Here is a 487,054-nt window from a genome sequence, read left to right on the forward strand (position 1 = left end):
AGAAATGGAAGCATCACACTCCCAGATCTCAAACTATACTATGCGGCCATCATCATCAAAATAGCCTGGTACTGGAAAAAAACTTGCACACAGACCAGTGGAACAGAATTGAAAGCCCAGAACTAAACCCCCACACCTATGGACATCTAATATTTGATAAGGGGGCCCAAAGTATTAAATGGAAGGAGGCTCTCTTCAATAAATGGTGCTGGGAAAACTGGGTTCAAACATGCAGAAGAATGAAATTGAACCACCTTATCTCACCAGAAATAAAAAACTACAAGTGGATCAAGGACCTGGATGTTAGACCAGAAACTATCAAATACTTTGAGGAAAACATTGGTGGAACAGTTTTGGTGGTGGGAATGGTGTTCATGTACACTCCTATTAAAGTGTAGTCATATAAACCACTATTGTACATGAGAGGGGGAAAATTGATTATATGTCTCGAACTTCTTAATGCACAGTCTTTTTAATACCTAGGCTGAGTCTTTGATATGTGGACTTTCTCAAAAGCCTAGACCAGGTAGAACATAAGCAACTGGTGGTACAGCCATTTAAAAGATTCTGGGTATTATACAACAAACCCTAACAAGGGGACTTTTCAAAGTTAACCAATTACCAAATAATGTGATGATAATAACTATCCATTGTCTTCTTGAACCCTAAGACAGCAGGAACCTCACATTTCCAATGTAGAACCTATATTTCTCTCAGTCCTGGAACCTTAGGGTGGGGCACACTTTCCTGCATGCTTCTCTCAATGCATATCAAAAAATATTGCACCCACTGATCCCAACCTAAGCAACGCAATGAGTGCCACCCCAGCATGCTTCACTTCAGACTGTGTCCAGAGACTTCAGGTGTGGAATGACAACCCTTCAGCTTCATCACTCAGGTGAGACCTTTCCTTCCATAGGATTCTCTAATCCCATTCCAGGTGGTTCACTTCCTAACAAAGTCCCAAAACCTAGATATAGACCAGGTACCCTGTGATAGAGCATATGTTCACAAGTATCCATAAACTAGGGTAAAATATATACCTGAAAGCAGAAGTACACAAGAGTCTGCAGTGAGTACCCCCCAACACTTCATCTGCACTATTCCAGCCTTTAGGTCCATAATTGTTCAGCGATTTGTTTGAGTTTGTATGTTAACTCTCTTTTCAGCCACCAGGTTCCAGATGCCATCAGGATGCCGACCAGACTTCCCTGGACAGATGACCCCACCAATGTGTCCTGGAGCTCCGCTTCCCCAGACACCCACCTTATTAGGGAAAGAGAGGCATACTGGGAGTATGGATCGACCAGTCAATGCCCATGTTCAGCGAGGAAGCAATTACAGACACCAGACCTTCCAACTTCTGCATCCCACAACAACCCTGGGTCCATACTCCCAGAGAGATAGAGAATGGCAAAGCTATCAGGGGAGGGGATGTGATATGGAGATTGGGTGATGGGAATTGTGTGGAGCTGTACCCCTCCTATCCTACAGTTTTGTTAATGACTCCTTTCTTAAATAAATAAATAAAATAAAATAACTTGGTCCTGACCCTGCCTCTAACCACTAATTCTGACCCTCACCCTGAATCTTAGGCCTAATCCTATGCCTGTCCCTTAAAAGTGACCCTGAACCTAGTCCTGACAATGATTCTAACACAGAGCCTGTACATGAGCCTAGAGATGACCCTGAACCTGACCGATATTTGCACTGACCACGACTCTGACACTGGCCCTGAGCCTCAGCCTCAGCCTGAACCTGACATGAACCTAATCCTGATTCACTGACCATGAACTCTGAGTCTGATCCTGAGGCTGACCCTGAACCTGACAATGATCTTTGCACTGACCATGACTGTAACACTGCTCCTGAGCCTCAGCCTGAACCTGACAAAGACCCTGAAGATGATTCTAACTCAGACTCTAAGGCTGACCCTGAACTCGACTATAGTCCTAACATTACACTGCACCTATCCCTAACCTGTGACACTGATGCTGACTCTGACCGTAACCTTGAAATTGAATATAATTCTAACATACCGGGTCCGGAACCTGGCTGTAATCCCTCATTCTGACCCATAGCCTGAACCTTAGGCCTAAATCCTAACCCTGACCTCTCAACCTGACCCTGAACCTGTCCCTGATCTTTGCACTGACCATCTTCTAACACTGCCACTGAACCTGAGCCTGAATGTGGCATTGACTCTGATCTTGACTCTACTCTGTCCCTAAGGTTTACCCTGAACTCGACTATAATCCTAACATTACACTAGACCTATCCCTAACCTGTGACACTGATGCTGACCCTGACCGTGACCCTGAATCTGAATATAATTCTAACATAAAGCTGGTCCTGACCCTGGCTCCAACACCTAATTCTGACCCTCAGCCTGAATCTTAGGCCTAATCCTATGCCTGTCCCTTAAACGTGGCCCTGAACCTAGTCCTGACCATGGTGCTAACACTGAGCCTGTTCTTGACCCTAGGGATGACCCTGCACCTGACCTTGGTCTTTGCACTATGGCTCCATAACTGGCCATTAGCCTGAGCCTGAGCCTGAACCTGAACCTCAAACTGACAATGACCCTCCCTAATCCTGACTAACTCTGACCATGAACTCTGAGCCTGATCCTGTGACTAAGGCAGACCCTGAACCTGACAATGGTCTTTGCACTGACCATGACTCTAACGCTTACCCTGAGCCTGAGTCTGAGTCTGAGCCTGAACCTGACATTGACTCTAATCCTGACTAACTGACTCTAAGGCTGACCCTGGTCTTGACTATAATCCTAACATTACACTGAAGCTATCCCTAGCCTGTGACACTGATACTGACCCTGAATCTGAATATAATTCTACCATAAGCCTGGTCCTGACCCTGGCTCAAATCCCTAATTCTGACCCTCACCCTGAACCTTAGGCCTAATCCTAAGCCTGACCTCGAAACCTGATCTTGAACCTGGCCCTGACCATGACTCTAACATTGATCCTATTCCTGAGCAAAAGGCTGACCATGAACCTTTCCTGAACTTTGTACTGACCATGACTCTAAAACTGCCCATGAACCTCAGCCTGAACCTGACAATGACCGTGAAGCTGACTCAAGCTCAGACCCTAAGGCTGACCCTGAACTTGACTATAATCCTAACATTACACTGCACCTAACCCTAACCTGTGATACTGATGCTGACCATGACCGTAACCTTGAAATTGAATATAATTCTAACATACCTGGTCCGGAACCCGGCTCTAACCCCTAATTCTGAACCTCACCCTGAATTTTAGGCCTAATCCTATGCCTGTCCCTTAAAAGTGTCCCTGAACCTAGTCCTGACCATGATTCTAACAGAGCCTGTTCATGAGCCGCCTTAGGCTGACCCTGAACCTGACCCTGATCCTTGCAGTGACTATGACTCTAATACCGCCCATGAGCCTGACCTGAACCTGACAATGACCCTATTCCTGACTCTAACTCTGACCTTAAGTATGACCCAGAACTCAACTATAATCCCAACATTAAACTGAACCTATCCCTACCCTGTGACATTGACCATTACTCTGAATCTGAACGTAACTAACATAACCCCTAGTTCTGACCCTCATTCTGAATCTTAGCCCTAATTCCAAGCCTGACCTCAAAACCTGACCCTGAACCTCGCCATGACCATGATCTAACACCAAGCCTGTTCCTGAGGGTAAGGCTGACCCGGAAACTGACCCTGAACCTTGCACTGCCCACAACTCTAATGCTGCCCCTGAGCCTCAGCCTAACCTGACAATGACCCTGAAGCTGACTCTAACTCAGGCTAAGGCTGACCCTGAACTTGACTATAATCCTAACATTACACTGCACCAACCCTAACCTGTGACACTGATACTGACCCTGACTGTGACCCTGAATCTTAATACAATCCTAACATAAACCTGGTCCTCAGCCTGTCTCTAACCCTAATTCTGACCCTCACCATAAATCTTAGGCCTCATACTAAGGCTGACCTCTAACCTTGAACCTGAACCTTGGCTTGACCATGATTCTAACACTGAGCCTGATCCTGAGCCTAAGGCTGACCCTGAACCTGTCCATGATCTTTCCAGTGACCATGACACTTAACACTTCCCATGAGCCTGAGCCTGAGCCTGAACCTGACAATGACTCTGAAACTGACTCTAACTCAGATTCTAAGGCTGACTCCGAACTCGACTACAATCCTAACATTACACTGAATCAACCCTAACCTGTGGCACTGATGCTGACCCTGACCATGACCCTTAAACTAAATTTTAGCATAAACCTGGTCCTGACCCTGGCACTAACCCCTAATTCTGACCCTCATCTTAGGCCTAACCCTAAGGCTGACCTCCAAACTTGACCCTGAACCTTGCCCTGACCAGGATTGTTACACTGAGCCTAGTCCTGAGCCTAAGGCTGACCCTGAACCTTGAACTGACCATGACTCTAACACTGCCCCTGAGCCTGAACTTGACAATGACCCTGATCCTGATTAACTGACTCTAAGGCAGACCCTGAACTCGACTATAATCCTAACATTACACTGATTCAACCCTAACCTGTGACACTCATACTGACCTCTGACCCTGAATCTGAATATAATTCTAGCATAAAGCTGGTCCTGACCCTAGATCCAACACCTAATTCTAACCCTCAGCCTGAATCCTAGGCCTGATCCTATGCCTGTCCCTTAAAAGTGACCCTGAACCTAGTCCTGACCATGATTCTAACACTGAGCCTGTTCATGAGCCTATGACTGACCCTGAACCTGAACCTGACCCCGATCTTTGCACTGACCATGACTGTAACACTGCCCCTGAGCCTGAAGCTGACAATGACTCTGATCCTGACTCTCACTCTGACCCTAAACTTGCTGAACCTGACTTCTGTCATTGCTTCCCTGCTGAACATGGGCACTGATAGTTCAATCCATACTCCAAGCCTGTCTCTCTCTTTCCCTAGTGGGGCAGGGCTCTGGGGAAGCGGGGCTCCAGGACACATTTTGGGGGTTGTCTGCCCAGGGAAGTCCTGTTGGCATCATGGTAGCCTCTAGAACCTGGTGGCTGAAAGAAGAGTTAACATATAAAGCCAAACAAATTGTTGACTAATCATAAACCAGTTGAAGATTTGGGGGTCTCTGTTTTGTAGATAGATAGTAGGCCTACTTTAGTTATATTCCAAAAGGCCCATGAATATACTAGTTTTTTCTTTCTTTTACCCCTAACTTCTACCCCAGCCACTAAATTCTAAACCCTAACCCTCTAAAACAACCTAAACTCTTGATTGTTTCTAAATTTCTGTTCTCAGGTGCATTCTGATGAATGCCCAGAAGGGGGCAGAAAAACACTATTCTGGATGGTAGTTGTTTTCAAGCATTTTGTGGACTATGGAGAGTTCACATTTTATGCACAGTACATTTAAACATGTGAATTTCACAGATTTAGTAGACAGTTGTTATGCCTATGATGTGTAGGGGGAGTAAGGCAAAGGAGGGGAGGACCTAGCTCTGAGGCTCTAAGAACAGCGCGAGAGTGATGGGGGAATGAGAGTGACAGACACCAAAGACCTGCTCCAGTACTTTTCAAGCTTCTCTACACACAGGCTACTGGGGGGGGGGGGGGCAGGGGTGTGGAATGGCTCTGCGCTGAACCCACAGAACTCACAGATTGCATGTGAGCTTTAACGGGTGAACCATCTTCTGACAAGAAGCCAGAGCCCAAGACTCTGTGCACAATAATATCTGTTTAATGATCTTAGCCATTTTTTTAAAATTATTTACTTATTAACATCAGGAGTTTGGAGGGAGAGAGATTGACGCAGCTATTTGTATGAGTAAGTCAAACACATACAACCACTATGGGGCTACACATTCTATTTGAATAGTGATTTGAACCCTGACCTGACCTTATTCTCTAATACTTTCCTCTTTATACTTATCAAACTCAATTTTTAAAACTCAGCCAATATTCCGTAGTCTACACACTTATGGTTTCTAAAACAACCAGTTTCTAACTCAAAGTTGTGTGTCTATGTACCTCTAAAGTTCAGATGACCTGGAATATAAAACTGGGCAGCTCAAGGACCACTTACAGAAGCCATTAACTCCCACCGTCTGTATGCCCAATGAATTTTGGTGCAGACACCGAAAGGGGGAAATGTTAGGGGGAGATGGCTAGAGGGCTGGGAACCCCAACTCAATCAGGACCTTGAGAGAGAAGAGGAAAGAAAACGGGCACTCAGAAGGAATAAGACATGTAGATGTGACTCAGCAATTAAGAGAAGCCAGGCAGTAGAGCACCTGGTTAAGTGCACAAATTACACTGCACAAGGGCCCAGGTTCAAGTCCCTGGTCCCTACCCACAGGGGGAAATCCTCACAAGTGGTGAAACAGGGCTGCAGGTGTCTCTCTGCCTCTCTCCTCTATCTATCTCGGCCTTCCTACTCAATTTCTAGCTGTCTATTTAATAAAGATAATAAAAAAAATTAAGGGAAGGCAGGGCCATAGAAAAAAGTCAATAAATAAGTGTATTGGTATTTATATAAGCATAGACAGACATAGAAGTAACTGATATCAGTGATCTTAGGAGAACTACCACATTTTCCTATGGATGGAATGGGGATGTGGAACTCTGGTGGTGGGAAAGATGGGGAATTATACCTCTGTTATCTTGTAATTTTGGAAATCAACATTAAATCACTAATAAAGATAACTAATTGGGAAGTCCTTATCTGGCCCTAATCTGTACCCTAGTCTCCACATCACCTCATTTGTTCCTCTCCTTCATCTTATCTGGCCTATACCTTACCCTAACCATAATCTTAAGAAATTTGAAAAAAAAAATTGAAAACAATTCTAAAATTAAGTCATAACCCTATCCCTAATGCTAATTTATCTGTGGGCCTAATCTCTAACCTAAACAATAAACCTAACCCAAGCCCCAAACTTAAAACTAACATACACACTTACCTGTTGGAATCTCTCAACTATCCTCACAACACCTTACCTTTTTTTTTCTGAAGTCCCAAGATGTCCTGCACCTGAAAGGGGAAGCACCTACCTTTACAGTGATTTGTAGGACTTCAGCTCCTGTTATAAAAGATACAATATCCCCCCCCCCCCACCAGGTGAAGGCGTATGTACAGCTCTCTGTGTCCGTGTCTGTGGGAGTGTGTGTTAAGGAAACCATATCCTCAAGGGATATGGTTCAGCACTCAATAAATAAAAAGGTAATAGGGCTGGGTGCTAGTTCACTTGGTAAAGCACACATAACATAAGCAAGTAACAAGGTTTAAGGCACAGTCCCCACTTAAAGGGGGAATGCTTTGTGAGTGGTTGAGCAGTGCTACAGTTGTTTCCCCTCTGTCTCTCACAACCTCTATCAAAAAACTGAAGAAAAATAAACATTGGCTATTATGAGCAGTGGGGTTTGTTCAGAACATGAGCTCCAACAACAACCCTAGTAGCCAAAAATAATACCCAATGAAGGTGCACTTGCTGGGGAGAAATGAGGTAAATCATCAGACTCAGGTATAAATTTCCCAGTTTGATTCTCAGCAACTCAAATTACTAGAGGGCTATGCTGGTTTCTGTCAATCTCTGCTGCTTCATGAAAAGCTAACATAGAAGAAACTAAGTAAAAATGTTAAAAATAAGGGTAGCATTACCTCTAAAGGTACTTCTATCTATGCTGTTATTTATGTAAGGAGAGATTGGCATTCAGTCATTAGAGGGGTAAAAGAAAAAACGGGGCCAAAAAATTCAAGCCATGTGCTCATCTCACTAATACAAATGCCTGTATCGTAATGTACAAATACATGACATTTTTGGAATTCAGATATAAAAACACATTGTTATAACAAAAAAAAGTTAAACTGCAGCAACAGTAAATTATCTGCAATACTATACACACAAAAACTTTAGAACTCACATTGCAAACCACAGCATCGCCTCACCAGAGGGAAACAACAGAAGATACATGGAGTTATCAAAACTGTGAAAGGATATAATGAAAATGACACATTTTTATGCTCATACCACTGGCAACATTCAACCCAAAAAAACAATAGACTGCATGAACAGACCAATCACAATTGCAGAAACTGAAAGAGTCATCAAGACTCCCAAAATGTAAAAGATGAAGACAGCTACACAAATGGAATCTGTAAGACTTTCAAATGTGGATTATCATGCAAATCCCATTTTCTTTAAAGTGTGGAAAACATTACCAAACATGCCATACCCTAACAAGAACTAGAATAAGACCACTATAAACATATATCATCCAAACGTAAATACAAAGATTCTCAAGAAAGCAAGGCCTATAAACCCATGATAAAAATTCATATAAAGACAATATTAAAAAATGGGATTCACCCCAAAAAGCACCCACAAATCAGTCCATGCACTGCAATGCACCAAGAAGAAGAGAGAAAAAAACCGCACTGTTATATCAATTCAAACTGAAAAGACATTTGGCAAGACTCAGCACTCAATGGGAAAAAGAACTAAAACCTTTAGCCTTAAAGTCCATAACTCACCATTACTATTCCTCATAGTCCTGGGAAGACTTCACCAGTACAATCAGGCAAGAGGAGCTATCAAAGGAATCAATACTCATGCAAGCTTACACACTAACTTACAGGGAAAAGACTAAATATTAGAAGTCACAGAAACTTAACTTCGGTGTTATGTTTTATCACATAAAGCAAAAAGCAACCCTCAAAAGGCAAAAATAAAAAGTGGGTATTTTATAACAAATTGTAGCACATATACTCTTATTCTGAGAAAGCAAGTATGAAATTGGCAAACATTTAACATGTCTTATGAAGGATTATTTACTCAAAGTACATAAGCAATATTAAAGCAAATAACGTCATCAGAATGCTGTACAGACCAGAACAAAAAGATCTACATTTAGTTAATATGTAAGGAAAATATGATTTAGCAAACCTAATACTGGCTTGGATACAACAAATGACCTCCACGGCTTAACAACTGGGAGATAGTCTAAGCTTCTCAGACAAAGAAGGGACCACAAAAGCTGGAAAGGGGAAAAGACTGGCTCCCTTTATGATGGCCTTTGGGCCAGTACCAGTCCCTCTCATCACCTGAGGTCTTAGTCAGGAAAATCTTGGATTCTCCTATACATACCATGGGCTTAGACCTCTAACAGACTGCTGTCACTGGTCATTTTCATTAGGAATATCCTCCTATTCATTAGGAATATCCTCCTAAGCCCTTTTGTGGGTCTCTCCTGGACTTTACTCTCACTATAAACAGTGGCAAAGATAAATTCACTAACCAGAGGCTGGGTCTTTGTATTCTGCCACTCAAGGTACATTTGTCCTGTAAGTGCAGCCTAGCATGTTACCAGCTATGACCGTGGACAGTGACCTCAGAGAGCTGTGACTGCAAAGACTCAGAGGTTACACAGACTCCTGTGCTAAATGTGAATGGCTATGGGACCTGGGTTACATTGATGTGCTACAGTTAATTGTATTTATAATGCTCTTTATTTTCCCTTTTGTTGCCTTTGTTGTTTAACATTGTTGTGGTTATTGATGATGTTGTTGGCTAGGACAGAGAGAAATGGCGAGAGGAGGGGAAGACAGAGAGGGGGAGAGAAAGACAGACACCTGCAGACCTGCTTCACCGCCTGTGAAGCGACTCCCCTGCAGGTGGGGAGCCGGGGCCTCAAACCGGGATCCTTAAGCCGGCCCTTGTGTTTTGTGCGTTTAACCCGCTGTGCTACCGCCCGACTCCCATTTATAATGCTTTTTAAGTTTAAGAGCTGTTTGCTGCCCTACTTTGGCTTTCTAGTTTTCTTATTAAATGTGACACCATATTCCCAATTTACCCAGTCTTATCTCCATGTTAGCCATCAGGGTCAGCCAAGATGACTAAATTCATGGGCTCCTAGGAACATACCTCAAAGAGGCTTCCTAGCTTCTTTCTATTCTAAGATTCCTAACGTCAGCTGCTCTATTCCTACTTTGGGGCCTCTGTCCATTAAACGTTCTGTTCTTTAAGTCTTATTTCAAGCAACAGATTGCAGGTGCTACAAGGATTCCATCCTGACTTCGCTGGGCAGATGACTTCACCAATATGTCCCAGAACCCCACATTTCTAAAAGCCTACTACTGAAAAATAAAAACAGGGTGCATCAATCTTCCAATACCCATATAAAACAGAATAGCAATCACAGTAGCCAGAACTCCCACATATAATAATAATTCCCCCCAAAATAATTCTGGTCTGTAGTCCCAGAGGTGAATTGATAGAGGAAGAACTAGAGGACTCCGAGCCCCAATTCCACCAGAGCCTGAATTGCTTGTCATCAGGAATCTTTATTTTATTTTATTTTGAAATATTTTATTTATTTATTTGTGTTTTTTTTATTTGTGTTTGGTGCCTGCACCATGAATCCACCGCTCCTGGAGGGCATTTTTCCCCCTTTTTGTTGCTCTTATTGTTGTAGCCTCGTTGTGGTTATTATTATTATTATTATTATTATTGCCATTGTTGACGTTGCTCACTGTTGGCTAGGACAGAGAGAAATGGAGAGAGGAGGGGAAGACAGAGAGGGGGAGAGAAAGATAGACACCTGCAGACCTGCTTCACCTCCTGTGAAGTGACTCCCCTGCAGGTGGGGAGCTGGGGGCTCGAACTGGGATCTTTATGCTGGTCCCTGCACTTTGCCACATGCACTTAACCCGCTGCTCCACCGCCCGACCCCTTATTTATTTATTAATGAGAAGGATAGGAGGAGAGTGAGAAAGATCCAGACATCACTCTGGTACATGTGCTGCTGGGGACTGAACTCGGGACCTCATAGCTTGAGAGTTCAACACTTTATCCACTGAGCCACCTCCCGGACCACAGGAATCTTTTTGTATCACTAAAATGGAAGCAAATCTGGAAAACACCAGAGATGAGGGTTGGGCAATTATCACCACGGATTAAGTGCAAATGGCGCAAAGCGTAAAGGTCGGCGCTAGGATCCCAGTTCAACCCCCCACCACTCCATACCCGCAGGAGGGTCGCTTTGCAAGCAGTGAAGCAGGTCTGCAGGTGTCTTTCTTTCTCTCATCTGTCTTCCCATCCACTCTTGATTTCTCTCTGTAGAACTGCATGTGTCTCTGTCTCTCTCCCTATCTCCCCATCCCCTCACAACTTCTGTCTCTATACAACATTAATTATTTCTTAAAAAGAGTAAAGCTTAAAGACCCAAGCTCTAATATACCAAACAAGTATTAAAGCTCCTCATGGGGCGCGAACACTTCCACACTACGATCATCCTCTCTGGCATTATGCTATTCCACTGCAGAATACTGTGCCCCAGGATGGTTCCGTAGCCCCCATGTCCACTCGGTCGATTCCAAATTATATTCCTCCATGAGGATCATTTCTGGAACCATCCGTTCCACCCCGGTTCCATGGCTGTCAGTTCTCAGCAACATCGCCCCGCCAGATATTCGTCGGGATGCGGCATCATCTAAGTTCATTTCCCACGTCTACGCTCGACCGGACCTGCCAATCTACGTGGATATCTTCGCCCACCCTGTCCAACACTTGGCGTCTCGTCACCCAATCTGGTCCCCTACACCTACACTGAATTTCTCTGTTCCAGACTCTTGGAAACAGAGTTGGCAGTCAGCTGAGGTCAAGAACAAACACCTCATCACAGACCCCTGCAAGCGTCAACCCGGCTTTGACCTGGCACGTTATGACTGGGCCCTCCTCAATCGCTGTCGAACAGGCCATGGCCGGTGCGCCGCTATGTTCCATCGCTGGGGAGCCAGAGACGACCCGAACTGCCCCTGCAGCTCCAGACAGACTATGACCCACATAGTCAACAACTGCCACCTCTCCAGATTCAAAGGAGGTCTTGAAACTTTACATCAGGCTCAACCTGACACTGTTGACTGGCTGCGGAAGAAGGGCAAACGCTAGAAGAAGTATTAAAGCAATGAACAACAACAACAAAAAAAACAAGTAGCAAGAAATTAGGCACATCTCCACTGACATAGCCTAAGTATAAGGTCAATATGTCTTTCAATTCATACATACATAGCAAATCATCTCATACATACACTGCAAATCAATTCATACATACACAGCAAATCAATTCATACATACATAGCAAATCAATTCATACATACGAGTGACTGTTGTTAACATTCGGAAGGCTCTTGCTGGCCAGGCGGGTCTAGCTTCACAGCGGGTAACAGAGACGTGGAGACAATGGCTGGGCAGGGAAGCTGTATTTCTTTATTCAGGAACAACGATTCATAAACTAAGACAAACTAATCACCAAACAGAACTCCGCTGTCTCTTTGCGGCGGCGCAAGCACTCTCCCTTACTCTGTAACTCAGGAACCCTCCAACTCTGGAACTCTGAAACGCTCCAACTCTGTCACTCTGGAACTCTGGCGGGTTTCCTAGGGGCGGGGCCAAGCGGGCCTGCGAAATTAACTGGACTGATCTAATTCTCTTGGCGGGGGAGAACTAGAACCCAATGTAAAGCATACAACAATTCCCCCCTTTTTTTTAACTAAATGGCTACAGTATCAAGGGTGTGGGGTGAACAGAAACTGTTGGGTAGTTGCCATCTCCCCCTGGCTTCTTCTTATCCATATGGCTATATAGGGATTTACTGATCCAAAGGTTTGGTCTATTTACATAAATCACTTTTACATAAAGCACTCCAGGGCATTGGTGGTTCAGTTATAGGATTCTCGCCTGTTCCGCCCCCTCCTTGTCACACTCTGATTTTCACCAGTCACTTTTCTCTCCACCCTCTCTATATCACATCCTGTTTCCACCCTACTTGGAGAGTATAAAAACAGCTGCTCTTCTGATTAAAGACACTTGGAAATTGCTTTCCGGCTCCGAGAGTTCCAGAGTGTATCTCCTGCGGAAGTTGGTGCAGCACGCGTTCCTGATCCCTCTCCCACACAGCAGCCTAGATCAGCTCCAGTTGAGTTCTCTCCAACCCAGAGAGCACTAGCTCGGGAAGAAGTACCCTCAGGCTATCCCGGCATCTGGCGCCCGGAACAGGGACCCATAAGCAGCAGATTTACAAGAAGACATCTTAGATAAGTACACACCTTTTGGGTATCTGCAATATTGTGTTAAGGCACTGTGATTTTTTTTTCTTTTTTATTGTTTTCCTGAGATCTCTCCACCATAGAAAATCTTTTCCAAATCCTGCATTCTTTTTCCAGTATACAATTTTTATATATCTGAGACATTTTTCTTGGGGCTTCACCTTATATCCTGTTGATCATCATAGCAGCTTTTAAGGGATATATAGGGCAACCTCTCAAAAGGCTTAAGGACCTAGAGGCTGAGGTCCAAGAGATAAAGGAAGTAATCATAGAACTTAACCAGCACCTTAAAAACAAGAAGAAGCAAAGGCCTGTTGTGATCTTGACCCACCCTAATTCCTCTGCATCTTGCCCTGAGGCCCCTATTTTGGCATCTTGCCCTGAGGCCCCTATTTTGGCAGACACGTGTCCAAATTCTCCTTTGGACTCCACAGCCACTTCTTCGGCCACCCCCATTTTGGCAGAAACGTGTCCGGAACCTCCTGCTGCCTCCATGGCTGCTTCTTCACCCCACCCTGTTTTGATAGACACATGTCCGAATTCTCCTGTAGCCTCCAAAACCACTTCTTCGGCCACTTGTCCAGAAGCTTCCACTTCAGTGACTCCTCCTACCACTACACACTTATCAGAGGAAGTCCACACATTTCCGGTCAATGTTGCCCCCAATAGACAAAAACCTCAGGCCTGGTATCCATATTCCGCCACAGACCTGAAGGAACTACGCCAGGCTATCAAAGATGACGGTGTTCATGCCCCATGGACCAGGTCCATTTTACAAGGCCTGCTTCAGAACCTTAATACCCCTCAAGATTGGAGAGATGTGACTCGTGCTACACTCCCAGGCCCCCTCTTCCTGCAATGGGAGGCATTCTTTCGCGATGAATGTTTACAACAATCGCAGAAAAATATTCAAAATCAGCCAGAGGGTAATTTTGATGCATTGTTTGGAACAGGCCAATTAGAAACAGGGATTCAACAGGCGGAAGCCAAGTTTCCAGCGGGGTATTTTGATCAAGTACGCCTGTGTGCATTAAAAGCATGGGAGCGATTAACACCACCCATGGGAGCAGCCTCAGCCCCCATTCTCTCCCTGCAACAAGAACCTGATGAATCCCTCGCTAAATTCATTGCCAGGGTCCAGTCGAGTTTGGAAAGGAAGATTTATAATCCTGACGCTCGTTTTCTCCTTCTGCGATCCATAGTCTGGGATGGAATGCTTCCGCATTTTCGACAGGCCTGTATCACTCTTAAAAATGAACACCCAGATACTTGGATTCTAGCTACACAGGATCTCAGATCAAGCTCTTTTCAAGGACCTATGTTACAGGCCTATGCAGCTACCTTACATAAGCAAAAAGGAGCTTGCTTTCAGTGCGGTCGCCAAGGGCATTGGCGTAACCAATGTCCAGAAAATAGACCGCGACCCCGCCTCCAGTCAGGGCAACCCCACCTCCAGTCAGGGCAACCCCGCCTCCAATCAGGGCAACCCCGCCTCCAGACAGGGAATCAGAGACCACGAATGCCTTGTCCCAGATGCCAGAAAGGATTTCACTGGAGGAGAGATTGTTGGTCAAGGTTCCATAGGAACGGCACGCCTCTGCCAAATGTAAACAGGGATTTAAACTAGGTATGGGGCTTCCCTTAGCCCCGCCCCCAAGAGGGAAGGAAGCAGGTCGCCCGCTTGGTGCTGTGCCCTTCTTCCACAAACAGAAGCCCAGCTTGGGACCCAATCCGTCGCTATACCCACCACGCCAAGTAACAATAACAGAGGGTGAGCAGAAGGAGGAACCCGTGGTATGTGGGAACTTCCAGCATAGAAATAACCGGCTGGAGCAAGAGAACAGCTCGAATTCAGAGCCTGAGATTTTATGGACCACCCCTGTTTTAGAAAGGGGTCACCCAACTATGACAGTAAAGATTGGTAATATTCCTTTTAAGTGTTTGATTGACACGGGAGCAGATAAGACAATATTAAGACAAGCAGAGGTTCCCCAGAGTTGGGAACTCCTCCCAGGACCACGCTTACATGGTGTTGGAGGATTGACTCAGGCATTCCGCACACGAGATTCCCTTGTGTGGGAAGATCCAGAAGGGACTACCGGACGCTTTCAGCCTTTAATAGCTGATATAAGCACCAATTTATTGGGAAGAGACTTGCTGGAATCTTTAGATGTAGTGATATCCTCAGACACCTCTGCAGGACACCACACTCACTCCCGTGAGACTGCTAGACCCAACCAGCACCCCCAATACTAACTGCCACTGTTCGTAACAGAACTCCCCGCTTAGATTGGCTTTCTAATGAGCCTGTCTGGGTGGAACAGTGGCCTTTGCCTAGGGAGAAGCTAGAAATTTTTAAAAAACTCGTCCAAGAGCAGTTATCGTTGGGACACATTCGTCATTCTCGGAGCCCATGGAATACTCCAGTCTTTGTAATTAAAAAGCGCTCAGGAAAATGGCGCCTCCTCCAAGATCTTCGTGCAGTTAATAAAACCATGCAGGTTTGGGGCTCCCCCCAAAGGGGTTTGCCTCTTGCTTCCGCAATTCCCACAGGAATTCCAATCATAGCTATTGATATACAGGATTGTTTTTTCTCTATTCCCTTACACCCACAAGATTGTAAAAGTTTTGCTTTCTCTGTTCCTTCTATTAATAATGCCAGCCCTGCCGATAGATTTGAATGGGTGGTACTGCCCCAGGGCATGGCTAATAGTCCTACTATTTGTCAAGAGGTTGTTAAATCTGCCCTTTTTCCATATATTCATAAGGGCCTTAAGGTTTTTCATTATATGGATGACGTGTTAATATGGGGAGAATTAGATACAGATCTCTCCGCCCTACGTGATTTTCTAATCCCTGCCTTAAAGAGAAGTGGACTTAATGTAGCTCCTGAGAAGATACAGCTAATCCCTCCAATATCTTTCTTAGGCTCAGAGATTTCCCTAACGCAGATTCGTCCTTTAAAACCTTGTGTTACTTTTCCTTCTAATCTCACTCTTGCTTCTTTACAAAGTTTTCTTGGAAATTTGAATTGGCTTAGGCAGTATCTTTATCTGCCTACGAGCTGCCTGCAACCACTGTTCGATCTGTTAAAAGGAAACAAACAGCCCTCCTCAAAGCGTATGTTAACCCCCGAAGCATCCTTGGCTCTGGAAAAAGTTAACCAGGCTCTCCAGGACATGCACCTCGTTCGATTCTCCCCCTCCTCTCCAGTAAATCTTCTAATCTTTAACTCCACCCCCACGGTAGTGGGGGCATTGTGGCAGAAACATGGCGTTCTCGAATGGCTTCATACGCCAGTAGGCGGAGCTCCAAGACTCCTTACCGAGATTGATGCCTTAGCATTTATGGTTCGCCAAGGAAGAAACAGATCGGTTCAGGTCTTAGGAAGGGAACCAGATTCAATCATTCTTCCCTTTTCTCTCACTGATACAGAATGGCTCATACGCCACCATTCTCGTTTTGCCATAAGTTTAATGGGTTTTCCAGGACAATTAGATAATCATTTTCCCTCTAATAATTTGATAGCTTCTTTACCTCTGTTGCCTCTACTAGTACCTAAACTTTTCTCTCGAGATCCCATCCCCTCTGCTCCTACAGTGTTCACTGATGGTGGAAAAAAGGGAGCTGCTGCCCTTATATATTATCCAGACCAGCAATACCCCAAACCTCTCTTTACTGAACTTCCTGATAATTCCCCTCAGTACAAAGAACTTTATGCTGTTTTCCTTGCATTAAAAGCTGTACCAGAATCCTTCAACCTTTTTTCTGACAGTGTGTATACTGTTAACTTACTTCCATGGCTTGCTCGATCTTATGTAAGAATTGATGACAACCCACTTTCTCCTCTTTTGATTCAAATTGCCTCTATGCTCTGTTCTCGAACCCATCCACTGTATGTTCAGCACCTACGTTCCCACAGCCCTCTTCCTGGTCCCCTGTCCGAAGGGAATGCTGCAGCTGACCGCCTTGCCTCCACAGGAATTCTCCTAGCCTCTGTCTCTAATCCTGCTGACTTTCATTCCCTAACCCATGTTAATCTTAAAGGTCTTCGAGCTCGATTTCCTGATATTCCTCTGCCACTGTTAAAACGTATTCTTGCTACATGTTCCTCCTGTGCAGGTCTAATCAAAACACCTGCTATTCAAACTCTGGGGGTTAATCCTAGAGGTTTAAAAGCCAACGCTCTTTGGAAAATTGATGTTACCCACATACCCAACTTTGGCAAACAAAAATATGTGTTCGTCTCAATTGATACCTTCTCTAAGTTTATGTGGGCTACAGCTCAGACTGGAGAAAACTCAAAAAATCTTATAAGCCATATGCTCTCCTGTTTTGTTGTAATGGGCTTACCTCTTCAACTTAAAACGGATAATGGACCTGCTTTTACCAGCAAACAATTTAAAGATTTTTGTTCCCTCTGGAACATTACTCATACTACAGGCATTCCGTATAATCCACAGGGACAAGGCATTGTTGAGAGGGCCCATCAAACTCTTAAGGCTCAATTAAATAAAGAAAAAGGGGAAATGTACCCCCCTAATATCCAGCTGGCAAAAGCCTTAACTACATTAAATCTCTTTAATATTTACAAAAACTCCGACCAACCTCCTATAATTCTTCATTGGCAAACACCACCCACCCTCCCAGCTATTAAAGTCAAATGGAAAGACCCACTTGATAAAATTTGGAAAGGACCTGACCCCCTGTTGACTATGGGGAGGGGTTTCGCATGTATTTTTCCACAAAATTACTCCAAGCCTGTTTGGGTTCCTGCCCGCCATGTCCGGCAATACCCACATGATGGTGCTGATATCCCTGAAGAACAAGAAACACTGCAAGAAGACTGGCTGCAAGAGGACTGGCTACAGGATGCTCCCCAGGATCCATAATACAGCATGGCAGAATCAAAAAAAAAAAATCTGATTCACAGAACTCTCCCCCCCCCCAAATGAATGTCTTATGCTATGACTGGCCAGTTGTGTTTTGTGAGTGAGTGAGTGAAAAAAAAAAATTGAGTGAGTTGAGTGACCAAAATTTTTGTATGACCCATTGTGCTCAGAGTACTCTGAAAGTTAACTGACTTTATATCAAACGGCTGGACGCAGCCATGGTTTCTGGAGACGTCCAGAAACAGTCCAAAAATTGTTCATTCCCCCTTTTGATTTCTTTTTTAAGTCTTGATATCAATATGAAATGTTTAGTCTTAAACTGTGTGAGTAAAGATGGTTCAACTATGACAGTAGTTCTAAATTCACATTTGAAATGATATATCTTATTTACAAGTTTTTCTCCTCCTGTGTGTTATAAACTATATGTTTAATATGCGTGTTTCAAGTTTGGTAAACATTAACTTGACAGTTAAATCGTAACTTCGAAGTTACATTTTTACGAGAAGAGGTAAAATCAATTCATTTAAGTAACTGAGTGTTTAAGGTAAAACTCTAAATATTCAATGTGACAATTCATCATCTCCTAAGTTAAAATACAAATTCTCTATACAGGACATTTTTGGAGGGCCCCCAAAAATGTCCTGTAAGCTATCTTGTGGAAATTAATCCACAACAAATTTGGCATCAATCTGATATTGTAAATGTACCAAAAAAAAAAAAAATGTCACAAATGTGTTAACTCTAGTAAACTGAGTTTGCTTAAAAACCCAATGTAAAAATAGTCAAGAATCAATATATGTAACTTAAACTCGGTATGAAAACTTTGCTATATAAAGACTGCTACATGAGGTCACGTAAGATGACCTTTACACAAAATTATAAAGATACCTAAACCAGTTATAATCATTGAGTTATCAATTGTAGTAAACTTCTAATTTGTTACAAAGTTTTTTCATAAGTAATTGACTACAGCTATGACAAGCCTTCGCATAAAGAAGCATCTGCTCATATAGAATCCCCAGAAATCCATCTTGGACCCCTGACCTCTGACATCACCCACAATTACAGCCATCCCCAGAAACCCATGATGTGACCTGACACGATCTGGAGAACCTGATTCACAGACTCCGAAGGACAAGACTTTCCTACTGCCTTTCTCTCAACCATCGGTGTCTGCTCTTCCTGCTTCTGTTTCGCCCATCATGTTTTGGCGGTTCCAGGTCACTCTCTACAAAGAAAAGTTCCGGTGGCCGTCCTCCTCCATCAAGATAGACGCGTGGCATTTATTTCCTGGCCGTTGACATTGGACTGATGCTTCTATAGAACTTGCTGGACACTCCTTTTATACTCCTGGACTTCTTGAAGAATGACTGTAGCAGGCTGACTCGGGATTTTGCAATGCCAGATCACCCCTCTAGCCCCTCGGCTTATCAGGCCCCCACTCCTCCACCCATCAGGCTCACTCTGTCTCTTGCTACTCTTACTTATCCCTCCCTGTCTTGTGCTAGTTATTTTTGAAGACACTTACACACTATCATTCTGCTTTCTTCCCAACAGGTTTCCGTTCACCCCTACACTGCTATTCCCCTGACAGAGATGAAGCCTTTTACAGACATTGACCCAGTTATATATGGCCATTAAATAAGAGGAAGATGTTGGGGAATTGTGAGGATATGGTTGAGCTTGGAAGGGCTTGAGCCTGAGGGGTGTGTCAATCCTGTTAGTCTCTCTCTCCACGGAGAGGTTGAGCAAGGAGGGACAGTAGAACCCCAAAAAAGGTGTGCCTCTTATCAGTCTCCCTGCCTCACAAAGTGCCCCACACTCCTGATACTATGGCAAAAAGTTAAAAAGAAAGGGGGAGATGTTGGGTAGTTGCCATCTCCCCCTGGCTTCTTCTTATCCATATGGCTATATAGGGATTTACTGATCCAAAGGTTTGGTCTATTTACATAAATCACTTTTACATAAAGCACTCCAGGGCATTGGTGGTTCAGTTATAGGATTCTCGCCTGTTCCGCCCCCTCCTTGTCACACTCTGATTTTCACCAGTCACTTTTCTCTCCACCCTCTCTATATCACATCCTGTTTCCACCCTACTTGGAGAGTATAAAAACAGCTGCTCTTCTGATTAAAGACACTTGGAAATTGCTTTCCGGCTCCGAGAGTTCCAGAGTGTATCTCCTGCGGAAGTTGGTGCAGCACGCGTTCCTGATCCCTCTCCCACACAGCAGCCTAGATCAGCTCCAGTTGAGTTCTCTCCAACCCAGAGAGCACTAGCTCGGGAAGAAGTACCCTCAGGCTATCCCGGCAAGAAACATATCATACAGGCATTTTTAAAAAAAAGAAACTGGCACAAACATGGAGAAACATGCAAGCAAATAACAAGAACCAGTGTGTTGCCAAGGGAAAGCCTGAGGGGGCCATATCTGCCTCTGTGGGCTAAACTTTATCAGCTTAAAAAAACATTTCTTGCCTCTGGGGGGCGTACTTTTTTCGACGGGCATTTGCATGGGGGCGGGGAACGGCCTAGAGTCCCAAAGGCAGCTGGCTGCAATTTACTTACTATGAAACAAAACTTGTTATTAGCATATTTCTAATAGAGAAGGAATTTGAGACTTTTACATAGCAACAACGTCTTTTAACCTTTTGTTACACCCATTCAAGATGGAGTCACGTTGTACTCAGGAAAGGAAACCTCAGGCATGAGAATAATTAGCATAGCCATTGTGCGATCTACCATTTCTAATAGAGAAGGTAATGGAGAGTTTTACACATCAACAGGTCTATTTAACCTTTTGTTTAGACCAACTTAGTTAAAATATATTGCTTGTTAACTACTTTTTACCTTAGACTTTAAATGTAAGTTAATTTTATCTTTATGAGAATTATGTTGAAAACCTTTTTCATTTAACTTTGACTAGTAAGAATTTAGCCTTAAAGTTACTGTTTACCAAACTTTAAACATACACATAAACATGGTCATTAATACACAAGGAGAGAAACCTTTACGAAGACATGTCATTTTAAACACGAATTTAGATATGTACTGTCTTAGTTGTTGGGGGGGGGTTCACCATCCGGAGGTGGCTTCCTGCGCAGCTTCACTTCTAGGAATTGCAGGTTGCGATCTCTGCACAAATCTCTGCATACTCCAGCTTGTCTGCCTTCAGACCAGACCGGCAGCTGGAGATCTCGTGTGTCCAGTTTCGGCAGGGAGTCCGGGGGTCCGGGAGGTCCAGGACCGTTCCAGAATTCATAGCAAGAGGGCAGGCAGGCCAGTTTTGTAGAAGGCGTGGGCCTAGGTGCCCAGGGGTGGCGGCCATGATAGGCCACGGCGGCCGTCCCATGGCCCTGCCATGTCTGCTGCCCTGCTCGCAGTGGCCGAGCAGCATGGAGGGATCCCGTGTCCAGTGCCCTGCGCCACGCGGTGGAGGGCTGGCCTGCGTGCTGGCATTGGGCTCTTGCATGGTGTCATCGGGCTCCAGCGTGCTGGCGTCGGCCTCCTGCGGGCTGCGGGGCTGCGGGGCTGCGGGCACGGTGCGCGGGGTTGTCTGGGTGCAGCCGGCTGGCTGGCTGTTTAACCAGGTGGAAACAGCAGCTCCACGCCTCACCTCCCACCCACTGGCTCTTCCCGCTGGCTGTTTTGAGTGCGCCCGAGCGAGTGGAAACCACAGAGTGGTCCAGAGATAAATGTTCCAGAAACAGCAAAACAGTCTCGTGAAGAAAGAGCAGAGGCCTTTGGAGATCTCTTCACAAGCAGAAGAGAAGGCCATAGTGCATAGGTAGCCAAATTGTCTTTACTTATCTGAGAGATGCGCAGGTCAGGTCCACGTGGGCGCCATTTGTTGTTAAAATTTCGGAGGCTCCTGCCGGCCGGTCTAGCTTCACGGGCGGGTAAGAGACGCGGAGACAACGGCTGGGCAGGGAAGCTGTATTTCTTTATTCAGGAACAACGATTCATAAACTAAGACAAACTAATCACCAAACAGAACTCTGCTGTCTCTTTGTGGCGGCGCAAGCACTCTCTCTAACTCCAGAACCCAGGAACCCTCTCTCTTTTCCTCTGCAACTCTGGAACTCTGGCGGGTTTCCTGGGGGCGGGGCCAAGCGGGCCCGCAAAATTAACTGGACTGATCTAATTCTCTTGGCGGGGGAGAACTAGAACCCAATGTAAAGCATACAACAAGTGACAAGAAACTATACTAGAGGAGAATTATGCCTCTTTAAGTGAAAGATGATTTACCTATATAGGACAAACGTGTGAATGCTTCCCACACACAGAGTTATGCCTATGAACAGAATGTTTTAACAGACCAGGGATGCAGGACATATGCATCAACATGACTTCCTATGGCCTAGGGGGACAGCATAATGGTTATGCAAGAGACTTGCATGCCTAAGGCTCTAAGGTCCCAGGTTCAATTTCCAGCAGTATCATTAGCCAGAGATGAGCAGTGCTCTGGTGTCTCTGTCTCTCTCTCTCTCTCCAATTGTAGTTCACTCTGAATTTCTCGTACTGAAATAAAATATCAATACTTTTCTTGTAGTGATGGTATTTAAGGAGCAGGGCAGTGGTACACCTGGTTAAGTGCACACAGTATGATGCAAAAGGACAGGTACAAGGATCTGGGTTTGTCCCATAACCAGATACTCAAACCCCAACAAGGCCTCGTTGTGTTGATGAAGATGCTATTTAGGTGATTTCTTGGAAGCTATGAGGGTGAAACTCAGTGTCCAAATATTTTCACATTCTGTTCTACTCCTACCTACTGACATCTCAGACACATCCATGTCCACTTTCAAAGGCAATTTCACAGTAACCAGAACACAATTTATAGTAACTATAGCATATAACTCATATTGCTAATGTTCTATTCTTACAATAACAAAACACTTAATGGTAACATCTATAAGCATTCTACTCTGCACCTTCCTAGATAAAACTATGCCTCTTATCACTAACCAGGAGAAGCTAAGGGTCCAAAAATCTAAGCCTCTAATTCTAAATCCAATACAGTATTATGACACATCGTGAAAATTTTTAAAAATACCAGAACTATATCCTTTCTGTATCAATTCTGACAAGAATTAACATTACAACCATATTAATAGGCCTGTGCATCTAAAGAAAAAATGTTTACTCCGTGAATGAAATAAATGCTCAATCTATAAAAAAACAAACACAATGTACTAAAATGCATTAATAATATAAGGAAACCTATTGATGACATGGGGTGGAAACAACATAAAGCAAAATCCAATGTCATTTGAAGGTATAATAACTAATGGTACAAAGTAAAAAAAAAAAAAAAAAAACCACAAAACATATATAAACTCAACTGCAAATACCATTCTTTCCCTAAGCATGTTCTACCCATAGGAATTAGAAATTAAATACAATGGACTACATTTATAAGAAAAAGCAATTATGTCTATTTGTCAACCTCAGATCATGTCATTAGATATAATGAACTTGTTAGAAATCATAATCAGTTAATAGAAATTATACAGAAAAAACAGGCCTATATAAAATTGGTTTCATCTGAACACCAGCAAAGACAATCTGAATGGCAATTCTACAATGACAGAACACTTATACAAGTATACTCTTATCAATAAACTATAAATCACAAAAAAGAGATGGAGACAACTTTTTAAAATATTTATTGATGGAGAGTGGTCCAAGTGGTGGATCAGTGGAAGGAAGGAAACAGAACATGTATGCATGAGGTTCTAAATTTATGTACAGAACTACAATGTTGGTCTTTTTTTCCTCGATTTGTCCCTCCCCCTCAATCTATCTCGTTAAAATGCATTTTAATGACAGGGAAAGAGAAAGAGAAGCCAGAGAAGGACTAGTGAAGGACTGAGCTTCGAACCTCATACATACAGGAGCTATGCTCAATCTAAAAGACACACATCAGATGACAAATGGATTTTTAATGAGTGACACTTTTTAAATCTTGTCTGGATAAGTTATGTAAATACATCAGAGACAAATGGTGGAGCACCTGGTTAAGCACACACGCACTGCATAAGGACCTGGGTTCAAGCCCCTGGTCACCATCTGCAGGGGAAAAGCTTCACAAGTGGTGAAGCAGGGCTGCAGGTGTTACTGTCTCTCCCTCATTCTACCTCCCCAATCCTTCTCAATTTCTGTCTCTATCCAATGATAAATAAATAATTAAAAGTAGATGAACACAAAAACACAAGAGCATATTTTAAATATCAGTCGTAGAGAAGACATTCATGGGGCGTCTGTAGCAGACCTGCTTATACACACACATTACAATACTCAGGGACCTGGTTCCCAACTACAGGGGGAAAGCTTCGAGTGGTGAAGCCAGGCTGCAGGTATCTCTGTCTCTTTCCTTATTTTTACCCCCCATTTCTGTCTCTATCCCAAAATAAATAAATATTTTAAATAAAAATTAAAAAGGGAGATAAGAAATTAAATCCCAACCCCATAAAATATTACACACATTGGAATCACAATACAAACAAAAATTATGAAGTATAAAAATATGAAGTATATAAATAAGCAAGGTAGATAAAAAGTAACCCTTAACTATTCCTTATGAACATATTACAGTTTTCAATTTATGTGTACACTATTTACACATTTCTTGAGAAAGTTAAAAATATAGTTAGCATATACCCATTTTTTTTCCATAAGAGTATTTCTCCTGTGACCCCTTGCTTAGCAATCAGAGATGTTTCCCTTACCTTTGCCTTGGTCTTTCTAGTGTCCTCCTGATTTGCAACATTTCTTACCTTCTCAAAAAGTTCCACATTGTCTTAGATGAATTCATAAAAACTGAACTCCTATCACCAAGGGTGCAGGAAAAAGCCACAACAGCATAGAAAATGTCAGAGAAGCTGATGGCAGTGCAGGACATGCCAAACTTAGCATTGAAATTTTCTTCACAAGACTCCAGAAATTTTTCCTCAAGGAGAGGGATCACAGCATTTTTTTTTCATAATGAACAAACCTCTTGCCTCGGGGTAGATAGCTTGATGGGTTAACAGACAAACCCCTTCCTGAAAAAAAGACTCCTCCCTCTTCCCTGAAGAATAGACCCCACACGAGGAGGAAAAAAAAAAATCCCCAAAGTGGAAATCAGAGCCTGTCCCTGGAGAAGCTGGTTGATCTAAAGTTAGTTGCATCTAAAAGGACACAGAAGGTGAAAAAAATCTACCTAGATTCTGATCTCAACTCTGGTCAGCAATTCTCACCAGCTGCTGACTGAGAATATCCACAAGATTCGCTAGCCCCACCATCATAAACGAGAACTGAGCAGTGCTCTGGTGAAAATCAAAGAATAGCTAAATAAAACAAAAATTTCCACAAGATGTATCTCTGACCCAGGCTGCAGTCAGAGTCTTGGGTCAAAGATGCCTCTTGTGGAATTATGAATGCAGCCACCCCTGGGTTTTCCTAAAAATCACACAAGATCTATCTTGAAACAGATTAAAGCCTGGACTGGGGTGAGAGTGTTTTTCAAACATCTATCATGGAAATACAGAAAACTGTATACATTGTGCCATCAACTGACTTCTAAAATGCTAGCCTCCTAATAGAAAACATTACAAACTAGTAAAATTCTGGGGGAGGAATTGTTACTTAGAAATATGGAAAACTGGATACATGTGCCATCCATTGACCTGTAAACTATTAGCCTCCTAATAGAAAGCATTACAAACTATAAGATTCAGGGTGGGGGGGATTGTTACTGAGAAGCAGAAAAACTACAACTCTGTATTTAGACCATGGTTTCAAAATAAATTTTCAAACTTGCCTGTGACAGTGTATGCAGTCTCACTAAAACAAAGATGTAAAGAAATCATAAAAAGTCTGACTAAATTCTGAAGTTATTTGGGCTCATCCATGTGACAACACAGGGACATTGTTAACTGTAAAATGCATCTATTTGAAATATAAACTTTTCTCTGATCATATTTCTACTACACTATCTTTACCACAATTATAGCATCTAAGTAACTCACATATCACCTAGTCTTTAATACAGTCTTTACCTTGAAAAACTGTAACATCTCTTAAACCCTAAATCTTAATCTAACACCTACATCTACACCATGAAAACTAAATTCAATTCAACCATATTACAAAAAAATTACATTACATCATATAGAAAACTAAAATCCAATGCTCTTTTTAAAAATTATTTTATTTTTAAAAATACACAGAAAGAAACAAAAAGAAGATAAACAGAAAGAGATACACAGAAAGAAACAGAAACAGCAGAGCAACGCTTAGCTCAGGCTTCTACTTCTTCTAGCGTTTGCCCTTCTTCTGTAGCCAGTCAACAGCGTCAGGTTGAGCCTGATGTCAAGTTTCAAGACCTCTTTCTACTGATACCTGGGATTGAATTTAGGAGCTTGTAATCCTGTACTGTTCAGAGCCATTAATGTTTCTAAATAAATAAATAAAGTGGTCTGGGAGATGAAACAGTGGATGATACTTTAAACTCTACAAGGTCCCAATTTACTCTCAGGGTGATGGTCTGGGACCCTGACCTTCTCTCTTATTAATAATTTTAGGGCTTGGTTTCCAGCAAACTGGTGATGCAAAAAGATCTCCAGGCATGAGGTTCTGAGGGCACAGCTTCAATCCCCAGCACCACCATTAGCCAGAGATGAGCAGAGCTCTCACCATTTCTGTTTCTCTATTTCTTGTTAACTCTCCCAGTAACATAAATGAATGAAATGTGAGAAATATTTAATAAATTTTTAAAGCAATATAAAACATCACCATATTCAAAGAGATATGTAGCATTTATTCTTAAGTCATTGTCTTTATCCCCAGAATAATAATGGCCAAAAAAAAAAACCCATAAAAAATTGTTCCAAAATTCTTGATCATGAAGGAAAACATTTTATTATTTGATGCAGATTAAGAAACTTTAAACATAGCACAATGCTATTTGATATACTCACTCTTCAAATGAGTATTACAGTAGCATTACAAAAAGACTATAGATTATGTTCAAGGTTTGAATCTAAACATCTGTTCCTGAAATCAACAGCAAGCACAGGATACTGAATCTGCTTTTAAAAATTTTATTCATTCATTCATTTATTGGATAGAGACAGAAAAGCAGAGGGAAGGGAAAACCTGATAGAGACCTGCAACACTGCTTTACCACTTATGAAGCTTTCACTCTGCAGGTGGGGTCTGGGGGCTTGAACTCAGATCCATGAAAATGTTCTCAAACAAATGTGCCACCACCTGCAGCCCAGTGCTTTTTTAAAATTAAAACTATCAAATAATACCATAAACACATATTTCTTTTTTTTATCAGACACTCTTTATTTTTTTATTTTATTTAAGAAAAGAGACATTAACAAAACCATAGAATGAGAGGGGTACAATTCCACACAATTCCCATAACACGATCTCCATATCCCACCCCCTCCCCTGATAGCCTTCCCATTCTCATATTCTCTGGGAGCATGGACCCAGGGTTGTTGTGGGATGCAGAGGGTGGAAGGTCTGGCTTCTGTAATTGCTTCCCCGCTGAACATGGGCATTGACTGGTCTATGTTCATAGCAGCACAATTCATAATAGCTAAAACCTGGAAGGAACCCCGGTTCCCAACAGCAGATGAGTGGCTGAGAAAGCTGTGGTCTATATACACAATGGAATACTACGCAGCTATTAAGAACAATGAGCCCACCTTCTCTGACCCATCTTGGACAGAGCTAGAAGGAATTATGTTAAGTCAGCTAAGTCAGAAAGATGAAGATGAGTATGGGATGTCCTCACTCATAAACACATATTTCTTAATGATACCATATTAGAATTTTACCAAAAATGACATCTTCATTTAGATTTTCTTCATATGTTGAAAAGAGTTTTAGTAGGTATGCTATGTTAAATGTATCTAAACAAATACCTCCCCATAGTTACCCACTACTGCATTATATTTTCCTAGAAATTTTATTCAGAGAAGGAAAGATATGACAGTATTACACACACACAACACACACACAGAAAACATAGCACTATCTGTTCACAGGCAACTGTCATACCACCTCATATAACCTAAGAAATTTAAAATTATTTGGAATGCAGTAGCTAGAAATATTTTTGAAGCAAACATTTAAAATAAAGACTGATAGAAATACATACTACAACATTTACTGAAAATTTAAGAGGCTCATTTTAATATATGTGATGACAAGAATCAAACTTTTTGCTTCACAAATGCAAAATAGTGTACTACTAACACATTTCCCTGGAAAAATATATGTGTGTGTGTGTGTGTGTGACTCACACACTAAAATTTGTGAAACTACCCTGAAGGAATTGAATTATCCCTAAATAAGTGTAAAGCCATTTATGCATGTAAAATGAAGAAATGACCACAGTGCATTATTAACATCTGCAGATTCAAGATGATTCCTAAAAAATATTCAGTTTCCTGATTAAAAAATGTATAAGGAGATCTGAACTTTCACAGTGAATATTAAGAGATTCTAAACAGGTAAAATCTATCTTGAGAAACCAAATCTAAAGCAGGAGATTCGTACTTCCAAATATAAAAAGTCAGCTACTGAAACGTTAAGAACCCAGGTCTGCATAGAAGTCCATGGAAATTAACTACAAAAATAGCCAAGTCCATCCATAGTGAACAGCTTGGGTAAGGAAAGCAGCATCCAGATGTTTACAGAAAATTGCAGTAACAACAAAACTGACTAGCAAATCACACACAGATGAAATCAGAGCCTAAATAAATGGCATATGACTAACTAGAAATAGGTTAGATGTGGACTGGCTGGGTAGCTTATCGGGATAGTGAATTTGCTTTCTCACGGGCACAACCCAGGTTAAAGGCCAATACCCATCACCCTGGGGAAAGCTTCAGCGCTCTCCTGTCTTCTTTTGTCTCTACAAAGTCAACATGAGAACCCTTTATGGCCTTGGACTTCAAAACAGGTTTATTTGGTGTATAAAGTATGAACAATCAATGAAAAGATGTAGTTTTCTTTTTTATTACCAACAAGGTAAACACTGGGGCTTTGTGCCAGCTATATGAATCCACTCTCAGTGGCCATTTTTTTTTTCTCTAACTTTTATTAGACAGGATTGAAAGAAAGTGACAAGGGATGGGGAAAGAGAAGGAAAAACAATAAAACCTATAGACTTCCATCACCACTCTTGAAACAGACCCCTTGCAGGTGGGGAGCAGGTTTAATTAGGGAAAATTTAGTCTCAGTCTGTCCAGCTGAGAATCGTGTCTGAGGTTTCAAAGTTCCAGGCTCAATTTCCCATACTACCATAAGCCAGCACATAGCAGGAGGAGGAGGAGAAGTAAAAGGAGAAAGAGAAGAGGAGGAGGAGGAGAAAGAGAAGGAAGGGTGAATGGCGATGGTGCAACCAGTTGGGCACACATGCTACAATGCACAAGGACCCGGGTTCAAGCCAGTGGTCCCCACCAGCAGGGGGAAATCTTCACAAGCAGTCTACCAGTGCCACAGGTGTTTTACTTTCTCCTTCCTTCCCCAACTCCTCCATCAATTTGTCTCTATCCACATAAATAAGATATTTTATAAAGAATTAAGATTAAATAAAACAGAATTTAAGGAGCAGGGAAGGTGGTGTGAATCCTACGACTGACAGACAACTCAAAGGGGGCAGCACTATGAGGCTCCTCCCTCTGCCTCTCCCTCACCCTCACACCATTACAGACTCTCAGGAGCACTGAGCAGGGCTGGGAGACAGCACCAAGGCCCAGCTGAGCCTCTCTGGCCCGAGTCCCTGGGGTGACACAGGCAGAGCGCAGGCCTAGCATGTGGAGGCTCTGGGTCACATCCTGGCATCTCACATGATGGAGGACACAGGTCTGCTGCCTGTCCCTCCCCTGCTCTCTCACAACCACAGGACAGCAGGAGACCGGAAGGGCAACTGATGGCAGAAAGCAGGCCGGGGCTCCTGCCTGAGGCTTCTAGTCCCTGGAGCCCTGCCCTGCTGTCCCCTCAGTCCTGAGTCACAGACACCAGAACCAGGAGGCCCCAGAGCAGAGCTGCTTCCTCAGACGCTGCCTCTCTCTGCCCCTCACAAGATGGCGGGGTGCCCTGCTGTAGCCTCAGTCCTGAGTCAGACACCAGAGCCAGGAGGCCCCAGAGCAGAGCTGCTTCCTCAGATGCTGCCTCTCTCTGCACCTCACAACATGGCAGGGTGCTCTGCTGTCCCCTCAGACATCACAGTCACAGACACCAGAACCAGGAGGCCCCAGAGCAGAGCTGCTTCCTCAGATGCTGCCTCTCTCTGCCCCTCACAACATGGCGGGGTGCCCTGCGGTCCCCTCAGTCCTGAGTCACAGACACCAGAGCCGGGAGGCCCGAGAGCAGAGCTGCTTCCTCAGACGCTGCCTCTCTCTGACCTCACAAGATGGCAGAGTGCTCTGCTGTTCCCACAGACATCACAGTCACAGACACCAGAGCCAGGAGGCCCCAGAGCAGAGCTGCTTCCTCAGACGCTGCCTCTCTCAGCACCTGACAAGATGGCGGGGTGCCCTGCTGTCCCCTCAGACATCACAATCACAGACTCCAGAGCCAGGAAGCCCCAGAGCAGAGCTGCTTCCTCAGACGATGCCTCTCTCTGCCCCTCACAAGATGGCGGGGTGCCCTGCTGTCTCCTCAGTCAAGTCACAGAAACCAGAGCCAGGAGACCACAGAGCAGAGCTTCTTCCTCAGATGCTGCCTCTCTCTGCCCCTCACAAGATAGCAGGGTGCCCTGCTGTAGCCTCAGTCCTGAGTCAGACACCAGAGCAGGAGGCCACAGCGCAGAGCTGCTTCCTCAGACGCTGCCTTTCTCTGCCCCTCACAAGATGCCGGGGTGCCCTGCTGTCTTCACAGACATCACAGTCACAGACACCAGAGCCAGGAGGCCCCAGAGCAGAGCTGCTTCCTCAGACCGCTGCCTCCCTCAGCACCTCACAAGATGGCGGGTGCTCTACTTTCCCCTCAGACATCACTGTCACAGACACCAGAGCCAGGAGGCGGCAGAGCAGAGCTGCTTCCAAGATGCTGCCTACCTCAGCACCTCACAAGATGGCGGGTGCCCTGCTGTCCTCTCAGTCCTGAGTCACAAACACCAGAGCCGGGAGGCCCCAGAGCAGAGCTGCTTCCTCAGATGCTGCCTCTCTCTGTACCTCACAAAATGGCGGGATGCCCTGCTGTCCCCTCATCAGCACAGTCACAGACACCAGAGCCAGGAGGCCCCAGAGAAGAGCTGCTTCCTCAGATGCTGCCTCTCTCTGCACCTCAAAGATGGCGGGGTGCCCTGCTGTCTCCTCAGACATAACAGTCACAGGCACCAGAGCCGGGAGGCCTCAGAGCAGAGCTGCTTCCTCAGATGCTGCCTCTCTGCACCTCACAAGATGGCGAGTGCCCTGCTGTCCCCTCATCATCACAGTCACATACACCAGAGCCAGGAGGCCCCAGAGCAGAGCTGCTTCCTCAGATGCTGCCTCTCTCTGTACCTCACAAAATGGCGGGATGCCCTGCTGTCCCCTCATCAGCACAGTCACAGACACCAGAGCCAGGAGGCCCCAGAGAAGAGCTGCTTCCTCAGATGCTGCCTCTCTCTGCACCTCAAAGATGGCGGGGTGCCCTGCTGTCTCCTCAGACATAACAGTCACAGGCACCAGAGCCGGGAGGCCTCAGAGCAGAGCTGCTTCCTCAGATGCTGCCTCTCTGCACCTCACAAGATGGCGAGTGCCCTGCTGTCCCCTCATCATCACAGTCACATACACCAGAGCCAGGAGGCCCCAGAGCAGAGCTGCTTCCTCAGACGCTGCCTCTCTCTGCACCTCACAACATGGCAGAAGCTCAGGTGCTGACTAACACGAGGAGCTTCTGCATCCAACACAGCAAAGCACCAAGGATACCATCCACCAGGTCAGAGAAACACACTGAGAGTCCACATGCTGCTCACCTTCCACAGAGCAAGTTTCCTGAAGCCACAGGAGACCTGAGAGACCCGCCGCTCAGGAGAGGCCTGAAGCCTCAGCTGGGAGGCAGGAGAGCGCATGCGTGGGACCTACACAGAGAGGGTCAGAGCCGGGCGCAGGTGCCTCCCCTAGGACCTCACGAGATGGCCGGGACTCAGGTGCTCACACTCTGCTGACTAACACCAGAGCACTCTCCTCTGAGGGTGTCATCCAACAAACAGGGGGCCAGGTTCAGCACCAGCATGAACACTGGTGTTTCCATGTGCAAGGACCTGGGTTCAAGCCCCAGGTTCCCACGTGTGGTTCTGGGGGAGGGCTGAGCTTCAGGACCATGATTCAGTGCTGCAGGAGAAGCAGCTTTATCTCTCCACCTCTCTACGACCTCCTTGTCACTCAGCTTCTTACAGTCTCTATTCAACAAACAAATATTATATATGACATAAATGAGTAATTCATATATTATAGATAGATATGAAATGAGGCCTCAGAGTAGAGCTGCTTCCTCAGACGCTGCCTCCCTCAGCACCTCACAAGATGGTGAAGTGCTCTACTTTCCCCTCAGACATCACAGTCACAGACACCATAGCCAGGAGGCCCCAGAGCAGAGCTGCTTCCTCAGACGCTGTCTCTCTCAGCACCTCACAAGATGGCGGGGTGCCCTGCAGTCCCCTCAGTCCTGAGTCATAGACACCAGAGCAGGAGACCCCAGAGCAGAGCTGCTTCCTCATACAGGGCCTCTCTCAGCACCTCACAAGATGGCGGGGTGCCCTGCTGTCCTCTCAGACATCACAATCACAGAAACTAAGCCAGGAGGACCCAGAGCAGAGCTGCTTCCTCAACACTGCCTCCCTCTGCCCCTCACAAGATGGCGGGGTGCACTGCTGTCCTCTCAGACATCACAGTCACAGAACTAGAGTCAGCAGGCCCCAGAGCAGAGCTCCTTCCTCTAACGCTGCCTCTCTCTGCACCTCAAAGATGGCGGGGTGCCCTGCTTTCCCCTCAGTACTGAGTCACAGACACCAGAGCAGGAGGCCCCAGAGCAGAGCTGCTTCCTCAGAGGCTGCCTCTCTCTGCACCTCACAAGATGGCCGGGTGCCCTGCTGACCCGTCAGACACCAGAGCCAGGAGGCCCCAGAGCAGAGCTCCATCCTCAGACGCTGCCTCTCTCAGCATCTCACAAGATGGAGGGGTGCCCTGCTGTCCCCTCAGACATCACAGTCACAGACACCAGAGCCAAGAGGCTCCAGAGAAGAGCTGCTTCCTCAAACGCTGCCTCTCTCTGCACCTCACAAGATGGCGGGTGCTCTACTTTCCCCTCAGACATCACTGTCACAGACACCAGAGCCAGGAGACCCCAGAGCAGAGCTGCTTCCTCAGACACTGCCTCTCTCTCCACCTCACAAGATGGTTGGGTGCCCTGCTGTCCTCTCAAACATCAGTCACAGACACCAGAGACGAAAGGCAGAATAGCAGAGTTGCTTCCTCCGAGGCTGCCTCTCTCTGTACCTCACAAGATGGCGGGGTGCCGTGCTGTCCTCTCTGACATCACAGTCACAGGCACCAGAGCCGGGAGGCCTCAGAGCAAAGCTACTTCCTCAGACCCTGCCTCTCTCTGCACCTCACAAGATGGCAGAAGCTCAGGTGCTGACTAACACGAGGAGCTTCTGCATCCAACACAGCAAAGCACCAAGGGTACCATCCACCAGGTCAGAGAAACACACTGAGAGTCCACATGCTGCTCACCTTCCACAGAGCAAGTTTCCTGAAGCCACAGCAGACCTGAGAGACCCGCCGTTAAGGAGAGGACTGAAGCCTCAGCTGGGAGGCAGGAGAGCGCATGCGTGGGACCTGCGCAGAGAGGGTCAGAGCAGGGCGCAGGTGCCTCCACTAGGACCTCACGAGATGGCCGGGACTCAGGTGCTCACACTTTGCTGACTGACTAACACCAGAGCACTCTCCTCTAGGGTGTCATCCAACAAACAGGGGGCAGGTTCTGCACCTGCCTGAACACTGATGTTTCCATGTGCAAGGACCTGGGTTCAAGGCCCAGGTTCCCACGTGTGGTTCTGGGGGAGGGCAGAGCTTCAGGACCATGAAGCAGGGCTGCAGGTGAAACAGCTTTTTCTCTCCACAGCTCTACGACCTCCTTGTCACTCAGCTTCTTACAGTCTCTATCCAAAAAACACATAAAATATTATATATGAAATATATGAGTAATTCATATATTATAGATAGATAGATAGATATGAAATGAGGCCTCAGAGCAGAGCTGCTTCCTCAGACTCTGCCTCTCTCAGCACCTCAAAGATGGTGGGTGCTCTACTTTCCCCTCAGACATCACAGTCACAGACACCAGAGCCAGAAGGCCCAGAGCAGAGCTGCTTCCAAGATGCTGCCTCTCTCTGCACCTCAAAGATGGCAGGTGCTCTGCTGTCCCCTAAGTCCTGAGTCACAGACACCAGAGCCAGGAGGCCCCAGAGCAGAGCTGCTTCCTCACACGCTGCCTCTCTCTGTACCTCACAAGATGGCGGGCTACCCTGCTGTCCCCTCAGTCATCACAGTCACAGACACCAGAGCCAGGAGGCCCAAGAGCAGAGCTGCTTCCTCAGACACTGCCTCTCTCTGCCCCTCACAAGATGGTGGATGATCTACTTTCCCCTCAGACATCACAGTCACTAACACCAGAGTCAGGAATACCCATATCAGAGCTGCTTCCTCTGATGCTGCCTCTCTGTGTACCTCACAAGATGGCAAGGTGCCCGGCTGTACCTTCAAACCTGAGTCACAGACACCAGAGCTGGGAGGCCCCAGAACAGAGCTACTTCCTCAGACGCTGCCTCTCTCTGGCCCTCACAAGATCACGGGGTGCCCTGCTGTCCCCTCAGTCATCACAGTCACAGAAAGCAGAACCAGAAGGCCCCAGAGCACATCTGCTTCCTCAGACGATGCCTCTCTCAGTACCTCACAAGATGGCGAGTGCTCTATTTTCCCCTCTGACATCACAGTCTCAGACACCAGAGCCAGGAGGCCCCAGAGCAGAGCTGCTTCCTCAGATGCTGCCTCTCTCTGCACCTCACAACATGGCAGAAGCTCAGGTGCTGACTAACACGAGGAGCTTCTGCATCCAACACAGCAAAGCACCAAGGATACCATCCACCAGGTCAGAGAAACACACTGAGAGTCCACATGCTGCTCACCTTCCACAGAGCAAGTTTCCTGAAGCCACAGGAGACCTGAGAGACCCGCCGCTCAGGAGAGGACTGAAGCCTCAGCTGGGAGGCAGTAAAGCGCGTGCGTGGGACCTGCGCAGAGAGGGTCAGAGCAGGGTGCAGGTGCCTCCACTAGGACCTCACGAGATGGCCGGGACTCAGGTGCTCACACTCTGCTGACTGACTAACACCAGAGCACTCTCCTCTGAGGGAGACAAACAGGGGGGCAGGATCTGCACCTGCCTGAACACTGATGTTTCCACGTGCAAGGACCTGGGTTCAAGCCCCAGGTTCCCACATGTGGTTCTGGGGGAGGGCAGAGCTTCAGGACCATGAAGCAGGGCTGCAGGTGAAGCAACATTTTCTTTCCATCTCTCTATGACCTCCTTGTCACTCAGCTTCTTACAGTCTCTATCCAACAAACACATAAAATATTATATATGAAATAAATGAGTAATTCATATATTATAGATAGATATGAAATGAGGCCTCAGAGTAGAGCTGCTTCCTCAGACGCTGCCTCCCTCAGCACCTCACAAGATGGCGGGTGCTCTACTTTCCCCTCAGACTTCACAGTCAGAGACACCAGAGCCAGGAGGCCCCAGAGCAGAGCTGCTTCCTCAGATGCTGCCTCCCTCAACACCTCACAAGATGGCAGATGCCCAGCTGTCCCCTCAGTCCTGAGTCACAGACACCAGAGCCTGGAGCAGCAGAGCAGAGCAGCTTCCTCAGACACTGCCTCTCTCAGCACCTCACAAGATGGCGGTGTGCCGTGCTGTCCCCTCAGACATCACAGTCACAGACACAGAGCCAGGAGGCCCCAGAGCAGAGCTGCTTCCTCAGACGCTGCCTCTCTCTGGCCCTCACAAGATGGCAGGGTGCCCGACTGTCCCCTCAGTCCTGCGTCACAGAAACCAGAGCCAGGAGACCACAGAGCAAAGCTGCTTCCTCAGATGCTGCCTCCCTCTGCCCCTCACAAGATGGCGAGGTGCCCTGCTGTCCCCTCGACATCACAGTCACAGACAACAGAGCCAGGAGGCCACAGAGCAGAGCTGCTTCCTCAGACGCTGCCTCTCTCTGCCCCTCACAAGATGGCAGGGTGCCCTGCTGTCCCCTCAGTCCTGAGTCACAGAAAGCAGAGCAAGGAGGCCCCTGAACAGAGCTGCTTCCTCAGACGCTGCCTCTCTCTGGCCCTCACAAGATGGCGGGGTGCCCTGCTCTCCCCTCAGTCCTGAGTCACAGACACCAGAGCTAGGAGGCCCCAGAGCAGAGCTGCTTCCTCACACACTGCTCGCTCTCTGCACCTCACAAGATGGCAGGGTGCCCTGCTGTCCCCTCAGTCATCACAGTCACAGAAACCAGAGCCCAGAGGCCCCAGAGCAGAGCTGCTTCCTCAGAAGCTGCCTCCCTCAGCACCTCACAAGATGGCTCTACTTTCCCCTCAGACATCACAGTCATAGACACCAGAGCCAGGAAGCCCCAGAGCAGAGCTACTTCCTCAGATGCTGACACTCTCTGCACCTCACAAGATGGCAGGTGCCCTGCTGTCCCCTCAGTCCTGAGTTACAGACACCAGAGCCAGGAGGCCCCAGAGCAGAGCTGCATCCTCAGACGCTGCCTCTCTCTCCACCTCACAAGATGGCAGAAGCTCAGGTGCTGACTAACATGAGGAGCTTCTGCATCCAACACAGCAAAGCACCAAGGATACCATCCACCAGGTCAGAGAAACACACTGAGAATCCACATGCTGCTCACCTTCCACAGAGCAAGTTTCCTGAAGCCACAAGAGACCTGAGAGACCCGCCGTTAAGGAGAGGACTGAAGCCTCAGCTGGGAGGCAGGAGAGCGCATGCGTGGGACCTGCGCAGAGAGGGTCAGAGCAGGGCGCAGGTGCCTCTACTAGGACCTCACGAGATGGCCGGGACTCAGGTGCTCACACTCTGCTGACTAACACCAGAGCACTCTCCTCTAGGGTGTCATCCAACAAACAGGGGGCCAGGTACTGCACCTGACTGAACACTGGTATTTCCACGTGCAAGACCTGGGTTCAAGCCCCAGGTTCCCTCGTGTGGTTCTGGGGGAGGGTTGAGCATCAGGACCATGAAGCAAGGCTGCAGGTGAAGCAGCTTTTTCTCTCCACCTCTCTACGACCTCATTGTCACTCAGCTTCTTACAGTCTCTATCCAACACACAAATAAAATATTATATATGACATAAATGAGTAATTCATATATTATAGATAGATATGAAATGAGGCCTCAGAGCAGAGCTGCTTCCTCAGACGCTGACTCCCTCAGCACCTCACAAGATGGCGGGTGCTCTACTTTCCCCTCAGACATCACAGTCACAGACACCAGAGCCAGAAGGCCCAGAGCAGAGCTGCTTCCAAGATGCTGCCTCTCTCTGCACCTCACAAGATGGCGGGGTGCCCTGCTGTCCCCTCAGTCATCACAGTCACAGAAACTAGACCCAGGAGGCCCCAGAGCAGAGCTGCTTCCAAGATGCTGCCTCCCTCTGCAACTCACAAGATGGTGGGTGCCCTGCTGTCCCCTCAGTCCTGAGTCAAAGACACCAGAGCCAGGAGAACCCAGAGCAGAGCTGCTTCCTCAGACGCTGCCTCACTCAGCACCTCACAAGATGGCGGGGTGCACTGCTGTCCTCTCAGATATCACAGTCACAGACACCAGAGCCAGGAGGCCCCAGAGCAGAGCTGCTTCCTCAGACGCTGCCTCTCTCTACCCCTCACAAGATGGCAGGGTGCCCTGCTGTCCCCTCAGTCCTGAGTCACAGAAAGCAGAGCCAGGAGGCCCCTGAACAGAGCTGCTTCCTCAGACGCTGCCTCTCTCTGGCCCTCACAAGATGGCGGGGTGCCCTGCTCTCCCCTCAGTCCTGAGTCACAGACACCAGAGCCAGGAGGCCCCAGATCAGAGCTGCTTCCTCACACACTGCTCGCTCTCTGCACCTCACAAGATGGCAGGGTGCCCTGCTGTCCCCTCAGTCATCACAGTCACAGAAACCAGAGCCCAGAGGCCCCAGAGCAGAGCTGCTTCCTCAGAAGCTGCCTCCCTCAGCACCTCACAAGATGGCTCTACTTTCCCCTCAGACATCACAGTCATAGACACCAGAGCCAGGAGGCCCCAGAGCAGAGCTACTTCCAAGATGCTGCCTCCCTCAGCACCTCACAAGATGGCGGGTTCCCAGCTGTCCCCTCAGTCCTGAGTCACAGACACCAGATCCAGGAGGCCCCAGAGCAGAGCTGCATCCTCAGACGCTGCCTCTCTCTCCACCTCACAAGATGGCAGAAGCTCAGGTGCTGACTAACATGAGGAGCTTCTGCATCCAACACAGCAAAGCACCAAGGATACCATCCACCAGGTCAGAGAAACACACTGAGAGTCCACATGCTGCTCACCTTCCACAGAGCAAGTTTCCAGAAGCCACAGCAGACCTGAGAGACCCGCCGTTAAGGAGAGGACTGAAGCCTCAGCTGGGAGGCAGGAGAGCGCATGCGTGGGACCTGCGCAGAGAGGGTCAGAGCAGGGCGCAGGTGCCTCCACTAGGACCTCACGAGATGGCCGGGACTCAGGTGCTCACACTCTGCTGACTAACTAACACCAGAGCACTCTCCTCTAGGGTGTCATCCAACAAACAGGGGGCCAGGTTCTGCACCTGCCTGAACACTGGTATTTCCACGTGCAAGACCTGGGTTCAAGCCCCAGGTTCCCTCGTGTGGTTCTGGGGGAGGGTTGAGCTTCAGGACCATGAAGCAGGGCTGCAGGTGAAGCAGCTTTTTCTCTCCACCTCTCTACGACCTCCTTGTCACTCAGCTTCTTACAGTCTCTATCCAACACACAAATAAAATATTATATATGACATAAATGAGTAATTCATATATTATAGATAGATATGAAATGAGGCCTCAGAGCAGAGCTGCTTCCTCAGACGCTGACTCCCTCAGCACCTCACAAGATGGCGGGTGCTCTACTTTCCCCTCAGACATCACAGTCACAGACACCAGAGCCAGAAGGCCCAGAGCAGAGCTGCTTCCAAGATGCTGCCTCTCTCTGCACCTCACAAGATGGCGGGGTGCCCTGCTGTCCCCTCAGTCATCACAGTCACAGAAACTAGACCCAGGAGGCCCCAGAGCAGAGCTGCTTCCAAGATGCTGCCTCCCTCTGCAACTCACAAGATGGTGGGTGCCCTGCTGTCCCCTCAGTCCTGAGTCAAAGACACCAGAGCAGGAGAACCCAGAGCAGAGCTGCTTCCTCAGACGCTGCCTCTCTCTCCACCTCACAAGATGGCAGGTGCCCTGCTATACTCTCAGACATAACAATCACAGACAACAGAGCCGGGAGGCCACAGAGCAGAGCTGCTTCCTCAGACGCTGCCTCACTCAGCACCTCACAAGATGGCGGGGTGCACTGCTGTCCTCTCAGATATCACAGTCACAGACACCAGAGCCAGGAGGCCCCAGAGCAGAGCTGCTTCCTCAGACGCTGCCTCTCTCTACCCCTCACAAGATGGCAGGGTGCCCTGCTGTCCCCTCAGTCCTGAGTCACAGAAAACATAGCCAGGAAGCCCCAGATCAGAGCTGCTTCCTCAGACGCTGCCTCTCTCTGCCCCTCACAGGATGGCAGGGCGCCCTGCTGTCCCCTCAGACATCACAGTCACAGACACCAGAGCCAGGAGGCCCCAGAGCAGAGCTACTTCCTCAGATGCTGACACTCTCTGCACCTCACAAGATGGCAGGTGCCCTGCTGTCCCCTCAGTCCTGAGTTACAGACACCAGAGCCAGGAGGCCCCAGAGCAGAGCTGCTTCCTCAGACGCTGCCTTTCTCTTACCTCACTAGATGGCGGGGTGCCCTGCTGTCCCCTCAGACATCACAGTCACAGAGACGAGAGCCTGGAGGCCCCAGAACAGAGCTGCTTCCTCAGACGCTGCCTCTCTCTGGCCCTCACAAGATGGCGGGGTGCCCTGCTCTCCCCTCAGTCCTGAGTCACAGACAGCAGAGCTGGCAGACCCCTGAGCAGAGCTGCTTCTTCAGACGCTGCCTCTCTCTGCACCTCTCAAGATGGCAGAAGCTCAGGTGCTGACTAACACAAGGAGCTTCTGCATCCAACACAGCAAAGCACCAAGGATACCATCCACCAGGTCAGAGAAACACACTGAGAGTCCACATGCTGCTCACCTTCCACACAGCAAGTTTCCTGAAGCCACAGCAGACCTGAGAGACCCGCCGCTCAGGAGGACTGAAACCTCAGCTGGGAGGCAGGAGAGCGCGTGCGTGGGACCTGCGCAGAGAGGGTCAGAGCGGGCGCAGGTGCCTCCACTAGGACCTCATGAGATAGCCGGGACTCAGGTGCTCACACTCTGCTGACTAACACCAGAGCGCTCTCCTCTGACGGTGTCATCCAAAAATGGGGGGTCCAGGTTCTGCACCTGCCTGAACACTGATGTCACTATGTGCAAGGACCTGGGTTCAAGCCCCAGGTCCCCACCTGTGGTTCTAGGGGCAGAGTGAGCTTCAGGACCATGAAGCAAGGCTTCAGGTGAAGCAGCTTTTTCTCTCCCCCCTCTAACGCCCCCCCTTTACACTCAGCTTTTCTCAGTCTCTATCCAACAAATAAATATATAAGACATAAATGAGTAAATTTTTTCTAATTTTTTTATTTATTTATTTTCCCTTTTGTTGCCCTATGAGTAAGTCTTTATAAAAAGAGTAAATAGATCTATCCATAACATCCTGTGATTCATCAAACAGCTCATTCATGGAGCTAATCTTCTAACACTGCTTTACAACATTACTCATTCCATCATGTGGAAACCTACATAATGTGGTTAAAAGTATACATATATTCAACAAATGTTGAAACAGGTGTGTTGTCTATGTTGTCTTTCCAAAGTGTTGACAGTCGACACGGGAAGCTTTTGGCCAGGGAGACAGTATAATGCTTTTGTGAAAGACTTTAGTGCCGGGAGTCGAGCCATAGTGCAGAAGGTTAAGTGCACGTGGCGCAAAGTGCAAGGACTGGTGTAAGGATCCTGGTTCGAGCCCCCGGCTCCCCACCTGCAGGGGAGTCAATTCCCAGGCGGTGAAGCAGGTCTGCAGGTGTCTGTCTTTCTCTCCCCCTCTGTCTCCCCTCCTCTCTCCATTTCTCTCTGTCCTGTCCAACAACAGTGACATCAAGGACAACAATAATAACTAGAACAATAAAACAACAAGGACAATAAAAGGGAAAATAAAAATTAATATCAAAAAGATTTTAAAGACTTTAGTGCCTGAGTCTGAGTCACCAAATTCAATTCCTAGCACCACATAAGCCAAACCTGAGCAGTGCTCTGGTCCCTCTCCCTTCATCCCCATTCATATGTCAATACTAAAAGACAGAAGGAGAAAGCCAGGCAGCTGGGCTTTGTAAACCCAGTCGAGCACAAGTGTTACTGTTGTCAAAGGCCTGGGTTAAAGCTTCTGCTCGCCATCTGCAGAGGGGAAATTCCACAGGTGGTAAAGCAGTGCTGCAGGGATCTTTCTCTCACCTTTTCTATCTCTAATTTCTTTTTTTAAAATTTTTTTAATTTATTTTCCCTTTTGTTGCCCTTGTTGTTTTTATTGTTGTTTGAGTTGTTATTGTTGTTGATGTTGTCGTTGTTAGATAGGGCAGAGAGAAATGGAGAGAGGAGGGGAAGACAGAGAGGGAGAGAGAAAGAGAGACACCTGCAGACCTGCTTCACCGCCTGTGAAGCGACTCCCTGCCGGGATAGCCTGAGGGGGCTTCTTCCCGAGCTAGTGCTCTCTGGCTTGGAGAGAACTCAACTGGAGCCCATCTAGGCTGCTGCGTGGGAGAGGGATCAGGAGCTCGTGCCGCACTAACTTCCGCAGGAGATACACTCTGGAACTCTCGGAGCTGGAAAGCAATTTCCAAGTGTCTTTAATCAGAAGAGCAGCTGTTTTTATACTCTCCAAGTAGGGTGGAAACAGGATGTGATATAGAGAGGGTGGAGAGAAAAGTGACTGGTGAAAATCAGAGTGTGACAAGGAGAGGATCAGGGTGTGACAAGGAGAGGGGGTGGAACAGGCGAGAATCCTATCACTGAACCACCAATGCCCTGGAGGGAGTGTGGTGCTTTATGTAAACGTAAAAGTGATTTATGTAAATAGACCAAAGCTTTGAATGGGATCAGTAAATCCCTATATAGGCATATGGTTAAGCAGAAGCCAGGGGGAGCTGGCATACTATCCAACAACTCCCCTGCAGGTGGGGAGCCTGGGGTTTGAACCGGGATCCTTATGCCGGTCTGCGCTTTGCACCACCTGCACTTAACCCGCTGCACTACCACCTGACTCCCTCTATCTCTAATTTCTCTCTGTCCTTTCAAATAGAAAAATAGGGAGGAATGAAAGAGGGAAAAACCGGATACCAGGAGATGCTGGGAAATTGTGCCAATGCAGTCACATCTGCCATGTTGTCCCCTCAGGCTACTGCTAGTTCCCTGGAGAGTTGGGACATTCTCGGAGTGCCTGTTCAGCCATGTTGTGCCCTCAGGACATTGTCTATATCCCTGCGATATCTGGAGTGCTCTGGTTACTCCCCCCCCTCCCATTCTCAGGAGAGTTATCATCCTATCCGGGAGTGCTCTGGTTACTCCTCCCCCTTCCCATTCTCGAGAAAGCTGCTCCTATAAAAACCCTGCGTTTTCGCACCTCGCTCTCTTGCCGGCGCTCCACTCTGGTGTCCAGACGCAGGAAAGGTTACTGCGTGAGGCGGCCATTTTCTCTACCTCCACGCGGCCCAACCTGCTTCTCTAACACCCAACTCTGAGGTGCCCGCGCGAATAAAGATTTGTGTTTCCTCTTCGCTCCGGACCCTCTCTCTCTCTTCTCTGCGGCCCGCGCACTACAACATCTGGCTCTACAAGGAGGACTAGATTCCTAGTGCATGCATGGGTGGGGGTAGACAGCATAATGGTTATATGAAGAGACTCTCATGCCTGAGGCTCCGAAGTTCCAGTTTCAATCCCCTACACCACCATAAGACAGAGCTGAGCAGTGCTCTGGTAAAAAATAATAATAATAAATAAATAAATAAATAGATAAATAAATAAGTAAAATTCATAGTGCATGCACTAAGTCCCAGTGACAACTTGATGACAATAAAAATACCAGACTAAGGGGCCAGGTGGTGGCACACCCAGTTAGGTATACATATCACACCAAGCACAAGGAACTGGGTATGATCCCTGGCTCCCCACATGCAGCGTGGTGCTTCATGAGTAGGGAAGCAGGTCTGCAAATGTCTTTCTCTTAAGTTTTCTATCTCCCCATCCTATCTCAATTTTTCTGTCCTATATAATAAAAATAGAAAAAGAAATAAGGTGGTGTTGGAGGTGGCACAGTGGATAAAGCACTAGACTCTTAGCATGAGGTCCTGAGTTCAATTCCCAATAGCACATGTACCAGAGTGTAGTCTGTTTCTTCTCTTCTCTTCTCCAATCTTTCTCACAAATAAATCTCAAAAAAAAAAAAAAAAAAAAAGGCTTCTGGGAGCAGCAGATTTATAGTGCAGGCATAAGCCACAGATATAACCCTGAGGGAAATTTAAAAAATACAATAGGGGAGTCGGGCGGTAGCGCAGCAGGTTAAGCGCACGTGGCGCAAAGCGCAAGGACTGGTGTAAGGATCCCGGCTCTGTTCTCTCAGTCCTCCCCCTCTCTGATTTAAATAAAATATTGTTTAAAATTAAGTAAAAGGAAACAGAAGGTGAATCTTAATTATTAAACAAGATGTGAGACTCTCAGCATGAGTTAGACTCAGCCTAGCACTCCCAGGAAAAGGTTTTGGTTTTTATTATTATTTCTCTTGCAGAGATAGAGAAGAGAGAGGCGTCACTACCATCCTGGAGTTTCCCTGGCACAATGGTGCTCCCGTGTGGCTCTGGGCCCAAGCTGTGCCCTCCGTCATGAGACTGGCTGGTGGGCTCCTGGCCTTGTTTCCTATGAACAAGGGAAGAAGTTGGGGTTTCCAGGGAGCATGGGGTGCCTCTGCAGTGTCTGGGGACTGCTGTGGACAGCAGGACTCAGGGACATCATTGCCAGTGCAGATTCTGGTGGGCCCATGGTGTCTGGTGCCTTGGGGAGCACTCAGGGCCCCCAACCGCCTATACCTGGAAATGGCCCTGGGTCCATACTCCGGATGGGGAGGGCTCTCTCCCTGCTTCCAGAACCCCCCAGGGGTGTGTGCTCCCCCTCCCTGTGAGGCCTCTGTGTCCCCTCTCAGGGTCTCAGGCGGCCAGGACTGTCTATTTGGGGGGAGAAGAAGCTGTTTCATTCTTTCTTTCAGAGGGAGAGAATGAACTTTATTTAGGAGAGGAGAGTAGGATCTGCGGGGTCTGACTGGGGACACGTGGGGCTGGTGGCACTGGATTCTGACGGCTGCTGGGGGCGGCTGATTGGGGACACATGTGGCTGAGTGTTGCCAGGTTCTGACGGCTGCTGGGGCATCTGATTTGGGATACATGGGGCTGGTGGCACTGGATTCTGACGGCTGCTGGGGGCATCTGACTGGGGACACGTGGGGCTGAGTGTTGCCGGGTCTTGATGGCTGCTGGGGGCGACTGATTGGGAACACATGGGGCTGCTGGGGGCGTCTGATTGGGGACATGTGGGGCTGGTGACACTGGATTCTGACGGCTGCTGGGGACAACTGACTGGGGACACGTGGGGCTGAGTGTTGCCGGGTTCTGACAGCTGACTGGGGACACGTGGAGCTGCTGGGAGCATCTGATTGAGGACACGTGCTGCGCAGCAGAGAAGAAAGGAGATCCGGAGCGAAGAGAAAGCACAAATCTTTATTTGCGCTGGCACCTCAGAGTTGGGTGAGAGAGAAGCAGCTTGGGCCATGTGGAGGTAGCAAAACTGGCCGCCTCACACAGCAACCTTCCCTGCGTCTAATCACCGAAGTCAAGAGCCGGCAAGAGAGCGAGGTGCGGAAGGGCTTTTATGGGAGCAGCTCTCGCGAGAATGGGAGGGGGGAGGAGTAACCAGAGCACTCCAACTATTGCGGGGAATAGACAATGCCCTGAGGGCACAACATGGCACTCCGAGAATGTCCCAGCTCTCACGGGAACTAGCAATAGCCTGAGGGGACAACATGGCAGATGTGACTGCATCTGCACAATTTCCCAGCAACACGTGGGGCTGGTAGCGCCCAGTCTGATTGTGGGAGGGGAGGTAGCAAGAGCGAGACCTGGGCCCCTTCTGCTCTGGCTCATCTGCTCCACTGTTGATGGTTTTCAAGTACTGAGGACCTCACCCCTTCTGAACCATTTCCCCTCAGCCCTCCCAGCCGAAACTTCAGACTCTTAAACCATTTCTTGATTTCTTAACTTTTCTCATTCTGTTTTCTATAATGAGTAAGACACCGATGTCTGATTGTCTGGCTCAAACATTCTAGAAGTCACTTTTCTGCATCTCAGGGTTTTTTAACCACTTTAATCTGCTTCTTGTAGACACAGGACAGTCTGGAGAACCATGAAGCCAGCGGGGCCATGGAGACCTCACAAAATCTGAGTGACCTGGCACACCCTCACCACTAGGTGGGGCTGCAAGGGGTGGGGGTCATCACCGTGGGGAACCTTCACCACAGGGTGGGGATGGGGGTGTGGGAGATGGGCCATCACCACAGGATGGCAGTGTGGGAGTCTCTTACCACAGGATGGGGGTGAGAAGTCTCTACCATGAGGTGGGGTATGGAGGTCTCTCAGCACGGGGTGGGTGTGGGGGTTTCTCACCACGGGGTGGGTGTGGGGGTCTCTCAGCACAGGGTGGGGTATGGAGGTCTCTCAGCACGGGATGGGGTGTGGGGGTTTCTCACCACGGGGTGGGTTGTGGGGGTCTCTCAGCACGGGGTGGGTATGGGGGTCTCTCAGCACAGGGTGGGGTGTGGGGGTCTCTCAGCACGGGGTGGGTGTGGGGGTCTCTCAGCATGGGGTGGGTGTGGGTCTCTCAGCACGGGGTGGGTGTGTGGGTCTCTCAGCAGAGGTGTGTGTGGGGGTCTCTCAGAACAGGGTGTGTGTGGGGGTCTCTCAGCACAGGGTGTGTGTGAGGGTCTCTCAGCACAGGGTGTGTGTGGGGGTCTCTCAGCACAGGGTGTGTGTGGGGGTCTCTCAGCACAGGGTGGGGTGTGGGGGTCTCTCAGAACGGGGTGGGTGTGGGGATCTCTCAGCAGAGGTGTGTGTGGGGGTCTCTCAGAACAGGGTGTGTGTGGGGGTCTCTCAGCACAGGGTGTGTGTGAGGGTCTCTCAGCACAGGGTGTGTGTGGGGGTCTCTCAGCACAGGGTGTGTGTGGGGGTCTCTCAGCACAGGGTGTGTGTGGGGGTCTCTCAGCACAGGGTGTGTGTGGGGGTCTCTCAGCATGGGGTGGGTGTGTGGGTCTCTCAGCAGAGGTGTGTGTGGGGGTCTCTCAGAACGGGGTGGGTGTGGGGGTCTCTCAGAACGGGGTGGGTGTGGGGGTCTCTCAGCACAGGGTGTGTGTCGGGGTCTCTCAGCACAGGGTGTGTGGGGGGGTCTCTCAGCACGGGATGGGTGTGTAGGCCTCTCAGCAGAGGTGTGTGTGGGGGTCTCTCAGAACGGGGTGGGTGTGGGGGTCTCTCAGCACAGGGTGTGTGTGGGGGTCTCTCAGCAGGGGTGTGTGGGGGTCTCTCAGCACAGGGTGTGTGTGGGGGTCTCTCAGCACAGGATGGGTGTGGGGGTCTCTCAGCACAGGATGGGTGTGGGGGTCCCTCAGTAGGGGTGGATGTGGGGGTGTGTGTGGGGGTCTCTCAGCACCGGGTGGGTGTGGGGGTCTCAGCACGGGGTGGGTGTGGGGGTCTCTCAGCACAGGATGGGTGTGGGGGTCTCTCAGCACAGGATGGGTGTGGGGGTCTCTCAGCACAGGATGGGTGTGGGGGTCCCTCAGTAGGGGTGGATGTGGGGGTGTGTGTGGGGGTCTCTCAGCACCGGGTGGGTGTGGGGGTCTCAGCACGGGGTGGGTGTGGGGGTCTCTCAGCACAGGATGGGTGTGGGGGTCTCTCAGCACAGGATGGGTGTGGGGGTCTCTCAGCACAGGATGGGTGTGGGGGTCCCTCAGTAGGGGTGGATGTGGGGGTGTGTGTGGGGGTCTCTCAGCACCGGGTGGGTGTGGGGGTCTCAGCACGGGGTGGGTGTGGGGGTCTCTCAGCACCAGGTGGGGGTGGGTGTGGGGGTCTCTCAGCACCAGGTGGGGGTGGGTGTGGGGGTCTCTCAGCACCGGGTGGGTGTGGGGGTGGGGGTGGAGGTCTCTCAGCACAGGGTGGGGTGTGGGGGTCTCTCACCACATGCTGGGGGTGTGAGGGGTCCCTCACCAGAGTGGGGTTGTAAGGTTGAGCCAGCTGTCCCTTTGGGAAGAGTCAGTGATGCAGCCAATTGTGTGGACTGCTGACCATCAGAGGGCGAGGGCTGGACAGCCTGGTCACCCAGACAGATGCTCAGTGCTCCTCATCCCAGGACAGCCCAGGCTGTCCCCGTCCCTCCTAACTCTCACTGGACCCTCAGGGCTAGGCTCCAGGAGGGGCATTCTTACCTGGGTCATGGCTGTGTCTCCAGCACCAGCAGTTCAGCATTCCCAGAGAGATGGTGCCACTGAGGGTTACTCAAGTGTGGGCACCAGGTGGCGCAGACTCCTGTGAGCTTCTGGATGGCTTTCACGCAATTTCACGCAACTCTAGCTGATGGTGGGGTTGGGAACTGAACCTTGGGTTCCAGTCTTAGGCATGAAAGCCTAATACGTAAACCACTGTGTTATTTCCCTGGCCCTGGATGACTTCTGTGAAAGGCAGGTATGCCGGGATAGCCTGAGGGTGCTTCTTCCCGAGCTAGTGCTCTCTGGGTTGAAGAGAACTCAACTGGAGCCGATCTAGGCTGCTGCGTGGGAGAGGGATCAGGAACTCGTGCCGCACTAACTTCGCAGGAGATACACTCTGGAACTCTCGGAGCCGGAAAGCAATTTCCAAGTGTCTTTAATCAGAAGAGCAGCTGTTTTTATACTCTCCAAATAGGGTGGAAACAGGATGTGACATAGAGAGGGTGGAGCGAAAAGGGACTGGTGGAAGATCAGGGTGTGACAAGGAGAGGATCAGGGTGTGACAAGGAGAGGGGGTGGAGCAGGTGAGAATTCTACCACTAAACCACCAATGCCCTGGAGGCAGTGTGGTGCTTTATGTAAATGTAAAAGTGATTTATGTAAATAGACCAAAGCTTTGAATGGGATTGAATCTATCCCTATATAGGCATATGGTTAAGCAGAAGCCAGGGGGAGCTGGCATACTATCCAACACAGGTAAAGGCTTGGGGATGGCTCAGCAGGTACTGCAGGCACCTGCCCATACAATGGAGTCCTGGGTCCAAGCCCCGCACCACAGGGGAGCACTAAGGACAGCCCAAGGGCACTCCCCACAGTAGGGCCTGGGGAGTCGACTATCAGGCACGCTCTGGGGCCAACTTCTTGCAGACAGAGAAGAGACACCACAGCACCAGAGCTCACCCCACGCCATGGCACTCACAGCCAGACAAGCGCCTTACCTAGTGAGCTAGCTCTCCAGCCTTGGTGCTAACACTTGACCTCCCCACCACCCCAAGCCCACACTTTGCAAGGGGTTTCAACACAGGAGTCTGGGAGGGCACACCACTCATGTACCACAACAGTGTGCCTCCACACACTCTATTCAGAGGCAGGCTTGAGCCTGGGGGGCCCTTGCCTGGGGGTGTCTGACCTGCATGTGGGCTGCATGCACATTTGCTCTGTGGCACCTCGTCTATCTGCGTGCTCACGGCGTCCCCATATACTAAGAATGTCGGTAAAAAGTTAACAGCACAAGAACATGTGGGCACCTACTGGTACACTCGCTTCTCCACAGACGAGAAGGCAATGGCAAACACAACCCCACATTACCAGGTGTGTACAACATGAGGCCGACACCAACATTCCTGCAGTTCGGAAGTATTTATTCAGCACGAACCATGTGCAAACACCGCTGGCCTGGAGGATGTCTGTACAGTGTCTCAGCAGAGTCCCACACATGGAAGGCTGTGCACACACATTCCCATCTGCAGGGGCCCCATTCCACACTTCCAGAGGGTCTACAGGGCAGTAAGAGCATCACTAACACGTGTGCATGGGTCACGGTCACAGGAGCACAAGTGGACGTGGATCTGAGGGGCTCAGAACTAGAGCTAGTTAAACACTGCCATCAGGGCACAGGGCCACCAGAATACCACAGGGAAACACTTCTAGGGCACAGCCGCAGCATGGGTGTGGCCGGGGCAGCACCAGCTGAGCCTAGCCTCGGCTCCTTGGGGCCCTGGTGACGGGCGGCAGGAGCCCAGGGGTCAGGGGTCAGCAGCGCCGGGCAGAGACAGAGTCCTGCTTCCAGGAACGTGCTCCCACCAAGACCGGTGCCTGCTCAGGGTACACACTGTTTCCCAGCCCGACATTAACCGTCATCTCCAGATGGGAAAGACTTTTTCTCCAGTCTGAAAAGAACAAAAGGAGTATCACCCCAGCTCACTCAACACACTACTTCCCAGTGACTCCGTGCTGATGCGAGGGTGGGATGAAGGGGTAGGGACTTTATCACCCCAGCTCACTCAACACACTACTTCCCAATGACTCCGTGCTGATGCGAGGGTGGGATGAAGGGGTAGGGACTTTAAAATGCCTTCAACATAAAGGGCCACAAATCAAAACACCAGCAGGACTAGAGATGGAGGGAAGCCATGCGAGCGTCTCTGCTCCCAGACCCCACACCTGAGCCCGTCAGACCTCAGCAGGCAGAGCACACCGTGTGCCAGGCTCACCCGGCCTCAGCCTCGACTCCACGTCCTGTGCTGGGGACACATTGTGTCAGGAAGACGAAACAGGAAGACAGAGTCACGGCATGGCCGGGGCCTGCCTGGAAGGTGGGGGCACATGTGCCTGTGGGCCCCGGGCCCACTCTCTACCAGACCGCTTACCTTCAGCAGCACGGGGTCCAGACTGGAGGTGATGGCCCAGCTCAGCGTCACGGACATGTGCCGCCTCCACACAGGGTTCCTCTGCAGCACGATGGAGCCTGTGACCACGTCCCCCGCACAGACGGGGACCGGCTCATCCATCATGAACAGCACCTGCTTCCAGTGCGTGGTGCTGCAAGACACCGAGACGCAGCAGCGTGACTTCAGGACACGGCAGCTGGGCCCCCACGCTCCAAGTCACAGCCTGCCAGAGTCACATCAGGACTGCCAACCCCCCACCTTCCCAGCCCCGCCACCTCAGTCGGCATCCAGCCCACCACTCCTCTTGGGCCCTGTTCTGTGCTTGAGTCCTACATCTGACCACGGCCAAGCAGGTGGCGGCAGTCTCGAGTGCCATCAAAGATGGTGCCACCCCACACTAGCAGCCGTCAGGTGTCGATGCCAAGGGCTTGTCTAGCTTCTGCCCTCCACCAAGTCTGCAGGCATGCTCCTAGCTGAAGCAGCATCTAAGTGGCCAAGAAGAAATGGGGCCACTACCAAAGCCTTGCAGCCTCTCTCCAGACCCGGGAATGCTGAGCCCAGTTCCCTGCACATGCAGTGCTGGCCGCTGGCCGCCTGCCCACCTACGCCCAGGGGTCAGCATGGCCTGGAGGGATGGGTCTCTTCAACATGACTGGCTCAGCCCCTCAACACTTCCTGCCATGTCTCAGGCCCAGCCCCCCACATCCAACATGGGCATCAATGGCTGTACACTCACGGGTGGAAGGGGCCCGTGCTCAGCACGAGCTGTGGCTCATCCTCCTCCAGGTTCTGGAAGTGGACACTGAACCAGGCTGTGAATCCATGCAGCGTGCCGGCCTTCTTGATGTCAAAGCACAGCTCACCCCTCAGCGTCTGTGTGCGGGCAGACACAAGAGACACACAAGGTTCTGGGCCTGGGGAGGCAGGAGGCTGTCCATCCTATGGAAAAGCTAGATGAGCTCCTCCCAGGAGAAGCAGGTACTGAAACTCGTAGGGTGAATCCAACACGACAGGCAGTCAGAGAAAGGTTCCATAGATGTGGGTGTCACAAGTCCATGTCCTGCCCAGGTGTGTGCATTTCTGGGATAAGCAGGAAGCTCCAGGTCACGGCAGCCCTGTGTCTCTGCCACCTAAGTGCCAGGAGAGGCTTTCTGCACCACAGCACGACCTTGTGGCCACAAGGACACATACAGAATTTCAAAGCTGGTCACATGGGAAAACAACCCCAATTACAAGGGCCAGGGAGACAGTCCAGTGGTAGCACACAGCACTGGCGAGGGAGGTCCCTGACTGATCTGCAGACCACCTACAGCCCAGCTGGTTCTAGACCAGAAAAAGTCCACTCCGGAAATGAATGCAGTGGCTTTGAGCCTGGAGGTGCTAATCCAAAGATAACTGAAACTGTTAAGAGTTCACTATAAAAAAAAAGTGGGAGTCAGATGGTAGCGCAGCAGGTTAAGCGCAGGTGGCGCAAAGCACAAGGACCAGTGTAAGGATCCCGGTTTGAGCCCCCGGCTCCCCACCTGCAGGGGAGTCACTTCACAGACGGTGAAGCAGGTCTGCAGAGGTGTCTGTCTTTCTCTCCCCCTGACTTCCCCTCCTCTCTCCATTTCTCTCTGTCCTGTCCAACAACGACTTCAATAACAACAACTACAACAACAAAAAGGGCAACAAAAGGGAATATTAAAAAAAAAAAACTTTAAAAAAAGTGCAGAGCTAGCAGAGCTCGGGGTCCATTCCTCACAGTGTACCCCCACGGAGCCTGTCCCACGTGCATCCATCCCCCACACCTCCAGCTCAGCAATCTGCACAGTCCTCATGTCCAGTTGCAGGATGGTGCACGGGTCTGACAGACAGTCTTCTGGCTTCAGTATGTGGTTATACTTGGGCTTTGAAAAAAACTCCTTAATCGCCAGAGATCTGGGGAAAGAGCAAAGGAATGGCTACAGCTACCACAAGCAGCCTGGACAGACAGACAGACAGACAGACAGACGGACACAAACATGAGATAGTGAGGGCCTTTTCTGTGTGAGAAGTGTAAAGCACTATCAGCAGGGCTGGGTGGTGGTGCACCTGGTTGAGCACACACGTCCCCATGCAAAGGACCTGAGTTCAAGCCCACAGTCTGCAAAGGGAAAACTTCCCAAGAGGTGAAGCAGGTCTGCAGCTCTCTCTCTCTCCCTATCTGCCCCTCCCCTCTCAGTTTTCTCTGTCCTGTCAAATAAAAAACAGAAAGGGAAGACAGAAGAAGGGGGGAAAATGGCCATTGGGAGAAGTGAATTGGTAGTGCTGGCACGAAGCCCCAGTGACAGACCTGGTGGCAAAAGCTGACTGAGCAGCTGAAGGAAGCATGGCCGCTGGCCGGCAGTGCTGGGAGCTGACAGGCTGTCTGGGAGCCTGCGGCAGCCTGAGTCTGTTCTGTAGCGCCGGTGTCAACACTCATCACAGGCGCTGAAGATCTGGGGCCAGGCTTTGTTTTACAACCTGAGCTACTTCAAGTCTCCTTCCTGACGCACAGCAGATGAAAAGCTCTCCCTGGGGAGTTACTCAACACAGTCTGAAGAGCTTCCCCTGGTGCTGTCCATGGCGCTCCCATGAGGTACCAGGGTCCTCACATGGAAAGGTGATTGCCCTGCCTCAAGGTGGCATTTCAAAATGACTCTGCTTCTCCCTCCCTGCCCGGGAGTTTGAACTGCACATTTCGAACCCGTCGGCTACGGGTCTAAGGGTGTCCCAGCAACAAGCCGGTGCCGGGCTGAGAGCAAAGTGGCTTCCGGCGTCCCCTCGCCCGCACAGCACTGCCCCTGCCCCACTCACTTGAGGGCGCTGAGGTTGAACTCGTAGGCGTTGTCCCAGAACAGCACTTTGCTGCGGTAGTCCCTGTCTGCACTGCAGGGTACCAGGTGCAGCGCAGCTGTGGTCGGCCAGATGACTCCATCCTCCTTCAGCCATGTGTCCCGAGCATACAGGACAGACTCGATCATGAACTCAAACTGCGTGGGCAGGGAGACGGGAGGCCGGTCACGGACCTCGAGAGCTGACTGACCGGTGGACAGAAGCCACCAGCCTGAGACAGTGCCCACCCAGCCTGCTAAGCGGCAGGTTCTGGCAGAAGGTCAGGAACAACCTTCCTGCTACCCTGCGGTCAGTCAAGAGCCGATTCTGACCACGGGAGTGGAACGGGTCTCAACCACCCCAGAGAAACCCACCCAGCCTAGGGCCCACTTGGAGCCTCACAGCCCTCTCACTCCAGCGGCTATAAAGACTCCTAAACCTTTGACTCACTGCCCCCCACACACAGGCTGGCGTGGTACCTGAGTCATAGCAGTGGCCTGGCTTCACCACCAGCCCCAGGAGATCTTATTCTGGAGGACACACACTCTCAGCCCCTGGCCCCCTCTGCACAGGCCTTCTGGTCCACTCCAAGTCTGAGGCTGGAAGGTGCCACCCACCCCAGCCACACTGGGCCAGCACCCACGTCCCAGTCTCCACTGGCCAACAAATCCAGCTCTGCCCAGTATCACTGACTACAAGCCCTCAGCCTATCTGGGAGTCCTGAGCCCGGCCCGCTCATGACCACAGGACACAGTGACCCAAAGGACCAACACCAACTGGGGTCTGCAGAGCACTACAGGCAGGCCAGGTGAGACACGCCACAGGCACTCACACTGGAGGGTGTCAGAAGCCACCCAGGGGCACATCCACCTGCATGGAGAGCCATTTACTTCTGCAGGCACTTAGCAATGCTGGACACTAGGCCAAAGTCCACGAACATCTGTCCTAGTCCCCTTCAGCGTTAAAACAAAGTGCGCTTGATGGTGAGCCTGGACCACGGGTCCAAGCCCTGTGCACCCACACCTCCTCACCAGACACCCCCACCCCCCAGCACATTAGCCCCACACTCACCAGCAGGCAGGTGCTCTCCTGACCCCTCAGGCAGGTGCCCGGCACACCAGCCCATCCCCCACCCCCACAGGCACACGTCCAGCACACCAGCCCCGGCCTCACCAGCAGGCGGGTGCCTCTCTGCCCTCCTCAGGCAGGTGCCCGGCACACCAGCCCATCCCCCACCCCCACAGGCAGATGCCTGGCACACCAGCCCCACCCTCACCAGAAAGCAGGTGGCCCCCTGCCCTCCTCAGGCAGATGTCCAGCACACCAGCCCCGCCCTCACCAGCAGGCAGGTGCCCATCCACTCAGACACCAGCACGTCCACCTTCTCGGGCAGTACCACGTCCTCCACCTTCTGCTGGAACACGGTGATGACATCAGCAAAGCCGTTCTGCAGGACCAGCTGCCCCGTGTGCTGGGCCATCTCGCTGGCCTCCACGGCATACACCTGGGGGACAGAGGCATCACTGGCATCGCTGCCAGCCCGCTGCTGCCAAGGACCCAGCCAGAGAAAGCCCTCAGAGCACGCAGCCCGAGGTATGCACTGCACAGGGTACCCTGCACACAGGGCTGTGAGGGAGACCTCTGCACCCTGGGCCACAGACCTGTGGCCTGGCATCACTGGGAGTCCCCATGGGTCAGGAGCCCAGCTGGGGAGAAGGAAGCTCACAGTCTCTCCTCTGTCCCACCTACTTAAGATTCGCCTGCACCCATGGACCCCACATCCCACTCTGCAAAAACTCAGCACCTAGCTCACCCCTAGCAGGCCCTGAACATCCAGCTCTGCCCACACCCCACACCCCACAGGAGCCCAGGCCCCCAGCCTCCCACACAGCCCAGCCCAGTCCAGCCCCTGGGAGCCCCCCACCCCCCACACAGCCCAGCCCGGCCAAGCAGCTCCCTGGGAGTCCGCGGTCTCCCACACAGCCCACTCCTGGGAGCTCCCCCTGACCCCACACAGCCCAGCCCAGCCACTAGGAGCCCCTGGCAGACTAGGCACCCACTCACAGCCTTGGGTTCCGCGTGGTGGGCACAAAAGAGGCTGATGATGCCGGTGCCACAGCCCACGTCCAGGATGACTTTGCCCTGCAGGGACTCTCGGTTCTGCATGATGACGTGGTGGTACTTACTGGTCCGAGGCTGATCCGCCAACATCTCTAAGTGCAGCTTCTGCAGGAAACACACAAAGGGCCCTGAAAAGGGTTCTACAAAGGATGAGACAAGCAACTGAAGCAAATATCCAAGGGTCCCACCATTCCCCCCCCCAAAATAAAGAACAGGAAAGAGAGCGGCCAGAGAAAGAATGAAGCAGAAGCTTCCGGAAGCTTTGCGCAGACTGCTGCCTGCAGCCACTCTCTGAGCTCCAGAGCCCATGCTGTGAGGGAGTATGGAACCTCACCTTGCCTTATGGACCCCACCCCAAGTAGGATCCCACACAGACACACCCTGTGCCCTGGAGGGGTGCCAGGTGCACCCCTTAACCCTCAGGTGAGGCCTCTCAGGTGAGTCATGTCCTGAGGGAGCCAACGGCCAGAAGCCCTGGGGCGGGAGGGGTAGAGATGGAGGTGCCTGGAAGACTGAACCCCAGCACAGCCCCACACAGCTGTACAGACACTGCAGGGAGGGGACTTGGCAGGTCCCAGCTGCACCCTGAGCTCCAGAAGGAGGTCACCAGGGCTCCCAGACCCACTCTGCTCCTCAAAGAGCCTCCAGCTGCAGTATAGAGTCAACAGAGGTGAGTGAGAGACAGCCGAGACAGAGGGTGAGTGAGAGACAGCCGAGACAGAGGGTGAGTGAGAGACGGCCGAGACAGAGGGTGAGAAAGACAGCCGAGACAGAGGGGAGTGAGAGACGGCCGAGACAGAGGGGAGTGAGAGACAGCCGAGACAGAGGGTGAGTGAGAGACAGCCGAGACAGAGGGGAGTGAGAGACGGCCGAGACAGAGGGTGAGAGAGACAGCCGAGAAAGAGGGGAGTGAGAGACGGCCGAGACAGAGGGGAGTGAGAGACAGCCGAGACAGAGGGTGAGTGAGAGACAGCCGAGACAGAGTGAGAGACAGCCGACACAGAGGGTGAGTGAGAGACAGCCAAGACAGAGGGGAGTGAGAGACGGCCGAGACAGAGGGAGTGTGAGAGACGGCCGAGACAGTGGGGAGTGAGAGACGGCCGAGACAGAGGGGAGTGAGAGACAGCCGAGACAGAGGGGAGTGAGAGACAGCCGAGACAGAGGGAGTGTGAGAGACGGCCGAGACAGTGGGGAGTGAGAGACGGCCGAGACAGAGGGGAGTGAGAGACAGCCGAGACAGAGGGGAGTGAGAGACAGCCGAGACAGAGGGTGAGTGAGAGACAGCCGAGACAGAGGGGAGTGAGAGACAGCCGAGACAGAGGGGAGTGAGAGACAGCCGAGACAGAGGGGAGTGAGAGACAGCCGAGACAGAGGGGAGTGAGAGACAGCCGAGACAGAGGGGAGTGAGAGACAGCCGAGACAGAGGGAGTGTGAGAGACGGCCGAGACAGTGGGGAGTGAGAGACGGCCGAGACAGAGGGGAGTGAGAGACAGCCGACACAGAGGGTGAGTGAGAGACAGCCAAGACAGAGGGGAGTGAGAGACGGCCGAGACAGAGGGAGTGTGAGAGACAGCCGAGACAGAGGGGAGTGAGAGACAGCCGAGACAGAGGGGAGTGAGAGACGGCCGAGACAGAGGGGAGTGAGAGACGGCCGAGACAGAGGGGAGTGAGAGACAGCCGAGACTGAGGGGAGTGAGAGACAGCCGAGACAGAGGGGAGTGAGAGACGGCCGAGACAGAGGGGAGTGAGAGACAGCCGAGACAGAGGGAGTGTGAGAGACGGCCGAGACAGTGGGGAGTGAGAGACGGCCGAGACAGAGGGGAGTGAGAGACAGCCGAGACAGAGGGGAGTGAGAGACAGCCGAGACAGAGGGGAGTGAGAGACAGCCGAGACAGAGGGGAGTGAGAGACAGCCGAGACAGAGGGAGTGTGAGAGACGGCCGAGACAGTGGGGAGTGAGAGACGGCCGAGACAGAGGGGAGTGAGAGACAGCCGAGACAGAGGGGAGTGAGAGACAGCCGAGACAGAGGGGGGTGAGAGACGGCCGAGACAGACGGGGGTGAGAGACAGCCGAGACAGAGGGGAGTGAGAGACGGCCGAGACAGAGGGGAGTGAGAGACAGCAGAGACAGAGGGGAGTGAGAGACAGCCGAGACTGAGGGGAGTGAGAGACAGCCGAGACAGACGGGGGTGAGAGACGGCCGAGACAGAGGGGAGTGAGAGACAGCCGAGACAGAGGGAGTGTGAGAGACAGCCGAGACAGAGGGTGAGTGAGAGACAGCCGAGACAGAGGGGAGTGAGAGACAGCCGAGACAGAGGGGAGTGAGAGACAGCCGAGACAGAGGGGAGTGAGAGACGGCCGAGACAGAGGGGAGTGAGAGACGGCCGAGACAGAGGGGAGTGAGAGACAGCCGAGACAGAGGGGAGTGAGAGACGGCCGAGACAGAGGGGAGTGAGAGACAGCCGAGACAGAGGGGAGTGAGAGACGGCCGAGACAGAGGGGAGTGAGAGACAGCAGAGACAGAGGGGAGTGAGAGACAGCCGAGACAGAGGGGGGTGAGAGACAGCCGAGACTGAGGGGAGTGAGAGACAGCCGAGACAGAGGGGAGTGAGAGACGGCCGAGACAGAGGGGAGTGAGAGACAGCCGAGACTGAGGGGAGTGAGAGACAGCCGAGACAGAGGGGAGTGAGAGACGGCCGAGACAGAGGGGGGTGAGAGACGGCCGAGACAGAGGGGAGTGAGAGACAGCTGAGACAGAGGGGAGTGAGAGACGGCCGAGACAGAGGGGAGTGAGAGACGGCCGAGACTGAGGGGAGTGAGAGACAGCCGAGACAGAGGGGAGTGAGAGACGGCCGAGACTGAGGGGAGTGAGAGACAGCCGAGACAGAGGGGAGTGAGAGACAGCCGAGACACAAAGTGCGCTCACGACTGCTGGTTTCACTTGGCCCTGATGGCAGGACGGCAGGTGCTCTGGGCTCCGTCTCTAGGCTGCACGCAGATCAGAGACCCAGCCTTTTCTCACGTAACTTCCTCCTCCCACAGAGCGGCGCCCAGCTCTGGCACCTGTGTGCTGGGACTGAACCTGGGCCCCTCACATGCAATTCCGGTGCTCTCACACTGTACTATCTTCCCCATCAAGTCTCTCCTGAAAACGTTAGTACTTAGAGGCCTGAGAGGTGGCAGTGGACAAAGCACTGGACTCTCCAAGTGAGGTCCAGGCCCCAACTCTGGCACCTTGTTGCCAGCGTGATTCTCTGGTCCTCTCCCCTCAGCATATTTTGCTTTCTTTTTCACTTTTGTTGCCCTTGTTGTTTTTTATTGTTGTTGTTATTGATGTCATCGTTGTTAGACAGGACAGAGAGAAATGGAGAGAGGAGAGGAAGACAGAGAGGGGGAGAGAAAGACAGACACCTGCAGACCTGCCTCACCGCCTGTGAAGCGACTCCCCTGCAGGTGGGGAGCCGGGGGCTTGAACTGCACATTTTGCTTTTAAGAGAGCACTGAAAGTCGGAGGAGGGCCCACCCTCATTCACGGTCCCCGGCGGCAGTACCAGGGTGCCATAGCTGCCAAAGTACTCCTCGTCCTGCCACGTGTCCTCGGGGTCACCCTCCTCCAGCTGCTTGCCCAGGTGGTTGGCTGGGATGTAGCCACAGCGGCCTGCTCGCTCGCCCCACCACCAGTCCGCCGTGGTCTGCCTCAGGATGAGGATCTTCTCTCCCCTCAGGAAGCTCAGCTAGAAAACAGGAGTGGCCCTTCAACAGGAGCCTGACCGGCCCGTGCAAGCTGGTCTGCGGGCGACGGCCCCTCCCCAGGGCACAGTCGCAGAAACTTCAAGGACAAGCTCCGGCAAGTACGAGAGCCCGTGATGCTGGAGGCCAGGGAAGCTCTTTTACAGGACTTCTGACAAACTTCTTATATTCAGATTTCTTCTTTCTTCTTTAATTTTGTTCATTTTACTTGCTAGAACAGAGAGAAATGGGAAGGGAGGGGAGATAGGGAGGGAGAGACAGAGAGACACCTGCAGCCCTGCTTCACCACTCATGAAGATTTCCCCCTGCAGGTGGGAGCCAGGGGCTTGAACCCAGGTCCTTGTGCCTGGTAATGCATGCGCTAAGAAGCCAGGTGTGCCACTGCCTGGCCCCTTCGATTCAGCTCAATGAACTCTTTCAGCCTAGACACTCTCCTTATAAAGGAGCGACACTAAGTTAACGAGGTTTATTTGGTGCCCAGTCACAGTCAAACAAGAACAAAGGAGTGGTCCAGGAGGTGGCGCAGTGATAACGCTTTGGACTCTCAAGCATGTGGTCCTGAGTTCGATCCCCGACAGCAGATGTGCCAGAGTGATGTCTGATTCTCCCTTTCCTCCTATCTTTCTCATAAATAAATAAAATATTTTTTAAAAGAACAAAAGGAAACATGATATGAATGCCTAGTAGGTGTCTTAAAAACTCTAAGAATCTAAAAAGTGAATGTCCTGACATGTATTGGTGATTATCTTAGAGTAGTGTAACTACATTTCTTTGTTAATCACCATTCTGAACTCTCTAATCAAATCTTTAAAACTGTGACCACTTTCAAGTCTTTCTGTCTTTTACAGAAATGGCTGTTTTGCTATGATGATTTCAAAGGTGTTTCATCGGGAAAGAGGTCCATGCAAAACACAAGTTTCTACAAACCTTGAGGTTGTGAAGCTGAACTGGGTTCAGGAGACCATCCTTCCAAATGCTGGATGTCTTAGAGCAAGGTGAGAGCAGTTTTCCCATTTCTGCCTCTTACCTGATTTCTACAGAATTTGGAGACTCTTGGAAAGGTCTCCTGTTTTCATGTCAACAAAACTGCTTGCATAAGTCAATCAAAATCTTTTCTCTTCACAAACGCTAGTTCTGCCACCATGATGCCAGGCTCATGGCCAAGAATACGCAGAGACAACTCCAAGGTGGCCACAGTGTCTGTAGTTTGCACATCATCAAGCCATACACCAAGCAGGCAACTCAGGGAGAGCTATCAACTATGAGAGTGATCGATGGAAAGGATGAAGACGCTGAGGAAGGCTACAGCACTGCTCGGCTCTGACGCAACCTGGTGCTGGGGAGTGAGAGCCCCAGGGCCTCCGGTGTCAGCCTGGTGATAACAGGAGGTGCTCCCTTCCCAGTCACAGAAAGTCAGGGTCACTGTGATCATCTCTGGCAAATTGGGAAAGGGAATAAGGGGCAGACGGTGGTGCCCCTTATTGAGCGCACACAGTAGAGTGCACAAGGACCCAGGTTCAAGCCCCCACTCCCCGCCTGCAGGGGAAGCTTCGCGGTCACCGAAGCTGCAGGTGTCTCCTTCCCTACCCTTCCTATTTTTCTCTGTCTCTGTCCAGTATTTTTAGAAGAAAAAGGGAATATATTGTAGAGAGAACATTCACATTTCTACTCTTACAAATATTAGATTTTAACCTTGTCTTTGAGGCTTGTTTTCCACTTGTGATCTAGACTCTGGCAATTCTAACAGTCCGGGGAAAGGTGTAAGGGTGGCAGAGGGGAAGCCAATGTTGAGATGCTGGTCCCGCACACAAGTGGGTACAGCTACCTGCGTGTCGTTGGGGGCGGAATAGTCTGCGATGGCCACAAACTCCTCGGGGAAGATGCCCGGCTGGGCCCACTGCTCCTCTCCATGCTCAGTCAGCTCCACTCCCGCCTGCTCGAACCAGGGAACCGACCAGACTGAGTGCTGAGCTCCTCCTGCCCCACCCCCAGGCCTCTGGGGTCTCCAGGAGGACCCTGTGGCCACACGTTTATCATACAAAGTGCACCATCTTCACGGGCAGAATACGGACCATGCACCCGTATCCCACCTCTGTGTCAGTATCGAGGATAAAACGGCCTGCCTGCACCCTGAAGGATGCATTACAAAAAGAGGCGCCAGCATGTCCTGTGGCTCACTGGTCCTCAGCAAGCCGTCCCGACAGTATGACCAGCCCGGGACTTGCCTGGAGATGCTGGCAGGTCCCAGGAGCACCAGGGCGAGAGCTGGCTCAGGGAGGGCGCAGCAGAGGTACCATGTGGCCTCCCTCACAACCCACTGCCGCCCAGGACCAGGGAGGCCTTGGCCCCTGGGCCTCACTCTGCCCAGCACCTTCGTCAGGGAGGGCTTGCCCGAAGGGTAGCCCTGGCAGCGGGAGGCCCTCCGCCCGGTATTCCCAGCCACTGAAACAGCCCTCCCAGTATTTACACAGGAAACACATCTTCGTAAACAGGAAGGAATTTCATGTTCACTTTAGAAAATACGTGAAAGCTGGGGCTGGGCAGCGGCACACCTGGTAGGGCACATACATTAGCGGGCACAAGCACCCAAGTTCAGGTCCCCAGTGTCCGCCTGCAGCGGGGCGGAAGTTTCATGAGCAGTGAATGAAGAGGGGCTGCAGATCTCTCTCTCTCTCTCTTTCTCCCTCTCACTATCTCCCTTTTCTCTCTCAACTTATGTCTCTATCCAAAATAAATTAAAAACTTTTTTTAAAAAAGTATGTGGTAGGGGGGTCGGGCGGTAGCGCAGCAGGTTAAGCGCACGTGGCATGAAGCGCAAGGACTGGTGTAAAGATCCCGGTTCGAGCCCCCAGCTCCCCACCTGCAGGGGAGTCCCTTCACAGGCAGTGAAGCAGGTCTGCAGGTGTCTGTCTTCCCCTCCTCTCTCCATTTCTCTCTGTCCTATCTAACAACAACAATAATAACTACAACAACAATAAAAAAATAACAAGGGCAACAAAAGGGAAAATAAATAAATAAATATAAAAAATAAATAAGTAAATAATAATAATAAAGTATGTGGTAGAGGGTAGATAGAATAATGGTTATTCTAAGAGACTCTTGTTCCTGAGGCCTCCAAAAAGAATGTGAAAGCACAGAGGACGGAGGAAAACGTCATTGTCCTGTCCTCTCACTGCTAACAGAGGCCAGAAGCACAACAGCCAAGTCACGGCTCCACAGTGCTTGCCTCTGGGCTGAGGGGCAGACCTCGCCTGTATCTAAGTGGGTTAGAAACACACACTGGAGAGTAGGGCAACATGTCCACACGTCTCCTGTTCTGTGCGATGTACATGCGATGTGTGAGATCTTGTCTGTAAACATCCTCACAGCCTAGCCCCCAAATTACCTGTGGTTCACTTCCTGGGTCGGCACCTGGCGTGGCCATGGTTCTCTGAGGACAAGTTGCATCGCCCCTACTGCCTCAGCTTCTCCACTGCTCCCACTGAAAGACAGAGTGGGAAGAGACTGATACACGAGGCCTATGAGAACACCGCCAACCAAAGGGTTGTAAGATGATCAGAGGAAGCAAGGGGAGTAAAACGCTGTTTGGGGAATGGACAGAAATGAAATTTATAAAAACTGCCCTTGTACGAGCACCTGAAAGCATAAAAAAAACATTTCAAGGAGCTGACCAGATCAGACACACTTGTCACCAGGCACGAAGTGCGAGACCCCAGCTCCCACCTGCAGTGGAGGCTGCTCAGGTGGTGAAGCAGTGTAGCAGGAGTCTCCCCTCATGCCTCTCAGTTCCTCTGACCCTACAAAGAAATGGGCAGGGGAAATGAGGGGTGGGAGAGTAGCCCATGGTCATGCAAATAGACTCCTGCCTGAGGCTTCCAGGTCCCAGGTTCAATCCCCCAGCCCCCACCACAATCCAGAGCTGAGCAAAGCAGTCACAGGCCATACCCTGCAGAGACAGCTACCAGGTGGTGACCTCCCGACTCTGACACACTGACCAGGTGGGGACAGTGACCCCCGACTCTGACACACTGACCAGGTGGGGACAGTGACCCCCGACTCTGACACACTGACCAGGTGGGGACAGTGACCCCCGACTCTGACACACTGGCCAGGGGGGGACAGTGACCCCCGACTCTGACACACTGACCAGGTGGGGACAGTGACCCCTGACTCTGACACACTGACCAGGTGGGGACAGTGACCCCCGACTCTGACACACTGGCCAGGGGGGGACAGTGACCCCCGACTCTGACACACTGGCCAGGTGGGGACAGTGACCCCCGACTGTGACACACTGACCAGGTGGGGACAGTGACCCCCGACTCTGACACACTGGCCAGGTGGGGACAGTGACCCCCGACTCTGACACACTGGCCAGGTGGGGACAGGTTGGAGGCAGTGGCTGCATGTGCACACAGACCATCCCCAACAGCCATGCTGTGGACACTGCCCACACTGGTCCCTCCCTTACAAGCCGCACAGGCTGTGTGCGGGGCCTTCAGGGCGAGGCCGTGCGGGGATGGGCACGTGCACAGGGGTGGCCAGGTATCATGGCCAGGCTGGGCAGGTCGCCAGGTATCATGGCCGGCAGAGTGGCACGTGGCCATGCGCTGCCAAACTGGGCTTGTGGGTCCCGCCCGCTCTGCGGCCTGGAGCTCTCCCCCGAGTGGGCGTGGCGCGTGTGCCTCGGGTGGGCGGGCCCCGCGCTGTGGGCGAGGCCACCGATGTGGGCGTGGCCACTGGTGTGGGCGTGGCCTGGCGACGAGCCCCGCGCGGGCGGGCCGTGATGTGGGCGTGCTGGGGGTGGGCGGGCCCCGCGCTGTGGGCGTGGTCACGGTTGTGGGCGTGACCTGGCGCCCAGTGTTGGGGGCGTGGCCGGCGCCGTGGGCGGGTCCCTGCGCGGCTCCCCGAAGTATGGAGGGTCCCTGGGTGCGTGGTCCTGACCGCGAGAGCCCGTCCCGACGTTCGGACGAATGTGTGGCAGGGGCTGGGCGGCTCCGCAGTTCGGGCTTGAGCGCGCAGCAGCTCGAGGAGGGGCGCGCAGGCGGAGCCCCGCCTGCCTCGCGCCGCCCACCGGGATTCCTACCTCCGCCTTCTCCGCTGGAGTCGCATCCACGGCGGGAGCGCAGAGACGAACCCGGACGAGCAGGAGCAGCCGCGCCCTCACTCGCGCAGACGCAGTGCGCGCAGCCCTGGCAGCGCCCTGCCACAGCGCAGGCGCAATGGCGCTGCCTCTTGGAAGCGCCGGCCCAGGTCCCTAGCACAGGCGCAGTAGCGGTCAGTAAGAGCCCCACCCCGACTCGCGCGCAGGCGCATTAGCGGTCAGTAAGAGCCCCACCCCGACTCCCGCGCAGGCGCATTAGCGGTCAGTAAGAGCCCCACCCCGACTCCCGCGCAGCGCAGTGAGTAGCGGTCAGTAAGAGCCCCACCCCGACTCCCGCGCAGGCGCATTAGCGGTCAGTAAGAGCACCACCCCGACTCCCGCGCAGGCGCAGTGAGTAGCGGTCAGTAAGAGCCCCACCCCGACTCCCGCGCAGGCGCATTAGCGGTCAGTAAGAGCACCACCCCGACTCCCGCGCAGGCGCAGTGAGTAGCGGTCAGTAAGAGCCCCACCTCGGACCCCGCAGGCCCGCTGCTCAACTCGGGCGCGGGTGGCGCCTGGGGCCTGGGAGGGTGGGGTCCCGCTGAAGGCGGGACTTGCCCGAGAGGAATTGTAGGTGCAACCTAGAGGGCGGGGCTGGGCGCAGGCGAGGTACAGAAATCACAGAGCTTGTTGGCGAGCAATCACCTGGGGGCCACGTCACCTGGGGGGGCACGTCACCTGGGGCAGCATGTCACTGGAGGGGACACATCACCCGGAGGGAGCACATCACCTGGGGGGGCACGTCACTGGAGGGGACACGTCACCTGGGGGAGCACATCACTTAGGGGGAGCACGTCACCTGGGGGAGCATGTGATTGGAGGGGACACGTCACCTGGGGGAGCACATCACCGGGGGGTGCAGGTCACTGGAAGGGACACGTCAACTGGGGGAGCACGCCACTGACTGGAGGGAGCACATCACCTCAGGCGGTCGCATATTTCAGGTGACTTCAGCAGAGCCCAGACTCAGCGCAGGCGTGCACAGCTAGAGGGCTGCGGCACATGAGCCCTGACAGAGCAAAGAGCACTGTCTCCATGAGTCCAGCAGGAGTGACCTAAGAAGAGGCTCAGACACCGGGAGTTTCCAACACACGTGACAGAGACGGGGCCCAGGCCGCTGGATGGGGGCACCTGGGGTGCTGGCGGCCTGACCCTGCTGGGACAAAAAACACATGCCCAGGTGCTCCTGGGAGCACCAGCCTCAGCTCCCTGCAGGCTCACCTGTCTGTGTGCTCCCGGGAGTAACGGCCTCAGCTCCCTGCAGGCTCACCTGTCTGTGTGCTCCCGGGAGTAACGGCCTCAGCTCCCTGCAGGCTCACCTGTCTGTGTGCTCCCGGGAGTAACGGCCTCAGCTCCCTGCCCTCACCTGTCTGTGTGCTCCCAGGAGCACCGGCCTCTGCTCCCTGCAGGCTCACCTGTCTGTGTGCTCCCGGGAGTAACGGCCTCTGCTCCCTGCCCTCACCTGTCTGTGTGCTCCCAGGAGCACCGGCCTCTGCTCCCTGCAGGCTCACCTGTCTGTGTGCTCCCGGGAGTAACGGCCTCTGCTCCCTGCCCTCACCTGTCTGTGTGCTCCCAGGAGCACCGGCCTCTGCTCCCTGCAGGCTCACCTGTCTGTGTGCTCCCGGGAGTAACGGCCTCTGCTCTCTGCAGGCTCACCTGTCTGTGTGCTCCCGGGAGTAACGGCCTCTGCTCCCTGCCCTCACCTGTCTGTGTGCTCCCGGGAGTAACGGCCTCTGCTCCCTGCAGGCTCACCTGTCTGTGTGCTCCCAGGAGTAACGGCCTCTGCTCCCTGCAGGCTCACCTGTCTGTGTGCTCCCAGGAGTAACGGCCTCTGCTCTCTGCAGGCTCACCTGTCTGTGTGCTCCCGGGAGTAACGGCCTCAGCTCCCTGCAGGCTCACCTGTCTGTGTGCTCCCGGGAGTAACGGCCTCAGCTCCCTGCAGGCTCACCTGTCTGTGTGATCCCGGGAGCACCGGCCTCAGCTCCCTGCAGGCTCACCTGTCTGTGTGCTCCCAGGAGCACCGGCCTCTGCTCCCTGCAGGCTCACCTGTCTGTGTGCTCCCGGGAGTAACGGCCTCTGCTCCCTGCCCTCACCTGTCTGTGTGCTCCCAGGAGCACCGGCCTCTGCTCCCTGCAGGCTCACCTGTCTGTGTGCTCCCGGGAGTAACGGCCTCTGCTCCCTGCCCTCACCTGTCTGTGTGCTCCCGGGAGTAACGGCCTCTGCTCCCTGCCCTCACCTGTCTGTGTGCTCCCGGGAGTAACGGCCTCTGCTCCCTGCAGGCTCACCTGTCTGTGTGCTCCCGGGAGTAACGGCCTCAGCTCCCTGCAGGCTCACCTGTCTGTGTGCTCCCGGGAGTAACGGCCTCAGCTCCCTGCAGGCTCACCTGTCTGTGTGCTCCCGGGAGTAACGGCCTCTGCTCCCTGCAGGCTCACCTGTCTGTGTGATCCCAGGAGTAACGGCCTCTGCTCCCTGCAGGCTCACCTGTCTGTGTGCTCCCGGGAGTAACGGCCTCTGCTCTCTGCAGGCTCACCTGTCTGTGTGATCCCAGGAGTAACGGCCTCTGCTCCCTGCAGGCTCACCTGTCTGTGTGATCCCAGGAGTAACGGCCTCTGCTCCCTGCAGGCTCACCTGTCTGTGTGCTCCCGGGAGTAACGGCCTCTGCTCTCTGCAGGCTCACCTGTCTGTGTGATCCCAGGAGTAACGGCCTCTGCTCCCTGCAGGCTCACCTGTCTGTGTGCTCCCAGGAGTAACGGCCTCAGCTCCCTGCAGGCTCACCTGTCTGTGTGCTCCCGGGAGTAACGGCCTCAGCTCCCTGCAGGCTCACCTGTCTGTGTGATCCCGGGAGCACCGGCCTCAGCTCCCTGCAGGCTCACCTGTCTGTGTGCTCCCGGGAGTAACGGCCTCTGCTCCCTGCAGGCTCACCTGTCTGTATGCTCCCAGGAGTAACGGCCTCTGCTCCCTGCAGGCTCACCTGTCTGTGCGCTCCCGGGAGTAACGGCCTCTGCTCCCTGCCCTCACCCCCACTTTGGCCAGTCCTTAAACCTCTCCCAATGTGCACACACCCTGTCTCCCTCCCTCCCTTCGTTTTTCAGGCCCTGGGACTCCTGCATTTAATTTCACCTACTCAGGAGGAACATGAACCTATGCAGGGCCTCCAGGAGTAGTTACTTTATTCTGCTTTGCTTTAACTTAAAGCTTATTTCTAAAAACCACCTGGGCAGTGGCTCCACAAGTAGGGCACAGGGCTCAAATCTCTCTCGTTTGAAGTCCCTACGCTCACATGTATCAGAAGAGTTTTTTTTTTTTTTTTGCCTCCAGGGTCATCACTGGGGCTCAGTGCCTGCAGTATGAATCCATTGCTCCTGGACCTGCCATTGTCCTGCAGACCTGCCTCACGGCTTGTGAAGCCACTTCCCTGCAGGTGGGGAGCCAGGGGCTCGAACCGGAGCCTGGCTGCAATTATAGTGGAGCAAGTCTTAGTGCCGTGGTCTGCCCAGACATGCCTTCCCCCAAAACATCGGCCCATTGGGGCTGGATCCACCTGCCAACAACCATCTTAAGGATTCTGGTTCGAGCCAGATTCTGGTTCACAGGTGGTGAGGCAGGTCTGCAGGTGTCTGTCTCCCTCTGTCTTCCCCTCCTCTCTCCATTTCCCTCTCTCCTATCTAACAATGACGACATCAAGAACAACTACAAGAATAAAAAGCAAGGACAACAAAAGGGAAAATAAATAATAAATGGCAAAAATATAGACAGATAGATATAGTCAGTCCATACCTGTGTGTCGTATGCTTTACATTGGTTTGTTCTAGCCCTCCCCCGCCAAGAGAATTAGATCAGTCCAGTTAATTTCGCGGGCCGCTTGGCCCCGCCCCTAGGGACCCCGCCAGAGTTCGAGAGTTTCCGAGTTACAGAGTAAGAGAGAGTTCCACAGTGGAAGAGTTTCAGAGGGTTCCCCAGTACTTGAGTTCCAGAGTTCCAGAGTTGGAGAGTTCCCGAGTGACAGAGTAAAAGAGAGTGCTTGTGCCGCCGCAAAGAGACAGCCGCAAAGAGACAGTTCTGTTTGGTGATTAGTTTGTCTTAGTTTATGAATCGTTGTTCCTGAATAAAGAAATACAGCTTCCCTGCCCAGCCGTTGTCTCCGCGTCTCTGTTACCCGCCCGTGAAGCCAACCTGCCCGGCAAGAGCCTCCGAAATTTTAACAACACCTGTGACCTTGGGGGAACCACTGAAGTTTCCAGTGGAGGGGATGGGGACGCAGAACTCTGGTGGGGGAACGGTGTGGAAATAGACCTATTATTCTTCAATCTTGTAAATCAGTATTTAATCACTAATAAAAGTTACTAAAATAAAAAAATCCCAGACTGGTGAAGCCACAGGAGCGACAACAGAACCACAGCAGCACAGTCGTGCACACATCCGCAAGAGCTCCACACCCGAGGCCTTGCCCTGGCTCCTGGCCTGGCCGCCTCCTCCTCTCACATTCAGGAGACGGCTCAGCGGTGCAGACCCTGAGCTCCCAACGCCAGTTCCTTCTCAAAAAAGCAAAAATAAAAACAGCTGAAAAACAGAAGCAGAAGCCCTGCTGTTGCCAGCAGGGTCCCTACAGCTTCCTGGAAGGAGCTTGGCTCTAGGAGGGGTGTCTAGAGCCAAATGGATTCATGGAACCTAAAGTGGAGCGAAAATAACAAAACGTGGCACTCATGAAATGCCGAGGCCACCACAGTTGCAGAGGAGGCCAACTGCTGTCCCGACAGCGTCTCCTGTGGATGAGGGGCACTGGTGTGCACAGAGCTCCATCTGGTCCTCAGGCCAGGCCCCCGAGGGCCTGCCTGGCCCCTGGCCAAGCCTGGACCACCTGAGGAGGGGGAGGGGCTCTGAACACGGACCAGGCCCCGCAGCCTCGCCAGGCCTGCCCTGCCGCACGTAGAGCATTCTTCAGCCTGACACGGAGCCCTTTGTCTCTCGCTGGCCCTGGGGAACACAGGCCTTTTCTCCCGGTGGAGGTGGTCACTGGCAGCTTGGTGGCGGGTGGCAGAGTCTTTTGTGTAAGAACAATGGGTCAGCTCTCCCTCCAGGGGCACCCTAGGCGTCCTCCGCTGGAGTCAGGCCAGACTGGTCCAGGAGGTCGGTGCTGAGGGCTGGTGGTGGGCAGGGTAGGCAGGGGCCGGGCACCCATGGACTCGACCCTCTGTGCCCCTGCTAGGGGAGAGCTGATGGCCTTGTGGTGATCCTATGGGTGGCAGAGGGTCAGAGGCCATGCCGGGTTGGAGGAGGCTACGGTCACACAGGGTCTGCCCTCCCCTGACTGAGCCTTGCCTCTCATACTGGCTACAGAGGTGACATGGACAGCAGGCAGGCCCCAGCTCCAGCACCCCCTCTTCTACCCCACTCACCTGGGCCTCCCTGCCACGCACAGGGCCCCACTTCCCACCAGAACGGCAAGGCTGTGGCCCCTCGGCCCGCGGGAAGGCACTCTGTCCTGGGCCAGGATCCTGAGTCCCTGCTTACCTCAGGTGTGCTTCCGCAGCACCTGGGCCAAAGACTGGCCCCTGGCAGCCCCCAACACCCAGGGCGTGAAGGCAGTCGGGGGAGAGAGAGGAGATGGTGGCCAGAGACTGGCACTGGCAACACGCCCATGCCGGCCACTGCTGCCTTGCCCCTGGTCACTGGCTTGGTGGATGCCAGGTCTGTCACTGGGGCCACAGTGGACCCTCTTCAGGACCCTCTTCACCTCACTGAGATCCACACATGGGGCCCTGGGGAGACCAGCCAGTTCCAGCACCCCACAATGCTACCCCTGCCCATCAAGAGTCAGTGGTCCCACTGACCTTGGTCAGCAGGGCTCCCTGTGGGGTTGGGGCATGCTGTCCACTGCCTGTCTGTGGCTCCAGGGACACAGGACTCAGTGGCTGCTGTCCATGTTACATGGGCAGCACGTGGTCCAGGCTGTCCTCCTGGGGGCCAACCACCCAGGAAATGGGATGGAATCTGGCCAGGTGGGTGGGGAGAACCTGGCACCATGGCAGCATGGCCTTGGTGGCCTGGTGGGAGAGGGAGAACCCAGCGGGTGGGGACTCAGGAAGGTCAGAGCCAAGCTCTGGTGGAGGGTGGGGTGAAGACAGGAGCCCCAGGAACACATGCTTGGGAGAGCTGGGAGCAACTGGGGTGACTGAGACATCCCCTTCTTCCCATGTCTGTAGTCCCCCTTGGGGATGGAGGGCTGTGCTGGACCCCAGGGCCTTCCTACTGGGCCTGAGCAGGTTGGACACTGAGCTCCTGGGTGCCAGGGCCCACTCCGGACACCCCCACACAAGCAGGACACACATGCACACAGACCCAGCACACACAGAGGATACTCCCTCTATTTGACCGTAGGCAGGGAAGATGCCCCCTGATCAGCATCCGGAAAGGACATCTCTGGGCAAGGCCAACCACACCCTCACCCTTGGGACCCATCACCAGCTGACAGCACCTTCCCTTAAAGCCCCCTCCATGACCCTGACCCTTGCCGGCCTTGGGATGGCGGCGCAGCCAGGGGCAGCCACTGAAAGCTTCTTGCTGACTGGATCTGCATATGAATGAGGCCAGCACAAAAATGCTGACTCCCCACTTCCTGCCCAGCCCTGGCACTGGCCCTGGGCCTGGGCCTGGCTGCCCTCTGCTCCTCCTGCTGTGCTGAGGGGAGGCCACGCCTGGCTCTGGTATAAGAGGCAGCCTGTCCACCTCGCCTGACACTGGGGACCAGGACCCACACCGGACACTGCTGTGAGGCCTGGGAGAGCCCGCATTCCTTTGGAGGCAAGGCCTGGGAGCCTGGGGGGTGGGGGTGGGGGGCCTCTGCACTGAGGGGCTCTGTTACCATTTTGGGATTTCAGCAACAAGCCACTGGAGGCTGGGGGTCTGTCTGCCAGCTTTCAGAGGGGCGCTGCCTGGGGCTGGGCTCTGCAGACCTCCCCAGAAGCCTCCATGGCTGCCTGACACTCCCTCTAGGGAGCCAGGGCCTGGAGTGCCAGCCCCCCACAACCCCACTGGGCAACCCAGCCCTCAGAGAAGCACAGTGGTGACAGAAGCAAATGTCTCTTGGGTCTCTTAGTGGTTTTGCTTTGTGTCTCTATTTTTTAAATTTATGATTGATGACTTAAGAGCAAAGGATAAGAAAGTAAGAGATAGTAAAGATTTCAATCCATCAGAATCTTGGTACATAGCTTGTTTCTGGGTACTTAAGAGCAATGCAGGTTACTACAGAGTGACTCAGCAGAGAGGAAAATCTTTGATTGTATTTGGGAGGTCAAAAATCAAGTCTTTTTTCTTCCTTTTTAGACAGGCTAAGAGAGACTGAAGCTCCGGGGCAGGGCTACGGCCTGTGTTCACATACTGCAGGTGAGCTGGTATGCTATCTCCTTCTACTTCGAGACAGGATTCACCCATACAGGATGCATGTGTGACTAGACATAGCTCTATAATGGCGCTGATTCTCCTGAAGTCTGCGGCACAGAGCTGCCGGGTCTCTACTGGCGTCAATATATTCTGTGAGCTGAGCCCCCAGCTCAGTCTGAGCAGCTGAGCAGAGCCCCTGCGAACTGACCCTCTGCGGCCCTGAGGACTCATTTCTATAGATCAAAACACTGCTTTTGCCAAAAAATTCCTACCGTGCGCAGTCCCCAGAGCAAGCCATTACACACGTCCCTGTGTCTGCGACTCAGCAGAGATGATGCAAGTAGGTGCCTGCCCAAAAGCCTGGGGTCCTTGGGAGGAGCTGCCTTTCCCCCACAGTGGGTCTCCTCCTTCTCCACCTGCCTGCTGGTAGATGGGAAAACAACCGACCCTGGTTCCTGGCTGCATCCCAGACACAGCCCCTCCTTCCTCAACAGACCCCAGTTCTGCCAGTGCCGAGACAGGGTCTCAGAGGGGGTGTGTTCCTCTCCAGCTCCAGCAGGTGTTTCTCCCTTTCAGCCCAGGATGTCTGAGATGGAGAAGGCTGTGGTGGCCCTGATTGATGTCTTCCATCAGTATTCCAGCAGGGAGGGTGACAAGCACAAGCTCAAGAAATCTGAGCTCAAGGAGCTTATCAATACAGAGCTCTCCCACTTCCTGGAGGTGAGCATCCACTAAGCCTCCCCACCTAGGACTCATCCCACACAGGACCCTCCCCAACCAGGACTCACTCACCCCGCACAGGAACCTCCCCACCCAGGACTCACTCACCCCGCACAGGAACCTCCCCACCCAGGACTCACCCTGCACAGGACCCTCCCCAACCAGGACTCACTCACCCCGCACAGGACCCTCCCCACCCAGGACTCACTCACCCTGCACAGGGCCCTCCCCACCCAGGACTCACTAATCCTGCACAGGACCCTCCCCACCCAGGACTCACCCTGCACAGGACCCTCCCTACCCAGGACTCACCCTGCACAGGACCCTCCCCACCCAGGACTCACCCTGCACAGGACCCTCCCTACCCAGGACTCACCCTGCACAGGATCCTCCCCACCCAGGACTCACCCTGCACAGGACCCTCCCCACCCAGGACTCACTCATCCTGCACAGGACCCTCCCCACACAGGACTCACCCTGCACAGGACCCTCCCCACCCAGGACTCACTCACCCTGCACAGGACCCTCCCCACCCAGGACTCACCCTGCACAGGGCCCTCCCCACTTAGGACTCACTCACCCTGCACAGGGCCCTCCCCACCCAGGACTCACTCACCCTGCACAGGACCCTCCCCACCCAGGACTCACCCTGCACAGGACCCTCCCCACCCAGGACTCACCCTGTACAGGACCCTCCCCACCCAGGACTCACTCACCCCGCACAGGGCCCTCCCCACCCAGGACTCACTCACCCCGCACAGGGCCCTCCCCACCCAGGACTCACCCTGCACAGTGCCCTCCCCACCCAGGACTCACCCTGCACAGGACCCTCCCCACCCAGGACTCACCCTGCACAGGACCCTCCCCACCCAGGACTCACTCACCCTGCACAGGGCCCTCCCCAACCAGGATTCACCCCGCACAGGGCCCTCCCCACCCAGGACTCACCCTGCACAGGGCCCTCCCCACCCAGGACTCACTCAGCCAGCACAGGGCCCACCCCACCCAGGACTCACTCACCCTGCACAGGGCCCTCCCCACCCAGGACTCACCCTGCACAGGACCCTCCCTACCCAGGACTCACTCACCCTGCACAGAACCCCCCCCCACCCAGGACTCACCCTGCACAGGGCCCTCCCCACCCAGGACTCACTCAACCTGCACAGGACCCTCCCCACCCAGGACTCACCCTGCACAGGACCCTCCCTACCCAGGACTCACTCACCCTGCACAGGACCCTCCCCACCCAGGACTCACCCTGCACAGGACCCTCCCCACCCAGGACTCACTCAGCCAGCACAGGGCCCTCCCCACCCAGGACTCACTCACCCTGCACAGGGCCCTCCCCACCCAGGACTCACCCTGCACAGGACCCTCCCTACCCAGGACTCACTCACCCTGCACAGAACCCCCCCCCACCCAGGACTCACCCTGCACAGGGCCCTCCCCACCCAGGACTCACTCAACCTGCACAGGACCCTCCCCACCCAGGACTCACCCTGCACAGGACCCTCCCCACCCAGGACTCACTCACCCTGCACAGGACCCTCCCCACCCAGGACTCACCCTGCACAGGACCCTCCCCACCCAGGACTCACTCAGCCAGCACAGGGCCCTCCCCACCCAGGACTCACTCACCCTGCACAGGACCCTCCCCACCCAGGACTCACCCTGCACAGGACCCTCCCCACCCAGGACTCACTCAGCCAGCACAGGGCCCACCCCACCCAGGACTCACTCACCCTGCACAGGACCCTCCCCACCCAGGACTCACCCTGCACAGGGCCCTCCCCACTTAGGACTCACTCACCCTGCACAGGGCCCTCCCCACCCAGGACTCACCCTGCACAGGACCCTCCCCACCCAGGACTCACCCTGTACAGGACCCTCCCCACCCAGGACTCACTCACCCCGCACAGGGCCCTCCCCACCCAGGACTCACTCACCCCGCACAGGGCCCTCCCCACCCAGGACTCACCCTGCACAGTGCCCTCCCCACCCAGGACTCACCCTGCACAGGACCCTCCCCACCCAGGACTCACCCTGCACAGGACCCTCCCCACCCAGGACTCACTCACCCTGCACAGGGCCCTCCCCAACCAGGATTCACCCCGCACAGGACCCTCCCCACCCAGGACTCACTCAGCCCGCACAGGGCCCTCCCCACCCAGGACTCACTCACCCTGCACAGGGCCCTCCCCACCCAGGACTCACCCTGCACAGGGCCCTCCCCACCCAGGACTCACTCAGCCAGCACAGGGCCCACCCCACCCAGGACTCACTCACCCTGCACAGGGCCCTCCCCACCCAGGACTCACCCTGCACAGGACCCTCCCTACCCAGGACTCACTCACCCTGCACAGAACCCCCCCCCACCCAGGACTCACCCTGCACAGGGCCCTCCCCACCCAGGACTCACTCAACCTGCACAGGACCCTCCCCACCCAGGACTCACCCTGCACAGGACCCTCCCCACCCAGGACTCACTCAGCCAGCACAGGGCCCTCCCCACCCAGGACTCACTCACCCTGCACAGGACCCTCCCCACCCAGGACTCACCCTGCACAGGACCCTCCCCACCCAGGACTCACTCAGCCAGCACAGGGCCCACCCCACCCAGGACTCACTCACCCTGCACAGGACCCTCCCCACCCAGGACTCACCCTGCACAGGGCCCTCCCCACTTAGGACTCACTCACCCTGCACAGGGCCCTCCCCACCCAGGACTCACTCACCCTGCACAGGACCCTCCCCACCCAGGACTCACCCTGCACAGGACCCTCCCCACCCAGGACTCACCCTGTACAGGACCCTCCCCACCCAGGACTCACTCACCCCGCACAGGGCCCTCCCCACCCAGGACTCACTCACCCCGCACAGGGCCCTCCCCACCCAGGACTCACCCTGCACAGTGCCCTCCCCACCCAGGACTCACCCTGCACAGGACCCTCCCCACCCAGGACTCACCCTGCACAGGACCCTCCCCACCCAGGACTCACTCACCCTGCACAGGGCCCTCCCCAACCAGGATTCACCCCGCACAGGACCCTCCCCACCCAGGACTCACTCAGCCCGCACAGGGCCCTCCCCACCCAGGACTCACTCACCCTGCACAGGGCCCTCCCCACCCAGGACTCACCCTGCACAGGGCCCTCCCCACCCAGGACTCACTCAGCCAGCACAGGGCCCACCCCACCCAGGACTCACTCACCCTGCACAGGGCCCTCCCCACCCAGGACTCACCCTGCACAGGACCCTCCCTACCCAGGACTCACTCACCCTGCACAGAACCCCCCCCCACCCAGGACTCACCCTGCACAGGGCCCTCCCCACCCAGGACTCACTCAACCTGCACAGGACCCTCCCCACCCAGGACTCACCCTGCACAGGACCCTCCCCACCCAGGACTCACTCACCCTGTACAGGACCCTCCCCACCCAGGACTCACCCTGCACAGGACCCTCCCCACCCAGGACTCACTCAGCCAGCACAGGGCCCTCCCCACCCAGGACTCACTCACCCTGCACAGGACCCTCCCCACCCAGGACTCACCCTGCACAGGACCCTCCCCACCCAGGACTCACTCAGCCAGCACAGGGCCCACCCCACCCAGGACTCACTCACCCTGCACAGGACCCTCCCCACCCAGGACTCACCCTGCACAGGACCCTCCCTACCCAGGACTCACTCACCCTGCACAGAACCCCCCCCACCCAGGACTCACCCTGCACAGGACGCTCCCCACCCAGGACTCACTCAGCCAGCACAGGGCCCACCCCACCCAGGACTCACCCTGCACAGGACCCTCCCCACCCAGGACTCACTCAGCCAGCACAGGGCCCACCCCACCCAGGACTCACCCTGCACAGGACCCTCCCTACCCAGGACTCACTCACCCTGCACAGGACCCTCCCCACCCAGGACTCACTCAGCCCTGGCTACAGTGCACCTAACTGGGGGAGTGAGTGAAGGCTCACCCTCCTGCCCGCCCCCCCCCATCTTCCTGGGTGACTGGGCATGGGTATTAAAGCTGACTCATTCTGATGCCCTGGGTTTCCCATGAAGGCCTGAGACCTCTCCTCTCTCCCAGGAGATCAAGGAACAGGAGGCTGTGGACAAGGTCATGGACATTTTGGACCAGGACGGAGATGGGGAGTGTGACTTCCAGGAATTTGTAGCCTTTGTTGCTATGGTCACCACCGCCTGCCATGAGTTCTTTGAGTGAAGCCTCTGGGCCTGGGGCCTGTGCAGGGTGGGCCCCAGGAGGCTGCCCGGTGCACCTGCACTGTAGCCAATAGGAAGCTAGATCTGCTTTGTGAACTATCAGACACCCTTCCCAGGGCGCTCTGATGCCCTCAGCTCTCACCAGTGCTGGCTGTCGTGGGGATGTGGCCTGCACTCACCACTGTCCCCACCTCACTGGAGGCACAGGCTGTGCCAAGCTTTGACTCAGGTCTGTGCTTAGCTGGGGGGAGGGGGGGGGGACGGGGACGGGGACGACACCCAGGACAACAACACTGCTGTCCCCTCCCAAAGCGAGGCCACATGTACCCACCACCCCCATGATCTGTGCTTGCTCAGCAAGACGACACTGTGTTCCAGAAGGAAACGCGGGCTCTGAGTTATGAGGATTTGAGGACGTGTGTGCCGGTGAGGGGGGGCTCAGGGCCAGGATGGGGGTGGGGGCTCAGGGCCAGGATGGGGGTGGGGGGCTCAGGACCAGGAGAGTGTGTGTGTGGGGCTCAGGACCAGGATGGGGGTGGGGGGCTCAGGACCAGGAGAGTGTGTGTGGGGGGCTCAGGACCAGGATGGGGGTGGGGGCTCAGGACCAGGATGGGGGTGGTGGGCTCAGGACCAGGATGGGGGTGGGGGCTCAGGACCAGGATGGGGGCTCAGGACCAGGATGGGGGTGGGGGCTCAGGACCAGGATGGGGGTGGGGGCTCAGGACCAGGATGGGGGTGGGGGCTCAGGACCAGGATGGGGGTGGGGGCTCAGGACCAGGATGGGGGTGGGGGCTCAGGACCAGGATGGGGGTGGGGGCTCAGGACCAGGATGGGGGTGGGGGCTCAGGACCAGGATGGGGGTGGGGGCTCAGGACCAGGATGGGGGTGGGGGCTCAGGACCAGGATGGGGGTGGTGGGCTCAGGGCCAGGATGGGGGTGGGGGGCTCAGGGCCAGGATGGGGGTGGGGGGCTCAGGACCAGGAGAGTGTGTGTGGGGGGCTCAGGACCAGGATGGGGGTGGGGGGCTCAGGACCAGGATGGGGGTGGTGGGCTCAGGACCAGGATGGGGGTGGGGGCTCAGGACCAGGATGGGGGTGGTGGGCTCAGGACCAGGATGGGGGTGGGGGCTCAGGACCAGGATGGGGGTGGGGGCTCAGGACCAGGATGGGGGTGGGGGCTCAGGACCAGGATGGTGTGGGGGGGGTCTCAGGACCAGGATGGTGTGGGGGGGGCTCAGGACCAGGAGGGTGTGGGGGGCCTCTCAGGATCAGGATGGGGGTGGGGGCTCAGGACCCAGCTATGTGCCCAGCAGATGGGCAAGTCCTTGTGTGCCCCCCTCCTCTGCCAGCTGCAGACCAGCAGGCCCACAGACATCTGATCTGGCGGGGGTGTGGGCTGGGGGTGTCCTGAAAAGACCACTTTTGCAGAGTCCAAATGCCAAGTGACACCTGCTGAAGCTACTCCAGGGAGACGGACTCCTGTGCCCAAAGCTCAGGCCAAGTGATGGCTGGTGTTTGCAGCAATAAAGCGCTTGCTGTAGGCGTATCCTTGGTGGCTACTGAGGGAAAAACAGAGCTGTGAGGGAGGAGTGCGGGCCAAGCCTGTGGTGTGGCAGGGCAGAGGTGCTTGTCCCAAGGTGGGACAGAGGTGCTGGGGTGCCCGGGATGGGCAGGTACGGACAGGGTTGAGCAAGCCCACCTCTGGGAGATGGTCTCAGCTGGATGGCCCATCCCATTGCAGGCAGGAGACCCCCATGATGCCATTGTAGACAGGAGCCCCCCCCCCCAAGATCCCATTCCACAGACAGGAGACCCTGGGAGCCTGGGGGCTCCTGTCTTTGGAATGGGACCCTGGGGGAGCTCCTGTCTGTGGAATGGGATCCTGGGGAGCTCCTGTCTGTGGAATGGGATCCTGGGGAGCTCCTGTCTGTGGAATGGGTCACTGGGGTAGCTCCTGTCTGTGGAATGGGACCCTGGGGGAGCTTCTGTCTGTGGAATGGGACCCTGGGTGACTCCTGTCTGTGGAATGGGTCCCTGGGGAGCTCCTGTTTGTGGAATGGGACCCTGGGGGACTCCTGTCTGTGGAATGGGACCCTGGGGGAGCTCCTGTCTGGGGAATGGGACCCTGGGGCAGCTCCTGTCTGTGGAATGGGACCCAGGGGGGGGGCTCCTGTCTGTGGAATGGGACCCTGGTGGCTCCTGTCTGTGTCATGGGACCCTGGGGGCTCCTGTCTGTGAGGGATAGGAGACCCCTGTCCCTATCCCTGAAGGTTCCATTACACAAACAGCACAAAAATAACATACCCACATCATCACCAGGAGCACACACGAATCTGGTCTCAAGGACAGGAGGGGATTTGGTGCTTGATGCCCGTCTACAGGAGCCACCTCCCCACTGTACCCGCCTGATGCCCCTGTCCTCAGATGCCACCCCCCACTGCACCCACCTGATGCCCCTGTCCTCAGGTGCCACCTCACCTCACCCTCCTGATGCCCGTCCTCAGATGCCACCCTCCACTGCACCCACCTGATGCCCCTGTCCTCAGGTGCCACCTCCTCACTACACCCACCTGATGCCCATCCTCAGATGCCACCTCCTCACTGCACCCACCTGATGCCCCTGTCCTCAGATGCCACCTCCTCACTACACCCACCTGATGCCCCTGTCCTCAGGTGCCACCTCCCCACTGCACCCGCCTGATGCCCGTCCTCAGGTGCCACCTCCTCACTACACCCACCTGATGCCCCTGTCCTCAGGTGCCACCTCCCCACTGCACCCACCTGATGCCCCTGTCCTCAGGTGCCACCTCCTCACTGTACCCGCCTGATGCCCCTGTCCTCTGATGCCGCCTCCTCACTACACTCACCTGGTGCCCCCGAGCTCAGATGCCACCTCCTCACTACACCCACCTGATGCCCTTGTCCTCAGGTGCCACCTCCTCACTGCACCCGCCTGATGCCCGTCCTCAGGTGCCACCTCCCCACTGCACCCGCCTGATGCCCCTGTCCTCATGTGCCACCTCCTCACTACATCCACCTGATGCCCCTCTCCTCAGGTGCCACCTCCCCACTGCACCCATCTGATGCCCCTGTCCTCAGGTGCCACCTCCCCACTGCACCCGCCTGATGCCCGTCCTCAGGTGCCACCTCCCCACTGCACCCGCCTGATGCCCGTCCTCAGGTGCCACCTCCTCACTGCACCCGCCTGTTGCCTGTCTTCAGATGCCACCTCCCCACTGCACCCGCCTGATGCCCCTGTCCTCAGGTGCCACCTCCTCACTGCACCCGCCTGATGCCCCTGTCCTCAGGTGCCACCTCCCCACTGCACCCGCCTGATGCCCCTGTCCTCAGGTGCCACCTCCTCACTACATCCACCTGATGCCCCTCTCCTCAGGTGCCACCTCCCCACTGCACCCACCTGATGCCCCTGTCCTCAGGTGCCACCTCCTCACTGCACCCGCCTGATGCCCCTGTCCTCAGGTGCCACCTCCTCACTGCACCCGCCTGATGCCCCTGTCCTCAGGTGCCACCTCCCCACTGCACCCGCCTGATGCCCCTGTCCTCATGTGCCACCTCCTCACTACATCCACCTGATGCCCCTCTCCTCAGGTGCCACCTCCCCACTGCACCCATCTGATGCCCCTGTCCTCAGGTGCCACCTCCCCACTGCACCCGCCTGATGCCCGTCCTCAGGTGTCACCTCCCCACTGCACCCGCCTGATGCCCGTCCTCAGGTGCCACCTCCTCACTGCACCCGCCTGTTGCCTGTCTTCAGATGCCACCTCCCCACTGCACCCGCCTGATGCCCCTGTCCTCAGGTGCCACCTCCTCACTGCACCCGCCTGATGCCCCTGTCCTCAGGTGCCACCTCCTCACTGCACCCGCCTGATGCCCCTGTCCTCAGGTGCCACCTCCCCACTGCACCTGCCTGATGCCCCTGTCCTCAGGTGCCACCTCCTCACTACATCCACCTGATGCCCCTGTCCTCAGGTGCCACCTCCCCACTGCACCCGCCTGATGCCCCTGTCCTCAGGTGCCACCTCCCCACTGCACCCGCCTGATGCCCCTGTCCTCAGGTGCCACCTCCTCACTGCACCCACCTGATGCCCCTGTCCTCAGGTGCCACCTCCTCACTGCACCCGCCTGATGCCCCTGTCCTCAGATGCCACCTCCCCACTACACCCACCTGATGCCCCTGTCCTCAGATGCCACCTCCCACTGCACCCATCTGATGCCCCTGTCCTCAGGTGCCACCTCCTCACTACACCCACATGATGCCCCTGTCCATTGAAACCACCTGGCTCTGGTCTGGGGTGGATGCAGATTCAGGCTGGGCCAGATTTGGGGCCTGGTGACCCTGATGGCAGCAGTGTGTCCACAGACAGACACATTGGGCTAGGCTGAAGATCTTGTCTGTTGACCTGTGGATGATAAGGGGCCCTGGAGACCCAGCAGGCACTGCTGCCTCTCCCCAGGGGCTCAGCCCCATGCCGGCAGCCCCTCCCCTATCTGGTCTGGCAGAGGGACTGCACCACTGCAGGAAGCAGGAGTGGGGATTGGGCTGAAGCCAACAGGCCTGGGGCCCCCTCCTCTAGCCCCGTTAGTTTAGACTTTGCACGTTGTCATGTTTTCAGAATCTCAGTCACACAAAGCAGGTAGACTGCTGTGTCCTCACCTCGTCAAGACCCCACACTCACCTGCAGCCCCTCCCTCAGTGCCCATGCTTCACCAGGGCCTAGCTGCTAGCAGCCTTTCTTCAAGATGCCCCAGGAAGGACCAAGTCCACACTGCCGTGTGTTCCCGAGGCCGTGCGGCCACATGGCCAAGGCTGCATTCATGACCTGAAATAAAGCACAAGTGTACTCTACACAGGACACCCCAAACCAACAGGACCAAGATACAATTGACCCATCAGGTGTGCAAGTACCTCAGCAGATACAGGACACACCCTGTGCACAGGATGCACCCATAAAGGAGATGACCACACACACAAGGAAACCCCTTCACGCTGACAAGCATGCTGTCACTGTCACCAGGCAGCCCTCCAGCTGGCAGGAGACACCCAACCCAAGTCAAGGTCCACTCAGACGGGCTGAGCCACCTGACACGCAAGCCTGCGGATGAGTCCCTGCACCTGTCACCGAGCTGCAGGAGGCCTCTGACCATGCAGAATGGCACTGGTGCAGGCTGGCATACCTTAAGTGCCAGCTCTGGAAGCATTTTATGAAGAACAAAGGCCCTGACGAGACTTGCATCAAATGCTACCACTCAAGAGCTCAAGCTAGATTTTTCTCTTTCTTTTACACTCCAACGTGTTCTCTGAGCTTTATAATATAAGCACAAATACTTTTATATTTAGAAACAATGCAAATAAAAACATCCTACTTGGGGTAATTAAAATTTTTCCATACATTTCAAAATGCAGAGTTACAAAGAATAACTTTTATTAACATGATGATACAAAAAAAAAACTGAGTATGATATACAGTTCCAAGAGAGTAACTTTAAAACATTTTAATGACCTTCTCAGAAATCTAGTGTTACTGGATCTCCGCACAAAAATGTTCCAGCATTCACTATAAAAGCATGTTACATGAGAGCTGGCCAATCCCTTGCCCTGTGTCTGTTAGTCCACGGTCGCTTTATGTCAAGCAATATGTTACAGGAACTATGTACATAACTCCAAGAACTATCAGAATCCCAGACGCTGTGACCCACTGCAGAAGGCAATGGCCACCACCAGCAGAGCCAGTGTGAGGGCTGCTCGGTGTAAAGTAAGAGCCCAGGTGGCAGCCTCATGTGGGAGAGCTGAAGGTGGTGGAGAACTGAACTCTGTCAGGCACTGATCCGGACAACTAGAGGAGCCTGGCTGTTTCTAGGACACATACACAAATCACCGGCTTTTCCACCCACTGTTCTCCCAAATCCAACAACTCTGTGGCGTACTCTTTGTCAACTATATGAAACTCAGCTATGCGTTAGATTCAAACTTGACCACCTCGACTGCTCGTAAGGGTCTAAAGGGTTTTATATTCTCATTTAGATTCACTGTGAGGTCAGACTGACCAGGTCAGTCAAGTCTGAATAAAATAACTGAATATGGTTTGGTTGAATTCTCCAGGGCCACAACTCAAAATGTCAAGGCTCAAAGGGCAAGGCTGACGTCCTTGATGACCCTGGAGGTAGGCCCAGGGGGCTCTGTGTCCCACACAGGGCACAGCACCAGCATCAAGGATGGCAGATTCAAGCCTGTCACCAGAGCTCCCAGTCTGCTGACTTGGAGCAGAGGTAACTGAGCAGTTTCCACTGAGATGCCACAACAACAGGCGGTTCGTCAGGTGGGGGAGACAGCACAGTGGCTCTGCAAACAGATTCTCAAGCCTGAGGCACTGACGGCTCCCAGTTCAAACCCCAGTACCTCCACAAGCCAGAGCTGAGCAGGGCTCTGGTAAAAAAAAAAACAAAAAAAAAACACGAAATGAAAAACAAAACAAGACACTTTTTCTACACAGTATGAAACTGCAAACCCAGGAAAGGGGTTCGCGTGCTTTTTTGGCAGAGTGTGAGCCTGCAGACCTGGGGCAGAGAGGTTGCCACTGTGACCCCAATGCCCCACCTGGGGTCTGGGTATAGGGAGGGGCCGCAGCCCCCACCCCATGGGCTCTGCTCCTCCCAGAAGTGAGGCCTCAGCGCTCTTCCCAATATAACGCCATATGAAGCAGGATCAACAGCTAAATTCTCTACATCAGAATTCTGATTTTCAAGTGCAAACTCGTAATACAGCAGAGAAGGCCAGCCACCCCACAGGCCCCTTGCCTGCTCCAGGCTCGGACGCCCATCTCTTCAAATACTATGTCTGTTTTTGAGAACTTTCTGGAAAGAGGTGGGTCTGCTGAGGCAGAGCTGAGCCCAGGGTTTCTGAGGCTCTCGCTCATGCCCACACCTGGAGCTGACACAGGGGTGGCAGTGTGTCCCCACCTGGCCGGCCGCACCCCCTCCACGCCAGAGCACCACCTGTCACATGTTGTAGGCCACGTAGATGGGGTCCAGCTGGTCTGCCAGGAAGCCGTCGCGCAGGTGCATGCGCTGCTTCTCACCACGAGAGTTGATGGGGATGACGCCCGGGTCCACGACCACCACCACACCCACCACCAGGTGGTGCTCCTCCAGCACCACGTTGGTCACCAGCACCACGAGGTCCAGGGCCTCCTGCTCCAGCCCGTCCAGCTCCACCACCACCACCAGAAGGTTGGTCCACGTGAACACGGCGCTGCAGGAAGGGACGGACCGTCACAGGGGAGGGGACACACGTGGTATCAGAGGGAGGGTGGCTCACGGGGCCATCACCATGAGGGAAGGGAGCAGGAGCTCGGAGGCCAGCCGCAGGGGCCTGGAAGCTGGCCAAGACTATGCAGTCTGAGGTTCGAGCTGGGAGGAGAGGAGCCACAGTTGGTGCCCACCGTGGGGCCCTGGGGCCTGTGCATAGCGCGTGGCGGGGGGGGGGGGGGCTCACCACTCAGCGATGCTTCTGTGGGCGCGGGTGACGGACGTCTCAATGTCGACGGGGTGGTAGCGCATGCCACGGAGCTCCAGCGTCTCATCCAAAGCCCCCACCACGTAGAGGGCGTCATGGCGCTCTGTGAGGACACACACTCAGGGCGGACCCAAGGGCGCCTGCCCGCCTGCCAGGCAGTGTGTAGCAGGACCTGCCCAGCAGCCATATTCTAGGTCACTCAGTCAGGAGACAGCAGCCCTTGGGGTTCGGGGGGCCTGAGGAGTTCTGGCTGCTGTGCCAACCCCCAACGGGGGGTGGGTAGGACCACATGCACAGCAGGCCTTCCAGAAGCAGCTGAGAACACATCCAGCAATGCTGAGGTTCCACTGGCCCTCACCTCCACTAGCATCAGCCACTGGCCCTCACCTCCACTGGCATCGGTGAGCTCTGTCCGGCGGAGGAAGCCAAGGTAGCCAGTCCTCGCCCAGATGGTCTGTGTGTCTCCAAAGCTTAGCCGGGCACTGAAGTGATCAGCATGCAGTGCCTCCTCCCCGTAGACTGTGTAGTATCCGGTGGCGTTATGAGGACTGCTCACCCAGATCTGGGGATCAGAGGACAGCAGTCACCTCACTGCTGAGCAGGTCTGCCAGGGGACAGCTGCAGCAAGAGCTCTCCAGAGACTGATGGGGACCTGTGTGTGCCCTGTCCATCCCAGCAGCACACAGCTGGCACAGGGCAGAATGTAGGAGTTCAGAAGCCCTGTGCCCTCTTGTCACACCCCTGCGGGTGCCCAGGAGACTGGCAGCATGCTTCAAGGGTGGGCACAAGGGTCCGTCTGTGCCCTCACTCCCACGCAGTGGACCCGGCTCTGCTGGAGCTCATGGTGGGCTGAGGAGTGGCTGGTAGAGGATGGGAGGATGGCAGGCTCTTCTCAGGGGCCTTCCCCCCAGGAGCAGACCCTCTGGCCCTGACACCTGTGAGCTGGCAGAGCACCATGGGATGACAGGCACAGGCAGGAACAGAAAGTACACTGTCCAGCACAGCCTTGGCTGGGCACGGAGCCGCTGCCTGGACTCAGCCTCCATGTGCTCTGCTGCCGCCTGGCCCAGCCAAGGAAGGGTCCGATCACACCTAGCAGCCACATGACAGGGCACAGACTCTGCTGCCACCCTGCTGCCTGCCTGGCAGAGGAGCTGCCTTCTCAGAGAATGAGAGGGACCCCAGGGACACTCTGTCAGGGAAGGGGGGGGACCCCAGGGACACTCAGGGAAGGGGAGGGACACCAGGGACACTCTGTCAGGAAAGGGGAGGGACCCCAGGGACACTCTCTCAGGGAAGAGGAGGGACGCCAGGGACACTCTCTCAGGGAAGGGGAGGGACGCCAGGGACACTCTCTCAGGGAAGGGGAGGGACCCCAGGGACACTCTCTCAGGGAAGGGGAGGGACCCCAGGGACACTCTGTCAGGGAAGGGGAGGGACCCCAGGGACACTCTCTCAGGGAAGGGGAGGGACACCGTCTCAGGGAAGGGGAGGGACCCCAGGGACACTCTCTCAGGGAAGGGGAGGGACGCCAGGGACACTCTCTCAGGGAAGGGGAGGGACGCCAGGGACACTCTCTCAGGGAAGGGGAGGGACGCCAGGGACACTCTCTCAGGGAAGGGGAGGGACCCCAGGGACACTCTCTCAGGGAAGGGGAGGGACCCCAGGGACACTCTGTCAGGGAAGGGGAGGGACCCCAGGGACACTCTCTCAGGGAAGGGGAGGGACACCGTCTCAGGGAAGGGGAGGGACCCCAGGGACACTCTCTCAGGGAAGGGGAGGGATGCCAGGGACACTCTCTCAGGGAAGGGGAGGGACGCCGGGGACACTCTCTCAGGGAAGGGGAGGGACGCCAGGGACACTCTCTCAGGGAAGGTTAGGGACCCCAGGGACACCCTCTCAGGGAAGGGGAGGGACCCCAGGGACACTCTCACAGGGAAGGGGAGGGACGCCAGGGACACTCTCTCAGGGAAGGGGAGGAACGCCAGGGATACTCTCTCAGGGAAGCGGAGGCACACTCTCTCAGGGAAGGGGAGGGACACTCTCTCAGGGAAGTGGAGGGACACTCTCTCAGGGAAGGGGAGGGACACTCTCTCAGGGAAGGGGAGGGACACTCTCTCAGGGAAGGGGAGGGTCACTCTCTCAGGGAAGGGGAGGGACCCCAGGGACACCCTCTCAGGGAAGGAGAGGGACCCCAGGGACAGGGTCTCCTCCTGGGGGTGATGCACAGACTAGCCCCTGGGACAGTAGCTGGCCTCCTGTGTTCTGGGAAAGGGCTGCTCAGCCTGTGGAACCCCACCCCAAGTCTCCCAAGCAAGGAGGGGCAGAGTGTGCAGGCTGGCTCAGGGACCAGGCACAACAGAAAGGAGGCTGCAGCCAGCCCTGGGCCTCACCTCGCCCAGGTGTGAGTCTCCAAGTGGCCCCTTGGTTTCTGTGTGCGCAATGATGACCTTCACTCCGGGGAGAATCTGAAAGGGATGTCACAAGCTGCTGATGAGACATGGATGGCATGCTTACACACACGAGGGGCCAGATAGTGCCAACGCGGCCTTCTGCATGAGCTTAGCAGAAACAGACAAACTGGTCAAAACATTCTGAGATTCAACAACATTGTCAGATTACTCTGCTCCTGAAGACAGTGTCCTGGAGACAAGTCACCAAAGCCGATCTGTGCTGTCACTTTGTGACTGGACATGAGAACTCAGGGAGAGGGCACAGGAGGAGACAGAGGTGACGACAGGAGAGAGGACAAGGTGGGGAGAGGGGAGGGGCCAGGGGAGGGGACAAGGGTGAGGACAGGGGAGAGGACAGGGGTGAGGATGGGGAGAGGACAGGGGTGAGGACAGCGGAGGGGACAGGGGAGGGGATGGGGTGGGGACATGGGATGGGACTGGAAGGGGAGAGGGGTAAGCATGGGAGAGGACAGGGGTGGGGACAGGGGAGGGGACAGGTAAGAACAGGGAAGAGGACAGGGGAGGGGACAGATGAAGAGACAGGAGTGGGGCATGGGTGAAGACGGGTGGGAACAGGGAAGTGGACAGGGGTGGGGACAGGGGTGAGGACAGATGAGGGGACAGGGGTGGGGACAGATGATGGGACAGGAGTGGGGACAGGGTTGAGGACAGGTGTGGGGATGGGGAGGGGACAGGGGTGAGGACTGGGGAGGGGATGGATAAGGGGACAGGGAGGGGACAGGGGAGAGGACAAGGGTAGGGACAAGGAATGGGACAGGGGTGTGGACAAGGGAGATGACAGATGTGGGGACAAGGGAGGAGAGAGATGTGAGAACAGGGGAGAGGACATGGTGAAGGCCACAGGAGAGGGTCTGGAAGGGCCTTGTACGTCCTTGGTCCTACCTGTGATGGAGTAAGTCCCCCACTTGATTTGACTAGGAGCCCCCCATAGAGAGCTAGGTGATTTTAGCGATTAAGATCAAACCTTTAGAGGACCAGATCGTGAAGGAATTTCCCCCTTTCCCTACCCAAGGACAGCAGAGAATTTCTGACTGACTAAGAATGTCACCGAAACCCTCTGTCTTGTAACCTTGTGCCATGATGGCTGCCACTGGCCTGCCCGCTTGCTTCTTGGCGCTGCCTGAGTCTCGGAATGTTCATTTGAGGAATGTACTCATGTGACCCCCTTGAAGTCCACTCATCTCCACTTTCAAAGGAGATGAGCTCCCAGCATCTGGGTCTCTCTCCCAAACAACGGGGCCACTGCTGCCACTCCAGCTTGGGGGGGGACCCATAGTTTCCTGAGGTCCCAGTGTTCTGTGTCTGTTCTGTGTCTGTACATGTGTAAGTCTGCAATAGTGGCTATTCTGTGTGTTTGTGTGAATAAATACTTCCACTTCCTCTATTTCTTGTGTCAGCTTCAGTTCGTCTCTGTCTGTAATGGGTCCGGTCAGAAACAATACTTAGCACTACCCATGATGTCCCCAGTGCTGTGGTCCCTCTTGGGTCTCATCCAGCAGTAGGGCGGCACCACGTCCCTGCCTGGGCTTCCCGCCCTATTGGCCAAAGATCCCAGGGGCCTCTGCGGGGGGTCCACATGGCGCCTACAGTCCTCGTGGAGGGAAGGGCAGCCTTCAGTGACTTCCCGCCCTACCCTCAGGCCACCTCCTGACACCAGGCTCCCAGGCCATACCCACTTGATATGGGCACCGATGTGGGTGCTCACCTGCAAGGGGCCAGGAAACTGCACTGCAGGCTGACCGCACCTGCTGGCCTCCACCCTGAGCCTCCCCTGATCCACCCTGGCCTGGCCAAGACCCCCCACACCCCCGCCCCACCCAGAACCCCCCCCCAGTACCCGCCCGGAACCCCACCCCCTGCTCTGGGGCCCAGGAGGAAGCAGGTCTCCCCTCATCCAGGCCCCAACACAGTCCATTCATGGTCACCAGGACCGAAGCTGCCAACACCTTTGGCAGACAGTGGACAGGCAGATGGACACAAGCACTGAGCACAGATGGAGGGCTGGCTGGTCAGCTGCCCTACCTTCCCAGACTCCGTCAGCGGCAGGCTGTGTGGAGAACCACGTTCCACCAGGCGCACTCTGTGGGGAGAGGAGAGGGTGAACACAGAGCAGTCTACACTGCAGGAGAGGGGGAGAGGGTGATCACAGAGAGCAGTCTACACTGCAGGAGAGGGAGAGAGGGTGATCACAGAGCAGTCTACACTGCAGGAGAGGGAGAGAGGGTGATCACAGAGCAGTCTACACTGCAGGAGAGGGGGAGAGGGTGATCACAGAGAGCAGTCTACACTGCAGGAGAGGGAGAGAGGGTGATCACAGAGCAGTCTACACTGCAGGAGAGGGAGAGAGGGTGATCACAGAGAGCAGTCTACACTGCAGGAGAGGGGGAGAGGGTGATCACAGAGCAGTCTACACTGCAGGAGAGGGGGAGAGGGTGATCACAGAGCAGTCGACATGACACACTGGGGACAGACACGGACTGTAACGTGACCATCAGAACCTTTGGCTGTTATTATTTATTATTGGAGAAAGACGGAGATGGAGAGGGAGACGGGGAGGGGGGGATAAGGAGACAGAGATGGAGGGGGCGGCAGAGATAGGGAGACAGAGATGGAGGGGGCGGCAGAGATAGGGAGACAGAGATGGAGGGGCGGCAGAGATAGGGAGACAGAGATGGAGAGGGCGGCAGAGATAGGGAGACAGAGATGGAGAGGGCGGCAGAGATAGGGAGACAGAGATGGAGGGGGCGGCAGAGATAGGGAGACAGAGATGGAGGGGGCGGCAGAGATAGGGAGACAGAGATGGAGGGGCGGCAGAGATAGGGAGACAGAGATGGAGGGGCGGCAGAGATAGGGAGACAGAGATGGAGGGGGCTCAGAGATAGGGAGACAGAGATGGAGGGGGCGGCAGAGATAGGGAGACAGAGATGGAGAGGGCGGCAGAGATAGGGAGACAGAGATGGAGGGGGCTCAGAGATAGGGAGACAGAGATGGAGGGGGCGGCAGAGATAGGGAGACAGAGATGGAGAGGGCGGCAGAGATAGGGAGACAGAGATGGAGGGGGCTCAGAGATAGGGAGACAGAGATGGAGGGGGCTCAGAGATAGGGAGACAGAGATGGAGGGGGCGGCAGAGATAGGGAGACAGAGATGGAGGGGGCTCAGAGATAGGGAGACAGAGATGGAGGGGGCGGCAGAGATAGGGAGACAGAGATGGAGGGGGCGGCAGAGATAGGGAGACAGAGATGGAGGGGGCTCAGAGATAGGGAGACAGAGATGGAGAGGGCGGCAGAGATAGGGAGACAGAGATGGAGGGGGCTCAGAGATAGGGAGACAGATGGAGGGGGCTCAGAGATAGGGAGACAGAGATGGAGAGGGCGGCAGAGATAGGGAGACAGAGATGGAGGGGGCTCAGAGATAGGGAGACAGAGATGGAGGGGCGGCAGAGATAGGGAGACAGAGATGGAGGGGGCTCAGAGATAGGGAGACAGAGATGGAGGGGGCTCTGAGATAGGGAGACAGAGATGGAGGGGGCTCAGAGATAGGGAGACAGAGATGGAGGGGGCGGCAGAGATAGGGAGACAGAGATGGAGAGGGCGGCAGAGATAGGGAGACAGAGATGGAGGGGGCTCAGAGATAGGGAGACAGAGATGGAGGGGGCGGCAGAGATAGGGAGACAGAGATGGAGGGGGCTCAGAGATAGGGAGACAGAGATGGAGGGGGCTCAGAGATAGGGAGACAGAGATGGAGGGGGCTCAGAGATAGGGAGACAGAGATGGAGGGGGCTCAGAGATAGGGAGACAGAGATGGAGGGGGCGGCAGAGATAGGGAGACAGAGATGGAGGGGGCTCAGAGATAGGGAGACAGAGATGGAGGGGGCTCTGAGATAGGGAGACAGAGATGGAGGGGGCTCAGAGATAGGGAGACAGAGATGGAGGGGGCGGCAGAGATAGGGAGACAGAGATGGAGGGGGCTCAGAGATAGGGAGACAGAGATGGAGGGGGCGGCAGAGATAGGGAGACAGAGATGGAGGGGGCGGCAGAGATAGGGAGACAGAGATGGAGGGGGCGGCAGAGATAGGGAGACAGAGATGGAGGGGGCGGCAGAGATAGGGAGACAGAGATGGAGAGGGCGGCAGAGATAGGGAGACAGAGATGGAGGGGGCGGCAGAGATAGGGAGACAGAGATGGAGAGGGCGGCAGAGATAGGGAGACAGAGATGGAGGGGGCTCAGAGATAGGGAGACAGAGATGGAGAGGGCGGCAGAGATAGGGAGACAGAGATGGAGGGGGCTCAGAGATAGGGAGACAGAGATGGAGGGGGCTCAGAGATAGGGAGACAGAGATGGAGGGGGCGGCAGAGATAGGGAGACAGAGATGGAGGGGGCTCAGAGATAGGGAGACAGAGATGGAGGGGGCGGCAGAGATAGGGAGACAGAGATGGAGGGGGCGGCAGAGATAGGGAGACAGAGATGGAGGGGGCTCAGAGATAGGGAGACAGAGATGGAGAGGGCGGCAGAGATAGGGAGACAGAGATGGAGGGGGCTCAGAGATAGGGAGACAGAGATGGAGGGGGCGGCAGAGATAGGGAGACAGAGATGGAGGGGGCGGCAGAGATAGGGAGACAGAGATGGAGGGGGCTCAGAGATAGGGAGACAGAGATGGAGAGGGCGGCAGAGATAGGGAGACAGAGATGGAGGGGGCGGCAGAGATAGGGAGACAGAGATGGAGGGGGCGGCAGAGATAGGGAGACAGAGATGGAGAGGGCGGCAGAGATAGGGAGACAGAGATGGAGGGGGTGGCAGAGATAGGGAGACAGAGATGGAGGGGGCTCAGAGATAGGGAGACAGAGATGGAGGGGGCGGCAGAGATAGGGAGACAGAGATGGAGGGGGCTCAGAGATAGGGAGACAGAGATGGAGGGGGCGGCAGAGATAGGGAGACAGAGATGGAGAGGGCGGCAGAGATAGGGAGACAGAGATGGAGGGGGCTCAGAGATAGGGAGACAGAGATGGAGGGGGCTCAGAGATAGGGAGACAGAGATGGAGGGGGCGGCAGAGATAGGGAGACAGAGATGGAGGGGGCGGCAGAGATAGGGAGACAGAGATGGAGAGGGCGGCAGAGATAGGGAGACAGAGATGGAGGGGGCGGCAGAGATAGGGAGACAGAGATGGAGGGGGCTCAGAGATAGGGAGACAGAGATGGAGGGGGCGGCAGAGATAGGGAGACAGAGATGGAGGGGGCTCAGAGATAGGGAGACAGAGATGGAGGGGGCGGCAGAGATAGGGAGACAGAGATGGAGGGGGCGGCAGAGATAGGGAGACAGAGATGGAGGGGGCTCAGAGATAGGGAGACAGAGATGGAGAGGGCGGCAGAGATAGGGAGACAGAGATGGAGGGGGCTCAGAGATAGGGAGACAGAGATGGAGGGGGCTCAGAGATAGGGAGACAGAGATGGAGAGGGCGGCAGAGATAGGGAGACAGAGATGGAGGGGGCGGCAGAGATAGGGAGACAGAGATGGAGGGGGCTCAGAGATAGGGAGACAGAGATGGAGAGGGCGGCAGAGATAGGGAGACAGAGATGGAGGGGGCGGCAGAGATAGGGAGACAGAGATGGAGGGGGCGGCAGAGATAGGGAGACAGAGATGGAGGGGGCTCAGAGATAGGGAGACAGAGATGGAGAGGGCGGCAGAGATAGGGAGACAGAGATGGAGGGGGCTCAGAGATAGGGAGACAGAGATGGAGAGGGCGGCAGAGATAGGGAGACAGAGATGGAGGGGGCGGCAGAGATAGGGAGACAGAGATGGAGGGGGCTCAGAGATAGGGAGACAGAGATGGAGGGGGCGGCAGAGATAGGGAGACAGAGATGGAGGGGGCTCAGAGATAGGGAGACAGAGATGGAGGGGGCGGCAGAGATAGGGAGACAGAGATGGAGGGGGCTCAGAGATAGGGAGACAGAGATGGAGGGGGCGGCAGAGATAGGGAGACAGAGATGGAGAGGGCGGCAGAGATAGGGAGACAGAGATGGAGGGGGCTCAGAGATAGGGAGACAGAGATGGAGGGGGCGGCAGAGATAGGGAGACAGAGATGGAGAGGGCGGCAGAGATAGGGAGACAGAGATGGAGGGGGCGGCAGAGATAGGGAGACAGAGATGGAGGGGGCGGCAGAGATAGGGAGACAGAGATGGAGAGGGCGGCAGAGATAGGGAGACAGAGATGGAGGGGGCGGCAGAGATAGGGAGACAGAGATGGAGGGGGCTCAGAGATAGGGAGACAGAGATGGAGGGGGCGGCAGAGATAGGGAGACAGAGATGGAGGGGGCTCAGAGATAGGGAGACAGAGATGGAGGGGGCGGCAGAGATAGGGAGACAGAGATGGAGGGGGCGGCAGAGATAGGGAGACAGAGATGGAGGGGGCGGCAGAGATAGGGAGACGGAGATGGAGGGGGCGGCAGAGATAGGGAGACAGAGATGGAGAGGGCGGCAGAGATAGGGAGACAGAGATGGAGGGGGCTCAGAGATAGGGAGACAGAGATGGAGGGGGCGGCAGAGATAGGGAGACAGAGATGGAGAGGGCGGCAGAGATAGGGAGACAGAGATGGAGGGGGCTCAGAGATAGGGAGACAGAGATGGAGGGGGCTCAGAGATAGGGAGACAGAGATGGAGGGGGCGGCAGAGATAGGGAGACAGAGATGGAGGGGGCTCAGAGATAGGGAGACAGAGATGGAGGGGGCGGCAGAGATAGGGAGACAGAGATGGAGGGGGCGGCAGAGATAGGGAGACAGAGATGGAGGGGGCTCAGAGATAGGGAGACAGAGATGGAGAGGGCGGCAGAGATAGGGAGACAGAGATGGAGGGGGCTCAGAGATAGGGAGACAGAGATGGAGGGGGCGGCAGAGATAGGGAGACAGAGATGGAGGGGGCGGCAGAGATAGGGAGACAGAGATGGAGGGGGCTCAGAGATAGGGAGACAGAGATGGAGAGGGCGGCAGAGATAGGGAGACAGAGATGGAGGGGGCGGCAGAGATAGGGAGACAGAGATGGAGGGGGCGGCAGAGATAGGGAGACAGAGATGGAGAGGGCGGCAGAGATAGGGAGACAGAGATGGAGGGGGCGGCAGAGATAGGGAGACAGAGATGGAGGGGGCTCAGAGATAGGGAGACAGAGATGGAGGGGGCGGCAGAGATAGGGAGACAGAGATGGAGGGGGCTCAGAGATAGGGAGACAGAGATGGAGGGGGCGGCAGAGATAGGGAGACAGAGATGGAGAGGGCGGCAGAGATAGGGAGACAGAGATGGAGGGGGCGGCAGAGATAGGGAGACAGAGATGGAGGGGGCGGCAGAGATAGGGAGACAGAGATGGAGAGGGCGGCAGAGATAGGGAGACAGAGATGGAGGGGGCGGCAGAGATAGGGAGACAGAGATGGAGGGGGCGGCAGAGATAGGGAGACAGAGATGGAGGGGGCGGCAGAGATAGGGAGACAGAGATGGAGGGGGCGGCAGAGATAGGGAGACAGAGATGGAGGGGGCGGCAGAGATAGGGAGACGGAGATGGAGGGGGCGGCAGAGATAGGGAGACGGAGATGGAGAGGGCGGCAGAGATAGGGAGACAGAGATGGAGGGGGCGGCAGAGATAGGGAGACAGAGATGGAGGGGGCGGCAGAGATAGGGAGACAGAGATGGAGAGGGCGGCAGAGATAGGGAGACAGAGATGGAGAGGGCGGCAGAGATAGGGAGACAGAGATGGAGGGGGCGGCAGAGATAGGGAGACAGAGATGGAGGGGGCTCAGAGATAGGGAGACAGAGATGGAGAGGGCGGCAGAGATAGGGAGACAGAGATGGAGAGGGCGGCAGAGATAGGGAGACAGAGATGGAGGGGGCGGCAGAGATAGGGAGACGGAGATGGAGGGGGCGGCAGAGATAGGGAGACAGAGATGGAGAGGGCGGCAGAGATAGGGAGACAGAGATGGAGGGGGCTCAGAGATAGGGAGACAGAGATGGAGGGGGCTCAGAGATAGGGAGACAGAGATGTAGGGGGCTCAGAGATAGGGAGACAGAGATGGAGGGGGCGGCAGAGATAGGGAGACAGAGATGGAGAGGGCGGCAGAGATAGGGAGACAGAGATGGAGGGGGCGGCAGAGATAGGGAGACAGAGATGGAGAGGGCGGCAGAGATAGGGAGACAGAGATGGAGGGGGCGGCAGAGATAGGGAGACAGAGATGGAGGGGGCTCAGAGATAGGGAGACAGAGATGGAGGGGGCTCAGAGATAGGGAGACAGAGATGGAGGGGGCGGCAGAGATAGGGAGACAGAGATGGAGAGGGCGGCAGAGATAGGGAGACAGAGATGGAGGGGGCTCAGAGATAGGGAGACAGAGATGGAGGGGGCTCAGAGATAGGGAGACAGAGATGGAGGGGGCTCAGAGATAGGGAGACAGAGATGGAGGGGGCGGCAGAGATAGGGAGACAGAGATGGAGGGGGCGGCAGAGATAGGGAGACAGAGATGGAGGGGGCTCAGAGATAGGGAGACAGAGATGGAGGGGGCGGCAGAGATAGGGAGACAGAGATGGAGGGGGCTCAGAGATAGGGAGACAGAGATGGAGGGGGCGGCAGAGATAGGGAGACAGAGATGGAGGGGGTGGCAGAGATAGGGAGACAGAGATGGAGGGGGTGGCAGAGATAGGGAGACAGAGATGGAGGGGGCTCAGAGATAGGGAGACAGAGATGGAGGGGGCGGCAGAGATAGGGAGACAGAGATGGAGGGGGTGGCAGAGTAGGGAGACAGAGATGGAGGGGGCTCAGAGACAGAGATGGAGGGGGCGGCAGAGATAGGGAGACACAGCCCTGCTTCCCCACTCCTGGATCCCCCTGCAGGTGGCTTGGACCTGGGTTTGTGCTCGGCCTGGCTGTGAGCCTGAGCCTGAGCCTGAGCCTGAGCCTGAGCCTTGTCCAGCACCGCAGGGCCTGGTGCTCGCAGACCCTCTTGCACCCGCGGGCCCCACTCCACAAGCCCCTCTCCCCCTTCTGCCTTCCATGCCCTGCGGTCCTCACTGGATCCCAAACCCACAGCCCTGCTCCTTTTCAGTCTCACTGGGCTGTCTGTTTGCACACTACTCACCCAGCTTCCCATCCGTCTTCCATCCAATACCCACTCAGCTTCCCAACTGTCATCCATCCATCCATCCATCCATCATCCATCTATCCATCATCCATCCATCATCCGTCCTCCATCATCCATCATCTATCCACCATCTATCACCCACCCATCATTCATCCATCCATCAACCATCATCCATCCATCATTCATTCATCCATCCATCCATCCTCCATCTATCCATCATCCATCCATCCATCCATCCATCCATCCATCCATCCATCCATCCTCCATCCTCATCCTTCCCCGTCCCATCTACACACCAGTCAGCCTCCCACCCAGCATTCCTCCAACCTCTACCCACCACCCATCTGCTGTTACCCACCCCACCCCACCCTTCCAAGTGCCAACCAGTGCAGAGAGGCCCAGTGGGGGCAGACCCTCAGGCTCACCTGTCGTGCCGCAGTGCCCTCATGTCCACGTAGACGGTGGTGGGGTCTGGGCCGGCCGTGCCCTGCGGGGAGAGCAATGCAGCGTCTGCGTGGCCACCCAGCCAGGACACGGGGGGCCGCCACACTGCCTGTATCGGCAAGGCAAGGCGCCCCGTAACACACAAGGGACAGCGGGCCATCCCGACCCCACCCCGGGGCGGGCTGAGCACTGGTCTGGCCCGGCCTCCTCCAGCCGACTGACGAGCCGTCTCAGAAGGGACGTTGAGGCAGCTGGGCCGCGCCCCACCATGCCGTGGCAGTGTGGCCTGCCGACTGCCCCGGGATCACTGCCCTTCCTGCTGAGGCAGGCCGCATGTGCGTGCGGAATCCCACTAAAAACCGTTCTGCTCTTGAATCGGGCCACAAAGGGCACTTTGTTATGTGTCTGTGAGCAGTCGGAGCAAAGGGCACACATCTGGGAGCCTCGAGGTCCTACCTGCTCAGCCAGCTTTCCCAGCCTGTTGGGCTGACAGGGCCGAAGGGGCCCGCAAGACAGGAGGAGACAGCACAGGAACAAACAGAAAGCAACGGCCACATGAGAGACACAGAAGAGAGGTGGCATGTCACCAACATCCCAGGGAGAATCTGGAGAATCTGGCAGCCCGAGTGCCGTGCCGTGCAGAGCAACACCTGGTCTTGGGGTGCCGGATGGGCCTTAGGATGCCGGCTGCCTGCGGGGAGCCTCCCCCCGGCAGCTGCTGATGGGGAGAACCCCAGCCCCTCCCATCCCTCAGCTGCATGGAGACGGCTGCTTCCAGAACTCAGGCCGGCGGGCTGTCTACACGGCAGGCTGCAGGCGCTGAGCCCTCCCTCCCTCCATGTCCTGTGGTGGGCAGCGGAGAGGAGCACTGTCAGCAGAGCTGCCCAGGCATTTCTACAACTCCAACCCCTCTTAAGAGGTAGAATGCTGGGGGTCAGGTGGTAGCACAGCGGGTTAAGCGCAGGTGGCGCAAAGCACAAGGACCAGCATAAGGATCCCGGTTCAAGCCCCCGGCTCCCCACCTGCAGGGGAGTCACTTCACAGGCGGTGAAGCAGGTCTGCAGGTGTCTGTCTTTCTCTCCCCCTCTCTGTCTTCCCCTCCTCTCTCCATTTCTCTCTGTCTTCCCCTCCTCTCTCCATTTCTCTCTGTCTTATCCAACAACGAACAACATCAACAATGGCAATAATAATAACCATAACGAGGCTACAACAAGGGCAACAAAAGGGGGAAAAATGACCTCCAGGAGCGGTGGATTCATGGTGCAGGCACCGAGCCCAGCAATAACCCTGGAGGATTCTATAAGCCAAGTTGCTATCTGGGAGTGAGACAACAAAGGCTCAGAGGACAGTAATAGACAGGACACACAGGAGCTGGCCTGGGGGAGGGAGGCCCAGGGCTGAGGGTGCTGGGCCTTAAAGTCAGTACACTCACCTGGAGGCAGATGGCCACGTTGACTCGGCACCCAAAGGTGGTGCTGACGGAACGGGCAGGCAACCCCAGGTCCCTGAAGAGCTTGCAGAAGGACTGTGTCAGGGCGAGGCGGGGCCGCTCCTCGGCCACCACCATGCAGGTGCGCACACAGGACAGACTCACCCCCTTCATCTGCAGGCGGGACAGGAGCCCCACCTCAGGAGGGTTGGGGTGCTGTGTGTCCCCTGGAGCCCCCACATGCAGAGTAGTGAGGCGGGCACAGTGCCCGCAGGACACTCACCCAGAGGACAGCGGTCTGGGTGCCCAGGCCCTTGGTGCCATGTGTCCCCTGGAGCCCCCACATGCAGAGTGGTGAGGCGAGCACAGTGCCCGGCCGGACACTCACCCTGAGGACAGCGGTCTGCGTGCCCAGGCCCTTGGTGCCATGTGTCCCGTGGAGCCCCCACATGCAGGGTGGTGAGGCAGGCACAGTGCCCGGCCGGACACTCACCCTGAGGACAGCGGTCTGTGTGCCCAGGCCCTTGGTGCACATCTCCATCACGGAGTAGGAGCAGAAGGTGACACGGGCCTTGTACTGGCTCACGGCGGACAGCCACAGGGACACGTTGCTCTCCAGCTCCAGCGGAGGCACCAGCACAGACTGGTGTCCCGAGTAGACGCTGTGGAGGCCAGGCAGGGTCAGAGTGGGCAGGGGTTCCTCCCCGAGACTCCTCTGTCATGTGGGAAGTCATGGGGCCACACAGTGGACACATCCAGAGGGCTTGCTGCCGCACCTGGAGCCTGCCCATCCTGACAGACACGAGCCTCTTGGATGATTGCAGACAGGCTCGCTCTCCTCCCTCCATCTCAGAGCAGGCCCAGCCACCCAGCTCCCAACATGCTGACGTGCCATGGCTGAGATCACCTCTTAAGACACCAGGGCTTGGAGGACCAGAAGGACGGGCCAGGGGGCACCCGTGCTCACAGTGCCCACCCCCAGAAGCCACTGCACCCCACACTCACCTGCACAGGCACCACAGGGCGAAACCCAGCCCGCAGTAGGGGTCCAGGCAGATGGCGATCTGCCGGGAGGGGTAGAGCTCACACTGCAGCTTGATGGAGCGACACAAGGCACTGGTGGCTGCGTGTGACATCTGGGGAGGTGGGGGGATTCCACTCAGTGGAGGGTGTGGGGAGTCAGCAACAGCCCCCGACAAGAGCTGATACTGCCCTCGGGAAATGGCACCCTCAGAGTCGTCCAAGCATGTCAGGGTCATCCAGTGGGACTCAGATGGACCGAGCCCGAGGACCCAGGTTCAAGACCTCAGACCACAGGAGTGCTCGAGTGGCATCTCTCCTGTCTCCCCATCTCTCACTCCGAGAAAAGTCTGCCAAGAGTGGTGGTGGAACTGTGCATGAAAACCCTGGTGGTGGGAGTCGGGCGGTAGCGCAGTGGGTTAAGCGCATGTGGCGCAAAGCGCAGGGACCGGCGTAAGGATCCCGGTTCGAGCCCTGGCTTTCCACCTGCAGGGGAGTCGCTTCACAGGCGGTGAAGCAGGTCTGCAGGTGTCTGTCTTTCTCTCTCCTTCTCTGTGTTCCTCTCCTCTCTCCATTTCTCTGTCCTATCCAACAATGACGACATCAGTAACAACAATAAAACAACAAGGGCAACAAAAGGGAAAATAAATAAATAAGTAAATAAATGAATTATATATATAGATAAAAAAAAAAGAAAGAAAACCCTTTTGGTAAAAAAGTTAGAGCCATAAGTCAAAGTCTGATGTCGGGCCGCCAACAGCTGTGGGTGGAGCCTGGCCACCACCACGTGGAAGGACGCTGGTGCTCTGGCCTCTCTCCCTCTCACCCCTACTCCCTGTCTGTCTTTGTGACTCTGGTGCTCTGGTCTCTTTCTCCCCACCTTCCTGCCTCCCTGTGTGTCTCTCTCCCCCGCTTCCCATCTGTCTCTCCCCAACGCCCCCTGCCTCCCCCGTCTGTCTCTGTGCCCACAAACACCAGGACACGGTCACTCTCTGGGAATGCTAGAAGGGAGCAAGCCTGAGGAGGCTGAGGGCCAGGCCAGTACACGGTGTCCCCACGCAACTGGCCAGCAGCTCACAGCTGCCAGTACCTCCCCTCACCTTCACACCAGCCAGGATGCCTGTGGTGGACACGCTGAAGTCCAGGTAGGCCAACACGTCTGGGGTGGAGGGCCTGAAGATGCTTGCCACCTTCCTCCTGGGCATGTCATCTATGAAAGGGGCACCCGCAGGATCCCATCACCACAGTTCCGGGGAAGGAACTCTTGGGGACACTAAGTCAGGCCAGGACAGCAGAACATAAGCAGCTGTGAGTCAGGACAGGGCTGTCATCCCTGGGGAACACCCTCAGAGTGGGCCCACTTGACTGTGGAGCCAGAGGTGCTGGGGACAGCAGGCAGGGGTTGGGGGGGAGAGGCCCGTGCCATGGGAAGTCTCCCCGGGCACAGAGCAGGGGTGGGTAAGCTCTCTAACCACAGCCCCCTGGACACTTCAGGCTTCACCCTTCTCCAATGACCTGTGGGGGGACAGAGATGCTGACCACACAGAGCTAGACATGGGCAGGCACAGGGGCTCTCCAGCCCATGGGTGGGCACAGCAGGGTCTCAGGACCTCCTAAGGTGGAGCAAGAGTGAGGACAGATGCCTGTGGTCCCTGGGACTACACTCGAGAGTCTGGGCCCTGGGGAAGTATGTAAATAGACCGCAGCTTTGAGTGGGATCAAACTAATCTCGTACAGACATACTGGTGTTTAAGCCGGGGGGAGCTGGCATACTATCCAACAGGGAAGGAGGGGGCCTCCCTGGAAGAGGCACAGACTTGCGGCCCCTAAAGCGTTCACCCAAGATGGGGCAAGCAGTCAGCCATGTTTTGGCATGAGGGTGGGAAGGAGCATACCGGGGCCCCAGACAGGACACCCACCTGTGTCGAGGATGGTGGGCCAGGTCCTGATGTCCACAGCGGCGGCCGCCTCCTTGGACCTGAGCAGCCGCATGATGGTCTGTGTAGTGAGGACGCACGAGGACTTGCTGACCTGCAGACAGGATGAATGCCGAGATGGGGTTGGCGGCTGTGTGACCCGGGCAAGGCCCAGCTCCACCACCTACCTCCACGATCATCTTCACAGTGGGGAGTGTGGTGGCGAGGTTCTGGGGGTGCGGGGGGCGCACAGTGACGGGCACGCAGCCACAGTACAAGCAGCCGTAGAAGGCGGCGATGAGGTCCACCCCTGTGGGTAGCCACGGTCAAAGGGTCAGTGTGGGGGCCAAAACCTGGGGGACCAGGGGCCAGGGGGAAGAGAAGGGGAGGGGCACCGCCCACACTGAGCTCAGAGCTGATACAAGTGGGGGCAGGGAGCCGCCTCCCTAGGAGTCTCCCAGGATGGAGGGGGCACATGAGAGCCTGGGCCAGGACAGCCAGCCCTGTGGGGTCCTGGGGCGCGTGGCACAGACCCTGTCCCGTCCCCAGGATGGAGGGGCACATGAGAGCCTGGGCCAGGACAGCCAGCTCTGTGGGGGTCCTGGGGCGCGTGGCACAGACCCTGTCCCGTCCCCAGGATGGACACGCCCAGCTGGCTCTTACAAAGACTCCTGCTTCACTTTTCTTTTTTCTTTTTGCCTCCAGGGGTTATTTCTGGGCTTGGTGCCTGTACTGCAAATCCACTGCTCCTGGAGGCCATCTTTTTCCTATTCTGTTGCCCTTGTTATTGTTGCCATTATTGTTATTGCTGTTGTTGTTGGATAGGACAGAGAGAAATGGAGAGAGGAGGGGAAGACACAGGGCGGAGAGAAAGACAGACACCTGCAGACCTGCTTCACCGCCTGTGAAGCGACTCCCCTGCAGGTGGGGATCCGGGGCTCGAACCAGCATCCTTGTATGGGTCCTTGTGCTTCGTGCCATGTGTGCTTAACCCACTGCGCTACTGCCCGCCCCCTCTTGCTTCACTTTTCCACACAAAACCCTATGAGTGGAAATCAGGCTTATGTCACAACCCCCCATCTCCCACCTGCACCCCCACCCTGGGGGGCTCCAGGTGCCTGACCCCCACAGGCCCAGCTTCCAGACTCAGGTGTGGACCCGGGGTGGGAGATCACAACGGCTCCAGGCCCAGTCCCCCATGGTGACAAGGACAGGTGTGCTCCATGAGTCCCCCACAGGGCCAGGCCACTCCCAGCACTGCTACCACAGAGCCTGCCCTAGGCTCCGGCCCTCTGGGCAGCCAGGAGGCTGAGGCCAGCAGAAGTGGTGACAGTGTCGGGGCAGTTAGGGGAAGGGCTCCGGGCTGCCTGGGCTCCCAAGCTCTTGTTCCTGTGTGTCTGTTCTCATGTCCCCAGGTGAGCCTGTGGGCAGAACTCACCCCATCAGGCCCCGAGTCCTGAGGTGCCAACACAACAGGTTTCGGACAGAGTCAGAGGGGAACTGAGGGAGAGATGAAGAGGAGGCACCTGGAGCAGCCCTGCTACACAGCCTGTGAAGCCCCCTCCCCGCAGACGGGAATGAGGCCTTGAGCCCAGGTCTTGGGCTCTCCTAAGAAGTGACCACACGGCCCCGGCACGGCTGAGCTCAGTCACCCTGCACTTCCTCTTCTATTGAGATTATTCACAGGCGACCTGGATGCTCAGAAGTGCAGCTGCCAGCCCTGCCCCGCACCCGGGGTCCACATGGGCGGTCCTCCCACCTCTCCCTCTTCTGCCCTGTGCTGGCTGGCATGCAGGCTGCCCCACCGTCCACTGCCTACTCACTGACTGAGGTCTCAGGGAGCTGCAGTTCAGCCTGGCCCTGAGAAGCCTAGATCCAGGGGTTGGGCCAGGTCTGGAGTGTCTGTCCAGGGGCCTCGCTGCCCACAGGGACACGTGGGCAGGTAGTCACCCATGCTGCACGAGCCACGGCTGCCCCCGCCATGTGAGGGGTCTCCATGCCCACTCAGACACAGCCAAGAGAAGGCATTCAATGAGGCAGGTGCAGTGGAGGGCTGGGCAAAGACAGTGTTCACTGTCTAGCAGACTGTTCTCGCACTGAGCACCAGAGCTGGTCAGGCATCCAAGTCAGGAGCAGACCAGGCCCAGCATCCTCTCTGCCACTCTGAGACAGTGATGCAGCTGCTGGGTCCCTCCCTACGAGGCAGGGTGTGTGTGTGAAAGGACTGGGGCAGGTGCAGCAGCACAAGGTCTATCTGGGGACACACAAGGCCCACACGGTCCCCGACACTCACCCGGGGACACACAAGGCCCACACGGTCCCCGACACTCACCTGGGGCACACACAAGGCCCACACGGTCCCCGACACTCACCTGGGGGACACACAAGGCCCACACGGTCCCCGACACTCACCTGGGGACACACAAGGCCCACACGGTCCCCGACACTCACCTGGGGACACACAAGGCCCACACGGTCCCCGACACTCACCTGGGGACACACAAGGCCCACACGGTCCCCGACACTCACCTGGGGACACACAAGACCCACACGGTCCCCGACACTCACCTGGGGACACACAAGGCCCACACGGTCCCCGACACTCACCTGGGGGACACACAAGGCTCACACGGTCCCCGACACTCACCTGGGGGACACACAAGGCCCACACGGTCCCCGACACTCACCTGGGGCACACACAAGGCCCACACGGTCCCCGACACTCACCTGGGGACACAAGGCCCACACAGTCCCTGACACTCACCTGGGGGACACACAAGGCTCACATGGTCCCTGACACTCACCTGGGGGGTACACAAGGGCCACGTGGTCCCCGACACTCAGCCTCGCCTTCTCCGTCAGCGCAGCAGCCACCCTCTCAGCCCTCTTGTGCAGCTGGATGCAGGTTGCTGTGCTCGTGACGGTGCCCTAGGGACATGTGGAGACATGTGGGGTCATGTGGGGCTACAGGGGGCAGCCCGGTTTCCACATGCTGGGTGCTGAGTACACCCTCCTGAGGGCTGGCTGTATGCTGGATGGTTGTGTGCTGGCCGAGTGCTCCCCCTGAGGTGCTGGGTGCTGAGTACCTCCTCCTGGGGGCTGGCTGTATGCTGGATGGTTGTGTGCTGGCCGAGTGCTCCCCCTGAGGTGCTGGGTGCTGAGTACCTCCTCCTGGGGGCTGGCTGTATGCTGGATGGTTGTGTGCTGGCCGAGTGCTCCCCCTGAGGTGCTGGGTGCTGAGTACCTCCTCCTGGGGGCTGGCTGTATGCTGGATGGTTGTGTGCTGGCTGAGTGCTCCCTGAGGTGCTGGGTGCTGAGTTCTCCCTTCTGGGTACTATGTGTGATTACATCCTCCTAGGTGCTGAGCATACCCTCCTGGGTGCTGGGTGCTGAGTGCTCCCTCGAAATCACCGCACGCTTGCTTGCTATGTACATGCCCAGCCCACTCTCTCAACACAGTATGCCTGCAGAGGCTCAGTCAGCATGGGCCGCCCTACTCTGAAGTCCTGGGAACAGCACAGAGATGCTCTACCCTTTCTGGCTAGTCTGACCACAGAGGACAAGGCACCTGCCCACTCTGAGCCAGCATCCACACAGACACAGAAAAGAAAGAAACCCCTCTGGCCTCTTTGGTAAAACATTCACAATGAAACAACACAACAGACACTACAGTAAGTACCTAGGATCACGCCCTGCACTACCATAAGCCAGAGCTGAGCACTGCGCTGGCCCCCAAAAAACAGCCAGGTAGTTAATGCCTAATCCTACTTTTCTGCACTGTTTCAATTCTTCACTGTCTTAGTTAATAATCGTCACAATGTCTGTTTTTTTTCTTAGCAACTTCCATAGCAGCAGAGTAGCATTCTGGTTGGCCACAGGTGGCTGGATTAGCATCTAGAACACAGCGCCTGGCCCTCTGGCCTTGTAGTTTTGAAAGAAGCTGGTGTCACCACTCCGTGCCTCCCTGCCCACAGATGGCACAAGGTGACAACTTCCCCTTTACACTAATGCTCCCCCGACTTCAGTTCACACCACAGGTTACCGGAGCCCACCAAGTGCACCTTGGAATCTGCCCAGAGTGATCTGCAAGACACAGTCACAATGAGCACTGGGTACGGTTGTGGACAGAGGCAGAACAAATGCCTAACTTTACAAAGTAAGTGTTCCCATGCATACTGGCTATGGCTGTGCAAATGAGAGGCCACAGCACACTTCCACCGTGACCACGATCAACTTGTCTTGGTGCTTTGTGTCTCCATATTGGGGGAGTGGACGCAGGCTCATACCTATTAAGCGGGTGCTCTGCTGCCAAGCCACCTCCCTGGCTGCACTCTGCTGCCCTAAACTGAAAACCCAGAGCTACTAACAAATCAGAGAAAGGTCCGTGTGAGCTGCCTGCAAGCCCAGGGCCAGAGCGCAGGACGAGCGGGGCCCCGGGAGGCCCTCTGCCCCCAGGCCTCTCTCACCTTGGCGTTCAGCAGCAGGAAGAGCAGGTGGTCCGGGGTGGTGTGTGCCCGCCACTGCAGCACATCTGGCAGGAACAGGAACTGTGCAGAGGCAGCCAGCTCAGTGTGGGGACACCTGGCCGCCCCCCAGCTCATTGGCAGGAAGCCCTCGCCCTCACCTTCCGGGCCTGGTCGCTGTCCTCCAGCTGAGCCAGCTCCCTCCCTGAGGCCTGCGCAATCCGCTTCCCAGAAACCAGGTTTCCCACAATCATGGAGGCTGGTCCCACCTCTAGAAAACCAGGGATCTGTGAGAAGCCAGGACAGCTGGGACGTGTCCAGACATTCTATCTCCATCATGGCTTTTACTGGAGGGAGGCGCTCAACTCCTGCCCACAGTGCAAGCCCTCCGTGCTGGCTATCCTCTGGTGTCATGTCGAGAGGAGCAGAGAAAGGAGGGGGGGCACGGAGGGGAGAAACACTCTCCTCAACAGAAGCCATGTCAAGTAAGCAGATGAGGAAGGATGATGAGCTGGTGACACAGATGTGAGGGACAGTGTTTGGCGCCAGTCACAGTGGCTACCTACTCATCCCATCCCTGCACTCTAGCTCCTGTGCAACACAGGAAATGAAGTCTGTCTGAATAAACATGCCGAATGACACCGTAAGTGTCCAATGATCACAAAATAAGTTCTATTTACTAAACATCTCATAAATAAAGGGACGAAAAGGCCTTAAGACTGAAGTCAGGAATGGGACTCCCGTGCAGGCCACCCAGGCTGTTCTCCAGCTATGGCTATGGCTGCGGCAGCCAGAGCAGCAGCTCACGTGGCCTTGGTGTGGCCAGCTGCCAACACTCTGGCAGACAGCCATCCCTTCCCTTGGCATCACTCCGTCCCAGGGAACCGAGGGCCAGAGGTGACAGCTGGCCCAGGGCACCTCCTGTACCCCAGACACCCTTGGGACCACACTGAGAACCGTGTGCTACGGCCAGATGCAACAGCAGCGAGCGCACTCACCAGGCTGCTTCTGGCGGGGCTTGGGCAGGTTGGTGACACAGGTGTGCGGGCACATCAGCACATTGCAGGGGTGCAGGGCGCCCTCCAGAAAGCGCTGCTTTGTCTCAGAGATGTGGATCCCACCAAGGGGAGCCTTGGGCAAAGTGTTAGCCGGGACCAGGGCCAGACAGTACACGCCCACCTGGTGGATGCTGTCGATGGCCTGAGGGGTGAGAGCAGCAGGTGCCCCCACTCAGACTGGCAGGAGCTGTCAGTGGGGCTGTGAGGCCAAGGGGGACCTCCGCCCTGTGTGGAAAGGAGGCCCCTGCTTTGCTCAGACACACATCCATGTCTGCAAGTGCTCTGCAGAGTCACACTGAGTGATCAGTCCTCTGTGCTCAGAACTGCCTCTGTGGCCACACTTGCATTTTACACACAGCAGAGTGAAAACCGTGAAAAGTTTATCTGTAGCAATGACAAAGACGATAAAAGCAAATGTATTTACCCCAAGAGGAGCTGGGGGGACAGCCCGGCCCCAGGGAAAAGGGATGGCTGCACTCTGCGGCAAACACAGCAGCACTGTGTTTGAGAGAGAGGGTCGCCGTGTGGGGAGTTGGTGAGACCCCAGCTTTCCAGACGGGGAGGGGTGTTAGAGAGTGATGTCCACAGTGGGCCCAGGGCAAGGCCTGGAGGTGAGAGCCAACAGCTCTGCGTGGCCTTGGGCACACTGCAGCCATGCTTCCTTCTGCGCCCGGGGCACCTCCACAGTCCACAGCTGAGTTCACACGTCTACTGAGCGGGCCGTGTCGGGACAGCAGGAACTAAATGCTGAGAGCCGAGGTCCACACGAATGTCCGCAGGGCTCATTCACAGGTGTCCCCAAGCCGGGTGACCAGACCCTCGGTCTGCTCAGAGCGGCTGAGGGGCTGGATAAGGCAGATGGAGGGTGGCACAAGGTGTGGGAGCGCCCGCCTACCTGCAGCACTCGGCTCATCCACTGGAAGCTGTCCTCCTCAGAGGCGTCCGGCCGCTGCTCGGCCACCAACACAATGCGGTCCTCGTGGAGCACGGCCACAGAGAAGACGGCGATCCTGAGGGGAGGGCGGCATCACCACCTGCAGGTTCTCTCTCTCCCCCGGGGGGCAGCACGACCTGCAGGCTCTCCCTCTCTCTTTCTCTCCCAGAGGGACAGTGTGACCCACTAGAAGGACATGGCGCTCTAAGAGGAGGAGGGGGAGGAGGAGGAGGACCTGGGGCTCTAGGAAGATGGAGAGGAGCAGGACCTGGGGCTCTAGGAGGAGAAGGGGGGAGGAGGACCTGGGGCTCTAGGAGGAGGAGGGAGAGGAGGAGGAACTGGGGCTCTAGGAGGAGAAGGGGGAGGAAGAAGAGGACCTGGGGCTCTAGGAGGAGGAGGGAGAGGAGGAGGAGGACCTGGGGCTCTAGGAGGAGGAGGGGAGGAGGAGGAGGACCTGGGGCTCTAGGAGGAGGAGGGGAGGAGGAGGAGGACCTGGGGCTCTAGGAGGAGGAGGAGGGAGAGAGGAGGAGGACCTGGGGCTCTAGGAGGAGGAGGAGGGAGAGGAGGAGGAGGACCTGGGGCTCTAGGAAGAGGAGGGGAGGAGGAGGAGGACCTGGGGCTCTAGGAGGAGGAGGGGAGGAGGAGGAGGACCTGGGGCTCTAGGAGGAGGAGGAGGGGAGGAGGAGGACCTGGGGCTCTAGGAGGAGGAGGAGGGGAGGAGGAGGACCTGGGGCTCTAGGAGGAGGAGGGAGAGGAGGAGGAGGACCTGGGGCTCTAGGAGGAGGAGGGAGAGGAGGAGGACCTGGGGCTCTAGGAGGAGGAGGGAGAGGAGGAGGACCTGGGGCTCTAGGAGGAGGAGGGGAGGAGGAGGAGGACCTGGGGCTCTAGGAGGAGGAGGAGGGGAGGAGGAGGACCTGGGGCTCTAGGAGGAGGAGGAGGGGAGGAGGAGGACCTGGGGCTCTAGGAGGAGGAGGGAGAGGAGGAGGAGGACCTGGGGCTCTAGGAGGAGGAGGGAGAGGAGGAGGAGGACCTGGGGCTCTAGGAGGAGGAGGGAGAGGAGGAGGAGGACCTGGGGCTCTAGGAGGAGGAGGGAGAGGAGGAGGAGGACCTGGGGCTCTAGGAGGAGGAGGGAGAGGAGGAGGAGGACCTGGGGTTCTAGGTGGAGGAGGGAGAGGAGGAGGAGGACCTGGGGCTCTAGGAGGAGGAGGGAGAGGAGGAGCAGGACCTGGGGCTCTAGGAAGAGGGGGAGGAGGACCTGGGGCTCTAGGAGGAGGAGGGGGAGGAGGAGGAGGACCTGGGGCTCTAGGAGGAGGAGGAGGGAGAGAGGAGGACCTGGGGTTCTAGGTGGAGGAGGGAGAGGAGGAGGACCTGGGGCTCTAGGAGGAGGAGGGAGAGAGGAGGAGGACCTGGGGCTCTAGGAGGAGGAGGGAGAGGAGGAGGACCTGGGGCTCTAGGAGGAGGAGGGAGAGAGGAGGAGGACCTGGGGCTCTAGGAGGAGGAGGGAGAGGAGGAGGAGGACCTGGGGCTCTAGGAGGAGGAGGAGGAGGAGGAGGACCTGGGGCTCTAGGAGGAGGAGGGAGAGGAGCAGGACCTGGGGCTCTAGGAGGAGGAGGAGGAGGAGGGGAGGAGGAGGAGGACCTGGGGCTCTAGGAAGAGGAGGGAGAGGAGCAGGACCTGGGGCTCTAGGAGGAGGAGGAGGGGAGGAGGAGGAGGACCTGGGGCTCTAGGAGGAGGAGGGGAGGAGGAGGAGGACCTGGGTTCTAGGAGGAGGAGGGAGAGGAGGAGGAGGTCCTGGGGCTCTAGGAGGAGGAGGGAGAGGAGGAGGAGGACCTGGGGTTCTAGGAGGAGGAGGGAGAGGAGGAGGACCTGGGGCTCTAGGAGGAGGAGGGAGAGAGGAGGAGGACCTGGGGCTCTAGGAGGAGGGGGAGGAGGCGGAGGACCTGGGGCTCTAGGAGGAGGAGGGAGAGGAGGAGGAGGACCTGGGGCTCTAGGAGGAAGAGGGGAGGAGGAGGAGGACCTGGGGCTCTAGGAGGAGGAGGGGAGGAGGAGGAGGACCTGGGGCTCTAGGAGGAGGAGGAGGGAGAGAGGAGGAGGACCTGGGGCTCTAGGAGGAGGAGGGAGAGGAGGAGGAGGACCTGGGGCTCTAGGAGGAGGAGGGGAGGAGGAGGAGGACCTGGGGCTCTAGGAGGAGGAGGGAGAGGAGGAGGACCTGGGGCTCTAGGAGGAGGAGGGAGAGGAGGAGGAGGACCTGGGGTTCTAGGAGGAGGAGGAGGACCTGGGGCTCTAGGAGGAGGAGGGGAGGAGGACGAGGACCTGGGGCTCTAGGAGGAGGAGGGGAGGAGGAGGAGGACCTGGGGTTCTAGGAGGAGGAGGAGGGAGAGGAGGAGGACCTGGGGCTCTAGGAGGAGGAGGGGAGGAGGAGGAGGACCTGGGGCTCTAGGAGGAGGAGGGGAGGAGGAGGACCTGGGGCTCTAAGAGGAGGAGGAGGGGAGGAGGAGGAGGACCTGGGGCTCTAGGAGGAGGAGGGAGAGGAGGAGGAGGACCTGGGGCTCTAGGAGGAGGAGGGAGAGGAGGAGGAGGACCTGGGGCTCTAGGAGGAGGAGGGAGAGGAGGAGGAGGACCTGGGGTTCTAGGTGGAGGAGGGAGAGGAGGAGGAGGACCTGGGGCTCTAGGAGGAGGAGGGGAGGAGGAGCAGGACCTGGGACTCTAGGAGGAGGGGGAGGAGGAGGAGGAGGACCTGGGGCTCTAGGAGGAGGAGGGGGAGGAGGAGGAGGACCTGGGGCTCTAGGAGGAGGAGGGAAGGAGGAGGAGGACCTGGGGCTCTAGGAGGAGGAGGGAGAGGAGGAGGAGGACCTGGGGCTCTAGGAGGAGGAGGGAGAGGAGGAGGACCTGGGGCTCCAGGAGGAGGAGGGGAGGAGGAGGACCTGGGGCTCTAGGAGGAGGAGGGAGAGGAGGAGGACCTGGGGCTCTAGGAGGAGGAGGGAGAGGAGGAGGAGGACCTGGGGCTCTAGGAGGAGGAGGGAGAGGAGGAGGACCTGGGGCTCCAGGAGGAGGAGGGGAGGAGGAGGAGGACCTGGGGCTCTAGGAGGAGGAGGGAGAGGAGGAGGAGGACCTGGGGCTCCAGGAGGAGGAGGGGAGGAGGAGGAGGACCTGGGGCTCTAGGAGGAGGAGGGGAGAGGAGGAGGAGGACCTGGGGCTCTAGGAGGAGGAGGGAGAGGAGGAGGACCTGGGGCTCTAGGAGGAGGAGGAGGGAGAGGAGGAGGAGGACCTGGGGCTCTAGGAGGAGGAGGGGAGGAGGAGGAGGACCTGGGGCTCTAGGAGGAGGAGGGAGAGGAGGAGGAGGACCTACAGCTCTAGGAGGAGGAGGGAGAGGAGGAGGACCTGGGGCTCTAGGAGGAGGAGGAGGGAGAGAGGAGGACCTGGGGTTCTAGGTGGAGGAGGGAGAGGAGGAGGACCTGTGGCTCTAGGAGGAGGAGGGAGAGGAGGAGGACCTGGGGCTCTAGGAGGAGGAGGAGAGGAGGAGGAGGACCTGGGGCTCTAGGAGGAGGAGGGAGAGGAGGAGGACCTGGGGCTCTAGGAGGAGGAGGGAGAGAGGAGGAGGACCTGGGGCTCTAGGAGGAGGAGGGAGAGGAGGAGGAGGACCTGGGGCTCTAGGAGGAGGAGGAGGACCTGCGGCTCTAGGAGGAGGAGGAGGACCTGGGGCTCTAGGTAGGATGAGGACCTGGGTTGAGAAGGAGCGCCAGAAGCCCTAGCAGGGCCGCAGGGCATCACCTGCCTCTGTAGACAAACTTCATGGGCTCCACAGCCAGAGCGGTGGCCACCACGTCATCTGCATTGTGCCTGCGAACTCCAACCACCATTAGCCCGTCCAGCTTGCCCACAACAAAGATCAGACCATCCTGCAGGCAAGAATGGAGGTCAGGAGGAGATGCACCGGAGGCCTGTGGCAGCCCTGCAGCTGGCTGACCGTGTACAAGGTGACCGTCAGTCAGTCAGGGCACCAGGGCAGAGTGGGCCCCTGCTCTCAGGCACAGCAAGGACACAGCTCTGGGCAGAGGGCGGGCTATAGAGGACTCCCGATATCAGAGTCAGCGCAGCCCTTGCCTGCCTGGCCAGCAGAGACCCAGTCACCTGAGCAGCCCGGCCAGCGACACAGCACACCCGCCTGACCTGGACGCCCACCCCAGCCGGGGAAAGTCAAGGCGACACAGACAGCCACAGTGAACGCCGTGACCTGCCTCCTGCTCCCCATCCCACCTGGGCATGGGCCACAGTGCAGCGCCCGACCTGCCACGACCTGTGCAAGGATGGGCGTACGGGGTGCCAGGAGGGTACCAAGTCCACCTAAAGGCCATGCCCAGAGCCATATACTCACAGGCCCAATGAAGCCCAGCAGCCCAGTCCTGGTGAAAGGCCTGTTGGAAATGGGTACTCCTGCCGCAGTGATGGGGACCGTCTGTGGGGAGGGAGTATGGTCAGCCACAGGCAGGAACCCCCAGCAAGGGGCCAGCAGTGCAGAGAGGTGGCTCCCCGGCCAGATCCCTACCTGCAGGGCTGAGGTCCCTGCCAGCCTCCTGCTCCCAGAGCAGAGCCATGGACAGAGCCTCAGGGACAGGCTGGGACAAGACTCACCTCAAAGACGTTCTTGGTGATGCCAGGCAGCCCGTAATATGTGGAACCAGTTGCACTGGAGCTGACACACAGCTCTCCAACCTCGTCGGTCTTACAGAGATAAGGGGCTCCCTCAAGCTTCACCACACACAAGTCAGCTGCAAGACAGGAGTCCTGAATACTAAGAGGAAGGCAGGTCTCAGCGAGGGTGTGAAGTAGGACTTAATCTGCAGGGAGAGGTGGAGCAAAGACAGCTATGTCTGCAGGAGTGCTGTGGGCTATCTCTCAGGTGTGCTGTGGGCTATGTCTCAGGAGTGCTGTGGACTCTGTCTCAGGAGTGCTGTGGGCTCTCTCAGGAGTGCTGTGGGCTCTCTCAGGTGTGCAGTGGGCTCTGTCTCAGGAGTGCTGGGGGCTCTCTCAGGAGTGCTGTGGGCTCTCAGGAGTGCTGGGGGCTCTCTCAGGAGTGCTGTGGGCTCTCTCAGGAGTGCTGGGGGCTCTCTCAGGAGTGCTGTGGGCTCTGTCTCAGGAGTGCTGTGGGCTCTGTCTCAGGAGTGCTGTGGGCTCTGTCTCAGGTGTGCTGGGGGCTCTGTCTCAGGTGTGCTGTGGGCTCTCTCAGGAGTGCTGTGGGCTCTGTCTCAGGAGTGCAGTGGACTCTGTCTCAGGTGTGCAGTGGGCTCTGTCTCAGGAGTGCTGTGGGCTCTCTCAGGAGTGCTGTGGGCTCTGTCTCAGGTGTGCAGTGGGCTCTGTCTCAGGTGTGCAGTGGGCTCTGTCTCAGGTGTGCTGTGGACTCTGTCTCAGGTGTGTTGTGGGCTCTGTCTCAGGAGTGCTGTGGGCTCTGTCTCAGGAGTGCTGTGGGCTCTGTCTCAGGTGTGCTGTGGGCTCTCTCAGGTGTGCAGTGGGCTCTCTCAGGAGTGCTGTGGGCTCTGTCTCAGGTGTGCTGCGGGCTCTCTCAGGAGTGCAGTGGGCTCTCTCAGGAGTGCTGTGGGCTCTCTCAGGTGTGCAGTGGGCTCTCTCAGGAGTGCTGTGGGCTCTGTCTCAGGAGTGCTGTGGGCTCTGTCTCAGGTGTGCAGTGGGCTCTGTCTCAGGTGTGCTGTGGGCTCTGTCTCAGGAGTGCTGTGGGCTCTGTCTCAGGTGTGCTGTGGGCTCTGTCTCAGGTGTGCTATGGGCTCTGTCTCAGGAGTGCTGTGGGCTCTGTCTCAGGAGTGCTGTGGGCTCTGTCTCAGGAGTGCTGTGGGCTCTGTCTCAGGTGTGCTGTGGGCTCTGTCTCAGGTGTGCTATGGGCTCTGTCTCAGGAGTGCTGTGGGCTCTGTCTCAGGTGTGCAGTGGGCTCTGTCTCAGGAGTGCAGTGGACTCTGTCTCAGGTGTGCTGTGGGCTCTGTCTCAGGTGTGCAGTGGGCTCTGTCTCAGGTGTGCAGTGGGCTCTGTCTCAGGAGTGCTGTGGACTCTGTCTCAGGTGTGCTGTGGGCTCTGTCTCAGGTGTGCAGTGGGCTCTGTCTCAGGTGTGCAGTGGGCTCTGTCTCAGGTGTGCTGTGGACTCTGTCTCAGGTGTGCTGTGGGCTCTGTCTCAGGAGTGCTGGGGGCTCTCTCAGGAGTGCTGTGGGCTCTGTCTCAGGTGTGCAGTGGGCTCTGTCTCAGGTGTGCTGTGGACTCTGTCTCAGGTGTGTTGTGGGCTCTGTCTCAGGAGTGCTGTGGGCTCTCTCAGGTGTGCTGTGGGCTCTCTCAGGTGTGCAGTGGACTCTGTCTCAGGTGTGCAGTGGGCTGTGTCTCAGGTATGCAGTGGGCTCTGTCTCAGGTGTGCCGTGGGCTCTGTCTCAGGTGTGCAGTGGGCTCTGTCTCAGGAGTGCTGTGGGCTCTCTCAGGAGTGCTGTGGGCTCTCTCAGGAGTGCTGTGGGCTCTCTCAGGAGTGTTGTGGGCTCTCTCAGGTGTGCAGTGGGCTCTGTCTCAGGAGTGCAGTGGGCTATGTCTCAGGTGTGCTGTGGGCTCTGTCTCAGGTGTGCAGTGGGCTCTGTCTCAGGTATGCAGTGGGCTCTGTCTCAGGTGCTTGGTGGGGCTCTATCTGTAGGGAGAGTGGAGCACTCACTGACCACCATGCCTTATCTGCATTGTGGAAGCAATGAGAGGGCCGGGTGGTGAAGCACCTGGCTGAGCACACGTTACAGAAGCATCGACTCAGGGGGCTGGGTGGTGAAGCACCTGGCTGAGTACACGTTACAGAAGCATCGACTCAGGGGGCCGGGTGGTGAAGCACCTGGCTGAGCACAGGTTACAGAAGCATCGACTCAGGGGCCGGGTGGTGAAGCACCTGGCTGAGCACAGGTTACAGAAGCATCGACTCAGGGGCCGGGTGGTGAAGCACCTGGCTGAGCACACGTTACAGAAGCATCGACTCAGGGGGCCGGGTGGTGAAGCACCTGGCTGAGCACACGTTACAGAAGCATCGACTCAGAGGCCGGGTGGTGAAGCACCTGGCTAAGCACAGGTTACAGAAGCATCGACTTAAATGCTGCTAGGATAGGCTCCTGGATTTACTGATGTGAGCTCCACCTGCAGTCGCTGTGGCAGGGACAGACCTCAATTCTACAAGCAGTATATGGCCCACGGGCCAGATGCCCTCTGCCCCTGCCGTAAGATGCCAGAAGGAGCCCCAGAGACCACAGGCACAGAAAGAGTAATGGCCGCCTGGCAAGGGCTGACCCTCTGGTGCTGTAGCGCTCTCCTCCTGCTGGCCCTATGCCCAGCACTAAGACAGCCCACAGGGGCCCAGGCGGTTCTTTACCTCCAGGCATCACCTGGCCAACGTCCTGCACAGTGAGGACCGACAGCTTCTCCTCCGTGTCCACTCTGATCACGCCATAGCTGAGACCGTTCATCGACAGGACAGCTTTTCTTGGAGGAGGCCCTCCCAGATCAGGTGGCCTGGAAAACACCAGGCTGGTGAGGGGCTCGAGTCCTGAGGTGACCTGGACCCAAGGCTGCAGCAAAACCCTACTTTCTGTGGACACTGAAGATACGGCTAAGGGTGGTAGCCAGCCCCTCTCCACAGACACAGGTCTGTCTGTCCCTGTCCATCCCTGCCCCTGGCACACAGGTACTGACATAGGAAAAAGAGGCCATGATGGGAGCTATCTTCTGCCTGGCTGTCTGGCCCCAGGGGCCTGGACTGGCCTGACTCCATCCCTGTCCATTACAGCTACCTGTGGCCAGAACTGCCTTGTGTGGCCCGTCCTGACTCCAGACTTCAGGGAGCTCACACACCCTGCATCGGATCCTTAACTGGATGTGTGAACCAAAGTCACCGAGCTCAGGAACAGGCTGTTCTACACTGTGACAAAGGCCAGTGGGGTCCTCAGTGACAGGCAAGCTGGCACAGAGCACAGGACCGTGTGGCTGGCCGAGGGCAGAGACACCCTTCTGGTGCTGTGCTGTCACCATGCCAGGGTTCTTCTCGCCTGCACGCAGGGAGCGTGTGAGTGCAGGGACATGGTGAGGCCATCGCCAAGATGTTGAAATGTAGGCACTGCTGGGAATGTGCTGCCCTTGCCAGCTGCCTGAGGGGCCAGACAGGATCCTGAGGGGTGTGGCTCTCGAGGGCATGGCCCCCATGGCTCCTGGCCTGGCCCACATCCTGGGGAAGTCCATCAGCCTCAACATACCACCCAAGTGGCACCACAGCCACCCAGTCACCTGCGCATGGCCACCGTGAGAGCCTCAGCAGAGCTGGCACAGGGACAGATGACCTCTGGCCTCAGTCCCCGGGCCTGGAAGACATTGAGGAAGGCATCACAGGATGAGATGGACCCTGCAGGAGATAGTGCTCGGTATCACAGGAGGGCACCCGGCCCTCGGGAGTGACCCTCTGCTCCTCCCGTCCCCACAGGACTGTCACACCTGGAGCAGGGACCCTGGGGAGGGTGTGACAGTCCCCAGAGAAACACGATTCCCAGACCCACAGCAGCAGAGTGGGAGACTCCTCACAGTCTCTGACATCCTGATCAGCCCTGGCCTGCCGTCCTCACAGGGAGGAGGGGAGGCCTCGAGTTAGTCACCCCCAAGGATGTGTCCCAGGGACGTCCCCCATTAGGAGTGTTCTGGGTGAAAGGCTTGAATTCCCAGGAGGCTGGGTACTCCAGCCTGGCACAATCAGCTGCCTGGCTTTGTGCCCATAGCCACCTACTGACATCAGTCAAAACCCTCACCCAGAGGGTCCCCAACAAGCAGCTGCCTGAGTTCTGCACAGGGCCTGCACAAGTGACACAAAATCAGAAGACAAGGACATAGGTCAAAGGGTGGGAGGGGTTGGCAGGTGGGGTCTTGAGGTCAGAGGGTAGGAGGGGTGAGCACGTGGGGCTACAGTCAGAGAGCAGGAGGCTGGGAAGGAGCCTGGCCGCTGGAGAGACAGAGGTGCACTGACCACAGGGCTCAGTGCTCTTCTCACCAGGTGGGCCAAGGGGAGGACTCCACTGGGGGACGGATGAGGGACTCACATGGGTTGGCGCCGTCAGCCACCATCAGCATGCGCAGGGAGCTGAGGCTGAGGTCCCTCTGGCCCCGCTGAGCCAGGAGAGACCAGTGCATGTCTCGAGACTTGACCAGTGCGGCCTGGGCTGCAGAGAACACACAGGCCCAAGTCAGGGCAAGGTGCGGCCCAGGCCTCACGCGCACACAAGTACAGCCCTGCTCTCTCTCTTCCTCTCTCTCTCTCTCTCTCTCTCTCACACACACACACACACACACACACACACACACACACACACACACATACACACACGCCTCCCTCCCACACATGCAGACCAGGCCTTAGACATGCAGAGTGGGTTTCAGAGACCCAGACTGGGCCTTGCACACGCACACGCACACGCACTAGGGCTCATACACACACAGGAAAGGCCTTGAGTCAGGACCCCACTCTAGTCACACAGGGCTGTTCAGCCTCACGGCCGATTGCAGCTGCCAGAGATGAGCAGAAGGACCTGTTACCTTTGTAGGAACACACTTTCTGGACCCAGGAGAGGGGGTTCACCTTCATCAGCGCGTACGGAATGCTGAGCACACGCATTCTGTTAAGGACGCTCTGCAGAGACACGGACGAGCTCAGAGTTGGATGCAGAAACAGCACAGAGTGCACTACGGCAGACACAATCAAGGGTCCTCACACCAGCAGCTCAGACATGGCCCAGGGCCACTAGAGACTAACGATACCGCCTAAAAGTTGGGGCTGGTGTCACTACTGAAGGGACCAGGGGACCTGCAGACAGCACTCACTGTTAGCACGGCATGCCACAGACCAGCATCCCTTTTGAAATCCAGCACACTTGTTAGCGTCTCGGCTGCAGGTGGACAGAGATGGTTAGAGAATGGCAGGACCCTCCTCACAGCGTGCATGCAGACAGCAGACTCTCGGGGACACGCGGCACCTCCAAGTGCATGCACGGTAACGGACAGCCGTGACTACCTCTGCAAACACTGGAAAAACATGGAAGTAGAAGCCGGTTCCGTGAAGACAGAACTAAGGTGGACTGACAGGACTCACTGGAGAAAGACATACTGACGAGGACCACAGTGCTCATGGACCATTCAGGTGGGGCCAGACCCCTGGACAGGCTCGCTCACCTGCACCGAGGTCACCCCTCTAGCTCAAGTCCTCTCTGGAGACCCCCTTTCCCTGCCCCACACCCAGCCCCTCCATCCACATCACCAGGTACACAACCCCCTTCTCCACACCTTCTATATGACACGCCTCCCCGAGACCAAGACAACCTGCTCACAGTCCTCCCCACAGTCCACCTATAAAGCAGATCCCCTTCTACCCCACAACCCTCCTCTGTATCCTTACTCCATCCCCTTCTACCCCCACCCCTCCTCTGTATCCTTACTGACGCTGAGGAATTATTCTGATGCAGTCTCCACCCCCAGGTTTTACTACGCCCCGTGAAATCCTAGCAGTGCCCCTTCAACCGATCCTGGCCCCACATGTCACCCCTGGTTGTCGGCCAATAAAAGGTCACTCACCCCCCCCTCGCTCTCTCTCAGCACTCTCCTCCTTCTCTCGCCCCGTGGTGAGGTAGTGGGGACGGCCATTGTTGGCTGACTCCACGTGGCCTGAGCCACCCCCACCCCCATCCTATAATAAAGATTTGTGTACCCACTTGCTCCGGACCTCCTCTCTCTTCTCCGTGGTGCAGCCTGACACCTGACCACAACAACAACATCTGGCACCCATCGTGTTCCGCACCCACGCCCCGCTGGCTGGCCCGGCCTGAGGTCCCCAAAAGCCGCCCAGACACAGGTAAGTGGCATCCGCCCGCCTCTGTGGCCCCGCGTTTCCCTCCACCATGGGAATTTTTTCGTTTTATGAGGAGGTGTCCCAGTCATTATCTCCTTCTCTCCTGAGACAGGTTCTCGTGCTCAGAGACACTTTATTTTCACTACCCTGTGGGTTTTTATAATTATAATCGCCACTAACAAGATATGTACAAGGTGGTCTGCCATGAGGATAAGTGACCTTGAGGCTGAGATACGAGAGTTAAAGCACATGTGCTTAAGCCTTAGATGCCCTCAGCCATCAGCAGCTACACCCAAAACTTCAGTTCCCACAGACACGTGTTCGGAAGCTCCTCCTCTGACCCCGCCCCCTGCCGCCCGGTTTCAGCTTCCCCTGATGCTTCCGGTTCTCTAGCCCCTCGTCCTACTGCCCCGGTTTTGGCTTCCCCTGAGGCTTCCGCTTCTCTGACCCAGCCCCCTGCTGATACGTCATCATTAAGAGACCTTGTGGCTGAGATACGAGAGTTAAGGGATATTTTTTCAGCATTTAAGGACCTTAAACTATGTGCAGTCCACCCAGAGAGCTCCGTCCCCATAGATATGCGTTTAGTTTCCCCTGCGGCCACTACAGCAGTTTCCACAGCACCTTCCACTTCTGTAGCTCCCTCTCCTGCGCCATCGAACCAAATCCACACCTTCCCGGTAAACGTGGCCCCCTCTAAACAAAACCCTCAGCCGTGGCAGCCATACACCTCTAAAGAGCTCGGAGAACTCAGACAAGCGGTCAGAGATGACGGAATTCATACGCCATGGACTAAGTCCGTTTTAAGGAGTTTTTACCAGCACCTTAACACCCCCCAGGACTGGAAAGACCTGGCTCGTGCTGCACTCCCAGACCCCCTCTACCTACAGTGGACAGCATGTTTCCGTGATGAATGCTCTAGACAATCGCAGGAAAATAGTAACAAACAGGTAGAATGGAATTTTGATGCTTTGTTTGGAGCAGGAGCGTTTGAATCTGGAGCTCAGCAGGCAGAAGCCAGGTTTCCAACCGGTTATTTTGAACAGGTACGCATCTGCACAACACAAGCATGGGAAAGGGTGACCACACCCGATGTAGATTCGTCAGTTCCCATTAACTCTCTTCACCAAGGCACTGATGAATCCACTCACTACTCCTGCGCTCTATTGTCTGGAATGGCATGATACCACAATTCCATCAGGCATGCCTTAATCTTAAACACCTACATCCAGATAATTGGATTTTAGAGACACAGGAACTTACATCAGGCAATTATGGGGCATCCGCTACGACACAGGTTTATGCAGTTACCCCACGTAATCAAAACAGGGCCTGCTTTCAGTGCAGTTGCCGAGGACATTGGTTTGTCCTGATAAGCTGCAACCACGCCTCCAGTTAGAGCAACCCCACTTTCAGTTAGGGAGCCAGAAGCCACATACGGTGTGTCCCAGATGCCGTAAAGGGTTTCACAGGGATTGTTGGTCCAAATTTCATAAAGATGGCATGCCCCTGAATGGTACAAATTCGGGGCCTGAGATTTTGTGGACCACTCCTGTTTTAGAATGCGGTCACCCTTCTATGACAGTAAAGATTGGCAATATTCCTTTTAAATTTTTGATTGACACGGGGGCAGAAAAGATGATTTTAAGGCAAGAAGAGGTTCCCCAAGATTGGGAACTTATCCCTGAACCCAGTATACATGGAGTAGGAGGGGTGACCCCATCATTTCACACACGAGACTCGCTCGTGTGGGAAGACCCAGAAGGTTCTACCAGACACTTCCGCCCTTTGGTAGCTGATATTAGCACCAACCTACTGGGCAGGGATATTCTGGAATGTCTTGATGTCAGGATATCCACAGATGCCTCTACAGAGCGTAACACCTGCTCCCGCGAGACCAGATCTAATCAGCACCCCCAATGCTAAATGCCACTGTTCGTAGCCAAACACCCTGCTTAAGCTGGCTTTCTAATGAGCCTGTCTGGGTGGAACAGTGGCCTCTGCCTAGGGATAAACTAGAAATTTTAAAAGAGCTCGTCCGAGAGCAGTTGTCCTTGGGACACATTCGTCATTCTCGAAGCCCATGGAATACTCCTGTCTTTGGGATTAAAAAGCGCTCGGGAAAATGGCGCCTCCTCCAAGATCTCCATGCAGTAAATAAAACCATGCAGGTCTGGGGCTCCCCCCAAAGGGGTTTGCCTCTTGCTTCTGCAATTCCCACAGGAATTCCAATCATAGATATTGATATACAAGATTGTTTTTTCTCTATTCCCTTGCATCCACAAGATTGTAAATGTTTTGCCTTGTCTGTTCCTTCTATTAATAATGCCAGCCCTGCTGATAGATTTGAATGGGTGGTGCTACCCCAGGGTATGGCCAATAGTCCTACTATTTGTCAGGAGGCTGTTAAATCTGCCCTTGTCCCATATATTCCTAAGGGCCTTAAAGTTTTTCATTATACAGATGACATATTAATATGGGGAAAATCAGATACAGATCTCTATGCCCTACGTGATTTTCTTATTCCTGCATTAAAGAAAAGCGGCCTTAATGTAGCCCCTGAGAAGATACAGCTAATTCCTCCAATATCTTTCCTAGGTTCAGAGATTTCTCTAACGCAAATTCATCCCTTAAAACCTAATGTTACCTTTCCTTCTAACCTTACTCTTGCTTCTTTACAAAGTTTTTCTAGGAAATTTAAATTGGCTTAGGCAGTATCTCTATCTGCCTACAAACTGCCTCCAACCACTGTTTGACCTGTTAAAAGGAAACAAACAGCCCTCCTCAAAACGTAAGTTAACTCCCGAGGCCACCTCGGCACTGGAAAAGGTTAACCAGGCCCTCCAGGACATGCACCTTGTTCGATTCTCCCCCTCCTCTCCGGTAAACCTTCTAATCTTCAACGCCACCCCCACAGTAGTAGGGGCACTGTGGCAAGACCATGGGGTTCTCGAATGGCTTCACACGCCAGTAGGAGGAGCTCCAAGACTCCTCACTGAGATAGACGCGTTAGCATACATGGTTCGCCAAGGGAGAAATAGGTCTGTGCAGGTCTTAGGGAAAGAACCGGATTTAATTATTCTGCCCTTTTCTCTCACAGATACAGAGTGGCTCATACGCATCATTCCTGCTTTGCCATAAGCTTCGTGGGGTTTCCAGGACAAATAGATAACCATTTTCCTTCTAATAAATTGATAGCTTCTTTACCTCTTCTGCCTCTACTAGCACCTAAACTTTTCTCTCGAGATTCCATCCCCTCTGCTCCTACAATCTTTACTGATGGCGGAAAAAAGTGAGCTGCTGCCCTTATATATTACCCAGACAATCTCCTAAACCTCTCTTTACTGAGCTTCCTGAGAATTAGCCTCAGTACAAAGAACTTTATGCTATTTTACTTGCATTAAAAGCTGTACCGGAATCCTTCAACCTTTTTTCTGACAGTGTGTATACTGTTAACTTACTTTCATGGCTTGCTCGTTCTTATGTGAAAACTGATGACAACCCACTTTCCTCTCTCTTGATTCAAATCGCCTCTATGCGCTCTTCTCGAACCCAACCACTGTATATTCAGCACCTTCGTTCCCACAGCCCTCTTCCTGGTTCCCTGTCCGAAGGGAATGCTGCAGTTGACCGCCTTGCCTCCACAGGAACTTTCCCAGTCTCTGTCTCTGATCCTGCTGACATTCATTCCCTAACCCATGTTAATCTTAAAGGCCTTCGAGCTCGATTTCCTGATGTTCCTGTACCACAGTTAAAACATATCCTCGCTACATGCTCTTCTTGTGCAAGTCTCATAAAGACACCTGCTATCCAGACCCTTGGGGTTAACCCCTGAGGTTTAAAAGCTAATGCTATTTGGCAAATTGATGTCACCCACATACCAAACTTTGGCAAACAAAAATATGTGTTTGTCTCAATTGATACCTTTTCTAAATTTATGTGGGCAAAAGCTCAGACAGGAGAAAGCTCTAAAAAGCTTATAAGCCATATGCTCTCCTGTTTTGCTGTCATGGGCTTACCTCTTCAACTGAAAACTGACCGTGGACCGGCATTTACCAGCAAACAATTTAAACATTTTTTGTTCCCTCTGGAACATTACTCATACCATAGGTATTCCCTATAATCCACAGGGACAAGGCATTGTCGAGAGGGCCCATCAAACCCTTAAGGCTCAATTAAATAAAGATAATGGAGGAATGTATCCCCCCAATATCCAGCTAGCAAAAGCCTTAACTATGTTAAATCTCTTTAATATTTACAATAACTCGGACTTACCCCCTATTATTCTTCACTGGCAAACACCATCTACCCTCCCATCCATTAAGGTCAAATGGAGAAACCCACTTGACAAAATTTGGAAAGGGCCTGACCCACTATTGACCATGGGAAGGGGTTTCGCATGCGTTTTCCCTCAAAATTTCTCTAAACCTGTCTGGGTTCCTGCCTGCCATGTCTGACAATACCCACAGGATGGTGCTGTTATCCCTGAAGAACAAGAAATACTACAAGAGGACCAGATGCAGGATACATCCCAGGACCCGTAATACGACATGGCAGAACCTACAAAATCTGGCTCACAGAGACCTCTCTCCTACCCCTTCCCTGAATGTCTTATGTTATAACTGGCCAGTTGTGTTTTGTGAGTGAGTGTGTTGAATGACAAAAATTTTTTTGCATAACCCATCTGCTCGGAGTACTCTAAAAGGTAATTGGCTTTATATAAAAATGCTGGACGCAGCCAAAGTTTCTGGAGACATCCAGAAACATTCCAAAATTTTTTATTTTCTCCCTCTTTTGATTTTTATATATAGTTTTGGTATACATGTAAGTATTTAGTCTTAAACTGTGTGACTAATGACAGATATAAATTTGTTTTTAAAATGATATGTTTTTATAACAATTGCTTTTTCCTCCAGTGTGTTATATAACTAAATGTTTATGGGTATGTCTCAAGTTTGGTAACACTAACTTAGTGGTCAAAAGTGTAACCCTACGGCTACATTATTACCAGACAAGATAAAATTTAATTTGCTAAGGTAACTATTTAAGGTAAAAGTCTAAATGTTTAACGTGACTATACATTCCCAAAACTAAAATATATAAATTTTATATACAGAAAACCTTTGGAGGGCCCCCAAAAGTGCCCTGTAAACTATCTTGTGGAAATTAATCCACAACAGATCTGGCATCAATCTGGCACTGTAAACGTTAAAATCATTGTCACAAATATGCGTTAACTCTCTAAGCAATCTGAGTCTGTTTAAAATACATATTTTAAATAAATTTGGTCTCAAGATCCTGCTGTAGAGACTGCTACAGGAGGTCACATTAGACGACCTTTAAATAAAATCATAAAGATATTTAAACCAATTATAATCATCGAGGCATCAAGTATAATAAACCTCTAACTTGTTACAAGATCAAATTAACCACGAGAAGCAGATTGTTAGTGTTTCTTTCACAGGAATCCCGGAAAAACCATCTGAACCCCTGCACACCCAGACGTCACCCACTAGATGGCACGACTACAGTGGCACACCCCCCGAAACCCTAGATGTCACTCAACGCGATCTGAAGAACCTGACACACAGACTCCAAGGACACAACTTTCTTAATGCCTGCTCGCCGTTCCTGCTTCTGACCTGCCTGTCACGTGTTGGCGGTTCCAGCTGGCTATCTACAGAAAGCAGAATTCCAGCGGCTGACCTCCCTCAATTCCAGTGGCTGACCTCCCTCATGCAGCGTTGCATCCCCTGCCAATTCTTCCCCTAGCCATCTACTTTGGACTGAGACTTGTATCGGACTTGCTGGCAAACCCTATATACATTTTACACAATTTTAAAGCAGCTTATTTCCCTTCACGCTGCTAGTTTTTTATAGACTGATCCTGAGTGATTCATAGACTTTTACAGACTGTTGCCTTGAGGACTATACAATGCCAAATAGCCCCTCTGTTTGGTGGGTCATGCCTCCCGCCTCCCCCTCATTATGTACCCTTGCCCTTCCCCCACCCCAAGCAGGGAATGTTCCTTTACACACCAATCCTTCCCTTCACACCACACTGGCTTTTACTACTCCCCTACTTGTCCCTTCCTGTTTTGTTATATCATTTAGGCTTATGCCCAAAAGGTTTCTGCTCCATGATAGTCTTTTACAGACTTTGTACATCTTATGCAATTACTAGATAGAAAGATAGAAGAGATGTAGAGATATTGTGAAGAGATGGTTGAGCAGGCTGCACTTAAACCTATGAGATGAGTCTCTCCAGGTAAGTCTCCCTCTCTAAAGAGAGGTTGAGCACAGGGGGACACATAAATCTCACAAGGTTGGCAGCCATTTCAGCCTTCCCTCCTCCACAGAAAGTCCTACATCTTCCCACCTGAGCACAGCATTCCTTAAAAACATTTAAGCCTGCTCCATTCCATTTTTCTTTACTGTGTCCATTTAGATATAAAGGGAAAGGAGGAGATGACGCTGAGGAGTTATTCTGATGCAGTTCCGCCCCCAGGTTTTACTACGCCTCGCGAAATCCTAGCAGTGCCCCCTTCAACCAATCCTGGCCCCACACGTCACCCCTGGTTGTGGCCAATAAAAAGCCCCCTAACCCCCCCTCGCTCTCTCTCAGCATTCTCCTCCTTCTCTCGCCCCATGGTGAGGTAGTGGGGACGGCCATTGTTGGCTGACTCCACGTGGCTGAGCCACCCCCCCATCCTATAATAAAGATTTGTGTACCCACTTGCTCCGGACCTCCTCTCTCTTCTCCGTGGTGCAGCCTGACACCTGACCACAACAACAACACTTACTCCATCCCCCCTTCTACCCCACACCCCTCCTCTGTATCCTTACTCCATCCCCCCTTCCTCACACCACACCCCTCCTCTCTGTATCCTTACCCCATCCCCTTCCTCACACCACACCCCTCCTCTCTGTATCCTTACTCCATCCCCTTCCTCACACCACACCCCTCCTCTCTGTATCCTTACTCCATCCCTTCCTCACACCACACCCCTCCTCTCTGTATCCTTACTCCATCCCCTTCCTCACACCACACCCCTCCTCTGTATCCTTACTCCATCCCCCCTTCCTCACACCACACCCCTCCTCTCTGTATCCTTACTCCATCCCCTTCCTCACACCACACCCCTCCTCTCTGTATCCTTACTCCATCCCTTCCTCACACCACACCCCTCCTCTCTGTATCCTTACTCCATCCCCTTCCTCACACCACACCCCTCCTCTCTGTATCCTTACCCCATCCCCTTCCTCACACCACACCCCTCCTCTCTGTATCCTTACCCCATCCCCTTCCTCACACCACACCCCTCCTCTCTGTATCCTTACTCCATCCCCCCTTCCTCACACCACACCCCTCCTCTCCGTATCCTTACTCCATCCCCCCTTCCTCACACCACACCCCTCCTCTCTGTATCCTTACCCCATCCCCTTCCTCACACCACACCCCTCCTCTCTGTATCCTTACTCCATCCCCCCTTCCTCACACCACACCCCTCCTCTCTGTATCCTTACTCCATCCCCTTCCTCACACCACACCCCTCCTCTCTGTATCCTTACTCCATCCCCCCTTCCTCACACCACACCCCTCCTCTCTGTATCCTTACTCCATCCCCTTCCTCACACCACACACCTCCTCTCTGTATCCTTACTCCATCCCCCCTTCCTCACACCACACCCCTCCTCTCTGTATCCTTACCCCATCCCCTTCCTCACACCACACCCCTCCTCTCTGTATCCTTACTCCATCCCCCCTTCCTCACACCACACCCCTCCTCTCTGTATCCTTACTCCATCCCCTTCCTCACACCACACCCCTCCTCTCTGTATCCTTACTCCATCCCCTTCCTCACACCACACCCCTCCTCTCTGTATCCTTACTCCATCCCCCTTCCTCACACCACACACCTCCTCTCTGTATCCTTACTCCATCCCCCCTTCCTCACACCACACCCCTCCTCTCTGTATCCTTACTCCATCCCCCCTTCCTCACACCACACCCTTCCTCTCTGTATCCTTACCCCATCCCCTTCCTCACACCACACCCCTCCTCTCTGTATCCTTACTCCATCCCTTGCTCACACCACACCCCTCCTCTCTGTATCCTTACTCCATCCCTTCCTCACACCACACCCCTCCTCTCTGTATCCTTACTCCATCCCTTCCTCACACCACACCCCTCCTCTCTGTATCCTTACTCCATCTCCCCTTCCTCACACCACACCCCTCCTCTCTGTATCCTTACTCCATCCCCCCTTCCTCACACCACACCCCTCCTCTCTGTATCCTTACTCCATCCCCCCTTCCTCACAACAAACCCCTCCTCTCTGTATCCTTACTCCATCCCCTTCCTCACACCACACCCCTCCTCTCTGTATCCTTACCCCATCCCCTTCCTCACACCACACCCCTCCTCTCTGTATCCTTACCCCATCCCCCCTTCCTCACACCACACCCCTCCTCTCTGTATCCTTACCCCATCCCCCCTTCCTCACACCACACCCCTCCTCTCTGTATCCTTACTCCATCTCCCCTTCCTCACACCACACCCCTCCTCTCTGTATCCTTACTCCATCCCCCCTTCCTCACACCACACCCCTCCTCTCTGTATCCTTACTCCATCCCTTCCTCACACCACACACCTCCTCTCTGTATCCTTACTCCATCCCCTTCCTCACACCACACCCCTCCTCTCTGTATCCTTACTCCATCCCCTTCCTCACACCACACCCCTCCTCTCTGTATCCTTACCCCATCCCCCCTTCCTCACACCACACCCCTCCTCTCTGTATCCTTACTCCATCCCTTCCTCACACCACACCCCTCCTCTCTGTATCCTTACCCCATCCCCTTCCTCACACCACACCCCTCCTCTCTGTATCCTTACCCCATCCCCTTCCTCACACCACACCCCTCCTCTCTGTATCCTTACCCCATACCCTTCCTCACACCACACCCCTCCTCTCTGTATCCTTACTCCATCCCCCTTCCTCACACCACACCCCTCCTCTCTGTATCCTTACTCCATCCCTTCCTCACACCACACACCTCCTCTCTGTACCCTTACCCCATCCCTTCCTCACTCCACACCCCTCCTCTCTGTATCCTTACTCCATCCCTTCCTCACACCACACCCCTCCTCTCTGTATCCTTACCCCATCCCCTTCCTCACACCACACCCCTCCTGTCTGTATCCTTACTTCATCCCCTTCCTCACACCACACCCCTCCTCTCTGTATCCTTACTCCATCCCCTTCCTCACACCACACCCCTCCTCTCTGTATCCTTACTCCATCCCCCCTCCCTCACACCACACCCCTCCTCTCTGTATCCTTACTCCATCCCCCCTCCCTCACACCACACCCCTCCTCTCTGTATCCTTACTTCATCCCCCCTTCCTCACACCACACCCCTCCTCTCTGTATCCTTACTCCATCCCCCCTCCCTCACACACCCCTCCTCTCTGTATCCTTACTCCATCCCCCCTTCCTCACACCACACCCCTCCTCTCTGTATCTTTACCCCATACCCTTCCTCACACCACACCCCTCCTCTCTGTATCCTTACTCCATCCCGTTCCTCACACCACACCCCTACTCTCTGTATCCTTACTCCATCCACTTCCTCACACCACACCCCTCCTCTCTGTATCCTTACCCCATCCCCTTCCTCACACCACACCCCTCCTCTCTGTATCCTTACTCCATCCCTTCCTCACACCACACCCCTCCTCTCTGTATCCTTACCCCATCCCCTTCCTCACACCACACCCCTCCTCTCTGTATCCTTACCCCATCCCTTCCTCACACCACACACCTCCTCTCTGTATCCTTACTCCATCCCCTTCCTCACACCACACCCCTCCTCTCTGTATCCTTACTCCATCCCCTTCCTCACACCACACCCCTCCTCTCTATCCTTACTCCATCCCCCCTTCCTCACACCACACACCTCCTCTCTGTATCCTTACTCCATCCCCTTCCTCACACCACACCCCTCCTCTCTGTATCCTTACTCCATCCCTTCCTCACACCACACCCCTCCTCTCTGTATCCTTACTCCATCCCTTCCTCACACCACACCCCTCCTCTCTGTATCCTTACTCCATCTCTTCCTCACACCACACCCCTCCTCTCTGTATCCTTACCCCATCCCCTTCCTCACACCACACCCCTCCTCTCTGTATCCTTACTCCATCGCCTTCCTCACACCACACCCCTCCTCTCTGTATCCTTACTCCATCGCCTTCCTCACACCACACCCCTCCTCTCTGTATCCTTACTCCATCCCCCCTTCCTCACACCACACCCCTCCTCTCTGTATCCTTACTCCATCGCCTTCCTCACACCACACCCCTCCTCTCTGTATCCTTACTCCATCCCTTCCTCACACCACACCCCTCCTCTCTGTATCCTTACTCCATCCCCTTCCTCACACCACACACCTCCTCTCTGTATCCTTACTCCATCTCTTCCTCACACCACACCCCTCCTCTCTGTATCCTTACTCCATCCCCCCTTCCTCACACCACACCCCTCCTCTCTGTATCCTTACTCCATCCCCCCTTCCTCACACCACACCCCTCCTCTCTGTATCCTTACTCCATCCCCCCTTCCTCACACCACACCCCTCCTCTCTGTATCCTTACTCCATCCCCTTCCTCACACCACACACCTCCTCTCTGTATCCTTACTCCATCCCTTCCTCACACCACACCCCTCTTCTCTGATCCTTACTCCATCCCCTTCCTCACACCACACCCCTCCTCTCTGTATCCTTACTCCATCCCCTTCCTCACACCACACCCCTCCTCTCTGTATCCTTACTCCATCCCCCCTTCCTCACACCACACCCCTCCTCTCTGTATCCTTACTCCATCTCCCCTTCCTCACACCACACCCCTCCTCTCTGTATCCTTACCCCATCCCCTTCCTCACACCACACCCCTCCTCTCTGTATCCTTACTCCATCCCCTTCCTCACACCACACCCCTCCTCTCTGTATCCTTACTCCATCTCCCCTTCCCCTTCTTCATGATGAGGCTTCTCTCTGCACCTGCAAAGCTCTTGTGTCATCACCCCATGAGGACCCACAGATGGTCAGAAGGGGCCAGACTGGGGACTCATGTGGACACTGGGCACCTAGCCACTGAGGTCTGAGTCACAGGAGACACATGGCAACTGGACCTGGCAGGACTGATTCTTAGAGACGACTTAAACCCTTGAAATACCTGTAATCCTTTCCCAAACGAAGTCCACTGAAACCTTTGGCTGCATCTACAAGCCCCTCTTAGATACTTAGCTTTGCTGATTAACGAGGGAGAGAACCACAGCGTCAGTCCTGCACATGGGATGTCAGGGACCCGACTCAGGGCCTCATGCCTGAAAGTCCAACACGGTATCTGCTGTGCCACTCCCCAGCCCCCAGCCCTCGAGCTCAGCTGATGATCTCTTCCCGCCCAGTCTCAGTAACCCAGTGTGAGGGACAGGTGGGCACTGCTCATGGAGTTTCTGAGCTAACAGTGTGTGCCAGGCCGCTAACAGCTTCACCAGGACAGCACCCAGAAGCAGAATGCACACGGCCCCTGCAGGCACACTGCCTTGATTTTTAAGATTTCCTTTTCATTTATTTTTTATTATTGAATAGCAACAGAAAGAAACTGAGAGGGAGAGAGGAGAGATAAAGAGGACGAGAGACACCTGTAGACCTGCTTCCCAACTTGTGAAGCTTCCCCCCTGCAGGTGGGGACTGTGGGTCTGAACCTAAGTCCTTGTTTTCAGTCAAGACCAGCCACAGGAAAATGTCCCCCAACAATTTCCATTTTCAAAACTCACAGCATGAAGCCCAGCAGTGGCACTGGTTGAAACAGCCTGCTAGCAGACGGGCACGTGAGTGGGTGTGTGTGCGCGTGCGTGCGTGCTTGCGTGTGCGTGTGTATGAACCTCGTGTGTGAGTCTGTGAAAAGGGCCGGGGGAAGTGGCACTGGGCTGCACTAGTCCAGAGGCCTCCATGCCAGGAAGCTGGCAGAGGAGAGGCCAGCGCGGGTCCTTACCTTCCGAGTAGCCACAGGCCTGAGTCAGAGCGCTGCACTGTGCCAGCAGAGACGCGTGGGACACGGTGACCCCCACCGTGCTGCCTTCCTTGCTGGTTTTATACTGAAGGGCGTCAAGAACAGAAGCAGTCCATGATGCTCGGGGCTCCGCAGAGTTCACAACAGGCTCAGGCACCTCCCTCAGGAACCACCCACTGGGCTGCGTCCCTCATCTGACTGAAGGGGACCCCGTCCATAAGCCCCTCAACTGTCCACACCCCAGGGAGTCACTAAGCACAGACTTGGGGAGAGCCACACCACAGGAGCCATGAAGAGGTCTCGGCGGCAGCTCATCATGCTTTCATCTGGGAGGTCAGTACCTCAATGTAGGCCGTCCCCGACCCAATGTCCTTGGTCAAGGGGTGCCAGTCCTTGGGGGGCTTGGCCAGGTGCTTCCCGTCAATCACCAGCCACACGAGGGGGGGCCAGCCTGTGAGGGCAGACAGGACAGGCTGGTGAGTGTCCCCTGCCCCCCTCCAAGACACAGCCACCACCCACCGAGCCCAGAGAGGAGCCCTGGTCCCAGCGTAGGTAAGTGACATGTGTCTGAGGCCACCGCACTGGACAGCAGCCCAGACAGGCGGCAGGACTGGCAAACACCAGCCCCTCGGCCTGTGCGCCCACCTTTGAAAGTCGCCACCTCTCCAGTCTGGGCCTTGGGCAGGCCCTTCTGACAGGCATCCGTGGTCAGTGCCAGGGTGACGCCACAGCTGCCCAGCAGAAACCCCACCTGCTGGCTGCCGGCATCCTGAGGAGGCAGAGAGGCAACAACGATCCTGTCAACTCTCAAGAAGCTTCAAGACAAGCTCAGCCTCACTCCACAAGAATACACTACATTTTCAAGGAAACAACTATTTTCAAATTCTAAGTATTTTCAATGAAATATGAAATTCTGGGTAATGGACTACAAATGACATTTAGTAGAATTTTAATTAAAATAGCTTTGTGATTTCTACTTGAATCATGTCTGAAATTTACAGATGAATGTGGAAAGGCCTGAAATAAATGAACTTCTTTGTTTTTTTTTCATGGAAACAGACATTTTCTACAATTATTTTTATTGCGACCAGGGTTACCACTAGGGATCAGTGACAGCCTCCCCCCCCCCCCCCAGTTTGGACAGAGACAGGGAGAAGTTAAGAGGAAAGAGCTCAAGAGGGACAGAGAGATACCTATAGCACTTTTAAAAATAAATCAACAATTTTAAAAATAGTCAAAAATTTGTTTGCCTTTATATATTAACTCTTCTTTCAGCCACCAGGTTCCAGATGCCATCATGATGCCAACCAGACTTCCCTGGGCAGACGACCCCACCCATGTGTCCTGGAGCCCCGCTTCCCCAGAGCCCTGCCCCACTAGGGAAAGAGAGAGGCAGGCTGGGAGTATGGATCCACCTGTCAACACCCATGTCCATCGGGGAAGCAATGACAGAAGCCAGACCTTCCACCTTCTGCATCCCACAATGCCCCTGGGTCCATACTCCCAGAGGGATAAAGAATAGGAAAGCTGTCAGGGGAGGGGATGGGACACAGAGTTCTGGTGGTGGGAACTGTGTGGAGTTGTACCCCTCTTATCCTATTTGTCAGTGTTGCCTTTCTATAAATAAAAAATAAATAAATAAATAAATAAATAAATCTAAGGGGCGGAGGGTAGATCGCATAATGGTTATGCAAACAGACTCTCGTGCCTGAGGCTCCGAAGTCCCAGGTTCAGTCCCCTGCACCACCATAAGCCAGAGCTGAACAGTGTGCTGCTAATAATAATAACAATAGTAATAAAAAATAAAATAAATCTAAGGAGCAGGGCAGTGATGCAACCACTCAAACACATACACTACCGTGCACAAAGATCTGGGTTTGAGCCCCCACTCCCCACCTGCAGGGGTACGCTTTATGAGTAGTGACGCAGGTGTGTTGCAGGTGTCTTTCTGTCTCCCTTTCCCACTCCCCTGCCATCTCAATTTCTCTTGTCCAATTCAAAAAGGAAGGAAGGAAGGAAGGAAGGAGGGAAGGAAAAGGGAGGGAGGGAGAAAAAAATGGCCACTGGGAACTGTGGATTTATGGTGCTGGCACTGAGCCCCAGCAATATCCCTGATGGAAATAAAAAAATTCTAGTCCACATCTATCACCATACAGTTACAAATGTATTTTCTTATGATGAGAACTTTTTAAAAAAACTCTCACCAGAATTATTGCAGGGGCTGGGTGCCTTCACAATCAATCAATTCCATTGCTCCTGGCAGGGAGAGAGAGTGTGTGTGTGTGTGTGTAACACAGTGCAGGGCCTCATACATGGGTTAGTGTGTACTCTCCTGGGTCAGCTCTCACTCAGCCCTGAAATATACTGGCTTTCTCAGAAAACTTTGCTTTTGGGATTCCTGAGTATTTGTGGCTGACAATATTTTGTCGATTTTATTTACTTACTTTTTAAACCTTCTTTTATTATTTGTTTGTTTGTTTATTATTGGATAGAGACAGAAATTGAGAGGGGAGAGGGAGATAGAGAAGGAAAGAGAAGAGGGCCAGGCAATTGTGCACCTGGTTAAGCGCACACATTATAGTGCACAATGATCCAGGTTCAAGTCCCCAGTCCCCACGTGCAGGGGGAAAGCTTCACGAGTGATGAAGCAGGGCTGCAGGTGTCTCTCTGTCTCTTTCCTCTCTATCTCCTCCTCCCCTCCCTTTTCAATTTTTCTCTGTTGTGTCAAATAATAAAAAATATTTAAAAAAGAGAAAGCCTCAGAGCTAAACACTGATGTTTTGTCAACTTTTTATCAAGACTATGTCATTTTAAATAGTATTCATTTATTTATCTGTTTATTTATTTATTTATTTCCAGAGTACTGCTGAGTTCTGACTTTTAGTGGTGCTGGGGATTGAATCTGAGACTTTGGAGTCTCAGGCATGGAAGTATTTTTTGCAGAACATTAAGTTACTTCCCCTGCCCTAATTTCTTTTGGGGAAGGGAGACAATAAACTTATGTGATACACTAACATTTGTCAGTAACAGTTCTGAATAGATAAGATGCACATTCTCTTGCACTTCTGTTCAGTTGCACACTAGCAATTTATTATTGACAGAAGACTAATGTAGGAGGCTTCAGGATATCTAGGTAGCTGTTACATTTTAGGGATAAATAACAGTAATTTAATAGTTGAAGCAAATGACATTCGAGGAGTAACCAGCATGTATTTCAGACAAGCAGCATTCTCTGTCATTTCCCTGCCTTGGGTGAGTGCCTGTGTGAGTGTTGGGCTGGGAGATGGTACACCCAGTAGGCCGTGCACTTCCCTGTGCCAGGCCTGAGCTAGAGCCCCACCTGCAGTGTATACACGCTCCAGCCAGCCCATGAGGACTTGGGCTCAGGTTCCCAGTCTCCACAAGTGGTGAAGCAGTTCTGCAGGTGTCTGTCTCTCTTCTTCTCAGTCCCCCTCTTCCCTCTCATTTTCTCTCTGGTTCTACCCAAATAGATAAGTAAGTAGAATATATACTTTTTTCAATTTAAAATGATTATTATCTTTACTTATTTATTGGACAAAGACAGCCAGAAATTGAGAAGGGGAGAATGAGAGGGAAAGAGAGATACACCTGCAGCCCTGCTTCAGCACTCGTGAAGCTCCCCTGCAGGTGGGGGTGGAGAATATATACTTTTAAAAGTCCAGTTTTTGTTCACCAGAGGAAGAGATACTGGCTGTCTCCATGTAGGACAGACTGGCAAGGTCACAGCTGTATCTGCAGCTGTCTGAGAGCCCCTGCCCACACCCCAAGAGGCACAGAAAGGGGAACCGCAGATGAACTATATCTGTTCTCTCAAGCCCTGGCCCCTGACACCCCCTGACAGTATGCTTTCCAGAATGAAGGGAAACAGGCCACTGAACCAAAGCATCAACCTCAGATGAAGTCCCATCGGGCCCAGGATGTGGCCATCTCCCGGGGACCCAGTTCGCAGTCTGGACTGTCTGCTACCTTTCTTGTTAACGGCACTTCTATCGGCACTGGAACCAGCTCTGCCAGGAGACATCCGTAAAAGGCAACCATGAACATCACAGGGTCGCTGTTGGGAAACACCAGCGCCACCTAGAACAGCACAGAAAGAACATGAGACCGGAGGGAAGAGGATTCCCACTGGAGGAGTCAGACCTTGAAATCTTAGAACATGTAGCTGGGGGGCTAGTTCTTGGCCCTCAAGCTCTTCAACCACATAGCTCTCACACACTGCATGTGGGGGCTGAGGCTTCACTCCGTAACCAACAAGGTCTAAAGACCGCGTGGTGGGAGGGGGTGGTGGTGTCGGACACTCTAGATGCAGAGCCACCCACTCTGACTGTCAGTGGCAGCCCAGGGAGGAGGGAAGAGACAAGCTGTCTCACTACCCACTAGCCCCAGTGAAGAACGTGAAACAAGTAAGAGGAATCCCTGGACCTAAGTCCACCCCCTCCCGCCACCCCCCCCAAAACACCTTCACTCAATCTAGATTTATTTATGTCAGCAGGGAAAGGTATGGGTACAGGGGAGCTCAAGTGGACCCCTGAGATGCCCAGCTCCCACAGGGATCCACTCCCCACCCCTACCTAGGCACCTAGCTGCCACTACTGAACTCTGCTTTCTGCTTATTCATCTTACACTCTTACTGTGTTACAAACATGGGGATGGAGCTGGAGGTGATGATGCTTTGTGAAATAAGAGATGAGAGACAACTACCAGGTGGTTTTACTCACACATAGAATATACAGATCTGATACACATGAACTTGGGAAAAAAGAAAACAGAAAGAAGAAAACTTTCTAAGACTTCTAAGTTTAAGTTTCTAAAACTTGTGAGAACTCCAGTGATTACTTTTGGGAAGGGTGGGAACACAGGACTTTGGTGGTGGGTGTGGTGCAGAGCTGTATGCTGTCAGTTTACAATCTTGTCGCCTACTATTGATCACAAAAAATTTTAGACTACAATACTAATGAAAATAGCTTCCCCTACTCCCCAAGGTAAGACTTTAAAATACTTTAGATCTTACTTTTACTATTTACTTTTTTTCCCCTCTAAATACTATGTATATACTGATCTATTGTTTTAAAAAATATTTCACTATCAATCTTATTTCCTGTTGCTACAGATGAGTATTCTCCATTATTCTAATTCCCATGACTTATGATATGGCTTAAATTAAAAGCTACTTACAGGATAAGGCTTCTTTTTTTATTATTTTTTTTTTATTTAAGAAAGTATTAATTAACAAAACCACAGTGTAGGAGGGATAAGGCTTCTTAAACCTCAGTGACAAGTGTGTTTGAAACTCTGAATAAAAAGGTCAGGGTAGGGGCAGGGAAGATAGCATAACGGTTATGCAAACAGACTCTCATGCCTGAGGCTCCTAAGTCCCAGGTCCAATCCCCCACACCACATGCCAGAGCTGAGCAGTGCTCTGTGTTTCTCTCTGTGTGTGTCTCTCTCTTTCTGAATCTCTCTCAAAAACAAAGTAAAATAAAAAAGGTCAGGGTAGTATCTGGCCAGACTGTTTACTTAGGACCTCTGAGAACAAAAAACAACAAAGGACTAATATACCTTCTCTTCAGAGACAGAATTTAGTATCTATTGGTACTTTTTCCATGCTTGAGGTCTGGGAATCAGTTTCCTCAAGTTTGCTTTTCACGGCAAAGCTCCCCTCAGAGGAGGTGTGGACGGCTGCCCAAGAGCTGTGCTGCTGGGAAATTGTGCCAATGCAGTCACATCTGCCATGTTGTCCCCTCAGGCTACTGCTAGTTCCCTGGAGAGTTGGGACATTCTCGGAGTGCCTGTTCAGCCATATTGTGCCCTCAGGACATTGTCTATATCCCGCGATATCTGGAGTGCTCTGGTTACTCCCCCCCCTCCCATTCTCAGGAGAGTTATCATCCTATCCGGGAGTGCTCTGGTTACTCCTCCCCCTTCCCATTCTCGAGAAAGCTGCTCCTATAAAAACCCTGCGTTTTCGCACCTCGCTCTCTTGCCGGCGCTCCACTCTGGTGTCCAGACGCAGGAAAGGTTACTGCGTGAGGCGGCCATTTTCTCTACCTCCACGCGGCCCAACCTGCTTCTCTAACACCCAACTCTGAGGTGCCCGCGCGAATAAAGATTTGTGTTTCCTCTTCGCTCCGGACCCTCTCTCTCTCTTCTCTGCGGCCCGCGCACTGCAACATCTGGCTCTACAACACTGTGCACAGAGACAGGCAAGGCGGCCAGCAAGCTTCTGCAGGTGTGCTCTCCATAGTGGGGCTTGTTCCCATCTTCTGGGGGAGGAGGAGTTTCCAGCCCCGACAATCAGCTGCCCACTGTGGCCTGACCACCTGCATTCCCCTGCCAGTCAATAAAGAAGCTGGAAGTTGGTCCTGTTGAGTTTTTTCCCCAAAAAATAAACGAGTGATTGGCTCACTTTTAAAGCACAGCACGTGAGGGTCTCTCACAGAGCTCTTCGGAGCAGAGGCCAGACAGCAGTCTTTGCTGCTCCCGCACTCGGCCAGGTGCACATCTCTTCCTGAGGTAACCGCTCCCTCCCGCACTCGGCCAGGTGCACATCTCTCCCTGAGGTAACTGCTCCCTCCCACACTCAGCCAGGTGCACATCTCTTCCTGAGGTAACCGCTCCCGTGCACATCTCTTCCTGAGGTAACTGCTCCCTCCCGCACTCGGCCAGGTGCACATCTCTCCCTGAGGTAACCGCTCCCTCCCGCACTCGGCCAAGTGCACATCTCTTCCTGAGGTAACCGCTCCCTCCCACACTCGGCCAGGTGCACATCTCTTCCTGAGGTAACCGCCCCCTCCCACACTTGGCCAGGTGCACATCTCTCCCTGAGGTAACTGCCCCCTCCCACACTCGGCCAGGTGCACATCTCTCCCTGAGGTAACCGCCCCCTCCCACACTTGGCCAGGTGCACATCTCTCCCTGAGGTAACCGCTCCCTCCCGCACTCACTCGGCCAGGTGCACATCTCTCCCTGAGGTAACCGCTCCCTCCCGCACTCACTCGGCCAGGTGCACATCTCTCCCTGAGGTAACCGCTCCCTCCCGCACTCGGCCAGGTGCACATCTCTCCCTGAGGTAACCGCCCCCTCCCGCACTCGGCCAGGTGCACATCTCTCCCTGAGGTAACCGCCCCCTCCCACACTCGGCCAGGTGCACATCTCTCCCTGAGGTAACCGCTCCCTCCCACACTCCTGAGGTAACCGCTCCCTCCCGCACTCGGCCAGGTGTACATCTCTCCCTGAGGTAACTGCCCCCTCCCACACTCGGCCAGGTGCACATCTCTCCCTGAGTTAACCGCTCCCTCCCGCACTCGGCCAGGTGCACATCTCTCCCTGAGGTAACCGCCCCCTCCCGCACTCGGCCAGGTGCACATCTCTCCCTGAGGTAACCGCCCCCTCCCGCACTCGGCCAGGTGCACATCTCTCCCTGAGGTAACCGCCCCCTCCCGCACTCGGCCAGGTGCACATCTCTCCCTGAGGTAACCGCTCCCTCCCGCACTCGGCCAGGTGCACATCTCTCCCTGAGGTAACCGCCCCCTCCCACACTCGGCCAGGTGCACATCTCTCCCTGAGGTAACCGCTCCCTCCCACACTCGGCCAGGTGCACATCTCTCCCTGAGGTAACCGCTCCCTCCCGCACTCACTCGGCCAGGTGCACATCTCTCCCTGAGGTAACTGCCCCCTCCCACACTCGGCCAGGTGCACATCTCTCCCTGAGGTAACTGCTCCCACCATTCCACTTGCTCGGCTTTGTGTGCACTGACCACTGTGTTCTAAAGCTCCACTGGACCTGGCCAACACTCAGTACATTTTCCAAGGAGCCATCAAGTGAGCTGACCCCAGGGCTTGGTTTCCTGCTGGCTTGGTCTCCTCCACCTAGGCCTGTGCTCCCACAGCCTCCGGTGCTCTCCTCACAGCTGGAGGTCCTCTGTGCAGACCCTACTCACTCACGTGGCAGAAGGCTACCTTGCAGTGACTACCTGAGAAAGTGAGCAGGGAAGTCCATCTTTGAGTCCTGCGTGTCAGGGAACAGCCGCCCCATGCTCTAACTTGCAGACAGGTTAAAAAACACTTTTCAGGGGCCGGGTGGTGGCACACCTGGTTGAATGCACATGTTGCCATGCTCAAGGACCCAAGTTCGAGCACTCAGTTTCCACCTGCAGGAGGGAAAACTCTGCAAGTGGTGAAGCAGGGTTACAGGTGTCCCTCTGTCTCTCTCCCTCTGTCTCCCCCTTCATCTCAACTTCTGGCTGTCTCTATCCAAAAAATAAAGATAATAAAAAAATTTTTAAAGCACTTTTCTTGCAGACTGGTAGGTGGGGCAGGAGATGGGGCGCCAGACTCTCCAGGAGGTCCAGAGTCAAGGAGTTGCATGTGCCAGTGATACTCTGGTTCTCTCTCACCACCCGCCTCTCGTTAATAAATAGTTTTTTTTTTTCCTTCCTAATTTGTTTTTTTTGGCCTCCAGGATTATTGCTGGGCTCAGTGACTGCACCATGAATCCACTGCTCCTGGAGGCCATTTTTTTTTCTCCTTTTGTTGCCCTTGTTGTTGTAATAAATAGTTCTTTTTTTTAAAATATTTATTTTATTTATTTATTCCCTTTTTGTTGCCCTTGTTGTTTTATTATTGTAGTTATTATTGTTGTTGTTGTTGTTGGATAGGACAGAGAGAAATGGAGAGAGGAGAGGAAGACAGAGAGGAGGAAAGACAGACACCTGCAGACCTGCTTCACCACCTGTGAAGCGACTCCCCTGCAGGTGGGGAGCCGGGGTTCGAACAATAAATAGTTCTTGAAGCACCTTCCCTCTAACCCTCTAACTGCCACTCCGGCTCTTCCAACATTATCCCTGTGGGTTCCAATGCTGCCTTGAGGCCATCCCTCCAGGCGCGTGCCCCTTCTCCAGGGAGCTGAAGCTGGCCTGAGCAGTCCAAGGCTGTACCCCGCCGTCCATCCCCTTGTGCGCCACGTGCAGAGCATCATCTGCCGCGCCTTCTCTGTGCTGGTCACTCGCTTTCTCTCTGAAACTCCAAGTCAACAGTGAGCTTCCCAAGCAGACCCTGAAGCCCTGTGTGTGTCCATCTCCCATCTCCCCACTGAGTGTCTCTCAGAGAAGCCTCTTCGGCCCTGAGCACACACTTTAAGTGCCCAGCTGTGGCCAGCTCCTCTTGGAGCCTGCTGTTCCCTTCTCTCCATCTGTTCCTTTCCCCAGACTCCCCTTTGTTTCTCTCCCACCTCCCAGTGTCTTGGGCTGCAGTTCCCATGGAGAGCGCGACCTGTGAGTGAGCCGACCACAGCACCCTGCCCTCTGGCGAGTGCACTGCTCTTCCCTAGACTTCTGTTCTGCACCTGGGCCTGCCGTGACGCCTGGGGCCAGTGACCCTGCAGCTCTGCCCTCCAGCAGAATTAACTCCCCACAGCAGTGGGAATGTCCACTCCAGTGTATCTCCATGTGTACAACCATGGAACTAAAATTCCCAGTGAATTGTAGGTAATTTAAAAACAGCCCAGCTGGCAGTATGGGATAAGGGCCTGGTCACAGAGGCAGGGGAGGAGTGGAAAGTAAATGCCAGAACTTCAGAATAAGGTCAACCTCTCCTCCAAGAAAGTTAAGCTTGGGGAATATCACAGTTTGACCTTTATACTTTTACTTAGAAATCAAGATGCAAGCCAACTAGGAAAGAAGCTGAAGATCCTGTGATTAAACAATGAGAACAGACTCCACATCAGAGTCTGTCTATATATAGTGTCCGTCCATAGCTGGCTCCACAGCCCTGGACTAGTGGGCCAGTCTGCAGCTGACAATATGGGTTCCAACAAGGGACTTGCAAAGTGTTTTCACTGTATTTACTTACTCTGTCTCCAGGTTTGAGTAGCGGTTCATTCTTACTAGTCAGTTTAGTAAGGAGAGTATAAGCTAGCTTTAAACTCCGATTCCAAAGTTTGCCTAAAATAAAATAAAATAAAATAAAATAAAAATACTGAGCAATGTCAACTTTAGGAACCATCAGTATCTTCATATAGCAGCCACATGCCTGCCTCGCCCGTTACCCCAGTGCCAGGGATTAAAAACAACGTACAGATTGTTTTCTTAATAGGAAAAAACCCACAATATTATCACAGAAAATCTGCATCTAAAACCAGCTGAGTCAGCTTTTCCCTATGGAGGTGTACGCGCACGCACACACACGCGCACGCACACACACGCGCACGCGCACACACACACACACACACCTCCACATATGCACAAATGTGCCATGTCAGCCTGTTTGTCACACGGACGCATTTACAGGCCGTAAATGTCTCTGAGCTACGTCACTGTCCCAGGGTGGATCTCTGCTCAGCCTCTGCAGTAATTCATGAGGCAGGTGACAGCTGAGGCTCCACTTCCACTCGGAGACTACAGTCAGGGAGAAACTGGTGACCTGCCCAGGGCCGTGCCGCAGTCCTGGTCTCAGTTCAGTCCTCCCCCAGGGCCTCTGCTCCATCTCCACATGCAGCCACCAGCCCTGGTGAATGATCAAGCAAGGAGGGCTTCTCTGAAGAGGTGGGTGGTGAAAGCAGGGAGAGTAAAATGGCAGCAGAGAAGTCGGAAGACAGAAAGCCTGTACCCACCCCAGGGTCTGACGAGGCAGAGCCCAGCCCAGCCCAGCACAGAGGCCCACCACCCTGCTGCAGCCCAGACAGACCCACCCACAGTCCTGGCCAGCACTTGGGTGGCATGCAGGAGGGCAGCCTGTGGGCACAGAGGGATCAGCTCCAAGACTCTGCCCCACCTACACGGGCAGATCTCGAATCAGACTCATCCGAGCTCCACGCTGCAATAGGTATTTCCAAGGAAGCCTTAGAATCTTGAGTTAAGGGGAATGTCCAGTACGATCAACACCCAAACTGCTCTGCAGAAACTTGCCATAGGTGAGGGTGTAGGTGGCCTTCCCTGCTGTGTCGAAGGCGGTCAGACAAGGGGCTTTGGGCTGCATTGTGCCCCACTGCTGCAAGGCGGCCAACAGTGAGGGTGGCCAGGAAGCCCCCAGTGTCGCAGGCTCTCCGGTCAACATCCCCGTCTGACTTCCCTCAGGCTGGGGCTGATTCGGATCAGGCTGCTGAACTATAAACAAAAGTAACATCTAACAGTCAACACTTGGTAGCAGCATGGCTACATTCTGTTTCTACAAATTCATATTTCATAGTTTCCTTTTATTAGTTTTTTTTAATATATATTTTTATTTATCTTCCCTTTTGTTGCCCTTGTTTTTATTGTTGTGTTACTATTATTGCTCTTGATGTCATCGTTGTTGGATAGGACAGAGAAATGGAGAGAAGAGGGGAAGACAGAGAGGGAGACAGAAAGACAGACACCAGCAGACCTGCTTCACCGCCTGTGAGGCAACTCCCCTGCAATGGGGAGCTGGGGGCTCAAACCGTGATCCTTATGCTGGTCCTTGCGCTTTACGCTACATGCACTTAACCCACTGCGCTACCGCCCGACCCCCTCAGTTTTCTTTTTTAAAATTGCAATAACGTAGGGCACCAAAATAAAAACCTGAGTTAAGGATGAGGGTGGATGTTTGGCTTCACTAGGGGCAGGGGAGGAGGATGGGATGGGACACAGTCTTTTGGTGGTGGGAATGCTGTTTATGTACATTCCTATTAACTTGTAGTCAGATAAATCACTATTTAATTAATATGAGAGTGGTAAAACTTGATTGAATGTCTCAAACTTTTTAATACACAGACCATAGGCTGAGTTTTTGAAATGTTGACTCTCTTAAAGCTTAGACCAGGGAGAACAGAAGCAACCGGTGGCATTACTCTGTAAGACACAGATGTATACAAATAATGTCAAAGGACATAAATTATGGTGATGTTGTGTATGATACAGCAAATCCTAACAAAGGGATTTTCAAAGTTAACCCAATTGCCAAATAATTTGATTACAGCAATAACTATCTATTGCCTTCTTAAACCCTAAGACAGAAGGAACCTCCCACTTCCTCTATAGAGCCTCTATTTCCCCCAGTCCTGGAACCTCTAAGGTGGGGCTCACTTTCCTACATACTTCTCTCAATTCATACCAAATTATATTGCATCTGCTGATCCCAACCTTATCAACACAAGGAGTACCACCTCAGCAAGTTCACTTCAGACTGTGTCCAGAGACGTCAGGTGTGGAATGTTAACCCTTCAGCCTCATTACTCAGGTGAGACCTTTCTTTCCTTTCATAGGATTCTCTAATTCCATTTCAGGTGGTTCACTTCCTAACAAAGTCCCAAATCCTAGATACAGACCAGGTCCCATGAGATAGGGCATATGTTCACATGTATTCATAAATTAGGGCAAAATATATACCTGAAAACAAAAGTACACAATAGTCTGCAGTGAGTCAGTATATGCAGCAAGCAAGTAGAAAGACCTAAAAAGACACCATAAAGTTTCTAATGAAATAGTTTCTACTTAAGACTTAGATACCCTCCTCATCTACTTCCTATTACACTTCCCAAAATAACTCACTCCAAAGCTAAACTTATCAAAGTAAGGACTGCAAACGCTGAATAAGGGCAGGAGGCTGGCATAGATTAACGATGACTCTTTTAGTCATTATCAGGCCACCTCATCAGCTGGGGCCCTAGTTGGGGATTCCTGAGATTCCCAAACAGACAAGATGGGCCTAGACCTCAAACAGATCCCTCTCTCCATTAGCACTAGTCATCTCCGTCAGGAACAACACAATAGACCCCTTTGTGGGCCAACAAATGGTAGAGAATGTTCCATCCTCCAAAGGGAGGCTGGACAACATACTCTGTTCCACCTGAGGAAGATGGGTCCTGAAATTGGGACAGCTTGGAATGTTCCTACTCATGACCACAGAATGTGAGCTCAGATCTACTGGGATGCAGAGGTCACATAGGCTCCTAAGTTGAATATGGGCCCCAGATCAGATCAAATTGATGGGGTTTACAGTCAACAATATTTATACCCCTTTCCCATATTAGGGAACAACTCTCTTCCCTGATCCAGCTTTCTGGTCCTTTTTCCAACCAAGACATCATCTCCCCAGACAATAACTTGGGTCTACATGCATATCAGATAAAAAAATTTAAAAAAAAACCAAAAAACTAGTATAGACATGGGCCCTTTGGAATATAACTAAAATATGCCTACTAGCTATCTATAAAACGGAGACCCCAACTCTTCACCTGCACTATTCCAGCCTTTAGGTTCATGATTAGTCAACAATTTGTTTGGCTTTATATGTTAACTCTTCTTTCAGCCACCAGGTTCCAGATGCTACCGTGATGCCAACCAGACTTCCCTGGGCAGACAACCCCACCAATGCATCCTGGAGCTCCACTTCCCCAGAGCCCCACCCAAACAGGGAAAGAGAAAGGCAGGCTGGGAGTATGGATCAACCTATCAATGCCCATGTTCAGCAGAGAAGCAATTGCAGAAGGCAAACTTTCCACCTTCTGCACCCTATAAAGGATTCTGGTCCAAGCTCCCAGAGGGATAAAGAATAGGGGAGGGGATGGGATGTGGATTTCTGGTGGTAGGAATTGTGTGGAGTTGTACCCCTCTTATCCCATGGTTTTGTCAGTGTTTCCTTTTTATAAATAAAAATTATAAATAAATAAGTAAAATTGCAATTACAAAGAGGCTATACCAATTTATTCACATGCCCTTGTCCCCCAGTTAGTTAACTGAAGGATGGGGGGGGGGGTCAAAGGGACAGAGACATGCTGGGAAGGGTCAAAGGCACAGATGTGTGTTATAGGGTCAAAGGCACAGATGTGTGTTATAGGGTCAAAGGCACAGATGTGTGTTATAGGGGTCAAAGGCACAGATGTGTGTTATAGGGTCAAAGGCACAGATGTGTGTTATAGGGTCAAAGGCACAGATGTGTGTTATAGGATCAAAGGCACAGATGTGTGTTATAGGGGTCAAAGGCACAGATGTGTGTTATAGGGTCAAAGGCACAGATGTGTGTTATAGGATCAAAGGCACAGATGTGTGTTATAGGGTCAAAGGCACAGATGTGTGTTATAGGGTCAAAGGCACAGATGTGTGTTATAGGATCAAAGGCACAGATGTGTGTTATAGGATCAAAGGCACAGATGTGTGTTATAGGATCAAAGGCACAGATGTGTGTTATAGGGTCAAAGGCTCAGATGTGTGTTATAGGGTCAAAGGCACAGATGTGTGTTATAGGGTCAAAGGCACAGATGTGTGTTATAGGGGGTCAAAGGCACAGATGTGTGTTATAGGGGTCAAAGGCACAGATGTGTGTTATAGGGTCAAAGGCACAGATGTGTGTTATAGGGTCAAAGGCACAGATGTGTGTTATAGGGGATCAAAGGCACAGATGTGTGTTATAGGGGATCAAAGGCACAGATGTGTGTTATAGGGTCAAAGGCACAGATGTGTGTTATAGGGGATCAAAGGCACAGATGTGTGTTATAGGGGTCAAAGGCACAGATGTGTGTTATAGGGTCAAAGGCACAGATGTGTGTTATAGGGTCAAAGGCACAGATGTGTGTTATAGGGTCAAAGGCACAGATGTGTGTTATAGGATCAAAGGCACAGATGTGTGTTATAGGGTCAAAGGCACAGATGTGTGTTATAGGGGGTCAAAGGCACAGATGTGTGTTATAGGGTCAAAGGCACAGATGTGTGTTATAGGGTCAAAGGCACAGATGTGTGTTATAGGGTCAAAGGCACAGATGTATGTTATAGGATCAAAGGCACAGATGTGTGTTATAGGGGTCAAAGGCACAGATGTGTGTTATAGGGTCAAAGGCACAGATGTGTGTTATAGGATCAAAGGCACAGATGTGTGTTATAGGGTCAAAGGCACAGATGTGTGTTATAGGGTCAAAGGCACAGATGTGTGTTATAGGATCAAAGGCACAGATGTGTGTTATAGGGTCAAAGGCACAGATGTGTGTTATAGGATCAAAGGCACAGATGTGTGTTATAGGGTCAAAGGCTCAGATGTGTGTTATAGGGTCAAAGGCACAGATGTGTGTTATAGGGTCAAAGGCACAGATGTGTGTTATAGGATCAAAGGCACAGATGTGTGTTATAGGATCAAAGGCACAGATGTGTGTTATAGGATCAAAGGCACAGATGTGTGTTATAGGATCAAAGGCACAGATGTGTGTTATAGGGTCAAAGGCTCAGATGTGTGTTATAGGGGTCAAAGGCACAGATGTGTGTTATAGGATCAAAGGCACAGATGTGTGTTATAGGGTCAAAGGCACAGATGTGTGTTATAGGGGGTCAAAGGCACAGATGTGTGTTATAGGGTCAAAGGCACAGATGTGTGTTATAGGGGTCAAAGGCACAGATGTGTGTTATAGGGTCAAAGGCACAGATGTGTGTTATAGGATCAAAGGCACAGATGTGTGTTATAGGATCAAAGGCACAGATGTGTGTTATAGGATCAAAGGCACAGATGTGTGTTATAGGATCAAAGGCACAGATGTGTGTTATAGGGTCAAAGGCACAGATGTGTGTTATAGGGGATCAAAGGCACAGATGTGTGTTATAGGGTCAAAGGCACAGATGTGTGTTATAGGGTCAAAGGCACAGATGTGTGTTATAGGGATCAAAGGCACAGATGTGTGTTATAGGGTCAAAGGCTCAGATGTGTGTTATAGGGTCAAAGGCACAGATGTGTGTTATAGGGATCAAAGGCACAAATGTGTGTTATAGGGTCAAAGGCACAGATGTGTGTTATAGGGTCAAAGGCACAGATGTGTGTTATAGGGATCAAAGGCACAGATGTGTGTTATAGGGGTCAAAGGCACAGGTGTGTGTTATAGGGTCAAAGGCACAGATGTGTGTTATAGGGGGTCAAAGGCACAGATGTGTGTTATAGGGGTCAAAGGCACAGATGTGTGTTATAGGGGTCAAAGGCACAGATGTGTGTTATAGGGTCAAAGGCACAGATGTGTGTTATAGGGTCAAAGGCACAGATGTGTGTTATAGGGGTCAAAGGCACAGATGTATGTTATAGGGGTCAAAGGCATAGACACTTGCTGTGAACTAGGTCCCAGCCACTGCATTGGTGCGAGTGGCTGGTCCCCAGCCAGCCCAAGCTGCAGACACATCTGTTTCAGTGCACATACTGTGATGTACAAGGACCTAGGTTCCAGCCCCCTGTCTCCACCTGCAGGGAAAAAGCTTCACAGGTGGTGAAGCAATGCTGCAGGCGCCTCTCTGGCTCTCTGTGTCTCTCCTTCCCTCCTCCATTTGTGTCACTATCCAGTAAATAAGCAAAGTATATTTAAAATAATGAATGTAATATGGGAACAAGCTATGCTGAAAATATAATACTCTAATACCATGGGAAAGTAACCACTTCAGGAGGGCGGGTGGTGGCACACCTGGTTAAGCACACATATTATTTTGTGCAAGGGCCCAAGTTCAAACCAGCAGTGAAGCAGGTCTGCAGGTGTGTCTATCTTTCTCTTGCCCTATCTCCCTCCCCCTCTCAATTTCTCTCTGTCCTATCATATACATATATATATGGGGGGGGATAGGCTCCAGGAGCAGTGGGTTCATAGTGCTGGCATCAATCCCCAGAGATAACCCTAGAGGCAATAAAAGAAATTAAATTAAAATAAGTATTTCAAAAATAATTTCTAAAAGTTAAATAAGTAAAATGGAACCTCAGAAGTACTCTTTTTTAAATAGTTTATTTATCTTTATCAGAGCACTGCTCAGCTCTGGTTTATGGTGGTGTGGGGAGTTGAACCTGGGACTTCGGAGCCTCAGGCATGAGAATCTGTTTGTATAACCATTATGCTCTAAATCCCCACCCCAGAGAAGTACTCTTTTTTTTTTTTCTAGTATTTTATTAGTAGTTTAATAATGGTGAACAAGACTGTAAGGTAACAGAGGCATTTTTATCATGAGTGCTATCAGTGGGCCCAGATGGACTGGGCCTGCCCACAGCGCCAGCACCCTGCTGCAGATACCAGCACTGCTCCAGGTTGGGAGCAGAGACAATGTCACTCTGCTCAAGGACACTGCAAACACATCTGTTTGATCGCACCGACAGGAAGGCCCAGCCCAAGCACCCTCACCTTCCAGCAACTCTTCAAAGTCGTCCACAAAGAACTCCTTCAGGGATGGGCGTTTGGGCCTCTTCAGGGTGTTCAGAAGCTGCTGGATCTTGGAGGACACCCTGCTGCTGACAGGCACACCTGTCAGGGAAGGAGGCGGCTGGTGAGGACATACCACAAACTGGAATAAGGAACACACAAGGGCAGGCTGGTGGTCACATCTACCAGCGCAGCAGAAACCCAGTCAAACACATACCCGAGGGGCTGTCAGGCATGCAGGGGAATGACTGACTCCTGCAGGCCTCTGCATGGACGTGAAGTTGCTCTGACCTACTAGTTTGTTTGTTTTTTATTGTTGTTGTAGTTATTATTATTGTTGTTGGATAAGACAGAGAGAAACGGAGAGAGGAGGGGAAGACAGAGAGGGGGAGAGAAAGACAGACACCTGCAGACCTGCTTCACTGCCTGTGAAGCGACTCCCCTACAGGTGGGGAGCCGGGGGCTCGAACTGGCATCCTTATGCCGGTCCATGCACATTGTACCACCTGCGCCTAACCCGCTGCGCTACCGCCCGACTCCCGACCTATTAGTTTTCAAAGGGACCCAGGTATCACAGTGCCTGAGAACCTTCTGGGGTGCACAAGGCCAAATTACTGCCATGAAAACCCACTTCCTAACTGCAAAGTCCACTAAATCTTCAAATATGCATTTATCAGGTGCACTGAAAATGATAAAAAATAAAGTGCTCAACTTCTTCCCATTACTAATGCATAAACAAACAGCTACACTCCAGAATATTCCAATATAACAGGAGAGCGAATCATTTACAACTCCTAAGAACCCAGAGGGACACTTCTAAAAGGCTGTCCATTCTCCAAATTGAAGGCTGTGCTAGCACTTCTGCATTAGACTCGATGAAGGTGAAAAGTCCCCTCTGACAGACCTCAACTGCTACACGTCACAGTATTCGCAACACTTGGAAGAATCTGTCAGCAAGCATCTTGCTCAATTCTTTCTTCCTTGAAGAAGAACATTGTTCAAGGCTAGCACAGTGCTGTGTATGAAGAGGCAGCGTAACTTGGACCCTTGTGTGTCCTGCCTGCATCCTCACTGCTTAACAACTCCACAGTCAGGGTCATGGCTCACATCTGTATCTGTGGGGTCACGACAGCACTAGCACACACACTGTTTGCACACATGTGTGCAACAAGTCCACACCAAGAGATCAAAGATAAAGAGAGAAATCTGAAAGCAGCAAGAGGAAAACAGACGTGGGAGAGAAAAGCCTCATGGGATCATCAGCACCTTTTCGACAGGAATCCCAGAGAACAGAAGAAACGCCATGATACTGGAGGGAGCCGTGCTAAGTGAAGCGAGTGAAGAGGATGAAGCCCAGCCAATCTCATCTGTAAGTGGGATGCAAAGAAACAAAGGGAGGGAAAGAGTTAAAGGAACAAGAGTTCAGACTGCAGGACTGAGGCCCCTAAGAAGCAGAGACGGGGAGGCTGCTGGACAGTAGGGTAGGGAGGATGGCACTTTGTTGGCAGAGGTGGTTGGCCACACATACTTTAAAGTAGAAACTCAGTCTTGTAAACTAGCAGACAAGGAGACATACCCCCTGCTGTCTCCAGGATGCTTCCGCTGTAGCCCCGAGGGACACATCTCACAGAAGCCAGCTGGGAGCGCTCACAGTGCGGATGCTCGAGGCCTGTGGTGACATCAGGAGGGGCTGAGTGCAGATCTGCCCAAAGTAAAAGTGGCTGTTAGCTCCAAGAAGAATCAAGTCATTCAGACTCCACCTGACTAGAGTTTCTTTGAGATCTAAGCCAGGAGCGTGGTCCTCCAATGGATTTTGTTTTGTGGCTGACCAAAGACACACCCCATGACACGTGTAATGTGTGGTGAGCACATGGGGCCGGAGGAGCTAGACAAAAACCCTGACCACAGAGAAACACATGCTTGGGCCCACCTTTCCTATCAGCCTGGGAGAGGCCAATATGAACTGTTATTGGGCCCTTTTTGCTATATCATGAAAAAAAAAAAAATAACAAAACAGGTATTTCAGACACCACTAAGACAAGAGCCCTTTGTGGGATTCAAAGAATGAGCCAGAGGCTTTCACACTGCCCATGGCAGTGACATACACACACACACACACACACACACACACACCTAACGGCAAGAGGCAGAGAGCAGACACATAACCAGAGAGGCCACTTGGATACAGCCTCACTCACCACCACTCCTCCTGTGTGAACGGTCATCGTGGAAGCTGATCTCAGCGTATAGCACTCTGGTCTACTCACAGCACTATGCTGCCACAGGGCTGACTGCCACCGTTGTGCCCACTACCTGGGGGGCCTGCTACTTGCTGAATCAATGCACATCTGCCAGTGGAGACCACACACTCCATACAGCCTGCTAGTGGGCAGCTCCTGGGACCAGAGAGCAAGTGCGCTGCTCACAGTGATACGCATGCAGCCCAGGTTAGGGCTCTGGCACACAAGGAGGTTAGCACCTCCTTGTTAGCAAGGGGGTGGAGGTTAGCAAGGGGGTCCTGCAATGCTGTGGCATCTCTCCTCCTCTCTCTGTCTCTACCTCTCTGAGTGGAAATGTGATCCAGAGTCTCAACATCATGTTGAGTACGGTTCCAGTTCCACTAGATAGATAAAGACCAAGAAACCTATAGGTTTTTAGTATCTAGCATTTCACTAATATAGACAGAATGAATGCTTTTAACCTAAAATACGTAGAAGGATGGAATCATATAGCAGCAACGTGCAAACTCACTGTTTATACAATAGAAAATACCACCTGGGAAAATCTAATGTTTTAAAAAACATTTTACTTATTTTTAGTGAAAGAGACACAGAGAGACACACACAGACGGCTACCAGAGCACTCACTGCTCAGCTCTGGCTTATGATGGGACTGGGGCTGACGTTTTTTTTAGCCAGGGCACCATGCCAGAGATTAAACCTATGACCTTGGAGCCGTAGACATGAAAGTCTTTTGCATAGCCAGTATGCTATCTCCCCACCCAGGGGAAATCTAACTTTTTTTAAAATCAGTTCTTTTTTCCCCCTTTTGTTGCCGATGTTGTTTTCTTATTGTTGTTACAGTATTGTTTTTGTTGTTACTGATGTCATTGTTGTTGGATAGGACAGAGAAATGGAGAGAGGAGGGGAAGACAAGGGGAGAGAAAGACAGACACCTGCAGATCTGCTTCACTGCACATTATAGTGTGCAAAAACCAGGTTCAAGCCTCTGGTCCCCACCTTCAGGGGGAAGTTTCATGAGTGGTGAAGAAGGGCTTCAGGTCTCTCTCACTTTCTCTATCTTCCCCTCCTGTCTCGTCTCAATCTCTAGCCAATAAATAAATAAATATTATTTATTTTGGATAAATATAGAAATTGACAGGTGGGGGAGACAGAGAGGGAGACACCTGCAGCCCTGCTTCACCACCCATAAAGCTTCCCCCTGCAGTTGGGGACCAGGGCCTTGAACCCTGGTCCTTGCACACTATAATGTGTATGCTCAAACAGGTGTACACAGCCCTCACAAAGCAACTTTAAAGTAACTGCATAAAGAAAATTATATGCAAAATAAAAATGAACTACTGTAACTCCAAGTACTAAAAATACAGGTACTTGTATCTGACTTCCTTGACCCCACACTTAAAATGTGTTAAAACTTACTGTCGTTAACACAGTCCACCCAGCCCTTCTAGTAAGTCAGCTCACTGTGACAGAGAGAAAGAATCATCAGCTCATAGCTGCTTCTCACAACTCCCCCTGGAGACATCCCTGTGGACCCATGGGCAGGCCCCTCACAGACCTGCAGGCCACTGGGGCAAAGGGCACTGTGGTCTAGGCAGAGACAAGAGCCCAGAGGGACCCACTGCTCCTGGGACCCCAGCGGGCAAGCGGCTTCTCCAAAGCTGCAGTGACGGTGAGAGCAGGAATCCAGAGGGCGCAGGGGCAAGGGCTACGGGCACTAAACACGGCACAGACGTCACAGGAAAGCAGCTCAAACCTGAGCTGCAAGCACGCTGGGGGTGGAGGACACTGAGACGAGACACTGGCTAGTTAAGGGAGCGCTGCTGCTCCTTGTGCTCTCTGCGCGGCTAGAGAAGAACCGCTGCAGGGCTGACGCGCCAGCAGGGAGCGCTCTTCCCCAGGGACCAAGCCAGAACAAGGAGGCCTCTAGGCTGGATGTGTGTAGCCGCCATACTAATGCTGATGCTTAGAGATTGTGGGGGCCAGGTGGTGGTGCACCTGGTCGAGCACGCATGTTAAAATGCGCAAAGACCTGGGTTCGAGTCCCCAGTCCCTACCTGCAGGGGAGATGCTTTGGAGTGGTGAAGCACTGTTACAGGTGTCTCTCTTTCTCTCCCCATCTATCACCCCCTTCCCTATAGATTTCTGACTGTCTCTATCCAATAAATAAAATACAGAAGATTTAAAAAAAAAAAAAGATCTCAGGTCTTTTTACCTGGTCACTGTAGACTACTATGCACGTTTACATTAAGTTATACATTTGCCCCTAACTTATGGATACTGTGCACATGTGCCCTGTCTCGTGGGCCCTGGCCCATATCTAGCTTCTGGGGCTTTGTTAGGAAGTGCACCGCCCGAAAGAGTTCAAAAGGTCTCACCAGAGTCATGGAGCTGAAGGGCTGACATTCCACGCCTGGCGTCTCTGGACACAATCCAAAGTGAAATGTATTGAGGTGGTACTAGTTGCACTGGTTTGGTACCATAAAGTACTTAAATCAAATAGTTCCTACTTAGACCTAGATACTCTCCTCGCCTACTTCTTGTTTTACTTCCCTCAGTCACTCCAAAGTTGACCTTGTCAGACAAAGCAAGGGCGACAAAAGCTGGGTAAGGGCAAGAGACCGGCACACTTCAATGATGACTCTTAGTCACTGCCAGGCCACCCCATCAGCTGGGGCCCTTAGTCAGGAGTCCTGGGATTCCCACACAGACATGGTGGGCCTAGACCTCTAGCAGATCCCTCTCATCACTGTCGCTGGTCAACTCCATCAGGAAGAACACAGTGGACTCTCTTGTGGGCCTCTCCAGGACCTTTCCCTCAATGTGGGTCAACATTGGTAGGGGCTGCCCACTCTCTGAAGGGAGGCTGGGCCAACCTGCTCTGCCACCTAAGGAAGATGGGTCCTGCAATGAGTGCAGCCTGGAATGTTTCTAGCTATGAAAACAGGATATGAGCTCAGACCTACAGGGATGCAGAGGTCACACAGGCTCCTGTGCCGAATATGGGCCCCAGATCAGATCAGTGGGGTTTACAGTTAACAATATTTATACACTTTCCCCAGATTTGGGAGCTACTCTCTTCCCTGATCCAGCTTTCTAGTCCCATTTCCAACTCTGACACCATCTCCCTAGACAATACCTTTGGCTCATCTGCATATTAGCTGTCAGGCTCAGGCCAAAATTAGTAAAGTCATGGGCCCCTTGGAATACACCTAAAATAGACCTACTAACCTTTTCCAAAATGGAGACCCCCAAATCTCATCTGCTATAATCTTACTTTTAGATTCCTGGTTATTAAACAATTTGTTCTGCTTTCTATCTTAATGCTTTTTCACCCACCAAGTTGCAAATGCTATTATGATGCCAATCTGACTTCACTGGACAAACAACCTCACCAGTGTGTCCTGGAGCCCCACCTCTCCAGGGCCCTGCCCCACTGGGGAAAGAGAGAGACAGGCTGGGAGTATGGATCCACCTGCCAAAGCCATGTCCAGTGGAGAAGCAGTTACAGAAGCCAGGACTCCCACTTTCTGCACCCCGTAACGATCCTAGGTCCATACTCCCAGAGAGATGAAAAATAGGGAAGCTGGGGGCTAGGCAGCAGCACACCTGGTTAAGCGCACACATTACAGTGCTCAAGAACCCAGGTTCAAGCCCCTGGTCCCCACCTGCAGGGTTTGGAAAGCTTCACAAGCGGTGAAGCAGGGCTGCAGGTATCTCGCTGTCTCTCTCCCTATCAATCTCTTCCCTCTCGATTTCTGGCTGTCTCTATCTAATAAATAAGTAAAGATAATTTTTTAATTAAAAAAGAAAAAAAACAAAATTAAAAAAAAGAATAGGAATGCTTTCAATGGAGGGGATGGAATATGGAACTCTGGTGGTGGAAATTGTGTGGAATTATACCCCTCTTATCCTACCATCTTGTAGATCATTATTAAATCAATTAAAAATAGACAAGATCTCAGTTTAAAAGGCACTAGTTTTGTTTTGTCAAGTAAGGGAAGGTGTGCAGTGTGACCCAAGATGAACGTAACCTGAAGGATTAGATAGGATTAGGATTGGATAGACAGGACGGCTGGAAGCGGTCTGCTCATCTTTACAATTCCTCCTTGTAACCAGCAGTGACTCCCCGTGTGCATGTTCCACGCACAGCAGTCTAGTCAGCAGCTACAAGCTCACATGGTCACAAACTCAAATTCTCACAATGGGGACAGAGGCCCCCATTCAGCCCTATTCGGCTCTGGTCTGTGTGTGGCTGGCACCTCAGGTTCTGGCTCAGCGGTGACTGCCTGGCGTGTGAAGGAGAGGGCAAGGCCTGGGGGGAGACACAGGCAAGAGGCAGCTCCTGCGTCATGCACACGAGTGAGTGGCCTGGGAAGAGCACAGCAGCAGGCACGGGAGGGGTGGGCACCCACCTCAGCTGACCACCACCTTGTGCTCCCACCACCACCCCGAGCAGGAAGACTGTGTGCTCATGACCAACACTCACTCCTGGACGGGGCCCCACACCCTCAGGGCTGGGACTGTCGCTTCACAGGAGCATCAGAAATGACCTTGTCACCAGAATGACAGCTTTCCCAAAGAAAGACACCTATGGGGCAGGGTGGTGGCACTGACCTAGGCGGGTGTGGGTGGCAGGGTCTGCGGGCACAGTAGCGGGAGTCCCTCCTGGGTGGGATGAGGTGGAAGAGGTGGAGGACGAGGTGGAGGAACCCTGAAGGGCCCGGTCGAGCCAGGGCTCGACGCTGGAATGGTTCTGGAGTGGAGTGGAGGTGAGCTGCCCAGGTCGTCGTAAAGAGCCCTCATCTTCTGAGGCAGATGATGTGTCTGTGGTGAAGATAAGGGTGACGATCGTGACGTAGGAGGACAGGGGCCCTGGGGGCACCTGGCAACCTCAGGTCTATTGGTGGAGGCTTCATACACCTGGCAGCTGTGCCCACACAGGCACAGTGTCGCCCTGAACTCGCCCTTAGTGGAGCAGGACCAGCACCTAACCAGCGCAGAAGCAAGGGCCTGAGTGTGCAGAATGTGGGTTCCACAGCTGTCTCTCCAGAGCCTTTGGGACACCATTCAGACTCCAGCTCGCTTCCCCAAACAAAGCAGCCCTCAAGAGCTGGCAGCTGCCCCTCTGCCACGGCCCGTCCCAGAGCCCTGGGGAAAGCAGCTCTAGAAAAGCATTCTTCCCCAAGGTAACTGCAGCCAACAAATCAGCTGCACATTAAAGTCCCACCAAGTCAGACATGGAGTTTTACTGTGGGTTTCACAATTACTAAAAGGCCCCTGTAATGATATTAACATTGCTATATCCATTTTAACAGCCATTCCTTGGTTTTCATTATCAACTTTTTTCAGGCTAGGAAGCATCACCAAAACCACTACATCATCCTGTGAATCTGGTTTGTCACCAACTCATCAAATAAAAAATGTGGCCACTTCTGTCCCTTAATTAACAAGAAGGGCAACAACAGAAACACAAAGTGGGCAAACCCCATAACCCTTTGGTGACAGTTAACTGGAAGCACACACACACACATCAGGGCTGCAGAGAAAAACCATAGCAGTCTCCTCCTGCTGCTGCCACCAGTGTCATCGCTGGGGCTCAGTGTCAACACTCCTCCTGAAGTCATTTTTTTCTTTCTTTGCCTCCAGGGTTATTGCTGGGCTCGGTGCCTGCACCATGAATCCACTGCTCCTGGAGGCCATTTTTCCCCCTTTTGTTGACCTTGTTGTTGTAGACTTGTTGTGGTTATTATTGTTATTGTTGATGTTGTTCACTGTTGGATAGGACAGAGAGAAATGGAGAGAGGAGGGGAAGACAGAGAGGCGGAGAGACAGACAGACACCTGCAGACCTGCTTCACTGCCTGTGAAGCGACTCCCCTGCAGGTGGGGAGCCGGGGTTTGAACCGGGATCCTTCCGCCATCTTTGCACTTTGCTCCAAGTGCGCTTAACCTGCTGTGCTACTGTCCGACCCATTTTTTCTTTTCTTTTTTCTCCCCTCTTTTATTTGACAGGACAGAGAGAAATTTAGAGGGGTGGGGGAGATAGAGAGGCAGAGAGACAGAGAGACAGCTGCAGACCTGCTTCACTACTCGTGAAGCTCCCCCCGGCAGGTGGGAAGCAGGGTGCTCAAGCCCGGGTCCTTGCATATGGTAACGTGTGCTTTTAACCGAGTGTCATCCAAAGTCTTCATTCTAACAGTAACAAAAGCAAAATGGAAATACTGTAAAAAAAAAACCAGAACACATTCCTAATGGCTTGGCCTTACTCCCTCTCACTTAAGGCTTAGTCACAAATCAGCAAGTGATAATTATAAGAATAAAACTTCTTATTTCAGAAAACTTTTTCCACTAAGTGTTTGAGTTTTTTTTTCTTTTGTAAGAGTATTTCTCCTTTTTTCTTAAATTTTTTTATTACCTTTATTTATTTATTGGATAGAGGCAGCCAGAAATCGAGAGGGAAGGGGCAGATAGAGAAAAGAGACCCCTGCAGCCCTGCTTCACCACTCGTGAAGCTTTCCCCTGCAGGTGGGGACCAGGGCCTCAAACCTGGGTCCTTGCGCACTGTGACGTGTCGCTCAGCCAGGTGCGCCACCACCCGGCCTCCTTGAGTTCTTTTTTTTTTTTTTAATTTTTATGACACCACCTTCTGTGTCTTTTTTTCTTTCATTTTTAATTTCTTTAATTATTTTTTATTATTATATTTATTTATTTTCCCTTCTGTTGCCCTTTTTTATTGTTGTTGTTATTGATGTAGTTGTTGGACAGGACAGAGAGAAATGGAGAGAGGAGGGGAAGACAGAGAGGGAGAGAAAGACAGACACCTGCAGACCTGCCTCACCGCCTGTGAAATGATCTCCCTGCAGGTGGGAAGCCGGGGGCTGGAACTGGGATCCTTACACTGGTCCTTGCGCCTTGAGCCTTTTGCCACGTGCGCTTGACCCACTGCGATACCGCCTGACTCCCGAGTTCTTTTCTTAAGCAGAATCTTAGTGAAGCCGCTTCAAACTCCACACATGTTGCGTCCACATCAATGCTGATGGCAGAACCACACTGTGCTCACGTATTTCATGCAGAGTGTGGTGCACACACAGACCAGACCCCACAGCTCCCAGCTCTCTGCCACCCCAGTGGGAACAATGCTCGGGCAGAAGGTCCAACATGAGAGCTTCATGTACCTGGGGGGGTGTAGGTCTCCACGGAGGAGTGGACCAGGACAGAGCGCCTCCTGGACGGAATGGGCACCTTCCGCTCCTTGTACTTCGCCAAGGCGGCCTGCACAGCTTCCGTGTGGAGATCTAGAGAGAGATAGTAGTCAGGACACCTGTGAGCATTGGTGGGGGGGGGGGGGCATGCATGGCTGAGGCTCCAGTGTGGAGTGTGGGCTTCCTTCTCTCTCAGGCAAACACTGCTATCTCACGTGAAGTGAACAACAAATATTTTAAAAGGCATTTTGACAAGAGTGGCTATAACATGACACAATTAAGTTTCATATGTCTTAATATGCCGGGTTACTTGCCAGCCTGTACACACTAGCCTTTAAGTAGCCCTGTGTTTATAGATGTGACTACAGAAAAGCCATGTAGATGTTTTCATGGTTGTAAATCTAAACTAAATGATGAAACCCTGAAACTGATAGAAAATGGGCCAAATAAGCCCTTGTATGTCCCCACTGGTGGCACAAGCCTCTCAGGCGGCTCTGACACTTGTGTCTGGACAGTCCGCCCTGCTCCTCGAGGAACATTGCTAGGGCAAAAATGCAAGACAGTCCTGAGCTCGCCCTGGCCGCACTGGAAGCAATATGGGTACTGTCATGGCGTGGACAGCTAGTGGACAGAGCCCCAAGCGTGGATGACAGTCTGATTCCCTCAGCCCTGAAAGCACAGAACTCAGGGGGCAGAGAGGAGATGGCGAACACAGGCTGTCCTGCGTCTATATGAAAACTCCAGTATGGCCAGCAAAGCAGCCCATCGAGAGGGCGTGTGACTGTCACACACACAACCCAGGTTACAGTCTGCACTGGAGGGAGACTTGGGCCAGTGGTGTCTTTCCTTTTTTTTTTTTTCCTCGCCCCTCTCTATCTGAAAAAGTCAGCCTGGGATGGATGATGTCTATCTATCTGTGTAATAACATGTGTACTGTAATATTGCCTCTATGTAATAAAAATGTCTAAAACAATGGCCAGTCCAACAGCAAAGGTTGCTCCCAGCACCCACAACAGGGTCCTAAAATATTCTCCCCACTAAAAGCTCCTAAGCCGGAGGCAGGAGACACACAGCCTGTAGCATCTTGGGGAATAATTAAACAACTCACACTTCTCATGTTCCCACTGGATAAGGAGACAGTCTGAATATCAACAAGGATAAAAGCAAGAATGGATGGGAAGGCCTGGGAGATAGTGCTGAGGAAGGGCACCAAATTGCTTGCTCAAGGTCCTAGAGGTCCCAGGTTCAATCCCCAGCACTACCACATGCCAGAACTTGGTAGTACACTGGTCCTCTCTCATTCTGTCTCTCATAAACAAACACTCTTTTTAAAGAGCTTAACTATGAATCACAAGGTGAAAATATTATAGGGATAAAACAGGGATCATCAGCTCCTGATACAGAACCTACCACTGAAACCATGGACTTTTCAAATGAGTAGACTAATAAGTGAAAGACCAGAGACAAGTTTAAATATTTACTAATTACTGGAAATCTTAAATAATCACTGTAAATCTTCAAAACAAGAAAAAAACCTAAAATACAGTAATAAAGCTATCACATCATGTACAAAAATTAATATTTAACTCTAAAATTCTAAGTAGAGAAAATAGACAACATTTAAAGAAAAGCTGAGTGGGGGAAGGACATTTCTCCAGATATGTCTATAAAATTTCACCCAAAAAGTACTGTGTCACGCAGAAGACAAAAAGCATACTGCAGTTACGGAAAATTAAATGTCTTCTTGACAAATGTGATGATGTAGCCTAGGAGGTGGCACAGTGCATGGACTGACTCAAGCACAGGGCCTGCCTGAGTGGGATCTCAGCGGCACACATGCCGAAGAGATGTTCCGCAGCCCCTCCCCCAGCAAATATTGGGAAGAACCAATGATGACGTAAATTATCACTCACATGAAAATGATTTCTTCATCAGACATTGCAAAGAAAAACCAAATGAAAGACTTGGAGCCAGTCTGTCCTACTTGAGGGTGACAGCTTGCCCTTCTGTCCTACCTGAGGTGAAGCCTGTCCCTGCCGTCCCTATCAAACCAGAAACGAAGGGTTTGACAAAGTCAGCACCCGGGAACCGCATCTTCAAGGAAGAGTGATTCTGGGAATGGGACATGGCATGCCGGATCTAATTTAGATTACAATCCATTATTCTTTTTTTTAAATTTTATTATATTTTTATTTTCCCTTTTGTTGCCCTTGTTGTCTTTTATTGTTGTTGTAGTTATTATTGTTGTTGTTGTTAGATAGAACAGAGAGAAATGGAGAGAGGAGGGGAAGAAAGAGAGAAAGACAGACACCTGCTGACCTGCTTCACCACCTGTGAAGCGACTCCTCTGCAGGTGGGGAGCCGGGGGCTCGAACTGAGATTCTCACACCAGTCCTTGTGCTTTGCGCCACGTGCATTTAAGCCGCTGCGCTACTGCCCGACTCCCACAATCCATTATTCTTATGATCACAATGAGTCTTATGTTTGGTGGGAACAGGAAGGGATAAGCTGCCCTGGTCTATAGATTAATAACAAATGACCAGGATACTCAGTCACTAATTCCCGGAGGCCTAGCCCGGGATACAGTCTCTGATGACTCACATTTACAAGAAATAGAAACTGAAAAAAAAACTAGAGTTCAGCAAGTTAGGAAACCAGACAGAGGGTCCTACCGCAGACCAGCACCTACAGTTATGACCAAATGGGGACCAGCTTACCCCATGGGTGGTGGACTATGTTTTCCTCCCTATCTTTACCGCAAATATTTACCTAAACCCACTGACCGCCCTTTGCACTATACCGGTGCCTACATGCAGGGTGACAGAAAAGTTAGTATTAATGGCACTCATGTATCCTGGTATAGTTTGCCCTTTTTAGAAAGATTAGCAAGAAGCAGACCTCCTTGGTGTTTGCTTCCTCTCAGAACATGTTATAAATTATATACCCAATTGACACATTTGTGGTGCACCAGGTACAGACACTGCAGTAGATCTAGAGTCCCCAATGTAGATAAATTAAAATTAGTAAATATATTAAAAAGTAATGAGCCAGAAGAGGTATCAGGAATAGAAGACATACATACACTTTTAAGAAAATTTCTCAGTCAGACATATGTTGCCCCCCTTAGAAGCCGAAGCTTAGCTTACGCTGCCCCCCCCATGATTAAGGAGGGAGTTAGATTTTCACAATAGGGAAAAAGTTAAATTTTTACAGAGAGCTCCTACTCATAAATGCATTACAGGTTACTCCTGCAGGGCTCGACACTCCCTTGAAATAACCACAATTAATCAGAAATGCTTTACTTTCTGTTCCAGATTCCTGCTTTCAAAATATCATGTAAATGCTAAAAAGTATATAAATGCTTGTCTGTCTAATAAACATTGAGTTCAGATTCACCCTCCAATAGAGTGTGGTGTCTATCTGTTCTCCCTCGCGCCAACTCCTGACCCACCCGGGGTTCTCTTCAGCAGACCCTGACAACTCCTGCTGCTCCCCCACCTGAGCGGTCCGTTGCCCACCCCCTTGTCCTACCTGAGGTGACAGCCCGCCCCCTTGTCCTACCTGAGGTGACAGCCCGCCCCCTTGTCCTACCTGAGGTGACAGCCCGCCCCCTTGTCCTACCTGAGGTGACAGCCCACCACCCTTGTCCTACCTGAGGTGACAGCCCACCACCCTTGTCCTACCTGAGGTCACAGCCCACCACCCTTGTCCTACCTGAGGTCACAGCCCACCACCCTTGTCCTACCTGATGTGACAGCCCGCCCCCTTGTCCTACCTGAGGTGACAGCCCGCCCCCTTGTCCTACCTGAGGTGACAGCCCACCACCCTTGTCCTACCTGAGGTGACAGCCCACCACCCTTGTCCTACCTGAGGTGACAGCCCACCACCCTTGTCCTACCTGAGGTGACAGCCCACCACCCTTGTCCTACCTGAGGTGACAGCCCACCACCCTTGTCCTACCTGAGGTGACAGCCCACCACCCTTGTCCTACCTGAGGTGACAGTCCACCACCCTTGTCCTACCTGAGGTGACAGCCCACCACCCTTGTCCTACCTGAGGTGACAGCCCACCACCCTTGTCCTACCTGAGGTGACAGCCCACCACCCTTGTCCTACCTGAGGTGACAGCCCACCACCCTTGTCCTACCTGAGGTGACAGCCCACCACCCTTGTCCTACCTGAGGTGACAGCCCACCACCCTTGTCCTACCTGAGGTGACAGCCCACCACCCTTGTCCTACCTGAGGTGACAGTCCACCACCCTTGTCCTACCTGAGGTGACAGCCCACCACCCTTGTCCTACCTGAGGTGACAGCCCACCACCCTTGTCCTACCTGAGGTGACAGCCCACCCCCTTGTCCTACCTGAGGTGACAGCCCGCCCCCTTGTCCTACCTGAGGTGACAGCCCGCCCCCTTGTCCTACCTGAGGTGACAGCCCGCCCCCTTGTCCTACCTGAGGTGACAGCCCACCACCCTTGTCCTACCTGAGGTGACAGCCCGCCCCCTTGTCCTACCTGAGGTGACAGCCCACCACCCTTGTCCTACCTGAGGTGACAGCCCACCACCCTTGTCCTACCTGAGGTGACAGCCCACCACCCTTGTCCTACCTGAGGTGACAGCCCGCCCCCTTGTCCTACCTGAGGTGACAGCCCGCCCCCTTGTCCTACCTGAGGTGACAGCCCGCCCCCTTGTCCTACCTGAGGTGACAGCCCACCACCCTTGTCCTACCTGAGGTGACAGCCCACCACCCTTGTCCTACCTGAGGTGACAGCCCACCACCCTTGTCCTACCTGAGGTGACAGCCCACCACCCTTGTCCTACCTGAGGTGACAGCCCACCACCCTTGTCCTACCTGAGGTGACAGCCCACCACCCTTGTCCTACCTGAGGTGACAGCCCACCACCCTTGTCCTACCTGAGGTGACAGCCTGCCCCCTTGTCCTACCTGAGGTGACAGCCCGCCCCCTTGTCCTACCTGAGGTGACAGCCCGCCCCCTTGTCCTACCTGAGGTGACAGCCCACCACCCTTGTCCTACCTGAGGTGACAACCCGCCCCCTTGTCCTACCTTGTGGGACTATGTGGAAGTTTGGTAGAGCTTAGGGAAGCTTCCCCCATCTTCGTGGCTAGAGGTCTGAAAAGACACCTCTCTTGTTAGCCTCTCTCCATAGAGATGAGCCAAGAGAGAAAAGTCTGTCAGACTAAGCTTGCCTCTGTAAGACTCCCGCTTCACAACGAGCCTACATCCTCTCTCCCCCGCTGTCAGCCAAATGGTTGCACTCACTCAAAGTTCACACATTCCACTTCACCTTTTGATCACAAAGGAAGAGCACATCCTGTCACACACTCCTAACACCGGACAAGTGAGAAGCCCCCAAGACCTTATTTCCTGGAGCCCTTTTGATGTCTTTAAAGCCTTGTTCTTCCTTCTCTATCTCACCCCTATTCTTCTCTCAAATGCCTTTGGATCATTAAATGCCCGCATCAGGAGACCAATTGTATTGATCTTTATGTGTCAACTCTTGTCATACCAGCCCCTGCCATAGGGGCATGCTAACCTTTAAGAAACCTGTGAATTCTGACGTGTGTGAAAACTGTTCTTTGTCGAGCCTCCTATATTAACCCAAACCCACCCCCCAATAAACAAGTGTGTTCGTACCAGAATCCTCCCCGCGTTTCTTTCTTTTCACAGTCTCTTGAACTAGTGATGTGAACTCGGTAAAGTTTACCTTTCTAGCTGAGAGCTAACCCCCCCGAAACCCTAGATGTCATCTGACGTGATCTGAAGAACCTGATTCACAGACTCCAAGGACAGAACTTTTTACTGCCTGTCTGCCTTTCCTGCTTCTGCTTTGACCTGTCATGTTTTGGCGGTTCCAGCTCACTCTCTACAGAAAAGCAGAATTTCAGAGGCTGACCTTCCTCACGCAGCATTTCATCTCCTGCCATTTCTCCCCCAAGTCGCCTACTCTGGACTGAGACTTCTATCGGACTTGCTGGTATACCCTTTGGACACTTTCGACAATTTTACAGCAGCTTCCTTCCCTTCACGTTGCTGGTTTTTCATAAACTGATCCTGAGTAGTTCATAGACTTTGCACACTGTTGCCCTGGGCATTAGATAAAAGGAAAGGGGGAGATGCTGGGAAATTGTGCAGATGCAGTCACATCTGCCATGTTTTCCCCTCAGGCTACTAGTTCCCACGAGAGTTGGGACATTCTCGGAGTGCCTGTTCAGCCATGTTGTGCCCTCAGGACATTGTCTATATCCCCGCGATATTTGGAGTGCTCTGGTTACTCCCCCCCCTCCCATTCTCACGAGAGTTATCATCCTACCCTGGAGTGCTATGGTTACTCCTCCCCCTCCCCATTCTCGTGAAAGCTACTCCTATAAAAGCCCTTCTTTTTCCGCACCTCGCTCTCTTGCCAGCACTTCACTTCGGTGTTCAGACACAGGAAAGGTTACTGCGTGAGGCGGCCATTTTCACTACTTCCACGTGGCCCAACCTGCCTCTCTAGCACCCAACTCTGAGGTGCCAGCGCAAATAAAGATTTGTGTTTCCTCTTCGCTCCGGACCCCCTCTCTCTCTTCTCCGCGGCCCGCGCACAACAACAGTGACAGCCCACCACCCTTGTCCTACCTGAGGTGACAGCCCGCCCCCTTGTCCTACCTGAGGTGACAGCCTGCCCCCTTGTCCTACCTGAGGTGACAGCCCGCCCCCTTGTCCTACCTGAGGTGACAGCCCACCACCCTTGTCCTACCTGAGGTGACAGCCCGCCCCCTTGTCCTACCTGAGGTGACAGCCCACCACCCTTGTCCTACCTGAGGTGACAACCCAACCCCCTGTCCTGAGGTGAAAGCCCCCCATACTACCTGAGCAGAAGCACTCATCCCGAGAATTAGTTGGCCATTGTTTCTGCTGTCTGGATGCTGCAGCCATGGGTGCAGGTATCCTGGTCTCTGTTGGCAGAGCTGGATCTACTAAGGAAACACAGTGTTAGTATTTTGCCACCAGCGTTATTACTGGTGTACTGGGACTCCACTGTCCCTAGGAGCCATTTTGTCACAGAGGGTGACACAGAGAGAGATTGAGAGAAAAAGGAGAGAGGGGAGACACCCACAGCACTGCTCCACTAATTGTGAAGCTTCCCCCTGCAGGTGGGAACTGGGGCTTAAAGCCAGGTAACGCACACTCGGCTAGGTGCACCATGCCCAGTCCCTAATGAAACACAATTTTATAGGAACAGCCTAAGTAATTATGGGAACCCCACAATAATCAGCACAATTCTCCGTCAATTTGCTACCCAGCGTATGTGATGCCTAACAAGGGTCTCATCACCCCACAGTCTGCTGTGTCCCCGACTGATGGCAGAACAGTTATCTTGCCCCTACAGGAAGGTCCTCTGCACTGAAATGTCAATTCCCCAAATCTCAACTGGCCTGTGCTGCTTTTGCTGGCACTGTCCAGAAAACAACATACTCAGAAAGGACCCAGGAAATAACCAAAAGGGGTCCCCAATCAACCTCTGGCTGGATAAGATGACTTAGAGCTCACAGTGAGGACATAAAGAATCACAGGCATGGGAGTCAGGTGGTAGCTCAGCAGCTTAAGCGCAAGTGGCAGGAAGCGCAAGGACCGGCGTAAGGATCCCGGTTCGAGCCCCTGGCTCCCCACCTTCAGGGGAGTCGCTTCACGGTGAAGCAGGTCTGTAGGTGTCTTTCTCTCCCCGTCTTCCCCTCCTCTCTCCATTTCTGTCCCATTCAACAACAACATCAATAACAACAATAATAATAACAACAACAATGAAACAAGGGCAACAAGGGGGGATAGCCTCTAGGAGCAGTGGATTCGTAGTGCAGGCACTGAGCCCCAGCAATAACCCTGGAGGCAAAAAAAAAACCACAAAAATATGCACAATATCCAATTGTGGGTGTTTCAGGACGGACTCAGCCACGAGGACACAGAGCCCAATGAGAAATCACTGGATGAAAGTACTGGTGTCTATCTCTGATGTGAACATATCGAGAGAACTTTGTGGGAGATCAGGCAGTGAGTGAGTGGCACACCACACACACTATGAGGCACAAGGACCTGGCTTCAGTCCAAACCTGCAGGGGAAGTTTTTCAAGCAGTGAAGCAGGACTGCAGGTCTCCTTCTCTCTCTCTCTCTCTCTCTCTCTCTACCTTCCCCTTTCCTCTCAATGTCCCTGTTTCTATCAAAACAAAAAGAAGAAAAAAAAGAAAGGTCACTGGGAATGGTGGATGCATAGTGCAGGCAGTGAGCCTCTGTGGTAACCCTGGGAGACAGGACTTTCTGAAAAGCCTGACAATTCATTCCCCCAAAGGCAAAGCACACAGTGTCACTTCCCCACACCTATCAGCACTAGATTTATACAAAGTTGTGTAATTGTGCCAGGGCGGAGCTGGGACACAGCTAAGTCAGCAGAGCAAACATACTGTGCACGCAGGACGGGTTCAGGCTCCCAACCACCACATGGGAGTGGAGCTGCGGTGACTTTGTTGTTAAAATTCGGAGGCTCTAGCCGGGCGGGCTAGCTTCACGGGCGCGTAACAGAGACGCGGAGACAACGGCTGGGCAGGGAAGCTGTATTTCTTTATTCAGGAACAACGATTCATAAACTAACACAAACTAATCACCAAACAGAACTCTGCTGTCTCTTTGCGGCGGCGCAAGCACTCTCTCTTACTCTGGAACTCAGAACTCTCCAACTCTGGAACTCTCATACTGGGGAACCCTCTGAAACTCTCTTTCTAACTCTGGAACTCTTGAACTCTCGTACTCGGGAACCCTCTGAAACTCTGGCACTCTCGAACTCAGGAACCCTCTCTCCGGGTTCCTTGGGGCGGGGCCAAGCGGGCCCGCGAAATTAACTGGACTGATCCAATTCTCTTGGCGGGGGAGGGCTAGAACAAACCAATATAAAGCATACGACAATTCCCCCTTTTCTTTTTAACTAAATGACTATAGTATCAAGGGTGTGGGGTGAACAGAAACATATATCATACAGGCATTTTTTTTAAAAAAAGAAACTGGCACAAACATGGAGAAACATGCAAGCGACAAGAACCAGTGTGCTGCCAAGGGAAGGCCTGAGGGGGCCATATCTGCCTCTGTGGGCTAAACTTTTATCAGCTTAAAAAAAACATTTCTTGCCTCTGGGGGGCGTACTTTCTTCAACGGGCATTTGCATGGGGGCGGGGAACGGCCTAGAGTCCCAAAGGCAGCTGGCTGCAACTTACTATGAAACAAAACTTGTTATTAGCATATCTACTCCACGATCCAACGTTTCTAATAGAGAAGGAATTTGAGACTTTTACATATCAACTACGTCTCTTAACCTTTTGTTACACCCATTCAAGATGGAGACACACCCTAGGTGTGGGCCAGAGAGGAAACCTCAGGCATGAGAATAATTAGCATAGCCATTGTGCGATCTACCATTTCTAATAGAGAAGGTAGTGGAGAGTTTTACATATCAACAAGTCTATTTAACCTTTTGTTTAGACCAACTTAGTTAAAATATATTGCTTGTTAACTAATTTTTACCTTAGACTTTAAATGTAAGTTAATTTTATCTTTATGAGAATTACGTTGAAAACCTTTTTCATTTAACTTTGACTTAGTAAGAATTTAGCCTTAAAGTTACTGTTTACCAAACTTTAAACACACACATAAACATGGTCATTAATACACGAGGAGAGAAACCTTTGTTACGAAGACATGTCATTTTAAACACGAATTTAAATCTGTACTGTCTTAGTTGTTGGGGGGGGTTCACCATCTGGAGGTGGCTTCCTGCGCAGCTTCACTTTTATGAATTGCAGGTTGCAATCTCTGCACAAATCTCTGCATACTCCAGCTTGTCTGTCTTCAGACCGGACCGGCGGCTGGAGATCTCGTGTGCCCAGTTTCGGCAGGGAGCCCGGGGGTCCGGGAGGCCCGGGATAGTTCCAGAATTTATAGCAAGAGGGCAGGAAGGCCAGGCTTGTAGAAGGTGTGGGCCTAGGTGCCCAGGGGTGGCGGCCATGATAGGCCACCACGGCCCTGCCCCGTGGCCCTGCCATATCTGCTGCTCTGTTCGCGGTAGCCGAGCAGCATGGAGGGATCACACGTCCAGTGCCCTGCGCCACGCAGTGGAGAGCCGGCTCCTGTGGGCTGGCCTCGGGCTCTTGCGTGTTGGCCTCGGGCTCCAGGGGCTCTTGTGTGCTGGCGTCGGCCTCCTTCGGACTGCGGGGCTGCAGGGCTGCGGGCGCGGTGCGCGGGGTTGTCTGGGCGCAGCCGGCTGGCTGGCTGTTTAACCAGGTGGAAACAGCAGCTCCGCGCCTCTCCTCCCGCCCGCTGGCTCTTCCCGCTGGCTGTTCTGAGTTCGCCCGAGCAAGTGGAAACCACAGAGTGGTCCAGAGATAAATGTTCCAGAAACAGCAAAACAGTCACGTGAAGAAAGAGCAGAGGCCTTTGGAGATCTCTTCACAAGCAGAAGAGAAGGCCATAGTGCATTGGTAGCCAAATGGTCTTTACTTATCTGAGAGATGCGCAGGTCAGGTCCACGTGGGCGCCATTTGTTGTTAAAATTCGGAGGCTCTAGCCGGGCGGGCTAGCTTCACGGGCAGGTAACAGAGACGCGGAGACAACGGCTGGGCAGGGAAGCTGTATTTCTTTATTCAGGAACAACGATTCATAAACTAACACAAACTAATCACCAAACAGAACTCTGCTGTCTCTTTGCGGCGGCGCAAGCACTCTCTCTTACTCTGGAACTCAGAACTCTCCAACTCTGGAACTCTCATACTGGGGAACCCTCTGAAACTCTCTTTCTAACTCTGGAACTCTTGAACTCTCGTACTCGGGAACCCTCTGAAACTCTGGCACTCTCGAACTCAGGAACCCTCTCTCCGGGTTCCTTAGGGCGGGGCCAAGCGGGCCCGCGAAATTAACTGGACTGATCCAATTCTCTTGGCGGGGGAGGGCTAGAACAAACCAATGTAAAGCATACGACATTTCCTCTCTTTAGCTCTCTCCTATGTGGGGAAAACCCCCATGAAGCAATGGAACAGTGTGGGCATGAAGGCACTGGGGAGGGCGCACTTCCAAGTCTCTCCTAAGACCGAAGAATAGAATGTCTGTTGCCCACTTACACTTCTTCCTCTTTGAATTTCCACTCATGGCGCAGCTGATGAGCCCACCCCAAAACACTTGACCTGTCCTGGAACGGGGGCACCTCCCAGGCTGGGGCGAGGCTGGTGGCAGGATAGTCATTTCAAAACAGTTTTGTCTCTGGGAGCCAATCAGACTTGACTTTCTCCCACGCCACGTACTCCTATCTCATAACCCTGCCCCACATTCTCCCGAGTGTTACAATGCTAGCCAGCCACACACACCGGAACCTCAGGTCTGTGCTCACACAGGGTGGAGAAGATCCACCTCCAACACCTCCAGAACTACGGCAGCTGCTGCATGAACACTCCCTCCCTCAACTCTCCGGGATCCTTCTGGACCCCCTCCTCCACTACTTGGCTTCCGCCCCACACCACACCTGCTGCTGCATGAACACTCCCTCCCTCAACTCTCCGGGATCCTTCTGGACCCTCTCCTCCACTACTTGGCTTCCGCCCCACACCACACCTGCTGCTGCATGATCCCTCCCTCAACTCTCCGGGATCCTTCTGGACCCTCTCCTCCACTACTTGGCTTCCGCCCCACATCACACCTGCTGCTGCATGAACACTCCCTCCCTCAACTCTCCGGGATCCTTCTGGACCCTCTCCTCCACTACTTGGCTTCCGCCCCACACCACACCTGCTGCTGCATGAACACTCCCTCCCTCAACTCTCCGGGATCCTTCTGGACCCTCTCCTCCACTACTTGGCTTCTGCCCCACATCACACCTGTTGCTGCATGAACACTCCCTCCCTCAACTCTCCGGGATCCTTCTGGACCCTCTCCTCCACTACTTGGCTTCCGCCCCACATCACACCTGCTGCTGTGACAATGGTGTGTTGCATGCAGGTCTGATAGCTCAAAGGCTAGTCCTTTTTTTTTCTTTTTTAAATATTTTTATTTTATTTTGGTTAGAGACAGAGAGAAGTTGAGGGGAGGAGGAGGTAGGGAGAGCGAGAGAGACAGACACCTGCAATCCTGCTTCACCATTTGTGAAGATGGGTCTGGGGCCTTGAACCTGGGTCTTTGTGCCCTGTACTGTGTACACTCAACCAGGTGCACCACCACCCAGCACCCAAAGGCTATACCTTTCTCACTCATATCCTTTTTCCAGAGGGTTTTGTCTACTTTCAAAATGCTTTACCTGCAAATGGCTTATTATTTCCACCCCCTGGTTTTGGGATGGGGGATCAACTACTGGCATTCACTTTGGACTACATTCTACTCACGCAATACTTTGCCAACAGCCTTTTTTTTTTTTTTTGTCTCCAGGGTCATTGCTGGGGCTCGGTGCCTTTACTACAAATCCACTGCTCCTGGAGGCTATTTTTTCACTTTTGTTGCCCTTGTTGTTATTATTGTTGTTATTGCTGTCGTTGTTGTTGGACAGGATGATATACAGAAATGGAGAGATGGAAGGGAAGACAGAGAGGGAAGAGAAAGACAGACACCTGCAGACCTGCTTTACCATCTGTGAAGCGACTCCCCTGCAGGTGGGGAGCTGGGGGCTCAAACTGGGATCCTTACGCCAGTCCTTGTGCTTTGCGCCTTGTGCACTTAACCCGCTGCACTACAGCCCGTTTTATAGTGTCAGTTTTGCCTTTAGGAAATTAGTATGTTTCTTGTTGTGTTTGTTATTTCTTTCAAGTAGATTCTATGGCCCTGACATAGGTCCTATGGCTTTCTTTGCATTTGACATTTTATTGCCATGATGTTTTTCATTAGGGGCTGGGTGGTGATGAACCTGGTTGAGTGAGGTCACAATGCACAAAGTCCCCACCTGCAGAGGGAAAACTTCATGAATGGTGAAGCAGGACTGCAGGTGCCTCTCTTGTCTCTCTCCTTATCTCTCCCTTCCCTCTCAATTTATGACTGTCTCTATCCAATAAAGGTAATTTTTTAAAAATTAAATATAATAATGTATTTCATTAAGAGAAATACTGCCAGAGAAAAAATAGCTACTGATTCTATTTGCCTTCTATCAAACCGAAAGCTCTTACCAATTCTAACTATTAAGCAAGCGGATTCTAGGGTTCTTAAAGTATAATGCAGTACACCCTCGGTAAGTCGACTGCCGCCCCTTCTTCACTGAGCACCCAAGTCACTACGCAGAGTGACCGGCAGATACAGGGACACAGTGCATGCAGGGTGTGTTCCATCCCCATCTGGACTGGGAATGGCTTCTGACAATTTGTCACATGGGCTAAATTTAAAGGTGTTTTAACAATCTGTTTGCATTTATTCTGGGTGAATGAATGCCTGCCTATAAAAAGCCTCAACACCCTTTTCGTCGCCAACCTATTTAACTTTATACGTAGTTTTTGATTGCCGAGGCTCAGTGTTGGCACTACAGATCCATCACTCCTGGCAGCCATCCCCCCTTTGAATATTTTTATTTGATGAGATATAGAAATTGAGGGGAAGAGTGGGAGAGGGACAGAGACAGATAGATATCTGCAGCCCTGCTTCACTGCTTATGAAGCTTTGCCATGTAGGTGGGGAGCAGGGGATCAGACCTGTGTCATTGCATGTGGTAATGTATGCACTTAACCAGCTGCACAACCGTCCCGCCCTTCATATATATTTTACCAAAGCACTGCTCAGCTTTGGCTTAAAGTGGTACTAAGAACTGAACTCAAGACTTGAGTCTCAGGCATGACAGTCATTTGCATAGGCACTATGCCATCTCCCCGACCACTAGCTTATCTTAAAATCTATCAGGCTGGAAGTCAGGCAGTAGCACAGCGGGTTAAGCATACGTGGCACAAAGTACAAGGACTGGCCTAAGGATGCCAGTTCAAGCCCCCGGCTCCCCACCTGCAGGGGAGTCACTTCACAGGTGGTGAAGCAGGTCTGCAGGTGTCTTTCTCTCTCCCTCTCTGCCTTCCCCTCCTCTCTCCATTTCTCTCTGTCCTAACAACAATGACAACATCAATAACAATAATAACTACAACAATAAAAAATAACAAGGGCAACAAAAGGGAATAAATATATATTTTTTAATTTTTTAAGTCTATCAGGCCATTTACGGTGCATGAAGTCAGGGAGGTGGCACAGTATTTGGATGCTTGAGGCACCAGCTAGCTCTCCCAGAAGCAATACCTAATATGTCACAGTGCCAGGAGCCATTTCTCTGCTTGATAGATAAGCTTTGAAACAATGGAAGCCCTCGAGACAAGTTTCATTTCCCCCTGGGCAGGCCATTTTCCCCTCAGGTAGACCATTTATCAGAAACAGTGACACAACACATAGTTGCGGTAGCAAACATGATTTCATCCATTGTATGTTGCAAGGAACATTCCCCCTTTGAAGATTGCTCCCCCTCCTCCTCCTCCAGCACTTCCCCCCTCCTTCCCCAAAGCCTTATAATGGCTGTGTTCACAATAAAATTTACAGCTTGATCAGAAACTTGTCTTGCTGTCATTCTTCGTGTCTCGTGTCCCTATCATTTCAGGTGTCATTGGGTTCCTAGCCCCTGCTCACCGCCCTGCTGGCCGGGGCATCACAGTGGTGTTCTAGTCTGACTCACAAAATAAATAAATCTTAAAGAAGTTTTGGAGCTCCTTAAGAGCCCTGCAGCTTCTCTGACATCACTCCACAAGATGCCAACTCCACAAGGGGCCTCACAGAGTGGCAATCCTGTCCTGTTGGCTTGCACCCAATACTCTCCTCGCCTCCGCCACATGTCTGAGGCACACAAATCGAGCTCCTTGCTGTGTCTGTAGGCATCAAGTCAGATGCTGTGCACAGAGGTTTGAGCTATAGGCACACAGACTTCCTGAGTGAGAGCTACTGGTCATCTTTGTACTTCTCTACTTCACTGGTGGATGATACACCCATTGCTCAAACCTCTGAAACAACCTGAGCTAGTGGTGACTTGACTTCATTCTTCTCACTACAACAGACAGAGGTTAAAAATCTTGGTGTTCTGGGGTGGGTGGGGGGGAGAGTTCAGGTCCTAGAAAAGGATGACAGAGGACCTAGTGGGGGTTGTATTGTTATGTGGAAAACTGAGGAATGTTATGCATGTACAAACTATTGTATTTACTGTTGACTGTAAAACATTACTCCCCCAATAAAGAAATTAAAAAAAAAAAAAACAACCTTGGTGTTGGGGGCCAGGCGGGTTGAGTGCAAATAGCATGAAGTGCCAGTACCGGTATAAAGATCCTGGTTCAAACCTCCAGTTCCCCACCTTCAACGGGCTCTCTTCACAAGCGGTGAAGCAGTTCTGCAGGTGTCTATCTCCCCCCACACACACATCTTCCCCTCCTCTCGATTTATCTCCGTCATATCCAACAACAATGAGAAATAACAACAACAATAAAACTAACAACAATGAAAAGCAACAAGGGCAACAAAAGGGAAAAAATAGGCCCCAGGAGCAGTGGATTCATGGTGCAGGCACAAGGCAGTGGTACACCTGGTAGCGAGTACACATTACATAGTGCAGGCACAGAGCCCCGGCAATAACCCTGGAGGGAAAAAAAAACAAAAAAAACTTTGTGTTCACAGCCCAGGAGGTGGCACAGTGAATAAGGAGCTGGACTCTCAAACTTAAGGTCCTGAGTCCAACTGCCAGCATGCACAGTCCAGAGAGATGTTCTGGTTCTCTCTCCCTCCATCTTTCTCATTAATGAATCATCATTTTTGTGCTCACCCATAAAGATTTCATCTCATAAAAAATTCAGTCAAGGGAGTCGGGCGGTAGCGCAGCAGGTTAAGCACACGTGGCACAGGGCTCAAGGACTGGCATAAGGATCCCAGTTCAAGCCCCCGGCTCCCCATTTGTAGGGGAGTCATTACACAGGCAGTGAAGCAGGTCTGCAGGTGTCTGTCTTTCTCTCCATTTCTCCATTTCTACTCTCTCCATTTCTCTCTGTCCTATCCAACAATGAACAACATCAACAATAACCACAACAAGGCTACAACAACAAGGGCAAAAAAAGGGGGAAAATGGCCTCCAGGAGCAGTGGATTCATGGTGTAGGCACTGAGCCCAGCAATAACCCTGGAGGCAAAAAAAAAATTCAGTCAAGTCTTTGGCCCATTTTTTCTGGAATTCTTTCATTTTTTACAATGTTAGGGTACTTTCTGGCTACTTAAGTTTAAATACATTAAAATTAAGTTAAAAGTTTGATCTCGGGAGTCGGGCTGTAGCGCAGCGGGTTAAGCACAGGTGGTGCAAAGCACAAGGACTGGCATAAGGATCCCGGTTCGAACCCCGGCTCCCCAACTGCAGGGGAGTCGCTTCACAGGCGGTGAAGCAGGTCTGCAGGTGTCTATCTTTCTCTCCTCTTCTCTGTCTTCCCCTCCTCTCTCCATTTCTCTCTGTCCTATCCAACAACGACAACAACAATAATAACTACAACAATAAAACAACAAGGGCAACAAAAGGGAATAAATAAATAAAATAAATATTTAAAAAAATTAAAAAAAAAAAAAGTTTGATCTCTCAGTCTCCCTGGTCACATTTCAAATGTTCGATGCCCATGTGTGGGCAGAGACCACAATCACCTGGGTGTTGCTGCCTTCATGGTCTAGAGACTAGATCTTCAGCTACTATGAGACAAAGATTCTCTCCTACTCTGCAACTCCCTTTTTAACTTTGTCAAGAGAGAGGGGGGAGGGGGAGGGGGAGGGAGTGGGAGGTGGGAGTTGACTTTCATAGTACCACTCTATAGCTCAGGCGTATGCATAGGAATCACCTTAGTCCAGGACCAGTGGTCCACTCCCACCACTGCTGAACCCCACATGCGCCCATCTCCCCAGGTGCCAGGCTATCTGTGCTAATCTAGTGCCTGCCCTGGCACCAAACCATACCATCTTATGAGAAAATGCAATTCCGAATTTGGACTAGTTCATTGAAGTAGATAGAGAAGATGTCTTAGAAACTAGATAAGATGAAATTACACTAATGCACTAACTGCTTCAGCTCTGCACCTGGCGGACAGGAATGTCTACCTTGAAACTCCATGCCCTGTGACCCTGCTCTCTCAGCTCTATGTTAACCTGTCCACTGGGCTGCATGCCCTGTGACCCTGCTCTCTCAGCTCTATGTTAACCTGTCCACTGGGCTGCATGCCCTGTGACCCTGCTCTCAGCTCTATGTTAACCTGTCCACTGGGCTGCATGCCCTGTGACCCTGCTCTCAGCTCTATGTTAACCTGTTCACTAGACTGCATGCCCTGTGACCCTGCTCTCAGCTCTATGTTAACCTGTCCACTGGGCTGTATGCCCTGTGACCCTCTCTCTCAGCTCTATGTTAACCTGTCCACTGGGCTGTATGCCCTGTGACCCTCTCTCTCAGCTCTATGTTAACCTGTCCACTGGGCTGCATGCCCTGTAACCCTGCTCTCTCAGCTCTATGTTCACTTGTCCACTGGGCTTCTGTAAACACTGCTTACTTCCTCCCTAGAAGACAAGAATGGAATGTTCTCCTTGAGACTTTTACCCCAAAGATGAATGAGCAAGGACATGCAGACCACCCCACCCCCATCATGCAGACCCCTTTTCACTTTTCCAGATTTGGTACCGGCCTAGGAACCCTCAGCTGAGGTTTGTCTTGTCTTTGTCTTTTGGTGTCGTCTGTTAAGTCTGATTACTAGCCTTATTTTCACTCTTTCAAACTTAAAGAATAAATTCCTTATACTTCACTTATATACTGGAGTCTTGTCAGTTTGTGTGTGTTCGGATTAGTTTACCTCAGTTTGCCTTATTTTGTAATGCGTAGTCAGAAACAAAACTTAACTATCTAAGGACAGTTTGAGATCCTTTCAAAGTCAATCATTCTTATTCAAGCAAACTTTGTATTCCTTGGACCTGTGTACTTGGATATGATTATAGAGCTAGTGTGAGCACACAAGTGTAATGGATGTGATGCCTCTCTGGATCTTGACAGGAAGAAGTGGCATCTTTATGTTAGAGGTAGTGGTTTTTAAAGTTCTTTTTATGCAATAGTTTTAGAAGCTCTTTTTTAGTTTAGTTTCTTATAATGTGAGATGGAAAATTCCTTGCCCTTTCCCCCTGACCACAGGACTTAATCAGTAAACCACAAGCTGTTTACCAAGACCCTGCATGCAGGCGAGGCTTATCAGGACCTTTGCACAAGGAAACTGTTTACCAGAAGGTTACAGCCGATGGCAGGGGGTGACAGGGGATGTGGTGACCATACTCTGGCTAAGTTTTATTGGATGCGTGATTTCGCAATGTTTAAAATTAGCCCGCGCTTTGCTTTGAATGGATCCCGCTTTCTGCCTGGTTTGAAATGATTGGATTACGTGTTTTCTATAGCATATTATTAGATATCGGATGATAAGGTGATGTGTTCCCCCCTCCCTGAGTGTATTCTGAAATCTTATAAATTGTGTGGTTTGAGCCTTGTTCAGGGTTGAGCCTGGTGGACTGCTGTCAGTCACCTCTCGACCCAGATTTGAATTCATGAATAAACATCTTTGCTTTCTTGCAGTGGATGGTGGTTTGATTTTTGCTCGCTAACACTTTACAGGACTTGTGACTAAACCTAACAAAATACTGTAGCAGAAAAAAACAAGCATCTTCTGTATTCATGGGGATCAATGAATATGATTAGGAAATGAGGTTCACACCAAGCTCAAGCTATAAATTACACTTTGTTCTTGATTTTACTGTGCCAGGATAGCCTGAGGGTGCATCTTCCCGAGCTAGTGCTCTCTGGGTTGGAGAGAACTCAACTGGAGCCCATCTAGGCTGCTGCGTGGGAGAGGGATCAGGAACTCGTGCCGCACTAACTTCGCAGGAGATACACTCTGGAACTCTCGGAGCCGGAAAGCAATTTCCAAGTGTCTTTAATCAGAAGAGCAGCTGTTTTTATACTCTCCAAGTAGGGTGGAAACAGGATGTGACATAGAGAGGGTGGAGCGAAAAATGACTGGTGGAAGATCAGGGTGTGACAAGGAGAGGATCAGGGTGTGACAAGGAGAGGGGGTGGAGCAGGTGAGAAATCTACCACTAAACCACCAATGCCCTGGAGGGCGTGTGGTGCTTTATGTAAATGTAAAAGTGATTTATGTAAATAGACCAAAGCTTTGAATGGGATCAAATCTATCCATATATAGGCATATGGTTAAGCAGAAGTCAGGGGGAGCTGGCATACTATCCAACATCTCCCCCTTTCTTTTTAACTATTTGCCATAGTATCAGGAGTGCGGGGCACTTTGTGAGGCAAGGAGACTGATAAGAGGCACACTTTTTGGGGGTTCTACTGTCCCTCCTTGCTCAACCTCTCTGTAGAAGGAGACTAACAGGATTGACACACCCCTCAGGCTCAAGCCCTTCCAAGCTCAACCATATTCTCACAATTCTCCAACATCTCCCTCTTACTTAATGGCCATATATAACTGGGTCAATGTCTGTAAAAGGCTTCATCTCTGTCAGGGGAATAGCAGTGTAGGGGTGAACAGAAACCTGTTGGGAAGAAAGCAGAATGATAGTGTGTAAGTGTCTTCAAAAAGAACTAGCACAAGACAGGGAGGGATAAGTAAGAGTAGCAAGAGACAGAGTGAACCTGATGGGTGGAGGAGTGGGGGCCTGATAAGCCGAGCGGCTAGAGGGGTGATCTGGCATTGCAAAATCCCGAGTCAGCTGGCGGTAAGTTCTATGAACTGCTACAGTCATTCTTCAAGAAGTCCAGCAGTATAAAGGGAGTGTCCCGCAAGTTCTATAGAAGCATCAGTCCAATGTCAACGGCCAGGAAATAAATGCCACACGTCTATCTTGATGGAGGAGGACAGCCACTGGAACTTTTCTTCTCTGTAGAGAGTGACCTGGAACCGCCAAAACATGATGGGCGAAACAGAAGCAGGAAGAGCAGACACCGATGGTTGAGAGAAAGGCAGTAGGAAAGTCTTGTCCTTTGGAGTCTGTGAATCAGGTTCTCCAGATCGTGTCAGGTCACATCATGGGTTTCGGGGGATGGCTGTCATTGTGGGTGATGTCAGAGATCAGGGGTCCAAGATGGATTTCTGGGGATTCTATATGAGCAGATGCTTCTTTATGCGAAGGCTTGTCATAGCTGTAGTCAATTACTTATGAAAAAACTTTATAACAAATTAGAAGTTTACTACAATTGATAACTCAATGATTATAATTGGTTTAGGTATCTTTATAATTTTGTGTAAAGGTCATCTTATGTGACCTCATGTAGCAGTCTCTATATAGCAAAATTTTCATACCGAATTTAAGTCACATATATTGATTCTTAACTATTTTTACATTGGGTTTTTAAGCAAACTCAGGTTACTAGAGTTAACACATTTCAGTGACTTTTTTTTTTTTTGGTACATTTACAATATCAGATTGATGCCAAATTTGTTGTGGATTAATTTCCACAAGATAGCGTACAGGACATTTTTGGGGGCCCTCCAAAATTTTCCTGTATAGAGGATTTGTATTTTAACTTAGGAGATGAATTGCCACATTGAATATTTAGAGTTTTACCTTAAACACTCAGTTACTTTAATGAATTGATTTTACCTCTTCTCGTAAGAATGTAGCTTCGAAGTTACAATTTAACCGTTAAGTTAATGTTTACCAAACTTGAAACGCACATATTAAACATATAGTTTATAACACACAGGAGGAGAAAAACTTGTAAATAAGACATGTCATTTCAAATGTGAATTTAGATCTACTGTCATAGTTGAACCATCTTTACTCACACAGTTTAAGACTAAACACTTCATATTTATATCAAGACTTAAAAAAGAAATCAAAAAGAGGAATGAACAATTTTTGGACTGTTTCTGGACGTCTCCAGAAACCATGGCTGCGTCCAGCCGTTTTATATAAAGTCAGTTAACTTTCAGAGTACTCTGAGCATAATGGGTCGTACAAAAATTTTGGTCACTCAACTCACTCATTTTTTTTTTATTCACTCACTCACAAAACACAACTGGCCAGTCATAGCATAAGACATTCATTCGGGGGGGGGGGAGAGTTCTGTGAATCATATATATATATTTTTTTATTCTGCCATGCTGTATTATGGATCCTGGGGTGCATCCTGCAGCCAGTCCTCTTGCAGCCAGTCTTCTTGCAGTGTTTCTTGTTCTTCAGGGATATCAGCGCCATCATGTGGGTATTGCTGGACATGGCGGGCAGGAACCCAAACAGGCTTGGAGTAATTTTGTGGAAAAATGCATGCGAAACCCCTCCCCATAGTCAACAGGGGTCAGGTCCTTTCCAAATTTTATCAAGTGGGTCTTTCCATTTGACTTTAATAGCTGGGAGGGTGGGTGGTGTTTGCCAATGAAGAATTATAGGAGGTTGGTCTGAGTTTTTGTAAATATTATAGAGATTTAATGTAGTTAAGGCTTTTGCCAGCTGGATATTGGGGGGGTACATTTACCCTTTTTCTTTATTTAATTGAGCCTTAAGAGTTTGATGGGCCCTCTCAACAATGCCTTGTCCCTGTGGATTATACGAAATGCCTGTAGTATGAGTAAGGTTCCAGAGGGAACAAAAATCTTTAAATTGTTTGCTGGTAAAAGCAGGTCCATTATCCGTTTTAAGTTGAAGAGGTAAGCCCATTACAACAAAACAGGAGAGCATATGGCTTATAAGCTTTTTTGAGTTTTCTCCAGTCTGAGCTGTAGCCCACATAAACTTAGAGAAGGTATCAATTGAGACGAACACATATTTTTGTTTGCCAAAGTTGGGTATGTGGGTAACATCAATTTTCCAAAGAGCGTTGGCTTTTAAACCACGAGGATTAACCCCCAGAGTTTGAATAGTAGGTGTTTTGATTAGACCTGCACAGGAGGAACATGTAGCAAGAATACGTTTTAACAGTGGCAGAGGAATATCAGGAAATCGAGCTCGAAGACCTTTAAGATTAACATGGGTTAGGGAATGAAAGTCAGCAGGATTAGAGACAGAGGCTAGGAGAATTCCTGTGGAGGCAAGGTGGTCGGCTGCAGCATTCCCTTCGGACAGGGGACCAGGAAGAGGGCTTTGGGAACATAGGTGCTGAACATACAGTGGTTGGGTTCGAGAACAGTGCATAGAGGCAATTTGAATTAAAAGAGGAGAAAGTGGGTTGCCATCAATTCTTACATAAGATCGAGCAAGCCATGGAAGTAAGTTAACAGTATACACACTGTCAGAAAAAAGGTTGGAGGATTCTGGTACAACTTTTAATGTAAGGAAAACAGCATAAAGTTCTTTGTACTGAGGGGAATTATCAGGAAGTTCAGTAAAGAGAGGTTTGGGGTATTGCTGGTCTGGATAATATATAAGGGCAGCAGCTCCCTTTTTTCCACCATCAGTGAACACTGTAGGAGCAGAGGGGATGGGATCTCGAGAGAAAAGTTTAGGTACTAGTAGAGGCAACAGAGGTAAAGAAGCTATCAAATTATTAGAGGGAAAATGATTATCTAATTGTCCTGGAAAACCCATTAAACTTATGGCAAAACGAGAATGGTGGCGTATGAGCCATTCTGTATCTGTGAGAGAAAAGGGAAGAATGATTGAATCTGGTTCCCTTCCTAAGACCTGAACTGATCTGTTTCTTCCTTGGAGAACCATAAATGCTAAGGCATCAATCTCGGTAAGGAGTCTTGGAGCTCTGCCTACTGGCGTATGAAGCCATTCGAGAACCCCATGTTTCTGCCACAATGCCCCCACTACCGTGGGGGTGGAGTTAAAGATTAGAAGATTTACCGGACAGGAGGGGGAGAACCGAACGAGGTGCATGTCCTGGAGAGCCTGGTTAACTTTTTCCAGAGCCAAGGATGCTTCGGGGGTTAACATACGCTTTGAGGAGGGCTGTTTGTTTCCTTTTAACAGATCGAACAGTGGTTGCAGGCAGCTTGTAGGCAGATAAAGATACTGCCTAAGCCAATTCAAATTTCCAAGAAAACTTTGTAAAGAAGCAAGAGTGAGATTAGAAGGAAACGTAACAAGGTTTTAAAGGACGAATCTGCATTAGGGAAATCTCTGACCCTGAGAAAGATATTGGAGGAATTAGCTGTATCTTCTCAGGAGCTACATTAAGTCCACTTCTCTTTAAGGCAGGGATTAGAAAATCATGTAGGGCAGAGATCTGTATCTAATTCTCCCCATATTAACACGTCATCCATATAATGAAAAACCTTAAGGCCCTTATGAATATATGGAAAAAGGGCAGATTTAACAGCCTCTTGACAAATAGTAGGACTATTAGCCATGCCCTGGGGCAGTACCACCCATTCAAATCTATCGGCAGGGCTGGCATTATTAATAGAAGGAACAGAGAAAGCAAAACGTTTACAATCTTGTGGGTGTAAGGGAATAGAGAAAAAACAATCCTGTATATCAATAGCTATGATTGGAATTCCTGTGGGAATCGTGGAAGCAAGAGGCAAACCCCTTTGGGGGGAGCCCCAAACCTGCATGGTTTTATTAACTGCACGAAGATCTTGGAGGATTTTTCTGAGAGCCATTTTCCTGAGAGCTTTTTAATCACAAAGACTGGAATATTCCATGGGCTCCGAGAATGACGAATGTGTCCCAAAGATAACTGCTCTTGGACGAGTTCTTTTAAAATTTCTAACTTCTCCCTAGGCAAAGGCCACTGTTCCACCCAGACAGGCTCATTAGAAAGCCAATCTAAGCAGGGAGTTCTGTTACGAACAGTGGCAGTTAGTATTGGGGGTGCTGGTTGGGTCTAGCAGTCTCACGGGAGTGAGTGTGGTGTCCTGCAGAGGTGTCTGAGGATATCGCTACATCTAAAGATTCCAGCAAGTCTCTTCCTAATAAATTGGTGCTTATATCAGCTATTAAAGGCTGGAAGTGTCCGGTAGTCCCTTCTGGATCTTCCCACACAAGGGAATCTCGTGTGCGGAATGCCTGAGTCAATCCTCCAACACCATGTAAGCATGGTCGTGGGAGGAGTTCCCAACTCTGGGGAACCTCTGCTTGTCTTAATATTGTCTTATCTGCTCCCGTGTCAATCAAACACTTAAAAGGAATATTACCAATCTTTACTGTCATAGTTGGGTGACCCCTTTCTAAAACAGGGGTGGTCCATAAAAATCTCAGGGTCCGAATTCGAGCTGTTCTCTTGCTCCAGCCGGTTATTTCTATGCTGGAAGTTCCCACATACCACGGGTTCCTCCTTCTGCTCACCCTCTGTTATTGTTACTTGGCGTGGTGGGTGTAGCAACAGATTGGATCCCAAGCTGGGCTTCTGTTTGTGGAAGAAGTGCACAGCACCAAGCGGGCGACCTGCTTCCTTCCCTCTTGGGGGCGGGGCTAAGGGAAGCCCCACACCTAGTTTAAATCCCTGTTTACATTTGGCAGAGGTGTGCCGTTCCTATGGAACCTTGACCAACAATCTCTCCTCCAGTGAAATCCTTTCTGGCATCTGGGACAAGGCATTCGTGGTCTCTGATTCCCTGTCTGGAGGCGGGGTTGCCCTGACTGGAGGCGGGGTCGCGGTCTATTTTCTGGACATTGGTTACGCCAATGCCCTTGGCGACCACACTGAAAGCAAGCCCCTTTTTGCTTATGTAAGGTAGCTGCATAGGCCTGTAACATAGGTCCTTGAAAAGAGCTTGATCTGAGATCCTGTGTAGCTATAATCCAAGTATCTGGGTGTTCGTTTTTAAGAGTGATACAGACCTGTCGAAAATGCGGAAGCATTCCATCCCAGACTATGGATCACAGGAGGAGAAAACGAGCGTCAGGATTACAAATCTTCCTTTCCAAACTCAACTGGACCCTGGCAATGAATTTAGCGAGGGATTCATCACGTTCTTGTTGAAGGGAGAGAATGGAGGCTGAGGCCGCTCCCATAGGTGGTGTTAATCGCTCCCATGCTTTTAATGCACACAGGCGTACCTGATCAAAATACCCCGGTGGAAACTTGGCTTCCGCCTATTGAATCCCTGTTTCTAATTGGCCTGTTCCAAACAATGCATCAAAATTCCCCTCTGGCTGATTTTGAATATTTTTCTGCGATTGTTGTATAAACATTCGTCGCGAAAGAATGCCTCCCATTGCAGGAAGAGGGGGCCTGGGAGTGTAGCGTGAGTTACATCCCTAAAATCTTGGGGGGTATTAAGGTTCTGAAGCAGGCCTTGTAAAATGGACCTGGTCCATGGGGCATGAACACCGTCATCCTTGATAGCCTGGCGTAGTTCCTTCAGATCTGTGGCGGAATATGGATACCAGGCCTGAGGTTTTTGTCTATTGGGGGCGACATTGGCCAGAAATGTGTGGACTTGCTCTGATAAGTGTGTAGCAGTAGGAGGAGTCACCGAAGTGGAAGCTTCTGGACAAGCGGCCGAAGAAGTGGTTTTGGAGGCTACAGGAGAATTCGGACATGTGTCTGTCAAAACGGGGGTGGGGGAAGAAGCAGCCATGGAGGCAGCAGGAGGTTCCGGACACGTGTCTGCCAAAATGGGGGTGGCCGAAGAAGTGGCTGTGGAGTCCAAAGGGGAATTCGGACACGTGTCTGCCAAAATAGGGGCCTCAGGGCAAGATGCAGAGGAATTAGGGTGGGTCAGAATCACGACAGGCCTTTGCTTCTTCTTGTTTTTAAGTTGCTGGTTAAGTTCTATGATCACTTTCTTTTTCTCTTGGACCTCAGCCTCTAGGTCCTTAAGCCTTTTGAGAGGTTGCCCTATATATCCCTTAAAAGCTGCTATGATGATCAACAGGATATAAGGTGCAGCCCCGAGAAAAATGTCTCAGATATATAAAAATTGTATACTGGAAAAAGAATGCAGAATTTGGAAAAGATTTTCTATGGTGGAGAGATCTCAGGAAAACAATAAGAAAGAAAAAAAAATCAAAGTGCCTTAACACAATATTGCAGATACCCAAAAGGTGTGTACTTATTTAGGATGTCTTCTTGTAAATCTGCTGCTTACGTGTCCCTGTTTAGGCGCCAGATGCCGGGATAGCCTGAGGGTGCATCTTCCCGAGCTAGTGCTCTCTGGGTTGGAGAGAACTCAACTGGAGCCCATCTAGGCTGCTGCATGGGAGAGGGATCAGGAACTCGTGCCACACTAACTTCACAGGAGATACACTCTCGAACTCTCGGAACCGGAAAGCAATTTCCAAGTGTCTTTAATCAGAAGAGCAGCTGTTTTTATACTCTCCAAATAGGGTGGAAACAGGATGTGACATAGAGAGGGTGGAGCGAAAAATGACTGGTGGAAGATCAGGGTGTGACAAGGAGAGGATCAGGGTGTGACAAGGAGAGGGGGTGGAGCAGGTGAGAATTCTACCACTAAACCACCAATGCCCTGGAGGGAGTGTGGTGCTTTATGTAAATGTAAAAGTGATTTATATAAATAGACCAAAGCTTTGAATGGGATCAAATCTATCCCTATATAGGCATATGGTTAAGCAGAAGCCAGGGGGAGCTGGCATACTATCCAACATTACTGAATGTAACAACACAAGATTTTGAATCCTTTGGGAACCCACCAAGTCACGGGTGAGTGCAAACATGTGTGGCTCGAGTACAGAAAGGGGCATAAGGAGAGATTCCTGGTGACTGGTAACAGTCCAGCAGTGTGCCAATTGAGGCGCAACCTCTGGGTCTATTTTCACCTTCAAAAAGACTGCTGATGGGAGAAGATCCCCCAAGGTTGGATCCTCTCCAAATGGCTCACCAAATGCAATTGTGAGTCTCCATTGCTTGGAGACTGGAGCAGCAGCGGGGAAGCTCTGTGCTGACATCAGGGGCAGAGACCTGACTGGGCAACTCAGGAGAAGACACACACTCCCAGTGGTCTGGAAATGGGGCTGTATAGTGGCAACCTTTCCACATTGTTCTCCCCAAGAATTTGGAGACACGCTGAGTAATTGACTCAGAACCCACGGAGTACAAACAGGATTTGTTTTCAAACTCACAGGGCCACGGACTGCTACCCTTCCTGGCTCTTCATGCTGTCAGAAGCCAATTGGGCCTGGGGCTTTGGACCCTCAGGGCATGGGAGTCTCTTTGTATAATCACTGTGCTATCTCTCCTCACACAGTTTTATCTCTAGGTTAGGAGTGAGTATTAAGCTTCTGGTAATGGGAATTCTGTGGAGTTGTAGCCCTCTTATCCTATGGTTTTGTCAATGTTTCCTTTTAATAAATAAATAAATAAATCTACTTATATTTAAAAAGCCCACAGGCTCCCATAACCTACAGGGAAGATAAAGAACAAAAGAGGGTTTAACAGCCATGTGCTTCACCTCAAGGACTGAGACAACATTGAAACAACTCTTCTTGATTGTTGTGGCCTCAACAGGAGTTTGGGACTATTAGCATACAAATGACTTCATCCTGAGGAGGTGCTTCAGAGAAGGGAATGTATAAAAGCACTGGACTTTGAACAGGTAGCTCTTTTTGGCTGCTGCTGCTTCTCCTCGTCAGAAGCATCTCTGTGGAGGTGCGCCATGGCTACTTCTCCTGGGAACTGAACACGTGTGACTGCTATCTGGTAAACTTTTAGACCCCTCTACAGCCATGAGCAACCTTTACTAGCACTGGTAATTGTTTATCCTATGGGACTAAACTTTTGATAACTGTACTCAGACTTTATGGACCTAGTGCACTCTTAACCCTTGATAGTAAGTGCTTATTTTGCCTTTTACGTGTTTCACCCTAATAAACCGTGTATTGTTTAAACCCGTTCCCAGCTCCTGCTGTGAATCCTTTCACACACCACAGGCAGCCCCCACCTAACCCCTTTTTAAGTTAAATTACAACACTTGATTTTACTGTTTAGTGCTAGATATGCCACCTGCCAAGTTCTTCTTAAGATGTGAAACACATTAAATGCTCTAATCACTTTAAATCAAGTTCCAAAAGAAAACATAATAATAGTAATTATTTTTTGCCACCAGGTTTAATTCTGGGGCTCAGTGTGTTCACAGCTTCACCATTGGGGTGGGGTACTTTTTGCCTCCAAGGTATTGCTGGGGCTTGGTGCCTGCACTTCAAATCCACTGCTCCTGGAGGTCATTTCCCCCATTTTGTTGCCCTTGTTATTGTTGTTACTACTGTTGTTGTTGGATAGGACAGAGATTAATTTAGAGAGAAGACAGAAGGGGAGAGAAAGATAGACATCTGGAGACCTGCTTTCCTACTTGTGAAGCGCCCCCTGCAGGTGGGGAGCCAAAGGCTCGAACCGGGATCACTGCACTTCGAGCCATGTGCGAATAACATGCTGCACTACTGCCCCGCCCCCTTCTTCCTCTTTTATAGAAGGTGAGAGATAGGGAACAGGAAAAACAGAAACACCTGCAGCACTGGTCCACTGCTTGTGGAACTCCCCTCCTGCAGGTAGGGACCAGGGTTCAAACCCAAGCCTTCACACATGGTACCAGACACAACTACTCCAAGTGCCGGCATGTGCTGACCTTACCTTGAGTAAGTGGCATGTACCGTGCAAGCAGCTTTGCTTTTTTCTTCTCATACCCTTTTTGAGTGATGTCACCTAAAACAATGAAAAAAAAAAAAGAGTTATACTCCTAAGTCTCATCACTTCTGAATGAAAACTTCATAATGCGAAAGTTGGCAGCAATGTCTTCCAGCAGGTGATGAAACTGAGTAACCTGTGTAACGAGGTCATGATCAGCAGGCAAGAGCAGCAGGTAGGCCACACACAACTTGGACAGACCAGCATGTGTGCAGCTGAGCAAAAGCAGACAGGCTAAAATGCTACACGCCCGCTTCCACATGTGACATTCTCGGAAGATAAAATTAACCCGACACAAAACCTGTGGTGGTTGCCCAGGGACGGGTGTGAAAGAAGGGCTAGCTCAGAGGAGATGAGGGGCTCTGGCGAGTGGTGACAGTGGCCCCATGGTCACTGTAGTGATGGTGTCCCAACCATCAGACACTCACAGAACTGTGCAGCAGAGGGAGAGTATCGCTAGTCAGTGTTTGAAGACTTGACAGGTACACCAAGGAACTTGTCAGATAGACAGAATCCAAAGGTGCACTTGGAAAACCCCCAAGGGACCCCCAAGCTGGACCAGTTCAGGGGCAGGGGCCCAGCCAGTAAGACTGTGCAGGCCAAGGGTCCCTGGCTGATAGCTCAGGAAACAGGATGGTGCTCTGATCGACTCCCAAGAGCAGGATGAAACAAGCTGCACAACCTCAGAACAGAGTGGAGGCAAGTCTCAACTCTAAGCCATGACCTGGTTTCTCAGACAGAACTGGGCACATTCTAGAGACTCATTAGATCAGAAGCAGACACTGAACTCCTGTAGGAGCTTCTCCCTTCCACAGCAAGCTCCCACTGCTCCTGGCAAGATGCCCCAGTGGAGAAGCAAGACCTGGAGACAGACTGCTGTCTGACAAATTCTTAACAAGATCTGCTGTGCCAAAAGACCAAACCTTTGAATGTCTGGCTTAAGCCTATCCCCACCCCCCCGTCTCTCTGTCTCTCACTTTAGAGCTTTATTAACAGATGACAGTCTTATCCTCACGACTCCAGTCACCAAAGGTCTGTGACTTAAACCTCTCAAGAAAGAGCCTTTGGGTAGGTGTTTCCCACCATGTCCAAGGCCAGGGTGCTGACCATGCTGACATCTGCTGTCTCAGGCTGGCCTCCACAAACCCCATCACTGTGCTGAGTCAACATGTCTCCCGTCAGATACTTCTTACACAGTCTCCGTCTATCCTGCTTCACCTGCTCCCCTGTACCTGCACCTCCACAGGAGATAGCCCCCTGACATTCTGTGAATATCCTGTTCTGTGTCCAAGTGTTATCATATGCCTGGTGGCATTCTGTCCTAAGTCTCACCCTACTGCCTGTGATTTTCACCAAGATCCCCACTTTAACAGCAGTGAGGCTGCAAGCTCACTGAGCCTATTGCTCCGACTGCAGTGCCCTTATCAACCGATAGTCACCAGTCCAGGACATGACCATGTGAACTTGCTAACTGGAAACTTCCACTCGTGAATGATTAGTTTTTTGCTATTTTGCCATTATTTTTATTTATTTACTTTCCCTTTTTGTTGCCATTGTTATTGATGTCATTGTTGTTGGATAGGACAGAGAGAAATGGAGAGAGATGGGGAAGACAGAGAGGGGGAGAGAAAGACAGACACCTACAGACCTGCTTCGCCTGTGAAGCGACTCCCCTGAAGGTGGGGAGCCAGGGGCTCAAACCGGGATCCTTACGCCGGTCCTTGTGCTTTGCGCCACGTGCACTTAACCTGCTGCACTACCACCCGACTCCCCTATTTTGCCATTTTTATTTGAAACCATCTACATAACTTAGAGTCGTGTGTGTGTGTGTGTGTGTGTGTGTGTATGTGTGTATTGAAGTGCTGTCTTGCAAAACTGTGTTGCCTCAGTACAGTTTGAAACATCCCTAATTCACGTCAGCACACCTTGCTCACCGCCAAAGAACATCTTCCTCCAAGGCAAGATACTGACCTCTCCCTTATCTGTTCTCCTGTGAACAACTTTAAAGCAGACACTTTTCAAGTACTAGCGACTATGTAAACGCTTGCTTCCTCGAGAATACATAACATGCACAGCAAACAAAAACCAGTACTAGACTACACTGAGCTGAGAAGACACCATTTCAGAGCAGACTGTCGGATTCTCTGCTTATTTTATTTATTATTATTATTTTGTCTCCAGGGTTATTGCTGGGGCTCAGTGCATCCACTGCTCCTGGAGGCTATTTTTTTTCCATTTTGTTGCCGTTGTTGTTTTATCATTGTTGTGACTATTACTGCTACTGTTGTTATTGATGTCGTTCTTGGATTGGACAGAGAGAAATGGAGAGGAGTGGGAGATAAAGATAGACACCTGCAGACCCGCTTCACTGCTTGTGAAGCGACCCCCTGTAGGTGGGGAGTCAGGGGCTTGAACCAGGATCCCTGCGCTTCACGCCACGTGAGCTTACCCCACTGCACTACCGCCCGACCCCCTTCTCTGCTTATTTTATAACCACATCTTCATGTCCTAGCACTCGCACTTGAAGTGACCTTGGTACTCCTGCTCACCCAAAAGCTGATCCTGTGACCCCAGCAGCCAGGCATCTCCGCCAGAGGCCACTTACCTAATGTTCACAAGCCGTATGCACACTGCTCACTTCCAAAGCAGAACTGACCTGAACCCAAGTTTTCTAAGTCAAGGCCCCACATGCTGCACCAGACTGGGAGACCCTGATGTGACATAGGAAAGGTCAGGCAAGGCAAAACTGGCCTAACTGAGCACCCAGGCACCTGGGAACCCTGGGGAATAAGCTGGCATGCCTCCGACACCTCCAGTACTGCTCTGGGGTCTGTGGCAAGCAGCTTCCTTCCTGGGCCTTCAAGTGGGAGATGGCTCCATGGTAGCACACCACTCCACACTGGAGCTGCACAAATGCAAAACCTCAAGTGCCACCAAGTTCCTCACTCAGCAGCACAGGTACTCAGAGCCTGTGCTTAGCATGCCACAGGGCACAGAAACAAGGATGGGGGCAGTGTAGACAGCATGAAAAGGCAAATGAGAGCCGCCACACCTATGGACATCTAATCTTAGACAAAGGGGCCCAGACTATTACATGGGGAAAGCAGAGTCTCTTCAACAAATGGTGTCGGAAACAATGGGTTGAAACATGCAGAAGAATGAAACTGAACCACTGTATTTCACCAAATACAAAAGTAAATTCCAAGTGGATCAAGGACTTGGATGTTAGACCAGAAACTATCAGATACTTAGAGGAAAATATTGGCAGAACTCTTTTCTGCATAAATTTTAAAGACATCTTCAATGTAATGAATCCAATTACAAGGAAGACTAAGGCAAGTATAAACCTATGGAACTACATCAAATTAAAAAGCTTCTTCACAGCTAAAGAAACCACTACCCAAACCAAGAGACCCCTCACAGAATGGGAGAAGATCTTTACATGCCATACATCAGACAAGAGTTTAATAACCGAACAAAGACAACACCAGGAAGAGGTTTGGCAGAAAAGACAGACAGACAAACCAGACAACCCACAGAGACAAAAGCCCTAATCTGGGATTCGACTTCCGGAGGCGGAGCTACGAGTAGCAGATCGCTTTCTATCCTCTCCTCTCCTCTCCCGGATCAACTAGGAATACCAAAGGAGACCACCCGGACCGAAACAAGACAGGACTAGAATGACCACAGGAACCCAGTAAATCACCCGAGAGTACAAACACGCGTGGCTGGTGACAGAGAGGAGAGAGGGGCCTAAAGAGAGATTAAGTGACTGCTAACAGTTCAACAGTTTATCAGTGGAGACACCACCTCCAGTCTGCTCCACAACAAGGGGACAGCTGAAGGGAGGAAAGGACTCCCCAGAGACTCACCAAGTGCAACTCTGAGTCTCCATTGCTACTACCCTCAGAATCTGGAGCAGCAACAGGGAGGAACACCAGGGGACAGAGATCCAACCGGGAAAGTCAGGAGAAGACCTATACCTCGGTGGCATAGCTGAGGGGCTGTGAAAGTCTCTTTGCATAACCACTGGATTATCTCTGCCACACCCTGCTTTATCTCTTGGTCAGGAGTCAGCGATTAAGCTAAGAAGCCTATTGATAGTTTAAAAGCCCTCAAGCTCCCATAGCCTACAGGGAAGGAAAAAAAAAGAGGCTTTTACACCACTGAGCTCGAACTCAGGGACTGAAAAAACTGTTAACTTCCACCACGGTAAAACCTTTAATTAAATTACTTAGACACAAGTCAATCCAGGCAATAGTAATCAATAATTTGAAAAGTACTGATAAAGGGAACTCATAACATAATATATAAAATGGTTAAAACAACAAGAAAAAATATTGGAGACTCGAACCAGGATAAGAGTCCAGCTAAAAGTCCTCCAGAGGGTGAAGCACAAAACAACGAGTTCAACATCCAAACATTAGCTAAGGAAATAATAACAGGAGTGAGTAAAGAATTTGAAAAAATTGTAATCAGAAATGCAGGAACAACAAATGAGAATATGGAAGAAAATTCTAATAATCTCATGGTTATTAGAGAGCTGAAAGCTGAAATCGCTGAGCTAAGAAGGCAACTAGCTGAACAAGCTAAAACAGTATCAGAGCAGGGCAACAAAATAGATGAACTCCAGAAAGCAGTAGAGGGCAAAGAGAATAGAATCTATGAGGCTGAAGACAGAATTAGCAAGATTGAGGATGAATTAGAGACAACTAAAAAAGAAGTAAGAGATCTCAAAAAGAGATTAAGAGATGCTGAAAACAACAACAGAGTCCTATGGGATGACTTCAAAAGAAACAATATACGCATTATTGGCTTACCAGAGGAAGAAAGAGAAGGAGAGGAAGAAAGCATTCTCCAGGCCATAATAGCTGAAAATTTCTCTAGTCTCGACAACACCAAAGACATAAAGATTCAAGAAGCCCAGAGGGTCCCAAACAAAATTAACCCAGACCTAAAGACACCAAGACATGTCATACTTAGAATGGAAAGGAATAAGGATAAAGAAAGGATCCTCAAGGCTGCAAGAGAAAAACAAAGAGTCACCTACAATGGAAAACCCATAAGATTAGCAGCAGACTTCTCCATACAAACAGTACAGGCCAGAAGAGAATGGCAAGATATCTATCGAGTGCTCAGTGAGAAAGGCTTTCAGCCAAGAATACTACATCCTGCTAGACTGTCATTCAGACTAGATGGAAGCATCAAAACCTTCTCAGACAAGCAACAGTTGAAGGAAGCAACCATCACCAAGCCTGCCCTGAAAGAAGTTCTGAAAGGTCTCCTATAAACAACCAGACCACCACAAATAGGACATATATCAAAACACTCTAAAACTCTTTAAGAATGGCGTTAAAATATCTTCAATCTTTGATATCAATAAATGTCAATGGCCTGAATTCACCTATTAAAAGACACAGAGTAGGAAGATGGATCAGAAAACACAACCCAACAATATGTTGTCTACAGGAAACTCACCTAACTCAACAAGACAAACACAGACTTAAAGTGAAAGGATGGAAAACTATCATACAAGCCAATGGCCCACAAAAAAGGGCAGGAACAGCTATTCTCATATCTGACATGATAGACTTTAAAATAGATAAGATTTAAAAAGATAGGAATGGACACTACTTAATGCTCAGAGGATCAGTCAATCAAGAGGACTTAACAATTATTAACATCTATGCACCCAATGAGAAGCCATCTAAATACATCAAACTTCTACTGAAAGAGCTACAGCAATATATTAACAGTAACACAATCATAGTAGGGGACTTCAACACCCCACTCTCTCAACTTGACAGATCATCCAGGAAGAAAATCAGTAAAGACATAAGGGAGCTAAATGAAGAGATAGATAAACTAGAACTATTGGACATTTTCAGAGTCATTCATCCCAAGAAACTGGAATACACATTTTACTCAAATCCACATGGATCATTCTCAAGGACAGACCATATGTTAGGCCACAAAGACAGCATCAGCCAATTCAAGAGCACTGAAATCATCCCAAGCATCTTCTCAGACCACAGTGGAATTAAACTAACACTTAACAATCAACAAAAGATTAGTAACAGTCCCAAAATGTGGAAGCTCAACAGTACACTTCTTAACAACTTCTGGGTCAAAGAGGAAATCAAGGAAGAAATCAAAATGTTTCGAGAGTTCAATGAAAATGAAGACACAAGCTCCCCACCTGCAGGCGAGTCACTTCACAGGTGGTGAAGCAGGTCTGCAGGTGTCTATCTTTCTCTCCCCTCCTCTGTCTTCCCCTTCTCTCTCCATTTCTCTCTGTCCTATCCAACAATTATGACATCAATAACAACAATAATAACTACAACAATAAATAACAAGGGCAACAAAAGGGAATAAATAAATAAATAAAATTTACAAAAATATATATATATATTTGGGACACAGCTAAAGCAGTCCTAAGAGGGAAGTTCATAGCTATACAAGCACACATTAGGAAACAAGAAAAGGCACAAATAAACAGCCTGATTGCACATCTTAAAGACCTAGAAGAAGAACAACAGAGGAATCCTAAAGCAACCAGAAGGACAGAAATCACTAAAGTTAGGGCAGAAATAAATAACATTGAGAATAGGAAAACCATACAAAAGATGAATGAAAGTAAATGTTGGTTCTTCGAAAGAGTAAACAAAATCGACAAACCTTTAGCCAAAATGACAAAACAAAAAAGGGAGAAGACCCAAATAAATCGGATAGTAAATGAAAGAGGAGATATCACAACAGACACTGCAGAAATTCAACATATCATGCGAGGCTTCTATGAACAACTATATGCCACCAAGCTAGAGAACCTGGAAGAAATTAATGATTTCCTAGATACCTACCAACTTCCAAAACTAAGTAAAGAGGAAGTGGATAACATGAACAGGCCCATCGCAGCTAATGAAATTGAAACAGTTATCAAAAATCTTCCCCAAAATAAAAGTCTTGGACCAGATGGTTTTACAAAACTTTCAAAGAAGAACTAATACCTCTACTTTTAAAAGTCTTCCAGAAGATTGAAGACACTGGAATACTCCCTGCCAGCTTCTATGAAGCCAACATCACCCTGATACCAAAAGCAGACAGGGACACAACCAAAAAAGAAAACTACAGACCAATATCTCTGATGAACATAGATGCAAAAATATCTAGCCAACCGGATACAGCAGTATATTAAAAAGATTGTTCATCATGACCAAGTGGGGTTTATCCCAGGGATGCAGGGTTGGTTTAATATATGTAAATCAATCAATGTGATCCACACATCAACAAAAGCAAGACCAAAAACCACATGGTCATATCAATAGATGCAGAGAAAGCCTTTGACAAAATACAACATCCCTTTATGATCAAAACACTACAAAAAATGGGAATAGATGGAAAATTCCTGAAGATAGTGGAGTGTATATATAGCAAACCTACAGCCAACATCATACTCAATGGTGAAAAACTGGAAGCATTTCCCCTCAGATCAGGTACTAGACAGGGCTGCCCACTATCACCATTACTATTCAACATAGTGTTGGAAGTTCTTGCCATAGCAATCAGGCAGGAGCAAGGAATTAAAGGCATACAGATTGGCAGAGAAGAAGTCAAACTCCCCTTATTTGCAGATGACATGATAGTATACATGGAAAAACCTAAGGAATCCAGCAAGAAGCTTTTGGAAATCATCAGGCAATACAGTAAGGTGTCAGGCTACAAAATTAACATTCAAAAGTCAGTGGCATTCCTCTATGCAAACACTAAGTTAGAAGAAATTGAAATCCAGAAATCAGTTCCTTTTTCTATAGCAACAAAATAAAATATCTAGGAGTAAACCTAACCAAAGAAGTGAAAGACTTGTATACTGAAAATTATGAGTCACTACTCAAAGAAATTGAAAAAGACACAAAGAAGTGGAAAGATATTCCATGTTCATGGGTTGGAAGAATTAACATCATCAAAATGAATATATTACCCAGAGCCATCTACAAATTTAATGCTATCCCCATCAAGATCCCAAGCACATTTTTTAGGAGAATAGAACAAATGCTACAAATGTTTATCTGGAACCAGAAAAGACCTAGAATTGCCAAAACAATCTTGAGAAAAAAGAACAGAACTGGAGGCATCACACTCCCAGATCTCAAACTGTATTATAGGGCCATTGTCATCAAAACTGCTTGGTACTGGAACATGAATAGACACACTGACCAGTGGAATAGAATTGAGAGCCCAGAAATGAGGCCCCACACGTATGGACATCTAATCTTTGACAAAGGGGCCCAGACTATTACATGGGGGAAGCAGAGTCTCTTCAACAAATGGTGTTGGAAACAATGGGTTGAAACATGCAGAAGAATGAAACTGAATCACTGTATTTTACCAAATACAAAAGTAAATTCCAAGTGGATCAAGGACTTGGATGTTAGACCACAAACTATGAAATACTTAGAGGAAAATATTGGCAGAACTCTTTTCCTTATAAATTTTAAAGACATTTTCAATGAAACGAATCCAATTACAAGGAAGACTAAGGCAAGTATAAACCTATGGGACTACATCAAATTAAAAAGCTTCTTCACAGCAAAAGAAACCACTACCCAAACCAAGAGACCCCTCACAGAATGGGAGAAGATCTTTACATGCCATACATCAGATAAGAGTTTAATAACCAACATATATAAAGAGCTTGTCAGACTCAACAACAAGACAACAAATAACCCCATCCAAAAATGGGGGGGGGGAGGACTTGGACAGAATATTCACCACAGAAGAGATCCAAAAGGCCGAGAAACACATGAAAAAATGCTCCAAGTCTCTGATTGTCAGAGAAATGCAAATCAAGACAACAATGAGATACCACTTCACTCCTGTGAGAATGTCATACATCAGAAAAGGTAACAGCAGCAAATGCTGGAGAGGGTGTGGGGTCAAAGGAACCCTCCTGCACTGCTGGTGGGAATGTCAATGGGTCCAACCTCTGTGGAGAACAGTCTGGAGAACTCTCAGAAGGCTAGAAATGGACCTGCCCTATGATCCTGCAATTCCTCTCCTGGGGATATATCCTAAGGAACCCAACACACCCATCCAAAAAGATCTGTGTACACCTATGTTCTCAGCAGCACAATTTGTAATAGCCAACACCTGGAAGCAACGCAGGTGTCCAACAACAGATGAGTGGCTGAGCAAGTTGTGGTCTATATACACAATGGAATACTACTCAGCTGTAAAAAATGGTGACTTCACCGTTTTCAGCCGATCTTGGATGGACCTTGAAAAAATCATGTTGAGTGAAATAAGTCAGAAACAGAAGGATGAATACGGGATGATCTCACTCTCAGGCAGAAGTTGAAAAACAAGATCAGAAAAGAAAACACAAGTAGAACCTAAAATGGAATTGGCGTACTGCACCAAAGTAAAAGACTCTGGGGTGGGTGGGTGGGGAGAATACAGGTCCAAGAAGGATGACAGAGGACCTAGTGGGGGTTGTATTGTTATATGGGAAACTGGGGAATGTTATGCATGTACAAACTATTGTATTTACTGTTGAATGTAAAACATTAATTCCCCAATAAAGAAATTAAAAAAAAAGGCAAATGAGAGGCTGCACAGCAGCAAAGGCAAGGGAGAACCAAGCACACCGCCATTCATTCATCAGTACTGCAGACACGGAGTACCAGAGAAGTGTCCGGTGTTTGGTCGAGGGAGCCACACTTACAAAGACTCATGGTTCCTACTGAGTAGATAGAGTAAGTCAGGGCCAAGTGGTGGCTCACCTGGTTGAGCACACCAAGTGGTGAAGCAGTGATGTAGGTGTCTCTGTCTCTCTCCCTCTTCCCTATTGATTTCTGGCTATCTCTATTTAATAAGTAAACAAATATAATACAAAAAAACAAAAATAAAGTCAACAATGTGTACACAGAATGACCCAGTTCTGGTGAAATAAAAACCATTTGCACACCTGTGCATGGCTGCGTGTCTCTACATGTGCTGCAAATCTGGAGGGAAGACCACGGTGTTACTAGCAGTAGGAATCCCTCAAAGGGATTGGCTGATATACTTAGCTGGGTAGGTGTGACAGACTTCTTCACTACTGAACTCTATACGTTCCTTATTCTCATTATCAGTTTTTTAATTAAAAAAAACGGAAAATAGAAGATGTTCTTGTAGAAAACTAGACAAATTCAATGTACTATTTTTACAACTTCTTATGAGAATAAAGTTATTTCAACAAAGTTGAAACATGTATAGGAGAGATGAAATTGGTGTTACTCTTTTTTTATATGTTTGATAAAATTTGTCAGTGAAACCATCTGGGAATAAAATTATTTTACAGGAGCATGTTTTTTCTTCCTCTCTTTTGTTTTATTTTACTTCCTTTATTAAGATTTTTCCCCCAACCCCAGGGCATTGCTCAATTCTGGCTTATTGTATAGAGGACTGAACCTGGGACTATGAAGCATCAGACATGAGTCTTTTTGCATAAACATGATGCTATCTCCCCTGACCAAGACTTATTTTTTTAAAGATTTTTAAAAATATTTATTTCCTTTTTGTTGCCCTTGTTTTTTATTGTTGTTGTAGTTATTGTTGTTGATGTCGTTGTTGGATAGGACAAAGAGAAATGGAGAGAGGAGGGGAAGACAGAGAGGGAGAGAAAGACAGACACCTGCAGACCTGCTTCACCACCTGTGAAGCGACTCCCCTGCAGGTGGGAAGCCCGGGTCTGGAACCGGGATCATGTCGGTCCCTGTGCTTTGCACCATGTGCGCCTAACCTGCGCTACCGCCTGACCCAAGAACTTTTTTTTTAATTTATTTTATTTATTTATTCCCTTTTATTGCCCTTGTTGTTTTTATTGTTGTAGTTATTATTGTTGTTGTCATTGTTGGATAGGACAGAGAGAAATGGAGAGAGGAAGGGAAGACAGAGAGGGGGTGAGAAAGATAGACACCTGCAGACCTGCTTCACCACCTGTGAAGCGACTCCCCTGCAGGTAGGGAGCCGGGGTTCGAACTGGGATCCTTATGCCAGTCCTTGTGCTTTGCACCTCGTGTGCTTAACCCGCTGCGCTACAGCCAGACTCCCAAGACTTATTTTTTAACACTTTAAAATAATATGTATTGTATATAGACAGCAAGAAATCAAGAGGGAACAGGGAGGTAGAGAGGGAGACAGAGACAACTGTAGCCCTGCTTTACTACTCATAAGGCTTTCCCCATGCAGATGGAGACTAGGGGCTTGAACCAGGGCCCTTGTGCATGGTAGCATGTGCAATCAACCAGGTATGCTAATGCCTGTTCCTCTATTAAGACTTTTTTTTTTTTGCCTCCAGGGTTGCTGCTGGGGCTCGGATGCCAGCACTACAAATCCACTGCTCCTGAGGCAATTTTTTCTAGGTTTTTTTTTTATTATTATTATTGGATAGGACAGAAAGAAATTGAGAGGATGGGGAACTAGAGAGAGACACCTGCAGACCTGCTTCACCACTTGTAAAGCATTACCCTTGCAGGTGGGGAGCAGTGGGCTCGAACCCGAATCCTTGCATGGGTTCTTGCACTTCATACTATGAGCGCTTAACCCAGTGCGCTACTGCTCAGCCCACTTAAGACTTTTTAAATGAACAGATAAAGTTACAGAGAAGTGAAAGACTTGTATACTGAAAATTATGAGTCACTACTCAAAGAAATTGAAAAAGACACAAAGAAGTGGAAAGATATTCCATGCTCATGGGTTGGAAGAATTAACATCATCAAAATGAATATATTACCCAGAGCCATCTACAAATTTAATGCCATCCCCATCAAGATCCCAAGCACATTTCTTAGGAGAACAGAACAAATGCTACAAATGTTTATCTGGAACCAGAAAAGACCTAGAATTGCCAAAACAATCTTGAGAAAAAAGAACAGAACCGGAGGCATCATACTCCCAGGTCTCAAACTGTATTATAGGGCCATTGTCATCAAAACTGCTTGGTACTGGAACATGAATAGACACACTGACCAGTGGAATAGAACTGAGAGCCCAGAAATGAGGCCGCCACACCTATGGACATCTAATCTTTGACAAAGGGGCCCAGACTATTACATGGGGAAAGCAGAGTCTCTTCAACAAATGGTGTTGGAAACAATGGGTTGAAACATGCAGAAGAATGAAACTGAACCACTGTATTTCACCAAATACAAAAAGTAAATTCCAAGTGGATCAAGGACTTGGATGTTAGACCACAAACTATCAGATACTTAGAAGAAAATATTGGCAGAACTCTTTTCCTTATAAATTTTAAAGACATTTTCAATGAAACGAATCCAATTACAAGGAAGACTAAGGCAAGTATAAACCTATGGGACTACATCAAATTAAAAAGCTTCTTCACAGGAAAAGAAACCACTACCCAAACCAAGAGACCCCTCACAGAATGGGAGAAGATCTTTACATGCCATACATCAGACAAGAGTTTAATAACCAACATATATAAAGAGCTTGCCAACCTCAACAGCAAGAAAACAAATAACCCCATCCAAAAATGGAGGGAGGACATGGACAGAATATTCACCACAAAAGAGATCCAAAAGGCCAAGAAACACATGAAAAAATGCTCCAAGTCTCTGATTGTCAGAGAAATGCAAATAAAGACAACAACAAAATACCACTTCACTCCTGTGAGAATGTCAGAAAAGGTAATAGCAGAAAATTGAGATGGTACTAAGATTACCCACAGGGGCCGGGTGGTGGCACACCTGGTTAAGTGCACACATTATAGAGATTACCCACATATTTCTGCTCCCCTAACACTGAACCTCCATAGCAGGAGGGTGCTACCTTCACCATAGTCAGGACACACTATGGCTCCCTCCAGGCGCTGCACCACATACAATGACATTCTTGCCCCACTGTGATCATTCACCAGCATTTCCCTCCTGAAGACTCTCTGGGCTATTTCCCTCCCTGAAGATCCTCTGTGCTCTGCCTACTTATCCTGTCCCTGACCTCCAGTAGCCTCTGTCTTGTTATAGTCTCCGTGTTTCCCCAGAATAACACAGAGTTGGAACCAGTCCGAAAGTGACATTTTCAGACTGACTTATTTCACAGATTGACATGCATTTAAGATGCGTGTATTTCAGGGCTAGGAGGTGGCTCACCAGGTAGTGAACATGGACTTCAATTTGAGCCCCTAGTCATCAATATGAGAGTGCCTTCAAGAGGAAACTTTACAGATGATGGAACAGCACTTCAGTGCCACTCCTCTCTCCAGAAAGAAAAATAATGACCACTGGGAGTGTTGCAACTACATAGGCACTGAGCCCCAGCAATAACCCTGGTGGGGAAGAAAAAAATCCTAAACTTCTTCTCCTGGCCTAATACAGCATTTCTTTTTCAAGTGGAAAATCTCACGATACTGGGGTGCCAGATCACTCAACCATCCACCCACTGACGGGCATGTGACCAACTCCAAGTTGTGGCAATTATGAATGAAGCTACCATGAACACATACGCAGGGCTGTTGTTTGTGTTACAATCTCAGCTCCTCGGGTAAAGGCCATGGAGTCTGGATGCTGAGTCACAATATGAGAGTGCTCGGTTTTGTAAGAAATGCCAAATTATCTCCCAGAGGCTGTACCATCTTGCTCTCCTACCAGCAGTGACAAGAGCTCCTATGTTTGGTGTCCTTAACAATATCCACTCATCAGTATTCTGGATTTAGGATTCTCTAGTAGGTATGTAGCATCTCATTGTCATTTTAATGTGTATTTCTCTGATGACATAAGGGGACATTTCATATGCCTGTTATCTGAGAATTTTCTTTCACGTCTGTTAAGGTTTTTGGCTGATTCTTTCATTGGATACTTTCTCACTATTGAGTTTGAAGAGTTCTTTGTATATTATGTGTCAGTCTTCTACTATGTGTCTTTTTTTTTTTTTGCCTCCAGGGTTATCCCTGGGGCTCAGTGCTGCACTATGAATCCACTGCATTTTTTCCATTTTGTTGCCCTTCTTGTTATTTTTGGATAGGACAGAGAGAAATCGAGAGGAGGGGAAGAGAGGGGGAGAGAAAGATAAGACACCTGCAGACCTGCATCACTACTTGTGAAGCAAACCCCCTGCAAGGGGGAGCTGGGGGCTCGAACTGAGATCCTTACGCTGGTCCTTGCACTTCGCGCCATGTGCGCTTAACCTGCTGTGTTACCGCCCGGCTCCCACTATGTGTCTTTTGTAAATGTTTTCTCATAGTTATAGCTTATCTTCTTGTTTCTTTGATATTGTTATTTGCAGAGGACAAACATTACTTTTTTAAAACTTTTTTTAATATTTATTTATTTTCCCTTTTGTTGTCCTTGTTTTCTTTTTTTTAATTTTTATTGTTGTGTAGTTATTATTGTTGTTAATGATGTTATCATCGTTAGATAGGACAGAGAGAAATGTTGTTAGATAGGACAGAGAAAAATGGAGAGAAGAGGGGAAGACGGGGAGAGAAAGATAGACACCTGCAGACCTGCTTCACAGGACTCCTCTGCAGGTGGGGAGCCAGGGGCTTGAACCGGGATCCTTACACCAGTCCATGCGCTTTGCACCAGGTACAAATATTACTTTTTTCCCTATTCATTGTGGGGGGAGGGAGCCCAGTTTTGGGGGGAGGGAGAGAGAAAGAGGGATTGACTGAAAGACATCCAGCACCACTCCACAGTGTTCCCTCATGCTGTCCACAGTGCTCTTATGTAGTGACAGTGCCTCGTGCATAGAAGACATGTGTTCTACTAGGTGAACTATTTCCCAGCTCCTGTGAGTCTCCTTTAAGTATACTCTATGCAGCTGGGGAGGCAGCTCCATGGTACATAACAGGAATTTCTTCTTCTTCTTTTTAAATTTTTATTTATAAAATGGAAATACTGCTAAGACTATAGGATAAGAGGGGTATATTTCCATACAATTCCCATCCCCAGAATTCCGTATCCCATCCTCCCTTGATAGCTTTACTATTCTTTATCCCCCTGGGAGGACAGACCCAGGATTTTTGTGGAGTGCAGAAGGTGGAAGGTCTGTATTGCTTCTCCCCTGAACATAGGTGTTGGCAGATCGATACATACTCCCAACCTGATCACAGGAATTTCAATCTATATGCCATGACTTCCAAATATCAAATTCTAGTCCTTTTCAAAAAGTACTGGACTTACCTATCCACTTGCATCCTCAATACTACCATGTGGATCTCCCATAAACAGCTCCTACTCAAAGGTAAGCAGACACAAAACAGGCATGTTTCATGTTCTGCATCATCTCCCTCATTCACGTCAGAACGAGGTGTCAGTCTAGATCTGTTTCAATGTCATTCTTTCACAGTACAACCTGGTGCACCTGTTCCAGACCACTCTCTTCACTCCATTGGCTCATCTCCACCCACCATTTCTTCTTTTTTTTTTTTTCCACCCACCATTTCTTGCCCTAAATGATTGCAAAGAGGATCCCAGTTTCATACTCTGATCCACTCATCAGTCTGCCAGAAGGGGGAAAAAAAAACTAACACACAAGGAAAGAGGGACAGTGACAAGATAAATCACATAGGAATATTTTAGTTAGTGTTTTATACCTTTAAAAAGGTACTAAGGGGGCAATCAGTGGCTTACCCAGTAAAGTGCACATGTCACCACTTGAACCCAGGTTCAAGTCCCCAGTCCCCACTTACGGGGGGAAAACTTTACAAGTGACGGAGCAGTGCTATAAGTCTCTCTCTCTTTCTCCCTTCCCTGACTCACTCTCTATTTAAAAAAAAAAAAAAAGGTGTTAAATGGTGTATCCATTATTTACTAAGGAAAAGCAAGCTTAAATAAAGCACCCAAGAATAATGAGAGAAAAAAAGAGCTAGAGTACCACTCTGGTATATACAGCGCTGGGGATAGAACCCAGGACCTCATGCCTGAGATTTCAACACTTTATCCATGGAATAACTGACTACATCACAGTCATTTTTTTAAAATTTATTTTCCCTTCTGTTGCCCTTGTTTTATTGTTGTTGTAGTTATTGTTGTTGTTACTGATGTCATCGTTGTTAGGACAGAGAGAAATAGGACAGAGAGGAGGGGAAGACAGAGAGGAGGGAGAAAGACACCTGCTGACTTGCTTCACCACTTGTGAAGCGACTCCCCTGCAGGTGGGGAGCCGGAGCTCAAACCAGGATCCTTAAGCCAGTCCTTACATTTTTGTGCCACATGCGCTTACCGCGCTGCGCTACCGCCTGACTCCCATCACAGTCATTTTTTAAAAACAGAAAACTGGCTCTCTCCCTAAGATGACATGGGTCTATGCAAGTACACATACATTTTACCTGAATCAGTCTGTCTAACTCTTCCAAGTCGAGAGCAGGAGTAGAATAAGGCATGCTTTGGTGGCTTGGTTCTTGTTGAATATAATCTGCCCAGGACAACAGCCACTAGTCACAGGTAGCTACTCAAACTCAAATCTATTTCACTGAGCATTTGACCGACTTTTCAGCAGCTCGGACCCAGGCCACACCTTAAGTGTGTAGCAGCCACCACACTGGACAGCAAGTGCCTCCATCCCACAAGGAGTGCTACCATGTGGTTCTAGAGCAGATGGGCTACATGGCTACAGGGGGCACTTCAGCTTGTTCCAATCCTGGTCTAGACTCCAGAGTCCAGTGCAGCTTTCTTACTAGGACACATAAATCCTAATTCGATCTGGCCCTTGCCTCTCCAGCACCCAGGGGAAACGTATGCAAAGATCTCCACTACCTCAGTCATCCACAGGGATGGTGGGTGGAGAGCCCCAGTCTCCCCATCCACAGAGAAGGCAGGCGAGGACTCCCTAACTACCATCACCCACAGAAGAAGACAGGGATCCCCATTACTCTCCCCACCACACACAAGGAAGATGAGTTTGGATCCACTCAGTTCCCAGAATTCATAGGGAAGTCAGGCAGGGATGCCCCGGGCACTCAGATGGGGGTTTACTTGCTTTGTCAGTCAGGCAGTGCTTCCTTGCTCTCTTCTCTGCCTTCCTCACATGTATTGATACTGTCAAATAAGAGCTGGAAGGGAACTCTATCTCTTCTAGGCTCCTGCCTGCCCTACAGTGATGATTACTCCCCTGAACCTCAGCTGGGTCCTGCCCACAGTCGCAAGGCCATGTTTATGTGTCATGTGGACTTGAGGCCATCAGTCTGCTGGATGTTGCTAAGCAGCCAGATAAGTCTGAAGAAACTTGGGTCTGGGTAGCTTCCACACCACCCATGCTCTCAGTACTGGGGGCTAGGAGTCTGTACTCAAGGAAGTGGCAGGGCTGACTCTTTTTGCATCGGAATCCATTTCTCACTGGTCCTTTCCTGGCCCTCCTCCAGTGTGCACCTTCTTATAAGGACTGCATTCCTACTGGGTCATAGTCTCATCCTCATGACCCCACTTAATATCAGCTGCTTCCCTAAAAACCTACCTCCAAAGACTGCAGGTTAGAGTCTCAACACAAGAATCGATATGTAGCACAAAGAGCTTAAGAATCTCTTGCTTTGGGGGGCCGGGTGGTAGCGCACAGGGTTAAGCGCACATAGTACGAAGCACAAAGACCAGCGCAAGGATCTTGGTTTGAGCCCGCAGCTTCCCACTGGCAGGGGCATCACTTCACAAGTGGTGAAGCAAGTCTGTAGATGTCTCTCTCTCCCCCTCCTCTCTCAATTTCTCTCTGTCCTATTCAATAAAATGGGGAAAATGTCCTCCTGGGGCAGTAGATTCATAGTGCAGGCACCGAGCCCCAGCAATAACCCTGGAGGCAAAAAAAAAAAAAAAAAAAATCACTTGCTTTGGTAAACTTTGGCTAAAAATGATGTTTCAGTGTTTTGCAGTTATTTCCTAAAAAAGGGTGAACCTCTTTCCTAAAAGATCAGCCTTTTTCATCACCAGCTAATCTAAGGACATAACTAGGGAGTATAGAGAAATCTGTCTGAAAGAACACCCAAAGCTTGGTCACCATCTCTCACTGTTGATGTTCAAGATGCTGCCTCAAGATCCAAGAAACTCCAAACAGGGGCCACCTGTTCCCTGTATGAAAGGGCAGGAGGAACTTGAGGGTCAGCCCTTAAGCAGACTTAGCCCCCCCGGCTGCATGGAGGAGGGATATGCTTCTGAGCACAACTCTTTTCTGACCTGATGCAGGGATGAAGGACCATAGCTACTGGTCTGAGCCAAGGTCCTCAATTCCTCTCCTGCTACAGTGCCACCATACTTTTGTACCCTTCTACAAACGTTATGACATTTTTGGTGTTATGAAGGCAATCCTCCTTCATAGGCCGAAAGAGGTCTGATATGGTGTAAGAAGTACAGGAGAACCCTGAATACATGAGGCACACACCAGAGCCACCACAGGGAGGGGATGGAGGGAGGGAGAAGCTACCTCATACACCTTTAAACTGTCTCCTTTCTCTGAATGGTTCCATAGGTGTGCATGACTTTTTAGTACAACACTGCAAAGCCTTGTAATGAATGCCACATAGCCAAACCTGACCTTGGCAACTGAAAAAAAAAGTGAAAAAGTCAGGAGTGGCAAAAACTACAGGGGAGAGGGCAAGGGAGTGAGAATTCAGAAAAAGCAAGACATCAGAGACCAGGAAAGGCTCCAAATGAGAAGCACCAGAGTGAGTTTGACTAGGTGAACAGAATGTGGGCATGGGACCACCTAGGAAAAAAAGCCAAGTACTTAATGTGAAGGCAGTGGAAGGCCGTCATTTTGAAAAGCTAAGAATTATCTCATATATTTCAAAAATGAAAGGCAATGAAAAAAGTGAGTATGGTGGCCAAAGCCCCTTCCTCTGCATCTGCACAATGAACCTTTCCCTGACTCCATCCAGACTGGGGCCCTGCATTGTTAAAAAAAAAAAAAAAAAAGGGGGGGAATTGGAAGGTAGTACAGCAAACCTGCGCAGGTGGCGCAAAGCGCAAGGACCAATCTAAGGATCCCAGTTCGAGCCCCCAGCTCCCCACCTGCAGGGAAGTTGCTTCACAAGTGGTGAAGCAGGTCTGCAGGTATCTTTCTCTCTCCCTCTCTGTCTTCCCCTCCTCTCTTCATTTCTCTCTGTCCTATCCAACAACAACAACAATAATAACTACAACAATAAAACAAGGCCAACAAAAGGGAATAAATAAATATTTTTTTTAAAAAAAGGAAGCATGAGACTTAATTTAACACTGTGAAATAGACTTGCTAACAAAAATAAAGAAATCGGGGAGTCGGACGGTAGCGCAGCAGGTTAAGCGCAAGTGGTGTGAAGCGCAAGGACCAGCCTAAGGATCCTGGTTCAGGACCCTGGCTCCCCACCTGCAGGGGACTCACTTCACAGGCGGTGAAGCAAGTCTGCAGGTGTCTTTCTCTCCTCCCCGTCTGCCCCTTCTCTCTCCATTTCTCTCTGTCCTAGCTAACGATGGCGACATCAATAACAACAATAACTACAACAACAATAAAAAACAAGAGCAAGAAAAGGGAAAATAAATAAATAAAAATTTAAAAAATAAAGAAATTGGAGTGGGGCAAATGTAGCCCATTGTGCAGGAGGCATTTCCTCTCCAGATCATGTGGGACACAGAAACAATCAACAAAGCCATGCCACCCTAAGAAGCTCACAACAGGGAGTCCGGCGGTAGCAAAGTGGGTTAAACGCACGTGGAGTGAAGTGCAAGGACTGGTGTAAGGATCCCGGTTCAAGCCCCCGGCTCCCCACCTGCAGGGGAGTCCTGTGAAGCAGGTCTTCAGGTGTCTTTCTCTCCCTTTCTCTGTTCTCCCCATCTCTCTCCATTTCTCTGTCCTATCTAACACAACGACAACAACAATAACTACAACAATAAAACAAGGGCAACAAAAGGGAAAATAAATTAAAAAATTGAAAAAAAAAAGATGAAGAAGAAGCTTACAGCACTAGCACCATGAAACTGAACGGTGCCAGAGCTGGCTGTGGGGGATGTGAAGGTAAGGGGATGCAGCAGATAAAGACATTTGCATACGCTCTAAGGGGCCACTTGGTGGCTGGGGAGGGGTGTCTGAGAAGAGTGAGTTCATCCTCAGCACCCTAGTCAAGCTGGACTAAGCCCAAGAGAGCTGTAGAGGCATGCTACCACTCAGCTTTATTTCCCACCTGGCAACCCATAACAGGAAGTCAGGAAGCCTGCCCCATGGGACCAAGTCAGTGCATTGCAAGACCAGAACCTTCCCCAGAGGCTCCATGAAGGTGTCTGGTAGGGGGAATTCAATGTGGAGTTAAGAAGCACATGCGTTATGAAGAAAAGCACGGGCACACTCAGTAAGTCACTGCTAGAGAGCAGGCTGAGGACAAGGGGCAGCTTTTTCCAGATCCTCAAGCTCTCCAGCGCTCACTGCTAGACTCCACACAGGTAGTGAGCATCTATGTCTCTCCAACCTGCCCAGCACAGGCCAGCTATGAAGTTAAAGCAATTTCTCATCCACAAAAGTGGTTTGTCATGTCTGACATGTGTTTGTCATGTCATGTTTTTCTTTTCTTTCTTTCTTTTTTTTTTTAGGATTTATTTATTTATTCATGAGAAAGATAAGAGAGAAAGAACCAGCCATCACTCTGGTACATGTGTTGCCAGGGATTGAACTCGGGACCTCATGCTTGAGAGTCTAGTACCTTAGCCACTGCGCCACCTCCCAGACCACAAATCTGGATTTTCTTTTTTTTTTTTTTTTAAACAAATTTCTTTTTTTTTAAATTTTTATTTTATTTATTTATTCCCTTTTGTTGCCCTTGTTGTTTTATTGTTGTAGTTATTATTGATGTCATTGTTGTTGGATAGGACAGAGAGAAATGGAGAGAGGAGGGGAAGACAGAGAGGGGGAGAGAAAGACAGACACCTGCAGACCTGCTTCACCGCCTGTGAAGGGACCTGCCTGCAGGTGGGGAGCTGGGGGCTCGAACCGGGATCCTGACGCCGGTCCTTGAGCTTAGCACCACCTGTGCTTAACCCGCTGTGCTACAGCCCGACTCCCAAATCTGTATTTTCTAAGAAGTTTATCTCATGGGCAGAGGAGACAGTATAATGGCTATGCAAAAAGATTCTCATGCCTGAGGCTCCAAAATCTGATTCAATCCCCTGCACCACCATAAACCAGAGCCGAACAGTGCTCTGGAGGGAAAAAGAAAAGTTTATTCCAGGCCAGCAAAATACCTCACTTGCATAGTGCGCTGCTTTGCTATTTGTGCAACCAGGTGTGAACCCCACCCCCATTGTATTGAAGAGAGATGCAGTACTATGGTCTCTTTCACTCTCTCGGCCATTCTCCTCTCTCTCTTGGATAGAGACAATAGAGAAATTGAGAGGGGAGGAGGTAGAGAGAGATAAAGAGACACCTGCTGCTCTAATTCACCAATTATAAAGCTTCCCTCCTACAGGTGAGTACCATGGTAATGTGTTTGGACAAGACCGTAAACTTATGGCTGACATCAACCTGATAAGCATGCTACAGACTTCCATAACTGAGCTCAGATAATGAGCTTAAGACTCATGGTTCCTGCCATCATGATTAGCCAATCTTTGCCCCTTTGCTTGTTTTGCTGTACTTAAATAACCTGTGTTTTATTTAATAAACTCCTCATGTGTTAAAACCCCAAGACAAGCCACACCGAAGTCTTTTATTTTATTTTATTTTATTTATTTATTCCCTTTTGTTGCCCTTGTTGTTTTATTGTTGTAGTTATTATTGTTGTTGTCGTTGTTGGACAGGACAGAGAGAAATGGAGAGAGGAGGGGAAGACAGAGAGGAGGAGAGAAAGATAGACACCTGCAGACCTGCTTCACCGCCTGTGAAGCGACTTCCTTGCAAGTGGGGAGCCGGGGTTTGAACTGGGATCCTTATGCCGGTCCTCGTGCTTTGCCCCTCGTGCGCTTAACCCGCTGCGCTACAGCCCGACTCCCACTGAAGTCTTTTTTTTAATTACTATAGTAATGTGTGCGATTAACCAGATGTGCCACTGCCTGGCCTCTCCTTCTGTCTCTATCAAAAAAAAAGAAACTAAGCCAGTGCCACCGTGATGAGCACACATGGATATATGGATCTGTGTTATAATATACAAGGATCTGTGTTCAAGCCCCAGGTCCCCAACAGCAGGAAGAAAGTTTTGCAAGTGGAGAAGCAGTGCGGCAAGTTGTCTATTTTCCTTGTCAATTTCTCTCTGCCTCTATCCAACAAATAATAAACAAATTAAATTTAAAAAAAAGTTTATGTAGCAGTCCAGGGAGATGGCAGTTCAGGGAGGTGGCACAGCAGGAGAATGCAGGACTTGCAGGTATGGTTCCCAGGTTCAATGCCCTGCACCATTTGTGCTACAGTGATGCTCTGGTTATTTCCCACTCTCATGTTAATAAGTAAATGCCTCTGTTTTTATAGTTTATCTTCACCACCCCCCATGGGGGGGGGGGGGGAGTGGGAACTGAGCAAGGAAAAGCCCCACACTCTACTTCTCCAAATATGAAATCATGACAATGAAGTGGACTGCTTTAGGTCTGTACTTCAACACTGCCTTCCTCTGCTTACAGAAACAAAACGCCTCACCAGCTCAAAACACCTGACTGGCTCCTCATGGAAGCGCAGGACACCCCTAGGACTGCTCACCTCTCCCCACTAGCCTCCAGAGACAGTGTACCTGGGGAGGGAAGTAGAAGCTGCCAAAAGCCTGCTAATGCAGTCCTTGACTCAGTGAATCCAAAACCGACAAAAGGTGGCCCCAGGTCAGGTCGACCATCAGAGCACACACAGAAGGAGCCAGGTCACAGGTGTGGAAGCTTCAGGAACAAGCTGGGAATGGCCATCCATCACCAACCAACTCTTCAGGCTAAAAACAGGGGTCAGGCCAAGAACTCAGACAGAATTCAGGATGCCTGCCCCTTTGCTACCCCAAGCACTGTCCACACCATCCTTAACTTGTCTGCATGCCCAGGCCCCACTCCTTTGATAGATCACATATGCCCTCTGCAGAGAAGCAGGTAACAGACAGCAAAGACTCAGCCCGTGAGAAGCAATTCCCTCACTTGATGCACTTCTACATACATGTGTTCTGCGGCATCAATGATGGGGACTTTCATTCATCCGCCAACTCCAGGGAAGCACACGAACACACAACCACAAAACAAGAATAACTAGTACCCTGGAACAGATATCAGGGCAACCTGCTAAGACAGAGCTGGGTGTGTCAATTCTGAGCTGCGCCGACATGATTTTCATGGATGCAAAGCTGTAGCCAGCTGAGGACAGAAGTTCAAGACCCACTCGTCATTTAAAATAACCTGAATGTTGAACAACGGATATAAGCAGGGGGTGTACTGTGTGTGAGGCAGAAAGAGCCGCAGCATCCTCGGGTGGCTGAGGGCTAATAGAGCTGCACCTGCCCTGCAGGTGGAGCCAGAGGTCACCGTGAGTGCGCCACCCAGCCCAGGGACACACCAGTCCCAAGCTGAGTTTGAAACTCAAAAGCTGCAAGTACATCCCCGGCTCAAGACCTGCGAGACCGTTAGACGCTTTCCTCAGGGCTGCAGTGTCCTCGAGGGTGGACAGGCCCTAAGTCCAATGGTCACAGGCCGGTGACAGCCCCCACCTGCACCAGGCCACCACACCTCCCCCCAACAGGGTTCAGGGCTGAGAACACCACAGAGGGGGACAGCACCTCACTCAAGTATCTATGCTTTGTCACTGACACTGTAGCCTTCTAACTGAGGACAAGACACTGCTTACAGGAAGGCACAGGTGGCAGCACCCCTACACCTCACCCTTCCCCAAGGACTCAGGCAAGCACCACCCCCATACAGGCCACACCCACTCTACACAGGGGACATCCCCACACCTGCACCCCAGGACCTGGCATTATCCCATCCCTGCATTCAAGCCCCTATCAGCGCCAGCTGTAGGGTCCGTAGTGGGGCCAGGGTCAGGAGTCCCAGATCTGAACTCCAGGCCAGGTGCCAGATGAGAGTGGCCCCCATGTTGGGTCCTGAGGGTCTACTGAGGAAGGGATGCCGGGTGCCAGGGTGTGGGGGTTTTGGAGTCTTATAGGTCCTGAGGGTCCCGTCTCTGAGGGTCCTGAGGGTCCCGGCTCTGAGGATCCTGAGGGTCCCAGCTCTGAAGGTCTGAGGGTCTGACTCTGAAGGTCTGAGGGTCTGGCTCTGAGGATCCCGTCTCTGAGGGTCCTGAGAGTCCCAGCTCTGAGGGTCCCGTCTCTGAGGGTCCGGCTCTGAGGGTCTGAGGGCCCCAGCTCTGAGGGTCCTGAAGGTCCCAGCTCTGAGGGTCCTGAGGGTCTGGCCCCAGCTCTGAGGGTCTGAGGGTTCCAGCTCTGAGGGTTCCGGCTCTGAGGGTCCCGGCGCTGAGGGTACCTGAGGGCCCCAGCTCTGAGGGTTCCGGCTCTGAGGGTCTGAGGGTTCCGGCTCTGAGGGTCTGAGGGTTCCGGCTCTGAGGGTCTGAGGGCCCCGGCTCTGAGGGTCTGAGGGCCCCGGCTCTGAGGGTTCCGGCTCTGAGGGTCTGAGGGCCCCGGCTCTGAGGGTCAGAGGGTCCCAGCTCTGAGGGTCTGAGGGTCCCGGCTCTGAGGGTCCCTGCTCTGAGGGTCTGAGTGTCCCGGCTCTGAGGGTCTGAGGGTCCCGGCTCTGAGGGTCTGAGGGCCCCGGCTCTGAGGGTCTCAGGGTCCCGGCTCTGAGGGTCTGAGGGTCCCGGCTCTGAGGGTCTCAGGGTCCCGGCTCTGAGGGTCTGAGGGTCCCGGCTCTGAGGCTCTGAGGGTCTGAGGGTCTGAGGGCCCCGGCTCTGAGGCTCTGAGGGTCTGAGGGCCCCGGCTCTGAGGCTCTGAGGGTCTGAGGGCCCCGCTCTGAGGGTCATGAGAGGTCCGGCTCTGAGGCGCCCGTTCCGAGCAGCCCGGCTCTGAGGTACAAGGGGCCCGACCCGGCTCACCCTCCGACAGCTCCAGCTCCAGCTCGGCCAGGCTGGCGCGCAGGTCGGGCGGCAGCGCCTCCCCCAGCGGACCCGGACCGGCCATGACGCCGCCGAACCGGGCCTGACCCGTCTGGCAGGCGGCAGGGGCGCGGTCCAGCTGCTCCGCGCGGCCACGAGCTCGGGCACGAGCGCGCGGCTCCCGCACTGCGCTTGCGCGGAGGCTGCCGGGAGGCTGTGCGCCTGCGCAGAAGCGTTTGACCCTGTAGGGCTTCAGCCCCGCCCATCAACACCCACAGCTCGCTGCCATTGGACCCTACGACCGTCAGGGGCGGGTCGATCGTACGTCACTCCCGAGAGGCTGTGCGCGTGATTGGAGTCTGCGCCAAGCTGTCCGGGTGTTGGACCCTTCCCCAGTCTCCTAAACCCTCACTCTCCTCTCACCCGCTACCGGGTCCCCCTCCACTCAGAGGAGCCCATGGAGCCCCAGGCACAGGACCTCTCCACAGAGTCCGTCATGGCCCCGGGATCCCCCTCCCCAAATTCCCTCATGACCACAGGATCCCCCTCCTCAGAGTCCCTCAGGACCCCAGGGTCCCCTCATGACCCCTGGACCCCCTTCCTCAGGGTTCCCCTCATGGCCCCTGGATCCCCTTCCTCAGGGTCCCCTCAAGGCTCCAGGATCCCCTTCCTCAGGGTTCCCCTCATGGCCCCTGGATCCCCTTCCTCAGGGTTCCCTCAAGGCTCCAGGATCCCCTTCCTCAGGGTTCCCCTCATGGCCCCTGGATCCCCTTCCTCAGGGTTCCCTCAAGGCCCCAGGATCCCCTTCCTCAGGGTTCTCTCAAGGCTCCAGGATCCCCTCCTCAGGGTTCCCTCTATGCCCCAGGACCCCCTCCTCAGGGTTCCCTCATGGCCCCCTGGATCCCCTTCCTCAGGGTTCCCTCAAGGCCTCAGGATCCCCTCCTCAGGGTTCCCTCAAGGCTCCAGGATCCCCTTCCTCAGGGTTCCCTCTATGCCCCAGGATCCCCTTCCTCAGGCTTCCCTCAAGGCCCCAGGATCCTCTCCTCGGGGTTCCCTCATGGCCTCAGGATCCCCTTCCTCAGGGTTCCCTCAAGGCCCCAGGATCCCCTCCTCAGGGTTCCCTCATGGCCCTAGGATTCCCTTCCTCAGGGTTCCCTCTATGCCCCAGGATCCCCTTCCTCAGGGTTCCCTCAAGGCTCCAGGATCCCCTTCCTCAGGGTTCCCTCTATGCCCCAGGATCCCCTTCCTCAGGGTTCCCTCAAGGCCCCAGGATCCCCTCCTCAGGGTTCCCTCATGGCCCTAGGATTCCCTTCCTCAGGGTTCCCTCTATGCCCCAGGATCCCCTTCCTCAGGGTTCCCTCTATGCCCCAGGATCCCCTTCCTCAGGGTTCCCTCTATGCCCCAGGATCCCCTTCCTCAGGGTTCCCTCAAGGCCCCAGGATCCCCTCCTCAGGGTTCCCTCATGGCCCGAGGATCCCCTTCCTCAGGGTTCCCTCTATGCCCCAGGATCCCCTTCCTCAGGGTTCCCTCAAGGCCCCAGGATCCTCTCCTCAGGGTTTCCTCAAGGCCCCAGGATCCCCTCCTCAGGGTTCCCTCTTGGCCCGAGGATCCCCTTCCTCAGGGTGTCCTCTAGGCCCCAGGATCCCCTTCCTCAGGGTTCCCTCATGGCCCCAGGTTCCCCTCATGACCTCAGAGTTGGAATTAAAGGACTCTGATGGGGATGGGGTTGCTGATGGAGAAGGACCTAGGCTGGAGCTGAGTGTCTTGCCGAAAGTGTGAGACATGCATTTGAGTGTCTACCTAGGACTGGAATGCCCCAATAAAAGAATTTAAAAGAAGAGTTCACTTGAGAGCTCCCAGCACTCATCTTTTAGAGGCCTAGAGTCCACCCATCCATCTGTTCTCTCGTTCCTTCTGCTTCTCATCCCTGAGAGCCTGTGGTCCCTAGCACCCTACCACTAGCTTGCATACTCTTAAACTCTTGCCATGTCTGAGCAGTGTCTCCAGCCTCCCATCTGATTTGGAAAGGCCACCACCTGTCCCCAGTCACAGAGGTGCAGAGAGAGTGGGGGGTATGAGCAGCAGGCTCTGGGAGTTGTAGTGTAGAGCACTGGAGCACGGGAGGGGTGAGGTGAGCTGGTTGAGCAGTGAGTAAGGGAGGGGTGAGGTGAGGTGGTGGAGCAGTGAGTATGGGAGGGGTGAGGTGAGGTGAGCTGGTGGAGCAGTAAGGAGGGGTGAGGTGAGGTGGTGGAGCAGTGATTAAGGGAGGGGTGAGGTGAGGTGAGCTGGTGGAGCAGTGAGTAAGGGAGGGGTGAGGTGAGGTGGTGGAGCAGTAAGGGAGGGGTGAGGTGAGGTGAGCTGGTGGAGCAGTGAGTAAGGAGGGGTGAGGTGAGGTGGTGGAGCAGTGAGTAAGGGAGGGGTGAGGTGAGGTGAGCTGGTGGAGCAGTAAGGGAGGGGTGAGGTGAGCTGGTGGAGCAGTGAGTAAGGGAGAGGTGAGGTGAGGTGAGCTGGTGGAGCAGTGAGTAAGGAGGGGTGAGGTGAGGTGGTGGAGCAGTGAGTAAGGGAGGGGTGAGATGAGGTGAGCTGGTGGAGCAGTAAGGGAGGGGTGAGGTGAGCTGGTGGAGCAGTGAGTATGGGAGGGGTGAGGTGAGGTGAGCTGGTGGAGCAGTAAGGAGGGGTGAGGTGAGCTGGTGGAGCAGTGAGTAAGGAGGGTTGAGGTGAGGTGAGCTGGTGGAGCAGTGAGTATGAGAGGGGTGAGGAGAGGTAGTAGAGCAGTGACTAAGGGAGGGGTGAGGTGAGGTGAGCTGGTGCAGCTGTAAGTAAGGGAAGGGTGAGGTGAGGTGGTGGAGCAGTGAGTAAGGGAGGGGTGAGGTGAGGTGGTGGAGCAGTGAGTAAGGGAGGGGTGAGGTGAGGTGGTGGAGCAGTGAGTAAGGGAGGGGTGAGGTGAGGTGAGGTGAGCTGGTGGAGCAGTAAGTAAGGGAGGGGTGAGGTGAGCTGGTGGAGCAGTGAGTATGAGAGGGGTGAAGTGAGCTGGTGGAACAGTGAGTATGGGAGGGGTGAGGTGAGGTGAACTGGTGGAGCAGTAAGGGAGGGGTGAGGTGAGCTGGTGGAGCAGTAAGGGAGGGGTGAATTGAGCTGGTGGAGCAGTGAGTAAGGGAGGGGTGAGGTGAGCTGGTGGAGCAGTGAGTAAGGGAGGGGTGAGGTGAGCTGGTGGAGCAGTGAGTATGGGAGGGGTGAGGTGAGCTGGTGGAGCAGTGAGTAAGGAGGGGTGAGGTGAGCTGGTGGAGCAGTGAGTAAGGAGGGGTGAGGTGAGGTGAGCTGGTGGAGCAGTAAGGAGAGGTGAGGTGAGGTGGTGGAGCAGTAAGGGAGGGGTGAGGTGAGCTGGTGGAGCAGTGAGTATGAGAGGGGTGAGAAGAGGTAGTAGAGCAGTGAGTAAGGGAGGGGTGAGGTGAGGTGGTGTAGCAGTGAGTAAGGGAGGGGTGAGGTGAGGTCGTGGAGCAGTGAGTAAGGAGGTGTGAGGTGAGGTGAGCTGGTGGAGCAGTGAGTAAGGGAGGGGTGGGTTGAGGTGCGGTGGTGGAGCAGTAAGGGAGGGGTGAGGTGAGGTGAGCTGGTGGAGCAGTGAATAAGGAGGGGTGAGGTGAGCTGAGCTGGTGGAGCAGTGAGTAAGGGAGGGATGAGGTGGTGGAGCAGTAAGGGAGGGGTGAGGTCAGGTGAGGTGGTGGAGCAGTGAGTAAGGGAGGGGTGAGGTGAGGTGGTGGAGCAGTGAGTAAGGGATGGGTGGGGTGAGGTGGTGGAGCAGTAAGGAGGGGTGAGGTGAGGTGATGGAGCAGTGAGTAAGGGAGGGGTGGGGTGAGCTGGTGGAGCAGTAAGGGAGGGGTGGGGTGGGGTGTGGTGAGCTGGTGGAGCAGTGAGTATGAGAGGGGTGAGGTGAGCTGAGCTGGTGGAGCAGTGAGTAAGGAGGGGTGAGGTGAGGTGAGCTGGTGAAGCAGTGAGTAAGGGAGGGGTGAGGTGAGGTGAGCTGGTGGAGCAGGTGTTGGATAGTATGCCAGCTCCCCCTGGCTTCTGCTTAACCATATGCCTATATAGGGATAGATTTGATCCCATTCAAAGCTTTGGTCTATTTACATAAATCACTTTTACGTTTACATAAAGCACCACACGCCCTCCAGGGCATTGGTGGTTCAGTGGTAGCATTGTCACCTGCTCCACCCCCTCTCCTTGTCACACCCTGACCCTCTCCTTGTCACACCCTGATCCTCTCCTTGTCACACCCTGATCTTCCACCAGTCACTTTTCGCTCCACCCTCTCTATGTCACATCCTGTTTCCACCCTACTTGGAGAGTATAAAAACAGCTGCTCTTCTGATTAAAGACACTTGGAAATTGCTTTCCGGCTCCGAGAGTTCCAGAGTGTATCTCCTGCGAAGTTAGTGCGGCACGAGTTCCTGATCCCTCTCCCACGCAGCAGCCTAGATGGGCTCCAGTTGAGATCTCTCCAACCCAGAGAGCACTAGCTCGGGAAGAAGCCCCCTCAGGCTATCCTGGCTAGCAGTGAGTATGGGAGGGGTGAGGTGAGGTGAGGTGAGCTGGTGGAGCAGTGAGTATGAGAGGGGTGAGGAGAGATAGTGGAGCAGTGAGTAAGGGAGGGGTGAGCTGGTGGAGCAGTGAGTATGGGAGGGGTGAGGTGAGGTGAGCTGGTGGAGCAGTGAGTGTGGGGGTGTGAGGTGAGCTGAAGTCACCATGGTCTAGCCGGCTGTGAATGGTGTAGGGTGCAGTGCAGCGTTTCTCCGTGTCAGGAGTGCTGTGACTAAGCCTCGTCATGGTGCACACACCAGTGGTCACATGCAGAACATGCAGTTATTCATCGGTTGTACTGGGAAATTTTCTTTAGTGACAGAACGTGAATCTAGGAGAATGCGTATCTGTTCAGAATTCCTGGCGACACCGAGAGCTGTCCACACATGTCCCTCTGAGCCTGGGCCAGGCAGAGTGTGTGGACAGGAGTGTGGGAGACAGGACAGGAAGCTCCCTTGGGAGTGGGAGGGCAGAGGCGTTGGCAGCATCTGGTCAAGATGAGAATCCAAGGACAGATGACTCTCATGAGTGGAGAAAGCTCTAGCTTGTCGGGTAGACCGGACTACCAGGCTGGGTGACAGCAAGAGACCTGCATACTTCACGGTGGCCTTTTTGGCCACTGCCAGGCCACCCGTCACCTGGAACCCTGGCCAGGCATCCTGGGATTCCCACAGACATGATGGGCCCAGACCTCTCACAGATTCCTCCCTCCACCACCACTGTCACCTCCATCAGGAACAGCATCACAAGCCCTCCTATTGCCTCCCCAGGACCCACCCTCACTGCAGAGCAGCCATGGTGGGACTGCCCACTCTCTGAAGGGAGGCTGGTCAGCCTGCTCTGCCCCTCAAGGAAGACGGGCCCTGACCTGAGAGCAGCCTAGAATGTTCCAGCGGTGACCATGGACTGAGCTCAGACTGACAGGGACACGGATGGCACACGGTCTCCTGTGCTGAATGTGAATAGATATGGCCCCTGGGTCAGACTGATGGGGTAATCAGCTAATTGTATTCAGATATTTTCTTTAAGTTTGGGATCTACTCTCTGCCCTTGTCCAGCTATCTAGTCTAGCCCTATCTCCACTCTGATGCCATCTTCCCAGACAATATATTTTTTAAATATATATTTATTTATTCCCTTATTATTGTTATTGATGTTGTCGTTATTGGATAGGACAGAGAGAAATGGAGAGAGGAGGGGAAGACAGAGAGGGGGAGAGAAAGACAGACACCTGCAGACCTGCTTCACTGCTTGTTAAGCGACTCCCCTTATGCCGGTCCTTGTGCTTTGCTCCACGTGCGCTTAACCCACTGCGCTACCACCCGATTCCCCCCAGACAATATCTTCAGAACACCACCATGTTAACTATCAAGCTCCAGCAAAAACTGCCAGTCATGGGCCCCAAAGACGTACTTAAAATAGAGCCCTAGCTTACTTCCACCCTAAGGCCCCTACTTTCATCTGCGGCACTCACTGCTCAGCTCTGGCTTATGGCGGTGTGGGGGATTGAACCTGGGACTTGAGAGCCTCAGCCATGTAACCATTATGCTATACCCCTGCCCTCATCTGCTGTACTTCTTTTATGGCTCATACTTACTGAACAATCTTCCCTGCTCTGTATTTTACCACCTTTCAGCCACCAAACTGCAGATGCCACCATGATGCCAACCTGACTTCCCTAGGCAGACAACCTCGCCAGTGTGTCCTGGAAACCACCCCACCAGGAGCCCTGCCCCACTAGGGAAAAAGAGAGACAGGCTGGGGGTGTGGACCCACCTGCCAACGCCCATGCTCAGTGGAGAAGCAACTAGAGAAGTCACAATTCCCACCTTCTGCTCCCCATAATGACCCTGGGTCCATGCTCCCAGAGGGGGAGACATGTTAGGGAGAAATGACCAGTGGGCTCTGAACCCAACTCCTCCAGGACAAGAAAAGGGGGGGGGGGAGGGCATTCAGAAGTAGGTGTGACTTAGGAAGGGGGCTGGGCAGTTGCACTCCCAATTAAGTGCACATAGTACTAAGTGCAAGGACCCAGGTTTGAGCCCCCCATCCCCACCTGTGGGGAGGGACACGCCCCACAAGTAGTGAAGCAAGTCTTCAGGTGTTTCTCCCTCTCTCCCTATCCCCCCTCCCTTAGTGTCTCTCTGCCCTATCCAGTAAAAAGGGAAAAAATGGCCTCCAGGAACAGTGGACTCGTAGTGTTGGCACCGAGCCCCAAAAATAACCCTGGAGGGAAAAAAAAAAAGGGAGGGAGGGAGGACCATAGAAATATGGTCAAGGGGGTCGGGCGGCAGCACAATGAGTTAAGCACACCTGAGGATCCCGGTTCAAGCCCCTGGCTCCTCACCTGCAGGGGAGTCGCTCTGCAGGTGGTGAAGCAGGTCTGCAGGTGTCTACTTTTCTCTCCGCCTCTCTCTCCATTTCTCTCTGTCCTATCCAACAATGACAACATCAGGAACAACTACAATAATAAAACAAGGGCAAGAAAAGGGAAAATAAATATTTAAAAAAAAAATGCTCAAGTGATCCGGGAGGTGGCACAGTGACTGAACCTTCAGACTCTCAAGCATGAGGTCCCGAGTTCCATCCTGGGCAGCACATGTGCTCTGTCTCTATCCATAATAAATTAATAAAAAAATTTAAAAAAGAAAAAAAGGAAATATGGTCAAATATGTATATAATCACTGAAATAATAGTTATCCCGTAAGTGCAATCTCAGGAGAACTACTACAGTTTCCAGTAGAGGGAGTTATACCCCTGTTATCTCCTAATTTTGTAAATCAGTATTAAACCACTAATAAAAAATTCAAATTCAGCTAAGCCAAGACAAGTAGGTATCTGTGTTACTAGATAAGAAATAATCTGGATTCCTAAAAAAGTTTAACTTGCTTTCCACCCTCCAAAGGGAGGCTGGATGTTCCACCTGAGGAAGATGGGTCCTGAAATTGGGGCAGCTTGGAATGTTCCTACTCATGACCACAGAATGTGAGCTCATATCTAGATGTCACACAGGCTCCTAAGCTAATTACGGGCCCCAGATCACATCAAATCGATGGGGTTTACAGTCAACAATATTTATACACCTTTCCCATATTAGGGAGCTACTCTCTTCCCTGATCCAGCTTTCTGGTCCTTTTTCCAGCCATGACATCATCTCCCCAGACAATAACTTGGATTCACCTGCATATCAGATCTCAGGCTCAGGCAAAACAAACAAAAAAACCCACTAGTACAGCTACAGACCCTTTGTAATATTACTAAAATAGGCCTACTAGCTATCTACAAAATGGAGGACCCCCCGCCCCCGAACTCTTCATCTGCACTATTCCAGCCTTTAGGTCCATGATTGTTCAACAATCTGGCTCTGTATGTTAACTCTCTTTTCAGCCACCAGGTCCCCAGATGCCAGCATGATGTGACCAGACTTCCCTGGACAGACAACCCCACCAATGTGTCCTGGAGCTCCGCTTCCCCAGAGCCCTGCCCCACTAGGGAAAGAGAGAGGCAGGCTGGGAGTGTGGATCCACCTGTCAACACCCATGTTCAGTGGGGAAGCAATTACAGAAGCCAGAACTCCCACCTTCTGCACCCCACAGTGACCCTGGGTCCATACTCCCAGAGGGATAGAGAATGGGAAAGCTGTCAGGGGAGGGGATGGGATACGGAGTTCTGGTGGAGGTGGTGGTGGGAATTGTACAAAGTTGTATCCCTCTTAACCTATGGCTTTGCCAATGTTTCATATATATATGCCAAACCTAAAAATAATAACTTGCTGAGTTTGACATGAAATCTAGGCCTATATCTTACTCATTCATTCACCAGTGATGAAAGTGCACAAAACTAAATAACAAAACAGTCTATTCACAAGCAAGTCAGTGCTTTCACTTTATTCCCCTTTTGCTTGTTATATCTCCATTTTAAAACCCAGTTTCCACCTGTACACTTCAGACAACAAACAGCAGAAAGCCACTGCTCATGCCCTGAGGAACCGGCCGCACAGCTGGCACCCACACACACACTCCCCTCAGTCAGGAGCTAAGACCCACTGAACACTGTGTTTGGCTTTGCAGCAATGCTTCAAGGTGACAGCACTGAGGGCTGGGCTCCCCACACCCTCGTTTCCTTAGGGAAAGGACCGACACACCTTTCCCTCAAGTGGAACTGCCACAGCTGGAGCCACAGGACTTTATTCATTGTTTATTCTTCTGGTGGCAGTATTTCTTTGACGTGGAATCTAAATACAAATAAAAGTAACAACTTCACAATGCTGAAACACAACAACTGAATATTTCTTGCTTTTGATAAAAAGAATCACAATGAAATGCAGGGGCTTCAATGACAACCGAGAAACAAGAGAAGACCCTGGCAAAGGTACTCTGTTCTCGCGCCGGAAGGACCAGAGGCTAGTCAGGCGCTGCCCCGAGCAGCCTGCACTCACAGCCCCTCAGCTGGAGAAGGGCAGCTTGGCTGGTTTGCCTAAGCACCATGACACCCCTGGGCTACGGAGCTCGTTTCCACCGCTGCCACCGAGTGAGTGACTGGCGACTGCCACCACTGGAGCTTGGTGCCTGCACAGCTGACGGCTCCTGGTGGCTTTATCCCTTTTCCTTCCCTTGATTCTGATAGCGACAGAAACAGGGAGACTAAAAAAGTCACCTGCAGCACTGCGCCACCCTCATGAAGCTCACCCCCCACCCCCAACCTGCAGCTGCTGATGGGGGCTGGAACCCAGGTCCTCATGCACGGTGACTTATGCGCGCTACTAGGAGCGCCACTGCCCGGCCCCGAGTCCTGTCATCTGGAAGCACGCTGAGGAGGACCATCGGATACCTGGTGGCAGCCCCCCGAGTCTCTGCTGGATCTTTTCTAAATGGTGAATATATTCCGTCAAGGAGTGTTCCGGATCTTGAGACGATCTTGAATGTGGAGACGGACTGGACCTACACAAAGCGCCACCCACCCCAAGACACAGGTTGAGAGCTGGACTCAGGAGAGGGTGGTGGTGAGCAGAGGCAGGCAGAGGCACTGGGGTGCGAGGCCATGGAGCTGTCTCCTCCTCCTCTTCACCACCTAGAGGCAGGTGTTAATGACCAATGCCAGATGGTGCTCTGACAGTCGACCTCTAACTGTCTCTGGGCTCCAATGAGTGAGCTCAGCCTTGCCCTCTGCTCCACTGAGCTGAGCACCTGTCACCCCGCCCCCTTCACCCCACTGCCATGGCCAAGGACTGGGATTCCTTCATGACCCAAACTTCATGGAGGCACAGCCTGCATTGTCTTGTACCTGTGACCAGCTCAGCTGGGGTATAGTCACTCTGCAGTTTCTTTCTGCCCAGGGCAGGGACCCTGTCTACACAAGAAACAGCCTCACCCTCTTCCAGGATCAAACCCCCCAGGAATCAGCCCGACCCCAATGTGAGGTAGATGAGCCCCCACAGGGCATTAGAGTAAATGACCCCACAGGATATCAAGGTAGATGATCCCATAGGGTTTGAGGGCAGGTGACCCCATGGAGTGTGAGGGCAGATGACCCCATGGAGTGTGAGGGCAGATGACCCCATGGAGTGTGAGGGCAGATGACCCCAAGGGGTGTGAGGGCAGATGAGCCCATGGGGTGTGAGGGCAGATGACCCCACGGAGTGTGAGGGCAGATGACCCCATGGGGTGTGAGGTAGATGAGCCCACGGAGTGTGAGGGCAGATGACCCCAAGGGGTGTGAGGGCAGATGAGCCCATGGGGTGTGAGGGCAGATGAACCCATGGGGTGTGAGGGCAGATGACTCATGGGGTGTGAGGGCAGATGAGCCCACGGGGTGTGAGGGCAGATGACCCATGGAGTGTTAGGGCAGATGACCCCACGGGGTGTTAGGGCAGATGACCCCACGGGGTGTTAGGGCAGATGACCCCACGGAGTGTGAGGGCAGATGACCCCATGGAGTGTGAGGTAGATGAGCCCATGGAGTGTGAGGGCAGATGAGCCCATGGAGTGTGAGGGCAGATGACCCCATGGGGCGTGAGGACAGATGACCCCACAGGGTGTTAGGGCAGATGACCCCATGGAGTGTGAGGGCAGATGATCCCACGGAGTCTGAGGGCAGATGAGCCCATGGGGTGTGAGGACAGGTGAGCCCACAGGGTGTGAGGGCAGATGAGCCCACGGAGTGTGAGGGCAGATGAGCCCACGGAGTCTGAGGGCAGATGACCCCATGGAGTGTGAGGGCAGATGACCCCATGGGGTGTGAGGACAGATGAGCCCACGGGGTGTGAGGGCAGATGACCCCACGGAGTGTGAGGCAGATGACCCCATGGAGTGTGAGGCAGATGACCCCACGGAGTCTGAGGGCAGATGACCCCACGGAGTGTGAGGTAGATGAGCCCATGGAGTGTGAGGGCAGATGACCCCACACTATGTGAGGCAGATGACCCCATGGAGTGTGAGGGCAGATGACCCCACACGGTGTGAGGTAGATGAGCCCATGGGGTGTGAGGGCAGATGACCCCATGGGGTGTTAGGGCAGATGACCCCACGGAGTCTGAGGGCAGATGACCCCACAGAGTGTGAGGGCAGATGAACCCACAGGGTTTGAGGGCAGATGAGCCCACGGGGTGTTAGGGCAGATGATCCCACGGAGTGTGAGGGCAGATGACCCCACGGGGTGTGAGGACAGATGAGCCCACGGAGTCTGAGGGCAGATGAGCCCACGGAGTGTGAGGGCAGATGAGCCCATGGAGTATGAGGTAGATGAGCCCATGGAGTGTGAGGGCAGATGACCCCACACTGTGTGAGGGCAGATGAGCCCATGGAGTGTGAGGGTAGATGAGCCCACGGAGTGTGAGGGCAGATGACCCCACACCGTGTGAGGGCAGATGAGCCCATGGAGTGTGAGGGTAAATGAGTCCACGGAGTGTGAGGGCAGATGACCCCACACCATGTGAGGCAGATGAGCCCATGGAGTCTGAGGGCAGATGACCCCACACCGTGTGAGGCAGATGACCCCATGGAGTCTGAGGGCAGATGAGCCCATGGAGTGTGAGGGCAGATGACCCCACACCATGTGAGGCAGATGACCCCATGGAGTGTGAGGGCAGATGACCCCATGGGGTGTGAGGACAGATGACCCCATGGAGTGTGAGGGCAGATGAGCCCATGGAGTGTGAGGGCAGATGACCCCATGGAGTGTGAGGGCAGATGACCCCACGGAGTCTGAGGGCAGATGACCCCATGGGGTGTGAGGACAGATGAGCCCACGGGGTGTGAGGGCAGATGACCCCACGGAGTGTGAGGCAGATGACCCCATGGAGTGTGAGGCAGATGACCCCACGGAGTCTGAGGGCAGATGACCCCACGGAGTGTGAGGTAGATGAGCCCATGGAGTGTGAGGGCAGATGACCCCACACTATGTGAGGCAGATGACCCCATGGAGTGTGAGGGCAGATGACCCCACACGGTGTGAGGTAGATGAGCCCATGGGGTGTGAGGGCAGATGACCCCATGGGGTGTTAGGGCAGATGACCCCACGGAGTCTGAGGGCAGATGACCCCACAGAGTGTGAGGGCAGATGAACCCACAGGGTTTGAGGGCAGATGAGCCCACGGGGTGTTAGGGCAGATGATCCCACGGAGTGTGAGGGCAGATGACCCCACGGGGTGTGAGGACAGATGAGCCCACGGAGTCTGAGGGCAGATGAGCCCACGGAGTGTGAGGGCAGATGAGCCCATGGAGTATGAGGTAGATGAGCCCATGGAGTGTGAGGGCAGATGACCCCACACTGTGTGAGGGCAGATGAGCCCATGGAGTGTGAGGGTAGATGAGCCCACGGAGTGTGAGGGCAGATGACCCCACACCGTGTGAGGGCAGATGAGCCCATGGAGTGTGAGGGTAAATGAGTCCACGGAGTGTGAGGGCAGATGACCCCACACCATGTGAGGCAGATGAGCCCATGGAGTCTGAGGGCAGATGACCCCACACCGTGTGAGGCAGATGACCCCATGGAGTCTGAGGGCAGATGAGCCCATGGAGTGTGAGGGCAGATGACCCCACACCATGTGAGGCAGATGACCCCATGGAGTGTGAGGGCAGATGACCCCATGGGGTGTGAGGACAGATGACCCCATGGAGTGTGAGGGCAGATGAGCCCATGGAGTGTGAGGGCAGATGACCCCATGGAGTGTGAGGGCAGATGACCCCACGGAGTCTGAGGGCAGATGACCCCATGGGGTGTGAGGACAGATGACCCCACGGAGTGTGAGGGCAGATGACCCATGGGGTATGAGGGCAGATGACCCCACGGAGTGTGAGGGCAGATGACCCCATGGAGTGTGAGGTAGATGAGCCCACGGAGTGTGAGAGCAGATGAGGAGTGTGAGGGCAGATGACCCCATGGAGTGTGAGGGCAGATGACCGCACGGAGTCTGAGGGCAGATGACCCCATGGGGTGTGAGGACAGATGAGCCCATGGAGTGTGAGGGCAGATGACCCCACACCATGTGAGGCAGATGACCCCATGGGGTGTGAGGACAGATGACCCCATGGAGTGTGAGGGCAGATGAGCCCATGGAGTGTGAGGGCAGATGACCCCATGGAGTGTGAGGGCAGATGACCCCACGGAGTCTGAGGGCAGATGACCCCATGGGGTGTGAGGACAGATGACCCCACGGAGTGTGAGGGCAGATGACCCATGGGGTATGAGGGCAGATGACCCCACGGAGTGTGAGGGCAGATGACCCCATGGAGTGTGAGGTAGATGAGCACACGGAGTGTGAGAGCAGATGAGGAGTGTGAGGGCAGATGACCCCATGGAGTGTGAGGGCAGATGACCGCACGGAGTCTGAGGGCAGATGACCCCATGGGGTGTGAGGACAGATGAGCCCATGGAGTGTGAGGGCAGATGAGCCCATGGAGTGTGAGGGCAGATGACCCCATGGAGTGTGAGGGCAGATGACCCCACGGAGTCTGAGGGCAGATGACCCCATGGGGTGTGAGGACAGATGAGCCCACGGGGTGTGAGGGCAGATGACCCCACGGGGTGTGAGGGCAGATGACCCCATGGAGTGTGAGGGCAGATGACCCCACGGAGTCTGAGGGCAGATGACCCCATGGAGTGTGAGGTAGATGAGCCCACGGAGTGTGAGAGCAGATGAGCCCATGGAGTGTGAGGGCAGATGACCCCACGGAGTGTGAGGGCAGATGACCCCACGGAGTGTGAGGTAGATGAGCCCACGGAGTGTGAGAGCAGATGAGTCCACGGAGTGTGAGGGCAGATGACCCCACACCGTGTGAGGCAGATGAGCCCATGGAGTCTGAGGGCAGATGACCCGACACTGTGTGAGGCAGATGACCCCATGGAGTGTGAGGGCAGATGACCCCACACCATGTGAGGTAGATGAGCCCATGGGGTGTGAGGGCAGATGACCCCATGGGGTGTGAGGGCAGATGACCCCATGGGGTGTTAGGGCAGATGATCCCACGGAGTGTGAGGGCAGATGACCCCACAGAGTGTGAGGGCAGATGAGCCCACGGAGTGTGAAGGCAGATGACCCCACAGGGTCTGAGGGCAGATGAGCCCACAGAGTCTGAGGGCAGATGACCCCACGGGGTGTGAGGACAGATGACCCCACGGAGTGTGAGGTAGATGAGCCCACGGAGTGTGAGAGCAGATGAGTCCACGGAGTGTGAGGGCAGATGACCCCACACCGTGTGAGGCAGATGAGCCCATGGAGTCTGAGGGCAGATGACCCCACACTGTGTGAGGCAGATGACCCCATGGAGTGTGAGGGCAGATGACCCCACACCATGTGAGGTAGATGAGCCCATGGGGTGTGAGGGCAGATGACCCCATGGGGTGTGAGGGCAGATGACCCCATGGGGTGTTAGGGCAGATGATCCCACAGAGTGTGAGGGCAGATGACCCCACGGAGTCTGAGGGCAGATGAGCCCATGGAGTGTGAGGGCAGATGACCCCATGGAGTCTGAGGGCAGATGACCCCATGGAGTGTGAGGGCAGATGACCCCACAGAGTCTGAGGGCAGATGAGCCCACGGAGTGTGAAGGCAGATGACCCCACAGGGTCTGAGGGCAGATGAGCCCACAGAGTCTGAGGGCAGATGACCCCACGGGGTGTGAGGACAGATGACCCCACGGAGTCTGAGGGCAGATGAGCCCACGGAGTGTGAGGGCAGATGAGCCCATGGAGTATGAGGTAGATGAGCCCATGGAGTATGAGGTAGATGAGCCCACGGAGTGTGAGGGCAGATGACCCCACACCATGTGAGGGCAGATGAGCCCATGGAGTCTGAGGGCAGATGACCCCACACCGTGTGAGGCAGATGACCCCATGGAGTGTGAGGGCAGATGACCCCACACCGTGTGAGGCAGATGAGCCCATGGAGTCTGAGGGCAGATGACCCCACACCGTGTGAGGGTAGATGAGCCCATGGAGTGTGAGGGCAGATGAGCCCATGGAGTGTGAGGGCAGATGACCCCATACCGTGTGAGGCAGATGACCCCATGGAGTGTGATGGCAGATGACCCCACACCGTGTGAGGTAGATGAGCCCATGGAGTGTGAGGGCAGATGAGCCCACACCATGTGAGGCAGATGACCCCATGGAGTGTGAGGGCAGATGCCCCTCCCCCCCATGTGAAGGGACATGAGTGCTCTTCCTACTTTGACAAATCGGGGTGACGGCCTCATGTGCTGACACGACAACATGCCCTCAGAACAGACAGGAGCTGGGTGGGCACACAGAGACACGGGAACCAGCCCAGCTCCCCAGGCACTGGGTGCCCATAGGGCTGACCATGGCCCGTGAGCCTGAGGGTCATGTGCCGGGTCACCCCCTGAAGCACCCAGGTCAGAGGCCGTGGCCTGGCCCTCTGTGGGCTCACTCACCTCTGCCTCCTGCGTGGGGATGTCTTGGACACAGGGTCCCTGGAGTGGCCAGAAGACGAATCTCGAGTTGGCGGGGACTCGCTGGCCTCTCGCCGGGCCTGCTGCTGCCGGGGCACCAGTAATGCTTGTCCCCAGATCATTTCACAGCAGAGAATTAGGAGAAAAACACATTTTAGTGGAGGCCCATCTACCAAAACTTCAACTGTAAGCTTTTTAAACAAAAATTTAAGCCATTTCTAATGTTATAAAAACCATGTTTTAGGGGGTCGGGCGGTAGCGCAGCGGGTTAAGCACAGGTGGCGCAAAGCACAAGGACCGGCGTAAGGATCCCAGTTCGAGTCCCCGGCTCCCCACCTGCAGGGGAGTCGCTTCACAGGCGGTGAAGCAGGTCTGCAGGTGTCTGTCTTTCTCTCCCCCTCTCCGCCTTCCCCTCCTCTCTCCATTTCTCTCTGTCCTATCCAACAACAACAACAATAACTACAACAATAAAACAACAAGGGCAACAAAAGAGAATAAATAAATAAATAAATATCAAAAATGCTTTACTACTTCTATGGCAACCTAGTCTCAGGAAGCAAATGCAACAACAAAATAACTCAACAAATTTCATCATAGAGCAGCTAGGATTTCTGGTAAAGAGAGAGCATCACCCTCTGAAGACTGGTGACTGCCTGGACAGCAGGAGGGAGGGAGGGAGCTGGCAGAATCTGCAGCGGCTTCAAGTCCACACAGGAGACGTAAAGGAGCCTTGAGGCTGAAGGGAAGAAGCCCAGGACAGCTGCACAGGAGACACAGAAGCCACAGGCACATCACGAGCTCCAGGGAGCTGCCCAGGGGAAGCAGGGAACTCAACACTGTACTCTCATGGCATCAGGGAAGGCTGGCAAATGCTAAGGTGTCCCAGCTGCCACTGAGACCCTGGGGAATGGGACCAGGTCACCCTGCATATGGAAAACTCTGCCCTCATAGCAGAGTTCCCACTTTCAGGAATCAGTCTGGGACCTCCCTCCCCAACCCAGCCCCAGATTAGGGCTTTGTTTAAGAGACATTAGGCGCCACAACACAATGTCACTTCTTCAGAACTCATGTACATAGCAGAACCCAGAATCGCCAACTGACCACAACAGAAACCAAAACAGGTGGGTAAACTAGGACAAGGCTGGCTTTGCAGAGCCAGGATGGCAGCCAGAAACTTGATGCAGATCCAGAAGAGCTGTCAGAGAAAGAACTTAGGAAATACATTGTCAGGAAATTTGGAGAAATGCCAGGCTCTCAATTAATATGGAGAAACGAACTGAGGAAGAAATCCATGATTTCAAAGAGTCACTTGATCAGCAAATGGAGAACCTGAAAACAGAGTTATAGGATGTGGAGCACTTTGAATGCATACCAGTCTTAAATAGCACGTCAAGAGAAAAAAAGAAAGTAGGCTCAAAAGAAAAAAAAAAGTGAAGAGAAAGTAGGCTCACCCACTCATCCATCTAGAAGAGAGAACATCAGACACAGAAGACAAGCTGACCGCACCTTTACCTTCAAAGTAGAAAGAGTAGAAAGATTTCAGAAGAGAGTCCGGCAGTGGCACAGCGGGTTAAGCGCAAGGATCGGCGTAAGGATCCCAGTTCGAGCCCCCGGCTCCCCACCTGCAGGAGAGTCGCTGCACAGGCGGTGAAGCAGGTCTGCAGGTGTCTGTCTTTCTCTCCCCCTCTCTGTCTTCCCCTCCTCTCTCCATTTCTCTCTGTCCTATCCAACGACAACGGCAACAATAATACTACAACAATAAAACAAGGGCAACAAAAGGAAATAAATATTAAAAAAATATATATATATTTCAGAAAAATGAGAACTCTATCAGAAAAGAAGAAAATTTTAAGAAAAAAGTGAATACTCCATCAGAAAAGCAAATATCAGAATTATAGGGATCTTAGGAGGGAAGGAATGAGAGAAAGAATGGAGCAGAAGCCATATTCAAATAGTAGCAGAAATCTTCCAAATCTGGGATATGGCCAGATTACAGATGTTCAAGAAGCAAAGAGATCTCCCCAATTCCTAAATTCAGACAGGCCTACACCAAGACACATCACTGTGAAACTATCAAAAGTCAAGGATGAAATAAAATCTTATAAGCTACCAGGGGAAAGAAAATTACTTACAAAGGCAGTGTAGTCAAACTCACATCAGACTTTTCTGCGGGAACCATGGAAGTTAGGAGAGAGTGGAGTGGCATATTCAAGGTTTTTAAAAGACAACAAACAGCCACACACATTTTTTTTTTTAATTTTATTTTATTTTATTTATTTATTCCCTTTTGTTGCCCTTGTTGTTTTATTGTTGTAGTTATTATTGTTGTTGTCGTCGTTGTTGGATAGGACAGAGAGAAATGGAGAGAGGGAGGGGAAGACAGAGAGGAGGAGAGAAAGATAGACACCTGCAGACCTGCTTCACCGCCTGTGAAGCAACTCCCCTGCAGGTGGGGAGCCAGGGTTCGAACTGGGATCCTTATGCCAGTCCTTGTGCTTTGCACCACCTGCGCTTAACCCGCTGCGCTACAGCCTGACTCCCCAGCCACACACATTTTTACCCTGTAAGACTATCTATCGTTCAGATATGGAGCAAGCAAAACAGTACCCAACACTCAGAAACTAAAGGCATTTACCATTACCAGATCTGCCTTGCAAGTTACTGCCGAGTCACAGAAAAAGACACAGGGAGCATCTAACTCACAAGGTGACACGCAGCAAAGCAAACCCAGAAGCACAAGTTGCAGGAATGAGACTACTTTCAAGTATGAAAGGGGAGGAGAGCTGTTGTTGGAGAGCTGCTGTCCAAGCAGAGTGGCGAGACAAGAACAGAGTGAAAGACTCTTTCAGAGTTACTACACACAATGTTCACTGTAAGCTGCGTATAAAACACACGGTCCTTGGTCCTTTCTTTCTGAATGATGCCATTTTTCTCTCTAGTATTCTTAATCATTCTTACATCTTTTTTTTGTTTTTATAATCCTCTAACATATATGAAACCTTGAGTTTCTTTAATTTGATGTTTTTGTTCCAGGATTCTTGTTGCTATACTTCTGTTACCAAATGACCTGCATTTCTGAATGACAACTATAGGATGCTTTTACTCATATGATACAAAAAACTGAAACAGGTGAGCTCATAAAAAATTTAAAAAATAGATGTGTGCTCCGCGGGGCGGCAGAGGCACCAGCGTCTGTCTGGCGGTCTTGGCCTGGGGTTCGGCTTCCATGGCACCCTGCGTCCCCCGGAGCTGAGGTGGCAGCCTGCCTGCGCCCGTCACCTCTTCCTCCTCTGGGCGTCTGACCAGAGCCGCTGTCTTGAGCTGCCCTCTGCTCTGGCTCCGTCACTAGGCGTGCTCTCAGGTCAGCTGAGCCCTCGGGGAAGACGTGTCCCGTGTGCCTCGTCTGCTTGTTTGTACGGGCACTGGTTCGCTGCAGGTCTTGCTCTATGTCTCCAAGGACCCTCCTGTGGTGCGGGTCACTGAAGGCCCCTTCTGCTCAGGGTTGCCTGCTACGAGCACGTCCACCAGGTGGTCCGGCTTTATAATCTGCCCAGGGTGGAGGGGCTGTCTCTGCACATATCCTCACTGGTGGACATCCGGGACATCAACAAGGAACTGGCCCTGCACACCTTCTTCACAGACCTCAGTGGCTTCCAGGTATAGCCCTGGCAACACCTGAAGAAGCTGCCTCTGCAGGCCAACTTCTACCCCCTGCCAGTCATGGCCTACATCCAGGATGCGCAGAGCTGCCTGACCCTGTACACTGCCCAGGCCCTGGGTGTGTCCAGCCTCCACAGTGGGTTATTGCTGGGGCTCGGTGCCTGCACTACGAATCCCCTCCTCCAGGAGGCTATCTTTTCCCATTTGTTGCCCTTGTTGCCCTTAACCGTTATTGTTGCCATTGCTGTTGTTGGATAGGACAGGGAGAAATCAAGAGAGATTGGGAAGATGGAGAGGGAGAGATATATAAGACACCTGCAAACCTGCTTTACTGCTTGTAAAAGCAGTAAAGCTTTACCACCCTGTAGGTGGGGACTTGGGGCCTTGAACTAGGATCCTTATGCCGGTCCGTGCCATTTTGTGCCATGTGCGCTTAGCCTGCTGCACTACCGCCAACCTCCGAAACTGGGGTTTTTTATTACATCAGTTGGCCTGTGTGTGGATGGACAGGAATGTATGACATATTTAGTAAGGGAGAACCTATTTTACATTCTCTATTTTATTTCAGTGAGAGAAAAAAAGAAAGATAGCAGAGCACTGCTCAGCTCTGTGGTACAGAGAATTGAACCTGGGACTTTGGAGCCTCAGGCCTGAGAGTTTTCCTACATAACCAGTGTGCTGTCTCCTTTACCCAAAAAAAGAAAATGTTTTTAATGGATATTTTAAAGAATATCTTGGGGGCCAGGTAGTGGTGCACCTGGTTGAGCATACATGTTACAATGCACAAGGACCAAGGTTCAAGCCCCTGGTCCCAACCTGCAGGGGGGAAGCTTCACAAGTGGTGAAGCAGTGCTGCAGGTGTCTGTCCCTCTCCCTTGCTATCTTCCCCATCCCTCTCAATTTCTCTGTCTTTAGCCAATAAATAAATATTAAAAAAAAAAAAGAAGAAGAAAAAATAGTCAAACTGTTGCTAAGACTTTGTGAAAAACCATGGTGATCATCCTTGTAGGGGGCTGGGGGAGAGAGCACAGAACAGCAGTGCTGAGTGCAGTGTGGAACCATAGCACTGCAATCTTATGATCTCATAAACCATTAATAAATCACTAATAACTTTTTTAAAAAATTTATATTTATTTTCCCTTTTGTTGTTTTTTATTGCTCTTGTTACTGAGGTCGTCATTGTTGGATAGGACAGAGAGAAATGGAGAGAGGAGGGGAAGACGAAGGGGGGAGAGAAAGACACACCTGCAGACCTGCTTCACCACCTGTGAATCGACTCCCCTGCAGGTGTGCGTAACCCACTGCGCTGCCGCCCAACTCCCACTAATAACTTTTTAAAATCATGTTCCAAAAAGATGTAGAAGAGCGGCCATGGAGTTTGCACAGCAACTAGCGCCAGACTTGCATATATGAAGTCCTGAGTTCAATCTCCAGCATCTGGTCCTCTCTCCTCTTGTGTATTAATAAAATAATAGTAATAATAAAAATAGAACACATCATGGAGAGGCTGGGGGTGTCAGCATGGCAGTTTACATGACAGATTTTCATGGCTAAGGCTCAGAGGTCTCAAGTTCAATCCCTGGCACCACTATGTGCCAGAATGGAGCAGGACCCTGGTCGAAGAAATGAAAGTTCTAGAAGAAACCCACATTTGTGTGCCTTGTATTTGCTCAGGCTGGGCTTTGTCAGAAGCCCAAGAGCCTGAACCTAGCTCGGTGCAAGGGCCCGGTGCTGTGGGAGGACCAGGTCCACTCACTGAGAGAGCCACTTCCCACCAGAGGCAGTGACCACCTGTGTGGGCACCTCTGCTTCCCCCAGCACTGGTCTCCTGGGGCCAATCTCCTTCACAGATGAGAAACCCTTTGGACCCTCCGGACACACTGCCCCAGCCGGACAAAGTGGGCAGGAGAGTGCTGGGTCTCACCTGGTCGCCCCAGGGCTCCCTTCCGATCAACTTCTTGCCACTTCTTCACCAAGAATCTCAATCTGTAAAGGAGAAATAAGCATTGAGACTCCAGTCTCACAGGGAGCCACTGAGAACGGGCACCCGGAGGGGCAGGTCCTGCAGGCCAGCAGCACGTGCCTGGCCCAGGGTCACTGCAGCCTGGCTCCGTGCCAGCATTAACGCCACACACTGGGCTCAGGGCCAAACAGCCTGGCCACAGGCTGCATTCAGAGCAGGGCAGGTGTCAGGAGGAGCTAGGACAGGCTGGGGTGGTGAGTGTAGTGTGGGTGGGTGGTCTGAGACGCTCTCCTAGGACAGTGGGATCCACAACCCCTCCTTACGGAGAGCAGACCCTCCATATAAGACTGTCTGCCCCTACTTTTCAGAAGACTTACTCATTTGAGAGAGAGAGAGAGAGAGAGAGAAAGATAAAGACCCCGTTCAGCTCGAGCATAAGGTGGTGTGAGGGGTTGAACCTACAGCCTCTGGTGACCCAGGCATGCAAGTCTGAGCCTCACTGACTGAGACAAGTGTCATCGATATTTCCTTCAAGGCCTCAACTGGCGTTATCTCCTTTGGTTTGGCTGCCATGATGGAGCCCAGGGTCTGAGACACAGAGCTGTAGCCACCGGGCAGCCTTCCCTCAGTGTCACTGTCTTCATATTCAAGTGCAGCATTTCCCAAGAAAACTAGAAAACGACCCAAACCCACTGTCGGGCGGCACCTCCCGGTCTGAAGGAGGCGACTCGCTCCTGTCTCCACATCACCTTAGGATGGCGACCACGACCCTGACCGCCGTGCGGAACCGCGTCAGAGGGCGAGACACGGCAGCCTTCCTGTCTGCCTTGGAAGGAAACACTCCCAGATGGGCAATCATGGAGAGTGTCTCTTGTTCAGAGTCCTGGAATCCACCGATCAATAGTAAGAGGTACTTCTTCTGATAAACCAGAGCTTTTCTGAAGCTTTCTGCTCTCAGATAATGCAGGTACAGTTTTTCCATCTGAAAGGGAACAAAATTTCACCTGACACTCGCCAGAGACGATGGCACAGACATCCGCACTGAGATGCCCGTCTCCTGAGCTCCCAGGAGGCAGGGCACATGGCTCAGAGACAGCCCTGGCCACCAAGCAGGCCCACGGCCCCACACACTGCACCCAGCCTCCGGCTTCCCCCAGAGCAGGATAAGTGGACAGCAAGCACCAGCATCCACTGAGCAAGGAGGCCAGAGTGATGGTGGCCATGAGGATGACAGCACGGCCAGGGGGCACAGAACGCGGCAGCGTGGAGACTGGATGGGGCACCACTCTCACACCTGTCTACCCCACATGTACATAGCAGGGACCGGCCAGGAGTGGGCTTTGGAGATGGCATGTGGCTGCAGCTCTGGGCTGTGGGAACCGTGTGGAGAGAGGACCCAAGGGACCCGCTGGCTCTGCTCTGAAAGCAGATGCAGAGCACAGCCACACAAAGGCACATGAGCACACACACACCACCCTCAGCTCACCCTGATGTGTCCAGAGCCGGTCTCCTTGCTGGCTGCTGCTGGGGAAAGCCCCGACTCAGTGTGCCGTGGGGAGCACGGCAGAGCTGATCTGTCCTGCTTCCAAGCAGACCTGTCAGGCTTCTGGAATGAAGTAGACAGCAGACTCAGCCACAGAGTGAAGACAAGAGTCGATGAGCCTCCTACACTGCCCCAGGGGCAGACCAGTTCACACGCCTCAGCTGCCTGCCCCCCTCAGTAGGTCCCCATGGCGTGTCCCCACACGGGCTGACAGGGCAGGGTGCTGCATCCTCCTCCGTCAACCCTTATGCAATGGTCACTACACATAAAGCGAGACTGTGCCTAAGGCACGCTTTCACTAAAAACTGAAAACCTATGTGTGAAATAAGTCTAAATCCAAAGCATAAAGCATAGATGCAGATATAGAAAGAGAAGCCATGAGGGAAGCCAAGATAGGAGAGACCCTACAGCCCTGTTCCACTGCTTGTGAAGCTCCCCCTTGCAGGCAGGTCTGGGGGCTTGAACCTGTGTTTCTGTGCAGGCAGTCAGTCATGTGTGTGCTCAGCCTGGCCACACAGAGCACGGAGCCTACAAATGACCTGTTTCTGGGGCTGGAAGTTCTGACCCAGGCGGCTCCCACCAGCACACGGTCACCATCCTGGCCGGGGACAGATAAGGACACAGGCCAACGCCAGAGGAACCACATCCGCAGGGAAGGATGGACCCCACGGGGAGGGAAGCAGACCGTCCCCACCAGTTAGCAGACTGCACAGCGAGCAGCTCTGCCCAGCGGCTGGAGCGTAGCCAGAGGAGGCTGGCCGTGGCAGCGGAGTGGCGTGGAGTGGGGTGGCGTGGAGTGGGGTGGCGTGGAGTGGGGTGGCGTGGCGTGGCATGGCATCCCTGAGCAGGAGGCGGAAGGAGATGCTGCCCTGCCTCTGACAACTGCCGTTTGCATAAAGAAGTGCCCTGGCAGGAGTTCTCTGGAGACGTGCAGGAGCAAGTCTGCCTCTCTGAGCATTCAGACATGTATCTCTGCTAATGAATGACAGGGGGGAGCCAAGCACCACCCTGGCACATGTGATGCTGTGGACTGAGCCTGGGGCCTCATGTCTGTAAGGCCAGCTCTCAGTCGCTGTGCCACCTCCCAGGTGTATTACTTCTTTCACATGCCTGTCCCGTGCAGCTGGGAGGCTCAGCCAGCAGAGCGCTGGACTTGCCCAAGCCCGGCAGTGAACGTGCTGAACAGAGCTCTGGCCCTCATTCTCATGAAACAAACAGATACAGAAGCATAAACTAAGTGCTCACTTCCTGGTCTCCCCAAGGGCTTTTACACAGAACAAGGACAATCTAGAGGGCCACACAGGCCCACTGCGATGTCCTGGACGGGGACCCACAGGGGTTCCTCAGTGTTCTGGAGCAGAGACCCAGGGCAAGTACATGAGCCTCCGTGTTCTCACTTCAGAAGCACAGGCGTGAGCCTGCTGAGCCAGGCCCTCTCACTCCCAAAAGACTTCCAAACGGGCAAAGACAACCGGAACACGGCAGCAAACTGTAGAGCGGGAAGGTCCCGAGGCCATGGAGGACCCCGTCACTCTCCCTGCAGGACACACTGAGAGCTCCAGCAGCTCCAAGAGTGCTCAGGACACTCCTGTGGGGCCAAATGTTGGTTCCCACAATCCTCGCTTCAAGGGACTGAAATTACCCAAGGCAGGTTCTCTGGCAAGACTGCACGGGAACTAGGTAACAGCAGAGCGTCGAGAAGAGACCCAGCCATCTAGGCCAGAAGGGGCAATCCAGAATAGGAGGCTAAAACTTAAATTCATCACATCAAACATCTGTGGAGTCATCTAAGCAGTCTGTGAAAGGACACCTGCAGGACGAGACGCTGTATTTGAAAGAATGTCTCAAGTCCCAATGCCAATTTCATCTTGAGAAAACACAGCAAAGTATAAATCCAACGTTAAGCAAACTGGACAGAATGAATGAAACCAAGAGCACCTATTACTGGACACCGAAAACAAAAACTAGGAAGCTCCTGGAAGCTAAAAGCTGGTGAAAACTCTACAAACACCACTCAGATGAAGACATCTGACATACTCACCAACATTCAGGAACAGAGTGGAAGCACCCCCAAACTAGGGACACATGGCACCCATTGGGACCAGGGGACCTACCTGGAGATGTACGCTCAGCACACAGCCCCGAGCACCCAGCGGGACCCGGGGGACCCACTCCAGGACACATACGCTCAGCACACAGCCCCGAGCACCCAGCGGGACCCGGGGGACCCACTCCAGGACACATACGCTCAGCACACAGCCCCGAGCACCCAGCGGGACCCGGGGGACCCACTCCAGGACACATACGCTCAGCACACAGCCCCGAGCACCCAGCGGGACCCGGGGGACCCACTCCAGGACACATACGCTCAGCACACAGCCCCGAGCACCCAGCGGGACCGGGGGACCCACCCTGACACGGACCCACCCTGACACGTACGCTCAGCGCACAGCCCCTGAGCAGGTGGTGCTTGAGTGTCTTCTCCAGCCTGCACACGGCCCGGCTCAGCTCCGCCTTCTCCTGGGCGGCCATGCCCAGCGCCTGCCGAAGACACTCATTGTCCTTCAGCACGACGTCCATCAGCTGCAAGGGCAGCCCTGCTGAGTCCTTCTGCTTCAAACGAGAACAAAAGAGGAAGAGAATCATCGTTGGAAGAGCTGGAGAAACACACAACTTCTCACTGTGGCCGCCGCAGAATTTAGACTAAACCTACTCAGGGGCCAGAGGGAGCCTTGTACAGAGAGAGGCCTGAGCCCTGCTGAGCTCTGGCTGACGGTGGTGCTGGGGACTGAACCTGGGCCTTCACAGCCTCAGGCAGGAGTCTTTTGCAGAACCCCTGTGTATATTATTATTGCTAGTTATTACTAATTATTTTCCCCAGAGCCCTGCTCAGCTCTAGCTAATGGTGGTGCTGGGGACAGAACATGGGAACAAGGAACCTCAAGCAGGAGAGCATTTTGCAGAACCACTGTGCTATCTCATCAGCATTATTATTACTGTTGTTGTTATTATCTGGCTGACAGTGGTGCTGGGGACTGAACCTGGGCCCTCAGAGCCTCAGGCCAGAGTCCTGTGCAGAGCCTTGTGCTGTCCCCCAACACAGCCAGCCTGTCCAGCTTGCTCTAAAAGCCCTGTACACAGGTGACAGGGACAAGTCTACACAGCGCACAGGGACTCAGTTCCTGCCATTTCCACAGCAGTCACCTGCGGGCACACGGAGAGAGGCACCGGTGCCCAGCACACAGGGAACATACCATCATACCTGGGCACCACAGTGCCAGGGCCTGAGGGCAGCCCCCCAGCCTGCCCTGCCCCTCACAGGAGAGTTCTTGGGACTCCCTCTCAGTGACTGGGCCTCAGCCCCAGCACTCAAAGGCCCCAGAGACCTCAGCCTCACTCTGGCCAAAGTGACCCACGGGGCCTCAGACCGCAGGGCAGGAGCGGTTCAGACAAGAGTGAGCTCAGCCAGACGGTGGAGCTGGGGGTGCAGACGTGAGTCCAGAAGGTGCCGAGGGAGAGTGGGGAGAGAGGGAGGAGGCCAGCAGGAAGGAAGCTAGGAGGTGGACGCTCCCTGCTCACCAGGGAAGGGCTCGTTGTGCTCAGCTCGGCCTTGAGCTCCTCCAACGTGTGCAGCAGTGAGGCCACCGCCTTCTCATTTGACGAGGTCCAGTCACTGATTGTCCTGTGAACATGGGTGTGGAGAAGGCCCCTGAGCCACAGAGGCAGATGTGCTGCCCCACCGGAGCAGAGCCACACAGCGATGGCCTGTGCTCTCCTCTCTGCGCAGATGCCATAAGGCCACAGAGTCACCGCAGCAACCTGACCTGGCCCAGAGCCTGAGCTTCCTGAGAAGAGACACCCACCAAAGGCAGAGCGGGAAGGTGCTGGCAGGCAGGGGTGCTGGCTGGGGCCTTGGCGAGGCCCAGAGCACCCAGGCACCAGCCTGGGAGCACAAACAGGCAGGAGTCGCATCCACCAGCTCTCTGCATGGTGAGCAGTGTGAACGAGAGAGCAGACACCTGGCCCAGGAGGTAGAGTGCTAGTAAGGAGACACCTGGTCAAAGTGCTGGACAGTGCTGGGGAGGAGGGACACTCCCAATCTGAGGGTCAGTGCTGGGGAGGAGGGACACTCCCGATCTGAGGGTCAGTGCTGGGGGGAAGGGACACTCTTGGACTGAGGGTCAGTGCTGGGGGCGAGGGCCACTTCTGGTCTGAGAAGCCACAACCCCACCTGACCGTGCCTGCCCAGGACAGCACTGGGGCCTCACCTGTCCAGGGTCTGGCTAACAAAGCTGCTCAGGAGAACGGCCGCACACAGAAGCTGCTGCCGCGCCTCCTCCAGGCCTCGCTGCTGCTGCTGGATCTGTTCTGCCGGGAGGCAGGGCCTTGCAGCCTCCTGGGCCTCCAGCTCCCGCACGGCCCGCTGCAGCTGCCTCACCTTGTGCTGGTCCCGCTGGCGCTGCAGCTCCAGCTCTCGCTGTGGTCACGGCAAACAGTAGAGGGGCCGTCAGAGGAGGCCCGGGACCAGTCAGGCAGAGCAGGGGTCCCCAAAGTCAGACCCCAGAGCAGGACCCTCAGGGCCACCCCGCAGCCCCACCGTGGGGCGCATGGTCAGGATTCTGCAGAGAGGGGCCGTCCCGTGGCCGCTCAGGACTTGAGCGGAGCTCAGGAGGAGCCTGGCCAGGCTGAGGGGCAGGGACCACACACTCCCACTTGGGTTCACACTCACACATCGACACAGGGAACAGCACGGGGAGCACAAGCACAGGTGCGGAAGTACTGGAAGTGCCACTTCCAGTACTACCTCAGCTGGTCTGACAGCCGAAATACAGCGCCCTGACAGGGTGACCCTGCAAACAGCCAGACCCCAGACAGCCTGCACAGTGAGCCACTCATAAAATGTTCGACCGGCCGGCCCAGAGACAGGAGGGAGACCCTAGCCGGTCACATGCAGTCATGGCTGTGTGACTACCCTGACTTCACAGCCGAGATTGGAGAATGGAAGAGAGCTACCGACTAACACCCCCTATAAATACAGCTGTGAATCCTTAATAAAACTCACAGCAAGCCGGGGTCAGGCAGTGACGCTCCCACAACAGTGCGCACCTCACCCTGTGAGGACCTGGGCTCACGCCCCACCGCAAGTGAGACTCAGAAGTAGCTCAGCATTTGAAAGCCAATACAGACGGGGCAGTAGCATAATGGTAGCGCAACAGATTCCTGCCTGACACTCTGAGGTCTCAGGTTCAGTCCCTAGCACCACTAAAGCCAGAGCTGAGCAGCGGTCTGATTAAAAGAAGAAAAAGAAAAAGAAATATGACTATCAGCACAACAAAGAACAAACTCTTCAAAATACAAAAGACACAAGAAAGCAACGTTCTCATGATTTAAAAAAAAAAAAAAAAAGCAACTAAGTTAAAATAACGGGGAGTAGAAGGGGACTTCCTTCAGTCACAAGCACTGGCGAGAGGGCCGGGTGGTGGGGCACCGGCCGAGTGTCCATGCTGCCATGCACAAGGACCCAGGTTCAACCCCCTGCAGGGAAAACTTCAAATGTGCTGGAGCAGTGTTGCATGGACCTCTATTCTCCTTGCCTCTATCAAAAACAAAAAGGAAGGGAGAAGAAAGGACACCAGGGGCGATGGGTTCATTGTGCAGGCACTGAGAACCAGAGGTAGCCCTTGTGATGATTTTAAAAGCAAAAAATTTAGAAAAGGGGAGAGGGAGCAGGTGGTGGTGCACCCAGTTGAATGCACAAGGACCAAAGTTCAAGCCCCCAGGCCCCACCTGCAGGCAGAAAGCTTCACAGGTGGTGAAGCTGTGATTCCAGTGTCTCTCTCTCTCTCTCTCTTGCTATCTTCCCTATCCCTCTTGACTTCTCTGTCTCTAGCCGATATAGAAATAAATAAGATGTTTAAAAAATAACAACATCAAAAAGCACCGATGAAAATCCATAGCCACGGGGGCCGGGCGGTAGCGCAGTGAGTTAAGCGCAGGTGGCGCAAAGCGCAGGGACCAGCGTAAGGATCCCGGTTCGAGCCCCCGGCTCCCCACCTGCAGGAGAGTCACTTCATAGGTGGTGAAGCAGGTCTGCAGGTGTCTGTCTTTCTCTCCTCCTCCTCTCTCCATTTCTCTCTGTCTTATCCAACAACGACATCAATAACAACAACAACAACTACAATAATAAAAAAGGGCAACAGAAAGGAAAAATAAATAGTTTTTAAAAATTTTAAAAATAATAGTAACTACCATGGGCTGGGCAGTGGCACACCAGGTTAAATGCACATAGTACAAAGCACAAGGACCGGCGTAAGAATCCCGGTTCGAGCCCCCGGCTCCCCACCTGCAGGGGAGTCGCTTCACAGACAGTGAAGCAGGTCTGCAGGTGTCTGTCTTTCTCTCTCCCTCTCTGCCTTCCCTCCTCTCTCCATTTCTCTCTGTCCTGTCCAACAACAACATCAACAACAACAACCACAACAGTAAAACAGCAAGGGCAACAAAAGGGGAAAATAAGAAAGTGCAGAGCCGCCATCATACTTCAGTGAGGCCAAGCTGTCTGCCCTCAGCAGCCACACACGCCATGCAGCCAGGCAAGATGACAGAAAGGGGAGACACAGGAAGAATGGAGTCAAGAAAACAATTCCACTCACAACAGCATGAAAAGCAACACCTACAATTTAACAGAAGAGGGCTGGGGAGACAGCACAGCAGTTGTGCAAACACCTTTCATGCCTGAGGCTCTGAGGTCCCAGGTTTAGCCCTGAACACCACCATCAGCCGGAGCTGAGCAGTTAACAAAACAGTACAGTAAGGAGACTTCCTGCGCTCCACATGGGGAGAGTCCTCGAGCGGCCTACCCACCCGATCAGCCTCAACAAAGATCCCAGGGGCATTCTTTGCAGAAACAGAAGAGCCAGCCATGAGTGCCTGTGGAGAGGCCAGGGCCGGACAGACAGTCTGGAGCAAGGAGCAAACCAGGGTCCGGGGCTCCTGACTGGGGCTGGGGCAACACCGCAGGAGCCCGAGGGCAGAGAGGCCGGGCAGTCAGCAGGTATGGTCTGGCCCGGACGGCCTTCCAACGCAGGTGGATGGTTGTGCCCACACCGCACACAGGAGCCAAGCACCCGGGGCCCGGTCTACACCAGCAGGGCACCGCTGGGTACAGCCTGACCTGACCCTCCGCGTGGTGGCCCGCGGCTCTCACCAGCTTCTCCTTGTCCCTCTGCCACTGCTGCCAGCTGTCCTTGTCCACTCGGCACTGCTGGGCTCTGCTCCTGGGCGCCTTGTGTGCCTCGCACTCTCTCGGCCTCTGGGGGAGCTGCGCTAACTCTGCCCGCGCCCGCTCCCCCTGCGAGGAGCGGCTGGACTCTGGCGTCCGGGCCCGTGGGGCCTCTGCGGCGGCACTCACCTCCTTCTCTTTCTGCAGCTCCTCGCAGCGCGACCGCACCTCGGCCTCTAGCCGCTGCTGCGTGCGCATGGCCTGCTGCTGCGCCTTCTCCAGAGAGGCCTGCAGCTCGCGCACGCGGGCCTGCTCGTCCTGGAGCTCGCGCAGAAGCGCACGCTGGGCCTGCCCCTCCTGGTGAGCACAGGCCTCCTGCGCCCTGCGGCTGAGCAGACGCTCGTGCTGCAGGGCCTCGCTCAGCTCGCGCCCGCGGCCCCGCTCGGCCTCCAGGCTGCGCTGCAGCTCCGCCAGCTGCGCCTGCTCCTGCGCCAGCAGCGCCTCACAGCGCGAGGCCTCGATGCGCAGCTCCTTCTGCAGGTTGTCCCTGGCCATCTGCTCGTGCTTCAGGGCCACGCGCAGCCGGTCACTCTGTGCCAGCTGCTTGTTCAGAGAGCTCTGCAGCTCCTGTGATGGGAGGGCGGGAAAGGCACCAGCATCCGTCTGAGCCTCCCCACCCGGCAGCCCCGCCGCGGGGTGTGCCCCACAGCCTCCTCACCTCCAGGGCCTTGGTGCTCTGGCCCTCCCTCTGCAGGTGCCGCAGCCGCTCCTCCTCCAGCTGGCCTTGCAGGGCCTCTTCCTGCCCGCGCCCAGCCTCCAGCTCCCGCAGAGCAGCCCGCAGGTCCTGTTCCTTGCAGTCCAGCAGTGACCTGCACACACCCCGCTGTGAGGGCACGGGTGGACGCACCCTTCGCCTCTCCTCACACTGAGAGTGAGCAGGATGGCGCCACCCCAGGAGAGACCTGGCCCCCACGCACCTCAGCTGCAGCACCTCCTTCTGCACGTCACTCAGGGAGGCCAGCAGCCTCTCGTTCTCCTGCCTGCACTGGCCCAGCTCGGCCCTCAGGTCCCTGACAACACTCTGCTCCGCCGCCAGCAGCCTCTGGGTGCCGCTGGCTTTCTCCTGCTCCTCACTCAGCGTCTTCTGAAGGCCGCTGGCGATGCACTTCTCCTGCTCAACCTTGTAGGCCAGCAGCTCAACTGAAAAGCCAGAGCACAGTGTCTCCTCAGCACGGCAAAGAGCGCAGGTGACAGTCTGGCGGCCTCTGTGCCCGTGTCGCAGGCAGACAGCTGCCTCCCTGACAGGTCAAGGACTGGGGAGATCAGGGACACGGCTCCCCGGGTGCCCTGGCCAGGGGAGGGCAGACCCACCTTGCCTACGCAGCTGGTGCTCTTGCCGGTTGCCCCGGGCCTCCGCGCTGGTCAGTGCCGTGCACAGCTGCTGCAGCTTCTCCTGGTTCTGCAGGTGCGTCAGCCGCAACTGGGCGCGCAGGGCCTGCACCTCCAGCAGCAGGCTGTTCCTGTCCGGCCCCTGCAGGGACACTGGTGACTTCTCCCGCAGGTCCCCCTACAGAGCGGGGACATGGGGGTCTGTCACTCAGGAAACCCCCACCCCCACCGCAGGAAAGGCCAGGGCTCAGGGAAAGAGCGTCCCCCCGGGCTCACTGGGGTCTTTCACTCATGACAGCTAGCCAGGGCTCTGGAAACACCAGTACCCACTCTGGTAGGATGACAGCTGTGTCACAGCACCGACTGCACCGAGACAGACGTGAGGCGCCAGGAGGGGGAGGCAGTGGGACCCAAGGAGGCCCCAGGCACCTCTGACCTGCTTTGGTCTCTGCTCTCTGACCCAAGTACCACAGGCTCCGGGTTTGGAACCACCCTGGGTACCAACAGGCCCTACGTCCTGAGCAGGGGAGGGTCTGCCCTGCCCACCTGCTCACAGGCCAGCCTCTCCAGCCTCTCCCACAGGGAGCTGCAGGGCCCAAGCTCAGGTCTGCCCTGGGGCTGTGACTGCAGCTCCGTCCTCAGTGTCTCCCGCTGTTTCTCGAAGGCCTCCTGCACCATTTGAAGAAACTCTCCCCTCCAATCAGGGCAAAGACCAGGTGGCTCCTGTGCAGAGGGTTGAGACACGCGGGTCACGACACACCCCGCCAACCCAGGCACCCGTGCAGCGTCCGCCCCCCAACCCAGGCACAGGACGTGCTTCACGCACAGCCCCCGCCCAGGCCCTGCTCACGCCCTTCCCCACCATGCCTGAGACCCCTCCTGCCCTAGCAGAGTGGAAGGGGCTGCACGTGACACCCTCATGGACAGCACCTCCCCAACACAAAGAGCAGCCTAGATCCAGGGCCCTCGCTGCCCCTCCAGGACCTCCATACCTGCTCTCCCTGTGGGGGTGCCGGCGTGAGAGGACCCCGTAGAGCTGGCGCCACCTCCAGCTGGCCCAGGCCCTCCCTAGGGAAGCACTCGAGTGGGGTGTTTGGCTCCCCTTTGCTCAGGGTGCTGGGAAGACCCCGGTACTCCGACAGGGCCAGAATCTGGTGGCTCTCGTTACACACCATCTGCAGCAACGCCTGCGGGACAGACAGGGGACTGACGAGGGTGGGGACAGACAGACATGGGAGCTGACCTGGGGGGGGGGCAGACAGGAGCTGACCTGAGGGTGGACAGAGAGATATTGACCTGAGGTAGGGGGACAGACAGGAGATGACCTGAGGGGGGTGGACAGATGGGTATTAATCTGAGGAGGGGGACACACACGGGGAGCTGACCTGGGGGGAGAGGGGACAGACGGGTGCTGACCTGAGGGGGGGTGGACAGAGGGGTATTAATCTGAGGAGGGGGACACACACGGGGAGCTGACCTGGGGGGAGAGGGGACAGACGGGTGCTGACCTGAGGGGGGTGGACAGAGGGGTATTAATCTGAGGAGGGGGACACACACGGGGAGCTGACGTGAGGGGGATGGGCAGATGGGGAGCTGACCTGAGGCGGGGACACAGACAGGGTTAGGGTTAGGGTGGGGCAGAAGCAAGTCTGGGTGACTGATGCAGGAGGGCAGCACCTTGAGGGACATGGATGGGGAGGGAATTGTAGAAAAGTCCTGGGGAGGCGTCTGTGTCTACAGAATGGGGACAGCCCCAGGACCACTCTCACGTGGCACTGCTCTCAAGTGGCTCTGAGCAGGGAGCCCTGGCTGCGTGCAGGACATACAGAATAGGGAGTGAGGGCCACAGGAGGGCCAAACTCTGACCCCCATGCTCAATCAGGAAGCTGAGTCCTGTGCTAGCTGCTCACACTGCACCACCCACCCCAGGGCATCAGAGCGGACAGAACCTGGTACCTTCACTTGCTTCGGATACAACTCTTTCCCCTTCATGGCTCCCAGAGACTGGCAGAACCTTCTGGAAGAGACAGGAGGTACTGCAGGGCCAGCAGTGGGACCTTGGAGACTTGTGGAGCCTTCCGTTAGCTTCTCTCTGCATCCCGAACCGTCACCTGGACATACATCAAGTCAGGGGCTGCCACCTCCATGCAAAGCCAGGCTGAGCCTCACCTGTGGGGGTCAGGCAGGGCCAGAAACACCAGGAGAGGGCGGCTGCCGCCCTCCCCGACAGCAGTCATCCAGGGTTACAAAGACACCTGAGGGGTTTATAAAGTCAGAGAACAAAGCCCCTGAGGGGGTGCCAGATGATGGGGCTCAAACACGCGCATCACAGGTGAGCTGTCCCCTCATGACATGCTCCCCATGAACGTGTCCCCAGAGGGCAGAGCCGACCCTCACAGGGGTGGGGAACCATGCAGTGCCCGCACAGACCCAGGACAGGCAGGGGTGCCCACTGTAGGACAGGCAGCATGGGGGTGGGCAATAGCCTGCTCCGGCCCCCCATCCAGGTGAGGAGGGAACTCGGAGGCCAGCCTGAGGTGGGGAGTCTCCAAACAGAAAGCCGAACCTCTCAGAAGCACCGAGGGCCCTGAACTACTCTCAGACTTCACAGACCACCTGAGAGGAAGAGACCCAGAGAGAAGGCTGGAGACAAGGAAGGTGCACAGAGAGAGAGACAGATGAGCACAAGCTAGGCTCTAGACACACACACACACACACACACACACACACACACACACACACACACACACTCACACTCACTCACTCTGGAGGAAGCTCCCTGCAGTACTTCCCTCTGTCTCTCACCTAAAGAGCCAGAGCCCTCTGGCACATGCCATCCTGGGGGTGAGGCCGGGGTTTCACGCTCCAAGCCCAGCACTCTGTTCACGGCACTGCCACCCAAGCCACTGTCTATCAGAAGTCAGTCAGGGAGCAATGAGACCCCAGCAGGAAAAAACAAAACAGAGAGGGAGAGAGGACAAAGAGAAGATACACAGGGGGTCGGGCGGTAGCACAGCAGGTTAAGCGCACTGGTGCAAAGTGCAAGGACCGGCGTAAGGACCCCGGTTCAAGCCCCCGGCTCCCCAGCTGCAGGGGAGTCGCTTCACAGGTGGTGAAGCAGGTCTGCAGGTGTCTGTCTTTCTCTCCCCCTCCCCGTCTTCCCCTCCTCTCTCCATTTCTCTCTGTCCTATCCAACAACAGCATTAATAACAACAATACCAATAATAATAACAAGGGCAACAAAAATGGGGGAAAAGCCCCCAGGAGCAGTGGATTCGCAGTGCCGGCACCGAGTCCTAGCAATAACCCTGGAGGCAAAAACAAACAAAGAAAAAACAAAACAATAAAACAAGGGCAACAAAAGGGAAAATAAATATTTTAAAAAAGAGAGAGAGAAGACACACGAGCCAGTGTGGGCCATGCCCGTGCCGGCAGCCGTGCCCAGGACACACATCACAGCCAGTCTCCACTCAAGCCACATACTTTACCAGGAGGCCGACTCACTTTTCTCACCTCCACCGTCATCTTTTCCTTCTAAAGCAGGAGGGGGTGATCTTGACTTTTCTTGAGAATCAAGAGATGTTATGATAAAATCCTCAACATCTTTCTCCTGTTCAGATAAAAAGCCAACCAAGGTCCTCAGCAAGCATCTCTTTGCTTCGTGGGCCAGGGTGACGGGCAGCGTGATGCCAAACCAGTGCTCAGAACACACCGGGCCACGTGCGTCTGAGACCCAAACTGTGCCCTGCTCTCTGGGCTGTCGTTTGAAGACTTGCGTGAATGCAGAATAGATTCCTCGAGAGCACAGATCCCATAATCAATCTTCCATTTTATCTGACCCGAGAGTCAGTCTCTGAGATTTTACTAGAAAGAGCAATCTAAGACACAAGGTGTTCTTGAGGGAAGCAGCGTTCCCTTGGAGGTGGCTAAGCAGGGTGAGTGACCGGGTGACCCCAGCCGGGGGTCTAAGGGGAACAATTTAAGACACAAGGTGTTCTTGAGGGAAGCAGGGTGAGTGACAGTGATGGGGTGGTCCCCAGTCAGGGTCCTGGGCACACCTCTCAAAGCAGGCTCAGCACACGCTGGGAGTGCTCTGAGGCACCGGGGCATCTCAGCCTCTAGAAATGGGGTGGGGGCACTGCAGGTCACACTTCAACTAGCCTGGGCTGACCAGCCCTACACACAGCTGACCAGGGGACTGTCACGTGACCAGGGCCTGGCTGGAGGTCCTGCCAGGAGGTGAGCCAACAAAGCTGCAGCTGTGACACCCAGACACACAGCCCTGTGTGGACACTGGGAGCTGGGTGTCCCCCTCACACATCCCCATGGGGACACTGGGAGCTGGGTGTCCCCCTCACACATCCCCACAGGGACACTGGAAGCTGAGCGTCCCCCTCACACATCCCCATGGGGACACTGGGAGCTGGGCATCCCCCTCACACATGCCCATGGGGACACTGGGAGCTGGGCGTCCCCCTCACACATCCCCATGGGGACACTGGGAACTGGGTGTTCCCCCCCATCCCCACGGGGACACCAGGGTCTGGATCTCCCCACACTCATCCCCACAGGGTTCAGGAGTCTGTGGTCACAAGCCTTCAGGGCCCCAGGGAGATCACCTACCACAGAGGTCTGCTGTGCGTGGACTTCAGTGGCAGAGTCCCTGTCTGCAGCCCACGGGGACTCCGGCCAGCAGAGGGCGTGTCCTGCCGCTGATCCACTCAGGGAGCACAGCAGCCCTGGCTGGCTGGCGTGGGGCCTTGCAGTGGCCTTCTGGTCCCACAGGGACACGTCCAGGCTGTGCTGGCTCGGGGCATCTGAGCAGGGCGTCAGGGGCAGGCCAGCCAGGGTCTCCAGGGTAGAGTCCTTGCGGACCACCTCAGGGGAGCTCCAGGACGACAGGTCCATGGTCCTAAGTGCACTCTTCAGGGGATCGGCTGTCCTGCCAGGGGCCAGGCACAGGGGGCTGCCGCGCTCAGGGGTCGGTGAGGGCGAGGACCCACCCAGCACCGCTGCCCCATCCTCCGTGGGGATGCTTGGCTTCCCACGTCTTAGCAGTGAGTCCTGAGTCCCAGGGGTGTCCAGCAGGCCCCACGAGATTCTGTCCTCTGCAGTGTCAGAGCCCTGTGCATCGCTGCAGCGGCCACTCGGACCACTTTCCTGGCCAGGTGCCGATTCCGAAGGCTGCTGACACGGAAAGCCCTCTGCTTCTACCGCCGGGAAGTTCATGCAGCAAGCAAGATGGTTCAGTTTCTCCTGAAGTTGCTCCACTTGGGCTGTGAGATCGACTTTTTGCAGCTGACAGGCTTCTAGTGGGGTTTCCTTGCCCTGCAGGTAAGGGAAGGAGCACACGCTAAGGCAGACAGAGGACTCATTCCTGAAGTGAACAACTATGGCTGCCACCCACCCACATAAGCTGTCTGGTGCCTCCAGACTCAGGACCCAGGCTTTGTGGGGCCGTTTCAGTGGCAGCAGCAGTTCACTGCCCTGAAGGGAAGGACTAAGAGAAGCTACAGCACAGAATCTCTGACTGGAGTGCTCAAGAGCCTTGTCAAAGGCACAATAAGTCCAGGCGGAAGACTCAGAGTAAGCAGGTGACAGGGTGACCTCAGCCCTCCGGGCCCCGCCCGCTGCAGGGAGTCACACCGCAGGCCGCACAGCCTGAGGGAGCTGGGGGAGGGGGAAGGAGCCCATCCCCAAAGGCCTAGGACTCTGGCAGCTGATGCTGGTCAGAGCTGTGACCAGTGCAGGTGGCGGCTGGGGCACCAGCCCCGGCGGGCTCAGCGAGACATTCCATCTCAGGAGGTGACCAAGCTCCTCACCAGAGCAGAGAGGACACATCCTGGCTGGTTCTGAGGCCAGTGCTTCTGTGAAATGAAAGCCAAAGACACTACAAGAAATGAAAGATAGGAGCTGATGCTCGGCAAATGACCAGCAAGCCAAACACAGCAGAATACTGAGTGCCCCCGCGCGAGGGAACTGCCTCCCAGGGCGTGAGGATGTTCTGTCACGGGAGAGCCACTCCCTGTGATAACGACACGGACAGCACAGGGTCTTCTCAACCACTGTGGACAAAGTCGCCATCAGCTCATGATGAAAAGCTGAGCTGGGAACAGAAGGAGGCTCCCCTAGAATGACCAAGCCACACACAAACTGGGAGCAGGAGACACCCCGCTGCATGCAATGCTCCGGACACAGGGCTAGCAATGCCAGTGACTCCAGGTCGCTGGCCTGCTCCTTGCTGGGAACAGGTATGTGGGAACAAGAGCCTGAGGTCAAAGGTCAGCCCAGTGATTGGCGACATTCAGAGTGGGGCAGCGGTGAGGGGTCCCGGGGAGGCATGGCACCCCTGGGAGAAGCCTGCAGACCAGCCCCGGCTGGCGCCGTGGGAAGGGAGCTGAGGTCTCTGTTCCCCAGGTACCGTGACACCCGGCATGAAGCACCCGGGCCCGACTGCTGTCTGAGCACCTGTGCCGTACCTTCCTGCTTCCTGCCCTGTGGACGCCCTCCACATCCTCCACACTCAGGGGTGTCTGGTTCTTCAACCGGAGCAGCTCCGCCTCCAGCTGCCTCTGGCAGACAGACAGCACAGACAGGACGCTGTCCGCTGTGTGGAAGCCCGGCTTGTCCCAGGACTCTGGGGCTTTAACGAGCAGCAAGTCATCCTCATCTGGACTCTAGGGTGAAGAGAGGGCAAACACATTGACCACACAGGCCACTGAGCAAGGATGCCCCCAGCGGGCCCTTGAAGCTCTCGAAGGTTCCGACAGGTGAGCTCCAGCCTGCAGCCCGCCTGTCCAGGTGTGCTCTAGCTCATAAATAGAACAAAGTCTAAAAGAGGGCGCCGGGCAGTAGGGCACCAGGTTGAGCACACATATTACAGTGCACAAGGATGCAGGTTCTGCCCCTGGCCCCTACCTGAAGGGGGAGCTTCACAAGCACAAAGCGGGACTGCAGGTGTCTCTGTCTCTCCCTTCCCTCTCAGCTGCCGACTCTAGGCAATACATGTTTTCCTGATTTTTATTTATTTTCCCTTGTTGTTTTTTTATTGTTGTTGTAGTTACTATTGTTGTGGTTATTGATGTCATCATTGTTAGGACAGAGAAAAATGGAGGAGGGGAAGACAGAGAGGGGGAGAGAAAGACGGACACCTGCAGACCTGCTTCACCGCCTGTGAAGCGACTCCCCTGCAGGAGGGGAATTGGGGGATCGAACTGGGATCCTTACACTGGTCCTTGCCTTTTGTACTACTTGCGTACAATATTTTTTAAAAGGAGAAGAATGGGGAGTTGGGCGTTTGCGCAGCGGGTTAAGCTCACGTGGCATGAAGTGCAAGGATCAGCGTAAGGATCCTGGAAGATGCTTTGAAGAGGGTTAAACCGGGAACGGCTGCTGGCTATGATAACATCACCCCAGAACTCATTCTTAACCTGGGCCCCACGGCAAAGAAGTGGCTCGCTTCATTCCTGTCCCACATCTTGGAATCTGAGTCTATGCCCAAAGTTTGGCGTCGTGCGAAGATAATAGCAGTTTTGAAACCAAAGAAAGACCCAACACTGGCCGCCAGCTATAGACCATTTTCTCTCCTCTCCGTGTGTGACAAACTCCTTGAGAGGCTGCTTCTGTCACGTATTTCTCCTCTTACAGAGAAATTCCTATCACCCGCCCAAGCTGGTTTCCGCCCAGGAAGATCTACCTGCGAACAAGCCCTGGCCCTCTCAACTTACATTGAAAATGGACTCCAGAAGAATTTAAAGACGGGTGCTGTCTTTGTGGATCTCACAGCAGCCTATGACACGGTCTGGCACCGTGGTCTCCTAGTCAAGATCTCAAGATGCCTGCCTCCATGGGTGGCCAACACTATATCGTTTCTTCTCCAAAACAGAAGATTCCGGGTGCATCTGGGTGACAAGTCTAGCAGATGGAGACTTGTCTCAAGTGGCCTCCCCCAGGGCTCTGTTCTGGCTCCTACGCTATTTAATATTTACATCAATGACCTCCCAGAAACTTCTTCAAGGAAGTTCATCTACGCCGATGACATCTGCTGTGCAACTCAGGCATCCAAGTTCGACATCCTCGAGGAAACACTCACGAAAGACATGTCTCTGATATCTGATTACTGTAAAAAATGGCGACTAATTCCTAGCACTGCAAAAACGGTATCATGTTTTCCATCTACACCATGCCTCGGCCTCGCGTGAGCTTAATGTGCAGCTTGGAGATACGAGAATCCGGCATGAAGCCCAGCCAGTCTATCTCGGCGTTACTCTCGATCACACCGTCATTTCACGAACATCTCATAAAAACTGCAGCAAAGGTGGGCGCGAGGAATCACATCATTGCAAGACTGGCCAGCTCCTCATGGGGCGCGAGCGCTTCCACACTACGATCATCCTCTCTGGCATTATGCTATTCCACTGCAGAATACTGTGCCCCAGGATGGTTCCGTAGCCCCCATGTCCACTTGGTCGATTCCAAATTATATTCCTCCATGAGGATAATTTCTGGAACCATCCGTTCCACCCCAGTTCCATGGCTGCCAGTTCTTAGCAACATCGCCCCGCCAGATATTCGTCGGGATGCGGCATCATCTAAGTTCATTTCCCACGTCTACGCTCGACCGGACCTGCCAATCTACGCGGAGATCTTCGCCCACCCTGTCCAATGCTTGACGTCGCGTCACCCAATCTGGTCCCCTACGCCTACACTGAACTTCTCTGTTCCAGACTCTTGGAAACAGAGTTGGCAGTCAGCTGAGGTCAAGAACAAACACCTCATCACAGACCCCTGCGAGCGTCAACCCGGCTTTGACCTAGCACGTTATGATTGGGCCCTCCTCAATCGCTATCGAACAGGCCATGGCCGGTGCGCCGCTATGTTCCATCGCTGGGGAGCCAGAGCTGACCCGAACTGCCCCTGCGGCTCCAGACAGACTATGACCCACATAGTCAACGACTGCCACCTCTCCAGATTCAAAGGAGGTCTCGAAACTTGACATCAGGCTCAACCTGACGCTGTTGACTGGCTACGGAAGAAGGGCAAATGCTAGAAGAAAAAGAAGGATCCTGGTTCGAGCCCCCGGCTCCCCACCTGCAGGGGAGTCTCTTCACAGGCGGTGAAGCAGGTCTGCAGGTGTCTGTCTTTCTCTCCCCATCTTCCTCTCCTCTCTCCATTTCTCTCTGTTCTATCCAACAACAACATCAATAACAACAACGAAAAAAGGGCAACAAAAGGGAAAATAAATATTCAAAAAAAGGAGGAAGAGGAGCATGAAGTGGAGGATACGAGAAAGTAAGTTTTTGAACTAACTCATTTTTAAAAGTTCTCCATTTCAGAGGCAAGCCACCACAAGTGAGGGGCAGTTGAGAACCCCACCTACACACACACACACGCACACGCACACGCACGCACACACATACCCTTCTCTGCTTAACAACTAGGGCCATCTGGGCGGTTTAGATAAATCTTGTTAGGCTTACAAAAGTGATGTTTGTTTAAACCTAAGTGGCACCATAGGTGCTTAAGTGACTGCTTACCCTGCTTGTAAAAAGGCAGACATTCCAGAGATTACTACCTTACTCATGCAGGATGCTGCAAGGGGGGGGGACATTGCCAGTTAACCACTGACCCCCTTGCCCTTCTGCCTCCGTTAGATAAGGAGTGACCTCCCCCTATCCCTGGGCAGTACCCTTAGTTTAGAGAACTCCTGGTCTCTCTCAAGCAACAGGGTCACTTCTGGCACTCCAGCTTGTGGGGTGGGGGGACAACCCCTCAGCTGAGGTCTCTATGTGTCAGTTTCTGTGTCTTTACATGGGTTAGTTTGTAATAATGGCTATTCTATGTGCTTGTGTGAATAAGTACTTCACCTTCATCTATTTCCTGTGTCAGCCTCAGTGTGTAATGGGTATGACCGGAAACAAAGTTTAACAGAGGAGGAGGGTCACAAAGGAAGTGGGGGTGTGTGTGGACGTTGATAGAGTCACATGACCTCGTGTGTGAGGAAGAGAGGAGGTGAGGGTAGGTGTTGTTAGTCACATGACCTCATGGGTGAGGAAGGAAGGAGGTGAGGGTAGGTGTTAGAGTCACATGACCTCGTGTGTGAGGAAGAGAGGAGGTGAGGGTAGGTGTTAGAGTCACATGACCTCGTGAGTGAGGAAGAGAGGAGGTGAGGGTAAGTGTTGTTAGTCACATGACCTCATGGGTGAGGAGAATGGAAGTGAGGGTGGTTGTTCTTAAGAGTCACATGATCTGGTGCATGAGGAAGAAAGGAAGGAAGTGGGGGGTGGGTGTTGTTAGGGTCACATGACCTCGCGAGTGAGGAAGCAGCAGCTAGGCAAGGCAACAGCAGTTGTACATGGGGTCATATGCGTGAGGCCCCAGACTGGATCCCTGGACCTGACAACAGCCAGAGCTGAGCAGTGCTCTGGTCAAACACAAACGTGAAGCTTACCCAGGGGCTGGCAGAGAGTTCTGCCTGTTAAGAGCGCAGGACTTGTTTGCCTGAGGCCCAGCTGAGTGGTGCTCTGCCTCTCCCTCTCATACGAAAATTTAGAAAAGAGAGTCGGGCGGTGGCGCAGTGGGTTAAGCACATGAAGCACAAAGCGCAGGGACCGGCATAAGGATCCCGGTTCGAGTCCCCGGCGCAGGGACCGGCATAAGGATCCCGGTTCGAGTCCCCGGCTCCCCACCTGCAGGGGAGTCGCTTCCCAGGCGGTGAAGCAGGTCTGCAGGTGTCTGTCTTTCTCTCCTCCTCTGTGTCTTCCCCTCCTCTCTCCATTTCTCTGTCCTATCTAACAACGACGACAACAATAGTAACTACAAAAATAAAAACAATAAAGGCAACAAAAGGGAAAATAAAGAAAATTTAAAAAAAAGAAAATTTAGAAAAGGTTCAAGCAGCTTCCCACAGGAAGTACAAGCAGGGCTATTACTGTGTCACCTGAGGCTCCACGGTCCACCCAGACAACCAACCCTGACATGTCTCCACAGGACCTGCGCCTCCAAGCACACTGCCCACCATCCCGTAGACAGAGGAGAGTGGATGGGAAGGAAGGAGGAAGCCACCCTACACCCTGTGCCCCATTCTGCGGGGCAGGAGGCCCACCTGCGCGAGACCACCACGGTCGCAGGAGCTCGAGCTCGGCCGCACACTGCCCTCGTCCTGCTCCGAGTCTCTGTCCCCAGAGGTCGTGTCTCCCTGGGAACCAGGGGCCAGGGAGGGGTCTTCCCTGTGAGGGTGTGAGCTGGGACCCTGGGGCTTCGGCCACCCCAGCTCGGTCTGGCAACGCAAGAAGCGCAGGTTGAGTGCCTTCAGCTGGCGGCTGAGGCGCAGGCACTGCGTGCGGAGGCGCTGTAGCTCGGGGGGCTCGCCCGGGGGCTGCTGCTCCAGCGCCAGGCGTAGACGGGCGAAGGCGACCAGGACAGCTTCCAGCCGCGTGGACTGCGCCAGGCCACGTCTGCTCAGGGCGGCCACCTCCTGGTCCCGCTCCAGGACCCTGGCCTCACACTCACGAAGCCGGGCGGCCATGCCCTGGGCCTCGGCCTCCCGCCGGGCAGCTCGCTCCTCCAGCTGTGCCAGCTCGGCCAGCGTGTGCGAGGCGGCCTCCTCCGCAGCCCGCAGACGCTGCTGCAGAGCCGCCAGGGCCTGACCATGCCCCCGCTCCTGCTCCGCCAGCAGCCGGCTCAGCGACTCCCGTGCAGCCAGCGCGGCCTGCAGCTCCCCCACCGGCGCCCCGCCGCCCATGCCCGCGACCCCGTCCAGCTCGCTCTGCAGACTCTCGGTGGGACCGTCGCCGGTGTCTTGCCGCCGGGACCCCAGCAGGCCCAGCTCCCCCTGCAGCCTCTCGATGACTTCATGCAGCCGCTCCACCTCCTCTGCCCGCTCCCTCTGCAGCTGGCCCTGCTTCTCCTGCAGAGTCTCGATGATGGACTTCAGCTCCTTGATCTCTGAGCTCCTGTGAGGCACCTGCAGGAAAGGCACACGTCTGCCTTCGGAACCGCCTTCCCGGACAGCTCCACCTGAACCCACTCTCCCAGCAGCACAGAGGTCCCTGGAAAATCAAACAGCTGAGGGGCAAATACCACACACCACAGACCCCTGGTGCCTGGAGATGCCCGAAGCTGCAGCTGACTGTCAGCACAAGCTGGGCTGCAGCAGAGCCCCCGGGGCCACTCTCAAACACATGGAATCAGGGAGGCAGACAGATCCCGTTGTAGCTGAGAACACAGCTGGGGGGCCAGGTGGTGGTGCACCTGGCTAAACATACACATTACAGTGTGCAAGGACCCAGGTTCGAGGCCCTGGTCCCCAGCTGCAAGGAGTGTTTCATGAGTGGTGAGGTAGTGCTACAGGTGTCTCTCTCCCTCTCCTCTCTCAATTTCTCTGTCTCTCTTCAATAATGAAGAAAGAAAGGAAAGAGAAAGAATGGCCCAGGAGAAAGCACAGTGGGTAAAGGACTCTCAAGTATGAAGTCCTGAGTTCAATCCCCGACAGCACATGTACCAGAGTGATGTCTGTTTTTTCTTCCTCTCTCTCCTATCTTTCTCATTAATAAATGAAATATTAAGAAAGATAGGGGCAGGGGTAGACAGCATAATGGCTATGCAAACAGACTCTCATGCTTGAGGCTTTGAAGTCCCAGGTTCAATCCCCTGCACCACCGTAAGCCAGAGCTGATCAGTGCTCTGGAAAAAAGAAAAAGGAAGGAAGGAAGGAAGGAAGGAAGGAAGGAAGGAAGGAAGGAAGGAAGAAAACATCTATGGAAACTCCCAGAAACACTCATGACCTCAGCCACTGACACCAAGAAGCTGTGCTGTGTGTATACTCTGGATGACTTTGAACTTATCACTGGCGTTAAGCTTTATCTTTTATTTTTATTTTTTTTGTTGTTGGCTAGAGACAGAGAGAAATGGAGAGAGGAGGGGGAGACATAGAGGAAGAGAGACAGACACCTGCAGACCTGCTTCACCGCCTGTGAAGCAACTCTCCTACATGTGGGGAGTCGGGGACTTGAACCGGGATCCTAACCAGTCCTTGCGCTTTGCACCACATGCGCTTAACCCACTGCGCTACCACCCGACTCCCAAGCTTTATCTTTTATAAAAAGAAAGAAAAAACACTCCCTTCTTGGAGAGTCCCCAGAGCTATCTGTGGTACCCCACATGGTGCGGTGCTTCAAGCCCAGGGCCTCACAGACGGCCAGGCACATGCTCTGCCCACCAAACCATCCCCTAACCACAAGGTTTCTGTCCTATTCAATACACTCACTGTTTGAATGGGATGCTGTAGTATGTAAAACTATCCACATGGCCAATTCTAGAACAGAACAAACAACAGACAAAATCTTGCTCAACAGCCACTGTGGCCGGGGAAATAATGCTAACTGGAAAGACAGACTGCAGGACTTGCAGGCCTGAGGCTCCTGATTTGGCCACTGGCAACACACACCCCTCAGTGGTGCTCTGGCTTCTTCCTCTCTCTCTCTTCTCTCTCATAAATAACTTTCAGTCTCATATATAATAAATTTTTACGTTACTCTTTGGTTTTGTAAAAACAGTGGGAGAAAATGCAGTCATTCATTCTCTAAAGGTATTCTACAAGGTAACACAACAGCCCATGTTTCAGTACTGCCGAGCAGATAATGCCAGCAGAAGACACAGGAGCTCAGAAGCTTGTGACCATGACATGTGGAAACACAGCGCCCCACAGACAGGCTAGGGAGGAGGTTTGGCAGGCAGGCAGCAGACCTCAACTGCAGCCCTGCTTCACAACTTGTGAAGCTTCCCTCCTGCAGGTGAGCACTGAGAGCTTGAACCCTGGTCCTTGCACGTGGTAACATGTGCACTCCACCAGGTGTGTCACCACCCAGTCCTTCCCATTAATAAATCTTAAGAAAAAGAAAAAATAACTGGGGCCAGGGAGGCTGCTCAGCACTGGGGTGCAGGCCTTGTGTAAGTGAGGCTCTGAACCGGATCAGTTCCCAGCGCTGCACACAAACAAAAACAAAACAAAATAAAGTCATCTGAACACAGACTTTTCTCTTCACCCCATCTTTAAACTAGCTCCTAAATGAACAAAAGCCACAACAGACTTTCAGTAGGGACAGACTGCTACCCAGCACTGGCCCTCTGCCCCAGGTCAACGGGAAACAGTGTGGAATGGGCACAACCCAGGGCAGACCAGGCTCACCTCCTCGACAGGTGCACCCCCCTCACCGTCCGGCTGTGCCTGCAGCTGCTCGCTCACACCCAGCGTCTCCTTCTCCTTGCTCTGCAGAAATGCCTGTGGGGAACGGGATGCTGAGGACCACAAAGCCCCTGCGCCTGCACTCCCACGAAACACAGCCAGGCAGGCCTGTGGCAACAAGCATTCAGGGCAGGGGGTGGCACACCTGCTACCACATGCAGAGACCTGGCTCCTAGGCCCTGCCCACACCTGTCAGCGGAAGCCTCAAGAGTGGTGGTCTGGGGGCCGGGTGGTGGCGCAGCGGGTTAAGTGCACCTGAAGCTAAGTGCAAGGACCGGCATAAGGATCCCAGTTCGAGCCCCCGGCTCCCCACCTGCAGGGGAGTCGCTTCACAGGCGGTGAAGCAGGTCTGCAGGTGTCTGTCTGTCTCTCCCATCCTCTCTTCATCTCTCTGTCCTATCCAACAACGACATCAATTCTTTTTTTTTTTTTCATTTTAAATATTTATTTATTCCCTTTTGTTGCCCTTGTTTCATTGTTGTAGTTATTGTTGATGTTGTTGTTGGATAGGACAGAGAGAAATGGAGAGAGGAGGGGAAGACAGAGAGGGGGAGAGAAAGACAGACACCTGCAGACCTGCTTCACCGCCTGTGAAGCGACTCCCCTGCAGGTGGGGAGCCGGGGGCTCGAACTGGGATCCTTACGCCGGTCATTGCACTTTGCGCCACCTGCGCTTAACCCGCCGCGCTACTGCCCGACTCCCGACATCAATTCTAACAACAACAATAAAGGGGGAAATGGTTTCCAGGAGCACTGGATTCATAGTGCACTAAGCCCCAGCAATAACCCTGGAGGCAAAAAGAAAGAGACACACATGCCTGAGGTTTTGAAGTCCCAGACTCAATCCCTGACACCACTGTAAACTGGAGCTGAGAACCCAGGGCTCTGAGGTTCAGCACTGAGGGTTGGTCTCTCTCTCCCTCTCCGTCTCTTCCTCCCTCCCTCTCCCTACCCAATCTATCAAATACAAGACAGGCAAACAAGGCTGCTGGGAGTAGTGGGTTCATCACACAGGCTCGGAGCCCCAGCAGTGATGTAACACTTGGTGTGTTTCCAATGCTTCTGTCTGAAAGGACAGGAGGGGCAGGTACAGTGTGTGCCTTGTGTGCGGCAAGTGCCGGGTCTGAGCCCTGCACCACATGGGAACACCACGGCACCAGAAGCAGCTCTGTGGGCGGCAGAGAGGGGTTGTGCCACTTCTCCCATTTTTCTCCTCTGCTGCTCTCTTGCTCGCTCACTCCCTCACCAAAATAAGAATGAAAGAAAAAAGTTGTCTGGGGAGCTGTGGGAGTAATAAATAAAGGGAGTCGGGCGGTAGCACAGGGGGTTAAGCGCACGTGGCGCAAAGCGCAGGGACCAGCATAAGGATCCCGGTTCGAGCACCCGGCTCCCCACCTACAGGGGAGTCACTTCACAGGCGGTGAAGCAGGTCTGCAGGTGTCTTTCTCTCCCCGTCTTCCCTCCTCTCTCGATTTCTCTCTGTCCTATCCAACAACAACTACAACTACTAAAAAAAAAAAAAAAAAAAGCAAGGGCAACAAAAGGGAATAAATAAATGAGTAAATATTTTTTAAATCTTTATAAAATAAACAAATAAGATAAAATAAAAAGATAGTAGCTTGGGGTGGATGGGGGGGGAGTATTGGGGTGGGGGGGGGGGGAGTACAGGTTCAAAAAGGATGACAAGGGACCTAGTGGGGGTTGTACTGCTCTATGGAAAACTAGCAAATGCTGTGCATGTGCAAACTGTTATATTTACTGTCGAATGTAAAACATTAATTCCCCAATAAAGAAATTAAAGGAAAAAAAAGTAAAAAATAAGTAAGTTAACAAAACTCTCAAAAAAAAAAAAAAAAAAAAAAGATAGTAGCTGGGTGGTCCAGGAGATGGCACAGTGGATAAAGCACTGGACTCTCAAGCATGAGGTCCTGAGTTCAATCCCCGGCAGCACATGTACCAGAGTGATGTCTGGTTCTTTCTCTCCTCCTCCTATCTCTCTCTCGTTAATAAATAAAGTATATTAAAAAAAAAAAAAAAATGGAGTTGAGCAGTAGCGCAGCGGGTTAAGCGCAGGTGGCGCAAAGCACAAGGACCGGCGTAAAGATCCCAGTTCGAGCCCCCGGCTCCCCACCTGCAGGGGAGTCGCTTCCCAGGCGGTGAAGCAGGTCTGCAGGTGTCTGTCTTTCTCTCCCCCTCTCTGTCTTCCCCTCCTCTCTCCATGTCTCTCTGTCCTGTCCAACGATGCCAACAATAACAACAATAGAAAAAACAACAAGGGCAACCAAAGGGAAAATAATTAAATATTAAAAAAAACCAAAACAATAGAAGCTGGCTTTCAACAGTCAATTCTTCTCTAGCAGAGCCAAGCCCTGCCCCACCTGCATGCACTTTTTCACTCAGACAGAGTTAGAGATGTCTCAGCATCAGAGCCCAACAAAGGACCACAGGACTCAGTGTGAGTGTTGTGCAAGTCCTGCTCTGCCCAGGGAGTCCTGTATCTAGTTTACGTGACGCAGGGAACAACCCAGGGCCTCAAGCAGGCCTGATATTACTCAGCTGACTCCTAGGCCTAAGTTTTTACTCCACATATTTTATTTTATTATTATATTTTTAATATTTATTTATTTATTCCCTTTTGTTGCCCTTGTTTTATTGTTGTAGTTATTGTTGTTGTTGTTGTTGGACAGGACAGAGAGAAATGGAGAGAGGAGGGGAAGACAGAGAGGGGGAGAGAAAGACAGACACCTGCAGACCTGCTTCACCACCTGTGAAGCGACTCCCCTGCAGGTGGGGAGCCGGGGGCTCGAACCGGGATCCTTACACTGGTCCTTGCGCTTGGTGCCACCTGCACTTAACCCGCTGCGCTACAGCCCGACTCCCTACTCCACATATTTTAAAGGAGAGGAGGGAAGACATGAAGACCCTTTCTGCAAAATGGAGTTACCGTGCTCTGTCCAGTGACCCTGTGTGTGCTGGGGACAGAGCAGGTCTGGCGTAGTCAGGAAGAGTTCTTGCCATGCAGCCCTGGGAGAGCCCGGCCTCAGTTCTGAACACACAGGTGCGTGGCTGACAGCCCAGAACAGTGAAAGGCAGAGCCCCCCGCCGAGCCTCAAGGATCCTTATAAAGGCTCACTGTGCTCTCCCTGCAGGGGAGAGCTTCCAAATGCCCCTCAGGCAGGAGGGGAAGTGGTGAACCTGCTTCAGGCTTGAGTCCCTCCACAGTGACAGTCTGCTTAGCTAGCACACCAGGAGCCATACCTCCCACTGTGTTTGGGGCAGCAGTGACCACAGAGCTTCACAGCCAGGGGACCTGCCTTCCTCAGGACCCTGCTCAGGTCAGACACAGCCGGCCTCCTCCGGGGCCCGCAGTCATGGGTCAGGCCTGCTTAACTTCTGCTGGGTATCCTTCCCCTGCAGAGCCCTGGCGCTGTCAGCAACTCTCTACACGCCAAGTGCCAGGTGCAGCGCAGCCCCTCCTCACCTCTGCACACCAAGTCAGCCCTCACCTGCTCCAGCTCCTCCGTCAGGCGCAGCACCTCCTCACCTCTGCACACCAAGTCAGCCTTCACCTGCTCCAGCTCCTCCGTCAGTCGCAGCACCTTCCATGGAAGCAAAAGAGGGCCAGTGTGGCAACCACCTAGCATGAAGAAGGCTTTACAAGCCGTGAAAAAGGGCTTCTTTTTGTTTTTATTTACTTATTTTTCTCTTTTGTTGCCCTTGCTATTTTTTCATTGTTGTTGTAGTTATTATTGTTTTTGTTATTTTTGTCATCGTCGTTAGGTAGGACAGAGAGAAATGGAGAGGAGGGGAAGACAGAGGGGGAGAGAAAGATAGTCACCTGCAGACCTGCTTCACCACCTGTGAAGCGAGTCCCTGAAGCAGGGCTTTTGTGTCTCTATCTCTGTCTCTTTCTGAAAGACAATAGTTATTAAAAGCAGCGGAGGGCTCTGGGAGTGGCTGTGCAAGGACCTAGGTTCAAGCTTGCAGCCCCTACCTACAGGGGGCAAGCTTCATGAACTGTGAAGCCATGAGGCATAAAGAGAGAGAGTGAGCAGTGGAGTTGCAGGCACCAAGACCCATCAATAACCCTGGGAGCAAAAAAACTTTGTGAATAAGAAAATGCTTCTTGGGAGCCGGGCGGTAGCGCGGCGGGTTAAGCGCACGTGGCGCAAAGCGCAGGGACCGGCGTAAGGATCCGGTTCGAGCCCCCGGCTCCCCACCTGCAGGGGGTCACTTCACAGGCGGTGAAGCAGGTCTGCAGGTGTCTGTCTTTCTCTCCCCCTCTGTCTTCCCCTCCTCTCTCCATTTCTCTCTGTCCTAACAACGACGACATCAATAACAACAACTACAACAACAATAAAAAAACAAGGGCAACAAAAGGGAAAAATAAATAAATAAATAATAAAAAGAATCATCTTAAAAAAAAAGAAAATATTTCTTTCAGTACTATCCCCAAAGAATCAGTGCTGTTCTCTCCTGTCCCCCAGGTGAAACGCCGAGGCATGAGACCACTCAGCCCTGCTGGATGCCCAGTGCTCACACATGCCTGGGCTGGGGTGGGGGCGCCCAACCCACCTCACTCTCCCGCTGCAGGAGCACCTGCTGCACCATCTCCAGCTGGGCATCTGCGTCCTCAGGGTGGCTGCCCGTGGCAGGCAGAGGGCAGCGGGCCTCATCCAGTCTGGACTGCAGCGTGGACACCAATAGCAGGTGGCCCATCTGCTGCTCCTGCAGAGCGTCCTTGTCCTGTCAGAGCCAGGCTGGGGTCAGTGTGGCCAGGCGCAACCAGTCACATCTCCCCAGACACATGGCTCACTCCTACACCACCAGCCACACAGCCTACCCACACACCACCCATGACCAGACAACCTACACACTTGCACACACCCAGACACTCCACCCTCACACCTGCACACATAACTGGACAGCTCCCCCCTCACACCTACAGACGTCTAGCATCCCAGCCACAGGCACCCGGCTTGAGACCCGTGGATCCGCCTGGGGAATGCACACTCCCGGCTTCCTGCCCATCCCACAAGGCCAAAGTTCTCCAGATTGCTGACACCAGTATCAAAGGCCCTCAGCAGGTGGCAGTGCTCCCTGCCGGCAAGGAGAGGGGGCACAACGACAACGGACCCTGCCCTCCCCCCCGGGGGCAAGAGAATAGCCACCAGAGGCTCAGGGGACACAAGGACGCCAGGTGCCCACCTGCTGCAGGCTCCGCAACTCCCGGCCCTGCTTCTCCAGCTGCTCCTGCAGCTGCCCTGCGGCCCTGCGGGAGGCACTGCCGGCCTCTTCCAGCCGCCTGAGCTCCTCCTCCTGTTGCAGCACCTTCCTTTCTGCTAGCTCTCTCTTCAGAGCCATTTCACTGAGTTCATCTATTTTTTCTCTCAGCTTTTCCTGCAGTGACTCGGCCTGAAACAAGCAAGGCCACAGTGCAGGGCTCCTAGGGGCAGGGTGGGGCACTCAGGAAAGGCACGAGCTAGCAGCAGAGGGGATGAAGGCAGGGACCTCTGGAGGGTGAGGGGAGGCCACACGCGGCTGCCCACCGCGCTCTGGGTCGCCCGTGCAGCAGCCATGAAAGCAGAGACTCGGGGCCCCTGGACACATGGAGCAGATGACTGGCCAGCAGTAGCCGGGAATGCACAGGAAGCAGAGCCGGCAGCAGGACCTACCTCCTCGTCCAGTGGTGCCCGCTGCCATGCCGGCACATGGAAGGAAAGGGAGAGGGTGAGCAAGTACACCGAGGGCAAACCCCGGCGGGTGAGGTGGGGGGAGGTGTGACCTACCTTGCTGTCGCTGGGGCCACGGGGCTGCGGCCGGGCCGCCTGGCGCAGCTGCTCCTCCAGCCGCCGGATCTCCTGCTGGAAGTCCTCCCGCTCGTGCTCCCGCTCCACAGCCTGCTCCTGCAGGGGGTACGGGATTCAGACCCTCCTCGGGCAGCGAGGGGACTCGGGTGTCTGCAGCTACAAGTCCACCCTGAGAGGCGGGTGGCATGAGACTGGGCATGGCACAGCGGGAGGTGCTGAGTGAACGCAGGCCAGCGTCGGCCCCGCTCCAGAGGCTCGAGCACCTGCTCTGTTCACCAAGCAGGCAAGGGGGAGAGGTGGCTCCGTGGCCCTGCTCCCCCCATACCACTCCCACCAGGAACAGGGCTCCAGCCCTGGGCCCGACACACGCAGGGGCTGCCCTGAGCACCAGCGACCCCCCACGCCTGCGCCTGGGCCCGACACAGGCAGGGCTGGGCCAGAATGGCCCCTGCTGCCCCCAGCCCGCCCGCGGCCTGATGCAGCAAGCATGGCGGGCAGCGGCCCTCTGGGCTTACATCCATGAACTGGCGCTGGCTGCGCAGGTGCTTGTCCAGGGACTCCATCTGCTGGCGCAGCTCGGCCAGCTCCGCGTCCTGCCGCGCACAGGCCTGCTGCTGACCCAGCTGCTCCTCCAGGTCCGCCTCCAGCACCCTCATCTGTGACAGCAGGGCTGCCCGGTCCTTCTCACTCTGCCGCCTGGCCTCCAGCTGCTGCTGGCTCAGAGATGCCACCTCCTGCTGCAGGGCTGCGAGAGGACGAGGCCCCGCATCACCGAGGGCAGCACACACCTGCCTCAGACGTCGCCATGCCACACCCCAAGATGCCTCCAGGACTCAGCCGTGCAGACACTTCCCCTCCTGCCCCTCACCACACAGCCATGGCTGGGAAGGCTGGGGGAAGCCTATCCTCAGGCGCCACCCGTAGGCCGTGCCAACAGCCACACACGAGCCACACGCCCACGGAACAGCCCAGGGCTGGTGGGGTGAAAGGGTCATCTGGCTACAATGAGAAGATGCAGGGAGTCGAGCGGTAGCACAGCAGGTTAAGCATATGTGGCGCAAAGCGCAAAGACCAGCATAAGGATCCTGGCTCCCCACCTGCAGGGGAGTCGCTTCACAAGCGGTGAAGTAGGTCTGCAGGTGTCTGTCTTTCTCTCCCTCTCTCTGTTCCCTCCTCTCTACATTTCTCTCTGTCCTATCCAACAACAACGACATCAATAACAACAATAGTAACTACAACAATAAAACAATAAGGGCAACCAAAGGGAATAAATAGGTATTAAAAAATCTTTAAAGAAAAAAAAGAAGATGCAAGCCCAGCTTGGCACACAGGGACGGACCCACAGGAGGGAGGCTGAGGACAGAGGCCATGCAGAAGAGACCCTTACATGGCAGGCCCGCTCTGGCTGGGGGCCCTTCCACTCCAGTGTTCCCTGGCCCACAGAGAAGCCTGGACACAGCAAACCACAGGCCTCCTGGACACTCAGCAGGGGCCGGCACCCTCACACCAGAGTTGGAAGCAACAGATCCAAGTTGAATCCCTGGCATCAATTGTGTCAGAGTGGGGTTCGCTCTCCCTCTCCCTCTCTTGTAAATAAGTCTTTAAACAGAATAAAAAAGAAGCTTATCTCTGATGAATCCTCAGTGGTCCCTAAACTGAAATACCAAGTCACTTTTGTGATTTTCAATCTCATTTCAGTTTGTAAAGCTCTCAGCCCTTCTGTCAAACTATTCTTACCACCAGTGCATGCACCTCAATGCCCTCCACGCACGCCCCTGGAAGCAGTGCAGGGGTCACTGCCAGAGGCCAGCATCGCCTGGCCACTCACCTCCACAAGGAGGCTGTGCTGCAGCAGGTCCCTCCCTCCCTGAGGCCCCCAGCAGTAGCCGGGCACGGACAGGCCGCTCTCACACCACTTCACGCAGACAGCAGGCGCCGTGCCCCAACGTCTACATGGAGGAGGGCTGCCCTGCATGGGGAGGCCTGGGCTCAGGGCCTGCACCAACAGGGGCACAGTGCTCAAGCCTCCTTCAGCTCAGGCTGGCCTGCCACCAAGCCTCCACATCAGGTACAAACACAGCACGACACACAGACCGCTCCCTGGCGGCCACAAACCTGGGTCCTTGCACGCAGCAGAGTCAGGGGGGCCTAGAAGGAGAATCAAGGCACTGATGGGTGGAGACAGAGGGGCCTAGAGTCTAAACAGTGGACAGGAGGTGGGAGAGGCTGCTGGTGGAGGGAACCCAGAGACTTGGGGGCCGGGCCCCTCTCTGAAAAGCCAGACTTATCCCTAAAGCCACATGTATGCCCCACAAATTAGGATGCCGGGATCTCAGCTACAGTGTGGGGTGTCAAAGGCCTTGGGGGTGATGAGGTCACAGGGTCAGTGCTAGGACAGAAGGCGTGTGAGCACGCCAGGTCTCCTGTGCCCAGACATGGTGGGTCTGCTACGTGCACTACTGGCAGAGGTGTGAGCCATGGCTACCATGTTGGGGAGGGGTCCCCTAGTCCCCCTCCCCAACCATGCGTCAGGGGAGAGGCAGTGGGAGCCAGTGGGCACCTCCTGGGTCTAGGTCACGGAGTGCAGAAGCACAGAGGGCAGGCCAGGGAGACTGGCAGCCCCCTGGGGCACGAACAACCTGGAGTGGGCACGTGGCAGGTGGGCGGACAGGCAGAGAGAAGTGCGGGGCAGGTGGGGAGACCAGAAGCACCCACTCTGGAGACCTGGACTCACCGTGGCTTCCACCCTGCATGGACTCTGAGTGTAGAGGTCTGACATCAGAGACCAGCTCTGCACACACACTGCTCTGGCTGAGGTGAGGGGCACTTAGCCTCTCTCCTTCTCTCTGCGAGACTGCCCAGCAGCACACCCCAAGCACACAGTGGGGCTACGCTCCCTCCCCGCTGCCCTGGGTGCTCCAGTCCTCACCCTCTTCCCTGTCCTGGGCCGCAGCAGCCGCCATCTCTCTCTGGCTCAGAAGCGTGGCGTTCTCCTCCAGCAGGGCCGCCGCCCGCTGGGCCTCCTGCTGCAGCCGCCCCTGCAGTCCCTCCAGCTCGGCCACCAGGCCCTGCTCCGCCATCTCCTTGCGGTCCAGTGCCTCACGCAGGCTGGCCTGCTCCTCCTTGAACCCCTCGACGACACCTGTGGACAGGCCAGCTGCTGAGACCGAGGCCCGGCAGGGGCAATATGTCCCCAAGAAACCGGCTCCCAGAGGAAGGGCAGTAGGGACAGCCTAGCGGTCAGCTCCCAATGCCCAGTGGTGGGGCCAGGCCAGCACAGGAGCCACTGCTTGTAGTCCACAGCCAGCACCCACGTGGGGAGGGCCCGTCAGCCCCTCACCCCGCGCCGCATGCAGCTCCCGTGTCAGTCTCGCAGAGGCCGCGCTCTCCTCGTCCAGGTGCCGCAGCAGCTCCTGGTGCTTCTGGACCAATCGGGCTGTCTCCTCATTCTTGCAGCTGAATTCTTTCTCAAAACGGGCGTGAGTCTGGCGTGCTTCCTCTAGCTGTGCAGACACCCAAGAAGTGTCTGTGTCAGCTCGAGAGGACACACCAAGAACGGTCCCAGCGCCCGACTGGTGCCCATCTGACCATCTGGAGCCCTGTGGGCACATGGGAAACGGCCAAGACACCCAGGCCCAGGAACGCCCGAGTCCGCACAAGGCCACAGCCACGAGGCTGCCTGCAGACCGGCGTCACCGCCTATGAAGCGATTCCCCTGCAGGTGGAGAGCTGGGTGGGGGCTCAAACTGGGATCCTTAGGCTGGTCCTTGCACTTCGAGCTACGTGCGCTTAACCCGGTGCTACTGCCTGCCCACCCTCCTTTTTTCTTTTTTGCAGTGGAGCTCAGCTCCGGCTTATGGTGGTGCTAGGGATTGAACCTGGGCTACTGGTACCCAGGCATGAAAGTATTTCTGCAGGACCACTACGCTGTGTCCCCAGAAGAACATCTGCTTCTCATCCTCCCACTGCTCAAGAATTCTGGCTTGGAAGCCTCTGACTGAGGAAGGAAAGATCACTGGCAGAAAGGGCAGGTACTGAGGGAGAAGCAGCACCCAGTCTTCCAAACTCCAGCAGAAGTGAGCCGTGCATGACACAGGGGCACAGTGGGGACTCACCTGCCGAGTAGAGTCCAGCACCATCTCTAGGAGGGCGTCCACCGCGAGGTCTAGGCTCTGGAAGACCCTCCTGACGGGCGGCTCCCACTCCAGTGTGCTGTCCGGGCTCATGAAGCTCTCACAGATGTGGCTGCTGATGTCGCCCACAGAAGACAAGTCCGAGCACTCGGGCACCACTCCATCCGGCTCTGGCGGGGCGGCGCCTGGCCACGGCTCACTGAGGGCTGGCCCTGCAGAGCCGTCAACACAGATGCTGCACGGGCTGCCCACAGCAGCCCCACAGGCTGTGAGCACCTAGGAGGGCTATGGGGAGCGGCAGGCCTGGACCACACACAGGTGCAGGGCAAGCGTGGGGCTCACCTGCACAGGGGTCCTGGTCCCCAAGCTGCACCGGCGGGGGACTCCCGTCTTCCAGGCACAGCCCCACCCGCTCACTGATGCGGCTCCTCAGGGCAACGGCGGCCTTCAGCTGCTCTCCAAACAGGCCCAGCAACCTCTTCAGGGCATCCTCAAGAGCACGCCTGCAACAGATGCCACCTGAGCTCACAGGGCGCTGGTTGCCGTGAGCACAGGGCTCTGCGCTGACTCTACAGACTACAACTTTCTTCTGACCCCACCCCAGCCCACTCTGCAGTCCCTGGCTTATTCACACCAAGCATGACTCCACCACGTGATGCCAGGGATCAAACTGGAGATCGCAAGCTTCTAAGTACAATCCCGCCCTAAGAGTCAGAAACACTTGCAAGCAAGCAAGACAAATCCTATAATTCTACTACATGTGAAGACTGGATAGTACATTTGGGGCATGTGAGTGTCTGCTCAAATGCTTTGGGAGACAGCACAGTGGTCTGTAAAGACTCCCATGCCTGAGGCTCTGAGGCGCTGACCTTTCTCCAAGAGCCAGGTCAGCATCGGCCCTGAGCATGGAGATGAGAGCTGTGCCTTCCTGGTTCTCCCGTTCCCGCCTCTGTTGCAGCGTCTCCAACTCCAAATGACGCTCCTCCAGCTCGTGACGTAGGGATACAATCTGGTCTTTTAACTGTTGAGGAACCATCAGGAAAACTTGAGTTGAAACAATTCAGTAAAACATAAAATCCTCAAAGCACAAGGACTGGCGTGAGGATCCCAGTTCGAGCCCCCGGCTCCCCACCTGCAGGGGAGTCACTTCACAGGTGGTGAAGCAGGTCTGCAGGTGTCTGTCTTTCTCTCCCCCCTCTGTCTTCCCTCCTCTCTCCATTTCTCTCTGTCCTAACAATGACATCAATAACAACAACAACAACAATGAAAAACAAGGGCAACAAAAGGGGAAATAAATAAATATTTTAAAAAATTAAAAAGAAAACATAAAGTCATCTCATTTAATATGAACACAGTAAGAGTTGGAGAACTGAGTGACTGAGGTGAAGATTCTTTCTTTTACGACAGCTTTAGGGAATGGACTCAGGGTGTCGGTGTATGAAGGCAGCCTCTCAAGGGAGCACTGCTCCACCGTACTCCACAGCCCTTAGCACAGCATCAGATAAGGAGCAGTGCAAACTCTGACCCCATGAAGGATTCACACTCGCCAGATGCAGGAGAGTACATCCTGTATGACCCCAAAAGCCTGAGCTCTACTGAGAGGAGGCAGATGGGTGACCAGGGGGTCAGGGTTAACAGGCACAGGGCTCTGCTTGGGATGATCAACAAGTCCCAGACACAGAGATGGTGGGAGCAGCACAAGCTGTGAGTGTGGCCAATGCCACTGAGCTGCGCAATGCAAGTGGACACAGTGGCCCGTTTCTGTCATGCACACGTGACCACGTACAGAAACTGTGATCATGAGCCCGGGGTGCAGTCCACACACCTGCTGGATGTGGCAAGCCTTCTCCTGAAGCTGCACAGACCAAGCCTCTTTCTCGTGCTGATGGAGAGACTGGGCCCGCTCGAGTTCAAGTCTGAGTGTTTCCTCCTTTACATGCGAGGCTGCTGAATTTTCACTTCCAGCCTGTACAAAATGGCATCATTAACAACAAGACTGCTCACACTCACTCCACCTCTGTGCTTCACTAAGACGCATTCACTCAATGAGTATTTACCGAGCAGGAGTCAGAAAGGCTCAGTGCTGCCTGCAGCAGGGCCACCTGGGGTGTGTGTCCCTGAAGGAAGGGACACTGGCTGTCTTCATGATGGTCGCGCCAGCTTCTCCAGCAATACACACCCACAAGAACAAAGAGCACTGGGCAAAGTAGCCAGGACAGCCATTCCTGGAGCTAGAAACCAGGGCTCCCAGCATTCTTTTCACAGCCTGATGAAGAAGCCAGCCGCAAGGCCGGGAGCTATCTGTCCTAGTAGAGCGCACCCTGTTCACACCCCAGCACCCCATGGGAGCACCACGCACAGCACCAGTCAATGAGAGCTTCACAGTGGAACCATGCTGTAGCATTACTCTTTCTCTACTTGTTTCTTTCTGAAATGAAAAGGGGAAAAAGAGAGTGTGTGTACCACAAGCAGTGGAGGGCTCTCACAGGACCAAAACCTCACCACAAAAAAAATAGCTACGGGAGTCGGGCTGTAGCGCAGCGGGTTAAGCGCAGGTGGCACAAAGCACAAGGACCGGCATAAGGATCCCGGTTCAAACCCCGGCTCCCCACCTGCAGGGGAGTCGCTGCACAGGCGGTGAAGCAGGTCTGCAGGTGTCTGTCTTTCTCTCCTCCTCTCTGTCTTCCCCTCCTCTCTCCATTTCTCTCTGTCCTATCCAATAACGACGACAACAATAATAACTACAACAATAAAACAACAAGGGCAACAAAAGGGAATAAATAAAATATTAAAAAAATAATAAAATAAATTACAAAAAAAAATAGCTACATCAAACCACGAGTGTGGAATGTAGACATTCTGTACGCCGACTCTAAACAAAGGAGGAAGGAGGGGATGAAGCTGTGGAAGAGCTGTGTGAATTATTAGACTCGGCTGGTTTTAATCAGTGGGTGGGGAAGCTGTGTTTCTGGCTATCTCCCTCTATCTCACAAAAGTAAATGACAAGCCCCTGGTCCCCACCTGCAGGGGGACAGCTTCCCAAGCAGTGAAGCAGAGCTGCAGGTGTCTCTCTGACTCCCTTCCCCTCTATCTCCCCCTTGCTTTCAATTTCTGGCTGTTTCTATCTAATCAATAAATAAAAATAATAAAAAAATTAAAAATAAAAGGCTGGGGAGGCTGCTCAGTAGTATGGTGCAAGCCTAACGACCTGGGTTCATTCCCCAGTACATGTTAAAATTAAAACATAGATGCTCCTGGGGGAAAATGTATTAAAGAAAGAATACCAACAGAGTAATAAAAATTGCTTCAAGTGCTAATGAGATAGGCTGGGAACATTCACTTTATATCTAAAGAGACTGCAGATTCTCTCTTAAAATGTTTACAAATTTCTTTTTTTTCTTTTTTTTTTTTTTTTTGCCTCCAAGGGTTATTGCTGGGGCTCGTTGCCTTAACTACAAATCCACTGCTCCTGGAGGCCATTTTTTCCCCATTTTATCATTGTTGTTATTATTATTGTTGTTGTCTTCATTGTTGTTGTTGTATAGGACAGAGAGAAACGAAGAAAGGAGGGGAGACAGAGAGGAGGAGAGACAGACAGACACTTGCAGACCTGCCTCACTGCTTGTGAAGCGACCCCCCTGCAGGTGGGGAGCCGGGGGCTCGAACTGGGATCCTTATGCCAGTGCTTGGGCTTTGCGCCATGTGCGATTAACTCGCTGTGCTACCACCCAACCCTCGAATGTTTACAAATTCTTACAAATGTTTACATATTCGATGAACAAGTTTGAAATTTTTAACCAAAAAAAAAAAATAATAAAATTACTATGAGCAATCAACCTCTGCATTCCAGAACTCTGCCTAGTAAGTTCCTGATGGGGGCTGGGCAGTGGCACACCCAGTTGACCACTCACAGTACTAAGCATCAGGATCCACAAAAGGACTCAGGTTCAAGCCCCCACTCCTCACCTGCAGTGGGTTCATTTCGTGAGCGGTGAAGCAGGTCTGCAGGTGTCACTCTCTCTCTCCCTCTCTATCTTCCCCTCCTCTCTCAATTTCTCTCTGTCCTACCCCATAAAAATGAAAAATTGGGGGAGTCAAGCAGTAGTGCAGCGAGTTAAGTGCCGGTCCTTACGCGCGAGGTCCCTGGAGGCAAAATATAAAAAGAAAAAGTTCCAGGGGTCGGGCAGTGGCGCAGCGGGTCAAACGTATGTGGTGCAAAGCGCAAGGACCGGCGTAAGGATCCCGGTTCGAGCCCCCGGCTCCCCACCTGCAGGGGAGTCGCTTCCCAGGCGGTGAAGCAGGTCTGCAGGTGTCTGTCTTTCTCTCCCCCTCTGTCTCCCCTCCTCTCTCCATTTCTCTCTGTCGTATCCAACAACGAACAACATCAACAATGGCAATAATAATAATAACCACAACGAGGCTACAACAACAAGGGCAACAAAAGAGGGAAAAAATGGCCTCCAGGAGCAGTGGATTCATGGTGCAGGCACTGAGCCCAGCAATAACCCTGGAAAAGTTCCTAGGGAGCTGGGTGGTGGCGCGCAGGTTAAGCACACATGGCACAAAGCGCAAGGACCGGCGTAAGGATCCCGGTTCGAGCCCCCGGCTCCCCACCTTCAGGGGAGTGGCTTCACAGGCGGTGAAGCAGGTCTGCAGGTGTCTGTCTTTCTCTCCCCCTCTCTGTCTTCCCCTCCTCTCTCCATTTCTCTCTGTCCTATCCGACAACGACAACATCAATAACAAAAATAATAACAACTACTACAACAGTGAAAAACAACAAGGGCAACAAAAGGGAAAATATATAAACATTTAAAAAAAGTTCCTGACAGGACATGCATCTACACACAAGAGATCAAGTTTGAGTTTTCAGAGACCCTTTCTCAGAAGTCAGGTCCAAAGGAAGGGAGTCTGGAAGCAGCCAGTGACTTCTGCCAAGTGACACTGCTAGGCAAACAGGGGCAAGGGTGCTTGTGTGTTGTGACCCCAACAGGAGTCTGGGAGTGTTAGCACATGGCGGGGCTAAGGGGACATGGAGGGGCTGAGGGGACATGGCGGGGCTAAGGGGACATGGAGGGGCTGAGGGGACATGGAGGGGCTGAGGGGACATGGAGGGGCTGAGGGGACATGGAGGGGCTGAGGGGACATGGCGGGGCTGAGGGGACATGGCGGGGCTGAGGGGACATGGAGGGGCTGAGGGGACATGGAGGGGCTGAGGGGACATGGAGGGACTGAGGGGACATGGAGGGGCTGAGGGGACATGGAGGGGCTGAGGGGACATGGAGGAGCTGAGGGGACATGGAGGGGCTGAGGTGACAGGGAGGGTTGAGGGGACATGGAGGGGCTGAGGGGACATGGAGGGGCTGAGGGGACATGGAGGGGCTGAAGGGTCATGGAGTGCTGCGGGGACATGGGGGGCTTAGGGGACATGGAGGGGACTGAGGGGACATGGAGGGGCTGAGGGGACATGGAGGGGCTGAGGTGACATAGAGGGGCTGAGGGGACATGGAGGGGCTGAGGGGACATGGGGGTTGAGCGGACATGGGGGTTGAGCGGACACGGGGGACTGAAGGGACATGCAGGAGCTGAGGGGACATGGGGGACTCAGGGGACACTTGGTTTGAGGGGACATGTAGAGGCTGAGGGGACATGAGGGGCTGCAGGGACATGGAGAGGCTGATGGGACATGGAGGGGCTGAGGGGACATGGAGGGGCTGAGGGGACATGGAGGGACTAAGGGGACATGGAGGGGCTGAGGGTACAGGGACGGTTGAGGGGACATGGAGGGGCTGATGGGACAGGGAGGGACTGAGGGGACATGGATGGGCTGTGGGGACATGGAGGGGCTGAGGGGACATGGAGTGTCTGAGGGAACATGGTGGGTCTATGGGGACACGGAGGGCTGAGGGGACATGGACAGGCTGAGAGGATTCTGAGGGGACACGGAGGTGCTGAGGGATATGGGGGATCTGAGGGGACATGGAGGGGCTGAGGGAACAGGTGCTGCTGAAGGGACATGTAGGGACAGAGGGGAGATGGAGGGGCTGAGGGGACCTTGAGGGGCTGAGGAGATAGAAGGGACCTGGAGGGACTGATAGGACATGGAGGGACAGAGGGGACATGGCAGGGCTGAGGTGATGGTGAGGGGATGCTGAGCATACATGGAGGGACAGAGAGGACACTGAGGGAGCTGAGGGGAGCTCTGAGTGGCCAGGAGACAGTGGGAACTGATGGGACTCAGGGTCAAGAGGATGCCAAGCAAGCTCTTACTGAGCTCTGTGTGTGACAACATTGTGGAAAAGAACACCTTTTCCCTCTTTTCTCTTTAAGCTCAGGAACCTGAAGGGTTCTGAGCAGCAGTCAGGGCCACCAAGAGCCTAACAAACAAAGCTCAAGAAAATGCCACGTAGATAGCATAGGTTAAGCAAAGGGACTCACAAGCCTGAGGCTCCATGGTCCCAGGTTCAATCCCCCAAACTACCATAAACCAAAGCTGAGCAGTGCTCTAATACAATAAAATAAAAAAGCCAATCTTCAGATTTTCCACCCAAAGGGGGGTCTCAATTTATCTTCCTTCACTGAGACCTTGAGAACAAAACCCCCTCACAGCTGCCTGCTGTGTCCCTCAGAAAGCACCCAGGTGGACGCTGAGAGCAGCAGTGCAAGGTGCACAGGGAACCACACACACATTCATACGCTCACACTCACACGCTCTCACTCACACATATGCTCACAAACACCATCACGCACATGCTCACACTCACCCACATCCACACATGCTCACACATAAGCTCACACCCATCACACGCATGCTCACTCACACATCCACACATGTTGCTGAGGAGTTATTCTGATGCAGTCTCCGCCCCCAGGTTTTTCTATGCCCCGCTAAATCCTAGAGTGCCCCCTTTCAACCAATCCTGGCCCCACACGTCACCCCTGGTTGTCGCCCAATAAAAAGCCCCCTCTCCCCTCCCCTCTCTCTCTCTGGGCTCTCGGCTCTCCCTCTCTGAGGTCTCGCTGCCTGCTCTCCCCCCGTGGTCGGCCATTGCCGGCTGGCTCCACGTGGTCTGAACCAAACCTCCCCCCCCATCCTATAATAAAGATCTGTGTACCCCTTTGCTCTGGACGTCCGCTCTCTTCTCCGCGGTGCAGCCCGACACCAGACCGCTGCAACAACACACACATGCTCACGTTCACACATATGTTCACACCCACCATCACACATGCTCACACTCACACATATGCTCACACCCACCATCACACACATGCTCACACTCATCCACATCCACACATGCTCACACATATGCTCACACCCATCACACGCATGCTCACTCACACATCCACACATGCTCACATTCACACATATGCTCACACCCATCACACATGCTCACACTCATCCACACATGCTCACACATATGCTCACACCCATCACACGCATGCTCACTCACACATCCACACATGCTCACATTCACACATATGTTCACACCCACCACCACACATGCTCACACTCACGCATATGCTCACACCCACCATCACACATGCTCACTCATCCACATCCACACATGCTCACACTCACACATATGTTCACACCCACCATCACACATGCTCACACTCATCCACACATGCTCACACATATGCTCACACCCATCACACGCATGCTCACTCACACATCCACACATGCTCACACATATGCTCACACCCATCACACGCATGCTCTCTCACACATCCACACATGCTCACATTCACACATATGTTCACACCCACCATTACACATGCTCACACTCACGCATATGCTCACACCCACCATCACACATGCTCACTCATCCACATCCACACATGCTCACACTCACACATATGCTCACACCCACCATCACACATGCTCACACTCATCCACACATGCTCACACATATGCTCACACCCATCACACGCATGCTCACTCACACATCCACACATGCTCACACTCACACATATGCTCACACCCACCATCACACATGCTCACACTCATCCACACATGCTCACACATATGCTCACACCCATCACACACATGCTCTCTCACACATCCACACATGCTCACATTCACACATATGTTCACACCCACCATCACACATGCTCACACTCACGCATATGCTCACACCCACCATCACACATGCTCACTCATCCACATCCACACATGCTCACACACATGCTCACATCCATCACACACATGCTCACTCACACATCCACATATGTTCACATTCAGACATATGCTCACAACCACCATCACACACATGCTCACACTCATCCACATCCACACATGCTCACACATATGCTCACACCCATCACACGCATGCTCACTCACACATCCACACATGCTCACTTATCCACACATGCTTACATTCACACATATGCTCACACCTACCATCACACATGCTCACACTCACACATATGCTCACACCCACCATCCAACATGCTCACTCATCCACACATGCTCACTCACACATATGCTCACACCCATCACACACATGCTCACACTCACAGGCAAACACATGCTCACATACAACACACATGCTCACACTCACACATCCAGATGTTCACACTCACACATCCACACACATGCTCACACTCACACAAGTACACATGTCTACCCACACATCCACACACATGCTCACACCCACACATCCACACATGCTCACACTCACACAAGTACACATGTCTACCCACACATCCACACACATGCTCACACTCACACAGCCACACATGCTCACACTCACACAGGCATACATGCTCACATTCATACACACTCACAGACGTTCACATGCACATCATCACATCCATGCACTTGTGTGCTCAGATATGCATGCACACACGTGCAAACACACACACATGCACACAGCACAGTGGGAGTACGGGCCAACAGGAGCAACCCCACCTGAGAGGCAGCAGTGGTCTCACCTGGGGGGCTGTGCTGAGAAGACTCTCGGGAGGCATGGGACTCCTTGCGGCTCCCAAGCCGTCCTTCACGGCCCGAAGCTCATCTTCATGCTTGAGCTGAAGTCTCTCTAGCTCCTGAGTCAGCAGCAGCTGGTGAGCAGCCTCCGTCTTCTGCAGCTGCCCCTCCAGATCTGCCCGCAGCAGCTCCAGGGCCTGCCGGTGCTCATCCCGCACAGCCTGCGCCGCAGACACGTAGCAGGCCTCCAGGGAGTCCAGAGTGGACAGGTGCTGTGTCTCCAAGGCGCCGACCTCAGCCGCGTGTCTCATCTGCAGCTCGGACACGCGTGCGTCCGACAGTGCCCGCTGCTCGCTCTCCCACGCGGCCCTGAGCTCCTCCACCTCTGCCCTGTGCTTCACCTCAAGCTCCAAGGTCAGGGCCCGGACGTGCTGCTGGTGCTGCTCCTGGAGGAGCTTCAGCTCGCTTGCATGTTTCTCCTGGGCCTCCCGTAGAGAAGCATCTTGCTCTGCAGAAAACTTCTCTGTGATTTTCTTACGTTCTTCTAAAAACCTGAGAGGGCAGGGCAGAGTAAGAGTCATAAAACCCAGTCTGAAGTGAGACGGAGCACTCACTACCCAGGAAAGGCCACGTAACTGGTGACGCTGTGGGCCTGTGTCCTGTCAGTCTCTTCTCTGCCACAAGCAGTCGTGACCACCCCACCCCCCCCATAAGTCAGTGACGAGTGAAGGGGTCACGCCAGGCCATAGCTCAGAGCCAGGGGCACATGCCACAGACTAAAGTGAGGTCACAAGAGCCAGAACCAGAAAACAGGAGTACAAACCCACACACTCTCATCACAGGGGAGGGACCCCTGGGGCCACAGGGGCGTCAGAGGACTCGGGTGACGGACGCGAGAGCCCTCAGATGAGACTTAAAAGAGTCAATAAAGCAAGTGCGAGAGTACAACTAAGAGTGCCAGCGGCTAGGAGAGCGTCTCCAGTCAATATGCCTCCAAGCGGCCAGGACAGGAGCCAGACTGAGCGAGGAGAACTGGGAAGACAGGCAGCACACACCAGGGAGGTGCACAAGCTCGGGAACAAGTTAAGTCCACAGTTATGTCTGACCACAAACGACCAGCTTCAGTCTTGATCGTGTCTGACTGAGCTACAGTGTGGCTGTGGTCACTTCTGACTGCTCCAGAGCGGAGCACCACCCACAGACCGCCCAATAGCATTCACAGTCCTCTTAGCCTTGGGCAGCTACGAGACCCACACATGAAGCTGAGGGGCAGCTGACAGACGAGAGTCCAAAAAAGATGTCGGTGGCCTGGGAGGCTGCACAGTGGACAGAACACTAGACTCTCGGGCACAAAGTCCCAAGTGTGATTCCTGGAACTGCACGTGCCAGTGACACTCCAGTTCTCTCTCTCTCACTAATAAATTTGAAAATTATAAAGCGGGGGGGGGGGGGGAGAGGGGCAGTGGCATATCTAGTTGAACACACTCATTTTCATTATACAAGGACCTGGGTTCAAGCCCTCAACCCCCACCTATAGGGGAGAACTTTACAAGTGGTGAAACAGGTCTGCAGATATCCCTCATTCTCAATATGGCCCCTTCCCTCTCTCAATTTCCCTGTCCTATCAAATAAAAATTTGAAAAAAGGGAGCCGGGTGATGGCACCGTGGGTTAAGCGCATGTGGCGCAAAGCACACGGACCAGCATCAGGATCCCGGTTTGAGCCCCCATATCCCCACCTGCAGGGGGTTCACTTCACAGGCGGTAAAGCAGGTCTGCCGGTGTCTGTCTGTTTCTCCCCGTCTGTCTTCCCTTCCTCTCTCCATTTCTCTCTGTCCTATCCAATAATAATGACAGCAGTAACAACAACAAAAACAACAATAATAAGCAACAAGGACAACGAAAGGGAAAAATTTTCATTTTTTTTAAATCAAGTCTTAAAGAAGGGGGCAGGCAGTGGCACACACAGAAACCCAGCTCAAGTGGTGGAGCAGGGCTTCAGGTATCTCTTTCGCTCCCTATCTTCCCCTCTCCTCTTAATTCTTCCCTGTCCCATCAAGTAAAGAGAAAGAGGGAAGAAAAAGGACAAAAAGGCCACCGGGTGATACGGTCAGCACATTCTGTGATGAAGGGAAGCGTAAACCTGTGAGTACGACTGGGCGGCGTGGGGCGAGGAAGGGCAGCGTCTTTGCAGTCCTGGAGGCCAGCAGGTCACTGTCTCCCTCCACTCAAACCGGCTGCCAGGGACCCGGCTCAGCCCACACAGGTGCTGGGCTAGGCTGCCAGGGCCCAGGCACCGACACACAGGGCACACCCACCTGTTCTGGGCCAGCATCAGCTGGAGGGCACAGTCTTCCTTCAGGCGGAGTGTGGCGAGTTCCTGAGCTGGGTCTGTGGCCCCCATGCTGTCAGCCGGCTCCCGGCCACAGCGGCCACAGGGCGCAGCCTCATCTGCGAGCTCCAGCTGCCGCAGGCGGCCCTGCTGCTCTAGCAGCGACGCCTCCAGCTCCAGGATCTGGGCTGCCTGCTGCGCCTGCAGCTGCCGCATCTCCTCTTCACGGAGCTGGAACTTGCTGACGACGGACTGCTTCTCAGACTCTGCCCGCTCTCGCAGTTCCAGCAGCAGGTGCGTCAGCTTCTCCTCAGCTTTCCTCTCTCCGTCTTCAGTGGCAGCCGTCCACTCTGCTTCTTTCTCTCTGAACTCCTGCCTCATGTTCTGAATTCTCTCCTGAGCTCGCTTCAGCTCCTCCTGGTGATCCTCAGCTAACTCAAGCTTTGCCTAGAGATGAGATGTCACGGTCACGGAAGAAAACTACCATGGTCCGGGAGGTAACGCAGTGGATAGAGCACTAGACTCTCAAGCACAGGGTCCAGAGTTCAATACCTGGGCAGCACGTGGACCAGAGTGATATCTGGTTCCTTCTCTCTCTCCTCCTTTCTCATTAATAAATAAAATCTTAAAAAGGGAGGGAGGGAGGGAGGGAGGGAGGGAGGAAACTAAATGGCTTGAGTCTGGCCACAGAGGCTCCAGCACACAGGATGATGGACAGCTGTGCTACAGTGAACATTTTCTCAGCCCCATGTGGAAAGGAAACAAATTAGGATGCTGGGGGGAAGGCAAATACTCAGACTCTGAAGAAAAAATAAAGTCAATAAATCACTGACAAAAAGACACAAGACTGGTCTCAACTCCTTACTTTAAGTTTGAAAGCATGGAGCGTAAAGCCCTCGTCAGGCCATGAATCAGCAGATTAATCAGAGATGGCAACTATCAGCTTTGTATAATTGTAAGAAGCCACAAGGACCTGCACGAGGATCCAGGTTCGAGCCCCCGGCTCCCCACCTGCAAGGAGGTCGCTTCATAAGCAGTGAAGCAGGTCTGCAGGTATCTGTCTTTCTCTCCCCCCTGTCTTCCCCTCCTCTCTCCATTTCTCTCTGTCCTGTCCAACAACAGCAGCAGCAACAACAATGGGGAAAAAAACGGCCACCAGGAGCAGCAGATTCGTAGAGCAGGCACCAAGCCCCAGTGATAACTCTGGAGGCAAAAACAAAAAAATATTAAAAAAAAACAAAAAAAATGAAAAAAAGAAAAGAGCCTTGTATATCTGAAGCACCAAAGGTCCCAGGCTCAGTGACCACTACCACCATAAACCAGAGCTGAGCAGTTCTCAAAAAATTGTGGGGCCAGGTGGTGGCGCACCTGGTTAAGCACATACTCACTGTGCACAAGACCCAGGTTCAAGCCCCTGGCCCCCACTTGCAGGCGTAAAGCTTTGCAAGTGGTAAAACAGGGCTGCAGGTGTCTTTCTGCCTCTTTCCCTCCCCTTCCCCCCTCAATGTCTCTGTCTCGATCCAATAATAAATAAAAACTTTTTTAAAGATATTTATTTATTCATTCCCTTTTGTTGCCCTTGTTGTTTTATTGTTGTAGTTATTATTGTCGTCGTTGTTGGATAGGACAGAGAGAAATGGAGAGAGGAGGGGAAGACAGAGGGAGAGAGAGAAAGACAGACACCTGTAGATCTGCTTCACCGCTTGTGAAGGGACTCCCCTGCAGGTGGGGAGCCGGAGGCTCAAACTGGGATCCTTATGCCGGTCCTTGAGCTTTGCGCCACCTGTGCTTAACCCGCTGCGCTACCGCCTGACTCCCATAAATAAAAATATTTTAAAAAATAGTGACAGTGGATTCATCTGCAAACACTAAGCCCCAGCAATAACTACGGTGACAAAATAAATACGTAAATAAAATACAGCAAAACAAGTGAGCTGTCACACTCTGGAAGGAAATGAAAATCCTGTAAGACTCCGCATGGAAGGAGCTGGGGAGAAGGGGGTCACAAGACAGAAATACACAGCTGACAGGAGTAGAGTGGATGGAAGGGGCTTTGTCAGAAGGGCTGAGAGGAATTGAATGCTATCCCCATCAAGATCCCAACCATATTTTTTAGCAGAATAGGACAAATGCTACAAATGTTTATCTGGAAGAGAAAAGACCTAGAATTGCCAAAACAATCTTGAGAAAAAAGAACAGAACCGGAGGCATCACACTCCCAGATCTCAAACTGTATTATAGAGCCATTGTCATCAAAACTGCTTGGTACTGGAACATGAATAGACACACTGACCAGTGGAATAGAACTGAGAGCCCAGAAATGAGGCCCCACACCTATGGACATCTAATCTTTGACAAAGGGGCCCAGACTATTACATGGGGAAAGGAGAGTCTCTTCAACAAATGGTGTTGGAAACAATGGGTTGAAACATGCAGAAGAATGAAACTGAATCACTGTATTTCACCAAATACAAAAGTAAATTCCAAGTGGATCAAGGACTTGGATGTTAGACCACAAACTATCAGATACTTAGAGGAAAATATTGGCAGAACTCTTTTCCTTATAAATTTTAAAGACATCTTCAATGAAACGAACCCAACTACAAAGAAGACTAAGGCAAGTATAAACCTATGGGACTACATCAAATTAAAAAGCTTCTTCACAGCTAAAGAAACCACTACCCAAACCAAGAGACCCCTCACAGAATGGGAGAAGATCTTTACATGCCATACATCAGACAAGAGTTTAATAACCAACATATATAAAGAGCTTGCCAGACTCAACAACAAGACAACAAATAACCCCATCCAAAAATGGGGGGGGGGGAGGACTTGGACAGAATATTCACCACAGAAGAGATCCAAAAGGCTGAGAAACACATGAAAAAATGCTCCAAGTCTCTGACTGTCAGAGAAATGCAAATCAAGACAACAATGAGATACCACTTCACTCCTGTGAGAATGTCACACATCAGAAAAGGTAACAGCAGCAAATGCTGGAGAGGGTGTGGGGTCAAAGGAACCCTCCTGCACTGCTGGTGGGAATGTCAATGGGTCCAACCTCTGTGGAGAACAGTCTGGAGAACTCTCAGAAGGCTAGAAATGGACCTGCCCTATGACCCTGCAATTCCCCTCCTGGGGATATATCCTAAGGAACTCAACACATCCATCCAAAAAGATCTGTGTGCACATATGTTCTTGGCAGCACGATTTGTAATAGCCAAAACCTGGAAGCAACCCAGGTGTCCAACCACAGATGAGTGGTTGAGCAAGTTGTGGTCTATATACACAATGGAATACTACTCAGCTGTGAAAATGGTGACTTCACTGTTTTCAGCCGATCTTGGATGGACCTTGAAAAATTCATGTTGGGTGAAATAAGTCAGAAACAGAAGGATGAATATGGGATGATCTCACTCTCAGGCAAAAGTTGAAAAACAAGATCAGAAAAGAAAACACAAGTAGAACCTGAAATGGAATTGGCATATTGCACCCAAGTAAAAGACTCTGGGGTGGGTGGGTGGGTGGGTGGGGAGAATACAGGTCCATGAAGGATGATAAATGACATAGTGGGGGTTGTATTGTTAAATGGGAAACTGGGGAATGTTATGCATGTACAAACTATTGTATTTACTGTTGAATGTAAAACATCAATTCCCCAATAAAGAAATAAATTAAAAAAAAAAAAAAAGAGCTCCTGCCTGACTGGGAGTATGGATCGACCAGTCAACGCCCATGTTCAGCGGGGAAGCAATTACAGAAGCCAGACCTTCCACCCTCTGCAACCCACAACGACCCTGGATCCATACTCCCAGAGAATATGAGAATGGGAAGGCTATCAGGGGAGGGGATGGGATATGGAGATCGGGTTATGGGAATTGTGCGGGATTGTACCCCTCTCATTCTATGGTTTTGTTAATGTCTCCTTTCTTAAGTAAAATTAAAAAAAAAAAAAAAGAAGGGCTGAGAGGAAGACCTAGACACTTACGGTCTGGCCCCCTCGTCCAGCTTTGCAAGGACACTTCCCTGATGGCCACAGACTCACTCCAGAATCTGCATGTTACCAGACACCTGCAGGCAGCCCTCCACACGGGGGCAAAATGACACTACAGAAAGGGCCAGGTAGGACCCAGGTTGGGCACAGGCCTGGTCTACAGGGGTCCCCAGTCCTCATGCTGGTGGCAGGTGGAAGAGCAGCTCCAGGAGGGCAGAAGTCACGGCCATGGGCAAGAGGGGGCTTGGGACATGAAAGATGCCGCTGGGGCACAATGGTCATGAAGTGTCACACTCACCTTCACCAAGTCCTCTCTCAGGCGGATTTCATACTGTAACTTCTCATGCAGATTTCTATTTTCTATTTTCAAGAGGTCTATTTCTTCCTTGAGCTCTGTCCGAAGAAGCGAGAGCTTCACCTTGTGCTCGGTCTCCAAACCCAGGACTCTGGCCGCCACTTCAGCTTCCACGTCCAGGGCCGTGTCCCGCGCACATCGCAGACACAGCCGGGCCGGTCCTGAGGGGGTCGGGGCTGTCAGGTGAGACAATTCTCTGACGTCCCAGTCAGGGGTGATGTTGGCCAGATGGGGCAGTGCTGAAGGGCACCCACCTTGGCTGGACTCTGAGGGCCCCAAGCACTGCTCCCCCACTGACACCTGGGCCTCCTCGACAGCCGGCACCTGCGTGACTTCCAGGGAGGGCTTCTGCGCTGTGAGATGGCGCCAACGGCCGTCCTCCAACTCGGTGTGCAAATACCTCGGGCTTTCCTGAGGGGTCAGCAACAGGACACTGCAAGGAGCCCGAGCCTCTTGGAGACCCCCATGTGACCTCAAAGGGCCAGGTGCATGCAGAAGAGACAAAGGCTGCCTCCTCCTCACACCATATCCACACAGAGGACGTGAAGAATCGGCCTCAGGAGCACCGAGTCGGACCAGAATTTCCCGGAGTCAAGCTGTAGGCAGGCGTCCACCAGAACAAATGCCTGCCCTCCCATCCCCAGGACTGCAAGCCACTGTGGTCACAGTCCCAGAGCGGGGTGCTCCCAGGTCTCTCTGCCTCAACTGACCCACAAGTGCCTGTTCTAATATTTTCTGTCCCACTGAAAACACAACACTGGAGGAATCACGCCAATCTAAGCTTCAAGCTCCCCGAAAGTCACGTTATATCTCAGATAAGAACTCTCACATTCGAGGAGTCGGGCGGTAGCGCAGCGGGTTAAGCGCAGGTGGCGCAAAGCACAAAGACCGGCATAAGGATCCCGGTTCGAACCCCGGCTCCCCACCTGCAGGGGAGTCGCTTCACAGGCGGTGAAGCAGGTCTGCAGGTGTCTATCTTTCTCTCCTCCTCTCTGTCTTCCCCTCCTCTCTCCGTTTCTCTCTGTCCTATCCAACAACGACGACAACAACAATAATAACTACAACAATAAAACAACAAGGGCAACAAAAGGGAATAAATAAATAAATAAAATAAAAAATCTAAAAAAAAAAAAAAAGAACTCTCACATTCATGGAATCAATAACTGGGCCTTGAAAAGAACTAGATCCAGAAGCACATGCCCGCCCATCACATGAGAATACAAAAGAATCACATTGGGGGCCGAGTGGTGTCACACACATATTAACACATGCAAGGGCCCAGGTTCAAGCCCCACTCCCCACCCAAAGTGGGGGAAGCTTCACGAGCAGCCATGAAGAGTGAACAGTGTCAACAGAGGCCATCTCAAGACTCAAGCAGCTTGCTCCGCTTGTGGAAAGGAGGGATGGAGCTTGGAGAACGTTGAGAGACATTCACCATGAAAGGCAGGGCCTGCAGTGGCCGATGCTGTCTCTCTCGCAGGAAGCTCTAGCCAAGCACCAGATAAAGAGGAGTGGTAGCCTCACCTCACACGGCTCCAGCTGAAGGCTGAGTCTGTCCATGTGCTCTCTGCCCTCGTCTCCTGCTGCCTCTTCCAGAAACATGCCGGACGAACTAAAGAGAGACCACCTTGTAAGGACCAGACACAAGGGCCATTTCTACCTGGACTCTGCTACAACCCAGGGTCTCACTGCACTGAAGGAGAGAGTCTGCGTTGCAACTCAATTCGCAGGACAGAGTTCCAGCAGCGGGTCCCAGGCAGCACCACAGGCCCAACCCCAGGAGAACAGTTCAGCAGCAACAGGACAGGCCTAGCTGCCCGCTGCTCCAAATGCCATCCTCTTTCAGACCTCAGATATAAAATACTTTTGCCTCCAGGGTTATCACTAAGGCTCAGTGCCTGCACTACAAATCCACTGCTCCTGTAGGCCATTTTTCCCACTTTGTTGCGCTTATTGTAGTTGTTATTGTTGTCACTGTTATTGTTATCGTTGTTATTGTTGTTGGACAGGACAGAGAGAAATGGAGAGAGGAGGGGAAGACAGAGAGGGGGAGAGAAAGACAGACACCTGCAGACCTGCTCCACCACCTGTGAAGCTACTCCCTGCAGGTGGGGAGCCGGGAGCTCGAACCGGGATCCTTAACGCCGGTCCTTGCGCTTTGCACCACGTGCGCTTAAACTGCTGAGCTACCGCCCAGCTCCCGAAATACATTTCTAAAGCAGAAAGCAACCAGCTACAAATGCAGACCTGATCCCAGCCCCAGGTTCCTATCACAAACACGATTCTCAGATGGAAACTGTTCAACTTACCCGATCTCCCCAGACTCCAGGAGAGAGTCATCCTTCACCTCCTGCAGCCGCTGCTGAAGCAGCACCAGGTCTTCCTGGTAGCTTTTCTCAGCGTCCCGTAACTTATTTTCAAAGTAAATTCTGAGTTCTTCTAGTTCAGACTCGTGTTCAGTCTTCTCTCGCTGCCGCTGCTGTGCAAAATCTCGCTTCAAGTGCTCTAGTTCTTCCTTGTGAGACTCTGGAGCCAGGAGCTGTTCTTGAACCTCTAGAGTGGGAAGAAATCACACAATTGCCTCAAAGTCAAATGGAGAAGCCGGAGCGGTTATGACTACAGTGCAGCATGGGATTCAGGGAGAACCCTCACTAGAGCCTGAGGGAGGTGTGGCCTGGGGTCCTGGGAGACCAGTCACACCTGCCCGAGGTGGGCCCCTGCGGTCTGCATGGAGTGTGAGCTCCCAAATCCAGCAGGGAGATGACCACACTCCCCAGTTCTCAAGCCCAGCCAGCAGGCCCCCAAGAACACAGGGCATAGGCAGAGCAGAAAGGGGCAGCTCTCCAACCCTACGGAGGCATCTCCCAGCAGAGCTGGCCCTGTGAGCACAAACATCCCCTTGAAGGAAGGGTACCATGTCACTTCTCTGCACCCATTACCACTGGGAAGCCCTAACATGGGTTTTCAACAAGGAAAACCACAACTTTCACTGCTGACGACCGGGACTGTCAAACTCACCACTGGACACCTGCCCGCTGCCTCCTGCTGACGCCAGCTGAGCCCACAGTCGTCTGATCTCCTCCCGGGACTGGGCCTTCAGCTCCTCATAGGAGGCCTGCAGCTCCTCCAGCTGAAGAGGAAAGAGAGTCATGAGCACCCAGCCCAGACCTGAAGGCCCGCAGGCCGCAGTCCATATTGTCCGGGCAGTGCTGCCCCTTAGTGTACCAATCCTGGCACACAGCCTGCTGGGTCTCGCCATGGGGACAAGAGCGTCGCTGGCGTGGTCAGCCTGACCCTGGCGTGGTCAGGCTGCTCCCCCCACTTCATAGGAAAGGGTCTGGACAAAGGAGCAGTGCAGGGCTGCTGCACCGTGCTCTCCAGGCATTTCTGTTTCCTGTTTCCTGATGGCAGTCAGAGCCTGGCTTCGCAGCTGTCACAGCCCTTGTAAAGAATGCAGCTTCTCGGGGCAGGAGAGATAGCAAAATGGTTATGCAGAGACTCTCCTGCCTGAGGCTTCAAAGTCCCAGGTTTAACGTCCTCTACCGCTATTAGCCAGAGCTGAAGAAGGCCCTGCTAATTAAACAGATAAGACAAACAAAAAAGATGAAGCTTCTCCATGAGCCAGACTAAACGGAGCTGTGGAGCTCACCTCAGGGGCCATGCCCTCTTGCCATCACCCCAGCTCTACTATACCCTTCAAATTCAAACTCAGGAGAGGTGTCTTGGCAGAGAGCAGTGAGAGCCAGCCCACGCCCCAAGCCCCTCCCTGCCACCACCGGCCAATGGCCACCAGCCTACCTCCCGCTGCTTGGCTTCCTCCTGCTCCCTGAACCTCAGCTCCAGGTCCTGCAGGTGCTGGCAGCGCTCTGCTAGCAGGTCTTCCCTGAGCTTCTGCACAGCCGCATCGTGCTGGGCCTCCAGGGTCTGCAGGGCAGCTGTGGGCAGAGAGATTGATGCAGATTCAGCCCAAGGCCTGCCCCTGGCACCCAGCACTTCGAGACAGAAGCAGCAACCCACACAACTTCCTTGATAATGGTTTGATCACAGAACACCAGAAGTGACCTGAGACCAGAGCAGCACGCGGCACCCACGCCACGTGCTCAACCACACATCTGCAAGCAGTCCGGCCCTGCTGCTAGTACTACACCTCAGTCCCCCATAGACTCAATAAACTCGTGTCACAGGAGACCGGCAAGAGAGAAGCCAGAGCACCATCCTAGCACACGCAGAGCTGAGGACGGAGCTGAAGCCTCGGACTGCAAGGCCTGAGATCCACTGCACACATCATCCCAGTAGACTCACATTCAGCCTGGTCTTTGGCTTGAAAAATCTTCTCCAGCTCTGCCTTCTGTGCTGCCAGCTCTCTGCTCAACTGGCTCTGGAGCTTCTCCAGCTCCAACTGGTGCTTTGCAGACAGCTCTCTGCGGAGGTTTTCCAAGCATAAGTCCCTCTCGGTCTCCCAGTCTCGCTTCAGGGCCTAGCACACAACAGGAAAGGGGGACAGCGGCCAGTTTGGTCACTGGAAGAAAGGCTGCAATGGGCAGCGGGCACTGAGCCCCAGCCTGGGTCAGAGGGTTCCTAGGTGTCTATCAGACCCCACCAACCCCACTGCTGCCACAGTAGCACCTGCAAACCAGCCATCCCAGGAGTGAGAACAGGCTGCTCTCCTAGAGCAGATGGCCAGGGACATTCACAAGGCTGTGACCCCAGCAGCCAGCACAGAGCCCCGTGACGGACCAGGGAACTGCTGAGATGACCCCCTGCTGACAGGAGCCCGTTCCACTGTCCTCAGAAGAGAGTCCACTGTGCTGCCCAGAGAGGGAGGACACGCTCCAAAAGAAGCTGCCTTAAGCAAAGTGCACGTGGCGCCAAGCGCAAGGACCGGCACAAGGATCCCAGTTCAAGCCCCCGGCTCCCCACCTGCAAGGAGTCCCTTCACAGGCAGTGAAGCAGGTCTACAGGTGCTTTCTTTCCCTGTCTTCCCCTCCTCTCTCGATTTCTCTCTGTCCTGTCCAACGACAGCTACAACGATAATAATAATAGCCACAACAATGATAAAACAACAAGGGCAACAAAAGGGGAAAAAACTGTCTCCAGGAGCAGTGGATTCGTGGTGCAGGCACCGAGCCCAGCAATAACCGTGGGGGCAAAAAGAAAAAAAGAAAAAAAAAAGAAGCTGCCATCCCTCTTCCCCTGCAGCCTGGGTTGGGTCAGACTTGGGGGGAGACCAAAGGGGTCAGTGGCTCAGTAGGGGCCCCAGCGTGAGGCACTTCCTGACACCCATGCGCTCAAAGTCACATGCAGGCCCTGACATCGCCCAGGAGCCTCTCAGACTCAAGTGGCGTGGCACAGCACAGCACAGCCCAGCCCAGCCCAGCCCAGCCCAGCCCAGCCCACAGGACAGCACAGCACAGCACAGCACAGCACAACACAGCCCAGCCCAGCCCAGCCCAGCCCAGCCCAGCCCACCGTCCTGTCGGAGGGTCTGCTGTGTGGACAGAGGCGTGTCCCTGCCCAGAGGGCCTACACCACACAGGTGAGCAAGGAACCACAGAGCAGACTACTGTGACACATCCCACATGCTGTGTCCACTGGCACCCCAGCTTGGTACAGACTGTTCACGTCAGATGAGGGCACTCGAGGGGCTGGGGGGGAAGAAAAGCCCCTTTCCGCTAGGTCACACGCACCGCTATCTCCTGGGCACTCTTCTCCATTTCTGACTGTAACTTCTCCTTCAGTTCAGCTGCAAGAAAAACAAACTGAGTCTCAGCTCCCTAAATGCCCAGGCACTGAACAGCAGTTGCTCTGGTCAGGCTCAGTGGAGTGAACAGCAAACCAAGTTTGTTGAAAAACAAAGACGTTGGGGACACAGAAGCATCTCCTGGTGTTTGCATGAATCCACACAGGGTAGGCAGGTAGGCAGGAGCAGGGCAAGGTCAGGGACGGGGACAGGGACAAGGTGGGAAGGGACAGGGCAGGACAGGAATGGTGGCAGGGACAGGGTGGGATGGGGATCGTGTCAAGGAGAGGTGAGAATAGGATGGGGATGGGACAGGGATGGGATGGGGACAGGGCAGGATGGGGATAGGACGGGATGAGACAGGGACAAGACAGGGACAGGGCAGGAGGGGGGTGGCATCAGGGAAAGAACGAGGGTAGGACGGGGACGGGATGGGGACAGGGCAGGATGGGGACAGTGACGGGGATGGAACGAGGACAGGGTGGGATGGGACGCACCGGCCTCCTGGCCACAGCGCAGGGCCAGCTCCTCACGCTCGCGCGCGTGCTGCTCCCGCTCCAGCTGCAGCTCCAGCTGCTGGCGGTTCTGGGCTAGAGCCAGCTCCTGCGCGTGCCGCCCATTCAGCATGTCACGCAGCTCCACCAGCGCCGTCTCCTTCTCCCGCTGCAGGTTGGCCTGCGTCAGCTCCAGCTGCGCCGTGTGCATGTTGCTCAGACTCAGGCGCAGGGCCTCCAGCTCCAGGGGGGGCAGGGGCTGTGGGAGAGGCACCTGGTCCTTCCTGCACTAGCCCCCACCTGCCCAGTGGTGCTCCCATCACGAGTGCTGCCGGCACAGACTCGTTCCCGCCGGCCATCCCCAGGTCCCCACTGCAGCTCCCGCCACCCCCCACCCACACACAGAGCATATTCTCCTTGTGGGACCACAACTCCCCGTCCCCAGCCAGGACAGTTACCTGGGCCCGTGGGTGCTTGTCACCCTCACTCTGGCTGCCCCCCACTTCAGCAGCCGCCAGCTCACATTCCTGTTCTTGGTCCTGGAGAGTAAACATCACTGGAGACACGTGTCCCCAGCAACCCTGCCCAGACCTGAGGGCAGTACCAAGCACAAGCTGCACCGTCCACAGGGGCCACACAGGGCTCAGCGGCCACAGGGAAGAAGCCGACAGGGGAGCCCAGGGCAGGAGCCCAGGCCCAGTGCCGTGTACGTGAACCGCAGCAGGTGCGTACAGGGACAGACCACAGCCTGGGGGTGGGGAGCCGCTCACTGTGCGGGGCCGCCTTGGGGAGAGAAGGCTCTGGAACTAGGTTGTAGGCACACAAGATGTCCCAGAGCCACTGACACACAGGACTTCGTGCCATGCTAGCTAGCTGTCTCGCAAATGTGACAATTATGCAAGACTACTTAACCGGGTTAAGTGCTTGAGTGAGGTCTGGCACCCAGTCACTGGCGCTCCTCAGGAGGGAGATGGGTGGCACAAGGGGACAGCAGAGGAACAGGAGGCTTCACAGCTGCTGCTCAGCTCCGGGTCAGGGAAGCCATGGAGCTAAGCATGCACCCAGAGCCACAGGAAGAGGCTTCTGTCTTCCTCTAGATTGCTCAGCTCTGGCTGATGGTGGTTGGGGATTGAACCTGGGACCTCAGAGCCTCAGGCATGGGAGCCTTTTGCATAAGCACTATGCTACCTCCCCCACCCAGAGGCTTCTGTCTTAACGTTCCCACCTCTGCAACAGTTAAGGGGAAAGCTGGAGGCAGCCAAGGGTCAGAGTACAACCCGGCACGTGGAGGCCGTAGGCTCGACTTCAGAGAACGAAGGGGTTGGGCGGAGGCGCACCTGTTTGAACACACATCACACTGCACAAGGACCGGGTTCAAGCCCCCCAGTCCCCACCTGCAGGGGGGAAGCTTCACAAGCAGTGAAACAGGGCTGCAGGGGTCTCTTCCCCTCCCTCCCTATCTTCCTCTTCCCTCTCCATTGCTCTCAGTTTCTATCCAATAAAAAAGAAAAACATTTTTTATTCCTTTTTGTAATATTTATTCCCTTTTGTTGCCCTTGGTTTTTATTGTTATACTTATCATTGTTGTTATCGTTGTTGGACAAAACAGAGAGAAATGGAGAGAGGGGAAGACAGAGGGGGAAAGAGAGACACCTGCAGACCTGCTTCACCGCCTGTGAAGCGACTCCCCTGCAGGTGAGGAGCCGAGAGCTGAAACCGGGACCCTCATGCAGGTCCTCATGCTTCGCGCCACATGCGTTAACCCACCGCACTACCACCCGACTCCCCAAAACATTTTTTTTTGCCTCCAGGGTTATTGCCGGGGCTCGGTGCCTGCACCACAAATCCACTGCTCCTGGAGACTACTTTTTTCCCCTTTTGTTACCCTTGTTGATTTATCATTGTTGTGGTTATTATTACTGTTGTTGTAGCTGTCGTTGGATAGGACAGACAGAAATCGAGAGAGGAGAGAGAAGAGAGAGGAGAGAGAAATCGGGGGGGGGGGGGAAGATAGACACCTGCACATCTGCTTCACCGTCCGTGAAGCAACTCCCCTGTAGGTGGGGAGCCAAGGGCTCGAACCGGGATCCTTACACGGTGGGTCCTTGAGTTTCGCGCCACCTGCACTTAACCTGCTGCACTACCACCCAACTCCCACATTTTTTAAGTAAAGGAAAAAAAGGGGACCAGGTGGTGGCTCATCTGGTTGAGTGCACATGTTACAGTGCACAAGGACCCAGGTTCAAACCCCCGGTCCCCACCTACAGGGGAAAAGCTTTACCAGTGGTGAAGCAGGTCTGCAGGTGTCTGTCTCTCTTCCTCTCTGTCTCCCCTCCTCCTCTCAATTTCTGGATGTCTCTATCCGATACATAAATAAAGATAATAAAAAAAAAAACTTTTTACAAAAAGGGATAAAAGAAAAATCAGCCATTCTGATGTTTACAGAGTCAGACTCTTTCTCATGCAGCCACTCTGCCTGGAGCCCAGCCTGGACTGGACCCCACCTGGAGCCCCCACCCCCCACTGCAGAGACACTGCAGCAGTGGCACCGTACCTGGGAGGCGGCCACAGCCTGTTCCTGACACTTGGCCTCTCGCTTTGTCTGCAGCTGCTCCAGGTCCTGCAGTGGAGAGGGAGTTGCAGGAGAGCAGCGAAAACAAGTCCAGAGGAGCCCCCACCCCCATGTTTATTTCACTCTCCAGAGCGGCACTCCAAAACAACAAGCAGACTTGAAACTTCTCCCAGCGACTCCAGTCCCTAACGATGCTGCCATTTGTTAATAACTTTGCCCCGTCCCCTCTGCTGAAACCTTCCAGCTCCTAAGCAAATTTCACTCCTTCAGCTCCATGCAACTTTCTACTCTCTCAATCTCTCAAGTTCATATACATTCCAATATATCATCTTCAAGATAAAACTCTTGGGGGCCTGGAGACAGCACACCCAAGTAAACACATGCTGCCAAAGACGGCCCCGGTTCAATCCCCCAGAACTGCAGGGGAAAACTTTATGAGTACAGGAGTGGTACTGTGGTATTTCTCCTTCTCTGTCTCCCACCTTCTACCAAAAAAAAAAAAATTCACTGGGAAGGGGTAGATATCATAACGATTATGCAAAGAGAGTATCACGCCTGAGGCTCCAAAGCCCTGGGTTCAATCCCCTGCACCACCAAAAGCCAGAGGTGAGCAGTGCTCTGGTAAAAAAAAGAAAAAAAAAATTCACCTGCAAACATGAAGTTCCAGAGAAAGACCCTGGCAAGAAAATAAGTCCCAGCAAGCAGCTCGGCTGGGTAGTGAGCCCAGGCCCAGGTCTGCGTGCAACCCTGTGCACACTGCAGGAAGGCTCAGTGCTGTGGCATCTTTCATTCCCCTCTCCCTGCTTTTTTCTATCTGAAAAGGTTAGTCTGGAACAGCAAAGCCCCAGCGATAACAAAACAATAAATACAATCCTTCCTGGGGCTGCAGGTGGAGCGCCTTGTTAAGTACACATGGTACAGTGCACAAGGACTTGGGTTCAAGTCCCTGGTCCACACTTGCAGGGGGGAAGCTTCACAAGTGGTGGAGCAGGGCTGCGGGTGTCTAGCTCTCCCTCTCTATCCCCATTCCTCGAAGTTTCTCTGTCCTATCAAATAAAACAAAGTTTTTAAAAACTAAAAAGTAGACGGAGCCGGGCGGTAGCGCAGCAGGTTAAGCGCACGTGGCACAAAGCACAAGAACCACAAAAAAGATCCCGGTTTGAGCCCCCGGCTCCCCACCTGCAGGGGCGTCACTGCACAGGCGGTGAAGCAGGTCTGCAGGTGTCTTTCTCTCCCGTCTTCCCCTCCTCTCTCCATTTCTCTCTGTCCTATCCAACAACGACATCAATAACAACAATAATAACTACAATAAAACAACAAGGGCAACAAAAGGGAATAAATATTTAAAGAGAAAAAAGAAAAAACAAACAAAATATAAAATAAATAAATAAATAAATAAATAGTAGAATCCTTCCTGAATCATATGCAGAAAGACTCAGTGGGCAGAGCATGAACTCACACAAGTGAGACCACAGGCTGCTGCACTGGGGAGGTTTCACGAGTGGTGGAGTGGGGCTGCAGTATCCCTGCTATTTCTCTCCCTGCCTTTCACCCTCTATGTAGAAGAAAAAATAAATTAAAAAAAAATTGTCACAGACGATAACCCTAGAGGCAAAAAGAAAAGAGAGAACAAAAAGGCTGTTGAGAGTGGTGGGGCCCTGCAGACACTGAGCCCCAAGGCTAACCCTACTGGCCGAAAATGAACTGTGTGTGTGTGTGCGTATTGCACCCCCTTTCTGCAAACTGAAAGAAACCCCTTTGTCCACTCCCAGGAGGCAGAAGCAGACCAGAGCCCGTCCCCACGAGGCAGCCGCAGCAGATGGGGAGAGCAGTGTGAACAGGGGCAGACAGCAAGCACTCACCCGAGGGGCTGCAGGCCCGGCAGGCACGCCACTGAGTGGGGGGCTCGGGCTCGCACCCCCTGCGGCCCGGGGGGCCCCGGCAGCTACCGTGCCCTCCTCCTCCGGAACAGGCGCAGGGACAGCCTCGCTCTTCCTCTTCGCCGTCTTTTTCTTCGGGTTCGCACCGTCACCTTTTGCCTTTCTCTGTCGGAACTGAGCAAGCTGCGCAGGAACGTCGAGAAATAGTAGAGGCAGAGGTAAGCGAGGAAAAAGTGACAGAACCACAAAGTCAGCAGGCTGGTGGGCAGCATGAGGCGCAGGGCTGGCAGGCACCGTCCCCAACTCACGGCCACAGCCCGCCTCTGCTAACAGGGACCCTGGGAGTGCCCACAGAGATAAAAGCAAGACACCCCGTAGGCAGAACGGCTTCCCATTCTCAGAGGCGTTCAGAAACGCTAAACCGCCTTTAAAGTATATCTAGCCCAAAAACAGATAGTTCACTCTAGACACGTGTAAGGACTAAAGCTATATAAAAGCTTAATCGTCCCTCTTTGTCCCAATTTTCTCCCAATCAAGAAAAACCGTAGCCTGGTCAAAACTTCCTAGTCATGGAACAAAAATAGCAGAAACTTAATTAAGCCAGCTCAGTGGAGCACACTCCGCCACGGAATCAGACGCTCTATTTTTCGTGGCACCGGGGACCTCACGGGAGGTGGGTATCCGCGGGCTCGACCCGCTCACACCGGCTTTCCACAGGGGACGTCTGTGGCCACAGCAGGCGTGTAAGTGACGGCAGAGGAGCAGAGCACCAGTCTCTGCGGGACAAACACCACCTCGCAAGACAGCCCGTGTGCGCTCTCTCCCGCCGCCACTCCAGAGGCCTCTCCTGTCGCAGGCCGCTTCCCAGAGCCCTCCCATGCTCACAAGCCCAGCAGCTCTGGACTGCGGCTGGCCCCCACCTCCAGGCCGCAGGGCCGCTCCTGAGCCCACCAGAGCTTCCACGCCCCAGGCCCTGGCTGCGACCTCACCCGGCACCACAGAGGGAATCCCCGGAGGCGTCCTTGCCTCCGGAACAAAATGTTCCCCAGTTCCACGGAGACGGAGGACAGGCAGGCGGGTGTGCTGCTCCTGCATTTCAGCAAACCCAGCGGGCTAGGAATGTCACCAGCCGGGTAGATCCTTTTCGCTAACCGAACTGTCCGCAGTCCGAACTGGAGGTGGAATATGGCCAATCCACCTCATCCTCTGGTCTTATAACTTATGCGGCGACCGACATTTGCATTTTGTTCTTGTAGCTGATTGATGCACCTTGTAACCAATCAAAATATATCTTTTCCAAAACCACCCTGTAACCAATCAACGCCCAGCTTGAAGCGTAGATAGCGGCTTTCTAAACAGACGAGTAGTCTGCCTTGGACTGGCGGCAGACCCTGGATTCCACCAGGGTAATAAAGCATCCCTGCAGCCTCCGCGTGGTCTCAGCTACGCCTGGAGCTGTGACACCCTTGGGCAGTGGCCTCAGAGCTGTGGCACTCCAGCTGCTCCAGAACAACTCCTCCACCCACGACCTTCGCAGCAGACACCTGGGTCTCACACAGCCCACGGAAGGCACCTCCAGGACCTCGAAACTCCGTGTCCACAGCAGGTGGACGCAGGCCGGCAGTGCCGCCAGGACCCGCAGGCTGCTCAGCGAGCCCCTCCGCCCAGTCCACAGGTGCCTGGTCTCGGGGTCAAGAGGCCGCCCGCGGCTCAATGACAGGTGTTCTGAGGTGCGAACAGGCCACCCGGCCTAGCCCAACACTGGAGGACGTGCTCTGTTCTCCACAGTCACAGAAAGCAGGTACAGGGCAAGCCTGCACCTCTGGGCCGATGGGTGCCAACAACGTGAGCACCCACGGGGGCCTGTGCCCTCCAGACTGGAAGAAGCCCCCCAACTCGGCAGGTGCGCAGGGTGTGGGGACCGCTCCAAGAGTAACCAGTGGGGAGTGCGGATGACCAGGGGCAGCTGTCTCCAGACCGAAGGTGGGGAGTGAGGAGGGGGAGGGGAGGGGGAGGAGGGGCAGGTGCGTCCCGGAGGGGGAGGGGGAGACGGGGCAGGTGCGTCCCGGAGGGGGAGGGGGAGGAGGGGCAGGTGTGTCCCGGAGGGGGAGGGGGAGGAGGGGCAGGTGCGTCCCGGAGGGGGAGGCGGAGACGGGGCAGGTGCGTCCCGGAGGGGGAGGGGGAGACGGGGCAGGTGTGTCCCGGAGGGGGAGGGGGAGACGGGGCAGGTGCGTCCCGGAGGGGGAGGGGGAGACGGGGCAGGTGCGTCCCGGAGGGGGAGGGGGAGACGGGGCAGGTGCGTCCCGGAGGGGGAGGGGGAGACGGGGCAGGTGCGTCCCGGAGGGGGAGGGGGAGACGGGGCAGGTGCGTCCCGGAGGGGGAGGGGGAGACGGGGCAGGTGCGTCCCGGAGGGGGAGGGGGAGGAGGGGCAGGTGCGTCCCGGAGGGGGAGGCGGAGACGGGGCAGGTGCGTCCCGGAGGGGGAGGGGGAGACGGGGCAGGTGCGTCCCGGAGGGGGAGGGGGAGGAGGGGCAGGTGTGTCCCGGAGGGGGAGGGGGAGGAGGGGCAGGTGCGTCCCGGAGGGGGAGGGGGAGACGGGGCAGGTGCGTCCCGGAGGGGGAGGGGGAGGGGGAGACGGGGCAGGTGCGTCCCGGAGGGGGGGGGGGAGACGGGGCAGGTGCGTCCCGGAGGGGGAGGGGGAGACGGGGCAGGTGCGTCCCGGAGGGGGAGGGGGAGGGGGAGACGGGGCAGGTGCGTCCGGGAGGGGAGGAGCAGGGGGAGCAGTGGCACTTGCCCCCAGGTCGGCCCCGCGCCCCGCGCCCCGCGCCTCACTCTCCGCAGGGCCGCCGGGGAGACGCAGAGGGACCGCAGGCCCCGCCCCGGCCACGCCCCCGACCACCGGGCCACGCCCCCACGCAGCTGGGCCCCCGCCGCAGGCCGCGTCGAGTCCCACTCGCTGATTGGCTGCACCGGCGTAGGGGGCGGGCCCGCGGAGAGCGGCGGATTCAAGATGGCGGCGCCGAGCGCCCCCCCCCCAGCCGCAGGTCGAGCCTGAGGCGGGTCGTGGGCCCCCGAAGGGCAGAGAGCGCAGCGCCAAGCTGACAGCGCGCGGGGCCGGGGGTGCCGTTACCTTCGCCCTCCCGGCCTCCACCTTCCGACGCCGCTGCTCGTCCTCGTCCATGTCCGCGGGCGCCGCCTTCCTGTCCTCCCGCCCTCCCCCGCGCGCCCCGTCAACTGTCACGCATTTGCGCGCCCCGCCCCCGCCCTCGACCAATCAGGAGGCCGCGGCCAAGCCTGCGCGCACGCGCGCTGCTGCCGTCCCGCTCGGCCCGCCGCCCTTCCACAGGTGCGACCGCACTTCCGCCCCTCCGAGGCGGACCAATGAGGAGAGCGCAGGGACGTCTCCTGGCGCTCGGTTTTAAAGGAAGCGCGCGGTCCAATGAGGCGCGCCCCAGCCCGGACCAATGAGGGGCGGCACCAGGCTCTCTCTGCCCAGTGGGCGGGTCCGCCCAATAGGAACTGGCGGCCGCGCGCCCCGCCCCCCGCCCCCCGCCCCGCCCTTTGACCTCTGCTCGGAGCCGCCGCGTTTGGCCGATGCGCTGGACGGGCCTAGCGCGTGTGCGCTTCCCGGACGCCGACCTCAGGACGCCCCGGTGCCTCCCTGTGGGGACGCCCCCACCCGACCCCGTGACCCCGCCGTGCCCCCCACATGCCACGTGACCCCGCCGTGCCCCCACCCGACCCCGTGACCCCGCCGTGCCCCCACCCGACCCCGTGACCCCGCCGTGCCCCCCACATGCCACGTGACCCCGCCGTGCCCCCCACATGCCACGTGACCCCGCCGTGCCCCCACCCGACCCCGTGACCCCGCCGTGCCCCCACCCGACCCCGTGCCCCCGCCGTGCCCCCCACATGCCACGTGACCCCGCCGTGCCCCCCACCCGACCCCGTGACCCCGTGGGGCCCCCACTGGCGGCTGACACCCGGTCCCAGCTGGTTCCACAGCCAGGCCCTGGAGCCTGACAGAGCCCCTCCCAGTCAGTTCCTTCCTGGCTTTAAAGTGACTTCAAAACTAGCGGGTTGAGCGCACATGGCGCGAAAACCGGCGAGAGGATCCCGGTTCGAGCCCCGGCTCCCCACCTGCAGGGAGTCGCTTCCCAGGCGGTGAGGCAGGTCTGCGGGTGTCTGTCTGTCTCTCCCCCGCTGTCTCCGCTCCTCTCTCCATGTCTCTCTGTCCTGTCCAACAACAATAACTACACCAAGGGCGACAAAAGGGCATATGGACACTAGAGAGAGAGAGAGAGCTGGCCACCCCCCCGTCCCCTATCCTTAGCCGAAGCCTGATAAATGGAAGTCAGGCCTCTATGTCAGCTGGTTCCTGTTGTTGTCAATAAATACTGGGTTTGGGGAACAAGCAAACAAGCAAGCAAACAAGGGGACCCTCACATCCTAGCTTCTCCATCCCTCTGCACACCTACCTTGTTTGAGGAAATGAAGCCTACCAGCCGGGGAGGTGGCTCGGTGGAGGAACGTCCAGGTCCAGCCCCTGGTTGTGCACAGAAATAGCCAGCTGGGCCCAGGTGGTCGGCCACCAGGACACAGGTTCAAGCCCCCCTGTCCCACCTAGGAGACGCTTCACGAGCAGTGGACCAGGGCTGCTGGTGTCTCATCCCTCTCTCCCCGTCTCGCCCCATCTCAATCAAAGCATAGGAGGAGGAGGAGGAGGAGGAGAAAGACCAAAGAGAACATGGCTGCCGGCCTAGCTGTGAACTACAGCCCCCACCTTGCGGCCCGTCTGCTCCGGCCACTGTCCTGATCAGTGGGCAGGCCTGAGCACACAGGACTTGAAGAGGCAGGCGCACCCTTCTGGAGGATGCTGCAAGGCCGGCCCCTCCTTCACACGCTTGGAACAGGCCGATCGCCAGCAGCCCAGTGCTAGGGGTCTGGGCCCAGCCCCTGGGTGGACTCCCTTCTGGGCAGCCCATCACTCTTCCCAGTAGCTTTGTGCCCTCTGGGTGCCTCTGGGGCAGGCCACCACGCCCTTCCCCCGGAGCCCTGAGTGGGTGACTGACTAGCCCCTTGGTAACTCCTTCTCCCAGTCCCCCTCCCAGTATGGCCTTCCTTCCTTCCTGTCTAGCGGGGCTGGCGGGCGCGCATGGTACTTGGGGGTGACGGGCACCCTGCAGTGCCCACTCTGCCTCCCAGCCCAGCCAGCCCGCCCCCCCACACACACACACACACTGGCTGTTTCCAGGCAACCTGCATGGGGCCCAACTCAGCAGAGCCTGGCAACCTGAGGCCGTCTGGATCCCGCCTAGAGACCAGCCCAGCGTCCTCCGCACTCGGGAGCCGTGCCAAGGCCTCCGCCACCACCGCACTCCCAGAGCCTTGCTGAGCCCAGCCGAGGACAGCCCGCCGTGCCCCCTGCAGGGATGCTGGACCCCGCCGTGGCTGATGAGATGACCCGGCTGAGCCTGAGGCTCCTGGAGAAGGTGATTCAGACACGTGTCCCTGTCCCTTGTCCTTGACACCTCTGGCAGACTGCCTGCTTCCCAAGCAAGCTGTCCCTGGCTCCAGGCTGGCAGGGTCCGTCCTGCTCTTATCTGTGGCAATGGGGGCGGGGGGGCTCAGGCAGCACAGTCTGCTGAGCAGCCCCCAGACTGCGCCATTGTTTCATTCTTTTTAACATATATTTATTTATTGCCTTTTGTTGCCCTTGTTTTTTATTGTTGTAGTTATTATCCTTGCTATTGATGTCATCGTTGTTGGACAGGACAGAGAGAAATGGAGAGAGGAGGGGAAGACAGAGAGGGGGAGAGAAAGACACCTGCAGACCTGCTTCACCGCCTGTGAAGCGACAACTCCCCTGCAGGTGGGGAGCCGGCGGCTCGAACCGGGATCCTTACGCCGGTCCTTGTGCTTTGCGCCACCTGCGCTTAACCCGCCGCGATACTGCCTGACTCCTGTTTCATTTTTTTAAAACTATTATCTTAATTTACTTATTGGATAGACAGCCAGAAATCAGGAGGGAAGGGGAGATAGGAAGAGAGGGGAGCTCGGTGCTGGCGCACCAGGTTAAGTGCACACAGTACTAAGGACAGGGACTGCGCAAAGATCCTGGTTTGAGCCCTCAGCTCCCCACCTGCAGGGGGAATGCTTCACAAGCTGTGAAGCAGGCCTGCAGTTGTCTCCTTTTCTCTCTCCCTATTTCCCCTTCCTCCCTTTTTTTCTGTCCTACCCAATAAAATGGAAATGGGCGGCCTTCTTAGTACAGTAGACAGTGCATCCGTCTCATGATCTGAAAAAATGGCCACCAGGAGTGGTGAATTCGTAGTGCAGGCACTGAGCCCAGGACAACCCTGGAGGAGAGACAGACAGACAGACAGACGGACAGACAGTGGTGAATTCGTAGTGCAGGCACTGAGCCCAGGACAACCCTGGAGGAGAGACAGACAGACAGACAGACAGACGGACAGACAGTGGTGAATTCGTAGTGCAGGCACTGAGCCCAGGACAACCCTGGAAGAGAGAGAGAGACAGACAGACAGACAGACAGACGGACCTGTAGCGCTGCTGCACCACTCGCAAAGCTTTCCTCCTACAAGTGGGGACCAGGGGCTTGAACCCTGGTCCTTGAGCATTTGAACATGTGCACTGAACCGAGTGTGTCACCACCTGGCCCCTATACTGAGGATCCACTGTTTCATTCTGTTCTTTACTCTGGCGGGAGGGCAGAGCGAGAGGAGAGAGAGGCTTCACAGCACCGTTCCACCACTCCCCCCCACTCCCCCAGCTGGTGCCTGGGCTCAAACTCAGGGCTTCCAGCACAGCAGAGCAAGCTCTTCACCGGGTGAGCCATCGCCTCTCCTCTCTTTCCTTGTGCTTATGTGTGACAGGTAGTGGGGTGTCCCGGCAGCACCAACACCCAGGACCGAGTGTGTCAGGCTGAGTGCTGGCCTCAGTGCTGCGGGGCCGGCAGCTTCCTGTCCCAACAGCACAGCGGGTGCCCTGCACACGGCACTGGGTGGCCCCCAGCCCACAAAGCCATAGGAGAGCCCGGACCCTGCCCCTGCCCCAGAGTTGGGGTTGCACCCTGAGCAGACGGGTGGGGTCCCACAGCTCTGACGCCAGCACTCCACTCCCCACACCTCTGTGGGAACCAGCGTCTCGAACTCAGTCACCCACCAGGCCGCCGCGGCCCCTCAAGTCTCTCTTCCTCACAGAAACTGGAGCAGGAGCGTGAGAGTGTGGACAGGGACCCCGAGGAGCCCCACCTGATGCCAGGTGGGTGGGAACCCCTCATCTGGTACACACAGGTCTGCCGGTAGCCTCTCACTGAACCTTCAGTCCCCTCATGGGAAGCGTGTCAGCACCCTGGCCTTCTCAAGCACAGCACGCAGACAAGGTGGAGGTACCCTTGGCGCCCTCACTATGCTGCCTGGGGTACCATCTCCTCAGTGTCCGGCTCAGCAGATGTCCCTGTGCGCCCACCAGCCGTAGGCATGGGGGCCCGGCTTGGAAGCCAGGTTTGAGGACACCCGTGCAGGCAGGCCGGCAGGGCAGTCATGTGCCCTGGACTGGGTAGCTAGGGGGTCCCAGAGCCTGGGCCCACACCCAAGTCAATCCAGCAAGTAGGGGGGATGAATCGGGTGCGGGGACAGGCTGCCATGCCCGAGAAAGGGGGGCCCACAGTCCTTCCAAGTCTTCTCCTGAGCAGGGCCCTGGAATTGCCTAGAGCCCACCATGTGAGCCCCCAGCCCACTCCAGTCCAGAATTGTCACGCGAGCCCTGTGGCACCTCATCTGTCTCGACTTCCTGCAGCCAGCAGCGGGGGTGGGGGCTTCACCCCTGACACGACGCCCACTCTCGCCTTGAGGCCCCATGCCTCCATCAGGGCCCAAGCTCTAGCCCTTCTCCTCTGGGGAGGGGGCCCTGCCGCAGACCCAGCCCCAGGTCCCAAGGATCTGATGGACACCCCCCTGCAGGCCTGGAGGCCCCAGGCACCAAGGAGGAGGAGGCCCTGCGGGGAGCCCGGCGGAGGAGGCAGCTACTGCAGAGGCTCTGGGTAGGCTGGAACTCGGGGAGCCCCAGGGCAGAGGCCAGGGTGGCCCTGGGCCCAGGCAGAGGGACACCTGCTGCCCCTCACCCCTGCCTGTGCAGGGCCCCTGAGGGGGGACAACTCGGACCCTCTGGTGGAGCCCCTGCATGTCAGACTTGCCATGGGCAGGACCCCGCCCCAGAGAGGACCCAGGCTGCCAGGGTCTGTCCAGTCCTGCTCTGCACAGGGTCTTGGCAGCCAGCTATGGCTCTGGCTCATAGGCAGTGGCAGACAAGGAACTGTCATGACTCGATCACATTTTTGTGTGTGTGTGTGTGTGTGTGTGTGTGTGTGTGTGTGTGCCTCCGAAGTTATCGCTGGGGGCTCAGTGCCTGCAGTATGAATTCAGTGCTCCTGGAGGCCATTTTTTCCCTTTTGTTGTTAATTTAATAGTAGTTATTATTGTTGTTATTGATATTGTCATTGTTGGATAGGACAGAGAGAAATAGGGGAAGACAGAGAGGGGGAGAGAAAGACAGACATCTGCAGACCTACTTCACCGCCTGTGAAGCGACTCCCCTGCAGGTGGGGAGCCGGGGGCTCAAACGGAGATCCTTCCGCTGGTGCCTGCGCTTCTCGCCACGTGTGCTTAGCCCGCTGCGCTACCGCCCGACTCCCTGCCCTTGTTGTTTATCATCATTGTTACTGCTGTCATTATTGTTGGATAGGACAGAGAGAAATGGAGAGAGGAGAGGAAGACAAAGAGGGGGGATAGAAAGACAGACACCTGCAGACCTGCTTCACCGCCTGGGAAGCGACTCCCCTGCAGGTGGGGAGCTGGGGGCTTGAACTGGGAAACTTGTGCTGGTCCTTGTGCTTTGCACCACCTGCGTTTAACCTGCTGCACTACCGCCCGACTCCTGACCCGATCACATTTTAAAGCTTCATTCGTGGGAGAGACAGCCAGAGCCTCGCTTGGCACATGTGACGTGGGGATCAGGCCTCATGTTTGCAAGTCTGGTGTTCTCGCCACTGTACCACCTCAAGCTGTGCTGCTCTTAGGGGACATGAGAGGGTCACAGGCTCCATGTGGGGCCCTGGGTTCCAGGGCAGGATGGGAGGAGAGTCCAGGGGCCACACAGAACCCTCCTGCACCGCAACCTGCACCCATGCCAGTGGCCCCAGGCCCTTTGGCGGCTGTTGGGTGCAGTCTCTGCCTGGCCTTACAGGACCAGCACCTCCTGGAGGAGCTTGCTGCAGCCCAAGCCCGGGTCCGGGTCCAGAGAGCAGCGTGGCCCCTAGAGCTGCCCTCTGAGGGCATCTACTCCACGCCCCCCACCCTGCAGGCCCTGGAGACCCCGAGGGTCTTCCATCACTCGGTGAGTCTCCTAGCAGAGAGCCAAGCAGAGTGGCGGGGTGGGGGGTGGGCAGCCCACTGGGGCAGGACCCTCAGGAACTTCACATCCCCTCCCAGGCCCTGTTCCCAAGGCTCTCACAGGGGTCAGAGTCAGCATTCATGAGGACAAGGACATGCTCAGGCCATGACATGGCCTGTCAGGACAGTAGCCAGACTCCAACATCTAAAGCTTCTCTTGGGTGGGTGGATAGTGGGTGGATACCTGGATGGGTGGCTAGATGGGTGTAGATTGACGGATAGGTGGATGACAGCTGGGTGGGTGGATAGATGGTGGATGAACAACTGGGCGGGCTCAGGGCTGGGTGGTGGTGCACCTGGTTGAGGGCACGTTAGAATGCCCAAGGGCCCAGGCTCAAGTCCCCAGTCCCCCACCTGCAGGGGAAAAGCTTTGTGAGTGGAGCAGGGCTGCAGGTGTCTCTCCGTCTCTATCTCCTCTTCCCTCTCGATTCCTGGTGGTCTATTCAATAAATAAATAAAAATAAATAACGGGGAGGGCAGGTCTGGGACTATCTAGTAGACTAGGTCAATGGCAGTGTAGACAAATGGGTAGGTGAGTAGACAGACAGATGATGGATGGGTGGATGGATAGTGGATGGTGCTATGTGTGGATGATGGTTGGGTGGGTGAATAAATGAAGCTGGATGATGGTTGGGTGGGTATGCACATGGGAGGGGCAGGACAGATGGGCTTGTTGGGATCAGTAGGTGGACATGGATGGGTGGGCGCTAGGACACGCTGAGGGCACACCAGGTGAGGGACATTCTCTGGCCCCCAGGTGCCCCCGGCTCCCACTACCATCATTCAGCAGCTGCCCCAGCAGCCCCTCATTGCACAGCTGCCTCCCCCCCAGGCCTTCCCCACCCCCAGGCCGGGAAGTATCAAGGAAGGTAAGTCCCCGTGTAGCCACCTCTTCTGGAAGGAAGCCCTTTGCGTGGTCGGGCCTTGCTTCCTCTGGTGCTGCCCATGGAACCGCAGGGTGAGAACCCGTATCCGTGGAGAGAAGCCAGGCTCTCTTTCCCTTGGGCAAAGATAGAGCGGGTTGTGAGGGGCTGCTCGGACACAGGCCTGTGAGTATTTGTGTGTGGGAGGCCCAGACTGCAGTGTGTGCTCTCTGCCGGGTCAGAGGAGGGTCCCTGCCCTGAGCATCTGGGGCTTCAGGGCCTGTCTCTCCCGTCTGCCTGTCCGGGCCGAGGGCCACCCAGAGAGCCTGGGGCAATTGCTCTGGAGTCCCTCATCACCTCTGCAAGGGCCTCTTTTCAAACGGGGCCACAAGGGGCTCTGAGAAGGACGTAGATTCCCCTTGAGGCCGCCACACAGCCTCGGTGCCCTGAGCAGTTTCTCGCAAGGCTGGCTGGACACACGGCCTGTGAGTGGATGGCACTGGCCTGCAGGCCTGAGGTCCTGTGTTTGACCCCCAGCACCTTACACACAGAGCAACATTGTGGTTCTCTTGCCAACAAGTGCATATAGGGAAGGGGAGACAGCTCAGCAGGTAGGGCACCCACATGTGGCCTAGGTCTGAGGCTGGACACGAGGGGGCCTATGGTGCTGGAGGAGGGTCCTGAGCTGTGCTGTCTGCATCAGAGCGGCTGGGGCTGGAGGACCATTCGGTGTGAGGCTCCCGCTCCACACACATTCAGACACATGCAGCCCTGACACGGTCGACACGTGTGACCATGTCAGCACAGAATGCCTGTCCCCAGTGTGGTAGGGGCAGCTGTGTCCTGGAATGAGACTTGGCATTTGGGTGCACGGCTGACCCCCACCTGTGCAGGGGTGTGGGGGCTCCGTGTGGAGGTGTGACGCTGACTGACACCCTGCCCGTCCCGCACAGACATGGTGGAGCTGATGCTGATGCAGACGGTACAGTTGCACCAGGTCCTCATGCACAGTCTGACACTCAGGGCCCTGCCACCGGGAGTCTCCTGGCTGCAGACACAGGTAGGCTGAGGGTCGGGGTGCAGGAACCCTCTCCTGGCAGTGGGCATGGTGTGGAGTTATCAGTGTCTCCCAGGGTGGAAACTGCCTTTCTCTGTTTGGGCCCCATCTTTCTGCCAGGCACCTGGGGGCTGACCCCTGGGTCAGGAGCCTGGCTGGGTAGTGTGGCACCCGCCCTGCCGCCGACTGTGTGCAGGACTCTCTACAGGCTGCTGCTGGGTGTGCTCGGGGCACAGAGAATCCCCGGTCTGCTGTGCACCACCACCACCACTACGCACCCCCAGCCCCGATGCAACCCAGTCCATTCGGCTGCTCCCCATGGCCCCCCGTGCTCCCAGTTAGCACCGGCCTCCTGCCCGCTGTGCACCACTTGGCTGGGCCTTCTGCAGCCACACTGAGTCAGTAAGTTCTGGGTCTGGGGTCCCAAGGACAGTCACCCTACCTTGCTGAGGCCAGTGCAGGCCCTCAGGTGGAGCAAGGACCCCTTTGAACCTCCCGGGGGAGTTCCCTGTGGTCTGGTGAGTGGTCCTGGGGTGCCCAGTATCAGCAGGGCCCCGTGGGCACCCATCTGTCTGGCAGTGCCACCCCCAGTCCAGTCACTCTGTCCTCCAGGCCAGCTGACAATATCATGCCTACACAGAACCCTGGCCTGTGAGCCTGCAGTGGGAGTGAGCTGGGTGAGCAGGGCCCACACCCCAGGGTGTGTACAGGGTCCTAGGTGGGTCTCTGAGGGTCAAGGGCTCAGGCCTGGGAGAAAGGCAGGAGAGCTTTGGCATCAGGGAGCAGCTCCTAGAGCGGGTACTGGGATGGGCTCCCTCTGCAGCCTGGGTGAGGTGCCGGCTCCTCCTGTGTGTGTGTGGGTGGGTGGGGGGGCTCGGTACCTTCTGGCTGGGGGTTCTCACAAGGTCCCTCTATTCCAGATGGGAGTCCAGTCCCCTTGCCGTCTAATGGCTTCAGCATGCCCTCACTGCCACTCTGCAGTGAACTTGTACCTTGAGCTCCTCAGGAGCAGGAAGCTGCTGCCCTTCACCCAGCGCCCCACGGATGTGGGGGATGAGGATGCCTAGGGGACTTCGCCCCATGCTGGGGGTGTGGGCATCATCTCCCAAGTGCGGACTGTGCCCTGGTGCCCGAGGATGGGGGCTGGCTACGGCACACCATTAAAAGTCTGACAATCGCTTGGTGCCTGTATTACCTCCCTCCCCTTGTAACTGGACAGAGACAGAGAAATGGGGGTGGGGGGAAGAGAGACACCTGTTGCACTGCCCCACAGCTTGTGAAGCTCCCCCACTGTAGCTACACCAGGGGTTGAACCTGGGCCTCGTGCACAATAACATACTCCCTCCTTTTTAAAAAAAAATACTTTTATTTTTCCCTTTTGTTGCCCTTGTTGTTTTTCCTCCTCCCTCTCTCTCTTTTTTAAAAGGTTTTGATCAACAAGAAGAATAAAGAACCAGACATTACTCTGGTACATGTGCTGCTGGGGATTGAACTCAGGACCTCAGGCTTGAGAGTCCAGTGCTTTATCAACTGTGCCAACTCTGGTTTGGCTGTTCTCCTTGGTCTCATTTCTCAACACTGTTATTAACTAAGCAGAGGGAAGGCCCCTGGAGGAGTTGGCAGTCTCAGGGACTAAACACACAGTCCTCTGCATCCTTGAGGGTTCAGCTCTGGAAGGGCCTGTGGCAGGCAGGGTGGGGCCACCTGAGATGGGGTCCAGCCAACATGGGGGCAGCACAGGCCTTGCAGGGAGGTGGGCTCTGGAGGTGTGGGGTCTGCATCTGGGCTGTGGCTATGGCTGTGGCCATGACTTGGGGTGGTGACAAGAATATTGGTGCGGTCTAGTCTGGTTCAGTTCTGACACAACCCCAAGTCCCTGATGCCTGAGTGAGGGTGAGGGTCATGCTGGTGACTTACAGCCACCTGTTCATGGTCAGGAGGTGATGGGAGAGTAGCCCTGCTAGCTGAGGCCCTACAGTGATTAGAGGCTGGGGTACACAGGTCATCCCTGAGCCCACCAAGATACCAGCCAGGCAGGGCGGGAGAGGGTGATGGGGTCCAGATATAGGAACGTTGGCCCAAGGTGGGGTCAGGGGGCATTTCATTCAGGGATTTCCCCAGAATTGTGACACCAAACCCCTGCCTCCTTAAATAAAGAAAGCAATGTCAGTAACAGAAAGAGCTCAGGAAGGACAACCTGACCTTGTGTGATGGCTGAATGACTCTGTTGTTCACCATGCTGATCAGGGACCACACATGGTGATACTGCCTAGGGCAAGGGTGACCACGGTGGTCTGGGACATGCCATGGTGATACCGCCTGGCTTTCCTCCTGCTGAGTGTCAGCAGCTTTGCAAAAGCTGATGTTTCAGATTTGGAGGACACGGTGGCAGGAACCTGGCAGGCGGCAGTCAGAACTGGCACAGTCCAGGCTGTAGGTTGGTGAGGGGTAAGAGGAGGCTGTACTCCTGGAGCCCTGCCCTGCCCATGCCACCAGAGGCCACAGGTGAGACAGGAACAAGTGGTCCACCCAGGGACATGGCCACTGCTGACTCAGTTTCATGCTCCCCCCACCACAGGCCAGAGGGAAGACTCCAGTCATGGTGCTGGAGGGCAGGGGTGGGGGCCCCAAATGGTGGGTTACAGGGACAGAGACACCTCTCACAAGCAGGAGGGGATGTAGAAGCTCCAAGTCACTGTCCCCAAAGCAGACTTCCTTTACTCACAACATGCCAAGAAACTAGCTGCTGAGCAAAGGAGTGAATGGGAATCTCTCTTGTTCATCAAGGACAGTCTCTACTCCAGGACTCAGTCCCATATGGAGCATGTCAGGGGCCAGCATGGGGAACCCCTGGTCCCTAGGCATCTCCATCTCTGCGTCCCTGTGTCTGGAAGGTCCTCAAGTGTCCTTTGAGAAGAGGCCTCTGCTCAGGGGCTGCAGCTGGGTCCCCAAGTGCTGGTTCAGCTCCTCCAGAACCTGCTTCTCCTTGTGGAACATCTGGGAGAAAGGAATGAAGACCTGTCTGCAGCGCAGGGGAAGGACATCATTGCATGCCCCTCTCACCCCACTGGCCAGACATGGCCTAAAAGTCACAGCTGCAAGGCCTCTCTCACACTGACCTCGCTGGGCAACTGTGCCAGAGAGAACAGGGCACAGGTCATTGGAACAGGACAGGTCAACTGCATCAAGGAACTTTTTTCTAAGTGAAAAAAAATTGAGGGGTTCACCCAGTAGAATATGTGTCTTGCCCTGTACAATGCCCTGGTTCAAGTCCTACCCAACACCATATGGGATCACCTTTAAGAATACCAGGGGAGCTACATGTGTGGTGGACCAATGCTGTGGTGCCTTGCTCTCTTTGTCCTCACTGGGCCCCACCCCCCATTATGTAGAATGTGTGAAGGCTGCTTGGCTGTGGCACTACACATGTACAAGGTACCAAGATCATTCTCTAGTGGTGCAAAAACACAATAAAGCAAAAACATAAGAAAAATTACGAGGGACACAGAGGAGACAGAAGCAAAGCATTGCTCTAGCATATATGGTGCTAGGGATTAAATGCAAGACCTCATGCTTGAGAATCTAATGTTTTGTCACTGTGCTACCTACCTCTAAGGCCGTGAAAAGAAAAAAGTATGACATTCAGTAGACCTGTTTCATTACAGATGTACCTTGAGTTTGTTAAACACATGTATGAACAGATGCTGGCCAGTCTGTGCACACACACTCATGACACTGACCCTCACAGTGAATGCCTACACCCTCCAGGGAGCTCCCACCACTGGTCTCCATGAGATGCTTGCCCATCCTAAAGTCTGCTTCCAAAGGACTAACTAGTGTCCTCACAGTGTTCTTGCAAGATTTGTTGACTGGAACACACTGGGCTGTTAGAGGTTTGGTGGAGTTCAGCTCTGCCAGCAACAGCACTCAGGGAAGCCAGTATTTAAGACAAACATTATGAGCCTCTTATGAATTAAATTTTTTTATATATATTTATTCCCTTTTGTTGTCCTTGTTTTATTGTTGTAGTTATTATTGATGTCATTGTTGTTGGATAGGACAGAGAGAATTGGAGAAAGGAGGGGAAGACAGAGAGGGTGAGAGAAAGACAGACACCTGCAGACCTGCTTCACCGCCTGTGAAGCGACTCCCCTGCAGGTGGGGAGCCGGGAGCTCGAACTGGGATCCTTACGGCGGTCCTTGCGCTTTGTGCCAAATGTGCTACCACCCGACTCCCCCTCATGAATTTTTTAAGTAGAGCACACATTTCTAACATTATTTAATTTACTATTCTCTCTCTCTCTCCCTTTCTCTCTCTCTCTTGCTACCAGGGCTTTGCTTGGGATTTATATCTGTGCGATTTCACCACCACCACCAGGGGGCACATTTTTCTTTTTCTTTCCAGATAGAGGGTGAGAAACAGAGAAAGGAGAGACACCATGGCACTACTCAACTGTTTAGGGGGCTGGAGCCTAGGTCACTGTGTGTGATACAGTGTGTGCTCAATGGGTGATCTATCTCCTGACTCTCATGCAGTTTTCACTTTCAAGGAGTAAATTGGGTGGCTTTGGTTTTGGGGAGGGGGTCTGTGTATCTCTGCACAAATGGGGACGGGACGGAAGAGCTTATACCTTCTGCCACTCGGCCTCCGTGCTGTGTGTGAAGCCCAGCAAGTGACACAGTCCGTGGGTGGCCGTCACCTGAAAGACAAGTGGAATGAATGGTGAGCTGTCTCCACCTAGGGACAAGTCACTGTCCTGGGGGGGAGGGGTTGGTGTCAGCACCTCAAAGTCCAGAAGACCCAGGGCCTCAGTCCCCTCCATCTCAAGTGGGGAGAATCCATCTACTTCATCTGGTAAGTATGGGGTACCAACCAGGCTGGCACAGTGCTCAACTAGACACACACGGCTTCTCAGAATACTTGATCCTTAAGTGAGGCAAGGCCTGGCCACTGCGCACGCTGGCACTGCAGATGAAGCTTGTTCAGCAGATCTGAGTCAGGAAAGCGGCCTCCAGAGGGGAAAGCTAGGCAAGGCTGCTGTGGGCCCCATCCTTTCCCCCTTACCCACCATGGCCACCAGGCAGTTATCTCTGTGCCACAGTGAAGGAGGGTCCCCCAGTTAGTTGCTCTGTTCTGCAAGGGACAAAGGTGTGGCCTCTGGGGCATTTATTTATTTACTTATTTTACCAGAGCCCTGCTCAGCTTTGGCTAATGGTGGTCCTGGGGAGTGAATTTAGGACCTCAGAGCCTCAGGCAGGAGAGCCCCTTTGCAGAATCATTATGTTATCTCCCCAGCCCGGTTTTTGAATTTTTCTTTTTTTAACCAAAGCCCTGCTCAGACCTGGCTCGTGGGTGTGTGGGGAACTGAACCTGGTATCTGGAGCCTCAGGGTGAGTCTCTTTGCATAACCATTCTGCTACCTCCCCGCCCACCTCCAGGCCTTTCCAGGCTGAAGGGCTGATGGAGGCCACGCAGACCCGATGCACTCACGGTCAGCACGTCGTAGTAGTCCTCGTGCTCCTCACACTGCTGGGAGATGAGCTCCACACCCAGGATGATGTCCCCCAGGTTGTAGTCATCGGGGAAGGTGGGCTGCGGCAGCTCTCCTGCCTTCAGGTTCTGCGAACAGACAGACTTAGAGGGGCTGCAGACAGACTGACCCCAAGGCAGGGAAGCACCTCCGCTGGTCTGGGGCTGTACGGCTGTGGGGCTGCAGGGCCAAGGGAGCTAGGCTGCGGCGTCGCTGCTGGCTGGCACCCTCGCCCGCCCTCCCACAGCAGCCCAGGAGGCTCCATGCTCAGGGCCACACCACCCACGCCCAGAATTCCCCGGCCCTGCAGCCCCGGTCACAGCAGGGCCGCTCCGGGCCGAAAGGAGGCTGAGGCAGGAGACCAAGCACACCTCATGGAAGGGAAAGGCGAGCACGTCGGTCGGGGCGTCCCGCTGCCGGAACACTCGGTTGAGGCGCCTCATGGCCGCATCGTCGGCGCACACCACAGCCAGGTCGAAGCGCTCCACGCCCATGACGGCCCGGAGCGCCTGCAGCCGGCGGCGCAGGGGGGCACGGCGCAGCGGGACCGCACGCTGCAGGTTCCGGAGCAGCAGGCTCATGGCGCCGGGCCCTGAGTTCGGTCCTCACGAGGACGGTCGGCCACGCCGACAGGAACTGCGACTGGCAGAGGCTGCACTGGGCCCGCCCTGTGTGAGGGTGAGCAGGCCCAGGGGTGAGGGCTGAGGGGCCCGATGGCTGAGGGGCTGCCGGGTGAGGGCTGAGGGGCTGCCGGGTGAGGGGCTGAGGGGCTGCCGGGTGAGGGCTGAGGGGCTGCCGGGTGAGGGCTGAGGGGCTGCCGGGTGAGGGGCTGAGGGGCTGCCGGGTGAGGGCTGAGGGGCTGCCGGGTGAGGGCTGAGGGGCCCGATGGCTGAGGGGCCCGATGGCTGAGGGGCTGCCGGGTGAGGGCTGAGGGGCTGCCGGGTGAGGGCTGAGGGGCCCGATGGCTGAGGGGCTGCCGGTTGAGGGCTGAGGGTGTGAGGGGCTGAGGGGTATGGCGGAGGGGCTGTAGGCTTGAGGGCTGAGGGCTGAGGGGTGTGATGCCGGCGGCTGATGTAATGAGGGGCTGAGGAGCTGAGGGATGTGTTGCTGAGGGCCTGTACCGAGGGCTGAGGGGTCAGGGCTGAGGGGCAGAGGGCAGAGGGCAGAGGGCCTGAGGCCTAACGGTCAGTGCCGAGGGCTGAAGGGGGAAGTACCAGGCTGAGTTGCCGGTCGCCGAGGGCCCGGCTCGGGGGTTGAGAGGCTCCGGCGCTGGACTCGACCCCCTGGCGCCGCGCACCCGCCGTGCTGAGCGCGAAGCTCCCCTGAGGCGACCGCCTCGCGCGGCGCCTTGTGACGAGCGGAACCCGCGCGCTGCGTCCTTGGCGGTGGGGCTGTCGCCGCGGACGGACCGGAAGTCTGCCGCCGGAAGTTGGTCCGCCGCGTTCTCCGTCCGGCTTCCGGGCTGCGGTCGGATCCTGCGCGGCCTGGGCGGCGGGTGCAGGTGGCGGCTGGGGCGGGTGGCGCGGGGCGCTGCGGTCGACTCGGACCCGGGGCCGGGGGCGGTGCGGGCAGGGTCTCGCGGGGGTCCCGGCTCGGCGCCGGGGCGGGAGGCTGCTCGGACCCGGGGCCGCGGCCTCGCCTGTGTGTGCCGCACCCCCACCGATGCTTTTATTGTTATTTCCTGGTATCTTACTGCAGAGATACAGAGACACTGAGAGGAGACGCACCAGGGGAGAGACCGGCGCTGAGGGGAGAGACAGACGCTGAGGGGAGAGACAGAGACGCTGAGGGGAGAGACCGGCGCTGAGGGGAGAGACAGACGCTGAGGGGAGAGACAGGCGCTGAGGGGAGAGACAGAGACGCTGAGGGGAGAGACAGACGCTGAGGGGAGAGACGCGCTGAGGGGAGAGACAGACGCTGAGGGGAGAGACAGACGCTGAGGGGAGAGACAGACGCTGAGGGGAGAGACAGACGCTGAGGGGAGAGACAGACGCTGAGGGGAGAGACAGAGACGCTGAGAGGAGAGACAGGCGCTGAGGGGAGAGACAGAGACGCTGAGGGGAGAGACAGGCGCTGAGGGGAGAGACAGACGCTGAGGGGAGAGACACGCTGAGGGGAGAGACAGAGACGCTGAGGGGAGAGACAGGCGCTGAGGGGAGAGACCAGCGCTGAGGGGAGAGACAGGCGCTGAGGGGAGAGACAGGCGCTGAGGGGAGAGACAGAGACGCTGAGGGGAGAGACAGAGACGCTGAGGGGAGAGACAGGCGCTGAGGGGAGAGACAGGCGCTGAGGGGAGAGACAGGCGCTGAGGGGAGAGACAGAGACGCTGAGGGGAGAGACAGGCGCTGAGGGGAGAGACAGGCGCTGAGGGGAGAGACAGGCGCTGAGGGGAGAGACAGGCGCTGAGGGGAGAGACAGAGGCGCTGAGGGGAGAGACAGGCGCTGAGGGGAGAGACAGAGACGCTGAGGGGAGAGACAGGCGCTGAGGGGAGAGACAGGCGCTGAGGGGAGAGACAGACGCTGAGGGGAGAGACAGGCGCTGAGGGGAGAGACAGAGACGCTGAGGGGAGAGACGCGCTGAGGGGAGAGACAGGCGCTGAGGGGAGAGACAGAGACGCTGAGGGGAGAGACAGGCGCTGAGGGGAGAGACAGGCGCTGAGGGGAGAGACAGGCGATGAGGGGAGAGATGCGCTGAGGGGAGAGACAGAGACGCTGAGGGGAGAGACAGAGACGCTGAGGGGAGAGACAGAGACGCTGAGGGGAGAGACAGACGCTGAGGGGAGAGACAGAGACGCTGAGGGGAGAGACAGACGCTGAGGGGAGAGACAGACGCTGAGGGGAGAGACAGAGACGCTGAGGGGAGAGACAGAGACGCTGAGGGGAGAGACAGGCGCTGATGGGAGAGACAGACGCTGAGGGGAGAGACAGAGACGCTGAGGGGAGAGACAGGCGCTGAGGGGAGAGACAGACGCTGAGGGGAGAGACAGGCGCTGAGGGGAGAGACAGGCGCTGAGGGGAGAGACAGGCGCTGAGGGGAGAGACAGGCGCTGAGGGGAGAGACAGGCGCTGAGGGGAGAGACAGGCGCTGAGGGGAGAGACAGGCGCTGAGGGGAGAGACAGGCGCTGAGGGGAGAGACAGGCGCTGAGGGGAGAGACAGACGCTGAGGGGAGAGACAGGCGCTGAGGGGAGAGACAGGCGCTGAGGGGAGAGACAGGCGCTGAGGGGAGAGACAGAGACGCTGAGGGGAGAGACAGAGACGCTGAGGGGAGAGACAGGCGCTGAGGGGAGAGACCGGCGCTGAGGGGAGAGACAGGCGCTGAGGGGAGAGACAGGCGCTGAGGGGAGAGACAGAGACGCTGAGGGGAGAGACAGAGACGCTGAGGGGAGAGACAGGCGCTGAGGGGAGAGACAGAGACGCTGAGGGGAGAGACAGACGCTGAGGGGAGAGACAGGCGCTGAGGGGAGAGACAGGCGCTGAGGGGAGAGACAGGCGCTGAGGGGAGAGACAGAGACGCTGAGGGGAGAGACAGGCGCTGAGGGGAGAGACAGGCGCTGAGGGGAGAGACAGGCGCTGAGGGGAGAGACAGACGCTGAGGGGAGAGACAGGCGCTGAGGGGAGAGACAGGCGCTGAGGGGAGAGACACTCTGAGGGGAGAGACAGACGCTGAGGGGAGAGACTGGCGCTGAGGGGAGAGACAGGCGCTGAGGGGAGAGACAGGCGCTGAGGGGAGAGACAGGCGCTGAGGGGAGAGACAGACGCTGAGGGGAGAGACGCGCTGAGGGGAGAGACAGGCGCTGAGGGGAGAGACAGAAACGCTGAGGGGAGAGACAGAAACGCTGAGGGGAGAGACAGGCGCTGAGGGGAGAGACAGGCGCTGAGGGGAGAGACAGACGCTGAGGGGAGAGACAGACGCTGAGGGGAGAGACAGAGACGCTGAGGGGAGAGACAGAGACGCTGAGGGGAGAGACAGAGACGCTGAGGGGAGAGACAGGCGCTGAGGGGAGAGACAGGCGCTGAGGGGAGAGACAGAGACGCTGAGGGGAGAGACAGACGCTGAGGGGAGAGACAGACGCTGAGGGGAGAGACAGGCGCTGAGGGGAGAGACAGGCGCTGAGGGGAGAGACAGGCGCTGAGGGGAGAGACAGGCGCTGAGGGGAGAGACAGGCGCTGAGGGGAGAGACAGGCGCTGAGGGGAGAGACAGAGACACTGAGGGGAGAGACAGGCGCTGAGGGGAGAGACAGGCGCTGAGGGGAGAGACAGACGCTGAGGGGAGAGACAGAGACGCTGAGGGGTGAGACAGACGCTGAGGGGAGAGACAGACGCTGAGGGGAGAGACAGAGACGCTGAGGTGAGAGACAGAGACGCTGAGGGGAGAGACAGACGCTGAGGGGAGAGACAGACGCTGAGGGGAGAGACATGCGCTGAGGGGAGAGACAGACGCTGAGGGGAGAGACAGAGACGCTGAGGGGAGAGACAGAGACGCTGAGGGGAGAGACAGGCGCTGAGGGGAGAGACAGACGCTGAGGGGAGAGACAGGCGCTGAGGGGAGAGACAGGCGCTGAGGGGAGAGACAGGCGCTGAGGGGAGAGACAGGCGCTGAGGGGAGAGACAGAGACGCTGAGGGGAGAGACAGGCGCTGAGGGGAGAGACAGGCGCTGAGGGGAGAGACAGGCGCTGAGGGGAGAGACAGGCGCTGAGGGGAGAGACAGAGACGCTGAGGGGAGAGACAGACGCTGAGGGGAGAGACAGGCGCTGAGGGGAGAGACAGAGACGCTGAGGGGAGAGACAGGCGCTGAGGGGAGAGACAGAGACGCTGAGGGGAGAGACAGGCGCTGAGGGGAGAGACAGGCGCTGAGGGGAGAGACAGACGCTGAGGGGAGAGACGCGCTGAGGGGAGAGACAGAGACGCTGAGGGGAGAGACAGACGCTGAGGGGAGAGACAGGCGCTGAGGGGAGAGACAGGCGCTGAGGGGAGAGACAGGCGCTGAGGGGAGAGACAGGCGCTGAGGGGTGAGACAGGCGCTGAGGGGAGAGACAGAGACGCTGAGGGGAGAGACAGGCGCTGAGGGGAGAGACAGGCGCTGAGGGGAGAGACAGAAACGCTGAGGGGAGAGACAGACGCTGAGGGGAGAGACAGACGCTGAGGGTAGAGACAGGCGCTGAGGGGAGAGACAGGCGCTGAGGGGAGAGACAGTCGCTGAGGGGAGAGACAGAGACGCTGAGGGGAGAGACAGGCGCTGAGGGGAGAGACAGGCGCTGAGGGGAGAGACAGGCGCTGAGGGGAGAGACAGGCGCTGAGGGGAGAGACAGGCGCTGAGGGGAGAGACAGAGACGCTGAGGGGAGAGACAGGCGCTGAGGGGAGAGACAGACGCTGAGGGGAGAGACAGAGACGCTGAGGGGAGAGACAGGCGCTGAGGGGAGAGACAGGCGCTGAGGGGAGAGACAGGCGCTGAGGGGAGAGACAGAGACGCTGAGGGGAGAGACAGGCGCTGAGGGGAGAGACAGACGCTGAGGGGAGAGACAGGCGCTGAGGGGAGAGACAGGCGCTGAGGGGAGAGACAGAGACGCTGAGGGGAGAGACAGGCGCTGAGGGGAGAGACAGAGACGCTGAGGGGAGAGACAGGCGCTGAGGGGAGAGACAGGCGCTGAGGGGAGAGACAGGCGATGAGGGGAGAGACGCGCTGAGGGGAGAGACAGAGACGCTGAGGGGAGAGACAGAGACGCTGAGGGGAGAGACAGAGACGCTGAGGGGAGACAGACGCTGAGGGGAGAGACAGACGCTGAGGGGAGAGACAGACGCTGAGGGGAGAGACAGACGCTGAGGGGAGAGACAGGCGCTGAGGGGAGAGACAGAGACGCTGAGGGGAGAGACGCGCTGAGGGGAGAGACAGAGACGCTGAGGGGAGAGACGCGCTGAGGGGAGAGACAGACGCTGAGGGGAGAGACAGGCGCTGAGGGGAGAGACAGGCGCTGAGGGGAGAGACAGGCGCTGAGGGGAGAGACAGAGACGCTGAGGGGAGAGACAGAGACGCTGAGGGGAGAGACAGAGACGCTGAGGGGAGAGACAGGCGCTGAGGGGAGAGACAGGCGCTGAGGGGAGAGACAGGCGCTGAGGGGAGAGACAGGCGCTGAGGGGAGAGACAGAGACGCTGAGGGGAGAGACAGGCGCTGAGGGGAGAGACAGGCGCTGAGGGGAGAGACAGGCGCTGAGGGGAGAGACAGACGCTGAGGGGAGAGACGCGCTGAGGGGAGAGACAGACGCTGAGGGGAGAGACAGAGACGCTGAGGGGAGAGACAGGCGCTGAGGGGAGAGACAGGCGCTGAGGGGAGAGACAGAGACGCTGAGGGGAGAGACAGGCGCTGAGGGGAGAGACAGGCGCTGAGGGGAGAGACAGAAACGCTGAGGGGAGAGACACGCTGAGGGGAGAGACAGACGCTGAGGGTAGAGACAGGCGCTGAGGGTAGAGACAGGCGCTGAGGGGAGAGACAGGCGCTGAGGGGAGAGACAGGCGCTGAGGGGAGAGACAGAGACGCTGAGGGGAGAGACAGAGACGCTGAGGGGAGAGACAGGCGCTGAGGGGAGAGACCGGCGCTTAGGGGAGAGACAGGCGCTGAGGGGAGAGACAGGCGCTGAGGGGAGAGACAGGCGCTGAGGGGAGAGACAGGCGCTGAGGGGAGAGACAGAGGCGCTGAGGGGAGAGACAGAGACGCTGAGGGGAGAGACAGAGACGCTGAGGGGAGAGACAGACGCTGAGGGGAGAGACAGACGCTGAGGGGAGAGACAGACGCTGAGGGGAGAGACAGAGACGCTGAGGGGAGAGACAGGCGCTGAGGGGAGAGACAGGCGCTGAGGGGAGAGACAGGCGCTGAGGGGAGAGACAGGCGCTGAGGGGAGAGACAGGCGCTGAGGGGAGAGACAGGCGCTGAGGGGTGAGACAGGCGCTGAGGGGAGAGACAGGCGCTGAGGGGAGAGAGAGAAACGCTGAGGGGAGAGACAGGCGCTGAGGGGAGAGACAGGCGCTGAGGGGAGAGACAGACGCTGAGTTGAGAGACAGGCGCTGAGGGGAGAGACAGGCGCTGAGGGGAGAGACAGGCGCTGAGGGGAGAGACAGAGACGCTGAGGGGAGAGACAGAGACGCTGAGGGGAGAGACAGGCGCTGAGGGGAGAGACCGGCGCTGAGGGGAGAGACCGGCGCTGAGGGGAGAGACAGAGACGCTGAGGGGAGAGACAGAGACGCTGAGGGGAGAGACAGGCGCTGAGGGGAGAGACAGAGACGCTGAGGGGAGAGACAGGCGCTGAGGGGAGAGACAGGCGCTGAGGGGAGAGACAGAGACCCTGAGGGGAGAGACAGGCGCTGAGGGGAGAGACAGGCGCTGAGGGGAGAGACAGACGCTGAGGGGAGAGACAGACGCTGAGGGGAGAGACAGGCGCTGAGGGGAGAGACAGAGACGCTGAGGGGAGAGACAGGCGCTGAGGGGAGAGACAGGCGCTGAGGGGAGAGACAGGCGCTGAGGGGAGAGACAGGCGCTGAGGGGAGAGACAGGCGCTGAGGGGAGAGACGCGCTGAGGGGAGAGACAGGCGCTGAGGGGAGAGACAGAAACGCTGAGTGAGAGACAGAAACGCTGAGGGCAGAGACAGACGCTGAGGGGAGAGACAGACGCTGAGGGGAGAGACAGGCGCTGAGGGGAGAGACAGGCGCTGAGGGGAGAGACAGGCGCTGAGGGGAGAGACAGGCGCTGAGGGGAGAGACAGGCGCTGAGGGGAGAGACAGAGACGCTGATGGGAGAGACAGAGACGCTGAGGGGAGAGACCGGCGCTGAGGGGCGAGACCGGCGCTGAGGGGAGAGACCGGCGCTGAGGGGAGAGACGGGCGCTGAGGGGAGAGACAGAGACGCTGAGGGGAGAGACAGAGACGCTGAGGGGAGAGACAGGCGCTGAGGGGAGAGACAGGCGCTGAGGGGAGAGACAGGCGATGAGGGGAGAGACGCGCTGAGGGGAGAGACAGAGACGCTGAGGGGAGAGACAGAGACGCTGAGGGGAGAGACAGAGACGCTGAGGGGAGACAGACGCTGAGGGGAGAGACAGACGCTGAGGGGAGAGACAGACGCTGAGGGGAGAGACAGACGCTGAGGGGAGAGACAGGCGCTGAGGGGAGAGACAGAGACGCTGAGGGGAGAGACGCGCTGAGGGGAGAGACAGAGACGCTGAGGGGAGAGACGCGCTGAGGGGAGAGACAGACGCTGAGGGGAGAGACAGGCGCTGAGGGGAGAGACAGGCGCTGAGGGGAGAGACAGGCGCTGAGGGGAGAGACAGAGACGCTGAGGGGAGAGACAGAGACGCTGAGGGGAGAGACAGAGACGCTGAGGGGAGAGACAGGCGCTGAGGGGAGAGACAGGCGCTGAGGGGAGAGACAGGCGCTGAGGGGAGAGACAGGCGCTGAGGGGAGAGACAGAGACGCTGAGGGGAGAGACAGGCGCTGAGGGGAGAGACAGGCGCTGAGGGGAGAGACAGGCGCTGAGGGGAGAGACAGACGCTGAGGGGAGAGACGCGCTGAGGGGAGAGACAGACGCTGAGGGGAGAGACAGAGACGCTGAGGGGAGAGACAGGCGCTGAGGGGAGAGACAGGCGCTGAGGGGAGAGACAGAGACGCTGAGGGGAGAGACAGGCGCTGAGGGGAGAGACAGGCGCTGAGGGGAGAGACAGAAACGCTGAGGGGAGAGACACGCTGAGGGGAGAGACAGACGCTGAGGGTAGAGACAGGCGCTGAGGGTAGAGACAGGCGCTGAGGGGAGAGACAGGCGCTGAGGGGAGAGACAGGCGCTGAGGGGAGAGACAGAGACGCTGAGGGGAGAGACAGAGACGCTGAGGGGAGAGACAGGCGCTGAGGGGAGAGACCGGCGCTTAGGGGAGAGACAGGCGCTGAGGGGAGAGACAGGCGCTGAGGGGAGAGACAGGCGCTGAGGGGAGAGACAGGCGCTGAGGGGAGAGACAGAGGCGCTGAGGGGAGAGACAGAGACGCTGAGGGGAGAGACAGAGACGCTGAGGGGAGAGACAGACGCTGAGGGGAGAGACAGACGCTGAGGGGAGAGACAGACGCTGAGGGGAGAGACAGAGACGCTGAGGGGAGAGACAGGCGCTGAGGGGAGAGACAGGCGCTGAGGGGAGAGACAGGCGCTGAGGGGAGAGACAGGCGCTGAGGGGAGAGACAGGCGCTGAGGGGAGAGACAGGCGCTGAGGGGTGAGACAGGCGCTGAGGGGAGAGACAGGCGCTGAGGGGAGAGAGAGAAACGCTGAGGGGAGAGACAGACGCTGAGGGGAGAGACAGACGCTGAGTTGAGAGACAGGCGCTGAGGGGAGAGACAGGCGCTGAGGGGAGAGACAGAGACGCTGAGGGGAGAGACAGAGACGCTGAGGGGAGAGACAGGCGCTGAGGGGAGAGACCGGCGCTGAGGGGAGAGACCGGCGCTGAGGGGAGAGACAGAGACGCTGAGGGGAGAGACAGAGACGCTGAGGGGAGAGACAGGCGCTGAGGGGAGAGACAGAGACGCTGAGGGGAGAGACAGGCGCTGAGGGGAGAGACAGGCGCTGAGGGGAGAGACAGAGACCCTGAGGGGAGAGACAGGCGCTGAGGGGAGAGACAGGCGCTGAGGGGAGAGACAGACGCTGAGGGGAGAGACAGACGCTGAGGGGAGAGACAGGCGCTGAGGGGAGAGACAGAGACGCTGAGGGGAGAGACAGGCGCTGAGGGGAGAGACAGGCGCTGAGGGGAGAGACAGGCGCTGAGGGGAGAGACAGGCGCTGAGGGGAGAGACAGGCGCTGAGGGGAGAGACGCGCTGAGGGGAGAGACAGGCGCTGAGGGGAGAGACAGAAACGCTGAGTGAGAGACAGAAACGCTGAGGGCAGAGACAGACGCTGAGGGGAGAGACAGACGCTGAGGGGAGAGACAGGCGCTGAGGGGAGAGACAGGCGCTGAGGGGAGAGACAGGCGCTGAGGGGAGAGACAGGCGCTGAGGGGAGAGACAGGCGCTGAGGGGAGAGACAGAGACGCTGATGGGAGAGACAGAGACGCTGAGGGGAGAGACCGGCGCTGAGGGGCGAGACCGGCGCTGAGGGGAGAGACCGGCGCTGAGGGGAGAGACGGGCGCTGAGGGGAGAGACGGGCGCTGAGGGGAGAGACAGAGACGCTGAGGGGAGAGACAGAGACGCTGAGGGGAGAGACAGGTGCTGAGGGGAGAGACAGGCGCTGAGGGGAGAGACAGGCTCTGAGGGGAGAGACAGATGCTGAGGGGAGAGACAGAGATGCTGAGGGGAGAGACAGACGCTGAGGTGAGAGACAGACGCTTAGGGGAGAGACAGACTGAGGGGAGAGAGACACAGAGACACTGCTCACATGAGCAAAGTCCACCCTCTCCTGGAAATCAACCTGGTCATTGGCTCATCCATGACCCCCATAGAGTGATGTTGGCTAAACGGCCTTTACTTTTAAAGATTTATTTAGTCGTTTTGCTATTTTTAGCCTACACGTCTGGCAGAGAGAGTTGAGGGGGCACGCGGGGGTGCACCTGGCTGAGCGCGCATGTTACAGAGCACAAGGACCTGGGCTTGAACCCGCGCTCCTCGCTCCCCACCTGCAGGGAGGAAGCTTCAGGTGTGGTAAAGCTGGGCTGTGGGTCACTCTGTCTCTCCCCCCATCTCTGTCCTACCCAATAAAATAGAAAAAAAGGAAATAACAGCCACTGGGAGTGGTGGGTTGTGCTGGTGCTCAACGCCAGCAATAATCCTGTTGACAATTAAAAAAACAAACAGAGGGAGAGACACCTGCAACACTGCTTCACTTAAAAAGCTTCCCCCCTGCAGGTGGGACTGGGGGGCCTTGAACACGTGTCTTTACGCACTGTAATGTGTGCGCTCAATCAGGGGCACCACCACCCAGCCCCCTAAAGATTGATTTATTAATGGGGAAGGGAGGGAGAGAGTCAGAGCGTCACTCTGGGACATGCGGTGCTGGGGTCAGACACATCATCCACTGAACTGCCTCCGGGCCACTAGACATCCCCTTCTTGGGTGCTGGAGATGGAACTCGATGGGGAAAATTCAGAGCTGACCACATGTGTGGCTCCGGGTTGCACCCTAGGTCACAAGAGCACCATGCACAGCAAGGGAGCGGGGTTGGGCCGAGCTCTACAGGGCATTTTCTTAGCTTTCCATCAGGATGAAACTGTGGCCATCTATTTATTTATTGCCATCAGGGTTATTGCTGGGGCTCGGTGCCTGTGTGACCAGTCCTCTGCTCCCAGTGGCCATTTTTACTTTTCTTCTCCCTTACCTCCATTTCTTTTTTGGATAGAGATAGAGAAGGTGGAAGGGGGATATAAGGAGGGAGGGGGAGAGAGAGAGACCTGCAGCCCTGCTTCATTGCTCGTGAAGCTAACTGCCTGCAGGTGGGGGTAGGGGCTTGAACCTGGGTCCTTGTGCTTACTGGGTGCACCACCACCTGGCCCCTGTAATCTGAATGTTTATTTTTTGTTTTTCAGCTTATCCTGAAGATGAAAGTAAGCGCCCCGATTCCCCAGGCTGTGAAGGAAGAGGAATGATTTTGCGGTCTGGTTTTCCATCACATCGATCAGAAGATGAACCCTGCCAATCCCTTCAGCGGTCAGCAGCCGCCGCCTGGTGTTTTCCCAGCACCTGCCAGTAGTTCCATAGTAACATTCCAGGCAAAGCCAGCATTCCGATTTGGCCAGCCTTCTCTTTTTGGACAAAACAGTGCGCTGTCTGGGAAAAGTTCAGGATTCTCACAAGTATCCAGCTTTCCTGCATCTTCTGGAGCAAGTCATTCTTCTTCAGTGCAGACAGCAGGGTTCCCCCAAACCTCAAATGTCGGTCTCTTTTCAGGACCTGAACACACTCCAGCTTTTGTCGCTTCTGGGCCTTCCAGTTCCTCTGTGTCTGCAAGCCCAGTGTTTAGTTTTAAGTCTTCTGGCATTGGGACTTTCCCAAGTACTTCTACCTTTGGGCCAGAAACTGGAGAGGTAGCAAGCTCAAATTTTGGGAAAACGGAGTTTAGCTTCAAACCTCTGGAAAGCGCAGTCTTCAGACCAATCCTGGGAGCTGATTCTGAGCCGGAGAAAACTCGGAGCCAAGCTGCCTCTGGCTTTTTCACGTTTTCCCATCCGATTAGCAGTGGGCCTGCTGAGTTGGCTCCGTTTGCTCTTTCTCAGGTGACAAGTGATTCTACCACCAGTTCAAACTTTACCTTTTCAAAGCCAGTGAGTAGTATGATCTTTTCATCTGCATTTACTCCTGCGTTGTCGAAGCAAAATGCAGAAGAGGAGAAGAGGTCTCTGCAGTCATTATTTGGCGGTTTGAGTAGCAGCTTCACTAGTTTCCCCTCTTCCTCTTCAGGGCCTTTGGGTGAGGCCTTCCCAGTTGGCAAAGCAGGTACTAGACAAGGATTTGAAGAAGCTGTTTCCCACACGGAACCGCTCCCCAGCCTCATGAAAGGACTGAAAAGGAAGGAGGATCAGGACCGCTCCCCAAGGAGACTTGGTCACGAGGCAGCAGAAGACATGGACCCTCTGCAACGGGCTGATCACCCTCCAGACAAGAGACCTGTGCGCCTGAATCGGCCCCGGGCAGGCACTTTGTTTGGCCGGACGATACAGGAGGTCTTCAAGAGCAATAAAGAAGTAACTCGCCTGGGCAACAAGGAATCCAAAAAGGAAGTGGGCTGTGCCGAGTCTGGGGAGAACGAGCACCTGGCCGCTGCAGGGGCAAGTCACTCTGGCCTGACCCCTTCTCGGCTCCCAGCTGTGAACAGAGAGGAAGAAGCAGAAAGTAGAGAGAAGGAAGGTGAGCACTGCAGAGCCGCAGCACATGGCGAGTCCTGCTGGCAGTTCTTAGAGAACCTCCCTGGGTGTTAACATCATCGCTTTTCTGGGAACTGGGGATCCTGACGTGGGGTCTTGGAGCAGGTCTTAGTCCATGGAAGTTTCTTTGCTTTGCCATAGTTGGTGCCTTCTGTCTTTTAAAGATGCAGCGTCTGATACATTTCTGTGCCCACCCTCTGGTCCCCTAGATTCTCTACGGGGAACGCCTGGGCGTCAGAGTAAAAGAAGTGAGAGCACAGACAGTCTTGGAGGTTTGTCGCCAGCAGAACTCACAGCGATTCAGTGCAAGAACATCCCTGACTATCTCAACGACAGAACCATCCTGGAAAACCACTTTGGGAAAATCGCCAAAGTGCAGCGGGTCTACACTAGGCGCAGTAAAAAGCTGGCAGTTGTGTATTTCTTTGATCATGTGAGTATCCCTGAAAAAAATAGTTACGTGACGTTTGTCATTTTAAACCCTCTTTTTTCCCCTTCAGTTTATCCGTGGTTGGCACGCCAGAATACAGGGAAGTGTCTGGATGTCTTCTTCTGACTTGGAAAGTGCAGCATATTCCACAGCGTTTGTTCAGAGCTTACGAGCCCTGCTGAGTACCAGGTGGGGGGACACCAGATAGATCCCCACAGCTGGACTCCTCTGAAACTGGGGCGCGGCTCTGTACCCACACAGCACTCTTCCAGACTTGAGCTTTCTTACTTTAGCTATGTAGTCCTAGGGCACAGTTAGCGTCGAGTTCCCAGTGGAGCACCCGAGGCCAGCGGTTTGGGTGATACCTGACTTCTGTCAAGGCACATGTATGGGGAGTAGCTCGGTGTCAGGTCTCATTCTTGGGGGATGGCTCCCATTATGTACTGTAATTTCTATGACTGGCTCTGATTACTCTTGGGGGAGGGAAATACAGTGGAAACAACGTGTGAAGACAGGTGACAGCATGGGCAGGGACCGTACGGGTGACGTGCGTTCACCCAGGTGCACCGCCGCCCAGCCCCATATCTTCATGTGTTTGAGGCTTTCCCATGCCGGGGCACGTATCCTCACTGCATCTCTCTGCTCTTTGTGTCTGACTGGTCTTCCACTGTCTGTGTGAGTTTATTCGTCTACCTGTCGTCAGTGGGCGCAGGCTGTTTCTCCCTTTGCTCTGTGTGTGAACGTGCAGAGGTTCAGCTTCCTGCTTTTGCTCCTTTCGGGTCTGTGCTCAGGAGCAGAGCTGCTGTCTCACGTTCCTCATCATCTTTACAAGTTACGTTTTGGTTGTTGAGCAGTGCTGCTTCCCAGCTAGACCCCCAGACCTGTGTGCAGTCCGTGAGTACGTGTCATTGTAAGCAGCTCACCTATGACCAGACAGCCGAGACCCTGCCCGCCCCATCTCTCCAGTCGTGCAGGAACCTGTCACCTACCTTGGGAGATGGGTGGGGACGTTGTCAGAGCTGCACCTGTAGCGTCACAGACAGGTGGTTCTGTGCCCGTTGTACCTCGTGTATCAGTGTGCCCCTGTGTGTGTTCACTTGGCAGTCTGTCCACTGAGGTGTGTGGTCACATGGTGAGAACCATCTTAGCGTCAGGCCATGCTTATGGGTCCTTATTAGCTTTATTTATTTATTGGAGAGAGACAGCCAGAAACTGAGAAGGGGATGATGGACAGAGAGACACCTGCAGTTCTGCTTCATCACTCCTGAAGCTTTCCTCCTGCAGGTGGGGACTGGGGGCTTGAACCCAGGTCCTTGTGCACTATAATGTGTTTGCTCAACCAGGTGAGCCACCACCTGGCTCCAACTTACGGTTTTGTCACAGTGAAGGCATCTGTTTCAAAGAGAGAAGCAAATAAAGCATGTGAGACAATGGGAGATAGTATAGTGGTTATGCAGAAAGCCTCTCTCATGACTGAGCCTCCCAGGTCGCACGTTTAACTTCCCGCACCACTAAACTAGAACTGAGCAGTGCCCTGAACTCTCTCGCTTGGTGTCTTTCTCTTTGCATCTCTGTCATTAAAAAAAAAAAAAAAAATTAAAGCACACACTTGTGAAAAACTTATGAGACAAATAAAAGGAATGAGGACTGACAGCCATGCCCGGAGGCAGAAGTATAGTCAACTGTGTCCTGGGCAGAGGCATCCTGTGGTTGTGGCGTCTGAGTGCCCAGCCCCACGGCACTGGACTCCTGGTTCCTCAGACTTGGTGCATAAACTTTATTCCAGGCATCAGCAGCTCTGGCTCGAAAGAAGGGAAAAGGTTTACATGAAGACATGGCTATCTTTTGGCACAAGAAGAAAACAAGTAAGTTTCTGTTTATTCTTGGCACCTTCTCTAAAGCTCTCCTGCAGGGTCCTGTGAGCTCCAAGCACGTGCCCTTCCCAGGGTGGGGGGCCTGGCCCTGAGCAGACCGTGTGTCTCATGGTGTTTCTCTGGGCTCGTCTGTAATCTGTGTCTACTGTAAGGACATGACTTTCTCAAAGGAAAAGGTGGGGGAGTCCATAACAGGTGCCATGTGATGTCATAAGCTGTTCTGACTCTTGTGTCCCAGGTCCCAACAAGAAACCCTTTTCCCCCAAGGAGAAGAAAGCAGGTGACGGGGACGCTAGCCCAGGCACCGAGAACACGCCCTTCCAGCACTCCCCACTTGGCAAGTCGGTGGTGAGGGCTGCTAGCAGCCTCCTGAGTAAAAGGTGTGGGTCCAGCCTAGTGACAGTTTACTTTGTCTCTGTTTTTATTTACATATTTTGGGTGACGTTTGTGCTCCATCACTTTTAGCCACTTTCTTTTCTTTTTTCTCTCTTTGTTATTTATTTTTTACCAGAACACTGCTCAGCTCTGACTTAACTGTGGTGCAGGGGATTGAACCTGGGACTTTAGAGCCTTAGGCATGAGAGTCTCCGCATAACCATTATGCTATTCTCTCTCTCTTTTTACAGAGCCCTGCTCTGCTCTGGTTTATGGTAGTGCTGGGGCTTGAACCTGGAGTCTCAGAGCCTCAGGCATTTACATAACCATGATACTGTCTTCCCAGCCCTATTTAATTAAAAAAAAAATTATTATCTTTATTTATTGCATAGAGACTGCCAGAAATCGAGAGGAAGGAGGAGATAGAGAGGGAGAGAGACACCGTAGCACTGCTTCACCACTTATGAAGCTTTCCCCTACAGGGAGGGACTGGGGGCTTAAACCCTGGTCCTTGCACGTTGTTAACATGTACACTCAACCAGCTGTGCCACCACCTGGCCCCCCTGCTTGATTTTTTATGTGATGTGTGCACCCAGGGCTTGACACGTGTGAAACTACTGAGCTGCCTCCTAAGCCAACTTTTATTCTGTTTTTTTTAAAAATATTTATTTATTTATTCCCTTTTGTTGCCCTTGTTTTATTGTTGTAGTTATGATTGTTATTGATGTCATCGTTGCTGGATAGGACAGACAGAAATAGAGAGAGGAGGCGAGACAGGGGGAGAGAAAGACAGACACCTGCAGACCTGCTTCACCGCTTGTGAAGCGACTCCCCTGCAGGTGGGGAGCCGGGGGCTTGAAGCGTGGTCCTTACGCCAGTCCTTGTGCTTTGCGCCACCTGCGCTTAACCCACTGTGCTACCGTCCGACTCCCTATTCTGTTTTTTTAAATTATATTTTTATTTATTTATTATCGCATAGAGACAGATAAATTGAGATGGGAGAAGACAGAGACAGAGAGACACCTGCAGCCCTGCGTCACCACTCATGAAGCTTCCCCCTGCAGGTGGGGACCAGGGGCTGGAACCTGGGTCCTCGCACACTGTGATGTGTAATTAGCCGGGGGTAGTGCCACTGCCTGGCCCCTTTTCACTCTTTTTTTTTTTTTTTTACTTATTTTCAAAGTATTTTTTAAAATTTATATTTATTTATTGGCTAGAGACAACCAGAAATCGAAAGGGAAAGGGGAAATAGAGAAGGAGAGAGACAGATTCCTGCAGCCCTGTTTCACCACTCACAGAGCTTTCCCCCGACAGGTGGGGACCTGGGCTCAAACCCAGGTCCTTGCACATTGTAATGTGCGTTCACCCAGGTGCACCACCGGCCCCTACTTACTTTTTAAAAATTTTTAAAAATATATTTATTCCCTTTTGTTGCCCTTGTTGTTTTATTGTTGTAGTTATTATTGTTGTTATTGATGTTGTTGTTGGACAGGACAGAGAGAAATGGAGAGAGGAGGGGAAGACAGAGAGGGGGAGAGAAAGACAGACACCTGCAGACCTGCTTCACCACCTGGGAAGCGACTCCCCTGCAGGTGGGGAGCCGGGGGCTCGAACCGGGATGCTTACGCCGGTCCTTGGGCTTTGTGCTTCATGTGCGTTTAACCTGTTGCGCTACCACCTGACTCCCCTGCTTACTTTTTTTTTTTGAAATTTTTAAAAATATTTATTTATTTTCCCTTTTCTTGCCTTTGTTATTTTTCTTTTTTTTTTTTCTTTATTGGGGAATTAATGTTTTACATTCAACAGTAAATACAATAGTTTGTACATGCATAACATTCCCCAGTTTCCCATTTAACAATACAACCCCCACTATGTCATTTATCATCCTTCATGGACCTGTATTCTCTCCATGCCTTTGTTATTTTTCATTGTTGTAGTTATTATTGTTGTTGTAATTGATGTCGTTGTTGTTGGGTAGGACAGAGAGAAATGGAGAGAGGAGGGGAAGACGGGGGGGGAGAGACAGACAGACACCTGCAGACCTGCTTCACCGCCTGTGAAGCAACTTCTCTGCAGGTGGGGAGCTGAGGGATCGAACCCAGGATCCTTATGCCGGTCTTTGAGCTTTGTGCCACATGCGCTTAACCCACTGCGCTATCGCCCAGCCCCCTGCTTACTTATTTTTAACCACAGCTCCCAGGGATTGAACCCGAGACCTCTGAGCCTCAGGAATGAGTCTGTGTGTAAGCTGCTGTGCTATCTCCCTGGCTTGTTCTGTGTGTGGTCAGTGGGGAGAGGTGAGCTAGATACCTCTAGACGTTCACTTCAGCTGCTCAAATGGGCTCCTGCCATTTTGACTAGTTCTGAGTGGGGTGAAATGGGGAAATGGTGAGAGTGATCTGGGCGGCCGGTCTGTGGGCTTAGCCCAGGGTCCTCTCAGTGCAGGGCAGGCGGCTTGTCTCAGCAGATGAGGGGAGGGGTGGAGGTGGGGAGCAGGCAAGTGCCTGATGGGTGCTGGCTGTGCTGTTCTCTTTGTAGCTCTCCAGTGAAGAAGCCGAATCTCGTCAAGTTTGAGGGTGACCCCTTTGACTCTGGCTCTGAGGGCTCTGAGGGCCTGGGGCTCTGTGTGTCGTCCCTCAGTTCCCTGATAGGCACTGTGGCCGAGACGTCCGAGGAGAAGTACCGCCTGCTTGACCAGAGGGACAGAATCATGCGGCAAGGTGCGGAGGGGTGTGGGCCCTGCTTGGTGGCGCTCTTGGAGCCTGGGTGGGGCCTTACTGTCCAGGGTCAGTGCAGTCTTGGGAATGCAGATGGCGGCAAAGCAGGCCTGTGCTTTGCTCACTGTGATTTGGGAGGAAGTCTGCAGAACTTTGGTCCATGCAAATCGAACAATTAAAAGGGACTTTTTTAGACCTTCAGAAATCACATGTGTAAATAAGTCAGAATTTGGGTGGGGGGGTAGGGGTAACATCAACCCTGGGTTGTAATTTACGTCACAAAAGATTTTTCCCGGTTATAAGAAGTATGTGGGAGTCAGTGTGGAGGAACCTGACATGGCAGAAGGCTGAGAAGCGGTGCGGCTGCCAGGACTGTGGCTCGGGAGGCTTCATGGCCAGGCCCACAGGCCCTCCGGGGTCTGGCACCAGGCGTTAGAAATACCAGACGCTGAAGTGAGGCAGGTAGGGTGGGGAGCGTAGACCACAGAAAGCTGGACCAGGCCAGTTGTGACAAGTGGCGACTCCTGGCAGGGTAGAGAGCCCAAGCTGGGAGCCTCGGGCTAGGCTGCAGCATCTCACGGTGTCTGGGTCCATTTACTTTTGGCATGGGGCCAGTGGTGTCTCAGGACTTATGACCCATTTCGGGTCGAGGTATCTGGTGCAGGCAGGAGTGAATCTTCCTGTGTGGGTGAGGGGTCTGTTTATTCCCAGCACTTCCCCTTCAGTGGGGTCAGGCCTCAGCATAGTTCCTTCAGCTGTGGGGCCAGGAGGTGGCACACCTGCTACCATGTCAGGGTCCAGGGTTCAAGCCTCGGGTCCCCACCTGCAGGGGGAAAGAATGAGTAAAGCAGGCCTGCAGGCATCTGTCTTCCTCTTTATCCCCCATTCCTTCTCACTCATTTTCTGTCTCTATCCAAAGAAAGAAAAAAAGGAAAAGAGGGGAAAATGGCCCCCAAAGTGCTGGGGTTGTGGTGCCCTGGAGGCAATGCAAGAGGAAGGCTGGGTAACTGCTTCGTCAACATGGGAGGAGCCCCAGGCCCAATTCCAGAATGAGCTGTGGGCGCGTGTCACCACGTGACGATACTCTTCCCTCGACACCGTCTAGCTCGGGTGAAGAGGACTGACCTGGACAAGGCGAGGACGTTTGTGGGGACGTGCCCGGACATGTGTCCCGAGAAGGAGCGGTACATGCGGGAGACACGGAGCCAGCTGAGTGTGTTTGAAGTGGTCCCAGGGACTGACCAGGTGGGCGCCCGGGCCGGTGGGCGGGCGTGTCAGAGGGTGGTGGGGCAGGGCCGCCTTCTCCCTGACGTCTGCACGGCAGAGACGTGACAGAGTCTTTCCTGTGTAGAGGCTGGTGGGGATGTGCCCAGCAGTCAGTCAGGGACCCGGGCTTTGAGCTGTGCACACAGCGGCTTTGTGTGAGGTGGCGGCACGCAGAGCCCTCCTGGCACAGAGAAATGTAGGTCTACTTAGGAACAATGAGGCAGGCTCACCTTTCTCCTTTTCACATTTTTTAAAATTTTTATTTATTAAAAGGAAACACTGACAAAAACTATAGGATAAGAGGGGTACAACTCCACACAGTTCCCACCACCAGACCTCTATATCGCATCCCCTCCCCTGACAGCTTTCCTATTCTTTATCCCTCTGGGAGCATGGACCCAGGGTCACTGTGGGATGCAGAAGGTGGAAGGTCTGGCTTCTGTAACTGCTTCCCCGCTGAACATGGGCGTTGACGGGTGGATCCACACTCCCAGCCTGTCTCTCTCTTTCCCTAGTGGGGCAGGGCTCTGGGGAAGTGGGGCTCCAGGACGCATTGGTGGGGTCGTCTGTCCAGGGCAGTCTGGTTGGCATCACGGTGGCATCTGGAATGTGGTGGCTGAACTTCCCAGTTTTGAAGCAGCCTCCTTGCAGAGCTCAGGCCAGGTGTTGTCTCTGAGTCACCATCTTGGGCCCGCCTTCTCCTTTTCACAGTTTTGTTCTCACCCTTCCTGTGTTTACTTTGCACATTTGAGATCATACGCTAAGTCTTCGTGCGGCTGTGGGCACCGTTCCAGGCAGTGGGGGCCAGGCTTGTGCCCTGACGGGCAGGTGCGGTGCCCAGGCAGACTGTTTGGCAGCCCTGCTCACCTCTTTTATGAATGTGCTATATATATATATATATTTTTTTAATTTTTTAAAAAATTTTCTTTTATTTATTTTCCCTTTTGTTGCCCTTGTTGTTTTTATTATTGTTGTAGTTATTATTGTTGTCGTCGTTGTTAGATAGGACAGAGAGAAATGGAGAGAGGAGGGGAAGACAGAGAGGGGAGAGAAAGACAGACACCCGTAGATCTGCTTCACCGCCTGTGAAGCGACTTCCCCTGCAGGTGGGGAGCCGGGGGCTCGAACCAGGATCCTTATGCCGGTCCCTGCACTTTGCACCACCTGCGATTAACCCGCTGAGCTACCGCCCGACTCCCGAATGTGCTCTATTTCTATCCACTTATTTATGGCACTAGGGGAGGAGCCCAGCCCTTGGTGCACACACTTCTCTTGGTCAACTGTTTCACTCTTTCTTAGGCAGGCAGACAGACAGAAAGAGAACACCACCCCTGCTCCACTTCTGTGAACTCAGAGCCTCACACGCAGAAATGGAGGCGCCTCCCGACCTCTGTGTCTGCTCCACCCACCCCTGTGTTGCTAGGGTTTTGCTTAGATGAGAAAGGCAGAAGGAGAGAGATCCCAGCTCTGGAGCTTCTCCCCTTGCTGTGGGGCTCTGTACTGAGATCTGGGTTGCGTACGTGGCAGAGCAGGTGCATTTTCAGCTGAGCTGCCTCACTGAACCCTGGGAGAAGCTCTGCCTTTCTTTTTCTTCTTTAAATATTTACTCTTTTTTGTTACCCTTGTTGTTTTATAGTTGTTGTAGTATTTTATTTATTTATTTTTTTGCCTCCAGGGTTATTGCTGGGACTCAGTGTCTACACCATGAATCCACTGCTCCTGGAGGCCATTTTTTCCCCCTTTTGTTGCTTTTGTTGTTGTAGCCTTGTTGTGGTTATTGTTGTTGTTCATTGTTGGATAGGACAGGGAGAAATGGAGACAGGAGGGGAAGACAGAGAGGGAGAGAAGGACAGACACCTGCAGACCTGCTTCACCGCCTGTGCAGCGACTTCTCTGCAGGTGGGGATCCGGGGGCTCGAACCAGGATCTTACACTGGTCCTTGTGCTTCGTGCCATGTGTGCTTAACCGCTGCGCTATCGCCCGACCCCTATTGTTGTTGTAGTTATTGTTGTTGATGTCGTCATCGTTGTATAGGACAGAGAGAAGTGGAGAGAGGAGGGGAAGACAGAGAGGGGGAGAGGAAGACAGACACCTGCAGACCTGCTTCACCGCCTGTGAAGCGACTCCCCTGGTGGGGATCCGGGGGCTCGAACCCGGGATCCTTATGCCGGTCCTTGTGTTCTGCGCCACGTGTGCTTAACCCGCTGCACTACCACCCGACTCCCTCTTTTTCTTTTTTAAAAGTAAGAACAGCTGGCCAGTTCAGCAGGTTGGTTTTTTTTTTTTTTTGGATTTATTAACTTGAGAGAGATTGTGCACAAGGAGAGGCAGAAAAGCAGAGGGGGAGCTCTGGCTCCGCAGTCTAGGTTTGCACTTGACCACGTGGCCTCAGGCTTCGGAGCCCACACTGCAGCTGCTGGGCTCTTCCTGGCCAGCGTATAAACAAGCCTTTTCCACTTACAATCACACCACGGGGGTTTCCTTGTGACAAGCTTCCTAGTCATTTTTAACTAACAGCCATCTGGTTATGTAACTATCAAAACTGTGTTTTGCAGAGGTTATTTAAGCAATCTGTGACTTTTCAATCATGTTTGTTGATTTTGCCACCAAGGTTTTGCTGGAGTTTCAACCTATGCAATTCTCCCACTTCTGGGAAGACCTCCCCCCCACCCCCATATGGAGTGAGACATGGGGAGAGAGACCGTGAGGAGAGACATCACACCACACTCCTGAAGGCCCCTGTGCATAGTGCTCTCTCCTGCGGGGGGGTCGGGGGCTCGAACCCAGGTCCCCACTCATGGTAAACTGTTCTCTACTGGCTGAGCTCACTCTTTTTTGTTAGGAGTTCTGCTGAGCGTGTCCATGCAGTGCTCCCAGGCATGTGCTTTCTCCCTTTTGGGCAGACCCTGAGAATCCAGATACTGAGCCAGAAGCCTGGTCTTTGTGCTTGTGCCCACATTGCTGCCCCAGAAATGGGCTCCGTTTCTGGAGACTTTTACTCTATCTGTTTTGCTTGTGACTTTTCTTCTGACCAGTGTTGGTCGGACGGTTGGTTTTTTTATTAGGTCCCTGCTCAGCTCAGGCTTACAGGGAATTGAAGCTGGGACTTTGGAGCCTCAGGCACGAGAGTGTCCTTGCAGAACCACTGTGCTGACTCCCCTGTCCTGGCCAGTGTCTGGACTCTGCCTCTGCCTCATGCTGGTTCCAGGCAGCAGCGGTTAGGGAGAGAGGCCCAGGGCTCCTGTCCTGGGAAGCAGTGATGATGATTGGTGGCTAGGGCCCAGGCCTGTGGACTCCCAGCTTCTGCCCTCAGCCACGTGTCTTCAGCCCCTTTGCAGCTGAGACATGCAGCTCCTGTCTCCTTGGGCAGCTGGTCCTGGCCCTCGGCCTGGCAGAGTCGTCCTCATTGCTGGCTTCTTTATGTTCTTGGCTCCTGTTGATCAGCTCTGGGGTTTGAATAAGCTCAGACCTTTTGAGACACTTGAGAGCCTGTCAGTGGCCTCGGAGGTGGTGCAATGGCAGAGTTCGGGACCTGCAAGTATGAGGTCTAGAGTCTGAATCCTGATAACCCATGCGCCAGAGTGACTGGTTCTTTCTCTCACTCTTGCTAATTACATGTCTTTTCAAAAGTTCTCTTCCTATCCCATCTTGGCACTAGGATCCAGACAGATGTGTTTCACTACATTCTGTTTCTCATGAACTGTCCCATTCACCTCCTGGACGGATTTACCAAAAACAAGTTTATTAGCTTATTGTGTCTTTGAATTGTGAGTGTCACCTTCTACAGAAATTCCAGATCTTCAAATCATATTCTGTAGTGCTGCAGTGTTGGTCTGTGTGTGCAGGGTTCCTGGCATGCCAGCTCCGCACCTGCCCCAGCAGCATGCCCCCCCTTTGCCAGGTGGACCACGCAGCTGCCGTGAAGGAGTACAGCCGGTCCTCTGCGGACCAGGAAGAGCCCTTGCCCCACGAGCTCCGGCCATCAGCCGTGCTCAGCAGGACCATGGACTACCTGGTGACCCAGATCATGGACCAGAAGGAGAGCAGTCTGCGGGACTGGTATGACTTTGTGTGGAACCGCACAAGAGGCATCCGGAAGGTATGGGCCACTTCCAAAAGGAAACGGGCTGAGGGGGACTTTTCAGACTGCTGTTCTACCTCTAACAAAACAGAGTCGTTAAAACCTTTACAAAGTCCTCTTAAATGTGCTTTGTGGACTTTGCTTCCAATTGAAAGACAGTAAATTCAGGTAGCAGTATTGTTGTTTTTGATTTTTAAGATATTTACAGAGAAATTGAGAGGGGAGGGGAAGATTGAGGGGGAAAGAGACAGAGAGACACCTGCAGCCTTGCTTCACCACTCGTGAAGCTTTCCCCCTCAGGTGGGGACCAGGGGCTTGAACCCAGGTCCTTGTGCCCTGTACTGTGAGTGCTCAAGCAGGTGCGCCATAGTCCGACCCCGCAGCATTGATTTTCTAACTGCTTCTGTCCCTGGAGATGTGTGCATAAGGATGTCACGTGTGTGTCTACACGTGTCACACAATGTAACCTCCTGTCTGGCAGGACATCACACAGCAGCACCTGTGTGACCCTGGCACGGTGTCCTTGATTGAGAAATGCACCCGCTTCCACATCCACTGTGCTCACTTCATGTGTGAGGAGCCCATGTCCTCCTTTGACGCCAAGATCAACAACGAGAACATGACCAAGTGCCTGCAGAGCCTGAAGGAGATGTACCAGGACCTTCGGGGCAGAGGTGTTTCCTGTGCCAGCGAGGCCGAGTTCCAGGGCTACAACGTGCTACTCAACCTGAACAAGGGGGACATCCTGAGGTGAGTCCATGCAGCCTAACACAGGGCCACGGGCTCTGCTCACGTCAACAAGGGGGACATCCTGAGGTGAGTCCATGCAGCCTAACACAGGGCCACAGGCTCTGCTCTCGTCAACAAGGGGGACATCCTGAGGTGAGTCCATGCAGCCTAACACAGGGCCACGGGCTCTGCTCACGTCAACAAGGGGGCATCCTCCACAGGGCCTAACACAGGCTACAAGATCTGCTCACTTCAACAATGGGACAGACATCCTGAGGTGAGAGTTAGGGAGACAGGCTCCTACAGCACTGCTTCACCGCTTGGGAAGCTTCCTTCCTGTAGGTGGGGCCTGGAGACTTGAATCTGGGTCCTTGCACTTGGTCTGGCAGCACCACCACTCGGCCCCAAGAAACAGGGAGTCTAAAACTCTGTTCTGACTTGTGTGTGACGTATATATGAGACCAAGAGCCTCTGCCCATCCCTGTGAGCTGGACTCCACAGCCTCTCTCCTTTCAAGATTCTTAATGTTGAAACTCTTTTAGTTTTGCATTCTCTGTGACAGCGTTGACATAAAGTATCTTGATAAGTGACTGGCTTTAAGTTTTTAAGCCTTAAGATATATCAGTGGGGAGTTGGGCGGTGGCACAGCAGGTTAAGCACATGTGGCGCAAAGTGCAAGGACCGGTGTAAGGATCCCAGTTTGAGGCCCCGGCTCCCCACCTGCAGGGGAGTCACTTCACAGGCGGTGAAGCAGGTCTGCAGGTGTCTGTCTTTCTCTCCCCCTCTCTGTCTTCCCCTCTTCTCTCCATTTCTCTCTGTCCTATCCAACAATGAACAACATTAACAACAATAATAATGACCACAACAAGGCTACAACAACAAGGGCAACAAAAGGGGGGAAAAATGAGCAGTGAGTTCATGGTGCAGGCACCGAGCCCCAGCAATAACCCTGGAGGCAGGAAAAAAAAAAAAAGAAATATCAGTGATGGGACAGGACTGTGTTTGTTATTGATGAAGGTGTTTTCCTTCCTCTTGAGTGATTCAGTCAAATTGACTCCTTTCTAAAAGAGCAAAGTATAGTTTTTTAAAAACAGAGCCCTGCTCAGCTCTGGTTTGTGTTGGTGTGGGGGATAGAATTTGGGACTTTTGGGAGTCGGGTGGTAGCGCAGTGCATTAAGCGCACATGGAGTGAGGTGCAAGGACCAGCGGAAGGATCTTGGTTCAAGCCCCCAGGTCCCCACCTGCAGGAGAGTTGCTTCATAAGCGGTGAAGCAGGTCTGCAGGTGTCTGCCTTTCTCCCCCCTCTCTGTCTTCCCCTCCTCTCTCCATTTCTCTCTGTCCTATCCAATAACAATGACAACAACAACAGCAATAATAACTACAACAATAAAAAACAACAAGGGAGACAAAAGGGAAAATAAATAAATAAATATATATATAAAAAGAATTTGGGACTTTGGAGCCTCAGGCCTAAGAGTCTCTTTGCATAACCATTATACTATCTACCCCCACCCTATAGTTAAGTTTTGCCTTTTGAACATCATTATTAAGCAAGGCTGGCAGTTAGCATTAAGTAGGTGTGACAATCTTTTTTTTTAATGTTTATTCATTTACTTACTCCCTTTTGTTGCCCTTGTTGTATTATTGTTGTTGTTGTTGGCTAGGACAGAGAGAAATGGAGAGAAGAGGGGAAGACAGAGAGGGGAGAGAAAGACAGACACCTGCAGACCTGCTTCACCGCCTGTGAAGCGACTCCCCAGCACGCTGCATGTGGGGAGCCAGGGGCTCGATCCTGGATCCTTACGCCGGTCTTTGGGCTTTGTGCCACGTGCGCTTAACCCGCTGCACTACTGCCCAACTCCTGACAATCAGTTCTTAAAGTCTTTCCTGAATACCTGAATTATCATCTTTTTTAAGAAAAACTTTGTGATCAAGTGGCAACTTCAGAGCAAATGTTGTTACTTCTGTTCAGTGTGGTCAAAATCTTGTAGGTTTTTTTTTGTTTGTTTTTTTGTTTTTAATCAAATCTGTTTTCTTGGAAGTTTCGTTCAGTCGAAAATAAGATTCTAACCTCCTTTTTAATTCTGTCTAACAGAGAAATACAGCAGTTCCAGCCTGTTGTCAGAAACTCTCCCGAAGTGAAGTTTGCTGTTCAGGCTTTTGCTGCATTGAACAGCAATAATTTTGTGAGGTTCTTCAAGCTGGTCCAGTCAGCATCTTACCTGAATGCCTGCCTCTTACATTGTTACTTTAACCAGGTGAGTAGACATGGGAGATGGTGGGCGCTACTTGGGTTTCCTTTTTTTTTTTTTTCTTTTCTTTTCTTTTTTTATTGGGGAATTAATGCTTTACATTCAACAGTAAGTACAATAGTTTGTACATGCATAACATTCCCCAGTTTCCCATATAACAATACAACCCCCACTAGGTCCTCTGAATCCTTCTTGGACCTGTATTCTCCCCACCCACCCACCCCAGAGTCTTTGGTGCGATACGCCAGTTCCATTTCAGGTTCTACTTGTGTTTTCTTTTCTGATCTTGTTTTTCAACTTCTTCCTGAGAGTGAGATCATCCCACATTCATCCTTCTGTTTCTGACTTATTTCACCCAACATGATTTTTTCAAGGTCAATCCAAGATCGGCTGAAAACAGTAAAGTCACCATTTTTTACAGCTGAGTAGTATTCCATTGTGTATATAGACACCACAACTTGCTCAGCCACTCATCTGTTGTTGACACCTGGGTTGCTTCCAGGTTTTGGCTATTACACATTGTGCTGCCAAGAACATATGTGTACACAGATCTTTTTGGATGGATGTGTTGGGTTCCTTAGGATATATCCCCAGGAGGGGAATTGCAGGGTCATAGGGTAGGTCCATTTCTAGCCTTCTGAGAGTTCTCCAGACTGTTCTCCACAGAGGTTGGATCAATTTACATTCCCACCAGCAGGCAGGAGGGTTCCTTTGACCCCACACCCTCTCCAGCATTTGCTGCTGTTACCTTTTGTGATGTGTGACATTCTCACAGGAGTGAAGTGGTATCTCGTTGTTGTCTTTATTTGCATTTCTCTGACAATCAGAGACTTGGAGCATTTTTTCATGTGTTTCTCGGCCTTTTGGATCTCTTCTGTGGTGAATATTCTGTCCAAGTCCTCCCCCCATTTTTGGATGGGGTTATTTTTGTCTTGTTGTTGAGTCTGGCAAGCTCTTTATATATGTTGGTTATTAAACTCTTGTCTGATGTATGGCATGTAAAGATCTTCTCCCATTCTGTGAGGGGTCTCTTGGTTTGGGTAGTGGTTTCTTTTGCTGTGCAGAAGCTTTTTAATTTGATGTAGTCCCATAGGTTTATACTTGCCTTAGTCTTCTTTGTAATTGGATTCGTTTCATTGAAAATGTCTTTAAAATTTATGCGGAAAAGAGTTCTCCCACTATTTTCCTCTAAGTATCTGATAGTTTGTGGTCTAACATCCAAGTCCTTGATCCACTTGGAATTTACTTTTGTATTTGGTGAAATTCAGTGGTTCAGTTTCATTCTTCTGCATGTTTCAACCCATTGTTTCCAGCACCACTTGTTGAAGAGAGACTGCTTTCCCCATGGAATAGTCAGGCCCCTTTGTCTAAGATTAGCTGTCGTAGGTGTGGGGCGCTACTTGGGTTTCTGTTTACAGAGCATTCTGGGCAGGCACTGGGCTCGCTCTCGCCTTGGAGCAAGCCCCTGGCATATAGGTGTTGGCCCCTTGTTTATGGTGATTAGTGCAACAGGACAATCTGCTCTCAGGACTCGTCATCATCATCATCGTCATCATCATCGTCTTCTAAGATTTACTTGTATAATGAGAGCAGCCACTGTGGCCTGGCAGGCACGGTGCAGGAGTGACAGCCCAGGACCTCATACCTGGGCCCCCACACTGTCTGCTGAGCTTCCTTTCTGGCCATGAGAGAGAGCTCTTCAGAACACTGTCTGGGGGTCAGCTGGCCTTCTTCCAAAAGCAGGACTTGGCCCTTAGACAGTCTCACGTTGTTGGTCTGACTCTGGAATGTGCCCAGTGGTCCGTGTCCAGCTGGTGTGTCTCAAGGCTGCCATCTGTTGCCTGTGCTGTGTCTTTGTCAGAAGCCAGGGGAGCACCTGCCTCTTCCCTGGGGTGGGCGGGCTCCTGGTCCAGTTTCCAGATCAGCAGCCCACACCCAAGGGCTCTTCTACCCCCCTATAGGCCTTGCTTCACACACAGCAGTCCCCATGGGGCTGAGAGCACCCTGTCAGAACTCTGTGCCTGGTGGCCTTCTGTGGGACCGAGCTGGATTGGAACCCAGCTCTGATGTGCGATTCCTGTGGTCACGGCAGCTGGGCTTCTCTCTGCAGATCCGCAAGGACGCCCTGCGAGCCCTCAATGTCGCATACACAGCCAGCACCCAGCGCTCCACAGGCTTCCCGCTGGACGGCGTGGTGCGCATACTGCTCTTCCAGGACTGCGAGGAGGCCACCGACTTCCTCAACTACCACGGGCTGGGCGTGGCAGACGGGTGAGTTCGGGAGAGCCATCCTCTCCTGTTTTCAGTCCTGCCACTGAGCAGAGTCTCCCCAGCCGTGCCCCAGGTGCAGCTGGTCTCTCCTCAGTGTTGGGGATGTCCACGGGCCACACGCTGCTTGCTGCCAGATTGGGCTTCAGACAGCTCTCCACAGCTCAGCTCTGTCTTCTCCAGGGACTCGATAGCTTAAGGTTTTCCTCACTGTTGCCTGTGGAGGTGGTTCTCGCTGGCTGAGACAGACGGCCGTGCCTCTCTGGGGGCCAGGCCAGGGCCTCTCTGCCTCGGGTGCAGAGGGTTTCGAGACCCACAGGCAGCTCATGGACCCTTGCCCAGAAACTGGCGCCACAGACTGCCAAGTCCGGAGAGGGGGCACCCCTAATCCTATGCCTCAGTGCTTGTCTGCTCCCCAGTCCTGCAAGCTGGCTTAGGAACCAGCTGGCGGTGCCAGGAGACTATTGTAGGCCGAGCACTCTGTGTACCCGGGGCCCCGGCCTTGTCTTCAAGTTGGCATCCACCATTCTTGTTTGCTCATGGCTGTGTGGCAGTGGTGACGGGACATCCTGGTTCGTTGCCCTGTCCCTCACTGGTGTGCTGTGGTGCCTCCCTGGGGGACTCTGTATTCTTGGCAGCTGTGTTGAACTCAACCGGTCTGCGTTCCTGGAGCCAGATGGGCCCTTCAAGGCCAAGAAGTCGGTGTTCATCACCAGGAAGCTGAAGGTGTCAGTTGGGGAGGTCGTGAATGGAGGACCACTGCCCCCCGCCCCTGCTCATGTCCCTATGTGCAGCTTCAACTCCCAGCACAAGTATGTTGGGGAGAACCTGGCCACAGAGCTGCCTGGGGCCACCCCAAGACCCAGCTTGGACACAGCAGGTGAGAGGGGCTAAGGGGTGCAGTAGGGAGGGAGGTCTGTTTCCTCTGGGGGTGCAGTGTGGACTGGGGCCTGGTGGGGCCCTGATATCCCGGGCTTCCTTTCCTGCCTGTCTGCTTGGGGGTGGCCGGTTGAACGGGGTCTCTGCAGGTGGCTGGAGGTCACATCAGCACCATATTTGCCTGTTTCCCTCTAGGTGGAGAGAGAGCAGAGGACTGTGGGGTGGAGCCAGATGCCGCCCCTCCCACTCTGCTGCAGCCTCTCGCCACCCCAAGGCCTGTGGCTGCAGCTCTGCCTCGCCTGCCCACTCCCAACCCCGTGGCCATGCCCAGCCTCTTCCTGTCCCCCGCACAGCCCGATCTGCTTCCTCCAAAGCCTGCACCTGTGTATGCGGATGTGGTAAGGAACCTTCCAGACAGGCCCCTGGAGTCCCTGGGCGCAGACATGCAGCCAGGCCCTGGTGAGCCCCTGGGCGCAGACGTGCAGCCAGGCCCTGGAGTCCCTGGGCGCAGACGTGCAGCCAGGCCCTGGTGAGCCCCTGGGCGCAGACGTGCAGCCAGGCCCTGGTGAGCCCCTGGGCGCAGACGTGCAGCCAGGCCCTGGTGAGCCCCTGGGCGCAGACGTGCAGCCAGGCCCTGGTGAGCCCCTGGGCGCAGACATGCAGACCACGTGTCTGTGGAGTGTTCGGGAGTTCCAAGGAGCCCCTGGGGCACAGAGGTCTGGGACCATCATGTCTACTCTGACCATGTAGCCACAGCCCACTGCAGGTATGGCCCTAGAACACTCCAGTGCCATACACAGTACTGGTCTCAGGAGACCCTGGGCCTGAAGGCTTGAATTGTTTGCTATCTCTCCTTTGAAGCCAAACTCTGAGCAGGGGTCTCAGCAGGCCTCTTGGCAAGCCTCTGGAAAGTCATGGCTGGGCCTCAGAGACCAGACTGAAGGGTGGTAAAGACAGAGGTGCCAGTGTGAGGACCCTGAAGGAGGGGACCAGGGCATGACTGCCAGTCTCTAGCCTCCGTGCAAGCCTGCCGGCCCTGCTCCCCAGGCCTGTCTGCCCTCCCACGCTCAGCACCTGTCCATAAGCCTGTGGATGCTGGCCTGGGCGACAGGTGTCTCCTGGTGGGTGTCCCTGTGGCTAGATTGTGGGGCTGATCCTGCCACTTTATTGCTTGGCTGGCACTGGGCACAGGAGCCCGGAGTGGCCACGGAGGGTGGCCCCGCTAGAAGGTGTTTGACACAGAGTGTGTGTGTGGAGCTGGCAGCAGGCTCAGCCGCCCCCGCCCCAGGCTCCTCTTCCTCCATCAGCAGGACCCTTTCTGGAAGCTGGGTCCTGGGGTCCACTTGAGTGGTCATCAGACTGCGCAGTGGGGCTACTCACAGGATGCCTATGACTAAGGCAGATGGTGGAGAGCCAGGGTCACTCAGCCCGTGTTGTGTGCCTCCTGTGCACCCCCTTCCCCAGGACCTGGCCCAGGTGGTGGACGAGCTCATCCAGGAGGTGCTTCAGACGGACCTGCAGGAAGTCGGGGCCGCCGGGGCAGCCTTTGCGGCCACAGCTCTGGGGTAAGCAGGCGCCTGCCCTTCTCTGCCCTGAGCTGGTCTTATCAGTTGCTGTTACGTGTGGAAATCTCTGGAAGACATAAATGACCCAGTGATGAGATAAGCTGTCTCCCTTTTCACGTTCGTTTGTCTGCAGTGAGGTCCCTCCCACCACTGCAGATCTGCACTCTCCCCCAAGGGTGACGGCCAGCTGTCACTGGCGTAGCAACAGCATGAGCACTGCTTTCTTTCTAGCTGATGGGTTGCAGCTTCTCCCTTGCACAGCTGGGGGCTCATCTGGCAGTCTTCTTTCAGAGCACTGCGAGCTCGTTCGTGGCAGGTCTAGATGAGAGCAGGAGAAAGACTGCAGACATGGTGCCTGGTGGCATCTCTGCCTGCGCCCTCTCCTCCCTCCCTCCTGCTCCCGCTGTCCATGCAGTCACCAGCCCTGACAGTATGTTCCTTTCTTTACCAGAAATGACAGCTGTTCTGATCAAATTCATTGAGTTCTTCTGTTGTAGTATTTCTTGATAAGCTATTTTCTTATGTGAGTGTAGATTCTACAAAAGTAGCTATCTTGGCCGTAAGGTTGATTCACTCTTATTCTTCCTACTTGATGGAGCTGAAAGCAACAATTCTCATGGGTTCAAACTTTTACAAATACTTGTTAATGAGAAATACAGAGAGAACTAATGGGTGGGGGAGACAGCATAAAGGTTATGTAAAAAGACTCAGGCCTGTGGTCCGGGAGGTGGTGCAGTGGATAAAACTGGATTCTCAGCCATAAGGTTCCAAGTTCAATCCCCGGCAGCACATGTACCAGAGTGATGTCTGGCTCTTTCTCTCTGTCCTGTCATTCTCATGAATAAATAAATAAGTAAATAAATAAATAAATAAAAGACTCAGGCCAGAGCTGAGCAGTGCTTCGGAAAGAAAAACAAAAAAACCACAACTGGAATTTAACCCTAACACGTGGTGCTGGTGCTGATGCGTCAGACCTTGGACCCCAGGCTTGCATGTCGGACGCTTCATCTGCAGCGCCATCTCATACCACGATGGGTTCAATTTTTTAAAAATAATTTTTGAAAACTATTATTATATTTATTTATTTATTTGGATAGAGATGACCAGAAATTGAGAGGGAAGTGGGGGGCTGGGTGGTAGCACAGTGGGTTAAGCGCACGTGGTGTGAAGTGCATAGACTGCCATAAGGATCCGGGTTCGAGCCCCTGGTTCCCCACCTGCAGGGGGGTTGCTTCACAGGCGGTGAAGCAGGTCTGCAGGTGTCTGTCTTTCTCTCCCCCTCTCTGTCTTCCTCCTCTCTCGATTTCTGTCTGTCTTAGTAACAACAATAACAATAGCAACAAGGGCAACAAAATGGGAAAAATGGCCTCAAAGAGCAGTGGATTTGTAGTGCAGGCACTGAGCCCCAGTGACAACCCTGGAGGCAAAAAAAAAAGGGAGGGGGAAATAGCAAGAGAGAGAGACACCTGCAGCTCTGCTTCACCACTTGTGAAGCTTTCCCCCTGTAGGTGGGGTGTGGGGGCTTCAACCCGGGGCCTTGGGCACTATAACGTGTGCTCAGCCAGGTGTGCCACCACTCAGCCCTGGTTTAAATAGCTTTTATTTGATAAAGTACACATAACAAAATGTAGCGTTTACACTATCAGCATTTATTGCCATTATTGTGCACAGCACTGGCGTAAGGTGGTAAGGAGGATTGTACCTGTGACATCAGCATTCAGTGCTTCAACTGTGTGCCCATCACCACTACTTCCAGGGCTTTATCACCATCCCAAAACAGAACTCATGCACATTGACAAGTGATTTCTCCACTCATCTCCTTCCCCAGCTCCATTCTATTTTGCTTTCTTAAAAAACACACACACACACATACACATACACATGTATACATGCATACATACACATACCCCCATATACACACATGCATACACACACACACACATATATATATATGTACCCCCCACATATATACACACATATATGCCGGGCTAGCTTCACGGGCGGGAGAGAGGCGACTAGGGACTCATGTCTGAGTGGTACACAGTTCAGTCTTTTTTTTTTTTTTTAATTTTTTTTTTATTATCTTTATTTATTGGCTAGAGACAGCTAGAAATCAAGAGGGTGATAAAGAGGGAGAGAGACAGAGAGACACCTGCAGCACTACTTCACCACTTGCAAAGCTTTCCTCCTGCAGGTGGAGACCGGGGGCTTGAACCTGGGTCCTTGCGCATTGTAACATGTGCGCTCAACCAGGTGCGCCACCAACCGCCCCCAGTTCAGTCTTTATTCATGTGGAAAGCAGCAGCGCAATCTAAGCCATCTCTAATCACAATCCTGTCCTTATCTGTCCTGAGGCGGAAGAGTCAGGTCCGAAGAGGATGTACGTAGGATAGGGGGTAGGGAGACGGAAAAAGCCTGAAAACAGTGAGGATTAAACCAATGCCCTGGAGGCAGGGCGGTGCTTAGTTAACAGTGGTGATGTAAATAGAATACAGGGTTAAACAGGGGATTAAACCAATGAAACAGAAGGGTCTTAGAAGCAGAATTTAGAAGCAGACCAACACATATACACACACATATACCCATACATACCCACATACACACATACACATAAATACACACATATACCCACCCCCATATATATATACACATAGCCACACACACATATACTCACACATATACCCCCCACATACACATACATACACACATACCCCCCCACATGCACACACATATACACACATAGCCACACACATACACATACCTATATATACACTAACACATATGAACACACATGTCCACACACATGCACACATAGATATACACCCACACACATGCACACGTATATACACATACACATATGCGTATACATACACATGGCAGGGGATGGGAACAAGGCAGAGCATCACTGCAACATGGGAGACTGGAGGTTGAACCCAGGACCTCATGCTTCTCTGACCTGCTGCACCACCTCCCAGGCCCTCTGTTCTATTTTCTGCCTATATTTGCTTCCTCTTGTCGCTGCTTATGAGTATAGTCAGACCGAATCTGTCCTTTCTGTGTCTGGCTTTTTTCAGATACTCTCTTGATTATGTTCTTTGATGTTTAAGAGTTTTTATTTATTTTTTCCCTTATGTTGCCCTTGTCTTTTTATTGTTGTAGCTGTTGTTGTTATTGATGTCGTTGTTCTTGGGTAGGACAGAGAGAAATGGAGAGAGGAGGGGAAGACAGAGAGGGGGAGAGAAAGACAGACGCCTGCAGACCTGCTTCACCACCTGTGAAGCGACTCCCTTGCAGGTGGGGAGCCGGGGGCTCAAACCGGGATCCTTCTGCCTGTCCTTGTGCTTTGCGCCACATGTGCTTAACCTCCTGCGCTACCGCCCAACTCCCGAGTTTTTAATTTTTTAAAAAGATTTATTTATTAATGAGAAAGAAAACCAGAGCATCGTTGACACATGTGTCGCTGGGGATGGAATTCAAGACCTCATGCTTAAGACTGCACTGCTTTACTCACTGAGCCGCCGCTGAGGAATCTTTTTATTGTTGCTGTCATCTGTGTCTTATGTATCAACTCAAAATTGTCATCAAACCTGGTGCTAGGAAGGTTTTGTTCTGTTTTCTTCCTAAGAGATTTATGGTCGGGGACAGCTGATGGCACACCTGGTGGAGCACACACGTTACAGTGTACAAGGACCGGGGTTTAGTCCCCACCTGCAGTGGTGAAGCAGGGCTACAGGTGTCTCTCTGTCTCTCTCCCTATCTCCTCCTCCCCTCTCAATGTCTCTCTGTTTCTATCCTATAAATAAATCAACTTAATTAAAAGAAGACCTTTCTAGATGTAGCCATTAAGTAGGCTCTTGGTTCTCTTGGTTTTATATATGGTGTAAGGTGAAGACACAGCAGTGTCTGTGTTCACAGCAGCAGCAGATGGACAGGTTGTTGGTTGGCTGGTTGTTTGGTTTTACTAGAGCCCCGCTCAGCTCTGGCTGAAGATGCTGGGGATTGAACTTGGGACTTCAGAGCCTCAGGTAGGAGAATGATGACCGTTGTTATGGGGTTTATTTCTGGGCTCCCTGTCTTTCACTGGCCTGTTTTTACACCTTTTCTATACTATTTTGATTGCTGTTACTCTGTAGTAAGTTTTAATAGTAATTTGAAGTCATAAAGCATGACTCCTGTTCAGTTTCTCTTTCAAGATTGCTCTACTCTTCAGCATCACTTGAAACTATGAATTTTAGTATGAGTTTTTCTATTTCTGTAAAAATTGTCATTGGGATTTTGATAGTGATTGTATTGAGTCTGTAGGTTAGTTTGGGTGTCTTGATAGTTGAATAATATTATTTCAAATCATGAACCCACTTAGATGATCTTTCTTTTTTTAAATTTTTATTTATAAAATGGAAATATTGACAAGACCATAGGGGCACAACTCCACACATCTCCCCAGACAATAGCTTAGGTCACCTGCATATTAGATGTCAGGCTCAGGCCAAAACTAGTAGGGTCATAGGCCCCTTGGAATACACCTAAAATAGACCTCCTAGCTTTTTCCAAAATGGAGACCCCAAATCTTCATCTGCAATATTCCAGCCTTTAGGTTCATGATTAGTCAACAGTTTGTTCTGTTTGATATGTTAACTCTTCTTCATCTTTATTTTTTTTTCAGCCATGTTTCATAGTTTTTATCTCCTCGGTTAGGATTATTCTTTACTACTTTATTCTTTCTAATGCTCTTGTGAATGACATTGCTTTCTTTTATTTGTTATTTTTGCCACCAGGGTTACCACTGTTTCGTTTTTGTTTTGTTGGTGCTGAAACCTGGGAATGAACCAGATTATCATGGTTTGTGATGACTCCACTAATCCTGACAGCCTTTCCCCTCCATTTAAAAAAATTTTTTTTTTTAAATATTTATTTTATTTATTTATTCCCTTTTGTTGCCCTTGTTGTTTTTTATTGTTGTAGTTATTATTGTTGTTGTCATTGTTGAATAGGACAGAGAGAAATGGAGAGAGGAGGGGAAGACAGAGAGGAGGAGAGAAAGATAGACACCTGCAGACCTGCTTCACCGCCTGTGAAGCGACTCCCCTGAAGGTGGGGAGCCGGGGTTCGAACCGGGATCCTTATGCCCGACCTTGTGCTTTGCGCCACCTGCGCTTAACCCGCTGCGCTACAGCCCGACTCCCTCCCCTCCATTTTTTTAGAGAGAGGGAGAGAGAGGAGACGCCTGTAGCATTGATTCATTGCTCATGAAGGTTCCCCCCTTCAGGTGGGGACCAGGGGCTTAAGCCCGGGTCCTTGTGCACAGTAACATATGTGTTCTGCCAGGCGTGCCACACCCAGCCCTCTGCTGACTTTTCACAAGCACCCATGAAGTGTGCTTGTATCTGTGTCTCTTTGGTGTTGATCAGGCAGTGGTAGGTGTCAGGAAAGAGTGCCTTCCTCTCAGGAGACTTTATCTAGAAGGATCAGTGTTGGTTCTGTATCGAAGCCCGGGGGGAAGTGGGGGCTCCAGGCTTTGCTTTGTTGGGAGGGGTGTGAATACTCAGTGTGCCCATAGTTAGAGCTTTTCTGTTTCTTCATGAGTCAGTCTTGACAGATTGTGTGCTTCCAACCACGGGCTGTGTCAGAAGCCCAGCAGTGCTAGGAGCCTGGTTTGGGAGCCAGGACAGGCTGGCCTGTCCAGCGCCCCGTGTGGCATGGGCATTCAGTGCTATGGCCACTGTGCCCTGCCCAGCACCCCGTTGTTGTTGTGGCAGTCTGGTGTTGGGCTGCACCGCGGAGAAGAGAGTGGACGTCCAGAGCAAAGGGGTACACAGTTCTTTATTATAAGATGGGGGAGGTTTGGTTCAGACCACGTGGAGCCAGCCGACAATGGCCGTCCCCACTACCTGACCACAGGGGGAGAGCAGGGGGCGAGATCTGAGAGAGGGGGAGCTGAGAGCCCAGAGGGGGGGGGGGTGAGGGGGCTTTTTATTGGGCGACAACCAGGGGTGATGTGTGGGGCCAGGATTGGTTGAAGGGGGCACTGCTAGGATTTCGCGAGGCGTAGTAAAACCTGGGGGCAGAGACTGCATCAGAATAACTCCTCAGCGTCATCTCCTCCTTTCCCTTTATATCTAAATGGACACAGTAAAGAAAAATGGAATGGAGCAGGCTTAAATGTTTTTAAGGAATGCCGTGCTCAGGTGGGAAGATGTAGGACTTTCTGTGGAGGAGGGAAGGCTGAAATGGCTGCCAACCTTGAGAGATTTATGCGTCCTCCTGTGCTCAACCTCTCTTTAGAGAGGGAGACTTACCTGGAGAGACTCATCTCATAGGTTTAAGTGCAGCCTGCTCAACCATCTCTTCACAATATCTCTACATCTCTTCTATCTTTCTATCTAGTAATAGCATAAGATGTACAAAGTCTGTAAAAGACTATCATGGAGCAGAAACCTTTTGGGCATAAGCCTAAATGATATAACAAAACAGGAAGGGACAAGTAGGGGAGTAGTAAAAGCCAGTGTGGTGTGAAGGGAAGGATTGGTGTGTAAAGGAACATTCCCTGCTTGGGGTGGGGGAAGGGCAAGGGTACATAATGAGGGGGAGGCGGGAGGCATGACCCACCAAACAGAGGGGCTATTTGGCATTGTATAGTCCTCAAGGCAACAGTCTGTAAAAGTCTATGAATCACTCAGGATCAGTCTATAAAAAACCAGCAGCGTGAAGGGAAATAAGCTGCTTTAAAATTGTGTAAAATGTATATAGGGTATATCAGAAAGTCTGATACAAGTCTCAGTCCGAAGTAGATGGCTAGGGGAAGAATTGGCAGGGGATGCGACGCTGCATGAGGGGGGGTCAGCCGCTGGAATTGAGGGAGGTCAGCCGCTGGAATTTTGCTTTTCTGTAGATAGCCAGCTGGAACCGCCAACACGTGACAGGCAGGTCAGAAGCAGGAACGGTAACCAGGCATTAAGAAAGTTCTGTCCTTGGAGTCTGTGTATCAGGTTCTTCAGATCGCGTTGAGTGACATCTAGGGTTTCGGGGGGTGTGCCACTGTAGTCGTGCCATCTAGTGGGTGATGTCAGGGTGTGTAGGGGTTCAGATGGTTTTTCCGGGATTCCTGTGAAAGAAACACAAACAATCTGCTTCTCGTGGTTAATTTGAACTTGTAACAAGTTATAGGTTTGTTATAGTTGATACCTCGATGATTATAATTGGTTTAAAATCTCTTTATGATTTTATTTATAGGTCATCTAATGTGACCTCCTGTAGCAGCCTCTACCGCAGGATCTTGAGACCAATTTTAGCTAAAATATGTATTTTAAACAGACTCAAATTGCTTAGAGAGTTAACGCATATTCGTGACAATGATTCTAACGTTTACAGTGCCAGATTAATGCCAGATCTGTTGTGGATTAATTTCCACAAGATAGTTTACAGGGCACCTTTGGGGGCCCTTCAGAGGTGTCCTGTATATAAAATTTATATAGTTTAGTTTTGGGAATGAATAGTCACGTTAAACATTTAGACTTTTACCTTAAATAGTTACCTTAACAAATTAATTTTTACCTTGTCTGGTAATAGTGTAGCTGTAGGGTTACACTTTTGACCGTTAAGTTAGTGTTACCAAACTTGAGACATACCCATAAAAATTTAGTTATAACAAACTGGAGGAAAAAGAACTTTTGTTATAAAAACATATTATTTTAAAAACAAATTTATATCTGTCATTCGTCACACAGTTTAAGACTAAACACTTACATATATACCAAAACTATATATAAAAATCAAAAGAGGGAGAAAGAAAAAAAAAAATTTGGAATGTTTCTGGACGTCTCCAGAAACTTTGGCTGCGTCCAGCATTTTTATATAAAGCCAATTACCTTTTAGAGTACTCCGAGCAGATGGGTCATGCAAAAATTTAAGCCTTCCCTCCTCCACAGAAAGTCCTACATCTTCCCACCTGAGCACGGCATTCCTTAAAAACATTTAAGCCTGCTCCATTCCATTTTTCTTTACTGTGTCCATTTAGATATAAAAGGATAGGAGGAGATGTTGCTGTATGAGGTCCATGGTTCAATCCCCGGCATCTCCACCAATTCCCCCTTTTCTTTTTAACTAAAGGACTACAGTATCAAGGGTGTGGGGTGAACAGAAACCTATATCGTACGGGCATTTTAAAAAAAGAAGCTGGCACAAACATGGAGAAACATGTAAGCAAGTAACAAGAACCAGTGTGCTGCCAAGGGAAGGCCTGAGGGGGCCATTTTTTGCCTCTGTGGGCAAAACTTTATCAGCTTAAAAAAAAAACATTTCTTGCCTCTGGGGGGCGTACATGTCTCGACGGGCATTTGTATGGGGGCGGGGAACGGCCTAGAGTCCCAAAGGCAGCTGGCTGCAATTTACTTACTATGAAACGAAACTTGTCATTAGCATAATCATAGCGCAATCTAATGTTCTAATAGAGAAGGAATTTGAGACTTTTACATATCAACAACATCTTTTTAACCTTTTGTTACACCCATTCAAGATGGAGACACACCCTAGGTGTGCGCAGGAAAGAAAACCTCATGAGAATAATTAGCATAGCCATTGTGTAATCTACCATTTCTAATAGAGAAGGTAATTGAGAGTTTTACATATCAACAAGTCTATTTAACCTTTTGTTATACCCATTCCAGATGGAGACACACCCTAGGTGTGCGCAGGTCTTTAGAGCAACTTACTTAAAATATATTGATTGTTAACTAATTTTTACCTCAGACTTTAAATGTAAGTTAATTTTATCTTTATGAGAATTACATTGAAAACCTTTTTCATTTGACTTTGACTAGTAAGAATTTAGCCTTAAAGTTACTGTTTACCAAACTTTAAACATACACATAAACATGGTCATTAATGCACAAGGAGAGAAACCTTTGTTATGAAGACATGTCATTTCAAACACGAATTTAGATATGTACTGTCTTAGTTGTTGGGGGGGTGCGTTGTCCAGTGGTGGTCTCTTGGGCAGCTTCACTTCTAGAAATTGCAGGTTGCGATCTCTGCACGAATCTCTGCGTACTCCAGCTTGTCTGCCTTCAGACCGGAGCTGGAGATCTCGGCCAGGGTGTCCAGTTTCAGCAGGGAGCCTGGGAGGTTCGGGATCTGTCCAGAATTCATAGCACGAGGGTGGGCGGGCCAGCCTTGTAGAAGGCGCGGGCTGAGGTGCCCAGGGGTGGCGACCATGATAGGCCACTGCGGCCCTGCCCCATGGCCCTGTCATATCTGCTGCCCTGCTCGCAGTGGCCAAGCAGCGTGGAGGGATCACGCGTCCAGTGCCCTGCGCCACGCGGTGGAGAGCCGGCTCTTGTGGGCTGGCCTCGGGCTCTTGCATGTTGGCATCAGGCTCTTGCATGTTGGCATCGGGCTCTAGCGTGTTGGCACTGGGCTCCTGTGTGCTGGCGTCGGGCTCCTGCGGGCTGCGGGTCTGCGGGCGTGGCAGCTCCGCGCCTCGCCTCTTGCCCACTGGCTCTTCCCGACTTCGCTGGCTGTTCTGAGTTCGCCCTAGCGAGTGGAAACCACAGAGTGGTACAGAGATAAATGTTCAAGAAACAGCGAAACAGTCTCGTGAAGAAAGGGCAGAGGCCTTTGGAGATCTCTTCACAAGCAGAAGAGGCCATAGTGCATAGGTAGCCAAATTGTCTTCACTTATCTGAGAGATGCGCAGGTCAGCCCCACATTGGGCGCCATTTGTTGTTAAAATTCAGAGGCTCCAGCTGGCCGGGCTAGCTTCACGGGCGGGTAACAGAGATGACCAGAGACATACGGCTGGGCAGGGAAGCTGTATTTCTTTATTCAGGAACAACGATTCATAAACTAACCCAAACTAATCACCAAACAGAACTCTGCTGCCTCTTTCCCCCGCGGCGGCGCCAAGCACTCTCGAACTCTGCAACTCTGGAACTCTCGGGGTTCCTTGGGGCGGGGACAAGCGGGCCCACGAAAACTAGCAGGACTGAACCAGTTTTCTTGGCGGGGGAGAGCTAGAACAACCCAATGTAAAGCATACAACACCCCGTGTGGCATGGGCATTCAGTGCTATGGCCACTGTGCCCTGCCTAGCAGCCCATGTGGCATGGGCATTCAGTGCTGTGCCCTGCCCAGTGCCCTGTGTGGCATGGGCATTCAGTGCTGTGCCCTGCCCAGCACCCCGTGTGGCATGGGCATTCAGTGCTATGGCCACTGTGCCCTGCCTAGCACCCCATGTGGCATGGGCATTCAGTGCTGTGGCCCTGCCCAGTGCCCTGTGTGGCATGGGCATTCAGTGCTGTGGCCGCTGTGCCCTGTGTGGCATGGGCATTCAGTGCTATGGCCGCTGTGCCCTGCCTAGCACCCCATGTGGCATGGGCATTCAGTACTGTGGCCGCTGTGCCCTGTGTGGCATGGGCATTCAGTGCTGTGGCCGCTGTGCCCTGTGTGGCATGGGCGTTCAGTGCTGTGGCCGCTGTGCCCTGTGTGGCATGGGCATTCAGTGCTGTGGCCGCTGTGCCCTGTGTGGCATGGGCATTCAGTGCTGTGGCCGCTGTGCCCTATGTGGCATGGGCATTCAGTGCTGTGGCCGCTGTGCCCTGTGTGGCATGGGCATTCAGTGCTGTGGCCGCTGTGCCCTGTGTGGCATGGGCATTCAGTGCTGTGGCCGCTGTGCCCTGTGTGGCATGGGCATTCAGTGCTGTGGCCGCTGTGCCCTGTGTGGCATGGGCATTCAGTGCTGTGGCCGCTGTGCCCTGTCCAGTGTTTCCGATGCTGCTGTGGAGGAATTGCTCACTGCGGCGACCATGGGCATGCTGCGGCACGTGGCGGCTGAAGAAGTGAGTGAGGAGCGGGAGAGGCAGGAGGCAGAGAGACGACGGGTCGAAGAGGAGAGGTGAGTGTGCTGTCTGCTGGTGACACGGGAGAGCTGCCCTGGCCGGCGACAGCAGCATGAGCCCAGCAGGCGGCAGGGGCAGGGGGAGGCGCGGCCACCATGGTTGAGGGTGGGAGCTTTGTGATCTGCCTGGTGTGGTTGAGGCAGAGGGCCTGCTGGCCCAGGCTGCCCAGCTCAGGGGATGTGACGCTTCTTTTTAAATGCTCAGGTCGAGACGAGAGCGGGAGCTGGCGCTGACTCGGCTGAGCCAGGTCCTGGCCGCGGAGCTGACCGAGCTGGTGGTGACGGAGAGCGTGCGGGAGGGCTGCACCCAGGAGCTGAGGTGGGTGAGGGGCCGAGGGTGCCCGGGCTCTGGCCAGGCTCACTCTGACCAGGGCTGGAGCTTCTGGGCTGGACCCTGCACAGCCGTCCGGTGCTGGCCTGTCACCGAGCCTCTCCGAGGCCCAGGCCTCCGTTAAGGGCGTCTGCCAGCAGAGAGTCAGCTTGCCGTCCTGCATGCCAGCTCCTGCTGTCACTGTTCTCAGCAGAGCGGCCTCCTCAGAGGTGCTACGAGTTACTGAGCCCTCACTTCAGAGCTGTGTGAGTAGCAGCACCGGATGGCAAGGCAGAAAGAGACTTGGGTGGTGCAGGGAAATCTGTCCTCAAGTTTGCTCCCTCCTTCCACTCGCTCCCACAGCCAGGAGGTGAAGGAGGGTGTTAGCATCAGTCATGCCCCCCCACAAGTGGACTGTGTGCATGTGTGTCTGAGTGTGCATGTCTCTGTGTGCATGTGTATCTGTCTCTGTGTGTCTGTGTGCATGCCTCTGTGTGCATGTGTATCTGTCTCTGTGTGTCTATGTGCATGCCTCTGTGTGCATCTGTCTCTATCTCTGTGTGTCTGTGCATGCCTCTGTGTGCATCTGTCTCTGTCTCTGTGTGTCTGTGTGCATGTCTCTGTGTGTCTGTGTCTGCATGTGTGCACATGTATCTGTCTCTGTATCTGTGCATGTCTCTGTGTCTTTGTATGCATGTGTATCTGTCTCTGTGTCTGTGTGCATGTGTGTGTCTGTGTGCATGTATCTGTGTCTGAGTGTGCATGTGTATCTGTGTGTGCATGCCTCTGTGCACATGTGTGTCTGTATGCATGTGTCTGCCTGTATGCATGTGTGTGCATGTATCTGTCTGCATGTGTGTGTCTGTCTCTGCATGTGTCTCTGCATGTGTGTATCTGTGTCTGTCTGTGTGTGTGTTTGTGTATCTGTCTCTCTCTGTGTGTCTTATGTGTGTGTCTGTGAATGATCTGCTTCCTGGTTAATCCTAAGCAGGGACCTTGCAGCTGTTGTAAATCCCAGGGAGGGAGGAGGGTGTTGCCTGCAAGTGGGGTGCTGTACCCAAAGTTCTGGGTGACTTGCACTTGGAGTGCTCACGGCCTGTCGCCACTACGGGCAGCAGCTGCAGAAACCTGGGCCTGTGTTGGCTGTTGGAGCTGCTTTGCACTTGTGACTGACGAGCCACTCAGACCCTGCCAGCTGATGATGTGTGTGGTTCAGAAGTTCCTTTTGCTTGCTGGTTTATCTGTGGGTTTCCACCACCTGACCCCAGGCCACAAGCTCCTAGCCAGAATGTCACATACTTGAGACACTTGTGATTCAAGCAGAGAAGGTGTTGCACTTATATCTTGGTGGGAATTTTTAAAAAATAAACATTTTTTAAAAGATTTTTTTTATTGGGGGATTAATGGTCAACAGTAAAATGCGGTTGTTTGTACATGTATAACATTTCTGTTTTCCATGTAACAATAACTCCCCTCGCCCCCCATCCTCCTCTGCCTTCCTGTTCCAGGACCTGAACACTCCCCCCTCCATCCCAGGCTTTTACCTTGGTGCAATTTAAAGATTTTTTTTTTTTAACTTTACTTCATTTGATAGGACAGAGAGAAATTGAAAGAGGAGGAGGAGAGACATAAACAGATAGACAGACATAGAGACACTTATAGCCCTGCTTCACCACTTGTGAAGCTTTTCTCCTGCAGGTGAGAACCGTGAGTTTGAACCTGGGCCTTTGTGCTCTGTAATGTGTGCGCCCAACCAGGTGCGCTAGTGCTCGGCCCCAACGTTTCTAACTCTTGAGAGAAAGGTTTGTTTCTTGACTGTTTACACATCCTGGTTGCACCTTTGTTCTTTATCTCAAGGCGTCTGCAGGAAGTAAAAGGGGGAAGCTCTTAGGACAGCCTTGCAGTGCAGACAAGCTTCCGTGTCAGCATGGAGGGCGGGCACTCCTGAGCAGAGGCCTGGGCGGTGCTGACCACCTCCCCCCCACAGGTGTGCTCTGGAGAGAGACCAGAGGGCCCGCATCGACCGCTGTTCTGAGGGTGTGTGTGCTCACCTGGTGGACTTGTTTCTCGGGGATGAGATTTTCCAGACCTCGAAGGAGACCCTCCAGGAACTCCAGTGCCTCTGCAGGTTCCTCCAGCGGTGAGTCTCGAGAAAGCCACGGGCAGAGGGGTTCTCTGCCGCGACCTCTCAGCAGCCAAGAGGGGCCGGGGGGGCACCACGGGGGCTGCACTGCCCCTCAGCAGCTGTCTTAGGCTGCTCTCTCCACTCCTCGTGCCAGACGGGGACATTCCACCAAGTCCGTGTGCCCACACAGACGCTTTTCTAAAGCTCACAGTGAGAAAAGCGACCCTGGAGCTGGACGGTGACTTAGCCAGAGAGCACACTGGTCGCCCTGCCGGAGGGCCTGAACTTGCAGCTCTGACTGCACATGCTGGGCCTGCCAGATGCTGCCTGTGCCCCCGGGGCTCCTCAGGACGCTAGCACGGAGCCTGCCCGACTCTGGGTGCTAGAGCGTGTCTCTGCGCAGACAGCACGGGCGGCCCTGTCTCCTTTGACGCCTTTCCTGTCTGGCTGGGCAGGACTCGGGCACGCACCTGTGAGAGGGTGTGCATCTCCGGCGTGTGGGCCAGCTCGCCACGTTGGCTTCCCGGTGTGGCATTGAGCCTCTGCTCAGCTCCCCACCCTGGGCCTGAGTGCCCGCCTCACTTCTCGCCAGGGTGCTGACGGACACTGAGAAAGGCCTGAGCACAGGTCTGACTGTGTGCTCCCCGTCCTGTCCCCCCGGGGACTGCAGGTGCCAGTGACGGCACATGTGTGTCCACAGGTGGAGGGAGGCCGCCGCGGCCCGCAAAAAGCTGAGGCGCCAGATGCGGGCCTTCCCGGCAGCGCCCTGCTGTGTGGATGTGGAGGACCGGCTGGCGGCCCTGGCGCCCAGTGCAGAGTGCCCTATTGCCGAGGAGAACCTGGCCAGGGGGCTGTTGGACCTGGGTCATGCCGGCAGAGTGGGCGTCTCCTGCACCAGGTCAGCCAGGGTGGGAACAGTGCTGCGTTTGGAGGGATGGCGGGTGGAGCAGAGGAAAGGACAGCCCTGTGTGCCATGACCCATCTGATCAGGATGAACTGACCTGCTCCTAGTCTGTTTCTTGTGGAAGAAGTTAGCACAGGGTGAGCCAGTAGCATAATGGTTTCGCAAAAAGACTCTCAGGGGGTCGGGTGGTGGCGCAGTGGGTTAAGCGCATGTGGCGCAAAGCGCAGGGACCGGCGTAAGGATCCCGGTTCGAGCCCTCGGCTCCCCACCTGCAGGGGAGTCGCTTCCCAGGCAGTGAAGCAGATCTGCAGGTGTCTGTCTTTCTCTCCCCCTCTCTGTCTTCCCCTCCTCTCTCCATTTCTCTCTGTCCTATCCAACAACGAATTGTGTCAACAAGGGCAATAATAATAACCACAACGAAGCTACAACAAGGGCAACAAAAGGGGGAGAAAAAAAAAAAGACAGCCTGAGGCACCAAAGTCTTAGGTTCAGTTCCCTGCACCACCATTAGCTAGAGGGGAAAAAAAGAAAAAGAAGTTGTCTTAGTCTCTATGAGTCTTTTATTTATTCATTTATTTAGGAAAGGAGACATTAACAAAACCGTAGGATAGGAGGGGTACAACTCCACACGGTTCCCACCACCCAAGTCTCCGTGTCCCATCCCCTCCCCTGACAGCTTTCCTATTCTCTATCCTTCTGGGAGTGTGGACCCAGGGTCACTGTGGGATGCAGAAGGTGGAAGGTCTGGCTTCTGTCATTGCTTCCTCGCTGAACATGGGCGTTGACAGGTGGATCCACACTCCCAGCCTGCCTCTCTCTTTCCCTAGTGGGGTGTGTCTCTGGGGAAGCAGGGCTCCAGGACACATTGGTGTGGTCGTCAGTCCAGGGAAGTCTGGTTGGCATCATGCTGGCATCTGCAACCCGGTGGCTGAAAAGAGAGTTAGCATACAAAGCCAAACAGATTGTTCAACAAAGTCTCTGAGTCTTATGCCCAGGACCCATACCCAGGCCACCTCCTTGTCACTGAACAGCCTCGCCTCCCCAGGCCTGTCCCCTCTGCTCAGGTCTGTCCTTCTGTCTCTCCTATGCTCAGTGGTCTGCAGCTCACTGTGTGTTTCCCTTCTGTAGGTTAAGGCGGCTCCGCAACAAGACAGCTCACCTGCTCAAGGTCCAACACTTTCGCCAGCGACTGCTCAGGTCTGTCCTTCTGTGTGTCCCCCCAACAAGTCTATATCTCTGTCCCTCACTGCTCAGGTCTGTCCTTCTGTCCCCCCTCTGCTCAGGTCTGTCTTTCTGTCATCCCCCCTCTGCTCAGGCCTGTCCTTCTGTCGTTCCCCCCCCCCCCCCGCACAAGTCTATATTTCTGTCCCTCACTGCTCAGGTCTGTCCTTCTGTGTGTCCCCCCAACAAGTCTATATTTCTGTCCCCCCCCGCTCAGGTCTGTCCTTCTGTCCCCCCTCTGCTCAGGTCTGTCTTTCTGTCGTCCCCCCTCTGCTCAGGCCTGTCCTTCTGTCCCCCCCCCCCCCCGCACAAGTCTGTATTTCTGTCCCTCACTGCTCAGGTCTGTCCTTCTGTCCCCCCCGCTCAGGTCTGTCTTTCTGTCATCCCCCCTCTGCTCGGGCCTGTCCTTCTACCCCCCTAACCCTACCCCCCCCGCCCCCCCGCACAAGTCTGTATTTCTGTCCCTCACTGCTCAGGTCTGTCCTTCTGTCCCCCCCTCTGCTCAGGTCTGTCTGTCGTCCTCCCTCTGCTCAGGCCTGTCCTTCTGTCCCCCCCCCCCCGGCACAAGTCTGTATTTCTGTCCCTCACTGCTCAGGGTCTGTCCTTCTGTCCCCCTCTCTGCTCAGGTCTGTCTTTCTGTCATCCTCCCTCTGCTCAGGCCTGTCCTTCTGTCCCCCCCCACCCCCCGGCACAAGTCTGTATTTCTGTCCCTCACTGCTCAGGTCTGTCCTTCTGTCCCCCCCTCTGCTCAGGTCTGTCTTTCTGTCGTCCTCCCTCTGCTCAGGCCTGTCCTTCTGTCCCCCCCCCCCCGGCACAAGTCTGTATTTCTGTCCCTCACTGCTCAGGTCTGTCCTTCTGTCCCCCCCTCTGTTCAGGTCTGTCTTTCTGTCGTCCTCCCTCTGCTCAGGCCTGTCCTTCTATCCCCCCACCCCCGCACAAGTCTGTCTTTCTGTCCCTCACTGCTCAGGCCTGTCCTTCTGTTCCTCCTCTGCGGTCCTGCAGGGTGCACACCCCCACTCAGCCCATCTGTTCCTTCCAGTGAGGCGGCGTGGGCACCCCTGGACCTGCCCTCCCTCGTGGCTGAGCACCTCCCCGGGGAGCAGGAGAGCGTGTTCTGGAAGCTGGTGCTGATCTTGCCTGATGGAGAGGAGCTGCCCCCTGGCGGCCCTGGCAGGTCAGTGCGGGTTCCCTCCTGGGTCTGACCCTTGGGTCTGGGTCCTGCAGGCCGGGTGGGTTCCTTCTTGGTCTGATGCTAATGGGTTGGCTGCTCCCAGGGTCAGAGAGGGGAGTCATTGGCTTGCTGGGGAGCTGTGGGAACCCTGATTGCAGGTTGGACTCTGAGGCTCAGTCTGCAGTCTGTCTTGTTAGGATCTGAAGCAGGCAGGTCAGGATGTTTGTTCTGGGACTCTGTCCATCATGCTTGTTTGACAGCCTCGGATGCTGTGTGTCATGGGGCATTGTCCAGGCATACCGCCTAGTGGCCAGCTCATGAACCTGCCGGGGAGGGCCGTTTCTCTTTGGGTTTGTTTTGTCTTTGGTCTCCAGGGCTGTCTCTGGGGCTTGGTGTACGAGAGTTCTTTTGCATCGCCAGTGTGCTATCTACCCATGTTTTATAAGCTCTGTGTTTTTGTTTGCCGGGGCTCGGTGCCTGCACTGCGAATCCACTGCTCCTAGAGGCTATTTTTTTCCTTTTGTTGCCCTTGTTTCTCGTTGTTGTTATTGATGTTGTTGTTGGATAGGACAGAGAGAAATCAGGAGAGGAGGGGAAGACGGGGAGAGAAATACAGACACCTGCAGACTTGTTTCACCGCCTGTGAATGGACCCCCCTGCAGGTGGGGAGCCGGGGGCTCTAACCGGTTCTTAATGCTGGTCCTTGAGCTTTGCGCCACGTGCGCTTAACCCGCTGTGCTACCGCCCACCCCCATAAGCTCTGTTTTTATAAGAGGTCTAAGCACTGCTCTGCTCTAGCATCTGTAGTACGAGGGATCAAACCCAGGGGTTCATGGTACAAGTCCTGTAATGATTCATTTCTCAGAAAAGCTGTCTTTTGGTTTGCTAGTCAGTTCACCAGGAAACACGCCACAAGAATCATTAGTGTCAGGTGTGAGAAATGTGTCCTGTGAAGCGTGGATGATCCCAGCTTCCGGGAGGTGGCTGGGACTTGAACTCCTGTGTTAGATCCCTGCACTGCCTGCGCTGTGGTTCCCACGCTTGTTAATTAGTAAGACCTTGAAGAAGACCGCCTCGTTCAGCCGCCACCTGGTCCCGAGAGAGGGCTTCTCTGAGCACCATTTCTCCTTGTCACAGGTCCCGAGAGAGGGCTTCTCTGAGCACCATTTCTCCTTGTCACAGGTCCCGAGAGAGGGCTTCTCTGAGCACCATTTCTCCTTGTCACAGGTCCCGAGAGAGGGCTTCTCTGAGCACCATTTCTCCTTGTCACAGGTCCCGAGAGAGGGCTTCTCTGAGCACCATTTCTCCTTGTCACAGGTCCCGAGAGAGGGCTTCTCTGAGCACCATTTCTCCTTGTCACAGGTCCCGAGAGAGGGCTTCTCTGAGCACCATTTCTCCTTGTCACAGGTCCCGAGAGAGGGCTTCTCTGAGCACCATTTCTCCTTGTCACAGGTCCCGAGAGAGGGCTTCTCTGAGCACCATTTCTCCTTGTCACAGGTCCCGAGAGAGGGCTTCTCTGAGCACCATTTCTCCTTGTCACAGGTCCCGAGAGAGGGCTTCTCTGAGCACCATTTCTCCTTGTCACAGGTCCCGAGAGAGGGCTTCTCTGAGCACCATTTCTCCTTGTCACAGGTCCCGAGAGAGGGCTTCTCTGAGCACCATTTCTCCTTGTCACAGGTCCCGAGAGAGGGCTTCTCTGAGCACCATTTCTCCTTGTCACAGGTCCCGAGAGAGGGCTTCTCTGAGCACCATTTCTCCTTGTCACAGGTCCCGAGAGAGGGCTTCTCTGAGCACCATTTCTCCTTGTCACAGGTCCCGAGAGAGGGCTTCTCTGAGCATCATTTCTCCTTGTCACAGGTCCCGAGAGAGGGCTTCTCTGAGCATCATTTCTCCTTGTCACAGGATTCTGGCGACCTGGTTGAAAGTCAAGTTCATGGGAGAGGATGGTCCGGCAGAAGGTACGTGCGGAGATGCCGGTGGGATCCAGACCCTCACGCTCTTCCGCACGCTCTGCAGCAAGGGCAGTGAGACCGTCTCCGTCCACGTGTGCGTGAAGGTGAGCACGTCTCCTCAGGTGGGGAGCGGAGGCTCAGGCGCGTCAGGATGAGCCTCAGAACCCAGGTCGATGCCCATCACACCATGCTGCCCCATGTTGCCCTGGCGTTAGTCTCTGCCGTGGGCACATCTTCTGGCCCCTTCCTAGAAAGGACATGACAGAGGAACTGTCTTGAGTCCCGTCTGAAAACCCATTTCCTCACGTCCGCAGTCACCCGTAGGGCGCCTCCCTGACCCAGTGACGGTCCTCTCCAGAGCTTTCTAGAAACGGGTCGAGCCCCTCATCTGTGCCAGGGCGGCCACTAAGGCTCAGGCAGCGGGGCCCTGCAGCCCCGGCTGGAGGCTTTCCACTGAATCACCTGGGGTCGGCTCCACTGGGCGTGCGCGGCTCTGGGCCCGGACCACTGAGCCAGGCCCCGCCACCTCTCCCCACGCTGCAGGTGGTCCACGGCACTCTGAGCGACCGTGCCCTCGACGCCGTGGAGGTGGAGAAGGGGCTCCTGGGGGCCGGTGGGCTCCTACTGCTGCTGCCCCCCCGCGTGCCGGGCGGGGACGTGGTCGAGGAGGACGTGTACTGGCTGTCCGCGCTGCTGCAGGTCAAGCAGCTCCTGCAGGCCAAGCCCTTCCAGCCTGCGCCCCCGCTGGCCGTGCTGGCTCCGGGCCCGGGTGGGGCTGCCGTCAGCAAGGAGGTGGAAGACGGTGTGTGAGGCCGGGAACCCTGGGCTGTGTGAGCACCTGCAGTGTGTGTGTGTGTGTGTGTGTGTGTGTGGCTGTGTGAGCACCTGCAGTGTGTGTGTGTGTGTGTGTGTGTGTGTGTGTGTGGCTGTGTGAGCACCTGCAGTGTGTGTGTGGGGGGGGGCTGTGTGAGCACCTGCAGTGTGTGTGTGTGGCTGTGTGAGCACCTGCAGTGTGTGTGTGTGGCTGTGTGAGCAGCTGCAGTGTGTGTGTGTGTGGGGGGGGGCTGTGTGAGCACCTGCAGTGTGTGTGTGTGAGTGTGTGTGTGTGTGGCTGTGTGAGCACCTGCAGTGTGTGTGTGTGTGGGGGGGGCTGTGTGAGCACCTGCAGTGTGTGTGGGGTGGGTGGCTGTGAGCACCTGTAGTGACAGGGTGCTTGTGAACACGCTCAGTGGGGTGACTGGGGCAGCTTCTTGTGTGGCTGACTGGTGTCTTCCTTTACAGGCCTGATGCTGCTGCTGGTGTGTGTGTGTGTGTGTGTGTGTGTGTGTGTGTGTGTGGCTGTGTGAGCACCTTCAGTGTGTGTGAGTGTGTGTGTGTGTGTGTGTGTGTGTGGCTGTGAGTGGGGTGACTGGGGCAGCTTCTTGTGTGGCTGACTGGTGTCTTCCTTCTTGTGTGGCTGACTGGTGTCTTCCTTCTTGTGTGGCTGACTGACTGGTGTCTTCCTTCTTGTGTGGCTGACTGACTGGTGTCTTCCTTCTTGTGTGGCTGACTGGTGTCTTCCTTCCTGTGTGGCTGACTGGTGTCTTCCTTCTTGTGTAGCTGACTGGTGTCTTCCTTCTTGTGTGGCTGACTGGTGTCTTCCTTTACAGGCCTGATGCTGCAGGACCTGGTCTCTGCGAAGCTGATCTCAGATTACACCGTGCTCCAGATCCCGGACTCTGTCACTGACGCTCAGGGCACGGGTCAGGTAAGGTGTCCGCCATCGCTTTCCTGCCCTGCTCTGGTGGATGTGCTGCTGGGTCTGAACACGGCTCTCACGGTTCAGGGAGGAAAGCGTTCCCCGTGGCTATTTTGCTAGGCCCCAGCCTGGGCCTCCTCGTTTTTGAGGGCTTGAGGGAGTTGGTTTCCCCTCTTTGCCTCACCTTGACTCCCATGTCTGTGCGTGCATCGTGCGTTTGCACACGTGGCCGCTTGTTTGTGCGCTGGCGTGCCCCCCACGCGGTGCTGTTGCTGGGGCCGGCTTCTCGGGCGAGGCACGCACCCTCCCTGGTGAGCCTTCTGTGGCCCAGTGTGCCACGTGAAAGAACAGACTTGCCCACTGTCCTGCTGCTCGCAGCCAGGCTGGTTGTCTTGTGAATACTTTGTGTTTCTGTCTGTACAGATGCCTTTGTTTTTAAGTCATTGCATCTTTTCAAGGGATTTACCTACTTACTGAAGGGGGGAGGGCCCAGAGCTTCACCTTGGCATGTGGTGCCCGGGTTTGAACTTCAAGTCTTGCCTTTCACCCAGTGATTCATCTCCTGGCGTGCTTAAGGGTTTGTGACGCCACCAGTGCCAGGGAGTCTGCGACCAAGCACCCGAGAGGGTGGGTAACAGGGAGTGAGGCCAATGGCAGGAGGCCCTGGTATCCTTCCCTGTGTGTGGTGGAGAGGCATGTAGGGCGGGTGGGGGGAGTGCAGGCTGAGTGGAGGAGGGGAGTCCTGGGTGATGGGGTGCAGGGCTAGGTGGAGGTGGGAGTACTGAGTCAGGGCTGCGCAGGGCTGAGTGGAGGAGGAGAGTACTGGGTGATGGGGTGCAGGGCTGGGTGGAGGAGGGGAGTACTGGGTGATGGGGGGTGCAGGGTTGGGTGGAGGACGGGAGTACTGGGTGATGGGGTGCAGGGCTGGGTGGAGGAGAGGAGTACTGGGTGATGGGGTGCAGGGCTTGGTGGAGGAGGAGAGTACTGGGTGATGGGATGCAGGGCTGGGTGGAGGTGGGAGCACTGGGTGATGAGATGCAGGGCTGGGTGGAGAAGGGGAGTACTGGGTGATGAGATGCAGGGCTGGGTGGAGGTGGGAGCACTGGGTGATGAGATGCAGGGCTGGGTGGAGAAGGGGAGTACTGGGTGATGGGGTGCAGGGCTGGGTGGAGGAGGGGAGTACTGGGTGATGGGGTGCAGGGCTATGCAGGGCTGGATGGAGGAGGGGAGTACTGGGTGATGGGGTGCAGGGCTGGGTGGAGGAGGGGTGTACTGGGTGATGGGGGGTGCAGGGTTGGGTGGAGGATGGGAGTACTGGATGATGGGGTGCAGGGCTGGGTGGAGGAGAGGAGTACTGGGTGATGTGGTGCAGGGCTGGGTGGAGGAGGGGTGTAATGGGTGATGGGGGGTGCAGGGCTGGGTGGAGGAGGGGAGTACTGGGTGATGGGGTGCAGGGCTGTGCAGGGCTGGGTGCAGGAGGGGCGTACTGGGTGATGGGTACAGGGCTTGGTGGAGGAGGGGAGTACTGGGTGCAGGGCTGTGCGGGGCTGGGTGGAGGAGGGGAGTACTGGGTGATGGGGTGCAGGGCTGGGTGGAGGAGGGGAGTACTGGGTGATGGGGGTGCAGGGCTGGGTGGTGGAGGGAGTACTGGATGAGGGGGTGCAGGGCTGGGTGGAGAAGGGGAGTACTGGGTGATGGGGTGCAGGGCTGTGTAGGGCTGGGTGGAGGAGGGGAGCACTGGGTGATGGTGTGCAGGGCTGGGTGGAGGAGGGGAGTACTGGGTGATGGGGTGCAGGGCTGGGTGGAGGAGGGGAGTACTGGGTGATGAGATGCAGGGCTGGGTGGAGGAGGGGAGTACTGGGTGATGGATGTAGGGCTGGGTGGAGGAGGGGAGTACTGGGTGATGGATGCAGGGCTGGGTGGAGGAGGGGAGCACTGGGTGATGGTGTGCAGGGCTGGGTGGAGGAGGGGAGTACTGGGTGATGGATGCAGGGCTGGGTGGAGGAGGGGAGCACGGGGTGATGGTGTGCAGGGCTGGGTGGAGGAGGGGAGTACTGGGTGATGGATGCAGGGCTGGGTGGAGGAGGGGAGTACTGGATGATGGGGTGCAGGGCTGTGCAGGGCTGGGTGGAGGAGGGGAGTACTGGGTGATGGGGTGCAGGGCTGTGCAGGGCTGGGTGGAGGAGGGGAGTACTGGGTGATGGGGTGCAGGGCTGGGTGTAGGAGGGGAGTACTGGGTGATGGGGTGCAGGGCTAGGTGGAGGTGTGCAGTCCAGCTTCCCTGGTGCGGCCTCCGGGGCTGACCCCGTGCAGGTCACTCTGTCTTCCTCACTGACCCGCCTGCCGGGCTCCCGTGCTGTGTCCCCCGGCCCCTCAGGTCTCCCGGGCCGTGTGCTGGCTGCTCTGCCGCTGTCCTCGCACCCTGGATCTCTGCTGCCAGACCCTCGGCCAGTACGTGGAGGACGGGATCGGCCGGGAGTTCAGCTCCCGCTTCTTCCGCGACAGAAGGCAGCGGCGGCGAGGTGGTCTGGCCTCGCAGGAGCCCGGCGCCGCCATCGAGCTGTTCAACAGCGTCCTGCGCTTCCTGGCCTCCGTGGCGTCCTCCGAGCAGCTCTGTGACCTGTCCTGGCCCGTCGCCGAGTTTGCCGAGACGGGGGGCAGCCGGAGGGTGCCGCACCTGCACTGGAACAGCCCCGAGCACCTGGCCTGGCTGAGGCAGGCTGTGCTGGGCCTGCAGCTGCCGCACATGGACCTCCCGCCCCCCGAGGGTACGTGGTGGGCGCTCCCTAGTGACTGTCTGTGCCCGCGTGAAGTGCGAGGTGGGAATGGGGGCAGGGGGTGGTTCTCGGCAGCCAGCAGGCGCTCTCTGCCTTGGACCTGGGGCTCCAGCCCTGTCCCCACTCTGCTGCTCGGGGCCGGTCCCTGGGCGCCTTTTCTGCCCGTGCTTCTGGGGTGGCTAGGATGCGCCCTCTGCCTCCCGGGGCCTTTTCCCTGAGTGCAGAGAACGGGCTTGCAGGCTCCCAGACGCACATTATTGGAGGGTCCCCAAGACAAGGCATGCTGCCCCCTGGAGTCTCCACATGTGAGCCAGGCCAGGGCCCTGTGCCAGACGGGCCTGTGTGGCCGCGTGCTTGCTGTGGGCCCAGGTGTCCCTCACTGTGGGCTTGATCTGGGGACTGTCATGTAGGACACCAGCTGCCATGGGCCTGGCTCTTGCTGCGGTGGCCTTGTGTGTAGTGAGACTGTCCTCGGGTGTCTGGGGTCCCCTGAGCAGCCTCATAATTCCCAGGTGCCCTCTCCCTGGAGAGCCTTGTAACTCCTAGCTGCCCTCTCCTGGGGCATCTCAGAGTCACTCTGGGGTCCCCTGAGCACCCCTGATCCCTGGTTGCCTTCTCTGGGGCTTCTTGGAGTCCCTAGGCACCCCTGACCCCAGCTGCCCTCTCCCAGGACATCTTGGGGTCACCCTGAGGTCCTCTGAGCACCCCTGACCCCAGCTGCCCTCTCCCCAGCTCCCTGGCCGCCTGTGTGTTCAATGGTGCTGACATACGCTGCCCAGATCCCTGGATCCCGCCACACCCAGCCTGTGCTCCGGGCCCAGGTGGAGAGCTTGCTGCGCAGGACACACCTCCGGTGGGAGAGCAGGGGCTCCTCGGGACGGGGGCCAGGCCCCTCCGTGGAGGACATCCCCTGGGACGACTTCATCGCCTTGTGTATCAACCACAAGCTGAGGGACTGGACACCCCCCAGGCTTCCCGTCACCCCAGGTGCCCAGTGCTCAGTGCTGTGGGGGTGGGGGTTTGGGGCCCCAGCAGAGAGATGGTTTCTGTTCCCGTGTTCCTGTGGGTCCTTGCCTCCGTTCCTCAGGATTCCTGCTACAAACTCCAGGTGAGGGGACTCAGTGACAGAGGCTGAGAAGGCCCCAGAGGAGCCTGGAGCGGCCCCTGTGCTGCTCTGAACCAGACCTCCGTCTTGGGGACAGGCTTGCCGCAGGCTGCATGGCCGCCTCTCTGAGCCTTGGTGACCTGGGGACACTGCAGGCAGGATATTTGACTCAGTGTGTACTCTCACCAGAAGGGCCTGTCTTTTTTTAAATATATATTTATTCCCTTTTGTTGCCCTTTTTTTTATTGTTATAGTTACTGTTGTTGTTATTGATGTCGTTATTGGATAGGACAGAGAGAAATGGAGAGAGGAGGGGAAGACAGGGAGGGGGAGAGAAAGACAGACATCTGCAGACCTGCTTCACCGATTGTGAAGCGACTCCCCTGCAGGTGGGGAGCCGGGGGCTCGAACCCGATCCTTAGGCAGGTCCTTGGGCTTTGCGCCACGTGCTGTGCTACCACCCGACTCCCGGGCCTGTCTTTTTTAACTAGAGACAAAAGGCTGAGAGACAGTGAAAGAGACCACAGCACTGAGCTTCCTTCTGGGTAGCGGGGGCTGGGCTCAAGTCCGGGTCACACAGATGTGAAGCAGCACACCACCCACGTGGCTTGTCTGTAGGGCAGCTCTCAATCTGCCACTCTCTTGATATGTTTGTTTGTGCTTTTGTGTTTTTCTAGAGGCACTGAGTGAAGATGGGCAGATATGTGTCTATTTTTTTAAGGACCATTTGAAAAACTATGACGTCCCTTCCTCATGGGAACAAGCCAGAGCACAGACGCAGAAGGAGCTGCAGCTGAGCCAGGGCCGGTGAGATCTGTGTTGTGTGTCTTGTGGACTCAGTAGCCAAGTGGACAGGCCAGATCCTCAGCCACAGACAGGCAGATCCTGACAGGCCCTTGAGGGACAGACTCCTGCTATGTGGTAACACTTTGCACGGCAAGGGAAGGAGGCGTCTGTTTTCTAGCCATGACCCTGACCCCAAAACCCAGTGCAGACGCAGGACGCTGTGTCCAGAAGCACCACAGCACTAGCACCATCATCCTGGAGTGGGAAAGAATCGCATGCGGGCTTTCCGTCAGGAGTGCCAGTCACGTGCGGGCTTTCCCTCAGGAGTACCAGTCACGTGCGGGCTTTCCCTCAGGAGTACCAGTCACATGCGGGCTTTCCCTCAGGAGTCACGTGCAGGCTTTCCCTCAGGAGTACCAGTCACGTGCAGGCTTTCCCTCAGGAGTACCAGTCACGTGCGGGCTTTCCCTCAGGAGTGCCAGTCACGTGCGGGCTTTCCCTCAGGAGTACCAGTCACGTGCAGGCTTTCCCTCAGGAGTACCAGTCACGTGCGGGCTTTCCCTCAGGAGTACCAGTCACGTGCGGGCTTTCCCTCAGGAGTGCCAGTCACGTGCGGGCTTTCCCTCAGGAGTACCAGTCACATGCGGGCTTTCCCTCAGGAGTGCCAGTCACGTGCGGGCTTTCCCTCAGGAGTGCCAGTAGATTCTGATAGTGGAAATCAGGGCAACTTGCTGCTATAGTAAAAGAGAAAGTGGGCATTTCAGTGGCATTGAAACACTTTTTAAGATAACTGTCCTGTTCCTGTTCTCCATACTAAAATTTCTATTCATTTGGATAAAATTTCTCACCAAACTTGGGTGAAAAATATTCCTGAGATTGGTGAGTCTGTCTCCCATAAAAGTGCCAACGTAACTGTGCTCCCAGGTCAAATCGTGGGCCACTTTGAGGTGCCCCTGCTGTCCTGGAAGCCTTGTCCATGGCAGGGGGACAGATGTGGTGGTCCATGGAGGGAGGGAAGGGAAGCTCAACGCAGGATAGTCAGCAGCCGTGCCCTTGGCCTGTGCTGCCTTCAGCTAGGAGATGCAGAGACCTCACTGCCGCTGCACCAGACCCGGAGGTTTGGGCGTGAACTGAGCTGGAGCGGTGAGCTCCCCTGAGGGCACAAAGGTCCTCTGAGCTGCTGAGAAGCAAGCTGTCTGCTCACAGGTGGCATCAGGGCCAGTTTTCAAATTATTCAGTCAGGGCACTTAATCAAAGTTGCTGATCTTGACAGGTTACTTCTAAAATCCATCAAGGTGGCAAAAAAATAGCAACTGTTGAGAATACTTGGAATAACAAGGAAGGGAGGCAGTGCCGCCAGCCCCGCGGCCACAACCCCAAGGAAGGCTCACTTTGTTAGTGTCAGCACAGGAAGCCGCATCAGACTCGTGAGCCTCAGTACGAGGTGACACGGCGTCAGCTCCGTGAGCTCCGTGCGGTCAGTGCAGGGAGCCTCCAGGCTCGTGAAATGGCTGTCGGTGAGCTCCACGTCAGAGACAAGCCCCAGGCTGGGCCAGCGAGGGTGGCACCCCGCGACAGTGTGCTGTGCGTGCGCACAGGCTGGCTTCAGCCCTGCAGTTTCTTTTCCTCTCCTCTACCATCTGTCTCTACCTGAGAGAGCGGCCTGCCCAGTAAAGTCCGGAGACGACACACGGACAAAACCTGAGTCTAGATCTGTGGTGACCTGAAAAGGGTGGCAGAGCACCAGAGAGGAAGGCCCAGAGATCAGAGCCTCTGGAGAGCAGAGGCTGCTCCCGCCACTGCCCCTGCTTCCTACACCTGCCCCTGACTCCTACCCCTTGCCTCCTTGCCCCTGCCTCCTACCCCTGCCCCGTGCCTCCTGCCCTGTGCCTCCTGCCCCAACCTCCTGCCCCTGCCTCCTACCCCTTGCCTCCTACCCCCAGCCCCTGCCTCCTACCCCCTGCCTCCTACCCCTGCCCCGTGCCTCCTGCCCCTGCCCCTACCCCCTGCCCCTGCCTCCTGCCCCTACCCCTGCCCCTGTCTCCTACCCCTGTCTCCTACCCCTGCCCCTACCCCCTGCCCGTCTCCTACCCCTTGCCTCCTACCCCCCTGCCTCCTACCCCTGCCCCGTGCCTCCTGCCCCTGTCTCCTGCCCCTACCCCTGCCCCTTTCTCCTACCCCTACCCCTGTCTCCTACCCCTGCCCCTACCCTCTGCCCCCTGCCCCTGTCTCCTACCCCTACCCCTGTCTCCTACCCCTGCCCCTGCCCCTGCCCCTGTCTCCTACCCCTGCCCCTACCCCCTGCCCCCTGCCCCTGCCTCCTGCCCCTGCCCCTGTCTCCTACCCCTACCCCTGTCTCCTGCCCCTACCCCCTGCCCCCTGCCCCTGCCTCCTGCCCCTGCCCCTGTCTCCTACCCCTACCCCTGTCTCCTACCCCCTGCCCCTGCCTCTCCCTCCTGCCCCTACCCCTGCCCCCTGCCCCTACCTCCTGCCCCTACTCCCTGCTCTTTGCTCCTGCCCCTGCCCCAGCCCCCTGCCTCCTGCTCTCTGCTCCTGCCCCCCTGCCTCGTCCCCTGCCCCTACCCCCTGCTCCTGCCTCCTACACCTGCCCCTGCCCTCTGCTTCTGCCTTCTACCCCTTCCCCCTGCTCCTGCCCCTGCCCCCAGCTCCTGCCTCCTACCCCTACCCCCTGCCCTTGCCCCTTGCCCCTGCCCCCCCGTTCCCTGCTCCTGCCTCCTGTCTCCTGCCCCTTGCCCTCTGTCTCAGGAGAGTCTAGAAACAGGAGCAGCCCCACCCCCAGTGCTGGAGGAACTTTTCCTCTCTCTTCCCCTAACCAGCCGCCATTTTTAAACGTGTATTTACAGCTCGGGGACAAAGCCGTTTCTTCCGGCAAACAGCTTCCATGCCCCCCTGCGTCTCGCGCACAGCAAAGGGAAGAGGAGTGTGGAGCCTGGCCGGGAGGCGAGGGCGCCGGGCGCTGAGGACCTGCTGCGTGGAGCTTCCCCCCAGGAGCTCCTGGCCCAGTGTCTGTCCGGCAGTCTGCTGCTGGAAAAGGAGGAGAGCCGGAGGTGAGGCCCTTCCCCGACCACGGGGCCGCTCGCGCACGCACGCACGCGCATGCCACGCCACGCCACGCCACGACTGCTGACGCGCGCACGCGCACGCCCCGACTGCTGACGGCGCACGGGCTCAGACACTGGGCCGACTGCTGACGGCGCGCACGGGCTCAGACACTGGGCCGACTGCTGACGGCGGGCACGGGCTCAGACACTGGGCCACGACTGCTGACGGCGCGCACGGGCTCAGACACTGGGCCGACTGCTGACGGCGTGCACGGGCTCAGACACTGGGCCACGACTGCTGACGGCGTGCACGGGCTCAGACACTGGGCCGACTGCTGACGCGTGCACGGGCTCAGACACTGGGCCGACTGCTGACGGCGTGCACGGGCTCAGACACTGGGCCGACTGCTGACGCGTGCACGGGCTCAGACACTGGGCCACGACTGCTGACGGCGTGCACGGGCTCAGACACTGGGCCACGACTGCTGACGGCGCGCACGGGCTCAGACACTGGGCCTCGACTGCTGACGGCGTGCACGGGCTCAGACACTGGGCCGACTGCTGACGCGTGCACGGGCTCAGACACTGGGCCGACTGCTGACGGCGTGCACGGGCTCAGACACTGGGCCACGACTGCTGACGGCGTGCACGGGCTCAGACACTGGGCCGACTGCTGACGCGTGCACGGGCTCAGACACTGGGCCGACTGCTGACGGCGTGCACGGGCTCACACACTGGGCCGACTGCTGACGCGTGCACGGGCTCAGACACTGGGCCACGACTGCTGACGCGCGCACGGGCTCAGACACTGGGCCACGACTGCTGACGGCGCACACGGGCTCAGACACTGGGCCGACTGCTGACGGCGCGCACGGGCTCAGACACTGGGCCACGACTGCTGACGGCGCGTGCACGGGCTCAGACACTGGGCCGACTGCTGACGGCGCGCACGGGCTCAGACACTGGGCCGACTGCTGACGGCGTGCACGGGCTCAGACACTGGGCCGACTGCTGACGGCATGCACGGGCTCAGACACTGGGCCACGACTGCTGACGGCGCACGGGCTCAGACACTGGGCCACGACTGCTGACGGCGCACGGGCTCAGACACTGGGCCACGACTGCTGACGGCGCACGGGCTCAGACACTGGGCCACGACTGCTGACGCGCGCGCACGGGCTCAGACACTGGGCCGACTGCTGACGGCGTGCACGGGCTCAGACACTGGGCCACGACTGCTGACGCGCGCACGGGCTCAGACACTGGGCCACGACTGCTGACGCGCGCACGGGCTCAGACACTGGGCCACGACTGCTGACGCGCGCACGGGCTCAGACACTGGGCCACGACTGCTGACGCGCGCACGGGCTCAGACACTGGGCCACGACTGCTGACGCGCGCACGGGCTCAGACACTGGGCCACGACTGCTGACGCGCGCACGGGCTCAGACACTGGGCCACGACTGCTGACGGCGCACGGGCTCAGACACTGGGCCACGACTGCTGACGGCGCGTGCACGGGCTCAGACACTGGGCCGACTGCTGACGGCGCGCACGGGCTCAGACACTGGGCCACGACTGCTGACGGCGCACGGGCTCAGACACTGGGCCACGACTGCTGACGGCGCACGGGCTCAGACACTGGGCCGACTGCTGACGGCGCGCACGGGCTCAGACACTGGGCCACGACTGCTGACGGCGCACGGGCTCAGACACTGGGCCGACTGCTGACGGCGTGCACGGGCTCAGACACTGGGCCACGACTGCTGACGGCGTGCACGGGCTCAGACACTGGGCCACGACTGCTGACGGCGCGCACGGGCTCAGACACTGGGCCGACTGCTGACGGCGCGCACGGGCTCAGACACTGGGCCACGACTGCTGACGGCGCGTGCACGGGCTCAGACACTGGGCCGACTGCTGACGGCGCGCACGGGCTCAGACACTGGGCCGACTGCTGACGCGCGCACGGGCTCAGACACTGGGCCGACTGCTGACGGCGCGCACGGGCTCAGACACTGGGCCGACTGCTGACGCGCGCACGGGCTCAGACACTGGGCCACGACTGCTGACGGCGCACGGGCTCAGACACTGGGCCACGACTGCTGACGCGCGCGCACGGGCTCAGACACTGGGCCACGACTGCTGACGGCGCACGGGCTCAGACACTGGGCCACGACTGCTGACGCGCGCACGGGCTCAGACACTGGGCCACGACTGCTGACGCGCGCACGGGCTCAGACACTGGGCCACGACTGCTGACGCGCGCACGGGCTCAGACACTGGGCCACGACTGCTGACGCGCGCACGGGCTCAGACACTGGGCCACGACTGCTGACGCGCACACGGGCTCAGACACTGGGCCGACTGCTGACGGCGCGTGCACGGGCTCAGACACTGGGCCACGACTGCTGACGCGCGCACGGGCTCAGACACTGGGCCGACTGCTGACGGCGCGCACGGGCTCAGACACTGGGCCACGACTGCTGACGGCGCACGGGCTCAGACACTGGGCCGACTGCTGACGGCGTGCACGGGCTCAGACACTGGGCCACGACTGCTGACGGCGTGCACGGGCTCAGACACTGGGCCACGACTGCTGACGGCGCGCACGGGCTCAGACACTGGGCCGACTGCTGACGGCGCGCACGGGCTCAGACACTGGGCCACGACTGCTGACGGCGCGTGCACGGGCTCAGACACTGGGCCGACTGCTGACGGCGCGCACGGGCTCAGACACTGGGCCGACTGCTGACGCGCGCACGGGCTCAGACACTGGGCCGACTGCTGACGGCGCGCACGGGCTCAGACACTGGGCCGACTGCTGACGCGCGCACGGGCTCAGACACTGGGCCACGACTGCTGACGGCGCACGGGCTCAGACACTGGGCCACGACTGCTGACGCGCGCGCACGGGCTCAGACACTGGGCCACGACTGCTGACGGCGCACGGGCTCAGACACTGGGCCACGACTGCTGACGCGCGCACGGGCTCAGACACTGGGCCACGACTGCTGACGCGCGCACGGGCTCAGACACTGGGCCACGACTGCTGACGCGCGCACGGGCTCAGACACTGGGCCACGACTGCTGACGCGCGCACGGGCTCAGACACTGGGCCACGACTGCTGACGCGCACACGGGCTCAGACACTGGGCCGACTGCTGACGGCGCGTGCACGGGCTCAGACACTGGGCCACGACTGCTGACGCGCGCACGGGCTCAGACACTGGGCCGACTGCTGACGGCGCGCACGGGCTCAGACACTGGGCCGACTGCTGACGGCGTGCACGGGCTCAGACACTGGGCCACGACTGCTGACGCGCGCACGGGCTCAGACACTGGGCCACGACTGCTGACGGCGCACGGGCTCAGACACTGGGCCGACTGCTGACGGCGTGCACGGGCTCAGACACTGGGCCGACTGCTGACGGCGTGCACGGGCTCAGACACTGGGCCACGACTGCTGACGCGCGCACGGGCTCAGACACTGGGCCGACTGCTGACGGCGCACACGGGCTCAGACACTGGGCCATGACTGCTGACGCGCGCACGGGCTCAGACACTGGGCCGACTGCTGACGGCGTGCACGGGCTCAGACACTGGGCCGACTGCTGACGGCGCGCACGGGCTCAGACACTGGGCCACGACTGCTGACGCGCGCACGGGCTCAGACACTGGGCCGACTGCTGACGGCGCGCACGGGCTCAGACACTGGGCCACGACTGCTGACGCGCGCGCACGGGCTCAGACACTGGGCCACGACTGCTGACGGCGCACGGGCTCAGACACTGGGCCACGACTGCTGACGCGCGCGCACGGGCTCAGACACTGGGCCGACTGCTGACGGCGTGCACGGGCTCAGACACTGGGCCACGACTGCTGACGCGCGCACGGGCTCAGACACTGGGCCATGACTGCTGACGCGCGCACGGGCTCAGACACTGGGCCACGACTGCTGACGCGCGCACGGGCTCAGACACTGGGCCACGACTGCTGACGCGCGCACGGGCTCAGACACTGGGCCACGACTGCTGACGCGCGCACGGGCTCAGACACTGGGCCACGACTGCTGACGGCGCACGGGCTCAGACACTGGGCCACGACTGCTGACGCGCGCGCACGGGCTCAGACACTGGGCCACGACTGCTGACGGCGCGCACGGGCTCAGACACTGGGCCATGACTGCTGACGGCGCGCACGGGCTCAGACACTGGGCCACGACTGCTGACGCGCGCACGGGCTCAGACACTGGGCCACGACTGCTGACGGCGCACGGGCTCAGACACTGGGCCACGACTGCTGACGCGCGCACGGGCTCAGACACTGGGCCGACTGCTGACGGCGCGCACGGGCTCAGACACTGGGCCGACTGCTGACGGCGCGCACGGGCTCAGACACTGGGCCACGACTGCTGACGGCGCGCACGGGCTCAGACACTGGGCCGACTGCTGACGCGCGCACGGGCTCAGACACTGGGCCACGACTGCTGACGGCGCGCACGGGCTCAGACACTGGGCCGACTGCTGACGCGCGCACGGGCTCAGACACTGGGCCACGACTGCTGACGCGCGCACGGGCTCAGACACTGGGCCGACTGCTGACGGCGTGCACGGGCTCAGACACTGGGCCGACTGCTGACGGCGTGCACGAGCTCAGACACTGGGCCACGACTGCTGACGGCGTGCACGGGCTCAGACACTGGGCCACGACTGCTGACGGCGTGCACGGGCTCAGACACTGGGCCCCGGGCTCTGCTCTGCTCTGTGCTCATTGTCTGGGGTTTGACTCACTGTCTCACTGAGGGGTTTTCTGTGGGGCACGTGGACTGGATAAGATGCTTCAGTGAGGTGAGTGGGACAAGCCACTGGCCACTGCTCTCTGGACGCTCCCTCCACGTGGCCCCAGGGGCTAGGACGTGTGGGCGCCAACACCTGCCACCACCTGAGCATGGCTCCTGACCCCAGAGTGTCACTGCTCAGGACTTTTTCAGATAGAAAGGGAGCTAGAGGCCCAGGGAGGGAGATGCCAAAACTTCTCCATGGTGGTGGAAGCAGGCTTCCCACCCCCGCCAGTTCAGTCCGTGCCACCGGGTGCTTGCTTCTCACTGTCGGAACTGTCCCATGACGTCCCCTGCAACATCAGCACCAGTGTTTCGGCCCAGTAGGGCCGGTCTCCCCAGCTCCCTCCCTGCTCTGCTCCCTGCTGCCCCCTGGCCCAGCTCCAGCTGAACTGGCCATGACCCCAGGCTGGCACTCTCCTTCCTTGCTTCCCCTGCCCCCCACTCAGAAGGCCCTTGGCCCCTCTCCTACCTGACTGGCCAGCCTCCTAGGACGCTCACTCCTTGCTGGTTCCGCCTGCCCCCCCCCCCATACATAAATCCAGGCTGGTGACTTCAGCCAGACTCATTGATTTTTAGACAGCACCATTTTTCTGGCCGCTTGACCTCTGTACCTTAAACCCTCCCTTTCTGAGCTGCCCTGCAGCTCTGTGTGCCCGGTCCACCTGGAAGCTGCCCATCCCAGATCCAGCTTCCCGTTTCCCAGGTGGCCCCCTCAGTGGTCTCACTTGGTGGGGGTGCCATCCTCCTGCGTCCAGGGAGGGTGTGGGGTCACCCCTGCATGCCCAGTGCCCCAAGCCCCACCGGCTGAACTCAAAGTGTGTTCCTAATTGGGCCTTTTCCGTGGGCTTCACAGAGCCTACGGGAACCTTTAAGCAGAGCTCACTTCCTCTTCTACCCCTGCCCACGAGCAAGACAGACGCTCCTTGAGGTGGGCAGAGCTCTGTGGCATCTCCCGTTGCTGTTCCTCCACCAGCCCGGTAGCCTTGGCTGTTGTGCCACCTGGGGCTCCTTGGAGCTCCCTTGTTTCCACAGCCCTGCATGCTTTCCTTGCTCTCCACTCCGGCCCGCTGCCACGGCCCAGGCTTGTGCCCACCTGTGCTTTTGTCCTTGTCGCCCTTGGGCTGCACTGCCTCCTCCTGGCTCCCCTCTGCCTCCCCTTACTGGAGCGGAAGCCACTCACAGTGGCTTGTCCACTCTGTCTCGGTGCCCTGCCTCTCGGCTGGGCTTGGTAGGTGTGTGGAAGAGCGAATGAAGGTGTCAGGAGCTCTGACGTAGGTCCCCTCCACAGTGTCATTTAAGCATTTGGGTCAGATGTTTTTCTTGGAGAGGCAAGTGCATGGAGTAGGCAGCTCTGGTATGTCGTGTCAGTGGGCATTATTTGGAGTTCATTTTCAGCTATGAGCAGCAATCCATCAAGAGGCAGTACCTCCAGACACAAAATGAGAACCAGCCAAGCAGGAGAGCACAGTGAAATTGGGAGGATTCTTTCTGGATAAGTGCCACATTCCTCATCAGTGCCACTCAGGCTTATAAATGATGGGCAGGGGCCACTATCTGACACGCACGTTTCTGCTTCTCAGCTGGCTCCAGCAGACAACTGGGTAAGTCACGCTCTCGCTTCCTGTCGGGCGAATGTTTCAGGTTTGAAGATCAGCTTGAGCAGTGGTTGTCTGAAGAGCTGGTGTCACCTGCAGGCTCGGCCTCCCTGCCCCTCTACCTTCCTCAGACCCTTGTGTCTCTGCCACAGACCATCAGACCTACAGTGAAGACACCTGCAGCCCCCAGCCCTCAGGTGAGAGGCCGGTGCTGACATACAGGGTGGACAGAAGTTCCTTCTGAAATGTCTTTTCAGTGCTATGATCACCACTCAACTGCTTTATTTCAAATTAGTTCATTTTTTTTCGAATTTTTTTTATTATTTTCCCTTTTGTTGCCCTTGTTTTATTGTTGTTGTAATTATTGTTGTTGATGTTGTCATTGTTGGGTAGGACAGAGAGAAATGGAGAGAGGAGGGGAAGGCAGAGAGAGGGAGAGAAAGACAGACACCCGCAGACCTACTTCACCACCTGTGAAGCGACTCCCCTGCAGGCGGGGAGCTGGGGGCTCGAACCGGGATCCTTATGCCAGACTTTGCACTTTGCTCCACATGCGCTTAACCCACTGCACTACCGCCCCACCTCCTTTTAAATTTTTTAAAAAATTTTATTTTTATTTATTGGATAGAGATAGTCAGAAATCGAGAGGGTAGGGGAGATAGAGAGGGAGAGAGGGAGAGAGAGAGAGAGAGACAGACACCTGCAGCCCTGCTTCACCACTTGCAAAGCTTTCCTTCTGCAGGTGGAGGCTGGGGGCTTGAACCCGGGTCATTGTGCACTGTAACATGTGTGCTCAACCAGGTGAGCCACCACCCGGTGCCTTTAATTTTTTTTTTTTTTTATAATCATCTATTTACTGGATAGCGATAGTCAGAAATTGAGAGGGAAGGGAAGGATAGACAGGGTCACAGACACTTACAGCACTGCTTCCCCACTTGTGAAGCTTTCTCCTTGCAGGTGGGGACTGGGGCCTTGAACCTAGGTTCTTGCGCATTGTAACATGTGCGCTCAACCAGGTGCATCACCAGCCCCAAATTAAGTTATTTTATCTATCTATTTATTTTCCCCTTTTGTTGCCCTTGTTTTTTTATTGTTATTGTGGCTGTTACTGTTATTGATACAGTTGTTGTTGGATAGGACAGAGAAGAATGGAGAGAGGAGGGGAAGACAGAGGGGGAGAGAAAGACAGACACCTGCAGACCTGCTTCCCGCCTGTGAAGCGACTCCCCTGCAGATGGGGAGCCGGGGGCTCGAAGCAGGATCCTTACGCTGGTCCTTGTGCTATTGCCTGACCCCCAAATTAGATCATTTTAAAAAGTAATTATTTGTTCCTTGAGAGATTGGCTTTTGTGGTGCAGGGGATTGAACTCTGGACCTCAGGCTTGCAAGGCCTTTATTCTACCCACTGAGCCACCTTAGTCTGCCAGTGTTCTAGAGCCCAAGGAACCCTGGGTGTCTGCTTGTGAAGTGGATGGAGGGTGGCACTGGAGCATGCCTCGGCACTGAGGCAAACCCCTGGTCATGCTGCTGGGCGGGAAGGGTGTTGAGACAGGTGGTGACAGGCCTCCGTTTATGGAGTCCACACTGGCAGCACCCCGCCCTCCCTTGCTGGGGCCAACTATCCCTGAGGACAAAAAGTGAATGAGGAAGGACCTCACTCCAGAGCATCAGAGGCTTGGTGGTAGAGCTTCATCAAAGCCAGACCTGCCTGGCCCAAAGCTCAGGCTTGTCTACTCTCATGTCTTTTGTCAGCGGGAGAGGAAGCAAAGGCTGTTTAAAGGATTCACTTGGGTGCTGGCAAGACATCTCTCTTGGGTGCTATACTTGCTCAGTCATGGGCACTATCCAGGTTCAAATCTGCCTTCACTGAGGCACCTTTCCTCATGTGAGGTCTGGAGTCTGATTCCTGGCACCACGTGGCAGCCCCAGGACAGCCCTAAAAGGGGCTCCACAGACGGCAGAGTGGCGTCTGTCTTTCCGTCTCTGTCTCTCCCTCCTTCTGTATATAGAAGTTTTTAAAAGGCTAGTTAGCTACTTGGCCATGTCATACATGTGCAGAGTTCTTGGTTTGCTTTTTGGTGCCATATAAAAATAAAGGTGATTTCTCGGTTAAGCGCACAAGGAGCGAAGTGCAAGGACTGTTTGAGCCTCCAGCTCCCCATGTGCGGGGGGCGGGGGGATCACTTCACAGGCGGTGAAGCAGGTCTGCAGGTGTTTTTTCTCCCCCTCTGTCTTCCCCTCCTCTCTACATTTCTCTCTGTCCTATCCTACAAGAACAACAGCAATGACAACAAGGGTAACAACAGGGGCAACAGAATGAGAAAAATGGCCTCCAGGAGCAGTGGATTCATAGTGTAGGCACCAAGCCCCAATGATAACCCTGGAGGCAAAATAAAATAAAATAAGATTATTTCCCCCTGTGGAGCTGGAGCTAGAACTGTCTCACACATGCACATCCCATGTGGGTGGCGGGAGGACTCTTCAGTTTAATTCTTTGAAGGGGCTACATTAGCCGAAGTTGAAAAGCTGACCCCAGATGGTTACATTATAGTCTGTGAAGTTTTCTAATTTGTGACAAAGTACAGGAGGAAAATTCAGCTTGTTACGATAAAACCCTTATTTGAGTGAACTAAATGCACTGAACCCACGAGCCTTAAGCCAGTTGTCTTCAGCTCAGCCACTGTTGAGGAGCTGGCGTGTGCCCTGCGCTGGCCACCCTGTAGCTGCGGTGTGTGCGGATCCACATTGTGAATGCTTGCTTCCAGTGCCATTGTGGGCCGGTTTCTTCAGAATGCCTTCGTAGTTTGTTCTTAACTTGGCTCTGTTGAACTCTGATGTGGATGTAATCCTCAGTGGTAGCAGGAAGCAAGGGTGTCAACAGAGCAGTCTCTGGCTCACTGTTTCCTATTTTTTAGAACAAGACAGGCTTGGAGAGAGGAGAACCAAGCATTGTTCTCTCCCATGGGTTCTCCTTGCTCTTCATATGTGGTCTGGGTATTGAACTCAGTGTCTGAAACTTGGGAGGCAGGTACTCTGCCTCTGAGCCTATTTATTCATTATTATTTTTTACCAGAGCACTGATCAGCTCTGGGTTATGGTGGTGGTGGTGGGGGTTTGAACCTGGGACTTTGGAGCATCAGGCATGAGAGTCTATATACATAACCATTATGCTACCTACCCACACCCCAAAGCTTGTACTCATAGACAGTGCTGCACAAGATCAATGTATACTCCTGGACAGAAAAGAAAACTAAGGTGACAGACTGTTTCCATTGATCAGTTTGATACCTTAAAAGTCTAAGTTCTCTTTGGGGGTCGTGCGGAGGCGCAGCGGGTTAAGTGCACGTGGCGCAAAGCACAAGGACCCGCGTGAGGATCCCGGTTCGAGCCCCCGTCTCCCCACAAGTGGTGAAGCAGGTCTGCAGGTGTCTGTCTTTCTCTCCCCCTCTCTGTCTTCCCCATCTCTCTCCTTTTCTCTCTGTTCTATCCAACATCAATAACAAACAGCAATGATAACCACAATGTTAAACAACAAGGGCAACAAAAGGGAAAATAAATATTTTTAAAAAGTCTAAGTGCTCTTTAACTTCATAATTCTGCAGTAAAGAAATTATTACTAGTCGCAACCCAGGAGATGGCACACTAGCTAGAATTTAGCCATGCCTGAGGTCCCCAGTGGTGCTCTGGTTCTGTCGTTGGGTCGGTGAACATCTTTAAAAAGGAAGTCACTTACAAAACAAAGTATTGTTCACCAAACTATGAGGACGTGGGATAAGCTGGATGTGTGGAGATGGGGTCTGCTGAAGCAATCACAGCCTACACAGTTGGATGGTCCACCTCATAGAAGAGCCACAGTCCAAGTGCGGGTCCTGGCTGCGGCTCAGTGGTTTCAGCTCCTTCTCCCACTCCGCAGAGTGAAGGCACAAGGGAGCCAGAGGCACCGGGCAGGTCGGTGACGGAGCGGCTGGAGCGGCTGGAGCGGCTGATCCGCAGCTCCCGGGAGGAGGACGCCGCTGCCGAGCTGCACCTCGCTGCCCTGCTGGACATGGTGGACACCTGAGGCGCGGCTTGCTCTCGCCCATAATCATGCAAATAAACGAGCCCGTGTCTGAACAGCTCTGCGTGTCCTTTCTAGCCCGCCTCTGGGGGGGCCCGGCTTCTGAAGGCACACCTGGGGCCCACCCCCCACACACACACCTGGGGCCCGCCCTACCACACACACCTGGGGCCCGCCCCCACACACACCTGGGGCCCACCCCCCACACACACCTGGGGCCCGCCCCCACACACACACCTGGGGCCCGCCCCCACACACACACACACCTGGGGCCCACCCCACCACACACACCTGGGGCCCGCCCCCCACACACACACCTGGGGCCCGCCCTACCACACACACACCTGGGGCCCGCCCCACCACACACACCTGGGGCCCACCCTACCACACACACACCTGGGGCCCGCCCCACCACACACACCTGGGGCCCACCCTACCACACACACACCTGGGGCCCGCCCCACCACACACACCTGGGGCCCGCCCCCGACACACACCTGGGGCCCGCCCGCCCCCACACACACACCTGGGGCCCGCCCGCCCCCACACACACACCTGGGGCCCGCCCGCCCCCACCACACACACCTGGGGCCCACCCCCCACACACACACACACCTGGGGCCCACCCCCCACACACACCTGGGGCCCGCCCCACACACAAACACCTGGGACCCACCCCCACACACACCTGGGGCCCGCCCCACCACACACACCTGGGACCCGCCCCCCACACACACACCTGGGGCCCACCCTACCACACACACACCTGGGGCCCGCCCCCACACACACCTGGGACCCGCCCCCACACACACACCTGGGGCCCGCCCCCACACACACCTGGGGCCCGCCCCCCCACACACACACCTGGGGCCCGCCCCCCACACACACACCCCTGGGGCCCGCCCCCCACACACACACCCCTGGGGCCCGCCCCCCACACACACACACACCTGGGGCCCGCCCTACCACACACACCTGGGCCCCCGCAGGCCTTGACACATCCACACGCAGATCTGCCCACAGGCCCCGCCCATCTGCCCGCTGGCTCCGCCCACACGCGAGCCTTGACCCGCCCACAGGCCCCGCCCACACGCAGACCTGCCCGCCGGCCCCGCCTAGATCCCTGAGGTGGTTCAGCTCCACCAATAGGACCATCGCGTGTGCGTCGAGCCCACCCTCGCGGCGGTCTGATTGGCTGCGGCGCCATCGGGCCACCCGCCCCCCCTGTGGGCCGAGCCGCGCGCCTGCGCAATGAGGCAGGTCCTGTCTGAGCCGCGCGTGGAGCGGGCGTAGAGCTCAGAACCAGACGGAGGATGACGGAGGGCACGTGAGTGCGGGTTCTCTCGGTGCGGGGTCGCCTGAGGCCAGGGCTGCCCGCGCGGCATGTGGCGGCAGTTCTGAGGGGGGATGGGGTGGAGGGTCGGGAATGTGAGGAGAATCCGGGCCGCGCGCGCCGGGGGCGGCCACACCCCACCCACTCTCAATCCGGCGGGACCCCACCCCCGCCCTCACCTCATGGCACCCCAGTCCCTGAGGGCTCCCTGCCTCTGCACACTGCCCCTCACTGTTCGGGTACCTTGACCCCTGCCCCGGGCCTGCCGACCGCCGTCACCTCACTCGTGACATCTGACCCTGCCCTCTGCTCCCTCACCTCAGGGAACCCCCGGATCCTGCCCTCTGCCCCCTCACCTCACTCGGGACATCTGACCCTGCCCTCTGCCCCCTCACCTCACTCGGGACATCTGACCCTGCCCTCTGCCCCCTCACCTCAGGGAACCCCCGGATCCTACCCTCTGCCCCCTCACCTCACTCGGGACATCTGACCCTGCCCTCTGCCCCCTCACCTCACTCGGGACATCTGACCCTGCCCTCTGCTCCCTCACCTCAGGGAACCCCCGGACCCTGCCTTCTGCCCCCTCACTTCAGGGGATCACCTGACCCAGCTCTCTGCCCCCTCACCTCAGGGAACCATCTGACCCTGCCCTCTGCCCCCTCACCTCAGGGAACCATCTGACCCTGCCTTCTGCTCCCTCACTTCAGGGGATCACCTGACCCAGCTCTCTGCCCCCTCACCTCAGGGAACCATCTGACCCTGCTCTCTGCCCCCTCACCTCAGGGAACCATCTGACCCTGCCCTCTGCCCCCTCACTTCAGGGAATCACCTGACCCTGCCTTCTGCCCCCTCACTTCAGGGGATCACCTGACCCAGCTCTCTGCCCCCTCACCTCAGGGAACCATCTGACCCTGCCCTCTGCCCCCTCACCTCAGGGAACCATCTGACCCTGCCTTCTGCCCCCTCACTTCAGGGGATCACCTGACCCAGCTCTCTGCCCCCTCACCTCAGGGAACCATCTGACCCTGCTCTCTGCCCCCTCACCTCAGGGAACCATCTGACCCTGCCCTCTGCCCCCTCACCTCAGGGAACCATCTGACCCTGCCTTCTGCCCCCTCACTTCAGGGGATCACCTGACCCAGCTCTCTGCCCCCTCACCTCAGGGAACCATCTGACCCTGCTCTCTGCCCCCTCACCTCAGGGAACCATCTGACCCTGCCCTCTGCCCCCTCACTTCAGGGAATCACCTGACCCTGCCTTCTGCCCCCTCACTTCAGGGGATCACCTGACCCAGCTCTCTGCCCCCTCACCTCAGGGAACCATCTGACCCTGCCCTCTGCCCCCTCACCTCAGGGAACCATCTGACCCTGCCTTCTGCCCCCTCACTTCAGGGGATCACCTGACCCAGCTCTCTGCCCCCTCACCTCAGGGAACCATCTGACCCTGCTCTCTGCCCCCTCACTTCAGGGGATCACCTGACCCAGCTCTCTGCCCCCTCACCTCAGGGAACCATCTGACCCTGCTCTCTGCCCCCTCACTTCAGGGGATCACCTGACCCAGCTCTCTGCCCCCTCACCTCAGGGAACCATCTGACCCTGCTCTCTGCCCCCTCACTTCAGGGGATCACCTGACCCTGCCTTCTGCCCCCTCACTTCAGGGGATCACCTGACCCAGCTCTCTGCCCCCTCACTTCAGGGAACCATCTGACCCTGCTCTCTGCTCCCTCACCTCAGGGGATCACCTGCCCTTTGCCCCCTCATCTCAGGGAATCATCTGACCCTGCCCTCTGCCTCCTCACCTCAGGGACCACTTGACCCCTGCCCTCTGCTCCTTGAACTCAGGAGATCACCTACCTCTGCCCTCTGCTTCTTTACCTCAGCGACTACCTGACCACTGCTCTCTGCCCTTCACTTAAGGGGATCACCTGACTCCTGCCCTCTGCTTTTTTTTTTTTTTTTTTTTACCTCAGGGACCACCTGTCCACTGCCTTCTACCCCTTCATTTCAGGGGGTCGCCTAATCTCTGCCCTCTGCCCTTTCACTTCAGGGTCCACCTGACCAGGCCCTCTGTCTCTCACCCTGAGAGCCCCTGGACTCCTACCTTCTGCTTCTCCATCCAGGCACCATCTGACCCTGCCTTCTCCCTCCCTGGCCCCTTGACCATGCCCTCTGCTTCCTCTCCCCCTTTCCACGCCAGGTGCCTGCGGCGCAGAGGTGGCCCCTACAAGACCACTCCGGCCACTGACCTGCGGCACTGGCGACTGTCCAATGTGATGGGCCGACAGACCTGGACCTACTACCCGGATGAGGAGGCGGCCGGCCGTGCACAGTCAGCACTTGAGGCGCATTCTCTGGGGCTGGACACAGTATGTTCAAGGCTATACCAGAACTGGCTTCACCCAGCTTGGCTCAGAGTGCACAACCTGCCCAACCCTGTCCTCACCCCACCAAAACCCGAGTCTGCTCACATTTATTCCTCACCCAGTTCTTGGCTTGCTCTAGGCAGTATCTGTCCATTCTGGCCGTCAGGACCCTCCACATCCAGCCCTTGCCTCATCCTAGCCCCTGATGAAACAGGGATGGCGGGAGTCGGGCAGTAGCACAGTGGGTTAAGCACATGTGGCGCAAAGTGCAAGGACTGGCGGAAGGATCCCGGTTCAAGCCCCCGACTTCCCTCCTGCAGGGGAGTTGCTTCACAGGGGGTGAACCAGGCCTGCAGGTGTCTATCTTTCTCGTCCCCTTTCTGTCTTCCTCTCCTCTCTCCATTTCTCTCTGTCCTATCCAACAATGACGACAACAATAATAACTACAACAATAAAACAAGGGCAACAAAAGGGAATACATAAATAAATAAATTTTTTTTAAAAAAAGAAAGTAACAGGGATGGCTCCCCACTCAGTCCTTGCTGTGTCCCCTGCACCCCTATCTAAGCACAACCTCGTGGTGACTGCAGGGTCCCAAATGTCTGGCTGCTTCCTGTCCTTCTACTGGATCGGTCTGCATGGTACACTTGGGCCTGCTTCCTTTCTTCATCTGACTGGCCTCTCTCCTGCAATGCATGGACCATAGGTGTCTGAAATGCTCTCTGCTGAGGGTACTGTACCTCCTTCTAAAAATGCAGTGTGACAGTGCCTGCTCAATGGTTCTGGTGCCACGATCAGGCATAGAGTAGGGATTGCATGCACCTTCTGCTCCAATCCAGCCACTTGGGAGAAATGACTGGAATTTATTGTTTTATAATTCTGTATTCTGAAATAACTTAGATTCACAGGAAGTGGCGGAGATAGTTACACATGTCTGTCCTTATTCAGGGAAAGCTTTTCATCCAGTGAACTTAATGGAAGAAACTGCTGGTCAGAGCATTTGCAGTGTTAATGGGGTTTCCTGTGGAAACCTGCCACCCTGTTTCTTGGTCCATCTGTTGTAGAGCCTGATTGAGTCCAAGACTTGAGGCATCAGTGCCTCACCCCAAACTTGTCTTATTTCTGTAAGATGTCTTTAGGTAGTCTTGATAAAATTGGCAGGTAGATGGACTGAAAAGCAAACAGATTTTGTTAATAAAACCATCTTTTTTCCTTTGCTGAGGTGCTTCTGACTTATTTATTTATTTATTTATGAGAAAGAAGGAGAGAGAAAGAACCAGATATCACTCTGGCACACGTGCTGCCGGGGATCGAACTAGGGACCTCATGCTTGAGAGTCCAAAGCCCTATCACTGCGCCATCTCCCGGACCACACTTCTAAGTTTTGATGGAAGCATTTCTACTTAAGGTAGATCAGACTTGGTCTTTTAGAGGGCTTTGGTCTAGCCCCTGCAGCTCCGTCCTCTTTTCTTCTTTGCAGAGCAGTTACTTTAAGGACTTCCCCAAAGCCCACACAGCCTGGGATGCTGCTCTGAACGGGATGACATTTTACCAGGAGCTTCAGGCAGAGGATGGACACTGGACAGGGGACTATGGAGGCCCACTCTTCCTCCTGCCAGGTTGGTATGTACTGGCCAGCTTGAAATCAAGGCCACCTCGGACTTTTTTGGAGTCCTGGTCTGGTCAAGGCTCTTGGTGAATGGTGCACAGCCCAGGAAGTCATGTGAAAAGGGCCGAGGAGTCTTAACTGTTCCTGAGTTGTGCTAGTGCTGGTGATAGGACATGGAGGTGAACTCATGTCTGAACTCTGCTAAGGGAGTCAAGGGTACTCTGAAGAGAGTAAAAAAGAGAACAAGAGACTGAGAACACACTAGGAGTTAGTTCCTCAGGCTTTACTTTGCTTTGAGTCCAGTTCCTGCTGCCTCTGGGCTGTGCAGCATGGTGTCTTCAAGGCTTATGGTCCACGTGCCTGTCCTGAGGGGCAGGCTGGGGGACTTTTTTAATCTTATCTATTTTAAAGTCTATCATGTCAGATATGAGAATAGCTGTTCCTGCCCTTTTTTGTGGGCCATTGGCTTGAATGATAGTTTTCCATCCTTTCACTTTAAGTCTGTGTTTGTCTTGTTGAGTTAGATGGGTTTCCTGTAGACAACATATTGTTGGGTTGTATTTTCTGATCCATCTTCCTACTCTGTGTCTTTTAATAGGTGAATTCAGGCCATTGACATTTATTGATATCAAAGATTGAAGATATTTTAACGCCATTCTTGTAGAGTTTTAGAGTGTTCTGATATATGTCCTATTTATGGTGGTCTGATTGTTTATAGGACTTCTTTCAGAACTTCTTTCAGGGCAGGCTTGGTGATGGTTGATTCCTTCAACTGTTGCTTGTCTGAGAAGGTTTTGATGCCTCCATCTAGTCTGAATGACAGTCTAGCAGGATATAGTATTCTTGGCTGAAAGCCTTTCTCATTGAGCACTCGATAGATATCTTGCCATTCTCTTCTGGCCTGTGGTGTTTGTATGGAGAAGTCTGCTGCTAATCTTATGGGTTTTCCTCTGTAGGCGACTCTTTGTTTTTCTCTTGCAGCCTTGAGGATCCTTTCTTTATCCTTATTCCTTTCCATTCTAAGTATAATGTGTCTTAGTGTCTTTAAGTCTGGGTTAATTCTGTTTGGGACCCTCTGGGCTTCTTGAATCTTTATGTCTTTGATGTTGTCTAGACTAGGGAAGTTTTCAGCTATTATGGCCTGAAAAATGCTTTCTTCCTCTCCCTCTCTTTCTTCCTCTGGTAAGCCAATAATGTGTATATTGTTTCTTTTGAAGTCATCCCATGGGACTCTGTTGTTGTTTTCAGCATTTCTTAATCTCTTTTTGAGATCTCTTACTTCTTTTTAGTTGTCTCTAAGTCGTTCTCAATCTTGCTAATTCTGTCTTCAGCCTCATTGATTCTATTCTCTCCCCCCTCTACTGTTTTCTGGAGTTTATCTATTTTGTTGCCCTGCTCTGGTACTGTTGTAGCTTGTTCAGCTAGTTGTGTTCTTAGCTCAGCAATTTCAGCTTTCAGCTCTCTAATAACCTTGAGATAGTGTTTTCTTCAAGAGTCTCATTTGTTGTTCCTGTATTTCTGATGACAATTCTTTCAAACTCTTTACTCACTCCTGTGATTATTTCCTTAGCTAGTGTTTGGATGTTGAACTCATTATTTTGTGCTTCACCCTTTGGGGGGTTTTTAGCTGTACTCTTGTCCTGGTTGGTTTCTCCAATATTTCTTCTTGTTGGTTTAACCATTTTATATATTATGTTATGAGTTCCCTCTCTCAGTACTTTTCAAATTACTGATCACTATTGCCTGGATTGACTTGTGTCTAAGTAAGGTAATTAAAGGGTTCACAGTGGTGGAAGTTAACAGTTGTTTCAATAGTATTTTAATCCCTGAGTTGGAGCTCAGTGGTGTAAAAGCCTCTTTTTTTCCTTCCCTGTAGGCTATGGGAGCCTGAGGGCTTTTAAACTATCAATAGGCTTCTCAGCTTAATCACTGACTCCTGACCAAGAGATAAAGCAGGGTGTGGCAGAGATAATCCAGTGGTTATACAAAGAGACTTTCACAGCCCCACAGCTATGAGGTATAGATCTTCTCCTGAGTTTCCTGGTTAGATCTCTGTCCCCTGGTGTCCCTCCCTGCCGCTGCTCCAGACTCTGAGGGCAGTAGCAATGGAGACTCAGAGTTGCACTTGGTGAGTCTCCGGGGAGTCCTCTCCTCCCTTCAGCTGTCCCCTTGTTGGTGGAGCAGACTGAAGGTGGCGTCTCACCTGATAAACTGCCGGACTGTTACCAGCCACTTAGTCTCTCCCTAGGCTCCTCTCTTTCTCCAGCCACACGTGTTTGCACTCACCGGGGATTTGGTGGGTTCTTGTAGTCGGTCTAGTCCTGTCTAGTTTCAGTCCCAGGTGGTCTCCTTTGGTGTTCCTAGTTGACCCGGGAGAGGAGAGGAGAGGAGAGGGAGATCTGCTGCTGCTCGTAGCCCCGCCTCCAGAAGTCTCAGGCTGGGGGACTTGAGGCAACTCCCAGAGCTCTTTAACAGGAGACAGTTTCCCATTGAGTATGGTGTACGGTGAGTGCTGTGCTGAGTGTCACTGGTGAGCTCTGACTCTGGGGCTTGAGTCCTGGGCTCCAGCTCTGGCTCTGCCTTTTTGGGGGAAGTTTCTGGTTCTTCCTGCCTCTGTGCTTCCCTAATTTGACAGCACTGTGAGTGGGCATGGGGCTGACCTGTGAGTACCGTACCCAGGAAAGCTGGACTGGGTGGATAATATTTCTCACCTATCACCTCATTTGCAAAGTGACACGCACTAGTAAATTTTAAAAATCGAGAAGAATCCTAGCAAGCAATAGATGTCTCAACCAGGGGTGAGCCGTTGGATATTTCTCTCAGCAAGTATTAAAGTAAGACTGGCAGTTCACACCTCATGGAGTAGGGGCATTGATCTTAATTGCTGGCCCCTCTCCAATAGTTGACATTTGGACTATTGGGGGGAGGCTGCATCACCTGTGGCAGGTGTCATCCTGTGCCATCTCTGTTTTAGACAGTGCTGTGGGGTCCTGTGTGGCAGGGTGGATTCTGAATACCTTGGGAGGGGAGTGCCACCTATGCTGCACTGCTCCCTAGGGCCTTCGTCCTCAAGCCTTGGCAGCTCAATTCTAGAGCATGGAGGTCCTCAGGGGCAGCTCCCTGTCACATGGCATCTTCCTCCAGAGGAATGGGGCCAGGACTTAGCAAGACTGAGAGCCTGTTCCTGGAGAGGAGCATCTTCTGTTATTGTTATTTTTTGTAACTTTATTAGTGACATGATAGCCGTTCACATCTTTATAAAGTAACAGGAGTATAGTTTCACGCGGCATCCACCACGAACGCCTTTCCATCTATTTCCCACCAATAGCTACTGTGGTTCTCACAAAGTCTCAGAGACAGCTTGCACTTTAGCTACAAGTTCATATACTCAAATCTCAATATTCCACATATGTGTGAAACTACCTGGTAGTTATCTTTCACCTCCTTACTTTCTTCACTAGGCAGAGTAACCTCAAGTTCTACCCATTTTGTTTGAAGAACACAATATACTTTTTAAATTGCAGAGTAGTATTCTATTGAATATGTGTCATGTAGCTTTGTTATCTAGTCTGACAATGAACATTTAGGCTACTACCTCCACTCCGTAGCTGTTGTGAATAAAACAGCTATAAACACAGGGGTACTTATGTCTCTTTGAATTAATGTTTTCACGTCCTTTGAATATATGCCTAGGGGTGGCATTGCTGGATCATATGGTATTTCCTTTATTAAAAAATTGTCATTATTTTTTTATTGCTACCCAGGTCACCCCTGGTGCTTAGTGTCTGCAATACAAATCCAGCATGTCTGCCAGCGATTTTTCCTTTTATTTATTAATTCGATAGAAATTGAGGAAGGAGGGGGATAGATAGATAGATAGATAGATAGACAGGTAGATAGAGACAGCTCTACTTAACTACTGTGCATGTGGGGACCACAGGCTTGTGCCCCGGTCCTTGTGTATTATAGTGTGTGTGCTTAACCAGGTGTTCCATTGCCTGGCCCCTTTCTTCTTATTTATTTATTTATTTTTATTTAATAGGGCAGAGGACAGAGAGAAACTGAAAAGGGAGAGGGAGATGGAGAGAAAGAGAGCCACCTGCAGTGGGCGGTAGGAGCTTGATGCCTGCTCCTTGGTATGGTAATGTGCACACTCAGCCTGGTGTACCACTGCCTGGCCCCACATATTTCCTCTCTCTTTTTTTTTTTTTTTCATATTTATTTATTTACCAGGGCACTCCTTTGCTCTGGTTTATGGTAGTGCTGGGGATTGAACCTGGGACTTTTGGTGCCTCAAGCATGAAAGGCTTCTTGTATAACCATTAGGCTATCTCACCACACCCATATTTCCTCTTTCATTTGAGAACCAAAAAGGAACATCTTCTCTGCCATACAGGTCTTCTGATCACGTGCCATGTGGCACACATCCCTCTGCCAAATGGATATAGAGAAGAAATAATACGCTACCTGCGGTCGGTGCAACTCCCTGATGGTGGCTGGGGCCTGTGAGTGCTCATTCTGTCACTGTGTGTGTACTTGCCTGTGTGCATGCATTCTTATGAAGCAGCTGACACCTGCTTTGGGGTGTGACTTTAGTTGCTCGGTTGGGTGGTGGAAGGGAGCTTCTGGAGGAGGCAGTGGCTAGAGCCATGCAGAATGGCCCTGGTTTCCCCCGAAGGTCTCAGAACAGGTGGCAGCTCAGTTTCTGGTCTCAGTTCACACCCTGTTTTGTGAATGACTCTCATGGCCGGGAGATGATCTCTTGAGATGCATACACCACAGTGAAATCTCCAGAGTTACCACCAAGGCTGAAGAAAGGCCTTCTCTCTGGGTAGCAGCAGGTGGAAGCTGGACCCAGCAGCCATCTCCAGCTTCAGTCCTCCTGTGTGCAGTGTGGCTTGAACTGGGGGCAGACCTTCACCTGAGGTGGTCAGCTGCCTGGACTCCCCTGGGCATGAGTGCCTCCTATGACACCACTGAGCGATACTGTGGAGTTGCAGAAGGGTGGCTCAATTATTTTGTTTTCTTCACAAGTGCAGTAAAAGCTCTTTGGTATACGGGTCTTGACAGGTGTGGCAATATCAGAGCACTTAGGAGAGGTGTGGGGTCTTGACTTGCTCATTTGTTGGTGTTGCTGCTGTTGGTGTTGCTGTTGGTTCTGTGTGTTTGTTTGTGTATGTTGGGGGGGGCTGAGTCTCAGTTGGGTTGCTGCCCTGGGGCTGGCCTTGCTGCTTAGGCTTGGGGAGTAGGCCAGGAGGCAGGCAGCTGCTCCCTGGGCAGTTTTGGAGAGGCTCAGCTGTCCAGGAAGGTGTATTTTACATTCTCACAGTGGGTAGCAGGTGTGTTTCTTTGTTAGATCAATGTAAGATGTTTTACCATCTTCTGAGTGAGTTTCATGGGCTGCTTTGCTTAATATCTTAGGAAATAAGGGAAGGTATTTTCTTTCTTTTTGTTTTTATTGCCACCACAGTTATCTCTGAGGCTTGGTTTCACACTACAGATCCACTACTCCAGTGGCCATTTTTTCCCATTTCCTTTTTTTTTTTTTAATCAGTTAATTTTTTTTATTTGACAGAACAGAGAAATTGAGGGGGGAGGGGAGATTTTGAGGGAGGGAGGGAAAGGTAACACCTGTAGACCTGCTCCACTGCTAGTGAAGTATCCCCTGTGCAGGTGGGGAGCGGGGACTCGAACCCAGGTCCTTGAGCATGGTGGGTTATATGTGTGTTTAGCTGGCTGCACTACTACCCAGCCCCCAAGATGTTGTTTTCTCATCCCGTAGGCATATTGAAGACAAGTCTACGGTGTTTGGGACTGCACTAAACTACGTATCTCTGAGAATTCTGGGTATTGGGCCTGATGATCCTGACCTGGTGCGAGCCCGGAACACTCTCCACAGGAAAGGTATAGCCTGCGCAGCATGTGCTGTGGTCTGGGAGTGGCACAGCAGATGAAGTGCTAGACTCCCAAGCATGAGGTCCTGAGTTTGATTCCTGCAGCACATGTGCCAGCTGATAACTAATTCTTTCTCTCTCCTCCTATCCTTTTCATTGATAAAAAGAAAGAATCATTACCTCAGTGCAGTGACCTCTTACAAATGGGAATAGATGTAACTCCATTTGAAACATTGGGACTAAATAAGGAAATAGGGAGTTTGCCAAAGCAGAAGTAGTTGGCAACTGTCTGGTCTGAAGCAGTTAAGTAATAAGCCAATGCTGCAGTCCTCCTCAGATGTTGCTGCCCATGGGCCCCTGCCTGCCTTGCCTGCCATGCTTCCTTGGCGCTCCTGCTGCTTATTCTGCTGGCAGGCCTGTATCTCCCTAGAGTGAGTCACAGTAGCTGGGTGAGAAGGTCGACCTTTTCTGCTGGTGCTGCTTCTAAGGCTGCTTTTTGTTTTTTTTCTGGTGATGGGATGAACATTTGAGCTATCTATTGCTAGGCACCTCATGGATTTGACCTCACACCTGGGCTTGAGGCACGGGCTCCTTGTCTAGGAAGGAGTCTCTCTCTTCTTCCTCCTTCTCCTCTTCTTCCTCCTTTTCTTCTTCCTCTTTTCTTCTTCTTCTTTTTAAAAAAAATATTTATTTATTTATTATTGGATCGAGACAGAAATTGAGAGGAGAGAGGGAGGCACCTGCAGACCTGGTTCACTACTCATGAAGCTTCCCCCTGTAGGTGGGGACCAGGGGCTTGAAAACCTGGTCCTTGTGCCCTGTAATATGTGCACTTAACCAGATGTGCCACCACCTGGCCCTATTTTTTTTTTTAATTAAAAGAATTATTTATTTTTACCAGAGCACTGCTCAGTTTTGGCTTATGGTGGTTCTGGGGATTGAACCTGCAACCTCCTCACATGGGAGTGGGGACCGTAACAGGCAGGGCCTCTGTGGTGGTGGTGGTGGTGGGCCGGGCGTGCTCAGCTGTGTAGTTTGAGGCAAGTGGTATGTTCTTCTCTACCTGCAGGTGGAGCTGTGTTCATCCCCTCTTGGGGGAAGTTCTGGCTGGCTGTCCTTAATGTTTATCGCTGGGAAGGCCTCAACACCCTGTTCCCAGAGATGTGGTATGCTAGCACCCTTGGAGTTGACTTAGGAGTCACTGTGCCTGTTGGGTAGACCAGGACTGTTGATCTGTGGAGGGGGTTAGGTTCCAGGCAGAGGTCTTATCTGGCTAAATCCTAGAGCGTGTGGAGCTCCCAGCCGGGCAGGGGGATGCCATAGGTGGGGGGCAGCCCTCGTGGGGCTCGGGTTGGGCCATGTGGTAGTTGGGTGTGGCTTTGGGTCACAGTTGTGGGAGTGGGGTTGCTGGCTTGGTTACACACAAGCACTGGTTATATCTGATTGTTTTGGGTGTTTTTGGATGTGTAGAGAAAGGGAGACAACAAAAGCTAGAGGCCACGCACTTTGCTCCCTCACTGACCTTAGCACTGTTACTAGTGCTGTGTTGTCCTCACCTTCGTTTGTTTTTCTTGCTGGTGACTGTTCAAGTGAATCCAAGGCCTCTTATGTGCCTGCTAACACTTCAGTGAACATCTTTAAAATGAGAGTAGTTCATAACATTTTGTGGTTATTAAACGCAACTTGGACTTATCCTGAGCAAGTTTCTAGGCTTATGAACACCCCAGTGCCACCTACGGAAGTGAGGTCTCCCAGGCCACTAGAGCCCAGCAAGCTGGGAGCTGTCAGGAGTCCTGTGTAAAGAGACCACTCTGCAGGGGAGGTGACAGGCCAAGGGGCCAGGTGGGACTCACCTTGGGGTTGGGGAGTGATGAAGAAGCTGGCACTGGCAAAGTGTGGGGCAGGCAGTTCCCCAAGGCTGCTTGGTCTGGAGGAGGTGGACGATGTCCCCTCCAGTGTGCTCCATGGCTGCACTGTGAAATCCTACTCGGGCTGTGACAACAGGCAGGGCAGGTGTGGGATTGTTCTGGTGAAGGTCTCTCTGGGCTCAGGACTCGAGCTAGCTGTGGTCTTTGTTGGAGCTGTTTAGGGAGGGTTACTGGGCTAGAGGGCAGAGGACAGGCCTGGGGACCAGGGGCCTAGAGCCCCTCTGGCTGCAGAGAAGGTGGGAGTGTTGCCCTGGGAGTAGGTGGAGACACTCAGGAAAGTGTGGGGAGTGAGCCAGTGGAATTCGAGGGTAGCCGGCACTCCTCTTGGGGCTCCCCCCCACACCCCCATATGCAGGAGGACAGCAAGCTTGAAAGCAAGTCTGGGGAGGATGCCCGTCACAGCCTGTGCAGCCCCCAGGAGCACTGGTACCTAGGTCTGAGTCACTCCCGAGTCTGTAGGAGTCAGGATGCCTAGGCAGGACACTGAGCGGAGGTGGGGTCCTGAGGCTTTCGGGGTGTTCATCTGTGCTCCCCCTCCAGGCGGTTTTTGTGTTGTTTTGCGACTGCCATGCTGGGCAGTTTCTGGTATGTGTGGTGGGATGGGGTGTGGGGCTCACTCTGAGATGCTGTCCGCCAGGCTCTTTCCTGACTGGGCCCCTGCGCACCCCTCCACTCTCTGGTGCCACTGCCGGCAGGTCTACCTGCCCATGAGCTACTGCTATGCCATACGGCTAACCGCCAAGGAAGAGGACCCACTGGTCCAGAGCCTCCGCCAGGTAAGCCCCCCATGTGTCTCTGGGCCTAGGGTCACATTCAGCTGTGGCTGTGGCTGCATGCTGGGACCCCACACAGCTGACCCCCATGGTTATGTCCACTCTGACAGGCCAGAGGGGCTTGTGACACCTGTGAGCACAATCCTGCTCAAAGCATGTTGCAGGGGTGAGACTGGGGTACCTGGGGAGGGGGGAGGATGGCCCTGAGCCCTGTGCCCGCAGGGGCTCAGTGCTCAGAGTGTGTTGCAGGGGTGAGGCTGGGGCAGGCTGCAGTGGCCAGGGAGGGGGGAGGCTGGCCCTGAGCCCTGTGTTCACAGGAGCTCTATGTGGAGGACTACGCCAGCATTGACTGGCCAGCGCACAGGGACAGTGTGGCCGCAGATGACCTGTACACGCCGCACAGCTGGCTGCTACGAGTGGTTTATGGTGAGGGTCTGTGCGGCGGCTGGTTCCCCAATCAGGGACAGGGAGGGGCACTGCCCAGAGGCCGGGGGGCCAGGGGCCCAGTCTTGTGGGACAAGGTTCCTAGACCAGAGGACTCAGAGCTGAGGGCCATGTGTGTGTGTGTGTGGGGGGGTGGGCAGCACCTGCACGGCCCATCACCAGCCCTCCTGTTGGCGGACAGCAGGGCTGCACGGGAAGGCAGGGTACTGGGTCTGCATGTGGCAGGCCAGGTTGGGGTGGCGGTAGAGCTGGGCTCAGGGACAGGAGGGGAAGCAGGGCAGTCAGCTAGAGCACCCAGAGCGCCCAGTGCCTGAGCCCCTGTCCCCACAGCACTCCTCAACCTGTATGAACGTCACCACAGCACCAGCCTGCGGCAGCGGGCCATCCAGAAGCTGTACGAGCACATCCAGGCAGATGACCGCTTCACCAAGTGCATCAGCATCGGCCCGGTTGGTCCCCTGCCCACCATGCCTGCTGGGGTGGGTGGGGACTGGGCGCCATGGGCCAGGGGCCGGTCACTGGGCTTGAGTGTGGGCCTCCCGCTGGAGCCGGCAGGCCCTTCTGGGGACCTGTCCTCAGGCCTCACCCCACCCAGCGTCTCAGCTGAATACCCTGTCCAGAGGACTGTGCTTTGAGGTCACCACCCCAGGTCTCCCCGGCTGCCTCTGGGGGCACTTCCCAATAGGCCTTCCCCATACCCCAGTACCTGCTTTCTGCCTTTCTCTCCAGGGGCTTGGAATGGTGGGTCCTTTTCCTGCCCTCTGCCCTCTGCCACTCCAGAGATTCAGGACTCTGCTCTGGCCGCTGACCTGTTCCACAGGACCATGCGTCTGGCAGAAACTGTGGCTTTGCTGGTGGCTGGGGTGGGGGTAGGGAGAGCAGGGCAGAGCTGTGAGCTTGTGGCAGCCATGGCCACAGCTGGAAGGTGTGTGCAGGTCTGCATGGGCCCAGTCGGTAGGGTGTCACCGAGCTCTGCCACAGGGGTTTCTGAGCCACGCGTCACCCCAGGTTATGGCACACCACATCTGTCCCAGTGGAGCAGCCTGTGGCCTTCCTTGTGCTGTGAGAGTCTGTGGGCTTTGGCCTAACCTGCATGCAGCACGTCTAACCTTTTAGAAGCAAGGTTTTCATTGGGTTTTGGCTTAGGGTCCCACAGTACAGCCTGTGGCCTCGGCCAGTGATCTTGTCCCTGCATCTCCCGTGCCCCTTAGACCATCTTGTCAGCTGTCGCCTGACCTAGCCGAGGCAGATTAGCTGTGTCACCTGCTCCACTCAGCCTGGCCCCTTACTTGTTCTGCTCACCTTTGTCTGTGCTGCAGGGTGCAGTCCCTCCACAAGATGCAGGCCCTCTGCGGGGTGCAGTCCCTGCTGCAGAGTTTCCCAGGGGGACTCTCGCTCTCCACACCCAGTGGGGAGAGAGGGGAGCTTCATAGGGAGTCCTGACCAGGCATGTCCCACAGATCTCCAAGACCATCAATATGCTGGTGCGCTGGTCTGTAGACGGGCCCACCTCCTCCAGCTTCCAGGAGCATGTGTCCAGAATCCCTGACTATCTCTGGTGAGTAGACACAGCCAGCAGCTCAGCCCAGATACCTTGGGCCTCCCGCCGTGGCCAGTCTCAGCACCCAAGTCAGGGTGCTGTGGCATCGGAAGTGACGCTGTGATCAGGGCTTTCAGGGCTCGTGGGTGCTGCAAAGGGCTGTTTGGAGTCAGGATTTCCCCCTTAGCAGAAACTGGGCAGTTCTAGAAGGTGAGCCAGGAAGGCTGCAGGCAGATGAATGTCAGGAAGGGCCTGCTGAGGGGAGAGAGGTCAGCCATGGGTTGTAACCCAGAGGTGTCCCCTGGCCCAGGACCAGGGATGGCAGCCAAGCCCAGGCTCCAGGCTCCAGGCTTCCTCTGGCAGCACAACTAAAGCTTCCCATCTGCCTGGTACCAGCACAGTGGGCCCCTGACCTCAGGACTCTGCTGACCTTCCTGAGCTGGGCCCCGACCTCAGGGACTCCTCTGCTGCCCCTCCTGAGCTGTGCCCCTGACCTCAGGGACTCCTCCGCTGCCCCTCCTGAGCTGGGCCCCTGACCTCAGGGACTCCTCTGCTGCCCCTCCTGAGCTGGGCCCCAACCTCAGGGACTCCTCTGCTGCCCCTCCTGAGCTGGGCCCCCGACCTCAGGGACTCCTCTGCCCCTCCTGAGCAGGGCCCCTGACCTCAGGGACTCCTCTGCTGCCCCTCCTGAGCTGGGCCCCCGACCTCAGGGACTCCTCTGCTGCCCCTCCTGAGCTGGGCCCCCGACCTCAGGGACTCCTCTGCTGCCCCTCCTGAGCTGGGCCCCCAACCTCAGGGACTCCTCTGCTGCCCCTCCTGAGCTGGGCCCCCGACCTCAGGGACTCCTCTGCTGCCCCTCCTGAACTGGGCCCCCGACCTCAGGGACTCCTCTGCTGCCCCTCCTGAGCTGGGCCCCTGACCTCAGGGACTCCTCCGCTGCCCCTCCTGAGCTGGGCCCCCGACCTCAGGGACTCCACTGCCCCTCCTGGGCTGGGCCCCTGACCTGGGTCTCTCATTGCCCGCTGCCCTGTGCTCTGTCTTCCTCATAGGTTGGGCCTTGACGGCATGAAGATGCAGGTAAGAGCTTCAGGGCAGCGCTGCTCCTTGAAGCACAGGGACAGACTCTGGGTTTGCCGGGAACTAGACTGGCTCCTTCAGCCTGCTGGGAAGGTGTGGGGGCTGCTGCAGATCATGGAGTGTCACCCTATGGAAGAGGTCAGATCACAGGCAGAAAGGGGCATGCCCCATGGAGGTTCTGCTGTGGACATACTGCCTGAGAGCTCTCTTGAAGCCAGGGTCTGGCTGAGTACACAACATGGGAGCCTGTGCCTGTGTCCCTCGCTGCACCCAGAGCTGACACCTGGAAAGCTTGGCCCCTGCTGCCCATACATCACCACCATGTGCTTGTGTGTCGTGGGTGGCATTCTGGCCATCGTTGAGCCTGTCATTCTCCCTGCAGGGCACCAATGGCTCACAGATCTGGGACACTGCATTTGCCATCCAGGCCCTGCTCGAGGTTTGTGGCTGTCTCCTCCTTCATCTTCAGCTGCCTTGTGTGTGTGCCTGTGGGGACCCTGCTCTCCGTTCTGTGCCTTTGACTGTGACCACCTGAGGTGGTGGCCTTGCCCAGCCAGTCTGGACCCTGGGCTGACGGTGGAGGCAAGGAGCTGAAGCTGTCCTGAGGAGATAGGGCAGTGGGGACTTCTCGAAGGGCTGTGAGCTCCAGACTAGTCTCCCTACTCACTTGTCGGAGCACATCTGAGCAGACAGGGAGAGCAAATCCTGGGCTGGGGGGATGGGTCTGGGGACCGTGGGCAAGGCTGTGAGGAGGTGGCACCCCGTGGTGGGGGTGTGGATTGTCCCTTCTGCCCACCGCACTTCTCTGCCATGTCTTCTCACAAGCTCCCAAGACCTGGTGGCTTGTCCCTGGGTCCCAGCTCAGCTCTGCTCCACTCTGTTCCAGGCCAAGGCGGAGCTCAGGCCGGAATTTTGGCCCTGCCTGCAGAAGGCCCACGAGTACCTCCGCACTTCACAGGTGAGACAAGTCTGCCTGTGCCAGGACTCCACGGACACCTCCCCAGGCAGGATGCACTGTGGCAGGGTGGCCAGAGTGAACGGGTCATGACTGAGCAGTGGGTCACACGTGGGGCACGGACAGCAGCCAAGGGACAGCAGCACCGGGCCCCTGGACGCTTCTGCCTTTTGTCTCTGAAGCTGGTGACACGTATGCCCCTCCTCTGTTTTCTACATGTGCTCTGGACGCCCCCAGGTCCCAGACAACCCTGAGAACTACCAGAAGTACTACCGCCAGATGTGCAAGGTACCTCAACCCATCCAGAACCCTCCTTGACCCCGGGTAGGTAGCCTAGGCAGCCGGCGCTGGGCTGCCTTCAGTCTGTGCAGTGTGGGTTCCAATGGCCCCAGGTGTCCCCAAGCGAGGAAGAAATGTGCAGCCTGTGTCATTCAGCCCCTTTAGACAGCGGCATGTGGGGACAGTGACCAGCTGTGGGGTGAAAGTGGGCATAGCTGTCCAGCCTCACTGCATGTCAGAGGGCGCGGGTACCCTTCTCTAATCGGCCCACACACGGCGGACAGTGACAGCTTCAGGCTGTGAATGTCGGTGCTGCCTGGAACCACAGACTCACCCCACAGCGGCCTTGGCCAGGCTCACCTGCCACCACTCACAGCTCTCCCTCTGCAGGGTGGCTTCTCCTTCAGCACTGTGGACTGTGGTTGGATTGTCTCCGACTGCACAGCTGAGGCCCTCAAGTCTGTCCTCCTGCTGCAGGAAAAGTGTCCCTTTATCACCCAGCACGTCCCCCGAGAGCGACTGTATGACGCTGTTGCTGTGGTGAGGCCCAGGGCCCCTGCGGAGGGTGTTGTGCATGTGGGAGTTCCGTATCCCCAGGCCAGGCGTCCCCTCAGGGCAGGGGAACGTGTCATCACTGGCCACTCCTCGTGTGTCCAGCTGCACATCTTCTGGGGCACTTAGTGTGTATAGGCTCCGTGCACCCCAAGCAGTGGGTGGGACTCCAGGTGACCCTGCCAAGGGGCTGCCCACTTCCATGCCCCCCGAGTGTCCTCTGGGCTCCAGAGATTCCCAGCCCTCTTCTCCCAGGGGCTCGGTCAGGAGGTGAGGATTGCCATCATGCAGCACCTGTGTGGCTGGCGGGTGTAAGGTTTGCAGGAGAGGAGTGTGTCAGCACACGTGTGGCTCATGAGCTGAGAAGAGTGGCTGTCTTGGGCCTTGTTGCCACATTCTTGCTCAGTGACTAGCTGACAAAGGCCCACTTGAGCCCACTTCAGCACTCCTGGGGTCTCAGCTGACAATGAAGACCGGCTCCAGTCTGTTCCCATTAGCCCTGATCTACAGAGTGGAGGCCCTGTCGTCTCTGTGCCGTCAGCACAGGCTCAGCTCAGTGTGGTCTTGGTCTAGTTGCTGAGCATGAGGAATCCTGATGGCGGCTTTGCCACGTATGAGAGGAAGCGTGGAGGTTATCTGCTGGAGCTGCTTAACCCCTCCGAAGTCTTTGGTAAGCGGTCAGCCTGTGGTGTGGAGCAGTCACAGGGCCCCATGCACCCCAGCGTGGCTGCCTCTGGGCAGTGCAGTGCCAACAGAGGCCGGGGGGGGGGGGACTAGGCACTGAGTGTACTGGGGGCCATGGTCCCCGAGGTGCTACCCCTCATTGTGAGTGAATAGCTGTGGTTCTTGGAGGCAGGCGGGGCACACCTAGCAGTGCACACATCACAGCGTGCAAGGACCTAGATTCAAGTCCCTGGCCCCCGCAGGGGGAAGCTTCAGGAACACAGGAGCAGGGCTGCGGTGTCTCTCTCTGTTTCCCTCTTCCCTCTCCATTTCTGTCTGTCTGTCCCTCTCTGCGGTCAGTGGAGCACATGGTGGGTGCATGCTACCCAGGGTGCTCCCCGGGCTCCTGCTCTGCCCTCTGTGGGGTCCATGACCGCCTGCAGAGGAGTCGTGAGAGCGCTCGCCTGTGTCCTCCCTGCATATCCTGGTTCTGCATCATGGGCACCTGGGTCTCCTAGGTCTCACCCCTGCAAGGCTCAGATGTGATCTAGCAGAGGGCTTGGGTGGGGGGGTGTCCAGCTCTTGGCTGTGGCCCCACTTCACCTGCCCACCCAGCGACCCTGCAGCCTCCAGGTCATCCGTGTGCTGCTGCCCCTGTGAGCTCTGTCCTCTACCTGCAGGATGGAGGGTTAGTGATTCCCCAGAGGGCAGGCAGGGTGCAGCTTGTGTCTACCTTTCATTACCTCTCCCAGGTGACATCATGATCGACTACACCTATGTGGAGTGCACCTCGGCCGTGATGCAAGCACTGAAACACTTCCACAAGCAGTTTCCAGAGCACAGGGCCAGGGAGGTCAGGTAGGGGCCTCGGCACAGGGGGGCAGGCAGGGGAACTTGGCACAGGGGGCAGGTAAGGACCTTGACACAGGGCACGGGGGGCAGGTAGGGGCCTCGGCACAGGGGGGCAGGCAGGGGAACTTGGCACAGGGGGCAGGTAAGGACCTTGACACAGGGCACGGGGGGCAGGTAGGGGCCTCGGCACAGGGGGGCAGGCAGGGGAACTTGGCACAGGGGGCAGGTAAGGGCCTTGACACAGGGCACGGGGGGGGCAGGTAGGGGCCTCGGCACAGGTACACAAGTTCCATCAGGGGCCACCCAGCTCAGGCCCTAGGACCAGAGAAGTGGGGCTGGGCCGAAACTCATTTACACGCACAGGTACACAGGCCTTCCAGGTTCCCAAGTCATCTAGGCCCTCAAGGTCCATGAAATGCCATGTGTGTGTCTCTCTCTGTGGGTGAGAGAGGAGAGGCCGGAACACTGCCACATCTTTGGCATTTGTCTTTCGTGTGTGTCTCTTCAACTCACCGGTTTCCTTGTTCTTCCTGTCCTGTCATTGCTTCTCTTAGGTGCTGGTATTTTATCTCAGTTATAACCCCACACGTTTGTGAAGGTTTTTTTTTTTTTTTTTTTCCCCTCCAGGGTTATTGCTGGGCTCGGTGCCTGCACCATGAATCCACCGCTCCTGGAGGCCATTTTTCCCCCTTTTGTTGCCCTTGTTGTTGTAGCCTCCTTGTGGTTATTATTGCCATTGTTGACGTTGCTTTGTTGTTGGCTAGGACAGAGAGAAATGGAGAGAGGAGGGGAAGACAGAGGGGGAGAGAAAGACAGACACCTGCAGACCTGCTTCACCGCCTGTGAAGCGACTCCCCTGCAGGTGGGGAGCCGGGGGCTCAAACCGGGATCCTTATGCCGGTCCCTGTGCTTTGCGCCACGTGCGCTTCACCCGCTGCGCTACCGCCCGGCTCCCAGGTTTTTTTTTTTTTAATTTTTATTTATTTTCCCCTTTTGTTGCCCTTGTTGTTTTATTGCTGTAGTTATTACTGTTGTTCTTGATGTCGTTGTTGGATAGGACAGAGAGAAATGGAGAGAGGAGCAGAAGACAGAGAGGGGGAGAGAAAGACAGACACCTGCAGACCTGCTTCACCGCCTGTGAAATGACTCCCCTGCAGGTGGGGAGCCGGGGGCTCGAACCGGGATCCTTAAGGCGGTCCTTGTGCTTTGCGCCACCTGCGCTCAACCCGCTGTGCTACTGCCCGACTCCCGTGAAGGTTTGTTTTAAAAAAGAGGCCAGAGTACCGTTTGTCATATCCAGGGTTCAGGTGTGCAAGTCCTGTGCTCTGCCTGCTAACACACACACCAGCCTTTAATTTTTTAATTTTTTGCTTACCAGAGCCCTGCTCAGCTCTGGCTGATGGTGGTTGAACCTGGGACCTCCAAGCCTCAGGCAGGAGGGTCTCTCTGCCAAACCACTGTGCTTTCTTTCCCACACAACACACAGGTTTTTTGTTTGTTTTTCTCAAGGGTGACAGTGCTCACCCTTGGGAGACCATTGACAGGTGGAGCTGGCTTGGGCAGGGTGCTTTTTTTCCAGAACATTCACTGGCCAATATCTCTGTGTTCCAGGGAGACACTGGAACAGGGCCTGGAGTTCTGCCGCAGAAAGCAGAGGGCAGACGGCTCCTGGGAAGGGTGAGTGATCCTGAGTGGCCAGGGGTGTCACACCACACCCGCCAGGAGCCACGGCTGAAGCAGCAAATCCCAGATGCTTGCTGCCAGCCATGGATGATGCCGGGCCCTGTTCTGCTCTGTGCCCAGGCTCACCCATGGGAGCTGTGCCCTCAGCTGCCAGGGGTTGTCCCAGTGTGCTGATGTGCTTAGTGGCCTGATGCTTCAGGAAACCCACCTCCCCAGACACCAGTCAGACCCCCCCCCCCAAGGGCCTGTCAGACCCTCACCTCATCTGTCTGAGAACCCCCACCACCCACCCCCAGGGACAAGTCAGACCCCTCACCTCATCTGGCTGAGCAACCCCCACCCTCCCAGGGCCAGTCAGACCCCTCACCTCACCTGACTGAGCAACCCACACTCCTTAGGAGCCAGACAGACCCTCACCTCACTTGACTGAGCAACCCCCACCACCCACCCCCAGGGGCAAGTCAGACTCCTCACCTCACCTGACTGAGCAACCCCCACTCCTTAGGAGCCAGTCAGACCCTCACCTCACCTGACTGAGCAACCCCCACCACCCACCCCCAGGGGCAAGTCAGACCCCTCACCTCACCTGACTGTGTAACCCCCACCCTCCCAGGGCCAGTCAGACCCCTCACCTCACCTGACTGAGCAACCCCCACCCTCCCAGGGCCAGTCAGACCCCTCACCTCACCTGACTGAGCAACCCCCACTCCTTAGGAGCCAGTCAGACCCTCACCTCACCTGACCAGAAAGTTGGGGCCCTAGCATGATGTGCTTGCTCAGACCATGTGTGCTGGCTTCAGAACTCTGGAGATAGGACTGAGGTGCCTCCTCCCTGTCTCCTCAGCTCCTGGGGGGTGTGTTTCACCTACGGCACCTGGTTTGGGCTGGAGGCCTTCGCCTGCATGGGCCACACTTACCACGACGGGTGAGTGGCCCTTGCCCTCCCTGAGGTGCTGTTCCCTGCTCGGGTGTGTGTCTGGGTGATTTTGCATTGTTCTGAGCGGGGGTCGCCACGAGCAGTGTCCTGGATTGACAGCCCACACAGCTATCTAGAGTGGAGATGAGGGGGGGGTTGGGGTCCCACTCCCAGTTGGAGCGGGACTCTCTGTTGGTGGGGAGTGTGTTGGGGCAGGGGTGTGTGTGACTTGGCCAGACCTGGTGTCCCTGAGGTGTCACTCAGCCTGCACCTGCCCTATGCATGGGCAGGTGTGGCCGCCTCACTCCACACACCCCAGGGTGGTGCCATGGAGGGTGCTCCTCAGGCCTGGCGGGGCCTCTCTGGACCCTCCCCAGTGACGTTTACTTCACAGGACCGCCTGTGCCGAGGTCTCCCGTGCCTGTGACTTCCTGCTGTCCTGGCAGATGGAGGATGGGGGTTGGGGGGAGGACTTTGAGTCCTGCGAGCAGCGGCGTTACGTGCAGAGCACCCAGTCCCAGGTCCACAACACGGCCTGGGCCCTCATGGGGCTGATGGCCGTCAGGTGAGGCTCGAGGGAGCCCTGGGCCTGTGCTGCAGGTCAGTGAGCGGGATGTGGCCTTGAGCCAGCTGTGGGGGTGGTGGCGGCCGTGGGGGTGGTGCGGAGTGTTGCAGCTGCCGCCGGGAGTTCCTGTGGGCATTGCCTGTGCCCACTCTGCTGCCCTGTGGAGCCTGGCCAGGTCCTTGTGAGCAGGAGTAGCTGGGGCCCTCTCGCAGTGCTGGGGGCCCGCCCTGGTCTGCCTCCCACGCTGAGCTCAGTCCTTCCAGCATCCTGTGCTGGGCCAGGAAGGGGAGCCCATGGCTTCCTGTGGCTGCTGTGTCCACCCACCCAGCTGGCACCTAGCTTGTTGCTTGGGGCCTCTCGGGGACTGACTTGATTCCACTGCCCTGAACATGCGGCAGACAGCAGCAGGACCCAGCACCCCACTGTCCTGTGGGGGGGAGGGCTGGGCCCGAGAGCGGGCTAAGCTAAGCCCTTTTGTCCCCCTTCTGTCAGGCACCCTGACATAGCCGTTCTGGAGAGAGGAGTCCAGAGTCTGCTGAGGAAACAGCTTCCCAATGGTGATTGGCCGCAGGTATGCCCAGGGAGCCTGCACTGAGCCTGGCCCCACCCTGCCTGAGCCCCTCAGTCACTCATGTGGCTCTGGGAGCTGGAGGTGGCAGACCTGCTGGCCCGTGGCTAAGGGGAGGCCTGTGGGCTTGCTGTCTACGCATGAGGCCCTGCCCCAGGAGGCTGCTGAGAGGGGCCAGCACCTCTGCCTGTCTGCCCTCGTCCCCGAGGGCTCAGGAGGCCCCAGGCTGGCCTCATCCCCTTCACGAGCTGGGCTGGTGTGGGGTGGGCGACCTCCGTGTGGGGTCCCTGTAACAGCAGCCCCTGCCACCTTTGTGCTTGTGTCTCTGCAGGAAAATATCCCTGGGGTCTTCAACAAGTCCTGCGCCATCAGCTACACCAGCTACAGGAACGTCTTCCCCATTTGGGCACTGGGCCGCTTCTCCCATCTGCACCCCGACAACACCCTCGCTGGCCACCCCTGAGCACAGCTGGGTGCCGTGGGGAGTCTGAGCTGTGGGTGTCAGGCTGATTCAGGGAGGGTGCGGCATCTCAGGCCTCCAGGGCAGACGGGAGGCCCTCAGCTGGGTGGGCATTGGGTGCTATGGGTGTTAGGGTGTCAGTCAAGCTCAGGGAAGGTGGGGCATCTCAGGCCCAGGGCAGACCCCCATGGCCTCTGTAGGCTGTGGTGCAGGGGAGGCCCTCAGCTGGCTGGGCTGGGACACCTGGTGCTATTCTGAGAGTCACTGAGACTCAGTCCTTGCTGTAGCTACAGTGCTGGGAGGGGTGACCGAGTTCTCAGAGGAGTCTCTGTCTTCCCCATCCTGCCTGGCTCTCACACCTCTGGGTCTCCCTGTGAGTAGGCGGCAGCTTCTCCAGCAGTCTAGCGGGTGAGGGTGGCCACATGAGGCCCACATCCGGCTGCCATGTCCTAGGGTGACACAGGCCCAGGCCTGATGCTCACCCTGGAGTGCCACCCCTCCTACCACCAGAGTTCATCGTCATTTGTGGGTACAGAAATGCACTTGGGACATCAGTGACAGAGGCCGTGGGGCTGTTGGATGGGTGGCCACTATGGGGAGCATTGCCGTGTGCCAGGGCCAGCTGACCAGCCCAGCCCCTGCCCCCTCTTGGCTGCCACCAACCCTCAGGCCCATTTGTGCTCTGAGCTGAGTGGAGGCCCTGAGGTGACCTCTGGGTTATCCTCTGGAGTCTCAGCCTGCCCACTGTGTTGGGTGTGGATGTGGGGTCCGGCGTGGACAGTCGGATCCCGAGTTTGCCCCCACCCCCACACGCCAGCTCCCTTGGATTAAGCCCCCCACCCGCCCGCCTACCCACTTACCCTCAGCCTTTGTACCATGCGGCCTTGTTCTCTGGCTCACCTCTGAGCTGCCCCCCCACCCCCCCAGGTGTTGCTCCTGGCTGTGGAGGGTGCTCACCTCAGTGGGTGCCACTGAGAGCCAGCACTCTGCCCAGTATTTTTATAAACTGGGTTTGTTTGGATTGATGGAATGCTGCGGGGTTCCTTTGAAGTCTGTTGGGTCAGCCCTCCACCCATGCACGTGGCTCACCATCTCCCAACTCAAGCTGCAGAACAGACCCTGACTGATCACCGGACAAAAAGCATGAGCTTCTGAAGCTTAGTGCCTGTGCCCAGTCTCACCCGAGTTTCTGGACCTGCTGAAGCGGGCCTGCCCCTGTGTGGGGGGCCCAGGGAGGTGCTGGGAGGGAAAGGTGTCACCTGCCCTGAGGAAGATGTTTGCTTGGAGCGGGGGCAGGAGCTTGCAGCCTAGCAGGGTCCTCGGTGGGTCAGTCGTGAGGCCCTGAGTGACCCCTGAGTCTCTCCTGCTTTCAATCTGTCAATCGATAAATAAACAAACTTTTAAAAATAAAAATCAGGTTCTCCTAGTAATAAAAAGTCAGCTCTCTATTTTGGGTAAATTAGTAGAGATTTCTAAACTCACATTCTTCTTGGTTTTGGGGAGCATGTTGTAAATATGCTGGGTCTTTTCTCTGGAATTATACTAGGTTTTCTTTTTCTTTTTTTTTTTAATATGTTTATTCCCTTTTGTTGCCCTTGTTTTATTGTTGTCATTGATGTCGTTGTTGTTGGACAGGACAGAGAGAAATGGAGAGAGGAGGGAAAGACAGACACCTGCAGACCTGCTTCACTGCCTGTGAAGCGACTCCCCTGCAGGTGGGGAGCCGGGGGCTCAAACTGGGACTTTTAACATTTGTTTTTATTTGATAGAGAAATTGGGAGGGGAGGGAGCAGAGCAGAGAGACACCTGCAGCCCTGCTCCACCATTGTGCGGCTTCCCTGCAGGTGGGGAGCAGGGGCTTGAACCTGGGTTTGTGAGCACAGTAGTGTGCACCACTGCACAATGCACAATAGTAGTGTGCACCACTGCCCTGCCCCTTCTGCTGGTTTTCTGTCTTCATTGCAATGAACACTCAGATCCTTCTCTTGTGGAGTTCCCTAGGCGGAACTGCCCAACTTAGGATGCAATTTGCCTCCAAGAGCGAGCTGCTCCTTACCGCATCTTGAGACGCCTCCTGGGTGGGCATCCCCGCCTCCTTCTGCCTCAGCAGCCCCTGTCTTCAGCTCTGCAGTGCGGAGCTCAGTCATCAGGATTCGCTGTTGCAAAGGCCACAGGTCAGCCTGCCTCCGGCACCCAGGCCCGGGGCTCAGCTCTGGGTGTGCACGGCCTGCCCCGTCCTCCCGGGGTGTGCCCAGTGCCACAGGTGAGGAGGGGGACGCCGAGGGCACCGCTCCTTTAAGGCGATGTCACAAGGCCGCGGAAGTGGTGGAACCCCGGCCCCGGCAGAACCCGGGGCCACCGTCGACCGCCTCATGGGGCCCCGGGCCCACACGTGAGCAGAGGCCGCCATGGCAGAGGGCGGGGAGCTGATGAGCCGGCTCATGAGCGAGAACGCGGACCTCAAGAAGCAGGTGCGGCTCCTCAAGGAGAACCAGATGCTCAAGCGGCTGCTGAGCGAGAGCTGCCAGGACGGCGGCCCCGGGCCCGGGCGAGACCTGCTCTTCCCCAGGGGGCCCGGCTACCCCGAGGCCAGCTCGCCCGGGGCCGGAGGTGAGGCCAGGCGGCCGGGAGGGACAGCTCAAGGCGGGGCAGGGTGGGGCCATCAGCTAGGGCGGGGCACCCTGAGGTGGGGCCAGGTGGCCAGGGTGGGACACCCTGAGGTGAGGCCAGGTAGCCAGGGCGGGGCACCCTGAGGTGGGGCCAGGTGGCCAGGGCGGGGCACCCTGAGGTGGGGCCAGGTGGCCAGGGTGGGACACCCTGAGGTGAGGCCAGGTAGCCAGGGTGGGGCACTCTGAGGTGGGGCCAGGTGGCCAAGGTGAGGACACCCTGAGGTGAGGCCAGGTGGCCAGGGTGGGACACCCTGAGGTGAGGCCAGGTGGCCAGGGTGGGACACCCTGAGGTGAGGCCAGGTGGCCAGGGTGGGACACCGTGAGGTGGGGCCAGGTGGCCAGAGTGGGACACCCTGAGGTGAGGCCAGGTGGCCAGGGCGGGACACCCTGAGGTGAGGCCAGGTGGCCAGGGCAGGATAGGTTGGAGGGGCTCCCCGAGGTAGGGCAGGCAGGACACCAGCCACGCTCGCTGGCCTCCAGGCAGGTGCTCCGTCTGCCTGTGCTGCCCCAGCCACCCTGCCACGTGCTCCCCACCCAGGAAGACAGTGCAGCAGTGCCACTTCATCTGCCGCCCGGCCATGAGCTCGGCCTCTGATTCACAGTTGCTCACGTCCATTTCTTACCTGCGATTTGGGCGCATTTAGGAGACGCCCCACCCAGGTCACTGGTTGGAATGTGTGGCCGGCTCCCCAGCCATGTGGGGGCCCACATCTCGGGTGAGGGGCCCTGCCCAGCGGGGGCAGGCACAGCGCTCCCCTCGTCCTCTGTCCCGGTCTCTCCGGCTGAGGAGACCCCAGAGCCGGGCCTGGGCACTGGCAGGGCCCCTGGTAGCAGGAAAGGGGGTCACCTGCTCCCCCTGGGTTGGGGGATGGCAGCCTCAGCCTGGGCCAGCTCCCTGGGGCCCTGCGCCTGCCGTGCCTGGGCTGTGGTTTCTCTGGGCCGGGGGTGCCTGTGTCCTTCACTCCTCAGCCCTGGGGCCGTGCTGAGGACCAGGATGGTTAACACGGCCATGTTACTGCTGTCTTTAGAAAGTTAGAGATTTTCCCACCATAAAAATAATAACAGTAGGGGGTTGGGCGGTAGCGCAGCGGGTTAAGCACACGTGGCACAAAGCCCAAGGACCGGCGTAAGGATCCTGGTTCGAACCCCCGGCTCCCCACCTGCAGGGGAGTCACTTCACAGGCAGTGAAGCAGGTCTGTAGGTGTCTGTCTTTCTCTCCCCCTCTCTGTCTTCCCCTCCTCTCTCTATTTCTCTCTGTCTTATCCAACAACAAATGACATCAACAACAACAATAATGACCACAACAAGGCTACAACAACAAGGGCAACAAAAGGGGGGAAAATGGCCTCCAGGAGCAGTGGATTCATGGTGCAGGCACTGAGTCCCAGCAATAACCCTGGAGGCAAAAAAAAAAAAATTATAACAGTAATTACAGGGGTCGGGGCGGTAGCGCAGCGGGTTAAGCGCACATGGCACAAGGCGCAAGGACTGGCATGAGGATCCCAGTCTGAGCCCCCGGCTCCCTACCTGCAGGGGGATCGCTTCACAAACTGTGAAGCAGGTCTGCAGGTGTCTGTCTTTCTCTCCCCCTCTCTGTCTTACCCTCCTCTCTCCATTTCTCTGTCCTATCCAATAACAACAACAGCAATGACAATAATAATTATGGCAACAAAATGGGAAAAATGGCCTCCAGAAGCAGTGGATTCATAGTGCATGCACCAAACCCCAGCAATAACCCTGGAGGCAAAAATAAATAGAATAAAATAAAACAGTAATTATAAACACAATCACCTTGATTGAACCAGATTGGCCACAAGACTAGAGGTCCTGCCTCTGACCCAGTGATGTCACTGCTGGGCCTGCCTGGTCCCCTGGGACCTGGTCAGGGGACACCCACCTGATGATCACCCCCTCTGGCCCAGGCCCAGACTTCGGACGGTTTGCAGGCGTGGTGGACGTGCCAGCCCAGCTGCAGGCCCAGTCCTCCCTGGAGGACCTGCTGTGCTCCCACGCGCCCCTGTCCAGCGAGGACGAGACCTCCCCGGGCTGTGCCAGTGCCTCCCCAACGCCCTTCAAGGCTTTTCTGGCATCTCCGGCCCGCAGTGTTGAGCGTAAGCTGTCGCCCCTGCTGGGCCCCCTGCACGACCCGCTGGACAAGGCCCTGCTGGAGCCCCGTGACGCCACACGGCCCAAGAAGGTCTGCTTCTCCGACAGCGGGCTGCCTGCGGGTGACCGGGGCCGGCGCAGCTACTACCTCAACGGTGAACCGGCGGGCGACGGGCAGGCGGGTGTGCCTGGGCGCGGACGAGGGGATGGGCAGGCATGGCGGGCCAGGGTGGGCACCTGTGGCTCCTGGTGATTGTCAGTATCTAGAAAATAGCACCTATGGGAGTCGGGTGGTAGCGCAGCGGGTTAAGCGCAGGTGGCGCAAAGCACAAGGACCGGCGTAAGGATCCCGGTTCGAGCCCCCGGCTCCCCACCTGCAGGGGAGTCGCTTCACAGGCGGTGAAGCAGGTCTGCAGGTGTCTGTCTTTCTCTCCCCCTCTGTCTTCCCCTCCTCTCTCCGTTTCTCTCTGTCCTATCCAACAACGACAGCATCAACAACAACAACTACAACAACAATAAAAACAAGGGCAACAAAAAGTGAATAAATAAATATTTAAAAAAAAAAAAAAAAGCAAATAGCACCAGACCCAGAGGTCCCAGGATCTATCCTTCCTCATCCCAGGCTGAGCTGTGCCCCGGCCACTCTCTCTTGCCTGGGCTCCATGCCTGCATGACGGCACCACCGCCCCTGGGGGCCATTTACCCCATTTTCTTTCTTTCTTTTTGATAGAGCATGAGAGGCAAAGAGAGAGGGGGAGAGAAGGAGAGAGGAGAGGGAGAAAGGGAGAGGGAGAGAAAGAGAGAGAGAGGAGCTCTACTGCACTGCTGGCGGGAATGCCAACTGGTGCAGCCACTCTGGAGAAGAGCACGGCCAACCCCTACACAGATAGTATGGGCTACCTTGTGACTCAGCAGTCCCACTCGCAGGCACTCACCAGGACAATGTGAACACTGACTCAGAGGGACATGGACACACTCCATGTTCACAGCACTCACCAGGACAATCTGAACACTGACTCAGAGGGACACAGACACACTCCATGTTCACAGCACTCACCAGGACAATCTGAACACTGACTCAGAGGGACACAGACACACTCCATGTTCACAGCACTCACCAGGACAATCTGAACACTGACTCAGAGGGACATAGACACACTCCATGTTCACAGCAGCTTTATTCAAATAGCAAAAATCTAGAAGCAACCAAAACGCCCTTCAGCAGATGACTGGATAAAAACGTCTGGGGCTCTCAGGGCCTCTTGAATCTTAGTGTCCTTGCTGTTGTTTAGGGCTGGGAGTTTTCTTCTTATTTCCTCTAGGATGTTTGCTCCCCTCCTCTCTTTCTCATTCAGTGTCCTGTCGCTCTTCAGTTGTGTTGTGTGAGTGTAGGCCACACTAGAGTCAGTCACAAACCGCAGAAAGTACAATAGCAGCCAAAGCAAAGACTAATGCAGCTTAGCCAGAACTAGTCAAGCAGCATCTCCACTGTAAAAACAAAAACCAACATTACAAAGGGGAAGAAAAAGGAAAAGACAGTAGAAAAGAAACAAGTGTGAAAGTAAGCTGTCAACTATGAATTCTAGAGATAGTGGGAGAGACAGAGAGGGAAAGAGGAGAGAGACAGGGAGAGAGAGAGAGGAGAGAAGAAGAAAGAGTCCACTCAGCCTTCTTCCACAAGATAATTAACACCCGAGTGCCAGTGAGTTAAAAAAGAAAAAAAAACAGCGAAATTCAGGAGAAAGATTTTTCAGATCAACTTTAAGGAAAGAAAAAGAGAAGCAGAGAAAAGAGAGAGAGGGAGAGAGGAGCGAGTTCCTCCCAGAATGTGTAGCACACCCAGTCACCTATCAGTGGAAGGAACAGCGAGAGGAGGGAACAGAGACAAGCACAAGCAATAATAATAGAATAAAATTTGGTAAAAATCCCTGTCAGTCTGCAGATTGAGCCAGTGCAGATCGGCTCCACACAGCCTCGCCTTCTTCCTAAACCAAACTAAAAATAAGCAGTTATGAGAGGTAACTATCAGGCAAGCCCAAGAGTTAGCATAAAGACACAGGTGCCTCACCCCAGGCAAGACCGAGGCCCTGATCGGTCAGGTATTCTGGCACTCAGATAGAACTCCAGTTAGTTCCCTTCAGTGTCCTTTGAATGACACCCTTGCTGATCCAGGAATGTTGAGAAAGAGGTTATTGTCCGGGAGGTGGCGCAGTGATAAAGCTTTAGACTCTCAAGTATGAGCTCCCGTGTTTAATCCCTGGCAGCACATGCACCAGAATGATATCTAGTTCTTTCTCTCTCTCCTCCTATCTCTCTCATAAACCAATAAGTAAAATCTTTATATATATAAAAAAGAGATGATCTCCACAGGAATAGCTGCTGTGGGGGTTGGGAACTAGCAAAGCAAAAAACTCCCAGCCAACCCCCTGATTCCTTTGTCCCTTTCAGCCTCTGTTTGCGGCCCAAATGCAAATCATAGGGCTCTTCTTTAGTTCTTGTCTGCCACCCAGTGCACCCCATCCCACTGCTGACCCAGAACTCCCACCCTCACCCAAACTTCCCAGTTTTGAAGCAGGCTCCCTGCAGAGCTCAGGCCAGGTGTTGTCTCTGAGTCACCATCTTGGCTCCGCCCCCCAACTGGATAAAAAATGTTATGGGACATAGACTCAGTGGAGTATTATGCACTAATAAAAAAGGATGATATTGTGTCCTTTGGGATAAAGTGGATGGAACTGGAGAAGTTATGCCCAGTGAAGCAGGTCAGGAGGTGAAGGACAACTACAGAATAGTTTCACTCATATGTAGAATACAGACAACTGGGAGTCTGGCGGTAGCGCAGCGGGTTAAGCGCACGTGGCGCAAAGCACAAGGACCGCGTGAGGATCCCAGTTCGAGCCCCCAGCTCCCCACGTGCAGGGGAGTCGCTTCATAGGTGGTGAAGCAGGTCTGCAGGTGTCTGTCTTTCTCTCCCCCTCTCTGTCTTCCCTCCTCTCTCCATGTCTCTCTGTCCTATCCAACAACAACAATAATAACTACAACAATAAAACAACAAGGGCAACAAAAGGGAATGAATAAATAAATAAATATCAAAAAAAAAGAGTATAGACAATTGAGTTTACAAATGTGAAAAAAATGTCAATCTATTTTCAAGACGGTGGCTGAACTATAGTGGTTATCTATGGGGTGGGGATGGGGACAGAAACTTCAGTGACAGGAGTGGTGAAAAAAAATAAAAGGGGGCAGGGTGGTGGTACACTGGGTTAAGTGCACACAGCACGAAGTGCAAGGATCCCGGTTCGAGCCCCCAGTTCCCCACCTGCAGGGGAGTCGCTTTGCAAGCGGTGAAGCAGGTCTGCAGGTGTGTCTCTCCCTCTCTTACCTTCCCTCCCTTCTCAATTTCTCTGTCATATGCAATAAAAAGAAATGGAAACAGTGGCTGTCAGGAGCAGTGGATTCATGGTGCTGGCACCCAGCCCCAGTGATAACCCTGGAGGCAAAAAAGAAAAAAATTTTCTTTTTTGAAAAAGAAAGAGGGAGAGAGGGAGAGACCGGGTCCTGCAGCCCTGCTTCATCCCCTGTGAAGCTCCTCCCTGCAGGTGGAAGCCAAGGCTTGAACCCAGGGAGCAAGCTCATGTGTCCACCCCACTGGTGAGCCACTGCCCGGCCACTAAGTAAATCCTAAGGACAAAAACCAGCGTCTGACTCCTTGTTTCTGACGCACAGAGAGTGAGGAGCCCTTGAGGAGCCCTTGACGGTGGCACCTGGGAGGGCCCGTGCCCTGGGGTGCTGGGGAGTCTAGGCCCACCCTCACAGTGGCTCTGCACCCTGGGGTGCTGGCAGTATTCCGGGCCCTCCCTCACGCCCCCTCCCCACAGAGATCCAGAGCTTCTCGGGTGCCGAGAAGGACGGACGCATCGTGGGTGAGATCGCCTTCCAGCTGGACCGCCGCATCCTGGCCTACGTCTTCCCGGGGGTCACGCGGCTATACGGCTTCACCGTGTCCAACATCCCCGAGAAGATCAGGCAGGTGCGAGGCCCCTCCCTCCCGTAACCGGCCTCCCCAAATCAGGCAGGGGTGTCACCCCCACCCCATAACCATGCCCCTGCCCTCCCCTTCCAGGCCCCCCATAACGTGCCCCCATAACCGCCCCCAGACGTCCATCAAGTCCCTGGACGGCGCGGTGGACGAGAAGAAGCTGCGGGAGCTGACCCAGCGCTACCTGGCGCTCACCGCGCGGCTGGAGAAGCTGGGCTACAACCGCGAGGTGCACCCGGTGTTCAGCGAGTTCCTCATCAACACCTACGGCATCCTGAAGCAGCGCCCAGACCTGCGCGCCAACCCGCTGCACGGCAGCCCCGCCGCCCTGCGCCGCCTGCTGATCGACGTGGTGCCCCCCAAGTTCCTGGGCGACTCCCTGCTGCTGCTCAGCTGCCTGTGCGAGCTGTCCAAGGAGGACAGCAAGCCGCTCTTCGCCTGGTGAGCCGCCGCACCGCGGGTCGGAGAGGAGAGGGCAGGCCCCGCCCGGCACCGCCAGCATTAAAGCTCTGTTCACCACAGCTCAGCCTGGCTCTGGGCCCCTCGCTCAGCCCCCAGCCGGGACCTCAGCTCTGGGCCCACCCTCAGCACGGCCCCCACCCTCAGCATGGACCCCCACCCTCAGCACGGTCCCCACCCTCAGCACGGGCCCCCACCCACAACAGGGCCCCCACCCTCAGCACGGGCCCCACCCTCAGCACGGCCCCCACCCTCAGCACAGACCCCCACCCTCAGCACGGACCCCATCCTCAGCACGGACCCCACCCTCAGCACGGACCCCACCCTCAGCACGGACCCCCACCCTCAGCACGGACCCCCACCCTCAGCACGGACCCCCACCCTCAGCACGGATCCCACCCTCAACACGACCCCACCCTCAGCACCTCAGCACGGCCCCCACCCTCAGCATGGCCCCCAGCTTGCAAACTCCAGGCTCCCAGGCCCCAGGACGCTGCTGCTGCCAGCCCTGTCAGGAGAAGGCACAGTCCACAGGACACTGCTGCTGGAGCTTCTGCCTGTCAGGCGTCCGGCACCTCAGGGTGCTGCCTGTGTTGGTGTGGGGCTCCCAGCTGTCCCGTGTCCCCTAGGCAGAGGTGCGTGTCCCCTGGTGCGGGCTAGGGTGGGGGTAGGGGACAGGCTTCAGGCCTGGCCCCAGCCCAGTGGGCAGCCGTGTCCCACGCCCAGCATGCAGATCCCCAGGCCCCCAGGTCTGAGTCCTGCTCAGGCCACGTGGGGGACCAGCACTCAGAGGCCTGCTCTCCTTCCCAGCAGCCTTTGCAGTGGTCCGTTTCCTTGGGGGCGGGGTGCGAGGGGGGCCTGAGGGGCGCCGGAGTTGCAAGCCAGAGGCCTGCTCCTCACCATGGGGGTCTTGGGGCTCCCGGCTCTGCCCTCACCCCGTAAGCAGCCGTATTTGGGCCCCAACCTGAGGCCTTAGGGGGCCCCACGGGCCCCAGCCAAGCCTGATCAGGCGTCAGCAGAGGGGTTACCCCAAGATGCCTGTGTGCTGAGCCCCGAGGGGCACCGGGCCTCAAGACCCCCACACCTGCATCCCTGTAGCTGCACCCTCCTCCATCCCACCCCCATGCTGGCTACCACCCTCCATGGTGTCCTATACCTTCCCCTCCTCCCCCTCCACACCTGTACCCTCCCCCTCCTCCCCCTCCACACCTGTACCCTCCCCCTCCTCCCCCTCCACACCTGTACCCTCCCCCTCCTCCCCCTCCACACCTGTACCCTCCCCCTCCTCCCCCTCCACACCTGTACCCTCCCCCTCCTCCCCCTCCACACCTGTACCCTCCCCCTTCTCCCCTCCACACCTGTACCCTCCCCCTCCTCCCCCTCCACACCTGTACCCTCCCCCTTCTCCCCTCCACACCTGTACCCTCCCCCTCCTCCCCTCCACACCTGTACCCTCCCCCTCCTCCCCCTCCACACCTGTACCCTCCCCCTCCTCCCCCTCCACACCTGTACCCTCCCCCTCCTCCCCCTCCACACCTGTACCCTCCCCCTCCTCCCCCTCCACACCTGTACCCTCCCCCTCCTCCCCCTCCACACCTGTACCCTCCCCCTTCTCCCCTCCACACCTGTACCCTCCCCCTCCTCCCCCTCCACACCTGTACCCTCCCCCTCCTCCCCCTCCACACCTGTACCCTCCCCCTCAACCCCCTCCACACCTGTACCCTCCCCCTCATCCCCCTCCACACCTGTACCCTCCCCCTTCTCCCCTCCACACCTGTACCCTCCCCCTCCACACCTGTACCCTCCCCCTCATCCCCCTCCACACCTGTACCCTCCCCCTCCTCCCCCTCCACACCTGTACCCTCCCCCTCATCCCCTCCACACCTGTACCCTCCCCCTCCTCCCCTGTACCCTCCCCCTCCTCCCCCTCCACACCTGTACCCTCCCCCTCCTCCCCCTCCACACCTGTACCCTCCCCCTTCTCCCCTCCACACCTGTACCCTCCCCCTTCTCCCCTCCACACCTGTACCCTCCCCCTTCTCCCCTCCACACCTGTACCCTCCCCCTTCTCCCCTCCACACCTGTACCCTCCCCCTTCTCCCCTCCACACCTGTACCCTCCCCCTCCACACCTGTACCCTCCCCCTTCTCCCCCTCCACACTTGTACCCTCCCCCTCCACACCTGTACCCTCCCCCTTCTCCCCCTCCACACCTGTACCCTCCCCCTCCTCCCCCTCCACACCTGTACCCTCCCCCTTCTCCCCTCCACACCTGTACCCTCCCCCTCCACACCTGTACCCTCCCCCTTCTCCCCCTCCACACTTGTACCCTCCCCCTACCCACAGACTCTTCCCCCAGCACCTGCACCCTTATCTCACCCAGGTGAGCTGACTGCTGTTCGGTCGCCAAGGCTATTCTCCCTTGAGGGGACAGGGCCCAGGTGGCCACCTGAGTTACCTGAGGGGCCACGATGGAGCTCAACTGGAGAGTCTCCGTCTTAAGGGACTCTTAGGTCACCTGGGGGCACCTGGAATGTCATGATGAGGGTCACCTGGGGGGCACCTGGAATGTCACGCTGAGGGTCACCTGGGGGCCACCTGGGATGTCACACTGAGGGTCACCTGGAATGTCATGCTGAGGGTCACCTGGAGGGCACCTGGGATGTCACACTGAGGGCCACCTGGAATGTCACACTGAAGGTTACCTAGGGGCCACCTGGGATGTCACACTGAGGGCCACCTGGAATGTCACACTGAGGGTCACCTGGGGGCCACCTGGAATGTCACACTGAGGGCCACTTGGAATGTCACACTGAAGGTTACCTAGGGGCCACCTGGGATGTCACACTGAGGGTCACCTGGGATGTCACACTGAAGGTCACCTGGAATGTCATGCTGAGGGTCACCTGGAGGGCACCTGGAATGTCACATTGAGGGCCACCTGGGGGTCACCTGGAATGTCACACTGAAGGTTACCTAGGGGCCACCTGGGATGTCACACTGAAGGCCACGTGGAATGTCACACTGAGGGTCACCTGGAATGTCACACTGAGGGTCACCAGGGGGCCACCTGGGATGTCACACTGAGGGTCACCTGGGGGCCACCTGGGATGTCACACTGAAGGTCACCTGGGCTGTTGGGTTTGCATCGTGGGAGAGAGATCAGGAACTCGTGGCAGAGTGGGAACGCAAATCTTTATTCACGTGGATGCCCCAAGTCGGGTGTGAGCACAGCGGGTTTAGGCCACGCGGAGCTAGCAAAATGGCCGCCTCCCGCTATGCACACCAGCCCTTCTCCAGGTAGGGATGCAGAAGAGAAAAAAGGGGTGAAACCAGGAACAGCAGTGGGTTTTATAGGGTAAAAACGGAAGTGGCAAGTAGGGACGGAATTGGCTAGGGAAGAGGGTGGAGAAAGACAAAGGCATTCTGGGAACTTCCTCAGTCCGGTTGCTGTAGTTTAGCTGGTGGGAATTAGCAAGACCTTGAGGGGATAACGTGGTGGGGGATACGTAAATAATACTTGCATGGAAACAGAGTGGTTTGTGGGCCCTGCGAACGTTCAACCACATCTGTACAATATCCCAACACTGGGGATCACCTAGAACACCACACTGAGAGTCACCTGGAATGTCACACTGAAGGTCACTTGTGGGGGAGCACCAGGAATGTCCCACTTGGGGGTCACCTGGCTGAGGAGACTAGTGTGATTGCCCTGTGGGCTGGCAGCCCGCCGGTTAATGAGAAGCCAGGCCCCAAATTCCCCTGGGAGCACAGCCCAGGCTACTGTCTGACCACCATGGCCCAGCTGGTGGAGTGTGTGCCCAACTTCTCCGAGGGAAATGACCAGGAGGTGTGGTGCCAGGGCTGGGGGGCACAGGGCTGGGGGGCGAGTCTGGTGGGGTAGGGGGCACAGGGCTGGGGGGCGAGTCAGGTGGGATAGGGGCACAGAGCCGTGGGGGCATGGGGCTGGGGGGGCGAGTCTGGTGGGGTAGGGGGCACAGAGCCGGGGGGCATGGGGCTGGGGGGCGAGTCTGGTGGACTGTGCTACCAGGAGGGTCCCTGGGAGCGTGGGGCACCAGTGGTCCGGCAGGCAGGGGCTGGGGCTGTCTCGGCTTCCCGCAGGCCACACAGCAGCTGCTCCGACTGGAGGACCCACGAGGCACAGAGCTGGGCCCTGTCTGCTCCAGCCGGGGCCCTCCTGCTGCCTCAGAAGGTTCTGGATCCTCCCAGTACAGACGCCCCTGGGCCCAGCACCCACCCTCCTTGACCTCAGCCCAGGGCCTCTTCCCACACCGCCTCCTGCCTGCTCTCCCCGGGGCCGTGCTCTGGCTTCCTGGGTGCCGGCTCAGGAGACTCTCACAGGTGATCGACACCATCGGCCGGGCCGTGGCCCAGACGCCCGGCTGCTGTCTGCTGGACGTGGACGCCGGGCCCTCCACCAACCGCACCGTGTACACCTTCGTGGGGGCCCCTGAGGCCGTGGTGGAGGGCGCTCTCAGCGCCGCCCGCGCAGCCTTCCGGCTCATCGACATGAGGAAGCACAGAGGTGGGTGGGTGAGGGCATGGTCACACGGCCCCCAGTCCCCCTGGAGATGGACTTGTCAACAGTCAGCAGAGCAAACACTGGCAGGGGCAGGGGGCAGGGGTCAGGGGTCAGGGTAGGCTAAGCAGGTCCAAGGACGGGCAGTGAGTGTGGCAACTGGGGCTTCGGTGCCAGGGATGGAGCGGGGCGGGTGCTGGCTCTCCCAGGACAGGGAAGGCTGTAGACAAGGGCACTGGTCAGTGCAAGGTCTCGGACCCGGACCCGGGGCAGGGCCACCACAGTTGGCCAACAGGAACACCGCCTCACGGGTGCCTTGAGGTTGGGGTGCTCTGTCAGGCGTGCGGGGCGGTCTGGCACCCCGGGGTCCTCTCTGCAGGGGAGCACCCACGCCTGGGGGCCCTGGACGTGTGTCCCTTCGTGCCTGTGCGGGGAGTCTCCATGGAGGATTGTGTGCAGTGTGCCCGTGACTTCGGCCAGCGTTTGGCGAGAGAGCTGGGGGTGCCAGGTGAGGGGCTCCCTCTGCACGGCCCATGCCTCCCAGGCGGCCATTGTAACAATACCAACAGCCCCACCCAGGCCCCAACAACAAACCCAGCACCCAGACTAACCCTAACCCTAACCCCATGGTCCAGCCATCAGCCTCCAACACCAACCCAGCCTCAGCCCCAGCCCAAACCCTGGCCCCCAACCCTAGCACCCAGCCCCCAGGCCACAACCCACAGATCATGGCCCCCAACCCTAGCTCAGAGACCACAGCCCCAGGCCCCTAGCCCCCAGCCCCTAGTCCCCAGCCCCCCAGTCTCCAGTCTCCAGCCCTCAGTCCCCAGCCCACAGCCCCTTGACCCCAACCCCCACCTGACAGCCCGGAGCCACCAAACCCAGCCCCCAGTTCCCAGCCTCCAGTCCCCAGTCCCCAACACCCATCCCCATCCCCCAATACCCAGCCCCCAACCTCAGCTCCCAGTCCCCAACACCAAGCCCCCAACACCAGGCCCCTAGCCCCCAACACGCAGCCCCCAGCTCCCAGTCCCCAGCTCCTAGCACCAGCCCCCAGCTCCCAGCCCCCAGCTCCCAGCCCACAGCCCCTAGCCCCAGCCCCCAGCTCCCAGCGCCCAGCCCCCAGTTCCCAGCCCCCAGCCCCCAGCCCCCAGCCCCCAGTTCCCAGCCCCCAGCTCCCAGCCCCCAGCCCCCAGCTCCTAGCCCCAGCCCCCAGTTCCCAGCCCCCCAGCTCCCAGCTCCCAGCTCCTAGCCCCAGCCCCCAGCTCCTAGCCCCAGCCCCCAGTTCCCAGCCCCCCAGCCCCCAGCTCCCAGCCCCCCAGCTCCCAGCCCACAGCCCCCAGCTCCTAGCCCCAGCCCCCAGCTCCCAGCCCCCAGCCCCCAGCTCCCAGCTCCCAGCCCCCAGCTCCCAGCCCCCAGCCCCCAGCTCCTAGCCCCAGCCCCCAGCTCCTAGCCCCCAGCCCCCAGTTCCTAGCCCCCAGCCCCCAGCCCCCAGCCCTAGTGATACAGACAGACCTTGGGGACTGAATCCTCCCAGGTAGGGACTCAGGCTTTGAGGTGCAAGTCCAGCCCCTAGAACCATCTCCCTGCGGGGCTGAACCCACCAGGTAGGTGACCAGAAAAGGGGCTACTGGGGATACAGTGCCCAGCAAGGGGACAGGGGCTGGACATGGCACCACACCCACTAAGGCACACAAGCACGTGCACACACACAGGCACACACATGCACACCCAGGCATGCACACGTGTGGAGCTGGTGTGTGCAGCCTGGCCTCACGGGTTATCCCTGCGTCCCCCTCGGTCCGCGGGTTCCTCCCCTCCTGGTGTCACATGATTCAGGGCCTGGGGGGGCAGGGCAGTGAGGAAGTCTGGCTGGGTGAGCGGGGGTCCCGCCAGGCTACCTGTCTCTCGGCAGGACCCCTCTCAGAGGCAGCCGGGGCTGAGGGTGGACACCCAGACAGGGCCCCCGCCTATCACCCCCCCAACCCTGCACAGTGTATCTCTACGGAGAGGCCGCCCAGACAGCCAGCCGCCAGGCCCTGCCGGCCATCCGGGCCGGGGAGTACGAGGCTCTACCAGAGAAGGTGCTGCCCACCCACCACCCAGCCCAGCCCTCCCCACCTCACCCCACCCTGCCCCTCCCTCCCGGTCCCCCAGCCCTCCAGGACCCTCCAGCCCTCCCCCACCCTTCCCTCCATCCAACCCAGCCCCATTGTCCGGCAGCTCCGGCAGGCAGACTGGGCTCCCGACTTTGGGCCCAGCACCTTCGTGCCCAGCTGGGGGGCCACAGTGACGGGGGCTCGCAGGTTCCTCGTTGCCTACAATGTGAACCTGCTGAGCACCAAGGAGCAGGCCCACCGCATTGCTCTCAACCTGCGTGAGCAGGGCCGTGGCCCCGGCCAGGTGGGCACCCACCCCTGGAGCCCCTGGGGTCCCCCTCTGCCCCTGGAGCCCCCCCTCTGTCCCTGGAGTCCCCCCTCTGCCCCTGGAGTTCCCCTCTGCTCCTGGAGTCCCCCCTCTGCCCCTGGAGTCCCTCTCTGCCCCTGGAGTCCCCCCTCTGCCCCTGGAGTCCCCAGGAGGTGGGTAGGGCCAGTGGGCAGGCCAGGGTCTGGGGACTCAGGGGCAGGGGGTCAGCTACCAGGAGGGGGGAGGCCCCCAGGGGGAGGGTGGCCCCTGACGAAGGCCCCCATGGGCTGGCCGGCTGCTGGAGGGGTCTCTGTGTAGCCAGGGCTCCTGAGAAGGGTGCAGGCCCTGGGGTGGCAGCTGGAGGAGCAGAAACTGGCCCAGGTGTCCACCAACCTCCTGGACTTCGAGGTCACGGGGCTGCACACGGTGTATGAGGAGGTCTGCCGGGAGGCCCAGGTGATGCAGTCCTGCAGATGGGCCCCGGGGCGCAGGCCTCTGACCGCTGGGGTCCCGGGGCCGGCGGGGCCCCCAGAGGGTGGCCAGTGTCCTCTGAAAGTGGGGTCCCCCTGACAGCATCCCCCAGGAGGTGGGACCCCTGGGTGTTCTCCGGCATGACCCAGCCCCCGCCCCCCGTAGGAGCTGAGTCTCCCTGTGGTGGGGTCGCAGCTGGTGGGCCTGGTGCCCCTGCAGGCCCTGCTGGACGCGGCAGCCTTCTACTGCGACAAGGAGAAGCTCTTCATCCTGGAGGAGGAGCACAGGCTGCGGCTGGTGGGGCTGGGGTGGGGGTGGGGGCTTGTGGGCCTGGGGGGCCCGAGGGGGTGGGGTCCTGGGGTTGCTGAGAGGCTGGAAGGATGGGGACCTGAGGGGCAGGACTGGGTACTGGGAGTACTGAGGACCTGGGGCTTGAGGGGTGGGAGGCTTGGGGGAGCCTGGGTTCAGGGTTGTGGGCATGTGGGTGCTGGGAGCCAGAGGGGTTGCTGGGGTCCTGGGGGTGCTGGACTGGATGCCTGCTAGGTGGCTGGGGGCCTGAGGGGTCTGGGTTTGTGGCCTGGGTGGGGCTGGGTTGTTGGGGGCCTGGGGGTGGGAGGTTGGGGGGGCTGGGGATTGGGCAGATGGACGGGTCAGGGCCTGGGCGGGCAGGGCAGGTGACTGTGGGTGGGCCTGGGGTGGGAAGCTGGGGGGCGTGGGGGGCAGGACTGTGTGTCGGGCCTGGGGGGGCTGGTGTCCGGGTTGAGGCAGGCTTGGCACCTGGGGGGTTACGACCGCCCACTGCCCTCCAGACTGGTGGAGGGGAGCACCAGTTGGGGGGCTCTTCTCTTTGTGGCTGTGGCTCAGGTCGGCTTGCTGTGAGCAGGAAGCATCTTCCCACCTCCTGGTTCTCGGAACCACGTCTGACATGGGTGGGGGCGCATTGGGTTGTGAGAGCCCTGGGGTCTCTGGGGGGCTCAGTGGGGTCACCTGCCGCGCTCAGCGTCCCCAGGGTGATGGGGGCTGGGGGGAGTGAGGTGACGCCAGCAGGCCACTCTTCCGGCGACCCAGAGTCACCGCCCTTTCCAGGTGGTCAGCCGGCTGGGTCTGGACTCCCTGTCCCCCTTCAACCCCCAGGAGCGGATCATCGAGTGAGCGCCCACTCCCACAGGCCACCGTCCTCCCCGAGCCTCTCCAGACCAGGACCCCTCCCCTCCCTGCCTCTCCCCCAGGACCCCTCTCTACCCCCAGAGCCCCACCCTTCTCCTCAGGACCCCACCCCTTCTCTAGCGCTCCCCCTCCCCAGCACCCCTGGACCCCCAGGACGGGCCCTGTCCCCGCAGGTACCTGGCCCCTGACCGGGAGTCGGAGCACCATCTGGTGGACAGGCCCCTGGCCGCCTTTGTCCGGGACGTGGGGGCCCGGTCAGCAGCCCCCGGGGGTGGCTCTGTGGCAGCGGCCAGTGCGGCCATGGTGAGGGGACCCCGAGGACTCTGACGGCGGGCGACAGGGGCCTCTCCCAGGGTGGCCTCGGGGTGTCCCCAGGGTCTGCCGTGGGTGACGTGGCTCCTCACCAGGGCGCGGCGCTGGCCTCCATGGCCGGCCTGATGACCTACGGCCGGCGCCAGTTCGAACATCTGGACGCCACCATGCGGCGCCTGATTCCTCCCTTCCACACGGCGGCGGCCGCGCTGACCAGGCTGGTGGATGCCGACGCCCGGGCCTTTGAGGGCTACCTGGTGGGCAAGTGGGTGGGGCAGTGGCGGGGGGGGGTCAGAGAGTAGGGCTGCGGGGCTGGGACAGCAGGTGCGGAAAAAGGAACAGTAGGCGCAGTCCAGGGACGTGTCCAGGCTGGAGTCTGTTGGCCGTGCAGGGTTCTGGGGCCCCTGTCAGCATTCACCCCTCTGTCTGCTCCTGTAGGAGGCAATGAAGCTACCTAAGGGCACACCTGAGGAGAAGGATAGGTAAGGGGCAGTGGGGGACAGGTGGGACAGGTGTGGGAGCATTGGGGGTCAGGTGGGACAGGTGAGGCGTGGTGGGGGACAAGTGGGACAGGTGAGGGACGGTGGGGGATAGGTGGGACAGGTGAGGGGCGGTGGGGGACAGGTGGGACAGGTGAGGGGCGGTGGGGGACAGGTGGGACAGGTGAGGCGTGGTGGGGGACAGGTGGGACAGGTGAGGCGTAGTGGGGGACAGGTGGGACAGGTGAGGGGCGGTGGGGGACAGGTGGGACAGGTGAGGGGCGGTGGGGGACAGGTGGGACAGGTGAGGGGCGGTGGGGGACAGGTGAGGGGCAGTGGGGGACAGGTGAGGGCCAGTGGTGGAGAGGTGGGACAGGTGAGGGGCAGTGGGGGACAGGTGGGACAGGTTAGGGACGGTGGGGGATAGGTGGGACAGGTGAGGGGCAGTGGGGGACAGGTGGGACAGGTGAGGGGTGGTGGGGGACAGGTGGGACAGGTGAGGGGCAGTGGGGGACAGGTGAGGGGCAGTGGGGGACAGGTGAGGGGCAGTGGGGGACAGGTGTGACAGGTGAGGGGCAGTGGGGGACAGGTGGGACAGGTGAGGAGCAGTGGGGGACAGGTGGGACAGGTGAGGGGTGGTGGGGACAGGAGGGACAGGTGAGGGGCAGTGGGGGACAGGTGTGACAGGTGAGGGGCAGTGGGGGACAGGTGGGACAGGTGAGGGGCAGTGGGGGACAGGTGAGGGGCAGTGGGGGACAGGTGGGACAGGTGAGGGGCAGTGGGGGACAGGTGGGACAGGTGAGGGGCAGTGGGGGACAGGTGAGGGGTGGTGGGGGACAGGTGAGGGGCAGTGGGGGGCAGGTGAGGGGCGGTGGGGGACAGGTGGGGGTGGACCCCCGCAGTGACCCCAGCCCTGGTGGTGTGGAGTGAACCCCACTCTTCTGCCTGCACGTATGGGGGTAGGGGTGGGGCTCGGGCCCAACGTGAGGCTCCAGCCTGCATTCCTGGCTCTAGGCGCTCGGCTGCCCTGCAGGAAGGGCTGAGGCGGGCAGTGACTGTGCCCCTGGCGCTGGCCGAGACGGTGGATTCCCTGTGGCCAGCACTGCAGGAGCTGACCTTATGTGCCAACCTGGCCTGCCGGTCGGACCTGCAGGTGTGGGGGTTGGGGTGGGTTGGGGGCTGGGGCAGGGGCTGTGAGGACTTGGGACATGGGAACTGAGGTCTGGGCACATGGTGGCTGGGTTGGGGGCATGGGGTCTGGGGTCTGGGTGCTATGGGGACACACAGGCTGGGGCAGGGCTCTCTTGGGAGGGGCTGGGCTCTGTGGGGCTAGCGGTGGGCGGATGTGGGGGCGATCCACTGTGGGCCCCCGGCACCTTCACACGTGGTCCCTCTCTGTCCTGCCCCTGGACAGAGGGTGCAGGGTCCTGGGGTCCTGTCTAGCGCGGCCATGGCCCCGGGCCCAGGTGGCGGCTAGTCTGGCCCACGGCTGTTGCAGGTGGCAGTGAAAGCCCTGGAGACGGGGGTGTTTGGGGCATATTTCAACGTCCTCATCAACCTGAAGGACATCACTGACCAGGAGTTCAAGGACCAGGTGGGTGTGTGGCCGGCCAGGGCTAGCGGGTCCACAGGGGGTGGCGGGAACTGGGTGGGGACCGAGGTGTCCTCCCATCTGCAGGTCCAGCAGCGTGTGTCCAGCCTCCTGCAGGAGGCCCAGGAGCAGGCGGCACTGGCACTCCAGAGGCTGCAGGACCGCCGGGAGTGACTGGCCCTGGACATGCTGCTGGCTCCCTGACAGGACCTGAAGCCCGAGGCGGGCGGGGTGCCCACCTGTCTCCTAGGCCTACAATAAAGCCAGTGCCAGCCTTGCAGAGTGTTTGTGGAGGGCCCAGGGGTGCCAGTGTCCTGGTCTCCCATGTCCTGAGCTCCCATGTCCCAGGCTCTGTGTCCTGGCCTCTGTCCCAGGCTCCATGTCCTGAGCTCCTGTGTCTCAGGCTCCACGTCCCAGGCTCTGTGTCCCAGGCTCTGTGTTCTGGCCTCTGTCCCAGGCTCTGTGTCCTGGTCTCTGTCCCAGGCTCTGTGTCCTGGCCTCTGTCCCAGGCTCTGTGTCCTGGCCTCTGTCCCAGGCTCTGTGTCCTGGCCTCTGTCCCAGGCTCTGTGTCCTGGCCTCTGTCCCAGGCTCTGTGTCCTGGCCTCTGTCCCAGGTTCTGTGTCCTGGCCTCTGTCCCAGGCTCCGTGTCCTGAGCTCCTGTGTCTCAGGCTCCATGTCCCAGGCTCCGTGTCCCAGGCTCTGTGTTCTGGCCTCCTTGTCCCAGGCTCTGTGTCCTGGCCTCTGTGTCCCAGGCTCTGTGTCCTGGCCTCTGTCCCAGGCTCCATGTCCTGAGCTCCCGTGTTCCAGGATCCATGTCCAGGCTCCATGTCCTGAGCTCCCATGTCCCAGGTACCTGTGTCCTGAGCTCTGTGTCCTAGGCTCCATGTCTTGACTACAGCCCATGGTGCTGGGGGCCTGGGAGTGACTGCCCAGGGGGCGTGGGGACAGCATGTGGGCCCCTCCCTCAACCCTGCTGTGGGGACAGGTGGGCAGTGGAGGCCTGGTGCTCAGGGGCAGGGCCTGGAGAGGGTCTTGGGATCCTAACGACGTGGCCCAAAGGGGGTGGCAAGGCCTGGCCAGGCTGGGGCCTTGGTTATGGGACAGGGGTCCCAAGAGTGACAGTGCTGTGTTCCAGCCTCATGCAGAGTCCCCACATTCACACATGATGCTCCCAAAACAGTGAACTTGTTCAATGTCCCCATGGGCATAGTGTCCCCACATCCAGTGTCCCCACATCCAGTGTCCCCATATCCACTCTTCCCACATCCACTGTCCCCTACATCCAGTGTCCCCACATCTAGTATCCCCATGAGCACAGTGTCCCCCAAATTCAGGTTCCCACATCCATTCTCCCTATATCCAGTGCCCCCCACACCCAGTGCTCCCCACATCCAGTGTCCCCCATATCCAGTGTTCCTCACATCCAGTGTCCTCACATCCAGTGTCCCCACATCCAGTGTCCCCACATCCAGTTTCCCCCACATCCAGTTTCCCCCACATCCAGTGTCCTCCATATCCAGTGTCCCCACATCCAGTGTTCCTCACATCCAGTGTTCCCACATCCAGTGTCCCCCACATCCAGTGTCCCTCATATCCAGTGTCCTCACATCCAGTGTCCCCACATCCAGTGTCCCCCACATCCAGTGTCCCCCATATCCAGTGTTCCCACATCCAATTTCCTCACATCCAGTGTCCCCACATCCAGTGTCCCCCACATCCAGTGTCCTCACATCCAGTGTCCCCACATCCAGTGTCCCCACATCCAGTGTCCCCCACATCCAGTGTCCCCCATATCCAGTGTTCCTCACATCCAATGTCCTCACATCCAGTGTCCCCACATCCAGTGTCCCCCATATCCAGTGTCCCCACATTCAGTGTCCCCCATATCCAGTGTCCCCACATCCAGTTTCCTCACATCCAGTGTCCCCACATCCAGTGTCCCCGCATCCAGTGTCCCCCACATAGTGTCCCCACATCCAGTGTCCCCCAAATCCAATGTCCCCCAAATCCAGTGTCCCCACATCCAGTGTCCCCGCATCCAGTGTCCCCCAAATCCAGTGACCCCGCATCCAGTGTCCCCGCATCCAGTGTCCCCACATCCAGTGTCCCCACATCCAGTGTCCCCGCATCCAGTGTCCCCCACATCCAGTGTCCCCCATATCCAGTGTCCCCACATTCAGTGTCCCCCATATCCAGTGTCCCCACATCCAGTGTCCCCACATCCAGTTTCCTCACATCCAGTGTCCCCACATCCAGTGTCCCCGCATCCAGTGTCCCCGCATCCAGTGTCCCCCACATAGTGTCCCCACATCCAGTGTCCCCCAAATCCAATGTCCCCCAAATCCAGTGTCCCCGCATCCAGTGTCCCCGCATCCAGTGTCCCCCAAATCCAGTGACCCCGCATCCAGTGTCCCCGCATCCAGTGTCCCCACATCCAGTGTCCCCACATCCAGTGTCCCTGCATCCAGTGTCCCCCACATCCAGTGTCCCCCACATCCAGTGTCCCCCATATCCAGTGTCCCCACATTCAGTGTCCCCCATATCCAGTGTCCCCACATCCAGTGTCCCCACATCCAGTGTCCCCACATCCAGTGTCCCCGCATCCAGTGTCCCCCACATAGTGTCCCCACATCCAGTGTCCCCCAAATCCAGTGTCCCCCAAATCCAGTGTCCCCGCATCCAGTGTCCCCGCATCCAGTGTCCCCCAAATCCAGTGATCCCGCATCCAGTGTCCCCGCATCCAGTGTCCCCACATCCAGTGTCCCCACATCCAGTGTCCCCGCATCCAGTGTCCCCCACATCCAGTGTCCCCACATCCAGTGTCCCCACATCCAGTGTCCCCGCATTCAATATTCCCATGTTCTTTGTGCCCCCCCCCAAAGTTCACAGTGTTGAGGGGCTGTCAGAATCTCTGGCAGCTGAATGGGCCCAGCTTCCTGCCAGCTCTCATCCCTCTTGCTGACCCAGTGGCCTGGGGTGGGGCCGTGGCCTCGTGTCCCCGCACCCCTCTCCCAGTGTGTTGCTGGCTTGTCCCCCAGGGGCTGCGTCCCAGACCAGTGGGAGGTGTGGACTCTCTTCAAGAGGCTGGTGGCTCAGAACCTTTATTAGGGCTAGGAGGGTGGGACAGGGTCTGTGCTCACAGCTGAGGCTGGCCAGGGACATGGTGATGGAGGACAGAGGTGAAGGGGTGGCACCAGCTGGCAGGGCAGGGGCTGGGGACAGGGCATTGGGAACCCTGCGGGCTGAGCCTGGTGGGGAGGTGGGGGACAATGAGAACAGGGATACCGGGGACTCCATGGGCCAAGCTGGGAGGCAGGGGACCGGAACTGTGGGGCTGGGGACCTCGGTTTGAGCTGGGGAGCAGGTGGGGATGGGGGGTCAGGACCGAAGGCTGGGGGCCCTGGGGTTAACCTGGTGGGGACAGGGGATGGGGGGCAGGACCGAAGGCCCGGGGACCCTGGGGCTGACTGGGGGACAGGTGAGGATGGGAGGCCAGGACCGAGCTGCCCGGGACCCTGAGGCTGATCTGGGGACAGGGGCCGGGGGGACCAGGGACTGTGGGCACCGGGGACCCCTTGGGCTGAGCAGGGGGCTGCAGGGACCCCAAGGGCCACGGGCTGGGCCGGGTCTAGCAGATCCAGCGGACGAACGTGTCGAGGAAGCGGGGCTGCAGCAGCGCGTCAAAGGTGTCTTCGCGGAACACGGCACCCGCGTCCCCCAGGCTGAGGGCGGCCAGTACCTCGCGGTTCTCATCACCGCCCACGGCCACCACAGCGGGCACCACGTTCTCCTTGCGCATGGCGCCCAGAGCCTCGTCCAGGCCCAGTCGGCCGGTCACGCCGTCGGTGAGGAAGACAAAGGCCAGCTCGGCGTGGCGCCTCGCGCCCCCGCGGCCCGGCCGCACCAGCTGGTTGACCGCGTGCACGATGCCCGCGCCCACCTGCGAGGAGGCGTCCAGGTAGCGCGCGGCCGCCAGCCCCTCCCGCACGACAGTCAGGTTGTGGGTCAGCGGGAAGGCCACCTGCTGCTGCCCCAGACCCCCAAACTGCAGCAGCGCCAGGCGAGCGTTGAGGGCGTCAGCCGCGCCCCGCGCCAAGGTCAGCCGCCCAGCCACCGCCTCCACGAAGCCCAGTGCCGCCCGGAAGCCACGCTCGCCCAGCCGCTCTGAGCCGTCCAGCAGGAAGACCACGTCCACGGGCCTCTGTGTACACTGCGCCACCGCCAGTTCTGGAGGGACAGGGCCATGAGCTCCCGCTCGGGGGAGCGGGGACACACACCGGGGGCAGGGGCCAGGGGCCAGGGACACACACCGGGGATGATGGACGGGGACACTCACATGGGACAGGGGACAAGGACAGTCACATGGGGGATAGGATGGGGACACACACAGGGGACGGGGACACCTAGTCAGGGACAGGGAAGAAGAATGTCCACCTGGTGGACCTGGACTGAGGACACCCAGCCTAGGGCCAGGATACCCCGACAGGTGATGGGGATGTCCAGCCTGGGCACAAGGGACAAGGACCCCGCACTAGGGGTGAGAGACGGGATGCCCACTTGGGGACCCTGGGGACTTTCCCACAGGGAATCCCCAGAACGCACATGCCAGGCCCTGTCCTGACCACCCAACCTGGAGGGAACTCCTGGATCGTGAGCCCCTAGAACGCAGGACACTGTCCTGAACATGAACTCCTGACCCACTCAACCCTCCTGAATGGGACCGCCAAGACATGTCTCCCAACTCACCCACCCAAAGCCCAAAGCAGGATTCTCCAGCTCAACACCCAAGACCATTTCTTTCGACCCAACCCAACAGTTCACACACAGCCCTGCCCCATCTGGAGGGACCCCAGCCCTACCCACATCTGGAGAGACCCCAGCCCTGCCCCATCTGGAGGGACCCCAGCCCTACCCACATCTGGAGAGACCCCAGCCCTGCCCCATCTGCAGAGACCCCAGCCCTGCCCCATCTGGAGAGACCCCAGCCCTGTCCCATCTGGAGAGACCCCAGCCCTGCCCCATCTGGAGGGACCCCAGCCCTGCCCCATCTGGAGAGACCCCAGCCCTGTCCCATCTGCAGAGACCCCAGCCCTGTCCCATCTGGAGAGACCCCAGCCCTGCCCCATCTGGAGGGACCCCAGCCCTGCCCCATCTGGAGAGACCCCAGCCCTGCCCCATCTGGAGGGACCCCAGCCCTGTCCCATCTGGAGGGACCCCAGCCCTGTCCCATCTGGAGGGACCCCAGCCCTGCCCCATCTGGAGAGACCCCAGCCCTGTCCCATCTGGAGAGACCCCAGCCCTGCCCCATCTGGAGGGACCCCAGCCCTGCCCCATCTGGAGAGATCCCAGCCCTGTCCCATCTGGAGGGACCCCAGCCCTGCCCCATCTGGAGGGACCCCAGCCCTGTCCCATCTGGAGAGACCCCAGCCCTGCCCCATCTGGAGGGACCCCAGCCCTGCCCCATCTGGAGGGACCCCAGCCCTGCCCCATCTGGAGGGACCCCAGCCCTGTCCCATCTGGAGGGACCCCAGCCCTGTCCCATCTGGAGAGACCCCAGCCCTGTCCCATCTGGAGAGACCCCAGCCCTGTCCCATCTGGAGAGACTCCAGCCCTGTCCCATCTGCAGAGACCCCAGCCCTGTCCCATCTGGAGAGACCCCAGCCCTGCCCCATCTGGAGAGACCCCAGCCATGTCCCATCTGGAGGGACCCCAGCCCTGTCCCATCTGGAGAGACCCCAGCCCTGTCCCATCTGGAGAGACCCCAGCCCTGTCCCATCTGGAGAGACTCCAGCCCTGTCCCATCTGGAGAGACCCCAGCCCTGTCCCATCTGGAGAGACTCCAGCCCTGTCCCATCTGCAGAGACCCCAGCCCTGTCCCATCTGGAGGGACCCCAGCCCTGTCCCATCTGGAGAGACCCCAGCCCTGCCCCATCTGGAGAGACTCCAGCCCTGTCCCATCTGGAGAGACCCCAGCCCTGTCCCATCTGGAGAGACCCCAGCCCTGTCCCATCTGGAGAGACTCCAGCCCTGTCCCATCTGGAGAGACCCCAGCCCTGTCCCATCTGGAGGGACCCCAGCCCTGTCCCATCTGCAGAGACCCCAGCCCTGTCCCATCTGCAGAGACCTCAGCCCTGCCCCATCAGGAGGGACCCCAGCCCTGTCCCATCTGGAGGGACCCCAGCCCTGTCCCATCTGGAGAGACCCCAGCCCTGTCCCATCTGGAGAGACCCCAGCCCTGTCCCATCTGCAGAGACCCCAGCCCTGTCCCATCTGGAGAGACTCCAGCCCTGTCCCATCTGCAGAGACCCCAGCCCTGTCCCATCTGCAGAGACCCCAGCCCTGTCCCATCTGGAGAGACTCCAGCCCTGTCCCATCTGCAGAGACCCCAGCCCTGTCCCATCTGGAGAGACCCCAGCCCTGCCCCATCTGGAGAGACCCCAGCCATGTCCCATCTGGAGAGACCCCAGCCCTGTCCCATCTGGAGAGACCCCAGCCCTGCCCCATCTGGAGAGACCCCAGCCCTGCCCCATCTGGAGAGACCCCAGCCCTGTCCCATCTGGAGAGACCCCAGCCCTGTCCCATCTGGAGGGACCCCAGCCATGTCCCATCTGGAGAGACCCCAGCCCTGCTACATCTGGAGAGACCCCAGCCCTGCCCCATCTGGAGGGACCCCAGCCCTGTCCCATCTGGAGAGACCCCAGCCCTGTCCCATCTGGAGAGACCCCAGCCCTGTCCCATCTGGAGAGACTCCAGCCCTGTCCCATCTGCAGAGACCCCAGCCCTGTCCCATCTGCAGAGACCCCAGCCCTGTCCCATCTGGAGGGACCCCAGCCATGTCCCATCTGGAGAGACCCCAGCCCTGCTACATCTGGAGAGACCCCAGCCCTGCCCCATCTGGAGGGACCCCAGCCCTGTCCCATCTGGAGAGACCCCAGCCCTGTCCCATCTGCAGAGACCCCAGCCCTGTCCCATCTGGAGAGACACCAGCCCTGTCCCATCTGGAGATACCCCAGCCCTGTCCCATCTGGAGAGACCCCAGCCCTGTCCCATCTGCAGAGACCCCAGCCCTGTCCCATCTGGAGAGACCCCAGCCCTGTCCCATCTGCAGAGACCCCAGCCCTGTCCCATCTGGAGGGACCCCAGCCCTGTCCCATCTGGAGAGACCCCAGCCCTGTCCCATCTGGAGAGACCCCAGCCCTGTCCCATCTGGAGAGACCCCAGCCCTGCCCCATCTGGAGAGACTCCAGCCCTGTCCCATCTGGAGAGACCCCAGCCCTGTCCCATCGGGAGAGACCCCAGCCCTGTCCCATCTGGAGAGACCCCAGCCCTGTCCCATCTGCAGAGACCCCAGCCCTGTCCCATCTGGAGAGACCCCAGCCCTGTCCCATCTGCAGAGACCCCAGCCCTGTCCCATCTGGAGGGACCCCAGCCCTGTCCCATCTGGAGAGACCCCAGCCCTGTCCCATCTGGAGAGACCCCAGCCCTGTCCCATCTGGAGAGACCCCAGCCCTGCCCCATCTGGAGAGACTCCAGCCCTGTCCCATCTGGAGAGACCCCAGCCCTGTCCCATCGGGAGAGACCCCAGCCCTGTCCCATCTGCAGAGACCCCAGCCCTGTCCCATCGGCAGAGACCCCAGCCCTGTCCCATCTGCAGAGACCCCAGCCCTGTCCCATTGGCAGAGACCCCAGCCCTGTCCCATCTGCAGAGACCCCAGCCCCATCTCTGCCTCCCATTTGTTTGTATCACTGGCATCATGAGGTGAGGGCCTCCTGCAGCTGCACAGTCCCCTAAAAGACCTCAGGAAAACCCCCAGGGCTCCGAGGACCCCCCAGAGCTGTGGAGGCCTTATCTCAGGACAAGGGGCTGGGTCTGAGCTACCTGTGTTGGTAGCCTCACCGCACCAACCACACAGCCACACACCCATTTCAGTTTTTATGGAACTTTTCAGAGGTGTCACAGTTTCCCACCCCCCCTGCTGGCGTGAAGACCCAGGAAGGGTTGTGGGGACGGATTACTAAGGGGCTTGAGGTCACAAGCTCACTCAGTGCAAATAGGCAGCACTTCTGACCTGACCCTCACAGAACCTTCTAGAAGCAGTCTCCAGGGAGCCTCCTGGCCCTCTGAGCATAGGCTCAGGGCCCCCAACCCCGCTGGGTCTGCCCTGATGGGGGACACCCTCCTCTGCATCCTGAGCACCCAGCCTGGGAGGGACGAGGACCTGGGGGTGGACACTGGCCTCTGAGGCGTGGCCTGAAGGTGGACTGAGTCATGGTCTTTCAGAGTCCCTTTGAGGGCTGTGCCAGGGGAAGGGTCTGGGGTGGGGGACCTGAGTGACCATGGACACAGAGGAGCTGGGCAAGGAGGACCCTCCTGGGGCTGGACAGTGGACTTTCGACCTCTGCTGGGTGGCACCTCTGTGTGTGGGTCCAGCAATACTAACCCTGGGGGCACACTGGCACCCCCCTCGGTGGCTAATGAAGTGGACACCCCTGTCCCACTAGCTGACCCACGAGGTACCCCACTGGATGACTAGGAGGCACCCCACCCCTACTAGCTGACCTGGAGACCCCTGCCCCTGTCTCACACTAGCTACCTTGGGGGAACACCCCCACTAGTTGGCCCAGCAGGGCCCCCAATCCCCTACTAACAGAACTGAGGGACACCCCCTAGCTGGCCTGGGTGGTCCTCAACAGAGCGCCAGCATGGCCTCAGGGTCCCCCCCCACAATGTCCCTGTGCACCAGCTTAAAGGTCTCGATGAAGAGCTGCGTCCACTCCTGCTGCTGGCCGCCCGTGGCCAGCTTGGCACGCTCCGCGGTGTAGACCAGCAGGGCCGCCAGCCGGGTGTGGGTGGCAGGGTCGGGGCCGGTCAGGAGCTGCCGGATGTGGGGCGCCGTCCTGGGGAAGGACGGGCTGGGGTGCTCTTCCGTGTGGAGGAAGGCGGCCGGGGGCTCCCCAGGCCATGCGCCATCTGCGGGCATCCAGACAGGGTTCAGGGGAGGCCGCGGGGCCCGGGGGAAGGGCTGTCCAGGGGTCTCTGGCAGTCCAGCGCCTTTTTCTGGGATTTTCTGTCCAGAGACCTCTATCCTGGGGTCTCTGTCCAGGGGTCTCTGTCCTGGGATCCCTCTCCAGGAGTCTCTATCCTGGGATCCCTCTCCTGGGGTCTCTGTCATGTGGTCTCTATCCTGGCTGTGAGGCTGATCCCAGTCCCCTCAGGACAAGATGGCTGAGGGGTTGAGGACAGAGGCTCCTTCTCTCTGACCTTCCCTAGGGGCCATCATGCCTACATTCTGGGAGTCCTAACACTTTCTCTCCACGCCCCCCCAGAGGTCTCATTCAGGGCCCTCCTTATAGGGCTAATCCATCCAGGCTGACTGTCCACCCAGAGTGACCACATGGGACTGTCCACCCAGGGCGACCACAGGGGACTGTCCTGAGGGCCTCTGTGCCCCAGTCTGGCCCCCATGACCAGCAAGGTGGACGCTGTTCAAAGCCAGCAACTCTCCTCAAGGCTCTCAGCACAGGCCAAGCTCAGCCTCAGCCAGCTGTCTGAGCCCAGGTGGGGACAGGACACATCCCACTGCTACCCCTGGGCAGCCCCCTTGGTGAGCACTCTGGGTCTGGGGACTCTGGGCACCCACCCACCCAGCCAGCCACTGCTCCCATTGTCACGGCGGGTCCCAGGGCCCAGAGAGCAAGTCCTCGTGGCTCTGAGTAAGTGTGGCCCACAGACCCACCGGGGCCTGTCCACCCCCACCCCCCTCAGCCCTGGGAGAAGCCCAGCCCAGGCCACGGTGGCCACACACCACCCAGGTGCCTGCTGGCCCAGGGTCTCCCCCCAACCTCCAGGGGCCCCACAGCTCTCCGGCAGATGGGTAGCCCTGACCCTCAGGCCCAGGGCTCTGTGGCCCCAGCAGGCAGAGGGGGTGTGTGGGCAGGGCTGCCTTTGCCGGGCCTGGGTCCCCCAGCCCTGTGTGAGGCCCCCCAGCATGGGCTGCCACCACCCCATAAGCCACAGCTGTCTGTCCCCAGAGCCAGGCCAGCTCCTCAGTTCCCTCAGTGGGTGGGGGGTGGTGCTGCAGGTCTGGGCTGCGACCCCCTTGAGGGGTTTCCACTTGAGAGGGGTCCCTGAGTGTGCACTGAGGTCCCGACACCTCCCCACTGGCACGCTGGGTGTTGGCGTTACCTGTTTGGCAGGGCAGGTCTGGGCACACGATCTGGGGGTCTAGGAGGAAGCAGGGGGATGGTCAGTGCCTCCTGCATGTAGGGTGGTCCCCATCCCAGCCCCTCCTCACCTGGGACCCAGCCCCTGCCCCCGCCGCTGCTCCACCCAGTACCCTATCGTTCAGTCTTTGCCTCCTGTCCCCACCTGTCCCTGTGTCCCCTCCCCTCACCCATGTCTTCTCCCACTGTCCCTCCCCTCCCCTCCCCGTGTCCCGTATTGCGCCCCATCCCCTCACGTGCCCTACCGGGGCACAGTCTGTCGGCCATGTCATCGATGAACTTCTCGGCCACCAGGTCTGAGAAGAGTGTCATGTTGTGCACGTTCTGGGGCTGGTTGCAGGCGATGGAGGCCAGGTTCTCGCTCTCGTGCTGCTCGTGGAACATGTCCCCAATGCCGATGGCCGTGACCGTCACGTCCTGGCCGCACAGCGCCTGCAGGTTCTGGTCGTCGTCCCGAGGGTCGTGCCGCCCGTCCGTGATGACCATGGCGAAGACGCGTGTGCCGTGGCGCCGGCTCTCCTTGAGAAGCCGGTCGTACGCGAACTTGAGGGCCGAGGGCGTCCAGGTGCCGCCTGCGATCCACTCCAGGTTCTTGACGGCCTCCTTGAAGCTGGACATGGAGTTGATGCGAGGGTCGTCCAGCTGGATGGCCTCGAAGGTGCCCTCATGGCTGTACTGCACCACGCCGACGCGCGTGCCTGGGGCGGGCGAGAGGCCGTGCTGGGTGGGGAGGGATGGAGGCGAGGACACAGGACAGGACAGGGGAGGGGACACAGCAGGACACAGGAGAGGGCACGAACCACAGCAGTGCCACAGCTGTCCGTGGCAGAGCCCACAACAGTATCCACAGCAATGCCCACGACAGTGCCATAGCTGTTCGAGGCAGAGTGGAGCTCATGACAGGCCCATGTCAGTGCTCACAACAGAATCCACAGCAGAGCCCACAGCAGAGCCCACAGCAGTGCCCACAGCAGAGCCCACAGCAGAGCCCACAGCAGAGCCCACAGCAGAGCTCACAGCAGAGCTCACAGCAGAGCTGACAGCAGAGCTCACAGCAGAGCCCACAGCAGAGCTCACAGCAGAGCTCACAGCAGAGCCCACAGCAGTGCCCACAGCAGAGCCGACAGCAGAGCTCACAGCAGAGCCCACAGCAGAGCTCACAGCAGAGCCCACAGCAGAGCTCACAGCAGTGCCCACAGCAGAGCCCACAGCAGTGCCCACAGCAGAGCTCACAGCAGAGCCCACAGCAGTGCCCACAGCAGAGCCCACAGCAGTGCCCACAGCAGAGCTCACAGCAGAGCCCACAGCAGTGCCCACAGCAGAGCTCACAGCAGAGCCCACAGCAGAGCCCACAGCAGTGCTCACAGCAGAGCCCACAGCAGAGCTCACAGCAGAGCCCACAGCAGAGCTCACAGCAGTGCCCACAGCAGAGCCCACAGCAGTGCCCACAGCAGAGCTCACAGCAGAGCCCACAGCAGTGCTCACAGCAGAGCCCACAGCAGTGCTCACAGCAGAGCTCACAGAAGAGCCCACAGCAGAGCCCACAGCAGAGCCCACAACAGAGCTCACAGCAGAGCTCACAGCAGAGCCCACAGCAGAGCTCACAGCAGAGCCCACAGCAGAGCCCACAGCAGAGCCCACAGCAGAGCTCACAGCAGAGCCCACAGCAGAGCTCACAGCAGAGCTCACAGCAGAGCTCACAGCAGAGCCCACAGCAGAGCCCACAGCAGAGCCCACAGCAGAGCTCACAGCAGAGCCCACAGCAGAGCCCACAGCAGTGCCCACAGCAGAGCTCACAGCAGAGCTCACAGCAGAGCTCACAGCAGAGCTCACAGCAGTGCTCACAGCAGAGCCCACAGCAGAGCCCACAGCAGTGCCCACAGCAGAGCCCACAGCAGTGCCCACAGGAGAGCCCACAGCAGAGTCCACAGCAGAGCCCACAGCAGAGCCCACAGCAGAGCCCACAGCAGTGCCCACAGCAGAGTCCACAGCAGAGCCCACAGCAGAGCTCACAGCAGAGCCCACAGCAGAGCCCACAGCAGTGCTCACAGCAGAGCTCACAGCAGAGCCCACAGCAGAGCCCACAGCAGTGCTCACAGCAGAGCTCACAGCAGAGTCCACAGCAGAGCCCACAGCAGAGCCCACAGCAGAGCCCACAGCAGTGCCCACAGCAGTGCTCACAGCAGAGTCCACAGCAGAGCTCACAGCAGAGCTCACAGCAGAGCCCACAGCAGAGCTCACAGCAGAGCCCACAGCAGAGCTCACAGCAGAGCCCACAGCAGAGCTCACAGCAGAGCCCACAGCAGAGCTCACAGCAGAGCCCACAGCAGTGCCCACAGCAGAGTCCACAGCAGAGCCCACAGCAGAGCTCACAGCAGAGCTCACAGCAGAGCCCACAGGAGAGCCCACAGCAGAGCCCACAGCAGTGCTCACAGCAGAGCTCACAGCAGAGTCCACAGCAGAGCCCACAGCAGAGCCCACAGCAGAGCTCACAGCAGAGCCCACAGCAGAGCCCACAGCAGTGCTCACAGCAGAGCTCACAGCAGAGCTCACAGCAGAGCTCACAGCAGAGTCCACAGCAGAGCTCACAGCAGTGCCCACAGCAGAGTCCACAGCAGAGCCCACAGCAGAGCTCACAGCAGAGCTCACAGCAGAGCCCACAGCAGAGCCCACAGCAGAGCCCACAGCAGTGCTCACAGCAGAGCTCACAGCAGAGTCCACAGCAGAGCCCACAGCAGAGCCCACAGCAGTGCTCACAGCAGAGCTCACAGCAGAGCTCACAGCAGTGCTCACAGCAGAGCCCACAACAGAGCTCACAGCAGAGCCCACAGCAGAGCCCACAGCAGAGCCCACAGCAGTGCTCACAGCAGAGCTCACAGCAGAGTCCACAGCAGAGCCCACAGCAGAGCTCACAGCAGAGCTCACAGCAGAGCCCACAGCAGAGCTCACAGCAGAGCCCACAGCAGAGCTCACAGCAGAGCCCACAGCAGTGCCCACAGCAGAGTCCACAGCAGAGCCCACAGCAGAGCTCACAGCAGAGCTCACAGCAGAGCCCACAGCAGAGCCCACAGCAGAGCCCACAGCAGTGCCCACAGCAGTGCCCACAGCAGAGCTCACAGCAGTGCTCACAGCAGAGCCCACAGCAGAGCCCACAGCAGAGCCCTCAGCAGAGCACACAGCAGAGCTCACAGCAGTGCCCACAGCAGTGCCCACAGCAGAGCCCACAGCAGAGCCCACAGCAGTGCTCACAGCAGTGCCCACAGCAGAGTCCACAGCAGAGCCCACAGCAGTGCCCACAGCAGAGTCCACAGCAGAGCCCACAGCAGAGCTCACAGCAGTGCCCACAGCAGAGCTCACAGCAGAGCCCACAGCAGAGCCCACAGCAGTGCCCACAGGAGAGCCCACAGCAGAGTCCACAGCAGAGCCCACAGCAGAGCCCACAGCAGAGCCCACAGCAGTGCTCACAGCAGAGCCCACAGCAGAGCCCACAGCAGTGCTCACAGCAGAGCTCACAGCAGAGCTCACAGCAGTGCTCACAGCAGAGCCCACAGCAGAGCTCACAGCAGTGCCCACAGCAGAGCCCACAGCAGAGCCCACAGCAGTGCCCACAGCAGAGCCCACAGCAGAGCCCACAGCAGAGCCCACAGCAGTGCCCACAGCAGAGTCCACAGCAGAGCCCACAGCAGAGCCCACAGCAGTGCCCACAGCAGAGTCCACAGCAGTGCCCACAGGAGAGCCCACAGCAGAGTCCACAGCAGAGCCCACAGCAGAGCCCACAGCAGAGCCCACAGCAGTGCTCACAGCAGAGCCCACAGCAGAGCCCACAGCAGTGCTCACAGCAGAGCTCACAGCAGAGCTCACAGCAGTGCTCACAGCAGAGCCCACAGCAGAGCTCACAGCAGTGCCCACAGCAGAGCCCACAGCAGAGCCCACAGCAGTGCCCACAGCAGAGCCCACAGCAGAGCCCACAGCAGAGCCCACAGCAGTGCCCACAGCAGAGTCCACAGCAGAGCCCACAGCAGAGCCCACAGCAGTGCCCACAGCAGAGCCCACAGCAGTGCCCACAGGAGAGCCCACAGCAGAGTCCACAGCAGAGCCCACAGCAGAGCCCACAGCAGAGTCCACAGCAGAGCCCACAGCAGAGTCCACAGCAGAGCCCACAGCAGAGCCCACAGCAGAGCTCACAGCAGAGCCCACAGCAGAGCCCACAGCAGTGCCCACAGCAGAGCTCACAGCAGTGCCCACAGCAGAGCCCACAGCAGAGCCCACAGCAGAGCCCACAGCAGTGCTCACAGCAGAGCTCACAGCAGAGCACACAGCAGAGCTCACAGCAGTGCCCACAGCAGAGCCCACAGCAGAGCTCACAGCAGAGCCCACAGCAGAGCTCACAGCAGAGCCCACAGCAGAGCTCACAGCAGAGCCCACAGCAGAGCTCACAGCAGAGCTCACAGCAGAGCTCACAGCAGAGCCCACAGCAGAGCCCACAGCAGTGCCCACAGCAGAGCTCACAGCAGTGCCCACAGCAGAGCCCACAGCAGAGCCCACAGCAGAGCCCACAGCAGTGCCCACAGCAGAGCCCACAGCAGAGCCCACAGCAGAGCTCACAGCAGTGCCCACAGCAGAGCCCACAGCAGAGCCCACAGCAGTGCCCACAGCAGTGCCCACAGCAGAGCTCACAGCAGTGCTCACAGCAGAGCCCACAGCAGAGCCCACAGCAGAGCCCTCAGCAGAGCTCACAGCAGAGCACACAGCAGAGCTCACAGCAGAGCCCACAGCAGTGCCCACAGCAGAGCTCACAGCAGAGTCCACAGCAGAGCCCACAGCAGAGCCCACAGCAGAGCCCACAGCAGTGCTCACAGCAGAGCCCACAGCAGAGCCCACAGCAGTGCTCACAGCAGAGCTCACAGCAGAGCTCACAGCAGTGCTCACAGCAGAGCCCACAGCAGAGCTCACAGCAGTGCCCACAGCAGAGCCCACAGCAGAGCTCACAGCAGAGCCCACAGCAGAGCCCACAGCAGTGCCCACAGCAGAGCCCACAGCAGAGCCCACAGCAGAGCCCACAGCAGTGCCCACAGCAGAGTCCACAGCAGAGCCCACAGCAGAGCCCACAGCAGTGCCCACAGCAGAGCCCACAGCAGTGCCCACAGGAGAGCCCACAGCAGAGTCCACAGCAGAGCCCACAGCAGAGCCCACAGCAGAGTCTACAGCAGAGCCCACAGCAGAGTCCACAGCAGAGCCCACAGCAGAGCCCACAGCAGAGCTCACAGCAGAGCTCACAGCAGAGCCCACAGCAGAGCCCACAGCAGTGCTCACAGCAGAGCTCACAGCAGAGCACACAGCAGAGCTCACAGCAGTGCCCACAGCAGAGCCCACAGCAGAGCTCACAGCAGTGCCCACAGCAGAGCCCACAGCAGAGCCCACAGCAGAGCCCACAGCAGTGCCCACAGCAGAGTCCACAGCAGAGCCCACAGCAGAGCCCACAGCAGTGCCCACAGCAGAGCTCACAGCAGAGCCCACAGCAGTGCTCACAGCAGAGCCCACAGCAGAGCCCACAGCAGAGTCCACAGCAGAGCCCACAGCAGAGTCCACAGCAGAGCCCACAGCAGTGCCCACAGCAGTGCTCACAGCAGAGCTCACAGCAGAGCCCACAGCAGTGCCCACAGCAGAGCCCACAGCAGTGCCCACAGCAGTGCTCACAGCAGAGTCCACAGCAGAGCTCACAGCAGAGTCCACAGCAGAGCTCACAGCAGAGCCCACAGCAGAGCCCTCAGCAGTGCCCACAGCAGAGCCCACAGCAGAGCCCACAGCAGAGCCCACAGCAGAGCCCACAGCAGTGCCCACAGCAGTGCCCACAGCAGAGCCCACAGCAGAGCTCACAGCAGAGCTCACAGCAGAGCCCACAGCAGAGCCCACAGCAGTGCTCACAGCAGAGCCCACAGCAGAGCCCACAGCAGTGCTCACAGCAGAGCACACAGCAGAGCCCACAGCAGTGCCCACAGCAGAGCCCACAGCAGAGCTCACAGCAGAGCTCACAGCAGAGCTCACAGCAGTGCTCACAGCAGTGCCCACAGCAGAGCTCACAGCAGAGCACACAGCAGAGCTCACAGCAGAGCCCACAGCAGAGCCCACAGCAGAGCCCACAGCAGAGCCCATGACTATCCACAGCAGAGCTCACAGCAGAGCTCACAGCAGAGCCCACAGCAGTGCCCACAGCAGTGCCCACAGCAGAGCCCACAGCAGTGCCCACAGGAGAGCCCACAGCAGAGTCCACAGCAGAGCCCACAGCAGAGCCCACAGCAGAGCCCACAGCAGTGCCCACAGCAGAGTCCACAGCAGAGCCCACAGCAGAGCCCACAGCAGAGCCCACAGCAGAGCCCACAGCAGTGCTCACAGCAGAGCTCACAGCAGAGTCCACAGCAGAGCCCACAGCAGAGCCCACAGCAGAGCCCACAGCAGTGCCCACAGCAGTGCTCACAGCAGAGTCCACAGCAGAGCTCACAGCAGAGCCCACAGCAGAGCCCACAGCAGAGTCCACAGCAGTGCTCACAGCAGAGTCCACAGCAGAGCTCACAGCAGAGCCCACAGCAGAGCTCACAGCAGAGCTCACAGCAGAGCTCACAGCAGAGCCCACAGCAGAGCTCACAGCAGAGCCCACAGCAGTGCCCACAGCAGAGTCCACAGCAGAGCCCACAGCAGAGCTCACAGCAGAGCTCACAGCAGAGCCCACAGCAGAGCCCACAGCAGAGCCCACAGCAGTGCTCACAGCAGAGCTCACAGCAGAGTCCACAGCAGAGCCCACAGCAGAGCCCACAGCAGAGCTCACAGCAGAGCCCACAGCAGAGCCCACAGCAGTGCTCACAGCAGAGCTCACAGCAGAGCTCACAGCAGAGCCCACAGCAGTGCCCACAGCAGAGTCCACAGCAGAGCCCACAGCAGAGCTCACAGCAGAGCTCACAGCAGAGCCCACAGCAGAGCCCACAGCAGAGCCCACAGCAGTGCTCACAGCAGAGCCCACAGCAGAGTCCACAGCAGAGCCCACAGCAGAGCCCACAGCAGTGCTCACAGCAGTGCCCACAGGAGAGCCCACAGCAGAGCCCACAGCAGAGCTCACAGCAGAGCTCACAGCAGAGCCCACAGCAGAGCTCACAGCAGAGCCCACAGCAGAGCTCACAGCAGAGCCCACAGCAGTGCCCACAGCAGAGTCCACAGCAGAGCCCACAGCAGAGCTCACAGCAGAGCTCACAGCAGAGCCCACAGCAGAGCCCACAGCAGTGCCCACAGCAGTGCCCACAGCAGAGCCCACAGCAGTGCTCACAGCAGAGCCCACAGCAGAGCCCACAGCAGAGCCCTCAGCAGAGCCCACAGCAGTGTCCACAGCAGAGCCCACAGCAGAGCCCACAGCAGAGCCCACAGCAGTGCCCACAGCAGAGCCCACAGCAGTGCTCACAGCAGAGCCCACAGCAGAGCTCACAGCAGTGCCCACAGCAGTGCCCACAGCAGAGCCCACAGCAGTGCTCACAGCAGAGCCCACAGCAGAGCCCACAGCAGTGCCCACAGCAGTGCCCACAGCAGAGCCCACAGCAGTGCTCACAGCAGAGCTCACAGCAGAGCTCACAGCAGTGCTCACAGCACAGCCCACAGCAGAGCTCACAGCAGTGCCCACAGCAGAGCCCACAGCAGAGCTCACAGCAGAGCCCACAGCAGAGCCCACAGCAGTGCCCACAGCAGAGCCCACAGCAGAGCCCACAGCAGAGCTCACAGCAGAGCTCACAGCAGAGCTCACAGCAGTGCTCACAGCAGAGCCCACAGCAGAGCTCACAGCAGTGCCCACAGCAGAGTCCACAGCAGAGCCCACAGCAGAGCTCACAGCAGAGCCCACAGCAGAGCTCACAGCAGAGCTCACAGCAGTGCCCACAGGAGAGCCCACAGCAGAGTCCACAGCAGAGCCCACAGCAGAGCCCACAGCAGAGCCCACAGCAGTGCTCACAGCAGAGCCCACAGCAGAGTCCACAGCAGTGCTCACAGCAGTGCCCACAGCAGAGCCCACAGCAGTGCTCACAGCAGTGCCCACAGCAGAGTCCACAGCAGAGCCCACAGCAGAGTCCACAGCAGAGCCCACAGCAGAGCCCACAGCAGTGCCCACAGGAGAGCCCACAGCAGAGTCCACAGCAGAGCCCACAGCAGAGCCCACAGCAGAGCCCACAGCAGTGCTCACAGCAGAGCCCACAGCAGAGTCCACAGCAGAGCCCACAGCAGAGCCCACAGCAGAGCTCACAGCAGAGCCCACAGCAGAGCCCACAGCAGAGCCCACAGCAGAGCCCACAGCAGTGCTCACAGCAGAGCTCACAGCAGAGCACACAGCAGAGCTCACAGCAGTGCCCACAGCAGAGCCCACAGCAGAGCTCACAGCAGTGCCCACAGCAGAGCCCACAGCAGAGCCCACAGCAGTGCCCACAGCAGAGTCCACAGCAGAGCCCACAGCAGAGCCCACAGCAGTGCCCACAGCAGAGCCCACAGCAGAGCTCACAGCAGAGCTCACAGCAGAGCTCACAGCAGAGCCCACAGCAGTGCTCACAGCAGAGCCCACAGCAGAGCTCACAGCAGTGCTCACAGCAGAGCTCACAGCAGAGCCCACAGCAGTGCTCACAGCAGAGCTCACAGCAGAGCCCACAGCAGTGCTCACAGCAGAGCCCACAGCAGAGCCCACAGCAGAGTCCACAGCAGAGCCCACAGCAGAGCCCACAGCAGAGCCCACAGCAGAGCCCACAGCAGAGCTCACAGCAGAGCCCACAGCAGAGCTCACAGCAGAGCCCACAGCAGAGCCCACAGCAGAGCCCACAGCAGAGCCCACAGCAGAGCTCACAGCAGAGCCCACAGCAGAGCCCACAGCAGAGCCCACAGCAGAGCCCACAGCAGTGCTCACAGCAGAGCCCACAGCAGAGCTCACAGCAGAGCTCACAGCAGTGCCCACAGCAGAGCCCACAGCAGTGCCCACAGCAGAGCTCACAGCAGAGCCCACAGCAGTGCTCACAGCAGAGCCCACAGCAGTGCTCACAGCAGAGTCCACAGCAGAGCTCACAGCAGAGCCCACAGCAGAGCCCACAGCAGAGCCCACAGCAGTGCTCACAGCAGAGCCCACAGCAGTGCTCACAGCAGAGTCCACAGCAGAGCTCACAGCAGAGCCCACAGCAGAGCTCACAGCAGAGCCCACAGCAGAGCCCACAGCAGAGCCCACAGCAGAGCCCACAGCAGAGCTCACAGCAGAGCCCACAGCAGAGTCCACAGCAGAGCTCACAGCAGAGCCCACAGCAGAGCTCACAGCAGAGCCCACAGCAGAGCTCACAGCAGAGCCCACAGCAGTGCCCACAGCAGAGTCCACAGCAGAGCCCACAGCAGAGTCCACAGCAGAGCTCACAGCAGTGCCCACAGCAGAGCTCACAGCAGAGCTCACAGCAGAGCCCACAGCAGAGCCCACAGCAGAGCCCACAGCAGTGCTCACAGCAGAGCTCACAGCAGAGTCCACAGCAGAGCCCACAGCAGAGTCCACAGCAGAGCCCACAGCAGTGCCCACAGCAGTGCTCACAGCAGAGCCCACAGCAGAGCTCACAGCAGAGCCCACAGCAGAGCTCACAGCAGAGCCCACAGCAGTGCCCACAGCAGAGTCCACAGCAGAGCCCACAGCAGAGCTCACAGCAGAGCTCACAGCAGAGCCCACAGCAGAGCCCACAGCAGAGCCCACAGCAGTGCTCACATCAGAGCTCACAGCAGAGCCCACAGCAGAGCCCACAGCAGAGCCCACAGCAGTGCCCACAGCAGAGCCCACAGCAGAGCTCACAGCAGAGCCCACAGCAGAGCCCACAGCAGAGCTCACAGCAGAGCTCACAGCAGTGCCCACAGCAGTGCCCACAGCAGAGCCCACAGCAGTGCCCACAGCAGAGCTCACAGCAGAGCCCACAGCAGAGCCCACAGCAGTGCCCACAGCAGAGCCCACAGCAGAGTCCACAGCAGAGCCCACAGCAGAGCTCACAGCAGAGCTCACAGCAGTGCCCACAGCAGAGCCCACAGCAGAGCCCACAGCAGTGCTCACAGCAGAGCACACAACAGAGCCCACAGCAGTGCCCACAGCAGAGCCCACAGCAGAGCCCACAGCAGTGCTCACAGCAGAGCTCACAGCAGAGCTCACAGCAGTGCTCACAGCAGAGCCCACAGCAGAGCTCACAGCAGTGCCCACAGCAGAGCCCACAGCAGAGCTCACAGCAGAGCCCACAGCAGAGCCCACAGCAGAGCTCACAGCAGAGCTCACAGCAGAGCTCACAGCAGAGCCCACAGCAGAGCCCACAGCAGTGCCCACAGCAGAGCCCACAGCAGTGCCCACAGGAGAGCCCACAGCAGAGTCCACAGCAGAGCCCACAGCAGAGCCCACAGCAGAGCCCACAGCAGAGCCCACAGCATGCCCACAGCAGAGTCCACAGCAGAGCCCACAGCAGAGCTCACAGCAGAGCTCACAGCAGAGCCCACAGCAGAGCCCACAGCAGTGCTCACAGCAGAGCTCACAGCAGAGTCCACAGCAGAGCCCACAGCAGAGCCCACAGCAGAGCCCACAGCAGAGCTCACAGCAGAGCCCACAGCAGAGCCCACAGCAGTGCCCACAGGAGAGCCCACAGCAGAGTCCACAGCAGAGCCCACAGCAGAGCCCACAGCAGAGCCCACAGCAGTGCTCACAGCAGAGCTCACAGCAGAGTCCACAGCAGAGCCCACAGCAGTGCTCACAGCAGAGCTCACAGCAGAGCTCACAGCAGAGCTCACAGCAGTGCTCACAGCAGAGTCCACAGCAGAGCTCACAGCAGAGCTCACAGCAGTGCTCACAGCAGAGCTCACAGCAGAGCCCACAGCAGAGCCCACAGCAGAGCTGACAGCAGAGCCCACAGCAGAGCTCACAGCAGAGCCCACAGCAGAGCCCACAGCAGTGCCCACAGCAGAGCCCACAGCAGTGCCCACAGCAGAGCTCACAGCAGAGCCCACAGCAGAGCTCACAGCAGAGCCCACAGCAGTGCTCACAGCAGAGCCCACAGCAGAGCCCACAGCAGAGCCCACAGCAGAGCCCACAGCAGTGCCCACAGCAGAGCCCACAGCAGAGCCCACAGCAGAGCGCACAGCAGTGCCCACAGCAGAGCCCACAGCAGAGCCCACAGCAGAGCCCACAGCAGAGCCCACAGCAGAGCGCACAGCAGTGCCCACAGCAGAGCCCACAGCAGAGCTCACAGCAGAGCCCACAGCAGAGTCCACAGCAGAGCCCACAGCAGAGCCCACAGCAGAGCTCACAGCAGAGCCCACAGCAGAGTCCACAGCAGAGCCCACAGCAGAGCCCATGACTATCCACAGCAGAGCCCACAGCAGTGCCCACAGCAGAGCCCACAGCAGTGCCCACAGCAGAGCTCACAGCAGTGCTCACAGCAGAGCCCACAGCAGAGCCCACAGCAGAGCCCATGACTATCCACAGCAGAGCCCACAGCAGAGCCCATGACTATCCACAGCGGACCCCTAGGCTTGAGCTCTCCCCTGTCCCAGCCCCTACGCAGCTCAGTCTGGCCCTGCCCTGGCACCTCCTCCCAGAGACTGACCGGTGTCTGCCTTGGGGTCCTTGGCCATGGCGCCCAGCCTGTTGGCCACGCTGATGACGAAGTTCTTCTCCAGCGTGAAGTTGGTGTAGCCAATGCTCTCGGAGCTGTCGATGACGAACAGCACGTCCAGGGCTCCACAGCGCCTCTCGCAGTCTGGTGGGACATGCTGTGAGCAGGGCCGCCCAGCCCTCAGGGCAGCACGGGGGTCCCCGGAGGAGTCCAGGACCCTTGGGGGCAGCATGGGCATCCCCAGAGGAGCCCAGGACCCTTGGGGGCAGCACCGGGGTCCCCAGAGGAGCCCAGGACCCTTGGGGGCAGCACCGGGGGTCCCCAGAAGAGCCCAGGACCCTTGGGGGCAGCACGGGGGTCCCCAGAGGAGCCCAGGACCCTTGGGGGCAGCACGGGGGTCCCCAGAGGAGCCCAGGACCCTTGGGGACAGCACCGGGGTCCCCAGAGGAGCCCAGGACCCTTGGGGACAGCACCGGGGTCCCCAGAGGAGCCCAGCTCCCTGTGGGCAGCACGGGGGTCCCCAGAGGAGCCCAGGTCAGCCTCACTCACCACAGCAGCCACAAGTCTCACGCACGTAGGTCATGACATCACACTCCTGCAAGGGCAGGGGCCTGAGGGTCCTGCAACTCCTTCCCCGTCTCTCCTCTCTACCCCCACTCCCCTGCACCCTTGCCTGCTGTGACAGAACCAGGGTGCTGATGCTTGTGCCGACCTACCACCTACCGTGAGCCCGGGGTCTCCAGGGGGTCCTGGTTCTCCCTGCAGAAGGAAGGAGGGTAGTGGGAGGGGAGAGAAGGTTAGGAGGACAGAGGAGGGAGAGGGAGAGGAGGGAGGAGGGCGGGGAGGGAAGGGGGAGGAGGCAGCAGTGGGGGCCAGAAGGAGGCCCGTGTGCTCTCAGTTCAGGGCCAGGGTATGGGGTCCTGAGGGCCTGCGGTGCGGGTTCCCTGTCGCTGGGGTGTGGGGTCCGGAAGGTGACCTGTAGCCGAGGTCAGGTGACGGTGGGGCTGCAGGCTGACCCTGTGTCCCGGCTGGGGACAGGCCTACCTCAGGTCCTGGGGCTCCTCTCTGACCCCTCGGGCCCGGCTCTCCGGGCGGCCCAGGATCCGCCTGTGAAGAGAGGGCTCCAGACACCAGCTGCACCAGGCTGGGCCTGGCTGCCCCGGGGCGGGTACGGTCCAGGCCCTGGGAGGGACGCGGGGGTTTCTGCGGGGCCCGGGGTCCTGGTCACTCACAGGCTCTCCCTTGTCTCCTTTCCTTCCCGGCTGTCCTTTCAGGCCAAAGCCTCCTCTTCCTCCCTGAGGAAAATATGTGTGTGAGGCTGGGCCGGGGAGGGGAGGGGAGGGGAGGGGACGGCGAGGGTGTGCAGGGTTGCGGCAGGGATAAGATGGGATGGTGGGTGGGTGTCAGGGTGGGGTCGGAACAGAAACAGGAACAGGAACCAGGCAGGCCTGTCGGGAGGCTGAGCTGAGCAGCTGAGGACTGAGTTTGGGGCAGGTGCGAGGCCATGCTGGTTGTGTCTGAGGGCGGGGTGCAGAGGGGTCTGGGGAGGGCGGGGTGCAGAGGGGTCTGGGGAGGGCTGGGTGCAGAGGGGTCTGGGGAGGGCTGGGTGCAGAGGGGTCTGGGGGAGGGCTGGGTGCAGAGGGGTCTGGGGGAGGGCTGGGTGCAGAGGGGTCTGGGGGAGGGCTGGGTGCAGAGGGGTCTGGGGGAGGGCTGGGTGCAGAGTTGTCTGGGGAGGGCTGGGTGCAGAGGGGTCTGGGGGAGGGCTGGGTGCAGAGGGGTCTCGGGGAGGGCTGGGTGCAGAGGGGTCTCGGGGAGGGCTGGGTGCAGAGGGGTCTGGGGGAGGGCTGGGTGCAGAGGGGTCTGGGGGAGGGCTGGGTGCAGAGGGGTCTCGGGGAGGGCTGGGTGCAGAGGGGTCTGGGGAGGGCTGGGTGCAGAGGGGTCTGGGGGAGGGCTGGGTGCAGAGTTGTCTGGGGAGGGCTGGGTGCAGAGGGGTCTGGGGGAGGGCTGGGTGCAGAGGGGTCTCGGGGAGGGCTGGGTGCAGAGGGGTCTCGGGGAGGGCTGGGTGCAGAGGGATCTGGGGGAGGGCTGGGTGCAGAGGGGTCTGGGGGAGGGCTGGGTGCAGAGGGGTCTCGGGGAGGGCTGGGTGCAGAGGGGTCTGGGGAGGGCTGGGTGCAGAGGGGTCTGGGGGAGGGCTGGGTGCAGAGGGGTCTGGGGAGGTCTGGGTGCAGAGGGGTCTGGGGAGGGCTGGGTGCAGAGTTGTCTGGGGAGGGCTGGGTGCAGAGGGGTCTGGGGGAGGGCTGGGTGCAGAGTTGTCTGGGGAGGGCTGGGTGCAGAGGGATCTGGGGGAGGGCTGGGTGCAGAGGGATCTGGGGGAGGGCTGGGTGCAGAGGGATCTGGGGGAGGGCTGGGTGCAGAGGGGTCTGGGGAGGGCTGGGTGCAGAGGGTCTGGGGAGGGCTGGGTGCAGAGGGTCTGGGGAGGGCTGGGTGCAGAAAGCTTGAGGGTGCAGGCACACTCTGAGCTACTCACCTCAGGGCCACGGGGACCTGGTTCGCCTTTCTCTCCCTGTGGGTGAGCACCGTGGGGGTGACTTGGAGGCCATTGGGGGTGGTCTCTGGGCTCGTGGGACTCTCCAGCCCCCCCACCCCATCTGAGATCCTGGTCTAAGGCAGGCCTGCTCCCTCAGGGTCCTGTCCCAGACACTTTGCCACTTCCCCAGCCCCCACCCAACCCCATGTTTCCCAACCCCTCCCCTTCTACCAAGTGCCTTGGACCCCTCCCCCTGCCCCATTTATCTCTCTGTCCCTTTACCACTCACCCCATCCCCTGCTTCCTCCTGCTCCAACCCCCCCATCCCCTCAGTGAGGCTGTCCAGTGGGGACCCTCTGCTTCCCAGCACTCACGGGCTCTCCTCGGGGGCCAGGGTAGCTGAATCCAGGCCTTCCAGGGTCTCCCTAGAGGGTAGTGGGGGAGAGGCATGGTCAGTGACCCCCAAGGGAGGGTGGGCTGTCCTGGGGGAGCCACAGAGACCCACAGTGAACGTGAGGCCAGGTGGACTGTGGGGTGACAGTGGGGTGCGGCCTACCTTGGGGCCAAGTTGTCCTGAGTCTCCACGGGGACCCGTGTCCCCGGGGTCTCCCCTAGACCCCTGAGGAAGGAGGGAGAGGGCTGTGAGGACAGAGAGCCCCATACCCCAAGATGGGTCATCTGGGGTCCTGCCTGTGGCATGGGGTGCCCTCCTCCACAGGGGACAGGGGCAGCCCCCAGGTGTAGCACTCACCTGCTTCCCAGGTTCCCCGAGAGCTCCCTGGGGTCCCCTGGGTCCAGGCACACCACGGTCTCCCTAGAGAGAGGGGACAAGTCAAGAGTCCCTCACCCAGACTTCAGGCAGAGCTGGGGTCCCCTGAGCCCCCCAGACAGAGCTAAGGTCCCCTGAGCCCCCCAGAGAGAGCTGTGGTCCCCTGAGCCCCCCAGAGAGAGCTGAGGTCCCCCGAGCCCCCCAGAGAGAGCTGAGTCCCCCGAGCCCCCCAGAGAGAGCTGAGTCCCCTGAGACCCCAGAGAGAGCTGAGTCCCCCGAGCCCCCCAGAGAGAGCTGAGGTCCCCTGAGCCCCCCAGAGAGAGCTGAAGTCCCCTGAGCCCCCCAGAGAGAGCTGAAGTCCCCTGAGCCCCCCAGACAGAGCTGAGCTCCCCTGAGCCCCCCAGAGAGAGCTGAGCTCCCCTGAGACCCCCAGAGAGAGCTGAGGTCCCCTGAGACCCCCAGAGAGAGCTGAAGTCCCCTGAGCCCCCCAGACAGAGCTGAGTCCCCTGAGCCCCCCAGAGAGAGCTGAGCTCCCCTGAGCCCCCCAGAGAGAGCTGAGGTCCCCTGAGGCCCCCAGAGAGAGCTGAGCTCCCCTGAGACCCCAGAGAGAGCTGAGCTCCCCTGAGCCCCCCAGAGAGAGCTGAAGTCCCCTGAGACCTCAGAGAGAGCTGAGCTCCCCCGAGCCCCCCAGAGAGAGCTGAGGTCCCCCAAGCCCCCCAGAGAGAGCTGAGGTCCCCTGAGGCCCCCAGAGAGAGCTGAGCTCCCCTGAGACCCCAGAGAGAGCTAAAGTCCCCTGAGACCTCAGAGAGAGCTGAGCTCCCCCGAGCCCCCCAGAGAGAGCTGAGGTCCCCCAAGCCCCCCAGAGAGAGCTGAGCTCCCCTGAGCCCCCCAGAGAGAGCTGAGCTCCCCTGAGCCCCTCAGGCAGAGCTGGGCCCCCCTGGTCCCCCAGAGAGAGTTGGGGTCCCCTGAGCCCCCTTTGTGGATCCCCCTCTTGGGCAGTGGCCTGTACCCTTTCACTCACCTTGGACCCTTTGCTGCCAACCTCTCCAGCCAGGCCTCGGGGCCCCTCAGGGCCAGGATCACCCTGCAGGGACAAAGGAACTCAGAGGGGACCCAAGGTTGGGATGCATTGTGGGAGTTGGGGTCCTCTGGTGGCCTGTTCCCTTGTAGCGGGGTTTCCTGGTGACCTGTCTCCTGGTGGCCTGTCCCTGGTGGAGTGTCCCCTGGTAGCCTGTCCCCTGGTGTCCTGTCCCCTGGTGTCCTGTCCCCTGGTGTCCTGTCCCTGGTGGCCTGTCCCCTGGTGTCCTGTCCCCTGGTGTCCTGTCCCTGGTGTCCTGTCCTCTGGTGTCCTGTCCCTGGTGGCCTGTCCCCTGGTGTCCTGTCCCCTGGTGGCCTGTCCCTGGTGTCCTGTCCCCTGTTGGCCTGTCCCTGGTGTCCTGTCCCCTGGTGGCCTGTCCCCTGGTGGCCTGTCCCCTGGTGGAGGGTCCCCTGGTGGCCTGTCCCTGTGGTTTGTCCCCTGGTGGAGTGTCCCCTGGTGGCCTGTTCCTGGTGGCCTGTCCCTGGTGGCCTGTCCCCTGGTGGAGTGTCCCCTGGTGGCCTGTTCCTGGTGGCTGGTCCCCTGGTGGCCTGTCCCCAGGTGGCCTGTCCCCTGGTGGCCTGTCCCTGGTGGCTGGTCCCCTGGTGGCTGGTTCCCTGGTGGCTGGTCCCCTGGTGGCCTGTTCCTGGTGGCTGGTCCCCTGGTGGCCTGTCCCCTGGTGGCCTGTTCCTGGTGGCTGGTCCCCTGGTGGAGTGTCCCCTGGTGGCCTGTCCCTGGTGGCCTGTTCCTGGTGGCCTGTCCCTGGTGGCCTGTCCCCTGGTGGAGTGTCCCCTGGTGGCCTGTTCCTGGTGGCTGGTCCCCTGGTGGCCTGTCCCCAGGTGGCCTGTCCCCTGGTGGCCTGTCCCTGGTGGCTGGTCCCCTGGTGGCTGGTTCCCTGGTGGCTGGTCCCCTGGTGGCCTGTTCCTGGTGGCTGGTCCCCTGGTGGCCTGTCCCCTGGTGGCCTGTTCCTGGTGGCTGGTCCCCTGGTGGAGTGTCCCCTGGTGGCCTGTCCCTGGTGGCCTGTCACCAGCTAAATCCTCTCTGGAGGATGGCTAGCTGCCCCAGCCTGGGCCCTGTGAGCTGAGACTAACCCAGAGACACTCACCTTCTCCCCCTTGGGGCCATCGCTGCCTGGGCTGCCCTTGGTCCCGGGGTCCCCCCTGCGGCCCTGCAGAGAAGGACGTGTGGGTGGGGGGCCCAGCTCGGGGACCCCACAGCACCTTGTGCCAAGTCTGGCTTTAGGGGCAGGGCCTCATGCCAGACCAGCTGCTAGGCATGGTTTCAGCTGAGTATTAGGGTCCCTCCCACCCTCCATCAGCTGGTGGAGAGGGAGGGGACTCAGGTAAGATCAGGGGTCACTAGGTCAGCTGGAGCAGGAGGGGCTGCTCTGTGGGAGGACGTGGGGTCAACCCTTAGGGTCCAGCTGGGTTTGGTGACCTGGGGCAGGGGGCCTGGTAAGGGTGGGGCCCCAGGGCAGGGGTGGGGGGACAGTGACCGGCTGGGCTGGACTCACAGGCCCGCCTCGGGGTCCCGGGGCAGGGGTGGGGGGACAGTGACCGGCTGGGCTGGACTCACAGGCTCGCCTCGGGGTCCCGGGGCAGGGGTGGGGGACAGTGACCGGCTGGGCTGGACTCACATGCTCGCCTCGGGGTCCTCGGGGCCCAGGTCCACCTTTGGCTCCTTTCACGCCTGGGCTGCCTGGAGCTCCACTGTTGCCCTGGTAACCCTGGGGTGCAGCCAGCAGTCACCCCCAGCACAGGCGGGCACTTTCTTCTGCACCCTCCCCTCCGTGAACCTCCCTTCTCCTCCCCTCTGTGGGGCAGGGGGCCGTCGGTCCTGGCAGTGCCCCGTCCCCTCCCCAGCTCTGAGCGGTCACTTGCCTTGCTGCCTTTGGCCCCGCTCTCCCCTGGGGGCCCTCTGCGTCCAGGTCGGCCAGGGTCCCCCTAGAAGGTGGAGGAGCTGTCAGTGGGTGGGGAGCCTGGCCAGGGCGCCAGAGAAGTGAAGACGTCCCTCCAGCACGGGCGGGGGGTTGTGGGGTGGGGTCTGGGGGTGGCTTCCAGGTCCCTTGCTGCAGGCAGACCGAGGCCTGGGGCACCCGCCACTAACCCGAGCAGCACAGTCTCCTTCACAGGCCTCAAGGCACCTCAAGGCCTGAAGGGCCCCTGGACTTCCTGGAGAGCCTGTCTTCAGGCCCTGTAGGCCTCTGCCCTCTGCCCTCTGCTGGGCTCTGGCATGGGGGGGAGGGGTTTTGGGGACCCCATGGCAGCAACCCTTCCCTCCCTCATGCTGGGTGGAGGAGGTTCTGGGGGACTCCACGGCACTCCTCACCTTGGCTCCACGGTCTCCGGGCTCCCCAGGACTGCCCGCCTCCCCGGGGTATCCATCAGCTCCCTGTGAGAGAGGGTAGGGGGGCTTCCTGGGCTCTTGGCCACCACACTCCTCTGCTGTCCCTCAGTGACGGGCTCCGGGCACCCCCTGCTGCCCCAGACCCCCCCATAGGACTGCTGCCCTGGGGCTCGGCCAGGAGGTCCCCCCATGTGAGTCCCCTCTGGAGGGACGGCCACATGGCCTGGACGGAAAGGGGCAGTGGGGTGTCTGTCTCCCCACCCATGGGGTCCCACACACGCACCCGGCTCCCCACGTCGCCCTTGCAGCCAGGAGGTCCGATGCGTCCCAGCTTGCCCTGCAGGGGGTCGGGGGCATCAGCGGTGACAGCACAGCCTGGCACTCCCGCCCCGGCCCGGCCACACCCCGCGTCTCAAGGGCCCTTGTCTGTGGATCCCAGGCCAGTGGACAGGGGTGACGTCGGCTCTCCTCCCTCCCTCCCCACTGCCCCTGGAGGAGTGTGCAAAAATTAATGACAATTGCTTGTACCAGGTGTTTGTAAAAGCCTTTGACCTTTATGACCTCTGCCCATCTCAGTCCCAGTGTGCTCAGTGTGAACCATTTTTTGTCGGATCTTCCTTTTGTATAAAGGAGAAATCTTACTGATCAGGGCCCAGCAGTTTTGGAAAGAGCTGATCTGGCGCCACTAGAATTAAACTTTTCCAGTAACCGCAAGGTGTCCTGACTTTTGTTCAGTTTCCCTGTTTGCACCCCCTCCCACACTCTCCCCTTGCCTCCCCTCCCTCAGTCAGACTTTTACCTTCTGCCCATCTGTTCCGTTCCTGCCAGCCAGGCCAGAGGCTCCCTGGAGGGAAGAAAGAGGACCCCAGAGGGGACTCCGTTAGCCTGATGGTCAACCAGGGGGTGGGGGCAGCAGCAAGTGGGGTCCCCGCCTCCTACTTACCTTCCGGCCATCAGCTCCAAATTCACCCTGTGCAGAAGAGGAGGTGAGTCAGGGTCCAGAGACTGCCAGCCCAGCCCCAGGCCACGTCCACAGGCTCCCAGCCCGAGGTCCCAGGACCCCCCTCCCCACCCCAGCTTTCAGGTCCTCAGGCCCTCAGGTCCCCAGGTCCCCAGGCCCCCAGGTCCCCAGGCCCCCAGGTCCCCAGGCACCCAGGTCCCCAGGCCCCCAGGCCCCCAGGCCTCCAGGCCCCCAGGTCCCCAGGCCCCCAGGTCCCCAGGCCCCCAGGTCCCCAGGCCTCCAGGCCCCCAGGTCCCCAGGCCTCCAGGTCCCCAGGCCTCCAGGTCCCCAGGTCCCCAGTTCTCAGGCCCCCAGGTCCCCAGGCTCCCAGGTCCCCAGGTCCCCAGTTCTCAGGCCCCCAGGTCCCCAGGCCCCCAGGTCCCCAGGTCCCCAGTTCTCAGGCCCCCAGGTCCCCAGGTCCCCAGGTCCCCAGGCCCCCAGGTCCCCAGGCCCCAGGCCCCCAGGCCCCCAGGTCCCCAGGCCCCCAGGTCCCCAGGTCCCCAGTTCTCAGGCCCCCAGGTTCCCAGACTCCCAGGTTCCCAGGTCCCCAGGTCCCCAGGTCCCCAGTCCCCCAGGTCCCCAGGTCCCCAGACTCCCAGGCCCCCAGGTCCCCAGGTCCCCAGGTCCCCAGGCCCCCAACCCCACAGACCCCAGGGCTATCCCACCTCACCTTCTCTCCTTTGAAACCAGGCACACCCTGTGGGGAAGGGGGTGAGTTAGGGGCGGGAGCACAGCGGTCACTCCCAGGAGACTGGACCCTGGGCTTGGGGATGGCACTCGGATACAGAAGGCACGTCACTTATTGGGCTGGGGGACAGGAGGGTGGCTGGGTGGTCACCCCCACCCCTGGACCGTCCCTGGGTCCCCAGAGCCGGCAGGTCACTTGCCTTGGGTCCTGGAAATCCGATGGGGCCTTCAATGCCGGGGTCCCCCTGTGGGGCAGAGAGAGGCGCTGGCTCTGGCCTGGGAGCGGGTAGGGAAGGGTGGTGGGGAGGGAGCGAGCTGGCAAGGATGGGGAGTGGGGGTAGGGGGTGGGTTGGGAGGGCGAGGTGAACGCTTACCTGGCGCCCCTTCTGGCCGGGCTCTCCAGGTTCCCCCATGTTGCCCTTGGCACCCTGAAAGCGGGGGCAGGACCAGGGTCAGCCAAGGTCGGCGGGCTGCCAGGGCCCTGCCCGGGGCTGGGGGAGGACTGCTGGGTGGAGAGGGCCCAGCCAGCCGTGAGCGGACCCCGGTCAGCCACATGTGAGCCCCTGGCCAGTCACGTGCGGACCCCGGCCAGCGGTCAGTAACGTGTGGACTCCGGCAGCCACGAGCGGACCCTGGCCGGGGTGCTTGCCCCAGGGTGTGACCCTGGAGGGCTGGGGCTCTCACCTTCTGTCCTCGGTAGCCCTTGGGGCCGGGCGGCCCGGGGATCTCCAGGCAGCTCACTGTGTAACACTGGAAGGGGATGGGGTGGGGGGTCAGGGGTGCAGGGGACAGGGGTGCGGGGGGCAGGGAGCAAGGGCAGCTGGAATTGGGAGAGGCCACGGGTTGCCAGCATCCAGCAAGCATCTTCCTGCCTGCAGGCAGCACAGGCCACCCGGGGGTGGGGTCCCATGGGAGATGGGCAATGGGGGGCAGGTTCAGAGCTCACAGATGGACTCTGGGACCCCGGGACCCTGAGGAGACGGGCATCAGTGAAGGGATGAGGGTGGGTGCAGGAGGCAGAACTGACAGGGCAGAGCTGGGCAGGGGCAGAGCTTGCAGGGGCAGAGCTGGGCAGGGGCAGAGCTGGGCAGGGGGCAGAGCTGGGCAGGGGCAGAGCTGGCAGGGCCAGAGCTGGCAGGGGCAGAACTGACAGGGCAGAGCTGGGCAGGGGCTGAGCTGGCAGGGGCAGAGCTGGCAGGGGCTGAGCTGGCAGGGACAGAGCTGGGCAGGGGCAGGCTAGTGGAGTCTCACCTCTCCATAGGCTTCATGTTTCTGGGGGAGACACAGAGGGTCTGGTCAGTGGGGTTGGTCAGTGGGATTCAACTCTGTGATGCCCCTGACAGCCCCCATCCCATGAATCCTCTGTCTCTCCTCACCTCCATGCCCCGTGCCCTCCATGCCCCATGCCCTCCATGCCCCCATGCCCCATGCCCCCATGCCCCATGCCCTCCATGCCCCATGCCCCCATGCGCCCATGCCCCGTGCCCTCCATGCCCCCGTGCCCCCATGCCCCATGCCCTCCATGCCCCATGCCCTCCATGCCCCCCATGCCCCATGCCCTCCATGCCCCATGACTTCATGCCCCTGTGCCCACGCCCTCTGTGCTGCATGCCCTCCATGCCCCTGTGCCCTCTGTGCCCCATGCCCATGACCCCGTCCCCCCATGAAGACATGTCCTCTGTGCCCTGTGTCCCCGCGGGGGCGCCCCTGCGCACCATGACCCTGATGATGCGGTCGATGGTGTCCTGGTCGATCTCAGAGTCGGGCCGCATGGTGGCGTAGTCGCTGCGGTACAGCTCCAGGGGGGTGCTGGCCAGCTCGCGCAGCCCGGGCTCATGCCGCCGCCGCCCCGGAGGCACCGCGAACAGCCGCAGCCCGGCCTCCCGCGCCCGCTCGGCCTGCAGCCTGACGCCGCCACAGGGGCTGCCCGTCACGTGGCCGTCGGTCAGCACCAGCACGAAGGTCACGGCGCCCTGCGCGGCCAGCGGCCGCAGCTCCCGGGTGGCGTTGGCCAGCGCGCAGTCTGTGAAGGTGCCGCGGCGGAAGGAGCGCACGCCCCGCAGCCCCGCCAGGAAGGCCGCGTGGTCGCTGCCCGCGGGGCTGAACACCTCCACCTGGTCCGAGAAGTGCAGGCCGCCCAGCCGCCAGCTGAGGGCCACGCGGCCCCGGTACAGCTCGTCCTGCAGCTGGCTGCTCAGCTGCTGCACAAACTCCTGCATGTGCAGCAGCAGCCCGTCCATCGGCGGCTGCATGGCCACGCTCTCCGACGTGTCCAGCACCAGGTACACGTGCACAGGGCAGTCGGCCTTCTCTGCGGACGACGCGCCGTCACTGTGCGCCAGCTGCACCCCTGCTGCCCGGGGCCTGCCACCCAGCCTCCTCCCTGCACCCCTGCTGCCCGGGGCCTGTCGTCCCACCCTCCACCCTGCACCCCTGCTGCCCGGGGCCTGCCACCCAGCCTCCTCCCTGCACCCCTGCACCCCTGCTCCCCGGGCCCCTGTCACCCCACCCACCACCCTGCACCCATGCTGCCTGGGGCCCTGCTTCACCACCCTCCTCCCTGCACCCCTGCTCCCTGGGCCCCTGCTGCCCCACCCTCCACCCTGCACCCCTGCTGCCCGGGGCCTGCCACCCCATCCTCCTCCCTGCACCCCTGCTGCCCGGGGCCCTGCCTCACCACCCTCCTCCCTGCACCCATGCTGCCTAGAGCTCTACTCTCCCCTCCTCCCCTGCACCCCTAAGCCCAAGTCCCTGCTCCCTGCTCCCTGCCCCTCACCCCTGCCCTGCACTCCAGGTCCCCTCGCTCCTCCCTGCCCTCCTCCCCACCCAAGCTGCCCCCCGCCTGGACCCCTGTACCTGGGCAACCCCTGCTGATGGTAGCATCAGGGGACACAGCCTCCTGTTGCTGGGCCTGGAGGGTCCCCAGGAGCCCCCAGAGCAGGAGGGCAGAGCAGGGGACGCGGGGCATCCTGGCTGCAGCGGGCACCTGGACACGGGGGAGCGTCCACTGAGGGGGCAGCCACCCTGTGATCACAGACCAGCGGGGCAGGGATGGCAGGGACCCTGGTGATGAGGCCCAGCGGTGCCCTGGCCCCGAGGTCCCTCCAGCCAGGCTGGGGGCTGTGAGGCATCTCTGCCTCAACAGGGCAGCAGACCCCACCTGAGGGAGGCCTCGGCCTTAGCTGGGCTGCATGGCCCCTAGGCTTGGCCCAGGCCGGGAGTGTCCAGCCCTGAGACTGGCCAGGGAAGATGGGAAGGGACATCTGAATGGAGGCCCCTTGGGCTCAGAAGCAGGGCAGGGCTACCAGGGAGTGGGGTCACTGTAAGGGCCTGGCCGGGGCGCTCAGCCAGGGCAGGGGTGTTGGACGAGAGGGTGGGAAGCAGCCTCTTCTCTAGCCGCTCATTCTGGCCAGAGGGGCCCCACTCCCACACGGCCCAGCACACACGGGGCCCAGGACCCAGGACACTCAGCCCGGCACAAGGGCACACTGACCACGTGTCCAGGGCCCAGGGCCACCCTGCACCGCCATGAGCTGCACAGCACGGGCCAGAACACTCATGGAAAACGCTCGCTGCTTGGGCGTCCTCACACTGCCACAGACCTCAGAGGCCTCCGACCATCTTTCCCCCATGCGGTGGACAGTGACAGTGGCTTCAGAATTCTGGGGAGAGATCAAAGTGGCCTGGAGGCGCACCAGCACCAGAATCTCAGACGCGTTTAGCTCAGTCTCCCTGGGCACTCAGACACAGAAAAAGGAAGCAGCAAAGGACAGAAATCGGAGGGGAGGAAGGACAGGAGACAGGGAGGAAGCACAGGAAACAGGGAGGAAGCACAGGAGACAGGGAGGAAGCACGGGAGACAGGGAGGAAGCACGGGAGACAGGGAGGAAGCACGGGAGACAGGGAGGAAGCACGGGAGACAGGGAGGAAGCACGGGAGACAGGGAGGAAGCACGGGAGACGGGGAGGAAGCACGGGAGATGGGGAGGAAGCACGGGAGACAGGGAGGAAGCACAGGAGACGGGGAGGAAGCACAGGAGACAGGGAGGAAGCACAGGAGACAGGGAGGAAGCACAGGAGACGGGGAGGAAGCACGGGAGACAGGGAGGAAGCACAGGAGACAGGGAGGAAGCACGAGAGACAGGGAGGAAGCACGGGAGACAGGGAGGAAGCACGGGAGACAGGGAGGAAGCACGGGAGACAGGGAGGAAGCACTGGAGACAGGGAGGAAGCACAGGAGACAGGGAGGAAGCACAGGAGACAGGGAGGAAGCACAGGAGACAGGGAGGAAGCACGGGAGACAGGGAGGAAGCACGGGAGACAGGGAGGAAGCACGGGAGACAGGGAGGAAGCACGGGAGACAGGGAGGAAGCACGGGAGACAGGGAGGAAGCACAGGAGACAGGGAGGAAGCACGGGAGACAGGGAGGAAGCACAGGAGACAGGGAGGAAGCACGGGAGACAGGGAGGAAGCACAGGAGACAGGGAGGAAGCACGGGAGACAGGGAGGAAGCACAGGAGACAGGGAGGAAGCACAGGAGACAGGGAGGAAGCACAGGAGACAGGGAGGCAGGTCAGACAGTGTCTCGGAGCAGACAGACATTGCCTTGCAGGGGACAGACATTTCCTTGCAGCAGACAGACAGTCCCTCGCATCGGACAGACAGCGCCTCGGAGCAGAAAGACAGTGTCTCAGAGCAGACAGACAGTGCCTCAGAGCAGACAGACAGTGTCTCTGAGCAGACAGACAGCGCCTCGGAGCAGACAGGCAGTGTCTCAGAGCAGACAGACAGTGCCTCAGAGCAGACAGACAGTGTCTCTGAGCAGACAGATAGTGCCTCGGAGCAGACAGACAGTGCCTCGGAGCAGACAGACAGTGCCTCGGAGCAGACAGACAGTGCCTCAGAGCAGACAGACAGTGTCTCTGAGCAGACAGATAGTGCCTCGGAGCAGACAGACAGTGCCTCGGAGCAGACAGACAGTGCCTCGGAGCAGACAGACAGTGCCTCGGAGCAGACAGACAGTGCCTCGGAGCAGACAGACAGTGTCTCTGAGCAGACAGACAGTGCCTCTGAGCAGACAGACAGTGCCTCGGAGCAGACAGACAGTGCCTCGGAGCAGACAGACAGTGTCTCGGAGCAGACAGACAGTGCCTCGGAGCAGACAGACAGTGCCTCGGAGCAGACAGACAGTGCCTCTGAGCAGACAGACAGTGCCTTGGAGCAGACAGACAGTGTCTCAGAGCAGACAGACAATGTCTCAGAGCAGACAGACAGTGCCTTGGAGCAGACAGACAGTGCCTCAGAGCAGACAGACAGTGTTTCTGAGCAGACAGTGTCTCTGAGCAGACAGACAATTTCTCTGAGCAGACAGACAGTGCCTCAGAGCAGACAGGCAGTGCCTTGGAGCAGACAGACAGTGTCTCAGAGCAGACAGACAGTGCCTCTGAGCAGACAGACAGTGTCTCTAAGCAGACAGACAGTGTCTCTGAGCAGACAGACAGTGTCTCAGAGCAGACAGACAATGTCTCTGAGCAGACAGACAGTGCCTCGGAGCAGACAGACAGTTCTCAGAGCAGACAGGCAGTGCCTCGGAGCAGACAGACAGTGCCTCGGAGCAGACAGACAGTGTCTCAGAGCAGACAGACAGTGCCTCCTCAAAGCGTATGTTAACCCCCGAAGCCTCCTTGGCTCTGGAAAAAGTTAACCAGGCTCTCCAGGACATGCACCTTGTTCGGTTCTCCCCATCCTCCAGTAAATCTTCTCATCTTTAACTCCACCCCCACGGTAGTGGGGGCATTGTGGCAGAAACATGGCGTTCTCGAATGGCTTCATACGCCAGTAGGCGGAGCTCCAAGACTCCTTACCGAGATTGATGCCTTAGCATTTATGGTTCGCCAAGGAAGAAACAGATCAGTTCAGGTCTTAGGAAGGCAGCCAGATTCAATCATTCTTCCCTTTTCTCTCACAGATACAGAATGGCTCATACACCACCATTCTTGTTTTGCCATAAGTTTAATGGGTTTTCCAGGACAATTAGATAATCATTTTCCCTCTAATAATTTGATGGCTTCTTTACCTCTGTTGCCTCTACTAGTACCTAAACTTTTCTCTCGAGATCCCATCCCCTCTGCTCCTACAGTGTTCACTGATGGTGGAAAAAAGGGAGCTGCTGCCCTTATATATTATCCAGACCAGCAATACCCCAAACCTCTCTTTACTGAACTTCCTGATAATTCCCCTCAGTACAAAGAACTTTATGCTGTCTTCCTTACATTAAAAGCTGTACCAGAATCCTTCAACCTTTTTTCTGACAGTGTGTATACTGTTAACTTACTTCCATGGCTTGCTCGATCTTATGTAAGAATTGATGACAACCCACTTTCTCCTCTTTTGATTCAAATTGCCTCTATGCTCTGTTCTCGAACCCATCCACTGTATGTTCAGCACCTACGTTCCCACAGCCCTCTTCCTGGTCCCCTGTCCAAAGGGAATGCTGCAGCCGACCACCTTGCCTCCACAGGAATTCTCCTAGCCTCTGTCTCTAATCCTGCTGACTTTCATTCCCTAACCCATGTTAATCTTAAAGGTCTTCGAGCTCGGTTTCCTGATATTCCTCTGCCACAGTTAAAACGTATTCTTGCTACATGTTCCTCCTGTGCAGGTCTAATAAAAAAACCTGCTATTCAGACTCTGGGGGTTAATCCTCGAGGTTTAAAAGCCAACGCTCTTTGGCAAATTGATGTTACCCACATACCCAACTTTGGCAAACAAAAATATGTGTTCGTCTCAATTGATACCTTCTCTAAGTTTATGTGGGCTACAGCTCAGACTGGAGAAAACTCAAAAAAGCTTATAAGCCATATGCTCTCCTGTTTTGTTGTAATGGGCTTACCTCTTCAACTTAAAACGGATAATGGACCTGCTTTTACCAGCAAACAATTAAAAGATTTTTGTTCCCTCTGGAACCTTACTCATACTACAGGCATTCCGTATAATCCACAGGGACAAGGCATTGTTGAGAGGGCCCATCAAACTTAAGGCTCAATTAAATAAAGAAAAAGGGTAAATGTACCTCCCTAATATCCAGCTGGCAAAGCCTTAACTACATTAAATCTCTTTAATATTTACAAAAACTCAGACCAACCTCCTATTATTCTTCATTGGCAAACACCACCCACCCTCCCAGCTATTAAAGTCAAATGGAAAGACCCACTTGATAAAATCTGGAAAGGACCTGACCCCCTGTTGACTATGGGGAGGGGTTTCGCATGCAGTTTTCCACAAAATTACTCCAAGCCTGTTTGGGTTCCTGCCCGCCATGTCCAGCAATACCCACATGATGGCGCTGATATCCCTGAAGAACGAGAAACTCTGCAAGAAGACTGGCTGCAAGAGGACTGGCTACAGGATGCACCCCAGGATCCATAATACAGCATGGCAGAATCAAAATATATATGATTCACAGAACTCTTCCCACCCCCCCGAATGTCTTATGCTATGACTGGCCAGTTGTGTTTTGTGAGTGAGTGAGTGAGTAAAAAAAAAAAATTGAGTGAGTTGAGTGACCAAAATTTTTGTACGACCCATTGTGCTCAGAGTACTCTGAAAGTTAACTTACTTTATATCAAACGGCTGGACGCAGCCATGGTTTCTGGAGACGTCCAGAAACAGTCCAAAAATTGTTCATTCCTCTTTTTGATTTCTTTTTTAAGTCTTGATATAAATGTGAAATGTGTAGTCTTAAACTGTGTGAGTAAAGATGGTTCAACTATGACAGTAGATCTAAATTCACATTTGAAATGATATGTCTTATTTACAAGTTTTTTTCCTCCTGTGTGTTATAAACTATATGTTTAATATGCGTGTTTCAAGTTTGGTAAACATTAACTTAACGGTTAAATTGTAACTTTGAAGCTACATTCTTACGAGAAGAGGTAAAATCAATTCATTAAAGTAACTGAGTGTTTAAGGTAAAACTCTAAATATTCAATGTGACAATTCATCATCTCCTAAGTTAAAATACAAATCCTCTATACAGGAAATTTTTGGAGGGCCCCCAAAAAGTCCTGTAAACTATCTTGTGGAAATTAATCCACAACAAATCTGATATTGTAAATGTACCAAAAAAAAGTCACTAAAATGTGTTAACTCTAGTAACCTGAGTTTGCTTAAAAACCCAATGTAAAATAATTAAGAATCAATAAATGTGACTTAAATTCGGTATGAAAATTTTGCTATATAGAGACTGCTACATGAGGTCACGTAAGATGACCTTTACACAAAATTATAAAGATACCTAAACCAGTTATAATCATTGAGTTATCAATTGTAGTAAACTTCTAATTTGTTACAAAGTTTTTTCATAAGTAATTGACTACAGCTATGACAAGCCTTCGCATAAAGAAGCATCTGCTCATATAGAATCCCCAGAAATCCATCTTGGACCCCTGACCTCTGACATCACCCACAATTACAGCCATCCCCAGAAACCCATGATGTGACCTGACACGATCTGGAGAACCTGATTCACAGACTCCAAAGGACAAGACTTTCCTACTGCCTTTCTCTCAACCATCGGTGTCTGCTCTTCCTGCTTCTGTTTCGCCCATCATGTTTTGGCGGTTCCAGGTCACTCTCTACAGAGAAGAAAAGTTCCAGTGGCTGTCCTCCTCCATCAAGATAGACGTGTGGCATTTATTTCCTGGCCGTTGACATTGGACTGATGCTTCTATAGAACTTGCTGGACACTCCCTTTATACTGCTGGACTTCTTGAAGAATGACTGTAGCAGTTCATAGAACTTACCGCCAGCTGACTCAGGATTTTGCAATGCCAGATCACCCCTCTAGCCCCTCGGCTTATCAGGCCCCCACTCCTCCACCCACCAGGTTCACTCTGTCTCTTGCTACTCTTACTTATCCCTCCCTGTCTTGTGCTAGTTCTTTTTGAAGACACTTACACGCTATCATTCTGCTTTCTTCCCAAAAGGTTTCTGTTCACCCCTACACTGCTATTCCCCTGACAGAGATGAAGCCTTTTACAGACATTGACCCAGTTATATATGGCCATTAAGTAAGAGGAAGATGTTGGGGAATTGTGAGGATATGGTTGAGCTTGGAAGGGCTTGAGCCTGAGGGGTGTGTCAATCCTGTTAGTCTCTCTCCATGGAGAGGTTGAGCAAGGAGGGACAGTAGAACCCCAAAAAAGTGTGCCTCTTATCAGTCTCCCTGCCTCACAAAGTGCCCCGCACTCCTGATACTATGGCAAATAGTTAAAAAGAAAGGGGGAGATGTTGGATAGTATGCCAGCTCCCCCTGGCTTCTGCTTAACCATATGCCTATATATGGATAGATTTGATCCCATTCAAAGCTTTGGTCTATTTACATAAATCACTTTTACATTTACATAAAGCACCACACGCCCTCCAGGGCATTGGTGGTTTAGTGGTAGCATTGTCACCTGCTCCACCCCCTCTCCTTGTCACACCCTGATCCTCTCCTTGTCACACCCTAATCCTCTCCTTGTCACACCCTGATCTTCCACCAGTCACTTTTCGCTCCACCCTCTCTATGTCACATCCTGTTTCCACCCTACTTGGAGAGTATAAAAACAGCTGCTCTTCTGATTAAAGACACTTGGAAATTGCTTTCCGGCTCCGAGAGTTCCAGAGTGTATCTCCTGCGAAGTTAGTGCGGCACGAGCTCCTGATCCCTCTCCCACGCAGCAGCCTAGATCGGCTCCAGTTGAGTTCTCTCCAACCCAGAGAGCACTAGCTCGGGAAGAAGCACCCTCAGGCTATCCTGGCATCGGAGCAGACAGGCAGTGTCTCAGAGCAGACAGACAGTGTCTCGGAGCAGACATACAGTGCCTCGGAGCAGACAGACAGTGCCTCGGAGCAGACAGACAGTGTCTCAGAGCAGACAGGCAGTTTCTTGGAGCAGACAGACAGAGCCTTAGAGCAGACCCAGGAGAGCGAGGCCTGCAGCTCAGCTGGCGGGGTCCTGGGCCGGGCCCCTGGGCTGGGGGAGCTGCTGAGACCTCCAGAGAGAAGCCACAGCTGCACGTGGGACCCTGCCCTCCCCACTCTGGGGCACCCGCACCAGCCTGAAGGACTCTCATTACTTTGCTCTCTGCCTGCTGCCCCCTCAGAGCCAGGAGGACGGTGGACAGTGACAGCCCCTGGGTGTGGGTGGGGGACAGTGACGGCCCCTGGGTGGAGGTGGGGGACAGTGGACAGTGACGGCCCCTGGGTGGGGGTGGGGGACAGTGGACAGTGATGGCCCCTGGGTGGGGGTGGGGGTGGGATGCAGGCTGCCCCACAGCTCTGGGCAGCCCCACAGGAATGTGTAAATGCAGCCACAGGCTCGAAAGCAAAGAATCTTACAAGAACCAGCTGGGTGAGCACACAGGTAACCATGTGCAGGGACCAGGGTTCGAGCTTCCGCTTCCTACCTGCAGGGGGGAGGCTTCAGAAGTGGTGGAGCAGGTGTGCAGGTGTCTGTCTGTCTGTCTCTGTCTTCCCCCCTCAATTTCTCACTGTCCTAGCATATAAAGAAAACAAAAGGAAAAATGGCATCTGGAACAGTGGATTCATTGTTTTTTTTTTTTTTTTTTTTTTTTTTACTGGATCCCTGCTCAGCTCTGGCTTATGGTGGTGCAGGGGACTAAACTGGGGACTTTGGGCCTCAGGCAGGAGAGTCTTTCTGCAGAACCATTACGCTGTCTATGGAGTGGTGGATTCGTAGTGCTTGTAACAAACCCTACTGGGAACTCTGTTGAGGGAAAAAACACTAAAAAAACCAACAAAAGGAAAACTCCAGCTTCTAGAGCCTTCTGGGGAAGTGGGGACTGCACTCAGAAAGACTGGCCGAGGCCTGGGCCCCACAGGGAGACCTCAGCCAGCCCCATGCAGCTGCTCTCAGAGCCTCCTGCTGCCTGGGACCCCACCCAGTGTCCTGCTAGCGCCCAAGCAGGGCCTCTCCCCTAACCAGGCCAGCCCCCACGCCGGCTTCCAGCCCCGACCCCGGCTTCCAGCCCCCACCCCCGGCTTCCAGCCCCCACCCCCGGCTTCCAGCCCCCACCCCCGCCTTCCAGCCCCCACCCCCGCCTTCCAGCCCCCACCCCGGTTTCCAGCCCCCACCCCGGTTTCCAGCCCCCACCCCCGGCTTCCAGCCCCCACCCCCGCCTTCCAATCCCACCCCGGTTTCCAGCCCCCACCCCGGCTTCCAGCCCCCACGCCGGCTTCCAGCCCCCACCCCGCCTTCCAGCCCCCACCCCCGCCTTCCAGCCCCCACCCCCGCCTTCCAGCCCCCACCCCGGTTTCCAGCCCCCACCCCGGTTTCCAGCCCCCACGCCGGCTTCCAGCCCCCACGCCGGCTTCCAGCCCCCACCCCGCCTTCCAGCCCCCACCCCGGCTTCCAGCCCCCACCCCCGCCTTCCAGCCCCCACCCCCGGCTTCCAGCCCCCACCCCGGCTTCCAGCCCCCACCCCGGTTTCCAGCCCCCACCCCCGCCTTCCAGCCCCCACCCCCGCCTTCCAGCCCCCACCCCCGCCTTCCAGCCCCCACCCCGGTTTCCAGCCCCCACCCCGGCTTCCAGCCCCCACCCCGGCTTCCAGCCCCCATCCCCGGCTTCCAGCCCCCACCCCCGGCTTCCAGCCCCCACCCCGGCTTCCAGTATCCACAGCCTTTCCATACCACACTCTCCAGCAAAGGGTGGCAGCTTCACAGGGCTAAGACCACTGAGATGTCCCACAGAGGGGGCCTCTCACCCATGGGCCTTGGGCAGGGGACCAAACCCTGGGCCCAGAGGACAGCAGGCCACTGCCCCCAACCCCAGATGTGAGGCCAGGAGTCACCCCTGACGTCTTCCATGTGAGGGAGCCCACTGCCCTCCCCCCCAGTCCTGTGAGGCCAGGAGTCACCCCTGGCATCTCCCATGTGAGGGAGAGCCTGCAGGCGCCAGGCCAGAACCTGCAGGGGACGGTTCCAGGCTCTCTGCTCCCTCCTCTGAGTGACTCCCTGGAGTAAGGGGGTCCCCGAGGGGCTCACACAGCTCAGCCCAGAGCACCTGGCCAGGAAAGGGGGGTCCCTGTGTCCCCGGCTGGCCCCTGCACAGTGGACGGGTCAGCCAAATGTGTCACCCTGTAGATTCTGGGGTGCCTCAGAGAATGGTGGGTGTGGGGTCCCTCTCCTTGTTGAAAGGTGGCTGGGTCCTCCTGGGAAGAGGCCTAGCTTCTCACAGCCCAGGAGCCTGGTCCTGGGGGGTCTCCCTGCTGTGGAGGCTTGGAGCCTCCCAGAGTCCTCCAGGCCAGAGAGGAAGCAGGGCCCTGAAGCCTGCAGGGAGGGGCAGTGCCACCCAGGGCTGTCCCCTAGGGAGAACGGGCCCCACACCCCTGCCCAGAAGGATGCTAGTCCCCAGGTGTGGCCCCAGGGCGGAGGGGCCAGCCATGGAGTGGACCCTGGACCCTGTCCTGCAGTGTCCCCACCCTTCAGGGCCCCAGTGACCCCCAGGCCCCCCGGCCCTCCCAGAGCCCCCCAGGTCCCCTGCCCACGTTTCCCGAGGGCTGTACCTGAACAGCAGCCGCGGTGCCTCTCTCTGTCTGTCCCTCCAGAAGCTGATCCCCCCTGACTGAGGAGGGAGGGAAGGGCTGTGGGAGGGGCTGGAGAGGGTGCCAGTCATACTCCCTGCCACACGTGTCAGGCGGCCACCCGGGGGCGCTGCTGGACTGAGGATGGGGGTGCGGAGAGGGGCGAGGCAGGGGGCCCGTGGGTGGGGTGAGGATAGGGGGAGGGGGACCCACAGGGTGGGGAGACAGGGAAGGGGTGGAGGAGGAGGGAGGGGCAGAAGAGGAGGGAGGAGGAAGGGGTGGAAAGAGAGGGGCCAGCGCAGGGGTTGGAAAGAGGCCCCACCAAAGGGTTGTGGCCGCCTCTCTCTGAAGCCCCCCCTGCCCCACCGATGTCCCCCCACCTGACAGCTCTGCTCAGCAGGTCCTGGGGGGGGGACTGGGACCCTTTCTGCCCCCCACCCTGGCTGACCAGGCTGTTCTCTGGGGTGAGGTGTCTGCACTGAGGGCTGGGGCCCCCAGAAGTGGCTCCTCCCGGCACCCCCACAGCATGCCTCCAGTGTGCTTCCTCCTCCCTGTGGACCCACCATGCCCCTAGTCAGGACCCTGTGGTGGGGGCGTGTGGGTGTGGGTGCCGCCTGAGGGGTGGCGCTGCCCACCCGGCTCCAGAGGTCTGGGGATGAGGGGCTCTGCCAGCCTCAGGCCCATCCTGTGAGAACCCAGAGCTCCTGTCTGCAGGTGTGAGGCCCCTGTGACACCTGTGAGTGAGCCCCTGTCTGCAGGTGTGAGGCCCCTGTGACACCTGTGAGTGAGCCCGTCTGCAGGTGTGAGGCCCATGTGACACCTGTGAGTGAGCCCCTGTCTGCAGGTGTGAAGACCCTATGACACCTGTGAGTGAGCCCCTGTCTGCAGGTGTGAGGCCCGTGTGACATCTGTGAGTGAGCCCCTGTCTGCAGGTGTGAGGCCCCTGTGACACCTGTGAGTGAGCCCGTCTGCAGGTGTGAGGCCCCTGTGACACCTGTGAGTGAGCCCGTCTGCAGGTGTGAGGCCCATGTGACACCTGTGAGTGAGCCCCTGTCTGCAGGTGTGAGGCCCCTGTGACACCTGTGAGTGAGCCCCTGTCTGCAGGTGTGAGGCCCCTGTGACACCTGTGAGTGAGCCCTTGTCTGCAGGTGTGAGGCCCCTGTGACACCTGTGAGTGAGCCCCTGTCTGCAGGTGTGAGGCCCTATGACACCTGTGAGTGAGCCCCTGTCTGCAGGTGTGAAGACCCTATGACACCTGTGAGTGAGCCCCTGTCTGCAGGTGTGAGGCCCTATGACACCTGTGAGTGAGGTCCAGAGGCCTGCTGGGCCTCCCGCCCTATTTGGCAACCTGTTAGGTGCCCATTGTAAATTCGCGTGGCACCGTCCTGAGAGAAAGACGTCACCATCTCAGGGTGGAGAATCCTGGGTGTGCTCTGAGCCTCACTGGTGTGTCCCACTGGAGAGAGACACCCTTCCTTCCTGTCCCCCTCACCCTTTATGGCCAGGTCTCACGGGGACTCAGTGACAGGGCTGGCAGCCCCCCAGTCTGTCTCCTCACCCCTTTATGGCCAGGTCTCACGGGGACTCAGTGACAGGGCTGGCAGCCCCCCAATCTGTCCCCTCACCCCTAATGACCAGGTGTCACGGGGACTCAGTGACAGGGCTGGCAGCCCCCCAGTCTGTCCCCCTCACCTCTTTATGGCCAGGTCTCACGGGGACTTAGTGACAGGGCTGGCAGCCCCCCAATCTGTCCCCTCACCCCTTTATGGCCAGGTCTCACGGGGACTCAGTGACAGGGCTGGCAGCCCCCCAATCTGTCCCCCTCACCCCTTTATGGCCAGGTCTCACGGGGACTCAGTGACAGGGCTGGCAGCCCTCCCCCCCAGTTTTGCTTGGGTCCTGGATGGAGAAAGGATGCAGATGCTGGGAATGGAGACATGGGGCATTGGGACACTTGGACACAGAGACAAGGGGACACACAGGGACATAGGACACAGGACACAAGGACACGGAGACAAGGGGACATGGGACATGGGGACACAGGGACATGGGGACACAGGGACATGGAAACATGAGGAAATAGGGACATGGGGGACATCAGGACATTCATGGGACATGCAAGGGGGCATGGGGACAAGGGAACACAGGACAAAGGGACATGGGGACACAGAACATGAGGACACAGGGACATGTGGACAAGGGGACATGGGGACATAGGGACATGGGGACAAGGGGACACAGGGACATGGGGACATAGGGACATGTGGACAAGAGAACATGGGGACAAAGGGACATGGGGACACAGGGGCATAGGGACAAGGGGACACAAGGACAGGAGAACATGGGGACACAGGGACATGAAGATATAGGGACAAGGAGACATAGGGACAAGGGGACATAGAGACAAAGAGACATGGGGACAGGAAGACACAGGGACAAGGGGTCATGGGGACATGAGGACATAGGGACACAGGGACATGGAGACAAAGGGACACAGGGACAAGAGGACACAGAGACATGAGAACCCAGGGACAAGGGGACAGTGGGACACAGGGACATAAGGACAGGGCACAAGAAGTCATGGGGACACAGGGACATGGGCACAAGGGGTCATGGGGAAAAAGGGACACAGGGACATGGGGACTAGGGGACAAAGGGACTTAGGGACACAGGACATGGAGACTAGGGATCAAGGGACGGGGTAAATATGTGCATAGGGAGAAAGGACCATTGAGATATGTGTGTGTAGGGGCCTGGGACCTGGAGATCTGGGCATGTGGGACGAGGACACTGTCAAGAGCCAGAGTCCAGGTGGGGTCAGGCCGGTGTGAGTGCAGCCTGCAGGGCATGAGTCGGGAGGAGCACCCTCCTGAGTGCCTGGCACCCAGAGGCCACAAGGGAGGTCCTTGAGTTGAGTGTGGTGAGGTGACCTTCCCCCTCACCAGCTCTGTGTGGGCCATGCCTGACTCAGGAGGGCGTGTGCTCTGGGCAGCCAGTGTTCCCCTCAGGGAGGTGGCCACAGACACGCTGTGTCCGTTGTCCCCTTGAAGCAGCTCTTTTCTGTCAGGAAGTGGCCACACAGAGCCAGCCTGTGTGCCTGGGAGGGTCCGAGGGGGAGAGGAGCAGGGGGGTGAGGGCCTGGGTGGGGTGCTGAGCCCACGTGGGGGTATAGAGCCTGGGTTGTGGGGCAGGAAGGGATTCTTGAGAACTCTTGGGGTGAGGGTCTGGATGGGGTCTCTCCCGGGGGTGGGGAGGGGGCAGTCCCCGGGGGCACGTGGTGGAAAGGAGGCTGGAAGATGCCCCCCGGAGCCCACGGCCACCCCCAGCAAGCAGGGGGTTGTGGGGTCAGGGCTCCCACCTGGGTGCTGGGGTGGCAGGGTCCCTGCCCCCGGTTGGCTCCTGAGGGTCCTCACTCAGCCTCTGGGCCTCTGGGTGCTGCCCCAGGAGGCTCGAAGGGGAGTGGTGGGGGTCACTCCTCAGGGGCTGGTGACTCCCTGTCTTCCGTGAGCAGAGCTGGCTTGGCTGGCCTTCTGCCCCATAGGGCAGCACAGGGCAGCACAGGGCAGGGCAGGGCAGGGCAGGGCAGCCTGGTCTGCAAACTGTCCAGCACCTCCTGCCTGGTTGCCGTGGTAATGCCTCACCAAGGGCAGTGTGCTTAGGAGCCGGTGAGTCACCCTGAGCCCGCCAAGCTGCCAGCCCGGTGCCCCTGTTTGTGGGTCGCCGTGGCAGCCGATGTCCACAGGCTCAGCGCCATGGATGGCCTCGTCCTGCAGCCTCCCACTGCCCTTCCTGCCTGGCCCACAGGCCCAGGCCTCAGGAACACGCATTCTCACACTGTTCACGTGGATGTGCAAGGCCTTAAACCCACACTACTGCATGCCACCCTGTGTACACATGTGTGCAGGCGTGTGTCTGCGCAGGTGTGTATCTGTGTGCAGGCGTGTCTGTGTGCAGGTGTGTGTCTGTGTGCAGGCATGTCTGTGTGCAGCTGTGTCTATATGCAGGCGTGTATCTGTGTGCAGGCGTGTCTGTGTGCAGGTGTGTCTGTGTGCAGGCATGTATCTGTGTGCAGCTGTGTGTCTGTGTGCAGGCGTGACTGTGTGCAGGTGTGTATCTCTGTGCAGGCATGTCTGTGTGCAGCTGTGTCTATATGCAGGTTGTATCTGTGTGCAGGCGTGTCTGTGTGCAGGCGTGTATCTCTGTGCAGGCGTGTCTGTGTGCAGCTGTGTGTCTGTGTGCAGGCGTGACTATGTGCAGCTGTGTGTCTGTGTGCAGGTGTGTATCTGTGTGCAGGCATGTCTGTGTGCAGCTGTGTCTATATGCAGGTTGTATCTGTGTGCAAGCGTGTCTGTGTGCAGCTGTGTCTATATGCAGGCGTGTATCTGTGTGCAGGCGTGTCTGTGTGCAGGTGTGTGTCTGTGTGCAGGCATGTCTGTGTGCAGCTGTGTCTATAGGCAGGCGTGTATCTGTGTGCAGGTGTGTCTGTGTGCAGGCGTGTCTGTGTGCAGGCATGTATCTGTGTGCAGGTGTGTCTGTGTGCAGCTGTGTGTCTGTGTGCAGGCGTGACTGTGTGCAGCTGTGTGTCTGTGTGCAGGTGTGTATCTGTGTGCAGGAATGTCTGTGTGCAGGTGTGTATCTGTGTGCAGGCGTGTTTGTGTGCAGGCGTGTCTGTATGCAGGTATGTATCTGTGTGCAGGCGTGACTGTGTGCATATATGTCTCTGGATGTGTGCCATGTCTGTACCACATGTGCAGGCATGTTGCTGGCTGTTCTTGGCTGGGAGCAGCCTGCAGAGATCCCTCCCCTGAGCCTGGATGGACGTGCACTGAGCAGAACTCTCCAGAACACGGCACTGGGTGAGATCATCAACGTCCACATGTGTCGGCCAGACCGCGGCTCACAGGAAGCAGCCCGCCTGCCCCAGCAGCTTCCGGACTCACATGCCTGCTACCAATCAGCCAGCTGGCCAAGCGCCGCTGTGGGGGTAGAGCCTCTGAGCCTCTGCAGCCCTGACACCCTCAGGCCAGGGATGGCTTCCTGTCCTCAGCCCTGTCGCCTGCACTGCCCTGTCCTCAGCCCTGTCCCCTGCCCTGTCCTCTGCGCTGCCCACTGCCCTGTCCCCTGCCCTGCCCACTGCCCTGTCCTCAACCCTGTCCCCAGCCCTGTCCTCAACCCTGTCCCAAGCCCTGTCCACTGCGCTGCCCACTGCCCTGTCCTCAGCCCTGTCCCCTGCCCTGTCCACTGCGCTGCCCACTGCCCTGTCCTCAACCCTGTCCCCAGCCCTGTCCACTGCGCTGCCCACTGCCCTGTCCTCAACCCTATCCCAGCCCTGTCCACTGCGCTGCCCACTGCCCTGTCCTCAACCCTATCCCAGCCCTGTCCACTGCGCTGCCCACTGCCCTGTCCTCAACCCTATCCCAGCCCTGTCCACTGCGCTGCCCACTGCCCTGTCCTCAACCCTGTCCCAAGCCCTGTCCACTGCGCTGCCCACTGCCCTGTCCTCAGCCCTGTCCCCTGCCCTGTCTCCAGCCCTATGCTTTGAGGCAGTGTGGCTGAGTGGCTGTGTGGTTGGCTCTTTGCTCTTATTGTACAGGTCACCCCAAGCGGGCGTCTGTCATCTGTGCTCAGCCCAGAGGCTCTGTCTGTGGGGCCCAGGGGCTGTGCCTTCTGTAGGGCAGGGGAGGAGTGAGCGGGCTGGGCTGGGGGTTCAGAGGAGGGGTCCCAGGCCCGGGAGGCCTCTGAGAGACAGCTGGGAGCCAGGTGACCCATGTTTGTTTGCACGTTGCCCAAGAAACCAGGGGAAAATGAGAGATGAGTTTTCCACAGAATCTGTCTGACTTCTGACTTAACGTGTGCTGGGAGGGGGCTGCCAGGGCCGTGCCAGGGCCCTCACCCACAGCCTTTGGCTGGAGAATGGTGCCGGGCTGTCTGCAGGCTCCAGGGGCCGCACCCACGCTGCCCCCTTCATTGGGGACAGACAGACAGAGGGAGGGGCTTCCTGGCATAGGCCTGTGGGGCAGGGCCAGCTGGGTGGGGGCCCAGTGGACTGGGGGCTGGGCTACCTGGCCCTCTGGCTGTGCTGGTCCCCAGGCCCCCACCCTCTTGGCTCATTGAGGACATTTCCATCCCCCAGCCCAGCTGCTGCCCCCCCAGGCCCCAAGCCTGGCCCTCCTGCACTGGGAAGCCCCCCACCCCTTCCCCCTCCTGCCACTGAAGGACCCAGGGAACCTAGGCTCACTCATGGGTGACCTGCCGGCTGCTGTGGTCTGACCACCACCTTCGGGGGTCTGCGAGACAGCTTAGGGCGGGCAGGTTGGAGGGGTTTGGGACCCAGCTGGGCAGGAGGAGGTGGCCCAAGTGCCCTGTGACTGGAGACCCCTGGCCACCAGGCATCCCCCTCAGGGCTTGGGGGGGCTATGCCCGGGGGTCTTGTCTTGGGGCACCACCACAGCTGCCTCTGGGTGACACTCCGGGCACATCTGGTAGGGTTGTGGGCTGGGGCTGCCCATATGGAGGGTCCCAGGCCGAAACCCCACAAGCACGGAGGGTCCCCAGGCTGAGACCCCACATGGAGGAGGGACCCCAGGATGAGACGCCACAAGCATGGAGGGTCCCCAGGCCAAGGCCTCACATGGAGGAGGGTCCCCAAGCTGAGACCCCACATGGAGGAGGGTCCCCAGGCCAAGACCCCACATGGAGGAGGGTCCCCAGGCTGAGACCTCACTTGGAGGAGGGTCCCCAGGCCAAGACCCCACATGGAAGAGGGTCCCCAGGCTGAGACCCCACAAGGAGGAGGGCCCCTAGGCTGAGACCCCCACAAACATGGAGGGTCCCCAGGCTGAGACCCCACATGGAGGAGGGTCCCCAGGCTGAGACCCCACATGGAGGAGGGTCCCCAGGCTGAGACCCCACATGGAGGAGGGTCCCAGTTGTGGCCATGTGCGCTGGGCTGGTGAGCCCGCAGCTCTGCACCCCAGAAGCTAGCTGCCCCCATGGCCTCCTGACTCAGCAGACTTTCCATGGAGAAGCCCAGGCGGTGTCCCCGGCTGACTCACTGCGGTCATCCTGTGACCCACTTTCCACAGCGAGGCCTTCGCTTCCCACGCTCAGGGCGGCCGGCAGGGCGGGAGTGACGCGGGAAGAGGCTCTGGGTGGCGGCGGGGGGGGGGGGTGTCCCCACAGCTGTGGCCTGGCGTGGGACCAAGGGGCCTGCCCGGATCCCGGGGACGGGGACGGCACCCAGGACAGTGTTGGTGGACTGTGCACCATCCTCAGGGCCCCTACCTCGGGGTGGCTTCTGGCTGAGGGCGCCAGAGAGACAGAGAGACAGGCACGGACTAGGAAGAGACACCACAGCCCCAGAGGCTCCTGCAGGGCCTGGCCAAGTTGTGCAGAGAAGCTCCCCGCTGAGCTGCGCTGCCACCTGGTGACGTCTGAGGAGGCCACGGCCTCATCCTTGGCGTCCCAGGGACCGGCGAGGGGAGACATCGCAGCCGGCCAGGGGCTCCTCCGCCTCGCTGGCCTCAGACCCGGGACCTGCACACAGGCCGCCTGGCCGCCAGGCCCTGACGGCGACCTCTTCAAAATAAAAGTACTGTACGGAGAGCCCTTAGACTCACACACACGGAGGGGCCTTGGGCCCCAGCAACCCCACACAGGCATTTACCCAAAGGACAAAAACACGGATTTCAAGGGACACACGCAGCCTGGGTTCACAGCAGCCAGAGTGGACACAGCCTAGATGCCCATCCACAGATGACTGGCTAAAGGAGTTATGGGGCTTATAATCCATGGAATGCTACTCTGCCATCAAAAAGATGGGACTGGAGGTGAAGATGCTTAGTAAGATAACAGAAGAGACGGTGCTCCCGGGCTGTGGCCCCTCCACACACCGTCCGCACAGGACAGAAGCCCACATGCCTCAGCAGACCTGGCTGGAACCCCACCACGCACTGCGTCACAGCACAGCCCCACACCCCACCCCTGCCACGTGGGGACAGGCCCTGTCTGTGCTCACTTAAGAGCTTCCTCCCGCCCGTGTGGAGATCAGCCTCACCATAAATGGAAACTTCTGGAAGCCGGAGGCTGCCAAGTGACTCAGGGCCATGTCTCCACAGAGCTGCCAGACCCCCACCCTGTCTGAGCCCTGCCCCTCCTCCTCCTCTTCCCCTCCTCCCCATCTCCTCTCCTCTCCTCCTCTCCCTTCCGCCCTCCTCTCCCTCCTCTCCCTCCTCCCCATCTCCTCTCCTCCCCCTCCTCTGCCTCTCCCTCCGGGCCCCTCTCCCCCTCCTCCCTTCTGCCCCCGGCTCTGCCCGCCTGGAAGGGCCCTGCTTATGTGCCCGTGTGTGGAGTGGAGCCTCACTGGTGGGCCTGACACTCGAGGCTTCAGGGGCGTTGAGGACACACGCAGCCCAACGTGGTCACTGCCGCAGACTCGCACTTCTCTGGGAAAAACGGCATGGGGGTGGCGGGGAGACTCTCAGGAGGCCCAGGAAGAAGCGTCCCTGGGTGGCCGCCAGCTGGGGAGGCCTCACCCTGGGAGGGGAGCCAGGCGCCTTTCAGAGCCCGGGACCCTTCCCCCAGAGCCCATCCCTGCTGCTGGGGGAGGGGCAGAGGAGGACACATTCACCCAGCCCCCTTCTCTCTTTCTTTCTCTCTTTTAAAATGTTTATTAGTGAATTAATGATGATGAGCAAGATTGTGGGATAACAGGGTATGATTCCACACAGCTCCCACCACCAGAGTTCCCTGTGCCAGCCCCTCCACTGGAAGCTTCCCTGCTTTGTTTTGTTTTTAAATTTCTTTATGGGGGAACTCATGTTTTACATTCAACAGTTTGTACATGCATAACTTTTCCCAGTTTTCCACATAACAATACAACCTTCCCTGTGCTTTATCCCTCTGGGAGGATGGACCCAAACTCTTCATGGGGAGCAGAAGGTGGGAGTTCTGGCTTCTGTCATTGCTTCTCCGCTGGACGTGGGTGTCGGCAGGTGGATCCACACCCCCAGCCTGTGTCTGTCTGTCCCTAGTGGGGCAGGGCTCTGGGGAGGGGAGGCTCCAGGACACACGGGTGAGGCCGTCTGCCCAGGGAGGACAGGATGGCGTCATGGTAGCATCTGCACTTGGTGGCTGAAAGGCTGCAAGATATAAAGCAGAATAAAATGATTAGTGAACAGGCAACAAAAAGTAAACATAGAGCAGATGAGAATAGGGACCTTAAGATGAAAGGAAGCTAGGGTGTCTATTTTAAGTATATTCTGAGGGGCCCATAACTTTACTAATTTTGCCTGAGCCTGACAGCTAACATGCAGGTGGGCTAAAGGTGTTGTCTGGGGAGACGCTCTCAGAGTTGGAAACAGGACTAGAGAGCCCCAAGTAGGGAAAAAGTATATAGATGCCGTTTACCGTAGACCCGATGGGTCCGCCCCAGGGCCCACGTCTATTCCCATCCGGCACAGGGAGAGAAGGGAGAGAGGGAGGGAGAGAGAAAGGGAGGGAAGGAGGGGGAGAGAGGGAGAGGGAGAAAGAAATGGAGGGAAGGAGGGGGAGAGAGGGAATGAAGGAGAGAGAGAGGCAAAGGGAGAGGGAGAAGGAGGGAGGGAGGAGGAGAGAGGAAGTGAAGGAGAGAGGAAGAGAGATAAAGAGGGAGAGAAAAAGAGTGAGGAAGAGAGAGGGAGAGGAGGAAGAGAGGGAGAGAAACGGAGAGAAGAGAGAGGGAGGGAGAGAGGAAGGAGAGAAGAGAGAGGGAGGGAGAGGGAGAGACAGAGGGAGAGGGAGAGAGACAGAGACAGAGGGAGAGGGATAAACAGAGGGAGAGAGAGGGAGGGAGGGAGAGAGAGAGGGAGTGAAGGGAGAGGGAGAGAGAGGGGCCACAGCACAGAAGCTTCCTCCAGAGTGGCGGTGGCCGGGTTTGAGCCGGGTTGTGTGCGTGGCAGATGGGTGCTCTGCCCAGGCCGGTTTGCTGGCGAGTTTGCCAGGCCGCCACACAGGTGGCTCCAGTGTTTCGGTCCCTGGTTCATGCGGGCAGAGTGAGGCCGCCTGCTCAGAGAGCCGAGGTGCCACCATTGCCTTGGCCGCCAGCTGCTTGGAGCTGATCATGGTCACGTCTGTCATCTTCAGAAGACTCTGGTCAGTCTGCTTTTCTGAAGGTTTATCTTCCAGGTGCCAAGTGGGGGCACACCTGGCAGAGTACACCTGTTCCCAAGAACAGGGACCCGGGTTCAAGTCCCTGGTCCCACCTGCGGGGGACAAGTGTCACAAACAGTGGAGCAGGTCTGCAGGTGTCTCTGCCTCCCCTTCCTTGTCCATTTACCTTTGATTCTTTCCAAAATAAATGACATAAAAATAAAGTATTAAAAAGGAAAGTCTTAGGGGCCGGTTGGTGGCGCACCTGGTTGAGTGCATGTCACAGTGCACAAGGACCTGGGTTCAAGCCCCGGGTCCCCATCTGCAGGGGGGAAGCTTCACAAGTGGTGAAGAAGGGCTGCAGGTGTCTGTCTGTCTCTCTCCCTCTCTACCTCCTCCTTCCCTCTCCATTTCTGGCTGTCTCTATCCAGTAAATAAATAAAATAATAAAGTTTTTTTTTATTTTTATTTTTTTAGTAAAGATAGTCTTTTAAACAGGCTGAGCTCTCTCTCTTTTCTTCCCTTGCCTCTGGTCATATGAACACCCTGGGTACTACCTGCTAAGTCCATGCTGAAGCCCCCGGCTTGTAGTTAAAATCTGGGGTCTTGGGCTTCCTCCTGGGAAGGTGGGGTGAGCAGAACTCAGACGTAGGCTGAGGCCCTTTTGGGGTCTCACAGTGTAACACCCTTAGTGCCAAGTTGGGCCCATAAGGTGTGGGTGCAGAGTCCCCGAGGGACACCCAGGGTGACAGCTCTGTGCCCGTGTTTCAGATAGACAGGCTCACAGTGGTGGAGAGAGGGCAGGGAGTGGACTGGCCATGGCCCTGGGCCACGGCACTAGACCAGCTCAGCACCCAGGCTTCAAAGCCTCCAATCTACTTTTTTTTTTTTTTAAGAGATTTATCTTCCAGACAAAAGCCACCCGAGTCCTGCCGGCAATCTCACGGCACCCCTGGGCCAGGTCCCTTCTCGGGTCGGGTGGGAGCGGGGTACCCCAAGCCCCGGGAGGCGGGTGGGCCCCTCTGCTCCACCCCTGCCAGCTGGCGGGGGCTGCTGGGCCTCACCCAGCTCCTTCCTGAGAAGTGACTCACGCCTGCAGCTGCGTGTCCTTGGCCGGCTCTGTCTCCTTTTCTAGAAGCTTCCAAGCCCAGAGGCTGCCGCAGATGGTTCCCTTCGGACCACTTAGGCTGTTCCTGGGAAGCAGCCCTGAGGTCAGCTGGACAAGTGCCCTCAGCACCCATGGAGGCCTGGCCAGCTCTGCATCCACTGGGGGCAGTTCACTCAAAGGTCTTGGATGATAGACGGATAGATAGATGATAGATAGATAATAGGTGATAAATAGGTAGATGGCAGATAGATAGTAGGTGATAGGTAGATGGTAGATAGATGATAGCTAGGTAGGTGATAGATAATAGGTGACAGACAGATGCTACATGACAGACAGATGATAGATAATAGACAATAGGTAGATGGCAGATAGATTATAGGTCATAGGTAAATGATAGATAGATAGATAGATAGATAGTAGGTGATAGATGGTAGATGATAGGTAGGTAGATCAGAGATAATAGGTGACAGACAGATGATAGATAATAGATAATAGACGATACGTAGATGGTAGATGACAGACAGGTGGTAGATGACAGACAGGTGGTAGATGACAGACAGGTGGTAGATGACAGACAGGTGGTAGATGATAGACAGGTGGTAGATGACAGACAGGTGGTAGATGACAGACAGGTGGTAGATGATAGACAGGTGGTAGATGACAGACAGGTGGTAGACACTGAGCTGACAACCTGGGAGGGCCGAGTGCCATGGTGTTCTCCTGACACCCCTCCTGCAGCAAATGGCCCCTGAGCTTTGAGCCCAGCGCCAGGCCAGGCCCCTGGGCCGTGGGGGCTTCTCTCTGGTGCTGGGAGAGGCGGCTGTAAGCTGGCAGCCCCTCAACTAGCCCTATCTCTGCCACTGTGGACGCTCAGGAACTCTTATGCCTCTTCCCTCACAGCCAGTCCAGGCCATGCTCTGTGTCCCCAAGCCTGAGTGGTGGTGCAGCTGTGCTTGGCCGGGGCCTCTGCTGAAAGGTCTTCCTGAAGGTTGCGCCCAGGCCACAGTCCAGGCTGCTTCTGAAGACAGCTCCCCTTCCCTGTGCCCCAGCCCCACCCCACCCAGCACCCCAACCCCCAAATAAAAGTGGGTTTTAAGAGGCATGAAGAGTAAACAGGAAAGGCCTGGAGACAGGGATGCAGGGGAGAGGCAGGCAGGGAGGAGGAGCTGCCCAGCAGATGCTGAACAGCTGGCAGTACTTCTGTCTGAGCATGGGGTGAGGGGCACAGGGCTATAAGGTGAGGGGTGCAGGGCTGAAGGTTGTGGTTGAGGGGCACAAGGTTGTGGGGTGTGGGGTGTGGGGAGCATGGCTGTGGGGTAAGGGGTGAGGGGCATAGACATGTGGGGAGAGGCTTGCAGGGCTGTGGGGTGAGGAGCGCATGATTGTGGCGTGAGGGGCTGTGTGGTGAGGGTCACAGGGTTGAGGAGTGAGGATCTTCAGGGCTGTGGAGTTGAGGGGCTGTGGGGTGAGGGATGCAGAGATGTGGGGAGAGGGGTGCAAGGCTGTGAGTGAGGGGCTGAGGGACCTTCTGGTAGGAAGGCCTGGCTCCTGCGGGGACAGAGGCTAGGAGCCGGAGGCAGCTCCAGGCTGGGTGACAGACTCCACTTAGGTGACCTGGGAAGCCACTGACAGAACCTGACCAGGAGCCAGGTCACATGGCTTCAGACAGGCCCTGACTGGATCAGACTGACCCTGACCAGATCATATAGGCCCTGACTGGATCAGACTGCCCTCAACCAGATAAGAGTGGCCCTGACCAGATCCGACAAGGCTCGACAGGATCAGACAAGCTCCAGCCAGACCAGAGATCAAATGGAGGGGCCGGAGAAGGAGCGTGAAGGCTCTGCCCTGCCTGCAGGGACAGTGCCTCCCAACTTGACTGAGGGTGCAGGGCCAGAGGAAGGGGGCTCCAGTCCACTGTGTCCCACACACCACGTCAGGGCCAGGGACATGGCACAGGGTCTGCAATGGACCCTCACCTGAGGCTCCCAGTCCTTGATTCAATCCCAGCACCACCCTCAGCCAGGGCTGAGCAGGGCACCTGTCTCTCTCTCTCATAAAATAAATACAATATTTTCTGAAAGTACATGGCATCCTGGTAAGAAAAAGATAGTGCAAAGAGGGACTTACAGAGGTGGGGCTACAGAGCAGCAGCAGCTGTGTTTTTCTCCTCCCCTCTCCTCCCCTCTCCTCTCCTCTCCCGGATCAACTAAGAATAACAAAGGAGACCACCTGGGACAGCAACAAGACAGGACTAGAGCGATTTCAGGAACCCACCAAATCACCAGTGAGTGCAAACACGTGTGGCTCACGGACAGAGAGGAACATAGGGAGAAATTGAGTGGCTAGTAACAGTCTGCAGTTTACCAGTTGAGACACCACCTCCAGTCTGTTTCACCAACAAAAAAGACGGCTGAAGGGAGGAGAGGAATCCCCTAAAGCTCACCAAACCCAACTGTGAGTCTCCATTGCTACTGTCCTCAGACTCTGGAGCAGTTGGGGGGAGGCCCTGTGCTGACACCAGGGGACAGAGATCTAACCAGGAAACTCAGGAGAAGACCTATACCTTGGTGGCCTAGCAGTGGGGCTGTGAGAGTCTCTTTGCATAAGCACTGGATTATCTCTGCCCTACCCTGCTTTATCTCTTGGTCAGGAGTCAGTGATTAAGCTAAGAAGCCTACAGTTTAAAAGCCCTCAGGCTCCCACAGCCTACAGGGAAGAAAAAGCACAAAAAAGGCTTTTAAGCCACTGAGCTCCAACTCAGGGATTAAAATACTATTGAAACAACTGTTAACTTCCACCACTCTGAACCCTTTAATTACCTTACTTAGACACAAGACAATCCAGGCAAGAGTGATCAGTAATTTGAAAAGGACTGAGAGAGGGAACTCATAACATAATATATAAAATGGTTAAACCAACAAGAAGAAATATTGGAGAAACCAACCAGGACAAGAGTACAGCTAAAAGCCCCCCAAAGGTTGAAGCACAAAATAATGAAGTCAACATCCAAACACTAGTTAAGGAAATAATCACAGGCGTGAGTAAAGAGTTTGAAAGAATTGTCATCAGAAATGCAGAAACAACCAATGAGACTCTTGAAGAAAACACTATCTCAAGGTTATTAGAGAGCTGAAAGCTGAAATAGCTGAGCTAAGAACACAACCAGCTGAACAAGCTAAAACAGTATCAGAACAGGGAAACAAAATAGATGAACTCCAGAAAACAGTAGAGGAGAGAGAGAATAGAATCAATGAAGCTGAAGACAGAATTAGCAAGAGCGAGGATGAATTAGAGACAATTAAAAAAGTAAGAGATCTCAAAAAGAGATTAAGAGTTACTGAAAACAATAACAGAGACCTATGGGATGACTTCAAAAGAAATAATATATGCATTATTGGCTTACCAGAGGAAGAAAGAGAGGGAAGGGAAGAAAGCATTCTTCAGGCCATAATTGCTGAAAACTTCTCTAGTCTAGACAACATCAAAGACATAAAGGTTCAAGAAGCCCAGTGGGTCCCCAACAAAATTAACCCAGACTTAAAGACACCAAGACATATCATATTTAGAATGGACAGGTGCTGGTCCCTGTTTCAGGTGCTAGATGCTGGGCTAGCTTCGCGGGTGGGAGAGAGATGACCAGGGACTCATGGCTGAGCTGGGAATGCAGTTCAATCTTTATTGATGAGGAATGCAGTGCAAGCTAGCTCTAATCACAATCCTGCCCTTATATATCTCCTGAGGCAGAAGTGTCAGGTTGGAAGAGGATGTACGTAGGATAGGAGGTGGGGAGAAGGAAAAAGTGCAAACCAGTGGGGATTAAACCAATGAAAACAATGATTATGTAAATAGACCACAGCATAAGTAATACAAGTGAACCTAATGTGATGATCAAAACAGAAGGTCTTATAAGCAGAGTTTAGAAGCAGACCAACAGAAAGGAATAAGGATAAAGAAAGGATCCTGAAGGCTGCAAGAGAAAAACAAAGAGTCGCCTACAGAGAAAAACCCATAAGATTAGCACCAGACTTCTCCATACAAATACTACAGGCCAGAAGAGAATGGCAAGATATCTATCGAGTGCTCAATGAGAAAGGCTTTCAGCCAAGAATAATATATCCTGCTAGACTGTCATTCAGACTAGATGGAGGCATCAAAACCTTCTCAGACAAGCAACAGTTGAAGGAATCAGCTATCTCCAAGCCTGCCCTGAAAGAAGTTCTGAAAGGTCTATAAACAGTCAGACCACCATAAATAGGCCATATATCAGAACACTCTAAAACTCTACAAGAATGGCGTTAAAATATCTTCAATATTTGATATCAATAAATGTCAATGGCCTGAACTCACCTATTAAAAGAAACAGAGTAGGAAGATGGATCAGAAAATACAACCCAACAATATGCTGTCTACAGGAAGCCCACCTAACTCAACAAGACAAACACAGACTTAAAGTGAAAATATGGAAAACTATCATACAAGCCAATGGCCCACAAAAGGGGCAGGAACAGCTGTTCTCATATCTGACATGATAGACTTTAAAATAGGTAAGATTAAAAAAGACAGGAATGGACACTACTTAATGCTCAGAGGATCAGTCAATCAAGAGGACTTAACAATTATTAACATCTATGCACCCAATGAGAAGCCATCTAAATACATCAAACTTCTACTGAAAGAGCTACAGCAATATATTAACAGCAACACAGTCATAGTAGAGGACTTCAACACCCCACTCTCTCAACTTGACAGATCATCCAGGCAAAAAATCAGTAAAGACATAAGGGAGCTAAATGAAGAGATGGGTGAACTAGAACTATTGGACATTTTCAGAGTCATTCATCCCAAGAAACTGGAATACACATTTTACTCAGATCCACATGGGTCATTCTCAAGGATAGACCATATGTTAGGCCACAAAGACAGCATCAGCCAATTCAAGAGCATTGAAATCATCCCAAGCATCTTCTCAGACCACAATGGAATTAAACTAACACTTTACAATCAACAAAAGATTAGTAACAGTCCCAAAATGTGGAAGCTCAACAGCACACTCCTTAACAACTTTTGCGTCAAAGAGGAAACCAAGGAAGAAATCAAAATGTTTCGAGAGTTCAATGAAAATGAAGACACAAGCTATCAAAATATTTGGGAGACAGCTAAGTCCATACTGAGAGGGAAGTTCATAGCTATACAAGCACACATTAGGAAACAAGAAAAGACAAATAAACAGCCTGATTGCACATCTTAAAGACCTAGAAGAAGAACAACAAAGGAACCCTAAAGCCACCAGAAGGACAGAAATCACTAAAGTTAGGGCAGAAATTGCCAGGAGCCATTTCTATGCTTGATAGAAGATAAGCTTTGAAACAATGGAAGCCCTCGAGACAAGTTTCTATTTCCCCGCAGGTAGGCCATTTATCAGAAATCAGGTGACACACCACATAGTTATAGTAACAAACATGGTTTCGGCTATTTATGTTGCAAGGGACATTCCACCCTGATAATTGCTCCCCCTCCTCCTCCTCCTCCAACCCCCCTTCCCCAAAGCCTTATAATGCCTGTGAACACAATAAAATTTTGCAGCTTGATCAGAATCCTGTCTTGCTGTCATTCTTTCGTATCTCTTGTCCCTGTCATTCCAGGTTCCGAGGTTCCTAGCCCCTGTTCACCGCCCTGCTGGCTGGGGCATCTGGAGCCCAACGTGGGACGAAGAAGCCTTCTGGACCTAAGGACACCGCTGATCGAGAGGATAGGCCTATCCGAATTCACCGAGACACCGCGGCCAAGGGGGTAATGCACAAGCTTGCATAGATCGCCATGGAACTGCCTGGCCATGAGTCGCATCTGGAGGAATGTCACAGTGGTGAGGTAAGCACTACCATGGGACATGAATTTGGTAAACAAGACTTGTTTATTAAAGGACTCAAGGAGTCCCTCAAGACACGAGGAGTAAGGGTTAAGAAAAAGGATCTCAAGAAGTTTTTTTTTTTTTGTGAGTGATGTTTGTCCATGTTTTCCCTTAGAGGGCACTATTGATGAAAAAAGATAGGCTAGAGTAGGAAACTGTTTAAGATTTTTATGAGACCTTTGGTCCAGAAAAGATTCCAGAAAAGGCTTTTTCTTATTGGGATTTAGTAAATGATATACTCAAAGTCTATAAACATTGTCCTGATGTACAGGGAGTCATGAGAGAGGGAGAAAAAGTCTTACAGGGACACTCCCGGCCACCTTCTGTTTGTGAGTCTGTCTCTATTCCCATGCCTGATTCAGAAGACCCCGCCCCTGAGGCACCTGCTAGGTGCCCTCCTGTTAAGATTTACCCCACTTTGACAACCTTAAGACCCCCCACAACTAGCACAAAAAACAGCTTCCCTTAGAAAATTAATAGAAGAAAAATGAGAACATTTACAATTATTTAAAGAACTGTGGGCTCTTGATTTGGCATTATCTTAAAATTATCCAGCCAAAAAGATCCAGCTTTTTTCCTTCTACTCTCAGAAAGCGCTAAACCAATTCTGAGTGAGATCTTATCTGGCTAGCAAGTTATTCTTTAGAGAAAGAATAAAATCAATCAAACAAGACGTTCTCTTTAACTTAAAAGCTATTAATCAGAAAACCAGTACACACTTTTGATAGAAATTTAATGAATTGTTTCTTTAAAACTGTAAAATGTACCTTAGCCCAGAAAAAGAACTTTCAAAGATTTTTCTCCGCGCTTCTCCGGCTTCTCCGTGCGTGGCGGTAAACTAAGCCCACCTGTTCCGTCCACACAGCCAATCACGGCACAGAGCTCCTGCTCCACAGATTGGCAAAGACTTCAATCATCCCCTAAGCCACAAACGCCCCTGGGGGTGGGTGGGTGGAGTGGCTGTGAGTTAGAAATCCAAAAGCCGCTTTTCAAAGGGAAAATTTTTCTTTTCACCAAGAATGTCTGTTTTAAGTCTGTGCTAACCTTGTTTTCATTAATGTGTGTTAACCCCTAAGTAACTAAAGTTTGTTTTAAGTTTTAAATAAGATTTAGTTAAGCTAAATGTGGTTTTAAAGACCCCAAATCATAGAGTTAGCACACCTTTACCAAAGTAAAATATAGGACAATTTCGTCCTTCTGATAGCTAATATCAGCATCAATTCATTAGTTAAAAGATTTTCTGAGATATCTAGGTGTTGGTATGCTTTAAAAACCCCTTCTGTTTCATTTGGTTTAATCCCCCTTGCATTCTATTTACATAACACTGTATTCTATTTACACAACCTCTGTTAACAAGCACCACCTTCCCTCCAGGGCATTGGTGGTTTAGTGGTAGAATTCTATGTCTTGGCATAAATCTGAAATGTTTAATCCTGAAACAGTATGAGTTATGGGCGGGGCAGATAGTGCAATGCCTGCTCTGCCCCCTGAGGCAGAAAACTCCCCCTCCTTATTAGGTTATGCCCACAGAGACAGGAAACGCCCTTTGAGGCAAGAGATGCCCCCAGAGGCATGAAGCGTTCCCAGAGGCAAGAAATGCCCTTTTGCCTGCTAGGCCTTGCCCTTTGAGGCAAGAAACATTCCCCTTGGCATCACACTGGTTATTGCTGCTCACCTATTTTGTTTTCCATGTCTTATGCCAGTTCTTTTGAAAACGCCTGTATGATATAGGTTTCTGTTCACCCCACAATCCTGATACTATGGCCATTAGTTAAAAAGAAAGGGGGAATTGTTGGTATGCTTCTAAAACCCCTTCTGTTTCATTGGTTTAATCCCCCCTGCTTAACACTATTCTATTTACATAACCACTTCATTCTATTTACATAACCACTGTTAACAAGCACCACCCTCCTTCCAGGGCATTGGTGGTTCAGTGATAGGATTCTCGCCTGCTCCGCCCCCTCTCCTTGTCACACCCTGATTTTCACCAGTCACTTTTCTCTCCACCCTCTCTGCGTCACATCCTGTTCCCACCCTTCTGGGCTAGTATATTTATAAGGACAAGATTATTTGTAGTTTTTAGTTTAGTTTAGCTTAGCTTGGTATAGATTGCACTGCGTTCTGCATGAATAAAGAGATACTGCGTACAACCCAGCCGTGAGTCCCGGGTCGTCTGTGACCCGCCCATGAAGCCATCCCGCCAAAAACAACATCTAGGCATGGTAAAATGCCTCTACAGTCTTTTTCACTCTTGTAAAAATTCTAAACCTTAACAGCACCCCAATACCAACTGCCACTGTTTGTAACAAATTCCATGTTTGACTGGCTTTCTAATAACCCAGTCAGTGTAGAGCAGTGGCCTTGCCAGGAAAAGAAGGGTTAAACATGATATTCCTGGCCTGATAAAAAATTTTTATTCAACAGATGTGATTCAACAAAATTATTTAGTGTAAAATGGTCATCTAAAAATGTTAACAGTAAAAATTTATTTTAAACATTTCAGCTATAAGGTTTATTTTAGCTTTTTAAGTTACCTATCCAAATCAAAGTGAAAGATCAATTAAGTTGTGTACCCACCCTTGTTCATAGCTTCCCTAAGGGTGTGATAGCTTTGTGATAAACAAAGATCCTAACAAACAAAGTTTAACATTTTACTTAAAATTGTTTAAGACTGGCTTGGGTTAGTAAAAGATAACACAATGGTTATGTTAATTATTTACATGCCAGAGGCTTTTGCTCTGGTTTTCCTCTTTATATCTTTCTGCTTTTAAAAATTATCTGGTTTGTTTTACGACGCTTAAATCAGATATTTATTCTTGGCAAATGGTGTTTTTGGTCTGATAAAAGATTTGTTTTGGCAAATCCTGATTTAACAAAATTATTATTTTAAACATTTAAGCTATGAGGTTTTATTTTAGCCTTTTAAGTTTCCATATTAGAGTTCTAAAGAGCAAAATCTATTAAGAGTTTTATATCTACACTTACTCTTGATAGACTTGTGATGAGTAAAGATCTTAGTAAACTAAAGTTATAATAATGTGCTTAAACTGTCTAATCAGTTAAAAATAATACTAAAAAATGGTAAACATTTTATCATGTCAACACATTAGGTATTGACTTTCTATAACATATTGGTATATTTTAATAAAGAGCCTTCTAAATTCATATGAAAGAACTCAAGCCAATTCTAACCACTAGATCATCAATTAACTTGGTACAAGTTCTCTCCCTAAGTAAATAATTATAGGTACATCTGCACATTAAGAACTGACTGCTCATATGGTAAGATTTAAAACTAAACATTTTTATTTTTTAATTTATGGGTGTATGATGCTCCTAAAATCACTCATATCCTAAAATTTTTTCTCTCATTTTTTTACAAGCCTCTAACGCTTGACCTGCCATAGTGAGAGCACTTTACTGGCTCCTGCATTGTTTAATTAAGATCCTGCTATTCAGACTTTTAAGATTAATCTCCACTGATAAAAGCCAATGCTCTCTGACAGATTGATGTCATTCACCTGCCCATGTTTAGTAAACAAAAACATTTTTTTTCTCAGTTGGTATTTTTTCCAAATTTATGTGGGCTATGGCTCAAACAAGGAAAACTAAAACCCTTAAGCTCAATTAATAAAAAAAGAAGGAAAATGCACCCCCAGTATTCAGTTGGCTAAAGTGTCAATGAAGTAACTATACTAAACCTTTTTAATATTTACAAAAATTTGAATTGTCCATTTATTGTATCTCATTGACAAAGCCACATTCTTTTTTCCTTTTTCAACACTGGTGGATGACATTATTGCTCTTGCAAAATCCACACAGTCCCTGTTGGCAAGTCCTTACCACGAAGGACGCCATGGCAGTATATACTCCAACTAACCTCACCAGCCTATCCAAGTCTTCTCTTTCTGCTGACCTACCACTGCTGACTTCATCTTTGCATGTTTATTGACTGCTCAC

General features: G+C 55.0%; 12 protein-coding genes across 59 annotated transcripts; 7 read left to right on the forward strand and 5 right to left on the reverse strand.

The window, feature by feature from the left end:
* Window positions 1–48,935: 48,935 nt before the first annotated feature.
* Window positions 48,936–64,168, reverse strand: PRMT2 (protein arginine methyltransferase 2). Of its 10 annotated transcripts, none has more exons than XM_060198820.1 (13): window positions 63,896–64,162; window positions 62,675–62,748; window positions 62,337–62,432; window positions 60,777–60,884; window positions 58,753–58,935; window positions 55,146–55,307; window positions 54,421–54,585; window positions 53,064–53,239; window positions 52,037–52,166; window positions 50,983–51,185; window positions 50,226–50,397; window positions 50,035–50,094; window positions 48,936–49,745 (listed from the first exon to the last, which is right to left on the reverse strand). In XM_060198820.1, exons 3-13 carry the CDS (start codon window positions 62,373–62,375, stop codon window positions 49,713–49,715), a joined length of 1,431 nt encoding a protein of 476 aa, XP_060054803.1. In that variant the 5' UTR covers window positions 62,376–62,432; window positions 62,675–62,748; window positions 63,896–64,162; the 3' UTR covers window positions 48,936–49,712. The 10 variants fall into 10 exon arrangements, with proteins under 10 accessions (XP_060054803.1, XP_060054806.1, XP_060054799.1 ...); XM_060198816.1 differs by having other exon boundaries at window positions 48,941–49,745; window positions 50,070–50,094; XM_060198817.1 differs by having other exon boundaries at window positions 48,941–49,745; window positions 50,070–50,094; window positions 64,038–64,159.
* Window positions 64,169–70,663: 6,495 nt separating this feature from the next.
* S100B (S100 calcium binding protein B) lies at window positions 70,664–76,514 on the forward strand. Of its 4 annotated transcripts, none has more exons than XM_060198828.1 (4): window positions 70,664–70,895; window positions 71,418–71,477; window positions 72,051–72,194; window positions 76,288–76,514. In XM_060198828.1, the coding sequence occupies exons 3-4, from the start codon at window positions 72,057–72,059 to the stop codon at window positions 76,417–76,419; spliced, it is 270 nt and encodes an 89-aa protein (XP_060054811.1). In that variant the 5' UTR covers window positions 70,664–70,895; window positions 71,418–71,477; window positions 72,051–72,056; the 3' UTR covers window positions 76,420–76,514. The 4 variants fall into 4 exon arrangements, with proteins under 4 accessions (XP_060054811.1, XP_060054809.1, XP_060054808.1 ...); XM_060198826.1 differs by having other exon boundaries at window positions 70,703–70,895; window positions 71,422–71,477; window positions 76,285–76,514; XM_060198825.1 differs by having other exon boundaries at window positions 70,707–70,895; window positions 76,285–76,514.
* A 4,176-nt stretch (window positions 76,515–80,690) lies between these two features.
* Window positions 80,691–210,106, reverse strand: DIP2A (disco interacting protein 2 homolog A). 12 transcript variants are annotated; one of them, XR_009551720.1, is made up of 41 exons: window positions 209,906–210,106; window positions 184,904–184,975; window positions 163,209–163,316; window positions 156,313–156,432; window positions 153,753–153,962; window positions 148,472–148,597; window positions 146,878–146,997; window positions 140,699–140,896; window positions 139,644–139,735; window positions 133,761–133,871; window positions 130,419–130,542; window positions 130,115–130,224; window positions 129,756–129,858; window positions 116,671–116,735; window positions 116,386–116,479; window positions 115,893–116,012; window positions 115,093–115,207; window positions 114,185–114,324; window positions 111,430–111,566; window positions 111,173–111,253; window positions 110,569–110,696; window positions 106,759–106,873; window positions 105,804–106,005; window positions 104,967–105,076; window positions 104,809–104,889; window positions 103,147–103,270; window positions 100,531–100,652; window positions 100,346–100,457; window positions 99,527–99,636; window positions 98,412–98,542; window positions 97,900–98,068; window positions 97,410–97,580; window positions 96,434–96,463; window positions 95,959–96,020; window positions 88,448–88,505; window positions 86,345–86,419; window positions 84,339–84,513; window positions 83,931–84,054; window positions 83,432–83,687; window positions 81,115–81,258; window positions 80,691–80,838 (listed from the first exon to the last, which is right to left on the reverse strand). XR_009551720.1 is itself a non-coding variant. In XM_060198830.1 (40 exons), the coding sequence occupies exons 1-39, from the start codon at window positions 209,988–209,990 to the stop codon at window positions 83,435–83,437; spliced, it is 4,683 nt and encodes a 1,560-aa protein (XP_060054813.1). In that variant the 5' UTR covers window positions 209,991–210,106; the 3' UTR covers window positions 81,840–82,862; window positions 83,432–83,434. The 12 variants fall into 12 exon arrangements, 10 of the variants coding, with proteins under 10 accessions (XP_060054813.1, XP_060054814.1, XP_060054815.1 ...); XM_060198830.1 differs by lacking the exons at window positions 80,691–80,838; window positions 81,115–81,258 and adding an exon at window positions 81,840–82,862; XM_060198831.1 differs by lacking the exons at window positions 80,691–80,838; window positions 81,115–81,258 and adding an exon at window positions 81,840–82,862 and having other exon boundaries at window positions 83,410–83,687.
* Window positions 210,107–218,352: 8,246 nt separating this feature from the next.
* Window positions 218,353–323,616, reverse strand: PCNT (pericentrin). 13 transcript variants are annotated; one of them, XM_060198842.1, is made up of 48 exons: window positions 294,771–294,883; window positions 291,624–291,824; window positions 289,744–289,809; window positions 287,648–287,728; window positions 287,193–287,448; window positions 286,643–286,698; window positions 285,258–285,432; window positions 284,754–284,890; window positions 283,974–284,085; window positions 283,265–283,508; window positions 282,480–282,567; window positions 281,210–281,366; window positions 280,899–281,116; window positions 276,593–277,053; window positions 274,281–274,827; window positions 267,175–267,315; window positions 266,219–266,370; window positions 265,692–265,852; window positions 265,332–265,561; window positions 264,557–264,719; window positions 264,146–264,358; window positions 261,732–261,961; window positions 261,196–261,312; window positions 261,082–261,102; window positions 260,615–260,821; window positions 259,982–260,152; window positions 258,913–259,005; window positions 255,350–255,442; window positions 252,266–253,126; window positions 247,641–247,838; window positions 245,785–246,489; window positions 244,666–244,771; window positions 243,118–243,272; window positions 242,154–242,348; window positions 241,708–241,884; window positions 241,144–241,339; window positions 240,750–240,972; window positions 240,491–240,641; window positions 239,758–240,399; window positions 236,822–237,030; window positions 236,133–236,235; window positions 234,993–235,166; window positions 232,497–232,616; window positions 231,760–231,992; window positions 230,972–231,033; window positions 225,370–225,493; window positions 219,311–219,420; window positions 218,353–218,714 (listed from the first exon to the last, which is right to left on the reverse strand). In XM_060198842.1, the coding sequence occupies exons 1-48, from the start codon at window positions 294,819–294,821 to the stop codon at window positions 218,671–218,673; spliced, it is 9,630 nt and encodes a 3,209-aa protein (XP_060054825.1). In that variant the 5' UTR covers window positions 294,822–294,883; the 3' UTR covers window positions 218,353–218,670. The 13 variants fall into 13 exon arrangements, with proteins under 13 accessions (XP_060054825.1, XP_060054827.1, XP_060054824.1 ...); XM_060198844.1 differs by having other exon boundaries at window positions 258,913–258,942; window positions 280,899–281,131; XM_060198841.1 differs by having other exon boundaries at window positions 244,675–244,771; window positions 280,899–281,131.
* On the forward strand, window positions 296,762–304,210 carry C9H21orf58 (chromosome 9 C21orf58 homolog). Of its 3 annotated transcripts, none has more exons than XM_060198866.1 (9): window positions 296,762–297,132; window positions 298,864–298,924; window positions 299,626–299,705; window positions 300,908–301,057; window positions 301,871–301,982; window positions 302,930–303,036; window positions 303,230–303,435; window positions 303,646–303,710; window positions 303,954–304,210. In XM_060198866.1, the coding sequence occupies exons 1-8, from the start codon at window positions 297,073–297,075 to the stop codon at window positions 303,686–303,688; spliced, it is 819 nt and encodes a 272-aa protein (XP_060054849.1). In that variant the 5' UTR covers window positions 296,762–297,072; the 3' UTR covers window positions 303,689–303,710; window positions 303,954–304,210. The 3 variants fall into 3 exon arrangements, with proteins under 3 accessions (XP_060054849.1, XP_016050184.2, XP_060054850.1); XM_016194698.2 differs by having other exon boundaries at window positions 296,763–297,132; window positions 303,242–303,435; XM_060198867.1 differs by having other exon boundaries at window positions 296,764–297,132; window positions 298,760–298,924.
* Window positions 305,726–309,252, reverse strand: YBEY (ybeY metalloendoribonuclease). Of its 2 annotated transcripts, XR_001601825.2 has the most exons (5): window positions 308,936–309,252; window positions 308,525–308,653; window positions 307,665–307,733; window positions 306,153–306,232; window positions 305,726–306,030 (listed from the first exon to the last, which is right to left on the reverse strand). XR_001601825.2 is itself a non-coding variant. In XM_007537923.3 (4 exons), exons 1-4 carry the CDS (start codon window positions 309,143–309,145, stop codon window positions 305,932–305,934), a joined length of 507 nt encoding a protein of 168 aa, XP_007537985.1. In that variant the 5' UTR covers window positions 309,146–309,252; the 3' UTR covers window positions 305,726–305,931. The 2 variants fall into 2 exon arrangements, 1 of the variants encoding a protein (XP_007537985.1); XM_007537923.3 differs by lacking the exon at window positions 306,153–306,232.
* Window positions 309,970–378,470, forward strand: MCM3AP (minichromosome maintenance complex component 3 associated protein). Of its 4 annotated transcripts, XM_060198854.1 has the most exons (30): window positions 309,987–310,065; window positions 319,088–319,219; window positions 320,106–321,423; window positions 321,650–321,873; window positions 323,657–323,735; window positions 323,983–324,124; window positions 326,658–326,839; window positions 327,942–328,081; window positions 332,005–332,202; window positions 332,666–332,934; window positions 335,009–335,171; window positions 337,276–337,436; window positions 338,072–338,313; window positions 338,508–338,710; window positions 339,777–339,877; window positions 350,634–350,765; window positions 350,974–351,087; window positions 353,066–353,218; window positions 353,904–354,101; window positions 355,236–355,304; window positions 356,368–356,502; window positions 358,402–358,555; window positions 358,995–359,253; window positions 360,101–360,198; window positions 362,567–362,957; window positions 363,699–363,953; window positions 364,749–364,878; window positions 367,722–367,925; window positions 374,404–374,554; window positions 378,271–378,470. In XM_060198854.1, the coding sequence occupies exons 3-30, from the start codon at window positions 320,202–320,204 to the stop codon at window positions 378,415–378,417; spliced, it is 5,916 nt and encodes a 1,971-aa protein (XP_060054837.1). In that variant the 5' UTR covers window positions 309,987–310,065; window positions 319,088–319,219; window positions 320,106–320,201; the 3' UTR covers window positions 378,418–378,470. The 4 variants fall into 4 exon arrangements, 3 of the variants coding, with proteins under 3 accessions (XP_060054839.1, XP_060054837.1, XP_060054840.1); XM_060198856.1 differs by lacking the exon at window positions 319,088–319,219 and having other exon boundaries at window positions 309,970–310,065; XR_009551722.1 differs by lacking the exons at window positions 374,404–374,554; window positions 378,271–378,470 and having other exon boundaries at window positions 363,699–364,074; window positions 367,722–367,740.
* A 1,158-nt stretch (window positions 378,471–379,628) lies between these two features.
* Window positions 379,629–403,888, forward strand: LSS (lanosterol synthase). 2 transcript variants are annotated; one of them, XM_007537918.3, is made up of 22 exons: window positions 379,629–379,741; window positions 381,944–382,112; window positions 383,590–383,728; window positions 388,115–388,223; window positions 389,501–389,622; window positions 390,682–390,778; window positions 392,178–392,316; window positions 392,631–392,739; window positions 393,088–393,206; window positions 394,218–394,315; window positions 395,347–395,374; window positions 395,757–395,813; window positions 396,261–396,332; window positions 396,567–396,617; window positions 396,999–397,148; window positions 397,734–397,830; window positions 398,576–398,681; window positions 400,287–400,352; window positions 401,203–401,283; window positions 401,669–401,839; window positions 402,332–402,410; window positions 402,739–403,888. In XM_007537918.3, the coding sequence occupies exons 1-22, from the start codon at window positions 379,728–379,730 to the stop codon at window positions 402,868–402,870; spliced, it is 2,205 nt and encodes a 734-aa protein (XP_007537980.1). In that variant the 5' UTR covers window positions 379,629–379,727; the 3' UTR covers window positions 402,871–403,888. The 2 variants fall into 2 exon arrangements, with proteins under 2 accessions (XP_007537980.1, XP_060054852.1); XM_060198869.1 differs by lacking the exons at window positions 379,629–379,741; window positions 381,944–382,112 and having other exon boundaries at window positions 383,599–383,732.
* Window positions 403,889–404,970: 1,082 nt separating this feature from the next.
* SPATC1L (spermatogenesis and centriole associated 1 like) lies at window positions 404,971–412,198 on the forward strand. 2 transcript variants are annotated; one of them, XM_060198875.1, is made up of 4 exons: window positions 404,971–405,477; window positions 407,460–407,825; window positions 411,519–411,670; window positions 411,798–412,198. In XM_060198875.1, exons 1-4 carry the CDS (start codon window positions 405,276–405,278, stop codon window positions 412,122–412,124), a joined length of 1,047 nt encoding a protein of 348 aa, XP_060054858.1. In that variant the 5' UTR covers window positions 404,971–405,275; the 3' UTR covers window positions 412,125–412,198. The 2 variants fall into 2 exon arrangements, with proteins under 2 accessions (XP_060054858.1, XP_007537978.1); XM_007537916.2 differs by having other exon boundaries at window positions 405,230–405,477; window positions 407,460–407,798.
* A 3,700-nt stretch (window positions 412,199–415,898) lies between these two features.
* On the forward strand, window positions 415,899–423,380 carry FTCD (formimidoyltransferase cyclodeaminase). The gene is made up of 14 exons (XM_007537915.3): window positions 415,899–415,987; window positions 416,500–416,683; window positions 417,057–417,185; window positions 418,673–418,761; window positions 418,901–419,080; window positions 419,402–419,539; window positions 419,720–419,851; window positions 420,641–420,702; window positions 420,895–421,024; window positions 421,129–421,290; window positions 421,472–421,515; window positions 422,527–422,665; window positions 423,011–423,106; window positions 423,191–423,380. The coding sequence occupies exons 1-14, from the start codon at window positions 415,934–415,936 to the stop codon at window positions 423,275–423,277; spliced, it is 1,626 nt and encodes a 541-aa protein (XP_007537977.1). The 5' UTR covers window positions 415,899–415,933; the 3' UTR covers window positions 423,278–423,380.
* Window positions 423,381–424,303: 923 nt separating this feature from the next.
* LOC132540328 (uncharacterized) lies at window positions 424,304–425,998 on the forward strand. Its single transcript, XM_060197134.1, has 2 exons — window positions 424,304–424,993; window positions 425,177–425,998. The coding sequence occupies exons 1-2, from the start codon at window positions 424,304–424,306 to the stop codon at window positions 425,996–425,998; spliced, it is 1,512 nt and encodes a 503-aa protein (XP_060053117.1).
* A 190-nt stretch (window positions 425,999–426,188) lies between these two features.
* Window positions 426,189–466,057, reverse strand: COL6A2 (collagen type VI alpha 2 chain). Of its 5 annotated transcripts, none has more exons than XM_060198871.1 (28): window positions 465,930–466,057; window positions 456,218–456,347; window positions 455,077–455,672; window positions 454,613–454,633; window positions 454,046–454,111; window positions 453,736–453,789; window positions 453,562–453,606; window positions 453,345–453,371; window positions 452,618–452,644; window positions 452,474–452,518; window positions 451,958–452,011; window positions 451,657–451,719; window positions 451,209–451,271; window positions 450,965–451,054; window positions 450,434–450,496; window positions 449,275–449,337; window positions 448,236–448,298; window positions 448,041–448,103; window positions 447,859–447,909; window positions 447,485–447,520; window positions 446,190–446,252; window positions 446,002–446,064; window positions 445,681–445,716; window positions 445,507–445,552; window positions 444,949–445,101; window positions 433,573–434,025; window positions 433,290–433,328; window positions 426,189–427,330 (listed from the first exon to the last, which is right to left on the reverse strand). In XM_060198871.1, exons 2-28 carry the CDS (start codon window positions 456,327–456,329, stop codon window positions 426,732–426,734), a joined length of 3,054 nt encoding a protein of 1,017 aa, XP_060054854.1. In that variant the 5' UTR covers window positions 456,330–456,347; window positions 465,930–466,057; the 3' UTR covers window positions 426,189–426,731. The 5 variants fall into 5 exon arrangements, with proteins under 5 accessions (XP_060054854.1, XP_060054856.1, XP_060054855.1 ...); XM_060198873.1 differs by lacking the exon at window positions 465,930–466,057 and adding an exon at window positions 465,428–465,446; XM_060198872.1 differs by lacking the exon at window positions 465,930–466,057 and adding an exon at window positions 463,812–463,890.
* Window positions 466,058–487,054: the final 20,997 nt, after the last annotated feature.

This window comes from Erinaceus europaeus, chromosome 9, assembly GCF_950295315.1.
Source record: "Erinaceus europaeus chromosome 9, mEriEur2.1, whole genome shotgun sequence".
NCBI lineage: Eukaryota > Metazoa > Chordata > Mammalia > Eulipotyphla > Erinaceidae > Erinaceus > Erinaceus europaeus.

Bases quoted from the DNA above. Each gene is read 5' to 3' on its own strand.
- S100B (XM_060198826.1), top strand. From the start codon at position 72,057: ATGTCTGAGATGGAGAAGGCTGTGGTGGCCCTGATTGATGTCTTCCAT. The intron at 72,195-76,284 runs GTGAGCATCCAC...CCTCTCTCCCAG, and splicing joins AGCTCTCCCACTTCCTGGAG to GAGATCAAGGAACAGGAGGC.
- DIP2A (XM_060198830.1), bottom strand. From the start codon at position 209,990: ATGGCCGGTCCGGGTCCGCTGGGGGAGGCGCTGCCGCCCGACCTGCGC. The intron at 111,567-114,184 runs GTAAAGAACCGC...CCTGTCTTGCAG, and splicing joins TGGCCAGGTGATGCCTGGAG to CTGACTTGTGTGTGGTGAAG. The intron at 83,688-83,930 runs GTGAGCCCCCCC...CCCTTCCTGCAG, and splicing joins CACAGAAGCATCGCTGAGTG to CGCCGTGTTCACGTGGACCA.
- PCNT (XM_060198840.1), bottom strand. From the start codon at position 294,821: ATGGACGAGGACGAGCAGCGGCGTCGGAAGGTGGAGGCCGGGAGGGCG. The intron at 282,568-283,264 runs GTAAGTTGAACA...GTCTCTCTTTAG, and splicing joins CTGGAGTCTGGGGAGATCGG to TTCGTCCGGCATGTTTCTGG. The intron at 240,400-240,490 runs GTGAGGAGGCTG...CTCCCATCACAG, and splicing joins AGAGCACCAAGGCCCTGGAG to GAGCTGCAGAGCTCTCTGAA.
- C9H21orf58 (XM_060198866.1), top strand. From the start codon at position 297,073: ATGCTGGACCCCGCCGTGGCTGATGAGATGACCCGGCTGAGCCTGAGG. The intron at 297,133-298,863 runs GTGATTCAGACA...TCTTCCTCACAG, and splicing joins GCCTGAGGCTCCTGGAGAAG to AAACTGGAGCAGGAGCGTGA. The intron at 299,706-300,907 runs GTAGGCTGGAAC...CTGGCCTTACAG, and splicing joins AGCTACTGCAGAGGCTCTGG to GACCAGCACCTCCTGGAGGA.
- YBEY (XM_007537923.3), bottom strand. From the start codon at position 309,145: ATGAGCCTGCTGCTCCGGAACCTGCAGCGTGCGGTCCCGCTGCGCCGT. The intron at 308,654-308,935 runs GTGTGCTTGGTC...GTCTGTTCGCAG, and splicing joins TCGCCTTTCCCTTCCATGAG to AACCTGAAGGCAGGAGAGCT. The intron at 307,734-308,524 runs GTGAGTGCATCG...CTTGTCTTTCAG, and splicing joins ACTACTACGACGTGCTGACC to GTGACGGCCACCCACGGACT.
- PRMT2 (XM_060198818.1), bottom strand. From the start codon at position 62,375: ATGGCCACGCCAGGTGCCGACCCAGGAAGTGAACCACAG. The intron at 51,186-52,036 runs GTGTGGGGGATG...GCTTTTCCATAG, and splicing joins TGCAGATTGCTGAGCTGGAG to GATGGACAGCCTCCTGCCTC. The intron at 50,095-50,225 runs GTAAGCGGTCTG...TCCCCAGCACAG, and splicing joins TGGACCCCGTGCTGCTGAAG to GACGTGGAGTCGAGGCTGAG.
- COL6A2 (XM_060198871.1), bottom strand. From the start codon at position 456,329: ATGCCCCGCGTCCCCTGCTCTGCCCTCCTGCTCTGGGGGCTCCTGGGG. The intron at 445,102-445,506 runs GTGAGTGAGGCT...ATGTCCCACCAG, and splicing joins TGAGACTTGTGGCTGCTGTG to ACTGCGAGAGGCGCTGTGGA. The intron at 433,329-433,572 runs GTAGGGCACGTG...GCTTCCTCCTAG, and splicing joins GGCCGACAGACTGTGCCCCG to ACCCCCAGATCGTGTGCCCA.
- FTCD (XM_007537915.3), top strand. From the start codon at position 415,934: ATGGCCCAGCTGGTGGAGTGTGTGCCCAACTTCTCCGAGGGAAATGAC. The intron at 421,025-421,128 runs GTGAGGGGACCC...GCTCCTCACCAG, and splicing joins CAGCGGCCAGTGCGGCCATG to GGCGCGGCGCTGGCCTCCAT. The intron at 423,107-423,190 runs GTGGGTGTGTGG...TCCCATCTGCAG, and splicing joins ACCAGGAGTTCAAGGACCAG to GTCCAGCAGCGTGTGTCCAG.
- LOC132540328 (XM_060197134.1), top strand. From the start codon at position 424,304: ATGGGCATAGTGTCCCCACATCCAGTGTCCCCACATCCAGTGTCCCCA. The intron at 424,994-425,176 runs GTGTCCCCACAT...CCCCGCATCCAG, and splicing joins TTCAGTGTCCCCCATATCCA to TGTCCCCGCATCCAGTGTCC.
- LSS (XM_007537918.3), top strand. The intron at 400,353-401,202 runs GTGAGTGATCCT...CTGTCTCCTCAG, and splicing joins GCAGACGGCTCCTGGGAAGG to CTCCTGGGGGGTGTGTTTCA. The intron at 401,840-402,331 runs GTGAGGCTCGAG...CCCTTCTGTCAG, and splicing joins ATGGGGCTGATGGCCGTCAG to GCACCCTGACATAGCCGTTC.
- MCM3AP (XM_060198856.1), top strand. From the start codon at position 320,202: ATGAACCCTGCCAATCCCTTCAGCGGTCAGCAGCCGCCGCCTGGTGTT. The intron at 339,878-350,633 runs GTAAGCAGGCGC...TGCCCTGTCCAG, and splicing joins TTTGCGGCCACAGCTCTGGG to TGTTTCCGATGCTGCTGTGG. The intron at 350,766-350,973 runs GTGAGTGTGCTG...TTAAATGCTCAG, and splicing joins CGACGGGTCGAAGAGGAGAG to GTCGAGACGAGAGCGGGAGC.
- SPATC1L (XM_060198875.1), top strand. From the start codon at position 405,276: ATGGCAGAGGGCGGGGAGCTGATGAGCCGGCTCATGAGCGAGAACGCG. The intron at 405,478-407,459 runs GTGAGGCCAGGC...CCTCTGGCCCAG, and splicing joins CAGCTCGCCCGGGGCCGGAG to GCCCAGACTTCGGACGGTTT. The intron at 411,671-411,797 runs GTGCGAGGCCCC...AACCGCCCCCAG, and splicing joins TCCCCGAGAAGATCAGGCAG to ACGTCCATCAAGTCCCTGGA.